At 44.8% G+C, this 440961-nt stretch overlaps 13 protein-coding genes and 4 non-coding genes across 24 annotated transcripts; 9 read left to right on the top strand and 8 right to left on the bottom strand.

Annotated features, from left to right (window-relative positions):
* Nucleotides 1-29783: 29783 nt before the first annotated feature.
* Nucleotides 29784-41517, top strand: GFI1B (growth factor independent 1B transcriptional repressor). The gene is made up of 7 exons (XM_033138018.1): nucleotides 29784-30073; nucleotides 35498-35630; nucleotides 35910-36071; nucleotides 37149-37399; nucleotides 38188-38325; nucleotides 39044-39209; nucleotides 39930-41517. The coding sequence occupies exons 2-7, from the start codon at nucleotides 35510-35512 to the stop codon at nucleotides 40106-40108; spliced, it is 1017 nt and encodes a 338-aa protein (XP_032993909.1). The 5' UTR covers nucleotides 29784-30073; nucleotides 35498-35509; the 3' UTR covers nucleotides 40109-41517.
* Nucleotides 41518-55372: 13855 nt separating this feature from the next.
* Nucleotides 55373-69649, top strand: GTF3C5 (general transcription factor IIIC subunit 5). Its single transcript, XM_033137703.1, has 11 exons — nucleotides 55373-55584; nucleotides 56642-56858; nucleotides 57904-58102; nucleotides 61506-61701; nucleotides 62637-62741; nucleotides 64060-64174; nucleotides 64395-64475; nucleotides 66544-66641; nucleotides 67144-67226; nucleotides 67728-67870; nucleotides 68708-69649. Exons 1-11 carry the CDS (start codon nucleotides 55405-55407, stop codon nucleotides 68872-68874), a joined length of 1584 nt encoding a protein of 527 aa, XP_032993594.1. The 5' UTR covers nucleotides 55373-55404; the 3' UTR covers nucleotides 68875-69649.
* A 1584-nt stretch (nucleotides 69650-71233) lies between these two features.
* On the top strand, nucleotides 71234-84550 carry CEL (carboxyl ester lipase). The gene is made up of 11 exons (XM_033138009.1): nucleotides 71234-71347; nucleotides 71757-71907; nucleotides 73911-74033; nucleotides 75491-75688; nucleotides 76427-76557; nucleotides 77378-77485; nucleotides 78151-78268; nucleotides 79464-79650; nucleotides 80302-80505; nucleotides 82891-83088; nucleotides 84264-84550. Exons 1-11 carry the CDS (start codon nucleotides 71288-71290, stop codon nucleotides 84457-84459), a joined length of 1674 nt encoding a protein of 557 aa, XP_032993900.1. The 5' UTR covers nucleotides 71234-71287; the 3' UTR covers nucleotides 84460-84550.
* A 3105-nt stretch (nucleotides 84551-87655) lies between these two features.
* RALGDS (ral guanine nucleotide dissociation stimulator) lies at nucleotides 87656-180493 on the bottom strand. 5 transcript variants are annotated; one of them, XM_033137089.1, is made up of 19 exons: nucleotides 179822-180493; nucleotides 106725-106835; nucleotides 106210-106403; nucleotides 105130-105204; nucleotides 104222-104415; nucleotides 103270-103391; nucleotides 102442-102657; nucleotides 101207-101310; nucleotides 99641-99725; nucleotides 96311-96388; nucleotides 95367-95453; nucleotides 94198-94230; nucleotides 93564-93685; nucleotides 92523-92618; nucleotides 90899-91103; nucleotides 90496-90582; nucleotides 90133-90378; nucleotides 89452-89566; nucleotides 87656-89161 (listed from the first exon to the last, which is right to left on the bottom strand). In XM_033137089.1, exons 1-19 carry the CDS (start codon nucleotides 179840-179842, stop codon nucleotides 88986-88988), a joined length of 2367 nt encoding a protein of 788 aa, XP_032992980.1. In that variant the 5' UTR covers nucleotides 179843-180493; the 3' UTR covers nucleotides 87656-88985. The 5 variants fall into 5 exon arrangements, with proteins under 5 accessions (XP_032992980.1, XP_032992976.1, XP_032992978.1 ...); XM_033137085.1 differs by lacking the exon at nucleotides 179822-180493 and adding an exon at nucleotides 164211-164545; XM_033137087.1 differs by lacking the exon at nucleotides 179822-180493 and adding an exon at nucleotides 156559-156888.
* A 15948-nt stretch (nucleotides 180494-196441) lies between these two features.
* On the bottom strand, nucleotides 196442-201564 carry GBGT1 (globoside alpha-1,3-N-acetylgalactosaminyltransferase 1 (FORS blood group)). The gene is made up of 6 exons (XM_033138120.1): nucleotides 201454-201564; nucleotides 201120-201182; nucleotides 199967-200017; nucleotides 199842-199877; nucleotides 198448-198582; nucleotides 196442-197676 (listed from the first exon to the last, which is right to left on the bottom strand). Exons 1-6 carry the CDS (start codon nucleotides 201519-201521, stop codon nucleotides 196992-196994), a joined length of 1038 nt encoding a protein of 345 aa, XP_032994011.1. The 5' UTR covers nucleotides 201522-201564; the 3' UTR covers nucleotides 196442-196991.
* Nucleotides 201565-208184: 6620 nt separating this feature from the next.
* LOC117040178 (coiled-coil domain-containing protein 180-like) lies at nucleotides 208185-241189 on the bottom strand. The gene is made up of 20 exons (XM_033137779.1): nucleotides 240976-241189; nucleotides 238749-238924; nucleotides 237731-237911; nucleotides 236347-236493; nucleotides 235625-235769; nucleotides 235410-235526; nucleotides 234336-234434; nucleotides 233814-233906; nucleotides 233117-233310; nucleotides 231148-231227; nucleotides 228953-229088; nucleotides 225186-225269; nucleotides 224176-224248; nucleotides 222214-222355; nucleotides 221778-221938; nucleotides 219354-219491; nucleotides 218799-218910; nucleotides 215896-216001; nucleotides 211371-211509; nucleotides 208185-208398 (listed from the first exon to the last, which is right to left on the bottom strand). The coding sequence occupies exons 1-20, from the start codon at nucleotides 241161-241163 to the stop codon at nucleotides 208267-208269; spliced, it is 2643 nt and encodes an 880-aa protein (XP_032993670.1). The 5' UTR covers nucleotides 241164-241189; the 3' UTR covers nucleotides 208185-208266.
* A 1455-nt stretch (nucleotides 241190-242644) lies between these two features.
* On the bottom strand, nucleotides 242645-244938 carry LOC117040448 (cilia- and flagella-associated protein 251-like). Its single transcript, XM_033138227.1, has 2 exons — nucleotides 244905-244938; nucleotides 242645-243012 (listed from the first exon to the last, which is right to left on the bottom strand). The coding sequence occupies exons 1-2, from the start codon at nucleotides 244918-244920 to the stop codon at nucleotides 242645-242647; spliced, it is 384 nt and encodes a 127-aa protein (XP_032994118.1). The 5' UTR covers nucleotides 244921-244938.
* A 1629-nt stretch (nucleotides 244939-246567) lies between these two features.
* CCDC180 (coiled-coil domain containing 180) lies at nucleotides 246568-263415 on the bottom strand. Its single transcript, XM_033138226.1, has 15 exons — nucleotides 263126-263415; nucleotides 259473-259666; nucleotides 259179-259267; nucleotides 258347-258456; nucleotides 257612-257740; nucleotides 256508-256618; nucleotides 255769-255864; nucleotides 254895-255058; nucleotides 254328-254447; nucleotides 253174-253253; nucleotides 252809-252897; nucleotides 250856-250978; nucleotides 249466-249744; nucleotides 247394-247509; nucleotides 246568-246610 (listed from the first exon to the last, which is right to left on the bottom strand). The coding sequence occupies exons 1-15, from the start codon at nucleotides 263192-263194 to the stop codon at nucleotides 246568-246570; spliced, it is 1812 nt and encodes a 603-aa protein (XP_032994117.1). The 5' UTR covers nucleotides 263195-263415.
* Nucleotides 263416-266382: 2967 nt separating this feature from the next.
* On the bottom strand, nucleotides 266383-271184 carry SURF6 (surfeit 6). Its single transcript, XM_033137727.1, has 4 exons — nucleotides 270855-271184; nucleotides 270090-270344; nucleotides 269813-269901; nucleotides 266383-267890 (listed from the first exon to the last, which is right to left on the bottom strand). Exons 1-4 carry the CDS (start codon nucleotides 270946-270948, stop codon nucleotides 267225-267227), a joined length of 1104 nt encoding a protein of 367 aa, XP_032993618.1. The 5' UTR covers nucleotides 270949-271184; the 3' UTR covers nucleotides 266383-267224.
* Nucleotides 271185-274880: 3696 nt separating this feature from the next.
* Nucleotides 274881-280160, top strand: MED22 (mediator complex subunit 22). Of its 2 annotated transcripts, none has more exons than XM_033137553.1 (4): nucleotides 274881-275074; nucleotides 275902-275982; nucleotides 277288-277496; nucleotides 279533-280160. In XM_033137553.1, the coding sequence occupies exons 1-4, from the start codon at nucleotides 274952-274954 to the stop codon at nucleotides 279723-279725; spliced, it is 606 nt and encodes a 201-aa protein (XP_032993444.1). In that variant the 5' UTR covers nucleotides 274881-274951; the 3' UTR covers nucleotides 279726-280160. The 2 variants fall into 2 exon arrangements, with proteins under 2 accessions (XP_032993444.1, XP_032993442.1); XM_033137551.1 differs by having other exon boundaries at nucleotides 274882-275074; nucleotides 279527-280160.
* Nucleotides 280161-285348: 5188 nt separating this feature from the next.
* Nucleotides 285349-292747, top strand: RPL7A (ribosomal protein L7a). Its single transcript, XM_033137315.1, has 8 exons — nucleotides 285349-285448; nucleotides 285705-285825; nucleotides 289084-289233; nucleotides 289572-289712; nucleotides 290265-290344; nucleotides 290917-291047; nucleotides 291706-291775; nucleotides 292593-292747. The coding sequence occupies exons 1-8, from the start codon at nucleotides 285446-285448 to the stop codon at nucleotides 292695-292697; spliced, it is 801 nt and encodes a 266-aa protein (XP_032993206.1). The 5' UTR covers nucleotides 285349-285445; the 3' UTR covers nucleotides 292698-292747.
* On the top strand, nucleotides 288911-288985 carry LOC117040529. The gene has a single exon (XR_004425857.1). It is a non-coding gene; the product is annotated as a small nucleolar RNA SNORD24 (small nucleolar RNA).
* On the top strand, nucleotides 289410-289483 carry LOC117040530. Its single transcript, XR_004425858.1, has one exon. It is a non-coding gene; the product is annotated as a small nucleolar RNA SNORD24 (small nucleolar RNA).
* On the top strand, nucleotides 289995-290072 carry LOC117040527. Its single transcript, XR_004425855.1, has one exon. It is a non-coding gene; the product is annotated as a small nucleolar RNA SNORD36 (small nucleolar RNA).
* On the top strand, nucleotides 290642-290721 carry LOC117040526. Its single transcript, XR_004425854.1, has one exon. It is a non-coding gene; the product is annotated as a small nucleolar RNA SNORD36 (small nucleolar RNA).
* A 433-nt stretch (nucleotides 292748-293180) lies between the features above and the next one.
* LOC117039924 (surfeit locus protein 1) lies at nucleotides 293181-302689 on the bottom strand. Its single transcript, XM_033137314.1, has 9 exons — nucleotides 302595-302689; nucleotides 301696-301777; nucleotides 299687-299814; nucleotides 299102-299184; nucleotides 298719-298910; nucleotides 297552-297624; nucleotides 297289-297451; nucleotides 294555-294636; nucleotides 293181-293691 (listed from the first exon to the last, which is right to left on the bottom strand). The coding sequence occupies exons 1-9, from the start codon at nucleotides 302661-302663 to the stop codon at nucleotides 293625-293627; spliced, it is 939 nt and encodes a 312-aa protein (XP_032993205.1). The 5' UTR covers nucleotides 302664-302689; the 3' UTR covers nucleotides 293181-293624.
* An 8960-nt stretch (nucleotides 302690-311649) lies between these two features.
* Nucleotides 311650-436122, bottom strand: NTNG2 (netrin G2). 3 transcript variants are annotated; one of them, XM_033137391.1, is made up of 8 exons: nucleotides 435675-436122; nucleotides 385370-386010; nucleotides 356139-356311; nucleotides 352616-352636; nucleotides 326980-327054; nucleotides 325289-325456; nucleotides 322745-322879; nucleotides 311650-312864 (listed from the first exon to the last, which is right to left on the bottom strand). In XM_033137391.1, exons 1-8 carry the CDS (start codon nucleotides 435885-435887, stop codon nucleotides 312641-312643), a joined length of 1650 nt encoding a protein of 549 aa, XP_032993282.1. In that variant the 5' UTR covers nucleotides 435888-436122; the 3' UTR covers nucleotides 311650-312640. The 3 variants fall into 3 exon arrangements, with proteins under 3 accessions (XP_032993282.1, XP_032993280.1, XP_032993281.1); XM_033137389.1 differs by lacking the exon at nucleotides 326980-327054; XM_033137390.1 differs by lacking the exons at nucleotides 311650-312864; nucleotides 326980-327054 and adding an exon at nucleotides 314704-315081.
* Between the last annotated feature and the right edge of the window lie 4839 nt (nucleotides 436123-440961).

Below are 440961 nucleotides of genomic sequence, written 5' to 3'. Positions count from 1 at the left end.
GTCATGTGATGCGAAGTCGCTCTGTGAGGGAGCAAGGCGGGAGGAAACTTTTGCAGGCGGACAAGCAAGGCTGGTGAAGGGAGGTGCTACCGGGTTCGGCCCTTGGGGTCACGCCCACCCTGTTTACGTTACCAACTGCGGCCTGGCCAACTTGAACCGGCCTGCCGCATAGTTAAAAAATGGTCAGGGCTAGGAATAGGCCCGCAGCTCATTGGCGGGGACAGCTACAAGGGCAGACCCCGCGGTCTTTCTATGCAATATCTGAGATTCCTTTCTCTCATGAAAGCAGACACGGTTGCAATAAAGCACTACATTTGTTCCAAGAACATTCCTCGCTATTCAGCATAAGAACCTAGGAAGAGCCAGGTGGATCAAGCCAATGGCCCAATATTGCAGGAAATATCAAAAATAACAAAACAGGTAATAGAAGTAACTCCAGAACAAGCACAATTAAATATATTCCTGGACAAGTAACAGCACATGTACATGACAAGGAACTCATAAGTCACTTACTCTCAGCAGCTAGAAATACCATAACTAGACATGGGAAAGACCTATTGAGAGCAAACATAAACCACTGGTACCAATGTGTATGGGAAACTGCCCTACTAGAGAAGTTAACCAACAAATTTAAACTAGCAGGGGGACAAGCAAAGGAAGTGAAATAATTAAAAATCTGCCCTTATTCCCTTATGGGGTACACAAGAGCTCTTGTAGAGTCCTCCACTGGTAGTAGAATATAACAGAGGCCAACCAGAGAAGATTGAGAAGCAAAGTCTTTATTGAACTGTTGCAACAGGGTCCTTCCTCTCACGCAGGAGAACAAAGAAGGAACCCAGAACAAAGGCATGGCTGCCCTTATATAGACATTTGAAATTTCCCCTGCTGGAGTTCAAGACCACTCCCAGAAACATCATATATACATCACAGAAGAGGGGTGTATCCCAGAAAAACCTTCCCCAATACATCATACCTACATCACAAAAAAGACGGTCTCCAACAAATTTCAACAGAAATCTGAAAAGTTTGTTTTTCTCCTGCCTGCCAATTTATATGATAATGTCTTATCTGATTGCCTTTCCTGGGTAGCCAGGCCATTCCTTTAAGATGGTGATCACTTAATTTCCTCACCCCCTCTCTCCTTGCAGAGAAACATTTGGTAAACATTTGGTCAGTTTTGAGAGTCAAAATGGTGTGAGGCCTGTCTTCCTGTGCTGCTTCAGACATGTGGCCTTGTTTTGCTTGGCACACACACACATACACACAGACATATAACCTTGATATTCTTACAACAGAAGACACCTTTATCCCAGAGTGGTTCCGCTTCATCACATACACAGCACAGCAAGTCAATGACCTATCCCCTCCAACAGCATATGAACCAATATGGTTAATATGACTCAACAACCCACCCCCTCCACACATACACACTGTAAACAATTGAATGCAACCAACCAAACTCTGGACCCTCCAACACCTCGCAATGCCAATAAAGATAAATAAATAAAGCTCCTACCCATGTAATGCTGACACAAATCCCCACACTAGCACTAAGCAAAAGTATGATAGAACAATACTGTACCCCCTTTTCTTCCTCCAACTGCAAGGTGTCCATGACATTAGTGTCTCATACGGAACATTAACGAACTGTGAAAAAAACTTATGAATCGAAAGTGGAGACACTATTTCCCTTGTCTGTTTATTTTGTAACACAATAAAATCTTTAACAAAAACTAAAACTAAAACAGAGGCTCCAATGGAAAGCCCATGTTGCAGAAACCTACTGCAGGCTTTTGTATTTCAAGAAGACAGGTTGATTGGTTTGTGCCCTTCTTCCTCCCTGCTTATTAGCACTGTTAGGACTGGCGAGGGCTTTTGGTCTGCTATATTGTTTGATTTACTGTTTGTGCTCCACTGGTGGGCCAGAGTCAGATTGAGTACTGTAGTAGGCTGCATTGCTGATAAAGTATTGTTACAGAAGTTGGACACACATACCCCACTCTTTGCTGAGCGGTAGCAAGATTCCAGGGGGTTCGAGACACCTAGGATTTGTGCTCCTTTGGAGAAGGGCAAATGTGGTGAAGACTCTCGTAGTCCAGATCTTACAGCATGGTCATCTCAAGCAGGGCTTGTTCCCACAGCAGTACAGCACCAGAGTCAAAGGCATCTCTCCTTGTCAGACTTCAGCCAACCTGCCCAAGATGGATCTCTCTTAGTTCTCACCTTCTTCTGCCCAGCACACCTTGCTCTAAAAACTTCTCTTTTCCTGTCACCTCAAACACACACACCACCATCATGGAAACCTCTGTATGCCCAGGCCCAAGATTCCTCTTAGATGGGCCATCAACACCTTGAAAGGAAGCTTAGCCTGTACTTTTCCACTGACTTCCAATCTTGCCTTCAAAACGCTAAATAATCAAATCCTACTATTTACTAATTTCTAGGGTTTCGGCAGTTCCCCCAAAATCTGTAACACAACTACCCTTTTAGAAAAAGAGACAGCTTTCCATAGCTGTGCAGAAGAAATAACAGAAAAGTTACAGCATTCAGAGCAACATATCAAAGCAGGTAATAGTGCAGTGACATGTTTAAAAACACAAGAACAGTTAATATCCAAGTGACCTCCAGCTTGCCTGGCATCCTCCAGGCTTTCTCTTTCCTCTTGAGGTACACTCCAAGCTTTCTCTTTCCTCTTGAGGTACACTCTGATAACCATTCCAATGCAGCTTACCCAGTCACCCACACTTGGCAGCCAATATTATGAGTTTCCAAAGCATGTTTTAAGCCAGGATGCCAGCCTCAGAACCAGAGCTGTCTCAACCCAGAGGCCCTTCTTCATCACTATCAACATTTTCACCATTTCTTATCAGCACAGTAGTTCCTATACACCATTAACAGTTTTCATTATCACAAGCATGCAAAAGCACATAACTGAACAGAGTAATTTAGACAAAACACTTACTAGCTCCACCAACTGCGTTCAAGAAAACAAAAACACCACAGCATTTCAAAACCTTTGTTGAACTTGCAGCAGGCAAAGTCCCTTTGTAAATCTGTTCAGTCAGCAGAAACCAACCCTCCTCTCCTTGTTGCAATACCCTGCCTGGGGTTTCCACAGAATTCTTACTATTGAGTAAATCAACAAAGTTCTCAGTCCTTGTTGGTTAATCCACAGGTTCAGTCCTCCTGGGGCCCTGCTATTCCTTCTGGGTTGTGGGTCAGGGCTTCCAAACATACACCCGCAACCCCAAAACAAATTATGCAGCTGCTTGAAACACAATTCCAGGACCACAGCTGTTTCCTCTCTGGAATCTCCTCCATTGGGCCTAGTCCACCCCTTCTCCTGCCCCATATTCCAAATCAAAATCTTGCCACCAGGCTTTATCTGGGGGCACTTTCTTCAGAATCTCCAGGCCCACCCCACCCACACAGGTGTCCAGAAAATCCCTCTTTGCATACATATAAGCGAAACAAGCTATAGCTTAGGGTCCCACTCTCTTGGGGGCCCCAAAAAATTTTAAAGGGAAAAAACCTGGGTGTACATTTCCAAAATATAAGATAAAAAAACAAATAAAATAAAACCTACATACAGCAACAGTGTTTTGTGTTGTGTAGGCTCCTATGATGTAAGTAATGGGCCCCACCTGCTAGCCTGTTCCCTAAAATATCACTGGTTTGCTCATTTCTATATACAGTTCAACAATTACTTTGATAAAATACATATTTTGTTATGTGCAAATGGTTTTAGATACCTACTAGGTCCATAAATTACCATATTGTTGTATTTTGACTCTCAAAACTGACCAAATGTTTACCAAATGGGTCTCTGCAAGAAAGGAGGGGTGAGGGAGTTTTTTTCCCCATTGTCCCAGGAATTAAAGAAGATTACCATTGTTGTAAGAATTTCAAGGTCTTTCATAAATATATATATATATTATAATAATTGTTATTAATTTACCAAATAAATAAGGCTATATGTCTGAAAACAGCACAGAAAGACAGGCCTCACTCCATTTTGACTCCTAGCTGGCCAAGTGTTTTCATCTGCAGGGAGATGAGAAGTCTCTGCCTGAGGATGGGCCATTTCCCTCACAATTGACACCCATTAGCCCTACAGGCCAGGGAGGAAACCTTTTGTTTTGCAGAAATGTGTGTCTGGGAGGAGTCAAGGAGACATGGCACAGGTGTGGAAAATTCCCAAGTTACCTCCTCTGACCTTCCCATTTTGTGATGTAGCTCTGATGTATTGGGGGGGGGGGTAGTGGTCTTGGGTTACATCTCTTCTGTTGATTGGATGATGTTTCGGGGGGGGGGGGGCTAGACTCCAGAAGGGATTTTAAAATGTCTTTATAAGAGCATGCTGGCATTGTTCTGGGTCTTTTTCCCTGAAAATCACCGCTGTTGCAACAGCTTCAATAAAGATCAAGCTTACTAGCAGCTTTGCTTCTCAATCTTCTCTGGTTGGCCTCTGTTTTTTTACTCCTACCAATGGAGAACCTGCAAAGGACTTTGCAAGGGCTCTTGTGTACCCCATAAGGGAATAAGGGCAGATTTTTTCTTACAACACATATAGCATATATTCAACTGAAAAAAACAGCGACAATTTGTTGTTGACAAAGGATAGCTGGACATATAAAGGGCCCCATTACCTTCAGTAGCTTAGGGCCTCATCAAACCTAAATCTGGCACTGCTCCTGGTGCTAAACAAAGACATGTAACTTCCCCAGTGGCTTTCTTCCCCAGAACGCATTACTCTTGGCAGCTCTGACTGCTAGAGTCCACTTAAGGACTGTTTATAGCATTGGGTCCTTTCCTCTCCCCCTCAAGGCCATTTGGAGCCATCCAAGGGACAAAAGCCCTTACATTCCCCACCTCACCAAATCCAACAGGCACTCAAGCCGCCTGTTCGATTCAGCAGGAGCTGTCTGCTCCCCTTTCTCCTGGCACCCTCTGAAAGCATCAATCCAGCAGTCATCCACTGCTCTTCTGGCTTCTCCCTGAGCGCAAAGGTAGCTGCTAACCAGCATCTACTGCCTTCCTCACAAGTGCTGGAGCCTCTCCCATTTCCACAGGCACAACTTCCAACTCAGTGGGACCCAACTGCTCCCCCACTCCAGCCGGCTCATACTTGTCTCCATTGCATTCAGCTGTAGGCTGCAACTCCTCACAGTCCAAGCCCTTCAACTGCCCACCCGCATTCTGGATTTTTCTGGCCACCCTGGGTGATCTGACAGCTAGGCTCCCAGATCTCTCCCTGACCCTTGTAGCATCTCACCACCCAGCAGGGCACTCTCCTCACATGTGGTATAGAAACCAACTGGTAGCAATTCTTGCTCTCTGGCACCTCCATTTTCTCTTTTTCTTCCACCGCTGGCTGCTGGAATGGAGTCACGTTTTTGCTGGCAAGGAGACTTCTTCCCCACTATGCGGGGATTCTTCGCTGGAGCTTCCCGCGCGCAGGACAAGGTCAACTTGCTGGGGGATCTGTGGCCAGTGCCTCACGTGCGTCCTTGCACGGGCACCGGCCAAGCCTGCGGACGGGACGGCCGGTAATTCCGGAGCCCAGCTCACACCGCGCCGTGAAGAAAGTTGTCCGCCAGGCTGAGTCTGAAGGATGCGTGAGTCGTTCGGATGAATACGTGCCTCGTAGATGTATCTGCAAGCACTTGCGACCTCCTAAGTTGTTCCCAAAAGTAAAGTACTCAAATAAAAGGCGGCCAAAACTGCGGCCAAATAAAGTGCTAATAAACGGTAAAAAATTAAACCTAAATGAAATGAAGACAGACAACCATGGTTTCTTTGGATGGCTTTGGCTGACCCGCGTGGGCTGTTTCTTCTCTTCTTGCCACCTTGCCACCTTGCCACGCAACTTTCTCTCTGGGCTTGTCCGCTCTAAGACCATCTAAGCTAGCTAACCCTTTACCGAAATATCTTCCGCGATCTAACCCTCTCTACCTCCTGCGCGTTCTTCTAACCTGCCTAGCCTGCGTTCTAACCTGTATGTACTTTTACACCGACTATCTGGCGTTCTATCTACCCAACACGGGGAGCCGCAGCCTTTTATTGACAACGGACAGACAACATCATGATCAATACTTTTACCAATCAGAACACTGTTGCTGCCCTTGAAAAGGGCGGGAAGCAGATTAACTGACCATTAACAAGTTTAAACCTTGGAGCCAAAAAGTCTTAGCGGAGGGATCTCAGCGGCAAGACGCCCACTGGATCCTGCTTTCACTTTAAGTCGGAAGTATACATTAAATAGTACACATAATTGACATTTAAACAGGTACAAACGATCGCAGGTGCAAACGCACCCACGAAGTGCATTCCCACACCACTATATCACCAGCTGCCTCATTTCATCAAATCACTGCTCCTGGCGTTTCTCCGGCCTAACTCGAACTGCTCAAAAGGTGTTACTGTTTTTCCCCTCCATTGTTACTTCGGGCTGACGTTGCACCTATGTCTTTCTCTCCAGGAAACACAGGGCCCAAGTCTGACACCAATGTTACAAAAGTTGGACACCACCCCCACTCTCTGCTGAGCGGTAGCAAGAATCCAGGGGGTTCCAGACACTCACCCAGGGTTTGTGCCCCTTTGGAGAATTGAAGACATGGAGGAGACTGTCATAGCTTTAAGAAATATGATGTATTCACATATTTACACCTTCAGTTTGCATGGAGTCCAGATCTTACAGCATGGTCATCTCAAGCAGGGCTTGTTCCCACAGCAGTACAGCACCAGAGTCAAAGGCATCTCTCCTTGTCAGACTTCGGCCAGCCTGCCCAAGATGGATCTCTCTTTGTACTTCTGCTCAGTATACCTTGCTCTAAAATCCTATCTTTTCCTGTCACATCAAAGACACTTCCCATTGTTGTAAGCCATTATCACATTTATTGTGGCGCTTTGGGCCACCACCACACCATCAGCATGGCAACCTCTGTTTGCCCAGGCCCAATATTCTTTCTAGAGGGGCCATCAACACTATCCCTGATGAGGCCCTGGCTTGGAAGGAAGCTTAGCCTGTACTTTTCCACTGACCTCTAATCTACCCTTCAATACTCCAAATAGAATCCTACCATTTACTAATTTCTAGGGTTTAGGGAGACTTCCTTTTCAAATCTATAAAACAATGTTCCCCTGCCCCCTCCTTGGTACAGTATATTGGCCTAGTTTAACAGATTGGAGGAATTTAGATAATAGGCTGGTCCGCTCTTGATGACAGAATTAGCTTTATTTTGTTCATACTGTGTTATTTTGCTAAAGACTCTTTCACTGCTGCGTTGTGCTGTAGTCAAGACTGCTATTTAATAAAACTTCCCTCCACTTGTGTTGCTATTGCCATTGAATCCCAAAGAAGTCTTCACCTTTGGCAAAACGTTTTGAAACTTTGGAAAAACCTTTGAATGGTTAACTTATTAACTATGTTTAAACAGAAACTAAGGCTTGAATGCTGTTTAAAAGAGAAAAAGGGCTCCTTTTCTATAGAAGTGAAAGCAATCAAACTGGAATGACCTGAAAATATAAATATATTGAAGGTACCCAGGGGTTGGGACATGATATTTACAAGAAAATATCCACTTTAATGTTTACTTGTTTAAAATAAGTTTGATTTTTATTCTTATGGTTTTCTCTATTCCCATGGTAGCACTGGAGTGCCCTCTACTGTTAAAAGAGGAAAACACACACCAGGATATAAATTCAGTCTAAAGCAATGGGTAGGCAAACCAAGGCCCGGGGGCCAGATCTGGGCCAATTGCCTTCTCAATCCGGCCCGCAGACAGTCCGGGAATCAGCGTGTTTTTACATGAGTAGAATGTGTCCTTTTAATTAAAATGCATCTCAGGGTTATTTGTGGTGCCTGCCTGGTGTTTTTACATGAGTAGAACGTGTGCTTTTATTTAAAATGCATCTCTAGGTTATTTGTGGGGCACAGGAATTCGTTCATTCCCCCCCCCCTCAAAATATAGTCTGACCCCCCCCCACAAGGTCTGAAGGACAGTGGACCGGCCCCCTGCTGAAAAAGTTTGCTGACCCCTGTTCTAAAGGTTTTGGGTTAACTCAAAAACGTGGAAAGCTTAGATTGGCAAAGGACACTATTGCTTGATGGCCAAAATGAGTTACAGGTATTAATGTAATTTCTTTAACTGTGAAGGGGATGGGAGATCCAATAAAATGCACCAGAATGGCAACTTATTTGTTCAAAATAAATCCATATATAGCCTTTTTGCAAGAAACCCATAAAGCAGATAGAAAAAAAATACATTGTTTACACAGTCATGGGTGGGCCAAAAGTTCATGGCAAGTGGCTCCAACAGAGCTAGAGGGGTGGGCCTTATTTAGGGTTGCCATATGTCTGAATTTTCCCAGACATTGGAGGAATTCAGCCCTCGTTAACAGCATTTGGCAGAAATCACTGAAGTGTCTGGGAAAATCTAGATGTATGGCAACCCATGTCGGCAGTGTCGTTTTTGGTGATATTCCTTTAAAATAGCTGAAAAACTTCAAAAAAAAATATTGTGAATTTGCCAAAAAAGCTCAATCTTTTTCCAGATTTTCACTTTGAAATATGGCAACCCTACCTTATTAATACATTCATTATTTAAATTTCAGTCTACAAAACTATTTAAAGATTAAAATGGAAGGTTACGAGTCTGTGGGGGGCTTGATTCCCCTAAACCCCTGGGTGCCAGATCCTCCTCTAAATTCCTGGGTCTAGTGAGTGTTGGGGTTTATTCGATGCTTGGAGTACTGAAATGGGCTGCCAGACACTGGATTTAGCAAGGTGCTAAAATACAGACCAAACCAGTTTCCCTTTCAGGAAATCGCCTGGGAGAAGAATCACAATGGAGAACAAAAGGAAGGTAATGGGAAATTAACAAAGCAAATACTCTGTGCCAGATAACACATGGGTTGAGAGCAGAGAAAAAGCAGAGTGCATTTTCGGATTGCAGTTGGCTGGCATATGAGCCAGACAGAAAAAGTGTCAGTCTGTTAAACACAGCAAGCTGAGCAGAGGGACCTCTGGTAACCTCTAGGTTAGATTATTGAAATTGCATGGGGCTGCCTCTGAAGATGGTTTGAAAACTTCAGCTGGAGCAGAACTTGGCGGCCAGGTTGCTCACTGGGGCAAGACACCAATCCTAGTCTGATAGTGATCGCTACCCACACCAAATGGGGGGGGGCGACATTTACGTGATCGCGCACAGCCCCTTGAGCTCCTAGGCAACACCTGGTAGTTCGGACTGGCTGTGCCTTCCCCCAGGAGGGATACCTGGGGTCACCACCTACCCCAGCTAAGTGCCCAATCCCGCCTGGGGGAGGCGTTGCCAGGGGATTGGCCAGGTAAGGGGAGGGACTACGTAGCCCACACAATAGAAGGTGTAGTTTACCATGAAGCAGCAGTTGGGCTCCAGAGCTTCTCCCACCCTCCACTCCCTCAATTAACGCTTATTTTGCAGGTTAACCTCTTCTCCACAGGTACACAGGTGCTGCTATGTCAAGGCTGCTGTTAAAGGGCTGGAAAGGAATTTCCCTGCATTGGCAGGTTTCGCCTTTCCCGTAGCAATTCGTCACAACTTTGGCGGTTTCAGGCCTTGGGCGGAATCCTTTAGTCATCTTCCTAAATTGGGAGGGGGCGTGGGGCGGTGACTCCACGCCCCTAGTGCGGCGGCGATACCAGGGTTCCCGGTTAAAGGGGTATTAAGGAGAGGCATTGACCATACGCCAAGAGGTTGTCATTGCTCTCCCCCACCAGTGGCGTCAAACGGGGGGCGGGCTATCTACTTGAACATATGTTCTCCAGAGCTAGCCCAATCCCCGCACATTCTGGATAACCCTGCAGTTTCCCAGATCCCCTGCTCGGGGCTCGGAAGGATAAACGCCCAATGCCTGAGCCAAGGTCTTCCTACACCTGAATCTTGATAAAGTTGTGGCCAATTTTAATCCCATAGTACGTTGTCTTGTGTCATTATTCCGCTCGGGGGTCGCCAGTGGCCCATCTACTCCAGCATCCTGTTCTCACAACGGCTGTAGGAAACTGGCAAGCAGGACCCAAGTACAAGAGCACCCCCCCCTTTGTGGTTTCCAGCAACTGGTGTTCAAAAGCATTACTACCTGTACCTCCAGCCACCATGATTAGTAGCCATCAATAGCCTTCCCCTAAGTGGCATGCCACCTCATGAGAAGAGAAGACTCCCTAGAAAAGATGTTGGGAAAGATGGAGGGCACAAGGAGAAGGGGACGACAGAGGATGAGATGGTTGGACAGTGTTCTCGAAGCTACTAACATGAGTTTGGCCAAACTGCGAGAGGCAGTGAAGGATAGGCGTGCCTGGCGTGCTCTGGTCCATGGGGTCACGAAGAGTCGGACACGACTGAACGACTGAACAACAACAAAGTGGCATGCCCTAACTCTGCAAAAGGTCAGGCTGCAGAACTGCTGCTCTTTCTTATCACCAGAAGGGTATTGGTTCAGGATATAAAACCTAGAATAAACAGCCTTTGAAGATGGTTCCGCAATCTGGGATTGTGTCTGCATATTTCACAATTCCCTGCACATGGGATTCCATGCTTGTTTCCCTTGAAGTTTCACCTGCGAGAGGTCAGCCCATCTTAGACAGAGAAAGGGGGGGGGGGGAATCAGTTTCTTGATGTGAACAGCCTTCTAATCCTGTCCCACTTTGTGAATCACAATTAATTTTTATTTCAGTCTTCCCCCCCCCCTCCTGCTGTGCTGGAAGCATGTTTATTTAATCTTCCCTTGGGAAGAGAAAAAAATGGGGGGGGGACTTAAATTAGGATGGGGCTTCAGAAAAGGAATGGATGGAAGCAATTAGTAATATTATTTCTCCTTGACTTAATCTGCATAACATTACATTGGAATAAATAAATTGGTGCACCATTCTGGAGAGGGGTATTTGCAAGTGGGGCTTGTTAATGGAAAGAGACAGGGAGGGCGGTAGAATCCCAAGAAAAATGCATAAAATATTTTTCCCCTATTATATCGTTACCCTTGTTTCCTCTTATGAGTCCATGGCCTTTAATGATTTATTTATTTTGTCTGTAATGTCTTAGAGGGAGCAGTGTGCATCAAAAGCCAGGAAGACACTAAGAACCACCTGACTGGATCAGACCATGCAGTGGTGCCATCTGGGCCACAGTCACACCATACCATTAAAGCCCATGGTACCACTTTAAACCGTTGTGGTCCAAATGAATTCTGGGTCCAGGAATCTGGTGCTGAGAGCCATTAGGAAAAACTTCTTCCCCTCCCACAGCTACAATTAATTGCACTGAAGGTGATATGTCTGAGGGCTCCCCCACGACAATCAATAACAGTAATATGAGAAATGTGAAATTTTACGTTCTATCAGTAGATGGCAGTAGCGACAGCTACTTGATTAAAAAAACAAAAACCCAGAACCTTAGGTTGTATGTGTGCCCATCTCTGGTGTTTGAAGCTGAGTCCACATGGCATTAGTCACAATCCATATGCACCCAGCACTTCATTCCTTCAGAAATACTGTTGTCCCCCACGAATCCAGCTTCCATCTGATTAAAGGTGAACGCACCTAATCTGTAATTTCCAATGCAATACACAAATGGAAAAACAGTGATCCTTTGACATTCACACTCCTCCAAATTTTGCAATGCAGTTCTCCATCCAAGTAATATGTGCAAAATTGCATGTGCTAGAGCAAAGTGTGCATCAAATATATTAGTGGAAATAGCACAGGAAAGTTATTATTAAGGAAAATTAGTTTGCAAAAGTGTATGCATCAGGCAAAATTGCACACAAAAACATGCATTTTAGGAGAAATTTGTAGTAAAATGCTGATGAATTTTCATGATGACTTCTTTTTTTTAACAACTTTGCAAACAGATGTGGAAATGTTGAGAGTGGAAAAATGAGATACAGTGAAACCAAAATTGACAGATTCATCTATTCCCAAGTAAGGGCATGTAGCCATGTATAGAGCTTGATTTTCTTCAGATGAAACTAATGCCATGACAGTGGTGCAGATAGAGCTGGTTTAGTGTAGTGGCTTTGTTCTCCTAGAATGATGCAAATATAATAGCTATTATTATTATTGTTATTGTTATTCACGTGAGTTACAAGGCAATTTGCAAACATAGACTAATGACAACTAAAACAGTTTCTTAAAACATTACCCCAAATATAGGTTTAAAAATCATGCAAAATAAGCATCTATGATGGAGACCTTTCCTTCCAGCTGGAAAAGCTCATTGAAATGAAAATATATTTGGGTATATCCAGAAACAGGGACCACCTGCCATCATTTATCACAGCCCTGCTCTGAAACACAGTGGAGTGGACGTCTACTCAAAAAACTTTTGTTTAACCAAGCTTATCTAGACCTGTAGAAGTTACATGTTTTTTTAGCCACTGTTCATTTTAATTCATCTTTTGAATGTTATTAAATATTGCGCCTCTATTTAACTGGTTTTTAAACTTTAAGCATTTAACCACCCACCTCTCTTTTAAATCAGAAGCAGTGAAGGCAGTGAAGGTCCTGTGTGGGTGCCTGGAGGCAATTGGAGGATGGATGGCGGCTAACAGATTGAGGTTGAATCCTGACAAGACAGAAGTACTGTTTTGTGGGAACAGGAGACGGGGTGTGTGTGGAGGACTCCCTGGTCCTGAATGGGATAACTGTGCCCCTGAAGGACCAGGTGAGTAGTCTGGAAGTCATTTTGGACTTACAGCTGTCCATGGAGGTGCAGGTCAATTCTGTGTCCAGGGCAGCTGAGCTGTCTACCAGCTCCATCTGGTACGCAAGCTGAGACCCTACCTGCCCGCAGTCTGTCTTGCCAGAGTAATTCGGAATTTGTGTAATTTTGTTAATACATCCTATCAGATCTTCAACAGTAATATCTTGGGATATGTTCAGCTTACTCACATTAGAAGAAAATGGATTAATACAATTGGATACCCACATGTCCGTGCTAAGCACTTTATATGGGGTACCCAATTCGGACTCGTTAAGTTCTCTCATTTTATCCCAGGCTGATGAAGTAGCTATATTTGCCTTGGAGGGAAGTTGTATGGCAGATGAGACTGAAGGGGAACTTTTCACCTCCCCTTGCCAGAGTGGTGCATGCCCTAGTTATCTCCTGCTTGGATTAGTGCAATGTGCTCTATGTGGGGCTACCTTTGAAGGTGACCCGGAAACTACAACTAATTCAGAATGTGGCAGCTACACTGGTGACTGGGAATGGCTGCTGAGAGCACATAACACCATCTTGAAAGACCTACATTGGCTCCCAGTACGTTTCCGAACACAATTCAAAGTTTTGGTGCTGACCGTTAAAGCCCTAAACGGCCTCAACCCAGTATACCTGAAGAAGCATCTCCACCCCCATCATTCAGCCCAGACACTGAGGTCCAGTGCTGAGGGCCTTCTGGTCTTCTGGTGGTTTCCTCACTGTGAGAAGTGAGGTTACAGGGAACCAGGCAGAGGGCCTTCTCGGTAATGGCGCCTGCCCTGTGGAATGCCCTCCCATCAAATGTAAAGGAAATAAACAACTATCTGACTTTTAGAAGACATCTGAAGGCAGCCCTGTTTGGGGAAGTTTTTAATGTTTGAAGTTTTATTCTGTTTTAAATGTTCTGTTGAATGCCATCCAGAGTGGCTGGGGAAACCCAGCCAGATGCGTGGGGTAGAAATATTATATTAATTATTTAACAACTTTTATTTTATGTTTGTAAACCACATAGAGGTTTGTTTTTGTAAAATAAACAACAACAATCAAGTGGTATATAAATTCTGTTAAATAAATAAATAAATATTTCAAGAACTTCAAGGTGAAACTTGCCTGCAGAACACAATGTCCTACTGGGTATATGAAGAGAATAAGCAGTTTTCCAAGTAAGCTGATTCTTACATGATGCTTAGAAGGAATTTTCTTGGAGAATAAAGGTGTGGAATGGAAGAACTTGGAGAGAGACAGAATATAAGGTCAACTCAGAAACATGGCCATTTAAAAGAAAAAGAAAGAAATACAGCTTCAAGTATTGTCTCCCTATCAACATGTCTCATGTCTCACCACATCACCACCAGACCTTAGAATCTGAATCAATGGAGACTGAACCCTCACTAAACCCCAGAAGAGTAATATATACAACTCTTGCTCTTTGGTATAATATACTGGTGTATATGGATGGATGAGTGGCTCATCATGTCCCTATACACTGCAACATACATGTACATTTCTGGTAAGCATTCTGATAGTTATTGAAAGGTGTTTGTCCTATAGTGTATGCTGTTACTTTAGATTACAATGAAGAAAAAGTCAAAAGATTTATACGATCTGAAGAGAAACCAGGGTATAGTTGTTTTAACTGCATGTCTTTTAGTCCTTATGCTTTTACACTTGTTTAACTGCGTGTTTTTATTTGTATTTTCACATGTTTTATCCTATGCTTGTTTCTTTGTCCTTATTTGCTCTAACAATTATCAGTTTAAATCCTAACCGCTATTTCATCATATGTTTTTCTTATGCTGGTCTGTGACCATAATAAAGCTCATTCAATGAAGAAAAAGAGAGAGGGGGGGAAATTCTTTAGGATCACATATGTCTAAGCAATCTATATTTTACTACATGTGAACATACTTTTTTATTATTAAAAAAAACTTTTTTGGTTTTTAAATCATCAAAATGGCTCCCCTATTCGGTCCATGCAAACAGCCTTTCACCCTGGAGGTTCTCTTTTAACACAGGGGGGGGGGGGGAATAGCAGATGAACGTTGCCTTGCATAAGCAAAGCACATGCATTTAAATCACTTATATTTTACTTTTTTATGATGTGATTGTGAATTATGTTGTTTTGCATTTGTAATTAGGGGTTGAAGCAGATGGTAAAGGCTCAGCTTAGTGATGTACTGGAGTCAGCTATGCTTTCCATCAGGCCTTTTGGCTTTAGAAAAATGCTGAGGAAGGCGGCACATTTGGGAAGTGTCCTGATATAAAGGTATTGATGGCAGATTATAGGTTGCGGAGGGGTGTGTGTAGAGAAATGCCTGAGTTCCAGTAAGGCTGTTGCAGGTGTGAAATTTTGGAGGGTGGTTTGAAAGGCACCAGTGTAACTAGATTTCTTGGTCACTTAGTTATTGGCCTTGCTATTGTGACTTTGAGAGCAGCATGACACAAAGGCCTTGTTCAGATTATAATCCCAAATCATTCTTGAAGTCAGTAATGGGAAAACTATGGTGCTCCGGATGGTGCTGGTGTTATTTGGGTCTCCGGGAAGGAGCCCAAACAGTAGGTATAGCCAGAATGAGTTACAGGTGCAGCCAACTGATTCTGCTTTCAGACCCTCCGAGTGTCCCTATTTTCCAGGGACAGTCCCAGATTTACAGATTTACAATTTGGTCCTGCTTTTCCTTAAGATTTCCTTATTTTTTCTTCGGAGAAATGTTGCAGTGTATAGAGTGTATACAAATAGCGGGGGAGAGAAGACAAGCAAAATGCGAAGGAGATCGTGAAAGATACAGGAAATTGAATGCAGATTTCCAAAGAATAGCAAGGAGAGACAAGAGGGCCTTTCTAAACGAGCAATGCAAAGAAATAGAGGAAAATAACAGAATGGGAAAAACCAGAGATTTATTCAAGAAAATTGGAGATATGAAAGGAACATTTCATACAAAGATTACCACAATTAAGGACAAAAGTGGAAAGGACCTAACAGAAGCAGAAGACATTAAGAAGAGGTGGCAAGAATACACAGAGGAATTATACCAGAAAGATATGGAAGTCTCATACACCCCAGGTAATGTGGTTGCTGACCTGGAGCCAGACATCCTGGAGAGTGAAGTCAAATGGGCCTTAGAAAGCCTTGCTAACAACAAGGCCAGTGGAAGTGATGATATTCCAGCTGAACTATTTAAAATTTTAGAAGAGGGTGCTGTTAAGGTGCTACACTCAATATGCCAGAAAGTTTGGAAAACTCAGCAGTGGCCAGAGGATTGGAGAAGATCAGTCTACATCCCAATCCCAAAGAAGGGCAGTGCCAAAGAATGCTCCAACTACCGCACAATTGCACTCATTTCACACGCTAGTAAGGTTATGCTTAAAATTCTACAAGGCAGGCTTAAGCAGTATGTGGACCGAGAACTCCCAGAAGTGCAAGCTGGATTTCGAAGGGGCAGAGGAACCAGAGACCAAATTGCAAACATGTGCTGGATTATGGAGAAAGCCAGAGAGTTCCAGAAAAGCATCTACTTCTGCTTCATTGACTACGCAAAAGCATTTGACTGTGTCGACCACAGCAAACTATGGCAAGTTCTTAAAGAAATGGGAGTGCCTGATCACCTCACCCGTCTCCTAAGAAATCTCTATGTGGGACAAGAAGCTACAGTTAGAACTGGATATGGAACAACTGATTGGTTCAAAATTGGGAAAGGAGTACGACAAGGCTGTATATTGTCTCCCTGCTTAGTTAACTTATATGCAGAATTCATCATGCGAAAGGCTGGACTGGATGAATCCCCAACCGGAATTAAGATTGCCGGAAAAAATATCAACAACCTCAGATATGCTGATGATACTACCTTGATGGCAGAAAGTGAGGAAGAATTAAAGAACCTTTTAATGAGGGTGAAAGAAGAGAGCGCAAAATATGGTCTGAAGCTCAACATCAAAAAAACTAAGATCATGGCCACTGGTCCCATCACCTCCTGGCAAATAAAAGGGGAAGAAATGGAGGCAGGGAGAGATTTCACTTTCTTGAGTTCCATGATCACTGCAGATGGTGACAGCAGTCACGAAATTAGAAGACGCCTGCTTCTTGGGAGAAAAGCAATGACAAACCTAGACAGCATCTTAAAAAGCAAAGACATCACCTTGCTGACAAAGGTCCGTATAGTTAAAGCTATGGTTTTCCCAGTAGTAATGTACGGAAGTGAGAGCTGGACCATAAAGAAGGCTGATTGCCATAGAATTGATGCTTTTGAATTATGGTGCTGGAGGAGACTCTTGAGAGTCCCGTGGACTGCAAGAAGATCAAACCTATCCATTCTCAAAGAAATCAGCCCTGAGTAATCACTAGAAGGACAGATCCTGAAGTTGAGGCTCCAGTACTTTAGCCACCTCATGAGAAGAAAAGAATCCCTAGAAAAGACCCTGATGTTGGGAAAGATGGAGGGCACAAGGAGAAGGGGACGACAGAGGATGAGATGGTTGGACAGTGTTCTCGAAGCTACTAACATGAGTTTGGCCAAACTGCGAGAGGCAGTGAAGGATAGGCGTGCCTGGCGTGCTCTGGTCCATGGGGTCACGAAGAGTCGGACACGACTGAACGACTGAACAACAACAACAACAACAACAATAGAGTTATGTGACACCCGAAGTTATGTGAAACAACCTTTAGAAGGCATCTGAAGGCAACCCTGTATAGGGAAGTTTTTTAATGTTTAATGTTTCATTGTGTTTTTATATACAGTGGTACCCCGCAAGACGAATGCCTCGCACAACGAAAAACTCGCAAAACGAAAGGGTTTTGTGATTTTTTAGTTGGCCCGCAAAACTAATTTCCTCTATGGCCTTGCTTTGCAAGACGAGGCATTTGTCTTGCGTGGTACCACTGTTAGCCCGCTCTCCCCCCACACCCGGCTTCCTCCCGCCGCCGCTCACTTACCGCTCTCTGCCGCACGGTTCTGGGTGCCTGTCTCCTCCTGCCATGTCCAGCTGCCTTGTTGTGCGCGGCCCTGGTGGGCGCCGATCTGGCAGGCCACCTCCTCCTGCTGCTGGCTTCCAAAGGCTTGGGGGGCTGCTGCGCGCTGACCTGGCAAACGTCCTCCTCTTCCTGCAGCAGCAACAGCCAAGCCACAGCAGGAAGAGGAGGAGGTTTGCCAGGTCAGTGCGCAGCAGCCCCCCAGCCTCCGGAAGCCAGCAGGAGGAGGAGGTGGCCTGCCGGATCGGCGCCCAGGAGGGCCGCATGCCCTGAGCCATTGCTGCTGCTGGTCGGCTGCTGGTCGGCGCGCAGCAGCCCCCTGAGCCTCCGGAAGCCAGCAGGAGGAGGTGGCCTGCCGGATCGGCGCCCAGCAGGGCCGTGTTCCCCGAGGCAGCTGGACACGGCAGGAGGAGGCAGAGAACCGTGCGGCGGAGAGCGGTAAGTGAGCGGCAGCGGCGGCGGGAGGAAGCCAGGTGTGGGGAGAGCGATCGGGGAGAGCGGCGGTGGTGGTGGCGGCGGGAGGGAGCCGGGTGGGGGTGTGTGTGGGGAGAGCGGTGAGTGAGCGGCGGCGGTGGTAGGAAGCCGGGTGTGGGGAGAGCGATCGGGGGCAAGTGGCCGCCGCCGCCGCTCACTCACCGCTCTCCCCGCTTGCTCGGTGAAGGCAGCAGGAGGCTCCGGCTGGGACCAGCCAGGCCGCTGCCGGCAACAAGCTCTCTCCGACTTTTCCCCCATAGGAACGCATTAATTAAATTTCAATGCATTCCTATGGGAAACAGTGCTTCGCAAGACGAAATTTCCACAAGACGAAAAGTCTTGCGGAACGAATTAATTTCGTCTTGCGAGGCACCACTGTATGTAGAAGAGTGACTAGGGCAACCCAGTCAGATGGCCCCCTGCATCATCATCATCATCATCATCATCATCGTCAAATAGGTGCATCCTTTTCCCTTCAGAGTGGAGGAAGCTGAAATGGAGTGCCAAAACTAGTCTAGGAAATGAGTAGGCAGGGAAGCAGGTTGGTGCTGGCTGAGTTTGGTGAGGTCACCCCCCACTTGCCCTAACAGGCCAGCTTCCACTGAAGCACAGCAGAGCTCAGAAAGGCCTTGTTGCTCAAGCAAGGCTCAACTCTTTATACTCCAGGGTGCACACTGTCAGCCCAGGGCATGAGGGCACTCCAAACCAATATGGCTAACCTGACCCCAAACGCCCAACAACCCCACTCACACAGGAAATCAAAGATCACCACAGCCAACCACAAATGAACAATCACACCCCACACCAACCCCGACTTCTCTCACCGCCAAAGGAGCACAAGCGAACAACAGAGAACCTACTCATCGTTACCACACCCCACCTATCTCCCCATCCCACCCACCCCTCTCCCCCTTTTCTTCCTAATGTCTCAACAACAAAAACTGATTTGTAAAAATGTTATATGGAAAAATACGAGGGACATTGCACTACCTTTGTAAATCAAAATCTTTAATAAAATTTATTAAAAGAAAAAAAGAAACATGATCTTTGTTTTTCTGATATTTGATTTTTCTGATTTCTTGATATTTGATCTTCTGATACTTGATTTTTTGATACTTGATTTTTCCTGATTTCTGATTTCTTGATATTTGATTTTCTGATATTTGATTTTTCTGATACTTGATTTTTCTGATTTCTGATTTCTTGATATTTGATTTTTATGATATTTGATTTTTATGATATTTGATTTTTATGATTTATGATTTCTTGATATTTGATTTTTCTGATTTATGATTTTTCTTGATATTTGATTTCAAATCAAGAAATCATAAAAATCAGAAATCAGAAAAATCAAGTATCAAAAATCAGAAATCAGGAAAAATCAAGTATCAAAAAATCAAATATCAATGAATCAGGAAATCAAGAAAAATCAAGTATCAGAAGATCAAATATCAAGAAATTTTGTTTTTTGTTTTTTATATTTGGTTTTTAATTTTTTAATATCTGATTTTTGTGATTTCTGATTTCTTGAAATTTGTTTTTTCTGATATTTGATTTTTCTGATTCCTTAATATTTGATTTTTTGATATTTGATTTTTCTGATTTCTGATTTCTTGAAATTTGATTTTTCTGATTTTGATTTTTCTGATTTCTGATTTCTTGATATTTGATCCTCTGATACTTGATTTTTTTGATAATTGATTTTTTCCTGATTTCTTGATATTTGATTTTCTGATATTTGATTTTTCTGATACTTGATTTTTTTGATAATTGATTTTTCCTGATTTCCTGATTTCTTGATATTTGATTTTCTGATATTCGATTTTTATGATTTATGATTTCTTGATATTTGTTTTTTCCGAGTTATGAGTTTTTGATATTTGATTTCAAATCAAGAAATCATAAAAATCGAATATCAGAAAATCAAATATCAAGAAATCAGAAATCAGAAAAATCAATAAAAATCAAATATCAATGAATCAGGAAATCAGGAAAAATCAATTATCAAAAAAAATCAAGTATCAGAAAAATCAAATATCGGAAAATCAAATATCAAGAAATCAGGAAAAAATCAATTATCAAAAAAATCAAATATTAAGGAATCAGAAAAATCAAATATCAGAAAAAACAAATTTCAAGAAATCAGAAATCAGAAAAATCAAATATCAAAAAATTAAAAACCAAATATAAAAAACAAAAAACAAAAAAACTTATCACTTGCACTTACGTTGTGAATTGTAGCATTTATGTTGCATTTATTTATTTATTTATTTATTTATTTATTTATTTATTTATTTATTTATTGTAGCATTTATCTGGTGCATGCACCCAATCCAGCTGTCAGTGGAGTACAGCACAGCTTCCTTTGTTTGTGTTTGTTGACTAAATCAACATTAACCAGGCTTTAGGAAGGCGTGTGAAGGGGAGGGACACTATTATTTAAACAGAGATCCTTGTCTATATTGGCACTGTCAGATACTATAATTTGCATACCTGTGGCACTGTACATTCAAAGGACTCATAACGCTTTGCAACCAGAATGGTTCTGTGCCACTTAAGTGGAATGCTTTGGGAGGAAGAACAGGAGAAAGGACCTCACTGTGTTCTTCCTGAAATGGTAAAGCAATATCTGGACTACAGTACTGTAGGTAGATAGCTCACGTGACCATATGCGCTCTCTCTCTCTTGCACACACACAAGATCAGGGGTGGAGAGCCAAATGTGGTTCTCCAAGTCTCTTTATCTCTTTAAGGACTTTCCAGAGTTTTAGGCAGGAATCTCTCCCAACACAATCAAAAGGTAGTGACATGTATAAACTTAAATGGCTTTAAAAGAAGGTTAGACAAATTTATGGAGGATAAGCTTGTATCAGTTATTACTAGCCATGTTCTACGTCCACAGCTTTTGAATGGAATCGCAGGAGCAAAGAATACTGTTGCACTCAGGTCCTGGTTGTGGGTTTCCCATAGGCACTTGGATGGCCCCTGTGAAAACAGGATGCTAGACTAGGTAGGCCTTTGACCTGGTCTAGCAGGCTCTTTTTGTGTTCTTATGAGATGCTGGTCATTGAACCTCAGGTCATTTGCAAGGAATGCATGTGCTCTCCCACTGAGCTCCCATCCTTCCATGATTCCTTCCCTTCAAACATTCCTCTTCTTCCCTTCCCATTCCTCCTCCCCGCTTAAATTTTTTTTGTTGTGCTTTCCCTTTGCTACCTGACACAGAAACCTCCTGATTATACCAGACATGTTGCAATGCAGAGAACCATCATTGTATCCCTTTGACATTGATACTGATTGCAGCCTTTCATGTAACTGTCACAATATCAACTGCCTGTTTTCTTCAGCATGCCATCAGCTGACAAAACTTTGTCACTTTTTGCTATTTAAATGTTGCTAATTTTTGATGAGGTGCTATTAATAAATGGGTTGGTGCAAAGCCACAAAGCTGCTGTTCCAGGGATCAGGCTAGCATTTATTTCAAAGAACTCCCTAGAAGACCATACAGGCAAAAGCACAAATGCTTATTTATTTGGGCAAATTCCTCCCTTTACATTTCCCTGATATATACATAGATTATTAATCCTTTAGTCTATGGTTGGCTTTTTTTTTGCTAGCATATGGAATGCTATCTTTTACTTGTAGTTATGTCTTAAATTAATTATAAGGTTGAAAGTCAAGTGTTGTGTGTGTTTAAAAATGTCATGGAGAAATGTGTACTTTGAGCCTAAGGGAGCCATTACAGTGGTGCCCCGCTAGACGAAAATAATTCGTTCTGCGAAAATTTTCGTCTAGCGGGTTTTTCGTCTCGCGAAGCGGCAATGACAGCCGCGCTTTCGCTAGACGAAAAAAAAAGACGAAAAATTTTCGTCTTGCGAGGCAGCCCCATAGACTTTTTCGTCTAGCGGGGCAGCCTCCCGCTAGACGAATGCCTTCGTCTAGCGAGTTTTTCGTCTAGCGAGTCATTCGTCTAGCGGGGCACCACTGTATTCCCATCCTGTCATCAGAATCAGAAGAATCTTTATTTGCATGAGCCACTAGCCATAGCAATAAAAAATGCACTGAAGATGGAGGTAAAAACTTAACTATTCAAAATACATTCTGGAGGTTTACATCAATAACCAAATAATAGATCTTATTCTAATTGCCCCAGCTAATTAATTAATTTATTTTGCAGTTGTTTTTTTGTTACCTGATTACCCATCCTATCATTATTGTTACAATGGGCAGTTGCCCCCCCATAATTAAATTATTTAGAATCTGTTCTTTATTATTCACAAAGCCCCAGAGCAAGGAACAACATATGTGCAATGCATGTGCATGTTGTGCCACAATCTACTGTAAAGGATCATTCAGTCAAAAGTCAGGATATAAATTTTCCAAATGAATGAACAAAAATGCAACAAAACAATATTTCATTTGACTGCTGCTAACATTATAGCTAAATATTAACAATGGAACTGCCTCTGCCCAATGAGGGGGTGGGCATTTCAGAGTTGGAGTACCACTGTTGTGAATTCCATGGAAAGAAGGCCAAAAAGAGGGAAGAACAGACGGCTATGAGACAAACACAAGCTTTCACTGCCAAAAGTGGTAGGTGACCAAACCTGCTCACAATTTCAGTTGTGTTCATTCACACTTACTGAGTAGTTTTCATAAGCTTTTGTCACCCATTTGATGGGACCCACTGCAGACTACAGATCAGGCAAACAGTGATGCATCCATGAACTGAGACAAGCTTTTGATCTATATTCCAGAAAAGCTAGATTTTAAATCCCAAGGCAGTAGCAGTGAGGTCCAGAATTGGGGTAGGGGGTGGGGAGAGAAATCACAACAACGTGAACCCAAAGCTGGCTGCATATTTGCAAATGCATGATCTTCAGGAGAAATGGATTTATGCTGACAGCATTGTTTGATCTAAATTTCAAAGGGAAAATTGAAACCATACTTGAGGTGCAAGGAGGTTCTGTAAACAAAATAATCCACACCATGTCATCTTCCTTCCCAATTCCTCTTCCCTACCTCCCTCACCATGTAAAATTAGGTTGCAGCACAATGAAGGAGATAAGCTTGCAAACAAATTCTTATAAGTTTGTATGTTCATTGCAGGAGAGAAATGTAGAATCTCCACTCTCTTGATCCTCCAAACCAGCCTGATCCTCAGTATAAAATAAATTATATCACATACTGTAGAAGCAACTGGTGGCATCACGTCTTTAATTTCTGTTAAGAATTGTGTTGGTTTTGATCTTCTTTTGAGGCAGTGGAAATCAAAGCTGAAAGGAGTCTAAGAATGGCTATTCATCATGACAGTTAAGAACTGAACCTCCTTATTAAGGAGCAGCATACTGCTGATGACCAGATGCCATGGAAGGGAGATGGCTACCTCTGTGGCTCCTTTGTGGTTATGTAAGTAGTTTATATGAAAATGTTCCATTGCCTGAAGCAACACGTGGCATCCCCACCCCCCAGGATTTTTCACCTTCTACCACCTTCAAATATGTTTTTGGTTAACAGAGGTAATGTATTGAGAATATAAGAAGAATCTTCTAGATGAAGTCAGTGGTCCTGTCGGGGTTCGGTGCTGGAGCTCCTCGTGCGCAAGCTTAGGCTGCCCACGCACGAGGTACCAGTAGCGGGGGAAAAGCGGCCAGCGTTCCGCGTGCTTATGAGCACGGGCGCCGGCCAAGTCTCACAATCTGAAGGAAGCTGAGTAAGACGGAAAATGACTCCGAAGGTGCGTGAGTGGATGAATGCCTCAAAACTAAAAGGTTGCCTCAAAAACTGATAAATGCCTCGAAAATTAGTGGATACCCTGAATCTGAACTGGAAAAACCAAACCAAGGACGTTATCTGAGTTTAGGTTAAAGTCAAAAAAAATCTTTAAACCTTTTACCCTTTTCCCCAAAGGACGACAGACACCGGTTATATCTTTAGTGGCTTTAGCAAAACCCGCGTAGGCTCGTCTTCTTGCCCTAAGCTAAGTTTCCCTAAGCTCTCAGTCCCTGCGCGCCCAATCTTCCGCGATATTAACCTAAATAATGCTAAACCGAAATATCTTCCGCAAATCTAGCCCTAGGCTAAACCTAAAAGCCTAACTAAAACTAAACCGAATAGATCTTCCGCGAGCTAAACCTAACTAAAAGAAAAACCCATCTAACCCATCCAGCCCGCTCCCAAAACCCTTAAACTAAACCTGAACTTCAACTGAACAAAAGTAAAAGAACGTGCCTAAGCGGGGAGCCTCAGCCTTTTATTAGGGAACAGGTATGACATCACGATCAATACTTTAACCAATAAAACCACTGTTGCTGCCCTCCAAAAAGGCGGGAAGCAGGTTTAACGTTCATTGATAACTTCAAACATTACCGGAACTACAAATTAAAGGCGGATTAATCTTATTGGCAAACCAAACTATTCATTCTTACTTTCACTTTCGCTTTCACGCGTAAGGATACCAAAAGTAGTTCTCAAAACCCACTAAAATAAACGAATAACCGCGGATCTTTTAGCGGATCCACGCAGCGTATTCCGACATGGTCCATCCAGCCCAGCATCCTGTTGCCATAGTGGCCAACCAGCTGCCTAAGGGTTGCCCACAAGCAGGACCTGAGCAACTATTATTCAGAGGCAAACGTCCTCCAACACTATGTGGGATAATCAGCCTCATACAACCAACATGCTTGTCCAATTAATGCATGAAGGGGTTAATACCATAGAATAAGCTGCCCTGCCTGGCTTAGCTATGCCCACTTCCTTTACCTTGGGAGGAAATGGGTCATCTAGCCAATTGTTCATCCTCTGGACTAGAGAAACTCAACATGTGAAGAGGTTTGAGCTGGTAGTTCCAGCTCAACTGTATGGCTCTCATTAGCCATTCTTTGGTTCCTATACCAATTATTTAGGAACATTTGCCACTTTATAAGTAAGCCAAGTTTTACTGCTTGTTCTGCTTTCTGAAGCACATGAATTCGACCTTTGGAGCATTTGTAAGTAAAGCATTTTTAATTTACTAAAAGTGTGGTCTTTTCCTATGCTGGGGAAAGAGGGAAACTTTGGAAATAAACCTTTTAAGGGGACATTTTGGAGGGGCATATTGTAAAGGCCTAACAGCCTATATTTTCATGTTTAGCTGCATGTTTTGTGATTTTAAATCTTTGTTGGGATCCTCTCACCAAATAATACTTGCCCCAAATTAGAATATTGACAAGAAATTTCTCTTTCTCTCACTTTTTTTTGGGGGGGGTGACACTTTTTTGTGGGGGACATGGGTGGCACTGTAGTCTAAACCACTGAGCCTAGGGCTTTGAATCCCCGCGACGGGGTGAGCTCCCATTGCTCGGTCCCTGTTCCTGCCAACATAGCAGTTCGAAAGTGCAAGTAGATAAATAGGTACCTCTCTGGCGGGAAGGTAAACGGCGTTTCCGTGCGCTGTTCTGGTTTACCAGAAGCGGCTTAGTCATGCTGGCCACATGACCCAGAAGCTGAATGCCGGCTTCCTCGGCCAATAAAGCAAGATGAGCACTGCAACCCCAGAGTCGTCTGCGACTGGACCTAATGGTCAGGGGTCCCTTCAACAACTCAGTGGAGGTAGAACACACCCACTGATAGCCTTATTCTCCATGAATTTATTTAATCTCCTTTTACAGCCATCAAGGCTGATGGCCAGTACCACACCGCCACATAGCAGGGCCTCTAGAAGTGATCATCACAAATAAACAGGCTCAGTGGATGGTGTAAGAATAAAAGAGCAGCCATGCTAGATCACACCAAAGGCCCATCTAATGCAATATCACGTTCTCACAGTGGCCATTAGGAGGACCTGATTAAAGCAGCACTCATTCACTTGGCAGATTCCAGTACTGTATTCCAGTATGTTGGAGACTGTACAGTATTCAGAAGCACACAGTCTCCAACAGCAGAGGGAGAACATAGTCATCAGAATCAGTAGCCATTGATCACCAAGCTGTTGAGGTGTCATTTTAAAAGGCATGTTGGAATTTATATATTTACTTACATGATTTATACGCCATCCTTTGTACAGGCCACTGGGATGCTTGCAATAAAAACAAGTCAATAAGAATCCATAAAAGCCACAAAATCACACAGTCCATTAAAAATGCACAAGAAAAAAAAAGATGAATGGAAATGACAGATAGCAGCAATCAGGTCCCTGGTCCTCCTCCAAATGCCTTTTGAAAAATAGGTATCGTGCCAACCACACAAAAGAATGTTGGGGAACCTTTGGCTTATTGGCCCAACTTGCCTCAAAAGAAGATCACAACCAGAGGTTCAAATTTGGCCCATTAGGCCACCCCCAACCCTGCTTATCTGCCCCACACATGATGTAATATGGTGGAGACACAATTGTTAATGCACAATCAGGAAGCATAAAGCATGTTCCTTTCTGTACACTGGCAAGGGAAAGCAGACTGTAGCTCAACTGCCTTTAGTTGACACATAGAAAAGAACCCTGTTAAATTGGGTGCATATTCAATGCCTGCAGAAGGGAGGTTCATCCTCTACTGTCTGGAACCTGCTGGATTGGGCACATGGTGGAGTCCTAATACCATCCCTTGTAGGAACCACAAGGAGGGCCTCATCTGTTGACTTGAAAGCATTGGGAGGGTGAGCCAGTGTGGTGTAGTGGTTAAGAGCGGTAGACTCGTAATCTGGGGAACTGGGTTTGTGTCTCCACTCCTCCACATGCAGCTGCTGGGTGACCTTGGGCTAGTCACACTTCTTTGAAGTCTCTCAGCCCCACTCACCTCACAGAGTGTTTGTTGTGGGGGAGGAAGGGAAAGGAGAATGTTAGCCGCTTTGAGACTCCTTCGGGTAGTGAAAAGCGGGATATCAAATCCAAACTCTTCTTCAAATCCAATATGGGGGAGCTGCAAACCATAAGGCGCTGAAGCAGCAGCAGTGGATAATATCACTGCAAGACAGCTTCAGATCCAACTGCAACCCAGTTCAGTTCTTGATCACTTCTCCATACATAGTGGGGAACAAAATAGCTCATTCCCCTCCTTGCTCTCCAGCTGTGCCCACTACATCTAATGGGGAAACAGGTATCTTTGCATTGGCACAATGTTTAGATAGACATGCCAAAACTAGGGTGGTGGACACTTGAGAATCATCTAAAAAACAAAACAAAAAAGGATACACATGCTCATTTACATGCATCAATACAAATTTAGAAATGCTTCCTATAATTTGAAAAAGCATTACTATAATTTTTCAAAAAGGGAAGACTGTGAGCAGATGGTCTGTGTGCCTGTCAAGGTGCTAACTGCTAAATTGCAACTTCAAGGCCCTTTCTTATGTTTTTTAATCTTTAAAAATGGACTTTGACCAACCAGCTCTTCAAATACAGGACAACTTCAATGACAGCAAGAATGGGGAATCCTGCTGTCAGTGGACCACAGCTTGTATAATCTCTGCCACAGTTTCCCCAACCCTGAAATAGAGGACTACCCTTGGAAATGTAGAGGCCTGAACTGCATGGCTGATATCTGAGATACAAAATTTCAGAATTAACCATGTGAATCCAAAGACACAGTTCAACATGATTTGAGAATCCAAGCTGAGTGGTTAATGTGCACAACAACTGGCTCCTGTGCACATTTGCTAGGCCTCATGGAGAATCTGCACATAATCTGTCCATGAAGGAGGAATTGTGCACATTTCCCAGTCAATATGCATAATCTCCACCAAATGTTGGGGAATCTACACATACTCACTGCACTTTTTTTTTTTTTTTACATTCTCTGAGTTATTTATAACTCCCACCACAGGCCTTGTGGGATGTGCATATCTCAAATAAATTTTACACATTCTCCTTACACAGTCTGCTGCCCTTTTTGCAATGCTTGTTCTCTGCGGAAGTTTAACAAGTTGTCACAAAGACCACAGTTGAATATTGAGGTGTGTACATTTCAGACACTCATTGTACATGCCCAGATGACAGCTTTGTTGAATAAGAATTTGGGGAGGGGGGGTCCGCAGGTGTTTGGAAACAATCAAGTAATGTGTATTGGGTGAAGACATCTCCACCCCCTCTCTGGTGTGTCAAAATGTGACTTGAAAACAAAGCATCTCTACAACAGGCAATAAATGGAAGGGGGGGCGGTTTCAGGCATAAGCCCCTTTTGATCCACACCCAATAAACTTCTAGGACAGGGTGGTCCAATGCACAGAACTCAGGGCCTTTTTTGGCAACCCTTGGCAACATTTAATGTCCTCCACCAGCCCTCCCAGCCTTGTGCTGCCTTCCCAAAGCTAGGTAAGCAAGGCACTGGGGTTTGGGAAGGAGGTGGAAGGGCTCTAGGACCCTGCCAGAACTTAATGTCTCATTCCTAAAGTGACAAGGCAGCCTGCAAGTTCCCTGTCAAAGTACTCTTGCAGCCCACTTGCTATGAAAAGTTGGACCACCCTGTTCTAGAGCAAAGCAACAGCTTTATCTTTCAAGGCCCTGGGAGTGGGATATAGGAGTTTGTGGGAGCACCATTTAACTTTTAGCTGGGAGGGCTTTTTATTTGGCCCTCCTATATGTGTGGTTTTGTTCTTTTAAAATTGTTGTACTCGATGATCGGTCTGTTAGGCCATTTTATTGTACTCCATTCTGTATTTTGTTGTTTTAATACTGTATGTAGTTCACTGCTTTGGGGGACTTGTGGGTGTTGAAAAGCAATATATAAATAAATTGTAGTAGTAGTAGTAAATCTACTATGTATTTTGGAAAGTTGTTTATTTGCCTGATGGCTATGCATGCAAACACCTCTTAAAAGATCGCAAGCAAATTTGCACAATGGTCCTTGACATCGAGGAGCGGCTTTAAGTCTGTATTTTAATGTATTTTAATATTTGTTGGAAGCTGCCCAGAGTGGCTTGGGGGACCAATAAAATAATAATAATAATAATAATAATAATAATAATAATAATAATAATAATATTTAGATACAATTGGACACTTAGAGTGTTTCCCATTTAGAGAGTTCAAAGCACTTGATCCATCCCTCTTTCATAATACCAGAATTTGTGAATATTCAATGAAACTGAATGTTAGACAGATAGCCATGAGGACTATGTTCTGCTTTCAATCTTCTGAATATCAGTTGCTGGAAACCACAGGAGGGAAGAGTGCTGTTGTCCTGCTTGCAAGTTTCCTACAGGTGCCTGGCTGGCCACTGTGAGAACAGGATGCTGGACTAGATGGGCCATTGTGGCCTGATCCAGCAGAGCTCTTATTACATTCTTATTATTCAGTAACCTAACAGCTTTGCAAGGCAGCGGAGTATTATTATAATTCCCCACATTGCCAGTTATGGGGTGGGGGTGGAGTCTGAGGAAATGGATGGATTTCGTAAAGCCACCCAATAAATTCATCATGACTGACATGAGTTTAGCATAAATGACCTAAGTGAAAAAATAGCAATCCTACTTTTCCTTCACAAAGCCCAGCATGTTTTTCAGTTGTGTATGTTTGGGCAAATTATATTTTCCTTTGCAATTTCTAAAAAATCAGTATCTCGAAAGAACACTCTGCCAAATAAAAAGTCACCAACCGTCTGTGAAAGGGTGTCACTTCTGGGACTTGAGCAACACAATATTCTCTTCAAGTTTATGAAGCCTGGGAGGTTTTGATAAGCAAATGCTGTCAAGAGGTTTAGTTCCTCATTGGCTGCCTGGTTCACCACCAGATTTTGACATGAGTAATCAGATTGAAAAATCAGGGAGGGGAATGAGGTAAAGTGAAGAAGGGGAAACAGAGGAAGAAAGAGGGAGATGTGTCTAACTTCAGCTGGCAACAAGATTGTGGAAAAGTTATAGAGAAGGAAACTTCACTGTGAGGATTGTCCCTGAGGAAAAAAACAAGTCTGCTTCCAGCAATTCTGCAATAACAGGTGATTTCCCCCCTTCACTATTAATAATAATAATAATAATAATAATAATAATAATAATAATAATAATAATTTTTAAAAGGATTGTATCCAAAGTTTTACTCAAAGTAGCCCCCTGAAATTAACGGGCCTAAGTCATGTCCTTATTTTTCAATGGATCTACTCTGAGTAGGACCAACACTGAGTATGACCTACAGTTCACTTCTAAGAGCTAGTATTGTATTGACGTAATAGAAACCAAATCTTTTGAAAAGCTGTGCTGGAAGAGGGTCGCAGACAGAAGTTACTATATTGTGTGTGTGTGGGGGGGTTAAGTTACGGGTGAGAGCTAAATGGGATCTCAGAGCAGACCCCATTTAAACCTATGGAATTAAGTAACTGGCAGTGTAATCTTAACCATGTCTTCTCAGAAAAAAGCCCCACTGAGTTCAGTAGGGCCATGCAGGGCTTCCCTATCATTGGATTTGGAAGCTGCAATTACTGCAGAAAGCCGCAGCGCAATTGCCAAGACCCTCTCAGCATATAACACCTCTGCTCAGAGACCTACACTGGTTGCCAATTTGATACCAGGCCAAGTTCAAGGTGTTGCCATTGGGTATATAAAACTCAGAACAACTTGGAACCAGTTTACCTGCAAGATGACTTTACCCCATATATGCCCACTCAACTGCTTCGATCTGCAGAACTGGCACTGTTACAGATGCCGTATAATACTCATTCCACACTTGTAGGAATTCAATACTCTTGTGTGGCTACACCTACACTTTGGAACACCCTGCCAGCTGACCTCAGGTAGGTGCCTTCACTGTACTCTGGAAAGAACCTGCATTAAAACATTTTTGTTTGGGCAAGCCTATTCAGACATGTAGAAAGCTGACATGTATCTTAATCTAGGTGGGTTGTTGTTTTTTTTTAGCTTAACCTGTTTTTAATGTAATCTCTCTTTTTTACTGGTAATTATATTATTTTATTCTTCTTCTCAACTGCTTTGAGATTTTATTACAATCAAGAGGTGTGTAAATCTTGTGACATTAAATAAATACCAAATTCAATGAGGCTGACTCCCAGGTAAGCGGGGTTACTCTACAATTCTATGATTCTATAATTCTACACTGGGTTAAATCTACCTTCAATCCTACTCAGGAGGAGACCTATTGACATTAATGAGCACAACTAACTTAGGTAACTCTGAGGAGGACTTAGTAGGTTCCAAGCCATAGATTTCAATGGGTCTGCACTGTGTACAGAATTGGTGTAGTACAGAGTTTCAGACTAGAACCTGGGAGGGACCCCTGACCATTAGGTCCAGTTGTGTCCGACTCTGGGGTTGTGGCACTCATCTCACGTTACTGGCCGAGGGAGCCAGCATACAGCTTCCGGGTCATATGGCCAGCATGACAAAGCCGCTTCTGGTGAACCAGAGCAGCGCACGGAAACACCGTTTACCTTCCCGCTGGAGCGGTACCTATTTATCTACTTGCACTTTGACGTGCTTTCAAACTGCTAGGTTGGCAGGAGCTGGGACCGAACAACGGGAGCTCACCCCGTCGCGGGGATTTGAACCGCTGACCTTCTGATCAGCAAGCCCTAGGCTCTGTGGTTTAACCCACAGCGCCACCCGCATCCCAAGTAGAACCTGAGGGAGACCAGGATTCAAATCCCAATTAAGCAATTAAGCTCAATAGGTGTGACCTTGGGTCAGTCACTGCCTCCCAGCCTAACCTACCTCACAGGGTTGTTGTGGGGATTAAATTAAGAGCGGGAGAAGAACTGTGTCAGCTACCTTGAGCAAATTGGAGAAAAAGGTGGGATATAAATGCAATAAATTTAGTTGGGACTTTACTCAACTGTCCCGAGATCTTCCTGGCCAGGGATAAGCCTTGTTAGCACAGGAGAAATAAGGTTGATCCTTCATTTAAATAAATAACCTAATATCCCTGAGTAATTACTGCTTGGGAAAAAACCATGAAATAACAAAATAATTTATGGAAAGCATTGCAAGGAGTTGGACTTCATATCCCCTTGGTCCATTCCAACTCTATAATTCTATGATTTTATAAGCCAAATTACAGAATTATTGGGAAACAATGCTGGACTGCTAGGATGGTACTGGGAATAACAACCCCTTTTGACAGTCTCAGTAAAGCAAGTAAAGAATTGCAACCCTAACCTATTGTAAATAAATTTGGAAGAGAATTAAGGCTGCACTCCTTTAGTCAACAGCTGTGAGTAACCCCCACTGAACAGTTTTCAGTCAGAGGTCTTCAGTGCAGAAAGAAAAAGTCTCTCTGCTCATTTTATATTGGTTATAAATTCTACTTTCAGTTGTTGTTTTGTGCATAGTGCTTTTAAAACCATTTTAGTTTTAAATATTTTTAAAAACTTGTTTATGATGTGACTGTAAATAGCCTTGAGACATATGTGTGAAAAGCAATCTTCTATTATTATTATTATTATTATTATTATTATTATTATTATTATTATTATTATATGTCAAACTTTTTTATCTGGGCCATACTTTCAGAATAATTATTTGTTCATGACACACCTTTTTATGGCTAAGAAATACATTGGAAAACAAAAATAAACAACTCCTGATTTATAACATAGATAACATTGGTTTATAACATAGAACACTTTATAATATTATCATGCGGCATCCAGAAAGTATAAAACAATGCAGCTACATAAGAACATGAATCATTCCCAAAATTATAAACGAGCCTCTTACATATATACTGTACCTTGGTATGTATACAAACTCAATAAGAGTTGTGAGCTTGCAGTATCTCATTTTGAAGAAATAGCTATCCATATTCTGCAAATAAAAAAGTTATTTTGATACTATACTATACTACACTGAAACGTTTAAATGTTTCTTTGATTGTTCTTGAATCTTCCCAGCACACTTGCTCTCCTTTCCTGCCAAACCAGGACTTAGCAACACTAAATTTTGTTGCTTATCATACCATAGATGACCTCCTGTCACCGATAAATTCTCAATTATGTGCTATGATGTTGTAGTATCTTTTCTCTCTCAAAAAACCACACTCGCCCACAATCTGTGCTTCTCGTCTTTCTCACACTTTGGGTGGGGGACAGCCAGAATTGTGAGTTGCTAGGCCAATTGCTAGACAGGACGAGAATGTGCCTTTGAGTACCATGTCTCAGCCTAACCTACCTGACCAGATTGTTGTATAATGGAAGAAAGGGTTGGGGGGAAGATCCTTGGATGAAATATGAGCTATAAATATAATAAGTGTTTTTTTTTTGTTTTTTTTTTAAAAGCGCCAACAAAAATTAACCTGATTGGGGGCTGTTTCAAAATGTAGGGCTGTATGAAATGTCAATTCCACTCAGAGTAAACCTATGGAAATTAATGGACATGACTGATTTAGGTCTATTCATTCCAGTGGGTCTACTCTGGAGTAGAATGCATATTCACACCATACATTGCCAAATTAAGCAGTCATGGCTTCTGGGAGCTGGTTTGTTAACTTTCTAAGAGTTGCTAGAAGTCCCCATTTCCTGTCCCAGAGCTACCTTTCCCAACCCCTCTTTCTACGGTAGTAAATTATAAAATTTTAGGTCTGAGGGGGGGAATACAGGCCTCTGAGCAACTCTCAGCACCCTTAACAAACTGCAGCTTCCAGCATTTTGGGGAAGAAGCCATGAGTGTCTGAACAGGTGTAAAGTGCTTTCAATGTATAATGTGCATGATGTCTAAATTGGGTACAATCCATATTGACCCGAGGGCAGTTAAAATATCTTTACAGTTAAACAGACCTGGGACACAGGAGTGGTGGGAGCAGAGAGAATCCTGAGAGCCTGGATTGAGCACATATTTCCCAAGGCAAAATATAACATTTGTTTGTACGGTTACTCAACGGAGCAATTGGAGGAGAAAATGCAAACAACCATGCAAATGAGAGACTAGGCCTACTTGATTGCCTTCCAGTATGTTACCCTGAGGTTCTTCCATGGATTATGTTACTTACCACAAAGGCAGCTGGGTGGAGTGGGGGGAGAAGAGATTTGCTTGCGCATATTTTATGAAGTATGTGGGAAATAAGAGCTATGCAGTGTCCAGGGAGGACATTTGGCACTCCAGAAAAGAGGGCAGAGATTTGTATAAACTTTGCATATGCCTAATGTATATGTACGGATGCAAAATTAGGAATAATTCCTGAAGTTTTCAATAGACAATAATCTCTTGTGCCTAAATTTGTGGCTCATGTACTGTTATTTGGCTCTTTGCACAGAGATTCCTGTAAAGAATTAATCACTCCCTTAGTAATAAGTCTCATTATTCTGTGACTTTTCTCATAAAGGATGTTGCAGAGTTGGAAAATGTTCAGGAAGGGCACTCCTCTGTGAGGAAATATTGCAGCAATTGGGACTCTCTAGTTTGGAGGAAAGGCGAGTAACAGGTGACACGATAAAAGTTTATAAAAATATGCATGGCATGGAGAAAGTGGATAGAGAAAAGTTTTTCTCCCTCTCTCATAACACTAGGAATGCAGGGACACCCAAAGAAGCTGAATGTGGGCGGATTTAGAACAGATAAAAGAAAGTCTTTCTTCATGCTGTACATAGTTAGACTGTAGAACCTGCTCCCACAGAAGGCAGAGATGGGCATTCACTTGGATGGCTGCCCTGTGGAACGCCCTCCCATCAGATATCAAGGAAATAAGCAACTATCCTACTTTTAAAAGACATCTGAAGGCAGCCCTGTTTAGGGAAGTTTTTAATGTTTAATGCTGTATTGTTTTTTAATATTTGATTGGGAGCTGCCCAGAGTGGCTAGGGAAACCCAGCCAGATGGGTGGGGTATAAATATATTATTATTATTATTATTATTATTATTATTATTATTATTATTATTAAACGAGCATCAGACTAGCCACAGTGGCTATGTTTTACTGCCTCTGTCAGAGCCATCATGCCTCTGAATTAAAGTTACTAGGAATCAATCGCAGGAGAGGAAAGTGCTATTGCACACATGTTCAAGTTGCAGGCTTGCATTGTCCCCAGGCTAGTTCTTTTTCCCAGGGTTGGTTTTTCATGAGTTCAGGTGGAGCAGATGGGAGGCAACATTAGCAGCAGCAGCAGCAGCAGCAGCAGCAAATAAAATTTGCATTCCATAATGTTATGCATCAGAGACCACTCTGTCACCCACACATGTGATTTTAATTATATCAGTGCTATTTTCGGGGGGGACGGGACACACAGGGGTACACATACCTCTAAGCATTTTGTGAATCTTAGTTTGGCCTCATTGAGGGGCAGTATTTCACTATCAGTAGGAAAATGAGACTACCCCTAAACATTTTTAAAGAAAATAACACATGATGATGATGATGATGATGATATGTAATTCTGGTTTTACAATGTTTTCTCCTATCTTTCTGGATCTGTTCTCCCCAGGTGAACAGGAAAATGCCAAGGTCTTTCTTAGTGAAGAGTAAGAAGGCACACTCTTATCATCAGTACCGAGTTGTGGATGACGGTCTCCTGGTGCCGAAATGGGACCCAGCAACAGCTGTGCCCTCTACTGCAGGTGGGTCAGACAACTCTGGGTCGTCTAGGAACCACGCTGGTTATGCAAAAGCCTCCAATGTTTAATCATAGTGACACTATATTTATTTGTTTGATTTGTGGATCACCTTCCAATAATAGTAACAGTAATAGTAATAACAATAATTATTATTTATATGCCGCCCATCTGACTGGGTTGCCCCAGCTGCTAAAGATTGTAGCTTAGCAGCAGAGCATCTGCTTCCCATGCAGATGGTCTCGAGTTTAATAAATAAAACTATTGTCTGCATTCTGATCACAGTTATTCATGGCCACAACAGCCACAAGGAGAGCGAGGCCCTCAGCACTGGTTGCCCACAATGCCCTGCTCCAAAAGATGGAAATGAGCCCAAAGGAGTCAAAGAAGAGTATGTCCTCCCTGCCCAGAGTATAATCAGAACAGTGTCAGGACCTCCAATATCAGGTGAGCAGCTGCGGGTCACAGCACTTAATCTGAAACAGGCTGGGTAAGAATCAGTGCTTTTGTTTGTTTGTTTAAAATAAAGTGTGTGTGAGTGTGTGTGTGTGTGTGTGAGAGAGAGAGAGAGAGAGATCAAAAGAGGCTTCCAGACCAGCAGCCAGATCACTATTTAAAAAGACACGGCACAAAAGGAAAACTGATTGGGAGGAGGAAATAACCAAGCTCAGGGTCAAGTTCCCAGTTCAGCTTGGGTGGAAAGGTCTGAGAAGAGAAAGTGCTGAACTTGCCAGATAGAGTGTTCCTGTGCCCCTTGTCTTCCCTGCAAGTCCAGGGTGCAGCTTCCAATATTCACATACTTAGGCTGTGGTCCTGTACTCACTTGCCTGGGAGAAAGCCCCACTGAGCTACAAAACAAAGCCTGGGGGTCAGAATGAATAGGTGTACAGGTATGTGATGCTCTGTTTAGCTGTACATCAGCATCGCCCAGTGGTCAAATTTGCACCATTGCTTTTAGGATATGTAGGAAGTAGTATGGTTGGGGAAATGAGTTTAAAACAGTCTTTCTGTCCTGCTGATTTAAGCCCTTGTTTTGTACCTCGAGTGTTTTTCCCTGGCTGGAACGTGCCCTTGTATGCCTCAGTGGAGGATGGAGAGGGTGTGTGTGCTTCTTTGCTCTACAAAGATAAAATTTACATGTATGCAGTGCTTTTTTCTATTAAAAAAAAGTTTAGCGGTACTCTCATTTTGACTCAAGAAAATGACCATTTTAAAGTTCAAATTGGGAAAAGTAAATACAGTAAATGGACAAAAGTACAAAGATTCACGAAATGTTTAGGGGTATGTGTACTCCCAGGAAAAAAGCACTGCACGTATGGCTCCATCCACTTTCGCCTCAAGCCATGCTTGCCACTGGCATGTGGCCCCGGGAAGGCTGCCTAGAAGGGAATGTGGCCCCAGGAAGGTTGCTGAGAAGGGAATGTGGCCCTAGGGCTGAAAAAGGCTCCCCAGAGCCCTGGATGGTTGAAAAAAAAAGTAAATTACAAACAGGCTGATAATCTGATTCATCCTATTTCACCTCAGAGATGCCTGTCCAAGCTCTGAAATCCAAAGACAGTGGCTCGGTTGAAAGTGGGGCCACCTTTTACAAGCCCAATTTTGCTTGGAGTGCCTTCCGTCCTCCATACAGCTACAGGCCAATCTCTTCTACCCTTCTGGAACGTTCCGTTAGCCTGTATGAGAGCCACCTCCTCCCAGCCTCAGAGCCACCCCTTGACTACAGCCTGAGATTCTCACCAGACATGGAGACATACCACTGTGTGATCTGTAACAAGGTGAGTTCCCCGTGGACGATTGGTGAGAAATCTGTGACCCTTCTGATGTTGGATTACAACTCCCATCATCCTTGGCCATACCTGCTGGGAGCTTATTTAAATATTTTTCTCCCACCATTCGGCCAAGAGAGGCTCCCACGGAGACTTGCCGATCATTTATCTAAAAAGACATGGCACAAAAGGAAAATGAATTGGGAAGGAGGAGGAAATAACTAAGCTCAGGATCACATTTCCTGTTCCCAGCTCATCTAATGACCATCTGAGCTAGAAAGGTTTGAAGCTGGGCATTTGGAAGACCAAAAGTTCCCCATCCTGATCTAAGAAAAGGCATTCCCCTCTCTCATGAGAGAACAAAGATAAGGGCCTATTTCATTGTAAGGAGGGAATTCCACAAGGGTGGTTTGTTGTTGTTGTTTGTTTTACATAATTGAAAAAAATTGCTCATTTACCAATCTACAGGCTGACCAGATAGGAAGCAAGCAGGCAGCATCAGTCTTCATGGACCCAGCTGCCATGATAACCTAGATGAAGCATAATAATTCATGCTGTATATATATATGCAGGTGTAAATGAGGTCTAATCTAGAGTGGGAACTTGGTATGGTGGATGGGAAGGGGCTTTAACCCTTTGCCTCCTGCTATAGGCTAATGAGACTTGTCCAAAACATCAATGGGGCGGGGCTGGAACCATGTTGGGGAAAGCCTGCTCCATGAGAAGGAGAGGTAGAAAAGCAGAACATTAGACAGACTGAACTGCCACAGTTCTAAAAACATCTCTTTGCCTCTCAGATATTTTCTACCCCCCATGGTCTGGAGGTCCACGTCCGACGATCCCACAGCGGCACACGACCCTTTGCTTGTGACATCTGCGGCAAAACGTTTGGGCACGCTGTGAGTCTGGAGCAACACACCAACATTCACTCTCAGGTCAGGAGTGAGAGGAGGAAGTGATATCCATCCTGTCCCGTGTCTCTCACAATCAGATCTGTTTCCATTCTGCTACTGTTCGGCTTCTATGAAAACCTAGAACATAAGAACACAATAATCCCCTGTTGGATCAGGCCAATAGCCCATCTAGCTCAGCATCCTTTTCTTACAGTGGCTAACCAGAGACCCCAGTGGTAAGCCCACAAGCAGGATTCAAGCACAAGAGCCCTCTCCCCTCCTGTGGTCATCATTCATGAATTTATCCAAACCTCTTTTAAAGCCATCTAGCTGGTGGCCATCTCTACCACCTGTGGGAGAAAATTCCATAGTTTTAACTATGAGCTGTGCGAAGAAGTTCTTCCTTTTTTCTGTCCTGAACATTAAACCTCTATCATGTCACCTCTTCCCTGCTTTTTTCCCCCTGCAAAAAAGTACCTACAGTACATTGTCATTCTCTCGCTAGTCACTATTCACTGAAACAAACAAAATTAATTATGTCATTAGTTATGTGATCAATTTCAACCTGAAGAAAACCTGGAAGACAATACTGTACTGGAAATAACATAAACATTTACTTAGGTTTTGCAGACTAAAACAACCCCAACAATAGCAAATGCTGCTTTGTATTCACTTGCATGATTTCTAGGGTTGGTGTTTCCCATCTCTGGACAACTGGCCTGACTTTTGGTCTATCGATTTCTTGATCTTGTTGTTACAGGAGAAAAGCTTTGCATGCAAAATGTGTGGGAAGACTTTCAAACGCTCTTCCACCCTCTCCACCCACCTGCTGATCCACTCAGACACAAGGCCGTACCCCTGCCAGTACTGCGGGAAACGCTTCCACCAGAAGTCAGACATGAAAAAACACACCTACATCCACACAGGTGAGAGGAGTGCCCTACCTGCTGGTGGGATGGGGAGATGCTGGTTCAGCCTATTTCACGCATGTGTCTATTGCAGCATGTGTCTATTGCACATGCAGGTGAAATACTTGTTTTTTTACTTGTTTATTATTATATGTATAGACCCACCTTTCCTCCAAGGAGCTCCAAGTGGCATTCATGGTTTCTCCCCTCCCCAGTTTATGTTCACAACAACCCTGTAAGGCAGGTTTAGGTTGAGGCAAAGTAATAGATGACCCAGTGAGCTTCATGGTGAAGTTGGGATTTGAACCCACTTCCACAGGTACTGGAAGGTACATTGGGGCCCCTGGGTGCCATGTTGGTGACGTAATGGATACATATAGTAATTCCTTTTGACCTCCTTTCTTTGCCATCCAGGAGAGAAGCCAGTTTGGTCTCTCCCTTGCCTTGAAGTTATTCCTGGGATGTAAGAGCAACTGGCTTCCCAGGGGCCCTGTAGTGAGTCACCAAACCTCTTAGGCCAGTGGGCACCTGTGGAGTTTTGGGAGTGTCCTTGTCAAAAATAATTTTATCCATTACAGCTACTGGTATATTCCAAGGTAAATAATACCAAGCATCCAGTGTAAGACTTTGGGCTCTTTTCCATTGAGTTACAATTACTATTTGAGCTGCTAAGATCATATGACTAATTAGAGCTGCTGATATGTTCTTACTTCTTGTCATCTCCCCTTTGCCATCCAGGGGAGAAGCCACACAAATGCCAGGTCTGTGGCAAAGCCTTCAGCCAGAGCTCCAACCTCATTACACACAGCCGCAAGCACACTGGGTTCAAGCCGTTTAGCTGTGAGCTCTGCGGCAAGGGCTTCCAGCGCAAGGTGGATCTGCGGCGACACCGGGAAAGTCAGCATAGCCTCAAGTGAGAAGGAGGAAAGCAGCCTTCTGAGTTCAGCTAAGGGGAGATGGCTGACATCAGGAGAGATCCTTGCGGAGAAAGGAGAGTGTGCCCAAGATGAATTTCCTCCTGTTCTCAAGAGAGAGAGAGAATGAAGGACCACAAGGAAGAGCAGCATTATTCTCCTCCAGAGGGCCCATTGCTTAGGCTCAATTTTCCCCAGCTGTAGATTTTCTTCTCCTTCCAGGGAGGCCAGTCAATGAAGACAGTACTGAGCTAGACAGCTCAACAGCCTGACTTGGTTTGAGGCCCCCCTCTGCAATGTACGTTTAAAGCTGTCTCGTACCACGGCTTCTAGGAAACTGTCGTTTGCTAAGGAGACTGAGAGTAATTTGGAGACTCCCCATTCCTTTCACAGAACTACAATTCCCATAGTTCTCCTGGAATGCAGATTAGTTGTTAAACCACTCTGGGAATTCTTCCCCCAAATAATCCTGGGAAGTGTGGTTTGTTAAGGGTGCACAGTAGTTAGCAGGCTCCCCTATTCCCTTAACAGAGCAACAATTCCCAAAGTTAAGAGGGATTGGTTGTTCAACCATTCTGGAAACTGTAGCTCTGGGAATGGAAAATGGATCTCCCAAGTGCTCTTGCACCCTTAACAAGCTACAGTTCCCATAATTTCTTTGGAGAGGCAATGAAAGTTGAAAGCTGTATGATACAGCTTTAAATGTACAGTGCAGATGGAGCCTAAGCCTGTTCCATATATAATTTGCCTGCAAAACAAGTGCTCTGTCACTGAGCTAAGGCCCTTCTGGGATAATTTTTTTATCTGCTGAACTGTCATGGCTTCCTCCAAAGAATCCTAGGAAATGTAGGTTACTGAGAGTAGGGCATTTCCTACTAGTCTTCCCCAGCAGGACTACAGTGCCCATGATGCCCTAGGGAGAAGGAACATCAGTTAAAACCACTTTAAGCATGGAACACTGATATGCTGCATGAAGAAGATTTGCAAAAAAAGAAGAGCATAATGGCTAAGATTGAGCCCCTCCCTGTTGCCCCCCCAAGCAAAACCTCATCTGCCTTCTCAGAGAACACTGTCAATATGTATTTATGCTTATCTTATTGTATATACTGTTCTGAATGAATCATGCATTAGATTCTCTCTGCCACCCCTGGTGTTTTTAGCAAAGATGCCTTACACAGCACCCAAGAGCACACTGTTACTGGAGCACAAACCTTTGCGTTGAGGTTCTCTGTTCTCTGTTTGGGAGTATTCAGACACCCCCCAACTCCCCATGCCACTAATATAATTATCATCTGTTTATTTGTACTCCACTTTCCCACAAAATTGTGCCCAAGGTGGAACACAACATACCAGCTGAACAAGTATAACAATTCAAAATATATATTAGAAACAACCTATGAGATCGTCTTATCATGTGTTCACTAGAATGCTTTGATCAGTGGAATCACCACTATTACAGGTGCCACATACTACCCATTCCACATTTCTAATAAATCGTTTACTCTGGCAGCACCTACACTTTGGAGCTCTCCCTATTGATACCAGGCAAGCGCCTGCACTGCACTCTCTTTTGGCACCTGCGAAAAACGATGTTTAGACAAGTCCACCTGGATGTTTAGAAACATGATGCGAGATTTAATCTGTTTTCAGTCTATTGTTATTTTAACTTTTTGAGTGTCTTAAATTATTTTCTTAGTGATAATTCTATTGTTTTATCCTTTTTTGTAAACTGCTTTGAGGTTTTCTTTTATAAGTTCATAACTTTATGAACTAAATACATAATATCAATAAGTGCATTTTTTTTAAAAAAATGCATTCTTTAAAAAAAATCAATCCATACAAGTGTGTATAAAATAATACAGTAAAACCAACCTAACTAAACAGCTTAGAATTAAACAGGAGAGAGAATAACACCTAACACAGAAGTAAAAAGTATAGAAATCAACCGCATGATGCATTGATTTCCAAGAGTTTGGACCAAAAACTCAATCTTCAAACTTCCAAGTGCCTCACCCTATCTCTCTCTTGGGGTACTGCAGATACTCCCACATTAGTTCTCAGGGTGGAGAGAGGCCATGTGGGTGCCAACTTGAATAAAATAATGGGGGTGGCAGGTAATCAGAATTGATCACAAGTTGTGGTGCACGCACAAACCATGGCCCATTACCTTTGGGGGGGCTGGTTCTCTCAAATAATTTATGGGGGGGTGAAGGGACCTCGGCCCCTAGGAGTTGGCTCCTATGATCTTGGCTGTCACTCCACACAAAGGCCAATAACATACTCTCCAACATTTCTCTGAAGAAAATAGGGGTGTTGTCCCAGCCACTCTAGTTGGCTTCCAACATATATAAAAACATCCCACCAGATCCTCCAACATCTCTCCGATGGAAATAGGGATATCCTAATGAAAAACAGAACATTCCAGGATCAAGTCAGAAACTGGGATGGCTTCTATACACCCGGGTCCCTCCCTGGAAAATAGGGACAGTTGGAGGGTCTGCAATAACTTTCATTCCACATTCTTCTACCAAACAGCATACATTCAGGTGAGCTGGGGGTGGTAAACAGACTTACTCTCAGATAAGGGTAAGAGGAGATAAATATAGCTTTCAAAGAGAGTGTTTTATAAATAAAAATAAATGACTATCTCTAGTTATAGGAGTGGGGAACCTGTGGCCCCAGGGGGCAGGTCGCCCCCATTTGTCCTGTGAGGCAAGCTGTTATAAACAAAATCTGCCCCTTTTCCTTTATGGGGTATCCAAGAGCCTGTATAGAGTCCTTAAGTGGGTTCCCTATCAGTAGGAGAAAATAACAGAGAATATTGAGAAGCAAAGCAGCTAGTAAGCCTTATCTTTATTAAACTGTTGCAACAGGGTCCCCACTCACCACAAGCAGGAAAGAGGAGGAACCCAGATCAAAGGTGTGCTTGCCCATAGACTTTTTAAAATTGCTCACCCTCAAACTCTACACCACCCCCAGAAACATCATACATACATCACAAAAGGTGTGGTCTAAAACAGAATCCTGAGTTTGTTGTTTATCTCCTGTCTGGCAGGTTACCTGATTGCATTATCCGGGTTTTGGCCACTCTTTTGTTATTATAGGGACGTGGGTGGCCCTGTGGGTTAAACCACTGAGCCTAGGGTTTGCCGATCAGAAGGTCAGTGGTTTGAATCCCCATGATGGGGTGAGCTCCCGTTGCTCAGTTCCTGCTCCTGCCAACCTAGCAGTTTGAAAGCACGTCAAAGTCCAAGTAGATAAATAGGTAGCACTCCAGCGGGAAGGTAAGCGGTGTTTCTGTGCGCTGCTCTGGTTTGCCAGAAGCAGCTTAGTCATGCTAGCCACATGACGCAGAAGCTGTATGCCGGCTCCCTTGGCCAGTAACGCAAGATGAGCGCCGCAACCCCAGAGTCATCCACGACTGGACCCAATGGTCAGGGGTCCCTTTACCTTTAGCTTGTTATTATAACTACTGTACTTAATTCCTGAATCCAAGTCACAGGTTCACCCTGTTCACACCTTAAATGTGCCCTTAAGGCAGGATTTGTGAACACAGAGATAATGGGGAGGTTTTTTCAATTTCTCCCTCCTTGCAGAGAAACATCTGGTCAGTTTGGGAGAGTCAAAATGGTTTCAGGACTGTCTTCCTGTACTGTTTCAGACATGTGGTTTATGTATTCATGTACATGTTTGCCTTGTACTGTACATTTAATTTATATATTTGAGACCTTAAATTCTTATAACAACACTGAGGCCACCTGAGAGGCATGACTTGGGACAACCTCATGGGTCAGAAGGAGAGGCCTGGACTTGGATGTTTTAAAACAGAAGTCACGACTCCCTAAGTTTTCTTGCTGCCACTCAAAATGAGTCAGAATGGAAGGAGAGGCTGGGGGAATAAAAACAGGAAGAGGTGGGGAGGGAGAATGTTTCAGGATACACAGATTCAAAAGCAGGGCTATGTAATTCAGCCTCATGGCTAGCCAGGTAATGTAAATAACTGATAGTGATGGAAATGTCATTGACACAAGGCCTTTTCTTTCCCAAGATAGGAGAGAAGCCAGGTGTCTGATTTGCTTTTTATGGATATTTACAGATTTACCTGGGGTTTGCAAGGCCATTGCAGTTACATCTACAAAAAGCTTCCTGGGATGTTGGGGAAGGGCTGCAAATCAGCAACAGTGTCGTACATTGAGCGCCGAAGTCCCAGGTTCAATCCCCACCAGATTCAATCCTGACAGCCAGTCTGTCAGTACAGACAGTACCAAGCTAAACGGACCCAATGCTTTGACACTGTAAAAAGCAGCTTCCTGTGTTCCTATTTCAATCAGCCTTTAATTCAGAATCATGAGGCCTGGAACCTTAGCTCATTTTAGGGGAAGGGCTGTTGTGTAGTGATAGAGCACCTGCTTTTCATGCAGAAGGTCCCAGGTTTAATCCCTAGCATCTCCAGGTAGGTCTGGGAATGCCCCTTGTCTGAAATTGTGGAGAGCTGCTGCCAGTCAGTGCAGACAATACTGAAGTAAGACTGCATTGCACAGAACTTTGTAGGTCATATCTGACCCAGTAGCTGTCATCTGAGGACCCTTGACTTCTAACAAGCACCCTTCAAATTTATTGGCCACATCCGCCTTGTATTCCCATCACTTCCTGTGTTCCTGATGAGAATACAAGGAGAAGGTAGATGATGAACGTAACAGGAGTGCGGAGCCTCAGGCAAATATCTGTTGTTTCAGAGAGTTAAATTCTCCCTTGAAATTTATCCTTGTGAAAAATAACTGAGTTTAGTCACGGGGTGGGGGAGAATTGTTTGTTATGCTGTTGGAGAAGGAAAATCATGCTACCTTGAACGTTTCTCTATTTCCATTAGCTGCCAGGAAATTAAGAGCCAGATTTGAGGCTCCACTCTCAATGTCTTTTTTACTTTATTATGAATTATAGCTGCTACTACTACTACTTATTACTATGCATTTATATCTCATCTGTTGTGCAAGGAGCTCAAGGTGGCGTACATGGTACCCCCCCACTTACAGAAATAATTGTGAACTGTGAACAGAATTGATTATTTTCCCAGTTCCTACATCCCTAGCTAAGAGAGACACCCCTAGCTGAAACCCTGTAGAGCTGCTGATAGTGTTGACAATAATGAAACATTATAACAAACGAATCTTCACCAGGAGGTCCCAGGGTAGGTTACAACAATATAACATTAAACGTTAAAAGCAGTTAAAGCTGATTGAAGTCACAGGAATAGGGCGTATTCTGAAAACACACAGGTGTCAAAGCCTGTGGTAAAGAGGTGTGTCCTCAGCATTCCCCAAAAGCTGCATAGTGAGCTTGCAAGATTCACCTCTGTGGGGAGGGAGTCCAACAACTGAGGGGCTGCCACAGAGAAGGCCCTCTCCTGGGCTGCCGTCACACCTATATGCACCACTGGCTTGACTCAGCATAAGGGCCCAGATAGCTAAGGGGTTGTTGAGCATCTGATTTGCATGCAGAAGGTCCCTGGTTCAATCCCCAGCATCTCTGGGTAGGGCTAGAGGAGACCCCTGTCTGAAACTCGGGAGAGCAGCTGCCAGTCAGTGTAGACATGATTGAGTAGCTCTACCATTGATTTGAGTCGGTAAAAGGCTTCCTATTTAAATCAGTTATTTATCCAGGACTAGAGCAGAGCACCTTCTTTACATGCAGAAGGCCCAGGCATTTCTAATCCCTGATGGCATTTCCAGGTAAGGCTAGAGGAGACCCCTTGTCTGAAACACTGGGGAGTAGCTGCCCATCAGAGTTGACATAACTGAGCTAAAGGGATGTTGGCCTTCCTTAGTAGGCCTATAAGGCAGCTTCCCATGTCCTCCCCTTCCCCCAAAATGCTTTCACCTTTCTGGAGATTGCACATTTTTGCTCTTCCTGCTCATAATCAGCCCAAGATCTGTTGGCTGAAGACAGCTGGAAGGAAGAATACACAAACATGCGCAACCCACACACATACACACACAGCCCCTCCTGGAAGAACCCTGCAGGGATTGCTTTGCATGCCCCTAATTTGCTAACCAAAGCAATCCAAATATCCCTCCCCTTCCCCCCTCCCCCGCACAGGAATTAAGGTGTTAAGGTGGGGAGGGGTGAAAGATAGGTTAGGAGAGGAGACAATCGGGCTTTTCATTCCTCCAGCTTTGTTGAGATTTCGATGTTAGGTTAGTTCCTAATTGACTGGCAGCTAAGATGGCTGCTGAGGCTGGCAGTGATGGAGCCTGCGTGGCCCGACTGCCTGAGGAAAGTCCACATAGCCTACTGGACACCTTCACATCACATGACTCCTGCTACAAAAAAGAGAATATTGGGAACTGTAGTTTGTTAAGGATGCTAGGAAATGTAGCTAGCTCTGTGAAGGGTTAACTACTAAATAATAATAATTTAAAGAAAGTAGCATTAATAGTCACTGCCTTTCAGCCTAACCAACCCCACAAGGTGCTTGTGGGGATTAAATGAGGAGTGGGAGGACCATGCCCACCAACTTTAATTGGGGAAAAAGATGGACTATAAATGTGATAAAATGATAATGACAACAACAACAACAACAACAACAAAACAACCATTTAAAGACAGCAGAAGTAACAGTCACTGTCTCTCAGCCTGATCCACCTCCCAATGTTGTGGGGATTAAATAAGGGGGGACCACACCCACTACCCTTCCTTGGAATATAAATGCAATAAGTTAATAAAAAATAAAGATACAGAGTTGTTGTTTTTTTAAGCAACCTTTGGTTTTATGCCCCTCACCCTGACGCAAAGTAAAACACTACTGGAAAACGGGAGCCTGGAAATCTGAGGTTGAGGACGGCAGCTTGTGGAGCTCAGCTTTGGGGTGATAAGTTTATCAGGGTTTGCCAGCTGCCAACTGCCAAGGAGGCCTGTTAGGGAGGGGGAAGATCTACCAGGGCAAGATAGGTCACCCTAGGCCTTATCAGAGCCCAGTCTCACAACACAGAGATCCAGAAATGGGCTTTCTCCACCCCACAACAAAAGGCAGATTGGCAAGGCGGAGGATGGGGGACCGGGGTGTAGGAGGAGGCGAAAGTCTTCCAAAGTGGGCCCACCATGCAACTGGGGAACTTTGCAAAATGGAAGGCGACGGTGAGAAAATCTGCAGGACAGGCAAACATGGAAAGTCTTGGACGGGAGACGCTTAGAGAGTACAGTAGTAGTTATTACAAAAAGGCTGGATCCTCTTTAAAGCCTCCTTCGTATCATACATTTAAACCACTATGATACTACAGTATTAAGTAGTGGGTGGACATAGCAGACGATACAGAGATTTCTCCAAGTAGCTCTTTATAAGTAAGCTGGAACTGAACAACAAACAGCTCAGCTGGCCTGCTTTTATAGGCAGCCGGCTGGCAACCTTGTAACAACAACAGCCCAGGGTTTCCCGCCTAAATTAACTGACGTGGACCTGAGTGAAAACTATATACAGTACACAACACCCCTAGTGGCCAGGGTGAGAACTTCAATACATAACAGATACCACTATAAACTGTAACCGGTTTCGCGTGAAATTCTGGCAGCTGTAGTTTGTTATGGGTGCAGAGAGTTATTAGGAGGCGCACGCGCACACACACACACCCATTCCCCTCCCAGAGCAACAATTTGTATATATCCTTTTATTTCCTGTTTCTCTGAATTCCATAGCATTCAAGTTGTTAACATGATAAAACATAATACAGGAGAAATAAAATAAGTGGGGGAAGTGAAGTTACAAGGAACCAGGCAGAGGCGCTCACCTTCCTATCGGATGTCAAGGAGATAAATAACTATGCAACTTTTAGAGGACATCTGAAGGCAACTCTGTATATAGGGAGGTTTTTAATATTTGATGTTTTATTGTTTTTATATCTGTTGGAAGCTGCCCAGAGTGGTTGGGGCAACCCAGTCAGATGGGTGGGGTAAAAATAATAAAAAATTATTATAATAATTACTAGTTTTTAGTAGTTTCAGCTGAGTTTTGTTTACAGTTTTGCTATGTATGCACTATGCATTTTGACAAATAAGTTTATAAATCTTTTTTTAAAAAATAGACATAATAAATATGTCTGCATGGACTATGTGTGTTTGTGTGTGTGTCATAAGAGCATATCCCGTAGTTCTTTGCAAAACACACAAACTTGAATACCATGGCAGACTGGCTGATGTGGAAGCTGCTCCCAGTAAATGACAAGCCCCCCTCCCCAGCACTTCCTTTTTCCATGTCATTTAAAAAACTGGACAGCTTATCTTCCCTCCTAAACTGTTTTCTATTTGGAGCTTTCACTGCATTTTTGGCTGTGGCTGAGGAGCCGGAATCCCCTTCCTTTCTGCTCAGTGCAAACTATCTCTTGGAGCAGAAAGCGTTTTTTTGTCTCTTCATATTTTTGAAGAGCAACATCGCACCACTGCAGCTGAATTCCACAAGTGGCGGCATCCCATAGTCACCTGTACAACTGAGTCATATGTGTTCGATAAGTCCAAAGAGTGCAGTAACACTTTGGAGAACACACTATTTGCCACTGAGGGCTGCATTCCTTCCTAATCAACTTTCTAGGGGCCACATGGTGTGAATTTATCCTAATAAACACATTATTGTGAGCAGTATTGTCTAAAATACACATTTTTGCAGAGAGTTTTTCCTAAAACAATGCATTCATGTACTATGATTTCACAAATATATTATTTTTTTACTGACACATTCCGTTAGTGTATGCAGATTGTAAACATTGGTTGGAGAATTGCAATGCAAAATTAGGGTAAGTGTGGATTTCAAAGGTCCTGCATTTTGGTTCCCATATTGTTTCAGAAAGTGCAAATTTGAAATATTTGCTTTTGAATGAGAACCACATTTAATTTCTCCCCCATCCCTACTGGTGTGATTTTACTGTCACTTCTGGGACTAATGAGTGGAGCTGCCCTGTGTATATAGAAATATGGCCTCAGGTGTCCACTCTCTATTGACCTTCTCATTGGCCTACTACATGGGGCTGCCCTTAAAGACGGACTGGAGGATGCAGCTGGTGAATAATGCAATTGCTAGCTTGTAAACTGGGTCAGCCTGATGGGACCATATAAAACCAATAGCGAAAATATTGCTGGGGCTGCCAGTGAACTACCAGACCAAATTCAATGTGTTAGTATTAGCATATAAAGCCCCAAATGGCATGGGACCCAAATACCTAAAAGAGCCCCTTTTCAAATACTAACCATCTCAGACCCTATAATCATCAGGTGAGGACTTGTTGGTGGTGCCACCACTGGGCGGGATACCTAGCTGACAAGGCCTTTTCAGTGGTGTGCCCCTGGTTGTGGAATGCCCTCCCTTGCAAAATGTGCCTTTCTCCCATGACTATTAACATTCAGGAGGAATTTGAAAAGAATCTTCTTTATTTAGGCATTCTTCTTTATTTAGGCATTATGGTTTATATCCCATAAACTACAAGCATCTAAAGGGCAGTGCTGAAATGATACATGGCATGGATTTTATTTCTTACACAAACAGGTGAGGAGGCACGGGGTCACTCAGTGCCTTCAGTACATGCAAATGTCTGGCTCATTTAAGTCTACATAGAACCTTTATTCTCACAGGCGGAGAATACCTTTTTTATTATAAATCTTTATTATTTGTAAAGCGAATCTTTATATGAGCTAAAACTTTTATTATCCATTTGGAGCTGTGCTGTTTCTTTGTACTTTTGTCCTAGGCTGTGACACTTTATGCTTTAAATATTTTGATTCTTTATTTCCTTTCTTTTTGTTACATTTGCAAGTCTTTTTGTTAACAAATCAATTATATATATATATATATATATATATATATATATATATATATATATATATATATATATATATATATATGAGATGCACTATTTATTTTATGTGCTGTGAAAAAGTTCTCTGCAAATCCCCGCTCTGCCTCCTCAGCTGTCAAGTTCAGTGTGGAATGAAATCCTTCTGACAGCCCTTAACCAGCTATCCACTGAGCCTCAAGGCCACCGTGTTATCGCTCCCTACCACTTGCCTTTTTGTCCCTTGGATTCTCCGCCCCTGGTGATTCAGCAAAATCTTCTCTGAGGAAAGAAACAGAAGCCCCACAATGAACAAATCACAATGTCAGATTGCCAAGGTGGACAGGAGGAGAATTGAAATACGAAAAGGGGGCAATAAGGTGGTCAGGACACCATGACTAGCAAGACTTATTGATAATATTGTACCGTGCACATGGGATATGGGTGGCGCTGTGGTCTAAACCACTGAGCCTGACATGCTTTCGAACTGCTAGGTTGGCAGTTTGAATCCCCGCGACAGGGTGAGCTCCTGCCAACCTAGCAGTTTGAAAGCATGTCAAAGTGCAAGTAGATAAATAGGTACCGCTCCGGTGGGAATGTAAACGCATTTCCGTGCGCTGCTCTGGTTTCGCCAGAAGTGGCTTAGTCATGCTGGCCACATGACCTGGAAAAACTGTCTGCGGACAAACGTAGGCACCCTCGGCCAGTAAAGCAAGATGAGTGCCGCAACACCAGAGTCATTCACAACTGGACTTAACTGTCAGGGGTCCTTTACCTTTACTTTACTGTGCACACAACTTACTCAAGCGGCAGCAAGTTCTGGGGGTTGACTTTTATAACGTTGGTTTCCTTTTGGGTGGGGGTAGAGAGCACTGGAGACTTCTGATGTTTCTGGAAATAAATTTTTCATTTAAGAATGTAAGAAGGTGCCTTACACTAAATCAGGCCATGGGTTCATCTAGCTAAGAACTGACTGGCAGTGGGTCTCTAGCATTTCAGGCAGAGAACATTCCCAGCCTGGCCTGGAGCTCCCAGTGGGGATTGAACCTGGGACCTTCTGCATACAAAGCAGAGCCTCTGTCACTTGGGTATGGCCTTTCCTATACAGGTATATTTAAAAATGGACAGGTTGTGCAGATGGGAAACAAACAGCAGTCCAGACATTGTTATTGCTGTTAAGTTACACATTTAGAAACTGCTTTACAGTCTGCATATATGGAAGCAGTGTACAATAAGAAATAATGATATTAACTATGAATAATACATCCACCGGAGAGGAAACCACCTTCCCTGCTGCTACAGTCACATGGGCTTTGAGTTGCTCTGTACGCTGGTGGTTGTGGCTGAAGCCTGCCATTTTAATTTCCCCACGACGTCTCTGGGTCCTTGACATAGTGCTTCTGCACTATGCAGAATGATCAGATATAACGGACAGAAAACTGTAAAATTTCTCCTTCCTCATATATAGGGTGAATTCCAGAAAGCCGCCCCCTCACAGAGTTTCACACCACAGTAGCTACTTCACCACATAGTACATAGGTAAAATGGGATTTGCTCCAACAAGATGCAGTGATGGCCACCTTTTTGAACACATCTGGAAGAGGATTGGACAAAGGACAAAGTATTGGAGGATAAGGCTATCAATGGCTACTAGCCATGATGGCTATGTTCTCCCTCTATGGGTAGAGGCATCTAGTAGGCCCCTGTGAGACTAGATGCTGGCAGGAGTGCCAGCATGGCCCTGCGACCATTGGTGCCCACGGTCGTGGATGTCATGCAGCATGCATGGCCCTGGCACCAATTTTTTGGGTGCTTTCTTGGGCACCCAGGGCCCCAGAGAGTTAACACCTATGAAGGCTGGACTGGGTGGGCCTTTAGCCTGATCTAGCAGGGCTCTTCTTATGCTCTTATGATCTAGTGAAGACAGATATATTTTAAGTGCAGTGGTAGCAAATGTATGCTCAAACCCTTCCATTACACTTGAATTCTTTCTTATATCAGTCTTCACCCTCAGTTTCAGCAAGGTGCAAGTTTTCAAGGAAGATCAGTAACAGTAGGTAAAGTACGGTAAGTTTGTCTGCCATTACTAATCTACTAACTGAGGAATCCCCTGAAAAACCTATGAGGAACCAGCACCAGAACATAACGTGCAAAAAACCACGCTGTATTTAATAAACAACAACAACAACCCTTGTATAATGTGCCTCTGTGTCACTGATAGTTGTCAAATAGTGCACCCTGGTGTTCATGAAGTGAATAAGCAGACTTAAAAAGGGAACAAATTAACACTAATAGTCTGGAGAAAGGGCTTCCTGATTACCTTTGATGCCACCTTTCCCCTCTCTTTCCTGCAGAGTAAACGTGCCAACACTATCAGACCCACAGAAATACCGTATTTGCCAACTCGACTGCTTTGATCTGTGGAATCGGCTCCATATAATACTCTTTCTGCAGTTGTAAGAAAATAAAGAAAATAAAAAGCTTACGTTTTTCAGATTTTCTATGGATGCAGTTTTGTTGTTGTTGTTTAGTTGTGTCCGACTCTTCATGACCCCATGGACGAGAGCACGCCAGGCACTCCTGTCTTCCACTGTCTCCCACAGTTTGGTCAAACTCATGTTAGTAGCTTCAATAACACTGTCCATCTCATCCTTTGTTGTCCCCTTCTCCTTGTGCCCTCAATGTTCATCTGCCCTTAATTGGATCCTGGTGGGGGGACAGCACAAAAAACAGCACTTACTTTATGGCACAAAACCAGCACAAAACTTGGGCATCGGTTTGGAGGGGATCATTCAAAGTTGGATGTTAGGGTGTCAACTTGTACCCCCGTGTTATAAGAATTTTAAGTGTGTGTATATGTATGTATGTATATATATATATATATATATATATATATATATATATATATATATATATATATAATGTTCATAACTATATATATAAACTACATGTCTGAATCCCCACAGAAAAGGTCCTGAACAAATTGACCTCAAACATTTCTCTGCAAGGTCAAAGTGGGAAACCTCCCTATTGTCTCTTTCCTCACAAATCCTGTTTTAAGGGCACATTCCAGATATGAACAGGGTGTGAGCCAGGATTTATTTTGAAGCTGCGGCCTTTTGCTGGCTGAAAGATTGGTTTAAGTTAGAAAATACGGATGTATTAGACTTGGAAGGCTTTGATAATATTTTTGGTTGGCACGCGTATCTTTGGTATGATAAGGTAAAGGCCCATAGGACCTTTAAGAATCACATAATTAGGAAAGCCCTTTATCAGGTCTGGATAAGGAACAAAGACTTGTTGGAGAGAAAGACTCCTAGGTGGATTTCACCTGTAGAGGCTAAGGCTTATAAGAGACCTAATATGTCTGCAAGATGGCCAAGATATGTAGATATACTGCGGCGGGAAGGTGACTCTTTTAAGTTGAAAAGCTATGACGAAATGAAGGATGCGGTCACTGACTGGCTACAGTATCACCAAATTTATGAGACTTTTAGGTTTGATAAAAAGATTGGTTTTCAAATAGAGAAATCAAAGCTGGAAACAGAATTAATTGAACCGAACTCTAAAAACCTTTCCAGGATGTATAATCTGTTGCTAGAGTGGCATACAAAAGATGAAATGGTTAAATCTGTAATGATAGACTGGGCAAAGGACGTTGAACATAATATTATGATGGATGACTGGGAGAGGTTATGGAAGGAAGGTATCAAATTTACTGCTTGTAATGCACTAAGAGAAAATATTATGAAAATGATATATAGATGGTATTTGACACCAGTGAAGTTAGCTAAGATATATCATACTGCAAGTAATGTATGTTGGAAATGTAAAACTATGGAAGGTACCTTTTATCATATGTGGTGGACATGCCCAAGGGTTAAGGCTTTCTGGGAGAAGATTTATAATGAGCTTAAGAAGGTAATGAAAGTTACCTTTTGTAAGAAACCAGAGGCCTTCCTTTTGAGCATGACCAATCATGAGATACCCAGTCAGGATAGAGTGTTTTTTATGTATGCCACAACAGCTGCTAGAATTTTGCTTGCTAGAAACTGGAAAGGCGAAGAGATCCCGACAGTGGAAGAATGGCAGATGAAGCTAATGGACTTTATGGAACTCGCCGAACTGACAGCGAGAATCCGAGACCAGAGGGAAGAGAAGGTGCGACAGGATTGGAAGAAATTTAAGGACTATTTAAAAGAACGTGAAAAACTAGATATTTGAGCAGAATTAGCATATTGTATAGGCTATAGCTAATTGATGTTAGTTTGAAGTGTAATTAAGAATTGTGGTTATGAATGATTTATACAATTAAGATTGTTTTTAGGATAAACAAGTAATGAATTATAATTAATTAAATACTGTCTTAAAGATTATCAAGAAGATTAGTAAATGTTATGGAAAAAGACACAAAGTTACCAAAGTATATTGATTTTGAATGCAGTTGAGGGAACGGGGAAGTCCCCCCTTTGGAAAGAAGAGTAAAACAAGATTTAAATAATGTTATTATGTTGTTTCTGTTGGTGTTTAGGTATGTATAAGTTTTTCTTTTATTGTTACTGTTTGATGTGTTTATTATGTTTTATTTTGTATTTGTTTATTTGTAGTGTGTTTTTGGTGTTGTTTAATATGAAAATAATAAAAAATTAAAAAAAAATGAACTGGGTGTGAGCCTGTGACCTGTGACCTAGATTCAGGAATTAAGTAGTTATAATAACAAAAGAGTGGCCAAAACCCAGATAATGCCATCAGGTAACTTGCAACAGTTAATAAAGATCAGGCTTACTAGCTGCTTTGCTTCTCAATATTCTCTGGTTGGTCTCTGTTATTTTATCCTACCGATAGCCAACCTACAAAAGGACTATGTATGGGCTCTTGGGTGCCCCATAAGGGAAAAGGAGCAGGTTTTTGTTTTGTTTTTTACTTGTATCACCCTGTTTGAGTATCAATTACTCAGATTGGAGGGCGGCACAAAACGCGGGGTTAATTTCCCACACCATATGTAAACAAAATGTGAAAAGGACTCTATGAACTGAAAGTGGAGGCGCTATACAAGGTATGTGCTTTTTCTAGTTTATTTGTTCATTTTTGGTATCACAAAAAATATTTAATAAAAACTTATTTTAAAAATTGATGTCCACTTTTCCTTCTCCTAATCCCCAGAAAAGAAAAGAAAAGAGAAAACAAACATTCTTTGCTTCTTGCCAAAGTGGTTTTCTGCACCCTGGCAGCAAAATAAATACTTTTAGATCCCTTGCTGGATCCACGACCCCAGGAATTAGAAGAGACTCGGGCATCGTGCAGGCTACCGCCCCCCAAAAAGAACCCCCTACCAAAAAGAAAAAGAAAAAATAGAATCTACTGTTGTTTATGTATAGGAGGAACCTTTCTTCCCTGGAACCTTCGCGATCGCCAAAGTGTTGCTACGCGACGCGGAAGGGAGGACGCTTTTGAAGAGAGCGACTGCGGCGGTTCCTGGCGGGGAAAATGGTCGGGGAAAACAGCGCCGAGGGAGACGCAGGCTGCTGCTCTCCGGCCGTCGGGGCGGACGCGGCGACTTCAGAGCTGAACCGCGACAAGAGGCTGGTGTGCGTGGAGTACCCGGGTGTTGTGCAGGACGTGGACAAGACGCTGCTGACGCTGGGTGGAGAGGAAGGTGTCTCTAGGGTGAGGATGGGGACTGGGGTCCTCTGAAGAATGGCTCTTCCTTCTACCCTCTCAGGTTATACTGGGAGGCAAAGCTGCCGTGGGAGGTTACCCCCTAGGCCTAGGGCAAGATTTGAACCCTTGTCTTCCAAGGACTTAATGGCAGTTTAAAGAAGTGACAGGTTGGGGGTCTTGTTTGTGTATGGCTAATCATAAATGAATATTTTCCAGAAATGTCCCTTGTCTATGTTGAGATATTTCCGCTACAGAAGCTCATTCTGCTCGGAAGATGCTTCTGGCTACCTGGGGCAAGAGGGAGCCTCATACTTAACATCCCCTTCCCACCTTCTTTATCTCTCATTTTGAAAGGGAAAGGGTGATCTGAATTGCTGTTCTGCGTGGTGGGGGTGATTGTGGAAAGGGGGGTGAGCCATGCAGGGTTGCCGTACATCTGGATTTCCCCGGCTGTATACAGAATACAGTGGTACCTCGGGTTAAGTACACTTCAGGTTAAGAACTCCGCTTAAGAACAGAAATGGTGCTCTGGTGGCACAGCGGCAGAGGGAGGTCCCATTAGCTAAAGTGGTGCTTCAGGTTAAGAACAGTTTCAGGTTAAGAATGGACCTCAGAATTAATTAAGTACTTAACCTGAAGTACCACTGTATAGCAGTCGGCAGCAGTGTCTGACTGGGAAATTCCAAATGTATGTCAGCTCATACCATACAGCCCAGCAACTTTGGCAAAAAAATTAAATCAAATCTCAACAAATTTTCCAAATAAAGCTCTACAACTTTTCTGTTTGGATTTTCACTGTTTTAAATATGACAACTCGACATTGTTGGGGTTGGATTATATCCAACTCAGGGTGAGAAACTGCTCACCCCTGGGGGCCAGCTTGTTGTGCATTTGGTCCACAGCTTCACTTCAGCCCAGCCCACCCTCTCCTGTCTGAGAGCCCCCAGCCTGCTGCATTACCATGCTGGCTTAAGAGGAAGGAAAACCTTTTTTCCCCTCACTCGTGTGCTGGCAGAATGACCTAACCTTTATTTACGTTATTGGTTGTGTGCATACTTTTCAGATCTACACTGACCCCAGCCGAAGACTTGAGCTCTACTTCCGCCCCAAGGACCCCTACTGCCACCCTGTGTGTGCCAACCGCTTCCCGACATCTTCCATGTTGCTGAAAGTTAAAAAGAAAACGAGGAGGAAACGGACAGAAGCAGGAGATTTTGAGGAAGATGTCAATTTTGAAGTGGAAGGTCTGGGCATTGTTACCACAGTTTATAAGTTTCAAGGTAATGATTCCTTTCTCTGAGGCAGGGATGAGGAACCTCTGTGGTCCTCCACATGCATGACGAGTGGACCAGGGATGATGAAAGTTGTACCTCAACACCATTTGGAGGACCTCACCCCCTTTGCAGTAAGGAAAGATTTGCCTCCATCATAAGACTCTGTAAATTTCAGTTCAGCCCTACTTCCTTGCCTCAGGGATTCTCACTGGGTGTGCTGTCTGGTGGCACCAAGGAGACCCCATGAATACGGTGAGAGGGGGGGCTGCCTGAATAAACCAGGGATTTCTTCAGTAAACACACCATTGTGATCAGAACAACAGCCTCTTGGGATCTCCCAAAAGTAGAATCCACAGGCTTATAAATTACACAGGCTTATATAGAGGCGTTATCTCTACTTAGGTATACACATATGTAGAAATTAGGCTACTCTCTCGGAGGAAAAGCATGCCTGCTTTATCATCTGAGTCCCTGATCAGTGATAAGAACAGGATGTCTATTCTCTATCAAGCTGACTCAGTGCTGAGGTTTTTTCCCCTGCACATTCTTGACACATTCTTAATACAACAATATACTTCCACACACTGTTTCATAATTTTTACATCTCTTCACATATAGGCTCTCTATCAAAGCATATGCTATAATTTCCACTACACCAGGCACCTTGTTATTTCTTACTGCATGTGCAAAACATTTTGAATGTGATTGCATTGTGCAAATCTCCGCAAGTTGTCACTTTGAGAGCCTCTTGGGTTGCTACAAAGCAGAATCCCCAGTATCTCCAGGTTGGACTGAAAGAGAGTCCTTCCTGAAAACCCAGAAAGCGGTTTCCAGTCATTGTAGACAATACTGATGTAGATGGACCATTGGTCAGACTCGGTATAAGGCAGTATGTTCCGAAGAATGTTAGTATTCAAGCATTTTAAAGAAATTAATAGATGTTGATTTGGTACTGAAGGAGATGCCTGCTTCTTTTGTGCAAGTTTCACTAAGTAGTTCAATGAGGGAACAACCTGTTGGGGTGATCTGCACACTTTTGCCTCCTCTCCAGGGATGTCTGATTTCCAGTATCTGGCAGTGCACTCTGGACCAGATGGCAAGCAGACCTCCATGTATGACAAAGTCCTGATGCTCAAGCCAGAGAAAGAGGAGTTCTTCCTGAGTGACCTTCCGCTTTATATCCCTCCACCCATTTTCTCACGCTTGGACACTCCTGTGGACTATTATTATCGACCAGAAACGCAACATAGGTCAGTGTCTTCTTTTGTAGGTGATGGCAAATCCACCTGCTGAGCAATGGGTGGGGTCTCTGCTGTGGCAGGATTAATATATGTACCAGCTACTATGTTGGCTGAATATAGTTGCAGTTTAGGGTTGGACTTGGATGGTAGGGGGGGAACCTCTGGTCCTCAGGCCAAACATAGCCTTCTTAGCACCCATATCCAGCCAACTAGCTTACTGAGCTCTGTCCTCTCCACAACCCCACCTCTCAGCTGTGTGCAACAACATCTGGAGGGCAACCCTTGATCTAAGAAGTGATATTCCCCTCTTAAGGGAATTCCTATTCTTTTTTGGGGGAAAACAAACAGCTTTTTTCATGTGCAATGGTACAATACGACCACATTGGAACCAAATAAAAATGAATAGTGTCTTATGCAGGGTAGGTCCAGGGTATAAAAAGGAAGCTGTATGGGAGATTGACAAAGGGATACACACACTGTTTCCATTGTCCCCGTACAAATTAAAGAAGATATAGAATACATAAGTCATATTCAGCTGGCCCAAGTTCTCCAAAAGGCTGCCTGTTCCTGTTTATTATAAAGGTTCACCAGATGGCTGCAAAGTCTTCAGGCTCCATCCTTCCAGACTCTCAGATGGTGCTTTAGTTTTTCAGAGGCAGCAAAATAAAGAACTTCTTAAAACTATCTGTCCAGAGTGATATTGGTTACATTCTTCCACTCTGGTTCAGCTGCCAAGCATGCTGCAACCAGTAGGCCCTGCCCTCTTTTAGATTTCCCCTGCCCACCACTGCCTGGCATGTAACCCCTAGAGTGCTACTCACATAGACCAAAAGAGTGCCCCACACCTGTTGTGCCTGGGAGCAACCTTCCACACACCCAGAAGTCTCCAGTTGACTGTAGTGGCTATTGGTTCTGACAGCTGCAACAGGCACCTGTAGAGAGCCCCTATCCACCCTTCTTGGTGCCTCTCCTGGCTTGCATATCTGCCCAATGCAGCACGTGACTTCTTCTGGCAGCAGGGAGGAACAACAAAGTCAGAGTGACTTCTGTGTTCCTCTCTGCTTCTAGGTTAAATCAAGCAATACCAAACAGTAAGCGAGTAAGCAAGCAAGCAGCAGTGTTACTGAAAGGACTTAAAAGGGGCTTTCTGCATGTGCTTGTTGCAGCTGTCAGAACTAATAGTTGCTACAGACATGCAGAGGCTTCTGGATTTGTGGTGTTGAGGTATGAACCCAGCTCTCATTTCACTTGGGTTTGCATGCACAAAGGAGTTGAAACAAGGTATTGGAGAGTGAAATACATACTTCTGTTTGATGTCCATGTGTTCCTTAGATATTCATCAGTGCAGCTCAGATCCCAGGGTTGGGACAGCCACATTGTTGACATTTGACAAGAGGTAGCTGTGCTTTCCAATTCAATAGAGGCAACATTTGGAACACTTCTCATGCTAACACCTTTGATTTTTCTCACTGTTATTCTTCATGGTTCACTTTGCTATAAAATATCTAAAAGCAATTTAACAATAAAAGCATCAATAATCCAAACAATTTCTAATATAAAAGCAATTAAAAACAGTTTTGTATAAAAACAGTTAAAGCAATCACAATTGCTTTTTCTGTTTTTATTGCAATAAATAATAACCTACAACATACATAAAAAAATGTTACCTTGGTTTCCCCTTTCATAATAAGGAGAACATATGGTTGGACACTGTCATTACATTTCCCATTCCAGTGTTAAATAAAAGTTCCTTTGGCTGTACTAGCCAGTTATTATCTGGCTGGCATCCCTCCCTGGCTGTTATATAACTTGCCCGTTTCAACTATTTGTCACGTAATTTCCAAACAGCCTTGAAAAATAAGAGCAGTAGTCTTCCCACTCAGCCTGCTCTCAGATGAACCATGACTGCATGTAGAACATTTCAGATAAATTCAAGATTGCAAAGCTCAACTTTCCCCTCTTTAAATAAGGTTAATTCATGATACAAGATTCTCATTATTAGGTCCCTCCAGACTCCCCACAAACTGACAAAAAAAGAGGAGAATCTATTTGGCCTCATATCTACTATACATTTAAATAGTTTTTGGTTTAACAATCAGTCCTCCTCCCTAGGGAACTGTGAGGATTGCTCCTCCAGTATCTGTTTTGAACCCATTTTTAGTGCTGTATTATGAGAAGGGATATAAATAGGCGGGACTAGGTGGCTCGTGATCTGATCCAGCAAGGTACCTCTTTGCCTTAACTAGCTGAATGACTGAATTACGGTAATAAACCAATAAAATTTAGGACAGGCAGAAAAAGGCTGCAATCCTATGTACACTTCCTGGGATTAAGCCCCAGGAACACAGTGGGTGATAAAAGTAGATCCATTGAAATTAATGGACATCTGTAAATAACTTTCAAAGTGAGTTCCCTTCTCCTGTCTGAGAGGGATTAAAGAGGGGATTGGTCCACAGCCTTGACCATTGGGTTGAGTTTATTTCGTACCCTGTGTCATTTTCCCATTGGTCTTTGACTTTGGTGAGGGAGCTGTAGTGTCTTGGAGTAGTATTTTATATGTTGCCTTTGCTGTGTCCCTCTGTTGACAATCGCCTAGTGGTTGCTGCCTTCGTTTTTGGGTTGTTTAAGAATGCATCAACACATGGCAACTCCATGTTCACCATTCTGAGTTCCACAATTGAAGAAAGGCGTCAGTGTGATATAGAGCTTAGAGTGCTGGACTAGGGTTTTGGAGACTAGGGTGCAGCCATAAAACTCACTGTGTGACTTTGGGTCAGTGACTCACTCAGTCTAACTTACCTCGCAGGGCTGTTGTGAGGATAAAATGGAGAGGTGGTAGAAGTGTGTACTCCACCTTAAGCTCCTTGGAGAGAAGGTGGAATATAAATAAAATAATAGAACAAACAGATATACAGTGGTGCCCTGCTAGACGAAAATAATTCGTCCTGCGAAAATTTTCATCTAGCGGGTTTTTCGTCTAGCGAAGCGGCAATGCAAGCCGCGTTTTCGCTAGACGAAAAAAAGACGAAAAATTTTCATCTTGCGAGGCAGCCCCATAGACTTTTTCGTCTTGCGGGGCTGCCTTCCGCTAGACGAATGCCTTCGTCTAGCGAGTTTTTCGTCTGGCAAGGCATTCGTCTAGCGGCGCACCACTGTAAATGCAAGCAATCAAACCATCACTTAGCAAAATTCATGTTGCCTCTTCAGAAATTCTCTGTTCAGATAGCAGTTTAAAAGGGGGCATCAGAAAAGAAAAATAGAAAGAAAATTACCTTTTCAATTTTTTTAAATAGAATAACTATTAAATAGAATTTAATAGTTGTCATAAACAAAAAAGCGAGCATTATCCAAATTTCACACAACTGAGTCAAATGGGATTCATTTTTGTAATTTCTGTTTCCCTCCCCTGCAGGGAAGGATATCAGAACCCCACGTTGTCCAGTGAAAACCTGATAGGTCTCAGCCGGGCCCGTCGGCCCCACAACGCCATCTTTATCAACTTTGAGGATGAGGAGATCCCCATGAAGTGTTTGGACGCCGCAGAGCAGACCTGGAGGAGAGTTTGCAGCAATGCAGTGGATCACAAAGCAGAAGAGGAACTGAGGAAGGTAGACACACCTTTTGGGGTCTGTTCACACACACTGAAAGACATGTTTGGAAACTTGGGACATCAGAGCCAGGGTTGCCTGGAATTCCCTGTTGAGAGTACCTTTCTTGGTTGAGAGGCAAATCTTTTTACCCCCATTTTCAATAATTTTATTTGTATAGCATGTACAGAACATTTATAAAAAGGGCATTGAGACAAAAAAGTATATTCTGTAGAAAAGCCATACGAAACCCTAACAACACCAAATAATAAAAAAGAGACTACAAGGATACCAACAACTAATTCTAGTGAGGTGGCATGAAAAGAAAAAGTTTGAAGGGTCCCAAGAAGGGCCACATCAGTCCAGCAATTCTTTCAAATAAAGTCATACTTGGCTGGAATGAGGCAATCCATTGTATGAGTCAAGAAAGGCCCCCATATTGGGACATGGCTCTTCCTGAACGTTTGGCATATTGGCATCGAGTGCAAAAGAATTGCCAAAGCAGACAAAGTGTTTGCGGTCCTTTTCTTGACCTATGTTAATAAGGACTGAGTCTTGCTACAAGCTCTGCAGGCTCAGATTGCTTTGTAGAAAGTGTATTCACAATTTTCACACACATGATGTCTTTATGGTGAGACAAGGCCAAGCTGAAAATGTTAGTAATGATTTGATTTTCTGTATGCGGAAAACATTCTGTTTTTGTGTAGAATGCATATGGAACCTAATTTGTTATTGATGGTTTTGTTGTTGTTATTATTTAATGTACTGTTATTATCCAAATGGAACACACACACACACACACACACACACACCTGGTGCAGCCAGAAATCTTGACAGCTTTAAGTTCATGAAATAACTTTTCCAAGGAAACAGTGAACAGAATCTTTTTATACTTCACATCCTTCCAGCCTTGGGTTATAGTTAGACCCTTTCTTGTATGTGTTTCTGTTTTGTAGCTGTTTGAGGTCCGCCCAGTCTGGTCTCGTAATGCTGTGAAAGCCAATATAAGCATCCATCCTGACAAGCTCAAGTTCCTTCTGCCTTACTTAGCTTACTACATGGTGAGTACATTATGTTTCTTTTGTGTGTGTGTGTGTGTGTGTGTGTGTGTGTGTTGCTTTCTTAAAAAGAGTTCCCAACAGCTCATATAGTGACAATGGATTGAAATGTTCACTATTTAGTAAATGCAGTAGTGATTAAATGTAGTTGCTAGAAAGCATGCAGCTAGGAAGAATTTGGGGGGTGGGCAGGGGGGGGAGCCACTCAGAAATATATTCCAGAATGTAAAAAAAAAAAAAATGGTGGCTTTCTTAGGCAACTTATATCAGAGGTAGGGAACCTTTTTCAGCCCAGGGGTCGCTTTAGCTCACAGGTAGCTCTTTAGGAGCCACATTCCAGTGCTGGGCAGGGCAGGGCCTGAGGCAAAGAGGTGTGGCCAGTGGCAAAAGTCAGTGGATGTTGCTGGGAACTGTAGGACTGGAGAATACTCTTGTGCTCTGGTCCTGCTTGCGGTTTTCAGACAGGCATCTGGTTGGCCATTGCGAGAACAGAATGTTGGACTAGATGGGCCATTTGCCTGATCCAGCAGGGCACCTCTTATGTTCTCATTGTCGCAGGCACTTCCACCCTGTACAGCCACCCCCGGACGTTTCATGGTCTGTGAGTGCTGCACCAACGACAAACGGTCCCCAGCTGCAACCCACCAGACTGCTAACTGGAATCTGTTTGCTTCATTTACCACAGACGAGGATAATGTGAACAAAGAAGTTGTTTATTGTGTGCAAAAGCTTGTGGTTGCTGATAAATAAAAGGTGTTCAATAAGCTTATAACGATGGTCCTATACCGGCCTATTACCTCTAAATGATACCGGCCTATTACCTCTAACAGTCAACTAAATAACAATAACAACACGTTTCACAATCTGATTGTCCTCTCTGCTAACTTCCACCAATGCTACACTTCAGACTCTTAAACTCCCAGCTCTCATTCCTGACTCACGCTCTGCTCAACTAACTCAACTGCTCAACTCCCCCAACTCCCCCCTACTGACCACAGGGAGGGGTGTTTTATACCTAGGCTGAGCCCGCCCCTAAGGGTTCTAACTGTCACAAAATTTAACCCCTACCTGGCTTTGGGCTAGTTCTCCACACTCATGTTCAGTGGGTGCCAACACTTTTAAAGTTCTTGATAGCAGCAAAATCGTGGTACATTTTTTTTTGCAGGTGTTGTTTTAAAATGATTGTGGTGTTGCAATGTTTTTTAATCTGAGAGTGCTTTTTAATAAAAAGGTTATTTCAATCCTACGTTCGGGAGTAAGGATTTTAAAAAAGCATCAAAACCATAGCCTTACATTCTTGTAATTCTGTGTGCCCCTGTAGCTCACTGGACCCTGGAGGAGCCTGTGGGTCCGCTTTGGTTATGATCCCAGGGAACACCCAGAAGCAAAGTTCTACCAGGTGCTGGATTTCAGAATTCGCTGCGGAATGAAATACGGTAAAAATGGAAACAGGCAATCAGATTACTGTTGTACTCTTTACTATCAGTGCCTTTTGGGTGGGGGGCGGGGCGGAGGAAAGGTCCAGGCTACAAAAGGCCCAAGCTGCCAAATATATATATATATATTTAAAATTCCTGGTGTAATTTGTTTCTCTTTGAGAGGTGCTCTTCTCCATCATCTCTTCTGCCTCCACAGACATGTTTTATTTACCCCTAGGGTATGCCCCTAATGACATGCCGGTGAAAGCTAAACGCAGCACCTACAACTACAGCCTGCCCATCACCGTGAAAAAACCAGGTATGTGGTACAGGCAAGAGGGTGGGTAGATACCGTATTTTTTGCTCCATAAGACGCACTTTTTTCCTCTTAAAAAGTAAGGGAAAATACCAGTGCGTCTTATGGAGCGAATGGTGGTCCCTGGAGCTGAATTGCCCAGGGGCCAAAAGCAGATTGTGCTTTTTATTTTACAAAGAGAAAAGGGAGTGTTGAAAGGACCCCGCTCAGCAGCTGATCAGCAAGAGATCGGGAGAGAGATAAGAGTCCCGGCTCCCTTTCAGCCCCGCCCTCCTTTGTTGAATGTGCTGCAGAGGGAGGTTGTTTGTTTCCCCAGGACATGTGACTGGCTGATTAGATTATCTGTCTGGAAACAGTAGAAATGGCTCCCTTTCCTTAAGATTTTTTCAGAAATGTGAGTTAAACCCCATAAAAATGGGGCTTTTCCTCTTTGCTTTTCCTCCTTTGCAAAAGGAGCTTTGCTTTTCCCCCTTTGCAAAAAAAGCTGCAAAACCTTTAGATGATCCTCAAAAAAAAAAAAAACAAAGAACCAGGGCTTTTCCCTTTGCAAAAACAGCTGTAAAACCTTTAGCTGATCCTCAAAAAAAGGCCTTTTGCCTTTGCAAAAACAGCTGCAAAACCTTTAGCTGATCCTCAAAAAAGCCAGGGCTTTTCCCTTTGCAAAAAAGCTGCAAAACTTTTAGCTGATCCTAAAAAAAAAACCCCAGGGCTTTTAGAGGAGGAAAACCAGAAAAATATTTTTCCCCCCTTGTTTCCTCCTCTAAAAATGAGGTGCGCCCTATGGTCCGGTGCGTCCTATGGAGCGAAAAATACGGTACTTTTTTATCTTGTTTAGTGAATTAAACAATTGTGATTTCTTCCATCAATTTGCAGGGGCGTCTTTTGTGGCTCTCTCTGATTCTGGTCCAATCTTTGAATGAGATGAACAGGATAGGGACCTGCTGATCCGTGGACCATATTAGCCCACTGGGATTGGCTCTACTTGGCACCTCCCTTTTGCGGCTCCTGAGCAGACGCCTGCTGAAAACAGAGCTTGCTGTCAGCACTGATTGCAAGTCCTGCTTTCAGCAGGGATCTTTTCAGATGTGGCTTGAAATTAAAGCTGGGGTTGCAAAGGAAGGAAGGAATTTCACTCTCAGTTCTTCCTTTGAAGTTGAATCACCTGACATCATATGACACCGGGTGATTGACAGGTAGGTGGCTTCATCTGCCTGTCAAAAGTGGCCTCTGGTGGGTTCATCAACCTTTGTAAGATACTTGCCTCTCAAATTCTGACATCTGTGCTGTGTGGTAGAGCACATGCTCTGCATGCAGGAGACCCCACTATCAATCCCCACTCTGCCTAGGTTGGGCTGGAAAACTGCCCTGCCTGAAATCCTGGGGAGCTGCTGCCAGTCAGCAGGCAGTACTGAGGTAGATGGATCTGTGGTCTGTCTTGATAGAAGGCAGCTTCATATATTCCTTTGCCAGTTGCACACAGAACCAGTAGTTACCAGGTGCTGCAGAGCATTTATTATTATGAAACAGGATCAACAGGTTGTCATGTTGTAGTTTGTTCTTCCATTCTTGGTGTCATTCAAGAAAAAGTGGACAGAGAGAAGTTAAAATTCTCCCTCTCATAATACTAAAACTTGGGTAACATCCAATGAAGTTGAATGTTGACAGGTTCTGGGCAGACAAAAGAAAGTAATTTTTCACACAGTACATAGTTTGAGTATGTAATTCACTCCAGCAGGATGTAGTGGTGGCCAACAACTTGGATGACTTAAAAAGAGATTTTGACAAGTTCATGGAGGAATAAAGCTAATCAATGGCTGCTAGTTATTATGGCTATGTTCTTTCTCCACTTTCAGAGGCAATATGCCTCTGAATGCCAGCCGCTAGGAATCACAGGTAGAGAAAGTTGTTGTTGCAATCATGTCTTGCTTTTGGGCTTCCTAGAAGAGGCTTTTGGTCAGCCACTGTGAGAACAGGATGCTGGACTAGATGGGCCTTTTGCCTGATCCAGCAGCCAGGCTCTTAAGTTGCTGTGCAACATGTGATTTGGGGAATCCCTTCCTGCCCTTTGCAGCGAGCCATGCAGTTGGCATCCAGGACCTTAAGCAAGGACTGAGCACCTCTGGGATGTCCAGTGCACGGAAACCTGCTTTCAGCAAGTACAAACTTAAAGTAGGTATTTGACTTCCTCTTTGTTTTTCCTCCTGACTTCACCCTTTTCTCCTCTTGTGGTGTACTAGGAAGATATGTTCTCCTCTGGGGAAATACAGATTTGGTCAAGTGAAAGAAATGGGTAGTAGCTTAAAGGCAAAACCTCCAATGGTATAAATTCACCCCCCTGTCTTTAGCCACTGTAGAGGTGGGAATCCTTGGGATTGATGCAAGAGAGACCCAGTTCCCCTGTTCAAGTCCAGAGGGTTGCTCTGGGAAATGGAGATGTGGCCAGTGCTGTAGGAGGCGGTTTGGGGAGGAAGAGATTGAATATAACAACCATGAGGACTCTTTGTGGGTTCTGTATTGGAGAAGAGGAGGAAGTTGGGGTGACAGTGACTTTGGAGGAGCTAAGTGTTTGCCCCAACAGTCAAGTCAGCAACAGAGGGTCCCATTGTGGAAACATTTTTACTTTCAGTTCCATTGTCTTTTGGTGTCTTCAATCCCTCTGCTTCTTCCTCAGGATTCGATTTACATCTTCCGAGAAGGTTCCCTGCCTCCTTATCGACAGATGTTCTATCAGCTTTGTGACCTGAATGTGGAATGGTACTTGTGCTTGATCAAAAGTAGCTCTAAAGTAACTTGGGGGGCAATTTATGTGTGTGTTCATGCATGTCTTTTGTATGTCTGTCTAAACCTCATAGGTATGCTCCCCGCTGTGGTGGCCCTGCAAGCAAAACCTGATCTGAATTTTTCCATGGGTTACACTTGCAGTAATAGAAAATTCAGTTGACTGTAAGGGGAGGAGAAGGCTTGCACTCCTTAAACATTGAACCTTCAGGAGAGAGTATCTCTGTTTCCCCTTCTCAGGCAGTTCCTAGCATTCCTTTGAAACAGGGACCCACAATTACCAGGGAGCAGGGTTTTTAAAATCTACATTTAATGGATTTGTTGGCTCTCCCATTGATCATTTGACACATCCAGACTCTTGAGTCTCTTTGTCCTCAGTTTACTTTTTGAGACCAGGGTCAACCTTCACAAGGGAATCAGACCTAATTTGTTCAGTCCTTTGGGGGAAGAGAGAATCTGAGACTAGTCTCTATTCAGCTTGCAGAAGATCATTCGCCGGAATGATGGCATGGAGATGGTGTGTACAGAGAGGGATGGCTGGTGTCTTCCCAAGACCAGTGATGACTTGCGGGATACCATGTCTCTGATGATAAAGCAGATCATCCGCTCCAAAAGGCCTGGTAATATACTATTAATCAAGGGTGGCCGGAACCTGGCAGTGAATCTAGGTTTTACAAATGTTAGCCTGACCTGGGGCAGCTTGTGTGGCTCTTCTAAGATAACTCCTGCCGCTTGCAGCTTGAATTACTTGTATTGGATTTTTTATTTTTTTAAAGTATGATTAGGGATGACTTTTCAATATATTGAAAACATATAGTCCTCCACCCAGGTTCATTTTTTTAATGTATCTTAGGCTTATAAATCAATCCATTTGATTGACTGAAATTCATTCAGCTTGCTAGGTGACCTTGGGCTGGTTACGAAAGCTCATGTCTCCACTGTCAGTATGATGTCGCTGAGTGCCAGTTGCTGGGAATCACAGGTGCAGAGAATGCCGTTGTGCCCAGGTGCTGCTTTTGGGCTTCCTAGAAAAGGCACTTGGTTGGCCATTGTGAGAAAGAGAGTGCTGGACTTGATCAGCCTTTAGTTCTCTCATCTTAATCCCTGTCACATGTTGGTTGTCTTAGGATAATAGACACCTTAAGCTCCTTGGAGGAGAAGCAGGATGTGAATTTGAATAATAACAATACATAATCAATTAAGATTTACTAAATCAACTAACAACTCTAGATACACATGTTTGTTGGAGGGAGAAATAACTGCTTTTGCAATTGCAGTGGAAATCAGTTTCTTCCTGCCACTACTGGCTCTGTTTCCTTCAGATGGGACCCCTGAGGGAGTAATTCTGACTGACCTTTGTCCACCCCGCCCCTCCCCTTTGCCCCAGTGGAATTCCTCAGCCATCCCTCTACTCATCCATCCCTGACGTTCATCCCTTTCCCCATCTTTTGCTCCAGCTCTGTTCACAAGCACTTCGAACACAGAAGATGGCAAAGAGCAGCTGGCGTTCGAGTCTGGAGAGGAAGAGGAGGAGGAGGAGGAGGAAGAGGAGGAGGAGGAGTTCAAAGAACCATCTGATGGGAGTGAGAATGAAATGGAGACAGAGATTCTGGACTATGTATGATGCACCAGAACTGGCACTGTGGACCTTTGCTTCTCTTGTCCCTACAGGCAAGACAGGAAGCCAGGCCTAATAAGACAAGTACCCATCCATGTCTCTTCTTCTCATCTTTGGGTTCTGTTTTTTGCAGACACCCATGTGTGTCTTTTTGATACTGATTTGGGGGTGAAGATTGTGATGAGTAAGGTTGCTTATCCTTGAGCTCTGCAGCCATGGCAAATGTACAAGTAATGGGGCTGGAGATGCCTTATCCCGAGAGGTTTTGCTAAATATTCCTCTAATGAAAGCTTAGCTAACTGGTTAACACACAAGCCTGGTAGACCTTCATCTTGGCGTTGGTTAGCATCTCATTCTCCCATATCCTTTAGGAGAGGCATGCCATTGCCGTAGCCACGTTACAAATACACCTGTCCAGCTCTACCACCTCAAATGTGTGCTCACCAGGGCCGGTGCATGGAGTGCTGGTGATGTCCTGACCTAAGATTTTAGTCTTTTGTCAGGCTGATGATGAAGCCAAACTCCATACAGTCTTGGGCAAAATGTTTGATGAGTTTCTGTGGGGTTTCCTTGGAGTGCGCTGTCAAGGCTGTGTCATCTATGAACAATATATATTGGATAAGAACTTGCCACACTTCTGCCTTGGCATGGAGATGTGCCAGGTTGAATGGACCTCCGCCACTCCTTGAATGGACGCATAGCACACACTGTCTTCAGTCAAACGGAAGGCATATGAGAACAACAGGTTGAAGACTACGCCAAAGAGACTTGAGTTGAGAACAAAACCTTGATTCATGCTGTTCTTTGGAGGGAAGGTGTCCAAGGATGGTGCCACGCAGATTCTTATGGAAGGATCAGATGTGGTGTAGTGGTTAAGAGCCACTACATCACATGCAGCTGCTGGGTGACCTTGGGCTAGTCACTTCTCTGAAGTCTCTCAGCCTCACTCACCTCACAGAGTGTTTGTTTTTGGGGAGGAAGGGAGAGAAGATTGTTAGCTGCTTTTTGAGACTCCTTAGGGTAGTGATAAGGCGGGATATGAAATCCCAACTCCTCTTCTTCTCTTGTGGACTTTAGGTGGGCATCTTACCTTTTCAGTTGATGGGGTCAAAGGCCTGAAGGCCAAATACCTGATCAGGAGCCCTTGTGACTGCGTAGATTAAGTTTGAGTAATAGTAATTGTTCCTCTTATGTTGCCAATGAAACAGTATAAAGCATTCATATACTGATGAACGTGGGAGTGGGGTTCAAAGTGAAGATAATGATTTATGTTTGAATTTAAATTTAGATCAACCAAATTGAGCCAAATGCCGATCAGGGAAATTATTCATTTTCTGGAATACTGGCATATGCTATGAAATTAAACCACATTGGGGTGAAGCCATCTTTTTTTATCTGTCCATGCGTCAACTGTAGTTTATTTGTAACTCTCTCAAGGAGGGTTGTTTCCCAAACGTGTTTTGTACCAGTGGTCTATCATCATACCAGAAAGCTCTTTCCAGTGTCTGGTTATGTTGCATCTCACTACTTGTAATAAATGGCTTGTTAATTCAATATTATGTAAATTCAGATTATCTTGTAATATATTTAATAAAACTAATTCTCGTTTGACTTAATGCTATAGACTGTGGATGTTATACCTGGGCCTTGTCCTTCTGTAGCTATTACAGGTCTTTCAAATGGGGCCATTGGCCTTGTGGCTGCCTTAATGGTGACAGTTTGCTTACTGGGTTAGCAAAAAAAAAAAAGTGCAGATTTGGAGGAGTAGCAGCTAAGGGGTTTGTAAGTGTCCTTGTTTAGTCCATATTTCTTGGTCTGATGGTGTATTTCTGTTATTAAAGTCACATAACTGGTATAGTCCTTCTGTTCTCCATCTGGCCACATCAAATTGTCAAGAAGTGTTGTGAAATTGTGGGTGGAAGCCGAGGGCTGCCAGAGGGGACAGTGCTGGAGTTAGCAGTCCTGCCTTCTCTTTCCATGCATTAAGAATCACATACGAACTTTTGGAATGGTTCTAAATGTTTGTGCTTTAAAGGGTATGCTGAAGCTAGAATTCCCTCAATTACCTCTGCTTCCAGTTGAATCCTTCTGAGAAACATAAATGTGGGGATTGATCCTCATTTTTCATCTGTGCTCACCTCTTCATTTATAACTCACAGCAAGGGTTGGATGTGAGAGAAGTGCCAGCTGTTGAATGGATGGGGACAGAACTCAGCCTGTGTCAAGGCAACTCTCAAGGTTACCCCCCTCCCAGTCGCCCCACATTTACCTTGGAAGTTTACACCAAACTATTTGGCAGCCCCATGGAACCTTCCATGACGATAGTGCCGCTCCCTTGTCCCACGTAGAGATAAGTTGAGTCAGGTTTGGGGTATAAAGGGATCTACCTGTACTGAAGAAGTCCCATTTGGAGCACACCATGGGTCGCTGGGAAGTAATATGCCTTGCCCTCTGCCTGGGCTCAGTGGGGGCAGCAAAGGTAAGCATGGGCATCAAAGTATTTGATTAAGAGACCACCCACCAAGCTGCTGCTAATCAAGAATCAAGATCCAAAGAACCATTCTCTTAAATCCATGGGATCAGAGGGGCTTAATTTTTTTTTTTAAGTGTTCTTACAGAGTTATACAAGTGGGTCCTACAACAAAATGTTGCGACATGGAGCATTCTCGGAGACTCCCAATGATTCCATTCCATTCTCCCCCACTTTATGTTTTCTGTTTCTCCCTACTATGCTCAGTCCTCATTTGTCTATCTTAGAGGGTTTCCACTGCCTAAGTGTCCATTTCCTCCTGCCGGCCCCAACTAAACGTGTGTGTGTGTGTTGGTTTGGCTATATAAGTAATGAATGGCACATGAAACTCAAATACATTTCCTTTTTGTTGGTTTAGCTGGGCATTGTGAACACGGAAGGAGGTTTTGTGGAAGGCGTCAATAAAAAGTTGAGCCTTTTCGGGGATTATGTGGACATCTTCAAAGGAATCCCTTTTGCTGCGCCTACCAAGACTCTTGAAGACCCTCAGCCTCACCCGGGCTGGCCAGGTAAAGGGGGAGCGGGGGTATGTCTGCACTTTGTTTTTTAACATATATTTTTTAATGTATTTTGTTTTTTACAATGTCTGCACTTTTAACTACTAACAATGCCCCTATGAACATTCCAAATGCTGAAAATGGTTTCTACATCATCATACCAGGAATCCTCACAAGAACCATGTAAGGTGCCCCGTGTTGTTACTTCCATAATTATATTGGGGTGGGGCTAAGACTTTGAAAACAGCAACTGGAGCTGGCATACAGAAGTTCACCTGTTCAATCTCCTGTGACATATACAGGTATGGCTGGGAGAGACTCCCTGCCTGAAACCCTGGAGGGTTGCTGCCAGTTGGTGTAGACAGTACTGAGCAAGATGAACCAATGGCTTGAAGCGATGCAAGGAAGATTCCATTGTTCCTAAACCCATTTTTACACTGAGCTTAACCCTATGGCCTAGCTGGAGTGACTCCCCTATGAGGAAAGGGATTAGATCTTGATAAAAGGTGCAGTGTAGGAGGACTCGGGTCATCGATTTGACCTCTATAAAATAATTCAAAACAGACAAAAATGTGTGCTTCACTCTTTTTGCCACATTCAGGACCCGAGTTAATTTTTCAAATGAGGCGATTTGACAAACATGGCCGTCCCATTTCTCCAGAGAGACCTGCCCTGTCGTCTTCCAAGCTTAAGTTGTCGCTACCCAAAGTTGCTGCTAAAAGGTTTTGAGATCTCATTTGGCCCTGGAAACAGATTTGGATCTGTTAATTGACTTTTAGGTCAGAGGATAAACAATATAATTGCAACTTGTGTTGGTTTCAAGGGTTCTGTCCATGCACAAAAATCACATGTTCCCAAACCTTTGGAGCCACCCTGCAGCTAGCAAGGGGGGCGGGCGGGCGAAAGAGAACTTTGTGGCCTCCTGGAGCCGGTGCACTGAGCAGGCATTTCTCACAAGCAAGGCAGAGAGCTTAAAGCCTCTTTTTGTGCTGAGTCTGCTTGGGTTATTTAGCTTAAAAAAGAGCTTGTTAAGCTCTCTGCTTTGCTTGCGGGGAGGTGGTCAAGACCCATTAGTTGCACCGACTCTGGAGCCCTTGCATGAGATTTTGCGGGAACTTGGATGGACCTACAAGATCTCATGAAAGCCTCCCAGAGCTAGGCACTGGGCAGGCCTTGCCCCCACGAGTGAAGAGGAGAAATTGCAAATTCTTTTTGCACCAGGTAATCACAAGATCCTTCCTTGGATTTAATTTGTGCCATTTCAACGAGCCCGCCTTGAAATCATGCGAGTTAGATGTGTGTAGGATGCTGTCATGGGACGCAGGTGGTCTAAACCACTGAGCCTCTTGGGCTTGCTGATCCGAAGGTCGGCGGTTCAAATCCCTGTGATGGGTTGAGCTCCCGTTGTTCGGTCCCTGCTCCTGCCAACTTAGCAGTTCGAAAGCACATCAAAGTGCAAGTAGATAAATAGGTACCGCTCCGGCGGGAAGGTAAACGGCGTTTCCGTGCGCTGCTCTGGTTTGCCAGAAGCGGCTTAGTCATGCTGGCCACATGACCCAGAAGCTGTACGCCAGCTCCCTTGGCCGGTAACGCGAGATGAGTGCCGCAACCCCAGAGTCGTCCGCAACTGGACCTAACGGTCAGGGGTCCCTTTACCTTTACCTTTATGATGCTGTCATACTGAACTCTCCTAGAAAGGCTGCACTTCTTTGGCATTCCTGCCATGCATGTTGTTAAGTTCTTATGACTTAAGAGCAACCACATCAACAGGCTGCTCAAAGTGATAATTGCCAGGGTGTCAAACACTCCTGAGTGCATGCCCTTTGGCTCTACCTCTCCCTGCGTTAATCCCCCACTTTTTCTTTGATATTTCTTTTGCTGTATTGTGATTTTGCGGGGGTTGTGTGTGTGTGTGTAGCTCAACCAGAACTATTTGAAAATATAAAGCAAAACAAGGCTCCCTCTGGATGCCAAGCTGACAGTCCTGTATGTGTGTTCATCAATTTTTCTCTCAGGCACCCTGCAGGCCAAGGAGTATAAGAATCGTTGCATGCAGTCCACACTCACCCAGACAGATGTGCGTGGCACCGAAGATTGTCTTTATCTCAACATCTGGGTCCCCCAAGGGAAAAAAGAAGGTCAGTGTCCTTCAAAAAGGATATCGTAGAGTTGGAAAAGGTTCAGAAAAGAGCAGCCAGAATGATCAAACGACTCCCCTGTGAGGAAAAGGTTGTAGCATTTGGGGCTTTTAAGTTTAGAGCAGTGTTTCCCAAACTTGGCCCTCTAGCTGTTTCTGGACTACAGCACACATCATCCCTAGCTAGCAAGACCAGTGGTCAGGGATGATGGGAATTGTAGCCTAAAAGCAGCTGGAGACCCAAGTTTGGGAAACACTGATTTAGAGGAAAGGTGAGTGAGAAGCGGCACAATAGATGTTTATAAAATTACATCTAGCACGGAGGAAGTGGACAATTCCCCCCCCCCCCAATCATCTCTTGTAACACTAGAATTCGTGGGCATCCAATGAAGCTGAATGTTGGAAGATTCAGGGCAGAGAAAAGTCTTTATTCACACAGCACATAGTTAAACTATGGAACTCACTCCCACAGGAGGTAGTGATGGCCACCAACCTAGATGGCTTTCGAGGAGGATTAGACAAATGCAAAGAGGAGAAGGCTGTTCATGGCTACTAGCCGTGGTGGCTATGCTCTCTTTCTATGGTTGGAAGCAGCAATGCTTCTGAATACCAGTTTCTGGAAACCACAGGAGAGGAGGGTGCTCTTGGGCTCAGGTCCTGCTTGCTGGGTTCCCACTTGCTGGTTGGCCACTGTGTGAACAGGATGCTGGACTAGGTGGGCCACTGGTCTGATCCAGCAGGGCTCTTCCAATGGGCTTTGGCTGATAGCTGAGGCAAGCATGGGGTCTTGTGCAGACGTTTTCCCCACTGTGCAGTGGCATGTGTTAATTTGTGGGAGGGTGAGCTATTGTTTTTGACTTTCATTGCACTGGGTGACAACAACAGCTTGCATGAGAGCTGGTGGGAGTTGGGGTCATGTGATTTCTTGCCGCGCCAAAATCAGTATATCATTCCTCACTCTCTGCTTATCCAGAGGAGGAGTGGCATCTTTGGGAATCCTCATAAAGGCATTGTATCTTTTAAACTGCGGTGGGAGGGGGACCTCAGCCTTCTAGCCCCCCCCCCGCCCCCGGCCATGGGGAAACTCTGCAGTTACAGCCCTCACCAACCCTGCCTTGCACCCTCTGATAATGCCTCTTGATTTCCTGGTTAGGGAACAGAAAACAGTGTGTGAGCGTGTGCAGAAACTAGTCCTGCCATACAAAAGGTAAAATTTACATTGGTTGCTTTGTCCACTTTTGCCTTTGGCCCCGCCCACCACTGGCATGTGGCTCCCAGGAGGTTACCCAGAAAACAATGTGGCCCTTGGGCTAAAAAAAACAACAACACTCCTGCACTCCTGCTTTAAATGTTGTGCCCCCATCAGTAACCAATGGATATTTAGGCAGAGATCTTTGAGTTTTGGCTTCCTGCTGGCTCACGCCTCTGCTTCTTCATCCCTTCCCCTTTCTGCTTCAGTCTCTACCAACTTGCCGGTGATGGTCTGGATTTATGGGGGAGCCTTTCTTTGGGGTGGCGGCCAGGGACCCAACTTCCTGAGCAACTACCTCTACGACGGGGAGGAGATTGCTACCCGCGGAAAGGTCATTGTGGTGACACTCAACTACCGTCTTGGACCCCTGGGTTTCCTCAGCACAGGAGATGCTAGTCTTCCAGGTAAGACCTTTCTTTGGGGGGGGGGATATTTCTCCCCACCCCCCTGCAGCTGCAGTCATTTTGCATAAGTTAAAAGTTTGTTTTGCTGTTTCCCTCCAACCTTTGCATTTGGGGTTGGGAACCTGTGACTCTTCGTATGCTGTTGTACTGCAGCTCCATCATTCCTCTAAAGTAAACGCTGGCCATGCTGGCTGAGGCTGATGGGAGTTGGAGTCCAACAACATCTGGAGTGCCATCCCTGATCTAAGAAGAGGGATTCTTTAATAATGGAATGCCTTTTTCAGAGGCATTCTTCCATGTCTTGCATGCAGCAGGTAATGTTCCTCCTTAATTCAGGGAAGGGGGATCTGTAGCCTTCCAGATGTGGAATACAGCTCCCATCATCCCTGACTGGTGGCCTTGCTGGTTGAGGCTGATGGCAGTTGGAGCCCAAAAACATCTGGAGGGCTGCTAGTTCCCCATCCCTGATCTACACCTACCGGTACATGTGTATATGTACCTGACAACTGAGAATCACACACAATACATCTAATCTACAAAATCTTATGGTGTATTTTAATGCTAAAGGATATTTGAGCTGCTTTTCCTGGTCTGGCCTCACAGTGGTCTGGCTCAGAAAAGCCCAGCTGAGTATTTATTTAACTGAAAAATTTATGTCCCACTTCTCTGCTTGACAACAGGCCTGCAGGCTTACTCCCAGGGGTGTATCTGTGTATGACTCCAGCTCTTTTCTTTCAGGTAACTATGGCCTCAAAGACCAGCACATGGCCATTGCCTGGGTCAAGAGAAACATAAAGAACTTTGGAGGGGACCCTGACAACATCACAATCTTTGGAGAGTCTGCTGGGGCCGTCAGTGTCTCCTTACAGGTGTGGGGCTCTTGACTGGTTCAGGAGTTGAGTCACAATGTGTGTTTTGTTATTGTGGTGGAAGAGCTACTGGAAGAATGAGTGGCAGTCAGGGAGTGGGATGGAGTGCTGGGAGGAGCAAGGGACGGGTGGGGAGGGTCTGTTGGGAAGCGGCAGTTTGGGGAAGGGCTGTAGTAGCTCAGCGGTATAGAACATCCCTTTATTCAGAACTTTGAGGACTAGATTCCTATTATATTTTTTAGGAGAAAGGGCCCAAGCTCAGTGGTGTGGAGCACATACTTTGCATTCAGAATGCCCCAGGTTCAACAACTTTGCCAAAACAAGCTCAACAGCTTTTGTGTCCGGATTTTCACTTTTTGAAATATGGCAACTCTAGACGGCGGCTTCCTATTTTCCTAAATAAAATAAGGACTAGAAACTTGATTCTCCTCCCCAAAGGGAAACCGAAATTTTCTGAATGCTGACCTCTTACCAAGTACCACCTTCTGAGCTTTATTTTTTGTGTTGGATATCAAGTCCTTCTGCCGAGCAGACCAGTTGTCTGACTCGGGATAAAGCAGCTTCCTATGATCTCCTATGACCAGGGGTAGGCAACCTAAGGCCTGTGGGCTGGATGCGGCCCAATTGCCTTCTCAATCCGGCCCGCGGATGGTCCAGGAATCAGCGGGTTTTTACATGAGTAGAATGTGTGCATTTATTTAAAATGCATCTCTGGGTTATTATAGTCCGGCCCACCACATGGTCTGAGGGACGGTGGAGCAGCCCACGGCTGAAAAAGGTTGCTGACCACTGCCTATGACTGTCTTCTCCTGCACTGTAGATGCTGTCGCCCTACAACAAAGGATTGATCAAGCGGGCTATCAGCCAGAGTGGAGTCGGCCTCTGCTCTTGGGCCATTCAGAGGAACCCCCTCTACTGGGCTACAAAGGTAATGCAGAGTCAAACTGGAGAATTTTCTTTCTTTTTTCAAAATGTTTTTTTTAAAAAAAAAATCCGGAGTAACACAAGAACCGCATCCACGTAACACGACAATAACAAAACAAGAAAATATGATGCATTGAATCCTGAAGAATTATAGATAAAATGGAGCACTTTTTATGAGAACTGATAAAAAGCAGAGACAAGTGTACAAAACAACTATGCCAGGGGAACAAAAATCCTTGGGGATCATATCTCCCCATAATGGGCATTGTGAACCTGGAGGGAGATGTTCACTCTCCTAACATAAGATGAACTCAATGAAAAGGTACCAGGTAACTGAAAAATAATCTTTAGATGTAACACATATGGCCTGCTTGTTGTGCTTTTCTCAGACAGTGCCCGATTCCATGCTTTACTTCCCCAGGCTTGGATGGTGAAAGGGGACCGATGCCACCAGTGTTGTGCTATCTTCAGTTGGGCAGGAGTCACTAATAGAACAGTTAAACCTTTGCACAGCACTTTTTGCATGTTGTGTGGAAGAATTATGGATTTTGAAGGGATAGGCTGTGTTCTTTGGCTAGCGAGGTATATGGTTTTCAGGAAATGCCCACTGGGAAGTGGTCTCGTTCGAACATGAACTCACCTGAATTTCTCCTCTGACTCTTCCTGCAGGTAGCTCAGAAAGTCGGCTGCCCAACAGACAACACCACAACCCTAGCGAACTGCCTCCGGGTCACCGACCCCAAAGCCCTGACACTTGCTTACCACCTAGAGGTGCTTAACCTGCGCTGTAAGTTGGACTTCAAGCGGTGAGGTGGGACTGGGGAGTGTCTCTGTAAACTGTGAGGAGCAACAGTCTCTCCAGAGACTCCAGAATGCCAAACAGAAGTGTCTTTTTAAAATTAATGCTATGTATTTATTTATTTTGCAAAATCTTTATATATCGCAAAACTTTTAAACAGTTTATGAAAAGAATAAATATATGAAATTACCCTTAAAAAATAAAAACCTGTTAAAAGCAACAATTAAAAGCCTCCAGCAAATAATTAAAACCAATGATAAGCTAAAAACCAGATTAAGACACATTCCAACACGCTACATTTCTGTGGATAGGTTTGTCAAAGCAAAAATGTTTTTGGCAGGGGCTGTAAAGGGTACAGCGAAGGCACCAGCCTGTTGTCAATGGGCAGGGAGTTCCATAGTGTGGGCTTTTTTCATGTTTTAAGATCGGTTTTTGACAAATATGGAATGAACGTTATGTGGCGCTTGTAACAAGGCCAGTTGTGCACCACACACACACACACACGCACACACACACACACACACATGCACAGATAGCGCATAGGATTTGAAAAGTGGAAAGGATCTGGGAGATCACCTAGCATGCTCAGCATAGGAATTACTATTAAATAATAAAAGGAAGAAGGTGAGCGCTACAGGCAGAGTATTAATTCCCATCCCATAGTGTAAGATTTGCTCTTACAACAAGGCTCCTTGGAGGAATTCACAGTGGCCAACCTAGATGCCATTTCTAGGAAGCCCCACAAGCAGGAACTGAGCGTAACAGCTCTCTCCCAACTCGTGATTCCCTGCAACGGGTATTCTGATAGTTATATGCAGTTAACTTAACATTTAACTTGTGCACATTTAGCTTCATGTGCTAGGCATTATTTATTTATTTTTAATTAACAGGTGGTGGAAAGTGAGGTGGGGGTCCAGGAGAAATAACTTTGGCAATCCCACCCACCATTAAACCCAATGTATTTTGACTCTGTTTTGACTTCAGGCATGATCCCTTGATTGTAACCCCAGTCACCTATATATCATGTTCTATTTATCACCATAGCCTATATACCATGAGGACTAGAAATTTGCGGTTCAGTAGCTTCACTGTAGTAATAGCATATGGCATCCCTCCTGCAGGATGCAGGATGTCCCTTTCCTATCCTAAACAGTCCAATTTGTTCTCTCCTCCCCTCCTGCAGATCCTCTTGTCCATTACCTTGCCTTCTCCCCAGTGGTTGATGGAGATTTCCTCCCAGATAACCCAGAAAATCTCTTTGCCAATGCCGCTGACATTGACTACATCGCAGGGGTGAACAACATGGATGGGCACTTCTTTGCTTCCATTGACATGCCTGCTCTCAACCGCCCGCTAGTGAAGATCACAGCGTAAGGGGTGGGGTGGGGGAGCAAAACCTGATTATATGTGGGTGGAGGAGAGGACAGCCTTGTCCTGTGGCATAAGACAGAGATGGGGAACACCTTTACTCCTAATTTCCTAATTTACATCACTGAATGCAAAAAAATGGGGTGGGGTGGGGGGTTCATATCCAGTATGCAGGTAAAACTACTGATACACACATGTTTTAGAAACCACAAATTGGTGATTTTGACCAAAAAGAGTGAATCAACTTGTTGCTGAACCCTTTAATTCTGAAAACAGCAACCTATTGGACAGGTTTTATGTTGGAATTGATCCAGCATTAGCAAAAAGGGAGAACTTTTGGATGGGCACACAAACACCACATGGCCTCAACCTGGAGGATTGTGCCAACCATTGCTCAGCTTCAGCAAATGAAGCCCCCCTGAGCAGTCCACCCTCAAAACTCTAGGACTGCCACCTTGGATGCTGCTCTCAACTGTTTTGAGAACAGCTGATGAAGGTGGAAGCTCAAACATTTTGCTATAAGAAATTTGAAAAATTCTGTTTTGCTAGTCGCTGTAATTAATAGATAAAAGTTAAGGGTTTAACTGCATCCTACCAGGATCCAGAACAAACTTGCCTGATGTGCTGTTTGATGCTTTTGTTCCACTCTGCAGGGATGACATGTACCGTGTGGCCCAGGGCCTGACTGTGGAGAAGGGGGTGGAAGGAGCCAATGAAACCTTCTCCCTCTACACCCAGGTGTGGACTGACCACACAAACCAGGAAGTCATGAAAAAATCTGTAATAGACCTGGAGACAGACTACATATTTCTGGTGCCTACCCAGCAGACACTTAGTCTCCATTATCAAAATGCCAAGTGAGTGTCTCTATAGAGGGTGGAATGAGGTGGTAGCTAGGGTTTCAGAGACTTGCTGGTCAGTCAGTATCTCTGCTTACAGTGGTACCTTGGTTTATGAACTTAATCCGTTCCAGAAGTCCGTTCTTAAACCAAGGCATGCTTTGCCATAGCAACGGGGCACTCAGTTTACAAATGGAACACCCTCAACAGGAAGTGAAACATGTTCTTATTCCAAGGCAAAGTTCACAAACCAAAACACCTACTTCCGGGTTTGCAGCGTTCTTAATCCAAGTTGTTCATAAACTAAGCTGTTCTTAAACCAAGGTGGCACTGTATTTCCATCCTGTGTCCTCCTGTGCCTTTTTAGGGGGGGGGGGTTCTTCTGCACTTGCAAGGAATCGATCCTTTAGTGTGGCAGCACCTACTCGCTGGAACTCCCTGCCTATTGATATTAGGCAGACCCATTCGCAGTATGGTTTTCAATGCCTGCTCAAAACTTTTGTTTAGGCAGACGTGTAATTTTAATACATATATTTGTTCTTACAATGGTGGATTTTTACCTATATCTGGATAACATTTTCTTATGTCACCTTGTTTTTTTTAGCTCAGTTGGTTAGAGCATGGTGCTGATAACACCAAGCTTGCAGGTTCGATCCCTGTGTGGCACAGCTGCATATTCCTGCATTGCAGGGAGTTGGACTAGATGGTCCTCAAGGCCCCTTCCAACTCTACAATTCTGTGATCAGTATTAATTAATTAATTATATTTATTTGTTGCTTTTCCTCCCACTAAAGTGCCTCAAACCAACTTACACTGTAAAAACAAAAGTTTTGTTTTCTGAAGAATATTCTACATTGCTTTATGTAAACTGCTTTTTTTCTGGGTAGTATAACAACTTCAGTTTTCTGAAAAGCAGACTTCCTCTTCATTCCACGGAAAGGGTATTAATATCAGCAAATGAAACCCTCCACCCCCGTCGTACAGCCTTGATACTGAGGTCCACCTCCAAGAGTCTTCTGCGAAAAGTGAAGTGACAGGGGACCGGGTGGATGGCCTTATCAGCAATGGCGCCCATCCCATGGAACACTCTCCCGGCAGATGTCAAAGAGTTAAAACAGCTGTATAACTTTTCATAGACATATGAAGGCAGCCCCGTTTCAGGAAGCTTTTTTTCTCCTTTCACTCTGTGTTTTTGTTGGAAGCCGCCCAGAGTGGCTGGGGCAACTCAGTGAGATGGTTGCAGCATAAGAAATAAATTAGTAACATTAGTTTTTCCAAGGCCCAGTTATTATTAGCTTGTGGTAAGGCAGAGATGACCTTTTCCTCTGGTGGCACTAGTGTTAAGAACCACTGTCCCTGCTGATGTACAAGAGGCACCATCTGCACTGGTGTTCTGCTGTCTCTTAAAGATGTGCCTCTGCATTCCCCTTAATTTCTTGACCCCAAGTCTCCTGTTTTAATTGCTATGCTGTTTAAACCTGTTAACCACGTGTTGGTATTTTAATGTTTTTAACGGGGATATTTTATTGTGTATTTTAATTTTGATGTCCATTAAGCAATATGAATATTAAGGGTGTCAGTCCTCCTAATGAGTAGACCCATTTTAATTGACGGATATAAGTTAGTCCAGTACGTTTCCGAGCACAATTCAAAGTGTTGGTGCTGACCTTTAAAGCCCTAAGCGGCCTCGGTCCTGTATACCTGAAGGAGCGTCTCCACCCCTATCATTCAGCCCGGACACTGAGATCCAACGCCGAGGGCCTTCTGTCGGTTCCCTCACTGCGAGAAGCAAAGCTACAGGGAACCAGGCAGAGGGCCTTCTCGGTAGTGGCGCCCGCCCTGTGGAACGCCCTCCCATCACAGGTCAAGGAGATAAACAACTACCTGACATTCAGAAAATACCTGAAGGCAGCACTTTTTAGGGAAGTTTTTAATGTGTGATATTTTTGTATCTGATTTTTGTTGGAAGCTGCCCAGAGTGGCTGGGGAAATCCAGCCAGATGGGCGGGGTACAAATAATAAATATTATTATTATTATTATTATTATTATTATTATTATTAGTCATGGATATTAATTTCAGTGTGTTAATCCTGAGCAGAATTAACATTGGCTACGAAACCGAAGAAGATTGTGTTGGATACTAGTCCTACTTGGAGGAGACCCACTTAAAGTAATGGGCAGGGCTTATTATTTATATTATATTTATTTATATCCTGCCTTTTATCCAGACTCGAGGCAGCTTACACAAATTAAAACAAGACAAATAAAATATAGAAAGCTAAAATAATATAAAATATGCCCAGTAAGAATGTTGGGAGAGGAGTTTGAGTCCTAGTGAATTTTGCTGTTTCTTTCCTTACTCATCATGTCTTTCTCTCTCTCTCTCTACCCCCTCATTTTAGGAGTGCCAAGACTTACAGCTACCTGTTCTCCCAGGATTCGCGAATGCCTGTCTACCCCAGCTGGGTTGGTGCAGACCATGCTGATGACCTTCAGTATGTCTTTGGGAAACCTTTTGCCACTCCTTTGGGCTACAAAGCTCAGCACAGAAAAGTTTCTAAGGCTATGATAGCTTACTGGACAAACTTTGCCAGAACAGGGTAAGGCCTGCTTGACTTTGTTGCCAATGTCCTTCTCTCAAACCCCTAAACACGAGATGTAGTCCTGTCCAGCTTTTAAAAACCCTATTATTCCTCCCCGCTGTGAACCACCTGAAAATTGCTGAGGTCAGACCACTCTGTGCAACTGACCTCATTGCTGAACCGTTTCTAACTTCAACCCAGATCTCTCCTCCTGTAACAAGCCCATTTAAACTGGTTCTATCCTCAGGTGGCAGAAAGAAGAACAGTCTTTGCCCTCTTTTGTATGACAGCCCTTCAGGTATTTGAAAAGTTGTGGCTCTCCCTGGGTTGTTTCAGCATGCTTCTGAAACACCAGTTGCAGCAGAGCGCAAGTGTGTTGCTGTTGCACTCAAGTTCTGCAGGGGGGCTTCTCATGCGGGCATCTGGTTGATTGGTGTGAGAACAGGGTGCTGGACTAGTTGGGCCCCCTGATCCAACTGCAGGGCTTTTCTTACAGGGGTATGTTGCAACAGTGGAACCTCCAGGCCTGAGTCTTCCTCTCAATACCAGACGATGGGGGGCAACTGGAAAGTGCTGTTGTGCTCAAGGGCTGCTTGTAGGCTTCCCATTGAGACACCTGCAATGGCTACAGTGAAAGCAGGATGCTGGGCCCTTTTTGCTCTGATCCAGCAGTCAGGCTCTTGGGTTCTTAGTGGTATCACGTCCCATGTCTCCTTTTCTCCAGGCTGAACAGACCTAGTCCCTTCAGCCTTCTCTGCATAAGGACCACTTCCCATACTTCTGACGCCATCTGACGCCTTGGTCCCCGTTTGTCTGAATCAAGAATAGTCAATATGGTGCCTTCAAGATACAGCTCCCATCCTCCCTCGCCACTGGCCAACCATGGTCATGGCTGATGGAAGTTGTAGTTCAACAACTACACCATGTTGGCCGCCTCAGTTCTAAATTTGGAACACAGGAAGCTGCCTTATAACATTATCATACTTTGGGGCCATTTAGTTCAGTATTGTCTATATACTATCAGCAGAGATGCCATTGAGGTTTGAACCAGGAACCTTCTGCATGCAAGGCTCTACCCCTGAGTTACAGCCCTCCCTGCCTTGTCTTATGAGGTGCTTAGCAACTTAAGCTGGTACTGTGCCAGTCACAAACCTTCCACTGAGTGCGCGTTTGCATTCTTCACCCTTTCCTAGTGACCCCAACAAAGGGGAATTGGATGTCCCCATTGGGTGGGTGCCTTATGATATTCAGCACGGCTACTACCTGGAGATCAACAAGGACATCAACTACGAGTCAGCGAAGCAAGGCCTGAGAGCTCCTTTTGTGAATTTCTGGAGTGTCGCCTACAGGAGCCTGCCAGACGCAGTCATCACCTTGGACGAGAAGTAGAAACTACTTGGGAACTAGACACATCCACTTGTCCAAGAACCCAAAACCAACCAACCCAGATTCTGAAATAAATCTTAACTCTTTGCAGAGATTGAGAGTTTATTTGTTCTTTGCCCTTATTCATAGACCATTCATAGGCCATCCAACCTCTGCTTACAAACTTCCAAGGACTGTGTCTCACCTTTAGAATTCTGGCCATGACTCCAGCTCCAGTAGATCCTCTTGCTCTCTGCTTGTAAATGATTGCCTGCTTGGCTCCAAATGAGTCGCCCCACTGAAGGCAAAACACACACCAGTCGCATAATTGGGAGGGAGGAGATTCATGGAGCAGAGTAGCAGCCCCTCTGAAGGGAAGTAAATTGGCTACATCTCTGATATCTGAGGGACAGAATGTGCCAATCACTCTGTGTGTTCTTCCAAGGACCATTGTATGGCCACACAAATCCAACACTTTCACCCTGAGAGAGGAGTTGTCAGCTGGGTTCCTAGACTTAGGCCCAGTGATCTACAGTGTTTTTTTCGGGGACACACACACACAGGGGCATGCATACCCATAAGCATTTTGTGAATCTAAGTTTGGCCTCATTGAGGGGCAGTATTTCAGTAGGAGTAGGACAATGAGAGTACCCCTAAACATTTTTAAAGGAAAAAAAAAGCACTGATTATTTATAACCCTACAATAACATTCCAGTAGGAAACTACTGGTATTTAAAAAGTAAGTTTTCTTTATTTCATATTTCTTACTGTTGTTTTAACTTCAGAACAGTCTTGAAATTAAATACACACACACACACACACACACACACACCGTATTTTCCGGCGTATAAGACGACTGGGCATATAAGACGACCCCCAACTTTCCCAGTTAAAATATAGAGTTTGAGATATACTCGACCGCAGATTCTCCACCCAGCGCATAAGACGACCCCCGACTTTTGAGAAGATTTTCCTGGATTAAAAAGTAGTCTTATACGCCAGAATATACTGTGTGTGTGTGTGTGTGTGGCCCAAAAGTTTCAATTTCTATGCGGTGTAAGAGAAAGCAGCAGTTCCTTTTCTCGTTCTCCTGCTAATCAGTTTCACTGGATGAGCCCACCTGAATTAGTGTTACCAGAGGGGAGGAAATTAACACCCTTCTAACTACCCCATGCAGTTCTCTATTAAATGAAGTGGTGCTTCCAGGTGAGAATTTATTGTGGGCTCAGTGTAGTTCATGCCATCCTCATCTGAACACCATCCTGGTGGTTATTTTTCTATGCCCAAGTTAAGTGTGGGGAGATACAGGGACAGCATTCTGTAGAGGACGTTTCGGAAAACTCACGAGAGCACCAGTGAATGAACTTGCATGGCAGGGAACCACCCGAACCCCCGTTCTTAAAGCCTCTCCTGCTTTTCCAGTTCAATAGCATCCTTTTGGGTGGGGGGGATAATTGTTCGCTCACAGCACAAAGAAGCTGGGAACAACTTGGTCCTTTGCCTCAAAATCAGCATTTTTTATTGAAAAAAGCTAATTGCATTGCTGTATACAATCACACCAGGTAGTGTGCTACTTCAAGGAAATTGGTACAAAATATACCTCATGTACAGTCACCAACATGGACCACACACTCACGTACGTACACACACACACACACACACACACACCCTAGCAGCTGTGGACTCTTGTTGTCACACTCCAATGAAAAGTAGGGAGAAGCAGCAGCTGTTAAGGGGGGGGGAAGCTTCAGGAAGAAGTGTTTGTGCAGTAAGGAAGAATTAGGGTGGGTGGGGGGAGTTTCTGAAAAAGGTACATGTATAAAAAGGATTTAGCAGAAGCCTGGCAGGGAAGCAGTGTTACAACTCCAGGCCTGAGGCATATATTTTTTTGTGTGTGTGCACAAAGATTTTGTGGATGAACATAGCCAGGAAACCTGGTGCAGGTCTAGGAAAAGGTTCTGCACTGGCTGATCCACAGAGAGAGTCTTTGACAATGGCTGGCAACAAACGCCACAGATCCCCGTCCTCCCAGCCGGCAGCAAAAGGGGATGGAGACAAAAAGGAAGCTGTTCTGTTGCTTAAAGCCACCAGGAGCGAAAACGCAAGGAAGCCACTGTTCTACAAAACGGATGGGGGAGTATGTTCCAGCGTTTGTCTAAACAAGAAGAAATAAAACCTTATTTACAGGATCAACACCAGAAGCAGATTGGACAGTAAATGTGGGGGAAAGATAAGACAGCCCACTGCTGCCCTCAAGGAGACTATTACAGTATTTGCTCCCTTCATAGGCAGAGCAGAGCTGATTGCCTTTCAGATAATGCTGTTTTGGTGTGTGTAGGGGGTGTGTGTGTTTAAAAAGAATCCCAAAAACCCTGGGCTTACAAAAACAGGTCTGGCAACTGGAGAATTAACAGCCCTCTTTTCTATGAGATCCTGAGCAAGAAAGCAGATGACATCTGAGGATTTGGTTAAGAGAAGCTCTCATAAGGCTAAGCCAAGGTGCCTTCTAGCTGATGCTGGACTCCCAATCTTTGTGGCAGGACTCCCATCAACACCTGGGTGGCACCACCTTAAGACAGGCCAGCTCTAGAACCAGAAATTGCAAAGACAAAGATGTTGCAGATTCTCAATTACTTACACCTCATTCACTCCCATGTTTCCAGCTATGCTCACTGTGGTTCTTTTCAAAACAAACAAGTTTCCCATTAGTCGCTTGTACAAAGTGTATCACCAAGGCTGCTCCAATGGAAGTCCTGAGGTGTTGAGGACTCTAGCTTAGTCGCTTTTATGATTAGGAGTTTGTTGTGGCACAGACAGAAGCAAGCTCACACAGAGAGCAAAGGAGGCAGCAGAATTTTTGGGCTTGGAGAGGATCTGCATGGCCTCTTCTTAGTGTTTAGTGAAAAGCTCATGGTAATATTTTAGTGGCAAAGATAAAATCAGAAGCCATTTCCCCTTGCCACGTGGGGGAGGGGGCAAAGGTGGGTTGGGGGACACCTGCAGATAGCATAGGCAGTAGTCAGGAAAGATGCGAGTTAAGAGTCCAGCAACTTTGGGGGTGGGGAAGGCAAAGGTTCACTCTCCTTGTGCTAAAGCACTTTGGCTCCACCCAAGAAACCCTGTCTGAAACATCCTGCAAGTTTCAACAAAGGGGTATGTGGCATATTCCCCCATTCATACACTCAAAATGTCTCACACAATTCAAAAACATAAAACTGACCACGCTAACGGATATTTAAACAGTGTTAGTAAAATGTACAAATCCAACCAGTCTATTTACACAAGCAATAAATATTGGGAGTGGGGTGGGGTGGGGTGGAACATTAGTAAATTCATTTTGAGATTCTCTTTACAAAAAAAAAAAAATCCGATCACATCAGACAATAGTCCACAGACCCTACTTCACTGTCAAAGGTTCTTAGTCCATTAAAACACACACAAGAAAAAAACTGGAGTGGCACTTTCCAAGAGGGAGAAGGGGGGGGGCAGTTTCATTGCAACCCTTTAGAGCAAATCACTCAGCCCTCCTCCCACCCCTTCCTTCTCTCTACCCAAGGTCCTTATTTACAGTGTGTTTTGTACAGAAACCCAACTTCCTTCAACTCCTGCCTCTGTTGGCCAGCGGAGGCGTTTTGTCATAGAAACACGCTTGCCATTTTTGATCTTTGGTGGAGGCTCTTAATAGAAAGGGGGTGGGGGGAAGGAGTTTGGAAAAGTTCAAAAAAGTCTTGAGTGGGTTGACCCTATTCTGGCACAGGATCCACCTTCGCTGGTGGCCTTAAATCCACACGAGGAATCCACAGGGCCGGACTCCACGTGGACAGGCAGCGGTGGGGGAAAGTTTCAGACTCCCGTTGACGACAAAAAAAGTGCATTTCTGGACCAATTCCAGGCAGTGAGTTCGCTTGACCAGGACAACCAAGAAGGAACTGTATCCAGGAGCATGGAAGATGAAGACAGTCATTGTCCCACACATGGGCTCGCTCCAATCCCCTGAACACTCCCAGTCCCCAGCCTCTGCTCGGGTGCTTCTTAGCAGAGAACGGAGAAAGCAGACCCCCTTAGCAGCACCACGCTGATTGATCGGTGTAAGGCAGGCTACGGCTTCAGGCAGCCACATAAGCTTGGCTTGCACCATGGAAAGGTCTTGTTTTTTTTTTAATGGAAAATAAAAATCTCCTCCTCGTTGTTGTTGTTTTAAAAATAAGACGAGATGCAGACCTGATTTAAAGGCAAGGGCCAGCTGCTGCCAACACACACACACACACACGCACAGAGAGAGAGAAAACACGAAGAGTAACGTGCAGGAGCGGTGTTGCTGCTAAGGGATCCCGCTTCCAATTTCCAGGGTTTCGGCTGGGGCATCTCCTTGGCAAGATGGAGAAAAGGGTCAAGGCTGCCAGGGTGGGGAGATCAATCACATCATCTCTCACACACCTGCCCCCAACCCCATGGCATTTAAGACAGACTGGTAGCCAAGAGTGGAACAGCACTGAGTTGGTGAGGGGGCAAAGCCCGTGGGTGGGGCAGGTGACCCTCTGCCCCAGGGGTTAGAAAATGCCTTTGGCAATTTTGAGGCCTTTCTGCTTCATCCGTGGCAGCGTGGAGCTCGATCCGTGCTTGATCTTGACGGCCTTGGAGAAGCCTCTCTTCTTGAGCACAAAGTCGTAGTTGGCAGCAGAGTTCATGGCATAGAAGACATTGGCGTTGTCCGGGATTTTCAGTTCTGGGGGGATAAAGAGGGGAGTGGGGAGTGAGAGGAGGAGTCAGGTTCAAGGACTGGGCTTTTAAGGAGATGCTATGGAGAGGGGAACATCTCCAATTTCCACCAGCCCCAGCCAGCATGCCCAATGGTTAGCATGGCCAACCAGGTACCCAAATTGGAAGCCGTGAGCAGGACTCTTAACTCCAATGGCACTTCTCCCGACTTGCGATTCCCAGCATCTGGCATTCAGAGGCACACTGCCTCTGACAGTGGAGGGAAAATATAGCCGCTAAGTAACCACGGCACCTCACCTCTCTCTTCTGAGATGATCTGAATGAGCTCATAGTCCTCCGGCCGGTCCCCATCCAGATTGTGTTTGGCCATGGCTTTACGGATCACAACCGGGGTCTTGTCCTGGCTGGTCACCTGGAAAATATTAATGTAAAAACAAAAACCCACATTTAGGCAAGCACCTAATCTTGAATGCAGAAGGCCCCAGGTTCACTTGTCCTTGGCACCTCCAGGAAGGGCTTGGAGGTAACCTTCCTTGAAACTATGGAAAGCTACTGCCTGTCAGTGTTGACAGTACTGAGCTAAATGGGCCCATGGTCTGACTCAGTATAAGGCAGCTTCCTACGTTCAACAGGTGCATCTAGAGTTCAGTGGGCAGAGGATCTGCTTTGCATGCAGAAGGTCCCAGTTTAATCCCTGGCATCCCCTGGTAGGTTTAAGATAGGACTCCCTGCCTGAAATCCTGGAGAGCCTCTGCCGGTCAGTGTAGGAAGTACAAAGGCAGATGAGTCAATGGTCTGACTTGGTCTAAAGCAGCTTCCTAAGGACTAGCACAGAACATTTGGTGAACGGATATCCTAGGCTGGCTCTTTACATTTGCACCCAAAAGTCTTCCCGAAAAAACGCTCCAGATCTCGAAGTGCACCCAACTACCCACCTCACAGAAAAACAAAGACCCCTCCTTGTCAAAAGACCCTCACCAGAATGCTCTTGTACATGTTCCCATTCTCCACGGCCAAGCTGACCCGGATGATGCAACAGTCGTCAATTTGCTGGTTATAGAGGGGCAAGGAGAGAGAGGAGTAGCTGGAGATGCCTGAGACAGAGCGCTTGTGGGTGCGGGAGGCCGTCACCGGCGTGGAGGAGACCGAGGAGGAGGAGGCGCTGCTCGAACTTGAGCCGATTCCCGAGGTGTCCAGGGAGGAAAGCGAGGTGGATTCCCAGAACTATGGAGGGAGGAGAGAAAGAGGGGAGAGAATTAAAGGGCTTTATTTAAGCCTCCTGCAACAGAGCGGGTGTTTCCTTTTCTGCCTCCCCAGGTATTTCTTATTGAGAAAAATCACCTTTCTACTACAGGCAGTGCTCAGGGGCACCCCCTCCTGGCCAGAAGCGGAGTTGAACGTCTGGGAGTCCAGGACGGGAAGGTAACACTAATGGGGCGGGATAAATTGCATTTCAGAAACACGCGGCGCCTCGCAAGACACAGGCCCCTCCCACCTCGAGCATAGGAGGGGGAGGGGCTCATATCAGCTCCGCCCACCCACCCCAAGCTCCACCCACTGCCAACAGCCTCTGAAGCCTGCTCCCTACAGGCGTTTGCCTTGGGACAAGGATTTCCAGGCCTGCCCGTTCCAAAACCTGCCCCCCGCCCCCAAAGTGAAAGTCGGCCTCTCCCCTGACAACAGGGTGCACCTGCCACCTGCCCCCCTGGGCGCAAGCAGGGCCTAGTGGGACGCTGTCTTGTACCTTCTTCTCTTGACCCTCGGGAGAGTCGGGGATGAAGCTGATGTTGATCTCCTCCACGTCGGAGCTGCTGGAGCCGGCCGACGTGACACTGACGGAGTCCGCCATGTCCGCACTGCACAGGTAGGGACCGCACTTCAGCTGGTCAAAGGACTTGGAGTGGGAGCTGCCACTGGCACAGGAGGATTCAGTGCTGGGGGCCTGCCGGCTGGGAAGGACAAGGAAAGCAAATAAGCACCTTTCAGGAAGGGGCCCAGGTGGCTCAAGGGTAGGCAGAAGGCCCTAGGTTCACTCCCCAGTGACATCTACGCTTCCTGCCTCGAACCCCGGAGAGCTGCTGCCGGTGAGTGTAGATAGCATTGTGCGAGATAGGAACATTCTAAGCTAGGCCAGTGGTCTATTAAAATGAGGCCTCAGTTCAGAACCATGAGGACTAGGATCTTACATTGTTTTTAAAGGAAGAGCTCTAGCATGCAGAACTTTGCAAGCATAAAATTGCATGCTCAACCACCAGCATCTCCAGATAGACATGGGAGAGACTGCTGCCAGTCAGTGTAGATAATATTGGCTAGAGCCATGGTGATGTAGTGGTTGGAGTGTTGGACAAGGACCTGGGAGACCAAGGTTTATATTCCCCCTTCAGAAGGTCCCAGGTTCAACTCCTACTGGCCTTGGGCTTAAAATAAAACAAGTGTACTCAAGCCAGTAGGATGTTAATTAAAAATGCATTAACTAGCCTTGGGTCCCCAGGTGTGGTTGGACTGCAACTCCCATCATCCATGACCAAGCTGGCTGGGGATGATGGGCGTTGTAGTCCAACAATGCCTGACAACCCACTGTTACAAGACACCCCTCTAAGCTAGCCTATTCCTCATAGGATCTGGTGGGGGATGCTGGCCCATCCCCAAAGCTGGAGTAAAAATTCAACTCCAGTCTAGTTGGCTTCTGGAAGGGGCCAAGGTGCGTTCTTGGCTTGTGCCTCATGCAGCAAGGGAGGGAGGGAGGGAGGGAGGGAGGGAGGGAGGGAGGGAGGGAGGGAGGGAGGGAGAGAGAGAGAGAGAGAGAGAGAGAGAGAGAGAGAGAGAGAGAGAGAGACTTCTGCCAGCCTCAGTATATAGGCAGCTTCTTCCTGTCTCCTCAGGTTCTTGATGACGCCTCCTCATTCCACCTGGATGCAGCCACTGCAGCAGCTGTACACTCCATTGGCTCTGGTGTGAGATGCCAGCCTCACTGGGCACCTCCTGCCCCTGAACTGTGCCGGCGGGTCATTATAGGAATGTCTATGCCTGAGTTTAGATTTTTATTTTCCTCTTCCCTCCTTGTCCCTTTTTCCTTATGTGTTATGTAGGGTTGCTTTTTTTTCTTGCTTTTTTTTAGATTGTAAACCTGTGGGCAGGGACTGTCTTGTTTTCATTGTATTATAAGCTGCTCCGGGAACCATTTTGGCAGAAGAGCAGGGTATGAAGTGTTCTAAATAAATACATAAATAATAAACAATTTCTGCTGCCAGGGTGTCTCTCAAAGCTGCTCTCTAGCCCCAACTTGTTTTAAGCTGACTCTTAAAATGACGACTCAGAGATGCCTCTGGAGCAACACTGCACTTTGGGATCGATCTACAAGGACTCACTCGCTCCAGCGCTTGATGATCCCTGTGTTTTTCTTCGCCTTCAGAGTGTTACTGGCTGACTCCGACAGGGGCTCAATCTCACAGGAGAGGCCGTAGCTGGAAGGAATGGGGGGAGGGAAGGACATTGGTTGGTGTTTGCATCAGCTCTGAGCTTCTTGCCTCAAGAGCTGTTCTCTTCACCCTCCTGCAGGATGGGGAAGACATCAGGCCCAGGGGTTCCAAAGTGGCCCTCCGGGCTTCTCTGTCTGGTACCCCATACTCTCTTCTTGGGCATTGTCCTCCCATTCACAGGCCATACCCTTTCACCAGCCCTGCTCTGCGCTGGCCTGGAGTGTGTCCTTGGAAAGGGGGCAGTGGCTCTTGCCTGCCCACATGGAGAGATGTGGGGATGGGCATAGCCTACAGTATAAAGAAAATGAGAGTGGTACCTGTTGCTCCACTCACTTTTACCTCTGGCCTTGCCCACCACTGACCTGCTATCCCTGGGAGGTTGATAATGATCATATGCAACACTTGACTGGAAAAGGTTCCTCACCCCTACCCTACTTGATACGTAATCAGGTGTTTTTTTAAAGGACAAGTTTCTGGTCCTCAAGAGGAACAGTGACGAAGCTGTAATTGGAGCCTCTTATCGAAAGCACCCCAACTAAGCAGGATGTAAGAAGAGACTGGCTGCTGGATCAGGCCAAACAGTGGCCTCAATGTGAAGCCCCAGTACAGGACCTGAGTACAATGGCCACTCTCCCCACTTGTGATTCGCAGTAACTAGTATTACCTCTGACAGTGGAGGTAGGGTACAAGAGCCCTGCTGGATCAGGCCAATGGCCTATCATCTAGTCCGACATCCCATTCTCACAGTGGCCAACCAGATGCCCCAATGGGAAGCCTGCAAGCAGGACCTAAGCACAAGAACCCTCTCCCCACCTGTGAACTTTAGTGTTTAGCAAAGGTACTTGCTTGGACTGGGCTGGGGAAGCACACTGGGGGTGGCCCCACATGATTTAATAATATTTGAGATGAGGGGGGAAGGAGAGGGCTCACCTCTCTGCCTCACTGAGCCGCTCAATGCTATGGAACCAGACCACAAAGCGATCTTCCTGCGTGAAGTTGTAGTTATTGCAGGCTGACTGGAGCAGTTTGATCTGTGCAATGACCTCAAATTCCTGCAGGTGGAGAGTGGGGGGGGGGGGAAAGTAGGGTTAAGCTTGGCTCGCCATACACTTCCTTGCGAGCCCAGAAATATCATTGTAAGGGGTCCTATGGCACCCTTCCCTGACCTACAGCCTTCCAGAGTTTCTGGACTACAATTCCTATCAGCCCTGGCTGATAAGTCACAAAGCGTATAAAAAGTATTAATGAAACAGGGCAGTGTGCTGTCGTTTAGGGTGCCTGCCAGCCACTTTCCCATCACACTCCATTCCATCCCCCAGCCAGCCATGCCCTCCTCCCAGTATAACCCATTCCATCACCCCACCCACCTCCAATTTCTGGTTCCGCAGAGAGCAAGCAGTTCTATGGCCATAGAGAATGCTCAATGCTTGGAAGCCTCATTTTGGCATGCGGGTTTTATTCTCTCCCTTGTTTACGGCTGCTGCGCTTTTTTGAGAATTTAAAGCCACCTATAAAATGTTTGCTATTCATCATAAAGTTGGTTAAAAACAACAACAGTTCTCACCTTCCTCCTTTTCTCAAAGTTGATAAGGCCAGCCTGAAATAAAAGAAAAGCAGATCGTTAAAAACCAGCGACTGCCCCCACTGTCCCCAGCTGCCCACTGGTTCAATTTCTGAGTACCCAAAATGTGGGAAAGCTTTAAGAATAGGTAAGTATGCAGCAAATATTAACAGATTCAAGGACCTAATCAGAAAACTGTACTTTCCTGCAACCATCACTGAATTGTTGCTTTTTAAGAAGGGAGAGTGGAGTGCGTTCTAAGCATGATGTGATTCATAAAAAAGGATTGTGAAATTGACCTGGAAATGCCAAGGATTGAACCAGAACCTTCTGCATGCAAAGCAGATGCCTTATCAATGAGCCACAAGCCTTTGCTGTACTATGTTTAACAGGGGGGAGGAACCTATGGCCCTCCAAATGTTGCTGGAGTCCCATCAGGCCCAGGCAGCATTGTGTAATGGTCAGAGATGATGGAGTAAACCACAAGACTCATATCTCAATGGCACTTGCATTTCAGATTTCCAACTGTATGCCCCTCATGAGCAGGGACCGTTCTTGTTTTGGCGATGCTGTTTAGGCTTGCAGTTGAAATGGTTTTCCAATAGCAAAAAAAAAAAAAAAAGCATTAAGGCACCCCTTTAAAAGCTGTAAGGTAATGGTAAAGGTACCCCTGACCATTAGGTCCAGTTGCGGACGACTCTGGGGTTGCGGCGCTCATCCTGCTCTATAGGCCAAGGGACCCAGCGTCTGCTGCGAACCAGAGCAGCGCACGGAAACGCCGTTTACCTTCCCACCGGAGCGGTACCTATTTATCTACTTGCACTTTGATGTACTTTCGAACTGCTAGATGGGCAGGAGCTGGGACCGAACAACGGGAGCTCACCCCGTCGCAGGGATTCGAACAGTCGCCCTTCTGATCAGCCCTAGGCTCTGTAGTTTACTTTAGACCACAGCGCCACCCCCGTTTGTTGCTGTAGGAAGCAACAAATGTCCACCAGGGGGCAGTGTGACTACAGGTAAAAAGATCTGCTCATGTGAATGTCTTAGGGAGACCTTATAAGGTTCCATTATGAAAACATTATGCAGTGGTGTGCCATTTCAGGAAATGTGGCAAAGGAAAGGTTAGTTTGCTTGAAAGAGGGAGCAGAGGGGGAAGGCTTGGTGATACTTACATCCACGTAGTCCTTCATGGCTGTGTCCAGCATCACTAAGTCAGTGAGAAAGGTGCCCAGGTAAGGGATGGTGCCTTGCATCACGCCCTGTAACAGGAGCCGAGGGGTTAAGATCACTGAGAGAGCCACCATGTCCAGAGAGGCCCAGCATGGGAGTTGGTTAAAAAATGAGAGGTAGGGAAGCTTTTGACTTCAACTCCCTGTGTTTCTGGGTCATTGGCCATGCTTGTAAGGGCTGATGGGAAGTGTAGTTCAGCCACGTCTGGAGGGCCAAAGCTTCCACCGCTTGTAATAAACAGGATTTCCACCACCACACATCAGGACCAAAGGTTCCACAGAATATGGAGTGCACCAAGGTCCCCGGGCTTGATCTAGGAAGAGGTATTCCCTCCACTCTCATTTTAGGGGGCAGCCTTCCATCTCTTGCTAGCAGAAAGGAATGCTGCAACTTAGATCAGCAGGCCTATAGCCCTCCAGACATTGCTGGACTACAACTCCCATCATCCCTGATTACTGGCCAGTGCTAGCAGCAACGGCTGATGGGAGTTAAGAGTCCTGGAGCGCAAAAGAGGTTGCTTACCCCTGGGCTTAGAAGGATCAAGTGAGAAGGTGAAATGAAAAACCTCTTTCTCTAACCAAGAATCTGAAAGTCTGCTGCTAGCTCCAAATAGCACAGACTGATGAATCTGGCTTGGTATTTCTTTTTTGCATTTATATCCCACCTTTCCTCCAAGGAGCTCAAGGTGGCATACATAGTTCTCTTCCTGTTCTACCCACACAACAACCCTGTGAGGTGGGTTAGGCTGGCCTGAGGCTACGCAGTGAGCTTCCCAGTGAGGATTTGAATCCTGACCTCCCAAGTCCTAGTCTGGCACCCTAACCACTGCACCACACAGCCTCTCTGGTAGAAAGCGGTGTCCTATAAAACACCATATTCGACTCACCATCTCCCGCTGCTGCTGCTGCCGTTTCTGAGCCCTCTTTGGGTTAATCTCTAGGGTGGCGAACTTGGAGGTCCCCTCCTGCATTGCCAAGGAAAGAGAGACAGGGAACTATTAATATGAAAGTCTGGGTGTACAGCTTTCTTTTGAGATAACTGCAGTAATCATCAATAAACCAGAGTGGCAGGAGGGCCAAAGCTCAGTCCCTGGTGGCATCTCCAGGTAGGCTTGGAAAAGAAGATGCCCCCCTGCCTGAAATCCCAGAGAACTGCTGCCAGTCAGTGTAGACAATAGTGAGGAAGATGGACTGAGCATCTGACTCTGTATAATGAGGATCTGACTCAGGAGAAGACAGCTTCTTATTTATTTCAACCTCTTATTTATTTCAACTTCAGAATCACGATGACTAGAATCTTAGTTGTTCAGTTTTAGGAGAAGGGCCACAGCTCAGTGCTATAGCATATGCTGTGGGTGCATAAGGTCCTAGGTTCAATCCCCAATGGTATCTCCAAGTAGGGCTAGTGCAGCCCAATGCACAGCCAAGGGCCACGGGTGGACCTCAAAACCTTTTCTGGAAGCCCTTGGCAACATTTAACACCCCCCCCCCCCAAAAAAAAAACTTGCACTGCCTTCCCAAAGCTGGGTAAGCAAGGGGAAGGTGCTGGTTTGGAGAAGGCAGCATGAGGGCTGGGGGCATCAAATTTTGGCCTTGGTACCCCCATGTCAAAATAGTATTGCCGCCCACCCAGTATGAAAAGTTGGACTGCCCTGGTAGAAAGGCTTCCTGCTTTAACCCCTGGAGAGCTACTGACGGTCAGCGTAGGAAACACTGAGCTTGATAGATCAACGGTCTGACTTACAACCAGTATCCTATGCAACGGTTTTTATATGCGCAATTGTATTGTTCATGCACAAAATGCTTCTGCAACCTGAAGGCAGGCTGTCCGAATTGTGAATTGTGTATTGCTTTGTATTGCTTTGTTGGGTCTCTGGACCGTAATAAAGATTGTTGTTGTGTCATTCATGCACGTTTAAAGTAGATTAAAGTGTTTGCAGGCTTGAAGAATCAGGCTTTCTGTAGTTAGGGAAGAGATGGGAAAATGGCTTTGAAAAATGTGGACTGGACGACTGATTAAAGGGGGTATGACTAGATGACCCTTTAAGCTCTAAAATTCTATGATTCTAAGCTGCGTTGTCACACCATGCAAACAGATCCGTATTAATGCTCACTTTCGTGTAAGCACACCACCATCAAATCAGAGCGAATGATCAGCAGAGCCCAGATTATGATCTATGCTCTGCAGAAACTCTGTGCAAGAAAAGCCTGGATCAACTAATCGTCTGCAGGAATCCTGGGTTAATGGAATCCATGGAAGCAGGAAAGCATTTAAAAACTGACTACAAGGTGGGGTGTCACCCAGGCTCCGGGTCGCGAAACCCACCCATCGCTTAGATGGATGAGCAGTAATTCTGGGAAAGCTTTGATTGCGGCCTGCTGATAAGAAAAAGGAGCGCGCCCACAGGCTAGCTTCCCTCTGGGATGACTCAGTCAGTAGAGAACCAGATGATAACTCTTAATCTTAGGATCATGGGTTCAAGCTGCACATTGAGCAAAAGATTCCTGCACTGTAGGGGGTTGGACTAGATGACTCTTGTGGTCCCCTCCCAACTTTACGATTCTTTATTTTCTCCTCCCTGGTACTTATCTCTCACCCTCATAACCCTCACAGGGGATTCCTTAGCTACTGAGCCCAGGAGGTGCCCAAGCCTAGCAGAGAAGAATCTAAAAACAGCTGTCTCTGCCTGGTTTGCTGCAACAGCATTAAAGGAGGCACAACCCATTCCCTAGCAGAAGAGGGGGATGGGAAGATCTCTCTCTGGATTTACAGTAGATCAAAAAAAGGTTTCTGGTTCTCAGGTCACTTCCAGACATCCTGTTTCTTAAGCTTTCATCCTGATTTGTTCGCACCAAGTTATTGTGAGTTTTTAAGGTAACTGTTTCGCTGAGCATTATGCCGGGGAGTTAAAAACCATCCATTATTTACTGAGAGTTATTCCTTGAAGTTTGCCCAAGGTCACACTCAGGTTGCTTCATGACAGAGTGGGGAGGATTTGAACCCTGGTCTCCCAGGCCCTAGTCTGAGACACTCAGATATCTTTGCTAATCTACTTCAAACAACCCAGGGATTTCTCCCAATAAATCCTGATCTACCTTGTGACCAGTGGCGTAGGAAGGGGAGTGTGGTGGGTGCGGGCTGCCCTGGGTGTCATCACTGAGGGGGTGTGTGTGACAAAATGGCAAAAATATGCGTTTTAAAAATAAATAAATAAAAATTGGGCTCATGAAACTTTTTAGTTCAGTCAACAAATGCAACAAAATGTGGTTGGCACTGGGTGCCACACCGCGGGAGCCGGCACTTACTGCGGGGCCTAAAGTGTGCCCGAGCCACGCGTCTCTCCTGGGAGTGACGTGGTGGCTTGGGTGCCTGCAGGCTCTGCGCTGCCTGACACTGCAGTGTGGGGCTTGTATCTGCCCACCGCCTCTCCCTTAGCTGCCCTACAGCTGAGGGGGAGGCGGCAGAGAGGCTTTGCACAGTGACCCCTGCCCTGGCTCGCCCCGCCCCCATGGACGGATTGCCCCAGCCCCAGGTGCAGGGCGCGTGCGCCACCCCGGGCACCCGAGCAGCTAGTTATGCCATTGCTTGTGACCTATCTGCAAGTTGGCCAGAGAGAGAGGAGAAATCACACAAACACTCCACTTTCATGAGTGGTGATTTTCGGACTACCTCTTTAGAAAAACCCTTTTGGATCCTCTAAGAGACAACTTTGCCGTGTCTTTGCAGAATCCAGCTGCTTTGTATTTAATCTATTAATTGATGAAGGAAAAAACCCCTGAGGAGTTGTTGCCAGACTAAAACATCTCCAAAGGTGAGGACAGGAGTAATGGAAAGAGGGTGGGAGTCTCACTTAGCAACTTCCAGGACAACAGATGTATGAAGCAAACAGCCAAATGCTAACATCACAGACACTGACCAATCAGTGCTGCACATAGGAGGATTTTTAGGGTGAAGCTGTAGACATCACTTCATGCCCACCCCCAGCAAAGAAAAGCACATTCCAAAACAATGCCTGTCACCCAATAAAATCTTCCACCTGACTTCACCCCAAAACGGGTAACAGTTCTCATCGATCAGTCACTCCACAACATTCCTGCCTAAGGCAAACGAAAGAAAGCTTTCAGGCATCAGTGGGACCAAACAGATCAAGCACATGTGGCTTGCAGAGTTCTTTACTTTTTATTATTTGCAGGTATTTTAAAATCAGGTATCTTACCTTAATGAGAAGCTCCCGACTCAAGGAATGGTTGTTCTCGTCTGAGAAGATTTCTGACAGCTCGTGGAAAGTGCGGAAGCTTTCTCTGTCAAGAGGGAACAAGGGTATCACTAAAACAAGGGACTACTGCTTTCAACAATTCTTCTAAACTGGAGATTTCTATCCGACTTGGTATCTATATTAGTTTCGAAAACATTTTTACATACGCCATTGCTTTAACTGTATTTTATATACGTAATGTTCTAAATCACTTTTACTTAACACAATACTGCATTGCAGCGGGCTGGTCTAGATCAGTGAACTGCAACCCAAAACCCGCTTATTTATCGCAAAGTGCCAACACGGCAATTTAACCTGAATACTGAGGTTTTCGCTTAGAAAAAACTCGTACATTAACATCTTTTGTCTTAAAAGAAAAACACAACAACAGAGCTTTCAATGATACAAACCAGTTTGGGGATCTTGCCTCTTTATTGTACAGAGCCCACCATAATCATTGCCAGTGCTATTTCGCAACCTGCTTGCGCAAAATACTCATTGCCACAATATGTTCCGGAAGCCTCCGTGCAATTGGGCGCGATGAACTCATGGCCAAAGAATAGCTACAACTCTCATTTTGGAGAGACGGGCATTGCATCCTGCTCTGGCTGTGCAGTTTCCTGCGCTGACCCCGCCGCGCACATGGCTCTCCAGCTGCCCAAGTTGAGCTGAGGACTCAATGCACCATCCTCGCCTTCTGTCGGTTCTGTGCTGGGGCGATGGCACGCGTGCCCACAGAGAGGCTTCTGAGTGCCCCTCTGGCACGATTGTCATAGGTTTGCCCACCACTGGTCTAGATCAGTGTTTCCCAACCTTGGGCCTCCAGCTGTTTTTGGCCTACAACTCCCATCATCCCTGACCACTGGCCTTGCTAGCTAGGGATGATGGGAGCTGTAGTCCAAAAACAGCTGGAGGCCCAAGGTTGGGGAACACTGGTCTAGATGACCCTTGGGATCCCTTCCAACTCTACAATTTTACAAGTCCGTGATTGCTCTAGTCAATTACAGGAAGGGCCATAGCTCGGTTACAGAGCACCTGTTCTGCATGTAGAAAGTCCTAGGTTCAACCCCCAATGGCATCTCCAGGTAGGGCTGGGAAATAACCCTAATGTGACACTCCAGAGAGCTGCTGCCAGTCAGTGTAGACAACACTGAACCAGATGGACCTATGTTCCAACTCAGTATCAGACAGCCTCCTATATTTCCCACGTAACTTGTTTTTTTTATAGACACCACCTTATTGTGGATTTGCTTCAAGATGCTTCACAGGAAGCACTTCAATATGCATGGATTTCAGAAATTGTTACAACAGCCATCACACTGTGCAGCAGGCCGATGCTAATTTCCCTTTACGGCAGGTATGAGTTTGAAATAACTGTTTCCTTGCCAGCAACCGCTCAGTGAATGTGTAGCAGAGGAAAGATCTGAGATGGAAGACTTGGTGCTGCTAACACCCAAGAGGGATCTGCATTGCATGCACTTTCTCCCCCTGCCCTGCACCCAAATTCTTCCTTCATACCCTACTCACCGGGAGACCTCATCCCATGTCTTCTTCAACCTGTGAACAGCGTTGCATTGCAAGGCGGAGAGAATGGCCCGGAGGGAAGAGAAGTTCTTTAGGATCCGGCATTCCTGGAGGAGCACAAGGAAACAGTGGGCGTTAGAAGGAGCTAGAAAGAGGAGATGCACACGCAGAGGCTAAAAAAACCATACACCTTATTGTGGGTTAAGGGTTAGGCACTTGTTTCCTGGATCCTCTGCCCAGCATTTGAACTGCTATCCTAATTTCCTGGAATGGATTATGTTCTGTGGTATATGTGCGTGTGTGTGTGTGAAAGAAAGAGAGAGAAAGAGAGAGAGAGAGAGATTTGCATTCAGGTGACCCAAATGTTGCAGTAAAAAGGAAATGCAAATTAAAACTCCCTGGTTACAGGTAAGCAACAAACTAAAAACTTGTTGCCTATGTTGAGTTTTGCTGCATTTAATAGCAGCGTTAGTAGCTAAGAATGTAAAAATGTAAGAAGAGCCTTGCTGGATCAGGCCAGTGGTCCACCCATCTAGTCCAGCATCCTGTTCTCACACTGGCCAACCAGGTACCCTGTTGAGAAGCTTAAAAGCAGGACTTGCGTTCATCCGCATTCTCCCTACTTGTGACCCCCAGCAAGTGGCATTCAGAGGCATCCTGCTTCTTGGCAGTAGAGGCAGAGAATAACCATTGTGGCTAGTAGCTGTTGGTAGCCCTTCTCCTCCACGAATCTGCCTAATCGTCTTTTAAAGCCACCCAAGTTGGTGGCAGTCACTGCCTCCTGTGGTGAGGGCTAGAAACTTGATTGAAAAGCAACACACACACACACCAAAAATGTAGGTATGTTTTATGTCATGAAAATAAGGTAGGGTGTATGTATATTGTGTAAATGTATGTGTTTTATAAAATGTAATAAAGAAAGAAAAGCAACCCTCCCCCCAACAAACCACCCATGTTCATGAAATGCCCCATTCCAAACCATACTTTGGATTACCATATTTTCCAGCGTATAAGATGACTGGGCGTATAAGACGACCCCCAACTTTTCCTGTTAAAATAGTTTGAAATATACTCGACCTCAAATTCTCCACCCGGCGTATAAGACGACCCCCGACTTTTGAGAAGATTTCCCTGGATTAAAAAGTAAGTCTTATACGCCAGAATATACAGTAAGTCCCATCTCAAACCACAATACTATTTTTTTTTTTTTTGGAGGGGTCTACAGCCAAGCAACCTACCCGAGCTACTTGAATCCAGTGGTCCACCACCTTGGCTCTTTGCTGTGGCTTCAGGGTCCGGTCCCCAAGGCAAGTTGAAATGATGCAGTTGGTGACACGGTTAAACTGGGAGACGGTCGCCCGGATGGTGGGGGCCAAGTGCTCCTTGCCTTTCTTGTCCCGCTGGGACCAGATGCAGCCAAGGCAGTGATAGGGAACCACCTTTTTGAAAAGCTCCTGCAACAGAGAGGCATTAAGACAAGGATCAGGAAATGCAAGGGTGGTGGCTTGAAGAGGGCAAAATGTCATTCATTTATTTGGAAAATTAATGCCCTTTCCAAGGGTTTTGGAGGAGGAGGAGGAGATGGAGGAACATAAGCACATTAGAACATCCTGCTGGATGCATCTTGTCCAGCATTCTTTTTGCACATTAGAACATCCTGCTGGATGCATCTTGTCCAGCATCCTTTTCGCACAGAGACTAGCCAGATGTGCACAAGGGTGACCTGAGCACAACAGCATTCTCCCCTCCTGCACTTTCCAGCGACTGGTACCCAGAGGCACGGCTAAGCTGCCTAAGGTTTTATGAGCCAAAACTGAAATGAAACTGGGAATAAAATGATAGCCAGTGCAACCAGGTCGGCACCCATGTCATATGCTCATTCCATATGTCCCATAGTCCTAGTGGGAAATCTGGCTGCTGAATTCTGTGTTAGTTGCAGTTTCCAAAAAAAGGTCTTCAAGGCCAGCCCCATGCACAATACATTGCAGCAATCTAACTCAGAGAAATATCTTATTTGGGGGGGGGGGATTGTCACAGGAAGCACCAGGGCTGAATCAGACACTCACGGCATCCATTAGTGTGAATTGTTCGGCCACCATTTCCGGCGAGAAAGAGAGGAAGTCTAGCTTGCCTTCTCCTAGCCCATTCTCCTCTTCTAGCCGCAGGGTGCAGCTGGGATGGTCCACAGCTGGGAGAGAAAAGGGGACAGAGTCAAGGCAGGGAGCAACTGGCTGGAAGGCCACCTGGCATCGCTCCCCTACCCCCTGCCCAATCTAAGCACAGATGAGAGGGACTATAAAAGGAAGTGGCAGAGAACACCCTTCGCAGGCAGAATTCAATCCTTGGCATCTCCAGCTAAAAGGATCTCATGGAGTCAGACTGAGACCATCTCCAAAGCTGAAGGCCTGGAGGCAGCTGCTGCCAGTCAAACTAGAGGCACCCCTGATTCTGCATGTGTTCAAAGAATGTGTGACCATGCATGCATGGGCCGTTTTTGGAATGGCCACAATGGGGCATAACGAGCTTGTGTGTGCTCCATGATGTCCTGGAATGCAACCCCTGCACAAATCAAGGGTTGCCTGCACATGTCCCACCCACCCCAACCACCAATGGCCATTTTGGACTACAGCCGTAGTCCAAAATCTCTGGAGGGCACCAGGTTGGTGAAGGGGGCCATCGCTCCACTGTAGGGCAAAAGTCTTGCATCTGCAAGGCTCCAAGTCCAGTCCTCGGGATATCCAGATAAAGGGAATTGGGGGTGGGGGCGGGGGTGGTGAGAACCCTCCCTGCCTGCCTGTGACCTTGCAGAACTGCTGCCAGTCAGAGTTGGCGGCCCTGGGGTATGTGGAATGACCGGCCAATGCACTGGAATGCAGCTGCTTAATCTTAATCTGGCCTTTCTTGCCTATGGAGCTCAGGCAGGCTGCCCCACCCACTCCTGCTTGCTATCTTATCTCCACAACAGCCCTGTGGGGTAGGCTAAGCTGAGAGACAGAAAGAGAGAGAAGCCCTGCTCACCTTCCGCCTCCACCTCGGCCCGCTCCTGCTGCTGGAACTGCGTGAAGAGGATGCGGGCTCTCCGCTCCAGGTCTGAGCCTGGGATGTTGAGCCGCACATAAATTATCAGCTGCTTCAGGCAGGCGTAGTCCGGAGGCTTGCGGAAGTCTTCGGAGTACTGATCCAGCCAGGCACCCAGGATGGACGAGATGGTGCTGAGGAGGAGGAGGAAGAATAAGAGGTTGGGCTTCCTCCACAAGCCAGGCCAATGGGCGTTTCAGAGGTTTGCACTGCACCCAAAAGGGGGGGGGAGGTTGACCTTTAGCCTTGAGGGGTGGGGATTCTCCGGCCCATGGACCTAACTGCTCCACCCCTTTTGACTAAGTCCCATCCACCTGCCCTATGTATGTGACACCCCAGGTATGGGGGCAGGTAACTCTGCAGCTGGGCCAAAGGAGGCAACAGTCGCTGACTGTCCACACAGGCACCTGACATCAGGGTGATATCAGGTGATTGACAGATGGGCAGCCCCAGCGGGCGGGGGGAGGCATGGGAAGTTGAGGGTCTGTGGCCCTCTGGCTGGATCCAATCCATAACTCCCACTTCCATTCCCAGAATCCAGGCTGAAGAAGGGTTCCTCACCCCTATTCTGGGGTAAACCACTTCTGAATCTTTTACTCTCTCTCTCTCTCTCTCTCTCACACACACACACACAAAAAAATATTGCCATGCTGGTTAGAAACCTGAGCATTCCATCCCTGCTAAGGTATCCAAGATGGTGGCCTCCAGGTGTTGTTGGACTACAACTCCCATCAGCCCCTACTAGTTTGTTCAACGGTGAGGGAATGATGGGAGTTGAGGTCCAATGACGTCTGGGGAGTACTACCTTGACTACCCCCGGCGCCATCGCTCACAGGCCAAACACTTACTTTTTCAGCTCCAGCCTCTCGTCCACTGCATGCCTGGGGTGGTCTCCGTTGACCTGGAGGTGCAGTTTGCCATATCTAGAGGACCAGGGAAAGCCAATCAAAGCTTTACGGTGCACACATATGTGTTTCACGGATTACTGGAAGCCCACTTGCCCCCAAAACAGTTCCAACTACCAGCATGGTCAGGCATGATGGAAATTGTATTATTATTTCATTTCATTTATGAATCACCCCGCATGAGCTGTCCCACAAAGCAATTTAGAATAAAACAACATTGCATTAGGTTAAAAAAAGAATAAAGATTCTCATCCTCATCCGCAGTGGATTTCATACAGGGCTTTCAGAATAACCTTTTTGACGCAGTAACTGCCATTTTTATCAATCACTGTTTATTTCACCAATGAATTGCTCCTCCTCATCCATAAGCGATTTACCAAAAAAGCAATTAAGAATATAAAAATGGTTTAAAACCATGGCTCATCCATAAAATCAGTCCAGTGGGGTTCAAGATTTTGGAAGGCTTTCATCATCAGCAGGTGCCGAAAAGACAGTAGGGAAGGCACTTGTCTGATATGCAATGAAATGGGGTTCCAAAGGCTCAGTGTCACCCCACTAATGGCCTAATTTTGATGGATAGGCCTTCTGGTAGGATGGCATCTGCAGAATGCCTTCCCCTGAAGAATGCAGTGATTGGCTGGGTATTACTATTCTTGCATTTATACCTCACTTTTTCTTCCAAGAAGCACAAGGTGGTGTACATGGTACAACCACCTTCCTATTTTACCCTCACAACAACCCTGCGAGGTAGGTTGGGCTGAGAGTGAGTGGCTGGCCCAAGGTCACTCCAGTGAGCTTCATGACTCCATAGGAATTTGGACTCTGGCCCCCCAAGGTCCTAGGCTGACACTCTAACCACTATGCCACACTGTAGTAGGGGAGGAGATGTTTTAGGTATCTGGAGGAGTCCACAGCGACTACCATGCTACACCACTGACTGCTCTTCCTGACAGCAGCTTGGATTCAGGAACTGATGTCTTACCCCCACAGAGCCCCACAAGGAGAGAGAAGGCAGAATATTACCTGTTCAGAAGGAGGTCCAGGACCTGCTTGGTCGTGGCAAAGGCACGGTAAGTACAGAGAAAGATGGTGACGTAGGTGGAATCATTGCCTTTGAATGCAGAGACGAGGTATTGCACCAGCTTCTCCAGGGTCCCGGCTTTGATGGTCCGTACCTTACAAGTCTCGTACAGGTTTAAGGCCGACTCGTTCTCAAACTGTGAAAGGGGACAGAAAATTACATGAGCCGCGGCTTCAAGGGGACTTGTGGATGCCGTAATAGTGCTTGAGCTGTGGAGGTGGGGGGAGAGACAGCAACCCTCCAGATGTTGCACCGGGTAACATTACTAGGGATAAGTGCATCTCAGGTCCAACTTCCATGTATTATATCAGAGACAAGGCCTCTGCTTCCATGCCTCTAACATAGGACAGTCAAACATTCAAAACAGCCCTGTAAGGTTGGCGACTTTAGTTGCCTCCACACCAGAGGCAGGAAGTTGCACAGGTTATGAGGTGACAGGCTGGAAGCATTCACTTACCCCCAGCCATCGCTGCCCCTTGTTGGCTGTGTGGTGGAGCTGGACTTTCCGAAGAGAAATGCTATAGATCACGCCATCTTCCACCTCTTCTCCAATCTCCTGAGTGGAGCTCTGGAAAGGGATCAAAGAAACAGAAAGAGATGGGCAATGGGCAAATAAAACATATGCACTGTTTTCGTCAGCTTCATGGGTACTAAATGGCAGCCCAAAAGGGATGAGCTGTTTTCTCCATCACAAGGTTCCCCAGCCAAAAGGCAGCCATATTGAAGAGAATGTCCAGGTCACAAGAGCTCCACAGAACATGGTGGATGTCCCTTATTTCAAAATAATGCCCAAAAAATCCTGCGGTATGGAGGCTGCAGCTTTTGACATGCCCACATTTTTAAAAGTTTTAAATCTATTCACTGCCATTGAATCTCAAACCAGGACAGAGCTAGGGGCAACATTTGGGGATTTGGAGAACATTTGGAAATCTTAAGAAAACTGTGGTAGGCACTACTAAATGCCCTTTTAACAGATAAATTCATGCACTGGGGGGGAAATACACTTTGGAACTCCCTGCCTATTGACATCAGGCAAGTGCCTTCACTGTACTCTTTCTGGCACCTGCTTAAAACACCTTTGTTTAGATGACCCAATCCACATATTTAGGAAGCAGAAACAAGTTTCAATCTGTTTTTAGTAAATAACAATGATGAAAGAAATAGATAGATAGATGTTCCAGTAGCACCTTAAAAACCAACTAAGTATAAGCTTTCTAGGTATGAGCTTTTGTGTGTATACACACTTCTTCAGATACTGTTTTAGGTTGTCGTTATTTTAATGTTCAACAAGTCTTACATTATTGTTGCTAACTGGTAATTTTATTGTTCTGTCTTTTTTTTTTGGTAAACTGTTTCAGTGGTGATGATGATTTTTTTTTTTTTACAATCAAGCAGTGTATAAATTTCATTACAATTTTTTTTTAAAAAAATCACTCGCATGTTCTCAAAATGCCAGGCTGCAAAGAATTATGTATTGCACAGAGGCTTTTCATTTGTTGAAGCTGGTTGAAAATGGTGTACTGCCACTTAACAAGGGTTGGGGTTACATACCACAAAAACAGGGGTTACAATAAACTGTTGCAGCGTGAATAGTTTCTGTTCAGATAGATTTCTAACTAATCAACCATGCCCTTTTCCTGGATACTTCGTTCTACTTTTACTCCCCACTCATTTTCCTCTCTTTCCCCTTCCCCTCAGACAAACAGCATTTTGTGGTTACCGAGAATGCTCAGTTCTCATTGGGCTGTTTCTGTGTGTGAGGGGGTTCCCCTCAAGGTATGCTGTTGTACTTCTGCGAGCCCTGAGATTTCCCCGGAGTATGCCAGACACCTTCCTCATATTTCTTCCTTGCCCCATTTTGGAAACACAGCTGTCACAACTCTGCATCAGAGCTTGCTATTGTTATTAAGAAGTTAATCTACAACTTGATCTAAGTTTACCAATCGCCACAAGATTATGCCTGCAAAAATCACTGGAAAATCACTGGAAAATAGTCAAATAGCGTTTTTAAAACAACAAGAACAACAACAACAGGAAGCCGCACATCTTACAAAGTTTACGTAACATTTTAGAAAGCAGCAAAACACATGAGATATTAAGTGCACTGGAAAAAGTGACTTTATTTATAAATTAGTGGAATGATAAGATTGTTATATTTTTTCAGTGCTTTGTTTATAGACATAGCTGTTTATTATGAGAACTATATGACTCCCCCCACAATAATAAATTTGTTCTTTTTCCACTATAAAACCTCACCCTTAACAGATAATCAGCAGACTTTTTGAATAAATGTCTTAATGGTTATGTCAAATATATCAAACAATATCCTTTCTTATCTGAACGCCGTTAAATATAATCAAACTGTCACTCCCACTCTCAGTCTTTATATTTGATGTATTCGTACAAACTTAAGTGTTGTGCTTAGATTTTGTAAATTCAGAAGAAGAAATCACAAGCACAGAAGTGGAATCTGCAACAAATAGTTGCAGCATTGAGAGCTCACGTTCAGGGTGCCAGCCAGCCAGCGTACCCTCTTCCAGGATGCTCCATTCTTTCCCTCCTCCTGCATGATTTACCGGTACATGCATGCCTCAACAGAACATAAAACTGGAAAAGTATGTGCGTATGTGAGAGCCAGTGTGGTGTAGTGGTTAAGAGCGGTAGACTCGTAATCTGGGGAACCGGGTTCACGTCTCCGCTCCTCCACATGCAGTTGCTGGGTGACCTTGTGCTAGTCACACTTCTCTGAAGTCTCTCAGCCCCACTCACCTCACAGAGTGTTTGTTGTGGGGGAAGAAGGGAAAGGAGAATGTTAGCCGCTTTGAGACTCCTTCGGGTAGTGAAAAGCGGAATATTAAATCCAAACTCTTCTTCTCTTCTTCAGTGTTCTTTCTCCAGTTTATAGATGATGTGATTTTGGGGAGTGGGAAATTGGAAACTGCCTTCAAGTGACTCAGACCACTGGTCCACCTCAGTATTGACTAGCAGCAGCCCTCTAGGGCAGAGCTTTCCAAACTGTGTGTCAAGACATGTTAAGTGTGTCGGCTTCAGTGTGTAAGTGTGTCGTGAGAACGCTCCCTGTGCTACCCCCAGGGCTGGAAAGGGGTTGGTTTAACCTCCGGTTAAAACGTGTCTAAAAAGTGTGTCCCAAACATGAAAAATAAAAAAATGTCCAGTAGCACCTTAGAGACCAACTAAGTTTGTTCTGGGTAAAAGCTTTTGTGTGCATGTACACTTCTTCAGAGACTGAAGAATCTGAAGAAGTGTGCATGCACACAAAAGCTTATTCCCAGAACAAACTTAGTTGGTCTCTAAGGTGCTACTGGACATTTTTTTAATTATTATTTCGACTGTGTCAGACCAACACGGCTACCGACCTGAACCCAACATGAAAAGTTTGTAAAGCTGATGCTCTACCACTGAACCTTAAGCCTTAAGAGTGGGAGACACCCAACTGGGCCACTTAATTACTAAAAAATGCTTGTTCCCTAATAATGAACTCGGTGTATGCTCAGAAACGCACAATCAGCACCACAGCAAGGAAAGTTACAAAACTATTCCCGGATCGCTGTTTGACAGAGGAGGAAGAGGAGGAGGAAGGTTGAAGGAAACCCAAACCATGGGAATGGTGGGCAGTTTCCTGGAAAGCCAAGACAGAAAACACACAAACCTTTCATTTAAGGCAGGCATCCCCAAACTTCGGCCCTCCAGATGTTTTGGACTACAATTCCCATCATCCCTGACCAATGGTAAAATGGAGATGTGAAGAGCTGTGTAAACCACCTTGAGCTCCTGGGGGCTGTTGGGGGGGGGGAGTTGTGGAATATAAATGCTAAATAAATAAATAAATCTTTGCAAAATTGTCTTTATTCAGAAGAAAACTGCATACAAAAATGTGTATGGTAGAAGTAATTTTCATAAAAACACTGCCAGGTTTTAATGAGGACTTTTAAAAATAATACCGCAAATTGATGTGGAAACGTGGAGGGGTGAACTGAAGATTTGGAATATGAGTAACCGAGAGAAACAAGAGACCACACAAAATCTGACTCACAAGCTACAGAACGCAGATGAGTTGGCAGATGGGAAATGGCCTCTGTCTCTCTCTCTCTCAAACCAACTCACCACGACATCATCTTTTACTCCTGAAAATGAAACCTGCTCTTGCCTCATTCACTTCCCCCTCTTGACATCAGGAACCCAGGATTTGCCCGCTGTCAAGGGTGGTAGACGTGCCCAGCATAAGCCAATATCTCAAGGCTGCAGGTACAATAAATCAGAGCATCTCACTGGTTCATCACTGGCATCAACAGTTTGGTACAGTGGTTAGTGTGTGTGACTAGGACCTTGGAGACCAGGGTTCAAATCCCCATTCGGCCAGGCAGCTCACCTTGGGCCAGTCACTCACTCTCAGGCTAACCTACCTCACAGGGTTGTTATAAGGATTAAATGAGGAGGAGGAGAACTACGTGCGCCACATTTAGCTCCTTGAAAGAAAGGTGGTCTGTAAACACAAGGAAGGAAGGAAGGAAGGAAGGAAGGAAAACACTTGCAGGCTGCTTGTGCAACCCTCATTTCACCAACTGTGAATGTCCATCGTGGAGGCCGTAAATCTCCATGGGACACAGACAAGAAGGAGACGAAAGGGAATTATTGCTGGCTTCAACAACTGTCACGGGGGACTTCTAGTTTATTATTCCATTTGTATCCCAACCTATCCTCTAAACAGAGTCAGGTGGCATCCATGGTTCTCCATTTCCACCCCCACAAAAACACTGTGAGGTAGGTTAGGGTGAGAGAGAGAGAGAGAGATGGTGACTAGTCCAAGGTCACTCAGTGAACTTCACAGCTGAGCAGGGCGGATCTGAACCTGGCTTTCCCACATCCAAGTCTGAACCTCTAACCCAGAGCTTTCCCAACTTTTTGTGTTGGTGGCATACTTTTTAGACATGCATCATATCGTGACACAGTAATTCAGTTTTACTAGCAAACTGGAGGTTGAAACTAATCCCTTTCCAGCCCCGGGAGGAGCGTGTGGGGAGCGTACATGTGACACACCTACACACTGAAGCCAAAACACTAACGTGTCGCACAGTTTGGAAAGCTCTGCTCTAACCCTTAGACCATCTTGCCTCTTGTTTTTCTAACTCAGATCAGCAATCTGCCTTTGTATGTTCAGGAGAGGGAAAAACAAATAGACACATGATCAGACATCTGGGGTGGGTGGGTGGGTGTCAAGCTGAATCAACAAGCCAGGCCCCACCCTCTGGACAAATGCCAGTCCCTTTGGGTCGGGTCCCAGTTACCAAAAACGATGTCGTCACTAAGGGAAGCTCATTGTGTTTATCGACCCTCTCCCTCCCTCTCTCCAATACAGACTGTAGGGGGGAAAAACAGACAACTAAGGTTTTGTGATACAGCTTGAATATCTCTGAATGGTTTTACATGTTCCAGAACAAAATCTGAATAAGCTTCCAGTATAGCCACACTGTGTAAACAAATCACATTGGTCTAAACTGACTGCATTCCAAAAGTTATGGATTCAAATCACCCATGACTTCACAATACAGTGCACTCCAGAGGTCTGAGATAGGAACACGCTCCCCAATAAGTCACTGTCTCCATTTTGACTTAGTGGTTGAGTGTCTGTTTTTTATATGCAGATGGTCCCAGGTTCAATCCCCAGCATCTCCAGTTAGGGCTGAGAGAGACCCCTGCCTGAAACCCAGGAGAGCTGCTGCCAGTCAGTGTAGACAACACTGAGTTACATGGATACCAATGACTCAGTAAAGGCCATCTTTTTACGTTCCTATCTCAACAACATCCCTGGCAATTAGTCCCTGTGTCCTGTGGTATCTTCTTTCTGGTTAGAAATTATCGTTCACATTAACTTGCTTTTGGAAAAATCCTTGATATTTGTGGAGGTTCAAGCGTTCTTAAATTATACGTGCAGTGTGAGGACCAACAGATGGACAATGAAAGTGGACCCCATGGCACCTGGATAGGGGCAGGGGCACCTGGCTTGAAGCAGCACATGAGAGAAGGATCTATGGGGTCTTGGTGGACCACAAGCTGAACCTGAGTCAATAGTGTGATGCAGCAGCAAAAGGGCAAATGCTATTCTTGATTCTGCCTTGGTCAGACCAAACCTGGAGTCCTGTGTCCAGTTCTGGGCACCTCAATTTAAGGATATTGACAAGCAGTAATGTTTGCAGAGGAGGGTGACCAAGATGATCAAGGGTCTGGAAACCAAGCCTTATGGGTAACAGTTAAAGGAGCTGGGTTTGTTTTGCCTGGAAAAGAGGAGACCGAGAGGAGATATGGTAGTCTCCATCAGATATCAAGGGTTGTCACATGGAAGATGGAGCATGCATGTTGTTTCCTGCTCTGGAGGGTAGGACTCGAATCAATGGCTTTAAGTTACAAGAAAAGAGATTCCCAACTAAACATCAGGAAGAACTTTCTGACAGTAAGAGCTGTTTGACAGCGGAACCTCCCTTGGGGGAGTTCTGGGCTCTCCTTCAATGGAGGTTTTTAAGCAGAAGTTGGATGGCCATCTGCCATGGATGCTTTAGTTGAGATTTGTACATTGTAGGGGGTTGGACTACATGACCCTTGGGGTCCTTTCCAATTATAAAATTCTATGAACCCCAGTGGTGGCAAAGAGACTTGTATTTAGAATAATCTAGTCCAACCCCCTGCAACGCAGGATCACAGCTATTTAAAGTTTGGAAGGATAAACACCCATCACCTATTACTCAGAGTTATGGAGATCCTGTGGCCCTTTGAAAATTTGAACACACAACTCTCAATCTCATTTAGACACCTATTTGGGCATACAGACTGCCTGTGTTAACTTGCATGCATAAATCAGAATCAACTAGGTATTTTTTTTTTATTGTCAAGTGTCCACTGACAACGCTTCGTCCTTTTCTTGGTAGAGTCGCAAAAATTAAAATTAAAAAGGCAGTTGGTATTAATAAAGTTGCTCTGAAGTGGCAAATGCTTAGTTGGCAGAGGCCGTTTTCAAGGAACTCGAAAGCAAGAATGGAAAGTTGACTCTGCAGTTCTGATGCAGGCTCAACCTCACGAGATCCCCGTCTGCGAGGAAAAGCCCCAGAATGGAAAAAGTGCTCACTCCGTTTCCTTCCCCTTTTGCAAAATTTGCACAGCCCTTTCATTCATATATATATATATATATGGAGGGGGGAAACGGAAGTTAATGAACAGAGCAACAGAAACATGCAACACTGGCAAAACTCATTGCTTGCCTTGGGGTTTTTCCTCTTCTTTTTCTGGGAGGTTGTTCCAAGCAAAAGCTCTTTTGCTGAGCACGTTTGTTCTTTCATTCCTTCCCAGAAATGGGGAAATCAAAACAAAGGAGGAACAGCAACAGCTGGAAGTCTCAGCTTGCCACCTGAGATAATATTTCTGGGTAAAGATTCCCCCCCTCCACCACCACCCTTAAATCATTTTTATAACTTATATAAAACAAATAGAAGTTATAGCTATGGATGAAAATTAAAAGATGAAAAACAAAACTATAAAACTGGCATGGGGTTAAAATAACAATATCCAAGTCATGAGAGAGGAAAAAGCAAGGATACATGTTTATCCGCATATAAAGAATATTACTGCTATTTGATTATCAAGTGTAGTTCCAGATTTGCCTGGCTGATGAGGGCCATCTTGAAAATGATCCTTCCGCTGTCTATGTAATAAAGGAATGCCAAATGATATAGGAAGTGCTTGGAGGTTCTAGTCCTTGTCAAAACCTCAAACTAAGTATAATTTTCTCCATTATAAGCTATATTTCAGAGTCAGTGGTACCAAGCGTCCAGTGTAAGATTTTGGGCAACTTTCCATTGAGTTGCAATTCTGAGATAATATTTCTGATCTGGGACTGCCCATAAAGGAACTATTTTCTGCCACTATTGTCGCCTTGTGACGGTTTCGTGCTAACAGGGGCGAGGGGTCCTGCTCATATTTGTAATGGTGAATCCTATGCACTTAAGAACATAAGAAGAAATGTCTGGATCAGGCCCATCTGGTCCAGCATCCTTTTCTCACAGTGACCACCTGGATGCCCCCAATGGGAAGCCCACAAACAGAATCTGAGCACAATAATAATATTCTCCCTTCCTGTTGCCTCCAGCAACTGCTATTCAGACGCATTATCACCTCCAACCATGGAGGCACAACACAGACATCATGGGCAATGGCAATCGCTAGCCCTCTCCTCCACAAATTGGTCTAATCCTTTTTTAAAGCCTTCCATGTTGGTGGCCATCGCTGCCTCCTGTGGGAGTGAGTTCCACAGTTTAACTATGTGGTGTGTGTGAAGAAATCCTTTCTTTTATCTGTTCTGAATCTTCCAACATTCAGCTTCCTTGGATGCCCACAGGTTCTAATGCTGTAAGAGGAGAGAAACTTTTCTCCATCTACTTTCTCCATACCACGTGCAATTCTATAAACTTCCTACGTGTAACCTTTTAGTCACCTTTTCTCTAAACTAAAAAAGTCCCAAACACTGCAACATCTCCTTGTAAGGGAGTTGCGCCATCCTCTTGGTTATTTTTGTTGTCCTTTTCTGAAACCTTTACAACTCTATATCCCCCCTCCCCATTTTTTTTTTAAGGTAAGGCGACCAAAATCTGCTTTATAATGCTTATATTATTGATGCAATGCCCTCAGGGACATCACTTAGGGGATGGGTGTCAGGCTCCAAATTCACAGAGCACCAGTAAATTACCCGCCAATTAGCCACCTCCTAGCACTTCCTATATCAGGGGTCAGCAACCTTTTTCAACCGTTCCTCAGACCATGTGGTGGGCCGGACTATATATATATTTTTAGGGGGGGAATGAATTCCTATGCCCCACAAATAACCTAGCGGTGCATTTTAAATAAATGCACGCATTCTACTCATGTAAAAACACCAGGCAGGCCCCACAAATAACCCAGAGATGCCTTTTAAATAAAAGGACACATTCTACTCATGTAAAAACACTCTTGATTCCTAGACTGTCCGCGGGCCGGATTGAGAAGGCGATTGGGCCGCATCCGGCCCCCAGGCCTTAGTTTGGGGACCCCTGTCCTATATGATAAATTAGTCACAACCAACAGGTGGCATGTTAACTTTTGCAGGACTTCAGGATCACTCTGAATTCAGCCCCTTGACAGTTTGCATTCACCACTGCTGGAGAAAACAATGTCCATCCTAAAAATAAAATCTTTTTAAAAATACCATCTAGAAAACCATCAGCTGGAAGATCAAAAGTCTTGGCCCAGTTAAAGCCTCTTCTGCTTCAGTCAAGGATTCCCTCAATTTTTCAGAGTGCAGCAAGAGGACAAGAGTGTTTTCAGCAAAGAAGGCATTAACCATGAGCGTTCCATGGACTGCAAGAAGATCAAACCGATCCATTCTGAAGGAAATCAGCCCTGAGTGCTCACTGGAAGGACAGATCCTGAAGCTGAGGCTCCTCCAATACTTTGGCCACCTCAGGAGAAGAGAAGACTCCCTGGAAAAGACCCTGATGCTGGGAAAGATTGAGGGCACAAGGAGAAGGGGACAGAAGACGAGATGGTTTGACGGTGTTCTAGAAGCTACCAACATGAGTCTGACCAAACTGTGGAAGGCAGTGAAAGACAGGCATGCCTGGCGTGCTCTGGTCCATGGGGTCACGAGGAGTCGGACACGACTGAACAACTGAACAACAAGAACAAATCTCTCTGGGAGAGCTTCAATGGAGACAAGAAGAGGTGAGAAGTTCACCATGGGAGGGTTTTGCTAGGTGTGAACAGCATAAACAACACAAAGCTCTTTGCATGTTGAGCACAAGGCCCATTTCACAAAGAGAGGGCAACAAGTCTCAGCCAAGAACTGCAGCTGACAGGCCATGCATTTCAGAAGGCTGTGGGTGTGTATGGCAAGGAAGTGGGAGCCCTTTTCAACCCTAGGGCCACATTCTCTTCCAGACAATATTCTGGGGGACATGTGACAGCAGGGCCGTCTTAAGCACATCCTGCGCAGTGGCGCAACGATCCCTCTGGCGCCCCCTATGCCCCGTGTGGTGGTGGGGCGGCGGGCACCGGTGGCACAGAGGAGGCCCCTTGGGAGCCGCTACCGCCACTGCTGCTCCCACCGCTCCCTCAGGTGACAGCAAACCCCTTGTTTGGCCAGCTGCTCCCCTGAATGGGAGAAACCCAGGTGCCGTGGCGGGTACTGTACCTGTGCGCAGCCCCTTCACCTGTTGCCTGGCCTCCGCCCTCCAGAAAGGGCGCCGGCTCTTCCTTGACCTCACGCAGCACCAGCGTCTTCTCCCACTCACGCGTAAATCCTTCGGCCGGGCCCCTCCTCCAGGGACTCCCAAGTAGAAAGCAGTGCGAGGGGCTGGCTGGCACCGCTGTTGCTCGACCAGTCCATGGAGCCGCGTGGAGGGCAGCAAAGTCCCATTAAGGGGCGGTGGGGAGGCGGTGGAAGGCCGCCACGGAGGGAGAAAAAGAGGGCGCGCAGCACTCGAGGCGCCCCTTTTGCTCCACTCGCCTCTGAGGCGCGGCGCTTGCCTCACAGAGGAGGAAATCTCTGAGGGGGAAGGGGGAAGGGGGTTTAAAAGAAGAATGGCACAAATAAACACAGACCCCCTTCCTTCCCCCTTCCCCCTCAGAGATTTCCTCCTCCGTGAGGCGAGCGCGACAGATGCAAGGGATAGACAGTGGCGGCAATGAGGGGAGAGCTGACTGAAGGTTCCTCCAAACTGCGTGGCAGGAGAAGAGAAAGAGCGATTAGGGCTCCCGCCACAGAGCGGACTGAGGGACTGGCGGCGTGCAGGAGGGAAAGGGGAGGCCGCAGGCAAAGCCGTGCAGCTCCCCCACTCGCTGCGGCACCCCCTAGAGGCTGGCGCCCTGGCGCACCATGCCAGGGAGCCCAATGGGAAGGACGGCCCTGCATGCCAGTGGTGCGCAAGGCGAGAGGCAGATGCAGGGAGAGCAAAAATAGTGAACTTCACCTCTGTATTGTAGGGTAGTTTACACCCACCCCTCTATTCTGCATCCAGGCAAGCAAGCGGCATGATTAGAACAAGGACGTACCCCCACCAAGGCTAAAGCAATTCAAAGAGGGTGTTAGACAAGGCCAAGGAAGAGATGAGGTCTGGAGAGAATCTTGAAGGCCAGATATATTGGTCCCCAGGGCCAAGGTGAACACGACTTAAGAGAATTCTGCTTCCAAAATCAGAAACTCACAAAAGGATTATCGCAGATTTTTAGAGTTTAGAAGACATTTTGAAGTCTGACCTAAACACTTAGATCTACAATGCAAAGATATCCAGATTTTTCCAATGTGCCTGTACTGTACTTTGATGGGGCCGTATAAATAATTACCATTGATTTTGGCTACATGGCTGATGTTGAAGAGAGAGCTTGGAATGGGGCTAGGTAATACAGGTGCAGTAGCTGCGGTTTTAAAGTGGATTCTGTCCAGAATCTCAGTGTATTGAAAGCAAGCTATTAAAGAGACAATTGAGGGCCTTGCTGGAGCTCTGCTTAAGTGCCCATTAGTCACAAAAAACAAATAATGAAATATTATTACCCTGCAGGCAACGGAGGTGCTTAGGGAGGTTATTTTTAAGTGGAGGAGCAACCCAGACAGAAATCTTGCTGCAGTTAGGTTTGTTCCTTCCGTCTTGAAGTCGACACAGGCCAAATCAAATGTAAAAGGTGTATGTGTACTGTTTTAGACACACATGTGGAAGGGGTGGAGTGAAAACTGCTCCTTTGAGAGCAGTTTTCTCTGTGTGTCGAAACCTCCCTGCATGTGGAAAGCTAGTAGTTTCAAACACACATACCAAGAGGGCTAGCTTTCTCTAGGCGGGAAGATTCAAATCACATCCGCACACCTGTTTGTATTGAGACAGAACTACCCCTGCGTGTGAGACTGTGTGTGTATTGTTTCTGTTTTCCTAACACCTTGACACTGGAGGGGGGGGGGGAACGGCTTAGCCATCTTGGATGAGTCACACGTTCCATCAAGCTTCCATCACTGTGATTAGCACCTTTCATCCCCTGTTACTCTATGGCTGCAGGCTGCAGTGACTGTTACTACGGCGACAGTATTTTTAGGATGACACATCACTCCGTGCAGGGAGTTAGTGGTGCCAACTGTAACAATGATCAGAGCCATTGAAAAGGCATTAAAAAACCCCACACATTTAAAATCCTCCTGGGCTGCAAATTCACAAATCCCTCCTCCCTTCCACTGAACAGTTCATCTGGGCCTGCTTGCTGTTCCCCATGCTGCAAAGCGTGACGACACCATACATTTCTATGTATATAGGAAGAGGTACACACATCCCTAATTCCTTCAGCTCTGATTCAGTTTTCACTCAACACAGAGACAGAAAACTTCAGCGAGCAGCAGCAGCTCTTACATAAGCTGTGACATGACTCAATTTATAGCTTCAAAAATACCCACACAATGTGTACTCAATTTACAAAAAGCAGTCTGTTTTCTCTCGGACAGAAATTTAAAGAGAAAAGAGAAAAAGAACTATTTGCTAAGTTTCCTTTTTCAAAATAGGAACAAGCCTGCAGTGTTGACAAAAACGAAAAAGAAAACCACCCACATTTTTCCATACAAACTACAGTCTAGTCTAATACAGAAGCCATGAGTTGTGTCCCCCAAGACTATCAAACGAAGTTCATTTCTCCAAGGTTTGGTTTGCTGCTCTTGGTCCAGGCCTTTGTAGTTTGAGAAGCAATCTTCCCTTGGTCTCGAGGCAGGGATCCCTCCCAGCCCTACCTGGAGATGCCAGGGATCAGACCAGGGGCCTTCTGCATGCAAGGAAGATGCTATTCTTTGTGTTTGTGGTGGGTTTTGGCAACAAGCAGTCACCATTTATCTTTCAACACAGCACAAAAGCCACAATAAGCACCAAAGGACTTGGCAAATGAGGGTGAGGTCCCTGGAAAATCACTTGCATATCCATTAAGGAGCCCCAGGTAGACCCAGCATTATGGGCAAATGCAGGTCGCACATGCAAGAAAAGAGTGGGGGGGCAAGACCCACATCACCACCCAAAACGTTGCAGAATTATACATGGTTCCATCTTGGCAGCCCCTCTCTCCTCCCCCCCTGAACAAATGGCCTTCAGAGGGAAAGAGAAAGAGAGTCAGACAGTGGATTTTTTATTGAACTTTATCTATACAGTATAGCAAAATAGAGCATCAAGGAACAAACACATAAAAGCTAAACCAAACCAGATCAAGGCTGGCATGTGATGCTGTTACCGTGACAAGAAAATACGGTAAAGCTGGTTATCCACATATTTGCAATAAGTTACAGAAAGGTAAGCGGGGGGTATTTGTCATAAAAGGCCTTCATATTTTTAAACAAAATAGGAGCAGGAAATTCTTTCAGTTCTGCCTTCCTTCCTGCCCTCGGAGCCAAGAAAAAAAGAGTCCAAAAGGCCTATTAAATGTTTTAGCTTAGAAGGCAGAATAAAGGGGGGGGGGAGGGTCAGCTAGCATATTTGAGAGGTCAGATGCAAACGCAATGCAGCTGGCTCGCTCATCCAAGCATGTGATGACCTTGGGGGGTGGGTCACCAATGTTTTGGGGGGGCCCCGAGCACTGTAGCTAACTGGAGAAACTGTTGTGGGTACACGTACACACACACACACACACACACACACACACATCGCACCACAATAGATCACTTCTTTCAAGGTGCATTTCGGAGTTGGGAAGGGATCCTGTGGGAGCCAGGATCTGCCATTCACCTTCTGCTAAACTTCACCTCTCCTTCCCTACAGGAATCTGCCTTATACCAAGGCAGACCACTGGCTCCATCAACCTCAGTATTGTCTACGTGGGCTGGCAGTGGCTCTCCATGGTTTCAGGCAGGGAGTCTCTCTCCCAGTTTTACCTGGGTGCAGTGGCGGAGTAAGGCTCCGCGGTACCCGGGGCGGCAAAGGAAACGCCCCGGGGGCGGGGCGTCGTGACATCACATTGTGACGTCATGACGCTCCGCCCCCAGGGCGGTTCCGGGGGTGCCGGCGCAGCTTCTGCAGCCCTCTTTTAAGCCGAAGAGCTCGCTTTTAAGCTCTCCAGCTCAAAAGGAGGCTGTGGAAGCGGCGATCCGATGACAGAGTGCGTCTGCGCGTGCAGGCGCACTCCGTCGTCGGGCCGTGCGCTGCCGCTCCCAGGGTGACGGAGGGAGCGGCAGCACGTGGGAATGGTGGGAGGGGCTGCCTCTTGTCCCCCCCACGTGCCGCCGTTCGCTCCGTTGCCCCAGGAGCAGCAGCACCGCACACACCGTGCGCTGCTGCTCCCGGGGGGACGGAGCCAGCGGCAGCGCGTGGGGCTGACAAGCGCCGGCCCCTCCTGCCACTCCCCACGCTGCCGGTCACCCCGGGAGCAGCAGCGCTGCACGGACGGGGTGCTCCCTCGGCTGTGCGCTGTTGCTCCTGGGGTGACGGAGGGAGCGGCAGCGCTTGGGAATGGTGGGAGGGGCTGCCGCTTGTCACCCCCATGCGCCGCCGCTCGCTCCGGTCGCCCCGGGAGCAACAGCGCACGGCCGAGGGAGCACCCCATCCTGGGGAGTGGCGGGAGGGGCGCCGCTTGTCGCCCCCACCCGCCGCTTGTCGCCCCCACCCGCCGCTTGTGGCCCCTGTTGCCCGGGGGCGTACCGCCCCCACCGCACCCCCCTAGCGACGCCCCTGCCTGGGTGTGCCATTGCAGAACCTTGGGACCTCAAAGCACCTCACTAAACATTGCTAAAACAAAGGGGTTGCCCCCCCTAGTTTTAGCAGGGTTTCCAAATGCAACCCCCTTTCTGCATCTGGAAGGGGTTTGCATGGAATCCTGCTGAACTGAGCAGGATTCAACCCTTGCCCATCAGTTGATGAGCAGGTAGGTTTAATCCTGCTTTTGCTGTGCACCCCAGTTCCCAGCAGGGAGATAGCCACGTGCAGGATTTAACTCTGCCCTCCCACCCCATCAGATGATGTTTTGCGTGATATCAGCAGTCTGATTTGGACCTGTCCCCACACTTTATAACAACCACAAACACACACGCGGATGTATACAAGAAACCAAACATCCCTGCCTCAACGCTTTCATCCCTTCTCATTTTGGTGGGCGAAAATTCAGCAGCTAAAGGGCCTTTTAAAAACCAGATTATTATTATTAAAAAAAAAGCAGTCGTGTGATCTTACATCAAATGAGTTATTGAGTGAAGAGAGGGATTAGGAGCTAAATCTCTTCCCTGCAGGTGCAAACCGGAGGAAAATAAAACTTGATTTTTAAGGGCGCTTGGTCAGGTTCAGTTTTAAAGGCCCATTCAAAAGGGTAAGCAATGGCATAGCACGAAAGAAATGAAACCCACCAAAAGGAGTCCTCCATCAACATACCTGAGGGCAATTACTTTAAAAAGATGCTCAGCCTCCTATGTACCCTGAAAATCCCAGTTTGTTTTAATTTATTAAAACGCCCACCCTTCACCAGCAGATCCCAGGGCAGCTTACAATGTAAAATGCAGAATTCAAAACAGTTAAAACATGTTAGGCTTATTGGTTTTAGTAAGAACAGTAACTTTAAAGAACTGGTGCCTAAGCTCGCATTTTTCTTCCCCCTCCCTATCCATTTTTCCTTACGTGTCATGTCTTTTGGGGAATTGGGACAACTTAAGTTCAGTTTTGGTATCACGAGACAAAGGGAGGTGGCAAGCTCAAGGCCAGGATTTTGAGCACCAACTTTGTATTTCACAACTATGCTTTAGCTGTAAAAAAAAAGTGATCCCGGTGCTATCATTCTGAATAGGGGAAAGGACAGGCCTCATCAGCACATTCACACATTATCAGCACATTATAAGCTTGAGGGGACCCTATTGGCTCCATCTTTGCTTCTTTCTAATCATGACTCTCTGCACATGATGTTCCAGGTAACTGTGCAAGGAATCAACCAGAGCTGTAGCTCAGTGGCAAAGTTACGAGGTTCAATCCCTGGCATATCCAGGTAGAGCTGGGAATGCCCCCTGCCTGAAACCATGGAGAGCTGCTGCCAGTCAGTGTAGACAACACTGAGGTAGATGGAGCAAACATCCGGCTCAAAATAAAGGCACTTTTTTCCAGAATGAAGATCAAGGCAACAAAGGGGACAGTGGGCAGAAAACTGCATCAGGATCCAAAACTTATTACTTCCAGCTTAAAGGACACACGTTCTGAGAAGCAGCTTGGAGTTATCCAGCTCCTACCTCTACACCTCCTAAGGACTATAATATTGGCGTTTGAAATTTACACATACACCTTTCTGAACCCAGCAACTGCATGGGAGTCTGCCCCTAAATTCGGCCCAGGCACGCAGAGGGTAAGCCACAGAGAAGCAAATTCCTTGACTCCCCCGCCTGTGACCTTCAATTCACACGCGCTGAGTAAGCGAGACATCAATTGCGCTCCATTTAATTTAAAGCTGGAATCCCATCAGAGAGAGAGAGAGATAATAAAGGCGAGGGAGTGCAGCTCTCCCAGCTGCACAGATCTAGGCGTGTGTGCTGCAGAATTACTGAACACTACAGAAATTATAGAACACAAACTGAAATGTGTGTGAGGAGGGTAGAGCAAGTGGGTTGTGTTTGCAAGGGGATCCTGACAGACAGGCAAAGTAGCACCTAAGCAGGAGAAGGTGCTGGAGGAGGAAGGAGAGAGGCTGAAGGATGAAGGGTGGCGGCCATTGCTATGCCAGAAGACCACTGCTGCACCACATGACTTAGCCAGGCAGAATAGTTGTTGTCTACAAATGTATAAATATGTATTGCTGTGCCTTTCACCTGGAAGGCACTCTCCTATCGGCCTAAGGGATGTGGGGAAGTAAGTGGCATCCACTACGACGTTTTTACTAAAAATATCCTGTTTGACTGACCCCCCCCCAATATCTCCCCAACACAAGTCTCTTTTTGGAAGAACAGCCTTCTGTCACACTTCCAGCTTAAAGGACACACGTTCTGAGAAACCGCTCCCTGCCTGCGGTGATGAAATTCAGAGTACAAGCTTGAGCTTCTCCCCCACTGCTGCCAGCAAAGCACTTTTACAACAGCACCAACAGATCATCCTCTTTCTAAGCACAGAGCCATTCATAGTCTTCCTGGCAGAAGCAGGGCATGGGCATCAAATGGGCACTGTCTCACCTGGGACCACCCCACCAGCCCAAGGCATTGGCCAAAAGAGGGAGATAATAAGTATTATGACAACTGACAGTTTTCCAAGAGTGCTGAAAGTTGGTAGGAGGCCACCTTTTCCCAGCACCCTGAACAAACTACAGTTCTCAGGATTTTTTGAGAGGGAGCCATGGCTGTTTAAAAGTGGCACCAGAGTGCTTTAAATGTAGGGGGTGGATGTGACCACAAAGGATGGAGAAGGGAGAGGGGTGTGGGTTGGTGGGTATAGAAACTGGAACACTATACAAAGGCAACGTTTTCATTTCTTGCTCAGCTCACTTTAGCCTCTGGCCCCGCCCACTACTGGCATGCGGCCCCCAGAAGATTGCCCAGAAAGTAACGTGGCCCTCAGGCTGAAAAAGGTTCCCTCAATCCCACTGTGGATGGTGGCTCAGGTAGTGAGAAGCAAGACAATCAAGCCGACCTAATTAAATCCACTTCACACATTTAAAGCATGCTGCTCCCACCAAAAGAATCATGGGAAAGTGGAGTCGTCATCCCCCCGCAGAACTACAATTCCCAGCACCCTAAACCCAAGTAAAGCTCCCAGGATTCTTTGCAGAAAGCCAGAGATGTATGGTGTGAAACACTCCTGTTCTTTAAGTGTCATGGCTCTACACCCCCCCACAAAGAATCCTGGGAACTGTAGTTTGTTAAGGGAGCTAAGACTTGTATTAAGACTTATATCCTACCTTTCTCTCCAAGAATCTCAAGGTGGCATGCAATGTTCTCCCCCAGCCTCATTTAATCCCCACCACAACCCAGTGAGGTAGGTTAGGCTGAGGAAGGCAGTGACTGACCCCAAGGTCACCCAGTGAGATTTATGGCTGATTTGAACCCTGGTATCCCAGGTCCAACACCCAAACCACTACACCACGTTGGCTCTCCCAAGCTTATGTGTCAAGTGACCCATAAACGGAACTAGTAATAATTATTATAAACATAAATACCAACCCAAGGCTACGGTTTAAATGTCATGCTGGGTCACTGCAGGGTATTAGGAGGGTAGCTAGGCTCAGCTGACCACATGGGGGTCAAAGAGCTGCGTGGGTGGGTCACCACGAGCAGCTAAGCCTGCCAGGGCCCACCGATGGAGGGGTTCTTGGCCAAGGCTTTCTCAAACTGGTCGTTGGCTCTAGGGACGTCCCCACTGGGTCACTGCTCCCAAGTTATGTGGGTATGCGTTATTCTCTGGAATGTACTCCTTCATCTGGAGCAGAAGGGTGTCATTTGGGGTCAGTTCTTCCAAGTCTCTTTTCCACACCTAGGTCCCGACATCTGTGCAGCAGAGACGGGTCAGTGAACGGCGGTAACCCCGTTCAATGTTTCCTCTGTTCTCCGTTTATGGGAGAAGCAGCTCATTGTGCACATGGGCCGGCCAATCAGAAAAAGAGGAAGGGATTTTGCTCTCTTCGTCGTCGTCCCCTAGTACGGTGACCCAGTAAACAGCTGAAGCAGGAAACACACAAGAACAGTCTCCATTGAAAGGAATAGATTGAGGCACCCAGCATGAAGCTGTTTGGAAAAGACCAAGGGGAATAAGAGGGGAGCTTTTGTTTGCTGGCTGCGTTCAATCTCTCCTCCGCCCACACAGCCACCCACAGCGGCCACAGCTGACGTGAGGTCCCTTCTCCAGCAGGGACAAAGCTTGCTTGCTTTTTTTCTAAAATTCTCTCTCTTCCCCCCCCCCCACCGCCAGACCCTAAGAATACCCCCCCCCCTATGAATTCCAGGGTGAGACATTCCCAATGGATTTTCTTTCAAATATGCCGGACACGTAGCCAATATTTGCCATCCACATTCCAACATCTTTCTATTGGGCAAACCAATACTAAATATTTTTCTGCACCCCAAATAAATAAATAAATAAAATCAAGCAACTTTAGACAAGGGATTGGGAACATTAGCTTGCAGCCAGGGGCCACTTTCTCTTCCAGACAAGCTTCGGAGAGCCAAATGCCAGTGGTGGGCAGGGCCAGGGAAAACAGAGAATGCCTTTTTAAACCTATTTTCTAGGTAAATACACATGTTTACACCCACCACCCACCCCATTCTGTATCCTTTGTCAGAGTTCAAGGACACATTTCCAGCCATGCAAAAATATTTGGGCTGCAGGGCTCAAGCAATATTCCCTGCCCGTGGAAGGCTAGTTCATCAAGGAGGCAGTGAGGCTTAAAGCCTTCTTCCTGACATGCTAGCTTTCTATACATGAGGGGCTTTGAGTGCCATCTGGGAATCCAAAAGCAATTGTGTGTACAGGTGTGCAGGGGAGACAAAAGGAGGGAAAGGGGGAATTAAGGGCTGCACCCCCCCCCCAAGGCAGCTGCAAAAACCTCACTGCTGCGGATGGTTGCCCTCTTCCTTGCTCTTTTACCTCCAAAGCTGGAGGGAACACAATGGACTACCCAGGGGGGTCAGGTTCAGCCTCGGAGGCTGCTAGCTGCTGATCAGTATGGCAAATGTTTGTCAAAAGCTCTCAAAAGGGCCTGTTAAGTTACCAGTTCACAGCAAACAATCTAACAAAAGGAACACAGTTTACCACAAGAGAGAAGAATTCAATAAGGAAGCGTAAGTCCGTTGCTAGGGGCATGGAAGCGGTGGTGCCACCACCCAGAAACCTGTCCGGCTGCTTCTCTGAAAGAGGAATTTCTCATTCAGGCGGGCGTAGGGGGTGGGCATGAGTGAGATGACTGAGCTCCTGCTAGTCTAGAACAGCCTTCGCCAACCTGGCACCTTCCAGAGGTTGTAGTCCAACAATCTCTGTATGGTGCTGCGTTGACAAAGCCTGTTCCAGAAACTGACCATGCAGGACCACCCCTGTGCTCAATCTCACTGCTCAGGAAGCAGAACTTGGAAAGGGTTACAGAAACCCAGCTCCCGTTTAAGACAAGTTCCTAGTCCTCATGATGGCACCCAGCAGGCACAATGCTTCATTCATCCTTCTTGTTTAGCAAGAGATCCAAAGGGGGTGGGGAGTGGGGAAGAAAACAAATACACACACACACACACACAAATAATAATAATAATAATAATAATAATAATAATAATGTGTGTGTGTGTGCACGCCTTTTGCTTCAACGCTGCTATTTTCAACTTCACTAACGGAATGAAAGAAGTTACAAACGAGGACCTCTCCCTTCCCATTAAAGAGTCTCCGACTTTGTTCAGCTGCTAGGTATTAAAAATGTAGTCAACACTCGCACTCTAAAAATAAAAGGAGGAGCCGGCATTCCAGATTAAGTCTCCTCCAGTTGTTCCCCTCCAGATGCCTGTGCCTATTCTTCTATAATTTTTGCAAGTCAAAGCAAAGATGAACTCTCTTGCACTCTCTCTCCCCCCCCCCCTCGGTGCCAACATCCGGCACACCGCACACAAAACTTGGCCTGCTTTGGCAGAATCCAAGCTGAGCTCCCCCCCCCCCGCCACACACACACACACACACACACCCCTCCTGCTTCCTTGAACAAGCACAGGCAGAAAAGGCCTCAGGAAGAAATAGGAACTGGGCTGACAGCTGCATCCGTGATACAGAACATGAAGGGTGCCCATCAACTGGCAAGAAAATGGTCCATTGCTTCCTTCGGGGAACAAGGTGTGATGATTTGGATTGGAAACAAAGCCAGCACACCAGCCCCATTACAAAACACAACACAACAACACAAAACTAAAAAGCTTGGGGAGAGAAACAGATCATTACGAATGTTGGAGAGCGTCTTATCTGAGTCCATCTAGCTCCGTGGTTCCCAAAGTGGGCAGTGGGATTGTCTAGGGAGGTGCTAAGAGCAGGGCCAGCCCACCCATGAGGCAAGGTGAGGTGACAGCCTCGGGCAGCAGAATCCACCTGGGCAGCAGATCCATCTTTCTTCCCTTCCCCCCCCCCGTACCTGATGCATATCTTCCCTAGGTGACTATCAGGCTTTGAAAAGCTGGTGTCACTGGATCAAGTTAATCAACTTTGTTGAAATAATTAGTTTCAATTGGATTATGAATAAATGTGCAATTAATAGTTACTGTTTTGAATGTTAATGTGTTAATCTTCCTTAGTGGGTCATGCAAACTGCTATTCTGAATAATGCTTTTTATAGAGTGGAATAGGGGGCACTGGAGATGAGTTGATGGAACCAAGGTGGTGGTGGCCCGAAAATGTTTGGGAACAACTAATCTAACTCATTTGTTTCCCTTGTGTTATGAACCACTGTTGCCAGATCAAGAGCATTCCAGACCCTGAGTTTTCAGTGAAGTTAAGATCCCAGTCCTCATGGTTTCCAAATAAAGGGGCTGATTGAAACAGGAAGAGAGGGTGCTGACTTGAACCGAACCAGGTGACTACTCCATCTAGCTCACTGGCAGGCAGAGGACCTCAATGGTTCCAGGTCAGGGACATTTCCAGCCCCACCACCAGGGTTTGAACTCTGGGAGTTTTGCATACAAGATTACAACTTTTTGTGGCTTCATAAATGCAACTGGTAGCCCCAAGCCTTACATAACTCCGCAGCGACTGCCCTGTAAAACTGCCCTGTCAAAACTGTTGGGGCAACATAGCCATGGCAGCAGGGATCACAATGTTCGTTAGCTAATTAGCAATCACCTGGAATGTAGGAATGAGGCAGCACTTTTAAGCCTGGCAAACATACATTGTGTGACCACTGCAAAGTTACCCAGGCCAACCAGGTTGCAAGACTACAACCTGTTTGAGTCACCTGGAGATTACATAATAATACTTGTAAAGAAGAACTGGAAGCACACATAGGGCTGGATGCCTCTGCTGTTTTTTTTTATTATGAAATGCAGCTAATCTTTATCTGATATACTGTTTGCAACTTCACATTAGGTCTTTCCCCATTTCAACGTTTTTTGTTCGGCAGCCGATTTGATGGCAGTTTAAAGACAAAAAGTGGCATATATATTTTAATTTTTTCTCAGCAATCCTTACACCCACGGTTGCTGGGTCAGGAACCTTCCAGACCCTGAGATTTCAGGGCCCAAACCTGGGACTTAGGGTCTGCCCTGGTGATATCACAAGGGGAAGTTCCAAGTGATGTCACAGAAAAGACACTGGTTATATGACAGGGACAGGTCTTGGAGATGGAGGTTAATTGGGTGAGGGGAGTGAAGTCCCCTCCCTAGTGCTCTCTTCCTAGTGTCTATGCTATAATTTGCAAACAGTTCCTGCTACATGTAGTCTTCATAAGGCCCTCTCCTCACCCATTCAAGCCTGTCAGGGGCAGGCAAACATGGAAACTTCAGGTCAGATTTGAAGGTATGTATGGCAACCCTACTTCCTACTGTCATTATAAACTTTCAGGAGTGATGCATAAATATCCCCATTTACCCAGGGATTTGGTGGCTGGAGAATACTATTCCTGGCAGCCCTGAGATATTTGGATGGAATAATGTTTAAAAATGTAATTGCTTTCATCGTGTTTTTAATTGCCATTGTTTTTGGAATGTTTTGATCGCTTTCAAAATGCTTTTGCTTTTAAATTGAGTATCTTTTTGCTGCCCTGGGCTCCCAAGGGAGGAAAGGCGGGATATAAATTCAATAAATAAGATTGTGTTGCAACGTTGACTGGTATTATCCCCATTGCGTTGCCGAGAAGAAGGGAACATCTCATTTAATAGCGGTTTCTATCTTGATTTTCCATACAGTGACATACAGTATTTGCTCATCTGTTAAGACTTTCTGGGTTTTTAATTTTTAGTTGAATGACATACTCTCAACGACTATAGCTTAACGAAAAGTTCCAGGATCTGAAGTGTTCCTGACCTGGCACCCTATGAAATCATCTATTACGTCCGCCAGGGGCTGCTTTCAAACAGATATGCTTTGATTAATCAATATCTAAATCAGTGGTTCCCAAGCCATTTAGGGATGCCTCCCACTTTGTTCCTTCAATTCATCCCTGGTGCCTCCTACCCAATTTTTTAAAAAAGCATTATTAAGAACAGAGGTTTGCATGACCCACTAGGGAAGATGATATTAGCACAATAAAATTCAAAAGAGTAACAATTAAGTGCACATTTATTCACAATCCGATTAAAACAATTCAGCTTGATTCATTCACCAAAACTGGTGAACTTGATTCAGCTTTTCAAAGCCTGATGGTCCTTTGCACCTCTGGCCACCCCCTTTATCTTAGCACCCCCCTAGCATCACCACCCCCCACTTTGGGGACCACTGATCTAAATTAACAATAGATCAATAAATAACAACAGTCCCTCAATTCATCCAGGGTGGTGGGGAAAGGTGCCTACCAGCTAACAGAAATTTGGGGGACAGTGCTCCAGGCTAAAAGCGTCATGAAAAGGTAGGTTAGGTTTTAACAGTGAGTTTTAAAGAAGGAAAGGGGGCAACAAATCAAGGCATCATAGCAACGGCAGACCACACTTCACACTCCCATCATAAGCAAAATCCTGTAGCACAAATCAGGGGGAAATGGCCCTCCCCTCCGCTCCTCTTTCCACTCACCCCTTGAGGAATAGAAATCCATTCCCAGCTGTTAGTGATGAAGACCAGTTCTCTCTATAAGCCTGCCTTGCTGCTGTTGCCAGAACGTAAGGAGCAAATGCATGACCCATCCACACCGGAAATTAACTACAGACCCACCAGGAGGCGAAAAGACCTACCCTCAAAAGGGGATAACAAGCAAGGCTTGCAAGCTACTTCAGACAACACATTTTTCAGTACCGTGCTGGACATTCCCCAATATGAGATGATTTGTTTGGAGAACACACCTGCATGCTTGGATATTTAAGGCCGCTTCCCTGAATGCCAAGCTATCATTTAAGCCAAACAAAAAAATATGTCTCTAGTAAATATGGTGACTGAGAGGGGGGAGCATGCAGCTGGTATGGCACCCCACCTTGGTAAAGGAGTCAAGCTTCACAAATTATGGGGGTGGGGGGAGAGAGAGTTCTATTTGCTGCTCTGCATTGATTTCCTCCTTTCCTCTCTGCAAGTCTTAAGGCTCCACCAAACCCAACAACTACTGTATTTTTCCGTGTACCGGACGAGTGTTTTTTTGACTAAAAAATCATGTAAAAAAACTGGGGTAGTCCAATACACGGATAGTGGCATGGGGGAGGGAAGAAGTGGCAGCCGGATGGCGGGAGCGCAGCTTCCCCTGATGCCGCAGAGAGCACAGAGTGATCTGGGGGGTGTTTCTTGCCCGCAGCTGCGTTGGGGGGGGGGAAGCTGCACACCGCCAGTCAGTTCACTGGCAGGAGCGCAACTTCCCCCAATGCCGTGGCGCGCGGGAAACGATCTAGGGAGTGTTTTGTGCCCGTAGCTGCGTGGGGGGAGAGGCTCAACAACTTTGGGCCATCTCCCCTCATTTCCCTAAAATTGAGTCCCCCAAAATGGGGGGAGGGGGTCTTATACATGGGGGCATCTTATAGATGGAAAAATACGGTATCTCTCTAGTCCTTATGACTAGAATATTAATTTTTAGTGCAAGGGCCATAGCTCAGAGGTAAAGCATAAGCTTTGCATGCAGAAGGTCCCAGGTTCAATTCTCAGCACCTCCAGGTCAGGCTGGGAAGACCCCCTGCCTGAAACCCCTGAGAGCCACTGTCAGTCAGTGTAGACAATACTGAGCTAGATGCAGGGGCGTAGCAAGGGGGTGGGGGGTGGGCCGCCCCGGGCAGCGCCCTGCTGGGGGTGACACTTAGGGTGGTGGCCCCGCCCCCCTGGGCTTAATTTTTTAAAAATAAATTAAATTTTTATTTTTAGGCTATTTTCAGCACTGCCGAAAATAGTCCCCCCCTTCCAGCGGCTTTTTCCGCCGCGGCATGGAGGCAAGGGGCGGGCCAGCGAGGAGGCTTGTCACCCCTCCTCGCTGGCCTGCCCCTCTCCCTGCCCCGACTTGTGCAGAGACTCCCGAAGCCGCCGCCCGGCACCCCGTCGTGCAGCGGCCGTGGCACAAAGGGGTGCTGCCGCCAGGTGGCGGCTTCAGGAGTCTTTGCATCCCGCAGACTCCCGAAGCTTCCCGCCCCGGGCAGCCAAGGGGCTAGAAACGCCCCTGGCTAGATGGACCATTGGTCTCTGGACTCAGCAGGAGGCAGTTTCCAATGTTCCTAAATGAGAGTAGGGAAGTGAAAGGAGAGAGAAGACACTGGACACTGGCTGCATAAGAGTTCAGACCACTGGGCCCACCTAGCAAAGTACTGTCCACACTGACTGGCAGTGGCTCTCTCAGGTTTGGGGAAGAGGTCTTTCCCAGCCTTACCTGGAGATGCAATTGGGGACCGAACCTCGGGCCTTCTGCAGGGAAAGATGCTCTAAGCGCTAAGCTACAACCTGTCCCCTGATAACAATATCATCAGTGTGACACATGACTCTGGCTGGAATTCCACTTCCCATAATGCAACGCTTCCTGGGGAATTGCACACCCTGTCCCTTGTAGCTCAGCCGGCATTGCATCCAAAATCCGTTCCCTAGCAACACGCTTCCCCTCTTTTCTCCTGGATCTCGGAGAGCTGCAACAAGCTTTTAAGAGCAACAGCCTTGCAAAGGGGTGGGGGTTGGGTAGCAGAATACAGCCATGCAAAGGAATAGGAAACCAGAAACCCTTCCAAAATACTAATTGGGTGATATAGCAAACCTGCAACCTCTCCAAAATGCTAAACTTGCTGAGGGAGGGCAGAAATAGAAACAAGACCATTTAAAGCAGAATTTATTTATCTGCTTGCATTTATATCCCATTTATTTCCCTCCAAGCAGCTCAAACTGGCATGAATAGCTTTCTTCTGCCCCATTCTATCATCACAACAACCCTGTGAGGTAGGTCAGGCTGAGACTGAGTGACTGGCCCAAGATCACCCATTGAGCTTCATGGCTGAGTGGGGATTGAACCCTGGTCTCCCTGGTCATGGTCTGACACTCTAGCCACTGAATAACAAAGGATAAAGATTTGTACATGATTTTCAAGCAGACTGAGAGTGCTACTTGAGGATTTTCCTGTTCCATGCCCCAGAACCCCCCCACCCCTTTTTTTCCCTCTCTTAACCCTCCCCGGGAGCTGAAGCGCACAACAGCTGACACACAACTGCACCAAATCAACACAACGCTCCTTTTGTTTCCTCCACTGAGGGATATCTTCTGCTGCTCGCGGCCTAGTAAACAGCTCGTTCCATCCTCCCTTCCCAGCTTTAGGAGATGAGGTTTGGCCTCAGGAGTCCCCCACAGGACAGAAATAAGAATTCCAAAGCAAACAGAAATACAGGCAGAGATGAGATCTTCTAAGGCGGAGGACTTGATCCACACACCCAAAAGAGTAATTTGTGAGGAGGGGAGGGGTGGCATATTTTATTTATTTATTTTTTAACTCCCCCCCCCCAATCTTAAATTCCGTTTGTCCCTCCCTCATTCCTACAGCAAAATCTGAAAACTGCACCTGCTCCTGCTGCAAGATGGCACTGAAAGCCAGTGGTAGTGTAGTGTAGTGGTAGTGTAGTGTAAGAGTTGTTGGAATTGACCGCCTCGGAAGGTGGTGAATTCTCCTTCCTTGGAGGTTTTTAAGCAGAGGTTAGATGGTCATCTGCTAGGGATGCTTTAGTTGAGATTCCAGCAATACAGGGGGTTGGAATAGCTGACCCTTAAAATCCCTTCCAATTCTCCAATTCTATGATTCTATGCTGACAACACTTAGATTCATTCCCAAGCAGCAGGGCAAGTCCTATCATTTGGCAGCCGAGACGGGGAGCAGGGTATCTCCAGTAAAGGGGGGGGGGAGAGGAGAGAGGAGAAGCCTCTCAAGACCAAATCTGCAAGGCCACTTTCAAAATACAATACAGAACTAAAATACTTTTGATTTGGAAACAACCAAAGGGATCTGCAACAAAATGTTGAAGCATGGAAGGCTGCTAATCAGTACACCACACTGGCTCTTATTGTGGGGGTGCCTTTACACCTTAGGTTTCTTCTCTCCTACCCATTATTTAGACTTCCTGAGCATCCAAACTTCCATTTTGCCTATGTAAGTTATTCAGCATTCGGAGATTCTAGCCTGTTAGCAAATGCAGCATTATCAGGGCATCCAAAAGACTAAGACTTATGGATGGTCCCAGATTAAGCGAAAGCCTGTTTGCATTTGGAAAGGCACCAAGGAAGGGGATCGGGGACAGGGCCGTCTTAAGGGGATCGGCCGCCCTGGTGCGACGATCCCTCGGCGCCCCCAGTGGGCCGCCTCTCCGCCCACCTCCCTCCCGCGCTGGCCGCCCCTCAGGAGGGGGGGTGGGCGAGCGGGAGATGAGGGGCGTGGCGCTGCAAGCAGGCCGCCCTCCGGAGCCCCAGCTGGAGCTCTGGGAAGGGCGCACAAAGCCCCGCGCCGCTCCAGCGCCACGCCCTCATCCCCCGAGGGGTGGCCAGCGCGGGAGGGAGGTGGGCGAGCGGGGGATGAGGGGCGTGGCGCTGGAGCGGCGCGGGGCTTTGCACGCCCTTCCCAGCGCTCCAGCTGGGGCTCCGGAGGGCAGCCGGCTTGCTACTTGCCCGCCGGCGCGGGTTGGGGAGGGGGCGCCTGGTATGCCGGCGGGCTCGCGGGGGCGCCCCTGGGGGGCCTGGCGCCCTGGTGCACCGCGCCACCCAGCCCCTACGATGAGACGGCCCTGATCGGGGAAATGGTTTGGTTCCCAGAAATGCTGATCCAGTCTTAAATCCTATTTGGAAACGAAAACAAAAACTCCAATCTGGTTAGCGCACCCAGAAAGGTATTGTGCACTTCTATGGAAACCTAGTGGGGACAATTGTCGAGAAACACGAAGCTGATGCAAAAGCTCCTTCCAAACTCCATCCTCCAAACTCTGTCCAGCAACTTGACAGAGAACTCCTCACTGTGAGTGACAGGTCTCCCTTGGCACACCTTTCTTGGGAAGAAGGAGCCAGCTCCTAGTCCACTGTGCTGTGATGTCACTAAGGGGATTTTAAGAGTCTGGATTTAAATTATCTTACCGGGGTGGGCACCCTCTGTTTATATGCAAGAATGTATCATTTTTAAAAATATGACCACCTGGACCCTACTGCACTTGGGGACCCTCCTGCTCAGTTTGCTCAACGCAGCCCCTGTGTGCCCCTAATGTGATGGCACTATTACCCCTCTAGGAAATGTCAAGAGGTGACATTTGCTCTCTGGATTGTAAACTGGAGTTGGGTGGGGATGAGTCTGGGAGCTGAGAAGCATTCCTGGCACTAAGCCACCCATGCAGGGGCAGATAAGTCTGAGAAATAAAAGGGCATTAATTCAATGAGCAAAGGCAGGTGGAAGTCTACCCATGAGGTTTCCCGCTGTGTCTCTGTCTGATGTATTGCCCTGAGGCATGTTCCTTTCCAATCAGCCTCTGCTAGATGAGGGTTAGCCTGTTGAATCTCCACAATGGGATTGCTCAACTGAAATCCCCTCACAATGGGACTGTTCAATCGTTACTAACAACTTGACATGACAGAATGACCCGCCTTCAGATGTGACTTTCTGTAAAGTCTCTTCATGAGTCATTGCTATACGGAATTCCTCCTAATCCCAAAGCATATCCCAAACGGAGCAAATCACGCAGAAATACATAAGAGTGGGTGATTCTCCTTTGGGATGTGTTGCAGAAGCAGATTCTTTTTGAGTCAACAAGTGAGAAAACTACTGTAAAACTAGTCAATCCCCCCCAAAACCCATTTAGTGTACATTTGAGATGCAAAGTAGAACACAGTAGCAATAGGACAAGAGTTTAAATTTTAAACACTTTTTTTTTTGGCTGCTCTTAAGGTCACAGTTTAAGGACTACAAACTTGTTTTTAAAAACTAAAATGAAAGCCATTATTATTCTCAGAATCCATTTCTGTGTCTTCCCACCAACATGAAATTGTGGCACACTCACAGCACCCTGGGCTCAGCTGTGGGAAGATAAATGGTCCTGTAGATAAACAGTGCCTTAATCTGTATTGTTACTAGGGTATCCATTTAGTAAAATCAGGATCACACAGATTAAGGAGCCGCTCCAGATTTAAAATGCCTCAGTCCTTAGAGTTCAACTTCTTAGCTTGTTTCAAAACAGGCAGTCTTAATCTTCTACATACGCCTAATCCTTCAGAGGAGAGGCCTGCAAGAAAATCAAAATGACTTATTTGGCAAAGCAAAGGCTTTAGGTTACCTTGTTTGGGTGACAAAGAGTGTTTGTGTGGGTAGGTAGGTAATCTGGACAGAGATAAACTACCGTAACTACTGTCTATGCTCTAGGTTAGATTACTGCAGCGTGTTATACGTAGGGCTGCCTCTGAAGACAGTTCGGAAACTTCAGCCGGTGCAATATTTGGTGGGCAGACTGCTCACCAAGGGAAGATGGTTTGGGCATATTACACTGATCCTGACCCAACTAGCTGCCAATTAAGCTTCTGGGCCCAACTCAAAGTGCTGGTTTTCACCTACACAGTAAAGCCTTAAACGGCTCAGAACCACAATACCTCAAGGACCTCCCAATATGAACCCGATATTAACAACCACAATCTCCCTCTCAAGGACTGAGATACAGGAATCAAATTTGATGTGCATGTTCGGAATACAATTCTGCACTTCAAGCTCATACACCTATTTTGACCTCTCACACCCATTTGCAAGAGTGCAGAGAAAGAAGCGCAGACATCGAAACACCTGAAAGGAAATCCTGTATCTGAGAAAGACAGAGAGAGAAGGTAACTTGTGGATTGGTAAAACTATGAATATGTCCCCAAGGTAAATGAAGAGAGGAAGAGATAGGTAGATAGAGAGTTTATTTTATATTTCACTTTATAAAGAATATAAAACAGAGAGAGCAATTATTAAAAGATGAAAAACAAAACTATAAAATGAGTACAGTTGCACATGCAATAAAATAACAGTGCAAGTAAAAGAATATCAACCCTTATCAGATTATTAAGCCAAGGTGAATATCTGGGATGCTCTCAGACTGTCAGTTTTGCCAGCCAAACTTTAAACAGGATATTTCAAACTCACATTTGCATTCTGATGTCATATTGTCTCTTTCTCTCCCCCCCCCCGCCCGTCTCTTACACAGTGTGTCTCCATTTATATTTTGTGTGTCCATCAATGTCAGGAAGTGCTAAAAGCATTTTTGTTTAGGCTAGCCTAGACAAAACGTATGTAGAACATTGATGTGCATGTTTTAATCTCATTTTAGTTCACTACTGGTTTTAATTTTCTGAATGTTTTTAAAAGTCGTTTTTAAACTGTTTTTACAATTTCATTCCCCCCCCCCTTTTCTTGTAAACCCATTTGAGGTTTTTTTTTTATACAGTCAATCAGTGTTTTAATTTTATGAAATAAAAAAAATTTTAAAATGTGTTCTTGTAAGAATGTGTAAATATATGAGATTTTGAATTCGAAGTTGCAATTGCATCAGATTTTTCACACAAAAACATAGAGTGAGTTGTATCCAACAAAATGCTACCCAGAGTAGACCTATTCAGATAAATGAACCTAAGCCAGCCATGTCCATCCATTTCAATGCATTTACTCTGTGTAGGACTACCAATGGATACAACTCTCTCTCTCTCTCTCTCTCTCTCTCTCTCTCTGTGTGTGTGTGTGTGTGTGTGTGTTTTACAGAAAGATTTCTTAATGTCAAATTTTTCACATAAAAATACATACGAAAAACAGTGGAGGGTTGATTGGTTTTGAATTCAAATTTGCAAAACGGGTTGTTTCTTGTGAGAGATTGTTTTGTGTGAGAGAGGGACAAAGAAAGAGTGTGGGTCTGTTTGTGTATATATTGTATCTTTGCCAAGCTTAGATAAGTACTTCTCACCTCTGCTTAAAAAAACATTTCATGCCTCTGTCCATGACAATCCCACACACCCCTAGCATTGATCTGGGGCAGGGTGGTCGAACACTGTTGCCCACAAGGCAAGAGTACATGGGGGGGGGGACACTTGAAAACCCACCAGTGGGGAGAGACAGGTGCCAAATTACCAGGCCCAGCCTTTTGATTGGTCGGTGCACGACTTGGTGAGGCCTCTTTGCCTGGGGCTCTGGAGGGCAGGTGAGCTGCCCTTTGGAGAGTACACTTGACTATTCTAAATTATTATTATATTTATTTATTTATACCCCATCTTTTTATCCTGACAAGGACTCAATGTCCCTGAAAGGGCTCAATCTATTAATTATACACATTCAATTGAATACACAGGTGAAACTCAAAAAATTAGAATATTGTGGAAAGGTTCATTTCTTTCAGTAATTCAACTTAAAAGGTGAAACTAATATATGAGATACACTCATGACATGCAAAGCGAGATATGTCAAGCCTTTATTTGTTATAACTGTGATTATTATGGCGTACAGCTGATGAGAACCCCAAATTAACAATCTCAACTTTGGGGTTTTCATCAACTGTATGCCATAATCATCACAATTATAACAAAGAAGAAGAAGAGAAGAGTTTGCATTTGATATCCCGCTTTTCACTACCCGAAGGAGTCTCAAAGCGGCTAACATTCTCCTTTCCCTTCCTAAAAAAGGTTTGACATATCTCGCTTTGCTATCTCATATATTAAACTCCAGTAGCTAATAAAAACAGTTGCTTACATAAATTGACTTTTCCACAATATTCTAATTTTTCGAGTTTCACCTTTATTAAGTGTGTATATTAAATAATATTAACTATATGAGGAACACTTTAATTGACAGCGGTCTGTGCGGCCCACGGATTCTGTTTCAAAGTACAGTACCCTTGTCTATCCTGGAGCATTGTGGGAAATTTAAAGAGTGGCAAAGCCTGGCTATTCTCTGCTGTTCAGGAGGCTGCACTCTTGGCCACCAGGAACAACTGACAGAGGAAGCAGGGGCCACATTTTGCCCAAGCCCCCCCCCCCCACTGCAGCCTGGAACTGGGTACAGTGTTCCCCATGAAGCTCCCTGATACTAAATACACTGCACACACCATCCATCAAATATGACAGGATAGGGTGGCAGAGGGGAGAGGAGACTCCACAGAGGGGAACTCCTGAACACTCATCACACTTCCACCTTGTACTCAACCGAGTTGGTTCTGCATTTATTTATTAAAAGAAGAAGAGGTTATTTGCGGACACTCCTGACAAAAAGCTGCTGCAAGCCTGTGCAGATCAGGCCCCTGGGGCAATTTCTGCCGCCTACATCCCTGGTAATTAACAGGACAGATTACTTGTGCTCCCCCCCTTTTTTTCTTAATTTCCATCTGGGGCCTGCAGAGCTTTTTGTTATTTAAAAATAAACTGTTGCCTCTCTGCCATGTGGGAGAGTCTGTGCCTCCATGCCCAACCCACTAGGCCCCACGTGCTGATAGGCAGCAAACTCTGAGTTTCAAAATCAGGAGGGAAGGGAATTACAGAACTAATTAAAGTTTATTAGCAGCGCAAAGTCTAGAGGTTAAGAGTGCCAGCCTGGGACCTGAGAGACCAAGGTTCAACCCCCCCCCTCAGCTTTGATGACCAAATCAAGCCTTCATATTTATACCTCCAATTACAAAACACTGGTGGAAGGGAGCGTGCAGACCACAAGATGCTGCCTTTTGTCCGCTTGTGAGATTTTCTGTGAGCTTCTGGCCAACCACCGGTAGAGACTGGAGGCAGTGCTAGATGAACCCTAAGTATGATCCAGCAAGGCATTTCTTAATCCATGAAAGCACAATTGAAGATACATTGAAAAGTGCAAAGCACAGCTGGGGCAGAAAGGGTTCAGGAGGACTGCATTTAATGCAGCCTCCCATGGAATCCTGGGAACTGTAGTTTATCTCTCAAAGAGCTACGGCTCCCGAAACATTTAACAAATGACAGTTCCCAGGATTCTTGGGTGTGGGAGAAATGTGCTTTAAATATAAGGTGTGTACACAGCCCAAGAGAAAACATGATTTTCTTAAAAACCATAAGTAGCTACCATGGCCACATTTGCACCATACATTTAAAGCAGTATCATTCTAAAGAGTTGTGGCTTTCCCCCAAAGAATTCTGCAAGCTGTAGCTTACTGAAGGTGCCAAGAGTTGTTAGGAGTTGTTCTCCTCACAGAGCTTCAATTCTCAAAAGTGGCTTAACAATTGACTCTGGGAATTAATTGTAGCTCTGTGAGAGGCTAACAACACCCCCCCCCCACTCAGCACCCTTCACAAACTACAGCTCCCAGAATTCTTTGGTGGAAGGCATGACTGTTTAAGATGGTATCATAGTGCCTTAAATGTATGGTATGAATGTAGCTCTATACTTGCCCAATGTTAGCAGAACACAATTCCTTTCCTGACTGCAAGGAGAAGGAGGTATGGTGGTCTGGAATGACTGCACCACCCTTTCAATCATTATTTCCTTGCAATGGAGGAAGTTGAAAAGCTCAGGCTCCCCCCCCCCCCCATCCTACCCAACTTTCCTGGCCTCTCTTCTGAAACCACACCTCTCAAGGCTCCTCCTAGCCCAGTGAAGGAAATCTGGGAGGTTGAAATACTTTTTTGCCAGACATGAAATGAGAAACAGATGATGGATTTTCTCTTGCTCCAACCTCCAAGAGAATGAAACCAGGGGTGGTGGGTGGCAGCCTTGTGTGCATAGGAAACTGGATCTGGTTTATTAACTCTTTGCAAAAAGTTTGGAGAAGGGAAGCAATTAAGATAAAAGCCCTGTGTCCCAAGAAAGAAGAAAGCTCGTTCAATATAGCATCAGTGTCATAGGAAGAACTGTTTCACACTGGCTGGCAACAGCTCTCCAGTTGCAAGCAGGCGACCATCCCAGCCTAACACAGGGGTGCCAGGCATTGAGCCCAAGACATTCCGCATGCAAATCATGCGTCCTGCTGCTGAGCTATTGCCTATCCCCTAAAATAAAGTAAGATTCTAATCCTTACTGTTTTGAAGAATTAAACAGGCTGAATTAAATAGGAGCATAGGAAGCTCTCTTAGACTGAATCAGACCATTGGTCCATCTAGTACTGTAGTACATTGGCAGGCAGTACATTGTACATCTAGTACATTGGCATCTAGTACATTGGCAGGCAGTGGCTCCCAAGTGCTTCAAACAGGAGACCTTCCCTGCTTTACCTGGGGATGCCAAAAATTGAGCCTGGGGCCTTCTGCATGCATAGCAGATGCTCTACAGCTGAGTTACACACACAAGTACAGGTGAATCTCGAAAAATTAGAATATCGTGGAAAGGTTCATTTCTTTCAGTAATTCAACTTAAAAGTTTAAACTAATATATGAGATAGACTCATGACATGCAAAGCGAGATATGTCAAGCCTTTATTTGTTATAATTGTGATGATTATGGCATACAGCTGATGAGAACCCCAAATTAACAATCTCAACTTTGGGGTTTTCATCAGCTGTATGCCATAATCATCACAATTATAACAAATAAAGGCTTGACATAACTCGCTTTGCATGTCATGAGTCTATCTCATATATTAAACTCCAGTAGCTAATGAAAACAATTGCTTACATAAATGGACTTTTCAACGATATTCTAATTTTTCGAGTTTCACCTGTACACCGAGCTATTGACAGGGGCCTAGACTGTCCTGTAATGGAATGTCACAGAGACTGTGGTGCTCCCACAGTCGACGGATACAGATGTTTGGACATAAGTCACGACCCACCCAGCAAAGGATTTTCTCCGCATTGGAAGAAGATGCTACAGGCTGTCTCCAAATCCCTGGTCAAGTCGGAGAGCTTTAGGCAAGCAGCTCCAAGGAGAACAGAAGGCACAAAAATGGTTCGCTACAGGAAGCCCACTGTCATCCATTAAATCTTTTAAAGGCGCCAGATCTGCGCTTCTCACCACAGAGAGCGCCTCTCCTAATAGATGCTCAAACCTGGCAGCTTGCCAACCGCACAGATAATTGCTTGACTAGTTGAGACCAAAGTGATCATGTGAGCAGGAAGGAATTGCAGATATTGGTGGAAGATGGAAAGGGAACAACAAAGATCATCTGCCCGGCCAGTGACCCTTTTGCTGCACACACATCACACATTTAAGCACCTCTCTATATATATTTTAAAAATCGTGGGAATTATAGTTTCACTGTCTTCACTTTTACCTGAAATTCTTGCAAATTGAGGATTGTGATGTGGCATTACAAATCCTCCAGTGGGAGCTGCATGTTGACAGCCTTATGTTTTTATTAGAGGGAGACAGAGATAAACCAATTGTGTATTTTGTAAAGGGGAATTTCTGTAGCTCATTGGTAGCTCATCTGTTTTGCATGCAGAAAGTTCAATTCCCAGCATTTCCAAGTAGGGCCTGGGACCCCCTGCCTGAAACCCTGGAGAGCTGCTGCCTGGCAGTGCAGACAATAATGAGCTAGATTAACCAAGGAACTTGATATAGTCAGTAATATGAAGGACTTCACTTTCATATTTACTGATAGAATAAAATAAAATCCATGAGAGGCCTCCCTACTGTCAGCAAGTTCAAATGTTAAGTCATTTTCTATACAGGCAACTCCCCATTTACACACATTCAAGGCAAGTGCAACAGCGCATGCGTGCACTGCAGCAATCCTGAAAATAGCACAAAGGGGCAAAGATTGCCCTTAAAGAGTGTGAAAATGGCAAGAAAATAGCACCTAGCAATCCCAGGAGCCTTTTGCACCAACATTTGAGGCCTGTGGAGAGTTGGGAGTTTGAGCAAGGAGGTTTGGAAAGAGCGACTAGTGGATTTGATGGATTTTTAAAAAAGGTTTTTCAAGGGCTTCCAGAGGTTTAGAGGGTGTTTGCAGGCTTTTTCAATGTTGTTCCCAATACTGTATACACAATTTCAATTAATGCACGGTGGCTAACCCCCATGTAAATGGGGAGTTGCCTGCACTACATCATTCGTTCATTCATTCATTCATAAGGTTATGAATTTCCATCATATCCTCCCTCATTCTATTAAAACCCAAAACCCAAATGTAGGGAAAGTGCCCCCACCCCATTTGTATGATGTGCCACAATTTCAGGTGACATTGTACAGGACAGGAACATGGGATGCTTCCCTTGCACAGAGTCAGGTCGTTGGTGTTATCTAGTTCAATACTATCCACTCTAATTGGCAGCAGCTGTCCAGGATTTCAGGCAGGGGACACTTTGCCAACCTCACTTGGAGATGTCAGGAAATGAACTTGGTACCTTCTGCATGCAAACCAGCTGCTCTACCAATGGGAAACAGCCTCTTCTCATAAGAACAGAGTAAGATTATAGTGCTCATCATTCTGAATATCCAGAGTCAAACCACTGGTAAACCTAACTCAGTATTGTCTGCACTGACTGGCAGCAGCCCTCCGGGGCTATAGGTAGGAGGTTATTCCCAGCCATACCAGATGCCAGGGTTTGATACTGGGACTTTCTGCATGCATTCAGAATAACATAAGAAGGTACAGTACCTTATACTGAGTTCAATCACTGGACAATTTAGTTCAGTAGACAATTCAGTTCAGTACTGTCTACACTGACTGTCAGCAGCTCTGAGATTTCAGACCAGGTATCTCTCCTAGGGATTGCAGGGATTGAACCAGTGACCTTCTGCATGTAAAATAGTGTCCTCACCATATAATAATCAGTGGTATACTACCATGAATGCTGCATTTTATTGTACATATAATGGGATCAGTGCTCCTTATGCATGCACATTTTTCACAGCATCCTCAACACACTGTTGGCCTAAAAATACTAACCTGAATCTCTCCCCACACCTTTAATCTAGATTTACTTTTTCCATGGGAACTCCTATACAGTACAGTAAAATAAAATCCTGTTGCTAGTGGCCTACAGTATTTGCAATATCCAAAGTAACTGGAGTGGCTACATTAACACACACAACACACCCCTGTCTGGAAGCACCCACTGCTGTCATGGCAAAAAGCCACCGAAACTGCCTCTTAAATCTGCCAAATATTTCAATAATGCAATCTAAATTAGAAGCACCATCGTTTTGTGGCATAAGTTAAACAACGAGTAGTGTGAAAGGAAGTTGCAGTCCACTTAAACCTGCCTCGCAGGGTTGTTGTTAGGATAAAATGGGGAAAGAGGCAGAGAATGACCCATATACTCGCTCATGCACACCAGTAATGATACAGATTAACACCATAAATTTAAAGCCCCACCAACACACATTTAAAACGTAGGACTTCCTGCAAAGAACCCCGAGAACCTCGCCAAGCTACAATTTCCAGCATCTTTAAATTACAATTTTCAGGATTCTTTGTGAGGAGCCAGCTGCTTCAAATAGGTTTTAAATGTATGTATATGGAGTGGATTCAGAAACGGACCTAAATTACCAGTCTTAAGACAAAAAGTAAGGGCCCTCCTTTTATCTCCTCCTAAAGAAGCTACTTTCAAACAGCTTTTGTTCGTGGGACCCCCAAGTTCTAGCACAGCGCTCCATTCACCCTTCCGCGTGCCCACGCATAACATCAGGACTAGAAAACTTGGGAGTTTGCGGTCGCGGTATAAAATAGGGGAGAGGGATGCGGTCAGGCTTCACCTCTAAATTAAACATCAGTCTTGGAAACACGGCGGAACGCGGAGGGAAGAGAACTAGTCGTCTGGTTGGGAGCCCGTTACTACAAGCCTCCGCACGCTTTTACTTGGGCGCACGCCCCATTGAGCGGAGGCTTACTCCCGAGATAGCACGCACAGGATTCGTCTGGGGCGTAATTTCAGGTAAAATTCATGCAAGGCGAGCCAGACACGCCGTATAATCTAATCAACCCGCCACCTCCATCCACCCCACCCCCCAACACTTTGGGGCTTTACCTCCAGCGGGGGCAGGTCAGGATCCAGCTGCGTGAAACTGTGCAAGACGACAGGGCTGGTGCTCTCGGCCGCCACTTCCAGCCTCACCCCGTCCCACAAGCTCCGGAGCCGCCGGGAGCCTTCGAACATTTTCTCCGGGCTGAGGATGCCGCCGCGTCCGCCGCCTCCTCCTGCTGCGGTGGCTGCGGCAGCGGCTGCTTTGGGGCGTTCATCCTGCAGGAGCTCTGACCACATGAGGTTCACCATGGAGCGGCGAGACGTGAGGGTTCAACTCCTGCTAACTTTCCATTATACTGAGGTAGAGGAGGAGGAGGGGCGTCAGTTCACGGGCTCGGGAGGGTCCCTCGAGGGGCAAACTACGTGCACCTTGGGCTTGGGAGAGAGAGAGCGCGCGCTCTTTGCGCCTTTACGCCTTTCCTCCCCACTGGAGCTCAGCGGCAAAGCGGCTCCTTCTCAGTCATCATTCTCCACACTGGGGAAATTTGATCCGCCCACTCACAAGCCCTGATGTCACCCGCTTGGAAAGGGGCGGAGAGAGAGTGAGAGAGCAAGATTGAAAAGGCGGTGTGGTGATGGTAGGGAGGCAAGCGAAAGCGGAACCAGAGCTTAGAGGTTTTTCCTCTTCTCATTCCCCTCCCGCTTGGAAGAGGCTAGGAAAGAAAGCAGGCGTGCCCTCTGCAGGCCGAGAGGGGAAGCGCCGCTGGAACTTTATTAATGTACAGTATTATTATTTTGCACAGAGAGAGAAACGTTTATAATCCTAATATTAGTATTAACCACAACCTCACTCGTTCACTCACAGAAGCTGTGGCACTTTAAAAGGCTCAAGGATTTATTGCGGCGGCTGCTTTGCGCGCAGATGAATTGGAGGGTTATCACTGTGGCTTGGCAAATAGACACGGGTTTATTGGGAAGTAGGGTGGAGGGTAAACAAACAGAGGGGCCCGAAAGGCCATCAGATGCAACGGAGGGGAGGCCCGTGACACGTGTAGGCAAAGCTCAAGTGTATACAAGATAAGCAGTTCTTAAATAAAGAAAAAACAGGCCTCCTATTTGCAATTCCTCCCCACCCCCACCCCCACCCTGAGACTAAGGATAAGATTTCACATCTCAGAGCAAGCCTGGATTCTTAAGGCACAGAAAGACGATGCTAACAATAAATCTGGAAGTCGTTAAAGGTACAACACGGCTGTTTGTTACTTGATCTGCAGCAGACTAATAGGACAACCCTACTGGAAGCAGGTGGTGTTGTTGTTAACTGCTTGGCATTATTATTGTTACTAATTATTAACAACAAATAGGAACTTCAACCAAATGTTACAACGTGGGATGCCCTGAACGAGTGCCAGCCAGCCAGTCGTGCCTCTTCCAAGATACTCCATTCCATTGTATTCCACTCCCGTATTTCCTAGTTCCCCTCGCCCCTCCAGCATTCTGCGGTTGCCGAGCACGCTTCTTATGGCTGTGTGTGTGTGAGACCCCTTCTGTTTCTCCCCCTCTCTACATATTTTCTTCTTCTGCAGACCTCGGGATTTCCCGCCGAGCCTGTGTACTATTATTTCCCTCGTTTTTCCACAGTCTGCTTATCTATGTTTACTGTTTGTATGTTGATAAATGCCAAATGAATATATATCAAAAACAAGCCGCTCCTCTAGAGAGGCCAAACTACTGGTTTCCCACAGGGAGCTGGATGCTCACTACAAGAACAGGATGCTGGACTGGATGAGCCATTGACCTGATCTAGCTGCAAGGCTATTCTTATGTTCTTATTACAGGCAGGTAGCCGTGTTGGTCTGCCATAGTCAAAACAAAATAAAAAAATAAAAAAATTCCTTCCAGTAGCACCTTAGAGACCAACTAAGTTTGTTCTTGGTATGAGCTTTCGTGGTATGTGCGCACGAAAGCTCATACCAAGAACAAACTTAGTTGGTCTCTAAGGTGCTACTGGAAGGAATTTTTTTTATTTTTTATTTTGTTTTGACATGTTCTTAGTGAGGTGCAGACTCACCAGAGTTGAGCAGGAGCTGGGAAGGGAAAGAGTTAACCAAGCTGCCGCTTGAGTAATGATGATTGATCTTGAAACTTAGCAGCCTGCTGAGATGAAGGCAGGAAATCTCTCCATTGTTTTTCCCTGTGTTTGCAGATTCCAAGAGGACAATGGGAAGGGGGCCCTCAACAAGGCGATCTGCCAGCAGCTAATCCCTGCAGCTACTGAAGGATCTAGAGACCCTCTCCCGTTGTTTGCTTCTTGCTGGGGTCTCTAACAAGACACTCACCTTAGAGACTGATTGGGTTTGTTGTGGCATAGGTGTCTGTGGGCAAAAGCAAGGTTGGATAATGGATTCCAACTCCCATGTGCGCCTGCAATGGTTAGAGAGGATGGGGTTGGAGGATGGCCACTAGTCCTGCATTCCTGACCTTGGAAAGTAGTATTCCCTAGCAGTGGGGTGTAGCGGTTAGTGCCAGACTAGGACCTGGGATATCAGGGTTCAAATTTCCACTTGGCTGTGAAGCTCGCTGGGTGACCTTGGGCAGTCACTATCTCTCTCGGCTTAACCTACCTCACAGGGTGGTTGTGGGGATTGAGAGGGAGGACTATGCATGCTGCCTTGGGCTCCTTAGAGAAAAATGTGAGCTATAAATAAACACATAAATGAGATGGAAGAATGCCTCTGTTTAGAGACATACAAAATGACTCCTATGTATGATTACCTAGGAATTATGTGTTATCATAGGCTCACTTCCCTGTATCAAAGTTTACCATTTCTTTTCTGTTATCTCAAGAAAGTTGACATTCTGAATTTTTGTCTTAGGCCACATACACATTTAAAGCACACACACCTCAAGAATCTTGGGAAGTATGTTGCAGTTCACCCCTTGCAGAACTACAATCTCCAGCACCCTTAATATAATACAGTTCCCAGGATTCTGAGAGAGCGAAATCTTTAAATATTTGGCGTGTATGCAGCCTTAAACAGTTACTAAAATCAGACCAAAGCTGGGCGCTCTCCTCTAGGTGATTCCACAAAGGAGATAAGCCCCAGTTTTAGGATTTAAAGCAGCTTAGTCCCACTGACTTCAACAAGATTAAGCCCAGATACATTGTCTTAACAAGTTATTGGATCAGGGAACTCTCCTAACTCCTCTCCCAAGCTTGGCCACTGTTTCAAGGGGTGGGTGGGTTGAGAGACATGTAGGATGAATGAATTTGTGATAAAAATTGCCCTTTGAAGTACAGCCAGAGAGCAAATCCACAAGATCCCAGGCCACCCCATGTATTTTGCCACTCCCTCTTGGCTGCACAAGGAGGAAAGTCACACGAAAATCTAAAATAACTCATGCCTTGCTGAAGGAAGGGCTGTAGCTCAGTGGCACAGCATCTGCTTTGCATGCAGAAGGTCCCAGGTTCAATTCCCAGCGTCTCCAAATAGGGCTGCGGGAGACCCATCTGAAACCCTGGAGAGCTGCTGCCAATCGGTATAGGTAATACCGAGCTAGATGGACCAACAGACTTACAAGGTAGATTCCTGTGTGTGTTTTAAAACCGTCTTTCACCTCCTGTGATATCTTCCTCTTCTTTACACCCTTCAATTTCCCTCTCTGCCTTGTGAGATACAATTGGATGGCATGTGGCATGGGAAGTGCTTCTGCCAGAAATTGGCTGGATCCCTGACTGTCCACGTATAATTCCGCCCACAAAATATAAACCCTGCCCACATTGGATAGCTCCACTGATAACAAATGTCACATGAGTTGCTTCTGGATCTGATGCAGTCTTGGATGTGGCTCCATGGGCCTTTTGCTTTGTACTGCCCACAATCCATTATGTACCTACCAGAATGAAATAATGCAGGAGTGAAGAACCTCTGACCCAGGAGGCCAAATCTGGCTCTTCAAATTTCTCGGTCTAGCCCTTGGAAGTTCCTCAAGCCATATCTTCCTTGAGTGTTTTTGCCTAGCTGGAATGCGTTCTTAAACTTTGATAAGGATTCCTGCTTTCCTGTGTGTGTGTGTGTAGAAGTTTGCTTTTGTTTAATATCTGTGTTCTGCTTTTCTATCAATAGGACCAATGCTTTGGGGGGGGAGTACTGGCACCTTCCCCCCCTCCCTACCATGTTAAAAGTGTGGCATTTACTTCATGGTGAGTACTAACACTTTTTTTCTTTTAAAAAAGAGCATTGAATAAGACAACATTTGCACTTTACAGTGGTACCTTGGGTTAACAGACGCTTCAGGTTACAGCCTCCGCTAACCCAGAAATAGTACCTTGGGTTAAGAACTTTGCTTCAGGATGAGAACAGAAATCGCGCAGCGGCAGCAGGAGGCCCCCTTAGCTAAAGTGGTACCTCAGATTAAGAACAGTTTCAGATTAAGAACGGACCTCCAGAACGAATTAAGTTCTTAACCCGAGGTACCACTGTACATTTAAAGCTCCATGATACCACATTAAACAGTCATGCCCCCCCCCCATTAAGAGTTGTTTGGAGACCCCTACTACTCTCTCAGAGCTACCATTTCCAGAGCCATTTAACAGCCAACCCCTCTTCACAGGGAACTCTGAGAACTATGGCTCTGGCAGAGGGAACAGGGGACCACCTAACAACTGCCAGTGCCATTAATAAACCACAGCTCCCAGAATCCTTTGGAGGAAGCCATGATAGTTTAAAGTGGCATCAGAGTGCTTTAAGCGCAGGGTGTGAACATAGCCTTAAACAAAAAGTAAATAAATTCTGCAAATAATTAATACAAACTCAAAAAGTTAATGTCTCATTACAAGGGAGAGAGAAAGAGAGAGAGATTCATAGCATTGTTCCAGGAACTAAGGAGCATGAGAGGGCAGGGTGAATCAGCAGCTGGCAGAGAGTTCCCTTGCTGAGACAGCACTCTAGTGGTGCTGGCTTTGCCGAGAAAAGATTATCTCTTCCCGGCTTCACCACTCATTTCTTCCTCCTCCCCGTCCCCCTTCCTGCTAACTCCTCCTCTCAACATCTTTATACGGCAGTTGTATAATCACCTATCATTGGGAGCGCAGTGAAGCAAGTTACCACTTCCACCAGCTCAGGATGGAAGGATTCATGTCAAATCCTGTTTCTGCAACACCAACTTTGTCAGGGTTGATCCCCAAAGCATGCATGCATGCACTCACTCACTCACACACACACAAAACGAAACAAAATATATAAAAAATCCTTCCAGTAGCACTTAGAGACCAACTAAGTTTGTTCTTGGTATGAGCTTTCGTGTGCATGCACACTTCTTCAGATATACTGAAACAGAAGTCACCAGACCCTTATATATAGTGAGAGGGTGGGGAGGGTTATTACTCAGAAGGGTGGTGGGAATGGGTGATTGGCTGATAGGTGTGGAAAACCTGTTGACGACTGTTAACGACTGCAATTGGTCTTACAGGAAAAGGCAAGGGGTGAGATGGCTAAAGATAGCTTTGTCATGTATAATAAGATAAGAATCCAATGTCTTTGTTCAGACCAGGTCTCTCCATGGTTTTAAGTTTGGTAATGAGTTGCAATTCAGCAACTTCTCTTTCCAGTCTATTTTTGAAATTCCTTTGTATTAAGACAGCTAATTTGAGATCTTATATAGAGATATAGATTGAAGTGTTCTCCTACTGGTTTCTCTGTCTTGTGATTCCTGATATCAGATTTATGTCCATTTGGTGTAGGGTTTGGCCTGTTTGTCCAATATAGAGAGCTGAAGGGCACACACACCACACACTTCCCTTATCCTTCGCATTGTGAACAGCCAGGATAGCCGTGTTCTGCCTGCACTATCAGAAGCAGCCAGTCAATGAATTCCAGTTGCTGGGAATCACAAGTGGGGAGACTGCTGCTGCTTGAAGGTTTCCCCTTGGGGCATCTGGTTGGCTACTGTGAGAACAGGATGCTGGACCAGATGGGTGTTTGGCCTGATCCAACAGCCAGGCTTTTTTGATGTCCTTATGATTCAGGGTGTAGCTGTTACCGTTTTCTCTTTCTGGGGCATTCTAACAGTCTCATCATATGGAAGAATGGGACTATGGATGAAGCAAAGAGCCTCATTCCAGCTTTTGGCATTACCGGTAGTTTAACCAAAAGTGGGTCTCATTCCATGTTCCACATTAATCTACATTTTAAAAATAATCCTTAGGAAAAATGTGTGTGTAAATACAGGTAACGTGAATCTCACGTCCTTTTAGGCAGCGCTTTGCGGACCTGGTTTTGGGAATGTGACATGAGGGTCTGGGAGGGTCCTAGAGCAGGGGTCAGCAACCTGCGGCCCAGGGGCCACAAGCGGCCCACAGGGGTCGTTTAAACGGCCCACAAGCCGCCCCTGAACTGAGCCACCCACTCGGCGAGTCCCCGCATGCTGCGCTGAACCGGCACAGCACAAAGCGGGGACTCACTTTCGTGGTGCCGGAAATTGCGTCTGCGTAGACGCTGAAAATCACATCTGCGCAGACGCCAAAAATCATATCTGCGCAGATGCGATCCGGCCCACAGAGCAATCTCCACGGGAGTGAACTGGCCCAGGTGAAGTAAATCTTGCTGACCCCTCTCCTAGACCCTTTGCACCTCCTTCTCAAAGCCCAGTAAGTGAGGCATCTCACTTACCTCCCACAAGATTCCCAGAGCTGTGTGTTTCCGAGTGTTCCTGGCTTTATGTGATTTTGTGTTTATGTGTGGACCCATGCATGCAAGTTATCTGTACATTCTCTTTCAAGATATGCATTTTTAATATTTATTTTGAGATACGAGTGGTTGGCAGCAGCTATTCTCATAGAACCATAATATCCCCTTGTCTGATCACTTGGAGGTAATTTCTGCTCGCTCTAGGCAAATGACTCTTAAAGCCTGCATGGTTTACCTGGAAAACCTAAGCATTAATTTGTGGGCTCTGGCACTGAACCCTGGTTGAAGAGTCAGCCCTGGATTCAATCAACCAGGCTTAACTGGCTCTAGAGCATGGGTAGGCAAACTAAGGCCTGGGGGCCGGATCCGGCCCAATGGCCTTCTAAATCTGGCCCATGGAAAGTCCGGGAATCAACATGTTCATGAGTAGAATGTGTCCTTTTATTTAAAATGCATCTCTGGGTTATTTGTGGGGCATAGGAATTCGTTCATATGTTGTTGTTTTTCAAAATATAGTCTGGCCCCCCACAAGGTCTGAGGGACAGTGGACCAGCCCCCTGCTGAAAAGCTTTGCTGACCCCTGCTGTAGAGCTTTGCTGGGTGAAAATTAACATCCCACAAACTAATGATGATCTCGCCCTACTTAACTGTGAATTCACCCAGCAGATTCTGATCCCAAACCAAAAGGATGGTCTCTGGCTCTGGCTACCTATCTGTGTAGAAAGCCACAGCACTTTGTTATGGCACCAAGACCGTCCACTGTTGCGGTAAGAACGGCATAGCCAAGCCACACTGAAGCTAGACAGGTGTGCTGTCATCAGCAACTTGCCAGGTATCCTCCCAGCTGCCATGATCTCAGCCAGCCAGGGCCCAAGAGGTATTGCTAATGATAGCTTTTTGTAAAAGTTCCTTTTATTTATAGTAACAGTTCCATTGTGTGGTGTTTGATAGCTCATTGGGTGGCTTAGGGCTTGAACCACCCTGTCTCCAAAACAGGGAGTTAAGGGACGGTTAACTCTTTTTGGGGCTGTCAGTGACGTCATGCTGTTTTGCATTATGTTTTTGTCTTATAGAGCAGGGTGGGCGGGGGAGGGGAAAACACAAATTGCAGAAGGACACAGGAAGCTTCTTTATAGATGGAGTAAGACCATTCATCTAACTAGCTCAGTATTCTGTACACTTACTGGCAGCGGCTCCTTAGGATTTCAGACAGGGCATCTCTTTCCCAGCCCTACCTGCAAATGCCACTGGGGATCAAACCTTCTGCTCTGCCACTAAATTACAGACTTCCTCCAAAAATAACAAGGTTCCAGACCTCATGGTTCTAAACAAAGGGCTAATATAAATATGAACCAGTCTTATATTGAATTAAACTAATCAGTTCATCTAGCTCAGTACTGTCAAACGCTGTCTGGCAGCAGCTCTGCAGGATTTGGAGCAGGAGTCGCTCCCACCCCTGGCCTGGAGATGCTGTTGGGGATTGAACCTGGGACATTTTGCATTCCCTTGTGGACAACCACCCAGGGGCCAGATGACCTGTGGCAGGCCAGAACAGAAGGCACATGTTGGCCAAGCAGCTAATGTGAATTTTTAACTCTTGTACGATATGTAAATTTCTGCACACACAGCTTTCTCTCTATCTTCCACCCAGGCATCCATCCTTCCAGGGGCCACATGCTAGTGGTGGGCAGGGCCAGAGGCAAAAGTGGGTGGAGCAAATAAGGTGAATTTATGAAACAGGTGAGGGGTGTGGCTCCAGAGGGGGCATGGCCTATAGACAGTCCCAAAAAGCCAGAGAGAGAGGCTGTGATGGCCACATTTGGCCCCTAGGCCTGACGTTTTCCTCTGTTTGTCCTACCAGCTTTCCTCACCCTTGCATGATGAAGTGCTCCTGCTGGAATAGGATGCTTCCTTTTATGATGTCACACTATTTTCTTATCTGGCTCACTGTCATCTATTCTAACTGGAAGTGGGTGTCTGGGGTGTCCCTGTTGCCCTTTCCAGTGAACTGGAGATGCCAGACATTGAATATAGCTCCTTCTGCCTGCATATTTCTCATACTCCTCTAATTTCATCTATTAAAGGAGAATCCTCGTAGCAAAACACAGGCCCCACCTGCATAATACATTTAGAGCAGTATCATACCACTTTAAAGAGTCATGGCTTCCCACTCCCCCCCCCAAAAAAACCCCTAAGACTTGTAGTTTGTACAGGGTGCTGAGAAATGTTAGGAGACCCACTATTCCCTCCCCACACAGAGCTACAATTCCCAGGGTGGTTTAACAATAAACCCCTCTTCCCAGGGAATTCTGTACAGCCACACCAAAAGTCAAAGGTTTTCATATGCCCTGTGCCAAAACTGATCTTGTCCTGCATTGGCTGCTTGGCAGATCTCACATGGTATTTTCACAGAGCCAATTCAGAGAGAGGGCAAGAATAATTGTGCTCCCTCTGAATAGGTGCATGGAAACCTTACTGCGGGGGTCCCCAAACTAAGGCCCGGGGGCCAAATGCGGCCCAATCGCCTTCTCAATCTGGCCCGCGGACAGTCCGGGAATCAGCGTGTTTTTACATGAGTAGAATGTGTCCTTTTATTTAAAATGCATCTCTGGGTTATTTGTGGGGCCTGCCTGGCGTTTTTACATGAGTAGAATGTGTGCTTTTATTAAAAATGCATCTCTGGGTTATTTGTGGGGCATAGGAATTCGTTCATTTTTTTTTCTTCAAAAAGGTCTGAGGGACAGTGAACCGGCCCCCTGCTGAAAAAGTTTGCTGACCCCTGCCTTAGTGCTTCCACTCTTGATGGGGGGGGGGGGGAGGAGAGATATTCGCTTCCATTCACATTGATAGGTAAATCTTTCTAATTTTCACCTGCCAAACAATACATGAATCAGAACAAACAGTCATCCTTTGAAATTCCTTCTCTGAATTTTCCAATGCAGTTGTCCAGTCATGTCATGCATTTAAAAAATGCACATGTTAAAGTAAAGTGTGCATTAAAAAAATCTATTATTGAAAGTAGCAATGTCATATTTGGGGAAATGTCATGCAAAAATGTGTATACAGGCGAATGGGAGTTACATTCTGAGGATAGTACGTAAAGACAGAATCGCACAAAGTCAAAACACATTGGATTCAATGGCGGGTGGAATTGTTAATACCAAAGTCTTTTTTTCCTGGACACCCACCCACTTTCTGCTACCTCCTTTTTTGCCAAGTGTGTAAAGCTGAATTGCGAGTTACCTGTACAATCATACCTCGGGTTACGGCCGCTTCAGGTTGTGTGTTTTCGGGTTGCGCACTGCGCTGAACCTGGAAGTACCGGAACAGGTTACTTCTGGTTTCGGCACTCGCACATGTGCAGAAGCGCTGAATCATAACCTGCGCATGCACAGACACGGCGCTGTGGATTGTGAACACTGCGGGTTGTAAATGTGCCTCCCACACGGATCATGTTCACAACCCAAACGTCCGCTGTATTCAGTAAAATTCCATACAAAAAAGTGTATACCAGGAAGAATTCACACTAAAATGCTGATGAAAGTATTTTCTTCTTCCTGTATACATAAAAATGTAAGGCTGTCATCATGCTACAGTTGCACTACAGGTGGCCCAGACGAGCTTTTTAACAGCTGGGGAAGGTGGTCCACAAAGCAGTTTGGCAAACGGCTCTGTAAAGTACTTTCCCCTCCTTTAAAAGGCTTGTGGGAAACTGTGAGGGGATAGGTTGGGGGTGGGTGAGGCAGAAGAGGAGGGGGTTTGGGGGACAGGCAGTTGGCAAAGGGGCTGGAGGTTAGGTGGGGTTGGCAAGTAGAACAAGCAGGAATCTTACCCCCTAGGTTGTTTTTTTTTAATCAAAAACTGAATTTCAGATTGGAAAAACGAGAAACTGATATGGACACATTCACTTCTTCCTACCCTGATGCTGGCCATGCCTTTCCTGAAAAGCACACTATGTGTGTTTATGCAGAGCACTCATGGAGTCATATTGCACTCCCCACTTCCTGAAGTTTACTGAAATGCATGGTTTCCCTCTGCCGCCGCCACCACCTCCTGACACCCGTCCCCCCACCATTACAATGACACAGATTTTTGCAAGTTAATAACAATGATAGATCTGGGGCTGGAAGCAACTGGATTCCTGCCCCCCCCCCCTTAAATCAGCAGCAACCAGCAGAATGCAGCAAAGCTTGGAGGAGAGTCCAGCAGAGGATCCAACAAAGATAAAGTAATTTATAGCTCTGCCTTGAGGGACAGTTCTGCTCTGCGGACGGAATTCCACTTCTGAAATTCCACTCCCTCAGCCACACTGTCTTGGCCCATCTCCAAGCAGCTCAAACGGGAATGCTCCCAAGTGCTGCAGAAGTAAATACTGACACTTGCCACGCTCAGGGGGAAATAGGCAAACCTAGGTAGTAGAGAGCATTTACTCTGCATGCAAAAGATCCCAGATTCAAACCTCAATAGCATCTCCAGGTAATGCTGGGAGGGACCCACTGTGCCTGAAACCCTGGAGAACCTCTGCCAGTCAGTGTAGACAGCACTGAGTTGGATGCAGCAATTGTCTGACTTGCAGACTTGCAACTTCCTACTTAAATCGGCTCTCAGTTTCAGAAACATGAGGACTGGAACCTCACTATTGTTAGGGGAAGGGGCTGTATTCCATGATAGAGCATCTGCTTTTCATGCAGAAGCCTCCAGGTTCAATCTCCAATGGCATCTCTAGGCCTGGGAAAGACCCCCCTGTCTGACACTTGGACTGGCACTACCAGTAACAGCTATCAAGAGACTGAGCTAGACAGACCAGTGAGGGTTTGACTTGGTGCAAGGCACATTCCTGGTTTCCATAATCTACGGCACACTTCAGGTAGTGACTGCGAACCTAGGAAACTCTGGGAGAAACCTTCCCAGTGGCTTTCTTTTCTTTCTTTTCTAAGAGAGTAAAGCCATATCTCTCATACGACAGCACTTCAAAGCAGAAAGACACCTTCTGTTACAGAGGTCCACGCCACCTCTCAGAGCTTCTTGGTAATTTTCTATGTTAACGTTGGCCAAGAGGCAAGGTGCTTTGGGCAACGGATTGCAAATGCTGCATGGGGCATCAGAGCAAGGCAAATGGGGCGGGGTGTGTGTGTGTGGATCTAACGGAGAGCCTGATGCACATCTACCAATATGTGTATGGAATTTTGATTTTCCATCACTCCACCCAAACTTCATAAGCCATGTGCATCTGGCCAATGGCCCACCCAGTCCAGCACCCTGTTCTCACAGCTGCCAGCCAGATGCCCATAGGAAACCAGCAAGCAGGATCTGAGTGCAAGAGCCCTCTCTTCTCCTGTGGTTTCTAGGAACTGGCATTCAGAAGCATTGCTGCGTCTAACGGTGGACAGCCATTGTGAACAGCAGCCTTTGATAGCCCCTGTCCTCGATGAATTTGTCCAGTCCTCTTTTACAGCCATCCAAGTTTATGGCCATCACTGCCTCCTGTGGGAGTGAGTTCTACAGCTGTCTGAAGAAGTCCTTTCTTTGATCTGTCTTGAATCTTTCAACATTCAGCTTCATTATTCAACTATTAAAACCCAGGAACCCTCTGAGACAGAAAGAAAACCAGGCAGTCAAACAAGCCCTTTGCCACCCCAAAGCATCCAGAGTCTCTGGAGCCCAAACTCTGCCACCGCCACCCCAGAGCTCCCCCACCTAGCACGTGGGCAATACTCACGTCGTCGTCTTGCACGCTCAGGGGAATATCCAGCATGCACATCTGGAAGGGCTGCACGAGTGCCTTCTGCATATTGAACAAAGGTTTGGCCTCCATCTTCCAGCAGGGTGAGAGACTCTCCTCCTCCTCCTCCTGTCCACCTCCCAGAGTTCTGGCTTTTCTCCAGCCAAAGTCCTCCGGGTCCCTGCAGCTGATACCCTTAATGCCGTGGAAGCATCTCCATCAATGAGATGCTGTGTCTGTAACTGCTGCAAGCGAAGGTTTCCTCTTATTTCCCCTCCTTAGCAAATCAAAGGGGAGTCAGCAGGGAGAGGTTTCCGTGTGCGTGTCCAGGCGCAAAGACACACACACACACACACACACACAGAGAACCCTCTCTGGGCAAAGCGTGTAGGGTGCTCCCCTTTCGTCTCACACCCACTTCCCGGCTGCCCTGCCGTCCCTTCACTTTGCTACCACTCAAGCGCCTACTGCATGCAGCTCCCTGGACTCATCTACATGCCTGGCACTTGCACCGCACCAAGACGTTGCAATGTCTGCCTCCAAAGGCACAACAGGTTTGGGTCTCCCCCCCCCCCCGCCTTCAGTTGGCTGTTGGAAGTCTGCGGCAACAGACTCAGCGGTTTCCCCGCAGTCCTCCGTTGCAGGCAAAAGCAGGAGAGCTGGAAAGGGGGTCGAGGGGAGGGGTGGTCGACGCAGCCACCATCACCCGCGGCCCCCTCCATTCTCCGCAGTGCATCCTTTTATTGTTTTCCAAAGGATCACATCCTTAGATCCCAAGGGCACCATGGTGAGTGGGGAGAGGAGGAGATTGAATAATTCATACCTGTTCAAGGCCAGGGAGATTCCTGAATACGGTGCATTGTCCACCAAAAAAAGATACGTGTTATTTGCACCCAGTTTTGTAAACACACACTGCATTTGCAAATGGCACAGATGCCTTCATCATTCGGTCTCAAGCAGGGATGAAGGAACTGATCGCCCTCCAGATGTTGCCAGATTATGACTAGGGATACATTCAGTTCAGTTTGAATTTTAATGAGAAGCTGCAAAGATTCAGTTTCTCAAATAATATGCAAACCAAACCAAAGCTCAGCAACCCTTCAAAATTCACTCTTCCAAAATTTGCAGTGTGGTTTGCCAACCGAAGAATGTGACATAGAACTGACTATATTAGTTAAAATAACATCTAAAATGCAGTATATTAAGGCATCAGCCTTCAACCTTTTCAGACCTAGGACACACTTCTAACCCAAACATGTATTTGGAGACCCATTTATTAATCTTCCACCATATATCTGCATGGTGGTAATGCTCCTGCTGTGCCCAACCTTGGATCAGGCTATGACTCACTAATGGGTCCCTACACACCAGCTGCATTAGGAGAAATCACTTGCAACATGTTTATTAGGAGAAATTGCACTGAAATGCTGACAGTTTTAGAAAATAATGAATTCACAAACTGATGCAAAAATGTGGAGATCTCAGTTTAAGATTGCAAAAAGGAGAAGCTGAAATTGACATATTTGTCCACCCTTAGCTACAACTCCCATCATCCTAGACCATTAACCATGAACATAAGAAGACCAGCCTGGCTTCTGGATCAGGCCAATGTGCTACCTAGTCCAGCATCCTGTTTTTACACTAGCCAACCAGGTGCCCCCAATGAGAATACTGCAAGCAGAACCTGACTGCAACAGTGGTATTCCTGTTTGCAATTCTCTACATTTGGTATACAGAGGAGATGGAACATAAGAAATTCCCTGCTGGATTGGGCCAGAAGCTCATAGAGCATAGCATCCTGCCCTCACAGTGACCAACCAGCAGGAGCCATGTGCAACAGGACTCTCACCACTCGCGATTCTCAAGATTCGTACTCGATGTTATCCACTACAAACTCAGCTTTCTAACCACTAGACCACGATAGGTAATTGGCATACCCATTTCCCAGGTAGGAAACTGAGGCTGGGAGAACGACTTGCCGAGTGCATGTTCCAGAATGGGAATTCTGATCCCAACTACAGATTATGCCTCCCCACAACTTGAAAGCGCAATTTGTTTGCTCAGAAGCGATTCCTATTGTGTTTCAGTGGGACTAACTCCCAGGTAAAGTGGTTATATAGGACTGCAGTCTTAATGAGAATGTTGCCGGATTTCCGTCATCAAATGCATTGTTAAGATCCACAGGCTGTTTCCTCTCCCTGTTACATACTCTCGTGTCAGAGGGCAGAATCAAAAGGTTTTTAAGCAAGGGGGCCATGGAAACAAACGGCCAAAAGCAACAAGGGGGCACTTGTTTTGAGGAAATCCCCACCCCTTCTGAATTGTCTGGGGGCCCTAAGCATCCTCCTTCCAAGGTAGGTCAGTGGGAAGGGGATAGAACATAATCCTGACAAGGAGCCAAGCAGTGCCATTGGCAAATTTGTTTTTCATTGTCTGACCTGAACGTGCTATAAAAAGATGTAGTTGGACATGGAATCCACTCAGTCACTATTCTGTAATAAACACTGTTCTGCATGGTAAACAGTTTGGTTAGCAACAAACCTTTTGTATATATTAATGGGCCCAAGCCATTCATTGGAGTGTAGACTGGTCCATTAGGACAAATGAGGGAACTGCCCCACCAACCATAGTCTGCTCTCAACCAGCCCTCACCTCCCTGCTTTCTTACTTACAGCCAGTCCAGGGGGTGGCCCTGCCTGTCAGCTTCCTCCTCCATAGTGTAAGTGTTGCCCCTTGAACCTCTCAGCAGGAAAGAAGATGGGGGAGAAAACTAGAATTAGTTGGCTCTGCCTGCCATTGGCTCTGGTGTCGCCTACTGCCTTCTGCCCTACCTTCCCCGCAATGGGCACCAAGCATCAGAGAGCACCTGCTCCCACAACATCCTGCTTGCACCTTCTGTTTCAGAGTGTCTCCCAGTGTGCCCATCCCCAACGTTGGTGGGGTTGGGTGGCCACAGGGGAGAGGTCCTTCTCTATGGTGGTTCCACAGCTACCAGAGGTTCCAGCTGAACCAAGAGATTCAAATGACAAGAGATTCCAACTGAACATTAGGAAGAGCTTTCTGGTGGCAAGACACTTTCCACTTTCTCAGAAGGTGGTGGACTCTTCTTCACTGGAGGCTATGAAACAGATTAGATGTTCATCTTTCAGGGAGTCTTTAGCTGTGATTCCTGAATTGCATAGGGGTGGTCTGGATAGTCCCTGGGGTCCCTGCAAATTCTACAATCCTATGATTATATGACAATGGGTGAAGTTTTGGATCTCCCACAAAAGTGGGAGACCATTCACACGCTCAACAGTGAGTAGGTTGCTGAGTGATGTGCCTTTGTGTGTGAACTGGGCTTTTCTCAAGGGCAGAGGAAGGGGCTGGAGGGTGAGTGGGAAACCAGATAGATCTGCTAGTCCACTCCAAATCGTAATCCCCAATGGAATACTGCCATGCTGTCCAGAATATGTATGCAAAATTAATCTGCAATCAAGACCTTACACAATGCTGGCTGGCCTCTTAATAGGTACAGACATCAATTAGCAATGCAAAACAAACAGATAACGAGCATTAAAGAAGGGGGGGAAACACATTAGGTTTTTCTCAGGGATTCAGAAGCATGATTAACACTTGCTGGAAGAGGGGGGCTTTTTACCCACCCCCATCCAAAGCCAACCAGCACCAAAATATCTTACAGACATAGGCTGCTGCTGCTGCTGCTGCTGCTGCTGCTGCTGCTTGAGCTCCAGGAAAGAAAAAAAAGCAGACGGCTTTGGGTTTCCCCAGTTCCCCTCCATCCGCCAGGCGAGTGCCACGTACTGTCTCCATGGAGACAGCCACATGCAAAGTTGCTGTGCTGATGGAGCACACTACAATGCAGGATACGGGCCCCCTTGTGCACAATAAGATCAGTTGGTTTGCAGGTGGTGGTAGGGAATCTCTAAGAGGCTGTAAAGATGCTGATTTGGAGAGCACAGCCAGCGGCTAAATTCCTCGTTTAACACCTCTAATGAGTAGGCTTCCAGGCTTTAATGGATTTAATCAGTAGATCAGTTATGGTGAATCTCTGGCCTGCCAGGCTTCTGCATTTGGTCCGCAAAGCAGCTTCAGAGAAGCTATGCCACAGCTGCTCTGCACACCATATGCAGTACAGTTTAGCATCAGAGGTAAGATAGGAACAAACTAAAAAAAGAGCCAGTATAGTGTAGTGGTTGGAGAGTTGGACTAAGACCAGGGTTCGAATCTTCCCCTCTTGGCCACGAAGCTCAGTGGGTGCCCTCAGGCCAGTCACTGCCTCTCATCCTAAACTACCTCACAAGGTGGTTGTTGTCGGGATGACATGAGGAGAGAACCATTAGACACCATTTTGAATCAAGATGTGAGACTGAACCTTTCAGAACCACACTGATTTTAACCAACTTTTGTGTGATCGTTCCTGAGATCAAGCCACAGTTTTTCATCTATGTTTGGATACAGTCGGATAGCATTCTGAATCAACTGCGCTGATTTTAACCACTGATCTTTTGGTTTCTTAGAATAACTGAGCAAAGTTTAGAAGTCACCTTGGCAATTACACGGCACATACTGTAAATAAATAAATCATATCTCAAAAGGCAAGGGCTGGTCCCACTCTTGCTTATTTCAATCTGATGGATCCTGGGAACTGAAGTTGCTGGGGAGTGCAGCTTCATGAGGGGGCAAACTACAGTTCCCGGGATACTTTGTGGGAAACCGCGGCATGGTTTAAATGTATGGCAAGCATGCAGCCAAAACACATCCTTCCTGATAACACCAGTTCAACTCAGCAGACTTTCACCTGAGGTGTCCCTGAATGCTGAATGTGTTAAGTTTTCATAGGCACTCCCCTCCCCTTTTGCTGGCAAATCCAGAAAGCCTTTGCTAGTGGAACAGCTGATGTTGAGAAATGTCTTTGGCCTCCAGGCGTGGAGAGAGGAATCCCACGTCATCTGTGGCAGGCAGGCAGGCAGGCACATACACACAGACAAAAAACTGTGCTGTGTGCTATTAGAGCCACTGGGGGCTGACCCCAAGAGATGTCACTTTGTGCCACTTTTTCCTACCCCCCTCCTCATTTAAGCCCCACAAAAACCCTGTGCTGTAGGTTAGAGCTTCATGTCTGAGTGGGGATTTGAATCCTGGTCTCCCAAGTCCAGTGTGGTGTAGTGGTTAAGAGCGGTAGACTCGTAATCTGGGGAACCGGGTTCGCGTCCCCGCTCCTCCACATGCAGCTGCTGGGTGACCTTGGGCTAGTCACATTTCTCTGAAGTCTCTCAGCCCCACTCACCTCACAGAGTGTTTGTTGTGGGGGAGGAAGGGAAAGGAGAATGTTAGCCGCTTTGAGACTCCTTTGGGTAGTGAAAAGCGGGATATCAAATCCAAACTCTTCTTCTTCTTCTTCTTCTTATCTGACATTCTAACCACTACACCACACTGCTGCTCCTCAGCTGAACCATGCAGATTGAGAGGTATTGTCATGGTTCAAGGACACAATGCACCCATGCCAAAAGCACTCAAGGAGGGTGCAGAGCAGGACTGTTGAGGAGTGTGGCCTGGGGAGAGTCCCAAGGACCAAAGGGCACGGATGGCCACATCGGGCCCCCAGTCCTAAGATTTCCCACCCCTGTCCTAGAGACTCCCAATAGGGCCCCAAAGATCTCCATGATGAAGGTGTATACTTTACACTCAAATGACCCAGGCCAACCCTTTGCAGTCTCCGTTTAAGCCCTATAAAACCAAGTGAAAACAATGCCTGGCAACTTAACAGGTTGCGTCATGAAGTTTATGCTGTGCCTTGCGTATATGATCTGTTTATCTTCTAGGGAGGGTTGTGACTGCATCATAGTCTCAGCCTTAACCTTATTGTGTGAACAAAAGTTTGATGCTGCCATTATTCTGCGACCTTTGAGAATACTCTGCAACCTCTCCTTAATAGTTTTCCTAAGGTGTGTGTTTTTTTAATTGCCACAATGGATTTGATTTTTTTAAAAAAATAAGCTTTCTTCTTCCTCCTAATTTTCTCACTTAAAAAATAAATCAATAAACCCACAGATGTTCCAGTGTATCCTTTCTGTCTTGATTTCATTATGCTGTATAGCTCAAGAGTACCCCTTTGGACAGAAATAGAACAATCAATGTAAGGAATAGGGTTGTCACATCAGGAGCATCCCAGACAGTGAGATTTCAGGGCACAAACCTGAGACCTAGGGTGGGCTCTGGTGATGTCATGGATGGAAGCCCCTTGTGATGTAATGGGGTGGATTTTCAAGAAGAAGATTAATGTGGTGGTGGGCGGGCTATAATTTGCAATCAGCTCCTGCCGGGCTGCATGCACAGTCTTCTTAATAGGTTTTTGTTTGAAAAGGCACTCTCACCCACCTAGAGATGCAGGCACTCCACTTGCCAACCAGTGGGTGGTGAGGTGTAGATGGTCCCGTATAAATCCACCACTAATGTGCTATTATTGTGCCAATAACATGTCACAAAAGAATAGATCCACACAAAAAAACCACACCAGTTTAGAGGGGCGAAAACAAATTAGTCAGAATCTGGGGCTTTTTTTGAGCTGGAACTCATTGGAACTCAGTTCTGGCACCTCTCAGGTGGGCACCATTGCCAAAATCGAGAGAGCAAGGGAGGTGTTTGTGGTGAGTTCTGGCACCTCTTTTCCTAGAAAAATAGCACTGCTCAGAAAACTTGCTTATCTACTTCAAATCACTCAGAGATTTATTGCTAGATCCTGATCAGCTTTCTGCCCACGGAGGAGATCCATGTCCAGATCTCAGCTCATTCACACTAATTCAGGAGGGAGTTTCAGACAAAAGAACATCTCTCAATCATACCCCTTTTTTTGAACAACAAGGACACCAGAGAACTTGTGGGAGGGCGACAGAAGTCACTGGAAAGGCCAATAAAACCTAACCAGCCTTAGGGTAAAATAAATGGAGAACTGAAGGATGTATAGCCATCCCCTTCCCTCCTCTTCCCCACTGTCAACGCTGCGAACGGTAAACTCTTGGTGGGCTAAGAGCTAGAGCTATGCTAGCAGCCAACTCCTAAAACAGAATAGAGGCTTCGGAGGCTTCCGGCACCAGACCTACGTAAGAAGTGGAACGGATCCAATCCTGCCCTAACCAATCAGCCATTCTTGCTCTCTGTGCTAAGCTTCCCACCACAATCCCCATCACCCTTGCTGGGCACTTGATGGGACTGTGCACCATTGTGCTGAGGACAGGGGTCTCCTCTCCCAATTTCCTACCCCAACAGCTGATAGAAAAGCATTTAAGGGTTTTTTCTGAGTAGCAGAGCTGGAAACTTTCCAAGGTCCAGCAGAAATTACCTTCACCATTTTTTATTTGCAGGCAGGGGGGCAGTTGTTCACCTAACTGTTTGGGACAATCCACAGAAGGATCAAGCTTGATTTAAGCAGTATGGGGATTCAAACCCCAACCCTCAAATCCAAGGTAGAGAAGCATCCCCCAAAATGCTGCCCTCCAGATACATGGAGACCACAGCTGCCATAAGTTATGCTAACTGGGGCTGGTGGGATTATAGCCCCAGACACCCTGAAGACAGCATTTTAGGGAAATGTTGACATAGAGCAAACAAACACACACTCACACCCATCTCCCAGCTGCCCATCTGACCTTCTTCCTGCCTTGGTAGCTCCTCAGGAACATCACGGAAACCGAAGCCTCCTCTCCCTTCACGAAACGCCTCCAAAAAGACCCCTTTCTTGAACATGCCTGTCTCTTCTGTGGGGTAGCCCTGGCCCTGAATATTTTCCATCCTCGAGGAAGCTCGCTCACATTCTTCATGCCTCGCTCCTTCCAAAACAATGAGTAACACCACCTCCCCGCCGCGGCACTCACACTCCCTGACGGACATGGCCTCACCTGGATGAAGCATGCTTAATATGTCCCTCCCCGTGACCTGGAACGTGGAGTCAGGCAAGGGAGGAGCTAAGGAACTAGGCAACCTGGCTGTTTATCACGACAACATAACCCTCCAGCTAAAAGCTCCAGAAGCGTTAAATGCAAGAGGTACATGTTTAAAAGTGCAGGGGGAAGGTGGGGAGGGACCTTACCTCTTCACATAGCACATAGTTAAGATATGGAATTTGCTCCCACAAGAGGCAGTGATGACCACCAAGGAGGTTTGATTAATTTACAGAGGAGGACAAGGCTGTTGGTGGCTGCTAGCCATGATGGCTGTTCTATCCAGTGGTGGAGGAAGGGGGGGGTGCGGTGGGGGTGGTCCGCCCCGTGTATCATCCCTGAGGGGGGGGGTGACATTTGGTGCGCCGCCCACCTGCGACTCCCAAGCCTCCCCCGACGCCTGAGTCGGTCCTGAGCTGTCAAAACGAAGGGGCAAGGCCGCAGGAAAGCGGCGCAGCTCCTCACCTTCTCCGATAGATCGTTTTGGTTTTTTTTGCACTTTTGTTTTTTTATTTTAATAATATTTTATTAAAGATTTTCAAAGGTAGTACAATGTCTCTCTCGAAATTTTCCATATAACATTTTTATAAGTCAGTGTTGGTGAGACATTAGAAAAGAAAGGGGGGAAGAAGTGGGTGGGACGGGGAGGTAGGTGGGGTGGGGTGACTGTTTCTTTTTTACTTGATATGAGTAGGGTTTGGTGTCAGCATTGTTTATATAGGTTCTCTAAACGAACAACCACATCCCAAGCCAACTCCGACCTCTCTCCGATAGATCGTTTTGACTTCGTTTTGACAGCTTGGGAATTGGGAGTCGGGGCAGGCTTGGGAGTCGCGGGCAGGCAGCGTGCTAAATGTCCGCCACTGGTGGCTCGCTCCGCACCCCCCCCCCGGCTGCAGGGCATGCACACCAATCTGTGCACCCAAGCGGCTATCCCATGCCTTGGAGGGCACCCTCTGCACTCCGCGCCCCTCAGGAGCATGCTCTGCCCTGGGCAGCGCGGGCATATGCTCCGCCGCTGGTTCTATCTACATCCACTGACAGAGGCAGCATGCCTCTGAATACCAGCTGCTGGGAATCGCAAGTGGAGAGAGTTCAGGTCCTGCTTGAAGGCTTCCCATTGGAGCATCTGGGTGGCCACTGAGAACAGGATGCTGGACTAGATGGGCCACTGGCCTCATCTAGGAGGGCTCTTCTTTTGTTCTTAATATTCAAAGAGGGATAGAGATGTGTGTGAACGTATGGATGTGTGTGTGGCTGGAGCACAGCCACATTCAAACCATGCATTAAACCAGGCTTCCTCAACCTCGGCCCTCCAGCTGTTTTTGGCCTACAACTCCCATGATCCCTAGCTAGCAGGACCAGTGGTCACGGGTGATGTGAATTGGAGTCTCAAAACATCTAGAGGGCAGAGGTTGAGGAAGCCTGTATTAAACCACTGCAATAACACCAAATAATTCTGTAAGCTGTACGTAATTATATCTATGGGTGCTGAGAGTGGTTGGGAGACTCCCCTATTCCCCTCCCAGAACTATTATTCAAAAACGGTTTAACAATCAATTCCTCTTCCAAGGGAACTCTTGAGAATCACAGCTCTGTGAGGGGAATAGGAGCCGTGGCTGTTTAAAGTAGTATCTGTGGTGTATTATCGGCTACCTGGCGGGGAGGGAGATTGTTGCAAAAAGCTATATAAGGAAGCCACTGAACCTCCATTTCTTCCACTTTGAGGAAGGCAGCCTCTCTCCCCACTGCTTCCATAAGGCCTCCTTCCAAACCCAACTCAAGTTGGCTGTCCCACAGGGAGGGAAATGAAAGCAGAGGGAAGTTCATTTCAAGGGTATATACATCCCTTCCCTGTCCCCGGGCTGGCCTGGATTTCTACACACCATTTCACTTACAAGGAAGGAAAGTGAGGGGTGGGTGTTAAGGATGAAAGTGGGTCAGAATCCCCAGAGAGCTTTCCGTTGCTTTGATGGACACATGCCAGGCCGTGGAAAGGCCCTCGACTGACCTCCCTGTTAATGGGTCGGCATCAACTACGTTTTGCCTGAGACTGGGCCCCTTTCTGGAGCTCTGCCCGGATTCCTGGAGTAAAACTCAAGGTGCTAGAGGCTCAGAACTACGAAGAGAGGAAATTCAGCTGCTCAGAGATGGGAAAGGGCAGGAGATATTCCAGGCCTGGTTGTCGCTGGGGAGAAAAGGTGGCTCGTTTTAAAAGGGTCTAAATCCCAGAGGTATAGTGATCGACAACAGCCCCCTAAGACAAATCCAAGTCTGTGCAAACATTGCACATTTAAAGCACATCCCTAGCCCAAATAATACAGTGGTACCTCTGCATGCGAACGGAATCCATTCTGGAGCCCTGTTCGCATCATGAGCAGAATCTGGGTTCGGCGTGTTCGTAACCCGCGCCGAACGCAACCCGCAGCGGCCGTAACACGAGGTATGACTGTACTGGGAACTGCAGTTTATTACATTCCTCTATGCTAGTGTCCCATAAATGTGAAAGCATTGTTATTGCCTCATTCACTTATCAGAAAAAGGAGGACCTAGCTGCATTCAGGCAGGGGACAGTCCTAACCTTGTCTGGAGATGTTGGAAGTATGGCTGTTATTGTGGCACTGGGACCTTCAGCGTGCAAAGCAAATGCTATTACCACCGAGTATACCACATTACATTATTTGAAACCAAGAAACTGTCTTGTGTTTCTATCAATTAATTATTAATTATTAATTAATTGGGAGGAATTCCACACGCTCAATGGGTGCACAACACTGCTTCATGGTTTAGCACCAATCAAGTGTTTGTGCTTCCATTTTGGAGTCAAAGGGGCAACATCATGTTGAACCCCCTGCCAGCCAAACATACAATGGCAAGGTAGCTTTTGTGAGCACATTCAGGCCTCATTCAAGGGGGCAAACGGGAGCTCAGATCGCAAAGCCCCCAGGTCCTTCTGCCAGGTTTGTCATGTCAGTGCTGTGAAGAAGGCGGAATGCATCTGCCGAACTTAAAAAAAATCCCACTCTATTGCCATGGCAACTAGGACAGGCTTTGAGGCCTGCTCGGAATTCCAGGCTCTGCTCTGCCCTGCAAAAATAGGTCCCTGGAGGCGATGACAGAGACCCTTTTCAGACAGAATACCCTGCCATTACTAGTGCTGTGACCACAGCCCCAGGGCAATGTGGGATATGGCCCCATGGCATATCTTTACAGATAATATACACTGGGACACAGATGAAAAGGGTGGAATCTGAATTATTATTATTTTTAAAAAATATAAACCGAAGGCGAGGCCCAGAAGGCAACAGCTATTTTTCCCGCACCACCGGGAAATGAGCTTGTGAGAACAATGCCTAAACCAGACATGAGTAACTTATGGACCCCCAGAGGTTGCTCAACTACAACTCACACCAGCCCCAGCAAACATGGCCAAGGGTCGGGGATGATGAGAGTTGTAGTCCAGCAACATCTGGTGGGTCACCTGCCAGTGGTGGGCAGAGCCAGAGGCAAACAAGGGATAGAGCCATGGATTTAATTTGTATGGCAGGCTAGTTCCTATACATACTTACACACCCCTCTTGATCCTTCACCCAGGCAAGCAAGAGGCATAATTAAAGTCCAAATGTTCCCCCAGGGCCAAAAAGATAACCAGCAGATAAGCTGAGCTACTCCAGCCTCTCTCCCTTCCTTTGTTGTTACTTTCAGAGTTTAGATTGCAAGCGCCTTTGAGCAGAGATTTCTCTCTCTTTGCTTATACAATCTCCTGATGTTTTGTACTCCAATTCCCATCAGCCCCAGCCATCAAGGCAAATGTTAAGAGATTAAGGGAGTCATAGCCCAAAACGTCTGCAAGGGACATTATTATACATTGAGGAGTTTGCATATATAAATCATCTTCAAGATTCCCATCCAGTGTTGACAGCAAAATGGCCTTTTTTTCCTCCAAAGGAAAAGAGAAAGATTGAGAAGTAGGAAGTGATGCTGACTCTTAAGAACTTTGAGATATTTTTGAAATTCTTTTGGAAGTTAATACTGTTTAGTAAAAATACCTTCTTTGCTCTTAAATTGGAATGGCTCAATGTGCCCCAAATGAAGGATCAATATGCCCCACTACTGGGGCACATTGATCCATTATTTTGAAAAACTTAAATGTGATTTTTTTTTGTCATTTTATTCCATCAAATGTGAAACATTAACCCTTTGATTTTGTTTGGAATAGTACCTAATAAATATTAAATGCAAAAGTTTTCTGTTATGTGCATTATTTTCAGGTGTGTAGAGCTTAAAGTAAAAAATGGCTCAAAGTGCCCCACTTTTCCCTAAGCCAAGTTCCTACTCCCTGAAAACTCAGTGGCACTTCAGGGTCAGGTCTCCCGAGATGACCCATGGGCCAAATGCGTCACAGCTATTGGGAAATGTCCTCCTTGGTGGGAAAGGCGTTTTCCAACCCAATCCCTCAAGAGCCATTCTCAAGTTATTGCCACTTGCCATAACTTGAGAATCACGAAATTAATCATGAAATTAAAAGACGCCTGCTTCTTGGGAGGAAAGCAATGACAAACCTAGACAGCATCTTAAAAAGCAGAGATGTCACCTTGCCGACAAAGGTCCGTATATTTAAAGCTATGGTTTTCCCAGTAGTAATGTATGGAAGTGAGAGCTGGACCATAAAGAAGACTGATTGCCGAAGAATTGATGCTTTTGAATTATGGTGCTGGAGGAGACTCTTGAGAGTCCCATGGACTGCAAAAAGATCAAACCTAGCCATCCTTAAAGAAATCAGCCCTGAGTGCTCACTGGAAGGACAGATCTTGAAGTTGAGGCTCCAGTACTTTGGGCACCTCACGAGAAGAGAAGACTCCCTGGAAAAGACCCTGATGTTGGGGAAGATGGAGGGCACAAGGAGAAGGGGACGACAGAGGATGAGATGGTTGGACAGTGTCCTTGAAGCGACTAGCATGAGTTTGGCCAAACTGCGGGAGGCAGTGAAAGATAGGTGTGTCTGGCATGCTCTGGTCCATGGGGTCACGAAGAGTTGGACACGACTGAACAACAAACAACAACAACAGCAACAATATTTGCAAAGGAAATAGTTCAGGCCTGGATCACTCATCACAACACTGGGAGAGTAAAGGGCTTCTCTCAAAGAGCAAATGAGGGACGAACAGTTACGCAGATAGTCACAGGTTCAATCTTCAGATAGGGCCAAGAGAGAACCACGCCTGAAATCCTGAAAGCCACTGCCAGTCCATGTTGACAGTATTGAGCTAGATGAGCCAATGGGCTGGCTCTGTATAAGACAGTGTTCCATATTCCTACAAAGCTGGACAACAACCCATGTTCAACCACTTTTGGCTACTGGAGATGACTGCAGTGATCGAACAGCCCTCAGAAAACCAGGGGTATGTTCACATTGCAACCTTAGAGCATAGTGAAATTGATTCAGGGTTAGGTCATCCCCCCTGCTGGATTCCCCCCCCCCGCCAGCTGTTCACATCAGCATGTCTTCATTAGAGTCAGATTTTCCCCATTTGTCTACACACCAGGGGTCTTTGACGGGTGTGCATATCTTGACCCTCTGCAAAGGTGTTCACACTTTGGCTGAAGATGAATTAGGAATGGCTTGAAGACTGCAGTAAGTGTGAAGCTGGCTTGAGAAAACAATGCAACACACAGTTGTATTTTATAACAAAGTACAGGATACATATGCAGTTTCGATAACTTCATGGGAACACAGATTAATAACCCAGGACTGGAAACATGGTGAGTCAGTGGAAATGTGATCACAATCTAGATGTCAGTGAGAAGACTATGAGCTATATACAATGCTAGTCCTCCTCAAAGTAGACTCATTTAAATTAACAAACATAGGTAACTTAAACCCACTAATTTCAATGGACCCACTCTGAGTAAAAGTTAGATGGATGAATGCTAGATGGTAGCAGTACTTGGAATAAACTAGCTCAGGCCACATTCACACCATACATCTAAAGTGCTATGATACCACTTTAAGCAGTCTCAGCTTTCCCCAAATTATGGCAGCTATAGTTTGTTAAGGGTGCTGAGAGTTGGTAGGAAACTCCCCTATTCCCCTCCTATTGCTATAATTTCCAGAGTGATTTAACAGTCAATCCCCATTCCCTGGGAACTCTGGGAATTATAGCAATAGGAGGGGGAATAGGGGAGTCTCCTACCAACACTCAGCACCCTTAACAAACTACAGTTCCCAGAATTCTTTAGGGGAAGCCATTACTTTTTTAAGTGCCATTGTAGCATCATAAACGTGTGGTGTGAATGTGGCCCCAAAATATCTGAACTATGCCTGAGAGTAGCCCCAATAACTGCCACATGAACAGAACATGAATTAAGTTTGCTTTGGGGTTTAAAAAACCACAGCTTAGCGTTGCCATTTAATCCTTCAACGAATTCATGAGGCCTGGCAGCACAGTTTGATGCTTCAGTGTCAGACGGCAACCTTCATCATGTCCATTTCCTGTCTCCAGCATTGACAGAATTGAGATGAAGATGTCCAGACATTCCCACTGAGAGAACGAAAATAAGCCCCAGACATCCTGCGGAACAGGTGAGGCCCAGTTCCAAGAGGGACTTGAGATGCAGGCAGAAAGATAACCAGCTCCTCCTAGGCACAAATCACAAGAAACTTAAAAAGAAAAAAGTATTGTCCATTTCTGTGAGCTCAGTCCTGTCTAGAAGGTCAACCCATTTATCAAATTATCCAGCAGAGAGGCTGCTGATATTATTTTGCAGTTAAGTGTTTTTACCCCCACCCCCCGGCAACCTTTAGAAAAAAAGAAATTTATCCTGGATGCAGACTGTCACCCTTGACGTCAAGCCCACATGCACAAACATTTTCTTTGACCACTGGCCAAACGGTGCACGAGGCAGGAAGGACAAAAGAAAATGGATGTGGAGAAGATTCAATAGAGAAAACAAAAGCTCAGTGAAGACATTTGATTGCACATGATGTCACGTGTGGAGTTGCTTTAGTGCAGGGATGGCCAACGTGGTGCCCTCCAGATGTTGTTTGGCTGATGGAAGTTGTAGTCCCAACAACATCTAGAGAGCACCACATTAGATATCCCTGCTTTATTATTGCAGGCAAAATCAGTTGCACTGAGTTCTCATTTAAATCAACAGGACTAAAGTCATGACTACACAGGAATCTGCTGTATCAGAACACTGGTTCACCTAGCTCAGTACTGTCTACACTGATTGGCAGCAGCTCGTCAGGGTTTCAGGAAGGAGTCTCTCCTCCCTGGCTACTGAACCTCTAATCCAAAGATAAAACAGCTAAAACCCAAGATTCCAGTCCACATGATTCTGAAATGTTTATATTTGTCTTTATAAAAATATTTATATTCCACTATTCATTAAAAAAAGCAACAGAGCAGTTTACAACAACTATACAGTGAAGGCTGATTTAAATAGTCCCACTGGAACCTGTCTTCTGTTGAGTCAGAGTATTGGTCCATCTAGCTCAGTGTCATCTACACAGACTGCCAGCAGACAGGGATTCAGGCAGGAGCACACCTGATCTGGAGATGCTGGAAGTTGAACAGAGAATGTTCTGCATACCAAGCAGAAGTTATAACACTCAGCTAGAGGTAGGCAACGTGGTGTTTAAAGGGCCAAATCCTCATGAAATTTATTAGCATTTTAGTGCAAATTTCTCCTAACACACACACACACACAGAGAGAGAGAGAGAGAGAGAGAGAGAGAGAGAGAGAGAGAGAGAGAGAGAGAGATTTCTATGTAGCTTTGACTAAATAACACTTTTTTCAGCCATTTCCCCATACAGAATGCACATTTGTATGCAATTTTCATTAATAGATTCATTTTTATGGTCACTTCTCCCCAATATATGCATTTTTGTAAACACTCTTTGGTTGGAGACTAGCATTGTAAAATTCATATATGTGTGAATTTTGAAAGATGGCTGCATTTTGGTTCTCATGTCAATTCAGAAAGCACAAATCAGGCTGCACTGCCTTTAAATGAGAACTGAATTCAATTTCTCCCCCTCCCTTAATAACTCGACCCCTCTCTTGTGGAAACACAGGATGTGAAGCCTTGCTTGAGAGGAGAATTAGGCAGCATAAAGCAACCAAGGCCAGCCCAGGTCAAAATCAGAACGGTGACATTTTGCCAAATTGAAAATGTCTAGGTGGGAAATTCTGCTTTGGCTTCAGCTGTAAGCTGTGAGAGGCCTGGTCTTGCCTGGAATTCTGAAGTGTTTTGAGAGGGAACACAAAATCATTGTAACACAAAACAGCTTACACCACACAGTCAATGTGTTAGTTACTGAAGTGGCATAAGACTCTTCACTGCTTTAACCTGGTGAGAAGAGAAAGGAGGGACAACCTAATATAAACAAAGCAGGAGGCTCCCCCTTCTGGCTGGCAGAAATGCAGCAAGGACCTCTGCTTGGAGCAGTGTTCTTCCCCCTCAGTTGTTGAACTACAAATCTCATCATCCAGACACAGCTTAGCCAACGGCCAGGGATGATGTGGGTTTCAGTTCAACAACAGCTGGAGATCTATAGTGAAAGACTGCTGACTTAGAGGAGGCCTCCATATGTTGCTGGACTACAACTCCTATTGTCCTCTGACGGTTGGCCATGCTGACGGGGACTGATGGGAGTTGGAGTCCCACAATATACAGATTCCCCAGCTCTGATCTAAGGAGAGGCATTGTCCGTCCCCCCCGCCTATGAGGGAATGCCTCTTTTAAATAAGAGGCATTCCTCCATCTCTTGTAGGCTATTTCTCAGATCAGGGCTCAGGAACTTGTGTTCTTCTAGTGATCTTTAGATGCCAACTCCCATCATCCCTGGCTGTTGATCATGCTGGCTGGGGCTGATGGGAGCTGGAGTGCAGCAACATCCATAAACGCACAAAAGTGATCCACCCCTGGCTCAGAATAATTCCTGGGAGTTGTTCCAAGAGAATCTCCAGCTCTTTCTCTCAAAGGGAACGGATTGTCCAAAGCGTTCAACACAAAGTGCACACATACATACTGTGCATGGCCAGAGAGGAAGGACTCTTTTGCACATTTGTTGCATGACTGGATTTTGGAAGGTGCAGCCTGCTCTAAGGAGAAAAAAAATCATTTAATGAAACTCATTTCATTGCTGATTGGGACGTAATCCTTGATCAGGGAGGGTGGTGCTGATCAGAGCTGGCAAAAGGTCAAAGTGGATGAATTTCTTTATTTAAGGCTTGTATGCATAATAAAAAATTAAGCAGACATAGCCCTAGCTACCTTTGAAGGTGACCCAGAAACTACAACTAATCCAGAATGCAGCACCTAGACTGGTGACTGGGAGTGGCCACCGAGACCATATAACACCGGTCCTGAAAGACCTACATTGGCTCCCAGTACGTTTCCGAGCACAATTCAAAGTGTTGGTGCTGACTTTTAAAGCCCTAAATGGCCTCAGTCCAGTATACCTGAAGGAGCGTCTCCACCCCCATCGTTCAGCCCGGACACTGAGATCCAGCACTGAGGGCCTTCTGGCGGTTCCCTCACTGTGAGATGTGAGGTTACAGGGAACCAGGCAGAGGGCCTTTTCGGTAGTGATGCCCACCCTGTGGAACGCCCTCCCATCAGATGTCAAGGAAATAAACAACTACCGGTATTTAACTTTTAGAAGACACCTGAAGGCAGCCCTGTTTAGGGAAGTTTTTAATGTTTCATGTTTTATTCTGTTTTTAATCTGTTGGGAGCCACCCAGAGTAGCTGAGGAAACCCAGCCGGATGGGCGAGGTATAAATAATAAATTTATTATTATTATTATTATTATTATTATTATTATTATTATTTCTTAGCAGAGGTGAAGGACCTGGAAGGAGGGTGGGGTTCAAATCCCTTCTCATCCACGAAGCTCACTGGGTGGCCTTAGGCCAGTCACTCTCTCTAGGCTTAACCTACCTTACAGTGTTGTTGTGCAGGGATAAAGAGAGAAACCTGTATGCCACCATGAACTCCTTGGAGGAAAGGTAGAATATGGCTGTTTTTAACAGCTATTAAAGCTATTTTGCAAAAAAACATGGACATAGATGGATATCTGATTACTTTAAAATATTCTAGGACCACTTTTACAGACCTAAAAGAGAAAGCTGAGAAAGGGAAGGGGTTGCGAACTATAATTGACAGATAAATTAATTTGAGGAACTGCTGTGGACGCGGAGGGTCCGAGGTTAAACCCCCAAGGGCATCTCCAGGTACGAAAACCGTGGAGTCATTGTAGAAAATACTGAGCTACATGCACCAATGGTCTGACTCAGCAGAAGGCAGCATCCTAAATAAAATGAGAACTAGAAACTTGATTCCCTGCAAATGAAAGCTGAGGCTCTCTGAATGTCAATACTGTACCACATTCTGAGACTTGTGTATCAAGACTTTCTTACACTTCTGCGTTACACACAGTCCCTTAAACCTGACATGACCCCAGCCTTCTTGAACACTCCATACTTCCATAAAATCAAGTGCATTTAGATCTCATGACTTATAGTCAAACCACAAGACTTAAACACAAAGAATGAAACTAATTCTTCACACATACAACCACCTACACAACCACATTACTGTACAACAGCAGATCATACAAATCGGAACACCATCTGCTTCTGCAGCATAGCAGCAGTTCAACAGTTAAATGTCTGGACCCACCTGTGGCAATCATATCTGCATGGAAGGCAAGTAAGACAGGTGCTTTCCTTCAGAATAAGGGCTGTTGATAACTTGTGGCTAGACTCTGGTACTTCTATAAAGTGAAGGTTTTGTAACAAACACTTCCTTAGACCATCCACCAGAGCAAGGGAAGCAGACTCTCATGCCCACTGCCAGATGTTTTCATAAGAGTCAGGATGTGAAAGAGATATATTTCTTGATAAGCCTGCCAAGGTTATTTTAAATACACTCCTCTTAGACAGAGGAGGTACCCATAAAGGAAGGTAAAAGGGGAGGGAGGAATAATTATATAACATTTCCAATTCATTTCCACAGTATGGCTTTAAATCAAAGCAAGTATGGCACCCCCTTTCTCCTGAAATAGAATCGATAGCTAAATGGAACCTCCAGGTACAGCTGCAGTCTCTCTCTAACACACCAAATACCGGGTACCTGTGGTATAGTTTTGTACATAAGAAGGATCAGGCCAGTGGCCCATCTAGTTCAGCATCACGTTCCCACAGTGGCCAACCAGACACCCCAACAGGAAGGCCACAAGCAGAACCGGGATGCAACAGCTACTCTTCCCCTCCTGCAGTTTCCAGAAACCGGCAATTCAAAGTATTACTGCCTTCAAAAGAGGAGGTAGAACATAGCAATTGGGGTTAGTTGCCATTGCTAGCCTTATCCTCTGCAAATTTGTCTAATCCAACTTTAAAGCTATCCAAGTTGGTGGCTGTCTTCTTGTTGTCTTAGGTTCTGGACCTAATGGTATTATGGAAGGGGGTGCTATTTAGATGGTGATGTGTATTCTGTGCTTCAAAATATGAAAAAACCAGCCCTTCTCCAAGTGGAATCTTCCTTGCCAAGTGGAGTTCTGGACCCCGGACCCCAAAATCCTTCCCCGATGGCACCATTGGTGGGGACAGACATCCGAGGAGGACTATTGCTTTCATGCTCTGATTGGGGGCTTTCCAGCAGCCAGCTAGGAAAATGTGTTAGATCCTTTGGCTACTTAAGTCATGGAAGGCTTAAAATGAGAGTAAAAAATCCCAAAGAGGCTTGTCTTCAAGCTATGATACTGTCCTGGAATTGAACAGAAGGGGCACCTGAGCTTGTGCAGAGTGAGCCTTGAGTAACACACATATGCAAGAGGGAGAGAATTTCCAGTACCAGTGCTGTGCCAAACAGTGGAGGCTGGTCCATTAGGACGAAATGGGCACTGCCCTATGAACCTCAGTCTGCCCTCAGCAAAACAAACACCCTCTGTCTCAGCCTTGTGCAGAGCTTGTCCGAGGTCCAAGGTGGGAGTCTTGTTAGAATAAAGTTATAAACTCAAGCAAAAAATTGGCCGGTCCCTGGTGGGGCCCCCAGACAGCTTAGTCCTCTGAGGTCCAGGGCAAGTGTACCCAGCTGACCACCCTCCTGGCATGGGCTTGCTCTCTTACAACCAGTCCAGCAAGTGGCACAGACTGCCAGCTTCCTCCTCCTCCTCCTCCTCCTTAGTTGCTCTTGCAGAACTCATTAGTGAGGAGGATAGGAACAAAACCATAATTAGTTGGCTCTGCCTCCACTTGCCATTGGCCCCGTCTCCACTCATTATTGGCCCCATCTACTTCTTGGGCTCGCTGCCTTCTACCCCACCAGGCCAAACAGGCACAAACCATTACTGCTCCTGAAACACTGGCTGTTCAGACCAACTGTAGGAGACAAGTTAATATCCTTTCATACTAGGGCTGTCAGACGCAAAGTCTCCCTGTTTGCCTGGCCATCTCCAGGTGGCAGCTGATTGGCATGACTCTCCAGGTATGTGAGATGGCCTTTAATAATAGTAATAATGACAATAAAAATGATGATGATGACTGTGCATACAACTTGCAAGCTTCAGCCCAGCAGCAGCTGACTGCAAATTATAGAAGGGACACTCTGGGGGTGGGGTGGCGCTCTTCTGCTACCCTCTCCCAATTAACCTCCATCTCCAAGGCCCGCCCCTGTGACATCACTGAGAGGCCTCCCCCCCATGACATCATCGGGGCCGCCCCAGATCTCAGGTTTCAAATCTCAGACTCTGGGATACTCCTGAACTGGCCAAATTAGTGAATATTATTTTCCTATGTCGCTGAGGATCATGGTGGGACACAAACTCCACAAAAGTGACTTCCCCAGCATCCTCCAAACACTGCAAGGATTCATGAGAAGGGAAGACAGGGATCTCCAACCATGTTAGACAGGTTCCCTGAAAGTAACCTCCTCCTTTCTAGGCAACTCCTGATTCCCTCTCATGGTGGGAATTAAATGAAATTCTTGAGGTTGAATTCCCTCACCCCCTCAGCAAAGCAGGGATGGCGTAATACAGCTAAGACCACGTCCTCTCGGCAGAGGTGAAGGTGATAATTTGGCAAACCCACAAAAGCATCAACAACCCCATTACGCAAAATGTTTTTTTGTGGGCTAACTGGAAGGGGTGGGGGAGAGCTAGAGGTGCCAGGGCTTCAGAGCTGGCTGGAAGCCCAGTCCCAAATTTAGATGAGTGCATCTGGTGTGGAAAGGCCTACGGCACATGCTCAGAGGCATTCTATAATTATATCATCAGCATTATTAATCCACAAGTCCTGGAACTGGTGCCTAGGAACAGAAGAATATGCCTTCTATTGAGACAGACCATAGGTCCATCTAGCTCAGTACTATCTACACTGACTGTCGGTACAGGGATTCAGGTAGGGATCTCTCACAGCCCTACCTGGAGATGCCAAGGGTTTAATCTACATGCAAGGAAGCTACTCAACCACTGGTGTGGCCTGTTGAAAAGCAGGTTGCAACGAACACCATATGTTTAAAAACACATGACACACACACACCCTGAATCCTGGGAACTGTAGCTTTTACCCCCTCACACTGGTACAATTCCCAGCAGCCTTAAAGAACTACAGTTCCCAGGATTATTGAGGGGAAATAATGTGCTTTAAATGGGCTTTAAATCCTAAGGACACTTGGGGGAAGGTTCTTTGCCAACCAGGCGCCCTTTAGATGTTTTGCACTACAACTACCAGCATGCTGGCTAGGGCTGGAATTCCAGTTCTAAACTTCTGGAGGGTTGGCAAAGGCTGTGTTAGTGGGAAGCACTCGGCACATGCTCAGAGATAGCCAACCCTTCTAATTCATGTGATCTTCACCACTTCCAAAGTGGAAGCCCTTCTGTTATTATTATTATTATTATTATTATTATTATTATTATTATTATATCCAGAATGTACTGAAATTGCATTTGCTCATATACATCTTTTTTTTAGTTTCATCTGGTTTCAACCCACATTCAACTCAATAATTGCCTTCCTGGATCAGAGCAAAAGGGGGGGGGGGGCGGACCCTTCTGAGACCAGCCAGTCAGAGGCATCACAGAGCTCAATACCAAGGACTTGGAGGAATAGCCTTTCATGATCACCTAACCCAGCGGTTTGTACTGAAAGGCAAACTGCTCCTGAAAATGGAGGTTCTATTTTGCTGTCACAGCTCATAAAGCCACCAGTCAGCCTGTCTTTCTAATCGTACTGTAAGAATACAAGGGCTTTTGTGCTGGATCAGGCCAAAGGTCCATCTGAGCTCCTCCCTTTCCAAGAAGCTCAAACATAAGGCAGGGAGGTGACTGATAAGGTCTTCCTCATAAAAGGATTCAATCGGCTTCTGTATATCCGGGCCGACTGTAGACTGAAGCACTGTGGGGCAGAGATGAAAGCATTTTCATTTATGTTATGTTTTCAGATGCCACACACAGCATAAGCTGGGGAAGGGCTGTAGCTCAGTGTCAGAGGGTCCCAGGTTCAATCCCCAGTGGCATCTACAGGTAGGGCTGGGGTAGAGTCCCTGTCTGAAACCCTGGAGAACAGCTGCCAGTCGGTGTACGCAGTATTTAGCAAGACGGGCCAATGGACTGACTTCAGCAGAAGTCAGCTCCCCAGCCCTTCTTTAAATTCAGAATCATGAGGACTGGAATCTTACTTCCTTTGGGGGGGGGATGCCAAAGCTTAGTGGTAGAGCACTTGGTCTGCATGCAGAAGGCTCTGGGGTAAATCCCTGTTGTCTCCAGGTAAGGCTGAACGATAACTGCTGCCTGAAATCACAGAGAGCTTGTGTCAGGTAGCATAGATTGTGCTGATTTAGTATAAGACAGCTTGCTATATCCCTGTTTAACTCAGCCTTTAATTCTGAGCCATTCTTAATAGCTTCTTAATTCATTTTTAGGAGGGAAAGCCATAGCAGAGAGGTAGTGCTTAATCCCCAGCCCCTCCAGGTAGGACTGGGAGAGATCCCCTGGAGATCTGCTGCAAGTCAGTGTAGACAGTACTAAGCTATATAAGGCAGTTTCCTTTCAACAACAACAAAAACAACAACAACAAGCAGTTCCGACTAAATAAGCCAACTATCCATTTTCCACCTGCTGGCAAACCCCAGATGGGGCGAAGACCTGCCTATTATTTCCCCCATTTGTGGGGGGTGGGGGGTGGCTGCTCTTTCGCTTGCGCTGCAAAGCATTACCAGGGGGTTGGACTAGATGCCCCCTTTGGGCCCCTTCCACCTCTACGATCACGATTATTATTTTCTAGCCTTTGCAAAAGCGCGCGTCCTTTACCTGGCTATCCAACATCATCATCTCCCGCTCATCGTTCCCAAAGGCTGTTTGAGGAGAAAAGGCGAAGGAGAGGAATCCACTCAGGGTCGCTTGCCCTGATCGCCGGGTCACTCACTGGTGGCTTGCCATGTGGTTATAAATCCAGCTCAGGAAAGGGCTCTCCCTCTTTTACCTTGCCTTGTCAAGAGTCCTTGCTGCCTGGCTTAGCCCAGTTAAGAAAGGCGGCCGCGGCAGCAGGTCTCCAGCGAGCCTGGCGATGCCCCAACCCCTGCGAACACCACCCTGGAGTAGCTCAGCGTCTTCTTGGCAAGCTCATAATAATCCCGTCTTCCTGATCTCCTTCTCCGGGCGGAACTAGGGCGATTCCCAGCCGGCGGCTCCATAAAACTCTCTTATACACACAGCAGCCGCTTTTTGCGTTCAGCAAAGGAGGAATTTATTTTTTCCCCCCTTCGCCACCAGCACAGTCTCGTTGCTAGTCAATTTCGCTTCCCTCCGCCTCCCCCGGCCTCTTCAGTTCCCTATTGTTGTCTCCCCGCGCTGCTTGGGGAGAGGAGCGCCTCGCTGCTTCCCTCCTGGTCGCTCTCCCGCAAAAAAGAGGTCCATGGGTGAAGAAAAAGCAGGAAGAGGAAGGGGGAAAAATGGATCTGCTTTTGGGGAGTCTGGAGACAGAGACAGCGCTCTGAACGTTACGCGCAGCTTGCAACAATTTGCAAAGGGCGGGGGTTAGTGCGCGTGCGAAGGGGAGGGGGGGGGAACTGAAATGACTCAAACAGCCGCCAGCAGGCTTTTAAAAGATCGCCTCTTCGCTTTTACTCTGCTCCCTGTGTCTCCCACATATTTTTTTCCAAGCTAGCAAACGCCACCTCGCGTTTCCAAAACACAGTAAACCGCAAGGCATCGTTGGGTAGAGAGGCTCCTGAGCGCGTGCAGAGTGCTTTCCCCAACCTCGAATGCGAATCTATATAACCTATATAAAGGTTGTATAATAAAGAGGCATCTCTAGTTGACTTGGTGGTTGACTGCACCCAGGCTGGCTGCAGTGTTCCAGAGGTGCAGACAGGCCTACAGGGAGAAAAATAAAGGGGTTGTTTTGTAGGGATCTAAAGGATTCTGAGCATGGACAGAACAGTCAAACAATAATGGAACAAAGGAGGGTTTTAAAAAAAATAATAATCTGAGGGCTAAATTTATTCTTAACATGTGCAGAGTGCCTGATCGGATTTTTTTAAAGATGCACCAATGTAGGCAAATACAGAAATTTTATTTTGTTTTTGTTGTTTTTCAAAACAAAGATGGGCACAAGGCATATGTGTGTGTGTGTGTGTGTGTGTGTGTTTTAACATCCTAAAGGAAAAGGATCAAGTTCATCAGTTTTTTTAAATAATTAAACTAATTGTAATCGGGTTGTTAATAAATTAATTGTTACTGTTTCAAATTTTATTTTGTTATTATCTTCCTTAGAAGGGCCATAGCCCAGTGGCAGAGCATCTGCCTTGCATGCAGAAGCATCTCCATATAGGTCTGGGAGAGGTTCCCTGCCCTAAACCCAGAGAATCTGCTGCCAGTCAGTGTAAACATTACGGAAGACTCAGTAGATGGCAGCTTCTTATTTAATTCGGCCTTTAACTCAGAACTGTGAGGACTCACTAGAATCTTACTTTAGAGGAAGGGCTGTAGCTCAGTGCTACAGCATCTGCTTTGCATGCAGAAGGTCTCAGGTTCAATCCCTAGTGGTGTCTCCAGGTATTATTATTATTATTATTATTTAATAAAATTTGTATAGGGCTGGGAGAGCCCCTATCTGAAAGCCTGGAGAGCCGCTGCCAGTCAGTGTAGACAACACTGAACAAGATGGACCAAAGTCTGACTCAGTGTAAGGCAGCTTCCTATGTTCATGCAAACCAGTATTCTGAATAATACTTTTTATGGGGTAGGGTAAGGGGCACTGGGGACGAGTTTATGGAACCAAGAGAGTGGTAGCATGAAAAGGTTTAGGAACCATTGCATTCACAACTATGCCAGGTCAGGGGTCAGCAACCTTTTTCAGCTGTGGGCCGGTCCACTGTCCCTCAGACCATGGGGGGGGGCTGGACTATTTTTTGGGGGGGGGAATAATGAACAAATTCCTATGCCCCACAAATAACCCAGAGACGCATCTATATATATATATAAATGTTCCCATTGTGTGTGCGGGTGTTACCAACTTGTTCCGTAACCATTGGACCAAACAGCATCAAATTAGGACACACCATTCCATGACCATCAGGGAATAACATGGGATACTTAAATTTCAAAAAACAACACCTGATATACCTAAAATAAAGAATAAACACACAAAAAATTGGCGCGCCTATTAGATGTCACCAGTAACAGCACTGACATCACAACCAGCAACCAATAGAAAGGCGCCACCCAACTCCCGAGGTGACAACTTACAGCCGCCGCCTCAAATGGCTGTCCGCTATTTGCGGCCTAATTTTCAGCTGTGTGTGCGCCTTCCCAGGCCACAGCAATCGACAGCCGCTTTCCAGAACATGAGCTCCATTTGCAATTATACAGCCGTAAGCAACAGAGTTTCGGGGTGACCAGGGAAAGTGCAGGGGAGGGGAAGGTAGCAGGCAGAAACGGGGGGAAAGACGGAGAGGAGGCAGGCAGAAATTCAATGGGAGAAGCTGTGTGGAGGGAGGAAGAAACGGGGGGAAAGACGGAGAGGAGGCAGGTGGAAATTCAACCGGAGAAGCTGTGTGGAGGGAAGAAGAAACGGAGGGAAAGACGGAGAGGAGGCAGGTGGAAGTTCAACCGGAGAAGCTGTGTGGAGGCAGTCAGAAACGGGGGGGAGACGGAGAGGAGGCAAGCGGAAATTCAATGGGAGAAGCTGTGTGGAGGAAGAAACGGGGAAAGACGGGGAGGAGGCAGGCGGAAATTCAACGGGAGAAGCTGTGGGCACGAACAGTTTACATATCTATCTATATATCTATATACAGCGGTGCCCTGCTAGACGAATGCCTCGCTAGACGAAAAACTCGCTAGACGAAAGGCATTCACTAGTGAAAGGCTGTCTCGCAAGACGAATTTTCCTATGGGCTTGCCTCGCAAGACGAATTTTTTCCCCGTCAAACCGCTATTCTCCTGTTGGTGCTTTGCAAGATGAAAAATTCGCTATACGACAGCACTCACAGAACGAATTATTTTCGTCTTGCGAGGCACCACTGTGTGTATATCTATATCTATATTTATATCTATATCTATATCTATATCTATATCTATCTCTATCTCTATCTCTATCTCTCTCTATCTATATCTATATCTATATCTATCTATCTATCTATCTATCTATCTATCTATCTATCTATCTATCTATCTTCCTTTTCTGTTTCACAAAAAAAGCCACCGCAACGCATGGCCGGGCCAGCTAGTTTTAAATAAAAGCACACATTCTACTAATGTAAAAACACGCTGGTTCCCGGACCCACCATGGGCCGGATTGAGAAGGCAATTGGGCGCATCTGGCCCCCGGGCCTTAGGTTGCCTACCCCTGGTCCAGGTCCTCTGCATGGGATATTTCCACTGTAGGCGCAGTCCCCGGGCCTGCAACACGTGCTCTTAACAGGAACAGAAGACCCAGCAGGGCCCTTCCAATTAACGGCCCCCCAGCGCCCTGCGAGGCTACAGCATATAAAGCAATGCCCGCCCCCAACCGCTTGATCTCCATTCACACCGAAGCCTGAACATTTTCAGGCACCCCTGGGGATGCTGCGGAGGTGAACAGAAGCTCCTGGAACCAGCCTTGCCTGATCAATTTCATGCCAGCAGTGAAGAGGGCAGAGCAGCGGTGGTGGCGATGGTGGAGAGGGTTGCTCTGGCAACGCGAAGCCTGCCTATATATATTTTTTTTTCATAAAATAGCATTCGGGGTTTCAAGAGTCGATGAGGATGGCGACAAGCGTGATGCAGCCGGTGACAGCAATTGGGGGGGGGCGGGTTAGACCACCACACGAGACTAGGGCAGTGTATGGGTGGGCTGCAGCTCAATCCCCACCACCACCTTCTTATCCTGCTTTCATTGATGTGGGTGTCAGTATCTATTCCCACCCACCTTATTAATTTTATTGCACGTATATCCCATCTTTTTCTCCAAGGTGGTGTACATGGTTCTCCGTCTCCCCACTCCTCATTGAAACCCCACGCCAACCCTGTGGGGTAGGTTACACTGATAGGCTGGGCCAAGGCCACTCAGTGGGCATTTGAACCCTTAACAGGGGTGCCAATTTGAATAAAATATTGGAGGGGCCCAGGTAAGCCCCGACACACACACACATTGGGAATTTCCAATAACTTTGAGGGGCCTGAGACACCTCAAATATTTCGGGGGGTGTTGAAGACTCCTCTGCTCCTAGGAGTTGGCTTCTATGAACCCTTATATACTACTTACAAGTAGACAAGTGATTCTGGGTCCGTAAATGCATGCAGTGTTGTTGCTCTTTAGCCTGAATGAGCTTCTGGTAGCATATATTAACATATTCCCACCGCCATGTGAGGTTGGTCCAGCCAGCAAAGAAACAACTCAAACATCAATGGAGTTCTGCAAGGGAGAGTGCACCATCTGCTGGCAAAGACGCTGCAAGGCTATTCCTGTCTCTTTTGTTTCGCAATCTACACTGCAGGGTTCGATATTTTAACCCTGTGACATGGGTACCAACTCCCTGATGCCCTCAGTGCCCAAGCACCCACAAAATTCCCCATGAAGGGGCCGGGCACCCACAAATTTCGGTGCCAGGACCATTCAAGCTGCATGGCACCCACAGCCCCCGGGCACCCATGGTCACGGGGCCAATCTGGCACTCCTGCCCCGTGATTGGGAATCATTTTCAGCCTGAGAGCAGCATATGCAGGGAATTTGAACTCAGATCTTTCCCCCAGCCAAAGTCCTAACATATTGGTCACAGCCTCACACGACATTCTTAGGGCTTAAGGGCAGTGATTTCTGTGAGCATTAATAATCTTTATTTTGCTTTTATTGATTGCATTTACCGGTATATCCCAACTTTTTTCTCTTCAAAGAGTTGAAGGTAAAGGTAAAGGTAAAGGTAAAGGTAAAGGTACCCCTGACCAATTAGGTCCAGTCGTGAACGACTCTGGGGTTGCGGCACTCATCTCGCTTGCGGCACTCCGAGGGAGCTGGCGTTTGTCCGCAGACAGCTTCCGGGTCATGTGGCTAGCATGACTAAGCGGCTTCTGGCAAACCAGAGCAGCGCACAGAAATGCTGTTTACCTTCCTGATGGAGCGGTACCTATTTATCTACTTGCACTTTTTGGGGGTGCTTTCAAACTGCTATGTTGGCAGGAGCAGCGACCGAGCAACGGGAGCTCACCCCGTCGCGGGGATTTGAACCGCTGACCTTCTGATCAGCAAGCCCTATGCTCTGTGGTTTTTAGACCACAGTGCCACCCACGTCCTTAGTTCTCCCCTTCCTCATTTAATCCCCAGAACAGGCAGTGCTGGCTCCAAAGTCACCCAGTGGCCCACATGGCTGAGGTGGGATTTGAACCCTGGTCTCCGAAGTCCTAGTCCAACACTCCGTCTTCAACCACAACACCACACTGGCTCACATGCCTGATGGTTATGGGCGTAGCCAGTATTTATTATTATTGTTGTTGTTGTTGTTGTTATTTGCATGGGGCAGACCTTTTGTGGTGGGGGGCAGAACCTCAAATGTACGTTTTAAGTATTTTTATTGATTTGGGAGGGGCACCTGTCCCCGCCCCCCCACCTCCCTTGGCTTCGCTCATGCTGACAATACTGAGTTGTGGCTTATTGGGATCATGGTTCCATTTGAAGCTGCCACCTGACATCCTCACACAGTTGCAAGGGCCTCAGAGTCCTATCAGGGCCTTCCTATGCCACCCCCTGCATCCGACACAGCCCTCTGAACTGAGCCACTCTGTTAATTTATTGTTCAAGCCTAATGTCACCAGTGGGGAATACTATATGTATTTATTTATGTATCTATGTACACACACACACACACACACACACACCTAGTATATATGAATATAAATGGTGTTATTATCCAAATACACATACTCTTTTTTAAAAATAAATGCTTCCAAAAATTGTTGTGCTCAGTGCTATTTTTTCTAGAAAAAGAGGTGCCAGCTTTGGGGGGGGGCATATATACTCCCCACCTTTTCCTTTAAGGAGCTCAAACTGGTGTACATTATTTTCTCCCTCTTCAATTAATCGCAATAACCTTGTGGGGTAGGTTAGGCTGAGGCAGTGATTGGCCCCCAAAGTTGCACCCAGTTAAACCTTCATGGCCTAGTGGGGGGATCTGAACCATATTCCTCCTCGGGTTCTAGTACAACATTCTAATCACAGCTGAGCATTGATTACACAGCGTGAGGGGCTCCAGTGGCTATTTTACTTGGGGCAGGGTGTGGGTCTTGGATTCTGGTTTTTACTGACATAAAGTAGCCAGAGCACACACTGACGATTCCTCCATTTTACCATCTTATTTTGCACTCCGTGCTTTTGCCTAATCGAATTTCTCTTTCTCACCGGCTCCCTCTTCCCCCACATCCTCCTGCCTCCCTCCCATGCTTTTTGGGAGCCGTTTCCCTGGAAACAAGACCCGCTTAATTCTGTCATCTTTGACATTCCACTCCTCATTCTTCTTCGGTGAGATCATCACCTGCCTGCGTGGGGGGGGGGCTCCTTCTGCAATCCTGTCTCTAAGACATTTGCCATCAGAGGGTCATTAGCCAATTGGAGCTAGTATAATTTTTTTCCCCAACCCCACTCCCCTGATCCCAAAAGATTGCAATGCAATCCTGTTTATATCCATCAACCTGAGAGAGATTGAATCCAGCAGTATTTAGTAGACAAGCATAGGATTGCACTGTTGGGCAGATAGCCAGACAGGTAGTGGGGTGGTGGTGATGATGATTTATTTATTTATATCCTGCCTTTCCCCATGACAGGGACACAAGGTGGCTTACAGATAAAATATGAACAGCTAAAAACAGGGGAGGGGGCATTAGAAACCATTAAACATTAAGAGAATTAAAACATAGCTATATCTATATCTATATGAGAGCTGGACCATAAAGACTGATCACCGAAGAATTGATGCTTTTGAATTATGGTGCTGGAGGAGACTCTTGAGAGTCCCATGGACTGCAAGAAGATCAAACTTATCCATCCTTAAAGAAATCAGCCCCGAGTGCTCACTGGAAGGACAGATCCTGAAGTTGAGGCTCCAGTACTTTGGCCACCTCATGTGAAGAGAAGACTCCCTGGAAAAGACCCTGATGTTGGGAAAGATGGAGGGCACAAGGAGAAGGGGATGACAGAGGATGAGATGGTTGGACAGTGTTCTCGAAGCGACTAACATGAGTTTGGCCAAACTGCGAGAGGCAGTGAAGGATAGGTGTGCCCAGCGTGCTCTGGTCCATGGGGTCACGAAGAGTCGGACACGACTGAACGACTGAACAACAAAATATCTATATGAGCTCTATTAGAATCATAAAGATAACTACAATAAAAACAGCACGGCACCAGCCCTTTAATTAAAAGCAGTTGTTTCCCAAAACCCTGTTGAAACAAATCTTCATCTGCCAGCAGAAGGATAGCAAACAGGGAGCCAGTCTAGCTTATCCAGGGAGGGAATTCCAAAGTCTGGGAGTAGCCACTGAGAAGGCCCTGTTCCAGGTCTCCAACTAAGCCTGCCTGTGAGGGTGGAGGGACCAAGAGAAGGGCCTACCCAAAAGATCTCAATGTCAGACACGTTCATATGAGGCAATGTGGTCCTTCAGATAGCCTGGACCTAAACCATGTAGGGCTTTATAGGTCACTAGACATTATACCCGTTAAATTAACGTGCGCTAGAAGATATGTGGTCAAACATTTTTAAAAACAGAGTTTGGGCAATGTTTGTTTATGGTATAGATCACCCCAGTGGTTATTTTTTTTCAAAAAAAAAAAGTTTGTCCTACAGAATTTCAGAGGCGACTCTGCCTCAATGTTATAGAAACTTTGTCAGCTCTGCGTCCCTGTTGCCCTAGCAACATCGGGGACATGCGCAGAGCTGACTGAGCGGCTCTCGCTTATCTCGTTTCCCCCCCCTAACAACGCGAGAGCCGCATGACGTAGCCAGCTCTGCGCATAGCGTCCCTGTTGCCCTAGCAACATCGGGAACATGTGCAGAGCTGACCGAGCAGCTCTCGCTTGACATCGCTCGACCACTGCCACTTGTAACGGCCGCTGCCACTTAGAAGTAAGTCCACGCGAGCGCGCACCCACCACATGCCCACGCACACCCGCCGCTTCAACAGTTTCGCCCGGCTGCCCGAAGTCTCTGCGCTCCAAGTCCCAACGGCTGTCCGTGGGGCACATGCGCAGTAGCGTAATCCCACGGACACAGGGACTGGACGCAGAGACTGTTAGAGATTGCAAATTGCCTACGTGCAGAAATGCAGCTGTCTATCTCCAAGCAATTAACTAGTTGGCAGAAAGCCCAGATCTGCTCTCTCTCAGACCCTTAGCAACGACCTGTGATTGGTCAATGAGTTCCTTAAGAGTGAGCTCTGTGTGAGAGCTTGTTAGTGGTTAGTGTGGTTAGTGTGTGGAGAACGTGGTCAGTGTAGAGAGAGAGAGACAGAGAGGGAAAGATTTTATGTTTTGTTTCTTTTATTTTGTAAAGTCTGTAAATAGTAACTTATGGATGCTAGTTGCTTCAATCAATAAATACTGTATATAGTTATCCAGTGAGTTCCTGAGTTCCTGCGTTGTGCTGTCCAGTCAATTACACAACAGCCAGAAGCTTCCAGAAAAGTCTGCGTCTAACTCTGCGGTGTCCAGGAATACGTTATACTCCTGACACTAAATCTTAAGAGAGACACTTGTACTTTATTACAAAGGATTACCAGCACTTTGAATTGTGCCCAGAAGCAGATGGGTAGCCAGTGAAGCTGTTCTAGCAAAGGAGTTGTCTGCTTGTGGTCTTGGTTGTGGGCTTCCCATTATGGGCACCTGGTTGGCCACTGGGAGAATGCTGGACTGGATGGGTCACTGGCCTCATCCAGCATGGCTCTGAACAAATCCAATAAACAAACTTTTAAGCTTTACGCCTTAGCTAGTGATGCTCGCTAATTTCAAACCTTCCACTTTAAGTGGGACTAATGTTGGATACAGCCCATAACTGCTATTGTGATTAAAAAAATAGCCTTCATATTAGCAAAACAGTTCATAGTAAAGAGGGGGTTCTTCCCACCACTTCCAGTACTTGTCTGCCAATTAAACAATATTTAATTTAATGAATCAATTGCCTCCTTTTTCCACTGAATCATCTGCTGTTTAATCTATCGTGTTTAAGTTTAATCTATATATTGCTAGACACTTACCTGCATTGGTGCCTTTGAAAATATTATTGATTGTAAAGGAGCCCTTCTGAGATACCGAAGGAAGAGAAAAGTAACACAGTTTCATAAACAAAAGTTACCAGTTTTAATTAGAAGGCAAACTGAATCTGCCTCTCATTTTTCTTTCACTTGTTCTCTATAAGGATTGACAAATCTGACCATTTCAATTTGTCTCGGGGCCCCTTCGGACTAGTGCTATTTTCTATAGGCTGGATTCTGCCACATTATGTACCCGGTAATAATAGCACATTAGTGGTGGATTTATGCTGGACCATCCAAACATTATTCTGCTTTATAAGGCCACATCCGCATTCTACATTTAAACCAGTATCATACTACTTTAAGCAGCCAAGGCTTAAAAAATCGTGGGAATTGTAGTTTGTTAAGGGTACTGAGAGTTGCTAGGATACCCCCTACTCAGAGAGCTATGATTCTCAGAGTGATTTAACAGTCAAGCTTTCTTCCCAGGGAAACTCTCAGCACCCTTAACAAAGTACAGCTCCCAGGATTCTTTAGGGTGGAATCCATGTCTTCTGAGTCAGACCATTGGTGTCTCCAAGGCCGAATCTACACAGATATAAAAAACGCTGTGAAAATGCTTTTTAGGGGAAAAAAAGTTTATAAATACAGTGGTACCTCAGGTTATGAACTTAATTTGTTCTGGAGGTCCGTTCTTAACCTGAAGCTGTTCTTAACCTGAGGTACCACTTTAGCTAATGGGGCCTCCCGCTGCCACTGCACCGCTGTCGTGCGATTTCTGTTCTCATCCTGAAGCAAAGTTCTTAACCAAAGGTACTATTTCTGGGTTAGCGGAGTCTGTAACCTGAAGTGTCTGTAATCTGACGCGTCTGTAACCCGAGGTACCACTGTGTAGATCAAATTTGTCATTAGCTCATCAATGCCATCTAGTGCCACATTTGTATCATGCACTTAAAACACACTTCATACGTTATATTTGCAGCTGTATAGTAGAGTCCTACCTTACTATTATCTACACTGCAGCCCCGTCAGCACTATACATTTAAAGCACTATAATACCCAATGCTGGTTTTATTTGGCAAAAAAGTGAGGGCTAGTACTCATATTGTGGCAGTGGCCCTAAGGGCCATAATGAATGTGATAATGTGAACCCCTATAAATCCTTGAATATGCTTCTAATAGAGAAGTTATGGTAACCTGTTGCTATTAGAAACTGATGATTTGGCAAAGAGGCCGTCCCCACTGGGATAGAAAGACAGCAAATACGTCAATCACAAAGGTGCAGTGCAAATGGCTACATGTAACACAGGTTCCCAACATGCATACTAACAGAATGTAACAGATTACTGTGAGAATCAAGGTTTAGTTAGCAATGCTTATTGCACATGCGTATTAAAATTAGAATGAGGTAATGATGTAAATGATTTGTTAAATTGAAATCCTTTTTTTGAAATGTTATAAATACCCCTGCCCGGACCTTTGGGCGTGGTTGCAGTTTTGCGAAAAGATTCGACTGTAACCTATTGCTTTGCAATAAACAACAATGGACTCCTAACTCCTCTTGTCTCTGAGTTTTATTGGCGTAACTCAGAAGATAAGCCATTTTTGGCTTACAACAATATACTGATAAAAGTGTAATCCGTGGCAGCACAAAATGGCTGCCATGGACAGCAAAAAAGAAAAAAGAAAAGAAAAAGAGGTTCCTGTGCTCCATACTGGTGAGTAACGCCACATAAAAAAATTCCTCATTGTACCACTTTAAAGTGATGTCTTCCCTCAAATAATTCTGAAAAGTGTAGTTTGTTGTATGCTGCTGAGTTGTTAGGAAGCCACCTATTCCCCTCACAGAGCCACAACGCCCAGAGTTCCCTGGGAAGAGGGATTGATTGTTAAAGCAACTGGGAATTATGACTCTATGAGTGGAATATGGTGGTCTCCCAACATCTCTCAGAGTTACCTCAGAATCTTGTTGCTAATGAAGTTGCCTCAGTGAATGTGAAACGTTTCCCTAAATATGTGAGTGGAGATGACGTTGAGGCATTTCTATTCAGTTTTGAGAGGGTATGCGAAGAATTTCATATCCCTGAGGATAATTGGATGATATATTTGCGCCCTCAAATCTGTGGGATTCTAAGTGAAATATATTCAGACTTGAGAGAGGAAGAATTATCAAACTATATGGTTTTTAAGCATAGGGTTAAAGTGCGTTGTGGGCTCACAGCAGAGCAGAGCAGGAAGGCATTTCGTGGAATTAAGCGGAACCCGAAGGAAACTTATGCCCAGTTGGGAAGTCGCTTGGATAGACAGCTTGATAGATGGGTAGAAGGAAGCGGTGTGAAAAGCCTCAAGGAGCTTAAACAGTTAATTTAACAAACAACACTTCCCAGGATTCCTTGGGGAGAGCCATGACACTGTTTTAAATGTATAGTGCAGATGTGGCCTCAGTTGTTCTGCAATGTGTTATTGCTGCCTGGAAGGGGCTCTCTTGCACTATAGGCACAACAAAAACAGGACACACCCACACCTGGATCATTACTGAGTCTGGGTTTAAAATCAACACCTTCTTTAGCTCTTTTAAAAATATATATTTGGGAATGAAAACCAGGATTTACTATATAAAGCCCTGGTGGTTTTTCCTCTTACGGCTGCTGGGTTAGAAACCACTTACAGGTGATGCCCCCCCCGGCAGGGATTTATTTAGATACAGTACATGATACAATAAAGAGTTTGAAGCATTACTCTCTGAAATGTTGAGTGGCTGTGTTTTAGAAAGCTCAGGGAATAGGGTTGCCAGACTTCCAGGGATGACCTGGTGGACCCTCAAGGTTTGCCCGCCCCCTTCTAGGTGCAGGAAAGTGCTTTAAAATTAAAATTAAAATAAACAGCAACAACAGCAACAATGGGTGTGGCTGAACGGAAACCAAAATGGCCACTTAGAACAGAGTTTCCTTCTCTGGGTGCCCGTTTTAACTAAAATCTGTTTGACTGCATAGCATTTATTTAAATTAAAAAATATATATTTTCCCTCTGCCTGAGGGAATGTCCACAGTAGCATTTCACTCACTCCAAACAGGGAAGCTTAGCTCAATACTTCATGTGAGGCCCTGTTATAAACAAAAATCTGTCCTTATTCCCTTATGGGGTACACAAGAGCCCTTGTAGAGTTCTCCATCAGTAGGAGTGAAATATACTTGGAGTCAAGTGTGGATTTCATGCTCTTTATTCAGCTCATAGTAACGAGGAATGGAAGTTCCCCCAAAACGTCTGCTTTATATACATTATTTATACAATGGGCCCCACGTGATTGTCTAATTCTGGGATATTCCTGTATGCCAATCAGGGTGCGGATTCACTTCCACCTGGAGCTGGATTGGGTGGCTCCTGCGGACCAATCAGACTGCTGCATTCTGGATCCTATTGTTCTAGGACCAATCAGACTGCTGCATTTTGGATCCTATTCAACTAAGTACATAACAAGGAGACTATAACAGAGACCAACCAGAGAACATTTAGAAGCAAAGCAGCTAGTAAGCTTGATCTTTATTGTTCTGTTGCAACAGGGTTGACCTCCCCATACACAAGAGAGCAGGGAAGGACTGCGAACAAAGGAGCGCCTGGCCTTATATAATTTTTTTTTTAAATTGCCCACACTGGAGTTCAAGACTACCCCCCAGAAGCATCACACATAGATCACAGAAGAGGTGCAACCCAAAGCCCACCCCCCAGATACATCACACCTACATCACTCAAAAAGGCGGTCTCCAACATATTTTAAGAGAAATCTGAGTGCCCTTGTTTACCTTCTGTCTGCCTGTTTGTGATAATGCCTTATCTGATTGCCCTTCCTGATTAGTAGCCTGGCCATTCCTTTGGGATGGTAATCTCTTTTAATTCCTGGGCAATTGGGAAGTTCCCTCACACCCTCCCTCCTTGCAGAGAAATATTTGGTAAACATTTGGTCAGTTATGAGTATCAAAATGGTGTCAGGAGTCAAAATGGTGTCAGGACTGTCTGCCTCAGACATGCAGCCTTGTTTGCTTGGCATACTTATGAACAACACACACACACACACACACACACACACACAGACCTTGATATTCTTACAATAGCCCCTATAAACAAGTAGAGAAGAAGACAAAATGGCTGCTGTGCCTCCTAAAATAGCAGAAAATACAGCTGTAAAACCAAAATACTTTGATGCCACATTCAGGGAATAGTTTGAAGCATAATGCGTCTCCCTTAAAAGCCAGAATCATATAAGCCTAGAAGGAATTAATAGCTCCTCTGGAAGCAAAGGTAAATACAATAATGGAAAAGCTGGAGGGTACTGCTGAAACAGATTCTGCAGCAGTGGATTTAAGTTTGAAGCAAAAATTAAAAGGCTGCTTCGGGAAAATAAATGCATTAAGTCTAAGCTTGAAGAAGTGGAAAATAGTCACTAAAGGGTTAATATACACAGGATTAAAAAGGAGACAGAAAGAGATAATATTACAGGATTTATAATCCAATGGTTTAAAACTGTTATACATTGCCTGGAATTGTCCCCAGAAGATATGAAGAAGAATGCATAGAGTACTGCCAACCAGCCTGCAGGGTACAGCACCCCCAAAGGGTATTCTTACGAGCTTCCACTGTTTTTAAAAAGAAAAATGAGATTTGAAAGGCTTTGAGAAAGGTTGAAATAATAATACATGACAATAATCCAATCATTATTTTTTAAAATGTTTTTTTGGACACTGAAAAAATGAAGGGAACTTTGCCACATAATACTCAAACTGCAAGATGTAGGAATAAGATTATTATTGCAAGATGTAGGAATAAGATATTATTGGGCTTTCCCCTTTTGTTTAGTGACTGCTAAACAACACTCATTATGCAAAAGGCTGGACTGTATGAATCCCAAACCGGAATTAAGATTGCCGGAAGAAATATCAACAACCTCAGATATGCTGATGACACAACCTTGATGGCAGAAAGTGAGGAGGAATTAAAGAACCTTTTAATGAGGGTGAAAGAGGAGAGTGCAAAATATGGTCTGAAGCTCAACGTCAAAAAAACTAAGATCATGGCCACTGGTCCCATCACCTCCTGGCAAACAGAAGGGGAAGAAATGGAGGCAGTGAGAGATTTCACTTTCTTGGGTTCCATGATCACTGCAGATGGTAGCAGCAGTCACGAAATTAAAAGACGCCTGCTTCTTGGGAGAAACCTAGACAGCATCTTAAAAAGCAGAGACATCACCTTGCCGACAAAGGTTCATATAATTAAAGCTATGGTTTTTCCAATAGTGATGTATAGAAGTGAGAGCTGGACCATAAAGAAGGCTGATCGCCGAAGAATTGATGCTTTTGAATTACGGTATGGTGCTGGAGGAGACTCTTGAGAGTCCAATGGACTGCAAGAAGATCAAACTTATCCATCCTTAAAGAAATCAGCCCTGAGTGCTCACTGGAAGGGCAGATCCTGAAGTTGAGGCTCCAGTACTTTGGCCACGTCATGAGAACAGAAGACTCCCTGGAAAAGACCCTGATGTTGGGAAAGATGGAGGGCACAAGGAGAAGGGGACGGCAGAGGACGAGATGGTTGGACGGTGTTTTCGAGGCTACCAACATGAGTCTGACCAAACTGTGGGAGGCAGTGGAAGACAGGAGTGCCTGGCGTGCTCTGGTCATGGGGTCACGAAGAGTTGGACACGACTAAACGACTAAACAATAACAAACAACACTCTCAGCCACCAAGCTCAAGGAACCCACAAAACTATTAACAGCACTAGAACTGGTCTGTCCGCCTGGGGTTATTGATTTTTTTGGATAGTGAATCCATTGGTGAAGTTGACCCAGTTCAGGAGCCCAGATGAGAGAGCTACAGCAAAGCCAAAAGACCATGTAAGAGAATAAGAGGACAATGAAGAGGCAGCATTGCACATTTTTCAGAAAGGTTACTACACTCTTTAATTACCAGGAACTAATGCAGAACTGAAGAATGCAGTTTAAAAAAGAAAAAGGGCTCCTTTTCTATAGAAGTGAAAACAATCAAACTGGAATGACCTGAAAATATAAATATAAAGACTATTTGAAACAACGTGAAAAATTAGACATTTGAAATTGAAATCAGTGGACTTTATAGGCGATAGCATTAAAATGTTAGTTTAAAATAGGATATAAGAAGTTTAATTGTGATTTTAGTATTTTTTTGTATTTTTGTTAAGAATAAGGGGTTAGTCATAAGATGTTAGATAAGGATTAAGATTTTATAAAAGTAGCGTTAAAATAGTTACAAAGTTACTACAGTATATTTGAAATGAACGCAGAAGAGAGGACGTGGGGAAGTCCCCCCATAAGATTATAGATAAGAGTAAAATTATGAAATAGGGGTATTATTGTTTTTATAAATGTCTTATGTTTGTATAAGTTTGTTTTTCTTTTTCTTTTTTGTTTTGTATTTTGTAGTATGCATGTATCCTTTTCTCTTTTTTGTCTGTATCTTTTTAAATACCAATAAATTCTTTATAAAAAAGAAAAGAAAATATAAATATCTTGAAAGTACCCAGAGGTTGGGACATGAGGTTTACAAGAAAATACCCCCTTTAATGTGCTTCATCATTTACTTGTTTAAAATAAGTTTGATTTTTATGCTTATGGTTTTCTCTATACCCATAGTAGCACTGGAGTGCCCTCTACTGTTAAAAGAGGACACGTACCAGGATGTAAGTTCTAAAGGTTCTGGGTTAATTCAAAGGCTCCCCCCCGCCCAAGTTGTGATACAAGTAGATTTATTATAGAAGTAGATTAATGTGCAGAACCAAAGCTAAAACATGGAAAAGTTAGATTGGCAAAGGGCACTATTGCCAAAATGAGTACAGGTATTAATGTAATTTCTTTAACTGTGAAGGGGTTGGGAGATCCAATAAAACATACCCGGAGGAAGGGCATGGTGAGCAGAAAGTGCCTCATTTTCAGGCAAGAGGTTTAGCCCTTTAGCCACTTCTTCAAAAGGGGCAGAGCCTAGGAGAGATGGGTGGGAGGAAAAGGATCAAATGCCCTCCAGTCACTTCCAATCAGTGTGTCTTGCCCCATGGGCTTTTGAACTTTCTTTGCATGCTGCCCAGGCAACATTGAATCAGCTAGAGAAGGATACATGAAAGGCCAGCAAGGCTGAATCCCTTGGTAAATAATGGGGAAAGATGAACTATCCCTCCCCTCCTCCGACTTTGACTTTAAGCATGTGCAGATTGCCATGGCATCGCTGCCCAAACAGCCCTGCTGCCTCCCCATTCCTCACAGCAGAGCGCATAACCACAAGTTAGCCTTTGATATCTAAGTAGGTTGTTTTTCAAAGTTTCAGAAATTGCAAGGTGAGCTTTGTTCCCCATCTTCCCAGCTGATTGAGCTCTTTGTCCTCCTCTGATCCCAAAGACAACCCTTCCACCATTAAAAAAAATGTAACTTAGGCATCTTGTGCATTCTAAATCCTTCACCGACATTTTCTTTAGTAATCCTTACAATAGCCCCTTGAGGTAGGAGGGTATTACCATCCCTGTTTTGCAAGTGGGTGGTGGCAGAAAAACAACAGTGGCTTGATCCAAAGCTACTTTGTGAGTTCTGTGGGCTGGGTGAGATCTGAGCCTACTGCCTGCACTCTCGGCAGGGGTTGGGGGACCTGTCTGGTTTTGCGAACCCTGCAATGGATCTGCAGGTCCAAATAATTTGACCCCCAGGGCTCCCCTGCCCAGAAATACACAGTGAGGCCAAGATGGACCCAACCAGGGTCAGTCCCTGACCTCCCTGTAATTCTTGCTCACTGACGATAACCGTATGAGTCTCAGTTCAGGTGGTTTTGATTCTTTGTCGTTCCAAAGGTACTCGGGTGAGAGGAGCTTTGAAGGCTTCTGGGAAAGGAAGTGCCTGTTCAGATGGCTCTCTTCATGCCAAACCGCCACGATGCTGTTGGCCTTGTCTGCCAATATGGCCATGTGGCAAGCCCTGGTGAACTCGTAGACATTCTTGACCAGGCCTCCAAAGGCTGCCCCTCCATAGTAGAAGTCTCCTTCTTCCTGAGAGATGTAGGCCATGGAAGCAGGTCTCCTCTCATATGGGAACGCTCTCCGAGAAGCCTTGTAGTAACCTGGGTGGATCACAGCCACCATCTCCCCCAAGGTCTCTGGGCCCCACGGGTTATGAAACAACGTGTCAATGTCCAGGCAGAAGAGATAGTCAACCTCTCGGTGGGCTGTATCTGAGATGTGCCTGTTTATGACCTCCATCCTGCGCATGGAGATTTCTTGCCAGTGGGCACGTTTCTTTATAGGGATGATGTGGAGGGTTCTCCCAGGCTGCAGACGGACAACGGAGATGTCTTTGGGGTTGTCTGTGAAGATGTAGTAGTTCACATGGTATCCCACCATGAAGTACTGTTCAGCTGACTCCAAAAAACGGCTTGCAAATCGTATGTATCTGAGCAAACATTAAAAATATATATATTAAGAGCAATCGCTCAGGGCAGAGTTTTTAAAAAGCATCTTTTCAAGCTGCACTGCTTCTGGTCAGTGTATGCAATATTGGGTAAGATGGATCAATGGTCTAATTTGGTATAAGGCTGCTTCCAAGGCTCCTAAGGCCCCTTAAGGCTGGAGGTTCCCCATCTTGTTTAAAGTAAGGTTGCCAGACTTTTTTCAATGAATCTGGGGACACTTTTCAGCTTCAGTGGATTTCGAATGGGGACTGATTTGTAAATCCGGTCACCAGGAAATGGGGTCGTCTGGTAACCTTAGTTTAAAGTGATGTGCAAAGTAGGCCAGAATCAGACCAGGGGTCAATGTGGCCTAGGGCTACCCATCCTAAAATGCAGCAGCTCAACAAAGCTATTAACCCTGATGGGTGTGCTCTCCCTCCACTGTTGGAGGCAGTAAATGTTTCTGAATATCACTTGGTGGAAAATGCAGGAGAGTTACCTTTTAGGCTTGATCCAGCAGTGCTCATCCCATGTCCTTAAGCCCAGTCAGAGAATAGCTGTCAACTTTTTCCTTTTTTAAAAAAGGGAAATTCCCTTATTCTGACTAGGATTCCTCGCAAGAAAAGGGAAAAGTTGACAGCTATGAGTCAGAGGTCTGTGCCAGGCACTGGTAACAAAGGCCTTTTATAACCAAAGTTGCTACAGCCCACATCATGTTTTAGATTTCGGCAAATGTGCAGACCTTCCCAACTCCTCCTGCCCTTTCTGCTTACTTTCCAACAGCGAAGGCAGTCAGTCCAATGGTAAGGTTCAAAGGCTTGTAGATGCTGTCCAAGATTTCAGGGCTGAATGTCCCCTCCCAGACAATGGGGGCCAACCACGGAGTCACGGTGAGCACATCAGAGCGCCTGTGGAAACCAGGAAAAGAAAGCAATGCAATGTCAAAAGTGTTGATTGAGCAAATAGGATGCTACTGGTGATCAGATCTGTCAATTTCAGTTTCTTATTTTTCCGAATATACAGTGGTGCCCCGCTAGACGAATGCCTCGCTAGATGAAAAACTCGCTAGACGAACGGCATTCGTATAGCGGAAGCTGCCCCGCAAGACGAAAAAGTCAATGGGGCTGCTTCGCAAGACGAAAATTTTTCATCTTTTTTTCCGTTTAGCGGAGCGTGGCTGTCATTGCTGCTTCGCTAGACGAAAAAACCACTAGACGAAAACATTCGTAGAATGAATTATTTTCGTCTAGCGGGGCACCACTGTAAGTTCAATTCTCCATATTTCCACCTGTTGTTGTATTTTAAGGTACAGTACAGTACTCCTGAAACTTCATCTGCATTTTCCTGCAAGTTTTCCTGATACACATTTTTCATATGCAATTATGGCTAATATACATACACAGTTTTCAAAGTCACTTTCCCTAATATAATGAATTTCTATATGTTCTATTCACTAAAATATACATTTTCAAATGCACACTTTGTCCTAGAACACACTTTTTTTTGTACACATTACTCAGCTGGAGAACTGCATTGCAAAAATTTGGAGAAGTGTGAACACGCTTGCCAGTTCAGGAAAAGTCATCCTGGACTTCTATTAGATGTCACCTCAAAATGGTGTTAATTAGACGGGCCTCTGAAGCGAGAATTTTATTTTACCGGTAATTAACCAGTATTCATGAATTTATTATTTAACTACGCAGCACCGAGTTATACTGTGGAACTCACTTCCACAGGAGGCAGTGACAGCCACCAACTTGGACTGGACAAATGCATCAAGGGTAAGGCAATCAATGGCTATTAGCCACAACAATATATCTGCTCTGCCTCCATGGTCAGAGGAAGAAAGGCTTCTGAATACAAGTTGTTGGAAACTGCAGGAGGTCAGATTACTTGTGTGCTCAGATCCTGGTTGAGGGTTTCTGTTGGGTTCTGTGGTTGGCCATTGGGAGAACAGGATGCTGGACTTAGATGGGCCATTGGCCTGATCCAGCAGGGCTTTTCTTACATTCTTATTTACATTTAAATTTTTGTCTTATTTAAATTTTTATGACTGTTGAAACTTTTGTACAATGTCTACTGCTTTGTTGCATTTAAAAAAAACAAATTTGTTAAAAGTTTTAATAAATAGAATATATGAATCGGGCCAGTCCTTTCTGGCACTTACGTCTGTTGCACAGACTCTGGCTGTGGATAAAATAATCTGAAAAAGATAATAGTGATATATTAGAACAAATCTCCAGGAGAAAGAAGCAGCAATTTTAAAGAAGATGCAAGTGGAAGAGAACTAACTGTGGGAAAAGCTGGTACGAATTCTCCTCTCTGTACTGTAGTTTCAAAGCACTGTCCAAAAAGAGAGAGAAAGGGAAATTAAACTTCTATTTATTCATTTGTGTGTGGTGTGTGTGTTTGTGTGTGTGTGTGTGTGTGTGTGTGTGTGTTTAAGGTATACATTACTTTATTGGAAATAAAACCTCTAAACAGTTTGCAAAAAGCAAACAATTGCATCAAACATTAAAATTGTCAAGAAAAGGAAAGTTAAAAACAGGATTTATTTTTTAAATAAAAAAGATGCAAAGTGTTATGAAAACAGTTTGGCTAAAAACATACTTAAAACACAAGCCTACGTGTTCTGTGAGGATAGATTTGTCTGAACAAAAATCTTTTCAGTGGGTGCCAAAAGGAGTATAGTGAAGATGCCTACTTGACATCAATAGGCTGGGAGTTGCAAAGTAGAGGTGCTGCCACACTAACATACATACACACTAACCAAAAAGCATAGAACTGTAGAGCTAGAAGGTACTCTAAAGGTAATCTAGTCTAATCCCCTACAGCAGTGGTTTCCAACCAGTGTGCCGTTGGCACCCTGGGGTGCCTTGAATGATGGTCAGGGGCGCTGCAGGCAGCACTGGCCTCTTTCCCTCTTTCTTTCCTTCCCTCCCTCCTCTGATGCCCTCTCGCATCTCTGCCTCCCAAAGGCTTGCACAATGCACAGCTGTTTGTTGCAGCAGCCCCGGCTACAAGCTCCCCAGGCGGATGATGCCTCTGGGGCTGGCCAGGGGGTACTAGCTGCCAGGAGCTGAGGCGGCCTTTGCTATTGGGAATGGACAGATGAATCCCAGGCCCCTGCAGGGCAGTGTGAGAAGGCACCTCTCTTTGGGGCGGGGCGGGGGAGCAGCTCAGAGAACAGGGAGAGGAGGGGAGGCTGAAGGAACACTCCACAAGTGAGGGGGTTGGAAAAGGGGTGAGCAGCTGCCAGCTCCACAGGCAAGGGGTGACATAACTGGGCTTCATAGCCCCACAGGGGTGTCGCAGAAAGAATGTCGTTGGTCAAGGCAGCTGTGGACTCAAACAGGTTGAAAACCTCTGCCCTAGAGTGCAGGGACCATAGCTAATCACATAGCATTGGATGGAGTATTGAGGCTCTGCAGTTTATGGTACTTACAAGAGATCTGGGCATGGAAGATAATACGGAAGGTAGTGGGTCGGTCCTTTCCCGATCAAAACCCTGGGGACCAAAATAAGCAGTTAAAAGAGGCAGAAAGGTTGTGCAGGACTTGAGAAATGTTATCTGAATGCGGGCATCTGCAAGGAAATGAACAATAAAATTGAAATATACTTGGAGGTCTTGTTGGACTTGGCGTGGTGGTGGTGGCAGGCTGTACTTTTCTCCAATCCTCATATTTACATGGTGGGAATGGATTAGGTACTGCTTAGTATTCCAAAGCCATCCAAGTTGGTGGCTGCCACAAACCAGTTATTCAGGGAAAGAGACTCACCCGATAAATAAGGAAATGGTGCTAAAGGCGAGTGCAAGGACAGATAAGATCAGTTTCTGAAGTTTCATGTTTCCTGGGCTGGAACAAAAGAAAAATTGAGGATACCCAGAGTCCAGATCTTATCTAGGTTTCACCTAGGGAAGTAATGAAAGTAACATTAGAGGTGTGGCATAAGAATTCTAAGGTCTCAAATATAAATAGGAATAGGAATAATTTAGGAATAATTTATTTATTATTGGCCAAGTACATTTTCCAACATATTTGGAATTTGTTTCGGCTACATTGCAATGTAAACATACAGACACTGTTCCTCTCACAACACAAAGAAGCAAAGAAACCCCACCCATATTTTACCTCCCCTTCAGCTATACAACTACAAATTTAACAATTTAATGGCACAAGGGAAAAAAAACTATTCTTTTCATAAATGTTCATAAATGTATAAGGCAAACACATACATAACTATAAAAACCACGTGTCTAAAATAGTACAGGAGAGCAATCCTGAAGCCATTTTGACTCTCTCAGTGACCTCAAATATTCCTGTGCAGTAAGGGAGGAAAATGGGGAAAACCTTTCCATTCTCTTCTTGCTTACAAAGCCTGTCTTAAAGGGCGTATTTGTGTATGAATTGGGGGAGCCTGTTACCTGGATTCAGGAACTAAAGTATTAACCATCACAAAAGAATGGCCAGACTGCCCTGGTAATGCAACCAGTGACCATTATCAAGTATCCTGGCATACAGGGTTTTTGCTGTAGACCACCTCCTTCTGTGATGTATGTATGATGTTTTAGGGGGTGGTCTTGGGTGACAGGTTGGGCATTTTAAAGAGGGCTTGCACACCATTGTTCTGGGTTCTCTCCTCCTTCCTGTGTGTGGTGAGAGGGGACCCTGTTGCAATAGTACTTCTCTTTTACAATAAAGATCAGCCGCTTTGCTTCTCAATATACAGTGGTACCTCTGGTTGTGAACAGGGTCTGTTCCAGAGGCCCGTTCGCAACATGAAAAGAGCGCAACCTGAAGTGCCGCATCTGCACATGTGTGCGGTGCAATTCGGCGCTTCTGAACATGCGCGCACGGAAACCTGAAAGTAACCCGTTCCGGTACTTCTGGGTTCAGCGTGTTCGTAACCCATAGCAAACACAACTTGCAGCAAACACAACCCGAGGTATGACTTTACTCTGGTTGGCCTCTGTTATTTTCTCCTACCGATAGGGAACCCACTTAAGGACTTTATACAGGCTCTTGGATACCCCATAAGGGGAATGGAGCAGTTTTTTCTTATAACAGTTGGGAAAGTCTCTCTCCTAGTTCCAGATCAATGTAAAAGGTATCCAAGGGAATCATTCTTACTCACTGCTTGTTGGTTATCTCTCAGTGGTAGAGCGTCTGCCTTGCAAGCAGAAGGTCCCAGGTATGATCCCCAAAGGCAACTCCAGGCAGGGCTGGGAGAGAAACATACCTTCATACAGTACACTTGTTTCTATACACGCTCATACATCCCTCTGTCTTCCATCCAGGAGAGCAAAAGGCATTATTGGAGTAGAACAGGGCCAGTGAGTAACTTGTAAGTAAAAGCTAAAGAGTGGAGTCTTAGCGCTTATTTAACTCTTATTAGTACCACCACCCCCTGGCTTAATTCACAGACATTGCCCTTCAAATAATTCTCTCTCATAATGGCACCAGGCAGACAATACAGTAAAAGCATTCGTAATGTTGCATTGGGCAAAAGGCCCTTCTTCTGAGCTACGCCAATAAAACTCAGAGACTAGAGGAGCAAAGCAATAATAAGGGTTACAGTGGAAATCGTTTCGCAAAGACTGCAACCCCGCCAAAAGGTCTGGGCAGGGGTATTAATAACATTTCAGACAAAGGATTTCAATTTAACCAATCATATTTCATTATCTCATTTTAGTTTAGTACGCATTTACATTACCTAATCTAATACGCATGTGCAATAAGCATTGCTAACTAAACCTTGATTCTCAGAGATTGTTACATTCTGTTAGTGTGCAATGCATGGGAACCAGTGTTACGTGTAGCCATTTCCATGTATCCACTTATGTTCTAGCTCATGAATGCGTCTTTATGATTGAATATTTGCTTGTTCTTCTATCTCGGCATGAGACGGCATCTTGCCAAAACCATCTGTTCCTTAAAGCAGTAGGTTACCATAATTCTCTATAGAAGCATATTCAATGATTTATAGGGGTTCACATTATCACATTTTTATGGCCCTTTGGGCCACTGCCACAGTACAAATTGAGGATTGTTTTGAGATAAGCCCTCTTAATGGCAAGTCAGGCAGTTTCATTGTGGTTTGGAAGGCGGCAAAAGTAAAAACAAAAATGGAATAGACTTTTCTCAACTCTTTCACCTCATGCCATTCTCTCCCCACCTTGCAACCTATGTACCACCCTCTCCCCAAAGTGTGTTTACACCAGGGGTCAGCAAACTTTTTCAGGAGGGGGCCGGTCCACTGTCCCTCAGACCTTGTGGGGAGCCAGACTATATTTTTTTGGGGGGGGAAATGAACAAATTCCTATGCCCCACAAATAACCCAGAGATGCATCTATCTATCTATCTATCTATCTATCTATCTATCTATCTAAATGTTCAAGCTGGGTGTTTGTTGGCGAGAGCCTTGCTCCGTAACTGCTTGACCGATTTGTATCAAATTTGGACACAACACCACATTCCTATATGGGAGTGTTCTTAGCTACATGGGGTATACAAATGTCACACCTGTTCAAGGTAAAAACCCATTTTTTGGACCTCAAAACTCAGCCAGCAAACCCTGCCAGGCATGCTGGGAAAAGAACCATCAGGAAAGGTAAACATCGCCCTCCAGTGGCGGCTATACTGGTACTGCAGCTCTTTGGACGTCACTGCCACCATCCAATGAAAAGGTAGATCAACCGCAAACGTTGATATTGCCTGGCAACCGCGCCCGCCATTTTCTGCCTCACCTCGCCCGGCTCAACAGCCAGGGAGAACAAAAACAAGCAAAGAAACAAACAAAAAAATTGCCTACAGAGATCCAGGGTGCAATAAAAAGCCACGTCCATAATTTCCTCACTCACCTCGCCCATCTCCACAGCCATGGGAACAACAACAACAAAAATACTCCCAACGATTTTCGGCGACCCCACCACCCAGCTGCCAGACCCCGACCGGCCTTAAAGGCTGCTTTCTCGGCTGACGCAGACCCGGAACATACAGACAATCGAGAAAAAATAACTCAAAAGCTTCAATAGTACTAATGATAAGTAGTATACAAGAAGACAAAAACAAACAGGAAAACAGAAAAGACCCAATTTGGACTTAAACGCTTAAACCTGTACAGAAAGGTACGATTTCTCTTTTATGCTGTATCTTCCTTTCCCATTTCACTAAATCACACACAGCAACACGCGGCCGGGTCAGCTAGTTTTAAATAAAAGGATTCACGTAAAAACATGCTGATTCCCAGACCGCGGGCCGGATTTAGAAGGCAATTGGGCTGGATCCAGCCCCCGAGCCTTAGTTTGCCTACCCATGGTTTACACCCTTGGGGGGGGGGAGAGAAAGATAAGACCACCTACAGTTATCTGTATTTTATCTAAAAACGGCTGGGAGGCATTTGCAGCAAGGAAAAGGGCATATGGGGAGAGTGCTGAGAAGCCTCTGCCTACCCCCATTTCCAATGTTTGGCTTAAAAGGCAACCATAGGAGGAAGCTATAAAAAGAAAATTATCCCACATAAAAAAGGTGAAGGTAAAGGACCCCTGGACTGTTAAGTTCAGTCAAAGGCAACTATGGGGTGTGATACTCATCTCACTTTTCAGGCCGAGGGAGCTGCCGTTTGTCCACAGAAAGCTTTCTGGGTCATGTGGCCAGCAGGACTAAACAGTTTCGGGTGCAACAGGACACTGTGACAAGTGCAAGAGCGCACAGAAACGCCATTTACCTTCCCACCACAGCAGTACCTATTTGTCTACTTGCACTGGCGTGCTTACAAACTGCTAGGTTGGCAGAAGCTGGGACAGAGCAATGGGAGCTCACCCCACCATCCGATCGGCAAGCCTAAGAGGCCTGGTGGTTTACACCATAGCGCTGCCTGCATCCCCTCTTTTTACCTTTACTTCCCACCTTTTACCCCTCCCTCTTCAGAGTTCAGAGATTCAAGATTGCTGAGAAGTTACTTCATCTCACCCCTTCTAAAAAAAACACCCCATGGAATAATGAAACACCTCTCTAGAGTACTTAACCTGGTGCTTAAAGTTGATTGAGAAATAGCTGGAATATTTATTTTGCAGTTTAAACAGCAGCAACGACTTAACCATCCATTTTATTTTGTTGAATTCTTAATTTAAAATAGGCATTAATGAGAGAAAAGGCTATCTGCTTTTCTGCCTCCTTGTTGGAGCCTTTCAACATTTTTTATATCCCTCTGTTTGGACATGTGTTACAGAAATGTTATTGCTGGCTGTTCATCCCGATGGCTGGACACTGCAGTGTTTTATCTTTCCTGCCTCAGACCCTAACATTTTCCATACCAATGCCTAACTCCAAACTTTAGGAAAGGATTTGCTTACCAGAAAGAAGGAAATCAGCGAAGCAACTGTGAACTCAGTGGCAGTTCCCTGGAGCAAAGCAGTCAAGATGACCTCAGCATTCAAGATGTGTTTACAGCTGAAAATTCAGGCTTCTTTTTTTCTGATCCCTATGTCCAGATTCATGGCCAGCGGTGCCTCTCTGGTTCCTTGCCGCAAGCAGATATGGCACAGACCACATCCTTTTGTTGTGTGATGATCCAGCAGGAAACTTTTGAAATGCAGTATCTCACATGGCTTGAGTTTCCCCCCCTCCCATTCCTTAGCCATCCCCTTCATGCATTAGTCATTTCCCACAAATAACGCCTGCCTATCTACCCTGGAAAACCTTCTACTTCATTCATCCTGTGGCTAGGTTGATATGAGTTATGCTTTTTCCTGGCATGCCTTGTGAGATGCTAAGGGAGGGAGTACCTTGTACAGGAAAGCCCCTTCTACCCTTAGAAAGGAGGGGGGTTGCAGTTAGCACGAGCCCTCCACGTGCACAGGGGATGCCTGCATCCCCTGGTGCTATTGGGTGAGCTCTGGGTGCGGTGCCCAGCTGGCTGACCAACCGGTGCAGCCAGCTAGGGCGTGCCCACTGCACTTAAGTGGCCTCGCAGCCAGAGCTCGCCCTCTTTTCCTGGGCTTCCGGTTACTGTGTTAATTTACAAAGCACTGAAGCACTTAAACGCCTGCTGATAACTGTTTCGCCAGGCCAAGCAGACAACTAAGAAAATATCCTTCCACAATAGTTCATTGGCTTTTATTGTGTGGTTTTATGTTTTTATTGTTATAAACTGTATTGATACATTTTAAAGACATAACAGTACATACATATTTATATAATTAAATGATTGATTGAGGAGGAGGGAGCAGTAAACCCCTTGAGTTGTTGATTTGCTGCAAGGACAATTTATAAGTTGGTGAGGGTTTCTTTGTAAAAGGCCGCTCTTATCAAGGGAGATGGGAATGAGATATTGGGAAAGGAATTACTGAAACCCATGGAACTGGACTTCCCAGGCAGGTTCAGCAGGAATTTCTTTTAGTCTTAGGTATTCCAGAGCATGAGCTATGGATGAGGAGGGAATCGGATCCAGCTCTCATTTAAAGGGCAACATATCTAATCTGCACTTTCTGAAACAACGTATAAACCAATACACCTAAGTGTGCATACTAGGGAAAACTGCTCTGCAAAATTGTGCATATTAGGGGAAATTCCATAAAAGAAAGTGTACATTAGGAAAAGAAGTGCACTAGAATGCTTATGAATTTTCATGGGTTTAAAATAATAATTTCAAACTGATGTAGAAATGTGGAGAACTGAATTTAAGATTAGAAAAATTGAGAAACTGAGAGAAACTGATTTGCCCATTCCTATGAAGGCTTCTTCTCTTCACTCCATGGAGCAGGAAAGAGGTGATGAAACCGGAGAAACCATCAACAGAAAAACACAAATCCTCTTCCACTTAATTCACATTTCCCAAAACATCTCACGAAATGAAACCTGTCTCTCCTTCTAAATTCACTCTTTTCCAAATGCTGCAATGCAGTTCTCCAACCAAATAACGTATACCAAAATGTATATATTAGGGCAAAGTGTGCATAAGGACTTCATATTGTTGGGCAAAAAGATACCTGCATTGCAGGGGGGGTTGGACTAGATCAGGGGTCGGCAACCTCTGGCCCATTGGCTGGATCTGGCCCATGAAGACCGTTTTACCAGCTCATGAGCTGCCCGCTCGGCAAGTCCCCCACGTGCTGTGCTAAACCGGTGCAGTGTGGCGTGGGGACTCGCCAAGTGGTGCGGGAAATGGCATCTTTGCATGTGCTGACAAATTTTCAGGAGGACTTTTTATTTTATGATTCTTTCTTTCTTTCTTTCTTTCTTTCTTTCTTTCTTTCTTTCTTTCTTTTTGATGCTGAGAGAATTAGATTCTAAGCTTGCAAAAATGTGAAAATGATAGATTCATCCATCCCTAGTAGACCCAGACATGCAGTCTGAGCTGGTGTAAAGCAGCCTTTTTATTCCTCTGGGAACCCTTCTGAGGTGTTGTCAAGATTTTCAACTGATCAACAGTTTATTCAAAGTGCCATTTGCAATTCTTCACCAGTTAACCCAGGGTATTAGAAAACAAGGACGGCTTGATTGCTATATAATATATTTACTCAAGGGGGGGAATATATTGCTTACAGAGGGAGAAATGAGAACGCGTGAAGGCAGAAAAGTGTGGCAGATTCATGCGTAGAGCTGCTTGATCTTCTGCACTGACTTCTTCCACCAGTCTGTCCAGTGCTGGGCCTTCATTAGAAGGGCTGTTTTCTCCTTTTTAATCCTGGCAAATTCCACCTCCAACAGTTCCTTGAATCCCTGTGTGAGCAACACAACCCCAGAAAATGCAAAATAAGGACCAAATAAATCCATATTTGCCTTTGGAAGCCTTGACAGTTGCCACTGGAGAGGGACTGGGGGAAACTGCATGGGAGGGGTGTTTCTAGGACAAAAGTGAAACAGTCGGGTTCCCTTGCTATTTTTACTATTGGGTGCTGGGTTTTGTTTATACAATCTTGTTACATGTATAGTACAGTGGTACCTTGGGATGCGGACACAATCCGTTCCGGGGTTCTGCTCACACCCCGAAAAGTCCACATCCCGAGCGGCAATATCGCTCATGTGCAAAAGAGTGATATTGCGCTTCTGCACATGTGCGAACTGCGCAGAGCACTTCTGCAGAGCGCTTCTGCGTGTGTGGCGAAACCCGGAAGTGTTTGCCACATTCGCAACCCACGCCAAACGCAACCCGCAGCGAACGTAACCAGAGGTATGACTGTACTGAAATGTGTTTTTGGTATGTTGTCATGTTTGGTATTGTGGTGCTTTGTTATGTTATTCTGTAATTGTTTTTGCATGGCTTGGTTTTTGAAAAACCTTCTGTTTCCTTTGCTGTAAGCTGCTTTGAGCACGCTTGAAGAATGGCATGATGTCAAGGTCAGTCAGGCAAGACACTGGTGAGTATGCATTGGGGGAAGCGGGGCTGGAGTTTGACTCGGGAGAAGGGGGCAGTAGTCTGTGGTGACCTGTACTAGCCAGGATGCAAGAATTAGAGGCAGGGGAAGCTTCAGAGCTGGAGAAGAGGCAACCCAGGAAAGTGAAGGGCTGGGTGCTTCCCCTCCCTCCCCTGCACCACTGCCTCCCAGAACCAGGAGAGAATTGAAGCAGGAAGAGCAGAAGCAGCTTCCACACAGGTGTGGTCTCCAGCTACATGTGCTCAGCCCATCGAGGGAAGGTACATAAACTGGTGGAGGGCGGGAGGGGGGCTGTTTTCCAGATGCTGCAACTGTTCCATTGAGCACAGACCTGGGAATAGCTGCCCAGATGCTAGACTGGTGTGCGTAGGTCTTCAAAGCTCTAGAAGCAACTGTTATTGTTATCTATGACAATAAATAAAGAATTAACTCTCTGTCATGTGCATTCCTTTGGCTGGGAAATGTCGTTGCCATATTCAAATAAAAGGAAGGAAGGAAGGAAGGAAGGAAGGAAGGAAGGAATCTATCTTTCTGTACTCACACCTAGGATGACTGAAGGATAGAGTTTAAAAATGCACAAAAACTCCCCCTGATTTCCATTAATGATTATGCACTCAGATTCCAGAGATGGTGCCCACATAAATCCTACTCAAGAGTTGTTGGAGTGCACCTCCAGGGCTGAAGTCAAACCACTGAAGAATTACAGCACCTGCTGTGGCCACAGAGACCAGTAACTCATAACTGTTACCTCCTGTGTTGTTTTTGCTGTGTTAGCAGCACCAAAATGACCTAACCTGAGCACAAGCCTAGGCAGTGTGTATGGAGGTCCTGAGCTGCCCAGATGACAAGACCCCCCTCTTGGCCTAGCTGATGTGGTCCAAAGGACAGCAGAGGAATATATTTGATACCAGCTGGCTGCAGGAGTTGCCAGAAGGGAGGAGTACAAGGCACCATCCGACCGACTTAGGTACTGCACTCTGGATTTGTGTAGGGTTTACTCCTTAGCCTTTTCTTCTCCTAAACATGTTCCGCAAGGCAGTGGGTTCACATTCTTCCTTGGGATTTACTCCCAAAGCCTTTTTCACAAATGGGTACAGGCAACTACCGATTTGCACGGGGGGTTACATTCCTGACCCCCGCCTGCTCTGTCTCATTCTGCCACTGCCCCATTCTTCCCCCTTTTCTGGCCACTTCCAAGTTGCTGTGCTGTGAGTGTGTGCAGTCTTGCATCAATTAGACACACATAAATTGGTTGTTGTCTGTATAGTCACAAGGCAGCGGATGTTTAGGATCAGACTTTTCCTTCTCCAAGACGGGCAACCTCCCCAGGTTGATAAGCCCCATCTGCCCCTCACTCTTCTCTACAGCACATGCAGAAACCGCCTTCTTGACCTTTGGACCCATTATTGGTCTTGTCCGCTCAATCCACCAGCCTGCCTTCACATGCAGGGGAAGTTCCTAACTCCTAACTCAGGGTCTGAGATCCATCGGCTACTCACACTTAGTTTAGCTAGCCAATCGAAGCTGTTTACTGGTGTGTGGCTTTACTCATTTGTGCAGCCATTAACTGAAATAAATGGATCTTGGTTATGCTCATTAACTTCAGTGCATCAACCCTGATTAGGACTGAGTGGGAGACAACCCTAGGCACCCACACACACCCCTACCTGAAGGTAGCCCTGTTTAGGGAAGTTTTAAATGTTTGAAGATTTATTCTGTTTAATATTCTGTTGGGAACCATCCAGAGTGGCTGAGGAAACCCAGCCAGATGGGTGGGGTATAAATAATAAATCATTATTCTGTTGGGAATCGCCCAGAGTGGCTGAGGAAATAATAATAAATCATTATTATATTATACTGTGTGGATAGTCTCAAAAACTGGGAGAACTGTTTTTGGATGGAACACAAGTATAGAATGGTGAAGTTATTCTTTAATAACACAAGAGAGAGACTTGGAAGGGGCAGGCAGTGCAAGCTTTTGAACACCAGAGTTATGTGCTGGATATAGGCTGTCCCAATCAACAGTCTAGTTGCAGCATTTTGCTGGAGCCTCTGAACCAGGCTGAAGGGTAGCACATTTACTTAACTGATGTTCCTTGAATATTTTTAAATGTCTTTTACATTTTGCATTATCCATGCTTTTATACTTGTAAGTCACTTTGAGACATTATTTTGCAGTAAGTAACAAACAAAAGTAGTTAATAATTCTAACTTCAACCTTTCATGAAATGCTTTTGTGTGGAATCCTACCCCACATTAGCAACTGTTTTTCCTATCAGCTGCTGAGGCCACAGCATTTCTCCCACAGTTCCTTACCACATAAACAGCATCCCTTTTTTCTACCACTGCCATGTGACCCAGGGTGGTCTTGGATGTCGTCAGTGAGGTGGTTTCTCGGCAGATGATTTGGTTTGGAAGACCCACCAGAGTAGTTCTTGGGATTCCAGGCCAGGTCCTTTACAAACAAACAAACAAACAAACAAACATTCAATCAATCCAAAAACACACACAGTACCCTCCCAAATTGAACAAATTGAATAACCTCTCTCAATAAAGATAGGAGATTAGTAATGTGATAAGATTTTTTTTAAAAAAATTATCACTACTTGGGGTACTTCCACACTGAACCCCTCTGAAATATGATTGGGACGGAGCCACCAAAATAGTTCCTGTTGGATATCCTGAGGAACCCTGGGGAGAAAGGGTTTTTCTTCTGGAGGATATGATCCTGGAAGGGGAGGAGGAGTTGCTGGAGTGACCTGGAGTGAAACCTGACCCAGAGAACTAGGTCGAATGCTGAGATTACCATGCCCTGAACCACAGGGGAGATTTGCGGCACGAGACCACCTGAGATAACAGGGAAGTGAGGAGCGGGATCCGCTTCTGAGTGAGTGCCATCCTGAAAGACTGTATGTTGGGTATCACCCTGAAGTGAGTGATGGACAGGGAGGGAATCAAGCAACTTTTCTCCTTGTTCACTACAAACCCAGGCTGATCCAGACAGAAAAGAGTAAGATCTGTGGCCTAATGACAGAGATCCAGAGATATCATCCAGGTAAGGATGGGTGCAGATTCCCTTTGTTCCTAAGAACACCACAAGAGCCACCAATACCTTGGGAAACACCCACGGACAGGAGGAGAGGCTGAAAGGAAGGGCCTGATACTGTAAATAGTGTTGAGCATATGTGATGGGGTGGGTGGAGACGAAGAGAATGAAGAAGTAGAAATGAAGAAGCTGGGGGCAGGGCAGCCAACAGGAAACACAATGAAAACACCCACTCAGAATGATCTAGCAAATGATCTAGCAAACATGACAAAGGAGAGGACCAGACAAAGGAAAAATCCACAAAAAACAAACTCAAGTGTTTCTCTCTATACACATATAGAGACAAGAAGACCCAGCTGTCCGTTGCAGCAGGCAGGATTGGTCTGGAGAGACATGATGACTTCTCCCCTTTGGAGAGGAAGTTGCAAGTTGAAAACCCTGCCTGTCTCCAGTAGGGGAAGTCATCCCTATCTGGCATGGCATCTCCCTCCATCTGGTAAATCTCCACACTCTCTTTTGTCTGGGCACACTTTATCCAGCACTGATTGGTTGCTGGGTCACCAGGAGGCTGACCCACAGACTGCCCATGGCAGAGAGAATAGATAACATTTTTGTTAGGGTTTCTAAACAAGGACAAGGAGGGCTAGCCGTAAAATTTTGCAGCATTATCCTCACCGCCCATTACTCCTGTTCAGGGTTCATGCCAGTCTGCCTTATCCCCATCCAGGTTCCTATAAGCAGGGGATTCCTTCCTCACCCATCCTGCCCCCAGTTTTCCTTTGTTTTTCCAGTTAACACTCAATAGTATGTGGCTGAGTGCGCTCAGTCCTTTGGGGGAAGGGGCCACAGCTAGGCAGCAGGGAATCTGCTTTGCACTCAGAAGGTCCTGGATCCAATCCCCAACAGTAGGACTGGGAAAGACTCTCTGCCTGAATTCATGGAGAGCTGCTGCCAGTCAATGTATACAACAATGAGCTAGAGATGGATCAATGGCCTGATTTGATATAAGGCAGGATCCTATGTTTCCTATTCCTTACCTTTGTTTTCCCCTCTCTCCCTTTTATTTTCTGCCAGTTCTGGGCCTCTCTCAAAGAAGTTGATAGCATCACTGTTGCTTTCCAGTGACCCCATTTTGGCTCTGTTCCTATGGGCACTTACCACCCGATTTCACTATCAGAGGGACTGTGTTTAGGCTGTCTCTTTCCTGCCCTCACAGCTGTCTCATAGAACCATAGAACTGTAGAGTTGGAAGGCACCCTGAGGGTCATCTATCTAGTTCAATCCTGATAACATTAATATCTATTAACTTTAAAAGAACATGGTAGGGATGTAGAGATTCAAAAACAATTTGCCCAGAGGTGTACCTAGGCTCCCTTGCACCCTTGACAAGGAGATGTATTGGTGCCCCTACCCCACCCCTTGCAGGGCAGTGGAGCTTGCAGAAGAGCAGGCAGGCTCCTAGCCACTCCTAGGCAGACTGGAGAGGTGCAATTTTTGTGCTCCCCTGGCCCTGTGCCCTTGGTGTGGGCTAACCTGGCCAACCCCTAGATACACCCCTGGCTGTACCCCACATAGTGTGGAAAATTAGTTGCATGTCTGCATTTAACTTACAGCTGAATTAGGTACAGGTGGGTAGCCGTGTTGGTCTGCCATAGTCGAAACAAAATAGGAAATTCTTTCCAGTAGCACCTTAGAGACCAAGTGAGTTTGTTCTTGGTATGAACATTCTTCTGTTTCAGTGTATCTGAAGAAGTGTGCATGCACACGAAAGCTCATACCAAGAACAAACTCACTTGGTCTCTAAGGTGCTACTGGAAAGAATTTCCTAGCTGAATTAGGGACAGACAGCTACCGTATTTTTCGCTCCATAAGACGCACTTTTTCCCTCCTAAAAAGGAAGGGAAAATGTTGCTGCGTCTTATGGAGCGAAGGCTTCGCTCCCTGCGGCCTCCCCCCCACCCTGATTTTGGGCACTGGGTGCTGCATCGGCACGGGGAGGTGGGCGGTGGGGAAAGCAGCCGGGATCCCAGCTGCTTCCTCCACCACCCAGCGCCCGAAATCAGGATTTTTGGATCGACGCGGGGCGCTGGGTGGTGGAGAAAGCAGCCGGGATCCCAGCTGCTTCCTCCACCACCCAGCACCCCGCGCTGATCCAAAAAGCAGGCTTTCTGCATCGGCGCGGGGAGGTGGGCGGTGGGGAAAGCAGCCGGGATCCCAGCTGCTTCCTCCACCACCCAGCGCCCGAAATCAGGATTTTTGGATCGACGCGGGGCGCTGGGTGGTGGAGAAAGCAGCCGGGATCCCAGCTGCTTCCTCCACCACCCAGCACCCCGCGCCGATCCAAAAAGCAGGCTTTCTGCATCGGCGCGGGGAGCTGGGCGGTGGGGAAAGCAGCCGGGATCCCAGCTGCTTCCTCCACCACCCAGGATGCAGAAAGCAGGCTTTTTGGAGCAGCGCTGGGTGCTGGGTGGTGGAGGAAGCAGCTGCTTTCTCCACCACCCCACACCCTGTGCTCATCCCACTTGCTTTGAAGGGAGCTGGGGACGAGGGGTGAACGCTCACGCCTTCTCCCCTGCTCCCTTTAAAAAAAAACGGGGATGAGCCTTTTTGAAGGGGTGCATGGTGCCCCTTCAGAGCGGCTCATCCCCGCTTTTTTTAAAGGGAGCCGGGGAGAAGGGGTGAGCATTCACCCCTCATCCCCAGCTCCCTTCAAAGCAAGCGGGGATGAGCCCTCTGAATGGGTGCGTGGCGCCCCTTCAGAGAGGCTCATCCCCGCTTTTTTTAAAGGCAGCGGGGGAGAAGGGCTGAGCGTTCACCCCTTCTCCCCAGCTGTCTTTAAACCTTTGAACCTCCCCAACACCAGCGAAAGTGGGGTGGGAGGACAGGAAGCCCTACAGCATCGCTACTGGGCTTCCCCTTTCTCTGCCCCACTTTCGCTGGTGTCGGCAGGGTGGGAGAGGCAGGGGAGGCCCGTAGCATGTTCCTCTCCCAGTCCCTCCACCGCTGCTGCCTCCTTCGCTCCCCCTCCCAGCCTTTTAGAGGAGGAAAACCAGGAAAAAATATTTTCCCCTGGTTTTTCCCCTTTAAAAATTGGTGCGTCTTATGGTCCAGAGCGTCTTATGGACCGAAAAATACGGTACTTTGTGGTGGGCCAGATCCAAAAGGGGCCACTCCTCCAGATTGGTGGAACCAATTCTAGCAGGTGATTTAAAATATGGCAGCGGAGATTGGATGGCCATCTGTCAGGGATGCATTAGTTGAGAATCCAGCATTGCAGCAAGTTGGACTAGATGATTTTTGTGATTCCTTCCAACTGCACAGTTCTGTGATTCTATTTCTGAAGAATTATGAAACACCTGTTGGCATCACCTGTTACTTTTCATTGCCTTGAAGTATTGTTGCGTATAATCTCCACCTGGCAGCAGTAAATGCCAACCAGTCTCCTGCTTTCAACAGAACTGGGCGTGCCCTCCTGGTTTTTACCTTGCAGTTATGTTTTTACCTGCCCTATGCCTCACAAATGGCATCTCACCTGCCACACCCATGACAAAGACATGGCCAGGCATGGGGAGAATTGTTTAGCAGGCCAAATCAGGAACACTGGCAGGCCTAATTTAGCCTGCGGTGCCAGAGGCTCCCCACACCTGTGCTAAGAGCTGCCATTCTGTAAGCACTCTTGAACTGCAGATGCTGGGGACTCAGTATAGGACTACAAAGCAAGTTAACCCAAGATAAATTCTACTGCATGGATGGATTGCCTGCAAACTCCCCCATCAGATGGCTTCAAAATGTTACCTGCTTCCCCGCTCAGCCACCAGCTTGTATTCTTCTCTTTCTAAGGAAAGGCCGGCTTTCTTGCGACGGAGCAAGGTAGAGGTCTTCTCCCGGGAGACTTCCACCCCTGACACAGGAGAAAGGCCACTGTTACTGAATATTTTTGATGATACAAAGGTAGATATATCTATATCTATATATCTATATTGTCAAAAGAATTGGTCTTGTATATGATCTTGGAAGCTTGAATAATTGCAACTCAATGGAAAACAGTCTAATATCTTACACTGGACACTTGGTACCTCTTGCTTTGGAATACAGCTGTAATGGAGAAAATCACATAAAAAGGACAAAAACCTGCAGACATTTTAATTTATATGAATTGGCATTCTTTCATCTATATATATAAATATGTTCCCATTGTGTGCGCGGCGGAAACCAATGTTCTCCGTAACCGCTGGACCAAAGCGCATCAAATTAGTACAAAGCGTAACATGACCATCAAGGAAGGATCTGGCATCATAAAAATTTAAAAAAACCACACCTGTCATGCCTAAAATATAGAATAAAGGCAAAAAAAATGGTGCGCCTATTATACCTCACCAGCAAAAGGAATGAAGACTCCAACAGCATCCAATAGAAAGGCGGATCGCCCGTCGACATCATCAGACCTGGCCAGAGCAACAATGCCTGTGCCCTCACCTAAAATGGCCACCGCACCTTCGCATGCGCCGAGAAGAAAAAAACACGGAGCAGGAGGCATGCCTGAGAGGTCGCACTGAGTAAGACCAGCTCTGAGGGGATTGTGTCACTGGGGTGTGTGATTTTGGGACTGGGTAATTTTGGGATTGGGGTGGGGGAGAATGCTCTTTAAGGTTGCCAGTGCCCTCACCTAAAATGGCCGCTGCAGCTTCGCATACGCCAAAAAAAAAAAAAAAAGACGGAGCAGGAGCCATGCCTGAGAGGTTGCACTGAGTAAGACCAGCTCTGAGGGGATTGTGTCGCTGGGGTGCGTAATTTTGGGACTAGGGTGGGGGAGAATTTAAGGTCCCCAGTGACCTCACTTAAAATGGCCGCCGTGCTGTTTTTACATGAGTAGAATGTGTTATTTTATGTAATGGGAATCAGTGTGTTTTTACATGAGTAGAATGTGTCCTTTTATTTAAAATGCATCTCTGGGTTATTTGTGGGGCCTGCCTGGTGTTTTTACATAAGTAGAATGTGTTATTTTACGTAAAATGCATCTCTGGGTTATTTGTGGGGCATAGGAATTAGTTCATTTCCCCCCCAAAATATAGTCCGGCCTACCACATGGTCTGAGGGAAAGTGGACCGGCCCACGGCTGAAAAAGGTTGTTGACCGCTGCTCTAAAGGGACAGGGAAGAATGAAAACAGGAGCTTCCAGAATATTCTCGGGGTCAGGAGAATTTTAAAAAGCAAAACAAAAACACACACACACACACAAAAACACACAGCAACGCGTGGCCGGACCAGCTAGTTACATATAGAGCAGAACCATCACTTTCAAGATAACCCTTGTCACAAACCTGACAGATCTGGAACTATACTTGATAATCTAGTAACGCTAATATACTTTACTTGGACTTTTGTTATTTTAATCCGTGTAAAACTGTACTCATTCGATGGGCCTATTTTAATAGTTTTGTTTTTCATCTGTTGTTATAACTGTTTTATATACATTATAAAATGAAATAAAAAACTTTTACAAAAAAACAAAATTAACACCAGCAAAATATTAAAGGTAAAGGTAAAGGGACCCCTGACCATTAGGTCCAGTCGTGTCTGACTCTGGGGTTGCGGTGCTCATCTCGCATTACTGTTCAAGGGAGCCGGCGTACAGCTTCTGGGTCATGTGGCCAGCATGACAAAGCCACTTCTGGCAAACCAGAGCAACGCACGGAAACACCGTTTACCTTCCCGTTGATGCGGTACCTATTTATCTACTTGCACTTTTGACGTGCTTTCGAACTGCTAGGTGGGCAGGAGCTAGGACCGAGCAATGGGAGCTCACCCCGTTGCAGGGATTCGAACCGCCAACCTTCTGATCGGCAAGCCCTAGGCTCTGTGATTTAACCCACAGTGCCACCCGCGTCAGCTTCTAATGTAAGAATGGGGGATAAAACTCAGCGCAGTGTGCATTTTAAAGCAAACTCTGCCTGATCTGCACCTCCCAAACAATATGTAAACTGAAACACAGTAATCTCCAAATTCACACTCTCTTTTGCTAAATTTTCCAATGCAATTCTCCACTCCCTCCACAAAATGTGTAGGAAAAGGAGCTTAAATTTGGGGAAAGGGTGCGTCTAAAAATACCTGTATGTATGAAGACATCATGCATAAGTGCATTTACATAAGGGAAAAACTGCTTGTAAAAATGTGACTTAATAGGAAAAAATGTACTAAAAGACAGATGAATTTCCACAACTACTAGTACTTAAAAAAAAAGATAACTGCAAAGTTATGATGGGTGGTAAACTGAACTTAAGGCTGGGAGAGAGAGAGAAATTGAGAGAATGTGAAATTGACAAGAGTTGTCACTTTAGGGTTTCATTCTCTCATAGCTGGCTGTGCTTACTGTACTTATTTGCCTACTGTATTGATACATTGCCCTTCTTCCAAGGTGTTCAGAACAGCTAACAGTGTAAAATGCTAAAGTTAAAGGTTACTGCATAAAGAAAATGAGGACGGCAGTCAGAGGGCTAACTTACAACCTCTCTCCCAACATGCTAGAATTCTGCTTGTGGTGAATTTTTGTTATGTTCATGTACATATATGAGAGAGCATTCAAATGTGATATCCCTGTATGTAGTGCTATAGTCCACCTTGCCACCTTCCTCTGCTGCACAAGTAAGCTCTCCTTTTGTCAGGAAACCATGGCATCATTTACATTCCCCTGAACGTACTTCCCTGCTGTACATCGTCAACGGTGAGGCTGTCATCCATCTCCATAAGCATTTTTTCCGTGGTGGCAGCCAGACTGGAGACAAATCTCTGGGCGCAGTTGATGACACAGTCCTGTTGGGGAGCAGCAAGTGGCACAGTGTATATTGTTTGGAAATAAGAATCTACAAGGGCTTCTCTTTCAGTTGGTATTCTGACTGCCTTCAAGACTCAGACTGGGTGTGGCCTCCTGGCCCAGATGCTGTCACCAGGGCAGTTTCTCAATCTGATCTGGGGGTAGGGATGGGACAGGAGGAGTGTGTTTCAGGGGACTACCCTTTATCAAGGGCAAGACATCAGTTTGTCATCAGTTGTGACTTTAAGAACTGGAGCTGGAGCTAGTTTTCCCCTCCTCCCTCCTCTTCCTTTTCTCATGCATGCCATGTGTTTTTTACCCTGTGAACCAGAGGACTGCGAGCCACTGCCAAGCTCCATCTCTCCCCCCCCCCCCATACCTTAAATGATTTAATCTCTGCACGGAACTCTACAAAGGTGGCAAGTTTGAAAGAAAAAGGTACCTCTTGCTGCTTGGTGGATAGACGGATCCCTTTGGCCTGCTCCTTCTGTCTTTCCTCCTCCTCTTGGCACAGAGCCTCCAGCTGGGGCAAATTGTCAGGGTGGCCCAGAGTCGGTCGCAGCTTGTGCTTGTTCTTCTCCTTTTATGGAACAGTCAAAGGGCGACATGTGCTCAGTTTTCATTAGAACAACGGTGTGAACTGAACTATGTGCATGCAAATTACATTGTGGTTATGCTATTCTGCCCTGTTTACATCAATGGAAAGGAAATTGGTATTCTGAAGCAATGGATTCAAAAGATTATGACTAAACAGTAGGAAAACTTTTTCATGGTGAGAGCTGTTTGACAGTGGAACAGAAGCCCTTGGAGGTTTCTAAGCAGAGGCTGGATGGCCATCTGTCTTGGATTCTTTAGCTGAGATTCCTGCATTTCAGGGGGTTGGACTAGATGAAACTTGGGGGTCCTTTCCAACTCTACAATTCTATGATATTATGAAATGAAACACAAATGTGGATTGGGGGTGGGGGAAGAGCATAATCAGTGACACATTGTTTGTGGGATCAAAGTAACAGCAGCAAATACTAATCATATTCATTTATCATTTCATTTGTATTTCCACTTTAAAAAAAAGATGCTCAAACCATCTTACAACAGGAAAGTATTTCAAATTCAAACAGTGCAAAAATGAATTTCATAATTAACACAATAAAATGGAAACACAACAGGCCAGTGTAAAAGATACAGATTTAAGGGCACTCCTTGCAGTGAGCATTTCTGTCCCTTTGAATTTTAATGGACTGGCTGGATGCAGAGGAGTGGTGGGAGGCACCAGCTGGGGAACCCCAAGGGAACTCCCAGGGGAAGAAGGCTCAGAGCTAGGGGATTGGTGGTGGGATGATGATGAGTGGTCAGAGGGAGAAGGACATGTTGGAAGCAGAAGAGGTAACAGGGTTTAGTGACCAGGAACAGTCTGTGGCAGAGAGCAGTCCAGGCTCAGAGGCAGCAGCAGAGGGGGAGGTGTCAGGAGGCAGAGTGGAGGCAGACTGCTGAAGATGCCAGAGAAGCTCTATCTCCTGCTGTGACCAGCTCCCCTCCCCATTGCTCTCCCACACAGAGAAATGAAGATGGTGAAGCAAAGAGACAAGACAAATGAGCCTTAGGCTGCTGGGGAAGGAACCAGTGGAAGAGCCTTAGAGAGTGGTGGGAAGCACCTTCAGGCCTCACTGGGCAAGACCTACTGGGAAGAGTTGCTTTGATCACTAGGCCTGTTCTGCTTCGGTTTCTCTGAATAAAGAGTTAACTTCATTGACACCTGGGTGTTTTTTATTGCTCACTTACTCCTATCTCTGGCTACGGAAGGGGCAGGGTTTATAGGGTATTTCCTATCATTCCTATAACAACCTTCAAATCAGATTTTTGACTTCTGTTCTCTCAAAATTTCTGGATACTATGTGGCCTACCTTTTGACCGATCTGAACAAATTATGAACAGAGACTGTGCCTAGATTTCTCTTGTTGGCTGCAAAAATGTGAAAGGAAATCCTCTCACAATTAAGCCTATTCTGTCTACGTGCTGTTCTCACGTTACAGCAGTGGTTCCCAAAGTAAGTGGTACCATCTCCCCCCAAGGGGGTGGGATTACCTAGGAGGGGCACTAAGAAGCAAGGGGGAAGCAGTACTGCCCACTTTGGGAACGACTAACATAAATATAATAGAACTGAACTAAAAATGTTACACGTCTTGGCAAAGGCAAAAGGGAGCGTGACAGTTTCACCTTGGTCCCAGAATCACCTCTCGCATGATATTGCTCCTCTTCTGCAGCAGCTTTCAAGGATGTGGGCCAGAGAAACCAGTGATGCTAGTTTCTGTTCCCATTTTTGTTGGAATTCTCCTATGATGTGAGGTGCAAGGGCTGCTGAAGGTGTTTTCCTGGCTTAAGACTGAGGGGCCAGGGGGAGGAAGGATGCTCACACAGCCTACCTGTCAGGGATAGAAGTATTGCTCGGGAGGAGAGAGGGGAGAGCAGAGATGAAACTACAGAGAGAGAAGATTGGGATTCAGCCAGTAAGGGGGAGGGGCTGAAATATCGAGAGCAAATACCTATAATAAGTACAGATACCTCCAGCTCCCCCAGCCCTCGTCAGCAGACGTCTCCGGAAGAGGGAGAAAGCTCACACACTGTCAGTAGCAGACAAGGGGGGGAGCAGAGGGGGAGACGTAAACGTCGACGTCATTTTAGGGGGACGAGAGGCTTCCTTTGTTGGCGAAGGCGGGAAGATTCCAGTCCGGAAAACTGATAGCAAGGGAGTAGGCATGATTTCACCACTCTGTAACTCTTAATGATTAATAAACAGCTTTTAAGCTCACCGCTTGAGCCGGCCGTTTCTCACAAGCAACATCAAAGGCAAGAGCAGCCTTGACACTACCTTTGCAATGTCCCATTTCTGCATCTGGTCCTGTAGGTTGTGCCGTATCTGCTCCATGGAATCCATGAAGAGCTGCTCATGATCTTGGTGGAGTCTGCCAATAAGCATCCGAACAATGTGGGGGAGCTGTTCCTCAAAGATCTTCAGCTGATCCCGGAACTCTGTAAGGTTTGGGGGGAAAGGAAAAGAATGCAGGGCTATTTCCCTGCAAGCTAAGGAATTGACTCGCTCATAAGGTAGTGGACTCTCCTTTGTCGTAGGTTATTAAACAGAGGTTGGATGGCCACCTGTCAGGAATTCTTTAGCTGTGATTCCTGCATTGCAGGTGGTAGGATGAGGTGACCCTTGGGAGGGGGGGGGTCCCTTTCAACTCTAGAATTCTATAGGACTTCCCCCCACCCGGAGAAATGGGTAAAAGATTGCAGCCCAAACTTACCAGAAATGCAGGCTATACGATACTCGTCTACCTGCAGTAAATACATCAGAAGCTTTTGCCCCAACACGTCAACACACAAGTCATAGGTTTCTTGCAAGTATTCTGGCCGAGTAATCTGATGCTTTTCCTTTTTGTAGAATTCCTTTGGAACATGGAGAAGGATAGAAAAAAAGAGCTGGATGAAGATTTTGAGCCCTGGGGCAACAGAAGAGGGCAACAGAGATGCAAGGACAGCCTTGTTGGGTCTATATTGGCCAGGCAAGGGGGCTGATATTGTCCGCCCATCCTGTCTAACCCCAGGCTGATGGGACTGTGCTGGCATGAAACTAGGGATTTAAAAGGGTCTGGCTGTGGCAGAGAAGCTTCAGTGATACAGTGTAAAAACTTAATCAGGAGCTAAGAGTATGATATATAAATGGCATGGGCATGTACATAATGCAACCCCTTGCCACTGAGGAATCTCAGCATTTAATTCATTTTTTTTTACATTTTACGATTCCTAGTAATGGTGACTGATGATGAGTAACTCTTGATATGCTGTTATTTCATGCCTCTTAGTTAAATAAGAATTTGAGTTGAGGCTGACAACACCTTTCTGAGCACATAAAGCTCATAAAGCTTTAGGGGTTGGTGAGCCCTGATCTGGACTAGCATCCAAGGTCACACCCTTAGCAGTGAAAGGCAGCTCACGACCACTGTCTTTGCTGCTGACAGTGGATGTCGAGTCATTATGATGCACTGTGAAATGGGAAAGTGGCTTTTGCCACAAGAACATGGGGATTGCCTTGGGGGCTACCAGGTGCTTGTGGTGGTGTCTGTGGTCTATGGCCACTTCTCTCACCACAGTCACTCATGTCTGTGTCCTGGAATGACTCAACATCCAGGGCATTTCTTGAGAAAAACTGGCAGCAATGAACTGCTTACTGCCCAAGGAAGCCTCTTAGGAGCCACAAGGGACCCATAAACATATTTGTGGGACTGGGGAGCAGGGTTTTGGGACTTTGCAAAAGGTCCCTTCAAGCTTAGAAAGGGCCCTGGTTGACAAATCTGATTTTTCCTGATTTATTTTTTTAAGGTCTATTTCAACACAGTTCAAACCCTGCGAAGGCTTAGGTTGGGAACCTCCTTCCTGACAGACCCAGCCTCTATGCACTCTCAAACATTGATGAAGCCATCAGAGGGAAAGGAAACAGGAGCCAGGGACCTTCTGTTGTGCTTGAGAGGCCCCCCTCTCCAGCTAACAACTGTGGGCACTGGGGCCACCAGAAGGAAAGGAAGTAGCAGTCATTCTGTTTGTGTTTAGATGCAGGCCCAATAGCTGTTGAATTACTACCTGCTGGATTATGCCCGAGTTTGCTTTTCTCCTCCTCCCTCCCAATCCCCCCCCCCCTTTTTGCTGTACTATTGTATTACTGGTCTTTGTAAGCTGGCCTGAGGTCTTTTTTTTTTTCAACAGAAGAGCAGGGTGAATATGTTTTAAATACCGGTAAGTACAGGTGACTCTCAGCTTACGCTGGGGTTACGTTCTAAGGACAGCACATAATGTCAAAATCACATGTAGTCAAAACACATTGGGTTCAATGGCAGGTGGGATCGCCAAATTCTTTGTTTCCTGGATGCCTACTTTCAATTTAAAAAATAAAAAGGCCAAGCACATAAAACTGAATGTGCAAAAGTTAAATGTTTGTAAGTTGTGAGTTACCTGCAATATTGATTCCCTTGCCCTACTAGCCCAGAAAGATTTGCCTCTTGGCCCCGCTCACAACTCTGCATCATTGGTTAACAATGGTGGAGGCAGAATGTGATGGCACCAGGATGCAAAAGAAGTGTTGCTATATATTATAGCTGGAAAGGGGGAGGATTCTCCCAACAGCTGGTTCTGCTCTGAAGCTGCATTACCAGGGTCATTAAAAAGAAAAAAGGAAATAAATCTAGTATTAGCCATAGCAGAAGTGTCCTTACCTCTGCAGAATTCATAATAATATCAAAGTTGTCCCACAGGATGCTGAAGATAATTCCTTTCAAATGTTCAGAACTAAAGAAAAAAAGGGGGTTAAAGGGAGGTGCCTAGGAGTAGATTTAATAATATTTACAGTACTACCATTATTGGTACATTGCATGTGGCTCAGTCAATTCCATTTGGACAGAATCATTTCCTGTGTTCTGCTTTGAGAGGAGGCCTCAGTAAGGCAAGGCCTCATCTGCACCCTGGACAGCTCCATGCAGGGCTCAGGTTGGTAACTCCATAAAAGAGCAGCTCAGATGTTGTTTCAGTGCCCATCTTCCTCAGACTGAACCTTAAATAGGAGCTGGAGCTGTCATAGCAGGTGGCTCTGGCTTTGGTGGGAGCAGCCTCTTCATTTAAAGGGGCCCAGCCAGCTTTAGTAGTCATCAGCTCTGACAAAGCAGGGGAGACTATGGTTTCACTAGGGCTTCTGAGATGGATTCAGAGGAGGGCAATGCAGAGAGATACCTGCAAAATGGGCTGCTCGTGTCAGTGCTTTGGTTCAGTATATACCTCTTGGGCTGGTACTGATTGCAATTCAGCCTCCTAGTCTGAATCTATTGCTTCATCCCTTGAAGAAGGGAAGTCTACCCCTGAGGTCAGGACACTCTCATTTGCCAACTCAGAGAAGACAGAGGAAAAGGGGAAGCAGTGCTATTCCATTGGCCGTCATGAGAGACCCGCTACCCTCTGGCTCTTCCTCAACTTACCCACCAGGCAACCTGAATCTGTTACCATCCCAGCTGGCTATTATAACTGCTGTAACTAACCAGTGTCTGAGTTTGTTTCCTTTCCTTACTGCCTCCCTTTGCCCTTTTCCTTTAATGTGATTTCTTTTAATGTGTAAGTATGGAGGCAGGGACTGCTTTGCTTTTAGTGACCTTGTAAGTCACTTGAAGGAGCCTCTTCAGCTGAAGAACAGACTAACAAAGCTTATCAAAGCACAAATATTAACCATGGGGCTTACTCATTGTCTTTCGGCTTGTCTCCAAAGATCTGCATCTTCCTCTCAATCCGAGTGGTTTTTGTATATCTCTGTATGGAGCTGACACTGTTCTCAAAAGGAAAGGATTTAGAGCAGAGTGGTTGTGGTGGTTGCTTCTCTGTTTCTCCCAGAAGTTGGTTATTCACCCCACTCCAATACCACAGACATATAATCATTGATAATTAAAATAAACATTGGCAAGCCACCATGAAGTCCTAGCTCCAGAGCTCTTCCTGGATGAGACACAAGTCCATCTGGGCTAGCCTTTCATAAGCTGGTGCGCTCCATATGCTTTGGAATTCAGCTCCCAATCCACTCTAGTCATTTCAGTTGCAGCCTTGGCTGACAACTCTTTTCAGCCACAGGTAAAAACTTGGGGTGGTATCCAGTGCTATCCCTGTATCAGGCCCATCTAACCCGGCATCCTGTTCCCACAGTGGCCAACCAGATGCCTGTGGGAAACTGGTATTCAGAAGTACTGTTGCCTCTAACCATGAAGGTGGGGCAAAGCCATCATAGCCACTAGCCATTGATAGTCTTATCCTCCATGAATCTATTTAATCCATTTTTGAAGCCATTTATGGTGGTGGCCACTGCTGCCACTATTGGGAGTGAGTTCCATAGTTATAACTATGCCCTGCTATGTCTTGAATCTGCTGGCACTCAGCTTCGTTGGATGTCCACAAGTTCTGGTGTTATGAAAGAGAGACAATATTTTTTCTCTATCCACTTTTTTCATGCCATGGAGTAGACCCATTCAAGTCTAACTTAGGTTCATTAATTTCAATGGGTCTATTCTAAGACTTAGTTGCATAAAACTGCTTACCTCCCCCCCCCCCGCTCCCCCATCTTCTCATGTCATTTGTATATCACAAAAATAGCATAACAAATTTGCAGCAATATCTACAACATATAATTCATCATTAGTGGTCAGTGTTTAAGTTCTTGGTTTGTGAATTAGTTTAAACAAAAACAAAGGAGAAACAGGACAGAACTGAGTTAACAAATAACATTCAACATTGTATAGCCAGGAGCCCTTGTGGTTGTGCTTAGATTAAGTATGAGCAATAGTCATTTTTCCTCTTATGATACCAATGAAACAATATAAAGTGCTGGTCTGTTGATGAACATGGGAGATGGGTTCAAAGTAAATATAATAATTTAATCTGGCTCTTTTGCAGGACTTTTGCCACTTTGGTCTCTGGTTAAGTGGTGTTGTGATCCAAGCGGGTTAGTGATTGGAATAAAAACAACAATTTATGCAGAATCATCATTTTTATCATTGCTAATTTGTCCAGGAGGGTAAAATTGGTTTTGCTCTTCTCCCCCCCCCCCCGAAATTCTGAAGAACTGTCTGCCATACTGGAGGATATTCTGTCAATACAGACTGTTAAGGTTTCTTGTTATACCTGGTAATTATTCCTAAATAGCTAAGCTTTGTGTGAGAGAGTCTAATGCCTGTGAGTTCTGTGAAAGCTTCTTGGATGTTGGGTGGTACATTGAAGCTTAAAGCTTCAGATTTTGAAAATTTAACCTGACTGTGTTGCCAAGTTGTGAAGCACTCAAAGTACTGCTGCTCCCATGTTCAACAGGTCAGGTGTCATTATCACTAAAATGTCAGTGAATAATCCTATTGTATAGTTTTGTTTGCCCATTTGGGCTCCCTTGTTGTCTGGTGTTGTTCTGAGCATATAGCTATAGCTCTAAAGCTAGGATGAACAAAAAGGGAGCGAGTGGACAGCCTTGCTTTGTTCCCCTTTGCATTCCCACCAGGGATGAATTTATATTGTTCTTACTGTGGCAGAAACTTCAGAGTTTATTTGTTTCAAAATTTATATGAATTTGGGGCCAAATTGCATGTTAGAAAGGCCTGCCAGCAAGTAGCCCCATTTCTGGCACTGAAAGGCCATGAGGATGTCTAAGGCCATGACTACCGGGGGGAGAGTGTCCATTTACTATGTTCAAAAGTTTTCTGATTGGAACAAAACAAGCTTGGTCTGCAGTTATAAGTTTGTGTAACAATATCTTAATCCTATTGACTAGTGCTGATGTAAAATTCTTATACCAGTAATCCTAATTAATCAGAGATTGGGTGAAAAGATTATATCTTTTGATGGTCTTTAAATGGTTTTGGGATAGCTACAATCCTAGTGTGGTACCGTGTTTTTTTGGGGGGGGGAGGGTGGTCCTTTCATTAGATCATTAAATAGGTGGACTATGTATGTTAGAAATGTTTCTTTGAATTGCTAATAAAATTCTGGAGTCAAGCTATCAGGTCCTTGGGCTTTGTGTGATTTCAGTTTTTTAAGAACATTGTCAATTTTAGGGAGGTGGGGCTATTTAAAAAGGTTTTGTCATCATAGGTAAATGATGGTATAGGTAATTTTAAAAAGAAATTGTGGATATCTTTTTTTATCTGGGGATTGTGAAGTAACAATCTAGAATAAAAGCAAGCAAATTCTGAGCAGATGTTTTTAGGAGAGAATGTTTTAGTACCATTGCTTTTTTGAACAGTGTGTACCCTGAGTTAGATTTTTCCATTTTACATTTGTTTGCCAAAAGTACAGAGCTTTTACCTCCATATTCATAAAAGTGTTTCATATATAAGAGGTTGACCAGAATGAATTTGTAAAGAGTATATTTTTTGCCTCTTTAATTACTCTGAGGAGGTGTTTTGAACCTGAACTTTTATATTTAATTAGCAGTAATTTCCATTGCAGAGATTTGTTTTTTAATATATTAAATAAATAAATAAATAAATTTTATTACGGTCGAAGACCAGCTCTTAAAATAAAATAAAATATAACTACAAAAAGAATACAACAGATCCCTTTGACGGAACAATTTCTGGGAACGATACCTATAAAAACACTTTAAACAAGATTTAGAGGGAAATTGTTAATTACATTACAATATTAAAAGTTTAAAATAGTGGCTACAGAAGGCTAAGCCTGGCTCCATTGGGGAGAAACTTAGATGGGCTGGGAAGAAGGTTTATGTCTACAAATATGGATACAAAATCTGGCGACCGCCCTGGTAATCATTGGGTCTTTACCTAACAAGAGCAGATTATATGTCTGCTTTTCTGGGAGGCTTGCGAACCTCACCAGTATGGGATCCAGGATCTCCCTTCGAGCTTCTTCGTATAGAGGGCATCTGAAGAACGAGTGCTATTTTTCTTTGATAGAGATAGCTTTTGTTATTGTTTTCATAGCCTCCCAAAGTCCCTACAGGCTTTTGATGGATGGCCATGATGATCTTTTCACTGTTAGTGTGCTGCCAAGGCTCCCTGCTGTTGTTAGGAGTAGGGCATTAGGAATGGGTAGGGTCCAATGGCAGCCCTACTCAGAATAGACCCATTGGGCATGACTAACTTAGGTACATTTGTTTGCTTAGTTTGTGTAAATATTATGATATATTTATGCTTATGCTTTAAATAGGCTGTTAAGGCTCTTGGAGACCTCTATGTAACATGCCACCAGTAAGTTTAATAAATGATGATGATGATGATAATCCAAAACATCTGAAGTTACCAGGTTGGCAAAGGCTGATCTAGGCTATTTGGTATTCATATTGAGTCCTGAGCCTTTTTGAGACTGATTTATTTAGGTGTGTTAAAAAGCAACATTGAAGTGTCTGGGAGTTATTCTTGAAAAATGTCCTTTCCAAGTGTGTGCCAGTGGGGGTGGGGTACGGTTGGGAGGGGAGGGGGAGATGCCACTGAAACAGGAGGGGGCAATTTTCCTCACCTTCCTGACATCCGCTTGCCAATGGAACTAGATTTCCGTGCAGATGTGAAGGACGCGTTGGTTTGAGCAGCATGGGTGCTTTCGCGATGGGAGACTCCACCAGAGAACGCTGGAGAAAATGGTTTTGGCATAAGCTCTAAGGAAAGATGGAAGAGGGCATTAAGTGGCAGGTGGGGGCAGTTCAGAAGCTCAATGGCTTCCAGTGGAGGAAAGGAAAGAGAGAGCTCCACCATCAGGAAAGAGAGAGCTCCACCTTTCATATCAGGCCCACTACTCTCACTTTGCACAGAGAATATAGAGGCAATGTTTCCATGCAACATCACTTTTGAATTGAATGGGAGCAGCGGGGTGGGTCAACAGAGTATGTCTTAGCCAAGATCCACACCAAATCCTCAAGCTAGCCCCATTTGTTGGGATCACACCTCCTATGGTTGTCTCCAACTAAGCTTTACAGACCGACTGAAATCAAGGAACCAAGTTCATGTTCATTTCAATGGGTTTACTCTGAGTAGGAACAGCATTGAATACAGCCCCTAAAATGCACTCTTTTCTATTGAAGAGAAGCTGCCTTCTACTGAGTCAGACCCCTGGACTATCTAGCTCAGTACTGTCTACACTGACTGGCAGAAGCTCTCAAGATTTTCAGGCAGGGGACATTCCCAGCCCAACTTGGAGGTGCTGGGGATTGAACATTGAAGCTTCTGTATGCAAAGCAGATGCTCTACCACTGAGCTGCATCTCTTCCTTGTTGTGCTTGGACTACAGAGTGTTATAGGCCATGTTGGCAGAACCCTGAGATTGTCAGAATGCTGATAGTTTGTTTTTGTGAACCTGTTTGTTTCTAGACCTCACGGTTGCAGAGAAAGGCTTGAAAGTGAGCAAGGCATCATAGGAATAAAGGAAGCTGCTTTATACATCCAGAAGCTTGGCCTGTGTAGCTCAGTACTGTCTGCACTGAGTGCCAGCAGCTCTCTAGAGTTTCAGGCAGGGTATCTTTCCCAGCCCTACCTGGAGATGCCATTGGGGATTGAACCTGGGACAATAAATTAATAAATGAAGCTTATACAAAGGAGGCAAAATACTATTACAATTGCAGTGGACATTTCAGCGAGGCTTTCAAAGAACCATGTATCCCAGAAGTAAATATTGTTATACTGAAGAATGCTCTAAGCAGCTGACAAAAAGACAGAGTTTCTGGAAACGGTCCTGTTTCAAAGATTTTCCTCTGTTTCAAGGCTCTGATTGCAGTTTTCACAACTGGGAGGACTTCAAAAAAGTCACTTAATTCCAAGAGGGGGGAAATTACTGCAATGGTCCAGAATGATAGGCAGGTAGAAATTAATACTTTGTTTGATATTTTGTCTACATTACTGTAAACTTCATTATTAATATATTGTGGTTACAGTCCTGTTGCCTTGGAGCACTATTTCTGAGGTGGTTATGTGTGAAATGGGGCAGTCTCCAGCAGCTGATGCCAAACCCAATGCTAGCCAATGCAAGCATCGCCAACACCATGCACTATGCCCAAGGACCTCTTCTGGTGCCTGCAAAAGGTCTCACCAAATATCCATCCCCAAATCACCAAAGTGTGAGAGTGACTGCTTCCTCTTCCTACTCGGTTCCCATTTGCACAGACTCCACCTCTCCCTTGAGCATCTGCATGGCGGACATTTTGTGACCAGCAGCCACAGTGCTCCGTCAGAACTCCAATTGTGACCAGTGGCCCCAAAAAGTTTTGGCAACCCTGTGGTGGAATAGCCATACTGATTGATAGGCCTACATGTGAAGGTATGTAAAAACAGTGTGCGAAATGATATAGTTAGGAGAATCTACTTTTGCAGACTGTATTAAGAATATGTTGAGAATGTTGTTGTTTTTTGCGGGGTGGAGAATGTTTGTGCTGGAAAAATTCAGCCTTAGACCAGTTTGACAGAAAGCAGACAGTGAATTCTTCTTGCTGAATCAAGCATGCTTTTCCTCAGAGAACGCATCTTGATTTCAGGGTGTGTGTGTTAGGCTAAGGCAAGGAAATGCTTCTATATAAGCCTGTGTAATTTATAGGCTGCTGTTCTGTTCTAGTAAAGCTGTCTTAACCATTGCAACTGGTGTGGTCAATTGAAGGAAATCCGTTACAACCCCCTGAGCTAAGCTGTGTGGCTGCAACGATTGCCTGCATGGAAGGTCTTTGTGCCCACCTGGTGCTGTTTCTGTTGCAGCGGACTGCAAGCGCTCTTTCTCATGCTGCGTATCTGTCAGTCTTCTGATGCGATAGGATCTGAAACAAGCTCAACATAGGTTAAGACTCAGATCCTGGGAATTTGTAGGTGATGTCTTTTGACCCATAAAGCTTTCTTTCCTTTTTTTGACATGATTTACAAAAACAGAGGTCCTTCCAGTCTTCCATTCCCTTACTTGTATTCTGCTATTTGGCAAAGCAATTCCATCTTTCAGTGAAGTCAACACTCCATGACCTCCCTTCCCTCCTTTGGACTAGAGCTCAGTTAACTTGCGTGGCAATGTCCCTCCCTCCCTGTGGGAAAGGGTGACACGTGAGACGTAAGATAGGTTTAATGGGCAGAAAGGCCACAACTTTATTGGTTACGGATGTTGAGCGGTATTGGCTTAGGCCAGTGTTTTTCAACCACTGTTCCGCGGCACACTAGTGTGCCGCGAGATGTTGCCTGGTGTGCCGTGGGAAAAATTGAAAAATTCAAGAGAATTACTTTATATATAGTCAATATAGGCACAGAGTTACATTTTATAACATTTTCTAATGGTGGTGTGCCTCGTGATTTTTTTCATGAAACAAGTGTGCCTTTGCCCAAAAAAGGTTGAAAAACACTGGCTTAGGCATTGGACCCTAACCGACTATATCTGACCTCAACCCGTGTGTTGGAAATCTGGGAAGGGTTAACCACCAGGAAGGAGCCCAGTGATGTGTATCTACTGGAACTCCCCCTGTGATCACCGTTAGGGGCGTGCCTTAGGCCCTAGGCTTTGGACAGGCCCTAGGCTTTGGACAGGGCCACACCCCCGGAATCCTTTAATGGAATACCCTTCAAATGAGGGGCAGGTGATGGCACTACCTCCCCTTCTCACCTCTGTTGATGTTTTCCAATGCCTAACCACCAAACCAAAAGTTGTGACAAATTGCTACGACATAGATGAAAAATCCTCCTTGGCTAGTTCAAGTGGAAAAAATCCTACCAGGCCACTCGGCCAACCAAGGCAACCAACTGAAGTCCATAGCAAGGTCAAGAGCTAACCTAAAGGGTGGGGGGGGAGTACCGATGCAGCTGGGGTCTGGTGCAAATGAGGGAGGATTCCCACTGTCTCCTGCTTAAAGGGAAGCAGGACACACACACACCCGCCGACCGGATTGGTCGGCGTTCGGGCGATGCGGCGGGAATCCCTCCAATTGGGTTGTGACGCCCACAAAGTCACCTCCTGCGCATGTGCGGAAGTGGTTTTGTCTCAGCCAATTCTGTACACTTTATTTAAGCACTCTTTCTCTGTTGGAGTTTCGTGACACTTCCATTTTCTGGCCCACATCATCCTAGAACTAACTTTTCCCGTTGGGTAGCCAACATGAAGTCCTCTTTATGTTGTTGGGATTACAACTAACATCATCCCTGACCATTAGCAACACTGGCTGGGGCTGATGGGAGTTGGATTCCAACAACATCCGGAGGGCACCACATTGTCTACTCCTTGCCTCCATTAGGGTGAGTGGAGCGCCACCCTACCAACTGCAGTCTGCTCTGAGTCAGTCTCCACCTGACTGCCTTCTTACAACCAGTTCAGGGAAACTGGTCACTGGCTGTCAGATTCCTCCATCTTAGTCAGTTTTGCTCTCTTAGCAGGGAGGAGGATGGGGATAAAACAAGAATTAACCAGCTGCCTGTGACTGGCTCTGGTTCTGCCTGCCTCTGGCTTTGGCTCCACCTCCTTTTGGGTGTCCCTTCCTTCTGCCCTCCCAGTCCCAACAGGCAACAGCCACCACTGCTGGGTACCATTCTCTGCAGTGAGTTTAAAAACCAACTGGAGGCATTTGTTCACGAGCATCTCCCACCTTGCTGATGGGCTTGGGGTTTATTGTGCTATCAGTCTCCACCACTTTTGCAAGAACCAGGACCATCCCACCCCTTCCCCTTCAATACCTACCCAATGAGGTGCTTGATCACACTAATCGCGGCATCGTCAAAGGCCGGCTTCCCCATCCGGCTTGGGTTCATAAGTGATGTGCATTCAACACCCATCACAAATGTCTTGCTTTCCTGCAGCATGCTGTCTGATTGGATGGAGGTTGCCACGGAGTTAGGGATTGTGGGGTCTTGTACATAAGAGAACACAGGGTCCTGCGTCGGAAAGGAGCAAAACAGATGAAGCATCCTATTGGACAAGATCAAAGGTCAATTTTCCCAGCTTCCTGCTTCCAACTGTGGCTAGCCAAGTGCCTTGGAGGAAGCCATAAGAACAACATAGCGATCTGCCTTATACTAAGTCAGATGATTTATCCTTTTAGTTCAGCACTGCTTACACTGACAGGCAGTAGCTCTCCAGGGTTTAAGACAGGAGTCTTTTCCATGCTTACCTGGAGATCCTGGGAACTGAACATGGGGCCTTCTCTGTGTGAAGTAGATACTCTACTATTGAGCTACAGCCCTTTCCCAAAGGGGGAGCTTTAAGCTTTACAGATCCGCAAATTTCCCCATCAACATCATGTGTCATTTTGCCCATTGATTGCCAGGGAACTGTCTTTTTGCTTATGTTATTCTTGTGTAGCAGTGCATTGTATACAAATGGCACTAGAAAGACAAATAATCATCACCACAATCATTCACCATGTAGATCTATTCACCAGTTCGAGCAGGCAGTCGAGATACTTGCTTCTATTCTTCAGTTCTTCCTTCACAAACTTGGCAAACTCATAGAGTGCTTCTGAAGTTACAGACTGAGAGAAATAAACAAACCAGGCACTAAATATGCCTTTGTTCAATATAAACACACACACACACACACACACACACACAAACAAAAAACATTGCTATTTTTCTAGAAAAAGAGGTGCTGGAACTCACCATGAACACCTCCCTTGTTCTCTTAGAATGGCAGTGGCGGCCACCTGAAAGGTGCCGGAACTGAGTTCTGGTGAGTTCCAGCTGAGAGAATTCCATAGTTTATGTGCTGCATGAAGTCATTTTTTGTTGTTTGCCCTGAATCTTCCAATGCCCAGCTTCATTCAATGAATGATCCTCTTATTGAGGAATCCCTGACAAGCTTCCAGGTCTGCAGTCCAGACTATGAAAACCCACTGGATGTGACTTGAACCCCTTGCAGCACAAAGACGAATTATTTTCCATTGCATGCTGTTGGAACTTACTTCCTTATCTGCAGTGGGATGGGCACAAGCATCAATCCTTCCGATGAGTTTCTCCATGTGAGAGTTTAACATCTGGGTCTGCCAATTGGATTTTGCCACCTAGGAAGGAAAAGGGGGAACTTGAAGTCAAAAGCATAACTGAGATTCGCAGAAGGTAAGTGGAGAAAGGTTTTCCTGGCTGACACAGATACAAGGAGATATGGGACTTCCAGTGGCAGAACTACAATTGGGCAAATGCATTTCCCCATTTGTGTGTTTACCAGTTAAGGAGAAAGGCAAGGGTGGGGAAATTTGCAGGGGATAGTTTTGTGAGAATCCATCCCCCAGTCTGAGAGCCTTATACTGGTGATCTGCAGTGCATCTCTGGCTATGCACGATATGTTGTTTCAGAATCCTTCTTGTCTCTTTCACCATCTTCTACTCAGCCTTTGCTGTGGAGAGCCAGTGTGGTGTAGTGGTTAGAGTGTCAGACTAGGGCCTGGGAGATTAGGGTTCAAATGCTCCCCCCCCCCGCCATCATGAAGCTCACTGGGAGACTTTTGGGGCCAGTTCCTGCCTCTCAGCCTAACCCACCTCACAAGGTTGTTGTGAGGATTACGTAAGGACTAGTACCAGTAAGAACCAGGTTCAGACTCCCACGCAGCCATGCAGCTCAGTGATCACTGTCTCTCAGCCTATAACCTACCTCGCAGGCTTGTTGTGGGGGTTAAATGAGTGTGGGGAGAACTGCATATGCCACCTTGAACTCCTTGGAGAAAAAGGTGGGATATAAATGCAATGAATAGATGAAATAATAAATAAAAAGGCGGGTCTCACTGGCATTCCCATCAGAACTCATTCAGTTCTGGGGGTCCTTCCTGTGCCTTATCCCTTTTGCTGTTTGTGTGGAAGTGATAAGGGGGGGGGGGAATAAGATGAGTAAAGGCTTGTCAAGCATCCAAGGAATTAATCTGGAGCCCTTCAAAGCTTTAGGTAAAAAGTCATTGAGCTGGGGAGTTAAATGAGAAAGTTCCACACCTGCCTCTCCCCACTCTGGCAATAAAGTAAAATAAAATACTCCTCATTTATCTGCACCTCTGTCTTGATTTTCACTTGAGTGTTCGTCAAGAACCGTTGGATTTTCTCTATGAAGAGCCGGTCGAGTGCCAGAAAACGAAACTTGTTTTCATATCTGCTGATGACCTCTGTAGCCTTGGGCGGCAGTGGGGAAAAATAAGAGTTTTTATTCTTCTCGCTGTTCTTGATGCAACCTTTACCTTGCTAGAACAGGGAGCCCGGCATCTCCTCACCTGCTCCAGGTAAGAAGACTCCATCTTCTCCAAGTCAATCATGATCAAGCCCTCAACAAACTCAATGCGCCCACTCTCCTTGTGCAGGCGCTTGATGAAGCCATCTAATTCCTCAGGAGAAAAATTTCCTCCGTCAGCAAATAATCTGGAAAAAACAATGAAAAATACCGGTTAAGGATGCTATGACTCTGGATGGCCTAAGGTTGGAAAAGGCCCTGTTCATGATTCCACTTGTATAAGAGGATCTTATACAGACTTAGTGGAAGTTGCCTCTTTAGGGCAAGTAGGACACTACCTTGCCTACCCCAGTCTGCCTTCAGCCAGCCCCCACCTGCCTGCTTTCTCACTTACAGGGGGACAGGAACGTGGCTTAATTGTTACACTTGTGCAAATCTAAGATAGAGAATTCATAGGCCTGGGGATTCCACTTTTGTGGGTTTCCCAGTGGTGGCTACCATGACTAAGTAAAGTTGCCTTAAACACCACAGTGGTGTTGATATTGGGGCCGCGCATTAGCACCAAAATCTTGCAAGATTTCTCGAACTCTGAGAGATCTTGTGAGATTTCTATGAAATCTCATGAAATAAGCACCAACGCTGATACCTACCCATTCTCCGCTGGCAATGGAAGTGGTGGGGCACCACATGGGCACTGTCTCGGGGGCTTCACCCCACCTCATGGAATCCACCACACCAGCTACTGCTGAACAGATCTTGGCATACCTGCATGCTTTAAGGAAGCTTGTGTTTGCTTCTCGCAGCTTCCCTAGTGCTTCTTCCAAGTACTGCCTGTAGCTCCGAAGGGAGAGCTGCATCACCTCCACGTGGTCAGTCAGCTCCGTACGCATATTGTTGCTGAGAGCCAACAGCCTGAGAAAGGAGATGGTGATATAACAACAAAGTTTGTTTTAATTTATATTAATTTCATAAAATTTATAAACAGCTTGAGTGTAAGAAACAAATAAACCGTCAAAGTGGGTTAAAAAGGTAAAGGGACCCCTGACCATCAGGTCCAGTCGTGTCCGACTCTGGGGTTGCAGTGCTCATCTCGCTCTACAGGCCGAGGGAGCCGGCATTTGTCCGCAGACAGCTTCCGGGTCATGTGGCCAGCATGACAAAGCCGCTTCTGGCGAACCAGAGCAGCGCACAGAAATGCTGTTTACCTTCCCGCTGGAGTGGTCCCTATTTATCTACTTGCACTTTGACGTGCTTTCGAACTGCTAGGTGGGCAGGAGCTGGGACCGAGCAACGGGAGCTCACCCCGTGGCAGGGATTCAAACCGCCGACCTTCTCATCAGCAAGCCCTAGATTCTGTGGTTTAGCCCACAGCACCACCTGGCCCCTCAAAGTGGGTTACAAAAATGATAAAACAATAAAATTGTAAATAAGAAGATTAATAACAATTTAAGACTTTCAAAAAGTTACAATAGTGACTGAAAACTGATGTAAAACTTGCATCAACTTTCTCAGCATCTGGACAGGGTTGCCTAAACAAAAATGTTTTAGCAGGTGCTGAAAAGAATACAGTGAAGGTGCCTTCCTGATGTCAACACGCAGGGAGTTCCAAAGTGTAGGTGCCACCACACTAAAAGATCGAGTTCTTACAAATACAGAACAGGTATTATATGGCATCAGGGGCATTGCCAGTTCCACAGATTAAAGTGACTGAGAGGGCATATGTGCTGCAACATTCAGCATTAACTGTAGCCTTAAGGGAAGCCCCACACAGAGTGCATGACAGCAACCCAGTCTTGAAGTAACCCACACATAAACGACTGTGGCAAGGCTTCCCTGGTCCAGGAATGGCCATAGCTGTTGAACTAGTCACAGTTGGTAAAAGGCACTTCTAGCCACTGAGCCTCCAGTGACCATAGCTGTCAACTTTTCCCTTTTTTAAGGGAAATTCCCTTATTCTGAATAGGATTCCTTGCAAGAAAAGGAAAAAGTTGACAACTATGCCAGTGACAGACCTGGATCCAGAAGCACCACCAAAATCAAAAGCACTCAAGCAACCTGATGCTGTGATAAGGTAGCCCCTCCTCCACCAATTCCCTGGGACTGAAGAGGCATGGGGAAAAGCTGTGCGACCCCCTCCTCCCCAACTGACTTTTCTGCCCTGGTCTCCGTCAGGAAGATGTTCTCCAGGTCTTGGATCTTCTGCCGGAAAGTCTTGCTGACAAGGTTCTGCTCTTCTCGGAGCTTGGAGAAGGCGGCTTTTTCTTTATTCAGGGCCTCCACCACACCACTGCAGTGTCGCACTAAGCGATCGTTGTGAAATCGCAGCTCCGCTGAGAGGGAAGAAAGGAAACGCGTGCAGGGGTGGGGTGGGAGAATGCTTTAGGTTCAAGCCAGTGGGAGTTGAAAGTAAGGTAAATCTGTAAAGCCTTGCAAACTATATTTCCCCAAATCCCATGGGGTGCCACTGCTCATACATATTTATTTATACGTGTGCATAGTGTGCGTGCGTGTGTTCAGACACCGCTGAACAAATTCCCAAAAACCCATCCTTGCCATGGTTTTTTATAAATTCAGCCTCCACAAACTTGTCAACGTTTTGAATTCGATCCTCTGCCTATCGGTTGAGGCCAGGGCGACATTGGCTGGTGGAGGGCGGGTGGGGGGGGGACTTCTAATGGGCTTTAACCTAACAGCTGGGCACAACCATATATAGCAAATCAGCCTATATTATTTGCGGAAACTCATTATTCCCCTCCTAGAACTACAGTTTATTTATTGCATTTCTATCCCATCTTCTTTTCCAAGGAGCTTGAGTGGGTGTCCATGGTTCTCCTTCTCCCCAGTTCATACTCACAATAACCCTGTGAGGTAGATTAAGCTGAGAGGCAGTGATTGGCTCAAGGTCACCCGACAAGCTACATGACTGAGGGGAATCTGAGCCATGGTCTCCTGGGTCCTAGTCCTCTGTCTAGGGAGTCCCCTCTTATGACTTTCAGCACCCTTAACAGCCCCCAGAATTCTTCTGGGGAAGCCATGACTGTTTAAAGTGGTATTGTAGTGCTTCAAATGTATGGTGTGGATGTGGCCTTAGTGCTAGTGGGGAGTAGGTGGGTTAGCTGAAATAATTGTGTCACATTGGTAACAAGTAGCAGTGAAAACATCAGTACCCATTCTGACATCGTAGATATCCTTCTCAATGCGCTCCCGCCTTGGCTCGTGAAGGTGAGCGCGCAGCTGCAGTTCAGAGCTGATCTCTTCTTTCTTGGAGTCCACGATGGCCCAGGCCTTGGACAGCGTCTCACTATACCAGTTCTCCAGGTGTTCAAAAAACTGCAGCCGGATTCTGTGATGGGGAAAGAGAAGGAAGCGAAAAGTGGGAGCATCATTCTGCTTGCAGGAACAAACATCTCTCTCATAAGTTCACATCTTTACTTCATCAGTGTTCGCTGTGTTGCCTCATGTGATGTGGGTGAACCCCAGAGCTTCACAGGCTTCTGGCAACTCTGGTAATGCGTTGCTTCAGAATTTAAAAAGTAGGAGACACACTTTGCTCCAGGTTTATGGGAAGAACTGTCCATCCTGAGGAGCTAAGCACCCCCCTCCACATCTTTTTGTATGAGCTTCTGTGCCAAGCATTTCTCTTGCTCAGAGAAGTGGTGAGTCAGAGATGTGATGGGAAGCTTTCTTTGTGGGTGGGCCATTTGTTACTTATATGAAAGGCCAATCATGGGGTGGCAAATCCCAATGAAATATGGCTTGTATTTCGTATTTGTAACCTTACCTTTGGTTTGTACTCTTTCTGTATTGGGTCAGTTTGTTTTTGTAACATCTAATTCAATGTGTAGTCTTGAGAATGTATTTTATAAAGAAATGGCTGTGAATCCTTTTTTTTAACTTTTACTTTTTATTTCGTATTTCTTACTGGATTCTTATTTTAACTTCATAATAAAGTCTTGGGAATTTATTTATTTTTTTGGGTGGTGGTGGTGGTGGGGAGAACAGCAACAATCCTTCCAAGACCACCATTGAAGGAGGTTGCAGGTTCAGAGGAATGAATACGTTCAAACTTTTATCATTCTTTTCTCCCAATATACTAAAGATCCTTAGGATCAGATGCAGTGGCATGTCCAGAGGATAGTCCACAGCCAGAAGCTCAACTTGTTTTGATTTTTATGCTGAAAGATGCCTTGAACAATCTTCTTCTTGTTCTTGTTCTTCTTGAAAAAGGCATTTACCTGGAAGGCTACGTGCCTCTGTATTAATACTGTAAGATTGCTTAGATCATCTGGGAAAATTCTACCTGTGACATGGCACCCTGCAAAATATTGTAGGGTGATGACTCAGAAACTAACTTTTTCTGCTGTTGCTCCTATATTGGGAAAGGCTCTTCCCTCTGTCACACATGAAGCAGCAGCCATCAGTCACTTCAGACATCTTACAAAGACTTGTCTCTTTACCCAGGCATTCTCCCTGGCCCATAAATCAGACCCGGATTTATGTGTTTGAAATCTACGGGATGTCTGTTTTCTGCACTTTTGTTCACACCAGTTTCTATATTGCTGTTTTTCAGGCTTTGGGCTGCATTTTTGTTTTTACCAACATATTGTTTGTTTCTAAAATGTACTTGTGCCCTGGCCTCTCCAAACTGAGACTCAAGGTTGCTCACAAAAGCTAAAAAAGACACAGATAAAACACACAGGAAGCTAAAAGCATATAAAAGATGACAGTCAAAAAAGTAATTAAACTATAACAGATGCAAAAACTATAACAGATGCAAAAATATATATATTAAAATGTTGTGCTATTTAAAAGCTCTTTCCTTAAAAGCAGTAGGCTCCCAAAAGCCTGCTGGAACAAAACAGTCTTCACCTGCTGGTGGTAGGACAACAATGAGGGAGCCAGTTTGGCCTCCCTAACGAGGTACCGGTAGTTTTGAAGTCTGGGAGCAGACTTTTCAAAGACCATGTACCACTCAATAGATTTTTTTTAAAGCGGCATGTAAATGTTTTTAAATTAAAACATATAAATAAATGGCATTAAACTACATGTTGATTGCATCTCATACAGGCTTCGCCTACACAAATACAACTTTATGTACTCAACAAAATAAATAAATAAATAAAAAGTGGATAAGGCAGCCTTGTTTGCTGGGGGTCTTTCCCTTGATAGAAAGAGTTTTAAGCCCTCTGCATGCTTACTAGGCTCTGGGAGGACCATGCAAGGGCTGTAGAAGCCCTTGCAAGATCCTGCAGGGGAGTCTGAGATCTTAGATGGCCACAACCTCATGAGATCTCAGGGATCGGGGCGGTTTTGGCTTGGTGTAATTTGCTTTTATGTACAAACCACTGGAACATAACCCTGTAAACTAAAAGAAGAGATTGAAGTCCTACTCACTGCCTTCTCACATCCGTAAAGAAACTCTCAGAGAGGTACACTTGCTCCAGGTAGGAGGGCAGCAAATTCGCCTTCAGTTTCCCCACATAATATTTCTCAGATTTCTTGATTTTAAGCTTTAGTAAGTTCAGAACCACCTTGTAAGTGTTTCCACTGGATGTAGTGAAGAACTCAGTGGTCATTTCCATCAGGCGTGACGGTGTCCTAGAGAACCTCACCTGTGGATGGGGCAAAGAGAGAAACCATTGACATTGGTTCTCAATTAAAAGCAACATTTAAGACAGTGGATGGCATAAGGTAAGAATTGTTTACAGGGAGGTTAGATGATGTTCCAGCAAATGAAGGGTTTCATCCCACACCTTTCCAGTGCAATTCCTCATTGCTTTTCTTATCACTGTATGTCCAGCCTTGGGGGGGGGGGGGAACTGGGCCTGCTGCACAAGAACTCTTAGGCTGCCTAGGTTTAAAGAGTATAACTTCCCCCAAAGAAATATTGCAATTTCCTAAGGGTGATGGGGATTGCAGCTCTCTGAGGACTCAACTACAGTTCCCATGATTCCTGGGACACAGGAATCATGTACTTTTGTTTAGAGAAAAGGCAAGGAAGACACTACATGTTTAAAATTGTGCATGGCAGTGGAATCTGATGCCCAGTAAATTGGTTAAAATGTACAAGAGAGGGTCCAAACTGTGTTGGAAATGTGAAGAGATTGAGGGATCTTTCATACATATGTGATGTAAGTGTAAATAACCCCCAAAATATTGGGAGATGGTTTACAATGAGCTCATCCCCTCAAAAAAATTACATTTCTGAAGAAACCAGAAGCCTTTCTACTGGTATTAGCAATAATTGATGATGAGCTCCCCACAAGGCTATATAATTTTTTTTAAATGTTACAGCACCAGCAAGAATAGTGCATGCTAAAAGTTGGAAAGAAAAAGAAACACCAACAAAAGGACAATGACTGTATAAATTGACAGAATATGCCGAGCTTGCAAGCATGACAGCCAAAATAAGGAATCAGGATGGAAAACAAATAAAGGGTGAATGGGAAACTTTTGGGGAGTACTTAAAAAAATGATACTAAAATGAAATTACAAGTAGGGGTGATTCTCTGAACAACAGATAAAAACAAAGAAGAATTAGAAAGGAAAAAGTAGGATTGGTTAATATATGGATATACAGCAGTGCCAGACATACTACAAATGCCATGGAAGGCTAGGCTAGGAAGTCTATATGGAAAGAATATTTGATGGTAACGTAGGACATGTAAATAGAAAAATGCAAAATGCTATGCACACGCACACACACACACACGCACAAATAAATGTGCATGCCATGGAGAAAGTGGACAGAGAGATTTTTCTGCCTCTCTCATAACAACAGAACACATGGATAGTCAACAAAGCTGAATGTTAGAAGATTCAGGACAGATAAAAGAAGTACTTCTTCATGTAGCACATAGATACCTATGGAACACACTTCCACAAGAGGTACTGATAGATAGCTTTAAAAGAAGATTGGACAAATTCGTGGAGACTGCTATCAATGGCTTTTACCATGATGGCCCTGCATGGCCTCTATGGTTGGAGGCAGAAATGCTTCAGAATACCAGTTGCTGGAAACCAAGGGAAGGGAGAGCACTCTTGTGCTCAGGTCTTGCTTCTTCTATGTCTTTCTGTGTTTGCTAAAGTCATCCCGTTCCCCCACCCCAAACCGGTGGAAACTCACAAATGATGGTGCTGTGGCATCTTCCACCTCATGGACCTCCACAGCCTCGTGCATAGTAGAACTGCTCCCTTCATCGGATTTATCCACATTGTCACTTTCCAGGACAAAACTGCCCCTGTCTCTGGTGATGAGTGCTCCATCGCTTTCTGGAGCAGAGCTCTCTGAATCCCCCGCTACAGCAGTTCTGGACTCCTCAGCTTCTGGGTTCACCTCCACCTGCTGTTCCTCTTTTTCTTCTTCTTCGCTTTTGTGCTCAGAGAAGCCCTCCTCCATTCTGTCCGATTCTTCAATGTCCTCCCCCATTTCTGCCCAAAGAGCATAAAATGAAATTATTGTGAACACTGGTGCCATCCACAGTGCTATGAAGAGGAAAAATTAAAGCAAGGGAGGTGGCCGCAACCCCAGGGAGCTTACAGTTAAAATTTCACAGATGGGGAGGGAGACAGCAGAGGGAGGGGGCAGAAGGAGACAGCAATGAGCTAATTGTGAGTGAATAAACTTAACATGCATTTAGAATGCACATGGAAGGCTGTAATTCCTTGTATTTTTAAGATTGTAAATGCTTTGAGACCGAGACCTTCCTCCCTTTTGTCCCTCTATAAATTGCTAGGCACATGAATACTAAAACAACAACAACAACAAACCCCTTCTTAGCCAGAGGCAAAAGTGGGCAGAACACAAATGTAAATTTCATCTTAGTGGAAAAAGCAAAGGCCTTTACCATGGGCTGAAAAGTCAATAGACAAGGGGCCTGTTAGGTATGTGGAGGGAGGGAGTTCCAAAGGATAGGTACCATCATACTGGAGGACCAATGCAAACATCATGTGGAACAGAATGCCTGATTGGATGGTACTTATTCTCAGGATTGTAAGAGGCAAAGTTGTGCTTTTAAAAATACTATATTACACGACACTTCCGGTTTTGCACTGATGGGAATGGCTGACTAATAACATCTGTCCCAATCCCCGTGGGGAATTTCGAGGCTGTGATGGGAGTAAGCAGCCTCCCAACCTTCCCAGGAGTTTGGGAAGGACTGCCTTGCCCGCAGGTGCCCCTTAAACCTGCTCTGACCCTCTGGGCAAAGGGGAGATAGCACCCGTGGGGAGAGGAACTCCTGGAGGCCGGCCCGACCATGCAAGATTCCCAACGCTTTAAAATATAAATTAGTGAGAAGTCTTGGGCATGCTTCAAACAAAGGAGGAAAAAGTATTTTGTTAAAAAACTCAGCCACTGAACAGCTAAGAAGAGAAGATTTTATCATCGAATCGGTATGTGAAGCGGGACAGAAGGGGGGGAGCCTCGGACTCTGTGATTGTATTTGATTTAATATTCTATATAACAGGCAAACACCCCCCCCCCAGAAGACCCAACTTTATTATACATAACAAGTGAGATTTGAAAGACTGATAACTTGATTTTGGTGGAGAAGATTTGAAACTATATACATAAACTGTGCGGGACTAAATGAAAAGTAAACACGCTGTCCTAGTGAGATGACGAAAGTGATTGTTATTATTTGGAAGAGGATAAAAGGTGTTTCTGTATGTTGATTTTGGCAAAGAGAGAACCCCTTGGACACTGACTGATCTTAATTGGAAGAATTTGGACGATTGCCTAGAAATGACGCAGTTGGAATTGCTGCCTGGACTGCATAATCACGAAATCAGAAGGAGAAGGATGCCAAAAACCTCTTTAATATATGAATCTTCAATAATGACTGGCTAATTCTCCTGAAAGATGTAAGTGGATGCAGACGGGTGTATAATAAATGTGGAAAAAGATGTTTGGGAGATAAAAAGAAGATGGCGAATGTCCGTGATTTGGCTTTTGGAGTCAGACAGTCAAGGGGCAAGGGACTGTATGGTGGTGAAATACGGACTTAAATCCACACAGAGACATTGTTTGCTTTGATTTATCTTGCTTGTCGGAATATATCAGAGGCTGTGAAAATATTGGAACGCGAAAAGAAAGGACAATAGTTGATTAGATACCTCCGGAATTTGAAGCATGGGAAGCCCCTAAATAAAATTAAAATAATAGTTCGGTAGATTTGGAACTTTTCTGTTTTTATTGATAATTGGATAAATAATTTGGAATGTAATTTGGAATGTTTCATGTGATTCTGTTGTATTGGAAATTCTAATAAATATGATTTGGAAAAAAAATACTATATTACACAGTGGAGGATAGAAATTACCTTCCTCTTCACTCATATCCTCAGTTTGCTTGAATGGCTTCTGATTATTTTTTTTAAAGAAAGCAGGAAAAGAAAAAATGTCAAGAATTAAAAAGGATAATACAATATTTTCCCACAAATAATACTTAATGCATGGCATCTACACAGTGCTCTTGAGTGCTCATTGCATGCCACTGACAGCATTTTATTTTGATCTGTACAAGAACCCTTTCAGGTAGGTCAACACAGGTTTGGAGGGCTGAGTCTGAGAGAAAGAAAATGCATTCAGATAGCATGTTCCTGATCCCTCAAACCATGTTCAGGGGCTTTTAACACACTGGAATCCATGCTATGCCCTTCATCAGCTTTGTGTATGTGTGTGGGGTTGCCATTTCCCTGGGGATAAACTCCAACTCCACTCCTTTTTCACACACTGTTACTCTACCTCTTCTGAGTCAAGTAACAAGTGGCTGCTCAAGAGGACTAGGAATGTCACAAATGCAACTGGGCTCTGAAGGGAACACGTTCACAGTCCATCAATTTAACTGAGTTCAAAGAAAGAAATGACAGCCCCCCCCCTCCCTTAACAGGTATCTTCAGGAAGCTCACTAGGTGACCTTGTGTCAGCCACTCGCTCCCAGCATAACCTACCTCACAGGGTCATTGTGAGAAGGAAATGGGAGGAGGAAAATTATGTACTGCCACCTTGAGCTCCTTGGGAAGAAAGGTGGAATAACAATGTAATAAATGAAACAAATGAAAACAGCAAATAAATAAATTACCACCTGTCCCCCTTTATTCCCATTTTGTTTGCTAGATGTGAACTGAGCAAGAAGTCAATTTCAGTGTAGGGAAGGGGAACATGTGCAAGGATGCAGCACCTGCTTACACCTACTTAACTTACAAAAGTGTCAAATTCAAAGTCTTGTTTTCTACATACCCCTTTGTAGACATTCTGCACATAAAAATACCGGCTGACAGAGGTGCTGTAAGAATTCAGGCTGCGTAAAATACATTCTGGATAAGCGGATAATTTATTCAAGAGATCTTGTTGGAAGGTTGTATATCTGTAAACAAAACAAGGAAACCACAACTTTTTAATTATTTTTACTTATTGCATTACTAGTCCACCATTTTCTCTAAGGAGCTCAAGGTGACATACATGGTTCTCCCCTTCCTCATTTAATCCCCACAACAACCCTGTGAGGTAGGTTAGGCTGGGAGGCAGTGACTGGCCCAGGGTCACTCGGTGAACTTCAGGGTTGAGTGCGGGATTTGAACCCTGGTGTCTCCCAGGACCTATTTAACAATTTTGCCACAGATATTATCTGATTGTGCAAGAATTCATCAAATATGTGCAATGTAGGATTAGAGATTGACATCAGAGGCCGTTGCAGTAGAAGTCCACATTCGATAACAACAGACACCGTGTACAGCTGCCAGAATCTGTCGGCATCCCAACTTGCAGCAATGAACATTCAAACATCTATGACTGATGAATTACAATTACATTGAATAAACATTGTGTGAACTTCATTCGTTCAAGCAGAACCACTGAATCAAGAATGTTGGTTTTGGATTAGGATTCTGAATTTTGATGGCAATTCTTGACATCTAAATCTTCTTTAACTGAAGAGAGTGGGGATAGAACTAACGACTTGCTGTATACAAAGCATGTGTCTTGCTACTGCACCTCCTCAATGTGGGTGTAGACTTGGCATGTGTAACTGGCAAGCCAGCATGCCCAACTGTCAGGGATGACGGGGTATATAGTCCCAAACATCTGGATGGAGAAGGCTGCTCTAAAGCTTTGAAACATGCAGCCCATGGTAGCTCACCAGACTCAAGACCAATGCTAGGGTTTCTTGCGCCCTAGGCAGATCACCTTCTGGCGCCCCCCGCCGCCCGCCCCCCGCCAAAGCCTGCTTTAGCGGGAGGTGGGGGTGGTGGAGAGGCAAGCAGCAGTTTCTCTGCTGTAGCGGAGAAGCTGCTGCTCGCCCGCCCTGCCAAAGCCTGCTTTAGCGGGAGCCGGGGGTGGTGTAGGGGGCAAGCAGCACCTCTCTGCTACAGCGGAGAAGCTGCTGCTAGCCCGCCCTGCCCCCCCCAAGCCTGGCCTGCGCCCCCTCCATTTTGGCGCCCTAGGCAATTGCCTAGTTTGCCTTAATGGACGCGCCAGCCCTGACCAGACTAGGCATCTGCCCTGAAAAGTCCCAGTTCACATTCTAGAATTCCAGTGCAGCCTCAGTCTCAGGCCAGTCACCATTTTGTGCATGAAAGAGCACATTGTTCTTATTGGTTGACAGGCATTCCTAGGGCAGCATTTGCAGAGTTTTCTTTTAAAGCAAGTTTATAGTCCCTATGGCTGTGGAGATAAGCTTCGAAACATGCAGTGAGAAGGACACAGCAGCTTGTTTGTCATTTCATAGGATTTATATACATACTGTACATCTATCTATCTCTAGCCAAAAGCATTTGTGCTTCCTCTGCCACCCGCACTGCTTGAAACATACCCAGCTCGAATGAAGTCCAAAACAGCATAAACTTTCTCCAGCTGGGCCTTCAGTTTTTCATCGGAACTTTGGGTCCTGAGTTTGTCCACTGTCACATCCAGATTGGCTTCCCTTAGCTGGCGCCATATGGAAAGAAGCAGTCAGCATTAGAATGATTAATAATAATAATACCGTATTTTTCGCTCCATAGGACGCACCGGACCATAGGGCGCACCTCATTTTTAGAGGAGGAAACAAGGGGGGAAAAAATATTTTTTCTGGTTTTCCTCCTCTAAAAGCCCTGGGTTTGTGTGTGTGTGTGTGTGTGTTTTTTTTAGGATCAGCTAAAAGTTTTGCAGCTTTTTTGCAAGGGGAAAAGCCCTGGCTTTTTTGAGGAGTAGCTAAAAGTTTTGCAGCTGTTTTTGCAAAGGCAAAAGGCCTTTTTTTAAAAGGATCAGCTAAAGGTTTTGCAGCTTTTTTTTGCAAAGGGGGAAAAGCAAAGCTCCTTTTGCAAAGGGGGAAAAGCAAAGAGGAAAAGCCCCATTTTTATGGGGTTTAACTCACATTTCTGAAAAATCTTAAGGGAGCTGTTTCTACTGTTTCCAGTCAGATAATCTAATCAGCCAGTCACATGTCCTGGGGAAACAAACAACCTCCCTCTGTAGCACATTCAACAAAGGAGGGCGTGGCAAGAGGGCGGGGCTGAAAGGGAGCCGGGACTCTTATCTCTCTCCCGATCTCTTGCTGATCAGCTGCTGAGCGGGGTCCTTTCAACACTCCCTTTTCTCTTTGTAAAATAAAAAAGCACAATCTGCTTTTGGCCCCTGGACAATTCAGCTCCAGGGACCACCATTCGCTCCATAAGACCTTCAGGTGTCTTCTAAAAGTCTGGTAGTTGTTTTTCTCTTTGACATGTGGTGGGAGGGCGTTCCACAGGGCGGGTGCCACTACCGAGAAGGCCCTCTGCCTGGTTCCCTGTAACTTGGCTTCTCGCATTGAGGGAACCGCCAGAAGGCTCTCAGGCTACGGAATTATATATATATATATATATATATATATATATATATATATATAGTCAGCATTTTTGTGAGACTGTTCCCAAAATTTGTGTTTGCTTTTGTTTATTCATTGTCTGAAATTATTAGGCTGTGATTTAAAAATGCATTTATGATACTAACTGTAAGGTAGTTTGGGAAAACTTTTGTTCTGAAACATAAAGTAAATTTAAAAAAAGAAGAGAATAGTGCTACAAACAATAACTATGTAGTTTAGTTAAGCTTATTTAAGAGAAAATGGGGTCACTATGCAGTTTACTTTAGAGAAAAGCTGAAAAAGCGGAGGCATGATAGAGATGCACATTAATTATGTATAGTTTGGAGAAAATGAATATGGAGAGGTATTTACTCCCTCTTTCATAATGCTTGAACCCAGGGCCGTCTGTCCAATGAGGGCAACTTTTGGAAGAGTCAGGACAGGTAAAAGGAAGGACTTCTTCACACAGCGCACAGTTAAACTATGGGATTCACTTCCACAGCAGGCAGTAAGGGCCACCAACTAGGAAGGCTTCAAAAGACGACTGGACAAATTCAAGGAGGGGGTTAAGGATATAGGTGGCAACTAGCCATGATGGCTGTCAAAGGCAGTATGGCTCTTGAATACCACCAGCTGGGAATCACAAGTAGGGAGAGTGCTCTGCTCATGTCCTGAGTGTGGGTTTCCCATTGGGACATCTGATTGGCTACTATAAGAAGAGGATGTTGGACTATGATGGGCCAGAAGTCAGGCTCATCTTATGCTCTTATGTTATCAGAGTCAATGTGGTGCCATAGATATAGAGTGTCAGGCTAGGACCGGGAGACCAGGGTTCAAATCCCCCACTCAGTCCCAGAGCTCACTGGGTGAGAACAGGATGCTAGACTAGGTGAAGCTTTTGCCTGATCCAGCAGAGCTCTCTTGATGGTCTTGCTTTTCTCCATAGACTAAGCCAAAGCAAAATCACGTAAAAATAAAAACTGCAGATCAAATTGTGCAATTTTTTTTTTTTTGCAAATGCACATGGCTGATTCAAGATGCAAGAGTTCATGTAGATTTGCCAACAAGCGTTCTTCTTTCTGCCCCCTACCAAAATCTCTGATACGGCCTACCGCATTGTATCCTCTGTCCTCCCACCCCTCACTAAACCAGACCCCTGCTCTGACCTTGTTTAGATTTTCGTGCTTGTTTCGGCATTCGTTCATTTTACTGTGAAGCTCGTTTTCATGACGAACAAGGTTGCATTTGTGGGTATCAAAGAGAGCGAGAGCATCCTGGAAGTACTGGTAGACGTTCCTGCAGTTGATTTCTGTGTGCTTAACCAACTGTTCTAAGTGGTCCTGAAGAGAAACCAAGCGGAAAGAATTTGTGATTTAGGATTTTTGTTAGCAGGTGCAATCAGCATTTAGCTGAGGATGGGTAGGTCCCAATTTAAATCAGAGAGAACCAATCTTATTCACAACCTCCTCCTCCCAAGGAAACATCCAGTGACATAAATGAAACAGAGGAATGCATCTCAAAGGTGCCTGTTGAGGCATCTGGGTTGCATTGCCTAGACAGCCTGATAGATAATGCTGGGGAGGAGCTGGTGAAGAGTGTGATCCAGGGAGAGAAGGGTGCCTAGGGAAAAGGTGTGATGTGGGAAGAGCCCTGAGCAGTGTTCAAAGCTCCCACTGTTGCAAGCACATTTTGCAACATGGAAAGTCATTAGCGTGAGCAGTTTTTGAGCTAAGATTTCAGATTAAAACTGCAGAGTGCAAGGAAAGGACCTTTTCCTGCCTCCCCACTGCCAGCTACTCTGGAGAAGTGACCCTCTTAAGAATATTGGGGGGGGGGACTAGACCTTGTGAAAAATGAATGTAATATTTTAGCTGCAGTTCATTCATTTTTAGCTTTGTATTCTTGTTATAAAAAGCACCTAAACATTCTGTTGTTGTGCCCATAACCTAGGTTTAAGGTGCCATTTAGTTCCTAGCTTTCATATTTCAGGTCCAGCACTGGTCCTGAGGGCCAAATGCAGAGGCCTTGAGGGCCACATCTGACCCACAAGGAGAACTGCTGCACAGATCATGGGTTCTCTCAATTTGAGTTGCAGCAGGTTCATTCTCTGCTCAAGAAAAGCAGACACAGGGCAATGGATTCAAATTACAAGAAAGAAGATTCCACCTAAACATTAGGAAGAACTTCCTGACAGTAAGAGCTGTTCGACAGTGGAATTTGCTGCCAAGGAGTGTGGTGGAGTCTCCTTCTTTGGAGGTCTTTAAGCGGAGGCTTGACAGCCATCTGTCAGGAATGCTTTGATGGTGTTTCCTGCTTGGCAGGGGGTTGGACTGGATGGCCCTTGTGGTCTCTTCCAACTCTATGATTCTATGATTCTATGATTTCTGCTACTCTGATCCTGCTAGGATGCATTGCAGGAAACATGTTAGGAAGAGACACTGGCAAACTTACGTCCATCATTTCTACCTCCTGTTCAAACCGACTCTGCAACCTCCCAACTAAATGGTAGAAATTTGGATTCACAATCCTTTCAGCCTCTTTTTCCGTGCAGATTTTCTTATCTATCAGTTTGTTCTAAAATTGGAGAGGGAGAAAGCGTTATTAGTAGTGAAGTTCATAAATATGCAGCCTTGACTCCACTGATGTGTTTCAGTTATTATGAATTAATGTCAGTATTGCTTTTCCTTCACATCAGGGCTCATGGGCCACATGAGGTCTGTTAAATGTTGCGATTTGGCCCATGATACCATTTCCCAGTAAACCACACCCACAACCATCATAGATGACATCAGATGTGGTAAAAATGTGGATGCAAAAGAATGATCAGGAGCTTAAGGTGCACTGCCACTTGTTCCTTGGCAAATGGGGTTGGCTAATCCACACTGGCAGTTAGTCACTTTCTAAAAATTTATTTTACAAAATGTATACACTGCTTGATTGTAAAAACAACGACAACCCCCTCGAAGCAGCTTACAAAAAAAGATAAAACAACAAAATGATCAATAAGTATATTTTAACAATGATAATTTAAGATTTTCAAAGCATTCAAATAACAATAAACTAAGAACAGGTTAAAACTCACACCAACTTTCTAAATACCTGGGTGGACTTGTCTAAACAAAACCATTTTTATCAGGTGCCGAAAAGGTTACAGTGAAGGTGTGTCAGCCTGTCATGGACTGGCTGGATGGACAGGACTGGTGGGAGGCACCAGCTGGGGACCCTTACAGGATGAAGGCTGAGAGTCTGAGGATTGGTGGTGGGACCATGATGAGTTGTCAGAGAGAGAAGAGAGAGCAGACTGGGAGAAGAAGGTATCAGAAGCAGAAGAGGCAACAGGGTGTAGTGAGCAGGAACAAGTTGGGGCAGAGGGCAGTCCAGAACCAGAGGAAGAAGATGAGGCTGGGGAGGAGGGGGGCCAAGAGGCAGCACTGAGGTGGGCTACTGAAGAAGCCAGGGGTTCTGCCTCTCCTGCTGTGACCAGCTTCCCTGCCTCCGGTCTCCCAGAACCAGAAGAGGAATGAAGACGGTGGAGCAAAGACAGACAAGGCTCAGATTGCTTAAGAAGGACCATGGGGAGGAGGAAATTTAGGGAGCTGTGGGAAGACAGGGACCTTCAGTCCTCACAACTGCCTCATTGAGACAAGATACTAGAAAAAGTTGCTGTGCTCACTAGGCCTGGCCTCCTGAACTGTTTTGTTTCTTTGAATAAAGAGAGTTAACTTTCCTGACATCATGTGAGTTATTGCTTGCTCCTGACACCTGCCCTGACAATGCCTGATGTCAATAGGCTTTGAGCTTTTGTGGTCTGCGGGGGTGGGGGGATGTAAGTTTGCCGACAGCAACCCTCTTTGAGGCTGGTGTTATAACAATGTAGGTGACTGACAGACAGGCAACCCTGCCCACCTGTCAAATCAGATATGGTGGGACTCCAACTCCCTTCATCCCTGACCACTGGCCATGATGTTTGGGGCTGATAGGAGTTGTAGTCTGACAACACTTGAAGGTATACTACAATGGCTACCCTGATCTAAGATCTGGCAGTAGGGAGCTTACATCTTACATCACCATCCCTTCCAGATCATTAGTCATTACAGTCTTCAAAAATATATATATTGGCATCTATATGCTTAAGGCACACCTCTTTAAACTGACTTGAGATGTATATATTAGGGCCTATCTTATTACTGTGATGGTAAGTTGTTTTAAAATGCTTTTAGTTTTGTGTTTTGATTGTTTTAATTTGCCTTGGGACCTTAGAGTGAAGGGTGGGCTAATAATAATAATAATAATAATAATAATAATAATAATAATAATAATAATAGATTTTCTCTTATTCTCAGCTGCAGTCAGGCTGAAAAACAGAATCCACATATTTTCAACAAACCTGATTGGCCCACTAACCTTACACTCCTGCACCTTTGACAAACACTCCTGGCAAACTTTCTCATACTGGAGGCGGATTTTCATTAAGTATTGGACATTGTGGGTATCTTCAGCCAAAAATTAAAATTAACACAACATTAGATATGGTGGTTACAAGATTGAATATGCAATATTCACATCTTTCTGTTTGTGAACATGTGGAGCACTGTTCTGTTCAATCTGAACAGCTTTACTTGTTTTTATCATTCATCTTATTTCTATAATGGTATATTATATTCTTGTAGCCTGCCCTGAGACCTTAAAGTGAAGGGTTATAGTTAGAAAATCTGGTAAATATATAAATTGCAGCTCTAAAGAACCATAGCAATACTTTTGTTCCTTACCTATCCGCTTATTTATAGCCACCACAGATTCATACCACTCGTTTAATTCAGCCTTGGATTGCATCAAAGGCAGCATATTGCTAAAAAGACAAGAGGCAGAGAAATACTTAGTACATAAAGCTCTTGAGGTCTGCACAACAAATCTTAAAATTCATTTGTGTCCTAGTTTTCACTGGTCACATATTAGTTATATAGCTGAGCTGAAAGTTCCACAGAGAACTTTTCCAGGGAAAGCTGATAGGGGGAGTGTGCCGTTTGGGCGTAGGAGAAAATCTGGAAATTTGTGGGCGGGGACTGGGGGCTCAGTGAGACAAGTGGAGGTAGCAGATTTCCCCTTCATTTCACGTAGTTTGGCTGACAGCACTCCTACTGCTAACCCTGGAGTTGGGTGATACAGGGAGCCAACTGGAAAAACTGAACAACAGGTTGTATCCCATGTTTGTCCTAGAATGCTGTGATTCCTGCATTGCAGTGGGTTGGACTAGATGACCCTTGAGGATGCTTTCAACTCTACAATTCTATGATTCTAAACTCACTGGGTAGGCCCACAGAAACTAATGGGTCTAAATCTGTCATTTCTATTAACTTCAGTGGGTTTACTTTGATTATGGCTAACATTGGATACAGTCCAGGTTGTTAAGAGTTGTATCTTTGCCTTTATATATGCAGGTGGTTGTTTCTTTTACACAAACTGACAACATGGGATGCCCCTCCCCACAGCCCCAATTTAGAGTCGTCCCCCCATGCAGGTTGCATAAGGAAAAAGTCCTGTGCAAATTGCTGGCATGGGGGTTGGGGACAATATGGTTTGGGACCATAGGGAGAAGTAAAATGTTAGAGTCCCTCGCCTACACCCACATCTGCCAACCACCCATAATTTGACACCATCAAAACATCACTACTCCAAGCCAGGGTGGCTTTGTTCTGTCTCCACTGTGGGAGGTAATATGCCTCTGAATACCAGTTACTGGTAATCATAAGGGGAGAGTTGATGTTATGCTCAGGTTCTGCTTGTGAGCTTCCCACAGTGCATCTGGTTGGCTGCTATTAGAACAGGATACTGGACTAAAAGCATCTTTGGCCTGATCCAGCAGGGAGGCTATTCTTACATTGTTAGGAATGAGAAGTTGCAATTTATTCTCCTGTTCACCTACCCCAGAGAATGTAACAGTGCTGTTCTATTCTCAGTGAGTGATTCTTGATCTTTTAGCATGCTCTCCAGCTCCACATTCACAGCACTCGGGTGCCGTATTCTTTCACTTTCCATGAACTGTCTATAGGACATGACGAGAAAACATTACATTAAATGTGGGCTTTCTTTTTTGCAAGGGATACTGTGCGATTGAAAAGCCACGCCCATCTTATACTGCCCAAATCTCCTGCTTTATCATGCCTCCTTTCCCCTGAACTGCCATCTGGGGGCAACCATTCAATCAGTCTGCCTCAGTGGTAGAGATGAGAGGCAGAGTTCACTAAAAGATCAGCTCTTTTGAGCACCTTCTATCTGTGAACTATGATAGCTGGCCATTATAAAAACAACTGTTTAAGAACTAGTTCCCGAGCTTGATTTCCGCCTTCTTCCCATCCTCTCCCTTTCTCCTTGTGTATTGTGAAGCCTGAGGGGACTGTCTTGTTTCAACCAATTGTACGCAAACCTGGGAACCACTTTTGCACAATGAGCAAAGTACAAATGCTCTAAATAAATAAATGAAATTTCAGACCTGAAACTGTAAATGATGTTCTGTTTCCATTTGGCTCTCCAGGTCTTTATTCTCTCCTCCAGTTTGCGATAATAGAAGATGTCTCCTTTCAGGTCTGCCTCCATCAGGTTGACAAACAGCTTGGCTATTGCTCTCCGATTGGCCAGCAGGGCTTGGTTGATCATCTGGAATTGGAAGATGTAGATGAGAGTAGCAAGGGGATCTCTCTTTTTCAGGGAGATGAAGACTTCAGATTAGTTGGTTCAACCCAGAGGACATGATGGGCAAGACAAATTTAGGTACAGTAATCTAAAGGAGTCTATTCCAAATAAACCTTAGCTAGATACATCCCTTAATTGTTCTCTGGTGCCATTACAATGGTGGCTTGTAACCCACTGGGACTTGATGGGGCAGAAAGCAGAGATGCCCAGAGTAGGTTCCTCCTCCCCTCTTGGTCAGTCTGCTTTCTTCACTCCTTTCTCATTTCCAAAGAGGGGGCAAAATAATTTCTGGTAAAAAAAAAGAAGTGGAGGGGAAGAAGAGTGCAGAGGGTTTGGAGGTATCACAGGCACCAGTGCACCCTTGGTGCTGTGCTGGGGACACAAGGGCAAACTTGTCCTTGTCTTGTCTCTCTGCTCCTTTCAAGTACAATGTCTAAGGGATCCCATCCCTCTTTCTTGGTTGCTGTGCTAATCTTGCACATATCCACTCTCTCTTTCTCTCTCTCTCACACACACCACCATTTTATTTTAAAATGCCCAATTCTGCTACCTGAATTAGGTTTGCAAATATGCCCACTTCCAATCATTCCCAAACTACAGGGGTGGGGTGGGATCAAGCAAAACCTGTGGTTATCTTACTGGAGAATTTCAGGTATCAAGCAGAAAGGTTTTACCATGGCTTCCTTGTGAATGAACCTGTGGACATCAGAGGGTAGCAAATAGGAAATGTCATCCAGGATCTTACTATATTTGTTCAACAAAAGTTTGATCTGGAAACCAAAGCAGAGAGAGGGGGTAAGAAAAGTGTTCAAGATGGTGAGGACACCTCTCTGCTGAGATCACTAGGGACATGCTGGGGGACCACCCCACTGGGCTACTCAGCCAGTGGTAACTGGTGGCCATTGGTGAGGTGGAATGCGGGGATGCAAGCTGCAGTGTAGGCAGAGTCATAGCCAATGATAAGTAGAACCAGAGCCAGTGACAGGCAGAGCCAACCAATTTTAGCTTTTATTCTCATCATTCTCCCCAATGAGTTCCACAAGGGGCACTTTGAGTCTATGCAGGAGGAAGCTAACAACTGGGGAAACCCCCTAGACTTGTTGTAAGTAAGGAGGAAGGCAGGTGCGAATTGGCTGAAGACAAAATGAGAGTGGTGAGGCAATGCCCCATTCATCCAAAGAGACCAACCTCCACCATCTCACTGAAGAGGCCAATTCCTAAAAAGACACACGTGGCAGCAAGAAACAACTATTTCTGACCCTTTGAAGGAGCCATAGCAGGGATGGGGAACTTTTTCCAGCTACAAGGGCTGCATTTCCTTCTGGGCAACATGCTGATGGAAGGCATACAGCAGCAACCCCCCCCCCCCCACAATCATTCAAGTGCTCTCTGTTAGCATCTTCTTGTACTTACCCGTTCAGTTCGATCCACCTCTGCCTTCAGTAAGGCTTGGTCCAGCTCTCTAATCCACTGCCTTCTTTTTAAGGTCTCCTTGGAGACAAGGTTCCACATTCTCTCAAAGTCCTGCAAGGTAGAAATGGGATGTGAATTCCACACAGGGGGGCTGAGGTGGAACCCTATATTGTTTAAAAGTTATCAAGGAAAAGCTGAAGTCTGTTCTATGATCTTTGTTGGCATGCCAGATCCTTTCAACCCATCCCACTGTTCTGTTCACTGCCATGGGCATAGCCAGGATTTTTGTTGGGGAGGCAGGCTTTTGTTGGGGGTGGGGGAAGAACCTCATATTTGTACTGATTTGTATTGATTTAGGGGGGCAGCTGCCCCACTGCCCCCCCCCCCTTGGCTAGGCCCATGTGTCACAGCCTTGGGAGGGAAGGGCTGTAGCTTAGCAGAGCATCTGCTTTGCATGCAGGAGGTCCCAGAGTCAATTGCTGGGATCTCCAGGTAGGGCTGGTAATGCCCCTGCTTAAAACCTTGGAAAGTGAGTGTAGACAATACTGAGCTAAATGGACCAATGGTCTGACTCTGTATAAGGCAGCTTTCTATGTTCCTGGAAAGGGCTGTAGCTGAGCGGCTATATGTTTTGCATGCGGAAGGCCCCAGGTTCGATCCCTGGCATCTCCAGGTAAGGCTGGGAATATCCCTTGCCTGACTTTCTGGAGAGCTGCGGCCAGTCAGTGTAGACAATACTGAGGTAGAAAGACACATAGTTCTGATTCAGTATAAGGAAGTTATCCATGTTCCTGGGCTCAAGCCCTGGGATCGCCAGGTAAGTTTGGGAGAGACTTCCAGCTTGAAACCGTGGAAAGCTGCTGCCAGTCAGTGTAGACAATACTGAGCTAAATGAGTCAATGGGATGACGCAGTATGTCAGCTTCCTATGTTCCTATATCCAGCATGCCTTATTCTGCTACCCAGAGTGACTGCCAGGCCCTTCATCCCTGTTGCTAAGCAGTGAGGATCTGGGGTCACCAGAAGTATCAGCCAGAAGGGCAAGAAAAGGTGGCAGGCAGTCTTCAAGCCCTGTTTGAGTTTCAGTTGCGAGGCACTCCCTCACCTCCATGGTGTAAGTCTCCAAGTGGAGGTTCTCAGCAGAAACTTGGAAAAGGGACTCAATGGTGCGATCAGATTCTGACAGCTTGGTCAGAAATAGCTTCCCAGGCTCCAAGAAACACACCTCCATTTCCTGAAACAGAGAAGATGATCTGATGGGTAACACTTGCCAAGACTTGGATGAACCAATGTGCGCCAATATGTATGTATTAGAAAAATGTGTCACGTAAGTGAAAAATAAAATGAAAATGCACCCAAGGGGGAATTTCTTGCATAAAATTATACACTCAAAACTGAACACAAAACATTTGGAGAGATCCGTACTAAAGCAGTACTGAATTTCAATAGCATTTAAAACAAAGATTCACAAATTGTTGCAAAAAGTGGAAAACTGAATTTAAGATAGGAAGAAATGAGAAACGGAGAGAACTGAATTTTATTTCTTTATTACATTTATATCCCACCTTTCCTCCAAGCAGCTCAATGTGGTGTACATGGTTCTCCTTCTCCCCATTTTATCGTCACAGCAACAACCCTGTGAATTATGTTACGCTGAGAGTGAGTGGCTGTCCCAAGGTCACTCAGAAACCTCCATGGCCAAGTTGATAAATTTGAACACTAGTCTTCCAGGTCTTAGTCCAACACTCAAGCCATTGGATTCACATTGCAAATGGACAGATTATCCCATCCCTAGTACTATCAAGAGTGATGCACTGAAGCAGTGAAGAGGGCTGCCTACCATCCCAATGCGTGCCAATTCCTGCCGTAGCGTCACCACCGTCTCTTCGTAACGGCACCTCCTGCTCTCTGAGATACGTTCCACAATGTCACTGTTTTTCTTCTCAGGAACTGGGAGGGAGGGAGGGAGATTAGACTGTATGCACAGCTGTAGAACTCATGCCAGGCTAGCATAAAGAGAGAGATTACAATCCCTTCTACATTAAAAAATAGTAATGTGTTGTTGTTTTTTCAAAACCACTGGGTTAGCCGACATTCTCATGCTGCTAAAGAAGCCTGCCACATTTTAGTTCCGTCTTCAGTTTTATGCACAAGTTCATAGTTACTCATTCTTTTATTTAACATATAAGTGGCTTACAGACGATAAAAAGGGAGGGCTTGACCACAATAGTTCAGGCATTGGTGACTTCAAGATTGGATTACTGCAGTCAACTCTGTGTGGGTTTGAAACTAAAGTTAGTGCAGAATGCTGAAGCACGGTTGTTGACAGGAGCATATAACACTTCTGCTCAGAGATCTGCATTGGTGGCCCATTTGCTAACAGCCTAAGTTCAAAGTGTTACTATCGGCAAAACAATTTTGGGCTTTAAAGATTATCACCATCAGGTTGAACTGAGTGTGAGAATGCAGTGGCCACCAGTGGAACTGGCAAGGTATTGGCCAAAAACTGAGCAGTGGTGTTCTGCACTGGCTGCAGTTACTGAGCTGTCTTCAAACGAAGCCCCAAGCAGAGTACTTTGCAGTAGTAGAGCTGGTAGTCTGCATAAATGAAAGATACCACATTTGCTAAAAACACTGATTATGATGCCAGAATTAAATTGGTAAACATTTACTTATGACTTCAGCAAGGCCTCGGACTTCCCGGGCAGCAATAACATTTTCACTTTCTTGAGCCTTTAAAAATGCCAGTGTTGCAGCCTCTCTGGAATAGAAACAGAGTGGGAGAAACTTGAAGCAAGAGACATTATTAGAGTTCAAGAACACATTACAGTCAGGTCAAAACACTTGGGATGTGAAGTAAGGGTGAGTGAGGGGTGTGGCCTGGAAAAAGTTCCAAGGGTCAAGTAGACCAACATTTGGCCAACAGGTCTGACAGCACAGAATAACATCATAACTCTGTTCCTTACTTGTATTGCACTGGATTTTCAGTGATGTCATCATTGGGCATTCCCTCAACCCACATCTGCTGACGATGTGATAAAAACCCATTGCCTGAGCAGGTTTCCGTATCCCTCACCAGCGGAATCGTTCCTGAGATTTGCGGGAGCTTGTGCTGGGCTATCTTGCTTCTCGCCTCTCCCAGAGTGCGCACAAGGTTTATCTAGCCGAAGCCAAAATAAAAATAATTAGACATATTTCTTTAAGGTGAAAGAGGGCTTGCTTCGGTTAAATTGGCAAAAATATACCATGGACAAAGTAACAAATGCTGGAAATGTAAACAGGAAGAACCCAAAGGTAAAAGACTTCTGGGAAAAGATTTAAAATGAAATGAAAAAGGTGTTGAAAAACACATTTAAAAAGAAACCAGAAGCCTTTTTACTGGGCATCCTAGGCCAAGAAATCCCAAAATGTGATAGAACTGTATTTATGTATGACACAACAGCAGCGAGAATTTTGATAGCTAAAAACTGGAAGACAGAGGAATTACCAACGATTGAAGAATGGCAGATAAAAATGATGGACTATATGGAACTTGCTGAGATGACCAGGAAACTCCGTGACCAGAGGGACAACGCAGTGGGAGACGAATGGAAGAAATTTAAAATGTATTTGAAAAAATAAAGTAAGATTGACATTTAGAAAGAACTTGGAAGAAATATTAGACTGCAGATTTAGAATTAGGTTACGTGTTAATGAAATGTGAAATAATGAACTAAGTAAATAATGTAAGAAATAGATAAGATTTTTTTGGAAAATATGGTTGGACAATGTTAAGAAATTAATAAAGATGAAGGACAATGAACGCAGGAAGGGAGGACGTGAGGAAGTCTAGCAACAATGTTAAGGAATGAAGCAGTTTTTAAGAAATAATTTTTTGTTTTTTCATTTTTGTATTTCTGAAGTATGTATAAGTTTTTGTTTTTGTAATTGTAGTGTTTGTAGTTGTTGTGTTAGTTGATTTTATGTGTTTTGTTGATGTTCTGAAAAAAATTAATAAATACATTTTTTAAAAAAGAAGAAAAAGAAAGAAACAGGGCATGCTTATACTCACAGGAACAGAGGGCACTTGCCAAGCAAAGTTAAGTACTTATGGGTCCCACCCTGAATTAATTCTTCATAATATTTTGTTGTCATTTTTTAATAGCTAGAATTAAAGCATCTTGTTCAAGGTTAATGAAGTGAAAAGTTGGCAAGTGAATAAAGGAGAAAATTGTAAGGCAGGGTTTGAATGGCAATAAGATGCAAAAAATAAGGGGAAAGATTTTGCCATACAACTCCCACATTACAGTTTTCTCCATTACAAACATGTATACTAAGACTTCACTTCACCTATGTGATGAAGTGAGCATGAGTCCCCAAAAGCTTGTGTTGGTGTTCATCTGTCTTAGGAGACAATAGAGGAGTGTGCCTTTGTGGGTGAAAACAAAATAAAAAAATAAAAAAATCCTTCCAGTAGCACCTTAGAGACCAACTAAGTTTGTTCTTGGTATGAGCTTTCGTGTGCATGCACACTTCTTCACGAAAGCTCATACCAAGAACAAACTTAGTTGGTCTCTAAGGTGCTACCGGAAGGAATTTTATTATTATTATTATTTGTTTTGACTATGGCAGACTAACACAGCTACCTGTTTGTGGGTGAAGTCAAACTTCTGGAAGGTTACAGTGCCTGCTATGACTGTAGAGACCGATAGGGGAGAGAGAGGTTTTGTTGCAGCAGGGGCAGATGAAGGTGCCTGGTTGTGCCGCTGTAGAAGCACTATGGTGTTTCTTCCCTCTGCGCTCCTTCCAGTGGTCATTCCTCCCATGGCCAGATTGACTGTCTCCAGGCACTGCAGTCATCTGCAAGGAATTCCCACACAACAGGGTTGATGTTGCCAGCCTTCTTGTCACATTTGCAGACATCTTTGTAACACAGAGTTGGTCTGCCAACAAGCCTGATTCATGAAACCAGCTTCCCGTAGAGCACATCCTTGGGCAGGCATGTCGAAAGTCCATTTCGGGAGCCTAATACGGCCCACCAGTCAATTTATTCCAGCCCCTGTGGCAGTTTATTTCCTGGGGTAAAATCCTAAAAAAAAAACCTCAACAACTTCAACCCTAAAAAAACTCAACAACTTTGGTCGGCCCTTCACTTCATGAAATCTGGCCCTCTTTGAAAAAAGTTTGGACACCACTGTCCTTGCGCATTCTGCCATCTTCCATTCTGGTGGACATGACCAAGCTAGTGTAGATGTTGCTGAGACAGGAATGTGAACATGCTGGGATTGTGGGCTTGGGAGAGCACATCTTTGTTTGAAACTCATGTGATGCCCAGAATCTTCCTGATGCAGCACATGTGAGAGGCGTTGAGGCGCTGCTCCTGGCAGTTGTAAGTTGCCCACAAGGCAACACACAGTGTGCAATAGCAGTGTGCTCAACACGCAAACCTGGTAGACCTTCATCTTGGTATTAGACATTAGTATCACATTCTCCCATACCCTTTGGAGAGGCAAGCCATTGCGAAAGCTGCCTTGCCAATATGCTTGTCCAGCTCAGCATTAATGGAAAGGTTGCTGGTTATGGTGGAACCCAGGCAGACAAAATCGCCTACCACCTCAAGTGTGTGGTCACCAGTGCTGATGCGTGGAGTGCTGGCAGCCTTCTGACCCAGGATGTTGGACTTCATCAGACTGGTGGTATGGCCAAATTCCATGCAGGCTTGGACAAAAGAGTTGATGTGTCTTTGTAGAGCTTCCTTGAAGTGCACTGTCAAAGCTGCATGATCTGCAAACATCCCTCAGATAAGGACTTGCCACATTTTTGCCTTGGTACAGAGATGTGTCAGGTTGAAGAAACCCTGTCGCTCCTCGAATGAAAGTATACACTGTCTTCAGTCAAGCTGAAGGCATATGAGACCAGCAGGGAGATTAATATGCCAAAGAGAGTTTGGGTGAGAACACAGCCCTGTTTCACACCCTAAAATCTTAAATGTGTTAAGTCTTCTTCTTCTTTTAGTAATATGTTTTGTTGCTTTTACATTTAATTTAAAATACAATAAACTACAACAATAGCAGGTAGCCTGTCATTTCTTGGAAAAAGTCTAATAGCAGCATAAAATTAGAACCATTACTTAGAACAAGTTTATGAACTTGAAGTCTCTCCAGATGTTTTCACATGGGTATTATCTGAAAATGGTGGATACAGACCATAATGAACAAGATACTCCCCAAGTGATCTTGTGCAAGATATCCCACAAAGAATTAGGACACAAATCTCACGCAGCCTTCACCCTGTGCTGGCTAAGACTGACAAGAACTTTAGTCCAAAACACCTGGAGGGCACTAGGTTTGCAAAGACTGCTCTAACCCAACTTTGCAACTGCCTGTGCCTGAGTTTGTCCAGTTGTGTGCAGAGTGAAGGCTTGCAAGATCGTGTGTGTGTGTGTGTGTGTGTGTGTGTGTTTTACTAGAACCCACAGATCTACTAATCTGCAGATCTACTAACCAAAGCTGGATAGGGGTGTGGCCTAGGGAAAGGAGGTGTAGCTCAGGGAGAGTTCTGTGCCTGAGGTTCCCCATCTCTGCTTCAAGTGATGCTACCCCCCCCCAATCAGGTCTTCTAGCTTCTGTCACTGCTGTACCTCATCATCAAATATCTGTCTGTAGACTTTCCCACTGGGGACGACACGAGGCACCCCCACTAGGGTCATGTTGCACACTTTTCCTAGGTGCTCAATTGGTTTGCAGCCGAACTTTTTCTTGGGTTAGCTGAGAAAAAGGAAAATGAAAATAAAGAGAAAGAAAGAAATAATTGAATGGTTTGGTGTCATTCCTTGAGTGATGCTGGGAATGGGGAGTGGGGGAGAAACTGCTGTGAACAAGACTTTTTTGTAATTGCATGGCACCTCAAACTGACTCATGTATCAGCAGTAAATGCCAGTGTATTTCAGTGGGGTCTTATAGCTGCAGTCTCCCCGTTATCTGCCATCTACATATCTGGGTGCCAGTGCCCTGAACAATTTTAAATAAAATTGTCATTTATTTATACAATTAATGATTGCATTTAATTGTGCAAATTTATTTACAGCACTTTTTATGCAAATCATCAAATGCAATTAGGCAATAACCAAGAGTGGGGTCCCCTCCCATTCCCCAGGTCCTGTGCTGATAGTTGGGGAGAAGAGAAAAATAACTTTTGAGGCTCAGGACCTGCCATGGGACACATTTGGGATCCAAACTAAATGTGATGGAGGGACGGATTCGTTGCATGTGCTGCTCTCCCAGAATGCTTAGCGGGGCGTGCGGCTGCTTTCCCCCTTAGGGCAAAGGAAAGGAGCGCAACTCATTGCAACGTATTATTGGGGGGGGGGCCTCTTCTCTTCAGCTCATCTCTTTCCGCCTTCCCGCAGTTGCCCCTCTCTCACCCGACAGCAAACCTTACCTGAGGACCCCTTGGAAAGCCAGTCCTAAAAACCGCCTCAAGGCAGCAAGGCCAAGAACGGCGTCTTTTGGTTGCCATGGTGACTATCAAGAGCAGGAAATAGGAAGGAATGGAAAAAGTGCGTGTTATTCTCTCGCGTGACTCGACGGGATTCAACATGGCCGCTCCGGCGGAGAGTTGTTGCCATAGAGACGCGGAAAACAGTTTTTTTTTTTATTTACGGGCGGCAGGGGGTTGTTTTTGTCTTACGAGTTCGTCACTGTGTCCTGCTCACTTATACAGTAATCTTGTTAGAAACATCGACAACAGCATTTTATAGATGACTAGTTGCTATAGTTGTTTTCCTTCATAATTCGCCCCACCAGAATATTGCGTGGTAAATAAGAGTCCGAGCATGTACAGAGTCTTTCCGACTTGAATCCTTTTTAAACTTAGAAAAACGTCAAGATGCTTCTGCATTTTGAATCCTGTTTTTCAATGCAAAGATGCCCTGCATTGAAGGTTGCCACCTTTCTATGTTTGTTTATTTTTTTTGGGGGGGGGAGGGGCGAGAGATTGTAAAAACGTGTTTTTAAAAAGTTGGGAAGTAGCAAAAATCACCACGCACCACCACGGAGCTGTCTGGCTGATTTCATTAGTATACACGTACTTCTTTAATGCCTTGATTGTGAATTTACAGATGCAGATAAGAAAAGCTTCTTGTCTGATCAAGGGGGATTTTGGTAAGAATGGAAGAAAGCTTGTGGGATCAGACCAAAGGGGGCCCAGAACACAGCCATGGTGGCTAAGAGTCACTGATAGCCTTATCATCCATGAATTTATCCAATCCTTTCAAAGCCATCCAAGGTGGTGGTCTTCACTACCTCATCTGGGAGTTAATTCCATAGTCTGCACTATGTGAATAAGTATTTTCTTTTACCACCCCTGAATTCTCTAGTGTTATAAGAATTCTAAGGTCCCGAATATAAAAGAAACGTTTATAAATGTACAAGGGAAACTGCTATGAGAAAAAACTGCTCCTTTTCCCCTTATGGGATACCGAAGAGCACATATAGAGTCCTTTTGTAGGTTCTCTATCAGTAGGAGAAAATAATAGAGACAAACCAGAGAATATTGAGAAGCAAAGCAGCTAGCAAGCCTGATCTTTATTAAAGCTGTTGCAACACACACAGGAGGGGGGGCACCCCAAGCCATGAGCACAAGCCCTTATATAGACATTTTAAATTGCCCGCCCTGGAGTCCAAGACCACCCCCAGAAACATCATACATACATCTCAGAAGGGGTGTAGCCCAAGCCCACCCCCTTAATACATCAGAGAAGGGGTGGAAATCTGGGTGTGTTGTTTCTTCCTGTCTGCCAGGTTACCTGATTGGATTACCTGGGAATCCTGGCCACTCTTTTGTTATGAGAACTATTCAATTCCTGAATCCAGGTCACAGGTTCACACCCTATTCATATATTAAATTTGCCCTTATAACAGGATATCTGAAGGATGTCTTCAGATATCTGAAGGAGCATGCATGCACACGAAAGCTTATACCCAGAACAAACTTAGTTGTCTTTAAGGTGCTACTGGACAATTATTATTTATTTCAACTGCGTCAGACCAGCACGGCTACCTACCTGAACCTGTTGCAGTCGTTTAATAAAGATTAGGCTTACTAGCTGCTTTGCTTCTCAATATTCTCTGGTTGGCCTGTTATTTTCTCCTACAGATAGGGAACCCACTTAAGGACACTATACGGGTACTTGGAGCAGTTTTTTCCTATAACACCAGCATTCAGCTTCATGTCCATGACTTCTACTGTTATGAGATTGAGAAATATACTCTGCCCACTTTTTTACCTCCATGCACAATTTTATGTACTTCAGTAATGTCTCCTCTTACTCGCTTTTTCTCTTGACACTGCAACCTTTCCTTATAGGGGAGCTGCTCCATCCCCTATAAAAGGGGGATTTTTATTTATAAAAGGGTTTAACCCCAACCTTTAAGTAATAGACACTTAAATCAGTGTTTGTCAATTGCGAATAAAAGACACTCATTCAGCTTTGTTTTCCTTTCAGAATTCCTTTCCACCTAATTTGGATTAATGCAAATTTCAAATATATACCTATTTAAATAAAAAATAGTTATCTCCTACACTACATAGGCTAAATACTATAAACTCATCAGATATATGTTGATCTTATGCCCACTTTTGGAGTCTGTTCTAATATAAGCCACTTTTGGAACAGTATTTTGGTTATTTAACAGATTAACAGGTTACCATCTAACTACAGATGAAAAAATAAATCTTACACATTATTGAAAAGTTGAAATGAAAATGAAATAAAAAACAGAGGACTTACAAAAGTATTAAACTTACTAATTGAAGTTATGTGTATTGCCTCATACCTAAAAACTCTGGAACCACCGCAAAAAGGACTGCACAAACCTATTTCACAAAAAGCTATTATAAATCTCAAATTGACTTGTTTATGGAAAAGTGGTACTGTTTATTAACTTCTGGAATTAGTATTTTCATGATAACATTCAACTTTGTGCATCTTTGCAAACAGTTGTAAATAATTATTCTTTATCTTCTGGAAATTATATGTAAATAAATACATAGTATTTTTATGTTGCACTAATATAAAGTAATTAAAAATCACCCCATCTTTTCTTTTAATTTATCCCATTTTTGTTAAGATATTAAATTCATTTGCTTCCTTCCTGAGCTCCTGTTGATGAGATTTTATGCAATTTCTTCACAAAAATACATTTGTCAGCCTTAGGGCTGTGTTCCCTTCTGGGAAATTTTCTAGGGGCTGCATGCCAGTTGATGGGGAGGGCAAAAGCAAAAATGGAGGGGAGCAATGAATATACATTTTACCGGGGGGGGGGGGGGAGACATTATAGCAGTTAAAGGTAGAAAATATTCAAGGAGGGTGTTAAGCTGTGCCAGAGGGCCTGGAAGATAGGTTTTGAAGGCCAGCTTTAGCACCCAGACAGACTGAAGGTTCCCTTATCCTGACTCAGGGAGAGGGATGAAACGACCCACTTGATCAACTGGCAACTGTCATAGCTAAGGGTTGTATGACCACAGAAACTGTCTTTTGGAAATATATCTCTTTTGCATCTCATGTGTAGGAGCTCCCTCTTCTTGGTCTACCTGCACAGCCTGATGACTCCAAGTTATCTCACAACCAAGGAGATTTAGATACAAAAATTATAGAGGTTCCACTACAATATAGTTTTTATTAATGAGCACTGTGAGCACCTGCCCTGGAGTGGGTTTCAATGGTCCACTAGCCCGATTCATTTAAATTTGGCTTTGTCCAGGTCCTCGGGCAGGACGCGACCCTTTTTGCGAGCCTTGGCTTTCTTCTTCTCCACCTTGGCCATCTTTTTCTTCTGGAGGTTCTTGCGCCGCTTGTCTTGCCGCTGCTGCATTTTGTTCACTACATTTTCAGTCCGCTTTTCCCACTGCCTCTGGCGCTGAGCCTTGCGCTTCTCCTTCCGCTTCAGGGCCGCCTTCAGACGGTCCTCGTCATCGCGGATTTTGACCCCTTCTGCCTTGTACAGGACATTTGTCCACTTCATCTTCACCTCCAGCTCCTTGGCTTTCCCCTCATCCTTGTCTTTCAGATCTTCCAGTTTACTCTTCCGAGATTCCAATCTGCTCAGGAGTTGCTTGTAATTCTTCCCTGTCAGTGGAGTAATGTTGCCTTTCAGCGCTTTCCTCTTTTCCGCTTTGCTAAGCCCTTCCTCATGGACCTCGACCTTATTGAAGACAATCTCGGCCTTGGTGTCATTCTTTGGGGCCTGGGGCTCTGAAATGGCTGCTGAAGCCTCTTCTGCCTCCTTCATCTCCGTTTTCTCTTTCATCCTCAACTCTTTTCTCCGGCGTTTCTTTCTCTCCTTCTCGTATTTCCTTCGTTGCCTCTTCTCCAACACTGCTGGGGACAACTCTTTGCTGTTTCCCTGTTAAGAAACAGCAAGTTGAAAAGAAAGAGGTATCGTTCAAAAGAGCAAAGTGAACTTTTTAAGCTAAAAAGACAGTGCCATTACATTTAAAAGCAGGAAAGCCAGCAAGGATTACTTCCTTCAAGAGAATTTCAGCTGGAAGACTAACAATGTAATTATACATTACTGGATGCCATAATCAGAATATTAGGGGGAAACAAAAGACTTTTATGCATGATTTAGAAATCACTACACTGTATTGACCCCCAAAATGGAAATTGCTTCAACCTGTCCAACTTATTCCTACAGAACAACCATAAAATCCATCTTAATAGCAGCAGGATGCACAGACTCAAGACCCTGCTACCCTGTGGACTTAATCCAGAAAACAAACTTAGGCTGCAATTCTGAACCTACTTACCCGAGAGTAGGCCCAACTGAACTCAGTGGGACATACTCTTAAGGCAGGATTATAGAACCGCTCTTCTAATTTCTATGTAGCTAATAATAATAGTAATAATAGTAATTTTTAAAGGGATAATTTGTATATTTCACATCTCTTAATTTCCCCCCCCCATCCTGAGTACTCTTAGAATTGTCACTATTTATTAACTAAACACTGTTGGGATCTATCTCATTTTCAAACACACACACACACACACACACAGTATCTATATATTACACATGTTTACAGAAAAAAACCTAAATACTGCAAAAGTTATTGGAACTGTGGGATAACTAGCCTCATATAATCAACATGCTTAGATCACTTTGGGAGAGACTAGATAATCAAGGCTTTGTTCTCTCCCAGTTTACCTGAGCAGCTCAGGTGTAAGAGGATGTGGTGGTTGCTCAGCTTTCACAAGTCACTCTTCAGTTCCTATACCAATGATTTATGAACTTGCACCACTTTAATTAAGCCACATTTTACTGCCTGTGCAGCTTTTTCTGAATGCTGTATGGAAAAGCACATGAATCTGACATTTGGAGAGCTTGTAAGTTAACTTTTTAATTTGACAAAGGTATTCTTTTTCTAAGCTACTGAAAGAGGGAAACTCTGGAACTCACTTTAAGTGGCATATTTTAAAAGTCTAAAAACCTTTATTTCCATACTTTACTTTGTTGTGTATTTTGCAATTTTAAATCTCTTGCCCCAAACTTGGATCATGGTATCCAGGAATTCTCATTTTTATATACCTTTTTCTCTCTCTCCTTGAACCAACAGAAACGTTCTTCATTTGCATACTTAGGCTCATGCTTATCCTTAGGATCAATGCCTGCCTTTCTCATGAGGAAGGGTAAGGTACATAGGAAACTGGAAGTTTAGAATGCATTGCTTATGTACTGTAAGCTTATATTTTCAGCTATGTGATTTATAAACTTGCTTTTTACAGTGAAAACAGTAAAGCTAAGATTATTAAAAAGCTTATTATTTTTTACCCAAATATTTCTCACCCATTCTATGTTTGAACTGAAGAGTGTGTTATATTTATACACTCAGGATGGGGAACCTGTAGCCCTTCAGATATTTCTAACCATTCTAACCACTGGCAACACTGGCTGGGGCTTATGGGAGCTGGCTGTTCAACATCTGGAGGGCCATAGGTTCCCCACCCCTGTTATACATCAACCACCCCACATCACATTCTCCAAAATCTGGCCTCCAAAGATGGGTGAACTGTTTTAGTTCAAATCAAGGTAGAGCAGAAGCCAGCACAATATCAACTGGAACCAGAATGCAAGAGGCATAAGAATATTTCCACCGCACATCTAACAGTGCAATTCTGTGGGTGTCTAATCAGGAGCAAGTTCCACTGCACTAAACAAGGCTTGCTGCTAAATTAAGCTGGCATAAGCCTACAGCCTAAAATTGGCTTTGGATTCTCCAGGGTTTCTCCACATCTTGACAACTGTTTTTAAAAGGAGGGTGCTGATCTTACCTGGCCAGAGATTTCTTGAATCTTCTCGTGCAGTCTCTGCCGCAAGATATTCATGGCTGAAAATGAGCTGGCTGTGCTCCTGTCACCACCTGTAAGGGAAAACAGGAGAAAGCATGTGACCTGTGTCCCAACCCAAATTGCTGCTAAATTCAACTCAGCTAAACTCAGTGGCCTGGTTCAAACATAATGCTAAAATATGGGTTACTAAACCATTGCTTAGTGTTATGTGAGAACTCAGCCCAGTAGCTTAACTGACTGGATGAAGAAACAATCTCACCTGCAACATCATTTTGGCTTCTGTCCCCTTTCCCCACAGCAGTCTGAGATTCACTGGAACTGGGTGCAGCTTTGATAACTGGGCCAGATTTCTTAACACTGGCATTTGTTGGCTTGGCTGGCGATGCTTGGCTGCCCCCAGGTGCTGCCTGCTTGCCCAGAGGCGTGCCCACTATCTTGCCTTGCATCTTCAGCTTCTTCTGTTTCTTCTTCCTCTTCTTCTTTGGCTGGGTGCTATCATCTCCCAGTCCAGTTCCTGGGACTGTTTGAAGGCAGAGACACAAGACTTCATTAAACGAGGAAAGGAAAATATTTTGCAATCTGGCTGACAAGATGCTGTGCAAACATTTCTGCAAGAGCCTAAGAACATACATGTTAGAAGGCCCTCCAGATGTTGCTGCACTCCAACTCGCATCAACCTTTGCCAGTATGGCTGATCAGGAACGATGAGAGTTGTAGCCCAGCAAATTCTGGAGGTCTGCTGGAAGCACCAAGACAACTGAATTTTTCCAAGTTGCATTTTCAAAACACACTACTTTCATTCCATTGTGGCATCAGGAGCCTTTCCTGAGCAGATTTTAATCTAAAATAAGCTTTGGTTAAAATAAAGGAAAACATTAAGTATCACCACTTTGAGGTTTCATCACAAGCAGTATATAAATCTTGTGAAATAAAGAAATGAAAATAATTACAATAACTAAGGAGGCTGCACTACGACAAAAAACCCTGATCTAAAGAAGTAAATGACAGCATCAGATAATTGTACCAAATTTCCTTTTTCGTGGCTCGGGGGCTTCCTGGGTACAAATTTTCTTGGCCACTTTCTGCAGGTAAGAGTCTTTGTTGACCAAACTGGCCATTGTGGGATCAAGGTCTCGTGAAGGTAAAAGATAAAAGTAAATAAACAAAAAATTAAAATAAAATCATAGGATGGTCTCGCAGGGGGAATGTTGCCTCTAAGTCAAAGATGTCTTGTTCATTCCGATCATCCTCCCTTCGAAACTTCTACCCAGAATGCTGTGTGAGGCTGCTTCTGCTACATTGACTCAAAGTGGACAAAATTCATGGGGCCACGCTTGCATACTTGCTTTTCATCCTGCGTAACAAGAGAGAGAAATTATTCAATGACATGGGTAAACTGAAGGAGACTCATGGCTTGATATTGACTAGTCAAGAAAATAAAAATCCACAGAAAGCCATCTCAACACATGTACAGCCATTTGAGGGGGAAAGTGAACATCTGTTGGCTTGTAAAGCGTTGTGTATACAGGTACAGATTGTACACTCTTTAATATCACATGTGAATAGTTGTACAGGAGCATACCTAACTAATTTGTACGAATGGGTACCCCAAATTGTATATCTGTTTAACAGAACAGGTGAACAGCCCCCTCGTGTCACATCAGCCAGCTAAATTTTACTTTCCAGCAAACACGTGCGCAGGGTTACGCATTAAAGAGAGCTGCTTCTACGCACGCACAAGCGTTTGCGTGAAAGAGTGTACTGATCAACTATTGTGTACACAGTTTCGCAAACTGAAAATATGAATAGCTGTAGGAGCGTGCAGCTAAACAACCTATCTACAGAGGTTGTACGCTCGTCAAAAGCCACGTGCCAACCAACACATGCCGGCCGCTCACGGGAAGGAGAGATCATCTCATGTGTAGGCGCAAGGCAAACGACTCCATTCGAGATCTCCCATCCTGTGTAGGGCTGGCCAGTGGGCAGTTGGCGGAGATCCACCCCCTTAAGGCTTTTAAAGGTTGGCACGCGTTCCCCTAAACCGGGATCGCAGGGCGTACAAAGAAGGCGCTGCAACCCGTGTGGTTCACCTCTCACCGCGTGCGCTTCCCTTGCAAGGAATTGCAAAAGTGCACATTACGCGCGGCTCTCTCGCGCCGTGAGCTGGTCACTTACCTGGGCTGGAGAGGAAGGAGGAACTAGCCCACGGCCTTTTGTGACCGGCTCGGCGCTCTATTTGTAGACCCTGTGAGGAGAAGGAGAAGGATTATGGGATGTTGGAGGAGCTTCGGAAGGGGGAGGAGGAGGAAATGTTTTTCCCGCCCCATTGGTTGGACGTAGCCAATGAAGGAGGAACCGTTCGCTAGAGAAAAAGGAAAAATGGCCGCCTGACTGCAAGAGGATTACGTGTATTGAGTAAGATACTGAGATAAAACATTTATTTGTTAGATAATCTGTCGATCTATTTATTTAGACTTCTTTTGTGACTGTAGAGCAGGAGTGCGATGCACCTGGCTTCTCTCACTTTTCAAATGCATGCTTGTGCTTTCAGTGACTGGTGTGTTTACTGCTCCGGCGGGAGAAAGGCCGAAACTTTTCTGAATTGGCGCGCGAAGTAATGCAGCACGAATGCGGGTGAAGGCTTCTAATTCTAAACAGGGGGTAATGCACCCCTTAGTCCCGTTTGTTGAGCGCTGGGCGAGTTCAGATCAGCTTTTCTCAAGGTTTTTGGGTTTATGATTCCCATCATAGCAAGTCAGAAAGCTGGTCCTTTGGTCCATCTAGTTTAGTGTGACCCGCAGACTGGCAGTGGCTCTCCAGGGTTTCACTCCCCCAGCTCTCCAGGAAATGACGAGCGCCTTCTTCAGAAATAAGGTTCCAGATCTAAAAGGGATGGTTTGAGTAAGATGCTGTCATGTATTGAGTCGGACCATTACTCCATCTAGCTCAGTATTGTCTGCACTGAATAACAACAGCTCTTCCATGAAAAACAATTGTAAACAACAAATTGCGCTAGTAGGTTTGCAAGACATTTTGTAAGGAGGACTATATTACAGGAAAAAAATTAAGAAGAAGATAATTGGTTATAAATTATTAAAAGTAATAGTGAAACTATGAAAATACAATATTAAGATATGAAAATTGGAAATATTTAGACGTGGTTGATGGGAGTCCAAAAAATATTGTATAAGATATGAAGGAATGTTAAACAATGTTTGGAAAATATATGTAAAAACTACACACACACACACACACAGCTCTTCCAGGTTGGGTGAGCTATAGTTCTTTCCTCTAAAAAATAATGTAGCAGTCCAGTCTTTGTGACTCTAAATAAATAGGAAGCTGCCTAATGCTGAGGAAGTCTATCACAGAGTTGGGACTGATGTGAGTTGTAAACCTAAACTTCTGGAGGGCACCAAGTTGGTTAAGGCTAATGAAGCAAAATAGGCTGGAATGTGACCAGCGGGTATGTATTTTGTAATGCATGCATTTTGAGGTGGGTCATGGAGATGTGCAGTTGATGGAGAAACTGTTGGGATCTGTTGCAAATTGAGTCCCCCCCCCCCAAGCAATGACATCCTTCTGCGCCATCTAGAGCAGGGGGCACAGTTATACAGTGGACCCGCTCATAGCTGTCAACTTTTCCCTTTTCTTGCGAGGAATCCTATTTGGAATAAGGGAATTTACCTTAAAAAAGGGAAGAGTTGACAGCTATGATCCCGCTCCTTCCTCCTGGGCTGTGTCCAGAAAATGGTGTTGGGGGATGAATGTTCAGACCCCTGGGCTCTCACTTGTGGTGTACCTCAGGGCTCTGTCCTCTCCCCTATGCTTTTCTACATCTATATGAAATTGCTGGAAGAGATCATCAAGAGGTTTTGGCTGGGTGTTCACCAGTATGCAGATGATACCCAGCTCTACCTCTCCTTTAAATCAGAACCAGTGAAGGCAGTGAGGGTCCTGTGTGAGTGTCTGGAGGTGGTTGGAGGGTGGATGGTGGTTAATGGATTGTGACAAGACAGAAGTACTGTTCTTGGGGGGACAGGGGATGGGTGAGTTTAGGGGACCCCCTTGAATGGGGTAACTGTGTCCCTGAAGGACCAGATGCGCAGTATGGGAGTCATTTTGGACTCACAGTTGTTTATGGAGGCACAGGTCAATTCTGTGTCCAGGGCAGCTGTCTACCTGCTCCATCTGGTATGCCAGCTGAGACCCTACCTGTTTGCAGATTGTCTCATTAGAGTGGTGCATGTTCTGGTTATCTCCTGCTTGGACTACTGCAATGCGCTCTGCGTTTGAAGACCTTTGAAGATGACTCAGAAACTATAACTAATCCAGAATGTCGCTGCTAAACAGGTGACTGGGAGCAGCCACCGGGACCATATAACACCGGTCTTAAAGGATCTACATTGGCTCCCAGTACATTTCAAAGCACAATTTAAAGTGTTGATGCTGACCTTTAAAGCCCTAAACAGCTTTGGCCCTGTATACCTGCAGGAGTGTCTGCACTACCATGTTTCAGCCCGGACACTGAGATCGAGCACTGAGGGCCTTCTGGTGGTTCCCTCACTGTGAGAAGTGAAGTTACAGAGAACCAGGCAGAAAGCCTTCTCGATAGTGGTGCCCACCTTGTGGAAATTCTCTCCCGTCAGATGTTGAGGAAATAAACAACTATCTGACTTTTAGAAGACATCTAAAAGCAGTCCTATTTAGAGAGGTTTTAACTATTCGATGCTTTATCATTTTACTATTATGTTGGGAGGCTCCTAGAGTGGCTGGGGCAACCCAGTCAGATGGGCAGCATCCAAATAAAATATATTATTATTATTATTATTATTATTATTATTATTATTATTATTATGTCAACCGTAGTTTATTTATTACTCTGTCAAGGAGGGCTGTTTCCGAAACTGTTTTGTACCAATTGTCTACTGTGCTAGAAAGCTCTTTCCAGTGTCTGGTTATGTTGCATCTCACTGCTTTTTAATTAATGGCTTATTCATTCAAGGCTGTTGTCTTGAAATATATGTACGGTAATAAAGCTTTGACTTTCAATTGTTGTTTAGTTGTAACTCTTTCAGACCTTTCTTGGTGAGCAGCTAAGATTCTCTCCTTGCCACCACAATGCCGCAGCAGCGCGTGCTCCCCCAGAGCAAGGAAACCCTCCTTCAGTCTTACAACAAGAGGCTGAAAGATGACATCAAGTCTGTCATGGATAACTTCACAGAAATAATCAAAAGTGCAAAGGTATGAGAAGATTACTTTTGGGTGGGTGGGTGGACTTCATGTCATGGGTATTCTTTCTTCCATCCAAACTCCCAAGTTTTTGCTCACCTAATTGGAACATAAAAATATTTCTTCATCTGCAGCCACATTCTCACATTCAATTTAAAGCACTATGATATGACTTTAAACAGTAATAACTTCCCCCAAAGAATTCTGGGAGCTGTAGTTGTGTTAAGGGTGTAAAAAGTTGTTAGGAGATATTTAGTCACCTCCCAGAGCTACAGTTCCCAGAGCTCCCTGTAAAGAGGGGTTGATTGTTGAACCACTCTGAGAATTGTTGCTCAGTGAGGTGAATAGGGGGGGTCTCCTAAAAGCTGTCAGTGCCCTTAAGAAACTACAGTTCCAAAATCCTTTGGGGGAAGCCATGACCGTGTAAAGTGGTATAATACTGCTTTAAATTTATAGAATAGAAGGGAGGCCTAAATGAATCAATGCTCCTATAACAAGGATTGAATGAGAAGCCTCCATTTTACTAGTTGGGGGTGTTCTATTCCTACTTTTAGGGCGGAGTTGGGGAACCAGTGGCTCCTCCTGATGATTTTGGACTCCATCTCCCATCAGAATGATCAGCAGTCAGGGATGATGGGAGTTGTAGTCCAGCAGCATCTAAAGGGTCACATGTTCCCAATGCCTGCTTTGGCCTGAAGTGTTCGGAACCTCTGGCAGAGGGAATGCAATAAAATCTCATGGAGGATAGTGAGAGGGCTGTTTTTCTCCGCAGAACAGTGGAAGAAACAGTTGAACCCGAACCCAGTGTAAAAGCTCTTTGTTTCTAACATTTTCTGTAGATTGAGGAAGAAACACAAGTTTCTCGGGCAACCCAAGGCGAGCAGGACAACTACGAGATGCAAGTCAGAGCTGCAAATATTGTGAGTAAAAAACATCCAATAGGGAGCATACGTTGGGTGGGTTCTAGGGTGCGTTCAGATACCTGAGAGGCTGCCTTCTCCCCTACAGACCCTCCCAGGTGTTGAGATCAGCAGAGGGGCTTTTTTGGTTGTTCTGCACCCTCAGAAGTTCTGGATGCTGATAGCTTAGGACAGCTTATTCCCTGGGGCAGCTCTTTGATTGTGGAATTCCCTCCTCACAGAAGTGTGTCTTCTTGTTTTTGTTGAGATGTGTGTGTTTTAGGATCCACCAAATTCCTTTGAATGATTTGTTTTAACTGTTCAGTACAGTGTACCCCTTGTTACATACGCGATCCGTTCCAGGTCGTGGTACGTAACGTGGGTGTGCGTATCATGAACGCACAAAAAACCCCGGAAGAAGCGCAATTTGAGCGCTTCTGTGCATGCACGAAGTGCGCAGAATGCTTCTGTGCATTCGGGGGTTGTGTGCACTCTGGAAACACTTCCAGGTTGCGGGCGTTTGCAACTCGAATGTTCACAACACGGGGGGGGTGTAACCCGGGGTACCACTGTATATATATAAAAAGTTTTAATATGCCCTGGGACTTGCTGGTGAAGGGTGGGCAGTAAATTGTTGTTGTTGTTATACATTCAGGGTAAATTGGGGCTGTATGTCAAGATTGGATTACTGAAATGTGCTGTATATGAGCTTCCCTTGTGCTCATTCCAGAAGCTGCAGTTAGTCCAGAATGCTGCAGCATAATTGCTGACAGGAGCAAGACTTTGTCAGCATATAACATCCAAGCTAAGAGACCTGCAAGGGTTGCTCATTTGCTACTGGGCCATGTTCATGGTGTTACTATTAGTATATATAGCCTTTAACAGCTTGGGACCAGTTTACCTGCAAGATAGTCTTACCAAATATATGCCCAGTGGACTGTTTTGATCTGTCGAACAGGCACTGTCACAAATGCCCCGTAATATTTGTTCTGCACTTGTAAGAAATCCCTCGGCCAGTAACGCGAGATGAGCGCCGCAACCCCAGAGTCGGACACGACTGGACCTAATGGTCAGGGGTCCCTTTACCTTTACCTATCTACACATGTAGAAGGCAGACACATCTTAATTTGGTTTTCAGCTTGTCATTGACTTTAATTATTCATTGAATGTTTTAAATAGTAGTGTGGTATTTTTATTATTTATTTTTATTTATGATTTCATTGTTTTATTATTTTTGTAAACCACTTTGACACTTTTTCTTTTTTACAATCTAGTGGTGTATAAATAATATAAAATAAATAATTTGAATACGGATGTCTTTGCTAGGTTCGGGCTGGTGAGTCTCTTATGAAGCTTGTCTCTGACCTAAAACAGTTCCTGATCCTCAATGACTTCCCTTCCGTCAACGAAGCCATCAACCAGCGGAACCAGCAGTTGCGCAGCCTTCAGGAGGAATGCGACAAGAAGCTTATTGCCCTGCGTGATGAGATCTCGATAGACCTCTATGAGCTGGAGGAAGAATATTACTCTTCCAGGTACAAATGAAGCCATGGACGGTTGCCCTATAGTAACCACAACAATTTCCTGTTTCTGACATGGGGTGGGGCAGGGCAGGGTGTGTGTGAAAATAACAACTGTCCTTGTTTTAAAAAGCATCCCTAAATTCCCAGCACCCAAAGAATCCGGGCCCCAAAGCCGTTTTATTGAGTACTTCATGTTTGACGTGAGATGTGGCCATTTTCGGGTAGTGATAAAGCGGGATATCAAATCCAAACTCTTCTTCTTCTTCTAATCACTAGTCAATGTAAACTGCAATCCTAACCATGTCTACTCAGAAGTAAATCCTGTTGAATTCAGTGGGGTTTGTTCCTAGCAAAGTGGGATTAAACTGCTTTGAAGCTTTTTTTTTTTTTAACAATCAAGTGTATAAATTTTATGAAATAAATAATAAAAGAAGATGGCAGCTTTAGGCCACATTCATACAATACATTTAAAGCACTGTGCTAAACAGTTATGGATTCCGCCAAATAATTTAGGGGAGGTGTAGTTTTCGAATGGATTAGAGATTACAGCGTTTCAATTAATTCTCAGAGTTCACTGTGAAGAGGGATTGATTGTTAAGCCGCTCTGGGAATTGTAGGTCTGTGAAGGGAACAAGGGCTTCCTAATAGTACTTAGCACCCTTAACCACAGCTCCCAGAATTCTTCAGGAGAAGCCATGATGGTTTAAAGTGGTATCGGATGCATGGTACAAGCATGCAGTAGTCAAACAACAACATCTGAAGGGCCGCAGTCGAGAAGATATGGAACTTTGGGGTTTAGGATGCAGTCATACACACCCTTAGCTGAAAGGGACCACAACTGAATAGAATGGGGCTTACTTCTGAGTAAAGATACATAGGATTGGACATAATAAGCATTTTTTCTTCTGTCTGTGATGACTGGACCATGAGTTTCCAGTTTCGGAATGTTAAGATGCATCAAAACAAAGCAATATTTTAAGGATTCTTTTATCATGCCATTATATTATTATTATTATTATTATTATTATTATTATTATACACACACATATATCCCATTAAAAATATTTGCTGCAAGCTTTATTGTAAATAAAACAGCAGTTTGTGGGGGAAAATATAATTGTCATTTCAGCTGATAACTACATTATTTTTTAAGCGAACCCACAGCTTGTTTTTGAAAACCTCCTTCCCCCCGCTTGTCTTATGCAAAGCTTGTTCCTCTCCTTCCAAAACTCTTCCACTGCTTTATTTTCTTTTGCACCTCTTGTTTGCGTCAGAGCAGGATTTCCACAAGCAAGAAGGACCAAGATATATAATTACACACTTGCAACATCTTTTTTTTTAAAGGGGGTGTGTGTGGAGTATGGCTATGGCTCAGTGGCAGAGCATCTTCTTGGCATGCAGAAGGCCCCAGGTTCAGTCCCCGACATCTCTAGGCAGGGCTATCAGAGACTCCCTGCCTAAGATGCTGGAAGTAAAAGTACACAATACTGGGGTCAATGAACCAGTGTTGTGACTCGAGATGAGGTGGCTTCCTATATTGCCATTCAGTATCGTGAGGACTGAAGTGTTGCTTTATTTTTAGGTGAAGAACAATAGCTCAGTGGCAGAGCACATCCTTTGTATGAGGACGGTTCTGAGTTCAATCCCTGGTATTTCTAGTCAGGGCTGGGAAAGACTCCCTTTCCAAAACCTTGGAGGGGATGCGGTATAACCTGAATACTAGCTGTTGTTACCAGTAAGGAGAGTGCTGTTGCACTTGCTTCCTGCTTTTGGGCTTCCCATAACTAGCATCTGGTTGGCCACTGTGAGAACTGGATGCTGGACTAAATGAGCCTTTGGCCTGATCTTGGAGGGCTCTTATGTGCTTAACTTTAGTTGTTGCATCTCTCCCCCCCCCTTTTTTTGCTATTTTCTTAACACTGTTGCCTCTGTCTTGCTTTTCTCCTTTTCTCTCCCTCCTGTATCTCTCTCTCTCTCTCACTCTCCCTCTTATGGCTTTTCACTGTCCTTTTCTCCTTAATGGGCATCTCATTCGGGGAAAGCTACAGTCTGTGTGACACCAACGACCTCCCGCTGTGTGAAGCATATTGGAGACAGGAGCTGTCCATGTCCTCTCCAGAAGGCCTAGCCATGCCTCTGGCGGCTGCCATGATGGAGGAGAACATTCCGGCCCCTCAGGGGTCCACTCCTTCTCACCCCCACATCAACGGGCATGGAGCAGGCCCGACGGAGCACGCCTGAAAAGGGAGCCTGCAATCCTCCCCAGCTTTGTGGCATTTTGACAGTTGAACGTTCCGGTGGTTGCATCAAGACAACATTTTCCTGCCCTCCCCAGGCCCTCTTCTCTCGCAGCAGGCCTCAGCTGTATTTGCAAGAAGCCACATTTCTCTAGGCACCACCTCACAAGATAGCCAACCCAGTGTTTCACATGGGGTGCCCAGTGCAGTCAAGATGGGAAGTTTGCTTCTCTTGTGGCTGTGTCTTTGGTGTACAGGCATTCTTTTAATGTTCCCTGCCTATGAGTGAAATGTAGATCCCTTGGGAACTGTGCTCTCTCAGATGGAATTTCTTGTGGGGAAAAGTTAGGCTGTTGCTTATAGTCTGACATTTTAGTATCTGAATAGGAATTTTACTATCTGAATAGGAATTTTAGAGCAGGAGCGCTAAGAGTTTTTCTAAAAATATATATACCTGGCACTTGAGGATTTTAATTCAATAGGTGTGAACGTCCTTAACTGTCCAGGTCGGCTTTCTAGATACTTAATTGTCTTTTACAATGGATTGAGGGGGCGGGGGGTTGCCACCTTCCTTTAGTGGCCCTGACACTCCTTTTAACACTGTAATTGAATGGATCAGGGGTTTTGTGTGTGTAAATACTTAATCTGTACATCAGGCATCTGTTGAAGGCAAACTTTGGTTAAAGCAGCCCAAAGCTGCCTTCTTTCTTTCCCCAAAATACAGTCCAGATGGCCGCTTTTTTGGGGGTCTGGTCCTGCTCCTCTGCCTTCAAGGCAGCCTGAGATGGCAGAAATTTAAGCCATTGAAATTATTGTCACTGGATACAAAATTATAAGAAGAGTGTCTTTGTCTACATAGTCGGTTTCTCTTGAAGGTGCAGAAGCTGTAAACAAAATGAAAAAACTTGGTGGCCCTAGTACTAAATTAAGAACAACTATTAAAAAGTAATGAAATTACATTTCCAGTACTGTATTCTTTCTCCATATCAGTTGTGTAAGCTAAGACTCACATCCCTATTCTGCAAATACCTACTCTATTGAGTAGCTTCAGGGAGCAGTGTTCAAGGGTTGTTTTCCCATACTCCAGTTGCTAGAGTATTTGGCTTTCCCCCCTTCCGATCAGCTGTATAAGGAATTAAAGGCCTATCATGTAAATACTTACTGTATAAGCTCATGCCTCTTTTTCTACCACACCCTTCTCTGAAAGCCATCTGCTCACACTTTGGTAAAAGTCTGGATGTGGACCTTAGCATACATGTATTTGAAAACAGGACTGGACCATCTAAAACATTACAAAACTACCGTCAACCTTTCTTTAGAAAACAAAAAAACAAAACTGGCCATGTCTACCTTATGTGCAGCTTCATGTGGGCTGGTATCCTCTGTTTTACCTCCACCCAAATCAGGAGGAGATTTGTCAGTTTAAGGATGTGTGTCAGGCGGCTGTTTAAAGGCAGAACAGAAGTGCCAGTTGTAAAAGAGACCTTGGTTGTATATTCAGACCTTGGTTGAACATTTGATTCTAACATGTTTGTGGCGTTGTTAAAAGTAGAATTTTGTGGGGGGTGTTTAATTGAAAAAATGTATATTTCTCTAATTGTTAACAAATTGTTTGAATAAAGTCAATTTTTATACAAAGGTTTGGAAAGAGATTAAGAAAGATTTGGAGCTGGGAGAAAGAATGAAGCTTTCCCTAATGGGTAGAATTTCAGCCATCAAAATGAATGCATTACCTAAAATGTTTTTATTCCAATCTGTCCTGATCGTCAACTGTTTGTGCTGCTTCAGAGATATTTCTAGATATATCTGGTGGGGGAAGAAACCAAGAATTAAGTATTAAACTCTGATAGATAATAAATAAAGAGGAGGCTTTACCCTCCTTCACCCTTTACAATTATACTATGAGGCAGCATGTCTTTGCTGGCTAAAGGAATGGATTGGTTTGAAAAGACGCTTATCCATTAGATCTGGAAGGTCATGATCTTAAATTCGGCTGGCATGCATGTCTATGGTATGGGAAAGCTAAGATATATAAGAGTTTCTCAAATCAGGGAGTCTGGGAGAAATATAAGAACTTGTTGGAAAGGTAAACTCCATTGTGTTTGTCGCCAATAGAAGCCATTGCTATGAAAAGAATAAATATGGTCAGACAACAGGCGACATACAGAGAATTCCTGGACTTTTTGGAGAAGGAACTCAGACTGAAGACAGTGGAAGAATTTTTTTTAAAAAAACAACAAGTAGCAGATTGGTTACAATATTATCAATTAAATGAATGGTTCAAGATAAATTTTTTAAAAAATTTTTGGACCAAAGCTCAGAATTTGAGAGAATCCTATTAGAAAATAGTGAAACATTATTATCCAAAATGTATTAGTTGTTATTGGAGCGGGAAACAAAAGATGAGCTGGTAAAATAATCAGTGATTCACTGGGCAAGATATTGAATATCTTGGGCATAATATTGAATCTGACCGCTGGGAGAAACTTGGGAAGAAAGATTTGAAATTTACTGTGTGCTACACACTAAAAGAAAACTATGTGAAAATGATACATAGATGGTATATAACTCTGAGCAGGTTAACTAAGATGTATAAATTAAATCTGATATGTATTGGAAATGCAGAGAAGTGGGAGGAACATTTCTACATATGTGGTGGGCATGCACCACATATTGGGAAATGATATTACAGTTGTGGCTTGTTTTGCGGCCAGGATCCCTTCCAGAGCCCTGGACGCAGGGCAAAGCACTGCATCTGCGCACGTGTGTGGAACGGTTTGTGCTTTTGCGCATGCGCAAAGCACGATTTAGCACTTCTGTGCATACGTGAGCAGCAAACCCGGAAGTAACCAGTTCTGGTACTTCCGGGTTTGCCACGGACGTTCGCCAGAACGGACGCTAGACAAGGCGGACGTTTGCGGAGGTATTACTGTATAATGAAATTGAAAAACATTTCACCCCCAAACCAGAAGCGTTTCTTTTGGGAATGGTGCAGACAGAGGTGCCCGGGAGCCAGAAAAATGTATTCATGTACGCAATTACAGCAGCTTGGATTTTGTTAACCCAAAAGTAGAAGGTGAGAGAAGTTCCTAAGAAAGAGGAATGGCAGCTCAAAATGATAGAATATGCAGAGTTAACAGGCCTAAGAGAGCAAGAAGGTCAAGTATATAAACACGAGTGGAAAAATTTAATGGAGTTTTGGAAAATAACTCTAAGCAAGTGAAAACACTATCAGGATTAAGGTAAAATTCAACAGTAGTGAGATATAATGGGGGGGGAACTAAATTAAATGGTGTTATAAGAATTAAAACTACTCCTTTTCCCTTATGGGTTCTCTATCAGTAGGAGAAAATAACAGGCCAACCAGAGAATATTGGTAGGTAGGTAGCCGTGTTGGTCTGCCATAGTCAAAACAAAATAAAAAATAAAATAAGTTTGTTCTTGGAACAAACTTAGTTGGTCTCTAAGGTGCTACTGGAAGGATTTTTTTATTTTTTATTTTGTTCAGAGAATATTGAGAAGCAAAGCAGCTAGTAAGCCTGATCTTTATTAACTGTTGCAACAGGTTGCTCCCCCACATGCAGGAGAAAGGAGGAGGACCCAGAATAAAGGTGTGCCCGCCCTTATATAGACATTTTAAATTGCCCACCCTGGAGTCCAAGACAGGGTGGGCAGTTTTCAAAGTCTTTATAGTGGCTTGCGCACCATTGTTCTAGGTCCCTCGTGCCTCCTTACAAGGAGGGGAGGGAACTCTGTTGCAACAGAAAAATAAAGATCTGCCTTGCTTTCAGTGCATTCTACCACCATTTATTTCTGACTGATCATGGACTTAGTGGACTCAGTTCCTTTGAGGAGTTGGGCAGCAAAAGCCTACCTCCTTATTTTCTATAACATTTACTTCATCTAACTCAGTACAGACCCTCCAAGTGTCCCTATTTTCCAGGGTTGTCCTTGATTTTGAAAAGCCTTCCTAGTTTCTGATTTGATCCCAGAATGTCCCATTTTTCATTAGGTTGTCCCTATTTTCACTGGAGAAATGTTGGAGGGTGTGGAGTTATCCCATCCAAGTCATCTGAAAGCAGCCCTGTATAGGAAAGTTTTTCAATGTTTAATGTTTTGTTATGCTTTTACATATGTTGGAAGCTGACCAGAATGGCTGGGGCAACCCAGTAAGAAGTATCGGATATAAATAATAAAATTTTAATTATGGAATGGGATGTCTCTTATTTTCATCAAAGAAATGTTGGAGGGTATGCTGTCAGTATTGTATATACTGACTGACATCAACTGTCCATGAATGGAGACGGAATCTCCCAGCCCTACTTGGAAATGTCAGGCATTTAATCTGGGACCATAAATCCCTCCCTTAGGAAGGTAAGGGTAAAGGGACCCCTGACCATTAGGTCCAGTTGCGGACGACTGGGGTTGCGGCGCTCATCTCGCTTTATTGGCCAAGGGAGCTGGCGTACAGCTTCTGGGTCATGTGGTCAGCCGCTGACTAAGCCGCTTCTGGCGAACCAGAGCAGTGCACGGAAACGCCGCTTACCTTCCCGCCGGAGCAGTACCTATTTATCTACTTGCACTTTGACGTGCCACCCGCGTCCTCCCTTAGGAAGAGCATTCTATAAATGTGGGAAGCGGAGTTTACAACAGAGAAGGCGGGGTGGGGGTGGGGATGAGATTTCAGCCTCAGCAATTAAGTCTCTTCTCAATTTTGCCTGTGGTTCTTTTATAAACAGCAAGCCACCAGAGCCAGGGTTGCCACTATTCTAGCAAAATACAGGGCAGGGCAGGGCAGGGCGGGGTGTTTGGTGGATGATTCCCCCTCCCCACCTGGTGCTGAAGTGACTTCAAAGCAATCCATTGCAGCCTAACAGGATGGCCCCACTGGAATTTCTCTCTCTCTCACACACACACACGCACACACACGTGAATTTGTAAATCTATCTGTGCTTTGCTACCCAGACCTTAAATACACACCTTTTCGAACACATGCATTTGGAGAAGATCCCTAGCTTGGCAGAGAGAGGGGGCCGGACGGACCTGAAATACAGGACGAAACTTTCAATATAGGACCGTGGACGTTGCGGCAACAAGTGCCTCAGGGAATTGTGGTCGTGGGCAGCCCAACGCTTAGCAGGGATACTGTGCCATGTGTCCTTGGATACTTGCTTCTTTGTGGGGGTAGGGCTGCTTTTTAACTGATTAGAAACTTGTGGGAACACACTGTACATGCTTAGGAGCTGTTGTACATCACTGCACAAATATCTGTGTCTTATGCACAGGGGTAATAAGTGAGGAAATAACATTGGGTATACATGGTCAGTTGGTGAAAGAAGGATGTTGCTGAACTATTTATTATTAGTTAAACATATAGCCCGTTTCCCAACATAAAGTAATCGACATGGCGTACGCTAAGTCTACCGTGAACCCAAGCTACGCTGACTGGGGCTGACTGTCCACGCATTCCTCATGCCAGCTTTAGTGCGCAGGCGTGGTTTGCAGCCGCATGCTCGCTTTGATACTGTGGCAATAAACCGATTACGCTCTAGGCACGAACCAGGATTCTCTATGGATGAGGAGCGGCCTCCTATAGCTTTGCATCTCTACGGTGAAAAGCCACAACGACCATAGACGTATAACTATAGAGTTTACTTCCGCCCCGCGGGTTTCTAAGGCCCGCCCAGCGCTTCCTGCCCTTCCTTTTTCGTAGCTGAAGCCAAGATGGTGAGTTGTGGCTGTTGTAGGGGTCGATTCTCAATCCGCCGCCATCGGTCCTCTAAACGGGCTAATGGTTGGGCTTCTTCTGGCAGGGGAGGCACGGGGACACCTTGGCGAATAATCCTTGGCGCCTTGTATTGGGGAGAGCGGATGCAATGGGGAACCGGTTTGGGGACCTGGGCCTGGTGCAGGCTTCCGATATGTGTGCTGCTCGCCCGTTGTTGGTAGGGAATTCACCGAATCGTTCTTTCAATTTACGCAGCCCAAGGGGAAGAAGGCCAAGGGGAAGAAGGTGGCTCCGGCCCCTGCTGTGGTCAAGAAACAGGAGGCCAAGAAGGTTGTAAATCCTCTTTTTGAGAAAAGGCCCAAGAACTTCGGCATCGGTGAGTTGGAAAAAGGATTTGGGGATTGGAATAATGGGTCTCTGCAGCCCTGTTGATCCGTCAAGGAGCCTAAACAGAAGCGGAGTAAAGTTGCTTTCAGGGGAAGTGGGAAATACACGCCTGTCTCTAAAATACCTGTGCATGGGGAATACTGCTGGTTTTGTTGCATTTTGACCAGTTACTATTTATAACAGTATTTATATGCTGCTGTATCCTAGAAATATATCGCTGAGGTTTTGCAGCAGTATAAAACCATACAGTAAAAAAACTGAAAAGCAAGTTAAAAGCAAAATAATTTAAAGCAAGCATCAGTTGATCATCGAAGAGGGATCTACTCTTAAATGCCTGCATAGGCCTTAGGCAGGAGCAATTTTTTAATTGATATTTCATTGCAAGAATTTCATTTTTTTTTAAAAAAAAGTGATTAGAAAAGGAAAACGTGAACGAGAATAAAAATAAAATAAAAATTCTCAAATTAGGTTTCCATATTTGGAACAATGTATAGCCTTAATCTGTTACAAATATTCTGTTACAAATTCATTTCCTAATTGGAACAGTGTATAGCCTTAATATTCTGTTACAAATATGTTTATCAATAACCTAATATTTTCTGTATAAACTCGTTCAAATATATCCAAAGAAAGTGTATCTATAAGTGGTTGTTCATATGTTACTAATATTGCCATGTTATCAAGCTATTTATTATGGAGAAATATAACTATTCTTCCAGTTCATCAGTCCCTTAGCCACCATTAGGGCACGTCAAATCTATTTTTGCTGTCCCATTGTCACTTTCCATACAATAGGTATGTCGTTCAAAAGAATATGCCCGTCTGAAAATTTTAAATTCCTCAGTAACATATTTATATAATCCAACACAAAACTTAAAGAGTTAGACATTGTAAAAGTATGTGTATCAAAAAAAGCATTATCCATATTACAATTCTAGCAAAAGGCTACATTAGATAGCGCTTTGTTATACAAGCGTAGGGGAGTCAAATAGATTGTGAATAATATTTTCTGCTCCTTAAGTCTTAATTTAAGATTCATTGATGCATTTGATGTCAAAGCTTAAACATTTCCCCAAGGTCTGGGTAATAGTGGACACACCAATTCCTTATTCCAATCATTTTTTAAACTCTGCATATAAAACTTATTTATTGATAATAAATATCTAAAAAGTAATCACTGGCTTCATAGTTTCAAATATCCAATTGCTCCAGTATTTCAGGTTTCTCAAGCTGAGAAGACCACTGGACCAAACAGAATAATTAAAAGATGCTGTAACTGCAGGTATTGTCATTGGGCCACAACTGGTAGATGGTATTTCTTTCTTAATGCATTGTATGTATAAATTTAATCTTCCTCATCTATCAGTTGGTCCAAGGTCAATACCCTTCTCCTATGCAGCTTTTCTATATTTCCATGCTTTTTCCAGAAAGTGTTTTGCATGTGAAAATTGGTCAAATTTAGTTTTATTGGCTTAATATATTCCATATCTTTCTAGCTGATTTAATTGTTTCAAGAGTCATTTGAACTTACAAATATTTTGATCCTGATACTGCCCAGCCCTCCTCGACCATCAACAGGTTTCCAATAATACTTGTCAGTAAATAGGCCTAGTGGTATAATTCAGAATTCCAATTCCACTTTAATTGGTAATTGCATTTTCTGCAAAGGTATTATTTGTATTTTTGAGCCCCAAAGCCATTTTCTAAACAGGGAGTTTATCTTTTGGAAATATAACCCAGATATAAAAAACCGGAAGTCCTCTCAGAATATAGATAAATCTGGGAATAATATTCATTTTTAGAGCATTCATCCTTATCTAAAGGGTAAGGCTTAATAACCGCAACAATTGATGTTCAGATATGCTATTTGTATTAATTGTTACTAGTTGTGTTATAGCTCTTGGTATTAACATGCCCAAATTAAATAGATTCGGTATAAATTTGGTTTTGCTTAAATAGATGTGTGATTAAATCTTCACCTACTGGCATCTCAGTTCCTATTTGGAACAATTAATAGTGTATCTTGATACCTTGCCAAAATATCTGCAAATAACACCAATTTGTATTCAACTGAGTTGAGAACTACGTAAATCTCAAAAATGTTGCCAGGGGTTCTAAACATTAAAAAGCAAACATGAAAGTGGACACCCTTCTCTGGTTCCTTGGGCCAATTGAAACAGAGCAGACATAATGCCATTTACTCCAGATGTGGTTGAAACGTACAGTATTTTAATTCATTTTATAAAATCCAGCGGAAATCCAAATTTAGTTAAAGCTACTTATGTGTAGTCTATACATTTTGTTGAAAGCCTTCTCAGTATCTTAATGATATAATTAAAAATGGATTCTTATTTTTATCAAATGTATCAAGTCCATCGCTAGTCTAATACCATCTGCATCTTGTCTTTTTATGAAACTAGATTTCCTGAGCTACTATATTATTTAATTCATTTTTTGGTATTTCCTTGTCCAATATAGTGGTTGGACTTGTAATCATTTGTGTTCAAAGGTCCTTAAGTTCCTCTTTTAATATTTCCCCCTTTTTATTCTTTAATTTGCTTTTATAAGAGGAATATGCAATAATTTGGCCACACATACATTTTATATGCTTCCCATTCAAATGTTCTTGCAGAAGCTGTTGCAGAATTAGAATCAAAATATTACATAGTTTCTGTTAACATTTGTTGTATAAATCCTTCATCAATAAGAAGGGAAACATTTAAATGCCTTTTTTACCTTGACTGTTTTACTAAATTCACATTTCAAGATTACTGATCTGATACACATCGTGGATTTGATTATTGGGGATGACGTTAAAAATTGGTATAATTGAAAGAGATTCTGATGCACTGGTGATAGGAAAGTGAATTCTCCCTTGGTAGGGTGCATTAGTTTCCACAGATCTATTAAATTTAAAGCATATATTTCTGAATTGCTTGTCTCACTAAATGTTTTCTTTATCAGTGTATTTCTATCTAAATTAGGATCTATGTAATAGCAAACTTTTTGGCAGGCATTTAGAAGGGCCTGGTGTTTCCACTATGTTTTGGAAGACCAAGCATCTCTGGGCTGTGAGCAAATGATGCAAAAGAATATTTGCTATCAGAGTGATGCTGCTGACAATCTTATCCACCAAGATCGCTGATGCTCCTGCCACCTTTGCTCTGGGCTGAAAACCAGGAATACAAAAGGATAACCAGTAATTGCTAAGGAAGCAATTATTTTGAGTTGTTCTTCTGCCTTTCAGGGCAGGACATTCAGCCTAAACGGGACCTGACTCGCTTTGTAAAATGGCCTCGTTATATCCGACTTCAGCGCCAAAGAGCCATCCTCTACAAAAGACTGAAGGTGCCTCCAGCAGTTAACCAGTTCACTCAAGCATTGGACCGTCAGACAGGTGAAGGCCAGCTCCTTTCCTTGGCTTTAAAGGTGGGGTTGCAGAAAAGAGGTGGGGGTAGATGCTCAGACTCCTTAATTGAATGTGCACCCCATGTTTTGGGAGCTTGCTGGAAAGTGGCAAGTGTGAGAACTAGTTTTACACAGTGCTATAGTAAGAAAGGGTTTTCCTTTGTGTGCAGATGATGCTAGCAAAATATTTGCTATCTGAGCTTCCTTGATGACTCCCAACCACCAAGATCGCTGATGCACAAAAGTTATGTCCTTTAGGGGAAGGGGATAATGGGAACGTGGTGTTTGAGAGGCTTTCCTCTGAACAGTTCCAACTGTCTTCCACAGCTACTCAGCTTCTGAAATTGGCCCACAAATACAGGCCTGAGACGAAGCAAGAGAAGAAGCAGAGGCTGCTGGCCCGTGCAGAGCAAAAGGCTGCAGGGAAAGGCGACGTCCCTACCAAGAGGCCTCCTGTGCTCAGAGCAGGTAACCTTCCTACTTTGTACTTGTACATTTAAGCCTGGTTGAATGAAAGCTTGGACAACTGCCCTTATTTATTTATTTATTTATTTATTTAGCTTATATATCCAAAAAGTACAAGATGGCATAGATGGTTCTCCCCCTCCTCATTTTACCCTTGCAAACAACCCTGTAGGGGAGGCTGGGTTGAAACACAGTGACTGGCCCAAGGTGGCCCAGTGAGCTCCATTGTTGAGTTGGGGTTTGAACCATGGTTTCGCCCAGGTAACCACTGCATCACACTGGCTACCGCGATGATGTATGAATTTCTTCACCTGAACTGCAGACTGAAGAGCAAAACATACGAGCTTTTTAACCCTGAGCGGTAGCAGACTCTTCCTCTGCTAGTCCTTGACATGGCTAGGAAAAGCTGGCAGATTGCTGCTTTGTTAACACCACTTGAGCCACTGTGCTTTTCCACAGGGAGGGAGCTCTGGATTTTTTTTAAAATATTTTTTTTTTTGCCTGGGAAAACATAAACTTTTGTAGTACACTCAAATTAACTGGCTTTTTCTTCAGGTGTCAACACCGTTACAACTCTGGTGGAGAACAAGAAGGCGCAGCTGGTGGTGATCGCACACGATGTAGACCCCATTGAGGTAAGGAGATGCAAGAATTGGGGTCTTGTACCCAAAAGCTCAGATTTATGCTGCTAGGTGGTGTTTTTTTAATGAATAGCAGCCACTGCATTCTTGTACCCTGTACAGGTGTTTTCTGTTGTTTCTTTCCTTAACTTGAACAAAATGGTCACCCACTCCTGCTCTAGATAATTCTTAATGTTGCCAGGCCACTATAGTGACTGTTGAAATGTGCTTGGCTGTACAACTTTGGAAAACATCACTGAGTCCTGTTAACAAATCTTCAAACTTGACTCTTTATAGAGCAGGGTATGGCTTTTGCAATGATGTTTGAATTTCTTCACCTGACCCCTATCTGTGAAGAGTAAAATTATACGAGCTTTTTAACCCTGAGCAATTGCCAGAGCCCTTGTTGTAAAGCAGGGATGGGGACAGCCCCAATGTTAGACTCCTGCTGCTATCATCCCTAACCACTGGGGCTGATGGGAGTTAGGAGTTCAGTAAAGTCTGGAGGGCCACAGTTCCTCATTCCTATTGTATTAAAAACTGAACCACCACCAACGTTAAAGCATTTTTTCTCCCCTCTGATCCAGCTGGTAGTTTTCCTGCCTGCCTTGTGCAGAAAAATGGGAGTGCCCTATTGCATCATCAAAAGCAAGGCAAGGCTGGGCCGCCTCGTCCACCGAAAGACCTGTACCTGTGTTGCCTTCACTCAGGTTAATCCGTAAGTAGCCCTGAAAACATTTTTTGCCTATTTTCTAATTCAAATGAAGAAACCAAAGAGGCTGGTGTGGTTTGGGGCAGTTACACCTTTAATTAACTGCAAGCTGAACAACTGTTAAAGCTGCAGCAGCAGCCTTTCCTCCCGCATCTGGCCTTGCTAAGTTCACATGTGCCAGCTGAGCAGTTGGTTTCCATATTGGTAACGACTGCATGACCCCAGGCCTGCAGGGCATTGACTGCATGTAAAGCTTAAAAGTTGGCATTATTGCTGCTAGCCTAGTGTGGCATCAAGCTGTGTTTTTACTTAGAGGTTCACCCTGAAGTGGACCATAATGGGTGTTACATTCGACTCAGAGCCAACCCATTGAAAATAATGGACATGCCTAACTTGGAGCCACTAATTGCAGTATGTCTACTCTGAGTAGGACTAAATTGGATGCAACCCTTAGAAATTAAGGGACTTGTTAGTCATCTGTAGGGGTCTGCGTTGTGTCTAATGTCATTGAATGAACACAACTGCTGAAGCTAAATGAACTTTTGTGGGGCCTCTTAAGAGAACATTGCCCTGAAAAGTGGCACTTAAAGCAATATTTTAAATTGTAGTCTACTTGGAGAAAAACTCAATTGCTGGCTTGTTGAATCTGTCTTCTCCTTTGCAGCGAGGACAAGGGAGCTCTAGCTAAACTTGTGGAAGCTGTCAAGACCAACTACAATGAGAGATATGATGAGGTAAGATTGTGCCTATAGGATCTGTGGGTATATTGACTTAATTTGTCGGCTTTTGGAAAGTGCTCCCCTCCCTTGTAGTGGCATGACCACTGTCCAGCTTGCTGAAATCAGGAATGGCTCACTAGCAGCCTCCAATATGAAAATTCATTCAAGCCCTGTGTAGAGAATTCCCTCATGGTGTAGCAGAAATTATGTGAGTGAGCAGCAGTATCATGTTGACCCACTGAGCTAGTAGTATCTAAAAATATTTTGGGCAAGATAACAGGATTGAGAATCTAAAAATGCCCACAGGAGAAAAGGACTTGAGCCACCATTGGGTTACACAGCCTGTTTTCGCAATATTCCAGAGTCTGTCTCTATAGTACAGTGGTGCCTCGCAAGACGAAATTAATTCGTTCTGCGAGTGCTGTCGTATAGCGAAAATTTCATCTTGCGAAGCACCAACGGGGGAAGAGCAGTTTGACGGGGGGGGGGGGAATCGGAAATTTTTTCGTCTTGCAAGGCAAGCCCATTGAAAAATTCGTCTTGCGAGACAGCCTTCCGCTAGTGAATGCCTTTCGTCTAGCGAGGCATTCGTCTAGCAGGGCACCACTGTACTACAATGTTTGGAACTGTTACTACTTGTTAGAGCATAGCTGTAATGTAGGAAGTGGAGTTGATTTGAGTCTCTGTTCCAGTAATAGTTTTTGCATCTAATTTGTACTTAAAAGCCGACACTCAGGTTATTGCTGTGAATGTTAAATCCTCAAAAAAAATTAATCTGAATTTTAAGTTTTGTAAATCACTTTGACATGTGAGCAATCTTTTTTCCTTCCAGATTCGTCGTCACTGGGGCGGCAATCTTCTGGGGCCGAAGTCGGTGGCCCGCATTGCTAAGCTTGAAAAAGCCAAGGCTAAAGAACTGGCTACTAAACTTGGATAGATGTATCAGATTTGCCTCAAGAAGTTATTCCCATAAAAATAAAAAATACTGCAGAAAAAATTGTGTTCCAGTTGTTTTTAGTGATTAGAGTGTGATGTTCTGTCAGTTACGTCTTCTAGTAGCCTTGTCTAGTAAAGGGGGATTCCATAGCAGCTGAGAAGAAATTATTCCAGCATTCCTTTCTCCATTTTCTGTCCCAAGGGGAGAGAATTTAAGATTTGCCCCAATAATGAGCACCCTGGAAGCTTATCTCTGCAGGTGTGAAAGCTCGAACAACACCTTCGTGGAGCTTTGGCCAATTTTAGCTGCAAGTATATTGGGTTCTAGAACATTTCATAAGCTGCCTTGACAAGACAACAGAAACCAGTCAGCTCACAGGGGAGAGTGCAGTTGAAATACCCTGCAACTATGAACTTCAGAAGTTTACAATACTTCTTTTTGATAGGGACTTGGTGTCATTATTGTTGCCAAGAAACAAAGCTGTATATGCGACATGATTTATTCATTACATGGAACTTTGCATCATTGTATCAGCAACATGCTGGTTATTTTCACAAACACTAATACTCGAAACTTGATTTCCTTTATGTGTCATTTCTGATTACATAGCATTAAACAACCCAAGATAAGCACTACAATTTGAAAGGCTTTCCCCCTCCCTGTTAAGGCCCCCATCATCCTAATTCTTCCCTTAACCACGCCTACCCAGAGGTGAGTCCTCAATTCAGTGGGGCTTACTCCCAGGTCAGTCAGGTAAGACTGCAGCTCTAATATATTGCAGCTGACTTTCAGCAGAACACAAGTCTTCCTTGCTTGGGTCTGATTGCTCTGGTCACTGAAGTGCTGCTACTCTATAAAGTAGTGACTTCAGACTGGCTGCCACTCCTGTGATCATTTTGAGGCCAAGCTTGCACCAAGAAGTAAGCCTTAGAGGTGAACCTTCTGAATGAATTTCTTGTACCACATGTAGGAGGTAGCTGCACACAAACCATACCTGCAAAGAAGGGAGAAAGCTGGTGTTAAGGTCAACCTGCAAAGGGCATACAAGCATAGGGTCAGAAATTATGCAAAGGGTTGCCATATCTTGAACACAAAGGACAGCAAGCTGGGGAAAGGGGCATGTGGGGCCGTGGCCACAGTCCGCAGCCACAGAATGCAGAGTGCCTGCACACCTCACACAGGCAGTGGCCACAGTGTAGAGAGCAGCCCGAGCCTGGCAAATACTGCCCCCACCAGAATATTTCCTTTAAAATTTGTAAGTACCCTTGGATGGGCCTGTTGGCCCCCAAAAGAACGTGTCTGGGAATTCCCAGACATGGCAACCCTACCCAAGGGTAATTTAGTGTAACCCCTGCAACGCATCATTGCTTTTATTCGGCACATTGATTTAGCCATTTAATAACTAATCATTTCCCAAAAATTCAAAAGTGAGAACCAGAATCATGGAAACTGCAAAATATACATCAGTGCATTTAACTTATTTTGATGGTGGCCTTTATGAGAATCAGGTTTTTTAAATCATTGTTGGCAAAAAGTAACACATGCAAATTATTTACTACTTGGCATCATTCAAATTGTTTCTGTGCCATGCAATACCACTCAAAAATGGTATATAGATAAAATCAACAGGAATATCCCAAAGTTTGGGAACATGGATGAAACTAGGGCTGGGCGATACCTGATTTCAACACTGCAATACTGTCACCAGCTAAACCTCACAATATACTGATATATCACTATGTCTGAAATAAGGATGGAGCTATAAAGAAGCATTAGCTGGCTTCACAACTTTTCCTGCATCATGATTTTCAAATATCACCCAGTTCTAGATAAAACCCCAAATGTTTTGTCACTTACCAGGTAATGATGTATTGCATGTGCTCGTTGCGTAACGTCACCCTCGTCTGGCCTCCAATGGGCCCCCCTGGAACTGTGCTTTCTGTGGTTGCAAGAGAGAGATTGCAGGGAGTCAGAACCAGATGCAATATGAGCCTTTAGAAAAGAAATTCATTCAAACACCAGGGGCAGCTTACTTTTAGGTAATGTGAAAAACTATGTAGTCTTGTCAACTCCCACTCCCATCTCACTCCCTGCCAATGATACAGCTCTCCCATGCTCAGATTTTCTGTGTAACTCCCTGTCCGACTTCACCCCCTGTATAGCATAGCAAACCAACCAACCAAATGGCTGCTCTACACAATCCACACCTGGCTCTGATATAAGTGGCATTAAACTAAGTGGGTCCCCATTCATTCAGATCCTGCTCCCTCCAGAGCTGGAGAAAACATGCTGCTTCCATGTGACACCCCATTAGCTATTTGAAGGTGGCTACCCTATCAGTCTTCTCTTCCAGGCTAAACATACCCAGCTCCCTCAACTGTTCCTCATAAGGCTACGTTTCTAGATCCTTGATCATCTTGGTTGCCCTCCTTTCCACATGTTCTAGCTTGTTAATATCCTTAAATTGTGGCACCCAGAACTGAACACAATACCTCAGGTGTGGTCTGACAAAGGCAGAATAGAGCGGGGCTATGGCACTATATTTCTGTTGATGTAGCCTAGAATAGCTTTAGCTTTTTTGCTGCTGCATCACACAGTTGACTCATGTTGAGGTTGTTGTCTAATAACACCCCTAGATCCTTTTCACATGTACAGTGGAACCCCGGGTTACGCACGTGATCCGTTCCAGGTCGCCATGCATAACGTGGGCGTGCGTAACTTGAACACACATAAAAACCCCAGAAAAACCGGAAGTTGCATGATTTGAGTGCTTCTGCGCATGCGCGAAGTGCACAGAAGTGTTCTGTGCATCCGGCGGTTGCGCGTGCTCCGGAAAACACTTCCAGGGTGCGGGAGTGCGTATCCCAAACGTATGCAACACGAGGTATGACTGTACTGCTGTAAAGCCAGGTGTCCCCCATCTTTTATTTGTGCAGCTGGTTTTTCCTGCCTAATTGTAGAACCGTCACATTTGTTCCCACTGAAATTCATTCTTGTGTGTATGTAGCTCTGCATGTATGTAGCTCTACTCATTACTACTCTAATTTAGTGTAGATATATTTCTTATATATTTTAAATGTGTAAAAAAAACCCTACAGTTTAAAATATTCTTAATATTGAACCAAACCAATAAAAAAGAGATGTCAAATTATGTGTTACTTACGGTACTAAATCTGTATAGTGTTTATCCTCCAAAAATCTCAAAATAATGTACATGGATTCTACCCCACTGCCTCTCTTATTTATTTATTTATTTATTTATTTATTTATTTATTTATTTATTTATTTATTTATATCCTGCCAAGTTGGAATTCAAGGTGGCTTACAACTTTTAAAAACATCAGCCATAGAATAAAGAATAATAAAAATAAACTGGTTAAAAACAATACTTAAAATACATCATAATACATCACAACCAGCAATTAAAATTTTAACTGACAGCAGCCCAGTCATAAGCATTGTCTGCACCTTAGTTTCCAAATGCATAAAGCCCTTTACTGCAAAAACTAAATTAATGCCTCCTTGTCTGAATAGAAACAGGAGCCAAGTCACAAAGAAGAAACTTTGTTTGCCGATTGGAATCTCCTTCCCACAGCACTGCTGAGGAATGAAGATTCCAATAAGCAAACAAATGTTCTTTTTCTCCCGATAAGATCCATGGGGATTTAAGGCACACACCATGCCTCTTGTTAGGCAGAGTAGAGACCCCAATACCGTGCTTAGCTTGATACAGTACCGTGCTGGGTTTCTATTCTGCCTAGCAAGAGGCACGCAAGTGGATCTTATGGGGGTAAACAGATTGGGCAGGCAGGAAATGGCCATTTACTTTGCAGTAAAGTGCTGCTTCCTGCCTGCTGGGCCTGCAAGCCCAGCAGGGCAGTGCATTCATCGATACATTACAGGGTGAAAAAATAGGAAACCTTGATCGTGGTCTGGAGTTCATACTGGTAAGGAACAAAGTATTGATATATCACCCATCCCTACTTACCTTCACAGAACCATGATTCAGAGTTCCCTGGGAAGAGGGATTGACTATTAAACCACTAGTAACTGTAGCTCATAATGCGGGTGGCGCTGTGGGTTAAACCACAGAGCCTAGGGCTTGTGGATCGGAAGGTTGGCTCGGTCCCTGCTCCTGACAACCTAGCAGTTCAAAAGCATGTCAAAGTGCAAGTAGATACATAGGTACCGCTCCAGCGGAAGGTAAACGGCGTTTCCGTGCGCTGCTCTGATTCACCAGAAGCGGCTTAGTCATGCTGGCCACATGACCCGGACGCTGTACGCCGGCTCCCTCAGCCAGTAAAGCGAGATGAGTGCCACAACCCCAGAGTCATCTGCGACTGGACCTAATGGTCAGGGGTCCCTTTACCTTTACCTTTAGCTCTGGGAGAGGAATTGGGGGGGGGGGGCTCCTAACAACTCTCAGCACTGTTAACAAACCACAGTTCCTATAATTCTTTGAGGGAAGCTATGACCGTGTCAAGTGGTATGACACTGTTTTAAATGCAGATGGGGCCCAAAGTCTGGAGCCTGTTACAGTCCACTCCTATCAAAAGCCAAGACTACACAGCCAGGTCCTTGGGGAACTCACTGAAGTCTGCATCAAGGAAGATGGGCTCAGCTCCTGTCACTCTTGCCATGGCATCCAGGTCCCGGTAATGCCAACGATTCCTTTCAATGTCATTCTTTGGAACAAATGGCTTGCGGGTTTCCGACAGCCTCACCACCCCTGTGAGCTCAATTTCCTCTTGGATCTACAAGGAAGAGTCAAATAGCAGTTTCTGTCCTTTTAAAAAAAAAGAATGCAGTGTCTTATGATACATAACGTGGCAGTTTCCATCCCTTGCTACCTACCTGTCCTTGCAACCTGGTCTCCGGCTTAAGTTTCTTTCTGGAGACAAACCCTCTGTTGACAAGGATTGTGATCCTGCAGGGTCAGGGGGAAAGGGAGAGAGAGAGACAATAATGGCAGTTGTAGTTTAGCAACATCTGGAGGGTCCATTTCAGCTGTAAGGCACCTAACATTGTAATTCTATGCCAGTCTACTCAGAAGCAAGCATCATTTATTCAATTTGGCTTACAAGTCCATTTCTATAAAACTTATTTTTGCTAGCCAGCTGGGAAGAGTTACGAACACAGCCATCAACATTGCATTGTTGCAATTTGATTGGACTCTGTTTGGATTCTGTTATGAGTGCCCTACATAGTACTGTTAACATGCTAACAGTTCTCTTTCATGTAACTTGGCTTTTGACTCCAGAGCAATGCTTTTTCTCTCTCCTCTCTGTGCTCAGAGTAGATCCACTCACTTAGCTAACCACCCCACCATGCACATTAGAGTAGGTTCTAGGGCAGAAGACATCTGTTGGCTTTGAACGTCCATCCCCAACCTGTGGCCCTCCAGATGTTTTGGCCTAGAACTCCCATGATCCCTAGCTAACAGGACCAGTGGTCAGGGATGATGGGAATTGTAGTCCAAAACACCTGGAGGGGCGAAGGTTGGGGATGCCTGGCCTTGAAGATGCAGAATTCTCTCTTGTTTTCTGCAACAGACTAACATGGTCACATGCCTGGAAAATTGACATTTTACGTTATAACGGTTCAGACATTGTTATCAACTTGAAAGAAACCTATGCTAGAGGCAAAATTCAGACATATTAGTGAAATTACATACATTTAATTATAGGAGATATGCCTATCTCCTATAATTAAATTCATGTAATTTCACTTATACTTTTGGAAAAGTTAAAAAACAAAAACAAATCATCACAGGTATAAGTACATTCTGAAACAAGCTCTGACTCCTTTTATAGAATCCAGAGAATGACTTAAATAAAAACAGTGCAGAACATTTCAGGTCCTCATGGTTTTGAGGCAGAATTGTATTTACTGAAGGGCCATGATCCTCTCTAATGTCACGATCCTATGCATGTCTGCTCAGCCAAGATTTCAACAGGGATTGTTTGCCAGTAAGTGAGTACAGGGCAGCGGCCCAAATTGTCTGTCTGTTAATATACTTACCCAAGGTCTATGCAGTAAAAGGGTGTGATGACATTGGCACCACTCTCAGGATTGGACATCAGCCGGCCAGCATCCCTGGCTTCTTTCTCTGAATCAACCAATGAACGCGGGAGGATGTACAGCTCCTTGTCATGAATGAAATACCCTCGGACCTTGACAGGTCTGTATTCCAATTCCTTTAGCTCCAAGACGCTGTCAAAGGACAGAAAACAGCAGGTTTGAAAGAGAGGCTGAGCTGCAGCCCAAGGCAAGGAACAGCTTCACCTGCTTAAATTCTGCAGAATATAAAAAGGGCTACTTTGTTTAAAGTGCCACGGGCACTTTGAAAAGCAGCACACACCCTCCACATGTTTAATTGATTCCAAGCCAGTTCGCATACTTACTCTGCTGGGAGTGGGATTGGTTCTGCTGCCACCTTGGCTTCCAGATCAGAGATCAACTTCAACTTCCATTTCCGCCGTTGAATCTGACATGGGCATAAGGGCTCTTAGGGGCCTTGAGAGCAACACCAGATGTACATTTGCCCTCCCCAGCACAAAATTTCCCTCCCACCATGGCAGGATAGCTGATCTGCTGGAGAAGTATTTGCATTACGAAAAACTGAAGCTTTTGTTTCCTCCTCTAAAGTAAAATAAAATGCACATTTGAAGGAAAATGTGGGTTCCTCCTCTCAAATTCCCTAAATGCTTATTAGTTCTATTCAAATCAAAACTACTCCATGTCATCAGCCAATAGTAAAGGCCATGGGCTGAATTCCATTAAGTTAAGCAGGGCAAACACAATGAAATTAATGTATCTATGATAGAAATGCCTGCTAATATCAATCTTTGAGAATGAATAACTTTGCAAACAACTCACAGTAGAGGTTCTTGCACTGGCTATGAGTTGTAACTGCAGGCATCTCTGAACACTGGCCCTGAATCAAGAGGCCACACACAGCAAGCTTCAGATTCATCGTTTGCATTTACCTGCCAAGTTCCAAGGCAAAATGTCGCTATGGGGATTAGGAGGAGGCCCCACCTGAGCACAGCATCCTCTCCAGATCTGGCAGAAGCAGCTGTGGAAATCCTGGAAAAGGCAGGCCTCTGGGGAATCTCTGAGGAAAACAACAAGGGGTAGGGAAAGTGTTTGTGTCATCTGTGGAAGATTCTGCAGAAGCTCTGTGCAGTACCTGGCTCATCACTACCATCAGATTCATCAACATCCAGCAATAACTTACATTTGTATTAGTGATTCTGGAACACAGGTGTCTGCCTTATACTGAGTCAGGCCTTGGTCTATCTAGCTCAGTACTGTCTACCCTGGCAGGCAGCAGCTCACCAGGGTTTCAGGCAATGGGTCTCTCTCAGCCCTACCTAGAGATGCTGGGGCTTTTAGCATGCAAGACAGATGCTATGCAGCTGATCCACAGAACGTGCTATGGTTCTGACATAACAAACATGAGGAAAGTGAAGTTATGCCCTCACTGCCTCATTTCAGTAATCAGCAGGATATTTTCCTCAATCGCCTAGAGCCTGAGATGGCCCTGGAATATAAAAACCCACTTTGCTGGGCCAGGGAAGGAAGTGAGAATGCACCTAGATGTTCTCTTACCTACTTGGGTTTAAAAAATGGCAAGTGGCAGTAACCACCAATCTCCAACGTTTCCATCTTATACAGCCAGTAGCCAGAAGACATTAGGGCAAATGGGTCATTGCCCAACCAGCCTCAGATGCATCAAATGGCTCAGGAGTGCAATACCTCAAGGACTGCTTCTCCCCATATGAACTGACCAGGACCCTGCAATCATCATCTGAGGCCCTTCTTTGTGTGCCTATGGAGGTTGTCAACACAAGAACAGGCATTTTCTGCGGTGGCTCCCCATTTGTGGAACGCTCTACCCAGGGAGGCACGCCTGTGTTGTAAGAAAAAATCTGCCCTTGTTCCCTTATGGGGTACACAAGAGCCCTTGTAAAGTCCTTTGCAGGTTCTCCAAAAGACCTGGCACCTTCATTACATATTGGAGTGGATGATCAGAATAATGTTTATATAATGCGGACAGAATGGAAAATTCCTTTATTTTCTTTCTTTCTCTCTCTCTTTCTTTCTTTTTCTTTATCTCCTCTCTTTCTCTTGCCTTCTCCCCTCTATCTCTTCTCTATTCCTCTTTTCTTTTTTCTTCTTCTTTTTGGTCTGCGTTTTTATATAGACTAGCATTTTAGTTTTGATAAAAAGATAATGAATAATATTCTTTGTATCCCTTTTTCCAAACTTTAATAATTTTTTTAAATAAAAATATACTTATCTTTAGGTGCCAGGCGAAAACATTTCTCTATAACCAGGCCTTGGGCTGATTAACATTCTATGGCCTTTAAAATGTGTGTGTGGGAGGGGGGGTTATCAATTTTTTTGGCCTTGTTATTTTTTTTGTTCTCATTTGTATTTTTATGATGTCAACTGCCCTGTAATATTTGCCTGAAGGAAGGCATACAAAATAAATAAATAAATAAACCACCTGGTGAAGGCAAAGATGACTTGATGATAACAACAACTAAAATGAACATGTCAACTCAAAAGTCACAATAATAAATGAATAAACAGATATAAATAAAATATCTACTCAGTCCCACTGAATTCCAGAAAACTTACTCCCCAGTAACTACATACAGGAGTGTAACCTGAATATAGAATACAGTTAGCAAATATGACCAGCAAAAGTAGAAGCTGATCTTTGGCCCATCTGGATACCCTCCTCAATGCAAATAAAATTAAGAAAAACAGAAACCAGTCTCCAGCTCACAAGCTTCTCCTAAGTCAAGTAAGTTTTATTTACAGCCATTGGCCCAACACATAAAAACACAATTCCAAAACACATATAATATTTAAAACCTTTGACAGAGGCTGAACCCTTTGCTCGTTACTAAATAAAAGCACAGACTGTCCGACTATCTATATCTCCTAAGTCAACATATTATGAAGTATTAAGGGTTTTATTCACCTTTATGTGGTCGTAGCAGGCCAGAAGGTACTTTAAAATGGGTGCATCCGAACAACGTCCTTCCACCCACATAGTAAGGGAGCTGAAAGCAAAACAAAAGGCGCTAATTGAATTTCCCCCCTTACATTATAGAAACTTATAAGAAGCTGAATTTCGGATGCCATTTCTGGAAAAGAGGAAATTGCAAAAGATGGACAATGATAGGAAAGAAACAGAGAGAAAGGGGAAGAAAAAGAGGTAACTCCCTCTCTCATCCATAGAAAGGTGGATGGCCTACCTCACCTGGCTGTTGTGTAGGAAAATACACCCTAGTGCCTCAAAAGCACTTTGTTACGTTAAAAGAACTTCACAACATTATTACTTATTAGACTTGTCTGGCCCTATTCAAAGCAACTTACAACACATCTAAAATGTAATAAATGGAATGAAATAACTCTCATAATAGCCACAGAAAGTGTTGATACCAGACCAATGACAACTTAGCAATATCACGCACTGAAGTTCCCTTGTGCAAACCCCTTAGGAGAGGCTTTTGTCAAGGAATGGACACATCAGTCTACCCAAATTAATAAACAAAGTTGATCTGTATCATCTTTGTGATTTTTAAAAGCAACGTTAGCAGGAGATGCTTCCACCCGCATGGCTGGGGACGAAGAACCGTGCCCGACCTGTCAGGCTGCTGTGAAAGGCCCCGAAGGTAAACGGCAGCGCAGCTTTATGGGGGAGCTGTCTTTGGAAAAGATTGTCCCGACAGGCATTTTACTGATTTCTTATTTTTATGAGTTTTAACTCATTTTCTATTTCGGTTGCATCTCGTTTTTTTATACAGACTGACGTGATTTGGCAGTATGAAAACAATAAAAACCGAAATCGAAATAATAAAATAAAACTGCTCCCACCTGGCCCACCTTCGCCCGCAAAGGCCCCCTCAGCACAAAGTCGCCTAGCAACCGCAAAAACACTGCCATTTCCCACCCCCTCCTTTCACGGGCCTTTCCTCTTCTGGGTCACGCGACTTCCGCTCTCCCAAGGCTTCTTAGAGGGGCGTCTTACGAAGCGCTTCCGCCACAGAAAACACAGGGAGTCCTTTCGCCGTCTCTCTCTCTCTCTCTCTCTCTCTCTCTCTCTCTCTCTCTCTCTCTCTCTCTCTCTCTCTCTCTCTCTCTCTCTCTCTCTCTCTCTCTCTCTCTCTCTCTCCACACAGAGAAAGAGAGAGAGAGATGGATCATCATTATAGTCATCATTATTTTAAAAAAAGCATCACCTCACGGACATAGAAGTGCCTCAGGAGGGAAGGACGCCGCATAAGCAACACTCTTTTCGCCACGCATATGGCAGCAGTGAGGGCAGGAAACCCGAAGTTTTAATAGATGTCAGGCCTGCGTTCTCCCCTTTGGGAACTGCGTGCGCTGAGTGCCCTGCCTCCTGGGGATAAGGTGGAGCGGGCACGGGCACTCTTCTGTGTTATGAGAACACGTGTATGTGGGTGTCAGTTGTCCAGGTTATCATTTGAAAACTCAATGAAAGGATTCCAAATGTCAATAAAGTCACCTACGGCTCTTGTGCTGCTCAATGCTTGTACTCTCTTGTCAATTCCCCCCCCCCCCCCCCCAGTAAGGCAATTGTCCATACACTTGTTTCCAGTGAGAAATATGTAAATGTTCCAGTCTCTTCCAATTCTCTGTCACCGATAGGCGTGCTGCCACAAGAAGTGATCAGTTATCTGTAGTAAAGATAAAGCTGTTCTTCCTTGAAAGTGGTTAACAGTCCTAAACTTGGTGTGCACTAGTTACAGGTAGGTAGCCGTGTTGGTCTGCCGTAGTCGAAACAAAATAAAAAATAAATCCTTCCGGTAGCACCTTAGAGACCAACTATGTTTGTTATTGGTATGAGCTTTCGTGTGCATGCACACTTCTCCTGTGGTGTGTCTTACTTATATGTACACCTTTTGCCAAAAAGGCTGTACGTATTCTCTTGTCCACCCTATGTGGAAAATTGTACCAATTGTATTACAACCTTGCCAGTCCCAAGGCGAGAGTGATTTATTAATACAGGTGCATTTCAGTGGGTTCAGATGTCATCTATGTAATAGCTTAAATGTATTCTCTCATATATGAGTTGAGAGTGATTCACCTTTTTTTTTTTTGGCCTGCAGTTTATTCCAATCCATCTCTTCAATTTCAATGCCTAAATCAGATTCCCACAACTGTTTTATAGGATCATATTGTCCAATGTTAATTTGTTGAGTATTTTGTAGGGTATAGATAAAAAAGGTTTGTATGTTTTATTGGGTTCAGAATTAATTTTCAAATGGTGTCAAGGATCTGGTGGCATGTGTTGAGAAGTTAAGTCTGACCATTGTATTCTATACCCTTAATTTTGTGGCTACTTTGAGTAGTTTTTGTTAACTGTATACCCTGAGCAGGGAGCAATTTCACATGGCAACCTGTTCTTAAGTTGCTGCCTGCACCTGACCCTCCCACTGAAAGTCTCATTCTTCCTCCTCTCTTTTGCTTCTTTCCCACATTGGCAGAAAGCTGAGGAGTACGGCTACGGGCAGTCTCTGATGGAGCGGTTGTGCAGACTGTTGAATGGGCAGCTCGAGGAGAAAGTCATTGACAGGCTTCCAGTCCTGCGCTTGACCACTCAGTACAGGATCTGCCTCTTCCCTTCTAACTACGTCTATGAGAGAGACAGAATGTACTTGCTCAGGCACTACAGATGAGTACTCAGGTGAATGAGAATTCTGCACATTATCATAGGCATCCTTCCTGACTCCTGGTAACCTGATTTGATACTTAAAAACAAACAAACAAAAATCTTCCTTTCTAACCATTTCTGAAATGTTACTGTTGAATTATGTGCTCTTTGATGCTTGTCTGGATTTGTATAGTGGCAAGTAGCTATATATATGCCAAGCTGCTGCTGCTGAGCCCCCCCCCCCCTCTTCAAAGTGAAATTCTTAGATCAGAGCTGGGAAACCTGTGCCCCTCTCAATGCTGCTGGACTCCCAACAGCCCCAGTCAGGATGGCCTATTGGGGGGTGGGGGATACTGTCCAGCACTACCTGGAGAGCCAGGGTTTCCCCATCCCTGTGGTGTACAAAAGTGCAGTAGTCTGTCCATAATCTCCCTGCTGAATGAAGCCAAGGGTCCAGCTTATTTATTCATTGTGTTTATATCCAAGGAGCTCAAGGTGCTGTACATGATTCTCCCTCTCCTCATTTAATTCCCACAACCGCCCTGTGAGGTAGGCTGGGCTGAGAGGCAGTGACTGGCCCAAGGCTGCCCACTTTCATGGCTGAGCAGGGATTTGAGGCCTGGTCTCCCAGCTCCTAGTCCAACACTCCAGCCACTACATCTCACTGCCTCCAGATGCTTCTAAGAAACCCACAAGCTGGGCACCTCTTCTTCAGAAGTGGACTGCTTCTGCATGTGGAGATTGCACACTCCTTGCAGCCGCAGACAAGCCTCTCCTCAACTCACCATCTCCCCTGCTCTCTGGAACACCTGACCAATGACCTTCACTCCTTCATCTCCACCACCATCAGTGGCTGGAAGGCCTCCTATTCCTTTGAACAACTCCCATGATACTTCCTTGCTGAACCTTTGTGTCTGGAACTCCCTCTCCAAGAATACTTGCAATGTTCCATAATCCTCCCTATCTTCCTTCCCTCATGTGGCTGTTGAGGCCTTTCATTTGAGGCTTTCCCTGCTGTTGAAGTACACTTCGGCAGTCATCCCTTGCTGGACTTACTTATTTCATAAATTAAAACTTCTGTCCCTCTGTTGTTCCCCTGTTGTTAAAATGTAAATTTTAGGCTCCCTGGGGCAGGGACCTCTCTTCTTGGATGATGTTAGTAAAGTGTATGTAGATTGATAGCTCAGTAAAAAAAATATCCCCCTCCCATCATTTCTTTATGCAACAGCAGTGTGTTAAATACAGGATATATTCCCATTTTAGAGAAGGGCCAAGTGAGGTGCAACAGCCCACTCAGTGACTCTGGTAACCTCTCCAGTCTACATCTGCTGTTGTCTTTTGAGGTGTCAACTGGGGTGCCTCTGCTGGCAATTCTAGGGCTTGGGTGCAATCCTTGGGGTGGTCAAGTGTGTGGGGCATTGAGCCCCCTGTTGGTCTCTGTCCACATTCTTGCAGCCATGTGAGCTTCATCATTGCAGCTCTCTTACTCCAATGAACTTCCAATTCCTGACACTGGCAAAATGGCTTCTCCGAGGGAGCTTCCTCTGTGTCTCACTGGGGGAAGAGAAGAAATGGAGCAGCAAACCCCTGTCCTCCCTGGCAGGCAAGGGGTTTGGCACTGTCAGATGTGACCTGGCAGAATTGTTGGCTCCACAGAGGGCTGATGGGGTGAAATCAGGCAATCAGGGCTGCACTTCTTTTGGCTTTCCTTTACAGGTTTGGTTTTTTCCTGTTTTTTTGAGAAGGAGAAAAAGGTCACAGTTGCGCTAATGGTGCCTTTCTGTTTTGCAAGTCACCTTTGAAACGAATAAAATATTCAGGCACAGTCTTGAAATATTAACGAGAGAGTTTTCACTTGAATCACAACAAATAATATTAATCCGCCAATGGTTTGTGCTGCAGTGGTGTGTGTGTGTGGGGGGGGGGGCTAAGGTCTAAATCTGGTTCCCACCACCAGTCCACTTCCTTTCCACGTGGGGGTGTGGGGTGTGGAAGGGTGCTCTGTGCTTGGAAGCCACATGCTGGGGGGAGCGGGGAGCGGAAATTGCAAAAGCAGATCATGGACTGACTTCTAAGATTTATGCCCCAAGCTTCTCACTTTGCTCTGAAGTGATGTCCAATAAAGGAGGCATCCAAGGAACAATTAAATTAAATGATAATTAAAGCTATCAATAAACAACCATTTTGAATGTTTTAAACTATAATCTTAAAAGGTATTTCATAAAAAAAAACCTATGGGGGAGGCAGAGAGAAGCTAAAATATTGCAAAGCAATGGGAGAAACCCATGTATAAATGAATATCACTAATAAATATTCACCACTAATAAAACTGATCAAAATCAGGGCCTCCAATGAAAAATGTAAAGCAGAAATATGGCAGCAGGGGGTTGTCTCTACTCGGAGGAGGCCCGTTGAAATTATACATAGACATGCCTGCAACCTTTTAGTGGTGCACTTACAAATGCATTTCTAAGGCCCCTGAAACTCCAGCAGGGATTTAGTTCACCCCACTGTGGTCAGCTAGGAGGACAGGGGGCACTGCCCACCCTGAGCCAGCTTCACCTGTGGATTGTTTTGCCTTCTCCAGGTTCCTGAAGAGTCTGCAGCGTCTGAATGTCACCCTCACCCGAGCCAAGTTCAGCCTCTTCATCCTTGGACACCTGCAGACGCTCATGGTACGTGGAAGAAGGCATAAAGTCTCTCTCTGGATATATACAGTTACAGGTATATACCGTTACAGGTATATACGTCTGGATATATACGTCAGCCCTCCTTGTAGAGAAAAGCGGGACTTGGAGGGCCAGTGGTGGTGCCCTGGCAGTGTGTGGAGCTTGGCTCAAGGGTCCCTGGGTTTAGACACCCCCCCACTCTCCCATCGCCTCCCCAAGCCATAAGTCAAGCCTACTTCATAGGGTTGTTTGGAGGAGCAGGGTGCCAACAGGCCCAGTATGATGTATCTATAGGTGGTGCCCTCCGCCTGCCCTTGAAAAGGGGGCACAGATCTGCTGCTCTGGCTGTGGCAGGTGAGAGCTGTGGGCTGCTGGACTGCAACTCCCATCACTCCTGACCATTGAACACTGTAGTTTTTCATGCAAGGCCAAACATGGCATTTCTGGGAGGTGGCTGGAAGGTTGTTTGTGAGTTACCGTAAGGGCCGGGGGTCCTGCAGCTCTGCAGATGTGCGACGGACAGCAGCCCCACCGGCCTGCCCAATGGTGAGGGGTGTGAGAGATGGGGTTCAGCACCTTCTGCAGGGCCACAAAAGTTCCCCACTGCTTTCTCTGTGCTAGAATGCCAGCTGTGTGCAGGGCAGCATTGATTCCCAGCAGAGAAAGGGATGCCGTTCTCTGCCATGCCGGTTGCCTCTGTCCCATCAGATTCCTGTCCTGCCAGTTTTCTCCCAGGGAGGCGCTTGGGATGGGAGTGAGCCCAGTCGGGGAATAAAGCAGGTGGCACAGGGGACTCCCCTCTTTCCATCCTGCCGCTTTCCTGCATGAGGTCACAATTACAGTACAGTACTCCCATATGAGCGCAAAGTCGTCATATGGTCCTTTTTTCCAGCCTTGTACTGCAATGACTTTGCCACTAGAGGGCCTCCAATCCAGGTTTGTCCATTGGAAGTCCTGGCAATGATGGTTTGCTCCTGTAAAGTTTAGAGTTGTGAATGGATTCCTATTAAACACTCGTTTCCCTGCTGCTGCTTGTTTTGTAACTGCAGTGAGGAGGGAAGGATCCTTATAGCCAGAGTACAGGCATATTGGAGGGATCCTCTGTTGTGTGCTCACAAACCACTGTTTACCAGTGGGTGCAATCCAGAGGAAGTTTGTCCGCATTTCTCCTGACACCCATTATTAGTGGTCTCTAGCGTTTTAGATTAATTCAGCCAGCCTTAGAGGAAGGGTGAAGAACACTTTTCAGGCTAAGGAAGGCTCCCATTTCCCCCAACTGAAAGCTGTTGAGAGGTGCACTCCAAAAGCAAGGGAAGCCCAAGACCCACACAGCCAGACTCCCACTTTCCTGCAGCGCAGCAGAAAATCAATAAATCGCCACCAACCCTTGCAAGTCTCCTGTCCTAATAATTCATTGGTTGGTTGGTTGGTTGTTTTTAATCCCTTTGTAGTAAAAATAAAATTGGAATGCGTTGATTCAGGATGCTCAGAAAAGAAGTTCCTTTATCACGACCTCAAATGCCATGTGAACAGTATTCCTTGCTTTGCATGTAGTGCTAAGAAGATCCTTAAGTCTTTGCCGGTACAGCAGAGGCTGGAGAAAGCCATGTGAAGGCCAGTGAGTGTGGCAGCTGAGTCACATGAACCTCCTGGGCAACGGTCTGTCAAGTGATGGAGGACAACACAGTAATAAAAGAAAGCACAGTAACAATTTTTATGGGGGGGGGGGAATAGAACCCCCAAGCCACGAAATAAACGTTTTCACAGTATGTTTTGCTCTTACTGAATGTTTTTCTTATAACAGTGTGTTTGATGGCAGGGTGGTGTTGAGCTCTGAGATGATTCTTAATAGACAAGCAGTTTGCTTCAGCAGCTATTTCCCTCATACACTCTTGTGTCCACCTTGTGTAGCAGCCTCTGTGGCCTTATGGCTGATGGGGGTGTCATTGGCTCCTGCGCAGTATTCTTGCAGTTGAGGCCACTTCCAAGTAATCTCGCCCCTTTCCTCTTTAACAATGCACACAATTCAGAGTGGGCTCTCAACCCTGGGCTGAGATTTTTATTCATCTGTAGGGTAGTTTAATATGATTATAGCTATTTAAATTCCACCAGCCAATACACACTTTTAAAAGGGTTGGACGATTTAGAGCTACAGTTCTTGAAATTTGCTCGCAGACCATAATCTTGATTATTTATTTTTAAAGGGTCCCCATTTTCTCGTTTGCCTGTGCGCTTTGAGTTTCTCCCAACTTTCCACCATCCTAGGCTTGCCGATCAGAAGGTTGGCGGTTCAAATCCCCGCAACGGGGTGAGCTCCCGTTGTTCGGTCTCTGCTCCTGCCCACCTAGCAGTTCGAAAGCACGTCAAAGTGCAAGTAGATAAATAGGTACCGCTCCAGTGGGAAGGTAAACGGTGTTTCCGTGCGCTGCTCTAGTTCGCCAGAAGCGGCTTAGTCATGCTGGCCACATGACCCGGAAGCTGTCTGCGGACAAACGCCGGCTCCCTCGGCCAGTAACGCGAGATGTGCGCCACAACCTCAGAGTCGGACACGATGGTCAGGGGTCCCTTTACCTTAAGCTGCCTATACTTTATTTACATATACATGTAGATGTGCCTGGTTTCTCTTAGCTCTGAATACTCAACTCATAACTTGCAGCTAAATATGGGGACTGATTCTATTGAAAAAGATCATCTGGTTGTATCCATGTAAGTTATACTTGAGTAAACCTATTGAAAATAATGGATCTAATAATGGTTGCAGGTAGGTAGCAGTGTTGGTCTGCCATAGTCAAAACAAAATAAAAAATAAAAAAATTCCTTCCAGTAGCACCTTAGAGACCAACTAAGTTTGTTCTTGGTATGAGCTTTCGTGTGCATGCACACTTCTTCAGATACATGCACACGAAAGCTCATACCAAGAACAATCTTAGTTGGTCTCTAAGGTGCTACTGGAAGGATCTAATAATGGTCATTGTTTTCAATGGGTCTACGCTGAGTAGGGCTAGGATTGGAGACATCTCATTATGTCTGTGATGTGGTAAAGGCTTCTCCTGTGGTATTTTGATCTGTGATGACCTATTCACACACATGACTTCTGGATGATATGGAAGTCCAAGAGATGGGTGTTTGTGTGTAAACCAGCCCTCAGCTATCTTGTTCCATGGCAGCTGAATGGCTTTCACTAGGACTCCTCTTGGAATAAGTTGTCTGGGGAGTTTGACTTAAAACTCATCTCAAGGAAGGAAGGGGATGGGAGGGGGGGAAGAGGAAAAATAAATCCTGGAATTTTATACAAAATGAGTTGGGCAGCTTTCTCCCAGAGTCTGAGGAATTGCTTGGTGTGTGAGTGTGTCCCCCCCCCCCCATTCCTGCAACTATTGCAAAGATATTTTGTGAATGGTCCTTGCGGATCTTGAAGCAGATGTTCTTCAGAACCTTCCTCCTCCCATACCCCAGGTGTGAAGTTCATTTGTTACTGCGAATGCAAACGCTGGTATGAGAGAAAGAAAGTGTGTGATACGAACCTTCAGTTTGCAAAGTTCAGGTGTACCTTCCAGTTGCCCGTGGCATGAATTCTCCTTTCCTGTGAGCTGTGGCTCTTGTGCTCTGAAGGCCTTGGGCAAGGAGTCGCCAAAGTGCATTTTCATCCTAATGTTTAAAACGTGATTTGACAAAGCCTCAGAAGCTGCTTGGAAAGGCACCTTTTTCTTAATTGCCTTTTAAGGCTGCTTTCAGGGGGTTGTGGCCTCAAACCACAGTTCCTAGCCCTGTCTAACGTGAACTAGAGGTTATTGCGCATAGGTCTAGCATAGCATTGACCCACTTTGCACATAACGCTAAGCTTAACCATGGATTCCTGGAGAGGTGATTGCAGCCACTTTGCTTGTCATGTGCTGCTGCTGCTGCAAGCTAAGCCATGGTTTCCCCGCCTCCAGACAAGCCATGAGGTCTAACAAAGCTTTGTCCTTGAGGTTCACAGGCATAGTCCGCCCCCACCCCCCCAAAAAAACTTTAAGGGGTCAAGTCTCCTGACATGAACTGAGACGCAATGCTGAATCAGTTGGAAAGGGAGAGTAAAATCCAGAATGGTGGGTTAACTGGTGTGCTTGATCCCATACATAGAAGGTAGCCAATATGGTGCCCTCCAGATGGTGCTGGACTACAGTGCCATTGGGTGTAGCCTACAGCACTGGAGGCCACCACAGACAATTAAAACTCTAAACAAGAACACTCCTCCCAGTGTTTTGTTGCTCATCTTCCCCTCCCCTACCATAGGAACACAAGTAGGACCAGATTTGCTTTTGATGCTGTGTGTGTATTAGCAGTCCTTGGGCTACCAGTGTAAAAATAATTAGGGGGGAATTGCAGAAATGCATTCTGCTATATGAGTCTTGAAAAGAAACCAGTGTGTTCATTCCCAACAGCCCGCCAGCAGTTGTGCGTAAGTCTTTGGTGTCATGAAAATGCAACGAGACTTTTATCTGCTTCTTCTTCTTCTTTTCTTTCTTTCTTTCTTTTTTTGGCAAGGCTCTTATCAGTAAATTAACAGAGTGTGTGGGAAGGTGGGAAAAAATTGAGACCGGGCAGCAGTTATTAGGTTGCTTTACTGTAGTAGAGGATTATTACACCATAACACTTATGGTAAGATGTGTCTCTAGAGGCTGTGGTGGTTCATCTTTTTCTTCTTCTTCTCTCCTTAGAACATTTATAATCCAAACAAAAATAATTCTCTACCAAAATAAAAAGTATTTGAGAACCGTAAACTATACGGTGAAGCCTGGATAACACACATTACACTTTTTTTGTCGCGATACAGAGCAGCCTTGTTCAGTTCTGGTCTTGAGTGCGAGAAAAGGGGGGTGGGGGAATCGAAGACTCACAACCAACGGAATAAAAACTGAAAAAAGTACAAAAACTTAATAAATTCAGCAACTTGATTTGTAGGCAACAATATAATTCTAGGCCTGGGCTGGAGCAGGCTGATGATGCAAGGTGGGTACAATCTTGCAGGTTCCCTGCCCCACAGCCTGGACTTTCTATAGCTGCCAGTCTCTGTTAGGAGGGCTACTTCCAAAACAATAACAGTTAAGGACGAAAGGAAAAGGGGCAGAGGAGAAATAGCCAAGCAACTAAGTGCCAGAGGTTTGTGGCATGGTTTTTGTTTTCGTTTGGCAGATTCCTCCTGTGCAAAGTGGAACGGGGGTTGCAATGTCACCCTTGAACAGAAAGACGAAGCGAGGCAAGTCTTTTGCCAGCGCCCACTGCCGCCACCCCGAAGTCGTGGGCACCTTGTTTCTTCCCAATGATACGAGTCAGTTCTGCCTCTGAAATGCTGCAGCTGCCTCCAGCCGGGGTCCTCAGCTACTTGGGCAGAAGGGGGAAAAGTATAGTCCCTTGGATACCTTCTGCTTCTCTCCCCCCTTCCCTGTTTGATGGAGGAAAGAGAGGCTGGTGGTGGGGAGAGAGAGAGAGAGAGAAACCCCCTGCTCCCTTAACTTGTGAGCACCCTCCCTCCTTCCCTTCCCCTAAAGTCCTTCCATGAGGCATTTCCCCCCCTCCCCCTGGTTTCCTGGGCTTCAGAGGTCCAAAAAGTGTTGCAGTTGCAGCCCCAGCACGCTGATGAGGAAGGCCGAGAGGTTGAGGTACGTGCTTGAGGCCGAGTCACATTCCTTGTTTTCTCCCTCACATTTGGATTGCTCACAGAGGACACCCCTGAAGTTGGGTGGGCAGAGACAGCGCTGGTTGTCATAACAAGTGCCCCCATTCTGGCAAATCAACAGCTCCTCGTCGCACACATTAGCTGTGGAAAGAGAGGCAGGGAGAGTGGCTGAACTCTGTTCGTGTGGGGGGGGGAACACCCTTGGCTCCTCCCCACTTTCTTGAAACCCTACACAAACCACAACTCTGGACGAAGTTAATTATCTTGGTCAGGGATGATTAACTTGTTGTGCGACTCTTAATGCCTGCTAGCCCCTGATGGTTGCCCATCCTGCCTGGGACTGGGGCAGGAGTCTCGTTGTCATGATCATCATCATCACTCACTCATATTCCCCCTCTCCTCCAAGGTTCTTAAGGTGCTGTACATGGTTCTTCTCCTGCTGTATTTTATCCTCATAACAACATTGGGAGGTAGGTTAGGCAGAGAGACAGTGACTAGCTCAGGGTCATTCTGAGCTTCACAGCTGAGTAGGGATTTGTGCCCTGGACTCCAAAGTCCTAGTCCCATCACCACACCCATCATTCCTGGCCAAGTGGCTTTTCCAGTCTGATCTGGAGGCAAGAGAATGGTGGCGCCAGGGCAGAACTTTGGGGTGAAGGGCCAGGGCCTCACTTAGCAGAAGGAGCAGGAAGGTCCCCAGCATTTTAAAGTGAAATGCAGCACCCTCTGGAAGGCTCTCCCTGTTCCCCGACTATACTGCTGGGGCTCATGAGTTTTCTTCTGCCTGTTCCACATGCAAAGCATGCGCTCTATCTCTGAGCTATGGCTCATCCTCATAGCTGTAATTGGACTCCAACTTTCATCACCCTCAGCACTGGTTGTGCTAGCAGGGGCAGATAGCAGTTGGAAGTCTAGCAACATTAGGAGGGCTACAGGTTTGCTACCCTTGCTGTAGCTCCTGCATGTCTTGCCTGTTCTGCTGCCTTGTGTGTCTGTTAACTGGACCATCTCTCCCACTGTGGCAGCAGCTCCCTAATGTCTCACATCCTTCCCACATCTGCTACCCAGAATTGTTAACTGGAGCTGCTAGGAATTGATGTTGGGAACTTCTGCACATCCACTTGGCATGTGGAAGATCCCAGGTTCAATGCCCAGCATCTCCAGGTAGGGCTAGAAGAGAAACTCTGCCTAAAACCCTGGGGAGCTGCAGCCAGGCAATGTAGAGGATACTGGGCTATTTGGAACAGTGGCCTGACACAGTATAAGGCAGCTTCTTCTCATTCTATTCCTCAAAGGCCAGAGCTCAGTGCACCTATGTTGCATACAGATGGGTCAAGTTACAATCCCTGACATGTCCAGGGGGTGGGGTGGAAATGCTGGAGACTTACTGTCAGTCCATGTAGACCAGAGGTTTTCAACCTTTGTGCCTCGGCGCTCTTGAGTGACTTGATGTTTGGTCAGGGGTGCCGCAGGAGGGCCCTCCTTCTCTCTCTCTCTCCCTTTCACATCAGCCGTCCTTCCTGCATATCTGCAATCTCTCTCTCTCTCTCAATCTATTTCTCTGTCTCTCTCCCCAGCCCGGCCTGACTCCTGCTCCTGCTCCAGCCAGGAGGAATCCAGTTATGGAGCAGCCTATGCAAAGTTGGAAGTTTGCCTTATTTACTGCTCTGGTGCTTGCCTTCTACTTACAAGTAAATACCAACAGTACATGCAAGCACATAGATGGCTAAAGTCGTGTGTGTGTGTGTGTTTTGGGGGTGGATGAGAGAAAGGTGCCATTTGTGGAAAGGGTTCTTTATTCCCTGCTCTGCAAAAATTGTAGTTTTCATCCCTACTACTTGCAAGTAAGTCCCAACAGTGTGTGTGTGTGTGTGTGTTATCACAATGATATCTGTCTGTTTTACAGGGAGCTCAGGGTAGTGTACGTGGTTCTTTCCCCCCACCTACCCCTTCTAGCTGCAGAACCCTGCAAGGTAGGCCAGGCTGAAAAGCAGTGACTGGCCCCCAAGGTCACACCCAGTGAGATTCATAGGTGAGTGGAGGATTTGAAACCCTGAAGTTGCCCCAGTCCCTCTGGTAGGTTTGATCATTATTCCTTTCCTTCAGTTTTTGTAGCTCTTCAAAATGGAGCAACCAGAGCTGTTTGCTTGATTGCAAAGCCACATATTTAGACAGAGATGGAGGCATCTGTAACACATTTAATTTACTCCAGAGCCTTTACTTGGGTAATATTAGCAGCAACCCAAAAGCCACAAAGTTTGGTCCTCTCCAGGGTCATCTCAGGACAGAAATAAAAGTCTCCCCAACCCGGCTCCAATTTATTTGCGGCCATTACTTGCATGCTGCCCAACAAAAGATCTTGCAATAAATGGAAAAAATGGGATTAAAAATAAGATATAAAACACTGAAATCAAAAGCAGGTGTCAACACTGATGGCATTCTCCTATGACTGCCAGTAATTATGGCCAACTGATGTCTGATTTGGCCTGATGTTGCCTGCTATTTTGTACTTTCTGCTTCCAGATTTTCTTACACTTAGGTCCCATGCTTAAATTTGCAATGCAGCAATATGGAAAGAAGAGAAACCAGAATGGACTTCCAGGTCAGCTAGCAGGTGAGCAAGCCAACTCTTCCATCAGCGTGGGGTGGGGATGGGACTGTGAGGGATTTTAAAATGGCAGTGACCGCACCACATTCTTGTTCTCTCCAGGAGTTACCGGGGGGGGGGGGCGTGTAGGGCGCCCACAGCATGAAAAGAGGCTCTCCCCATTGTAAGCGATGCTGGAGGTCGCCGTCCGAGATGGGTACAAGGGGCCATTCAGGTGCTCCATTGATGATTCCTCAGGAATAGCTGCGCCAGGCTGTCCATGAAGTGGCTGTTTTCTCTTCTATCCTAATTAATTTGGATTGTAAAACTACAAAGAGGAGTTGAAGGCACCAGCCCATTGAAAATGGCGAACAAGCAGCTGTAAAACAAATCTGTGTGCTGGGTCTAAAGAACTTCAAGTAAAGTAACTTGTTTCGGTGAGTAACGGGGTGGCAAATGATGCAGGAAGATTTTCTCTAAGAACATTTGATAAGGCCACCTTCACCCCCAATTTCTCTTGTCGATCACAATTGCACCGAAAGGAACTTGATTATTAAAACTGAATGTATGCTGATTTAAGATGAATTACAATAACGCTGGGTTGCTGAAGAAAGGAGTGGTTAGAAGGACATAAACTAATAATTATATAAAGAACTGTTTTTATTATGATTATTTTCAATTAATAAATGTAGTGAAAGGACTCTGTTGGATACAATGTAAATACCTGAGTTTGGTGCAATGAGCCCACAGGGATCCTTTGTTGTGTTCCAAAGATTTGGGGATTGGGATCATGGGAAAAGAGCATTGTGGAATGTAAATAGACATACATTCTTAGAAAATATATGTAATACTACCGTCTTGTGGCGAAATAAGGTCATGCATGACAAGAGAAGATCAGTGTGGGCAGCAATAAATATTTTTTTGAGGGTATGCTACCATCTGGTGGTAAAACAGGTATATGACAGATACAAGGTCGAAAATGGCAAAGGCCGGTGGCAGAAGAGCATCACTGCCAGCTGAAGGTGATTCCAGTGAGATTTTGACGTAAAAGGACAACATCGCCGGAAGGGTCATTTAAAAAGACTTTCTGAAGAGAACCAAGATACAAAAAGATGCATAGAAGTTGAAGGTCAGGTGTCAGCTCTCCAGGCTGAGAAAGAAACTTTAGAGGACAAGATTGCAGTCTTGGAGACATATCAAGAAGAATCTTTTTTAAAAAAAGATTTAGGGGTTTCTTGGAGCTTCAGGAAGAAGTTTTTAAGGAAAGGAGAGGAATTTGTGTCTTTTTTTACAACTACCACCAGAGATGATGGAGAATTTGATAGACAGAGATTATAGAATTAAATAATCATATGTGAGAGCTAAGGAACTCCCATGGGACTGTTTGGTGCAATTTACTTCAGGAGCATTGAGATATAAAATTCTGCAAACTCATTTTCAAAACCATCTAAAAATAGGTGTTCAGAGGATTAGAATTCTCAAGGAAATCCCATCAAGGATCCTAAACAAAAGAAAGGAACACAGATTTTTGGTTCAGGCATTGAAGAAACAGAAGATACCATTGAGATGGGAATACCCAGAGGGACTGAGTTTTACTTACAAAGCTAAGAGATAAAGATGTGCAGATTTGCAAAAAGCGCAAGATTTCTGGAGGAAACAGTTGGAAACAGAAGTAGAACAACTGGACAAGTTGGAGGAAGAACAGCAAGATACAAAGAAGAACTCTATGAGAAAAGGACTTTAAAATTTCAAAATAAGGGCTTATAAATTAGTATCATGGAATGTAAATGGACTCAATAGTAACAGTAAAAGACATGAATGCTCATGCATTGTTAAAACAAAAACTGAATATAATTTGTCTGCAAGAGAACATATCAAAAGGACTCCTAGAAAAAATAATAATAAATAAAAAATAGGTCAAGAATCTATTACATCGAGATGAAAGATATAATAATAATAATAATAATAATAATAATAATAATAATAATAATACCCTGTCCATCTGGCTGGGTTTTCCCCAGCCACTCTGGGCGGCTTCCAACAGAATATTAAACAGAATAAAGCTTCAAGCATTAAAAACTTCCCTAAACAGGGCTGCCTTGTTACCGCAGAAAGGAGGAGAGGAAGCTGAAGGAAATGTAGATTGTTTTTGTATACATCTGTAATTTTTTTGTTAAAATGTATGTAAAATTTTACTGCATCGGATAAAGCAAAAAAGATAGGTGTGGTGTTATATGTGAATCCAAAATTGGAACCAAAACAAGTTTTTAAAGATGAAGAAGGGAAGGTGTGGAAATTATAATAGTGGGGCATAAAATTGTGTTGGTGGAACTTTATGAACCAAATGAGAAAAAAATAATTTTATAAAAAGCTGGACGGTCTACTCTTTGGAAAATATGGTGGAAATGTCATATTGCTGGGAGATTTAACCGAGTGGTTTCAGGGGAAATGGACAGAGCAACTATATCCAATGTGGTTTCAGAGGGTAAATTACCAAAGGTGTTTTTTAACATGGCACAAAATATGGATCAGCAATATGTATGGAGATTTAAATTCCCATTGATTAAAGATTTCACACGTCATTCAGCCAGCAAATAGAGCCTCAAAAAATAGACATGCTATGGGCATCAAAACCCATAGATCCCTGAGGACAGGATCACACTTCAAAATGACCTTAACAGATTAGAGAACTGGGCCAAAGCAAACAAGATGAATTTTAACAGGGAGAAATGTAAAGTACTACACTTGGGCAAAAAAACAACAACAATGAAAGGCACAAATACAGGATGGGTGACACCTGGCTTGAGAGCAGTACATGTGAAATGGATCTAGGAGTCTTGGTAGACCATCAACTTGACACGAGTCAACAGTGTGATGCAGCAGCTAAAAAAGCCAGTGCAATTCTGGGCTGCATCAATAGGAGTATAGCATCTAGATCAAGGAAAGTAATAGTACCACTGTATTCCGCGCTGGTCAGACCTCACCTGGAATACTGTGTCCAGTTCTGGGCACCATAGTTCAAGAAGGATACTGACAAGCTGGAACGTGTCCAGAGGAGGGCAACCAAAATGGTCAAAGGCCTGGAAACGATGCCTTATGAGGAACAGCTTAGGGAGCTGGGTATGTTTAGCCTGGAGAAGAGAAGGTCAAGGGGTGATATGATAGCCATGTTCAAATATATAAAAGGATGTCATATAGAGGAGGGAAAAGGTTGTTTTCTGCTGCTCCAGAGAAGCGGACACGGGGCAAAGGATTCAAACTACAAGAAAGAAGATTCCACCTAAACATTAGGAAGAACTTCCTGACAGTAAGAGCTGTTCAACAGTGGAATTTGCTGCCAAGGAGTGTGGTGGAGTCTCCTTCTTCGGAGGTCTTTAAGCGGAGGCTTAAAGGAATGCTGTCAGGAATGCTTTGATGGTGTTTCCTGCTTGGCAGGGGGTTGGACTGGACGGCCCTTGTGGTCTCTTCCAACTCTATGATTCTATGATTCTAAGAAAGCTGAAATATAACCAAGAACTTTATCAGACCATAATTTGGTATTTGATATTATCAAAGGCCAACGAAATACTCCTTTTAGAAGGATGCTGAATGACAGTCTTGCTAAGAAAGACTGAGATAAAGCAAAAGGGATTTACATGTTTGACCAACTTCTTTGAGTTAAATTTAGGGGAAAGTATGGATTTAAATACAGTATGGGATGCTGGGAATGTGGTTGTCAAAAGCTTCTTTATATAACAAAGCGCTTATCAAAAAAGGTGCAAGATCAAAATATGTAGGACATTTTCTTTTAGGAATTCTAGGTGCGGATATTCCGAAGGACCAGAAGAAATTGTTCATGTATGCGACCACAGCTGCCCGAATTTTGTTAGCCCAGAGATGGAAAGAAGATAAAGTTCCGACCAAGGAAGAGTGGCAGATAAAAATCAATGAACTACGATGAATTGGTAAAACTTACAAGAAGAATCAGGAGCCAGGAAGAATAAAATTTTAACAAGAATGGGGAAAGTTTATAATGTATTTGAAAAACTATTGTAAACAATGACATTCATTAGTAGGTTTGCCAGAAAACTTGTAGTAAATATTTGAACTGTGGATGGACCAAGGACTTACAATAACTGAAGTTAGTGAGAAGATGCAGAATAAAATAATAACATAAGGATCCACAAAAGGGGGAGGGAAGTCAAAGGGGATATGATGCTGTATTTTGCTTTTTTGTGTTCTTGTTTGTAAAATTGAAAATGCAAAAAGAAAAATATCAAAAAAGATGTAAGGCATATTACAAGAAATGGCAAATTGTGAAAAGTATTTCATTGATAAACCTAGTGATAATAAACTGATACAAATGATAGCACTGTTATAAACCCAGCTATCAGTGTTACTAAACCAAGAGATGAAACAAAAGCTGAAATGTTTGAAGCAGATGCATTTCGAATTTGCTAACAAGCCAGGAAGGCTGAAGGCCTGGCAATTGAAAAAAGGAGAGGAAATTGAATGCGATAAACTGTCTATAGATGGAGGAATAACATATAATGAAAAACTAATAAAGATGGTTTTAAAATATCATTCAATGTTATATCAAGGTGGTAAAGAGGACCTAGATTCAATGGGCAGATATTTGAAAGAAAGGAAGTTACCAACCTTGACAAAAGAACAAAGGGGTGTATTGAATCTACCTATTTCAGCAATGGAAGTGAATCAAGCAATAAATTATCCAAAGACTTAATAAAGTGCCACAGCCATCCTAACTGCTTGTTATTATAAAGGTTTTGAGGCTGTTTAGCCCAGCCTTTACAAATGGTTATGAACAATATTATGTTGCAAGGGAAAATGCCTGACTCCTGAAAACACGCTAATATTACGTTGATAGCAAAGCGAGATCAAGATCCAACCCAGGTTAAGAACTATACACCTATTTCCTTTCTCAATTGTGATTATAAATTGTTTGCAGTAATATTAGCTAGAAGACTTGAAATTAGTCTTAAAGGACTGGATTCATGAAGATCAAGCTGGATTTCTCTCAACAAGGCAAATAAAAGACAATGTTAGAATTGTATTAAATGCTATATAGAATATTTTGAAAAGAGAAACGATAAGCAATTAGCAATGATTTTCCAGATGCAGAGAAGGTGTTTGATAAAGTTTCTTGGAGTTTTATGGGGAAAATATTGGATATTATGGGTTGTGGGGGGGGGGGGGAGAAAATTGTGAGAGGAATAAAAGCAGCAATATATACAGAACAATTTTCAAGTGTAATAGTAAATGGAGTGCTAACAGAAAAGTGCACTAACAAAGTGCACTAGACAAAGTTGCCCACTATCACTTTGAAAATACTGTGTTTGAAGGAAGAGAAGAACTGATCTCAAAAATGTATAAACTATTAGAATAGGAGACGAAAGATGAAATTGGTAATGATAAAATGGGCTAAAGATTTAGGACATAATATAGAAATGAATGGGAAAAGTTGTGGAAAGTAGACATGAAATTCACCGCTTGCTATGCTTTAAAAGAGAATTATATCAAAATGATAGATAGTATTTAACACCTGATAAATTATCTAAAATGTATAAGAAGATTTCGAATAACTGCTGGAAGTATAAACAAGCAGACAGTCCTTTTTTATATATGTGGTGGAAGTAAAAAAAGATAGGGTATTTGGGGAAATATATGATGAGGTAAAAAAGATTGTTTAAAGTGAGTATACCACAAACACCTGAATCTTTTTTGCTAGGGATTATAGGGACAGAAATTCGAAAAAGGATGGTTAAGTTGTTTATGTACAGCAGCTAGGATATTCTATGTCAGGAATGTCCAAAGTCTGTTTCAGGGGTCTAATCCGGCCTGCCGGTCGGTTCAATCCGGCCCCCGTGGCAGTTTATCTCCTGGGGTAAAATCCTTGAAAAAGCTCAACAACTTCAATCCTAAAAAAAGAGGATAACAACTTTGGTCGGCCCTTTGGTTGGCCCCCATGGCCCTTCACTTCATCAAATCTGGCCCTCTTTGAAAAAAAGTTTGGATACCACTGCCTATGCTCTGAAGTGGAAAGAGAAAGACGTTCCCACTAAAGAAGAATGAAAAAGTAAAGGAATGGACTATGTTGAATCAGCAAAGCTAACAGCTAAAATAAGATAATTTAATGATGACCTTTTTGTTTTTGTTTTTTTTAAAGAATGGAAGTCCTTTTCAGATTATTTGAAGAAATATTAAAATATGAAGAACCCGCAACCATGTTTCAAACTATGAGCAACGGAAAAATTTCAAGATTGCTGTGTTATGATTATGATAAAAAGAGTAAAGATAGGTGCAGCAAAGTGGGTGGGGATGAGAATAACGTCACGGAAAAAGGGATTGGGAAATGGAAAATAGAAAATATTTTTTTAAAAATAATATGTATTGGAATTTTATGTGTAATATTCGGAAAACTTACTGAAAGTGGTGGAGTGTCTTCTTTGTTTCTCTCTCCTTCCACCCCCAACATCTACCCCTCTTCTTCTCTACCTCCCTCCCCCAGGCAACCCCCCTTCTGTTTTAACAGTCACCCAGCTTTATAGGGTAAGGAGAATGTTGCAGGAAAGGACCATGTCTGCATGTGTGTCTTGCGCTGTGTGTTTCTCCCTTCCCTTCTCTGCAATAACAAAAGATTTCTGCTTCTGATCTGTATCTTGTTTTGCCATCCGCACCCCCATGCAAACACTAATTTTGGGAAAGGCTTGGCCCTACAGAGCAGTGGCATTGCTTGTGTTCCCGTCAGCATGTGCACTTTCACTTACCTGCATGCCCAAAACTGCACCGGAACAGGGTGGGGTGGCTGCGGAACGGGGGAAATCCCCACTTACACACATCCTGTAATGGAACCCCAGGGGAGCCACAGAAAGAATGTCGTTACTCAAGGGCACCTACTCAAAAAGGTTGAAAACCACTGGTGTAGACAATACTGAGCTAATGAACGAATCGCCTGACTCAGTATAAGGCAGCTCCATATGTTCATCATGAGCACCTATAGTAGCTCATCAGTAGAACCAATGACCTGCATGCAGAATGCCCCAGGTCCAATCTCCAGCATTTCTAGGGAGCGTTGAGAGAGGCACCTACATGAGAACCTGGAGACTTGCTGCTAGTCCATGTAGACCAGGTACAGCAAAACTTTGACACTCCAGATGTTGCTGAATTGCAACTCCTACCACCATCATCTGTGGACATTGGCCATGGTTGCTGGGGCTGATGGGAGTTGTAATTCATCCACATCTGGAAGGCTGAAAGTTCCTCACACCTAGTGTGGACAATAATGAGCTAGAGGGGGCATTGGCTTAAAAGATGTAAGGCAGCTTCCTTTGTTCCCAGCCATCTCCTGCTGCCATTGAGCTCTGTGCCCCCTTTTGCTCCTTGCCCAAGTGAGCAGAGCTTCTCCCTGTGCTATGACTGAACAATGATGCTTACGAAAGCAGCCTTGTCTCCAGTAGTAGCCGGGCAGACAGTCATCACACTTTGGCCCGGTGACACCTTCTTTGCAGTCACAGTAGCCGGTCTCATTGCAGCGGTTGGCCACTGAGCCTATACGGTTGCAGTTACAATCTGTCAAAGCCAAAACAGTGCAGAAATAACAAAACGGGACAAAAAGAAAAGCTGTGTCAGCATAGATCAGGGTTGTTCAGGGACCACATGAAATTCCTGCTTAATGTCTGGTTCCTTTTCCTAATAATAATAATAATAATAATAATAATAATAATAATAATAATAATGTTATTATTTGTACCCCACCTGTCTGACTGGGTTGCCCCAAACACTCTGGGTGGCTTCCAACAGATATATGAACATAATAAAACATCAAACATTAAAAACTTCACTATATGGGGCTGCCTTCAGATGTCTTCTAAAACTTGTAGAGTTATTTATCTCCTTGACATTTGACAGGAGGGCATTCCACAGGTTCCCTGTAACATCACTGCTCACAGTGAGGAAACTGCTAGAAGGCCTTTGGAGGTGGACGTCAGTGTCCAGGCTGAACGATGGGGGTGGAGACGCTCCTTCAGATATACCGGGCGAAGGCCACTTAGGGATTTAAAGGTGAGCACCAACACTTCGAACTGTGCTCGGAAACGTACTGGGGAGCCAGTGTTGATCCTTTAGGACCAGCATTATATGGTCCTGGCAGTCGCTTCCAGTCACCAGTCTAGCTACTGCATACTGGATTTGTTGTAGTTTCCGACTGACTTTCAAAGGTAGCCCCACGTGGAGCGCATTGCAGCAACTGATCCTCAACATAAAGAGGGGACATCAGCAGTGGGGCTGGTAGGGTAGGGCTTTGGGGCAGAGGTCCACACACTGCAGAATGAGCAAGGGAAACATCAAATTCAACAAGGATAGCTTACCACATTCTGAAACATGGGTAGGCAACCTAAGGCCCGGGGCCCGGATCCGGCCCAATTGCCTTCTAAATCTGGCCCGTGGACGGTCTGGGAATCAGCATGTTTTTACATGAGTAGAATGTGTCCTTTTATTTAAAATGCATTTCTGGGTTATTTGTGGGGCCTGCCTGGTGTTTTTACATGAGTAGAATGTGTCCTTTTATTTAAAATGCATCTCTGGGTTATTTGTGGGGCATAGGAATTCGTTCATAGTCCAGCCCCCCACAAGGTCTGAGGGACAGTGGACCGGCCCCCTGCTGAAAATGTTTGCTCACCCCTATTCTTAAGTAAGTAAAGTTAAAGAGAGTTAAAGAGAGTCTATCCTCCAGCTATGAGCAAAGAAAATGGTAGATGTAGTGACCCCATGCTGGATTCATTTTGTAAACCACTTTGAGGTATGTATGTATGTATGTATGTATTATTATTATTATTATTATTATTATTATTAAGCAGTGTATATGGTTTGTTAAATTAAAATGATTAAAAATAATAATTCCTAATTCCCAGGTAAATGGGGAGGAATGAGGAGTCAAAAAGACTAGGTTTTTGTGAAGTCACAGCTATGATGATGATTTATAGTAGTATTAATAATTACTATTATTTACTGAAATTGTATTTCAGCCTTTCTCCCAAAGTATCCCAGGTCAGCAAACACATAAACGATGGAACAATTAAAACACCTGAAAATAGCTCCAATGCAGATGCATTTCTTATTGAGATGTCAATATTTAGGCAAAAGCTAGGGATTTTGAGCTTGACCATTGCCAAAGATTGGCTGGTTTTCATCTGCAGCTGTCATGAAGCTGTTTGGTTTTTATAGCAGGAGTTGTTCTCTAAGTATCAATGTTTGATTTGTTTTTAATCATGGAAGCCACTTAACAAGATCCATGGGCAGAAAAGGGTTTTAAAAAAACCAATTGTAAGTTAAGGGGGAGGCAGCACACAAACACAAAACTCGCTCAATTGGTTAGGCAGTCCATCACCACTTGAAGCCAGGATGAGGAATCTATGGGTCCATCAATGTTGCTGGGCTACAACTCCCATCATTTCTGACCAGAGCCTAAGGTAGCTGAGGTTGATGGGAACTGGAGTCCAGCAATACATGGAGGGCAACAGGTGAGCTGCTCCTGCTTTAGGGCAATTACAATCATAGAACTGTAGAGCGAGAAGGAACCAAGGGGCTCACCTAGTCCAACCCCCTGCAATGCAAGAATCTTTTGCCCAACATGGAGCTCAAACCCACAACCCTGAGATTAAGAGTCTCATGCTTTATGGACTGAACTATCCCAGCCAGCTTTAAACTAGGAATGGGAAACCCAAGACTTTCCAGATGTTTGGCTAGACTACCCAACCATCACCCATGTTTTCCATGCTGGCTGAGGCGGATGAGAGTTGGGAGTCCACCAACATCTGACCGTCAGGGATGGGACCTTGTATTTAAGCAACATTTAGAACGCCACAGGTTCCCTCATCTTTGGATAGCCACTGAGATAAACAGTAGGAAGGGTCTCTACCTGTAACACCAACACCAACAAGGAGGCTTCATGGCTTTTGAGCAAAACTGAGCACTACTCACCCACACATACATTCTCATCATCCAGCTCTGCGGAGCTATTCCGATAGTAGCCCAGCCTGCAGTGCTGGCAGTGCTGCCCCCTGGTGTTGTGTTTGCAGCTGATGCAGGTCACTAGGTTCAGGAAGTCAATGAAGCTGCAGCGATTAGAGTGACCGTAACATTCACAATCTGTGGAAGGAGAAGGAGCAGGCAAGTAGGTGGGAGGGAAATGAAGCTTCTCTCAGGGCTTGCATTTCCACCTATCGCTGGCACAGTATACAATGTCAGAGGCTGTTGCATTAAAAGGCACCTTGCAGGGAGAGGAACTGCATGCAAAGAGTGCTTTAGCCACATGAAAAGGGGAATGCAACCAGCTGGGTTGATTGCTCAGCTGCCACTGTTTAGGGGTCCATTCTGGGGTCCAGTTCTTCACTCTTTGGGGCTATTCCTAGGGTGACAGAATGTCCTTGTTTGGTATCCTACATCAGGGACGGGTGTGTGTGGCTTCTGTGGCCCTCCGGTTGTTGCTGGACTCCCATTGTCCCTGACTACTGGCTATGCTGGCTGAGGTTGGTAGGAGTTGGGAGTCCAACAACATCTGGAGGGCACCAGATTTTTCATCCCTGATCTAGGAGAACTAGAAGGCCTTCATAGCTAGAATGTTTCAGTCTTTAAGTCTCTGGATCTGTTCACAGCATATTTTGCAAATTATCTCCTGGGAAGAAAATAGCCCCCCTTACTAACAGCAGTAGTTATACCAGAGCAAATGTAAGTTTCTGCTGGGCCCCAGGAATCTGTCTGGAGGCAAACCTCATCCCAGAAGCTCTTGGCTCCACACTGGGCTACTATGATCTTTTGCACCAGGAATGGGGAACATCTGAGGATCTCCAAATCTCACTAGCCTCCCAATGAGAATCAGTTCTAGCCACTATGACCAATGGCTAAAGATGATGGGAGCTGGGAGTCCAGCAATATCTTGAGGACCTTGCTTATTTTAAGATTGTAGGGTAAGCTGGAAGGATCATGCCCAGGCAAAGTAGCTGGGGTCACAATCCCCTCTCACAGTTTAGCAAGGATAGCTCATTCTGTGCACATCCATCCCTTCAGAGGGAGAGCAGATGATGACATTCTAGACACACAAGGGAAGCATGCATCCTCCAGTTGAGACTTTTGGCTGGAGTCATTAGTTCAAGATTAATGCTGCAATGAATGGAGTGAAAGAAGCAGGAGAACGACAAAGGCACACAGACATGAAGAGGAAGCAGACAAATGATGGACATGCAAAGCAACAATGAGTTTCAAGAGGCAGAGCTTTCCCCCCTCCACACTATACAGCAAAGGAAGGAAAATAAGAGCCTGAAGAAGCCAGGCTGTTTCTCCCAGGGATGCCCCCACTGATATCACCAAGACTATGCAGGAACAAGTGGCACACCTGAAGGCAGCAGGCTAGTTGAGGGGGGGTTGCATGACAAGTTTGTGGGGCACACACATCTCTGGTCAGGGGCTCATGGGAAACAGCTGCCATTTGCCTAACAGTAGGACCGGTCATCACTCTGTAATTCCAACTTACTTGCAACTTTTCAGAGTCATCCTGGGCTGTTTCCGATACCTGTCCTACTCAGAGTAGAACCAATGAGATCAACAAACAGGATGAACTTGGATCCATTAATTTCAATGCCAACCTTTGAATTGCTCCCAGTTTCTCAACTTACCTTTAAATGTTTCAATGGGTGCCAGTGGGATGGAGCCAGATTTGAGCCGGATGAGTTTGGAAACCTTGGGAGATTCTTGGGAAGATGAAAAGACACCACTTTTTCTTTTTACTCTTTTTTTGCCTCCCCCTATTTGACCCATACAGGTGACACCTTCTATGCTACAGAGAAGCAGGTTTAGCAAGACACAGACAAAGTTACAACAATCACAGACACACCACCACAATCCTGTTTCAGCACAGTAACAGGTAGATTTCGCCCCCTGCCACGCTGTGACTACTTTTGCCATCCTCTTCTCCTGAAGTCTGACTCTTGAAAGTGCCATCACTTTACAGACCTCCTTCATGGGGCTCATCCATACACACACAGTGGTCAGGCCCAAAGCCAGACTGATTTTCCCACATCCTTTTGTACAAGTGGAAAACAGCTTCCTTATGAACTACAATACTCAGAATGTTTAACGATCAACCACTCTTCCCAGGCAACTTTAAACAGTTGTGACCTTCCCACAAAGAATCATTGGAAGTGTAGTTTGTCAAGGGTGCCGAGGACTGTAAAGAAGAGCCCTACTTGCCTGACAGAGGTACAATTCCCGAATTCCTAAATTGTAGCTCTTTCAGGGCTTCTTTACAATCCTCAGCACCCTTAACACTTCCAAGGATCCTTTGTGGGAAGTCACAACTGTTTAAAGTGGTGCAAACCTCCTTTAATTGTAGAGTGCAGATGGGGTCCTGTAGGCTGAAGATCATGAAGACATAGAGCCCCAGTAGATCAAAATAAGGTCTCTCTAATCCAGGCTTCCTCAAACTCGGCCCTCCAGATGTTTTTGGCCTACAACTCCCATGATGCCCTAGCTAGCGGGACCAGTGGTCAGGGATGATGGGAACTGTAGTCTCAAAACATCTGGAGGGCTGAGTTAGAGGAAGCATGCGCTAATCCAACACTCTGCTTCCCCTGAGTGGCTCATCAAATGCTTCTGGGTAACCCACAAGCAGGGCATGGAGGCAACAGCAATCACAGGTAGTTTGCTCCAGAATTTGGTGCTCGGGTGGGGTATACTGCCATGGAACATAGAGGCTCCATTTAGCTACCCTGCCTAAAACCCTCGATAGCTCTGTCTCCTCTCTGAATTTATCCTTTTAAAAAAAGTGGTTTAATAGGCAGATGGGTGGGGTGGGGTGACGATGTTTCTATTTTACTTAGTATATGTAGGGTTTGGTGTCAGCGTTGTTTTCTTCCTAATGTCTCAACAAACGAAACTGATTTGTAAAAATGTTACATGGAAAAAATACGACATCACACATACCTTTGTAAATCAAGAAAATCTTTAATAAAAAAATATTTTTTAAAAGTGGCTTAATAGGCTGCATTAGACTTGCAGTCATTCCTTTGCAACCCTAACTCTCCTTTAATTACCCTCCTGTTGCTTCCATGCTCCTCATTGAACAGCAAGCATTAAATTATATCATCTGTGGTTGGTCTAAATCAAAACAGGTGGGTTTTTTAAATCCTATTAAAGGTGTAAGTTAATGTAGCAATGCCAGGTTGTCTGGGTTCACAGCATAACCGTTTCATGAAAGGCTCCTGTGCTTATTTTACATACCACAGAGCCTAGGGCTTGCCGATCAGGAGGTCGGTGGTTTGAATCCCCACGAAGGGGTGAGCTCCCATTGCTCAGTCCCTGCTCCTGCCAACCTAGCAGTTCGAAAGCACATCAAAGTGCAAGTAGATAAATAGGTACCACTCCGGTGGGAAGGTAAACGGCATTTCCGTGCACTGCTCTGGTTCACCAGAAGCGGCTTTGTCATGCTGGCCACATGACCCGGAAGCTGTACGCCGGCTCCCTCGGCAAGTAAAGCAAGATGAGCGCAGCAACCCCAGAGTCGTCCACGACTGGACCTAACAGTCAGGGGTCCCTTTACCTTTACCATTAAGCTACAATGTGGTTGTCAGGGACTTTTTAAAATTATTTTAATTATTTTTTATTTTTTGCAATTCATTTTCCTATGACTTCACTGTCTTTCATTCCACTGTCTTTCGTCCAGTCATCTGATACAGCAAACTCTCAAACAGAGTGGAAAATCTGTGGACTTCTAGATGTTCCTGGACTCCATCTCCCACCATCTCTGATCACTGAACATGCTGACTGCAGGGCCTGATGGGAGCTGAAGTGGAACATCTGGAGGGCCACAGCTTCTTCACCTTTGCTCTAGAGCCGTGGTTCACAAACTTTCCTCTCCCTCCCTTGCACCACTTTTGAAAATTGCTGAAGGTCTTGGCAGATCACTTAATGGTTTCTCTGCCAGTTGTAAAAATGGTAAGGTGCTGTGCTAGATGCTGTAAGATCTTTAATTGTATTTTTTACAGGCACACAACAACTGAATGAAGCTTGTGGACCACGGCTCTAGAGTCTAGTCTAGGAAAAATCACACCGTAATAAAGTTGTTAAGTGTGAAAGGCGGCACAAGCATGTTTTGCTATTATTGCTGCAACTACCCAAGAGGGTGGAAACTGTCAGCATGTAGTTTACAAACTCCTTTTAAAGTAGACCCCCCCCCTCTCACTGATGGTGCTGTGTGAATGTTTGCCACACAAACTAAAATACACCTACCTACTCCTGCTGGAAAAGGCTTTGTGCTGCCTTGAACCTTTCTAGACTCAGAATATGTAGGAATGAAAAGCATCATTAGTGACAACACCAGGATTGTTGTTATTGTTATTATTCAGGACTGCAGCCCATAAGGGGGGGTGCTTTGCTCTTTCCTTTGTGGCAGCTAGACTGGTGACTGGGAGCGGCCACCGATACCACATAACACCGGTCTTGAAATACCTACATTGGCTCCCAGTACGTTTCTGAGCACAATTCAAAGTGTTGGTGCTGACCTTAAAGCCCTAAACGGCCTCAGCCCAGTATACCTGAAGCAGCATCTCCACCACCATCATTCTGCCCGGACACTGAGGTCCAGCGCTGAGAGCCTACTGGCGGGTCCCTCACTGCGAGAAGCCAAGTTACAGGGAACCAGGCAGAGGGCCTTCTCGGTAGTGGCGCCCGCCCTGTGGGAACGCCCTCCCACCAGATGTCAAAGAGAAAAACAACTAGCAGACTTTTAGAAGATATCTGAAGGCAGCCCTGTTTAGGGAAGCTTTTAATGTTTGGCGGACTATTGTATTTTAATATTTTGTTGGAAGCCGCCCAGAGTGACTGGGGAAACCCAGCCAGATGGGTGGGGTATAAATAATAAATTGTTGTTGTTGTTGTTGTTGTTGTTGTTGTTTCCACCCCAGCTATGATTCTATGATGGAAACTGCTATGCACATCAATGAGATTCTGCCCCCACTTCCTACCAATATTCAGTGTAGTAGTGGGTGGCTGCGGGAAGAGATTTCCATCAGGACTCAGCTGAGGAGGAAAGGGTTAAACCTGAGAAAAGTTGTCACTCACAGGGTGTAGTATTAGATTTAAAGTCTCCCTAAGAAATGGGAATTCCTGTTTAGTTTCTCTCTCAATTATTTCAAGGGAAGCACATGCTTAGGCCTATTTTTCAACTCATGGGAGGGAGCACGCTCATTAGCTCTAGATTTATAGGCTACAAAACAAAGCAAAACAAAACAAAACAAAACCCACTAGCAGGCGAGCGAGCTAGACACTAAGGTGACTACTTTCAACCAAGCGCACTAGCCAATTCTCAGCACGCCATCAGAAAATTACCTGTTTTCTTGCCGTGCTTTTTGGCAGCGCCGTGACCCGTTTTGCTCTTGGGAGGGGCTGCGTTTGAGATGAAAGACAAATACACAAACAATGGATAAACAGGGAGGGGTGGGGTGGATTCTCAGCTTCTGGTCCAACAGGGCTAGAAGGAAGATTAGTAGGAAGAGCCTGGCTGCTAGATTAGATCAAAGGCTTATCTAGACCAGCATCCTCTTTCTTAGAGCAGCCAATCAGATGCATGTGGGACGCTGACAAGCAGAGCAGGAGTGCAACACACTCTCTTCCAGTTGTGATCCTCAGCAACTGCTGTTCTGAGGCATATAGTCCCTGATAAATGGAACTGGTACATAGGCACTGATAGTTTTGCCCTCCCTGAATTTCTCTCTCCCTCTTTTTAAGCCATTAAAACATGGTGGCGATTGCCATCTCTTGCGTTGGTGAATTCTGCCATTTGGCAATGCACAGAAGTGACTGGAACCCCAATCAAAGCCGCTCTCAAAATGGTTCCGATTTAACAGCTAAAGCAAGAGCGAGGAACTTGTAGCCTTCCAGATGTTGGACTAACTCCCATCCTCCCTAACTGTTGCCCATGATGGCTGGGGCTGATGGAAGTTGGAGTCTGACAACATCTCAAGGGCCACAGGCTCCCCATTCCTGTCCAGATTCTAAACAAGAGAAGAGCAAAGGGTCTTTCAAAGTTGAGAAGAGAAAATTTGTATGGCCTGTTGGTCAGAAATGGAAGAAGTTACACGTGGGAAATCCCCCCTGTTCTCTACACAACTCTGAAAGGCATGGGGATTTTCAGATGCTGGCCCCATCAGACTTGTGTTGCAAGGAATCCCACCAGGCCACAATTCATGCTGTAAAAGTGGATCCAAGAGCAGCCATGAAATGGACAGCCAAGGGTTGGATTGACTACTTATTGTTCCTTAGAGAAGGTTCTAGGCCAGCCTTGCCCAGCCTGGTGCCCTCCAGATGTTTTGAACAGCAACTTTCAATCAGCCCCAGCCAGCACAGCCAAAACACCTGAAAACTGAAAACAGCTGGAAGGCAACAGTTTGGGGAAAGTTGGTCAAGGATCAAGTTTACTATTATTTATCATTAGCAGGTTTGTATCTGGGGCTGCTGAGGAATTCTAAGGAACCAAAAGCTATCAGTACAGTTTTGAAAAGTTCACTCTGCCATCTCAATTCAAAATGGTGCCCAAGGTTATCCAAGCATAGATGAAAACCACCATGCAAAATTTGGTTATGTTATCTTAAGAGGTGTCTAAATGCACAGTGAAAGAAACAAATTTCCAAAATAGATTTACACTTGCATTTTTCAGATGGGACGGACTTTTGACAGTGGGCAACAGAAAAGTATGTCCTGTGCAGAGCAGTTGGGGGGGGGGGTTACACAAACCTTATGGGTTACAGACCTATATAAAACAGCCAGGTCCCAGAGGCCCAGTGTGGACTGTAACTAGTATTACCATAGACAGTGGAGGTCAGGAATCATATTTGCACAGAAGAGGGAATGATGCTTTTCAGCGTTGGAGGTGAAACACCCTGTTGCCCCCAAGAGAGGGGGGGGGAACACTCTGTAAGTCTCCCGTGCCAGGCAGGGAGGTAAATCCTTTCTGAATCCCCTCCTCCTGCTCAGTGACTGGCTTCTCCCTTAAGTGCAAAGCCTGTTCACACTGCCAGGCAGATGGGGGAGATCTCCCCCTCCTGTCTGGTGGCAAAACTGGGTATTGGAATGCCTCCCCTCTCACTAATTCAGCAGGAGGGGGGGGTGTTCTGTAGAGCTTTCTTGCTGGTCCCTCCCTGCTCCCAGAGGCTGGGGAGAAGGCAGCAAAGCTGGGCAGCGGAACAGGGGTGCCACCCTTTGAGGCTCTGCACAGATGGCTGTGCATTGGGGTGGGGTGGGGGTGGGGGAGGATTGCACCATATGAAATCCACAAGGCCCAGCAGCAGCCTGGCTGTCCTCCTTTACCTCAAGTCGCCTTATCCAAACACACCTCCCCTAAACACTCTTTTCAATTACTGCGGCAATCACATTAAGAGTCCTCTAAAAAAAAAAAAAGATTAAGCCCAGAGGGTGCCAGTATCTCTGTTGGGGCTACGGTGATGGCAGAGCTGCTGGGCAGAGGAAACTGCCAAAGAGTTCTGCGTGCCCCACGGAGTGAGGTTTGTGCCAATGCAGAATTGCATCGCAATACTCAGCCTGCTGCAGCTGTTTGTGTTACAAAGCTGTTGAGAAGGCGAACATGCTCAGAGCAGAGGAGGAGGCCCTGGTGGGACGCAAATCATTTTCCCAAGAAGAGAGAGAGAGAGAGAGAGAGAGAGAGAGAGAGAGAGAGAGAGAGAGAGAGAGAGAGAGAGAGTGCATATAGATGTAACTATGTTTCACCCCAGGCTGCTGTTTCATCAGTCTCGTCCCTGCCCCCCACCCCTTGCCCAACTACCAGCATTATTTACTACCCAGATCTCAAGCTCTTGGAAAAGTGATTCCTGCCCCAACTCTGGTCTCTGGCAGACTTCCAGCTTGCTAAGGATATTCAGGGTTGGCAAATTGCATGAGAAAGTCTGCTGACTCTTCAGGAAATTTGCTGCTCAAGAAGTACCCCTTGTCCCCCACATCCATATGACTTGCCATACACCAGCCTTCTCCAACCTGGGGCCCTCTAGATGTTTTGGAACTACAACTCCCATCAGCACCAGCTCACATTGGGAGGGCAGCAAATATGCTGGATTGCATCAACAGTTCATCTAGCCTATGTCACACCTTACATTTAAAGCATATTTAGCACACTTAAAGCACATGGGCTCACAGCCCAAGTTCATTTTGTCCAGAATTGGTGCAAACCACAGACTCATTCTCCTGCACAAGCTCCCATTGCTCCATCATTTCCATGTTTCTTGTATGTAGAGGAAAACTTCCAAATGACTAGTGCTTTAAAAGGGTTGGCTTCCTTGATAAGGGGGCAATAGGCAGAATTGGCTCCAGGTTATCTGAGGCCTTTTCACTGCCACAACTGCCTGCTGCTTGCCCTCTGCAACCCACTGCATCACTTTTCAGTAAGATGAATCAAAGTGAGTGGGAGGCTGTTGTTAATTTTCCCTGCCTGAAGGGGGCGAGCAGGCAGAGATGTAGTGTCTTTGTATTGTTTAGCCACTAAGTGGCACTGCAGTAAATGGTAAATACAGGTTCCACTATCAAAATGCTAATTATACAACAACAACAACTTATTCAAACACAAGGAATTGGTACCCAAACCTTGCTATACACACTGCAGATTCAGATATCCAAACAGTCAGACTTGCATGTAGTACTGTGAACATATAAGCAGCCTTAAAGAAGTTTCACTTTTTTGTGTTTTGTTGGTCCAACGGCGGCTGTTTTGCCAGAAACCATACTGGGAGGGACAGGGAGAGATCCGACAAATAAGAGACCATTTTGTCCTTCCTTGTTTGCCTTATGCAAGGTTTCAGCAGATTTCCCTGAGGTATTTTGATGTTTAGGGGTCAAAATTCTATGGTTGGGAATGCATTAGAAATTTCCCCATAGGAATCAGTGGAAATCATTAACTCATTATGTGAATGCTCACCTGATAAATGATTTCCTGAAAACACAATGTGTGCAGATAGTGAGACCTGCAAGTATGTGAGTGGTGTCAATTATCCCCCTGTATTTATTCTCCCTGAGCAGAAGTAATTGTCTTAGCTTCCTCATCAGCATGTTCTCTAAGCCAGAGGTGAGGAATCTGTCATCCTTCAATTGTTGTTGGACTGCAGCTCCCATAATCCTTGACTGCTGGTGTTGTTGGCTGGCATTGACAGGAGCTGGGACTCCATTATCTGGAGTGGCCACTGTGGCGTTCACCCCTAAAGGTTCTCCAAGGGTTAACTTGGCAGGGAGGAGCTTGACCAATGGGAGCTCTCCAGGCAAATAGTGTGGAAGGATGGCAGTTAGAGAGGATAGAAAAGGCAGTTAGAGGTTAGAAGTCAGACAGATGAGTTGAGTTGAGGGAGATAGAGCTAATAAGCAGAGCTAGAGCAGGTTTAATAATAAACAGGAGGCATTAGGGATAGTTATTGGAATACTAGGTTGAGAGTTGAAATATACTTATCTGAATAACCATACAGTTATATTAAACATTTCACCAAGTCATTTGAAACCATTACGCTTTGTACAAACAATAAAGAAACTTATGTTTTATTTTTACCACAAACTGAATCTGAAGTGAGTTATTCATTGCCAGAGTGAATACTGGCTGGTGGCAGCGGTTATACCATATGTCGTTGGGGCAGTTACCAATAGACCGTTAAACGTCCGGGGGTGCTGCTCAGGTCTGAGAGAGTGACCGCGACAGCCACCACTTCCTCAGTGACAGTAAGAAGCCTGGGGGCTCTGGAGACACTTGCTAGGATGGCATGTGGGCCTTAGCAGCTGCTCAATCACACTGACCCCTGATATGGGGTATTGGGTTTGAATCACCCCTCGTTTAATGAGAGATAAGGCCCATTCTGCATACATAGTATGCAGCAGTTTTCCATAAGATGCTCCAAGCCATTACAGCCACCTTTAGGAGGTGTCCCTTCACACCAGCCCTCCCTAGCCACTTTGATAAACAACACGGAGAATACCTTTGTCTCTAATGTTACAAAGTGATTTGCTGGCTCAGACCAAATTCCATTTGTCTTAGTCTTCTGTTTCCAACAGAGGACAGTTGGGTGCCTCTGTCTGGTACTTTCAAGCACAGCATGACTCACCCATCACAGGCAGTTTCTCCTCAGTAGCTGGGAGATAGAGCTAGACTGCCTCTGAACACAGAGGCTTTATTTGGTTGTCCTAACAGCTGTTGTTGGCCACTCAGCTTCCATCAATTTGTCGAATCCATTTTTAAAGCTGATAGCCACTCAGCCACTCATTGTAGCAAATGCTAATGAAGTAAAGAACTACCCTCCTTACTCGAACTGACAGTCCTTAGAAACGTGGACAGAGTAAATCTGAATGATTAGAATGTCTGAACTGGAAGACATGGAAGATACTGTCTAAAGTGAATATGCACATGGACTGCAGTTGGTCACCTTTGCCATTCAGAAGCGTCACATCTTTGAGCTCATATTCTGTTTTACACTTGCAAAAATGGCAGATTGAATGTTTCTCAGAGTACAAATGGAGGATTGGCTGGTTGAGACATTGCTCTGAGACTTGCTCATTGACATAGCCTGCTGTTTGGCTTCCTGTGTCAGATATGAGGCACTCTTTTTAACCACAGAAGCCCTTGACAAGCTGGGCCCCAAAAGTACACTTCTTTCTATACATTCCTCCCTTCCCACCCACTGGTGAACACCTGTTTTGTATCATGCCTTTCCAGGAATTTAGGTCAATGAGAGCCCAGAGTAGGGCCTTACTGGTGATGGCACCAGTGTGGAGGAACTCCCTTGCCCACACAGGACCTCTTGGCCACCTAGGGATTCTGGAAGAGTGAGGGAAGAAGCGGCCAAGCCCCCAAAGATTGCTGGGGGCGGGGCCAAGCCCCCCAGAAATGATCAGGTAAAGAAGACTGCTGTTGTGAAGGTTTAATTGATAGAAGAAGAAGAAGAAGAAGAAGAAGAAGCACAGCCACCTTCCCTAGAACTGAGCAACCGACTGCATAATCTTCCTTGCTGTGCTTTGGAAACAGAGCTTTTCTGTGGAGGGATGAGCTGAGCTGACTGCTAATATGCAAAGGCTGAGAGAGCGAGTGAGTTGAGGTTGAGAGAGAAGAGGCTGAGCCCTGAACAGTGTGCCCCCAGAGCTTCCTTCTACAATTCTATAACATTCTTTGTCTCTTTCTGGCATGCTTTTGAATTTTTAAAAAGAATAATATTGGATTAAAACAAAATAAAAAATAAAAAAAAATTCCTTCCAGTAGCACCTTAGAGACCAACTAAGTTTGTCCTTGGTATGAGCTTTCGTGTGCATGCACACTTCTTCAGAATATGTATCTGAAGAAGTGTGCATGCACACGAAAGCTCATACCAAGAACAAACTTAGTTGGTCTCTAAGGTGCTATTGGAAGGAATATTGGGTTACTCTGAGTCCCTCCCGTGCACACCTTAGAAACATTTCTGAAAGCCTAATGTCTACACACACACTCTGGGGAAGAAATTCAATTCAGTTCATATTTAAAGACACTTTGCAAAATAATATGAGAATAGAATAGAAACATGGCCATCCTTTGAAATTCATGCTCTCCAAACTTCGTGATGAAGTTCTCCAACCAACCAATGTTTGCAAAAATGCATATATTATATTATGGGGGAAATGTGCATTAAAATTAATATAGCATTGAAAATGACATACTAAACTGTATTATACTAGGGGAAATTACTTGCAAAAATGTACAAACGAGTCAAAATTGCATGCAAAAATGTGTTTATTAGGAGAAAGTTGCCCTAAGATGCTGATGAATTTTCATTATTTTTTTAAATCATGAGCATTTTTCTTTGAATTAAAAAAAAGTGAATTGCTGTGCAAGAATGTGGAGGACTGAATTAAGACTGGAAAAACTGGAAATGGAGGGAACTGAAATAGACAAATCCATCTTACGTGCCTTTTACATCTGTATTGGGCTAAAGCATACATTTCATGGGAGCTCTAATTGTGAATTGCTTGCTCTGCATTTTTAATGTTTGGTGTTTTACTTTTTTTGTTTCTGCTGCTCTTTTTTTATGCAAGGCCAGGCACAGGCAAACTCCGGCCCTCCAGATGTTTGGGACTACAATTCCCATCATCCCTGACCACTGGTCCTGTTAGCTAGGGATGATGGGATTTGTAGTCCCAAACATCTGGAGGGCCAGAGTTTGCCCATGCCTGTGCAAGGCATTTCAACCTGATCCTCTGGAACAAAAGCTATGACTGTATGATTTTCCTTAGTAGGTTGCTTTCAGCGCAAATGTTGTTGAAAAACATCATCACCATCAAGAGCAAGGATAATATAAACAACTTACACCTTCTCTTAGCATAGATCCTTACGTAGCCAAAATTGTGCCATCCACGCACAGCACTAGAGGGTGATATTAGCACACTTTGTGAGATCTGCTAGGTGTGCAGCAGTACAAAAAGTAATTTAGGTGGGAACCCTAAACTAGGGAGGGGGCAGGTATTCCAACATAAACTACCAAGGACTGAATATGCTCAGTTGATATGGAATGCTAGAGAATGTGTGGGTGGGCGGTCTTAAGATGAAGGTCCGCATATAAATTAAATAACCAACAACAACACCTGGGATGGGGATGGAATGGAGTATCCTGGAAAAGGAGAACTCAACACTGCAAGGTTCTGTCGCAGGTCCCACTTGTAACCATCACCATCACTGCCACTGCAGAGACATGTGGCACTCCAAAATGTGACCCTTTCTAGCCTCAGTAGCTTAGCCGCTTTCTTGTCACTCTATCAAACACCCTGCTTTGCACCTGACAGTTCTTGGGGAAAGCTTTTGAGCTCGGCCTTCCCCTGTGGCACCAATTTTTTCTCCCCCCTCCCTTTTCTTCTTAGGACGGACCTGTCAATCAGTCAATAAGATCTAGGGCAAGACTCACTGCGAGGCATAGTTTAAATTCTGCTTGGGGGAAATATATAGATACCTATATAGACTCCAAAATCCAAGTGAGTTGGTTTCCCAAGGGAACAAGGAGGGATAGTAGTTTTTCATCCCCCCCCCCCATCTTAAGTTCAATGCTCCACACCTGCACATCAGTTTGTGGATTTTTTTTCTTTTTAAAGTTTCTCATTAAAATTCATCAGAATCTTTGTGTGAATTTATCCTAATATAGACACTATTGTATACAATTTTTTGCCTGACAAATATATGGTTGCAAAGCATATTTTCCCTAATTTGATGTATTTTTGAATGTTATTTTTTACACATTTTATTGCACATTTTACCCTAGTATGCACAATTTTTGTGCACATTACTTGGCTGGAATACTGCACTACAAAATGCAGAGAACTGTGGGTTTTGAAGGAAGGCTGAATTTTGTTCTGCGCATCGTTTCAAAAACTGTATTCGATAAAACTGTGTTGAAATTCGAACCAAATCAAATTTCTCCCTCCTCACGGGTACCAAAGTCTTAGTTCAGTCCCAAGTTGTTACTCACCCATTGAATATGGTTTTGAAATCCATAAAATTGTTCTTTGGAAGGATTGGGGGGGGGGAAGCCAACCCTTTTAGCCTTCCCCTTTCACAACTGCTTAAGATGTATGAAAGGGCAATTAAACTCCACTAAGCGATCTTGTGAACACTTTGCCCCCTATGCATGTGCAGGGACTCTGGACTGAATGAGATTCAAAGCTTCAGCTCTTTTGGCGTGCAAAGCAGCTGGCAGGACGGCTCGAGGGAGCACCACTTTGCAACCCAAAAAGAGCCCAGCAGAGCTGCACACCTGCTCCACCCCAGCGCCTGTCAGCTAAAAGGATCACTGTGTTTTCCTTTAGCTCTGCCAGCCTCCTCTCTGGAGAAGTGTAGCTTGACAGCTGATCTGGGCTCCTGCCAAAATATTTGGGGTGAAGGTTTTCCCCTCCATCGCATTTCCTTGTTAACTGTTGCAAGCCATGCAGAGAGAGCCTGATCTTTTGGGTAGTCTTGGGCTGGTTTTCTTTTAAGGAGAAGCTGGCAGCATTTTGTCTTCCAGTTGCTAAAAAAATAATAATGAAGATGGCTATATTCATATACCCCAGAAACTTTGCTTGTTATTCAGTTCAGTACAAAAGAATTGCCAGAGCCAGAGCTGGGTGTGCCGGGTTTTTTTTTTGTCCCAGGTGAAGCCTCCAGAAGGGCACCATTGAGGCTCCCAGCCTATGTGTGTGTGTATGCAAATGTGTATGGGGTGTGTGTGTACCAAACTGGATCTATGACCTGGCTGAAATAAAGCCTTGTTTTGCCCCTGGGATGGCTGAGAGAGAATGCGGGGTGGGCTAGGAAGAATCAAGGCAGGCCATATGGATGGAGGCAAAAGGGGAAGTAGGCATAGCTCAACTGAGCAAGAGTTGTTTTAAACGTGCTCCATCCAGTGGGGATTAGGCTTTCTGGAAAGATGGAATGGGAACAGACAAATCTGTTAGTTTTGATTTCTCTGAGATTCTAATTCTTCCAATCTTATATTCAGTTCCCTGCATTCCCACAACAGTTTTTTTTTAAAAGTCCTCTTGAAAATACACCAGCATTTTAGTGCAATTTTCCCCTGATATGCAGTTTTGCCTAATATGTACGTTTTGCAACACAACTTCCTCCAACACAATGTATTTTTATATGATATTTCCACTGCATCTATATGCACACTTTACTCTAGTAAATGCATTTTTGTACATATTACTTGGCTGGAGCACTACACTGCACAATTTCTATGACTGTTTCAGTCTGTGACTTGTTTCAGGACATGCAAATTAGGCGCATTCACCGTTGACTGAGCCAAATTTCTCCCCTATCCCTAGGCAGCAGAGAATTTCTGGGGAGTATTAGGCACCAGAGCTGATGGCTCTGATTTCTGGGAACAATCATGTACTCATGGTATTGTAAAGTTGGAAGGGACCACAAGGGTCATCTAGTCCAACCACCTGCAATGCAGGAATCTGATGTGGAGCTCGACCATGACCCTGAGATTAAGAGTCTCATGCTCTACCAACTGAGCTATCTCATGCAGGCCCAACCTCTCTAGAGTTCATCCCTTCTTAGTTTTCTTTTTTTATTGCTGTAGTTCAGTGATAGGCATCTATCCTACATGCAGAAGGTCCCAGGTTCCATCCCCAGTATATCCAGTTAGGGTATCCCCTGCTTGAAGACCTGGAGAGCTGATTCCCCTCATCATAGATGATGCTGAGCTGGATTGTCCGATGGCCTCACTTAAGATAAGGCAGCTTGCTATGTTCCCATGTAAGACTCCCAAAATGACTGCAGGGCAAAATAACTGGCATCTGCAAAGCCACCAGCAGTTACAGTTTCTGTCTTCCAAGTAAGCCAGCTTCTGTGTTTGGCCATTGGATGCTGTGCCTTTGCGCCCGGAGCCCTTGTCCTCCTTTCACACAGCCTCCGAGATCAGAGGAAATTAAAGCAGCACGAAGCCATGAACCAGACTTGATATCCCTCTGACCCCTGACAGCTCTGAAACAGGTGGACCATGGGACACCTTCTGAGCCAGGTGGCTCCAATCCATGGGAGGGCAAAGAAAGCCTTACTACCTGGACGTTGCCATAGCAACTGTCCTGCCAATCCTTGTCTCTGTGTTGTATTTGATCATCCAGTGATCAGAGCCTGCCAGTTCTTTTGCTATGAATCCTGCTGTTGGGCGCTTGTGGGCTAAAAAGCTGGGATGTTACAGCACATAAAACTCCAGACTCCCCAGCTGGGGTGCTGAAATAAACATCTGTCTGCCAAGCCCAACAAAAAGAGTCAAATTTGTGCCAATGGGGAATTTCTCTGCAATTCAAGTAACTAATACCCTGTCTGATCCCTCAAGTTTTGGCAGGGGTGGTGGTGGAAGCATTTGGGGTGATGGCATGGAGCCTCTTATTTTATTTCCACTTAATTATTCATTAAACCATTCTAGACTACCTCTTGGTTCTAAGAAGTGCCCATGACAATGAAACCGCACTTCAAATTTACAACAATAATAAATAAATAAAAATAGCAATTTCAGCCACTGTAAAACAGGAGTGGGGGGGGCACAAGAACATAAGCAGATAAAATTCACACATATTAAAAACCTGGCGGAATGGAAATGCCTGACCTGCCTGCCTAAAAAGACATTAGTGATCTCACATGGGAGGGAATTCCACAACTGTTGGGCCTCCACCAAAATGACCCTGTCACACATCCTTGTTAATGATATCAGCCCTAGTGGGGGAAAGGGACGCGGGTGGTGCTGTGGTCTAAACCAGTGTTTTTCAACCACTGTTCCGCGGCACACTAGTGTGCCGCGAGATGTTGCCTGGTGTGCCGTGGGACAAATTGAAAAATTCAAGAGAATTACTTTATATATAGTCAATATAGGCACAGAGTTAAATTTTTTTAACATTTTCTAATGGTGGTGTGCCTTGTGATTTTTTTCATGAAACAAGTGTGCCTTTGCCCAAAAAAGGTTGAAAAACACTGGTCTAAACCACTGAGCCTCTTGGGCTTGCCGATTAGAAGGTCGGTGGTTCGATTTCCCGTGATTGGGTGAGCTCCTGTTGCTCGGTCCCAGCTCCTGCCAACCTAGCAGTTCGAAAGCACCCCCAAAAAGTGCAAGTAGATAAATAGGTACCGCTCCGGTGGGAAGGTAAACAGCGTTTCCGTGTGCTGCTCTGGTTTCACCAGAAGCGGCTTAGTCATGCTGGCTACATGACCCAGAAAAACTGTATGTGGACAAACACTGGCTCCCTCAGCCAGTAAAGCGAGATGAGTGCTGCAACCCCAGAGTCGTTCGTGACTGCACTTAAGTGTCAGGGGTCCTTTACCTTTTTTGTGGAGTGGGGGAACCTGGAGCAAGGCTCAAGGAATTGTGCACTGTGTGATGCAGGACTCAGAAATAGAGCATATGCTCAGTGGTAGAGCATTTGTTTTGTATGGAGGTGGTTCCAGGTTCAATCCTTAGCATCTTCTGTCTATTGATGTTAGCTAAACAACTTTGCTGTGTTGTTTTCAAAGCTTGCTAAAACCATCTTTGTTTGTTTTGGCAAGGTAGGCTATATGTAATTTTACTATGTGCCATTCTTTTAAAATTGCTGATTTATATTTTGATTTTTAAAAATTATGTCAATTTGTTTTAAATGTTTGCGTTCGTCAGTAGTTTTAATGCATATTTTAGATTGCTCTTTGTAAAAAAGAATAGATTGCTCTTTGTAACTCACTTAGAGGCTTTCTTTCGAACAAGCAGTATATATATACAGAAAGAGAGAGAGAGAGAGAGTTAATGAATGTATGAGAATTGTGGCAAGAGAAATGTTTGCTAACGTCACATTTCTACCTGTGCTTATTCCCCCACCTGCTCTGCACAGGTGGCACTGAGACATTTTTCTTCCTTTTACATTTTATTTTTAAAAGCTTCTCTTTTCCCACCCTTTTCGCTTTTGCAAGTTGACGTCCAGTTTTGAACCAACCTGGAGAGGAAAGATTTCTGGAGCCTTGAGCTGGCTTAGCCCTTAAGGGGATGTGGGAGAAGAAGGGTTAAGAATCACAGGATCAACTAATTAGGTTTAACTGTGTCAAACCAGGATGGCATATTAGCCTAATTACTCTCGCCCTCTGATTGGCTTGTGGGAGGGGCGGTGTTCCTGAATGCCCTGGGTAAAGGAGCTTCTAATTAAAGCATTTTCACCCCATGTTTCAGCAACTGACTATGCCACCTTTTTGCACTCAGTGCTGTTTGCTCTCCCTCGCAGATGGTATGAGGAAAGAGGCTGAGGAGGAGGGGTCCATAGCATGATGGCAAAGCATGCACTTTGCATGCCAAAGGTCCCAGATTTAATCCCTCCATGTCTGTTGTAAAAAGAAGATCAGCTACTAGGTGTCTGGGACTCTGGAGAGCCACTGCTGATTAGAGTAGACCAAGCTTTGCCAACCTGGTTCTCTCCCCCCCACCCACCCACCCCAGGATGTTTCTGGAATCCACTACCCACCACCCTGGCTGTTGGGCATGTTGGCTGAGGCTGATGGGAGTTGGAATCCAACCACATCTGGAGAGCACCATTTGGGAAAAGTTGGAGTAGATTATACTGGGGTAGCCGGACTTAGTATAAGGCAGCTTCCTATGTTTGTTATGTTATATTATGAGATTGAGGGGCAGGCTCAATGAAGGGGCTTAATGAAACCAAAAATGGCCTTAATAGTCACGAAAAAGCTGTCAAGCAGCCAGCTTGAGAAGCCCCCCCTCCCTTTCTTTCTAAGTTTTAGAGTATAACATTTATTAAGTTTGTTTTTTCTAAATAAGGCAGTTCAAGTTCACCTATAAGAACTCCATGCTCTACCATGTTCCTCCATGATTTTTCTACCCTGCCTTTAAAGACAACGAAGTTGTTTGCCATCACTACATCCTAGAGCAAAACTCCATTATTTAGCTATGCACTGAGCAAAGGTACTTTCCTTTCTCTGCCCCGATTCCCCCAGCGTTAAGCCTCACTGGATGAAAACCCTATAGTATCTAACATTATGCAAGAGGGAGAAGAACATCTTGCTGTCCACTTTCTGTATGCCTCCAACATCCTCCGCCTATTTTGCCTTTCCCTCCTGAGCTAAAAAGCCTCAAATGTTGCAACCTTTCCTTGTCAGGGAGCTTGCTCCATCCCCTTCATCATTTTTGGTTGTTGCCCTTTTCTGCACATTTTCCAGCACTACAATACCCTTTCAAAATCACGACACCCGGAACGGTACACAGCATTCTAATCCAAGCACCTAAGAAGAGCCTGGCTGCTGGATCAGGCCAAAAGACCCCTATAGTCTAGCTTTCTATTCTCTCAGTGGTCAACCAGATGCCCCCAGTGGGAAGACAACAAGCAAGAAGACCTGAGTAGAACACCAACGCTTTCCTTACTCGCGTTTCCCAGCAACAGGTATTCAGAGCCATACTGGCTCCAAGAGTGGAGGTCAATGTCGATTTGTATATAGGCACTTGTCAAAAGCTACCTATTATGACAGGCTTCACACTCCAGTTGAAATTGTTTGGAACAAGCCGAGAATAAAACTCCTGCCTGCCTGATGCCCACCAGCCCTCTTGACATTGGCTATGAGGACAGAAACCTCCCGCGGAGCAGAAGGGCAAAAGCTCGCTTGATCTTGATTTTCAGTACGAATACAGACCGTGAAAGCGGGGCCTCACGATCCTTCTGGCTTTTTGGGTTTTAAGCAGGAGGTGTCAGAAAAGTTACCGCAGGGATAACTGGCTTGTGGCGGCCAAGCGTTCATAGACCTTACCTTGGATGTTTTCAGGAGGTTCCCTTGGCACAGGCTTGGGTTTCAAGACTGGTCTCGCTGAGCTCCTAACAGCTTTGGTGTTTCAGCAGTTGGAAAGAATATTTCATTTTAAGGCAGTACTGTGGCTTATTGTAAAAGACTCCCAAAGACTACTTAGAAGCAGAATTCACGTATAGCTGGGATGGGTAAAGAGAGAGGTAGAGATGGAGTTTGAGAGATTTATGACTTGGTCTGCATAAACACCATACATTTAAAGCACACGTGCACCAAAAATCCTGAGAACAGCAGCTTCTTAAGGCTGCTGGGAATTGTGAGAGGTAAACTACAGTTCCCAGGATTCTTTGAAAGGAAATTATGTGCTTTAAATGTGCTTTAAATAAATGGTGTGTATATGGGCTGAGATTGAGTCACACCCACGCCGTACAACTAAAGCACATGGCTATCCCCTAAAACCCTGGGAACTGTAGTTTACCCACACAAAGCTACAATTCCCAACACCATAACAAACCACAGTTCCTAGGATAATTTTTTTTGGGGGGGTGGGAGTCATGTGCTTTAAATGCATGCTATGGATGTGGTCATATGCTGGTAATGTTTTATGCCTTTGCAAAAAAAAAAAATTTATTTAAAGCCTAAGACTGGCAGGGAGGACCCACGGCATTTTGCTACCTGAGGTGAAGAAACAAGATGGTTCCCACTCACCTGTTCCTTCCTCATATAAGAACTGACCATAATGTCAGTTGTACCTTACTGCAAGATTAGCAGCAATGGGACAGAGTCTACCATTACTGCCTCCAAGATGAGTATATCAGGTGAGTTGAGGACATATAGAGAAGGCAGAGTGGCACACACAACAGTGGCCTCTAAACACCTAATTATTGACTCCTCCCTGCTCTACAGCATCTGCCCACCGAGGCAGCTGCTTGACTTTGCCTACTGGGAGGGCCAGCCCTGTTCCCTCTCCACTGGATTGGATTCTTGTCCTTCCTTTCTTACAAGACAGTCCTCAACATAGATTATGCAACTGTTTCCTTGTACACTCATGTACACCAGGGGACAGTAAGCTTTTCTGCCTTCTGCCTTTTTTTCTTTTTCTTTTTTGACATGCAGAAGGTCTCAGGTTCAACCCTCAGCAGAGGCCACAGCCTCAAATCCTGGAGAGCTGCTGCTAGGCTGTGTAGACAATACTGAGCTTGGTTGACCAATGGTCTGGCTCACTACAAAGCAGCTTCTTATGTTCTTATTTGGGAAGGGGCCATGTAGCTCAGTGGCAGAGCATCTGCTTTGCACACAGAAGGCCCCAGTTTCAATCCCCGACATCTCCAGGTAGGGCTGGAAGTGTTTCCTGCCTGAAACCCTGGAGAGGCACTGCCAGTCAGTGTGTACACAATACTGAGCTAGATGGGTCCAATGGTCTGACTTGGGTAAAGGAAGCTTCCCATGTTCCTGTCCTAGAACAGAAAGCACCATAGCACAAACTTGGAAGGGCAGGGGGCGGGTATCATTGGTGATACATTAATAAATAAATAAACAACCCCGATGGCAATTTTTAGGTGCCTTTGTGAACCAATGTCAGTCATGCACATTTCAGGCAAGCAGAAAACATACAACAGACTGGGTGTCACAAAGGGAATTGTCCTATGCTTTAAGCAACTTCTAATCTACATACCACACTGGTTTCTCTTTGCACAAGCAACTACATACAAGCTTCCAGGGGAACTGCCTGGTTTCCATGGTCTTCTCACATCACCACAGTAGTGAGCTGAGAACAGTCACTTCAGCTATTAAATCAGGCGTAGGCAACCTAAGGCTCATGGGCCGGATGTGGCCCAATTGCCTTCTCAATCTGGCCCGCGGACAGTCCGGGAATCAGTGTGTTTTTACATGAGTAGAATGTGTCCTTTTATTTAAAACACATCTCTGGGTTATTTGTGGGGCCTGCCTCGTGTTTTTACATGAGTAGAATGTGTGCTTTTATTTAAAATGCATATCTGGGTTATGTGTGGAGCATAGGAATTCCTTCATATTTTTTTTCCAAAATATAGTCTCCCCCCCCCATGGTCTGAGGGACGGTGGACCGGCCCATGGCTGAAAAAGGTTGCTGACCTTAGATGCACCTGCCAAAATCCTGAGTCTCAATCCCATCTCACCAGCTGTGCATGCAGGCCACAGAGCTGAAACCAGACAAAATAATCAAACCCTGCCTTTTGGGGGGAGGTGGTGTCTGTGGAAAGCAAGAGTTACACATGGAAAGCAAAGCAGGTGTCCTAACAGTTATCAGGTGTGGCCAAATATGTCAACTTCAGTTTCTCACTTTTCCCATCTGAATTTCAGTTCTTTACATTTCTATCTCAGTTTGTGAATTCCCCAACCCCCAAAGAAGTCCTAATGAAAATGCATCACCATTTTAGTGCAAATTTCTCCTAATATCCGATGCAATTTCACCCAATATGCACTTTTTTTTTAGCAATGCAGTTTCTCCTAAAGCAATGCATTTCCGTATATTGTTTTCACAAATATATGCATGCTTTACCTCTGGTATATGCATTTTTGTTACCTTACTTGGCTGGAAAGCCATCTTGCAAAATTTGGAGAAGTGAGAATTCTGAAGGATGGCTGCCTTTGGGTTTGTGTGTAGTTTCAGAAAGTGTGAATTGTGAGTTCAAGTTCTAGCCAACTCCAAGCAGACCCACTGAAATGAATGGGCAGAAGTTAAGCATGTCCATTATTTTCAATAGGTATACTCTGAGTAGGATTAGCATGGGCAGCAACACTTCACTTTTAAATGCAAACTGAATCAAAATTCTCCTCCATTTCTACTATATGCTGAAGCAGCTCCTAAGCATCACCCTGAGACCACTAGTGGGGTGCTAGCTATGACAGCTTGTCTCAGCAGAGTATTTCCTACCTTCAGTTCCTGCATCAGTCTTGGCCGGGGAGGAGCTGGCTTGCAAGGGGGCCACGCCAGAAGAGCTGGTTGTTTCTTGCAAAAGCAATATAGGAGAGTTGTATTATGCTAGGGATTTAAAGCATCGCTACTTTGGTCTTACGGATGTCTCAAGAAATATTGCACCAGGCGCTTTAGGTGATGAAAATCCACTATAGCAAAGTCTTCACCTTCGTAGTGAGGCCATCTGGACCTGCCCAAACTCTGCTCATACCCTAAAGCTGCCTGTAGATGGAAGTAGATGAGACCGCAAGGTTCTGAATTCCACTAGACTCCCAGAAATGGGAATCCAGAATCTGATTCTAGAGTCAGCCACAGAAACTGAGCAGAATCCAGCAAAGCTCCAATGGAGGCTCTGTTGATCCATGGAGGCTTTGTTGGCTCAGTTTTTACAGAACAGGGGAAATGTGCACTCCCAGAAGCCTCTTGAGCTGATGTGGTGGACATGGCACCCTACAATGCTGATTAAGCCACTGGAACCGTAGTGGAACCCACTGGATTCCAGTTTTTTCCAGAAATGTGGTGGCACCCTCCCGAAAGAACTACATTTTTCATATGCTACAGCAGCGGTCATGTATATCAAGGAGGGGCAGTGGCTCAGACACGATTTCCTGCCAAATGTACCCATGCTGTATCATCCCATGATGCACAAGGACGTATCTCTTCTTGCACACTCCAGCCAACACCAACACCAGGAAAGAGCTGGGTTGCTGGGCAAAATACGAAGTGCCTGAACCTGCTCCCAGAGTGCAATCAAATGCTATTAATGCTCAATCCACAAGGAGCATGTGGGATGTGGGAAGTCACAATGAGAGACCTTTGGATCCTGTCACCTCTGACTAGGGATGGAAGAATCAGTTTCTTCGTTTTCCAATCTTAAATTTGGCTCTGCAACGTTTCTGCAGCAATTTGCAATTTTTCTTTTTAAAACCCCTAATGGGATCCCCCCCCCCAGCATTTTAGTGTGGATTTCCCTTAGAACAGATTTTTATATGCAGTTTTGACTAATACAGACATTTATGCAAGCAATTTCTCCCTATATGATGCGTTTTTATATGTTTGTCTCATTAATATTTTTTATTTTTAGGCAAACTTTACCCTAACATATGCATTTGTGTAAACATTATTTGGTTGTAGAACTGCCTGGCAATTTTTTATATATATAATTATGAATTTTGAAGGATGCCTGTGTTTTGGTTATTATATTGTTTTTTCAGAAATTGGAAATTTGATAAATTTGGCTTTAAATGAGAACCTAATCAAATTTCTCCCCTATCCCTACCGCTGACAAAAGAATTTATTCGGGAGCCAGTGCTTTCCCCACATCAATTTTACGAGTCATCAGTCTCTGCTCAGAAATATAAAAAGCAGTGGCAGAAAAGGGATTAATTTGAAAACAAAAACAAAAACCAAAACTCAATTTAAGTAACCTAAAGTGGAATGTGGAAGAAGACTGGGTCAAGAAGTGTGTTCAGCTGAAAAATCTGAAACGACAGAGACGTAATTTTCTAGCCAGTATGGCTGGATCATAAACAATTTAGAAGGATATACTTTTTCATTTTTTTTAAAAAAAGTTTTTCATTTTTTAAAGCCACACATTAAAGGTGGATAACAGATAGTGTGTCCTGTTGAAATGGGAGACAGAAGCCAATTGATATTAATAAGGGCGTTAAATCAGAGTACTGTGACAGCCCCCGTCAAATTGGCAAGGGCTTAATTAGAGTCACAATAAAAAGCCAACCCGGAGGCATTTTGCTTTTTAGTCATTCACACACACCTCCACTGGCTCAGCTTTTACAGAACAGGGGGAATTATTAATTCACTTTATCCTGAGATGTTTAGCCTTGTGTCTCGGTGACATTCATGGATGGTTTTACATTGCAATCAGGCAAGCATGAGCGAACGGCAGAGATGGAGATGGGGGCAGCTGGGGCCAGGGTCGGTACCAGCGCCTGGCTCCCTCAGGCAGGTGCTAGTGCCTAAGCAACCTAGCAGGGTTATCAGCAATGAAGGCTGGTCCATGAGGGTGAGTGGGGCACCGTCTCAGAAACCTCAGCCTGCCCTCATGTGCGTGCTTTCTTACCACCACAACTCCTCTGGTTCAGTGGTGGCTGGTGCCCACTGAGACTAGTAAGAGTGGAGGGCAGGGAACCCAACTGAGACTAGTAAGAGTGGAAGGCAGGCAAAGCCAACTATTGTCTGTTGTCCAAGTATTGTCTCCATCCTCCTCCCTGCTGAGTTTTGCAAGGGCAAAACTGTGAGTAAGGAGGAGGAAATTGGCAGACAATTCTGCTACCCCCCTGAACTGGTTATAAGTAAGAAAACAGGCAAGTGTAGAGTGGATGATGATGTTGGAGGAGTAGTGCCCCATATTCTGTAAGGGATCAACCTTTATATGATTCTATGATTCACTGCCTTGGCTCTTCTACCCACCCCGGGCAATAAATAGCTATTTTCCCTTGGAAGGCAAAAGGCAGGGATATGGGAAGATAAAGGTTTAAGCACCTCCTACTCACCACCATTGGTCTAATGAAATAGCTTCAGAAGCTGCTTTTGCTTTTTTAAAACAAACAAACAAACAAACAAAAAACAACTTAACCCAGAAAATGGCTAGTGATGGGAAGGTCTCTCTGTTTTCCATACTATGCAGTCTGGGGCTGCCCTGGTTGGTTTATTGTTGCTTTTGGGTGTACTGCAGAAAAGCAAGCACTAGCTAAGGAACTAGGAGCACCAAGCTATCTGTAAAATATACCTGTTTTTATCTCTGCCTCTTGCACAGGCACAGAAGGAGGGAGATCAGCTGGTTGCTTAACAGTGGCTGCTCAGAGGGTACAAAAGAATCACACACACACACACACACACACACACACACACACATTAAAAGAGAAAGTACAGAGAAAGATTCTCAGCAGTGTTTGAAAAGACTAGCATGAAAAATTATGGAGAAACTTAAAGCACAGTATAACCATCTGTATAAAATCTCATAGATAATTCCTGAGTTAGCAGGGCTACAAGATTAATCAGTTCAACCTGTAGATTAATCAACTCAAGTTTCAGTTGACTAACTGGCGAGGGCAAATTTTAATCAATGATGTTCACATGTCAACAGTACAACTCAGAGTTACTGCTACAGAACTCCTGGGTATTTCAAAGGATTGTGGGATATTATTTTTATATTTTATATTTATATCTTGAGTTTTCTACAAGAAGATTTAGGAGGTGTCACTGTGAAGTGGGTAAGGCTGAGAGGGAATGACAGGTCACCTATTGAACTTCATGGCTGAAATGGGTACTTTAACCAAAGACACTGTTTCAGACTGATGGCTAGATACACTAAATTGTGGTGGCTAACCTGTGGCCCTGCACCTCATCAGAGCATCTGTTATTTCGCTCACCTTATCAGAACACCTGCCCTTTTGCCACATCACCAGAGCACCCACCCTTTCACCCACCTCATCATAGCACCCATTCTTTAAGGCGTTACTGCAGCTGCTGCCCTAAAGGAAAAGAAGCTGCACATTATTAATGTGTGCTGTCCTGCCAATGCCCTTCTCTGTATTAATTAGGTCTGAAAACAAACAAGCACTTTTGCTGACAAATGGAAAGAATTGAGCTGAAGCACAAGGTAATTTCCCCCCACGTACCCCAACCCACACTTACAAGGCAAGTGAAGAGGCAAGCTAGTAAGGCTAGAGTCATCCTTCTATGGCATTATTTGTTGCTACTTAACATAGTGAAGCAGCAAAGAAAGCTGTTGCAGAAGGGAGGGGGCGACAGAAGACTGAACAGCAGAACCAGCTCTAGTAGATCTACATGAGCAAGTAAGGGGATGAGGAGCTTGTGCCTAGCAAACTACAGCTTGGCACCCACCTGGCTGCTGAGTTGTAACAAGTGTGGTGGTAGTAGTAGGAGCAGCAGTGGTAGTGGTAGTAGTAGTAGGAGGAGCAGCAGCAGTGGTAGTAGTAGGAGCAGCAGCGGTGGTGGTGGTGGTAGTAGTGGTAGTAGTAGTGGTGGTAGTAGTAGTGGTGGTGGTGGTGGTGGAAGTGGTTTTGGGAGTTGTAGTGGTAGTAGCTTTTGTGGTAGTAACTCGCTTTGATCGCTCATTTGCTAACAAAACAAAAATAAGGATTGGGATGGGGAGAGGAGAGGAGAAAGAAACCATAGGGTAGTTTTCTCAGGACTTCTTTTCAAGTTATATTCAAAGTACTAAGCCTTTCTGGCAGTATCTTGGGCCATATCAACAATACACACTTATGGTACAATCCAATGCATGGCTACTCAGAAGTAAGTATCATTGAGCTCATTTGTGAGCACTTATTTGAACCCGGTGGATTGTATCCAATGCAACTGGCATTCAGAGGCATACTGACTCTGCCAGCGGAGGTAGTAGCCATCAATAGCTTAATTCTCCATAAAATTGCCTAATTCTGTTTTAAAGCCATCCCAGTTGGTGACCATTACTATATCTTGTGAGTGTGAATTCCACAGTTTAACTCTATGTTGTGTGGAAAAAGTAGGTCCATATACTGAGCTGAAATGTCCCAATATTTCTTCCTCTTAATACACAAACACACACACACACACACACACACACACACACACACACACACACACACACCATGGCACACCTTAGTCTAATGAAAGTGAAAGAGACCAGTTTCTGTAGCTGAAAAATCTTAAACACATTTTTCTCCTAGTGGCAGCGAGAACTTAATGTCCTGCCTGTGATACTTGAGGGGAAAAGTTCACGGCATCCACTGGTGATTTTGGAAACACACACACACTTTTATTTCCTTCCCTTCCGCTGTTCTAACAAACCTCATGGGGAGGGGAAAACAAGCCAGAGCAGCAGAGACAATGAGGTTACTGAAGTCAAAGGAGGTTCTTTTGACAGGATGGGAAATGAGGCACAATTAGAGAGGAGCAGACATATTGCCCGGAAGGTGCTAATGGACAGTGAAAACAGCCGCTCTTTCTCCCCATCAAGGAACGTGCACAGGGAGAAGGGACCATGCACCAAACATGTCAAATCCCAGAGTTTCAAGTTTCATTTTCTACTTACTGCCAAAGTTTGGAGCTGCACCTGGAAGAAAAGAAGAAGGGCAAGGGGGGAAAAAGAGGATCAGCAAATACAAAGAAGGGCATGGAGCTAATTAACTGGAAGCTTGCTCATTAGCACACGGATGTCAAGGCAGCTGGCACAGGGCAAAACACAGAGGTGGGGTTTGCACCCAGGTAACCTGCAGTGACCTGTGGGGATCAGCCAACTGATAACCTAACTTATTAGTGCTCTTTTACTTTGCCCTGTGTCTGGGTAGGGTCATATATATTTGTCAGTTTTGGCATAACAGCTTATTACTAATAAGTCATATTTCAAGTGCATGAAATTTAGCACAGTGGTACCTTGTGTTACCTTCTCATGGCCACCTCATGAGAAGAGAAGACTCCCTGGAAAAGTCCCTGATGTTGGGAAAGATGGAGGGCACAAGGAGAAGGGGACGACAGAGGATGAGATGGTTGGACAGTGTTCTCGAAGCTACTAACATGAGTTTGGCCAAACTACGAGAGGCAGTGAAGGATAGGCGTGCCTGGCGTGCTCTGGTCCATGGGGTCACGAAGAGTCGGGCACGACTGAACGACTGAACAACAACAACCTTGTGTTATGGACGGGATCCGTTCTGGAGGCCCGTCTGTAACGTGAAATGCCCACAACTTGAAGAGCTGCGTCTGCGCACGTGCGTGGCACGATTTGGTGCTTCTGCGCATGCGCGAGCAACGAAACCCAGAAGCAACCCGTTCCAGTACTTCCTGGTTGCCGCAGGACGTAATGCAAAAAGACGCAACATGAAGCGGAGGCAACACGAGGTATGACTATACAATTCTTACTAGTGCTCAGCTAGAATGTGGGGTGTGGGTGGGTGGGTAGAGATGGGACAGGCAGTTCTGCAGAATGCTTCATTAGAACTGCAGTGCTCATGTAACCAATATAAAAATTATTTCCTTTATACCAGCAAGTTATTTTGCTCTTCATGACAGCACATAGCTAAATGGGGTTGCCTAGCTATAATTGTGAAGTCATCAAAGCCAGTATGTGATCCCTGGTTGGTTGGTTGGTTTGGGCGGGGGGGGGGGGTGTCATGTGAAGGAAGCAAGGGGGGGAAATAGTAAAACAGCAGCAGAAGTGAAAAACCATGGGGATAGGGTGCCTGTAAATAGTTGAGAAGTGTTAGAAAACATATTGAATTAAAGACCTGGGGAAGGGTTTGACACCTGCAAAATCACAGTGACTGAGGAGACAATCAGACACAGAGAGCATTCATCTAAGTACTCACTCTTACCACCTTTGTCTTCACAACAGGCTGTTGTTCCCATGTTACAGATGGTGACTGAGGCTAAGAAACTACCTTGTGAGTGGCTGAGATGTCACCCAGTGACATCAAGACCAAGTACTTGAACAAAAGTTTTGTTTTGTGGGTTGAGCTGCACGGTTTGACTGTAATGACTCTCTTGAGTCTTGACCTTCAAACAAGCAGCAGTCTCAGTTTTAGGCACCTCCTGAAAATATATTTTGGCTCAGGCTTTTCCAAACTCCTAAGCTTGGATTTTTGCTCTACATGGCAGGGTTAAAATAGGCAGGTCTGCCACAATTATATATGCGAAGCAACTATTAGAGGACCAGGAGTCCTGTCTTAATTTCCTTTGGTTTATCTAACACTGGGAAACAAGGCTATGGACATTCACAGGTGAACAGAAAGGTAGGAAAGTCCCCCCCCCCCATAAACATAACCTGCAGATTCCCAATTTTCATTTAAATAACAACAACAACAACAACAAGCTTCTTGCATTTGTTGAGCCTGAGTTATGAGGCAAAATGCATGGGCACTATTCTTCTTAAATTTTGTGAGATTCTAGCCTGTTCCACCTGTTTCAGTGTTTGACTTTGCACACGCCCCAGAAAAATCCCTATAGACACCCATGGCCTGGGCTTGCAGATTCTGGCTCTATGCAGGACACCTGGGCTCTGTGTTACAAGTGTGAGAAGCAAGCATAATGGAATAATGGAGAGCCAGCAACTCCTGGTGCCTGTCAGCACCAAAAAGAAAAAAAACTAACTCTCCGTCGCTCCTTTGAAAGATCGTAGGCACTCAGCAGCAGCTGACAAGCTTGTTCCCTTTCAAAGGGCCCACGTCTTCAAGTTCCTGGCAAAAACAAAGCATTCCTGTCATGGCCTTTTGAGACTGGATTTCTGCTTTGATCACCCTAAAGCCAGTACATTTCTCTCTCTCACTCAAAGGTGGGAAGGAAGGACGGAACAAAATGTGGCATCTTTGGGAAATGCTTTAGGATGCTTAAAAAGCCAGTGGTGTGGCAGTTGCTCTTCCCCCATGACAAAGGCAGGAAGAAAGGTGTGCAGAGGCCACAGGAAGAACTGCGAGCAGAGGGGAGTCCTCTTTACCATCCTTTGGACCCCCTGGAAAATTCACCACACCAAATCTGCTGTCACCTGGAACTGGATTTGTGCAGTACCACTGATTTGAGTGCTGAATGGGACCCAGTGGTGGCCAAACTGAGGAAGCTCCATCAGACCTGGGTACCTGCTCATAAAGCTTAGTGGGGGAGGCTAGGGTCACATTCACACCATGCATTTTAATCCCTATGATACTGCTTGAAACAGTCATGGTTCCCCCCCCCAAAGAATTCTGGGAACTGTAGTTTGCTATGGGAGCTGAGTTGTTAGAAGACTCTTCTCTTCGCCCACAGAGCTACAGTTCCCTGGGAAGAGGGATTGATTGTTAAACTACTGTAGGAACTGTAGCTCTGTGGGGGAAGAGAAGAGTCTCCTAAGAACTTTCAGCACCCTTAACAAACTACAGCTCCCAGAATTATTTGGAGGAAGCTAAAGATAGGGCTTTAAATGTTTGGGGTGAATGTGGTGCAGGGTGATGATAGCAGGTTCTAGGAACCCTCCTTGTGGTGGGATTCTGAGGGGTGATATCTCTGAGTTTGTTGGGCCCCTGGGTGAGGACCAGGGCCCTAGAGGTGTTGAGTAGGGAAGTGTGTCAGAAGGAGAAAGAATTCATATAACAATCTGTCTGTCTGTCTGTCTGTCTATCCACATGCGCGCGCACACACAAAATATAAGATCATGCAAACATAGGGAAATCCTGCTGGAACAAGGCAATGGTCCATCTCCAACATCCTGCACTTACAGGGGCCACCCAGATGCCCATTGGAAGCCCACAAGCAGGATTTGAGCACCAGAGCACTCCCTCCACCTCTGGTTTCCAGAGCTAGTAATTATCAATAGTCACTGCCTAGCAATTTGTATTTGTGATTTTATCTTATTTTTGTACCATTTGTTGTTTTCATTTTCTGTGGAAGACTTAGATATATTTTTATAGTACCTGACTCTAGCCTGGGCAGCTATCCATGGTCCTGCTTCTTGGCCAAGCATTGCTGATACTCCCTGCAGACCCTTGTTCATAACAGGACTGGTGCTCAGCAGTACCAGCAATGCAGAAAGACCACTTGAGGGAGAGGAGGGGGGCAGGATAAAATCAGCACAGTTTTGCTCAGCTACTTACAGACATTAGCAGAGCCATTGGGGCGGGGCAGGTAGGATCCTGCCCGCCAAGACTTGCTGCGGAAGTTCTTCTTGCACCGCCCACAGTCCTGACCGGTTGTGTTGTGCTCACACTCACACTGGAGGCTTCCCTCTTTGAAGGTGCACAGATTGGCATGGAGGTTGCATTTACACCTACAAGAGGAACAGAGGAGACAGACTGGCTATGATTGGCTCTTATTTTATTCATCCATTGAAGTCTTTAAAAATGTATAAATGCTCTTTTTCAATTTCAGCTGACAAAAAGCCATGGACACATCACAGAAACGTTACAATATAAAAGCATTAGAAATTCATCAAAACGCCACAATTTCTGAACTGTGACGAAAACAGGTGATGGATTAAAGACAGTGCTGTGCTGCATTTTTCTGTTGTTTTGTTTGTTTTACTGGTCTCTATTAACCAATGAGAAAAGAAATTCAACTTGAAAATTGTCAAAGCAGGAGTGAAAATTTCAGTGTCATTCTTACGAGTGCAGTGTGTGGGGGGGGGGCAGTTATATTGCTTATCTTGCTTTTGAAGTGGTCAAGTGTTTCTGCAGGTATCCTTTCTTTCATTCTACAAATAATCACACCAGCTGCATGTAACCTGCACCCTCCCCAGGTGCCCATGTTTCAATCAAAGCCCAAGGAGAAAACCATGAGGTAACTGATGGGCTTTTTTCATAGCAGGAATCATAGGCAGCTAGGGAGGCTTCAGGTGCTAGAGAACTGTTTAGAGGGAGAAGACAGGTGCACCCGGCTTTTTGTGTGCTTGCATGTGTCTTTTTGCACCAGGTGAAAACCTTGATATTTTATGGGCCTTCATGTGATGATCAGCACCAAAGTCAAGTTCCATTTGCAGGAGAAGTGATAGTGTATAACAAGTTCTATAGTGCAATTTCTTTTTTCATTAATGGATGGCAAATGGCAAAAAAAAGGACAGAGAATTTTTTTGGGCACAGTACTAACGCAGACACAGAGTACGAGTCATGCAGCCTTCCGCCTTCCCTCCCTGGACTCGATTTTTGTTCCATTCACTTGTTCCATCCATGTAAACTTTTAAGTCCTTCCATTACCTTCTCATGTTTGACACATGAGCTTCTTTAGAGTCAAAGCCTTTTACACAGATAATTGATGTTCCAAATCAAATAATCAATGCATATGCAAGTAACGATCAGAGAATGCCTCTCATTACAACTCAGGGCCCATTTACAATGGCTTCTCCATTTCCAAGGCTGACTGGAGTTGTTAATAGTCAATCATGTTCAGTTCAAAATAGATCCACACACACAGCACTTTGGCTTCTTAAAGGTTCCTGAAAGTGGGATATAACCTAATGCTCCCAGTGTTCATGGCTAGTTTAATGGTAAGAGACAGCCAGGAGTAAATAAAGAGAGAAAGAAGTGAAAACATGAAAGAAGCAAGGATAATTTATTGTAAACCACCCATATAACTTCAGTATAGAAGTGTAATAAATAAAAACCATTCCCTCTATTGCAGTCTTCAGGCACTGAGTGTCAGTCCTTACATAGCTAAAACAGCACCACCCATACACAACAGGCAGGTGTCAATTGGGCTCAGGGTGACCTCAGGGTGTGCAAAAATACAAACACACATTTAAGCAAAGGGCAGGGGGAAGAAGTGGAATCCTGAAACAGACTCTTCAGGCAGAAGTTAAAAACAGTAGGTGAGGTTGGGGCAGATACACCCAAAGTGCCCTCCCAGTTGACCATGGTGGGGTTTAACTAAATCCTTGTTTAAATTTCAAGGGCATTAGGAATGCAATGGTAAGCTGCAGGCATTCCACCAAGGTTTCCATAGGAATTTCATCACAAGCTTATAAATCATGTACAGTACATATCTTTCCCAAGAAAGAAGAGTTTAGTTTCTAGCACTGAAGGTCCTTCTGAGGTGCTGGCTCCTGGGGGTGGAAGCACTTTAGCCTGCCCCAAAGCTAAGGAGGGGGCTGAGCCCTCTCAATATCCAGTGCTGACGTTGTGCATGGGACGTCATGATGCTGTGCAACGTCACACACAGGGCATCGTGATGTTGTATAACGCCGTGCATGCAATGTCACGGTGTCACATGATATTGGCACCCTCCATTGTAGGTGCAAGCTGGCACCAATGAAACCACTCTTGCCAAAAAAATACATTGGTGTATTGCGGGATAAGCTGGTATTTGGATGTGTGTATGGAAGAAGCAGAGACTGGAGCAGGGATCAGCAACCTTTTCCAGCCGTGGGCCGGTCCACCATCCCTCAGACCATGTGGTGGGCCAGACTATATTTTTTTTTGGGGGGGTGAACAAATTCCTATGCCCCACAAATAACCCAGAGATGCATTTTAAATAAAAGCACACATTCTACTCATGTAAAAACGCACTGATTCCCGGACAGTCCGCAGGCCGGATTGAGAGGGCGATTGGGCCACATCTGGCCCACGGGCTTTAGGTTGCCTACCCCTGGACTGGAGGAAGCAGAGCAAAGACTATCTTGTATGCCAGGGTTGCCAACCTTTTTGGACTAGTAGGCAAATTTTGTATTTTGAGAGAGTGCTGGGGGCAAAAACTACTAAATGGCTGCCATGGGGGAGACAGGGCATATCACAAATGTAGAGAGACAACTACATCTGACAACCTTATGGGAAGCCAGCTATGTCCTGCAGGTCCTGATTATGGAACACTATCAAACACATTCCCCCCCCCCCTCTCTCTCTCTCTCTCTCTCACACACACACACACACACACATGCTGTTGCTGTCTAATAACAAGAGGGAACATTCCTCAGTTTCCAGGATTAATATACAAGGCAGTCACACCACTCTCATGTCACAAAAATCACTTAGAAGGTACATTTTTTTTTGCCCCACAATGTTCTTTCTAGGAGGCCTAGAAACTTACTTAAAAATGAAAATGGAAGCTCACAGTCTGGGGCTCCTGGCCAGGGGAACCACTGCAGTTTGCATAAGTACAATAAATCTTTAGGAAAAAAGTCATAGGGAGAAGTCCAACAAACCCAATGCAGACCAAGTGTTCTTTGTGGCCGATAAATGCTGGCTGAGGGTCAGAGAAGCAGGTGGAGCAGGAATGGAAAACTGAGTGGGAATGAACATGACATGGAGTAACCTAAAGAAGGGTGCTGAAGAGAACATTCCATGCTGCAATATTTTGTTGTTGATCCCAACTGTACAGTATATCTCCAGCTTACGTGAGAAATAAAATTACCAACTGGTGATTTTTTTTCTTTTGTTTCCTTTGTCTGTTTCCACTAAGAAGACTCATTTCAAAATTTAACAAGATTTGGGAGTTGAACTGTCTTCCCACAACACCTGAGCATCACTCACTCTGCTACCATTGAGCAGTTATTTTCTGTGAGAGAAGCTTGGCTATGGAACTCTTTCTCCCCCTAGAAATCTGACTGGCACCTACACTGCAATTAGGGATAGGCAGATCTGTCAATTCTGGTTTCTCAGTTGTTAATGCTTCTAATATTAAATTTGGTTATTACATTTCCACGTCGGTCTGCCATTCATTTATTTTTCTTTAAAAGGGGACTCATTTATCAGGATTTTAGTGTGAATTTATCCTGGTATTCACATGTTTGTATGCAGTTTGGCCTAATATACACATTTTTGCAGAGCATTTTTCACTAATATAATACATTTGTGTGTGTGTGTGTGTGTGTGTGTGTGTGTGTTTTACTAAAATAAGCGTATTTATGTACATTTTTTCCAAGTATATGCATTTTTGTAAACATTCCTTGTCTGGAGAACTGCCCTGCAAAATTTGGAAATGTGTGAATTTTTAAGGATTGCCTACATTTTAGTTCCCATATTGTTTCAGAAAGTACAAATTACATAGGATTGCCTTTAAACGTGAATGGATTTTTATTTATTTTTTTCAAATTGCAATGTTCCAATCTGAAATTATGCAGAGCTGCTTCTGGTCATTTTAGATGATGCTCTGCAAGATGGTTCTACAGCCTGATTTGGTATCTTCTTCTAGTGAAGCTCATGCTTATTTGAAAGGATTTCATTAGGATATTCTCAGCAACGTCCATCAGAAGGGTAAAATGGACTGATTGAGAACTAGAGATTATTTGTTTCCAGAAAAAGTTCTGGGTAGCTTAAACAGCAGCTAACCTATTTCATAGCTTGTGTTACTTACTACGTTTTTAACCCAACTCCTTTGCCAAAATCACTTAAGTCCAAAATCAGCACTGAACACCATGAATATTCACTGAGTGAGCCTTTCTTCTGACACACTCTCTAAGGTTTTGGATCCAGCAAAGGCTGCACACACCTCAATGCCATTTGTGTGTTGTTGGTAAATTATTATTATTATTATTATTATTATTATTATTATTATTATTATTATTATTATTATTAAAACCAAAACCTTGCCAGAGCTATTTTTATCTTTGCTCTTGTTTTCCAACCAACTGTTTACTCGTAGGCCAGGATGGAAGAAGCTGGGTGAGCAGCCCCCGCTCCTGCTTCTCACTCACCAGATGACACTTTGTTCTGCTCCACTCCAAAAACCAACACAGGGAAGCAGAGGCGGGAGCGGGGGACTTGTTCTCCAAGGGGTGCAAGTGGAACAGATTTGATATCTGGAGCAAAGAGCTGACAAATGTGGCCAACAAACAAGATATCTAGCAAAAGCCAGTTGCAGAAAGGGCTTCTAAGGACAGAGTGGAAATAACTAAAACCAATCACACTTAAATGCTTGGGGAGTGGGTTACAGCAGCTGGCAGTCTGGGATGATAGTGGTGTGTGTGTGTGTGTGTGTGTGTGTGTGTGTGTGTGTGTGTAAAGTTCTCTCTTTCTTTCTCTCTCCCCCTCTGCCAGGTTATACAAATCAAGATAGCCCTGTGTCTGGGTTCTGATGGCTTTCCCCTTATGCCCCCACAGATCAGAGTTTTCTGCACGACTGTCCTCACCCTTTTGAATAGGCAATGACCAGAGCTCAGGTGCCACAGAGCCTGACTCTCTGAATTATTGAACGCCCACGGAACATTGCCTTTGTCTCTTACTGCAATTTCCTTAAATAAAAAGAAGAAGAAGAAACCCCATGCACATAGAGGGAAAGCAAGCTAGCATGGGTCACTGCAGGTTATCATCTCTTCACTGTGGTACAGGACCTAGGGATGTAGAAGGAGAAAAGTCCTACTTACAGAAGCAAGCACAGATCAAACCAAGGTGCAGTATGAAAATAGGAACAGAGTTAGCCTACCAGTCCACCTTAGCTCAATAAGGTCCATTTCAGCCTCTTCCAGTTTGCTCAGGACTTACTCACAAGATATATTTGAAATACTGCTATATATTGGGTCACATCAGCTTTACAAACTGACAGCGCAATCCTATGCATGTCTACTCAGAAATAAGTCCCATTGAGTTCAATGGGGGTTACAGAGTGGGGTTGCATCCTTTGTTGGCGCCCGGGGCACACTCATGTACACACCAAGCAGGACCAGGGACTGTGCATGGAGGGTGAACAAAACCTGCTGTGCCACCCCAACTCCAGCCGCCGCTCCAGCCATGATAACCAGAACTCCTTTTTGTGGGAATGTTCAGGGAGGCAGGAGAGGATATATTGTTTAATAATATCCTTCCCAACTTGTGTTAGCAAGTTCTATAATTTAGCAGAGTAACATTCCCTTTTAAACTTACACAGCAGATATGCCAGGCTTGCTTAAGCCTCTAAAATAAGTTTCCTGATAATTCCCCTTTATTCCTTCCTAAAAAGAATAGACGCAACACAGTCTTGTATAAAAGGTATAAAATAGTTTACTCACACATTCTGTTCACAGATGGATCCCAGAAGCCAGACTTAAGTTACAAAATATATACATGTGGAATCCATCCCATAAGGAGATAGTTCCTTTGTCCTCTCTTGGCTGGAAGCTGGAAGCCAAGAGAGCATCTCAGGCTAAGGAGATGTTGCTTCTTTGAGGAATGGAGTCAGAGAGAGAGATGGCTGCCTGCCCTGTGCTATTTTGTTACCTGCACAGGTAAGGTCACGCCCACCTCTGGTCACATGTAGAGGAAGTTTGTCCCAGCCCAGGAGGAAACAGGAAGTTTATCTACTGGCTGGACAAACATCTCTCTCTAGGAATGTTGTATTTGACTGCTCTGTGTTTCACATCCCAGACTTTTGACTGGTACTGTCAAAGACTGAACCTGGGACTTTCAGTATGCAAAGCTGTGCCCTGTAGCTGAGCTTCTAAAAAAGGTTTGTTTGTTTTTGAGCATCAGAGGGGCAGCAAAGTTGAATAGTGATGAGGCTGAGGATTTGCCAGGGTCTCAAGACCAGAAATTGCCTAGCATCCTCAAACCACCTGCCATTCTCACTTTGAACAGAGCACCCAAGAAAGTCAGAGGCAGGGCTAGAGAATTCCTGGTTTGAACTCACACCCACACTTCTTCCAGGTGACCAGGGTAGGGTCAGGTGCTTTAAAAATAGGATATGGAGGTGTATCCTCACTGCTGAGATACACCTTCATACCATAATGGATAGGATACTCCAATCTACCCCCATCCCCAGTTTTCCTTTTTTCTTCTTCATAGGATGATCACCATTCTGACCATCAGCATGCTCACTCCTCATTCAGGTATTTGGAAGGAGGAGGAGAGACGGGTTATCCCCTATTTCTTTGTGAAAGTCTTGATTATTATTATTTCATTACATTTATTGCCCACCCTTCACTAAACATCCCAACCATGGCAAGTGATTTTTCAATTTTTATTTTATTGTGATAACATTCCCGAATAGATTTCAAAAGGATGGGGGACATTAAGAATGCTTTTTGGTGGAGCAGCAGGTTTAATTTTTTGCTATCTTTTCTGTATCAATTCCTAGCTTAGCTGAGTTGCAGCTAAAGTTCTACAAAGCTTAACTCGTTCCAGCAACTAAGGTCTTGCAAGGAACACTGTTTGACCTAGCACCCCAAAGACAGATGTGTGAGTTTACAGCGTCTGTAAGATGCATTTAGGAATATCCAGGTAATCTTCCTGCTCCATCCCTTGCAGTTCCAGGTCAGCCATTTCTCATTGTCAGGCCCCATCTGCAGGGTGTTGGGAAGCATCCTCATCCAAAGGATCAATCTTGTCAGAGAATTGCTTTTTGAATTTGACCTTTGAGAATCATCAATCTAATCAGAAAACGATAACCTGTGCAACCTGACCCCACAACACAGCAGTTTTCAGACCAATCAATCAGGATGCATTATTTAATAAGGAACAGCAGAACAGCTCCAAAAGGCCAAGACTGACAACCCCTGATGGGGATGCCCCCTTGAGGAAATGTTTCCACCTCCCCAGCTTCCTTTGCACAATCCTTGTCTAAACCACCCATTTGCCAGAGCACCAATCTTAGGCTCTGCTTTAACTTGGGTTTATTTGGCCTGACCACCAGTCAAGGTACACACATGTGGGCATGGAAGCAGGAAAAGCAGCATCATTTCTATAGACTAAAAATGCAAATTAAGCAACCCTGCTCTTATTTAAGAACTCATAGAAAGCTGCCTTATGCTGAATCAAACCATTGGTCTATCTCGTTGGCCTATCTCCTGAGCCCCGTTATGTCACCCCTTGCCTGCAGAGCTGGCAGCCCTTCACCCTTTTCCAAACACCCTCCCTTGTGGAGTGTTCCCTCAGCCTCCTCTCCTCTTTCCCTCTCCTTGGGAGTCCTCCAGGCAACTGCTGCTGCCATCCCTGGTCTCTCTGAGCTGCCCCCCCCCACCCCAAAGAGAGGCACCATTTGCCTGTGGAGCTTATAGCCAGGGCTGTTGCAATAAACAGCTGTGCAAACCTTTGGGAGGCAGAGACACAAAAGGGCATCAGAAGAAGGAGGGAAAGAAAGAGGGACAGAGGCCAGGGTTGCCCGCAGCACCCCTGACCATCATTCAAGGCACCCCAGGGTGCCACGGCACACTGGTTGAAAACCACTGCTCTATCTTGCTCAGTTTACCCTGGCTGGCAGCAGCTCTCCAGGTTTTCAGGCAGCAGACATACTCAGCACTACCTGGAATTGTCAGGAATTGAACCCAGGATCTTCAACAATCTACAATCAAGTTGAAATATCCAGCATTTTATCCTAACAGAGTTAGGACAAAATGGACTTATTGCAGAGAAAGCAGAAGGCTGAGAGTGAGCTGCTTGTTTATGTATATTTAATACAAGGCCTTTCCCCCTTCCCTCTGGAAATGATGAGGCAAGGTCTGAAAGCTGCCAGTTGGACACATGTGCAGGCTCTGTTGGACAGGTAAGGCATGCTGGCAGCAGGGCACCAAGAAAAGGTTGCAGGGACAAGGGCATCATTCTCTCACAGTTGTCTGCAACATCTGTTGCTACGAGTCAGCACTTTGGGTGTTGGACAGTTACAAGAGAGGAGTGTCAGTGCCAGGGATGTACAAGGTAAGAGGTGAGGAAGCAGAGTGGAAGTGAGAAAGCAAAAAGAAAGGGAAAGCCCCCAGGATGGGTGATGCTACAATGACCCACTCTGGGACTTCTGGGATTATTATTGAATCATCCTATATATACCAAGGAAGGGGAACATCTCCAAAAGCTTGTTGGACTACAGCTCCCATCATCATTGTGGCCATGCTAGCTGGGACTGAAGGGAGTTGCAAATCCAACAAGATCTGGAAGGACATGGGTTCCCCATCCCTGGGAAAAGAAAACTTGTTATTTGCATGCTGGCTAATATGTAACCCAAACAGTCCAATCCATGCCCAGGATTGAGCAGGTTTAATGGAATCCCAAAGTTTGAATAAACACATTGTCGCTCAGAAATAGGTGATTGTTCACTAGGGATGAGGGAGAAATTTGGTTTGGTTTGCATTTCAACGTGAATCTACAAAATTCACACAAATTTTGAAAACATATGTGGACTAAAATACAGCTATCCTTCAAAATTCACATGTCTCCAAATTTTATGATGGCTATGTTCATGTATTGTTTTGAAAACTGAGTTAGGTAGGTTCACTTTTAAATGTGAACTTTAATAAATTTCTCCCCGACCCTTATAGAATCTGTCTTACATATCTGATCCAGGTAAGTCTGCTATTTACTTACATCTGAAGGAAACGCTTGTATGGACATGGATGGGAGCTTTCCACCAGAAAGGGAGCTTTACCCTGCAGCTTTTGTAGTTTATTAACTTCCATTTGTAATAATGGGAGGAAAACTGTTGCCAGGGAGGACCTCTCACCCCCCCAAAAAAAGTCTGAGGACCACAAGAGCACTCTTCTGACCTATAACAGAGCTTTGCAGGGCCTTGATGAAGTGGTTGAACTGCCTCTCATCCCCCCCCCCCCCCAGGCCAGCATTGTATGGCCTTTGGTATGTGGAAATAGCTTTGGACTAGATTTCATGGACAGAAGGGTCCACAGCATGGCACAGGAGGAAAATGCAGGTTCTTAGCACGTTTTAGAAAGAGAGCGCTTGGCTGTTAACACAATGTGTTACAGGATATCAGAAGATACTGCACCACATGAAGCAGAAAACCAAAAATAATTTATTGAATAATTTATTCTAATTAATTAATCCATGCTTTGATAAATGCTAGAGCTGCCAGGGCTTCATTGCTGTGGTTATTGTTGTTGTTGCTATTGTATATTATTATTCCCTGTGGTTGCAGCTGCTAAGCATTTTGTAGCATTAACAAACGGCACTGAGCTTTCTTTCCCATGGGATTAGTTAATTGTGGAGGATTTTTTAAAAAGACATTTAGAATAAAATTAAAGAGCTGGTAGGAATGCATGAAGCAGGCTTAGTAAAGGCAAAGAGAGAAGCCTTCATCATGAGTCAGTAATTGATTTGCGCTTCTCAGAACGGTTTCCTCATAACTGAAGCCATGTGTCCAGAACGCACCCCATTAACTTCAATTAACATCCTGCCTGCTCATGCAACTTGAATATCCACCTGATATTAAATAGGGGAGAAAATTATGCCAGCAAGGGAATACATGAATACAAGGAAAGGAAGAGAGAAAGGTAGAGAGAAAGATTGTGTGTGAAAGAGAGGTAGAGAGAACGAACATTGGCCTTTTCCATCTCACCTGCTGATTGATCTCTGTTCAATGCCAAAGGAAGGAGATACGGGGAGCCTTCTTTTCTCTGTATCTCAGAAGGTTAAGAGAACACAACCCTGGAGAAATCTGCAGGGAGAGAAAAGGTCTTTCCACTTCCCTCTCCTCAATTTACTCCTCTCTGGTCTGACGCACTTGAGCCTGCTAGCCAAGTAAGGGCTTTCTCATTTCTATTCCTGTCCCAGGTTCTGTGCCTCTCTGGTTACCCATTGGATCAATAGGAACAGGATGGAAGAGAAAGAATATAAGAAAGAAAAGAGGGGAGAGGGGAGGATGCATAAAAATAACGTGTCCTCCAGAACTAGAGGCCACTCCCCCTCCCCCTTTGCAGCATTTGGCTATGCTTCTAACTTTTCTCATCTCAAGGACACAGGCCAAAAGCTAGGTTTGGCTGGCTTAGGGTACTGACATACTAACACTATTTTGTGGGGTGCTATTCAATCACTCTGGCTGCACAAAGAAAGCTGATCTGGAGCCCTCGCAACACAAACCCGCTTCCCCAAAAGTTCAGGTGCTCCCCCCCCCCTTTTTAGGAAAGTGGTAGGAATTTGCATTAGGAGATGTAGGATAATGGTGACACTTGGTTTGCCAGTGTCATCTAATTGCTCCACAAACAAATCAGGCTGAATGTACATCAAACTGCTCATCTGGAAGTTACCTTAGTGTATTTTCATGCCATATGTGATTACATATTAGAAGACCCTGATTTGAAAATTGCCCCTCAGTAGACTAGGGAATGAATACTATTAAGGTCATTCTGGAACAGCAGAGGACCCCCGTTTCAATCCTTGGCTCGTCCACAGAGACCAGAACCAGGAAAGTTGGTATTCTTCTACTGATCAACATTACAGGGGCTGAGGAGACCCATAAGGTTGGTTTGGAAATTGCACCTGCTGAAGGACTTTTGACCATAGCAGATCTGTACTAGCTGCTTGTATTTTACTAAGCTAAGTTCAAGGTAATATTGTTAAACAACCTAGGACCAGGCTACCTAGAGAACAGCCTTGAGCTTTAATACACCAGTCAAATCACTGCAATCATCAGAAGAAGCCCTCCTGACTTCCGCACAGGTATCTCATATTTGGTTTTTATGTGAACTGCAGCTTTCCCCATTGTGTGATCAGCATTTTACAACCATGTTCCTTTTTAATCAGACAGGCACCTCCAGTTTTGATATTGCCCCACTGAATGAAAACAGTTTTGCATCATTAAGTGTTTTCAGAGAGTTAATTTGATTCAGTGTTGCCCATTTGTTCTGCATTTTATGATTTTAGCACTTTAAGATGTTTCAGTGATTTTATAGTATTTTTTATCTTGGGTAGGTGCTTTATAAATTCTAAATAAATAAATAAATAAATGGCGCTGAGTAGAACAAAGGGAAGAGAGAAGCCATTAAACATCAAATAGCAACTCCTTACTGCTTGAGAAATGCAAATCCAATCAGGTTAACCTTACGAACAAAACTACAAAATGTGACCGTTTTTGTTTGTCACTTGTTTCCTTTATTACACTAGAGGCAAGCATTCAGCAACCGGGTGAGAGATTCTTGCTTTGAAAAGAACATAGGAAGGTCCCTCACACCAAAACTGACAATTGGTTCATGTAGTTCGACACTGACTGACAGTGGCTTTCCAGAGTTTCAAGCTGGGGACATTCCCAGCTCTACCTGGTGATGCCAGAAATCAAACTTATGACATTCTGCATGCAAAGCAGATGCTCTACCACCAAGCTACAGTCCTTGCTCAATAACTTCATTGAGGAGATTCAGGTAGGTAGTCATGTTGGTCTGACACAGTCAAAATAAATAAAAAAATTGTCCAGTAGCACCTTAGAGACCAACTAAGTTTGTTCTGGGTATCAACTAAGTTTGTTCTGGGTATCAGAACAAACTTAGTTGGTCTCTAACGTGCTACTGGACAATTTTTTTAAATTTTTATTTATTTATTTCATTGAGGAGGTTATCACATGCTACGTGTTGAGAGAAACCAGCAAGTATCTTTGCCAGGACCAAAGCTAAGTTTGGCAAGCATCGCATAGTTTGTCCTGCCAATGTAACATTATTGACCTGAGCTGACCATAGTTGATTGAGCACAAGCTCTCCAATGTACCTCAGAATATGGGCTAGGCAAGCTTGCAGTGAAACACAGAATTGGAGAGTTGGAAGGGACATTGAGGGTCATGTAGTCCAACCATCTGCAATGCAGGAATCTCAATTAAGCATCCCTGACAGATGACAATCCAACCTCTGCTTAAAAACCTCCAAGGAAGGAGACCTTACAACCTCTTGAGGGAGTCCATTCCACTGTTGAAGGGCTCATACTGTCAGAAAGTTTCCTAATGTTTATTCAGAATCTCCTTTCTTGTAGCACCAATCCATTGCCTCAGGTCCTAGCCTCCAGAGCAGGAGAAAACAAGCTTGCTCTATCTTCTGTGAGACAGCCTTTTATATATTTGAAGTTGGCTAGCATATCTCCTTTCGGTCTCCTCTTCTCCAGGCTAAACATATCCAACTCCCTCAACTATTCCTTGGTTTCCGGACTCTTGGTCATCTTGGTCACCCTCCTCTGCACACATTCCAGTTGTCAATATCCTTCTTAAATTGTGATTTCCATAACTGGACACAGTACTCCAGGTGGTCTGACGAAGGCAGAATAGAGTGCTACAATTATTTCACCCTGTTGACTCGTGTTGAGCTCGTGGTCTAATAAGATGCCTAGATCCTTTTCACATGTACTACTGGCAAGCCAAGTGTCCCCCATCTTATATTGTTGCAGTTGGTTCTTCCTACCTAAGTGTAGAACCTGACATTTGTCCCTGTTGGAATTTATTTTGTTAGTTTGGGCCCAGTTCTCCAGTCATCTTGAATTCTGATTCCGTCCTGCAACTTTGGTTATGCTTCCCAGTTTGGTGTCATCTGCAAATTTGATGAGCATCCCCTCAATACCTTAAGCCAAGTCGTTTATAAAGACATTTAGCAACAATGGGCCCAGGACAGAACCCTGAGGCACTCTACATCACTTTTTTCCAGGATGACATGAAACCATTAGTTAGTACTCTTTGGATTCAGTCAGTCAACTAGCTACAAATCCACCTAACAGTTACCTCATCCAGCCTACATTTTACCAGTTTCTCCACAAGAATATCATGGGGGACTTAGTCAAAAGCCTTACTGAAATCACTATACACTACATCCACAGCATTCCCCTGATCCACCAAACTTGTAACTCTATAAAAAGAAAAGAAATGAGATTTGTCTGACATAGCTTGTTTTGAGAAGCTCATGCTGAGTCTTAGTAATTATCCTTTTCTAAGTGCTCACAGACCAATCATTTGATTATCTGCACTAGGACTATTCCTGGTATTGATGTCAAGCCAGTCGGTAGCTACCTGGGTCTTCTCCCTCACTGCTGTTAAGATTTTTTTATTAAAATTTCTTCATATAAAACAAAATACAGAAAGCTAATGTAAATAAAACAAACACAGCTACAAAAAGCTAAAACAGAGTATGGAGTCCTCTCTTAAAGGTAGTTTTTAACCCTTAACACCCACAGAAGGTAGTAGCCCATTCCAGCTCTCACCTGGGATCTTTCTTTCTCCTTTCCTTTCCCTGTTTCCCACCCAGAGCCCCCCCCCCCATCAAACATCAACTACCCCAATGCATTTACAATCTCTGGACCATAATAAAGGCCCCAAGCAAAGAAGAAAGAAAGGGAAAAGAACAAGAGAAACAAGGATAAGAAAAGGAAAAAGAAAGAAGAAAGGAAAAAGAGAGAAAAGAAAAGAAACAAAGAAAAATTCCAATTTTCACCATCCTGTTCCATTTTTTTTAAATACATTCACTCCATGATAACATCCATCTTCTCCACTTTCTGTTAAACAATATTTATTTTAAACCCAAGTGTCTCAGAATAATTCATAACTTTTCCACAAAAATTCCAAGAGTGGATAATCATTATTATTAGTAGTAGTAAATGTCAACTATGCTTTTACTTTAATATCAACTTTGCCTCCAGTAATTCCCATAACCATGTCTCCATCTTGAGTAACAGTAAATTCTTCCACCCATGCCCATGTTAAAATCACATATTGAAATAGTATTCCACAATTCTTTTCTTGTTATGCATCTTTTAATTCACACCCAGTTCAGTATATTCAGTTTCCATTTCCTGTTGTACTTCCATTTCCTATTATGTATAGTATTCCAATCTCCTCTAGGATTGGACCTTCCATTTACATTTCTTCCAATCTTTTTCCAGAGAGCATATCATAAATTTAGTGACATCATTCTCTAAATTCACTTCAGATCGTATGCACAGTGGTTTCTCTCTGCTAGAACTGAAGAAGAGCCAGGACTGAAATTTTTCCAAAGTATTTTTCTCTCTCAGCTCTATCAATGCCAAATCCAGGTGACTCTTCATATCTCCATTTATGGTTTTATCTTGCCCTTCTTCTCCAAACCCTTGTATGAAAGGCATTTCCATTTTACCATCTGCTTTCTCCAATTTTGCTGTTTCATCATCCAGTCCTGCCAGCTTTTCATCAATTGTGCCTGAAGTTTCAATGTCATCTACAGTTCAGTTTTTCAGTTCAAATCTCTCTGATTTATTTTATTTCCCCCTTCATCAGACGTTGATCTGATCATTTTTAATTGTTCAGTCATCAACAGCCAAGCAATACCAACAGTCACTAAGAGCTCCAAAGATCCCTTTGCCATATTGGATGTTTTTGATGTTATTAACAACTCAGTCTCTTTATATGTCTCAACAATACCTTAAGATTTTCACCTTAAGATCACAGTCAAAACAAGATTCTTTCCCACAGATGAAGTAATGGCCAAATTACTTTTAGTTTCTCAGCAATATTTTTGTTTTCAAAAGAAGAGAAATAAATAAATAAATAAATAAATAAATAAATAAATAAATAAATAAATGTTTCACACAGGGAATTCCCTCATTCATTTAATCTTTATTGTCAACCATAAATCGGGCTTTTTGCTTTGCTTTAGACACTCTCTTCTTAAAGACAGAAAGCAGCTCTTACAAGTTTTCCAACTGTGAGTTTTCATCAGTAGGCAGAGAAATTACAGGAAATTAGAGAGAAGTTACAGGTTATCTTGTCTAAAGAATGTTTAAGAAAGAGAGGATGCAAACCTTATACCTATGAAGGGTTCTTACATGGTCTTTGAATGCAAACCAGCTTGTTTTAGTCCCCATCTAAGCCCCCAGGGGCAGACAGCAGAAAACAGCTTTGATCAGAGTATTTGAGGTTACTCCCTCAAATACTCTTTCCCCCCAGTGATTTGATAGCCAGACCTTCTTCTGACTACCATCAATCACCACGTCATTATTGGTCTCAGATAGATCACCCTTGAAGTCAGATAAGGTGGAGGGGGACTTGTCTGAGGAGAAGTCATTACTGTGAAGTCTCAACCTAGACCAGGCATAGGCAACCTTCGGCTCTCCAGATGTTTTGGACTACAATTCCCACCATCCCTGACCACTGGTCTTGTTAGCTAGGGATCATGGGAGTTGTAGGCCAAAACATCTGGAGAGCCAAAGGTTGCCTATGCCTGACCTAGACTATTTACTACAGTGGTACCTCAGGTTGCGGACACGATTATCTTCTGTCAGTGGAGAGCCAACAGAAAGACAGCCATCCCACCTTTCCTCCCCAGAAGTCTCCCCTCACCTTTTGAAGATGGGGACAACATTTGCCCACCTCCAGTCTGCAGGGACCTTGCCCATTCTCCAAAAATTCTAAAAGATTATAGATAGAGGCTGTGAAATTATATCTGCCAGATCTTTTAGTACTCTTGAGTGCTGCTCATCAGACCCTGGAGATCTGAATTCATTTAAAGTAGCTCAGTGTTCCCTTACCACCTTTTTCCTATCTTGGGTAGCAGCTCCCTCCTTGCATCATTTATTCTGTCATCACAGGTTGGGCACTGCTTTCCTTTTGGGTGAAGGCAAAGGCAAAGTAGCTACTGAGCAGTTCTGCCTTCTCTCCATCTTATCTACACAGAGGACCTACTACTTGCTTGTTATTACTCTTGTTTCAAACATAGCCAAACATCTTCCATGAATAGACCTCCCTTACCTCCCAAAAGGACTTGGGTGGAGGTTGGGACAGGACAGGTTGCAATCCATCAGGTGGAATAGGAGCAGGTGGTGACCCAAAAGACAGCTACATCAGATTGCATTGGCTGTCAGACCTCCTAAATTAATGGACACAGTTTGCCCAAAATGTGTGGTCATGCAGGGGGAAACTATTGGTCTCAGATAGATCACCCTTGAAGTCAGATAAGGTGGAGGGGGACTTGTCTGAGGAGAAGTCATTACTGTGAAGTCTCAACCTAGACTATTTACTACAGTGGTACCTCAGGTTGCGGACACGATCCGTTCCGGGGTGCTGTTCACACCCTGAAAAGTCCGCAACCCGAGCAGCGATATCGCGCATGCGCGGAAGCGCAATATTGCACTTCTGCACATGTGCGCGTGGCGAAACCCGGAAGTAAACACTTCCAGGTTTGCCATGTTCGTAACCTGTGCCGTTCGCAACCCGCAGCAAGCGCAACATGAGGTACAACTGTACTTCTGTTTTTATGGCCTTGCTTGCTAAGGCCAGACACATGTTACAGTTACAGTTAAATGAGGAAAAGCCAGTGAACTCTACTGAACACTCAGCCCTTGGGGGGCACTGGAGCTTCTAAGGCTTTTCCCTCTGCTAATCACAAACTCATTACCATTCCATTCTCAAAAGCCTTTGATGAGATTTGGGGTGCATAATGGAATATCCCTAGTAAGGCTAAGCTGTCTTCTAAAGGGGTTAGGAAACACTACCTCTTTGCAGATAGGATTATGAACCGTCTAAAGTATCCAGTGGTGGATCCTCCAATAGCTGCCTTAGCATCTTCTTCCATTATTCTATCAGATGTAGGGTTGCCATATTTCAAAATGTGAAAATCCAGACACAAAAGTTATTTTGGCAAAGTTGTTGAGCTTTCTTTTTATGGCTTATGCAATTGCAGATATGCAATATGCAGCTCATTCCCTAGCTTCCTCCACAGTAGCTGGCAGGGATGTTTCATTACGCCAGTGGATGATGCTACTCAATATCGTCTCATGACCTTTCCTTTCTTTGGTGCTAAACTTTAAGGGGAGTCTTTGGAACCCAATTGGTGGAAACCAAGGACAAGAAAAAGTATTTTTTGAGGAAACCATCAGTTTTCCAAGAATAGGGGATTTGCGCCCTTCAAAAACTGTTGGGGTAGGCAGGATAAGGGAGAATGGCATTTGTCTCTCTTTGAGCCTGGAAATTCATCATCCGCCTTTCAAAAAAAACCAGAGGGGAGGAAACAAAGGTGCTTCTTCCTGACTTAGACCCTGGTGTTGCTTCTCTTCCAATGGGAGTGAGTCTATTGGCTTTTGAGAGGGATCAGTGGGTTCTAGAAACAGTTGCTCAAGGCTATGCTCTAGAGTTTGTTTCCCGTCTTCGCAACTGCTTTGTTCCAATGCCTCACTCTCCAGAGAAACACTTGGAAGTTTATGGCAGAGATAGGAGCCACCGAACCTGTCAATCCTTCAGAGAGGAAGTCAGGGGTTTAATAAATTTATTTCTTAGGGACAAAGAAAAATGGTGATACCAGGACCATTTTGGACCTCAAATGGTTAAACAAATACATCCTGAAGAAACATTTCAAGATGGAGACTCGTGACAGCACTAGGAAAGGGAAATTGCATGATATCGCTTTACCTTCCTGAGGCCTATCTTCAACACTGGTACCAGCACTGTTGAGTGGATTGAATTTCATTAGTGACTTGTTCCTACCAGCACAGCATTTGATAGGATAGGTTAAAACACCTAGGCGTTATGTGGCAGGCAATCACAGACATGGCCCTCCCCTTCACAACCATTTTGGGATTTGGGGGAAGCAGAGGAGTGGTAACACTGAGCACAGAAAACACAGTGAAATTGAAACAAGTTTAGAGAAAGGCAGTGAATCTGGTCATGAGTATGGAAAACAAAGTCAGATGAAGGAAGCTTGAAGAAACTGGTTGCAGACTGAGGCCCCAGTCAACAGAGCAAGGATCAACTGCAAACAGGAAGTCATCTTATACTCCTCTCTGTCCTAGGTGAGTCAGTGGCCAGTCTGGATGGATGGAGTCAGTGCAGGGCCTGAAGGTACTCCACGGAGAAGCTACCTCCTGTAGTTCAGGGCTCGCCACATGAGGGAACTTCCTACAGATCACAGTAGCCACAGTAGCTACAGATCCATCGATCCCTTCCTCCCACTTTCCATTGCAAATGTCCTCCTGCCCTGAATTCCCATTATGGAATCCCTCCTCATCCTCTGTCACTTATCTGCAAACAGGGTTAGGGATACGCAGTCATCAAAGTAACATGCAGTTTCACCCTTCAGTTCCAAAACATATTGAAATGAACTGGATTTTCCTCTTATCATGTGGTGACCAAAAATTTATTAGCTAACACAGGTAGGCAAAAAAACCCTTCCTTTCCCCCTCCAAATGTCTAATTTTCCCCGGCATCTTCCTACTTAAAAGTCTAGCACAAACTGAACGCATAAACAGGATGGGAAACCAGCCATCTCTGCAGTCCCCCCCCTTTCCACCTTACTTTGCTTCTTTTTGGCTTGAGGTCGAAACACAACATATGGTATGGAACAGAGAGGCGGAAAAATAAAAACAAGAATTTGTTAGAAAAGCGAAAAGCTACACAAGGGAATTAAACAAATAACCTCATTGAAAGAGATTTTTTGAGTTGGAAGGAACCTGGGAGGTCATCAAGTTGCCAATGTAGCAACATGCCCCCCTCATGCCCTCCCATGGCAACCACCAAGGCTCTCCCAATTTTAAAAAAAGAGGTTTTGTGGTTGGTGCTTCTTCTTTTGGTTGGGAGGTTGGGAGGGGTTGCTTTTTTATTGGAGGGAGGCTCTGTGCTTTATTTGGGTTTGTGGTGTGTAGATGTTTTGCCTATTAGTGAGTTATGACCACTGTCAGTTTTTTTCTTCTGTGAAATGAGTATTTTGTCCAGGAGAGTTTCTGAGATTCTCCCCCCTCCCCAGCAGGAACTGCTTTGCAGGAAGCAGCTGAAAAATCCCTGGCAGGTGCTTAAATACTTCCACTCAAGGGGGACCCAACACATCCAGAAGCAGTTTTGTCCCACTGTCAAGCACCTCACCCTTAGGACATTTATTCTAACATTTAGCCTAAATCTGCTAGGTTCTACCAATTGGTTCTAGTCCTGCCCTCTGGAGCAATGAAGAACAATCCGCCTGGATTTTCAGCATGACCAAGTGATAAAGCAATGTCTTTTCTGTTGCAGTACCCAGCTAATGGAAGCATCTCCTCTCCAAAATATGGCAGTGCTCTAAGGCTTATTAGGCAGCTACACAGAGGCACTAAGGATGATTAGTCAATTAATCACTATTGCAAAGCAAATAGAAGGAAGCAATGTGAGGCATTTTCTGTATCTTTCCAGCTGAAGAGATAAGCTGCCTTCCAATAGAAGCAGCTTGCAAGCCAAGTTGCTGGCAAAAATTGAACTGGGTAAGCTTTTTCCAGTATGGAAATACAATTATGGGGAAAGTTTCACCGTTGATCTGTCAGACATCTTATTACTTGTGTGTGGCTCCTGATTTACTTTTGGGCCCTATATTTCAGCACAGCAGTTTGCAACATTATGAATGTTGATTTTTACTTATTAATTATTTTGCCAAGGATGAACCTTTTACGAACGAGAAAATAGTTTGATGAACTTGGACTGAACTAATTTGTTTTGTAAAAGTACAAACTTTAACTGGAACTACCGGTAGTTCCTTTTTAAAAACTGGACTTTCAAAGCAGAATACTGTATTTTACGTTGTCCCTTGGTTCTCTGTTTCCAAAAGATGAAGAAAAGCAGACAAAAACCCTACATGCTGGAGAGGCAAGAAGTACCTTTGGAGGCCCTGCTAGTCTATCAAGTAGTACCAGTTCCCCACAGAAGCAAACAACATGCCATTGGAGCATTCTCAATACTCCTTTTCTCCAGCTAGGTGCAGAGCTCAAGACTTCCGTCTCCTTTGCTGGCTACATTGCACCTGCCAAACTGTTTTTTCTTCAAGCAGGGCAGGTGCACCCATTGAAATAGCTACCAACCAACAAGAGTCATCAATGCTTGTTTCAGCAAGCATCTTCTAGTCATTGATGCTCATATACTTACTTAAGCAAGCAACTTCTGGCCACTGGGGCCCATTAAAGAAATATGTTTCGCTACTAACTATTCAAAAGAAAAGATGAAAAGGCCACTGACTCACTCAACATCTGTCACGGCAGGGATGGGGGGGGGACACCTGTGGCCCTCCAGATGATGTTAGACTCCAACTCTTATCAGCTCCCAGTCAGCATAGCCAATGCTCAGGGAAGATGGGAGCTGTAGAACAACAACTAAAGCAGTGTGTCTCAAATTATATAGTGGGCCAGCAATTTTATTCCACAATGTGTTAGGGTCTGTCACCATATTTGATCTCTTAAGTGTCCCGCCCAACCTAGGCAGTGGTGGAGTCGCCACAGATTGGCAGCCAATGGCTTGCAGATTGGCAGAGGTCCATGGACCATCACTTTGAGAAGCCTGAACTAGAGGGCTGCACGTTGCTTGGCCCAAGGTACACAGTGAGGTCACATGTTGCTTGTCTCAACCATTAACAAACTGAATCACATATAAATGCTTTAATGGTCAGAAATCAGAGCTGATTCAGAAGCGTCACACCTCAGTCTCTTCAAAGCACAGGTGGGGTCTCCACCTTCCCTGCCTCCTACGTAAATGAAGGTGGCTAAGTAGCTCATTGACAGAGCATCTGCCTTGCATGCAGGAGGCACTAGGTTCAATTCCTGACATTTCCTGGTAGGTCTAGGAAAGACCCCCAGCCTGGAATCCTGGAAAGCCGCTGCCAGTCAGTGTAGACAATACTGAGCTAGAAGGACAAGTGGTCTGACTCATTATAAGGCAGCTTCTTATGCTCCTACAAAACATGGGAAGTGCATTCATGTTAGAATATGTTGAGAAGGTTGCACATGTCTGATGTCCTATATTGCAGGAAGAAGTCTGCAGTAGCTGGGGTTGGGTGGGTTTGATGACAGGGAAGGAAAAGCCCCTTTAGGTTGGCTCCTACAAATTACATTTTATATACATTTACCCAGTGGGGGGAAAATATGATGATGATGATGATGCCATAATTTGACTTTCATGGAGAGATTCTGACTTTGCATCCCAATCTAGAGCACAAAAACCACAGAGTTCCAAATGAAACCATCTCTCTTGGGGCAGTAATTTGATTCTGTAATTGTCTCCTGTCAGAGATGTGGGATGTAAAAGGACAGGGGCAGTCAAACCCAACTTCCTTATATGGAACTCTACAGTTGGGGGTGAACTCTACAGTTGGGAGCTTCCAACTGTAGTGTATATGCCGAGTCTCCATGTCGCTGGTCAGTTGTCGTGTCTATCTCTAGGACAGTTTAAAAGCAGCATTATTAAAATGCACCGTTGGCACTAGGCCAAAAGTAAAAAGAGGGACTTTCTCTCAAAAGGAGAAAGTCACCATATGTATGTTATTTAGTAACTTTTAAGCCTGCCTCTAGGATCCTTATGTGACTAGATGATGATTACTTGTAAGTAAACGTTATACACTTTACCAAACACTGTGAAGTGTCTTATTGAAAGAGGGATAAAAAGGGGAAGACACCAGGACAATATTTTTAATGACTCTAGCGAGTCTATGCAAACTATCTGCTGCGCATATGAAGTAAAAAGGGAATGTTAGCTCTGCTGATATTATCGAGCTTGTAAACGCAAGTTGGGATAGGATATCTAAAACAATATATCCTCTCCCACATCCCTCAACATTCCCACAAAGGGTTAGCGGGCCCAGAATTGCATATTTTTGTGTATTTTTAAAGGATTGCATCGGATTGCAATTTTGAGTTGAGTGGATTTTCCTGGTGAGCACAAGGCCTAAAGCATCCATTGTGCTGAAAAGGGGAATTAACTACCCCTCCCCTCCCTCAGTGTTCACAGTAATCCAAGGCAGTGAAGATTTGTTTAGAGATTTTTGCATTTTAAGATTTTTGAACATTTTTCAAAAATTTTGGATTTTAAGATGGCTAGTGCAAATTTTGATAGTGATACAAAACTAGGGATGATTGTGCTGAGTGAGAATAATTTTATGCACTGGAAGCAGCGCTTAATAGCATATCTAGATGCAAAGCATGTTTTGGAGGCTGTTGAAGATCCCATGCCTACTGGCACAAGTAGAGAGGATTTAGCCAAGATAGCAGCTTGGAAGCGCAAGAACAGTGAAGCTAGGCATATAATTCTATGTGCACTTCGCAATGAGCATCTATCATTAATAAATAGTAAAGATGATGCATCTCAGATCCTAAAAGACATTGAACGCATGTATGGAGAATCTTCCAGGAACTCCTACAGAAGCTTGATGTATAAATTAACCAGATTGAGAATGAATTATAAAGGAGAATTCACAGCACACATCAGCAAATTTACTGAGATTATTCAAAAGATTGACCTCACTCCTAAGCCTTTTGATGAAGAAACAAAGGTATCATTTTTGCTAGCATCCCTAGGACCGTGTTTTGATCCATTTGTCAGTCTAATGGACCATAGAGAAGGTCTAACTTTCAAAGACCTGACCAGTCATTTAAGAGAAGAGTGTAGAGAGAGAGCAGAGTCTCCAGTAAGAAATGCAAGAAGCAAGGACAGTAATTATGCGTCCAGGCAATTTACAAAGTCCAGAGAAATGCCCAAGAAAATAATTTGCTACAATTGCAACAAGGAAGGCCATATTTCTAGGAACTGTAAAGCTCCTCCTAAAGCAAAGAATTCCCAAACCTCTCAGCCAAAATGGCAAAAGAAGGGGAAATTTGAACGCACTATGCTACTTCAAGAAAGGAATTTAGCTGTTCATAACCGTGAAAATAAACGTAATATGTGGATTTTAGATTCAGGAGCCAGTTCACATTATTCATTTAAAAGAGAAAATTTTAATGCGATAAATGAAGATGAAGAATCTGAAATAGAGATAGCAGATGGCAGAGTTATTAAAGCAAAAGGTGTAGGTTCCATGGACTTGAAATTCAATATAAACAATGAACCTGTTAAGACCAAAGTGCTTAAAGTTTTGTACGTTCCAGAACTAAGTTGCAATTTACTCAGTGTGTCCAGTTTGGACAAGAAAGGTTTCCAAATCACATTTGGAAATGGAGAGTGTAATGTGACTAAAGATGGTGAACTGTATATTCAAGCAAAATTAATTAATGGTGTTTATGAGATTGATATTTCAGAGACCCAGTCTGCAAACGTCGCGCATTCTAGCCAGAAAGATGAAGCTGATATGCAACTATGGCATAGGAGACTAGGACACAGAGACACCACCACCATTATGAACCTACAAAAAGGTGATCTTGTAAGAGGTTTACAGGTAAAAGAAAGCAAAGAGGCTCTGACAAAATGCATAAGCTGCATTACTGAGAAGGCTGTGAAACCTTCTTTTCCACGTTGTGCAGAACAAAGAAGCACTAAAGTGCTTGATATCATATATTCGGATCTATGTGGTCCAATTAATGTTCCATCACTTGGCAACAACAAGTATATTCTAATTTTTATTGATGATTTTTCAAGATATTGTGTTGCATATTTCATCAGAGAGAAAAGTGAAACAGTGGAAATGTTCAAAGAATACATTGCCATGGTCAGAAACAAGTTCCAACGCGCTCCAGCTGTGTTGATGACTGACAATGGAGGTGAGTACTGCTCACGTGAAATGCAGACTCTCATGGCCAAGGAAGGAATTGTACACGTAACTACAATCGCTTTCACGCCACAGCAGAACTCCATTGCAGAGAGAAAATTTAGATCCATTATGGAAATGACAAGGTGCATGCTAAAGGAAGCATCCTTGCCACAGAAGCTGTGGGGAAATGCAGCTGACACAGCAGTTTATTTGCAGAATAGATTGCCAACAAAAGGAGCAGAGCGCACACCATTTGAACTTTGGCATGGCAAAGTGCCTAATTTGTCACACATTCGTGTGTTTGGAAGTCTGTGCTACTATCACGTGCCCAAAGAACACAGACAGAAGCTAGACTCCAGAGCACAAGCAGGTGTCTTTGTTGGATATGCATCTGGAGGGAAAGGCTACAGAGTATTGGACTTAAAAAGTGGCAAAACCAGTGCGCACCATGCAATTTATTTTGATGAGCATGCGATGGTTAACACAAAGAATACAGTTATTGACTGTTCCAAGGAGTCAGAATGGACTCAAGAACTTATTGACTTTCCTTCTGAAACCCCAAGAAGTGCTAATCTGCGTTCTAATGTCATAGCACCCCCTACAGGGAATGCACCAGAACATGCAGAGGATCAAATTCCTACTGGCTTCAGAGATGAAGAGGATGACTTAGACATGCCACCATTGGAGGAGGATGAGGATGTTGATGCGGTTCCAGAACCAGAGATCAGACGCTCATCCAGAACCAACAGGGGTGTTCCAGCACCACGGCTGTCCTATTTTGCAGGGTCGGCATCTCCACAGGAACCTTCCACATGGGAAGAGATACAGAAAATGCCACCTAAGGAAGCTAATCTCTGGAGGAAAGCCACGCAGGACGAAATGGATGCATTGCATCAAAACAAGACTTGGACCCTCACGGAACTACCTCCGGGTAAGAAAGCCATTGGCTGTAAATGGGTTTTCAAGATTAAGAAGGGGTCAGAAGGGGAAGTTCAACGCTACAAAGCTAGACTTGTGGCACAAGGATTTTCACAGAAATATGGTGAAGATTATGATGAAACGTTTGCACCAACTGTAAGATACAGTAGTGTGAGAATGCTTTTAAGCATTGCAGCATCCAAGCAGCTGAATGTAAAGCACATCGATATTGCCACTGCGTTTTTGCATGGACAGATTTCCGAGGAAATTTATATGAGACAACCCAAAGGTTTTGTGAAACCACATGAGGAACATTTAGTGTGCAAGTTGCAGAAGGGACTGTATGGTTTGAGACAGGCTGCTAGAGCCTGGAACCAGAAATTGCACAAAATGTTAACGCAACTTGGCTACAAGCAAGGAAACGCTGACAAATGCTTGTACAGTAAGTCAGGTAATGGACAATTCTCATATATTTTGGCTTTTGTTGATGACTTGATTATCGCGACATCAAATAACAGAGAATATGTGCAGATTGTGAAACACCTCAGCAAAGAGGTGGGAGTCAAAGAACTAGGAGATGTCAAGTACTACCTAGGAATCCAGGTGGAAAGAGAGGAAGACGGATCGTTCCTTCTCAGCCAGCGACAGAAAATAAATGAACTGATTGAATGCATGCAGATGCAAGACGCAAACCCAGTTGCAACGCCCATGGCCACAGACTTTCTGAAGAATCAGCAGGATTCGAAGCTGTTGCCAGATAACAGTGAATATAGGTCGGTAATTGGTAAACTTTTGTATTTAGTTACCACATGTAGACCTGACATAGCCAATGCAGTGGGGATTCTTAGCAGGAAAGTGAGTTCTCCCACTGAGCATGATTGGGCTGGTGTGAAGAGGGTGGTGCGTTATCTGAAGGGTACAGTGAACTGTAAATTAAGGCTACCAGCTGTCAGAAATCCTAAGTTAATTGGGTACACTGATGCTGATTGGGCTGGGGATAATGCTGACTATAAATCAACAAGTGGTTATGTTTTTATGTTTGGGGATGGACCTGTTGTATGGGGCAGTTATAAACAGAACTGTGTAGCATTATCTTCCACAGAAGCTGAATATATTTCTGCATCGGAAGCGTGCCGAGAGATTGCCTGGCTCGATGAACTCATCAAGGACTTTGGTTTGGTGAGAAAGCAAGCTGTCAGTTTGCTGGAGGACAATCAGAGTTGCATAAAACTGACACAAAGTGAAAAGTTCCTTGCCAGGACAAAACATATAGGTGTGAGGTACCATTATATACGTCAGGCAGTTCAGGATGGACTTGTGGAACTGTCGTACTGCTGCACCAATGAGATGGCTGCGGACATCCTGACAAAACCCTTGCCTAGAGAGAGTTTCCAGAATCTACGAGTCAAGCTGGGACTCTGGGTGGTTGAATAAAGTTGAATTTGCCTGAGAAGGGGTATGTGGGATGTAAAAGGACAGGGGCAGTCAAACCCAACTTCCTTATATGGAACTCTACAGTTGGGGGTGAACTCTACAGTTGGGAGCTTCCAACTGTAGTGTATATGCCGAGTCTCCATGTCGCTGGTCAGTTGTCGTGTCTATCTCTAGGACAGTTTAAAAGCAGCATTATTAAAATGCACCGTTGGCACTAGGCCAAAAGTAAAAAGAGGGACTTTCTCTCAAAAGGAGAAAGTCACCATATGTATGTTATTTAGTAACTTTTAAGCCTGCCTCTAGGATCCTTATGTGACTAGATGATGATTACTTGTAAGTAAACGTTATACACTTTACCAAACACTGTGAAGTGTCTTATTGAAAGAGGGATAAAAAGGGGAAGACACCAGGACAATATTTTTAATGACTCTAGCGAGTCTATGCAAACTATCTGCTGCGCATATGAAGTAAAAAGGGAATGTTAGCTCTGCTGATATTATCGAGCTTGTAAACGCAAGTTGGGATAGGATATCTAAAACAATATATCCTCTCCCACATCCCTCAACATTCCCACAAGAGAATGGCTGTGTAGGGCTTGATGGGGTGTGTGTGCTCTGCCACACTAGCAGAGAGGAGAGAAGAGGAGGAAGAGGAGGAAGAGGAGGAAGTGGAGAAGCTCTGGAAAAGGAACTGCCAATTAGGGCTTAACTGGATGGTGATATTTCTAAACCACCCTTCACAAAAAAACAAAACAATAAACACAGATTTCACTTGTCTCGAGTGTAGGGAAGGAAAGTCTTGTGGTACCAATCAGCCAAGGGGAACCTGTGACCCTACAGATGTCAGAGTAATAATTTAATAGTTCTTATAATAAGATAAGATGGATAATAATATAAGATGGACCAGTAGTCCCTCTAGCTCTGAAGACTTAACTTGGAACCTTCCGCATATAAAACAGGGGGTCTAACAGTGAGCTGCAACCCTTCCCCAAAGTTAAGAAACTAAGAAGCGGTTTTATACTGAGTCAGACCCACTGGTCCATCCAGCTGAATACTGTCCACACTAACATGCAGCAGTTCTCCAGGGTTTCAAGCAGGGATCTCCCAGTCCTATCTGGAGATGCTGGGGATTGAATCTGGAGGCTCCTATCTCCAAAGCATATGCTCTACCATTGAGCTACCTGCCGGAACTGGCAAGCTCCCTTGCCAAACCGGATTCTAGGTGGTGTAGAGTCTCTCTCTCTCTCTCTCTCTCTCTCACACACACACACACACACACAACTGTGAGTTTCTCTGTTGAAGATGTCATCATCCTTAGTAGGGTTAGGGAAGAAATTCCATACAGTTGGCATTTTAATGTAAACCTATCTAATTCACACTTCCTAAAACAGCCCACAAGCCCAAACACAGCTCTCCTTTGACAACTACACTGCTCTGAATTCTATGATGCAGCTCTCCAAATAAATAATGTGTGTAAAAAAAAAAGTCTATGTGCATAAAAAGTGGGAAATGTGTGATATTATGTGGAATTGGTTGTGATATATATTAGGAAAAACTGAATTCACAAAGGTATATATGTGCTCTAAAATGTTGACAAATTTTCACGAGGAATTTGCAGGGTAGGGGGTAGCAAACCGATGCAGAAATGTGGGAAGCTGAACTTAAAATTGGAATAAACGAGAAACTGAGAGAAATTAAAGTAAACAGAATCTGTCCGTTGTTACTATGCTTATTTTGCAGCATCACCGTCACAGACCAGTTTCTTGCATTTTGTTTCAATCTACCCCCATGTGCATATATTTCTGCTGACTTAGGATAACACTCTGCGGATCTGTAGACAGTAGCTTACAGAAGCTTATGCCGTAATTAATTGTTTAATTAATGAAACTAAATTGCATTTGCCACCTAACACTCATTCTGCACCTGTAAGCAATCGATTTCTTAGTGTGGCAGCACCTACACTTTGGAACTCCCTGCCTGTTGATGCCTTCTTCTTTTTAGCTCCCGCTTAAAACATTGTTGTTAAGTAGCAATATTGCTTAGTGAAGGATGTAATCCTAAGAGTGAATACTTCGAATAAATTTTTTTGGATGAAACTGACAGACAGAAAACCATGTTCTTTCTTTCTTTCTATTTATTTATTTATTTATTCTGTTTTTCTATATTCTTATTTTTCTGTTCCTTCTTTTTCTGTCTGTCTGTCTGTCTCTCTCTCTGTGTCCTCTGCTTTGGACCACTATTGTACATACATGAAGGTGATAGATGGTTGGGGCATTGTGTGAGAGGCAGGGAAGGGAAGATCTCCCAGGGTGGAAAACTGGAAGAGGAAAGGTAAGCTCCTAGGTGGGATAGTCCACCCTTTCTGTGTGAGACAAGGGTTAAGATCTGAGAAAGAACTTTGTATTTTGTTTTCCTTCTCTTTTTTCTGCTTTTGTTCTCATTTAGATTACTAAGTCTTTTATACTATTGTATTATGATTTTTTAAAAATAATTTTGTGTTGCCTAACTAGTTTTGTTAGGCAAACCTATCCAGAAATGTAGAAATTACGTATATTTTAATCTCTTCTTAGTTACTGTTGATTTTAATTGTCATTTGAATGTTTTTAAATGCCTGTTTTTAAAGATAATTTTAATGTTTTCTTTTTATCTAATAAAATTGTAAGGCTGTTGTCATGCTGAAGTTCAATAGGTGGCCATGGCAACTTCAGCATGATGAGAGACCAGCAGGCAGGTGAGCAAGCAGCATGGGAAGCAAGTGCCTAGGCAAGCTGTTTAACAGAATGGGGAGGCACTTCAGATAGCGGTTTGGAAAATTGTTCTTTGAAACACACTAGAGCGCTGCATTTTGTTAAATAAATAAATAAATTCTTCAGCCGCAACTATTCCTCTCCAGGAAAAGGTATGGAAAAGGAAGGAAGGGAGGGAGGGAGGGAGGGAGGGAGGGAGGAAATAGAGCTCCTGTTACCTGCCCGTGACTTCAATGTTGGAGACAGCATAGAAGTACTTGAACAAGTTCTCCCGCTGCACGTAGGTGCCCCCTAGTGCTGGCCTCAGCAGCCGCAGCCGCAAGTCCGTCATGGTGAAGAAGTCCTTCAGCCCTTTGGCACTCTCTAGCCTGGTGTAAAGGTTGTCCATATTCTTGAGTTCTGGCCCAGCAAAAATGGCAAAGCGGTCCCTCACTTCAAAGCGTACATTCTTCTCTTTCTTGGAGCCCGGCCAGCGGGAATACTCATCTGTGCAGATGACCCTGTTGGCGCTGGTGGTGGAGAGGTTCCTGACCCTCCGCGCTTGCATGCCGAAGGTTTCATTGCAATCATCTGCATAGTATTGATATGGGTGCCAAGTCCTACCATTGTCCAAGGACTTTTCCAGGATCATCATTGTGGGACGCCCATACTCAAAAGTCACTATGATGTCATCAGTCAGCTCAATGCTCTTGTTCCAAGAAAGTGTGATGTTGGCCAGCAAAGGCTCCGGGTAACGGCTCCATGTCACACTCTGCCAGTATGTCGCCAGGCCTTCATCTTCTTTGTCAAACATCAGCTTGGGTGGATGGGCCAGGTCAGGGTTGGATGCATCACACTCATCACACATATATGGGTTTTCCTGAAAGGACAACAAGAGTAACAAGAGAAGAAAGGGATGGCAAAGAGCAAGAACTAACAGGGGATTCATTTGGGATGGAGCCATGCCTCAGTGATACAGCATCTGCTTTGCATGCAGATGGTCCCAGATTCAATCCACTCAGCATCCCTTGGTAGGACTAGAAGAGACTCCCTGCCTCAAACTCTGAAGAGTCAGTGTTGGTAACACTGTGCTAGATGTATCAGTGTTCTGACTCAGTGGAAGGCAAGTTCCTGTGTTCCTATGCAGCTGCAGAGATGCAGGATGGCAGCCATTAAAAACAAAATCATTAGATACAAAAGGGCTTTTTTACTGGAAAATTGTCACCTTGATAGTTTTGGAAGTGAAACTACTGATCATGACTATTCTAAACTGAATAGGAACTTAGGAAGCTACATTAAAGAAAGCAAAAACATTGGTCCAATTTGCTCAATGTCATCATTGTCACTGTTTTCAGACAAGGGCCTTTTATAGCTCTAACTGGAGATACCAGGGATTGAACTTTGGGCCTTTGGCATGCATACATGCAGAAGGGCTGTAGCTCAGTAGCAGAACACCTACTTAGCAAGCTGATGGTCCCAGGTTCAATCCCAGCATCCCCAGGTAGGCTGGGAATGTCTCCTGCCTGAAATCTATGAGAGGTACTGCCAGACTGAGCAATAGTCTGAGCTAGATGGACAAATAGTCTGACTCAGTATAAGCGGCTTCCTATGCTCCTAATGCTCTTTTTAATAATCACATCATCGTCCTCACATCATCTTTCTAAGGAAGCAACACTGTGCCAAAACTTGAAAGAAAGGTAAGAGTTTTGCAAATGATGTGAGTCATGCATAACTCCATACTTCATGAAATGTCACCCTCATACAGTATATCCCTTCCTACGTCATGGAACGAGTCAGAACTATTTCACTTCTTCTCCAGCTTTTTCCTGCATTAGAATTTTTATGTACTTTTGGAGATGTCATTCCTTTCTTCTAATAACCCTTCTGTGACCTTTGAAATGGAAGTTGACCTAAGTGTAAGGGTTATATCCAAGAGTAGTCGCAATCAGAGTAGATCCACCAAAATCAATGGACCCCATTATGTATGGACTTACCATAAGCATGATTTAATTGGAAACCACCCAACAGGAGGATATGTCAGAATTTGCAGAAGAACATCCTCTGGACATGTGGGGGGTAAATCACCCATAATATCTATGAATGAATTCTATGGGAGTTTATGGGAAGAATAGGCTCCTTGGATCTGGTGAGTGTCCCTCTTCATGGATATAGAGGGTCTGCCTGCAGAGGCCTCCTTGTTGCAGTGCAAGCAACAAGTACAAGTCACTTTAGCTGGGCTGCTACTGTTCTGGCTCCCACTGAATGAACAGCTTGAACTTGGGTTACAGCTTCTGCTCAAAGCTTTAATGCTCAAATCATTATAGTACATAAGCAAGACAAGGGTCAAAGGTACGGTAGCTGCAATGCATGACTAAGTGAGTTACGTCATTGATCCAACAGTTGACATGCCCCTTGGGTTGCCCCGATGTAGGAGTTGGGCAGGCATGGCTTTAGCATTGTAAGTAGGATGGGCATGCAAATGGGAACTCCTTTTGATGGGTTGGGTCTGATGCCCCTCTGTATGTGGAGGCTTGTCTGCTAAAGTTGATGGGAGGGGAGGGTCCAGCAGCATAGGTGGAACAGGAACTTTGGGCTGGATTGGCAAGGGTTGATCAAGTGATAGCCCACTGAGTCCCTCCCTATAATCAAACTCCTTGCTTGTCACCCTCCCCACCCCTTCTGGTGTCTCATGGGGTTCAGACACAGTTCCTTCCCGGGATCGCCAGTCTTCAGCTCTTTGCACCTTCCCCACTGCTTATCCTCAACTGACCGGTCCCTCCAAGATTTATCCTCGAAACTCATGACAGTTACTTGGGCATAGGAGGAGATCTGTTAGAATAGATCAGAAGTTCTAGTCTAGTATCTTGTTTCTACAGTGGCCAGTTAGGACACTCTATCCTCCCTGCTGCATTCCACTAAGGGAATATTGAGATAAAGAAGGAGGTTGATGGGCAATGCCACCTCCTGCGCTGGTTGCAAGGTGGTAGGCAGGTGGAGATTGGCTGAGGCAGACGGGACTTGATGGGGCAGTGCCCCACTTGCCATCATGGATTAACCTCCACTGAAGCAGGGCATAAAACAAGAGCCTTCCCCTGTCTCATCTCCTTGCCCCCACTAAAATTCAGCATCTGTTTTTCAGTGACATAATTATCCATCATGGTTAACAGCTAGGAACCTCAACTTCTTCCATTCATAGAATTGTAGAGTTGGAAGGTACCCTGAGGGTCACCTAGTCCAATTCCCCTGCAATGCAGGAATCTCAACTAAAGCATCCATGACAGATGGCCACCCAACCTTTGCTTAAAAACCTCCAAGAAAGGAGAGTCCACCACCTCTCATGGGAGTCTGTTCTACATCCTGTTTCCATTCTCTGCCAGTTATGCATGCATACAACCAAAATTGTTTAGAAGCTTATTTTGGCATTAAGTGGTATATTAATTAATTAATCAGTCAGTGCATTCTGACCCCATTTTCTGCACATTTTTTTTGTAGCAATAACATTAAAAAATCCACATTTAATTTGTGCATTGCCCCTTAATATTTGCATTTTAGGAACACTTCCCTCTTGAATAACATTTTGTAAGCATTCCCCCTAACCTTTCTTTGGGGGCTATGCTGTTCTATATATTTCCCCTAAATTAACATTTTTGTGCACATCTTTCTGGAAAAAGGCACTTACCGGTATTTATCTATTTTTTTAATTAACAAAAAAAAAAAAAAACACAACAACCCAAAACTGCCTCATTCATTTTATTACGGTCGAGGACCAGCTCTTCCAAAACTGCCTCAGAAAATCCAGAGAAGTGTGTGATCCAATGAATTAATGCATTCCAGGAACTGTGACTTAAGTTGGCCTGCTTTAAATTGGAGACCAAAAGAAATTGTATTACATCCCTAACAACTGCAATGGGGATATGAAAACAACAAGGATGAAGCTAAACAAGTCTATCCCTTTATGAAACTCACTCTGCTGCCAAAACCTGTTTTTGCAACCCTCAGATTCAACCGAAGTTTTACCTTCCACTTAGACCACTAGGATTGGGCTGTTGGTGGAAAAGGCAAATTCTTTTCTTTTCCCCACTGATCAAAACATTCATAATTTTTTGTAGCTCAACCTCCTCTTCCCCCCCCCTGCATATATTTTAAGTGAAATTATGTTATTAGTGGCTAAGCTGTTGAGCATTTTAAATAAAGCAGACATCTGCTGCAAACAGTAAAAGCTGCAGAGACGGCTTTTAAGGTATCTGAAGAAGTTCATACCAAGAACAAACTTAGTTGGTCTCTAAGGTGCTACTGGAAAGAATTTTTTTTTTCTTTTAAGAAATGTCCACCCAAACCCTCAACTTATTATCACTGTCAGAATGAAATGATAAACAATACCAATTCCATTTTAAAACACACACATACACACACACACACACACACAGAGAGAGAGAGAGAGAGAGAGAGAGAGAGAGAGAGAGAGAGAGAGATGTGCCTCCGAATGGGGGTAAGACGAGAGATTAGTATTTATAAGGGTTGGCTGCCTGAGATCGGAGACAAACAGATGGGCTTCAAAGTGGGTCAGATTATGTCTTTTCCTAGGACACTTATCTAAAGCACTGTACACATTCCAATTGTTTCTTTTTTACTTCTGTTTTATGGTCCCTGTGTTCCTGTTTTGCCTTTTGGGGGGGTGTGTGTTGTTGTCAACGCTGTCATTTAAATCACTAAACAAAAAGTAGTGTGCCTGTACTTGTAGTGGAGTTATTCAGCAGAAGGTGATATAGAGTACCAGATCTGTATGCAGGAGATCCAAGGTTCACTCCCCGGCATTGCTAGGAGGGGCTAGGAAAGACCCCAGGCAGAAACCCTGGAAATCTGCTGCCAGCCAGTGTAGGTTGATCTTAGGACACAAACACAGGGTGTTGTGGCCACTGCTAATTCTATTCAGAGTAAACCTATTGAAACTGAAGGACATGACTAACTTAGGTTTATTGATTTCAATGGGCCTACTCTTGATTAGAGTTCAGCTCAATGCAGCCTAATGTATCCATTTTCTTCTCATTTAGATAACTCTTCTGAATCCCAGCTCCCTTTCCAAACCACCTTGGTTCATTGTATAATACATAGCAAAAAAAATTCCCATAGCTAGCTAATGCTCAACTGGTAGCCTTAGGCATGACCAAGGCTCAAGCTAGGCCCATTCCTGGCACCTGCAAAAATTGCTAAAGGCAAAGCAGCATATGGTCTCTGCACCCTTCCTGAACTACCGGTATGTTCAATAGCAACCATTAATATTTTCCACACTGCCCAGAATAGATGCTACGCTGGGCGCATTTGGGAGAAATTAAAATGGCAGCTGTTTCCCCCTTCTCCTTGCCTGAAACAACTTTCAGTTCAGACTGCCAGTTGCCCTGTGACTGTAGAGTTGAAGGGCAGCATATTGAGGTCTGGCCATAGGACCAAGGGTCATGGGAAGGCGGTGCCCCCTAGCTCTCCAGAGGAGAACTGCAGCAAGGGGGAGATCAGTCTGGCCTTCTCCATTGGCCAGATAAAGAGCAGCTGCAGTTGAAAGGCCAGGGCATAAATCTTCACCATAAATAATAAACAAAAACAAACAGGCTGCATTCAAACTGTATCCTTATCCATGACAGATTTAGCTCTGGAGAACTCAATCAGAAGACTGGAGGGGAGGGGAGGGGGGTTTAGGAAGAGCACAGACTATTGCAGGGGTGTTCGAGCTGCAGCAACTGTTTTGGATGGTGCCATCTGTTCTGATCCTGTTAGAGTCAGGCTTGCTGTTTGGATTGGCAGTGAAGGGCACAGGGATGCCGTATGGCTTGCAGGTGCTCCTGCCTACTGAGTCAGCAGCCCTGCCACTTGAAATCCTGTGCCGCGTCATCTGGAAGCAACTCTAGAGTCAGTACTAACTGCCAGCCCCCACGTGTTGTACATAGAATAAGATGTCATGTGGAAGAGTTTGCTTGCCCTGCTTTAAAACAGGGTTTAGACGAAAGTTCACGGATAAGGCTGTAAGTGGCTGCTGCTAGCTATGCAGGCTATGTTACACCTCCAGTGTTGGAGGCACTAAGCCTCTAAATACAGTTGCTAGAAATCACAAGGGTGAGGAGAGTGCTGTTGTGCTCTAGTCCTGTTTGCAGGCTTCTCACTGGGGCATCTAGTTGACTACTATGAGAACAGAAAGCTGGATCAGATGAGCCCCCTTTGTCCTGATTCAGTAGGGCTCTTTTGATGCGAGACTGAAAAGCCACATGAAAGAATGATCTACGAGGGATCGCCAAAGAAGGAGAAGAAAGAAGACATAGAAGTACTCCATAGCTGTCAAGTTTCGGATTTGAAAATAAGGGATCAGCAGCCTCACCTATCCCAGGGACAGTCACATGGCAGTGGTGGGTGGAGCCAGAAGCAAAAGTGGGCGGCACTGGTGTGAACGCGCTCAGTAGGCTTACTGTATTTTGGAAATGCTGCCCGTGGGCTACGATGCCTGTAAGCGCGGGAAATGGCTCCCGCTTGCTTTGAGGCTGCAAGGAGGCGAGGTCTTCCCAGTCCCTGGCCAGCAGGGGGTGGGAGAGGAGCTGCTTCCTTTGAAAAAACGGGAAATTAAAGGGATATAAAAAATAAGGGATAGCAGCAGGAAACTGCTTGAAATAAGGGAGATTCCCAGGGAAAACAGGATACTTGACAGCACTGAAGTACACTCTCACACAGAGGAATACATCATCATCATCATCATCATTAACTACGTTTATATCCAACGTTTCCTCCAAGGAGCTCAAGTTGACACGCATGTTTCTCCTGTTCCTCCCCATTTTATCCTCACAACAACCCTGTGAGATGGGTTAGGTATGGCGGCAGTGACAGGCCCAAGTTCACCCTGTGAGGTTCATGACTGAGTGGGGATTTGAACTCTGGTCTTGACTGCTACATCACTCTGAAAATTGTAGCTCTGGGAGGGGAACAGGGGGCCTTTTAACAACTCTTAGCATATTTAAATTAAATTAAAAGACGCCTGCTTCTTGGGAGGAAAGCAATGACAAACCTAGACAGCATCTTCAAAAGCAGAGACATCACCTTGCCGGCAAAGGTCCGTATAGTTAAAGCTATGGTTTTCCCAGTAGTGATGTATGGAAGTGAGAGCTGGACCATAAAGAAGACTGATCGCCAAAGAATTGATGCTTTTGAATTGTGGTGCTGGAGGAGACTCTTGAGAGTCCCATGGACTGCAAGAAGATCAAACCTATCCATTCTCAAGGAAATCAGCCCTGAGTGCTCACTAGAAGGACAGATCCTGAAGTTGAGGCTCCAGTACTTTGGCCACCTCATGAGAAGAGAAGACTCCCTAGAAAAAACCCTGTTGGGAAAGATTGAGGGCACAAGGAGAAGGGGACGACAGAGGATGAGATGGTTGGACAGTGTTCTCAAAGCAACTAGCATGAGTTTGGCCAAACTGCAGGAGGCAGTGAAAGATAGGGGTGCCTGGCGTGCTCTGGTCCATGGGGTCACAAAGAGTCAGACACGACTGAACGACTGAACAACAACAACAGCATATTTAACAAACTCCAGCTCCCAGAATAGTGCTTTAAAGGTATGGTGTGAATGCAGCCTAAACCTATTGAAATACAATGCTTATTGTATTTATTATAATAATGTTATTATTTTCCAAATTCCTTAATAATATAGGAACTCTAATCATACTCAGTAGAATCTGGGTGAGCTTTTCCCAGGCAAAAGCAGATTCGAAACCAGTGGTGCTTGCATGAGAAGCCTAAAATGGTTTAGCTAGCAGAACCACCCTCACTAGGAATAGTCATCCAAACCAAAACACTGTTACCCTCCTTCAAAACTAACCTGTCCCCAAATTTTCAAATGCAAAAAATAATAATACAAAACTCTGTATTATTATGGGGGAAATGTGCATAAAATGCATCTATCAGTGACAATAGCATACAAAAATGCATTCTGGTAGGAGAAATGGCTTGCAAAAATAAAAGGTGTACATTAGGCAAAATTGGAAATGAAAATGCTTATATTAAGAGAAAGGTGCATTAAAAAGCTGGTGTGTTTTTGTGGAGATATCTATATCCATATCTATACCTATGCGGAAATGTAGCGTACTGAAGACTGGAAACATGAGAAACCAAAATGGACTAATTCATCCATCCCTAGTATGGGGACGTGAACAAATCTCAGTGACCAAATCTTATGTGGCAGTTTGCTGATCACTGAGTGAGTTTCTGTAAGCCAACAATGAACAAAGTCTCCCTGTCTAGTCTCTACAACAGTATTTGCCATACAGGGGCAATATTTGGCAGATTATATTGGGAATTTTGACCTGCAATTCTTTGCCACTCTAAACCTTTGCATCAACCCAAGACATGCTTTTTACTGTGCATTTGTGATCAGTGGCGTAGGAAGGGCAGGGCATAGGGGGCGCTGTGCCCCGGGTTCCAGGGGAGGGGGTGACATTCCTCAGCCCCTCCCCTGCCGCCCGGCACCCCGTCCAGACGGGGCAGCCCCACGAGCCGCTGCTCGCTCGGTGGCTTGCCACAGGAGCAGAAGCGCCGGCTCAGATGCATCCGGCCGGCACTGCTGCTCCCGTGGCGAGCGAGCGGCGGCTCGTGGGGCTGCCCGACCCGCCACTCGCTTGCCGGCTCACAGCAGTGCTGGCCGCATCCACTACGCATGCCCGGAAATTCCCAGCATGCGCAGTGCATCCGACGCTCCGCGGCATCACGACGCACGTGCCGTGATGCCCCGCCGCCAGGGGGGTGCCTCCATGCCACTGCCCCGGGCAGCAAAAAGGCTTCCTACGCCGCTGTTTGTGATTATTCATGCCAACTGTGGTACTGAGTTGGTCAAGCATTATTTCATTTTCAAATCTGTTTGTATCTACTGAAGATTCAGGGTGGACATGCTAATTCATTTCCTTTGGTGCATGTCTGTCACATAGCTTCTTGCTAAAATCCTTTTCCTAACAAAGGAGGTTCTGGGATTTTTTGTATGTGTCCTGCTTTTGTTGTGCTTTAGTGCAGGAGTCGTTCCTGCCCCCCTTCAGCATCACAGAGGGGCACAGCTGTCAACCCTCCCCTTTTTTGCCTTCCCTTCCCCCTATTCCAGCTATGGCCGGAATAAGGGAATTTCCCACAAAAAGGGAAAAGGTTGACAGCTATGCAAGGGGGTAAGCATCACAGAACAACTAATGAAGCAGAATTATGTGTCCCATAGAAATCCACTATTAATGCACTATTATTGCGCCAATGTCATATTGCACAACCCACCTGCAAAAAACCTCTTGCCTCTAGGAGCACTTTACTTAAGAGCATGGGTGATAAGCAGGCAGCTCCTGAAACAGGAAGTTCTTTCTCGAAGGGACACCTGCTGCAGAGCTCTGGCTGCCTCTTTGGTGTTGATCCTGCTAGGTCTGTGTCAATGGGTGATGGCAGGAATGAGGATATCTCTCTGATTCTCTGCACAGTTTGTGGACCACTCACACTCTTAATTCAGAGGGCAATCCACCTGCAGGCTATGAGAGCCTGGCAGTGTCCTTATGAGCCCCTGGCTTTGAACTGATCCCCTGTCCCAGATGGGAGTCATTATCAGCCCCCTCCCCACACTCCCTTGGACATTGGGAGTCTTAAGGACCTTGTCACACCCTTGAGAGCTCCTTATGCACCAGCTTGGGTGTCCTAAGACACTGCTGCTGGCCTCTGGCTTAAAGATTACCCGATTAGTTTACAAAGTTCCCATTTTGCTGAGGACAGCAGCAAAGCGCTTAAGTTAGGATAGAATTTCCTCCAGATCCTGCAAGATGACACAGGAAGGAACCATGTCAACAATAATTTGCTTGTATCTGAAACAATGGTACTTTGTGGGACAAGGGGGAGGGGGGCCAGGAAAGTGAGAAGCAGCAGCATGCGTACGCCACTTGATGCATGGCACACTGGTGAACGGTGGGTCCTCTGGGGCTTTTTTTTATTCCCTTCCCCCACCCCATGCCTCAAATAAATCTGTCCATCACGGCAGAGTCCGACACCCAACAGACGTGGGAGATGTGTAAATCTCTAACCTTGCTGCCACAGACCGCCCCCCACCCCCTCCTTCTGACCCAACTTGTGGAGTCAAAAGCTCAGCCCCAGCTCTGAGGAGCAGATGGTCAGGAGCACTAATGAATCAGCCTGTGTATTTACCGCGCCTGCTCCTGCTGGGGAAAGGTTTTCATAAACAGCAGCCAGAATAAATAAGCCCTACAACCAATCCAAGCGCTCTGCGTTCCTCTCCGTCTCTCCTGCATGCATCAACTCCTGTGCACAGCAAGAGCCTGAAATTCTATTTGTAAGGAATGCTGCTTACCAGAGTAATTTTTGTGAGGATTTGCTTTTTTTTGCTTTTAAGCAGCTGGGTGTTGGTGTTGCTTTAAAGCAAGGCTGGCTCACTTTTTCCCCCTTTTCTTTTTTTGGCCTGAGGCCCACATTCACCTTTGGGCAAGCTTCAAAGGGACTAGGTAAAAGGTAAAGGGACCCCTGACCATTAGGTCCAGTCGCGGATGACTCTGGGTTTGCGGCGCTCATCTTGCTCTATAGACTGAGGGAGCCGCCGTACAGCTTCCGGGTCATGTGGCCAGCATGACCAAGCCGCTTCTGGCGAACCAGAGCAGCGCACGGAAACGGTGTTTACCTTCCCACCAGAGTGGTACCTATTTATCTACTTGCACTTTGACGTGCTTTCGAACTGCTAGGTCGGCAGAAGCTGGGACACAGCAAAGGGAGCTCACCCCATCAAGGGGATTCAAACCGCCGAACTTCTGATCAGCAAGCCCTAGGCTCTGTGGTTTAACCCACAGGGACTACAGGCATGCATAAACACACCACACACAGGACACAGGTGAAACACATAAAGAGAGGCATTAAAATATCCATTGCAGCTTTCAGCTGATTGCAGAATGGGACAGCGAACTTTTTTTTTATTAAGCTTTTTTGGCCTGCTCTTCATCTGGTTCCATCCCCACTTTGACTGGTGGGTGGCACAATCCACCTGTCTATCACTTGGTGTCATTATGACATCACATAACAACCAAGTGGCCCCCCCCAACTGTCATAATCCCTTGTGCAGGGTTCCCAATACCTGGCTGTCAGGCACTTGGAAACTGCCCTGCACAGGGCATTGCCAGCCCTATGGTCCAAGCACCAAGCATAGGACCAACAAAGTGCCTCTCTGTCCTGCCCATCAACTGATGGGGCAGAGCGGGGTGGGGGGGGGAGAGAGAGAGAAATAAACTTGCAATTTGCAATTGAGAATTCCCTTGTGAAGCTGAGGTTGGCAAAAGACGCATCTTTCTCCCCCATCTCCCCCACAATCAGCTGATGGGAAGAGAAAAGAAACCTGCTTTTTGCAAGCATCTGTTGTGCTCAGCTTAGTGCTGTGATGGAGATTCAGGTCAATATGTTGAATGGGGGTTGCTGATTTGAATCTCCATCATAGCACTGGGCTGGGTGTAGAGGTCTAAACTTCTATATTATCTGGCATTGCAGATGGTTATTTTTTTCTGCCTACCAAAATTGCTGAGGGTCTTAGTGGACCACAAGGAAGGCCAGAATAGGCCCACGAACTGAGGAGTTCTCCACCCTGGTTTTAAAGCATAGACATGCATACACAGAGAGGGCTAGAATTATCATTCCTCTGCACTGAGCTTTCCTATTTCTGTTCTTTACATTTAGCCAAATTCTCCAGACTAATCCTAGGATTCTGCTTACCAGAATCTGGCAGTGGGTTTTATTGTATATGTGGCTTTGTGGACCAATGAAGAATAATTTCAATTGCCCTCAGGCACTTACCTATACATCAGTTGCATCCAGACTAGGCAACTGCAGTGCCTTTAAAGACGGTCTGGAAATTTAAGCTGCTGTAAAATTTAGTCCTTTTGAGGGCTGTAGAGTTTGAACCTATTATATTAATTTTTAATCAATTGAGTTCAGAGGTGCCAGCTCATGAGGGAGATTTGGGGGGGGGGGTGTCAATGTCGCGAGCATGATGTCCCGACATCACATGCATGATGTCCTAACACCCCGATGTCATGTGCATGACATCAGCACCTTGGGAGGAGCCACCTGGGGGCAGAGCCAAACGTGGCCTGTGGCTCCTCCTCCACCTGGGGATGCCACCAGCAGGAGGCTATTTCAACCCTACTTCCCCGCTTGGGCAGGAGGAGGAGAAGGAGCCAGCCACTGGAGCTGCATTGCAGTTGGCTCTGCACTTTGCTTCTGCACTTTTGGAACATTGGGGGGCCTAGCCCCTACCCCCCCAAATATGGGGCGGTGGCCAAATGGGCTCAGTCCCCCGGAGCTGGCATCCCTGGTTGAGTTGGTTACCCATCTGTTTAAAAGGGCTCGATTTAAAAGTGCTAATACTAACTTTTGAAGCACTGGATGGTCTAGTACCAAACTGTTTCAAGAACTGCTGACTCTATGCCAGCATGGCTGAGTCCCATGATTGGTCCCAGGGGCCCTTTCTGGCCTGCCAGAAACATTGATCAGGCTGGTGAGTACCATGGACAGGATCTTTAAAGTGGTGACTCCACACTTGTGGGATTCCTCCCCCTGATAATTCCACCTGGCCTTTTCTTGTAGCCTTTAAGCATTAATGCACACATAATTTATTGCTGTTGTAATACAGCTTTTGAGGTTCTCTTGAAACCTCCTGCTTCCATTGCAAGCCTTTCTCACACAGGGAATACCCCACCCAGGCCCTTGAGATGCTACAACATTTCTCCATGTTCTATCCAGGCAAGCAAGATGCATTGTCACAGTTCAGGGACACATTCCATCCAGGGGGACAATACACCCATGGGGCAAACCACAATACAGCTGATTAAGGACATGACCTGCACCAAGGAGTGTCTGGAGATCCAGACACAGAGGCACAGAGGAGGGCTGCACTTGGTCCTCTAGTGCTGAGGTTCCCTATCACTGCTTTATTGGGCATGCTTGAGGTGGAATGTTTCATCCAACCACAAAATAGCATGTTCTTGAAATAAAAAAATAAAATAAAATATCACAGTGCTTTTTTGCTTTCTGAGTCAAACTATGTTGTTGAGTTTGAGAAAGGGCAAGATGATTTCAGGAACCAAAAATAACATCTGTAGGTAATTAAATTTCATGCTCCAGGGCACAAATTGATAACCTGAAAGAGATCAGGATGGAATTCCCATTGAACTGGAGATATTCGCTGGCAATTAATTTTCGCTCCACTCACAGATTTAGGGAAAGGAAGCAGCCATAATTAATTTAGAGTGATTACTGCTAATAGCTGGTTAAGTGGTAAAACATGAGCACAGAGACTATCAAACAGCAGGGCTGAAACACACACATTCCCGTATAAATGAACACCAGCTTTCCTACCACTAAAAATGAGGGCTCTGTACAATTCTTCCCACAAATCATGGCCAAATTCATTATCCATTTTCAGTGTCAGTACATTTATAAATTTCCCCTGAAACTCTGCGACTGGCTTCTGTTGGAAGTGGAAAACTAAAGACAAATACCAGTAAGTGGTCCTATCCAGAAGCTATGTGCAAATGGCCTCACAAAATTCTCCAACCTATTTGTGAGCAGATTTTTCTTTGAGAGGGGGAGGACATTGCACTGAATTTCTTCAGGGAGAAGAGAAATTATCCAACAGTTTCTCAGGGGTGGCACTGTCACTGCTGTTGCTCTGTGAAGTTTCTTAAGCAAAAACAATGGCCACCAAAGAAGTAGAAATAGGTGGAGAATAACAAGAGAATATTCTGCAAAGCGGCCTTTTCTGAAGAGGGGTGGTGCTGGAGAAAAATTAAAATCTACATTATTAAATTCTAAGGAATTTCAGCACAGCTCTAATCCTATCTAGAAGGGCAAGTTATAAGGTACAGCGAAGGCACACTGGCCTTAGTTCATTGGCAGAACATTGGCTTGGCATTTAGAAGGCCCAGGTTCAATCCCCAACAGCATTCCTAGGTAGAAATTGTCCCCTTTCTGAAACCCCGAAGAACTGTTTCAGTACCTTCACTACCTACCCAGAATCTGTTGGAGAGACAGTACTGGATGCTATTGGCCCACTAAAAATTTCTGGATTGTTGAGTAATTTTTTAAATTATTTTTTAAAGCAGGGAACAAGATAGAATGGGACCTCATAGGTAAAAAGCCCTGGGGCCAAATGATCATTTTCCAGCGTTGCCTACTAAGTCCCTCGGATAAGACAGGAGCCAGCATAAGAAAGTGTTGCCCACTCCCAACCCAGTTAAGTGGTCCAAAAGGTTGCCTGACAGTATCAAAAGCCACTTTAATATCTAGCACAAGCAGTACATTGCATAAATAATTTGAGAAATCGGCAGTAGGTAAACTTCATTCCTCAGGGGCAAATGTAACCCTCCAGGCCGTTGGAACTCTCCCTAGGCTACACACCCCTTGTTATGTATTGAAGTTCTCACCCTATGTTACCAACAAATTGCACACGTAATGCTGCATTGTAAATAGGATTAGTTATGCTTGCAAACTGGGAAAACTGAAACTGATATGCTATGTGCCTTAATGAACCAACAAGAGTATTGCTGTATAATGGAACCACTATGATTGTAACCTAATGCCTTATCTAGGTGGGGAGGGGTGTTATGTATTGAAGTTCTCACCCTAGGCCACTAGGGGTGTGTGTGTGTATAGTTCATTCTGCTGCAGTTATCACTCAGGTCCGCACATGCAAATGAGGGATTGAAAGTGACGTTCAGGGATTGGGTAACTACAGAAAGTTGTTACTGTTGCTTGTAGCCGAGTTCTATATAAGCAGGCTGCTGAGGCCTTCAGCTCACTTCTGTTCCAGCCTGAGAATAAACAAGAGCTGCTTGGAAATCATTGTGTCGTCTGCTGTGTCCACCCACTACTTAACACCCCTCACTAGCACTGCATCGCACAATCTTAAAACATGTTTGCTTAGCTGGAATGTGTCTTGAAACCATGCCAATCGTTCCTGCTCAGGTCCTGCTTGTGGGATTCACATCAGGGTATCTGGTTGGCCACTAGGATGCTGGACTAGATTGAACTTTTTGGTCTTATTTGGCAGCCAGGCCTAGGAAGGTGGGGGTCCTGGCTGACTCCTCCTGTGAGTCTGATTGCTCAGGATGCCTAGAGAAAAACAGAAATTCTTACCATGAATTTCTATTCCCAGGGTCATCGCCATGTCTCAGCCTCTGAATGTGCTTTCCATAGAGGGCTAAGCTCCGAGTGTGGGGTGTCTCCTCCCACCAAACTGGTCAGGCAAGGTCCATGTCAAAGACTTGCGGCTTGTACGGTGCCGTTGTTTTATTTGATTCTCCTTTGTTTGTTCTGTTTGTTCTGTTTTTGTATTGTAAGATGGGCGCAAATGCCGAATAAACATCTATCTATCTATCAAAGACCCTCCTTGTGGAAGGGGTCATCCCATGCTCTTCAGACTGGGCAGAAAGAGCAGGATGACCACCCCCAAACTGCAACCTCTGCGAACATCAGCAAAGCCTTGGAAAAAAGCCCAGAGCTATGTATTTTAAAAAACCTCAAGGTGCAACAGAACAGAATAACGTTAATAAACACACAAGCAGGAAAGAAACAGGTTCCGGGAAGGAACATGCCCATAAGAGGTTCTCAAACCAATTTCAAAAAAGACCACCCACAATATCCCAGAACCACAATCAAAGTCTGGAAGAAGAGGAACCCTGGGAATAGAAATTCACGTAATAAATCAACACACACCCCGCTACTTATCTAACCCCATTTGGAGAGACCCTAGAACCAAGAACACCTGTCAATTTCTGAGCTGTGGGGTTTGAAAGGAGCCCTTGAGATTGAAAGGAAGATTCTCCAAGTAGAAGAGTAAGCCCTATTGGCAGTCTCCTTCCTGAAGGCTAGCAATGTGTCTAGAACTACCCCTGACACCCCAAACTTTGTTAGCCAACTCTGCTCAACCACCAGACCGTCAGTCAAAGCATTTCCAGGTGTGAATGATACACTGGTGCCTTCTGTAGGAGATTGTCACGTTGCAAGAGGTGCCCTGAAGCTGCTCTGGAAAGATGAAAAGGGCCAGAAGCCACTGTTTCCACTGGCAGTTGGGTGCCACTAGGATGATTTTTGCCCACAGGAGCATTACCCAAAGAAGGCACTATGGGATCAGGCATAATGGTGGGGATGCATACCAAAACCCCTGTGGCCCACTTTCCATCAGAGCACCCTGGAGATGGAAAACACACAAAAATGTTTCCCATCCCAGTTGTGCGTTGTTGGGTGATGCAAACTGGTCTAGAACTGGTGTTCCATAACATTTGGTGATCATCCTGAAGAATTGAGGGTATAGATTCCATTCTGCATCCAAGATCATAATCCAACCTAGCTAATCTGGCCTCTCTTTCTTTATTCCACCCAGATGTTCTGCCTTCAGGGAAAGGAGCCAAAGCTGCACCAACTAGAACAGACATCTCCAAACTAAGGCGTGCGGGCCGGATGCCAATTGTGCGGCCCCCGCCCGCTCTTACTGGCATGGCGCGGTGCGGTTGCCCATCTCCGGGTCGGCGCAGTGCCGGAAATAGCTTGTGCACATGCGCGTCATTTCCAACGCACTTTCGGGTCTGCGGAGGCCCGTGCGCAAAAGCTATTTCCAGAAGTGCATGGGAAATAACACTTGCGCATGTGCACAAGCTATCTCCGGTGCCGCGCTGCACCAGAAGTGCACCAGAAAAAGTGAGGAACCGGCTCAAGGCCGGGTAAGTTTGGGGACTCCTGAACTAGAACAAGAGTCTCACCTCACCCATCAGTGAGCAAAACTTATATCCACCCTTACTTAAATTGTGTAATATTTTTGCTATTATGTAAATATTTTGATGTTGTAAGCTGCTTTGAGCATGGTTCAACTATGGAAAGATAGCAGTCAAATGAATGATGATGATAAACATCCTGCTCAAAAAGCTGGAAGGGTCTGTCTGGGCTACCCTCAGCTTATTAGGGTGATGGTATTGGCCAATTGACATTTAAAGAGAAGGAAGAATGAGTGCTTCTGTCAAGATTTTGGCCAGTGCCCATTGAGACTATTTTGGTCTCCATCCTCCTCCCTGCTGATTTCTCAAGGTCAACAATGAGATTAAGTAGGAGAGTGCTGGCAGCCAATGCTGCTAAATCCACAACCTGGACTGGATGTAAGAAAGAAGGCAGTCAGGTGGGGGCCCTGCCCTGTTTGTCCTAATGGACCAGCCTCCATTGATAGGTCACGAAGACCAAAAGTAGGTGTTGAAGACAGGCAGAGTAATACAGTACCATGGTAATACATGGCAAGCATGTAGGGGCTGACTGATGACAGAATGACATTGGTGCAGGGGGGGGGGGGCAAAACTAGACTTTATTTCACCCGGATCAAAGACCCAGTTTGGCATGCACACACCTGTGTGCATTTGAACACACACACACACACAGGCTAGGAGTCTCAATGGTACCCTCTGAAGTTTCACCAGGGGCAAAAAAAGAAAACCTGGCTAGCCCCACCCCCCAGCTATGGCTCTGGGCGGGGTAGCATCCTATTCACCCTAACAGACTAGCTTTCACTGATTTCTGCATTCAATATTTCGTTCCTGCTCCTCCTGTTTGTTTGCACCAGTTAGAGAGAAAGCAATGTTCCCACCTGGAAAGGCATTTCCTGTTTATTGGTAAGATTGGTCAGGCCTGCACTGAATTATTCAGATGGCGGAAATAGGGTGCCTGAATGCTGGCTCACCCAGGTGTCCTTCCGTTCCTCTCCCCACATTGTGGTTTGGGGGCTATTGATTGTTCTCTATTTACCTTCTCCCTCTCCTTTAAGCTCCCTAGCCTAAAGGTTCTTTGAGTCCAAGGTCACATTACAGAAACTTTGGGGTGGGGGGCAGGCCGAAGCGAAGGAGTTTTCAGGGATGCTCCTTTCCAGTTGCCATGAATCAGCAGAAAGGGACACCCAGTTCAAATGGAATAAGCCTTAGTAATCATATAAGCTGGGATATGTTTGGCAAGACCCCACCCCCCCACCATCTCTCTTTCTCTCTCTTTTCCTTTAGCCCAAACCAAAGCAGATTTACTTTTATGAACATCGTGTAGCTCATGCATTCTCCTGGGACTCGCTTAGTGCATGGACAGAAATAGAGAAACAAGCAGTGTCTCGCTCCTATCTTTTTTATTTATTTAAAAAAATATATGTGTGTTTGCACGCAGAATTCTAGGAGGATTTAATATATATATATCAGTCTAGGCCGTTTCTATTGGCAATATTGAGTAACCCCAGTGCTATGCAAATCAGCTTGAGATTTCAGGACCCTTAGCGGGTTACTTCTTTACAAATTTTGTACTGAAGTAAGCTTCACTTTAATAAACATACCCTCAGAACTGGGGAATTTGCTGGTCATTTTACAGACAGGGTAGGATGACAAGGGATGTAGTCAGGGAGCTAAGTATATATATATACTTCCCAACCAGGGGCGGAGCAAGGTGGGTGCGTTGGGGGCTGGAGTGGCGTGACACTCGGCACACCCCCCCCCACGACTCCCAAGCTGAGCCCTGCCACCCGGTACTCGCCGGCTTGTAAGATTGCTGCGTGCGAGTAGCAGCATGGACTGGCTGCGCATGTGCGGCATCCTGCGTGCTCACTCTGTACAGAATGTCGCACATGCACAGTCTGTCCGTGCTGCTGCTCCCGCGGCAACCTTACGAGCCGCCGAGTGAGCAGCAACTCGTAAGGCTGCCGCATGCGAACAGCAGCACGGACGGGCTGCGCATGTGCGACATTCTGTACAGAGTGTGCACGCGCGGGATGCAATACATGCGCAGTCTGTACGGGGTGCCAAAAAGAATTCCGCACCGGGGGCAGTCTGGGCTTGCCACGCCGCTGTTCCCAATCCTGTCCCCTCCCCAAAGGACAGCTGTTTTATCTTTCTCGTAGGCCACATTTGAAACCATGCATTTGAAATGCTATGATACCACTTTATACAGTCACTTGCTTCCCGCAAAGAAATCTGGGCGCTGTAGATTGTTAATGGTGCTGAGAATTGTTAGGAGACCCCTTTCCCCCTCACAGCTACAATCCCTGAAGTGGTTTAACAAGCAATCCTTCTCCCCAGGAACTCTGGGGATGGCAGCTCCGTCTACTGGTCCATCCAGCTCAGTATTGTTCACACTGACTGGCAGTGGCTCTCTGGCTTTTGGATATTAGTCTCTCCCAGCCTTACCTGGAGACGATGGGGATCAAACCAGGGACCCTTTTGCATGCAAAGCAGGTGCTCTACCCACCCTTCCCCTAAAAACCAAGTCTGACTCCAGTCCTCATGATTCTGAATAAAGGACTGGTTTAAACAGGAAAACCTAGGAAGGCGCCTTCTGCTGAGTCAGACAATCAGCCTATCCAGCTCAGCATTGTCTGCACAGACAGACAGAAGCTCCCCAAGATTTCAGACAGGGTTCTCTCCCAGCCCTATCTGGAGGTGGTTGGGATTGCATGCAAAGCAGGTGCTCCACCACTGAGCCACGGTTCTTCCTCTAAAGCTATTATCATTATCATTCCGCTTGTATAGAATGACAGGGTTGGTGTCAGGCAAGCAGTGCCAGCACACTTGCCTCCTTCTTCCCGTTTCATGATTGACTTAGAACACCTGAGCAGGACATATCTGGCTTCAACAATGGTAATAAATGGGATTGGGTAGTGCAGTTACAGCTAAAGTCACTAGTTGGCACTAATGATAATTGAACAATATAACATTGTTACGGAAATGACAAGGCGGGGGGGGGCCACATCTTTAAGACTGGGTTTCCGCCTCCCCCCTTTACTCTTAAGCCCCGGGATGATGAGCCCAAGCCCTTCTCCCCATCAGTCGCACAAGCACAACACACAAATCACCCGGTTGCCTAAAGTTGTTACAATATTACAAATATTAGGCCTGAATGTAACCTTTCAACTTGACTGCTATGGGAAGATACCCAGCTTTATAAATTTGTAGAAAATCCATACTTTAACCGATTCTCCTCATTCCAACACCGTTTTAACCCTTAAAGAAATGTGAATTTGGGCTCCACCTCCCTCCCTGAAACAAGAAGTGGGAAGTCACGTAGGCAGCAGGAACAGGGCATCCCGCCATAATTCCCCAAGCGTGAGAGATTGACCACGCACCCCACCCAGGGATTGACCAAGGGGGCAACAATAGACATCCGCAGAGGCAGTTGAGCAAGTCAGGTGTTCTGAAAGCCCATCTCCAGACAAGTCCTGAGGGCAAGGATATGTTAAGAGTTTTATTGTTCTTTCAAAACAAAACAAAATAAAAAATTCCTTCCAGTAGCACCTTAGAGACCAACTAAGTTTGTTCTTGGTATGAACTTTCGTGTGCATGCACACTTCTTTAGATACACTGAAATGGAAGTCACCAGACCCTTAAATATAGTGAGGGAGTGGGGAGGGGTATTACTCAGAAGGGTGGTGGGAATGGGTGATCAGCCCCCTCACTATATTTAAGGGTCTGGTGACATCCGTTTCAGTGTATCTGAAGAAGTGTGCATGCACACAAAAGCTCATACCAAGAACAAACTTAGTTGGTCTCTAAGGTGCTACTGGAAGGAATTTTTTATTTTATTTTGTTTTGACTATGGCAGACCAACACGGCTACCTACCTGTAATTGTTCTTTCAGTGATGGGTACTTAAGAGGTGTTGGGAAAGGTGTCTGATAAAGCACATACCAAGAACAAACTTACCATATATACTTGAGTATAAGCCTAGTTTTTCAGCACATTTTTTGTGCTGAAAAAGCTGCCCTCGGCTTATACTCGAGTGAGGCGGGTGGTGGGGGTGGCGAGAAAGAAGCCCTTTCTCTCCGCTCGTGCTGCCACCCGCTCTCCCCAGTCAACCATTCCTTAAGAAGTGTACAAGAATGGCGGTTCTTTACTCTCCCCAGGCAGTTTGTCCCATTCCTGAACTGCTCACATAAATGCAAACTTGGCAAAGGAAGAAGAGGAAGGAGCAGCCCAAAGGGTTGCTTTCGGGCTGCTCGTTCCTCCTCCTCCTCCTCCACAACGGCAAAGGTGAACCGGCTTATACTCAAGTCAATAAGCTTTCCCAGGTTTTTGTAGGAAAATTAGGTGCCTCGGTTTATATTCGGGTCGGCTTATACTCGGGTATATACAGTAGTTGGTCTCTAAGGTGCTACTGGAAGGAATTTTTTTTTATTTTTATTTTAAAGTGACCTAATGTTGAACTTGTGCAACCCTTGTATACCCCTCCCCATTTGTGACATGCCAGTGATGTAGTGGTGATGTATCAATGATGCCGCTCGAAGTGTATTCTGGGGGAAAGACGGAAGATTTAAAAGAGGATGTCACCCCATGCTCGGGGTTCTGACTCCTGTGGGAACCTGTTGCGCCACAATAAAGGTTGTGGTCCACTGACCACAGTTTTGCTCCAAATTACTTGGCTGGAACTTCCTTCTTTTACTGACCACACGGGCTGTTGAGTAGTCTCTCACCCCGGAATTTTTCCTTAACAACATGAACCACATAAAGTGTTACTTGTTCCTCAGCAATCACAAGAGTGTGTGTGTCTGCTCCTTCATGCACAACATCCACAACAGAGCATTACACGAACTTGCATTTACCTGTTTCCCTCCCAGTTCACCCTACCCCAATATGTGAGGTTGTCAACAGGGACTGATATTATCTTTTAATCTCTGTACAGTGCTTAGAAAATCATGGTGCTTTATTATACAATTTCAATCTTTTTTATACTAATATTTTGACCCCTCTTTCAAACTCCAACAGAGAAGCTCAGGACTCCTAACAATATGCAACATGACACCAGAAGGGGGAAAAATAGCAGAAATCTCAATAAGATTCAAATAAACAAAGACAGACAGATAGGCCCAACAATTCCTTTCACATATTCTATTTCATCTCCTTCATTCTCAACCCAGTAATGATATTAGGTGTGCATGTATTAGGAGATTATAGTATTAAAGGAAAATGAATGAGAGGCAGAAAAAAGTGTGTCTGAATACACAAGAGAAGCGGAACATTGGAAACGTGCAGGTGAAAAGCCAGCAACTAGTGGATTATCTCTCCCCCCCCCCCCCCGCAGCTCCAGTTGCCCATTCCAGGAGTGAGGGTGGGATTCCCTTGTAACAACAGAGCCTCTGGTAGAAGCAATATTAGACACTGCCCCCTCCCCTCTATTTAGGGGTACTGGTCTATTTCTTAAGGTCAGATCTGCATCACACACACCAACGCACATCCGAAGCACATGACTTCCCCCAAAGAATCCTGGGGACTGTAGTTTCTCCTTCACAGAGTTACAATTCTGAGCATCCTTAAAAACTAGTTTATTTGTGGATTAAAAAAAAACCTATGACAGTGAATACCACTCATTTTTGCTTGCATTATTTCCATTCCCGACCTCCAGATGAGCATGCAGATTATGGAAATTTCTGTTCCCGTTACTGTTGCTGATTGAAATCTCTGACATCTTTACTCTGCACCAGCAATAGCACGGGAACTTTAATGCAGTGTAAGACGGCACTGCCCAACTGGACCATCTTCAAGGGAAGCTCCACATTAAAATGCATTGCAGTAGTCTATGCAGGAGGCTATCAGAGCATAGATTGTTGAGGCCAAGCCAGGGGTCAGCAACCTAAGGCCCATGAGCCACAAGCAGCCCACGGGGGTCATTTAACTGGCCCACGAGCCGCCCCCGAACCAAGCCGTCCGCTTGGCGAGTCCCCACGTGCTGCGCTAAATCAGCGCAGTGTGGCGCGGGGACTTGCTTCTGTGGCTCCAGAAACCGCGTCTGTGCAGATGCCAGAAATCGCAGGCGCACGCGCGATCCAGCCCACAGAGGGATCTCCGCTGGAGTGAACCGGCCCAGGCGTGGTAAACCTTGCTGACCCTTGGGCCAAGCTATCCCAGCCCCCAAATGGCTTTCTGCTATTTATGAGGAGGGTTCTTTCTGCGTATGTGGTGAACAGAAGTTGGTTGTTCTTTTGCTCTTTCACATGCTACACGAAAATAACACGCAATAACAGAGTGTCTGCTAGCTAGGGTTATATTGATTACATTAACATGTTATTACCCACTGATTGCTTTTTTATTTTGTTTTGACTATGGCAGACCAACACGGCTACCTACCTGTAACTCCACCTCCCCAGTTTTTCAGCTGCATGACACTTTGCATACTAAAGCAAATGGTTTCATTTTAAAAGAAACACGGATGTGAATGGGTTTTTTTTTTTTTTAAATTTACTAGGTAATTTCCTGTTAAAAACAAAACAACAATCCAAGATATCCTTCCTCCCACTCCCTGGCTCCCAAGTACTGTAATGAAGCAATGCTAACCAGGACACTCTGCTTGTGTCACTTGAACATAAAAGGTGCTGTGATTTACATGAGAGTGGGGTGAAATGTCATTGTGATAAATGCTCCATCTTACTGGGCAATTTGCATTTTAAATTTTTATCTTTGCAGTGAAAAAAAAGTGGCTGGAATTTCTCTCAAGCACCCAGAACTCCCAGCAGAGAGAAATAGATTATATGGCAGAGGGGGAAGGGGTTAATGACATTCTGGGCTGAAATTTGTGTTCCTAAGAAGATTATCTCTTCTGTCAACTGGGCTGGGCGTGTCCAGGCACACAACAACACCCTGAGCTCCAGCTTCCAGGGAGTGATTTTTAAGAGCCTCCTTCATACTAAAGGGGTAATCGCATCACCATCTGATGTGGCTTCAGCTGCGCAAGTGCACACACATACTGCCCCCCCCAGCCCCCATGACAACCTCACTTCACCCCATAGCCCACCTAGAAATTTCTGATCCTCTTAGGGTGAGTGGGGATTCCAAATAAAGGACAGACATGCAGTTGCAGCCACTTGTTTGCGATTCTGATCACGACTGGCAGCAGAGTGACGCGCCACCCGATCCTACGCATGTTTACTCAAAAGCAAGTCATGCTGAATTCTACAAGGCTCGCTTCCAAGGAAATGTGCACAGTATAGCAGCAATCCTAGGCATTTTTAATGTGTGGGGAATTTATAAGTACTGAGAAGCTTTCAGCTGTGTGAGTCCTCACTTGGCAATCTGAAGTGACACAATTCAGACGCATGGTGTGTGTGTGTGTCATAGCTCAGTGATAGAGCATCTGCTTTGCTTGCAAAAGGTCCCAGGTTCAATCCCAGGCATCTCAAAGTAGGGATGGGAAAGACTCCCTGCCTGATACCCTGGAGAGAGACACTGGCTGGTTGTATGGAGGACACTGAGCTCATAGTCTGACTCAGAACAATGCAGCTTCCTATGCTATCTCCACAAGTAGGCCTGAGCTACAAGGTCATTTGTTGGCCTTAAGAAATCCACGGTGCTGTTCTCCTTAATGTCTTGGTATATGGGAATAACAACAACAACAATCCCCTTTCTTACTGGATTTAAAAATGTCATGAGTAATGCATGTGAAGTTCCTTAAATTGAGGTTGAATCCTGACAAGACAGAAGTACTGTTTTGGGGGGGACAGGGGGCGGGCGGGTGTGGAGGACTCCCTGGTCCTGAATGGGGTAACTGTGCCCCTGAAGGACCAGGTGTGCAGCCTGGGAATCATTTTGGACTCGCAGCTGTCCTTGGAGGTGCAGGTCAATTCTGTGTCCAGGGCAGCTATCTACCAGCTCCACCTGGTATGCAGGCTGAGACTCTCCCTGACCGTGGACTGTGCATGCTCTGGTTATCTCTCGTGTGGACTACTGCAGTGCACTCTATGTGGCGCTACCTTTGAAGGTGACCCAGAAACTACAACTAATCCAGAATGCGGTATCTAGACTGGTGACTGGGAGCGGCCACCGAGACCATATAACACCGGTCTTGAAAGACCTACATTGGCTCCCAGTACGTTTCCGAGTACAATTCAAAGTGTTGGTGCTGACCTTTAAAGCCCTAAACGGCCTCAACCTGAAGGAGCGTTTCCACCCCAATTGTTCTGCCTGGACACTGAGGTCCAGCGCCAAGGGCCTTCTGGTGGTTCCCTTGCTGCAAGAAGCCAAGTTACAGGGAACCATGCAGAGGGCCTTCTTGGTAATGGCACCTGCCCTGTGGAACACCCTCCCACCAGATGTCAAAGAGAAAAACAACTGCCAGACTTTTAGAAGGCAGCCCTGTTTAGGGAAGCTTTTATGTTTAATATATTGTATTTTGATATTTTCTTGGAAGCCGCCCAGAGTAGCTGGGGAAACCCAGCCAGATGGGTGGGGTATGTATAAATAAATAAATTATTTATTATTATTATTATTATTATTATTATTATCTCAAATATTTTTGACCCCTGAGTCTACTGATACCTTCCTTTTGTGTGAGTGGTACCGTTTTGGCTACATAAGAATGGGCATTCAACCCTGAAAGTTGCTAATAGAGGGGGTGCTTGTTATTAGGAACATGGGAGGAAGAACCTGAGTACTGCAGAAGTCGGTGGCAGCAGCTCAACATAGCCAGCCCTGAGGAGGCAGAGGAATAGTAGAGGGTTTGTGGAGAATATTAGGGGGGGGGAACGGAAATTATATCATCAGAGGTATACCCATGGTTTGGTCACTGTGAGCAAGAAACAAGCTTTGAGGTTCAAGTGCTGCCTCCTTCACATTTCTCCTTTATGTGATCCCATACCCTCTCTTGATTCCTGATTTGAGCAAACCATTGCTTGCAAAGCTGCCTGAATCAGGCAAACTATGGTATGCATCAACCATAGTTTCCTTCCAAACTAGAGTTGGGGAGCTACAGTTTAAAATCTGGTTAGGAAAGCAGCATTGGAAAGACAGAGAAGGGGAAGTGGGAGAGTTTTTCTCTGAACCAGGCCTTGTAGCTCAGGTTTGCTGCCCTAGAACTTAACTGTCTCCTCTTTCAAGCCAGCTCCAGGGGTATTGTAGCCAAGTAGCCACTACTCCACAGCCACACCCATGCATTGCCACAAGTTAAAAAGTAGCGGCACTAGAACCAAAAGGAATCCTGATAAATCTCACCAGAAACTGCATTCACCTGTTTCCAGGGATGGAAGGATCTGACAATTTTGGTTCTCTTGGTTTCTCATTTTTACGTAAGAAGATCCCTGCTGGATCAAGCCAATGGCCCATCTAGCCCAGCCTCTTCTCACAGTGCCCAACCAGATGCCAATTCCCACCCACCCCCCAATCTTAATATTTAAAGCAAATTTGCATTTTTAAAAACCTCATGAAATTTTCTCCTAATAAACACATTTCTTATGCAGTTTAGACTAATGCACACATTCTTACAAGCAATTTCCCCTAATAAAATGCACCTTTCTATGTTATTTAAACTATATATATATTCATTTTTATGTACACTTTCCACTAAGCATATGCATTTCTGTGAACACTGCTTGGAGCACTGTCTTGGAAAATGCAGAAACATGTGGATTTCAAAGGAAGGCTGTGTTTTGGTTCCCATATTGTTTAAGAACATCCAAATTTGCCTTTCAAAGTGAACTGAATTGAATTTCTGCCCTCCCCTATCCTAACTTGTACCAAAAGTTGCATTACTTGATTTTTATTTGTTATTACATTTGTATTCCACCCTTCCTCCCAAATGAATCTAGAGGGGGAAACTAGCTGCAAAACAATATTTTTAAAAATGGAGCAAAGGCAAAAAAGTACCCTGTGCTCTGGGAGACACTTAGAGTTGCCAGACCTCCAGGTCTGACAAGAAGTCTCCATGTTTGCCTGGCCCCCTCCAGATGGCAGCAGGTGGAGGGCCTAAATCTATAGGTGGACAAGAGTGTATTTATTTAATTAATAGATATATTAATAAGAATGTGCATGCAGAGTGTAAGCTTCAGTCTGGAAGGAGCTGGCTGCAAATTATAGTACCGACACTCAGTGGGATCTGCCCTCCTCAGTCTCAACCTGTTTCCAGGGACCTGTCCCATGACATCACCAGAGGCCACCCCCTAAGAAGAAGAAGAAGAAGAGTTTGGATTTGATATCCCGCTTTTCACTACCCAAAGGAGTCTCAAAGCGGCTAACATTCTCCTTTCCCTTCCTCCCCCACAACAAACACTCTGTGAGGTGAGTGGGGCTGAGAGACTTCAGAGAAGTGTGACTAGCCCAAGGTCACCCAGCAGCAGCATGTGGAGGAGCGGAGACATGAAACCGGTTCACCAGATTACAAGTCTACCGCTCTTAACCACTACACCACACTGGCTCTCAGTATCAGGTTTGTGCCCTGAATTCTTAGTGTCTGGGGTGCTCCTATTCTAGCAACCCTAGAGACAACAGTTCCTTACAGAGGCATAGATCAGTTTCCTCTTTTTTTGCAGGTGAACACACACACACACACACACACACACACACACTTTTTTCTCTATATCACTTCCTATCACAAAGCTGCAACTAAGGACATCCAGGAGTTAAGTTTCTTGGCTCCTACGCCCAGCAGTTTCCTTATAGACTTTGGAAGGGCCTGGCTCTCACTAAGGAAAGGAATAACACACATTCCCATGCATACTTACACATAAGCAGGCGGATCATACGAAAAAAGGAGCACAGCAGCAGCAGCAGGCAAGCCAGTCGCTATATAGAGCAAAGTGCATTATTGATTCAGAGAAACACAAAATGCTTAGGACGTTGGGAAATTGTCCTGCTCTTTAAAAGCCTGTGTGCTTCCCGAGCTTGAGAGTTGCAGGCCTTGCAGAGCAGACTCACGATGCTGACATAAATATTTTATTATGTTTAAAAAAAAAACACCAAAAAAAAAAAAAACCCAGGGGCCTGGATAATTTTGAGCATGGGAAGGACAAGGAGAGAGAAAAGGGGAAGGTGGAACAGCAGGGTAAAGGAGGGCAAAGCAAAGAACAGCCAGATATGTTTCTGAAAAGGTTGTCAGGGATTCCATCCAAGAAAAATATAATAATGATGATGATGATGTCTCACAGGGAATTTTGATTCCTGAAACATGCATGTCCCACTGCTCTCATCCCTAAACCTGACCAAAAGCCCTAAGGACAGGCTGCAGGTCATAGGACTGATCCAGCAGGCTGTCATGTTCTTGTGATGGCCCCAAGTCCAGTCCCCACAACAAGCTGCCCTGACTGGAAATATGAAGAGATCATATATGCATACAGTTGGGAGTCTATGGACAGACTGGTTTTGACTCAGCAGATTTATCTTTCTATTCCTCAGCTGCAGTTCCTGACAGGCCCTGAATTAACATTAGGCTGTTTATCCAACTAGCTGTTCCGGTGGCACGAGAAGAAAGGGGAGGTATCGGAGCTTCTTCCCTAGCATGAGAGCTTGAGACCACAGCCCTGACAGCTGCTAAGGACTCCTGACTTTCATCACAGGGATCATTGTTAGGGAATACAGTGCAGAAAGAAAATGACATTTGAAAAGCTGCTTTTATCTCTCGTATGCACCAGATTGCACGGGCACCCCCACTGCAGCTGTATTTGCTTTTGTAATATGGGCGAGTCCCTGCAAAGTCCCATCGGCAGATGATTTTTGGATAGTTCCTCACTTATAGAAAATATTGAAGTGGGGCTTGAAATTTGACAGAGTGATTTGTGACTTGGAAATGTGCCAGAGAGTTTGGTTCAAGGCACCACAGTTTGCTGTATATGCAGGACACTGGTTTCGTCTTGTTAATATTATCAATACTAGTGCTGCTGCTGTTAAATTTATAACCCACCATTCACCCAGGCAGGTCCCAGGGCAGGTTACAACAATTTACACCTGTGCTTTGCAACTGTACGCCTGCGATTTATTGTTGCTGTTGTTGTTGCTGTTGTTCTTGTTACTGTTATGACTTGGGGGGGTCTGTATGATACCCTGGTTCCCTTACAATCCTTGGGATTCTGTATCTGTGAACGCAGAATGTATAAGGGCATGGGAGTAGCCAGGGTACGGCAGGGGTGCAGCTGCCCCCCTAAATCAGTACAAACCAATATAAATCAATACAAATCTGAGGTTCTGGCCCCCTAACAAAAGCCTGCCCCCCACAAAAATATCCTGGCTATGCCCATGTATAAGGGGAAGCTTGCCAAACCCATAGCTGTCAACTTTCCCCTTTTTAAAAAAGGAAAATTCCCTTATTCCGAATAGGATTCCTCGCAAGAAAAGGGAAAAGTTGTAAGCTATGGCCAAACCAGTTCCTTAGTCGAGGTACCGGCAATGGCTTTGCCTTGCTAATAATTTTAGCATATCCAAAGAAGTTGCTCTGTTGCCAGAGAGCAGCTGGGTGGGCCTTTCTTCCACCTACCTCACCTGGTTGGTAGGTAGGAGAATGATAGCCAGAGTTGTTGGGTGAAAGAGGGAAAAGCAGAAGCTGCAGAGAGAGAGAGAGAGAGAGAGAGAGAGAGAGAGAGAGAGAGAGAGAGAGAGAGAGAGATGGATGTCTTGTTCTGGGCTGAACTTTGGAGCTCCCTGGAAACCTAAAGAGGATTTTGGGAGTGTTAATATAGTGGTGCCCCGCTAGACGAATGCCTCGCTAGACGAAAAACTCGCTAGATGAAAGGCATTTGCTAGTGGAAGGCTGCCCCGCAAGACAAAAATGTCAATGGGGCTGCCTCGCAAGACGAATTTTTTTTTTGGGGGGGGGCGCGAAAACCTCCGTGCTCCATTGCCGCTTCGCTAGATGAAAAATTCGCTCTACGAAGACACTTGTAGAACGAATTATTTTCGTCTAGCGGGGCACCACTGTACTGTGAGTTCCTCCATCCTATGCTCAGCCTATATATCTTTGCAAATAAAACCAGATATCCTAAGGACACCATTGTCTCTGCTTACTTTCATTTTGGGGGGGAGAGAAATGAGTGCTTGGAACCCCTAAAGTCTCTCACTGCTCTAAGACTGGGTTGGCATGAAACAAAAGTACTACTACTACTACTACTACTTTTACTACTACTAATTCTACTTTACCAATGTTAAAACATACATATGAAGTATGGCAAGATAGGTAAGAATAAATGTGTATAAGTATGACGGTTGAAGGTATGAATGTAATGTAATGTATGTATGCTATTATGTTATGAGTGTATGTAACTATGTTGGTTAATGTTTGATGATGGTTGTTTTGTTATGATTTTAAACAATAAAGAGATATTTAAAAAAAAAAAAACAAGGCTGAGTTTGTTTGAACAGCATCTGCCTAATTTGCATGTCCTCAAATAATATACAAAGAGAAATGTAGCTATCCTTCAACTTTCACACTCCTCTGAGTTTTGTGGTGCAGTTCTCCCGTCATGTGATGTGTACAAAAATGTGTGTACTGAGGCATAGTCTGCTGAAAATGCATATACTACTATTTTAAAAAAGCAAGCATAGATTCATGATACTAGGGAAACAGCCTGCAAAAATGTGGGTGTTATTGTTATTATTTTTATTGCTGTTGTTACCACTGATTTATTAATCACCTTCTAAACCACCATGTTAGAACTGCACTAAAAGGCTGATGGATTTTTGTGTGAAGACTACTTTTTTTTTTTTAAAGGAAGTTCAGATTGATGCTAAAATGTGGTGAACTTTAAATTGGAAAAATGAGAAACTGAGAGAAAACAAAATCAACAGATTTGTCCATCACTAGTTTGATTTCAGGCTTCCCAAGTCCATCCAAAGGACCCTGAAGGCTCTTCATATTTGGAGAAGTGGACAGTAAACCAATGGTACTGAAATCTCCCGTCTCCGTACCTTCTCTTTAAAGGCTGCAGATCACCAAACTTCTTATTTCCATTCCACTACAGAGGTGGGGAGATAAGGGTAGATTTAGGCCGATACAGGCGTGGCCTCAGGGTCTGTCAAGCTAACAAAATTTTTCCTGGATGCACAACTCACTCATGCATGCTCAACAACAGCTTAGCAGTGCTTTGGCTGTGCAGAGAACCCAAGTGCCTCAGACTACTTATTAAGCATGGGGGAGGAAGGGAACAGCAGTAGTGCAGTTAGGATCCTTTTGACTCTGGGCACAATCTTATTGCAGGAGAGGGCAGGGAGTCTCTTTAGATGGCAATATATATTCCATCACTGAGTTCAAAAACTGGCAAGAGAGAGTTTGGAAGAGTTTTGGATTTGATATCCCGCTTTATCACTACCCGAAGGAGTCTCAAAGCGGCTAACATTCTCCTTTCCCTCTGTGAGGTGAGTGGGACTGAGAGACTTCAAAGAAGTGTGACTAGCCCAAGGTCACCCAGCAGCTGCATGTGGAGGAGCAGAGATGCGAACCCGGTTCACCAGATTACGAGTCTACCGCTCTTAACCACTACACCACACTGGCTCTCAAGCCATCCCACAGCTGTGTTTTGGGCCATAGGCATAGCTGGTGGGGGGTGGGGGGGCAAAATCAATAAACATACTTAATTGAGGTTCTGCCCCCCTAACAAAGGCCTGCCCCCACTAACAAAAATCCTGGCTAGGCCCATGTTTGGGGCCCTCCTGCTCATCATGCTGAATGGGCTTCTGCCCCCAAATCAGTGGAGGCTGATCCATTAGGGAGAATGGGGCACTACCCCCACCAACCGCAGTCTGCCCTCAGACCGCCCCCATCTCCTTCCCTCCTTGTTGCTACCTGTCCAGTGGGTGGTGGTGACTGTCAGCTTCCTTCTCCTTAGTCTTAGTGTTACCCTTGTAAAACTCAGCTGGGAGGAAGGTGGGGACAAAACATAGTTTGTCTAGTTTTGGCTCTACCTGTCATGGGCTCTGGCTCCACCTCCTGTTGGGCTCCCTTTTTCCCCTAACCTCCCCGTTCCATTGGGCACCAGCCACCACTACCCAATGTTTAACCCTGTCAGCACTACTGGGAAAGAGTAATTGTGACGCACTCATAGAATCCTAGAGATGGAGGGGGCCTGGTAAGACCAGCTAGTTCTACTGCCTCCTTGATGCAGGGAATCTAGAGTTACAGCAACCCCAACAGATGGCTCCGCAGCCTCTGCTTGAAAACCTACAGCAATTGAAAGCCTACTGCCTCTCCCAGGTGATTCATTCCACTGTCCAACTCCTGTTAGAGGCAAGAGATTTCTCTTAATGTTGAACTGAAATCTAGCCTCCCATATCTTAAACCCATTAGATCCTTTCAAAGCAAAGTATTTCTCTTAATACATTCCTTCCTCCCACCCTTCTGTTGGCATGCAGGTCAAATTCATCCGCAGAGATATGCCTTGTTTGCAGTCAAACTCATTCCTGGGGGTGGTGGGAAGCTAGAACACTTTACTCTTCCAACTCACCCTTCCTCTTCCCTTCATTCCCTTCCCCACTAATCTAGATACAGCCTCCTGGTAACTTCAATAATACGAATACCGGTATATAACAAAAAACAGAGGAAGGGGTACCCAGTTAGAAGTAACAAAATGGCATTCTAAGGAAACTACCATTCAGTTGATTCTCGGAGCTTGTCAAAGTTTCCTGTAGGAAAAGGCAACCAGTGACTACTAGCTATGTTTGCCCTCCACTGTTGAGGCCACAATGCCTCTGAATGCTTTCTTCTGGAATCACAGGTCAGGAGAGTGTGTTGTACTCAGGTCCTTCTTGTGGGCTTCCCATTAGGGCATCTGGTTGGTTACTGTGAAAACGGGAAGCTAGGTTAGATGGACCACTGGTCTGACCCCCAGCAGCACACTTCTTATGTTCTTAAACCCAATGCACAGCAGTTATGCAAACCTCAATGACCAGCTAACAGCAGGTGCTTGTAAGTGCTGTGCACAGGGCTCTTCAGACACTGCCCATCAGCCAATCATCAGTGTCTGCAAGCCCCCATTTGACCCACTTAGGTCTTTACCCACCCCATACCTGGCATCACTTATGATATGAGGTATAGGGCAGGTGGGTGTGACTTGGCCAAAATAGCCTGGTGGACAAAATGTGGAGGCATAATCAGGCTTTTGGAATGGATATTCCCTACTGCTGGTTTAAATAAACTGAAAAGTCATTTTTTCTGAATTAACACTCTTGTGTTAGTTAACACGGGACCCGAGAACATGCCCCCGAGCTTCTGTGCAAAGAGCAAAATTGTCTGAAGCAACAGAGCTGTGCCTGTGCAAAGGCCTCCATGAGACCTGGAACCCTGTGCAATCAGAGTTCTGGGTGATGTAGAACCCTTAAAAGTGTACGAAGCTCAATCGTTAGAGAGAGTTGCACACTTTGTGTGAAAGCTGGCAGCTGGGCTACTTGGCACATCCCAGCAGTGTGCTGAGTGATATGGTAGCATTAACACTCAAGGATGACGTCACAGCAGGGTTAAGAATCTTGACCAGGGTTACAGAATTAAGAAGCCGCAGAACTGGCCTAGGGACAAAGTATTATTTGTGCAGGTAAAAACTTGACTTACGGTAGGTTGTATTTCTTTTTGTAGAGCAGGGGACTAACATTTATTACTTCACCCTATTAATATATTCCAAGAACTCTAATAAAAAAGCCTCTGTAATTTACCTAGTTCTCTAACAGTTTCATGTCTCTGGAGCCCTTTGTTTGTTCCTCCTTACAGTAAATGCTGTATCACTGGCATAAAATGAGATGCCAAGTTATTCCATTCTTTCAGCGTACTAATCTCAAATTCAGACATTTCTCCATTAATATAAACACCATCAACCTCAATACGTTCCTTACAGGCAAAGGGTGAATTTGCAAAGGGCAGAAATGGCAGGTTATGTTTTCTGATGCTAAAATGGAACTTAAATCACCAGGGAGTGCTGTTACTGCCTTGGGGAGGGGGAATGCACACCATAGGAGCCAAATCCTAGGGGCCAAAGTGTCTTCGCCTCTCCCCCCAATAAAATATTTGAGGGATTGCCATTTTGGGGCACTGTCATTCAAATGGTATGTGCGTGCTGTGTCATGCGATCAATTATGTGGGGCAGGGATTACCTGCCTCTGCCCCCCAATATTTTATTCAAGTTAGCACCCCTGATACACACCAATGGGAGCGTTGTGAATATTCTCCCATAATATTCTCTTCCATGGAAAACTTAATTGGAGGCCCACACCCTGTTCAGGACACAACAACAGAGCCAAACTGTTGGTCCACTTAGCTCTGAACTGTCTGCACCCCTTTCCAAAGCTGCTGCCCCCCAAATCATTTTGGACTACAGCTCCCATCAGTTCACAGCCAACATGTCTGAGCCTGATGGGACCTGGAGTCAAAAACATATGGAAGGCGCTGGAGGGTTGGGGAAGGCTGATTTACACTGCCTAATGGGTGCTCCCCAGACCAGGGGCATAGCAAGGGGGGGCATAGGGGGCAGGTCGCCCCAGTTTCCATAATGGAGTGGGTGACAAATTATCAAGGAACAATTACTGCCCTACTAGGGCGGTTCATAAAAAACTTTTTTTAAAAAAAATGCCTGCTCCAAAGGTCTTATCTTACTATACTAGGGATCATATAGCTATATATGAAATTTCATGCATATCGGTTAATATCTTGACCCTCCTCCACCAAAATAGCAGTTTACTTAGCTGTTTTCCTATGTCACAAAGGCTGAAATTTCAGTTCAGTGGAACACTTACTGTTCCCAACCCTAACCCTGTGGAAAGCCATCTAATTAGACTTCAATTTGATTTTGAGATGTTTTTAGGAGGTAATTTAATTATTGCTTGATTTTATACCAATGTTACGTATCTGATGTTAGCCACCCTGAGCCCGACTTCGGCCGGGGAGGGCGGGATATAAATAAAAGTTTATTATTATTATTATTATTATTTACTTGTTATTATTCCTTTGTAAGAAAATATGAAATAACGTAAAACCATTTTTGCGGGGTGGGGGGGATCAATGGGTGTGTGTGACAAGAAAATTTCTGCACCGGGTACCACCTGACCTTCCTACGCCTCTGCCCCAGACAAGTCTTTGCAAGTCCTACCTAGGTATTGAAAGTGGATTCTTTTGAATGCAAAGCAAATGCACTACAACAGGTATGGGGAAATGCATTCCCCTTTGGGCAACTTTCCTGGGGGGAACATACCAGTGGTTGGCAGTACCAGAGGCAAAAGTGGGTGGAGCAACACGTGTGAATTTTACCTTTGTATAGTTAAAGCTATGGTTTTCCCAGTAGTAATGTATGGAAGTGAAGAGCTGTACCATAAAGAAGACTGATCGCCGAAGATTTGACGCTTTTGAATTATGGTCTGGAGGAGACTCATGGACTGCAAAAATATCAAACTTATCCATCCTTAAAGAAATCAGCCCTGAGTGCTCACTGGGAGGACCGATCCTGAAGTTGAGGCTCCAGTACTTTGGCCACCTCATGAGAAGAAAAGACTCCCTAGAAAAGACCCTGATGTTGGGAAAGATGGAGGGCACAAGGAGAAGGGGACGACAGAGGACAAGATGGTTGGACAGTGTTCTCGAAGCGACTAGCATGAGTTTGGCCAAACTGCGGGAGGCAGTGAAAGATAGGCGTGCCTGGTGTGCTCTGGTCCATGGGGTCGCGAAGAGTCGGACACGACTGAACGACTGAACAACAACAATAGGAGGTTAGTTTTAGGGAAGTTCCAGCCAGGCAAAAATCAAGGTGGGTGCAAAGTGGAGCTGGTAAATGGTGACCCGTGGGGAGGGGGGTGGCTTTGGGGAAAGTCCCTGCACTGCAACTGTGGGGAGGTCCAATAGGGCCTGCTGCAGCTGTGATGAGGTCCCGTGAGGCCTGTTACATACCACAGAATATTGAGGGGGCCTGGCTCTCTTATTGAAATTTTTTGGGGGGGACCCTTGCCCCTCCTAGATGACACCCCTACAACTGGAGGGATTGAGGTTCTCCATTCATGCTGTGCATCTTTCAAAGCCCTCAGATTGGGGTGGTCCAGCCTCTCAGACCAAGTCGGCCACAACTATCTGTTCTAGGACCTTCCCTGGTATTGATGTCAAGCCTGCCAGTCGGTAGTTCCTTTCCCCTCTTATTGAAGATGGGGACATTTGCCCACTTCCAGTCTGTAGGGACCTCACCTGTTCTCCAAGAATACTCAAAGATCACAGACAAAGGCTCTGAAATTACATCCATGAGCTCCTTTAGTACCCTTGGATGCAGCTCATCAGGCCCTGGATATTTGAATTCATTAAAAGTAGCTAGGAGTTCCCTTACTACCTCTTTTACTATCTTGGGCTGCAGCTCCTTCCTTATCACCTTGTTGGGCATCACTTTACTTTTGGGTGAAGGCAGAGACAAAGTAGGTGTTGTGTTGTTCCACCTTTTCTCTGTCACCCAGCAACATTTCTCCGTCTTCTCCATGCAGAGGACTTACCACTTGCTTGTTCTTCCTCCTACTTCAAACATGGCTGAAGAAACCTTTAAAAAAAAATATTTTTAACCTCTATTGCAAGCCTGAGCTCATTCTGAGCTTTAGCCAGCTTGACTTTCCCCCTGCAACTGTTGGCTACTCTTGTATACTCCTCCTTTGTGATTTCCCCTTTCTTCCATTTTTTATATGTTGGAGAACCTGCTCCAACAAATGAGGTATGGTCGTGAGGGTAAGAAATGGAAGAAACGGGAGACTGCAGTCTGATATCTGGTGCACAACAAGAACCGCGAACGAACCTTCCCACCAGCTCTGGGGCGGGATCTTTTATTATTTATCCTTCTGCATACGTAACCTCTCAGGTCATATACAACTAACCAATAAGAATTGGACACATACAAGCATTACCTTATTGGGAATAACACTGTACATGCGCATATCATGCCACGTCTACTTCCGTCATGTGCAGCAGGCTCATTTGCAGTTAATGGCGGTCACACGCAACAGTGCTAATGCCAACATAATCCTACATTTCTTAACTCTAAATTCATCTGTAAGGTGGAAGGGGAGGAGAACAAGGCAATGCATGGCAATGAGGCCATGGTGGAGGAGCTGCCCAGTCTCAGCCTTGCCCTGCAGGTGCCCTAGACCCATTCAGCCACAGCCACCAGACATTTGCCTCCTGCCCTCCATACCCAGCCACAGACAGGAAGAACAGAGAGACAGCTGTAGCAGCAGGAGCCCCAGCCTGTGGGGACAGCTAAGGATACCTTGTGGCACACCATAGCTGATCAGGCAGAACCCCTGCTACCAAAAGTCTGGCGCATCCAATCACCTTGCACACCCACAGCTGGGAAAGTGGGGAGGCAGGACTTTCTGACACCATGGATTCATTGTTGCTGCCAACGATTCTAACACCAACAATTCATTGCTGCTGCCAGCTGTTAACGGGAGGAGGAGAGGTACCCCAGATGTTTGGAATGCCATTGCTGCTGGTGACGCTTCTTTGGTACTTAGCAAGAGCTGCCAAAAAAAGGGGGCCTTGAGAGCCACATGTTGCCCATGGGTCATGTGTTGGACCACCCTGCCTCGGACACATGAAGTACTATTAAAGAGCAAAGTGGTCTTAAAATTTGTGCAGCACACTTTTCTCACTTGGCTACATTCAACAGCTATGATTTAAAAGCATTTCTGTCTTCTCAATGCAGAGGACTACTTGCTTGTTGTTCTTCTTGCTTCGAACATAACCAAAGAAACCTTTTTCATTTTATTTAACCTCTATGGCAAGTCTGAGTTCATTCTGAGCTTTAGCCTGCCTGACATTCGCCCTGCAACTGCTGGCTACTTGTGTATACTCCTCCTTTGTGATCTCCCCTTTCTTCCATTTCTTATACATGCCCTTATTAAAAGCTAAACTTTGGGGAAAGAATACCATGTGGCGTTTAAAGGGGTTTTAAATGTCTTCAGATAAGAGCAGACTGTGTTTTTTTCTGTCTATTTTCTGAGCAGGCTCTGCTGTTCAGAGGGATCCTATTTTCCTGTTAGACTGAGTCCAGCTTTAGGCAGTATAAAATAGATCATTGAACTGTTTTAACTAAGGCTTGTGTGGGGAAACTCAATATACACAGCATGTTCTAATTTAAGACCTAGAGTGGCACTTCCTTTTGGATCCTTTTGTATGTTCTCTGACTCAAATTCCAGAGTGGCCAGAAGCAACCTTTGGGGTGGAAGAGAAAACCTTCTCCTGCCAAGCAATAGATAAAGGAAACAAACAAAACACAGAACTCCAAGAGGCAACAGTCAGAAAGGTGTCCTCAACACAAATGTCAAATTCAGCAGCAGTGAATTCCATGGCTATATTGGGAGGCAATTTGGTACAAGGAACTCATAATTGTGACTAGAGGTGGGGAGAAATTGGATTTTGTTTGTACAGTGGTACCTCAGTTGACAAACAGCCAAGTTCATGAACTATTTGGAACACGAACACAGGGCTGTCTTAAGCATATGCAGTGCCAGGGGGGGGAAAGATCCACCCGGCGCCCCCCCCCGATTGCTCAGTCCTAGGCGTGCAGGAGGGTGCAGCCGGCCGGCCGCCTCAGCGTCTTACTGGCTTGGTTGCCCCCGAACTCGTGGCACAGAGCCACCCGCAAGAGAAAAGCCGGCCGTGGCACTCCGACTGACAGGTGAGCTCTTCCCCGGACTCAACTCCCAGGCCCTGGACTCTTGGCCTGGCACCCTGAGAGCCCCACATCCTTAGCACCTATGGGTAAGACGGCCCTGCGCGAACACTTCAAAACTGGAAGAAGGTGTTCCAGAGAGCGTTTCCTGCAGCCATGATGGAGGGAAGCTGCGCACCCACCCGCCAGCTGGTTTGCAGGAGCTCAACTCCCCCCCCCCCCCAATGTCACTGCAGGAGGAGCGCGCTCTAGGGAGCATTTCCCACGGGGGGGGGGGAGAATCTGTGTGGATCCCAGTTCAGCTACTGATTGATTGATTGACTGCAGAAATTGATAAAAATTCCCCCATCCAAACAATGAATATCATCAGTGCAGGTAAGAAATTTTTTTGATTTTCATTTTTATCATCTACAATACTGTTTTATTGTACAGTAGGCTACATTGGACAATAATCAATACAGTACATTGATTATTGCTTTCATTTTATGGATCAGTGGTCTTGTTAGATAGTAAAATTCATGTTAAATTGCTGATTTAGGGGTTGTTTTTAAAAGTCTGGAATGGATTAATCCATTTTGCGTTACTTTCTATTGGAAAGTGCACCTTGGTTTAAGAACACTTTGGTTTAAGAACAGACTTCCAGAACGGATTAAGTTCGTAAACCAAGGTACCACTGTATTTTAATAAGAAACCACCTAATTTCATGTCTTGAACAAATGAAACACAGCTACCCTTTGGAAAGTACATTAGACAAAACTGCACACAATCTAATGTGCTTAGGAGATCATCCCTAAAATGCTGGTTTTCATTATTATTCTTTTAAAACAAAATTCACACATTGCTGCAAAAAGGTGGAGAACTGAATCTATGATTGGAAAATTGAGAAACCAACAGATGAAATTGATAGATTCACCCATCCCTAATAGTGATAGTCACTTTACCCCCTTCAGCTTTTAAAGCCAAAGTGGTTGATGGAAATCAATCCATTTGAAAGTGTTCTTTCCAGCTCACACCTACCTCTTGATTTACAGTAGGGGTTGGGAACCTTTTTCAGTCTGATTTGGTGGAAGGCAGCCAGATGTGTACAAAGGCCTAGAAAGGTTGGCAATGCCTGCTCTAGCAGATCCCAAGCCTTCATACCATAACATCCCAAATCCTGTGATATCCAAATCCTTTCATGCTTAACAATTCTAAGACAGCTCCATCACAGAGCCAGTGTAGTGTATTGGTTAGAAACCAGACTAGGTTTGAAAAGACTTCCAACAGTGATAATTACATTTTTAACAGTAGCCATACACATAAAACAGTAATTGATAGCAAAGAGATTGGCACAATTGGGGGATTATGGCTTGAAGACATTAGACACAATTCGGCTTCTGAAATGCTATGCAATTCTGGCCTTGAGTACTCCCTGGAAAGCTGAGAGACTAGCTGGGAAGCGTTCAGTTATTGCTGCAGGCTCTTTGGAGGACACGCAGGCCACAGACACAACAAATAAGTAATTCTAACATCTTCAAGAGCTATTCAGGTTTTGGAGAGTTTAGGAATTGCCATGGCAGAGAAACGCAAGCAGCGGGGCTATGTGGATGTTGCAAACCTGTTGGAATTCACACATTCAAATATTGGTGTAGAATTCAGCTTCAAGAAGATCTCTGTTTTTACAATTTTTGTGCTAAAGCAGGGATTAGGATTCCACCCCACCACCCCCCAGACCTTGAGACATATTTCCTTCTAGGAAACATACTAGGGGCTGCATGCCAGTGCTGGGTAGTGTCAGAGGTAGCTATAGCCAGAAGTAAAACATTGGCAAGCCTGAAGCAAAAGTGGTGGAGCAACATATATGGTTCTTACTTTTGCACACTAGACAACACTCCGACTGCCATGAGCCCCACAGTGATATCAGGATAAGGCATAGGGTTGGCAAGTCACAATGGAGGAGGAGAGTACAGGGAAGGGCTGATTGGTGGGAGCCAGGGTTGAAGGAGGGGGCTCACCTTGGTGTGCCTCAACTCTAGCCACTTTGGAAAGAAGAGCAAGGATGCTGGCTCTTCTCTCTGGCCTTCCGGCAGTCTTAATGGAAACTGCGGAGAGCTATGGGCAACCAAGGGGAGAGGCAACTCAGGAGGTGGTAGCATCTGAACAGGAGCCAGAACAGGAGGGTGAAGCTTCATCACTTAAGAGTCAGGCACTACCTCTGCAGATGAGAACTGACCTACCCACACCAAAGGGCAATATGTTGCAAACTTTCTTGCAAAGTGAGCACGTGTTGTGAGTGAACATATCATGCCTTTTCTGTAAAAGCTTGGTGGGTGGAGCAATGCATGGAAGCTGTTGGGACACCTTACTTGCTGCTGTCCAGTTCTGAACGCTTTGCCTTGAATCAGACCTCTTGAACTCTTGTGTCCACTATTAAGCCTGTACTGTTACTTGCTTGAATAGTGGTGTCTTTCTGACTTACATATAAGAACCTCTCTCTACGTGTGTAGGGCCTGAGGCAGGACACCTGCCACCCAAAAGTCACATGCATGCAAGACATGTAAACATCTATTGCCTTCCAGGCAAGCAAGAAGCATTATCTCAGTTCAACAGCACATGTCAGAGCACTTGAGGACGATGCAGAGCATAGTTGTTGAGGGGGAGGTGGCCTGAGAAGTGGGTGTGGCCTGAGCAGTGTCCCAAGGGCCAGATAAGAGTTGCCTGGAGGATCACATTTGATCCCTGGGCCTTTCAACACCCCTACGCTAAAACACAGGGGGGGGGGGTTGGCCTTGCTTTGAACTGGTTGGTTGCCCGCCTTGGGACGGGGACCAGGTAGGAATTTTTCCATTTGGCAAAATTGGCACTGGCCACTTGGTTTTTGCCTACCTCTTAGCAATCGTCACAACTTTGTAAGGTTTTGCAGTTAGGCATTGGCTTTATTTTGAATGGGGGAGGGGAGGTCAGCCATCGCTTGCCCCTTCCATTGACCAAGGGTATTCCGTTAAAGGAATCTGGGGCCTGGATCCTGTCCGATTTGAGTCAACGTGGGATTTGTCTGAATCAACAGCCCTGGGTCACTCTGGGTTGGATCAGTCTGCATGGAGCGACCCAGGGCTGTCAAAAGATGGGTGGTCTAGTGGTCAGGAGAGGAATGAGAAGGGCACAAAGGTAACCTGTGTGCACATTCTCCCACTTCTGACCACATGTTTAATTAGGGTTTTCAACAGGAGGGAAGAGGAATGTCTCCTTCCCTGCCACCTTCCACCCGCATGAATGTTCAAGGCCCCTGAATCAGATCCAGGTTGGATCAGGCATTGGATCCAAGCATTGAATCAGACTGGGGGCTCACATGCACAGCTCAAGTACCAGTATGCACATATAGTACGGATTGATAACTCCAATCCCCTTGAACGTTACATCTGTGTTTTCTATAAGCGGAGAGAAAACCCAACACCTCCAGAAACATGTAAAATGAAAACTAACAAGAAATGGCATTAATACAAAAGCACTGCAGAGTTGTTTGGCAAAATTAGGAAAGGTTTTTCAAAAAGTGGAATAAAATCTAGGTGAATGCATCATTGATAGGTAAACAAGTAAATACTCTCCCCCCCCCCGCCACTGCCACCCACTCTGCTTCCCACTCATTTCCCTCAGCATCTTCCACACACTAGGGCCAAAATTAACAGCCTCCATTTACTGGTAAAATAAAGCTTGCTGACACCACCAAAAGACTCCTCTGCCCCTCCTTCCCATCAATAATGCTAAGAGCTCCATTCCTGTATCAAAGAAGCACCATCTGCACAAGGGACGAGAGATTCATTCACAGACACGCTAATACAAACAGGCCTGCAATGGAAATATGGTTGGTGGGCTCAGGGCCAGGAGCCACCCCCACCATCCCAGCTACATTAAATAAACACATTAAAATTCTGTGCCAAGAAAAGTGAAAATCTGCAGTGGGTCTAAAATTATGCAACTTGGGCAAGTCTGCATATAAAAGTTCTTTTCTTTTAGCCATACCATAAATGTGCTACATTTGCACAGGTATTTGTGGTGGACAGTTTCCCATCCATTTTCAATCATGGACACATTCGATTTGTTGTCTGGCATACTCTCTCCCTCCTTCCTCCCTTCCCTCCTTCTCATCTTATGTGAAATTTACAATTCATTTTTAAGGTGTCCCTGCCTGAAGGGCATTGACAGGAACAAGAAGAAGTTCAAGAACTGTGAAAACAAAACCCTCGGCGTTAATAAGCAGCAAGGATGCGCCGTGGAGTGGAAAGAGCAGCCAGATGTGAATAGAATGGGCTTCAGAACTTGGAAGGTCGCTTCTCGGAGGAATTTTCTCCCTCTCTAAGTCCTCAGCAATTTCTATGGCCTACCCCACTCCATTCTTCAAATCCCACCCAGAAAAGTTTGCATTTGGCAGGGAGAGGTGTCCTGATTCTCTGGGGCCTTGAAAGTTCTGTTGGAGCACTTAAAGTCCCATTGCACACAAGAGTAACCTTGAATACTAGGGTTAAATACTACTCAATGCCCCCGTGATTATCCAAAATGGGACAACTGAGGAAAAAAAGAGAGATAAGGAAATGTTTGCACGCTCGGGGGTGGGGGGTGGGGGGACTCTCACATTTGCAGAAGTGCAAATAATAACAATAACACTAAAATGGGACATCTCTCTCCAGTGTTGCCCAAGGAGGGCTGAGGAGGCTTGCTGGCCACAGAAGTCTGAGTTTCTCCTGAAACAGAAGTGAAAAGTGAAATGTCTTTGTTGAGGTTTTATAAGCTTGTAGGCTGGACTGGAATACTGGAGGGCAAAATTTTGCCCCCAGGCCCTGAGGTTCCCCATCCATTGGCTATGCTAATGTAGCGAGTAACTGTCCACTTATTAGTAGAGACCACTGAGTTTTATGGTACAAAGGAAATTAACTATAATTTTGGGACATGAGAGGGGGAAGCAGAACCTGCTACAGTGATACAAAACCTGTTATCAAAGGCTCTTTGTCAGTCTTCAAATGCAGTTATTGAGGTGGGGAGGGGAGAGATTCTTTCAGGTGAAGTTTGCTGCTCTGTGAGCGTGTGTGTGTGTGGCTCACCTCTGTTGTAAAGCTGCGTAGCCGCAAAAGAACTCTGAGGCTATTCTTTTTTTTGCTGTTTCTTTTTTGACCCTTTAAACAAAGACAGGCTTGTGAATGGTAAATCAAATGCCTCTCCTGCCGAGCTCTGAGCCAGGTGGAATAAAAGGCAACAATTAATATTTAAGGGGGGAATATGTTAAAGGGTGTGTGTGTGTGTGTGTGTGTGTGTGTGTGTGTGTGTGTGTGTATAGGCAGATTGATTCCTGCCCTTTATGTCTTTCATGCCAGGGTTGGATGAGAGGGAAAGAACAGAAGAAAAGGAGGAGGGGGAAAACCCTTCATACGTTCAAAGCCTGCCTACAATGGGATATTTTGACATCCAAGGCTATGTTTCCACTCCATGCACCCTGCAACACACTTGCCCTGACTCCATGCAGCCCCAACTTAGAAAAGTTGTCATTCTTATCCATTGGGAATATTTACATTTGCTTGTTTCACTGCAAGGTCCCAGAGTGGGTTTGTGGGTGTGTTCATTCAATAAAAGCTACTAAATAACATTAAGACATCACTTAAAACCATAATTAAAAGCACACAAAAAAGGCGTGGGGCGTGGGGAACCACAAGATCAAAAATGACTCAACTGCTCCCCTTCCACCATAAGATCTAAGCTGGTCAGATGAAGATCAGGAAAGGAGACATGGCAACTTATCTGACTGCACCAAGGCGCAAGATGATGGTTTATTCAATTTCTTAACTGCCTCTCACCATGAGGTACCAGGGCAGGTTGCAATATTTTAAAAATACAATATTAAAATCATTTGAGACTAATTACAGTCAGGAGAATAGGATGACCAAAGAAAGACATATCTTGGGTGTCAAAGGGCAGGAGAAAGAGGTGTGTCTTCAGCATACAAAGGAAACTACATAATTAAGGTGCCAGGCACACCTCTGCGGGAAGGAGAATTCTATGGCTTAGAAGCTGTCTCAGATAATGCCCACTCCTGGGCCTCTTCTGAGCTCCATGAGGGTAGAAGAATTACCTTTACAACTAAACAGTCTGTAGAAAAGGAGGTGCTGTTTCAGCAAATTGGGGCCTGAGTCATTTACAGCTTTAAACATTCATGTGAACACATTGAATAGGGCCCAGAAGCAAACTGGCAACCAATTCATCTGAAATAGAACCCCAGACAGCCGCTGCATTTTGGATCAGTCAAAGTTCCCAAGTCATCTTCAAAGGCAGCCACATGTAGAGCACATTGCAATAATCCAGTCTCAAAGTTACCAGAGCATGGAGTACATGTCACCAGGACCCGACCCGCCTTACCAATAAGCAGAATGAGGCAATTGCCTCAGGTGGCAGATAGTGAGGGGTAGAGTTGGAGGAGATGACTGAGTGTCAGTGGTGGAGCATATGCCCGTGTTGCCCAGGTCGGGCGCATTCCCAAGGGGCACGGAGGGTGCCCTCCCAGGCGCGGGACGGTCGCGTGTGCACCCACTGATCCCGCTTCCTTCCTCTCCCCTTCCTGCTCGCCTGCCTCCTTCCTGTCCTCTCCCCTGCCTGCCTGTCTCCTCCATCTGGGAGCACAGGGCAACGGCACACTGCCCACCCGTGACTCCCGCGCCTACCGCCAGCCGTCAGGGGAAGGGTGCTGATGCTGCACCACGCTCCTGGCTGCAGGAGGCAGACAGGCAGGGGAGAGGACGGGAAGGAGGCAGGTGAGCGGGAAGGGGAGAGGAAGGAACCAGCAAAGCGGCACAGCAGATCCCCCCCACCCCTTCCCCCAACGGCTCGCGGTAGGCGTAGGAGTCCGAGTCGCGGGCAGGCGGAACACCAAATGTCACCCCCACTTAGGGATGACACCTGGAGTGGTGACCCCGCCCCGCACCCAGCTTCCTCCGCCAGTGCTGAGTGTGCCATGTGGTCTGCTCTTGAAGCTAGCCTGCTGTCTCAAATCCAGCAGAAGATATTGCCTCATTTGCAGTGTCAACATAAGATTCAATGGCCAGTACAGCCATTTTGTACGGGAGTGGAGAATGGCACCATCTTATCCCTTGCTCCAGGAAACAAGATGTTTTGAGCTGTGCCTGGATCTCACTTATGCCACATTCACACCCTGTATTATTATTATTATCTCCCCCAATAATCCTGGGAACTGTAGTTTACCCTTCAAAGAGCTACAGTTCTCAGCACCTTTAACAAACTAGAGTTGCCAGGGTTATTTGAGGGAAGTACCTTTACCTTTACCTTTAATGTGCTTTAAATGTATGGTGTGGATGTGACCATAAGCTGTTAACAGCTCTGGGCTCCTAGAGACTGGTATTCTATTATGAATGTATTCTGCAGCATGTTCTTCAACCCAAATAAACCAGAACATTTGTGAAATAAAAAGTGATGGGATTTTTCAGCAGGAAGTTACAGAGTAAGCGTTGACTGGAAATGACCACCTCAAAACTTTTGCAGGTGCAAACAGTATTGATATCGCATGCGATCTCCCCAGCAGCAGCATCAAAGTACAAATCATTATGAATATTCAATAAACAGGATGTTTGGAGGCCTGTTACTTCTGCTCCTTGATACGTGCTCGTGAAGTTTCTCCTGCACCCGACAGTTCAGTTGGCTTAAGAACATAGGAAGAGCATGCTGGATCAGGCCAATCGCCCATCTTAGTCCAGCATCCCATTCTCACAGAGGCCAACCAGATGCCTAGACTTGCCCCCCCCCCAGCTTCATTTCTTAGATAAGATCCGTCGGGGTCCAGCCACTCCCAGCAAATTCCAAAAACATGTAATGGAAACTGCAGGTGTGGAGAGGGCTCTTGCACTCACGTCCTGTTTACAGGTTTCCTCCTGGGGCATTTGATGGCCACTGTGATGACAGAAGGCTGGACTAGATGGGTCTTTGGTCTGATCCAGCAGGGCTCTTCTGATCTCCCTGCAGAGATAATTACACTCTGCATGTGCTTGGAAGTTCTTTCTGCAGTTACAATTTCACCTCCTCAAAGTCCAGCCACAGTACTGAAAACAGATTAAGAGACCAAAATCCAGCAAGCCAAATTAAATCATTGTCTTCTTCTTTTTCCTCCCCCAGCCTGTAATTACAGCCAATAAATGTCAAGCATTTCGAACACTGGTTCTTAATGCTTGGCAACAAAGACACAGGCCTGGTGTTCAATAAATTCTCTTTTTTAAAAAAGGAAGGGGGAAAAAATCTGCCCTTAATGCTCCTCTCCATCCATTATTCAGCATCCCCTAGCTGATAATGAGATCTAAAACCGACCTTTAGGTTTTTCTGAGTTCTACCTTTGATCCTTGGGTGATCATTATCTTTGTGCCTTAAGTTATGCAAGGCAGCACTCTCGCCCTCAGTACCATTTTGCTGAGGCTGTACCATTTATGTGCTACAGGAAGACAAGCAGAGTCAAAGCTGACCCAGGACATCCTGGTGCCCAGAGGTAGGAAATCTGAATAGTTTCGTTCCTCACTTCACACAAATTAACATGGGATGAAATCCATGGGGAAGTTCTCTTGCAACACACACACACAATTGAAATGAACAGGAGCTGCACAAGAGCACTCCCATTCTTTTTGAATAAATTCCTCACAAAGCTGTGTTCCCTTGATCAGGATCAGTCTCTCTGCCATTCAGGCATCTTAAATAGGACCCCAATTTTTTGTCAACTTGCCTTCATGCAGCAGAGTTTCTGGCAGATTGATGAATGGTGTAAAAAACAAATGAACAGCTGGGCATGTCCTATGGCAAACTTGTCAGAAGCTGTGTGCCCACTGCCCTGTGGCAAGTAAGGTTTGCCTCCAGTTAGAGAAAGTTTTTTTGTGAACTGGAAAGAGGAATGGCTTTTCTCCTTTTTATTTCAGGCAATTCAGTACCTCTGAAATAACTAGCTTAGGCACATGTGTAAACAGGCAGGCTAGTAATTCTTTTTCCATGGGCTCATAGCTTTTATAGATTGATTTGCAAGACTGTTGTATTGCTTAATGAGCTATTAACAGTGCTCCTTGAAAGTAGTGTATAAAGCAGGCATAGGCAAACTTGGCCTTCCAGATATTTTGGGACTACAATTCCCATCATCCCTGACCACTGGTCCTGTTAGCTAGGGATCATGGGAGTTGTAGGCCAAAAACATCTGGAGGGCCGAGTTTGCCTATGCCTGGTATAAAGCAGTAACTTAATAAACATGCCTCTATATACCAGCTCCATCAAGGAAAATAGTTCATTATTATTAGCCTTCTAATTTCACAACAGGAAAAGTGAAGCAAAGCGAAGAATGTTACACACACACACACACACACACACACACGTGTATCAGTTGCATAGATGTATGAATACTCCCTTGTCACTCATAATAAAGCTGTCCTGCAGACACAACATCTGAACTCAGGAAGCTGCTTATAATGAGACAGACCCCTGGTCCATCTAGCTCAGTATTGACTACATGGACTGGCAGCAGCAGTCCAGGGTTTCAGACAGGGGGTATTCCCAGCCCTACCTGTAGAGACTGCCAGAGACTGAACCTGGGGCCTTCTGCAAACAAAGCAGCTGCTTTATCCCTGAACTGCAGCAATTCCCCTCAATGTATTTATTGAACTAGCAAAGGGCTTGACAGTAGGATGGACTAAGTCCCCCCCTTTCTTCCATAGAAATTGAATTGTTTATGGTTATCTCAGTGCTGTAAGTATTTATTTATGTGAAATGATATGGCCAGGAACATAAGAAGCTGCCTTCAACCATGACTGACAGAGGCTCTCCAGGATTTGAGGCAGGAGACCTTCTCAGCTCTACTTGGACATGATGCCAGGGATTCAGCCTGGAGCCTTCTGCTTGGAAAGCAGATGCTCTGCCATGGAGCTACAGCCCTTTCCCACGTCTAGCATGGGCTGAAGTGCCTACAAAGAGGTGGAAATACAAATAAGCAGATAGAAAACCAGAATTTGATTTCACACAACTATATTCTACACTGTAAGGCTAACATGAATTGGCTTTCCCTTGAGCTTTGAAGCATTAATTTAATTACATAAAGCACCACTGGTGTATGGTACTTTACAGAATACAAAAGGATAGGACCCTGCCCCAAGGAGCTTTCAAGCTAAAATCTGATACATAGGGAAACTGAAAAAGGGAAGCAGGAGTGAACAGAGAAGCCATCTGCTGTTGTTTCAGGTGCAGGTGCTTAGGCTTGGCCAAGGGCTGATCTTGCAAAATCAGTCAGTGTGTCCAAACTCAACAAAACATAGTTCCATTTTATTCCTTCATCCCACTTTTCTTTGCAGTAGCTCTACATGGGTACCTGAGGCAGATCTCCCATCAAAGCACTGACATAGACTTTCTTTGCCTCAGCAAAATGACTGCACCAGGTACACCCCTGTTTTGCTGCTGTTTTCTTTTAAAAATACTGTGTAAGTTTGTCCAGGGCAGGACAAGTTCTGTATCTGCATTTGAACTGAAGTATTAAGACAACTGGTTAAGAATGTCAAAAATATACTGGGAAAAGATCACTGTGTCTGTTATATACCCTGCTTCCCTCCCAAGCATAGTCCTCCCTTTCATTTTACCTTGTCAGCAATACTATGAGGTAGGTTAGGCTGAGAGATAGCGACTGGCTGAAGGTACCCAGTGAGTGGGGATTTGAACCTGGTTCTTCCCAGTCCTAGCTGCATACTAAACATACTTTGAAAACTCATGGCAAGAATCCCGGGAATTGTAAGTTTCTTAAGGGTGCCAGGAATTGTAAATCTGTGAGGGGTAAACTACAGTTCCTGATATGCTTTGGGGGAAATCTGCTTGAAATTTATGGTGTGTACTTCGCTTTTCAGTGAGTGAGAGGCGGGTAAGATAATGTCTGTATGCCCTGGGCTTTACGTTAGCATGCACAAAACACTAATGCTTTTGTATAATGTGTTAGACTTCAAGCAGGCAGGATGGTTAGATGACACTAGTGTAGCTTACCTCCCAGTACCACTCAATGCATGTTCCCATAAAGGAGACAATACAGTTAGCTGAAAGGGCCAGCAACGCTTTATCTTTAATGAAGGCCCTGATGACTTTGGTCAAGGTCAGACAGAGTTAAAATCAGGAGCACAACACAAACTATTAGGTACAACAGTACTAACAGTAGGGGAAGCTATCCTATGCCCAGACTAACTCCCTGCCAAGGCGAGCAGATGAAGCTGCCTTATACTGAGCCAGGCCATCTAACTCAAGGTTTTCTACGATGATTGACGGTGCAAAGAAAGGTTTTCTTCATAACGTGCTACTTGGAGATCTCAAGAGACTGAACCCAGGACTTCAGGATACAAAACACATGCTCTACCACTGAACTATGGCCCTCCCTTCTGTCCATATATCATTTGTTTGAAAGGTTTGTGAAATACAAATGCGAATTCCCCCCCCCCCCGTTTTAAACCAATCATTTACCCTCCACTTATTTTAATAGACGATGTTGTGCCTTTTGAACATAAGAAGATGGCTTTTACTTAGTCAGACCATTAGCCTATCTGCCCTAATATTGCTTACACTGACTGGCAGCTGCTCTCCAGGATTTCTGAAGATACCATTATGGGGGCAAAAGGGCCATAGGTTGGTGGAAGAGCACCTGCTTTACATGCAAAACGGTCCCAGGTAGAATCCGACCCTTGCAGCTCCAGGTACAGCTGGTAATACCCCCAGTCCGAAACCATGGAGAGCCACTGTCTGTGCTGACAACATTGAGCTTGACTCAGTACAGGACAGTTTCCTACTGAACCTGGGACTTTCAGCAGGCAAAGCAAGTGATGTATCACTCACTCATGGTCCCTTCTGAAAGAATGGGTTGTATCCAACCACTGAAAATAGACCCACTGAAATTGATAAACTTAAGTTAGTCATGTCTTTTCATTTAAATGGGTCTATTCTAACCAATGTTGTACACAATCCATTAATTTCAATTACTTTTTTTAAATGCAACCCAGTATCTTGACTTACACTACCCTCTTCACACAACTGTGTGTCTGATCTTGAGGATCCTTAAGACACATTGGTTTCACTTTGACAGCTCTTGCTATGAGAAAATATAAATACTTATACTCACATGAGTGCAAAATTTCTGGGGTGGGTTACCGCAGGTGATTCCTGATGGCTCCACTCGTACTGTTGCGTATTCCTTCATGGGCACGGCCCTGGGTTGGCAAGCGTAAAATTCCCACATTGGCCCATTGTCTGTGGTCACCCAGGATTTGCAGATGTCATACTGTCCCATGACCAGTGGGAGGCAGTGCAATAAGAAAGCAGCGTGGTGCAGCATGGCAGCTGTGACTAAGCGCAAGGATCCTGGGCAAAGGAGATGCCTAAAGTTTTGAGCAAGGCAGATCCTGGCAAGAGGAGGCTTTCGGGATCAGCATGGAAACTCCACATCTAATACAAACAGCAAACACTTAGGAGGTCCAGGTGATGACGCTTGAAATGCGTGTTTAGGCAAGAAGGAAGTCTCTGTTACAGCCAATACATTTCTAGATGATCTTGTTCAGAGAATTTGGGCAAGCCTTGATCAGTCATCAAAAGTCTTCCTTAACTTCATTGTGTGTGTGTGTGTGTGCACGCGCATAAATGATCATCCAAATCAGTGTGAAAATATCTAGAGGTGACTCTCCTCAATCAATCGATAGAACTATCGAGTTCTGATTCTATGACAAAATTTGATCAGTGGAAGAGGCGGGGCAGAAGGAGGCAATGCGGTTGGGGCTAGATCAAGTTTTCTTCAATCTTATTTCCCCATCTGCTACAACACGAAGCTTTCTAAAGTGCTTTGAAGCTGCAATATGCTTTGTTTTATTTTAAGGGAGAAAAATATTTTATGTAAAAAAATAATGTAGCATGATATGGAACTTGGAAAGGGCATTAATCAAATCTTTGGGTGTACAATTTCCTTGAAAATAAGTGTGTGGCTTAACAGAAGTTTGACTTGGCAAATTTGTCCACTGTTGATGGAGCTGTGGCCTATCTATTTAAAACACACACACACACACACACACACACACACAAATGGATATATCTGTGGGTGTTTTCTGATGTGCTTTTGTCTTCTTTCAAGAGAAGGGAGGCACTCATAGAAAACTACTGCTGGCTTCCACCAACTTTATCGCAAAGTATCCAAAGCTTCCGGCTACAGGCTGAGGATCCTCCTGAGTTTTTCTTGCTTCTCCTTGACGACATAAGGAGAAAGCAGCTAACTCCTTCACGAAAACTGCCTGAAACCACAACAAAAATTGAAAAAGTCAAACCTGCAAAAGAGAGTTCCCCACAGAATGTTTTAAGGGAGAGCGTAACTCTCAAGGTTGCTAACATCATATGTGGGTTATGCAAAGGCTTTTCTCAGAATTGTCACATCTCTGTTACCATAAACAGACAGATGAAAAAATTACAGCCCCTAAAGAAAAAGAAGAATGGATCATGAACAGGCAAGACAAGGCATGGAGGCCAGACAGGAAAATGGGTAAGTCTTAAAGAGCTAAGCTAAATAAATAACATAACCAGACAAACGGAGGCACAGTCCAGCCTCCATGCAGAGGATTTATTTGAACAATGAAATTTAATAAAAAAACAATTTGAAGGACTAATCATATTTAAGGCTCTCCTAATACACAAAGAGCAGTGACCTCTCCCGTTGTTCACTGGACTTTAATTCAACATCTCTGCAGTCTTGCCCACTCCCATTCCAATAGAGCCATTATAAAAATATGAAAAATAACAACCCAAAAACCCTCAATCATAAATCAAAATGACTAAGAACAAAACACACATATGAACACTCACATTGCAAAGCCAAAACTGCTCCCACACAAACACACACAGAAAATCCCATTGCAGATTCTACAAAGTACGGTGATGTTTGGAGAAAACCTTGATTGCAGACTAAATCTCCCATCCCTTCTACAACTTCTCAACCCTATGAAAAGACCACTTCAATAAGATATGCAGAGCGTTTATTTATTGGTTAGTCTACATTTTCTGTGCAAGATCTTCTGTTACATCTCCATGCACATCCAGGGAAGAGGGAAGGGGGGGGGGGAGAGAAGGAGAAGGAGAGGGGAAATGGCACACCTATTCAGTAAGCATGCTTTCCCTCCCCTTTAAAAAAATAATTATAAAAGGCTGAAAGCTAACCTGATCAAGATACATCAGATAAAAAAGCAAGACCTGTCTTCTCTGCTTTGCCCTCTAGCTGTTTAGAGGCACCTTTCTGAACTGCGTTGGCCCAGAATAAACTCCCAAAGAAAGCCAAGTCTGGTTGCTATTTTTAAAGTCATGAGTAAATTGGGGGTGGGGGAGAAATAATGAAGCAAAGTGAGACAGAAATCGCTCTATAAGCCTTGCTGACATCACGTCTGACTTTTCAGTGGGTTTTTTTTTTAAAAAAATGCAACAATTTCCTTATCACATAAGATTTGTCACGAGCTCTTAAGATAACATAAGAGGCGTAATAGTTTTGTCACCCCAAACCCACATTTGGTTTTGGATTGGGCCTGGGGATGGTGGCAGAGAGTTGAAAATGGGGAGAACATGCCGACAAACTGACAAATCTATTTTCATAAATGTAGAAATATCGAAATTTTACACTGGAGCAGGTTGACAGGAAAGGAAAGGAAAGCAGGAAAGGCATCTATAATATCAGCTGCTATGTTGCTACATTTGTTAAATGCTACACATTCCCAGCAGACAATAAAAAACTGATTTGGTGTGTATTCATGGAAAGCCAAAGAAGCAAGCTGTCTCATTATTAAATTTCGCATTTCAATATCACAGGTGTTTTGTGGAAAGAGCTTGCCAGCATTGCCTTCAAAGAATATGGTGTAAGTATTGGGTCGGTTTTTTCCCCTTTAAAAAAAAATAGTCTGGAACTAATAGCTTGGCTAAGGTTGGGTTTCAGTTCCTACTGCAAAAATATAAATCTTCACCTGATATTTATTAAGAAACTGCACTTCCCAGGAAGAGCAGAATCAATGCCTTTATTTTCTTTTAAGAGTACAAGGCAGTCACAAGGGACTGATAGCCAGCCCCACAAAATTAGATTTTATCTGGGTATCTGGACTTCCTTCTTTTCTCTTTTATTGGATTAACATGCTTCTGAAATAAAGAGGCAACCCACAGTTACAATACCCTGCTGGGGAATTAAGTGCAGAAAGTAAACTTGATTGTTCCACCAGGCAATTAAATGTAGTCTTTCCCAGAAGTGGTACTTTTAAAAGAAAGGGGGAAAGCCTGAGTATGAAACAGATTGTACAAGAATCTGTTTGGGGCGGGGGAGAGAGGTTTGGCAGGAGTTGGATACTTATTTTGGGGTGCACCCCTATCCTCTTCAAACAGATTGTGTTGTTTTAATCGTCTTTTTTTTTTAAAAAAAGTTAGAAAATAAGTCTGAAATGTGCTACACAGAAGAGATATAGACACAGTAATAAAATGTTTAACAGCTCAGAGAAGGAATTATGTTCCCAGGAGAAGCAACAAAACTTTCATTCATAAGTAGTTGCCATCCTCAATATATTTCTAGTCCCAGAGTGTTCCATGTCCCCCTCCTTAAATCCAGTTCCCTTTTCGAACTGATGTTTTACATGCAGATATTTCAAGGACTCAGGTTAGAAAACAGGAACTAAGATGTCATACAATTGCCCCTTGCTTTGCACGAACTTATTTTTGGGGTCTTAAAATCAATTGGGGATGACATCACTCTCTGGCAGAAGATGGAGAGATCTGCAAGTAACTTCACTCACGTATGAGAAGGCTCTGACAAGGAACCCGAAAAAAAGTTAGGCACTGTGGGAGGGAGCATATTGTGGAGAGACAAATTAAGTTCTTTGCAAATTAAAAGCCAAGTGACAAAACACTTTAGAGACCATGTCTTTAAAACTTGCACCAGGAGGGGAAGCAGCAGACACAGCAAACTGTAGGGAGTGGATGGATTTCAGAAAGTTATGCCCAATCAATCAATATTAATATGAGGGTTTTTTTTAAAGTGCATGCAAGTCAATATCTCATTCCCTGTCCTTATAATTTTGTAAATAATTTTAGCATATGCATGGGGCAAAGCACACTTTAGTCACAGAGAAAGATTGGGCAGGGGGAGTGAGAAAGAGCGTGTGTGTGTGTGTGTGTGTGTGTGCAGGATGTTATCAAGAGGGTGAATCCTAATTTATTTCCTGTTGAGAAGGAGAAGAAGTTGAATCCAGTGAAGTTTCTACCCAGAACAGAGCACTGAAATTTATGAAAACCTTAGTAAATTGTGCCCATCAATTTCAATGGGTTTGTGCTGAGTAGGATTAACACTGGATACGACCGAATAATAATAATAATAATAATAATAATAATAATAATAGATTAAATGTGAACCGCTGGGTAGTCTAGTCAAAATGCAGCAGATGAAAAGGCCGGCTGAGAAGAGAAAGTCAGAAGGTGGGGAGGGTGTGTAACTAAACACCATACAGATTGCTTTGACTCCTGAGAGTCTTTTGCTCGGAGGCAAAAGAAAAGTAGCCCCACACGGAGAAGTCAGCCGCGAGAACCGGGAAGGGCTAATAGTAAGAGGGTGCTTTAAGAGGAAAATAGTGAGAGCCATAAAAGCAAATAAATAAATAAAATACACTACAATACAAAGCTTGCCGCATCTCCACCCGGAGGAGCCGCTTGTTAGGTAACTTTTCCTCCCTCTGCTAAACAGCAGCGGCGGCGGCGGCGGCTGCGCTTGGGAATTTCCCTGCTCGCCTGCCCGAGAGTGCTAAAGAACAGCTCCTTTGCTGGCGGCGGCGGCGGCGGCGCCTCCCGTCCCACCCCAGGTTCCCTCACGCCCTGCTGGGGCTGGGGATCTGTTTGGCTTACCGGCATCCGCAGCTCCTGTAATCCGGCGCAGTGACGGAGCAGAGAGAAAGGAGAGAGAGAGAGAGAGAGAGAGCCCCAGATCGAGGCGGCGCGCAGGGCGGAGGGATGGATGGCTTCCCTGAACGCAAGGCAAGCCCTAGCCTCGCTCGCTGCCTCCGGGGTGCCCTCAGGAGCCCAGCGCGTCCCGCCCGCGATCTGGACGCCGTTGGGGGATCCTCGCCCCCCTGCAATACACAAAGTTGTGTACGAAGCGAACTGCACGGCCAAGGGGGATCGGGGTGGGAAGGAGGCGAGAGAAGAGAGAAGTCCCTTTCCTCCCTTTCTCTCGTCCTCTCTCCTTCTTTCTCTTCTTCTCCTTCCTCTCGCTTTTTAAAATCTCCGCTTCCTTCCTTTGGGCTTCCAAAGCGAGATCTGGGGACGATGGCAGCGCCCGGGAGGGTGGATGAAGAGAGGAGCCAAGTTCAACTTTTTCCTTTCCGAAAGAAAACGCCCCACCAGAGGATCCCGCT

This window comes from Lacerta agilis, chromosome Z (genome assembly GCF_009819535.1).
Source record: "Lacerta agilis isolate rLacAgi1 chromosome Z, rLacAgi1.pri, whole genome shotgun sequence".
Classification (NCBI taxonomy): domain Eukaryota; kingdom Metazoa; phylum Chordata; class Lepidosauria; order Squamata; family Lacertidae; genus Lacerta; species Lacerta agilis.
Note: the sequence above shows the minus strand (reverse complement) of the source record. Positions and strands in the feature narration are given on the sequence as shown.

Excerpts from the sequence above, each read along its gene's own strand:
- GFI1B (XM_033138018.1), top strand. The coding sequence starts at position 35,510 with ATGCCAAGGTCTTTCTTAGTGAAGAGTAAGAAGGCACACTCTTATCAT. Across the intron at positions 37,400-38,187 it reads ACTGTGTGATCTGTAACAAG|ATATTTTCTACCCCCCATGG; the intron begins GTGAGTTCCCCG and ends TTTGCCTCTCAG. Across the intron at positions 39,210-39,929 it reads ACACACCTACATCCACACAG|GGGAGAAGCCACACAAATGC; the intron begins GTGAGAGGAGTG and ends TTTGCCATCCAG.
- GTF3C5 (XM_033137703.1), top strand. The coding sequence starts at position 55,405 with ATGGTCGGGGAAAACAGCGCCGAGGGAGACGCAGGCTGCTGCTCTCCG. Across the intron at positions 55,585-56,641 it reads GAGAGGAAGGTGTCTCTAGG|ATCTACACTGACCCCAGCCG; the intron begins GTGAGGATGGGG and ends CATACTTTTCAG. Across the intron at positions 67,227-67,727 it reads TGTGACCTGAATGTGGAATG|CTTGCAGAAGATCATTCGCC; the intron begins GTACTTGTGCTT and ends GTCTCTATTCAG.
- CEL (XM_033138009.1), top strand. The coding sequence starts at position 71,288 with ATGGGTCGCTGGGAAGTAATATGCCTTGCCCTCTGCCTGGGCTCAGTG. Across the intron at positions 71,348-71,756 it reads GCTCAGTGGGGGCAGCAAAG|CTGGGCATTGTGAACACGGA; the intron begins GTAAGCATGGGC and ends TTGTTGGTTTAG. Across the intron at positions 76,558-77,377 it reads CCGTCAGTGTCTCCTTACAG|ATGCTGTCGCCCTACAACAA; the intron begins GTGTGGGGCTCT and ends CCTGCACTGTAG.
- RALGDS (XM_033137084.1), bottom strand. The coding sequence starts at position 144,459 with ATGGTGAACCTCATGTGGTCAGAGCTCCTGCAGGATGAACGCCCCAAA. Across the intron at positions 106,404-106,724 it reads AGGGGCAGCGATGGCTGGGG|TTTGAGAACGAGTCGGCCTT; the intron begins GTAAGTGAATGC and ends CCCCTTTCACAG. Across the intron at positions 99,726-101,206 it reads ACATGGGATGAGGTCTCCCG|AGAAAGCTTCCGCACTTTCC; the intron begins GTGAGTAGGGTA and ends CCCTCTTGACAG.
- GBGT1 (XM_033138120.1), bottom strand. The coding sequence starts at position 201,521 with ATGAAACTTCAGAAACTGATCTTATCTGTCCTTGCACTCGCCTTTAGC. Across the intron at positions 200,018-201,119 it reads CTTCCATGCCCAGATCTCTT|TGCTTTGAAACTACAGTACA; the intron begins GTAAGTACCATA and ends CTTTTTGGACAG. Across the intron at positions 199,878-199,966 it reads TCGTACCAGCTTTTCCCACA|ATTATTTTATCCACAGCCAG; the intron begins GTTAGTTCTCTT and ends TATCTTTTTCAG.
- LOC117040178 (XM_033137779.1), bottom strand. The coding sequence starts at position 241,163 with ATGGAAATGACCACTGAGTTCTTCACTACATCCAGTGGAAACACTTAC. Across the intron at positions 238,925-240,975 it reads TTTACGGATGTGAGAAGGCA|AATCCGGCTGCAGTTTTTTG; the intron begins GTGAGTAGGACT and ends TCCCCATCACAG. Across the intron at positions 222,356-224,175 it reads TTATTATGAATTCTGCAGAG|GAATTCTACAAAAAGGAAAA; the intron begins GTAAGGACACTT and ends CATGTTCCAAAG.
- CCDC180 (XM_033138226.1), bottom strand. The coding sequence starts at position 263,194 with ATGACCCTAGTGGGGGTGCCTCGTGTCGTCCCCAGTGGGAAAGTCTAC. Across the intron at positions 257,741-258,346 it reads AATTGGCACGCATTGGGATG|GAAATGGAGGTGTGTTTCTT; the intron begins GTAGGCAGCCCT and ends TCTCTGTTTCAG. Across the intron at positions 252,898-253,173 it reads GGCTATAAATAAGCGGATAG|ATACCCACAATGTCCAATAC; the intron begins GTAAGGAACAAA and ends TTTTGGCTGAAG.
- SURF6 (XM_033137727.1), bottom strand. The coding sequence starts at position 270,948 with ATGGCCAGTTTGGTCAACAAAGACTCTTACCTGCAGAAAGTGGCCAAG. Across the intron at positions 269,902-270,089 it reads AAGCCAAAATGATGTTGCAG|GTGGTGACAGGAGCACAGCC; the intron begins GTGAGATTGTTT and ends TTTCCCTTACAG. Across the intron at positions 267,891-269,812 it reads TTCAAGAAATCTCTGGCCAG|GGAAACAGCAAAGAGTTGTC; the intron begins GTAAGATCAGCA and ends GTTTCTTAACAG.
- MED22 (XM_033137551.1), top strand. The coding sequence starts at position 274,952 with ATGCCGCAGCAGCGCGTGCTCCCCCAGAGCAAGGAAACCCTCCTTCAG. Across the intron at positions 275,075-275,901 it reads AAATAATCAAAAGTGCAAAG|ATTGAGGAAGAAACACAAGT; the intron begins GTATGAGAAGAT and ends CATTTTCTGTAG. Across the intron at positions 277,497-279,526 it reads GAAGAATATTACTCTTCCAG|CTACAGTCTGTGTGACACCA; the intron begins GTACAAATGAAG and ends ATTCGGGGAAAG.
- RPL7A (XM_033137315.1), top strand. Across the intron at positions 285,826-289,083 it reads GCCCAAGAACTTCGGCATCG|GGCAGGACATTCAGCCTAAA; the intron begins GTGAGTTGGAAA and ends TCTGCCTTTCAG. Across the intron at positions 289,713-290,264 it reads GCCTCCTGTGCTCAGAGCAG|GTGTCAACACCGTTACAACT; the intron begins GTAACCTTCCTA and ends CTTTTTCTTCAG.
- LOC117039924 (XM_033137314.1), bottom strand. The coding sequence starts at position 302,663 with ATGGCAGTGTTTTTGCGGTTGCTAGGCGACTTTGTGCTGAGGGGGCCT. Across the intron at positions 299,815-301,695 it reads CCTGCTACGACCACATAAAG|AGATTCCCCAGAGGCCTGCC; the intron begins GTGAATAAAACC and ends TGTTTTCCTCAG. Across the intron at positions 294,637-297,288 it reads CTTCCTTGATGCAGACTTCA|AAAGCACAGTTCCAGGGGGG; the intron begins GTGAGTTCCCCA and ends TTGCAACCACAG.
- NTNG2 (XM_033137391.1), bottom strand. The coding sequence starts at position 435,887 with ATGCTGCACCACGCTGCTTTCTTATTGCACTGCCTCCCACTGGTCATG. Across the intron at positions 386,011-435,674 it reads CCCAGAAATTTTGCACTCAT|GAAAACCCATATATGTGTGA; the intron begins GTGAGTATAAGT and ends TTGTCCTTTCAG. Across the intron at positions 327,055-352,615 it reads TGCAGCTCCAAACTTTGGCA|AATCTCCCAAGGTTTCCAAA; the intron begins GTAAGTAGAAAA and ends CATCTTCCCAAG.